General features: G+C 44.1%; 4 protein-coding genes, 4 long non-coding RNA genes, 1 other non-coding gene and 2 pseudogenes across 15 annotated transcripts in view; 6 read left to right on the forward strand and 5 right to left on the reverse strand.

Moving 5' to 3' along the window:
• Nucleotides 1–489: 489 nt before the first annotated feature.
• On the reverse strand, nt 490–3285 carry LOC143653549 (uncharacterized). The gene is made up of 3 exons (XR_013161359.1): nt 3143–3285; nt 2927–3042; nt 490–653 (listed from the first exon to the last, which is right to left on the reverse strand). It is a non-coding gene; the product is annotated as an uncharacterized LOC143653549 (long non-coding RNA).
• A 2882-nt stretch (nt 3286–6167) lies between these two features.
• Nucleotides 6168–187253, forward strand: ARHGAP22 (Rho GTPase activating protein 22). Its single transcript, XM_077124665.1, has 10 exons — nt 6168–6548; nt 29294–29493; nt 68328–68415; nt 158357–158533; nt 172767–172974; nt 175317–175449; nt 176373–176446; nt 177788–177909; nt 179674–180547; nt 186598–187253. Exons 1-10 carry the CDS (start codon nt 6515–6517, stop codon nt 186824–186826), a joined length of 2139 nt encoding a protein of 712 aa, XP_076980780.1. The 5' UTR covers nt 6168–6514; the 3' UTR covers nt 186827–187253.
• LOC143654650 (U6 spliceosomal RNA) lies at nt 144056–144162 on the forward strand. Its single transcript, XR_013161855.1, has one exon. It is a non-coding gene; the product is annotated as a U6 spliceosomal RNA (small nuclear RNA).
• A 7359-nt stretch (nt 187254–194612) lies between the features above and the next one.
• Nucleotides 194613–330280, reverse strand: MAPK8 (mitogen-activated protein kinase 8). Of its 7 annotated transcripts, XM_077124667.1 has the most exons (14): nt 330117–330280; nt 268264–268355; nt 264023–264181; nt 250518–250689; nt 246971–247100; nt 230990–231048; nt 230762–230900; nt 218347–218512; nt 213135–213206; nt 211630–211812; nt 211215–211339; nt 210613–210676; nt 204547–204624; nt 194621–200432 (listed from the first exon to the last, which is right to left on the reverse strand). In XM_077124667.1, exons 4-14 carry the CDS (start codon nt 250637–250639, stop codon nt 200287–200289), a joined length of 1284 nt encoding a protein of 427 aa, XP_076980782.1. In that variant the 5' UTR covers nt 250640–250689; nt 264023–264181; nt 268264–268355; nt 330117–330280; the 3' UTR covers nt 194621–200286. The 7 variants fall into 7 exon arrangements, with proteins under 7 accessions (XP_076980786.1, XP_076980787.1, XP_076980784.1 ...); XM_077124669.1 differs by lacking the exons at nt 213135–213206; nt 264023–264181 and adding an exon at nt 213565–213636 and having other exon boundaries at nt 194616–200432; XM_077124668.1 differs by lacking the exon at nt 264023–264181 and having other exon boundaries at nt 268302–268355.
• Nucleotides 208129–219837, forward strand: LOC143653552 (uncharacterized). The gene is made up of 3 exons (XR_013161360.1): nt 208129–208360; nt 216986–217158; nt 219738–219837. It is a non-coding gene; the product is annotated as an uncharacterized LOC143653552 (long non-coding RNA).
• Nucleotides 330281–343545: 13265 nt separating the features above from the next.
• On the reverse strand, nt 343546–348386 carry LOC143654613 (polypeptide N-acetylgalactosaminyltransferase 11-like; annotated as a pseudogene).
• Nucleotides 348387–350478: 2092 nt separating this feature from the next.
• FRMPD2 (FERM and PDZ domain containing 2) lies at nt 350479–477153 on the forward strand. The gene is made up of 30 exons (XM_077126488.1): nt 350479–350625; nt 389794–389919; nt 391443–391600; nt 394191–394256; nt 396069–396260; nt 397731–397863; nt 403288–403375; nt 403904–404033; nt 406071–406232; nt 409071–409142; nt 414069–414243; nt 416059–416209; nt 416544–416682; nt 421785–421940; nt 428089–428274; nt 434613–434769; nt 438319–438529; nt 440430–440536; nt 441863–441949; nt 443119–443226; nt 443324–443440; nt 447842–448047; nt 449688–449792; nt 452342–452435; nt 453300–453385; nt 458653–458797; nt 460551–460765; nt 462443–462532; nt 468268–468617; nt 475765–477153. Exons 1-30 carry the CDS (start codon nt 350601–350603, stop codon nt 476246–476248), a joined length of 4521 nt encoding a protein of 1506 aa, XP_076982603.1. The 5' UTR covers nt 350479–350600; the 3' UTR covers nt 476249–477153.
• LOC143653553 (uncharacterized) lies at nt 350644–372705 on the forward strand. The gene is made up of 3 exons (XR_013161361.1): nt 350644–350943; nt 371293–371516; nt 372545–372705. It is a non-coding gene; the product is annotated as an uncharacterized LOC143653553 (long non-coding RNA).
• Nucleotides 376674–389783, reverse strand: LOC143654502 (ras-related protein Rab-10-like; annotated as a pseudogene).
• Nucleotides 477154–553652: 76499 nt separating the features above from the next.
• LOC143652997 (uncharacterized) overlaps nt 553653–576716 on the reverse strand; it is a 47703-nt gene continuing 24639 nt past the window's right edge. Inside the window, exons 2-3 of the long non-coding RNA XR_013161003.1 lie at nt 553868–553944; nt 553653–553730 (exon numbers count right to left, since the gene is read on the reverse strand). This is a non-coding gene — a long non-coding RNA (uncharacterized LOC143652997). The remainder of the gene's footprint in view (nt 553731–553867; nt 553945–576716) is intronic.
• On the forward strand, nt 556592–574146 carry LOC143652996 (mothers against decapentaplegic homolog 9-like). The gene is given in 7 exon segments (XM_077124367.1): nt 556592–556721; nt 556724–556999; nt 558966–559181; nt 566707–566784; nt 566787–566924; nt 569870–570126; nt 573963–574146. Coding segments are annotated over 7 exon segments (1239 nt in total). The 3' UTR covers nt 574107–574146.

Here is a 576716-nt window from a genome sequence, read left to right on the forward strand (position 1 = left end):
GTGTAGTCACAGCTCCCTCTTTTCTCCCAGCCTCTGATGGCCAGAAGCCAAAACTCAGCAGGGATCTTGGCCTTAGCCCAGGGTGTCAGACCCACCTTCACAGGCAGTGCCTATCCCACTACCACTTTCCCACCCTCTCTAAGAGAAGCGACCTTTTCTGAGAAGCCTGCAGCGAGACTGTGCAGCTGAATCAATTCTTTATCTCAAAGCCATTCAATGAAACAGGGGCCCAAACAGTTGTCAAATGGAGCAAAGATTCTTAGACGTGGCACGGTGATTCCAGAGTCTTAAAAATGAGGCCCGTGAGCTCCATAGAACCCACTTGTGGGAGACTCAGGGCTGAAGTGCTCAGAACCCCTTCAAGAAGGGTTCCGAGGCTCACTTATTTTTATTTATTATTATTATTTTTTAATACATGGGCAGGCACCGGGAATCGAATCCGGGTCCTCTGGCATCGCAGGCAAGCCCGAGGCTCACTTATAAGCAATGGGGTCAGCTGACAGTCTCCAGCTGGAAGCCCTTTTCTGGTCCGCCCCAGTTCTCCAGCTGACTTCATGCTTTTCTCCAGGAGGCTCCCAGCCAGCAGCTGGAAGGAGCAGGCCTGTGATGGGAAGTTCTGTGATGGGAAGTCAGCTTCACAGCTCCCAGTTGGGCTGGCAGAGACATGATCAGGTTTGCAAGCTGCTCCAAAGGCTACCTACTCACTCCCACTTCCTACCCTTTCCTGAACAGGTGTAAATTCCTACTAAAACTCTCACCTTGGCACGTGCCACCAGAGGACCCAGCTGATACATCCCTCATCCATCCATTCAACATAAACATAGCAAGTCCCCTAGACATCAGATGTGATGCTTGACTGCTGCAGTCTTAAAGGTGAGGTGTGACAAGTGCCACAGTGGAGGTCAGAGCAAAGATTCTGGTGCCTGATCCAGCTCGCTGCCCCTAAACCACCTCTCCACCCAGACCATCCTCAGGACTCGAGGGAAAATGCCCCAAGCTACAGGTCACAGCTAAAGGACTTCCCAAGCAAGGCCTCCATGCTTTGTCCTGAACTGTCTTGCTTAGGCCTGATGTGTGTGGTGAGGGGAGGAAGGGGCTATGATCAAGCCAAGATTCTGCATCTTTTTCCTTCTGGTCTCTCTGCCCAGGATCCCAGAAAAGTGGGAGCTCAGGGCTTTAGGTCCCCATCCCTTTAGACCCCCTTCGGGGACCTGGGTGACATATGAGAGGTGTTCCATGGACAGCAGCAATTGGACAAAACTGCAGTTAAAATCAAGACTGAAGTTACTTCTGGAGGACCTCTTTTGTTGCTCAGATGTGGCCTCACTCTCTCTAAGCCCAACTCTGCAAGTGAAATCATCAGCCTCCCCCCTATATGGGACATGACATCCAGGGGTGAAAGTCTCCCTGGTGACATGAGGGAGGACTCCCAGGGATGAATCCAGACCTGGCACTGTGGGAAAAACAATTCCATCCTGACCAATGGGGAAAAGAAGTATAATTAATAAAGTTACCAGTGACAGAGAGATTTCAAATAGAGTCGAGAGGCTACTCTGCAGGATACTCTTACACAAGCTTCACTTAGACCTTGCTGCCCATCATAACCTGCCAACCCCCAACCAGGACCATTCCAGCCAATCCTAAAGAACACCTAGGGCAACATATAAGATTCCACAAGGGTTCCAAGCACTAGAGTAACTTTCCAGAAACCTAGAACCTCCAGATGGGTCCCTGATCCAGATAAGTCCTGAAACCTAGTCCAGCCTCTCCAGAACATCAGATAGTTCCATCTCCCTACCCTATGTTAGTGACAGACCCTTCCAATATGAAAAGTTTAGAATTGCCATAGCCCAAACACCCCTAAAGAGAGGGATGCAAAGATCAAAAATGATGGTGGAGTTATACAGAGAAGATAGGATTCAACCAATGAATATGAATACTGAATCATTAAATTGATATCTCTTTTAGTCTCCAGTATTTTAGAGCAGCTGGAAGTAAAAACCTAAAATTGCAGAATTGTAACCCATGTCAAACTCTGAAATATGTTCTACAACTAACTGTGGTGCCGTGCTTGGAAATTTATAGCTTTTTTGTATATATGTTATTTTTCACAGAAAAAAAGAAGGAAAAAATGGTGATTGTGATGATAAAAAAAATGCTTTAACCTTCTAGCCTCCTATATTCTGGAGCAGCAAGAAGGAAAAATCTGAGAGGATGGTATGGTAGCCCATGAGAAACTCTGGGATCTGTCCTGTAACTACTTTTTGAAGAGTGCTTTGAAAACTATTGCTTTTTTATTTCCTTGCTTTGTATATATGCTACACTATACAATAGAAAAAGTTAAAAATCAAAAAATAAATAAATAAATACAACCCAGGCTGAGCATCTGACAGAGGCTTTAGGACACAGGGTGGAGACTTTAGAGTGAAGGCAGGAGGATGGAGCCAGGGAGGGTGGGGCTGGGCAATCTGCAGTACCCACCTGTTCCACAGTGAGACCAAATACAACCCCAAGAGGACCAGCGAGGTAGGGTCGCCAAGAGGGGAGAAAAGTTGACCTTCAATAAATCCATCACAGTTTTGCAATTTTAAAAATCTTGGAAAAACATGATGTAAAATTCAGTGTACGTGTAAGTTTGGTTTACAGTTGATATTGAAATGATGGGTGAGGGGGCAGGAGGGGCGGACAGCAGGCCTTTAGAGGTCCCCTGAGGCCCCGAGCTTAGGGGCAGCGAAGTTGCTATGAAAGGTACCAAGCTCTGACAGTGGGGAAGTAAGTCAGGAAATGACGGTGGAACAGGAATGCGTAAAAATCTGGTAGAAATAAGAGCAGGGGGAGTGTGTATTCGACAGGAAGGTTGGCTCTAGGAACTAGCAAAGAGGATCAGATATGCAATGGTTCAAGGTAGTAGAAGTTTATTTCTTACCCTCACGGCCATCTGAGATGTTATGGGGCTGAGTCCACGCAAGCACTCAGGGATCCAGGCTGCCGATGACTACTGTCCTCCACGTGGGACTCCCAAGCCAGAAAAGGATAACGAGCCTAGAGAAGTGTCGGGCAGTGGGGTGACAAAGTTTTGTGGCCAGGTCTGGAGATGACCAGGCCACATCTGCTCATATTCACACCCAGGATGGGGCCATACCTGAGTGCAGGGGTCCCGGAAATGTCGAGTATCTGTGTGTGCCCAGGAGGAAGAGGAGAGCAGATTTGGGCGGAGTGCTGGTGTTCGCTGCTTGGAGCAGGTTGGACATGGTGATGCAGCTCAGATATGCTGGGGAATGCGTGGCAGCTGGCCCTCAGGGAGGAGACCCATGTTAGAGCTCTGCTTTATAGCATTTGCTCCTTTCCTTAGTTTAAATACACCCCCAGCGTTGGCACAAGCCAGCTGATCTAGCACACCGCTGGGGTGGACAGAAGGTAGGGCTGCCCTGGGAGACCTTGAGAGGCGTGCTGGGAAGCTGGGGCACTAGCTCCCATCTGTGGGACCAGAGACATGCTAGGAGGCAGCTGGAGTGGGGATGGGGGGGTGCAGGTGCTGATGGCCTCAGGGCAGGCATCTCAGTGTAGTCACTGTTTTCCCCTCTGCCTCTGCAAGAGCTTCCTCTGGTCTTCCTTTTAGCTTCCAGAACAGGGAAGTAGGTCTCTGCTGTTTTAGATGGCACCTTTGTACAGATGAGAAAATGCCTCACCCTCACCCTCCCAGCAGTGAATGCATCTCTGTTAAAGCACGGGCTTTGCTAGCTGAGCCCAAGCCCTGCCTTCATTGCCCCTTCTGCTGGACACTTGTGCAGTGCACAACTAGACAACAGTAACTGTGGTTCTGTGTTGGACGGGCTGCCTTCCATCGGGGCGTGGGGTACTCTCTTACTTGGGAGACTGACTGGCCAATGCACCCCTCCCCAAGATAGAAACCTCCCTCTGGTGGCACGTGGCAAACACTGCCTATCCTGGACATGGGCAATTATCTTCTGAAGCAGTGCTTTTCAGCCCTGGCTGCAGATTGCATCACCTGAGGCTCTTTGACAAGCCCTGCGGACCCGCATACACCCCAGCCTAGTTATATCAGAGACTTAGGGGTTGGACACAAGACTTTCCCAGTGTGCAGCCAAGGTCAAGAACCATTGTTTTAAAGGCATTCTGGCTCTGGGCCCACTGATGTTTGTGAGAGCCCATTCCAGAGCGGGCTTGCATCTCAACAGACAGCATCTGAAGGTGCCTGCTCTCTCGATCGATCCCATGTGCCCTGCAGAACCCAGAGGTGCCCAGCCCAGAGCTACCAGTGAAAAATGTGGAACCACTGCTGGGCCCTGACATGATGTGAAAAAAGAGCTCCTCACTCGGGGCTCTACAGCTAACTCAGACTTGTATTTCCGCTCCTCGGTTTCAATTCCTTGCCTGTTAGTAAGGCACTGGGGGCTCTTTCTGCAAACAAAAGCATGTGCAGGAGGCCAACCCATATAACAGATATTCTCACACTATCTTGTCCCCAGCCCACCCGTCCTCAGCAACCCTAGAAAGGCCCCGGGGGGTTTCCCAGGGCCCTGAAGATCATGGGTAGTAAATCTAGGGATCTTACATCCAAAGACATGTTGGGAACATGGCCTGAGGGCAGGGGAAGGGGAAGTGCTACTTTGCCCGCCCCTTCCAACCACTTCCCAGGTACAGAATCAGGGATTAGCACCCAACCTCGTCCCAGTTTGGCCTCCTGGGTTGGGGCCCAGAGCCTCTCTGGCTTCCTCCCATTCCAGCTGGAATCCAGGGAAAATTAGGCGGGGAGCACAATGACTTAATTTCACTGGGGGAAACAGCTGCGCAGTAAAAGCACCTGGGAGTGAGCTTTGAACCAAAACAACTGTGAGCGGACCGGAGTAGTTCCTCCAGCGTTCTCAGGGCTGGGAGGAAGCAGGCCAGGCTGCATTACTCACAGGTGGCTTCTGGATTGCTCAAAGCGCTTTCAAGGCCCCAGGCTGCACCCTGTGGTCCTGGTGTCTGAGCAGATTTTCCAGCTCTGGGTCCTCCTCCCTCCTCCTGGGTGGCCTCTGTCCCAGCCTGACCAGGCCTCTCCCTGGCCCTAAAGGAGGTCAATTCTGTCATTCAGTGGTGTTTCTTCATGCCCACCAAAGTGATATTTAATCCCAGGGATCCTGGCCTGAGTCCCCCTAGGGACAGGGGGGACATCAGGCAGTCTAAGGGACATTGATGAGAGCCCAGGGAGAGCACTTAGGAGCCCCTGCTGCTGGTGGAATCAGGATAGGCTCACGAGGGAAATGCTTAAACCGTGATTAGGCTGGTGTTGCTGAAAGAGTGTGGGGAAGAGCATTCCAGAGAGAAGGAACTGCATGTGCAAAGGCACGGAAGCACAACACCCAGAGTCTACACCTTATGATACTAGCACCTACCTCGGTGAGTCTGAGAATTAAGTTAGATATTGAGTATGAAGTATCTTCCTCAGGGCTTGACACCTAGTAGGTCCCTAATAAATTAGAGCTATTACTGTGTTGCATTTCTTGGGCAACTTTTATGCCCTTGAGGCTGAGCCCTAAAAGCCCCAATACACACCCTTTGGAATTATGCTAATATTAAATGCAAATATGGCAAAGGGCAGAGTTTCAATATAAAGTGGACATTTTTCTGAGATCCTACTACCTGCCAGGCCGGGAACTGAGTGCTTCACGTGCATTCTTATTCCAGTCACCTAATTAAAGGCGGCATAAACAACTGACATCCCTAACAGGCGGCCGCCTGCGGGGTCGTGTCCCTGGAGGAGCTGAACTCTGACCTGGCTGCAGTTTCCTTTAAGAGACACCTATCTTTCAACACTTAAGAGCCCTGAGCTTCACACAGGGCCTCCAGGATCACCCCGCAGGAAAGCGCAGGCAGAGCTGCCCTCCTCATCCTGAGCCCGCGGAGGGCTCCTTCGCCTGGAGGGATCGTCTCCCAGCCCGACCTCTCCGGGCCGGGGCGAAACGCAGCCCGAGTGCCCCAGGAGCAGCGCGCACCCGGCGGGGCGAACCCGCAGGCAGGCTGTGCAATGCGCGCGGCCCGCGACTGCAAGCTCCGCGGGCTCCGCGGCCCCGCCCCGCCCCGCCCCGCCCCTCCACCCCCCCTCCCCGCCTCCCTCCCCCCCGCCCCCGCCCCGGCCCCTCGCTGACAGCCCAGGGCAGCTCGGCTCCCGGAATGGACAGCACCACGTGCGTCCCGGGCGGCGCAGGGAGAGCCAGGCCAGCCCCGCCCTCGCCCGGTGATTTATCAGCGCTGATCACTGAGGCACTTAATGGTTCGCTTGGATGGGAATTAATTCGGGGATGGATAAATAATGCATCGAGGTTTATTCAGTCCAAGGCGAGCCACCCTTCTGGAGCCAGGAGAGGGAGCCGAGGCAGCCTGGCCGGTGACGCCAGCGGCCACGAGGGCCCCAGCGGGGCATGAGGGGCGACTGGGCGAGAGGAAGAGAAAAGGGAAGTGGATGGCAGCATGAGCGGCCCAGCGACTCTGGCCCGGCAGATGCGGGAGAATGCTGAGCCCAAAGATTAGGCAAGCCAGGAGGGGTAAGTCCAACTTTCTGGGGGTTTCTTCAGGCAGCGCTTGTGACTTTTGGCCAAGAGGGCAGACGCTTGGTGAGCCTAAGGCAGGTGTCATATGGGGCGGGGTGGGGGGTGGGGGTTCTGGGGCTGTCGCTGCTGAGTGGTGGGCACCCTTGTGACTGCTGCAGCCTTCCTCCAGAGGCACCTGGGAGCAGAGGCACCCCAGGGTCTGTGGGGGTCAGACCTGAGATTGTAACAGCTCCTTGGCTATCTTCAGGCTGGGCGTGCATACTCACCTCACAGTGGATGTTTTGCAGAATCCCTCGGTTGCGCAAAATGACCTGGTGACAACTTTGGGAATATTTTGTTTCTGTAGCAAAAAGGAGGAAATGATTGGGATTTGCTCCAGCAGCCAGGCACGCGAGGCCCTCCCCAGCGAGGCAATGTCCTGGCTTCTTGAGACAGTTCTGTCCCAGTGAACGCCCTCATTGCAGTGGCCCAGAGGCTGCTCGGCAGAGCCTGCAGGACCTGCCACGGCTGCAGGAAGCACTTCCTCAGACGGGCAGGAGGCAGGCAGGCGCTCCCGCCCCGGGGAGCACTCCCAAGAGGCTGCGGAGCTCTGGAGACAGGAAGGAGAGAGGGGGAAGCAGATGTGGGGACAAGTAAGAGCAGGGAGTCAGGAGAGCCTTGCAGGGATTGCCCTGCAGAGCTGGGTGTGTGCCCCAGCGTGGCTTGTGTTCCACTGGAGCATCCTGGAGACGTGGCCACTGGATGGGGCAAGGGACAGCATCTCTCTGGAAAGCATCTTCTTGGCCAGGACAAGTGTCATTCCGAACGAGAGCATCTGCCTTTCGATGTGCATTTTCAGGTAGCCAGTATTTGGGGAGGGCTGAGCGTTTCCTTGTAAGCAGTGAGGACGGGATGTTTGGAGGTGGGTGGTCTGCCGGGGGAGCTTGGGAAATGAGTGTGTATCTCGCCGGGTGCTGTGAACTTGCAAGGAACAATCCATCTCATTAGCACACCACATCCACTTGGATGACTTTTCCTGAGCTTAGAGAGAAGGAACCAGCCCTCCAGAGTGTGGTCAGCTTCCCGAGGACCTTTCTGAGGGGTGCCTCGGGCGGGGCCATGGCATGTGGGCCACCCATGCCTCTGCTGAAAGGTGGGGAGTGGTCTGGTCCCCCAGGGGGACCCTTGTCAGCCTGCATAGGTCTTCCCCGCCTTTGGCAGAGGGGGGCTTAGCGTCTCCAAATCTGCCATCACGGTGGAGACCCTGGCTGGTGGCACTGCTGGCAAGTGGAACGGTGGCCCTACTAAAGCAGTCTGGGCTCAGGGTGGGTGTGGGGTTCTAACCTCTCTCCCACATTTCTGGAGCTGTGCCGTCCAACACGTCAGCCACATGTGGCTACCAAACTCTTGAAATGTGGCTAATCAGCTCCAGATTTTGAGCATTTTAGTCCAAAAGTAGAATGTGGAATAACTCATGGCTAATTAGTTTATGCTGATTATATGCTGAAATGAGAATTTTTGGGATATATTGAGCTAAATAAAGCATCTTATTAAAATTAATTTCATCTGGTTTTTCCCTCCAACTTTTTTAAACAAGGCTATTAGGACATTTAAAATGACATATGTGGCTCACATTATATTTCTGTTGGACAGTGCTGTCAAGAAAGAGACTGGTGCTTTGAGCAAAAGGGCTCTCAGGCAGCCTGCTCTGAAAATCCCAAACTGTTTATGAACGTTTGTTCTGACTCAGTGGTTCTGGACCAGGGTCGAGTTTGCCCTCCCTGGGACATTTGGCAATGTTTGGAGACATTGTTGATTGTTCCACCTGAGAGGTGCTACTGGTACCCAGATGTTGAGTGAAGCTTCTCAACATCCTACAGTTCTCAGGGCAGACCCCACACCGTGCTGGGGGCTCAAATGTCAGTAATGCCAAGGCTGAGAAACCCTGAGCTAAGTGATACCTGGTTAACTGTGCTAAAGGAATAAGTTTGCAGTGCTGTAATGCTCAGGCGTTCATAAAATCATCACGTGCCCACAAAAGTATATTGAGCATAAACCATGAAGCTGCCTTCTTTCCCTGGAGGTCAGGAAGCTTCCAGAGGAAGTGAGTGGTGCTTGAGCTGTGAGCTGAAGAATGACAGAACTAACCAGGCAGAGGGGAGCGGGGGGCGGGGGGGGGGGAGCCCTTGTTCCAGGCAGGGGGGACTGCATGTGCAAGTCCATAAGGAGAGGGACACGGGGCCTCACGAGCCTGGGATGGGAGCAGAAAGTGGGAGCGGGGGCGGGGGCTGGGGAACAGACCAACCCATCCCACAGGTCAGCTTGCAGTTTATTAAGGAGTCCCTCTCCCTGAGGACATTTCTGGAAAAATACAGGTTAAAATATGTATATGTGTGTGTGTGTTTACATTATGCCTCAAAGAAATCAGGCTCTGTTAGAAAGAACTTTCATCAAAATGCATCCCCTCTGAAACTTTTCAGGAATTGAGCAGGGAGTGTATTATAAATATAGCAAATCATAGCTATGGAAATCGCAGCCCCTGATGTGAAGGTACTGTCTTTCCCAGACTATTCCAGAATAGATGTATAGTTGAAATATATTTCCAGACCAGACCATGAGGTGGGTACACTAGTTGTATGGAAAGGACTGGGGCCATTTTATGGGATGGCTCATAAAATCAGACTGAGTCACCCTGCTCAGAAGCCTCTGGGGTCCGACTGAGAGGCTGCCTGGTCTGGGATGCAGGTACCCAGGTTCCCAGGCTCAATTTCCTGGGGCCACAGTGGCTGTTTGCTGTGGCTGTTTGCTCCCTGGCACGTCTCTCTCCAGGCCAGCCCTGAGAGAGGAGGGCGGAGGCCACCACCTGAAAGCCAGCCTAGTGCCTCCTTCACAAGGGAAGGGGATGACAGGACCCTGAAGTGCCCAGAGAAAACCCTTCTTTCAGCTGCCTTTAGAACAAACTACACCAGGTCAACTGGCAGGTACTACCTAAGCTGAGCTTCTGGAAGTTAGAGGCTGATGGGGCAATTTATCATCACATTTACACACGTGCATGTACACACATGCACACATACACAGATAAACACAGAGATGCACATGCAAACATGCATACATACACAAACACATGCGTATACACATCTGCACATGTGCATGCATGCACACACATAAACACCCATATGCGTGCATGCATAAAAACGTACACAGATATGCACAAACACATGTGCATATGTACACACGTGCACACACATATACAGACAAATGCAGACACACACACATACCCATAGTCCGATAACCCCAAAAAGGAGACAGGCACCCAAGCCAGCTGAGAATGACTCAAAGTAACTCAGTGAGTTCAACCCCATGTGGTTGGTTTTAATTGCATCACACAGTTCAGACTGGATGGGCCTGATTCAAGAAAGTGATTCCAAGTGGTTCCAATGAGCACGTATAAGTCCAAACCAGCTCAAGCTCATTATTAATACTTGAAGTAACTTTACCTTGCCAATACCTACTTTGACCAATTTAGACTTACTGTGGCTAGATGTGACTTTTTAAAACCTGGTCAGACTTTCTAGAACCAGTTGTGGACTGACCCTGCCCAGCTCAGCTTCCACCTAGCTTCAAGGGTCCCTTGTAGGGAATTTTTTTCTGACATGTCCCAGGTAAGCGCTTCCATCCCCGAGCCCCCATTTCTGCATTTCCCCAGGGTGGGAATGCAAGAGAAAGTTCACACCCATCCCTGCCAATTTTCCCAGAAGAAAAATACAACACATTCAGTAGACTTCCATGAAATTATTTACATATACAGTGGAGCGAGTCTCAAGTCTGTGTAAAAAATGCCATTGATTTTTCAACATAGAAGATAAAAGCATAAGGTGTACACCCAGTAATCCTCGAGTTAGGAGGGGCAGTGGAGCCCACCATCTCAATTCTGCATGTGCTCTGCCCTCTGCACCCTCCTCTGTGAAACCACAGCCTGCTGGGGCACCTGGTCTCATGGCAGGCAAACTGGGAGCTTCTCATGGGCAAGGGCTGGGTCTGGTGCACCCCCATTTCTCCAAGGCCATAGTCAGAATAGAGCTCCCAAATACTTGACCCTATGTGAAATCCCACTGTCCCAGGCCTGTTTGTTCAAAGATGTGTTCATTGCCCCAGTGCTGATGGCAGCCTCCTCTTTACCTACAGGCATCACCCAGCAGAAAGCTTCCTTGGTTCAAGTCTGGCCCTGATATGCAGTAAAGTAGGGGAAGCAGCCTTTCTTGCTAGTCCTCCCAAAGAACTCTTGGCTCTTCCCATTTCAAAAGCCTTCATGTGTGAAGGAACTATCCACCATATCTGTAACCTGGACTGTGGCAATCCCAGTTCATCCTCATAGTCTGCCCCACCTTCCATCCATTCTTCATTTTCCACTCCAAAGCCAGAGCAGTCTTTTCAAAATGTACCCACCTCCAGACACCTCCATTAGACCAAACTTGGAATCATTCAAGGGCTTCCCTGGGGTTCTTTGGAGTTCAAATCCAAAGTTGTTACCATGACCCAACAACCCTTAGAGTCCAGCCTCCCCAAAACCTTCACTCTCCTTTCACTCTCCAAGCTCCAGCCACATTGGTCTTCTTCTTGTTCCTCAGATGTTTACTACATCTACAGGGCCTTTGCACATCCTATCTTCCCTGCTTGGAATGCCGAGCACCTACTCACATCCATGCACATGCACACCCACACAAATGCACTCAACTTCTACTCACCTTCTTGTTCTCAGCTCAAGTCACCAGCCCTGGAAGGCGTTCCGCTCATCACCTTCTAAGCCAGGCCCTCAGCTCCATACTCTCCGTTCCTTTACCGTATTTATCTTGGTCTGTACTTGTACATTCCTGGGTGGGACTATTTGGTAAATACCTGTCATCGTCACTGAACCATGAGCTCAATGAGAGCAGGGACCACTTCTGGTTTTGAACATCATTCTACCCCCCAGTATCAGGCATCTGATGGGCCATCAGTTCATATTTGTTGAATGAATGAATGGTAAGGAAAGCCTTAGCCTTGGGAATCTGAAGCCTTGTCTCTGCCCTAATGGGGATAGGTCTTTAGGAAAGTTAGTTTCTCCCTCAACTGGCTTATGTGTTGCAAATATTTTCCCAATTTGCTTGCCCTTTATTTTTATTTTTTTTTCCAAAAGTACATAGGTCTTTAATTTTTATGTTTTTGGTCTCTCGACATTTTCTTTTGTAGTTTCTGTCTCTGGCCTATTTCAGAGTGAAATTGATGTTGTATTAAAGAGGCCCCTTTGAGAGGAAACCATTAGCCTGATGAGCATTTGCTCCCGCAGCTTCAGTGCTCTTCATTAATACCAGTGTCTTGGGAGCCTTGTTGAATGTGCAAAGTCGGGTCAGTACCCTGGGGTGGGGAGAGGAGCTCTGTGGGTGGGATGAACCGTTTCCAGTGCCTTGTTGCTAATTGTGATTAAACTAGCATCGATTGTAATCCACCCTACACTAGGCATTTTTCCTTGTACTTATCTCATTCAGTTCTCATGACTACCCTATGATGGTATATTATTATCCCCATTTTAATGGTTGAAGAAATAGAATAGTGGGGACCCTACCAGCAACTGGTAGAATTCGTGTTCAGATGCAGCGGGCATCTTCCTGAAGATATTGTTGTACTTTATTACTCCAAGGTCTTTAGTGCTCCTGGGGCCATGTGGCACCACCTGCAGTGATCTTTAGATAGCGTGAACTCCCACATTGGGTTAAGGAGAGAGAAGAGACTTGGACAGGCATGAACACATGGGGATTCAATGTAGACAGCTGGTGGAATGTTGAAGGTTGAATTAATTGATTCATATTTAAAACCTAAGCAAATGAAAAAAGCAAGGCGATTATTAACTCCAGAGAAAACAAAAAGTGATGCAAGGAAGGAAAAATATTATATAACACTACGTAGTTATTATATAACACTACATAGTTCAACCAGAACTAGCAATTACACAATACTAATAATGCAAATTCTGTATAGTGATCTGACTAAAATGACAATATAACTACACTGGGAAGGTGGGAGGATGGAATGGGTGCTTATGCATGGTGCTAAAGGAGAAAATCCTCATCTTCTATAGTGACAAGTCAATAGATACTACCTGAAAGGGGGTGAAGTCAAGAAGAAGCAATATTATGAATATTATTTAGGGATGTAGAGGTAAACGCCAAACAATCAGCTAGCAGGGTTAAAAGTGTCTGCATCTGGGCAGCGGAAACAGAAGTAAAAGGAGGACAGGAGACGGCTGTGATTTACCCCAAGGCTTGTAGGACCATTGAAGATGTGGTTGGAAAGATCAGCAGTGATAGCCCAAAGGTCACCTGACTTGGTGACAATTCAAATCGGGGGCTTCCCTGCCTGCTGTGGAGAACGAGGGCCTTGAGAGACTCCCCGGGTGGTCTTTTTCCCTTCGGGCCAGGTCCCTACCGAGGGTCCATCTCCCTGCTCAGGTGCTCCAGCCTGGACCCCCCTCCCTCCGGCCCTGTCCAGGGCCTCTTCCCGTCACAAATGTTCTAGTTTGCTAGTTGCCGGAATGCAACACACCAGAGACGGATTGGCTTTTAATAAAAGGGGATTTATTTTGTTAGTTCTTCAGAGGAAAGGCAACTTTCCACTGAGGTTCTTTCTTGCGTGGAAGGCACAGGGTGGTCTCTGCTGGTCTTCTCTCCAGGCCCCTGGGTTGCAACAACTTTCCCCGGGGTGACTTCTTTCTGCATCTCCAAAGGCCTGGGCTGAGCTGCGAGTGCTGAGATGAGGAATGCCAAGCTGCTTAGGCTGTGCTACGTTGCAATCTCTCATTTAAGCACCAGCCAATTAAGTCAAACATCATTCATTGCAGCAGACACGCCTCCTAGCTGACTGCAGATGTAATTAGCGACAGATGAGGTTCACGTACCATTGGCTTATATCCGCAGCAACAAAACTAGGTATGCTCACCTGGCCAAGTTGATAACTGAATCTAACTAACACAACAAAGAAGCAGGCTGCCTCTCATCCGTCTGTCCCTTCCGAAAGGTTACTTAGAAATGAAAGGGTCCAGAACAAGTCCCAGGGCCTGGCTGGAGTAACTAAAACTTCTCAACTGGGAGATCCTTGAACAATAGACGGCATTGCCATCTGATTTCTTGAATACTATTTATTCTAGGATTTTCATTGTTCATTTCTAATATTTTCTTGAGGCATGGTTTACTTGTAGTACAATGCAATAGTCTTGACACCCCTGGATGAACTTTTATGTAGGCACGTACCTGGTAGCCATATCCAGGCCCAGACAAGGAGCCTCTCCACATGCCCAGAACATTCTCTCCGGTCTCTTCCCAGTCACACTAGGAGGTGATTGCTCCTATATTTTCTGTCACTACAGAATGGCTTTGCCTATTCTTGAATATTGTACAAATGGACTCTTTTACATCCATTAGAGGCTATTGGTAGATCTTTCACTGTATTCCTTAGGAAACATTGGAAGGATGCAAGTGAGAAAACATGCCCCCTGATGGTGGGTCTTCCATTGCAGACATCTCACTTTAATCCTTATACCAAGCCTGTGAGACAAGGAAATAAAAATAGACCAAGGAGCATTTCAGTAAAATGCTTGAAATTGTACCACTCAGAAAGATCAGAAGCAATTTAAACCTAGGACTCTGAGGTCCCAGGAGCCCCCACCTCCCCAGTTACGGCCTTTCCAGAGGCAGGGAGAGACCTGACCGTCTCATGGAACCATTTAGCCCAGTGACATGGACATGTCTGGCCCCTCAAAGCCCCAGTTTCCCTGGACAACCAGTCCCTGTGCTGTCAGTAGGTGCAGCAGCCAGAACCAAAGGTAACATAAGCCCACGCACTCTGTCCCGGCCTGTGGCAGACTTGTTGGGCTGAAAGGCAGCAAGACCTGGGGGGATGGGTCCTCTACCCAGGTGGCTCTCTCTAGGTGGGTGCCACGGTGTGCGGTGGGCTCAGGTGGGGCCCTGTGCCCCCTCTGCCTTGTGATGCTGAGAAATGCCGGCTTTGGCTGCTGTTTTACTTCAGTTCTCCATATTTTTGACAACATTCCCCAGTTCAAAGGTGCACACACAGATGCCCTCACCTCCCTGCTTGCATTGGAGGTCATTAATGTATTTAATCACTCACACACTTACCAAATATTTAGTAATAATGACAATAGCCACAGCTCATGTTTATTGACCTGATGGAACCAGGCTGTAAAACAAGCATAACTTGTGAAGCAACTTTACTTGGACCTTGCATTGTCCCGGGACAGGGGTAGGTGGGGTGGGGTGGGGTATGGAAGAGGGGTGGGGTTTCCCCTGTCCTTACCTGGTAGGCTCCAGAACAGCTCTAGGCATTCTTGGATAGCAGAATGCTCTAGAGTCCCTTTCATTTGTAAAATACAATACCAGTTCCCTGTTGCCACATCTGTCCCAGAATTGCATAACTGATCCTCACCTGCCTCCTTGAAAGCTTGCTTCCTGGCCTGGCACCCCACTGTAGAATGTCACATTTTTTGTGTCTGGGTTCCCCTGTTGAAACTTCCATTTTAATGACCTGATACATCTTCCATGTGCAGAGGTAATCTACATTAATCCTGAAAACACCCCTACTAGAAAGGCACCACGCCCACCCATTTTTCAGATGGGGAAACTGAGGCCCATAGAGGTTAAGGAGCTTGTCAGCCAGGAAGTTTCCAGTTGGGACGTGGCAGTGCTGTGATTCAAAGTTGAATGATGCACTCACTCCCACCCAGGCTCGAATTCAGGTAGAAAAAGCCTCATGTGCCAAGACCCTGCGGTTCATACATTAAGGAAAACTGTGTTTCCCAGTTTGGCTGCAATGCAGAAAGGCAGTGTGGGGAGCAAGGTGATGTGACCAGGGGAATGGCTCCCATCCCACCTCCAGGAAGGTCTTTAAACAGGGTGGCATGGCTGGGCAGAGCCTTACAGTGTTGCTGGCGGTCGTGTGGGCAGTGGGCCAGGGCCGGTGACACCCTGCAGGCAGGGAGAGAGCTGAGTCCAGTAAGTGCTTTGGGGGAGGGGGGGATATGGCTCACCTGCCATCTGCAGAGAGAGTGAGGGAGACAAAGGTTCCCATTGTCAGAGCAGACCCACCGAGAGCACACTGCTGCTGCCAGCCATGATCCTTTGCTCCTGGGCACTCTCCCAGCTGTGGTCTGGGCAGCTGCTGGCATGTGCACACACACACACACACACACACCCTGGTGTAAGTACCAGGATGTTTAAAGAGCACAGGCTGAGGGCAAACACAAGCCGGCCTCCAGCTCCCAGCCACTGCGCCTCGGCGCCTTGCCTGCCAGTCCTCTCCGCTGCTGCCTGGGGGGCCAGGAGGTAAAGCCGGATGTTTGTGCCTAGGACAGGGCCCCTGGGCACTCCAGTCTCCTCTCTCGCTCCTGCGTGGGTCCTCCCTCCTCCCATCTCTTCTTCCCATATACATCCGACCAGCCGATGGGAAAACTGAGTTCCTCTCCGCGCAACCTGATGTGACAGCCCTGCCCTTCACCAGAAACTCAGGACACGATAACTGGAGCAGCTCCAGGCTGGCCTTGTGGCCCCAGAGAACCAGAGAATTGGCCACAGACCTTCTTGCTTGAAGGTGAAAATAAATGATTTGCGAGGCAGGCCTGCGCAGGGTCAGCCCCGGCTGGGAGGCTGCCAAGGCAGCCAGGGAACCTGCCCTGCCTCCCAAAGCCATCAGCAGCCTCGGTGACTCCTTCGCCAACAGTGGGGAATGTATTGATCTCAGCTAATGGCTCATGGGCAGGCAGAAAATGCGATTTATAATTGATATTGAATTACATTGACTCCGCTGGTCCCAGGCTTTTGGTGAATGGCCCAGCTAATCCGAAAAGGAGCAGAGGCAATGCGCACAGGGCAATCCCGAGTCAATTCCTCCCAGGCCAGGTCCAGGAGAGAGAGAGTTCCCAGGGGCTCGGCTGGCATAACAAGCCACTGTAGCGCCCTCCATTCACGCAGGATACCAGCCTTTGCTCTCAGCGCTGTTCGCCGCATCCTCACCCCAACCTAGGAGGCGGGTGGGATTTTTATTTTGCCCCCATTTTACAGTGGAAGCCTGGGGCTACGTGAGGCTGATGGGTGTTGGGACTCCAAATCCCCGGCCCCCACATACACATGCACAGCCAAGCAAGGGGCAGTGGAGATCCCCCAGTGGGGTTTTGAGGCCCCTCTGAGCTGCATCTCTGAGCCCTTTCCCGTTAACTGTTTCATTACGTGAGAACAGGCCATGCGTGTGAAAAGTCCTGTTGGCAGATTTCTTTCCAACCTGGAAGACCATCTGCAGAGGCCCAGGATCTCTTGGATTTGATCTTTTCCCGTCTTCTTTGAATTTGAGGATTCTGGTCATTCATTCATTCAATCAACAAACTTCGATTGAGTGGCTCTGTGCTGTAATTCTAGGGATTCCAAAGTGAAGAGGGCACCCTCCCTGCCCACCACAGATCAATGCAATGCAGCAAAGTGTGGGGGAAAGGGAGCAGCTTAAAGGATGGAAGGCAGCTTTGAGAATCTACTAGCAGCATCTTCATGTGCTGAGATAACTGAACTGACCTCTAGAAGTGGGTCAAGGCGGCCCCAGGCAGCCACATCAGGCCAAGAGAAACAACCCAGAGGAAATGGCTCAAAGTGGCCATATGGGAGCCTGAGTTGGTTTGGAAAGAATGAGGTTCAAGGAGCACATGGGCGGTGGAGCTGGGACTCAGCTGAGCAGGGCTCACTGTGCCTTCTACGTCACCCCGATTCTCCTTGACCCCAAAAGGTCAAGCTGTTTCCACCCTGAGCAGAGGGCTCAGCTTCTTGAAAGGAGCCACAGTGAGTAGAACCCACTGGGAGTGATGGACAGGCATTAGAGGAGGTCGGTCAGGCTTCTCATTCTCAGAGGAAGGACTTTTGTTCCTCCGGCGTGGGTGGAGCTATGTCTGCTCCACAGCAGGGGGATGGAACCTGTGATGGTCAGGGCTGGTTTGCCCGACCCCCTGTCACCCCTGTGTGCTGCCCCCCACCCCCAGCCCTCCTTTCTCCAGCAGACCAGCCTCAGGCATCCCACCGGCTTTTCCAGCCTCCCTCGCCTCCCCAGCCTTCCAGCCCGATTCCTTCATGCCCCTGCTTCCCTCTACACACACCAGGATCCTGTGAGACTTGGGTCTCGGTGTCTTCCTTCCCACCCTCCCCCTTTAGCTCTTTTAAGACTTGCGCGTGGCCCCAGTAGCTAGGAGGAACGTACGCAGAGCCAGGGCTAATAAACACCCAATGAATGGCTAAATAAATGCATGATAGATCCATTGAGTTTGGGAGCGGGCAGTGCATAGAAGCACAGATCCAGAAGCCTGGGCTTGGCGAGTGGATGGCAAACTCACCCCATGTCCTCGGCTGCCCCTTGAGCTCTGCCTCTTGCGCACTGTCCCTGCCGAAAACCAGCAGCAGCTGAGCCCAGACACTGACCAAGGAAGAGCTGATACAAAGTCACTTAAGAATGTAATTATTTTTACATTGATTTTTTTTAAATCATTGAATAATCATGGGGAAAAAAGTGAACGTTTTAGATCTCATAGCTATTTCACAAATTCATTCTTTTTGCATATGGGAAGTCTGTGGCACACTGGATCCCCAAACTGAGGCCCATTGGGAGGGCTTGGCTTGTTCCCTTTACCCCTCGGAGGGGACCTAGGAAAGAACAAATGGCCACATGGAGCCCAGAAAGAAAGCTAAGTTACAAATTAAAAAAAAAAAAAGAAGGTAGCATGCACTCAGAAACCAGAGAGTAATAAATCATCTGAAGCTCTTGCAATATTCCCAGGCTATCGTGGGACCCTGCAGGAAGGCTCCCCTTGCTCTTGGCTGCAAATTGCATTAACTTTATGAAGCCGTCTCGCCCCAGCCCCTCTAGAGTGCCCCTTCCATTACCTCACCTCTTTCTTTTCAATCAATCTTTCGGCCTCGATACTTACCCTTTAAATCAATTCAGCTCTGTGCTCTATCTCACTCCTTCCCTGGCCTGGCTTTAAAATCCCATTGACTTTTATAAATCAATTGTGCTTTAGCTCTCTTGCAGCCACTTCTCTATACTCTTGGGACTGCAACATTTCCCAGAGATTGTGCATGGTGAGTGCAGAAGGAGATGCACCCCTGGGCCCTGGGACCCTCTGTGCCAATGCCAACTTGTCCCACAGCTGCCAAAGGGCCTCTGCCATAAGCACAAACAAAATATCCTGCAAAAACTCAGGGCTGCTGTTGCCTCGTGTGGGAGGTGGGGTTCTCCCAAAGATTTATATACGGTGATTTGTTAGAAGAGGTGCCCCAGCGGAGAAGCCCAGGGAAGTGGGGTAGCATAGCTGGGGCACGAAGTCCAGAACCTGATCTGCAGGGAACCCAAAGTGTAAACTGCCTCTCTGGTGGGTCCCAACCAGGAGCAAGGCTGCCGGCTGCTCCAGCAGACTGGTGTCACTTCCGTAGACCCTTCCAGTTCTCCCCTGCACAGGCACAACCAGCTCCAATTGTCCAAGGGCAGTCCTGGAAAGTTACCTCGGGGTAGGCTGTTGGAGCTAAAGCATCATGCAGGTGGGAGGAGGGCACAAAACAGGAAAAAGGGTCCAAGGGAAATTGGGCAAAGTGCCGTTATCTACTCCATAAGATACCTCTGATGTATGTCTCAGGGCAATTTCTAAGACTCATGGGCTTCCTGGTGCTAGGTGAGTGAAGGGATGGACACCCCCTCACTGAACCCCTAGATAGTCCCAGACATGGGGTGGAGGGGACAGGCTTGAGTTGGCCCCACCCATCAAGGAAGGGGGAGGCTCGTAGAGCGGGACCGCATGAGCTTCCGAGCAGCTGTCTGCTCTAGTGCTCCTGGAAGGGCTGCGCGTGGGCACAGCATCCTACCACCAAGGGTCTTCTGTTTCTCACGTGCTAATTTGTTTACTGTTTGCTGCTCTCGCTAGCCCGGAAGCTCTGTGCAGGCAGAGGTCATTTCCCTCTTGTTGTTGCATTCCATAGCTAGCATGCTGCTTGTCGCAGATAAATACTCATAAACATTTATCGAGTCGATGGACATCTTAATTGCTATTTTGGATCTCCTCACGGCATCCAGCTCCATCCCGAAAGAGCTCTTCCGTTTAAAAGTTTTCGTTTTCATTTACATAAGCAATACACAAATTCATCCCCTTTTAAAAATGCAGTCTTACAGCTGTGGCCTCCCCTTCACAAACAATCACTGCTACACGTGGGATGTGTGCTTTCCCAGACCTAAGTCTGTGCAAACACACGGCTCCACCAAAAATGTTTTCCTTCCCTTTTTCATATAGCTTTATATTTTAGGCCCAATCCTGCAACTTGCTTTCCTCCACTTTTGTAATGAAATTTAAGTAAATGATCAAATAAAGCTGGAAAGCTGGAGTGAGAGGGTTATTTTTAAAAGGGTGCTTAGGAATGACCAGATTGGAAAATTGGCACGTGAGTGAAGAACAGAGAGAGTAAGGCTGCAGGCATGGAGGAGGGGAGGGGGCTGGTGGGCAGAGGGGGCCGTGGGTGCAGAATCTGCCCCTTGGGTTTGGGGAACAGCAGGGCCTGGTGCAGCAGGGGCAGGGGACGCCAGAGGAGGTCCATGGACCTTCATCAGCCGTGGTGATGGCTCGAGCTTTTACTCAGTGAGATGGGGAGTCGGGCAGGCCCACCTTTAAAACTCTCACTGGCTGCCACGTTGGGAACGGAGCGCAGTGGGGCCTGGCAGGGTGGCAGCTGGTGGAGAGGCTGTCGCATAGTCCAGGTGAGACGTAACTGTGGCTTGGAACAGGGCAGGACTGAAGGATGGCGTTTCCACTCGCCAGGTTGGTCAAGACATGGAGGAGAAAGCTTCAGGGCGGCGAAGATCAGTCGTTCGGCTTTGCACGTTTTGAGTTCATGGTTCCTTTTAGACATCCAAGAGGAGGGTGTCAGACCGGCAGGGCAGAGGGTGGGTCGGGGGGTCATGGGAGAGTTCTGAAGAGGACACACTCAGATGGTGTCTAGTTCCTGGGGCTGGGTGAGTGCCCCAGACTGTGAGTGTAGATGGGGAGGGGTGCAAAGGGCCAGCCCTGGGACACCCAAAGCTGGGAGGTCAGGAAAAAGAGAATGAGCCCAGGGAAGGAGAAGGATGTGCAGTGGGCTTGAGACCAGCCTCAGTTTGCCCAGGATGCTATGGCGAATTTATTGTCTCATGGTTTTGAAAGCTAGATGTCCCAAATCAAGATGTCAGCAAGGCTGTGTTTTCTCCCAGAGTCTGTAGTGTTGTGACGATGACAAGCCTCTGTCCCGTGGAGCCTGCTGTTCTGGCTTCCGCTGTCCCTGCATCTCCTCCCCTGTAAGGTCTCCACTGACATGGAGCAAGTTCTACCTTGACCCACTTTGGCCACCCCTTAACGACTGACCACATCTTCAGAGGTCCTCTTCGGATGGGGTTCACCCACCAGAACACGGATTCAGACTAGAAGTAGGGATGGCTGCCGATTGTCAAAAGAGCCCAGGTGAAGAAAATGGTCCAGGCAGTGGGGAGGGGCCAGCCAGGCCAGGTGCTGCTGCTGAGTCAGGTAACGGGACTGACCTTGGCTTCAGCGGTGATTGGGGCATCGGCCACCTGGGCAGAGCAGTCTTAGTGGCGGAGAGGAGGGGAAAGGTGGGTACAGCAGGCTCAAAAGAGAACTGGAGAAAGGGACAAGAGTCATGTCTTCTGAAGTGTTTGCTCTAAAAGGGAGCCAACTATCTTGGCTCATATACGTTTATCCCGTTTTTTCCAACTTATCTGTTGCATCCTATTGTAGGAATGTGGCACAGTTTATTTGGCCACTGCCCTATGGGTGGTTATTTAGAGACTGTGGTAGTTAGGTTCAGGTGTCAACTTGGCCAGGTGAAGGTATCTAGTTCTGTTGCTGTGGACATGAGCCAATGGCATATGAACCTCATCTGTTCCTGATTACATCTGCAGTCAGCTAGGAGGCTGGCCTGCTGCAATGAATGATGTTTGATTTAATTGGCTGGTGCTTAAATGAGAGAGCGCAAGGTTGCACAGCCTAAGCAGCTCAGCATACCTCATCTCAGCACTCGCAGTTCAGCCCAGGCCTTTGGAGATGCAGAAAGAAATCACCTCGGGGAAAGTTGTTGGAACCCAGAGGCCTGGAGAGAAGACCAGCAGATCACACTTTGCCTTCCCACATAAGAAAGAACCTCAGTTGAAAGTTAGCTGCCTTTCCTCTGAAAAACTACACACTTTTAACAAAATAAATCCCCTTTTATTAAAAGCCAATCCATCTCTGGTGTGTTGCATTCCAACAGCTGCAAACTAGAACAGGGGTCATAAAGAGTGCCCCGGTGGGCACCCTTGTATGGACTCCTAGTGCATCTCTATAGAATAGAGATGAGAAGCAGAATTGCAGGGTATATATATGTATTCTTATGCAGTGCTGTATCTTCCAATGGATTTGGCCTGTGTCGCTCCCCCCCCCCCCCCACTGTACGTTTGAAGTTCAGCATCTTTACACATCTTCATCGGTTGTTTGTATTTCCTCTTCTCACCTGCTCAGTTCCTTAAGCCCTGAGAAACAAAAAGATTCTCCTTTCTTCCATAGGGAAAGATTGAGTCAGTGCCTCATTTGCTGACCCTGTACCCTGGGTTGGCTTAGGAACGGCTGCACAGCCTTCCCCCTTCTCTAATATTGAGCAGACCTTCTGGTGCTTGGATTCCATTTTCTTCCACCCAGGATTTTGACCTCTTGGATTTGAACCAACGGTGATTTCATCCCCGACTCCCAGGCATCAGGGAGCTGAGGGAAAGCAAGGAAGTCCCTCTTGCTGATTCCCAGGCACTCTCCTTTATAGGCTGGCTTTCTTCGCCCCGCAGTGAGGTACCTCTGGTCTGAAAACTTTAGGGCCAGTTCATGCTCGGTTCTACTTGAGAAGTGTCGCATCAGGGCAGATCACGAAGAGGATCATGGGGTGCAGACTAGCCCTCTGAACCCCAGCCGTGGGGTCTCCTGGCCAGGTACCCCCAAGCAAGGCTTCAGTGAGATGCACCCGGGGTGCAGTGCCTCTTGAATGTGGCAGGATCCACATCCACTGAGTCTCCCCGTCTCCTGCCATGGCATGGAAGCCCTCCTGCTACTCTAGACTGGCCCCTCTGCCCCACGGTCTGAGCTCTGGACTCCACATCCTTTTACCTTCTAGAAAGCTCCCTCTCTGACTGTTCTCCATGCCCACCCCATGGCCAGAGTGTCACCCTCTCCCATATTTAAGTCCTAACCCATTGGCATTTAAGCCAGCTTAGATCCCCCTCATCTTAAAAAGGGGTGTCCTTGTGACTCCTGAGGTTGGGTCTGGCCTTGGAACCATGGAATCGACAATGCCTTCTGACCAAAAGGGGGACAACAAGTGCCATAAAATAAGGCATCAGTGGCCAAGAGAGATCAAATAGCATCAATTCTCTGTTAGAATAGGCTATTCTGGAGGGTACACTTATGCGAGATTCAGTTAGACAGTGCTAATTGCCATGGTTTGCTAAACTCCAACCAACATCACTCCTGTTAGCTCTTAAGAACACCTAGGGCTTGAACTGAGACTCTATAAAAGTTTGATGCACTAAGTTTGCTTTCCTGGAAACTATAATTTCCATAGGGTTTCTAGGACAGATAAATCCTGAAACCCAGAGAGGCCAGTCTCTCCAAGATTATCAACTGATTACATCCCCCTATCCTTCAGTTGATTGGATGAGATTTCTTTCATCACTGAAGGCAAGCTTCTTGTTAATTGTAGATGAAATCAGCCATAGATGCAACCAACTGATAATTTAAATCCATCTACAGAACACCTTCGCAGTAACAATCAGGCCAGGGCTTGCTTGACCAAACAACTAGACACCATCACCTAGGCAAGATGACACATGAACTTCACCAACACACGGGTGAATATGAGAGAAGAGTAGTACAATGGGAAATGGTCCTGTGTGTCCCCAGCCAGCTGTGGGCAGTGATTGTATCAGGATCACCTGGGCTGCTTTGAAGACCCACATCCCCAGGCCTTACCCCCAGAAGTTCTGACTCAGCAGATCTCAAGGCCTGTCTTTATGACACCCCCAAGTCAGACACCCTTGGCAACTGCTCACCTGGATAACTGGTGAGATGCATGAGAAAGTTAGAATCACAAAGGCCACTCTATGGATAGTAATTACAGCCTATGTTTGAGAAGAGGAATACAATTATTATGTCTTTTGTTTTAGAAAGATTAACATGGCAGCTGCATATCTATTTTGGAAAATCCCTTGGAGGGCAGGAGGTAAGCTTCAGAAAGTTGTCCAAGCAAGGGATGGTAGATATTTGAATCGAATAATAAATCTATTATTTATTTGAATTGAATTCTACTATTTGAATCGAATAGTAAAGGGGGATTGAAAAGGAGGGGCAATGCAGAGTGAGTGTCTTCAGAATTTGGAAACTAATTGGGCTCGAAGGGGAGCGATTTATTGAAAACAACTCCTAGCTGTCTAGACTAGCTGGCTGTGGGCACCATCAATGAGAAAGCAGGAGGAGGAGCAAGCCTGGGGACAGTGCACGGTTGAATTTGGATGTGGGTTTAGGCCATTGGGAGCGTCTGGAGATGTCCCCCAGGTGATTTGACGTGTGAGCCTGAGACCAGGGTCTCGTGACAGGCCAGGGGAAGCAGGGGCAGCCCCAAGAACAATGGGGACAAAGCGGAGTCGATGCCAGAAGCAGATTGGGCAAGAGCAGTCTGCAAGAGATGGCTTAATCACCTAGGAGGGAGGAAAGGGGAGGGCCTCAAGAGGCAGAGGGTGCCACCAAGGGGCTGAGATCTGCAGCAAAACGATTGGATTTGATCACAAGAGCGGACGAATGTCCAAATGCCAAATGTGAGGGGTGGGTGAGGGCCTGGGAGGTGAGGAAGCTGAGGCCGTGGGCATTGGCCACCCTCTCAGGAGCTACTTGTTAGCGAAAAGAGGTGACGGTTTCCACACAGCAAATGCCACATTAGCTCTCGCTGCCAAATCCAATCCCCGCCTCCCCAATTAAGTTTAGGCTTAAATTCTGGTCATTGTGCCGGGCTCCGCCCTCCCCAGGGTGTTTCTGGAGGTTCCATGGTGGAAAGGCTACACTTTTATTTACACAACTGCAACCTTTGTCTTTGTTCCACGCAGCCTGTTGCTCTCTCGTCCCTGCCTTGTTCTTTGTGACTTATGTCCTCTGCCAGGCTTATTGGAGCTCCTTGGGGAACGTGACAAACTCAGGAGTCTTACTCTACCTGGAGGAGTTCCCTAGATGTAGGATGAATGAATGAATGAATCATCCTGCCTATGAGAAGAGCAGCCCCCACTCTGAGGAGGGTGAAGGGACCTCCTCCTCCTGGATCACAGACATTCCTTAGGCCGGGCTCTCTGGTGCCTCTAGAAACTCCCATCCGTTCTGGGTCCTTAGACTGTCAGAGCTGCATGACTTGCGACATGGGTTTAGATATTTACAGTACTGACTAAATTGATTAGAGGAAGTGCTGAGGATAGGAGCGGTGGTTGTTAATAAATCACAGCAATGATCCTTTTCCTTTTGAGATGCTCAGTGGGCTTTATAAGTAATATGTGTGTGATCGATCAGCTGGGGGAACAGCTCGGCTGATTTGGCAGCCTCGGTGACTTCTCCCGGAAGCTCCTCTCAGGACCTGGGGGCAGCACGAGATGACCTTTCCTCTCCTCCACAGGGGCAGGGGACGGGGCCAGGGAGGACCCTTGGGGATGCCAGCTGAACTGGAAATTAGTGTTAGCATCCTGCTCGCAGAGGGGGTTCTGCCCCTTTGCCAGGTTGAAGGTGGTTCCCTCCTTCCCTGCAGCCCTTGGAAGCCCTGGAGTCCAGGGTTTGGAGACCAGGCCCGAGAACAATCCCTTCCTTACCACACTGAGGGAATTGCAGGCCAGGCACGCCGTCAGCCTCGCAGCCATTCAGTGCACAAATGGGCTAGGCACCTGCTCTTTGCTAGGCTGAGTGTGCATGGTCCCTGGGTCCTGAGAGTTTCACTGGGCAGACAGGGCCCATGCTGGGGAAGGATTTTGTTTTTTGAACTCCTACCTCTGCCAGCCCTGTGCCTGAGCTCCTACCTGTACCAGCCCTGTGCATCTGCAGAAGGAAGGTCAGGTGCATTCCAGGTCCCGGTGGCACGCGGATCTGGCCAGGTGAGCCAGCACCAGGCACGTGTCACGAGGGAAGACTGAGCAGAGTCCGGGCATGGAGCCGAAGCACTCCCTAAGTCAGGTGCCCAGTGAAGACCCCAGGCCAGCTCAAGCCTGGCTTGTGGAGAGGGGGCTCCATAAACATCTGTGGAGGGTGGGAAGGTTCTCTGGAGACCTTGCATATTCTCCGAGAAGAGGAAAAGGAGAGCATGAACAGGCAGTGGAGGCCAGAGCCCATCCAGCCACCCAGCCTGTCTTTCCCTTCAGGGGGCACACCCGACTGCATGTTAGAAAGCTCAAGTAATTTAAAGAAAAAAAAAAAGCCTAGGCACAGTGATTAATTTTACCATTGGTTCTTGGCCCATTAAAGGAATTTTAGAGTTGAGGAAACTGAGACCCAGAGAAACAAACTTGACAGCCAAGGGGACACACCTGTCCCCCAATACCTGTTACTCCACCAAAATGCTGGATGCTGGTGAGCCCTCATCTCCCAGGCATGTCTCCCCATGGGACAGCAAGCTATCATGCAGAGAAGAGAGGACTCAGGGAAGAAGTTCCACCTGGTTAGTAATCCACAAACAGGGTGAGCTGAGATAGTGACTGCCTGGATACCCGCTAACTTATGCAATTATGCAATAGGAATATTCGAGTGAGAGTGCTTAACGGTGGTGGCTGTGGAGATGCAGCAAAGCACTCTATAGTTGTGCAGCTTTTAGAAGGTGCCAGCCATAGAGCAGTCACTCCTTCCACCCCTGAGCCCACCTCGGGGGAAGACATCTGCATGGAGACAGATGCCCACTGCACGTTTCCATGATCGTGTCGTTGTCCTATTACTGGGCTCCTCCTAAGTGCCAAGGACTCCTCCAACTCACCACTCCAAGTTGTCCCACAGGTCAGATGTTGTCATTGGAGGTGGGCCCAACGAGCTGGTCAGAAATCTGAGAGGCACAGAGGGTTGGCAGTGAGCCAAGCTTTAGCTCAAAGCCTGTTATTTCTTCAGCTGGGCCCTGTTGTCTCTTTAATTCAATCTCTCACATTGGGAAGAATCCACATACCCTGCAATACAGGAATCTAGGTAACGAACGATGCATCAGTTCGCTGGTATAAGATATAGCCTCTGGGGGAGACATGCTTGAATCCGCATTGCCATACGTGGGGGCAGGGCTGGCCCAGAGTGAGGGGCCAAGGTGTAGGGCAGCCTGCACATCAGGAATTAGGGACACTCATCCCCAGGGGGAGGGATGGTGGGCTGCAGAGGACTCTTTCCCCGAGGGGAGGAGCTGGACTAGGCAGCCCTGAGGAAGCCAGATGTGCGTTCTTTTCGCTGGGTAACACCTGCTGCCCTCAGGGCTGACCAGTCCCCCTTCAGGGCTGAGTCAGCATGGAAAGAATCTGTCTCCTCTCTGGGCCACTGCCCAGGCAAGGCTAGCACCCTCAAAACCGACCTGACCAATGGCCAGGGAGCCTCAAGGGGCAGTCAAGAAGGAAAGGACGAAGCTGGAGATCATCTAACTGGCCCAGAGGTGGTCCTCTTGGACCCGGCACCTCTCCTTGGTGTGCCAGGAAAGAGAATGCTGCAGCTCATGCATCCCTCTGCTGTTCCCAAGCAGCCGCTGCTAGGAGAGGGGTCCAGGGGATGGTCTTAGAATTTTTGTGTTGTTATTGCTCATCTAAAAGTGGTTGATTTAGGATTAACCACCCAAATTCACGGTACAAGGGCCTCATCAAAAGATACCAGACCTACCTAACAATGAGGGTAACCCCAGATATCCTGTGATATTTGACAATCGTGATTAAAGCCTTTCCCTGCCAGACACAGGGATGAAGGCTCCATATGTAGAACTGGGTGAGACATCATTTTCCCCCAGCCCCACCCCTCAGACCAGAGGGGCTGAAGGGCAACTGCATCAATGATGAACTCATAAATGATGAGTGTCCTGTGTCCTGGTAGGGGCGGGAAGGTCTGGAGAATCAGAAGGGAGGTTGCTTGGAAGAGGTGCCATTTGAGTTGCCTCTTGAAGGATGTGTGGAAGCTTATGTTCAGAGGTCAGTGGGAGAGGCATGGCCGGAAGATCCAGGTTAGTGGGACAGTATGGGCCAAGGGCAGCACAGACGTAGGGAACTGTGAGTGCCCATGCAGCAAAAGGGACTCACACACCTGCATGTACACACCATACAGGTGCAATGCGAGAGCTGTGGGTGAAGGAGCTAGGTGTTCCCGTCAGATCTAAGGATTCCAAGTGTGATTACATTTGAGCTCAGAATTTTTCCTCAAAGTCCAGAGTGGCTCTTCCTGGTGATCACTGCAGCTGTGTCCTCATTTCTGGCTGCAGATAGGAAGGAAGCTTTCCTTGCACAGAGAAAGAGAGAAAGGGAGCATGGAAGGGAAGGGATGTAACGAGGGAGAAATGAGGGGAGCGTGAACTCTGTTCATCACCGTGAGGTGCGCACAGTTTCAAGCCCTGCAGAAGGCTGGTCCGTGGGTTCATCTGGGGAGAAGAAAGACCCTGCAGAGCAGAAGGCTCTGGGGTAGGAGTGATGGTTCTTCCGACCTGCCAGGTTGCCACTGACACATAACATCAAACTGCTGAAGCAGAAGGCCTACTATGCAGGCTGCCTCTGCCTGGCACTCATCTCCCAGGAGTGGGTCCCAGGGAGCAGCTAGTCAGCTTTGGGGGATTGGGCAGTGGTGCCAAGGCCTGACACCCCTAAGAGGAGGGAACCCAGAAGGGACTGGCTCCTCAGGGCCTGAGTAACAGGAACCCTGCTAGAATGTGATCTCTAGGAGGTCAGAGGTTTATACCTGTGGTTGTTTTTTTTTTTTTTCACTGCTTTATCCCCACCTCCTGGAGCAGTGCCTGGCACAGAGTAGGTACTCAATGAGTACTTGCTAAGTTAATAAATTAATGAGCCATTGAGTGAATGAATGAATTAAGGGATAGGTGGGCAGGTAAACGGATGGATAGATGGGTGGGTGGATGGAAGGAAGGAAAGAAAGAAGTCTAGATGGACAGATGGATGGATGGACAGATGGATAGGTAGATGGATGGGCAGATGGATGGAAGGAAGGAAAGGAGGGAAGGAGGGGGGAAGGAAGTCGAGAAGGAAGGGAGGAAGGAATGAAGGAACGAATGAACCAACCAACGAAGTCTGGATGGATGGGTGGATGGATGGAAGGATGGAAGGATGGATGGACAAACCAGGGGAAATGGATCCCAGGGATAGAACAGAAGCTTAACAGGCAGGCAGCCTGTATACCCAACGCAGGTGGCTAACCTCAAGCTGCTGCTAATGAGGGGCTAATGTTTGCTGCCTTCCTTGGCTCTAGCGCACAGGCACAGCTCACCAGCCCTCTCTTCCAAACGCAGCAGGGAGTGGACCATGTGTGCCCACATCCTACTGGACTGGGCTCCCATCCCTTGGCCACAGCGCAGCTAGGATGCCAGGATGGAGCAAGGAATGACCCAGGCTCCCCAACCTGCGTGCCCACTGTGTGTGTTCTTGTCTTCCAGCCCGCTCCAAGAGTTTGGTGATGGGGGAGCCGAGCCGAAGCCCAGGGCGGCCACCATGTCCCCGGCGTCCGGGTCCTGTGCTGAAGGCAGGCTGGCTGAAGAAGCAGAGGGGCATCATGAAGAACTGGCAGCAGCGCTGGTTCGTGCTGCGTGGTGATCAGCTTTTCTACTACAAGGACAAAGAGGAGACAAAACCCCAGGTGAGAAGCGCATGCCCTAGGTCCCATGGGCACCATGCCAGGGCTGCAGGGGAGGCTCAGTGATGCTCAGAGAGACGGAAGACTGTCTCTCCAGGAGCTCCGCCCCCCAAACATCCAAGCAGTGGCTCAAGTCAAAACGAGTGTCTTAGTCTTCCAGGGTTTCTATGGCACATGCCACCGGGTGGATAGGCTCGGCAAGAGGAATGCGTTGTCTCATGCATCCGGGAGGCTAGAAGTCTAAAATCAAGGCTGTGCTTTGCTCCAGACCCATGCTGGCTGGTGCAGTCCTGGGCTCCTTAGCTGGCATTTCTGCCTCCGTCACCTGGCAATCTGCCTCATTTTCTGGCATCTCCCGAATTCTGGCTTCTACTGACTGCGTCCAAATTTCCTCTGCTTGTAAGGACTCCAGGCATCTGGGTCAAGACCCTGATACAATTTGGCTGCACCCTGACTAATAATATTTCCCACATCCCATTCACAAACGGGTTCACGCCCGCAGGACGCACCTGAGCTTGTCTTTACGGGGCGGAGGCGGGGGGAGGTGTGTGATTCCATCCCCAGCGGTGACGTTTTGCCAGGATTTTCCAAGTGCTTTTTATTCCCAGCTCCCATGCTCCTGGTGTTACAGCTTGCTCTACTGTACGCAGCCACAATTCAGTAACAAAAGTGTTCCCTGATAATGTCTGTAGAGAGCCTCTCTGCACAGCTTGAGAAAACGACCCTTCCCCCATGTCCTTGCCTCCCCTCTAAGCTACTAAGGAGGACCCACGTGCACGCATTGTGCTTCTTCCATCTCGCAGGGAAACGGGTCCCTGGGCGAATGGAGCTTGAAATTGAATTTCCCGATCAAGGTGAATCCTTGGGTGAACCCAAAGAAGGCTTTGACCTTTGGTCACTGCTTCTTTTTCCCACCAACACTGTAAGATGAGCCTCAGGTGCCCAAAGCATCTGCCTTTCTACCCAAATGTTCAAACATCCAGTAACCCCATCGCAGGTGGGAGTGGCCCCGTCACAGGAGCCTGTGCAAGCACTAGGGCAGGACGCTCATCTACAGCCAGGCCGTGGGCTGGGACACCAAGGGCACACGCATTCCTCCTGGGAAAAGCAGGCAGAGGACCATAACTGATCCTACAGTGTGCTTCCAGCCCTTCAGAGTCAAAAAGAGAAGGCAGATTTCCCTTTTCCAGGTCAGGAATCAGAGCCGGGATGAATAGGAGCCTGGTGGTATCTCGGCTGCCCCCCCAGCGTGGATGGCGTGCCCTGGGGGACAGGATGGTACAGGTGTGACGAGGTCCATGGACCCGGCACAGAGAAAATGACCCTTTCAACTTCAGAGTAAGAATATGACCCTTTACAACTCTTCTTTCAATTCTTCAGCGTCTATTAGAGACGTAGTCTTGTTTGGGGCTAACCTATCTTTAGCATTCTCCAACACTTGCTGTTCTCTCTTCAAAACTATGGGGCAGTGGGAAGCAGATGTTGTCTTGCAGCTATCAGTGGCTGCAATGTGACAACACTCAGCTTTCCCTGTCTTTATTCTAATGGCCGCCGTCTATTATGGAAAGTCATACTTGTTTCCATTCTTGAAAGTGATATCGAGTTTTCCTTTCTAAAATATATATAATTTTAAAAATTGAGACTGTTTAAGGAAACATTTACATAAATAGTAGAGATGAAAGGTAGATGTGGTAAAAATCATGAAGGTATCGAGAGGTTATCCTGGAGGTTATTCTTACACATTAAGTAGATATCACCTTGTTAGTCAAGATATAATGGAGGGGCTGGAGGAAACTGCCTGAAAATGCAGAGCCGTGTTCCAGTAGCCATGTTTCTTGAAGATGATTGTATAATGATATAGCTTTCACAGTGTGACTGTGTGATTGTGAAAACCTTGTGTCTGATGCTCCTTTTATCTACCTATCAACAGACGAGTAAAACAAATGGAATAAAAATAAATAATGGGGGAACAAATGTTAAAATAAATTTAGATTGAAGTGCTAGTGATCAATGAAAGGGAGGGGTAAGGGGTATAGGATGTATGAATGTTTTTCTGTTGTCTTTTTATTTCTTTGTCTGAATTGATGCAAATGTTCTAAGAAATGATCAGGATGATGAACATGCAATTATGTGAGGATATTGTGAATTACTGATTATATATATAGAACGGAATGATCACAAGTTAAGAATGTTTGTGCTTGTTTATTGTTATATTTTTTAAGAAAATTTAAAAATAAGAAAAAAAGAAAAGAAAACTCATGAAGGTGGATCCTGAAAAGCTAAAGTTTAGCTAACCCTGACTTGTCTAGCCTCTTGAGTTTTATAAGGAAGAAAAACAATTCCCAGAGAGGTTACGTGGAACAAATATAAACTCTGAAGCCCAGTGGGTCTGAATTTAAACTCTGGTTTTGCCATGCTAGCTGTATGACTTTCAGCAAGTCACTTTTTTGTTTTACTTTGGGTTTTATCATTTGTAGCGTGGAGACAATATTATTTTCATCGCAAAGCTGTGCTGAGGAATAGCTTGGATAATACATCCGTAACCCAGTACAATTCCTAGCACATTTAGACTTAAATCTGAGCCTCATTCCCTTCCCCCAAGCCCGCCTTTGCCTTGGTTTCCCTCTGCTCTTGCCCCTGAGCCTACACACCCCATCCACGACCACAACCCACCTCTGGTTTTCCAACCACCATTTTCCTTCTGCCTGGAGACCAGTCTTGGCCCCTCCACGGTGTCTTGGCTTTCCTGCTGAACTGCTGGTGTCCGGCCCCTGGGAGTGTGACCACACTTGCTGTGTCCCCAGCCTCTCAGACCCCTGCCCACGACCCTCCTGCCACCCCTCCCCAGCTCACGGCATGGTCTTCTGGGAGAACTGCCTGGTGGTGCTGGATGGGCCCAGGGGCTGACATCACGCACGGAGGTCACCCCGTCCACATGTAGACCAGCCTCTTCTGCCCCAGAGGTCCCCTGAGGTGGTCCAGGAGCCCCTCATCCACCAGTGGCAACTCCATAAGGACCCTCCACCTCCCCGAATTCCAGAACCGGCCATTCTTCCTAACCTCACCCCCCACATCTCACCTTCTCCAGAACCTCAGGGGCTCCTCACAAATCTGGTGGAAGCAGCTAATGTAGGGGAGGTGTCAGCGTACGCAGTGGTCAGCCTGGCTTCAGGAGCAGCCCACAGGTCCAGTCCAAACCAGATGGAAGCATCCATCAGCAAGGAACATGTCAGATCCCTGTGGGGAACCAGCACCCCCCAGCAGACGTGAGCGTCACACCTGGTGCTACTCTTTTGGCCTCTCTGGGAATTCTCCTTTCCCGTAAAACCCCCACCCCAACGAAGCCTGATGCCTACAGCAGCCCCGTTGCATGGGTTCCCAATTCCAAGGCTGCTCTTTGTCATATTTGACTCATTGAGCTTATGCAGTATGATCTCAAAACCACACATCGGTTGGCAGAAATAGTCCCACAAAATGTATATTTAATTACACGTAACTACATGTAATGGACTAATTCTGAGCATCTGGTTCCTGGAAAAATGTGCCCTGCTCACTGTCTGCAGGGACGGGAAGGCCAGCCTGGTCAGCAACCCCTGTCAGATGGCTGCATTAGCAGCTGGAATTGCCAGGAGGACGGGCATCCAGCCACTCTTGACACTGCCCAGAGCTAATAAGGCATTGTACCGTCCACTCTCAGCTCACCTTCCCTGTTCTTTCTGTCTCTACCCCTCTCTCCTTCTCCTGATAAGCGGTCATCAGAGGACATAGCGCATAGAGATAAGGAAAATTCAAGACCTACAAAGAGTGCAAGTTCAGATGGAAAGACTGTACGAATGTGCTTTAAACCAGAACCTGGAAAGTAAACTTTCCCCTCCAACTTTCCCCCCAAATGACCCTGACCCTGAGTTGCTAGTAGACAGTCCCTTGCAGTTTCACTGATAGAGGATTCCAGGTGTTTCCATCTTAGGGGTTTTAACTTCTGATCTTGTGACCTGACATCTCCTGGTGTAACTCCTGTTCATCAGCCTGGTCTATGTCCATTGTTGGAGGAATCACCTCCCATCTTTAATTATACCCGTCCTTTATTTGTGGGTTTCTTGGCCTTGAAAATGAGTGGAGCCAAATAGAAGTGGAAAATATAACTCCCAAAACATAAGAGGGGAAAAAAATGGAACAGATTAAAAGTGATGAGTACAATAATGGGCCAAAAGTGGGGAAAGGAAAAGCCAAGAGAAAAGGGTGAATAGAAAATAAAAACTAAATACACAGGAAGGCAGAAATAGGTACAGACATTTCAGTTGTGGGAATAAATGTGAATAGGTTAGATTCGTCTATTTCTTAATAGAAGATGGGAGACTGGCTTTTGAAAATAGGAAGCAATACAATGGTTGAGAAACAAAAGAATGGAAAAAATATAAACTACAAATGTTAGCAAAAAGAAAGCAGATTTATCAGCATTAAAAATACAATCAAAGTAAGAAAAATAAAAGGAAGCAAAGAGAAATATTTCATAATAATGTAGATAACAACCTGCCAAGGAAATAGAACAACTATAAACTTCTTTTGCTCCTGAAAACATAGCTTTGAAGAACACATTCACAGATAATAGTACCAATTTAAGAAAAAATACTTAAAAATTAAAAACAGAAGGAGAGGGAGTAAGGGTATGCATAGAAGATTTATATGAGGAAATTTAAAAAAAAAACACTTTATAATGCTTCATAAAGATAATGATGAAATCCAAAATTAAATTCAAATTTCCAGTTAATGATGACATATTTGAAAATCAATCTAGCTCCTCCAAGTCTCAGAACTCCGCTAAGCAGCACTAAAAGGATGTTTGAAGGTGTTAATTACTTCTAGATGGAAATAACAGTAGAGGAGTCACAGTGAAAGCATTCTGGATGCTGGAAAGTAAATGGACAAAAGGTAGCTGATCTCTTAGACCCAAGAAAGCGAAATTCCAAGCCATAGGCAGGGACAGCACAGAATCCACGTGGTTTGCAAAGCAGACCTCCAAAAGACTCAGGAATTGGCAGGACCATGTGTCTCTGGAAATGAGGACAAAAGAAGCACTAAAGACAGGAGAACTGGTGAAAAGTCCATTTAAAAAGCAGTTAGAGAGGGGTGCAAGGGTAGTCCAATGGTAGAATTCTTGCCTGCCATGCAGGAGACCCAGGTTCAATTCCCAGCCTACGCACTACCCTCGCAAAAACAAACAAACAAAAAAACCAAACAAGCAAACAAACAGAATTCAACAAATGGTGCTGCAATAGTGGGATCCTCACATGGAAAAAGAATGAAGTGCGACCCCACCATACAGCATACAGAGGGGGAGAAAGAAAGCATTTAGGTTCCTGATCTCCCAATGTAGTGCAAATAGGCGGCTGCCCTCCCCATTCAGGTAGAAGAGTGGGATTTTATTCTCTCGAAAGGATAAGAGAGAAGGACTTTGTACTAAGGGTGCTGGGCCAGAGGAAGTGCCATACTGAACAGGAGGATCAGGTGAAAATGTGTAGGTAGACCAATTAGCCCCTCAGTTCTCACCCCACATGTAACTCCCAGACCCAGCAATTAGGTGTAGGCCCCAGGAAGAAAATTAAAGGATTTTCACTGGAGATTCTGCTAGGCCAAGCAAAAAAAAAAAAAATTCACATATGCACTTTTAGTTTGCTAAAGCTGGCAAAATGCAATATGCTGGAAATGGACTGGCTTGCATTTCCGAGTCCATGGAAATATCCACCTCTAGGCATCATCAAGATGATACCTTCTTCCTGAAGGCAGGAGACGGGCAATCCAGGGTTCCTCTGTCACATGGCAAGACACATGGCAGCATCTGCTGGTCTCTCCCTTCTCTTCCAGTTTCACTGCTACCAGTTTGTAGTTTCAGTGGCTTCCTCTCAGCTTCTGTGGCTTTCTCTTAGAAAGGACTCCAGTGAAAGGATTAAGATCCATCCTGAAGAGGTGGATCACATCTTAACCAGTTAAGATCCTACTCGCAAAATATCCTACTTACAATAGAACCACATCCAAAAGAAATGATTAATTTTCTGGGGTCCATAAAGCCTCCAAATTATCTCTCTCAATCTCTCTCTCTCTCTCTCTCTCTCTCTCTCTCTCTCTCTCTCTCTCTCTCTCACACACACACACACACACACACACACACACACACGCACACTGACACCAGGGTCTCTTCATGCAGGTCCCCCTCTGTACTCCTCCATTTAAAAACATCCATTAAATACATCCCCTCCCCTCCATACACTCATGTAACTTCCAATTGGCTCTTGGAGGACCATTCCTAAGCAGAGGTAAAGAGACTTGGGTCTCCAGATATTTAAAGAGTGAATCTAATAGAGAAAGGGAGAAACAAAACAAACAGGAAAAAAGCAAGTTGATGGCAACAGAGCCGATGCAGGGCAAAGAAAATGTTTCTATGAAACATTTATTTAGCATCCTCAGAAAGAGTTCATCAAAATAGAATAGTCAGAAAACAAGCTCACAGATGTCAGAATTATGATATCACAAGTGTTGGAAGAAAAACTTGACACATGCTCTGAAGAAGAAGGCAAAAATAACAGAGAAGAAAATATAGAGGCAGCCAACATCTGGATAGAAGTTCTAGAAAGAGAGAAGAGAGAAAATGTAGTGAAAGGAATCTTTGGAGAAGTGCTTCAGTTAGATTTCCCAAAATGGATCGTCTCAGTTTGCCAGAGCAGCTATGACAAATACCACACAATGGATTGGCTTAAACGAGAATTTGTTGGCTCGTGGTTTTGGAGGCCCAAAGTCCAAAAATCAAGGTCTCAATGGGCCATGCTTTTTTCTGGAATCTGTAGTGTTCTGGTGCTAACTTGCCACAATCCTTGGATTTCCTTGACTTACATCTCTGTCTCCACCACCTGGTGATGTCCTCAGTCTCCTCCTGTGGCCTGCTCTTCATAAGGTCTCCTGTAGTAAGGGTTAAAGCCACCTAGATTCAGTTTAGCCATACCTAAGTAGGATCTTAGAAGATCCTCTTTCTCAGATGCTAAAACAAATACCATGCAGTGGGTTGGATGAAATAATGGGAATTTATTGGCTCACAATTTTGAGGCAAAGAAGTCCAGATTTGAGGTGTCAGCGAGGTGATGTTTTCTTCTCAAAGACTGCAGCATTCTGGGGCTTGCTGCTGGCAATCCTTGGTCCTTGGCTTTTCCATCACATGGAAATGTACATGGTGATGTTTTGTCCTTTCTCTTCCAGGTTCTGTTGACTTTTTGCTTCTTCCAGTGATTCTCTCTCTCTGAATTTCATTCTGCTTATGAAGGGCTCCAGTAATCCAGATTAAAACCCAACCAAAGTAACATCTTCAAGAGTCCTATTTAAAATGGATCCACACTCACCAGAATGAATATTTTTAAGAACATGCTATTTTCTGGGGTACATGACTCAATCTACTACAGGGTACATGATTCAGTCTGGCACAGAAAGTATTAATATTGAGTACTGATAGAGCCAATTTTACCACAGAGGTTCAGAAAGAAGGAATGGGTGGGAGGTGGAGTTGAGAGAAGGATTAAAACAACATCTCATCTTCCATGATGGGAATTCTATAGATAATGCCTAAAATTCAGAATCAGGAAGTAATAATATAATCATGTTACTTAGAAATAAATGGCAAAAGAAAACCTTTCCTCTTAAAGGGTCTAAGATTCAGGCAATGGTAAAGGAGGAAGAAAATGCTCTGTTTTATAACAAGCATTGCAGAACTACTTGATTCTTAAAGTACAGATATAAATTTAATTTTGAAAATGAAATAAACCTCAAATAATTTACTTTTGTAATTTCGATACTATGAACACTATGAATCAAATTTGCAGGGTAATGCATGGAGAGTGAGGTGTGATAAAGTAAACTTTAGCTTTACCTATATTTAATTTCTCTCAACGAGACTTGTAGTCATCTGTTAGGCGTATATTTAAAAATGATTCTTAATTTTAACAAGAAAAGAGAAACTAAAACCAAAATAAAGAAATGGAATGAGAAAGAGCCAGGTACCTAGAGGGCTCTTCCGATAACCAAAAGGGCACCAGGCGAGGGAATGCATTGGGCAAAGGGCTCCTCCTATTAGATGGAGTCACTGAGCTTCCATATCTGTCTCTGCATAGCAGGTTCTGCCACGTTGCAGGTGCTCAGAAAATGTGGTTAAGATGAGCCAAGGACAGGGAGACCCAAGGAGGCACTCAGACACTGCAAAGTATAGGATATAGGGCTCATCCTGTAGGCACGAATGCTGGTGTCACCAGAAATCAGACATGGAGGGTCTTGGGTGCTACACCCAGTGTTGGGTCCTTATTCTGTCGATATGAGGGGGGCTGTGAAGGTTGGGTAGCGAAGAATGGGGATCAGAGCTCTGAAAGGATAGTCAACCAGGCAACACCATAGATCAAATTGAGAGGGGAGCAGGCTGGAGGCAGAAAGACCATTTAGACGGACTGTTGTTTTCATGTTCAATGTAGCAGGAACAAGGTGGAAAGCATTGAGGACACAGGTGATAGAGTGTGGGAGATGTTACTTGCAACCTTACAAAGTGGAGTTTTGGCTGGTGCAGCCATAGTTTCTAGCAGAGGCTATTTAAAAATCACTTTGAAAGCAAGCAGTTTGGTTTTCTCCACCCCCCAGGCGAATAAGTGATGGGAAGCTCTGCAGTAGGAGAAGATTGATTTAAGGTTTGATTTAATTTAGAGTAAAAGCTTGGAATTGAGAGGAAGAGACAAGATGGATGGAAAGCAGATGCACTTCTAAGAATGAGCATTAATATTGGGCCATCAGAAACCAGAAATCTTTAAGAACGAGGAAACCTTAGGGGAAGAAAGAGAGGCCATCTGATCTGAGAACTTGAAGGTTGCAGAGCCCTCACATGCAACCAGCCCTCACTTTCTTTGGGCCCTTGTTTGCCAGACTTGCACATAAAAAAAAATAAAGAAAAGCTCAGGTCTTTCATTGAGCTCATGCTCTGGGTCCTTGCCCTGGGGAAAGTGGCTGGGTTGTCTCCATCTTTCAGAGGAGGGAAACCGAGGACCTGGCATCAGGTCTCGGCTGATGGGTTTTCTTTGATAGTCCTCCAAGTCCAACCCCTAGAAGTGCGGGGAGACCTCACAGCTTTGTCCTCCCAAGACTCTGACCACCGTGGTCCTCATCTCATCCCCACCTGGGGTTAATGAAGATGCTGTCAGGTGGGCCAGAGGCAGTCCTGTGCTCTAGAGCAGATCAGAGCTGCCTGCACATCAGAACACCTTTCACACCCAGCGCCCCATCCTCCCTCCCAGCTCAAGTTGGTTTTGGAAACATTAACCGGGCATCCTTCCTGTCTCGTAAATGGTTACTCAAACTAGACAAGAGGTCATTGTTTTCATTACTGCTGTTGTCATCACTGCTACTGGTAAATTTTAAAATGCTTCCTTTGTTCCATGTCCATTCTCCATTCTGGGATATAAACTCCATTCATCAGCCTGTCTGATTACTGCTCTTTTTCCACCGCCCAGCACAACATCTAGCACATAACTGATGCCCAGTAATATCTGATGCTCATTAAATGATTGAATGAAGAAACAAAATGAACAGATGAATGAATACTTGGGCCCAGCTTTGCATTAGAGCCTTGGTTGAAAAAATATTTCATTGTTTTTGTGACATCCTTAACAGTTGGTGAGGCGCTAAATGGCCAGCTTTCCCTTTTAGAATGTAAGCTCAGCAAGGTCAGGATTTTGTCTGTATCCTCGGTGCCCAGAACTGTGCCTGATGGATGGTAGAAGCTTAATATACACCTGTGTGCCAGTTTGTCATGGAAAAGCCAAGTTCTTTAATCCTTGTTCAGTATTACTGGGAGGGATTTTTTTATTGTTTCCATGGAGATGTGACCCATCCAAGTGTGGGTGATAACTTTTGATGAGGTAGTTTCCATGGAGATGTGTCTCCACCCATTCAAGGTGGGGTTGCTTGCTGGAGCCATTTAAGAGGGAACCAATTTGGAAAAAGCTGGAGAGCCACCAGAGCCAACAGAGCCAACAGAATGGACAGAGCCCTGGGGAAACTGTTGAATAAGCCAGGAGAGAAAGCTAGTAGACATCGCCATGTGCCTTTCCAGCTGAGAGAGAAATCTCGAGCATCATTGGCCTTCTTGAATCAAGATATCTGTCCCTGGATGCCCTAATTTGGTCATTTTTATAACGTGCCTTAATTTGGACATTTTCATGGCCTTAGAACTATAAATTTGCAACTTAATAAATTCCCCTTTTTAAAAGCTATTCCATTTCTGGTATATAGCATTCCAGCAACTTACAAACTAGAGCAATATGTTGAATATGTCATGATTTCCTTTGAGCCTTAGAGCAACCTTACGAGGGCAGGTGCAATTAGTTTCCATTGTACAGTTGGAGAAAGTGAGGCTCACAGAGATTAAGTGGAAGTTTGCAGACTGTAATGGAAAAAATAATAATTTGGAATCAGAGGAGCTACGGTCAAGCCCCATTTTACCAGCTGTGGATTGGGGCATGTCATTGAAGCCCCTCCTGTTCCAACCTCCCTTCCTTGCGGGGCAGTGCTGGGGCTCCTGCTGCACCTGAGGCTGGACACAGGGAAGTTGTTTTTGTTGAGGGTGCTGCCCTCAGTGATGCCTCAGCACTTGGAGACATGTTCCATATAATGGGTTCTAACCTAGAAGACATCCGGAAATCATGGGAAAGCTTCAAAAATGAAATGGGAAATGCAGGTGTTGACCTGGAGTGGTCAGCACATGCATCCTTGCTGCAGGGGTGCCTCTCTGCTGAAGTCCCTGAGAGCAGTCCTGAGGTTGGTCCCCGTTGCCTATTTTGATTAGGAGTCCGGGCTGGTGGAGGTCAGGATAGGCGGGGGTCCTGGCTCCCAGATGCCAGAAAGTCATTTCCCACAACCTTGTGGAATACAGAAAAATGGTTCATTTCTGGACTTTGATTTCACAGACTACAAGCTGGTAACTAGAGAAGATGTTTTACTCACTGAACCTCAGCTTCCTCTTTGTGAGATGAGAATAGTCACACCTACCTTCTAGTACTGCAGTGAGAGTAAAATGAAGCATGTTTAAAATCCCTTAGTGTTTGCCTTCTCCTTTGGAGGCAACTATACCCAGGGAAGGTTTAGGAAATCATCCAGCATTATCAAGTAAGAAAAGTCTAGTGGGTGCAACGGTTCCCACCTTGGCTCTGCCTAATTTCATAGATTTCGATCAACAGCTTGAGTAGAAATAAAAGCTAACACTCACATGTGTTGTGAAGCAGGCACTGCTCCCAGTGCTTTGCATATATTAACTTGTTTGAATTCTTACAACAGCCCTATAGGTGTGTGGTAAATGGTATCCAAGGATGCCTGCCAGCAACTCCTTTCCTCTCTCTACTGCATGCCCCTCTTCCCAACAAGAAGTGCAGTCTGTTTCCTCTCCTCTTGAATCTGGGCTGCCCTTGTGACTTTATTTGACCAGTGGAATGAGACAGAAGTGATGCTTTGCAGATTCCAGGTTTATCCCTTGTGAAGCCAAGCATCTTCTTGCTTCTGCTCTGGGAAGGTGCTACCTTGCTTTGAGGATGCTTGGGCTGGTCTAGTGGACAGTGAGAGATCACTTGGAGGGAAGAGAGACCGCATGGCTCAGACTGAACAGTGAGCCCTTCTCAGGCCTTCTAGCCCAGCTCAGCTGCCACCTGAGTAAACGACCCTGGGCAGAGCCTGAACCATAAGCCAGCTGAGCCTTGCCTGAGCCCCGACTGAGCCCTCTGAATCATGAGAAACAGCAAATTGTTTTTTAAGCCACTAAATTTGGGGGATGGCTTGTTACACAGCAATACGTAACTTAAACAATCTAGGAATGATTACTATATCCACTGTTCAGATGAGGATAGGGAAATTGAGACACAGAGAAGCTAAGTGACTTCGCAAGATCACTTAAAACTAGTAAATGCTAGAGCTGAAGATCTAAAACCAAACAATTGAACTTGAGAATCCACTGTCTACTGTGTGTCATTTTTGATGGTGTTAAAGAAAAACAGGCATACATAGTGAATTTATAGAACTTTGAGAACAGAGGTAGAAACCGATGCTGAGATTCAAAATAATCTTGACAAGCTGGTTCCAGGGAAAATTGTTAAGTTCACAATACAAAGTTCTCCCCTTCGTTCAAAAAACCACTTAATTTCACAGAATGGAGAGATTTAGATTAACTATGGTCAAATAAGATCGAGTTAAGAGTTTAATTAGATAGAGCTAAATATAGGCTAACAGGGAGATGTGGTGGCCACAAAAACTACAGAGAACCTTAAGTTGTGTTAAGAAATGGGTAGAAATCAAAGCAATGGAAGGGATGGCCCCACTGAGCTGGGCAGTGGTCAGACCACCTCCATCTGGAGAATGATGGTCCCCTGAAGGCACCCACTTGGCATGGCAGGAGGGAGGCGGCCAGAAGGGTGAGTAAATTGTCTGGAGAAGAGAGATCTTGGGAGGGATTCCAGGTAGGGCATTGTGCCTTCATGCAAACAAGACCAGATTCATTCTGTGACCTTTGAGATGGCTCCAGGACAAATAAAATCCCATGGAGGCACCATCTCCTCCATATGTGAAGAATATTCCATCCCAGTTGAGTGGGTCTGCTTGCGAGGCAGGGGTGAACTTCAGTCCCTGGTGCTGGCAAGACCACCATGGGGCTGAACAGCTTTCTAGGAGAGTCACCTGTCAGATGGGATGTTGGCCAGAAATGGTTTCCAAGTTCCTTTCCACTCACAAACCCAGGAGAACCGTGGGACCCTTCTAAGGCCAGGAGGAGTGGAGGGGCAATAATTGGATTTGGCCACACATAGTGGTTTTCAGAAGGTCAATCCTGGATGAGTGAACAATGAGGCAGAAAAGGCAGCAAGGCACTGGGGTCTGAACAGAGCAGGGCCATTGACGCCATTGCGGGCTCTGGCAGCCCTTTTGTGCAGGGCGTCGGGAGCCCTGACTCATCCCTCGTGCCTGGTGAAGGTCTTAGTGGAGACAGCTAGTGACAGAATGGCTGCTGGATACAGACCTTGATTCCATGGGGGCCCTGGCAGCCGCTGCACCCGATCGGGCTTGGAGAACTGGCCCCAGATTCCTGTAAAGCCCTGGAAATTCTAGCTTCACTCTCTACTTTAAACTCCACCCCCCCACCCCCCCCAGCAAATCTCTGTCCACAGAAGAACAAACAGGCGAATTACCTCCCTAGCTGCCACCACAGAGCTTTCCACTGCAAATTACAGTCTATCTAGCAACACCCAGAAGGAATAAAAATGAGGGTGACATAATATTCACATTTATCAGCAAATTTACAATTTGCTTTTCTTACCCCTTTTTTCAATGATATTGTTCTTATTTTTACAATAAAACTTTTGAAATATAAAAAAAAGAAAAAAAAAACAAAACGAGGATGAGGAAAAGGCACCAAGGCAGTACGCAAGCACTTCTTGGCATCTCACGATTAGCTTAGCAGCTGTGGAGAAAGTGTCCTCGGAATTCATTGGAGACTGATAGTAACATTTCTTATTGGTGCTGCAGAAGAAAAATTAAACAAGAATTTCCTTGTTTAAAATGTCCTTGGGAACAACTTTAAATACCTCTTTTGTGAAGAGATATTCACAGATATAACTATCTTACGAAAGATATAGCCATCTTATAAAAATAGTTATTTATTTAGATTCAAATATGACAATTTGTGGTTCTTTTAAGGTAGGCTTTACATTTTCCAAGCTATTTGATAACATAACCTCCCCCCTCATTGTTAAACAGAACAAAATGGAAATTCTGTCTAGCAAGTTGTTTGAGATCATACAGAAATGTATTTGCCAAATCCAAGTTGACCATAGTGGATACTTTAAATAATATTTAATTAAAAGATTTTTTTCTGTCTAGGACATGTCAAGAAAAACATATAATATTGAAGTTCTCACCTGAAAATAAGTATCTGAATGCTTGCTGCATTTCTTACACCAGTGGTTCTTAAAAGGACCCCTGGAAGAAAGGGCAGCAGTATCTGTGAATATGTACAGCTAATAGATATCCGGCAATATTTTGCTGCTGTTCTAGGGAAAAGAAGACCTAGTTACTAAGAGGCCTGATGACATGCTCAAGATGGTATCAATCTCAAGTGGCAAATGTATCTTGGCTGCCCCTGATTTACACCCAGAACTGCCCTTCCTGCAAAAATGCATCTTTACCTTCGAAAAACGACTTGTGTCTCCTCCCGTAATGCTGGCTGCTGGTGGAAATGTAATGAGCTTCTCTCAGAGTCTGTTCATTTAAGGCAACATGGATATTAGCTTCTAGTACTTAAACGCTTTCCACTTATACTAGATCAATCCTTTGGCTTTCAATTAAATCCAGTTAATTTACAGTAATAGCTGGAAGACTGATTGTTAAATTACGAGTTTTGTCAATTACTAGGCAGACAGATGCATCCAATGGCAGCATGGAAAGCATATTTTATTCATTGTTGAGATGAGCATAACTTTCTTTTAATTATATTTGGGGCATTCCAGCTCCTTAATGCAGTAGGGGAGTACTGTGTTATAGTTTATCAGCATAATGGAGGTAGGTGATTTGGAGGCACTGCTTCTGGAAGGCTGCCTCGCCTGGACTGCAGAGCACCGTGGGTGCATTTCCTGAATGAGCTGCAGCCTTTGCAAGACACAGGGATGGGGTGGGTCGTCCTCAGCACAATGCAGCAGGTGCCCTTTCGTCAGTTCAGAGCAGGAGCCTGGCACGCACGGGGCAGGCCATTGCAAAAGTACCCCTACCACGTTTTCTTGAATAAACTGCTTTGGAGTGCAAACTGCTTGAAGGACTTGCCGATAAGGCCAGCGCTGGAGCAGTCATAGAGTAAACGGTCTAAGGGGCTCCTCTCCCAGAGACACCTATACCTGTGGCATGGCTGTAGTTGCGGCACGTCATAGGAATGAGACAGAACCAAGCTACTTCCAGCTGAAGGAGGGCCACTCCCACCCCAAGGCTGTCTCCATCATTGATAAGTCCCATGGATGTATTCTGAGCAGAAAAGTCCTTCCAAGGGAGTGTGCCCGGAGGCTCAGGGCAGGCTCCTGAGGGCCCAGTGGAGTAGGTGGGATTAGATATGGGACGGTCTGTCCATCATCCGGAGAAAGACCGGAAGCCCTGGAAACTTGGCTGTGACAGTTGGGGGTGGGGCCGCAGACCCCAGGCTATGGGATGGGGAGGGGCCAGGCAGCAGTCCCCACCAACGCTCCCGATGCTGAGGGAGGTGCAGAGGCTGTTCCAAACCTGTCAGGCCGGCTCCAAGGAGATGAGGCCGGGGTGAGTATTGAGTGAGGCAGGAATTGAAAGCTCCAAGCACGCGCCTGATGGTTGATTCCATTCTGAAAGCACCTGCGGGCGCCTGCAGTATTTGACCTGTTACCGACCGTGGGCTGCTGGAGGATGGCGTGTAGCCCAGTTTCTTCCTTAATCCCTCCACATGGACAGGGGTTTTAAAGAGGCAAAAAAAAAAAAAAAAAGCCTCCAGTGAGGTGACCCTATGGCCCGGGAATCCCACCTCTAGATAGGCACCCGAAAGAATCGAAAGCAGGCACTTAGGTATTTTTATACCAGTGTTCATAGCAGCATTAGTCACAACAGCCTAAAGGGGGGGTGCAACCCTTTGCTAAAGCTGCCAGATGCAATATACCTCAAAAGGATTGGCTTTTACAAGGGGGATTTATTAACTTACAATTTACAGTTCTTAAGGCCATGAAAATGTCCAACTCAGGGCATCAACAGGATGAAACCTGGACTCTGAAAACATGCTGCTGGTGGTCTGGGACTTCTCTGTCCCATGGGAAGGCACATGCCTGGCATCTGCTGCTCCTTCTCTCCTGGGTTTTGTTGCTTTCAGCTTGTGGCTTCAGTGACTTCCTCTTCCAACTTCTCTGGGGCCATTTTCTAATAAGCTCTCTGGGCTTTTCCTGTGTGTCCTTTATCCTCTTATAAAGGATTTCAATAAAGGATTAAGACCTACCTTGGTTGGAGTGGGTCACATCTCAATTGAAATAATCTAACCAAAAAGTCCCACCCATGGGAATGGATTAAAAGAAACATAGCCTTTTCCAGGGTGCATAACAGCTCCAAACTTCCCCATCAAGTGTCAGTTGACGGCAGAATGGATAAACAAATATGGTGTATATATTCAATAGAATGTCATTCAGACATGAAAGGGTATGAAGTTCAAATACATGAGACAACATAGAGGGACCCTGAAGACATCGAGTTCAGTGAAAGTCAGACACAAAAAGGACAAATATTCTATAGTCTCACTTACATGAAATACCTAGAATATGCAAATTCATATAGACAAAAAATAGATTACAGGGTGCTGGAGGTGAGAGGGGTGGAAAGGAGAATTATTGCTCAATGGGTGGGTTCAGAGCTTCTGCTTGAGGTGATGAAAAAACTGAGGTAATGGGTGGTGGTGATAGTAGCACAGTATTGTGAATGCAATCAATGCTGCTGAATTGTGCACTTGAAAATGGCCAAAATGGAAACTTTTGTGTTCTGTGCATGAGTATATGTTGCTAAAATAAGAAGTTAAAAGAAAAAAGAGGCCTCCAGGGAGCCCAAGAGGAACGAAGGCCATTTTCACAATCCCAGGTACCTCCCACTGTCTGGGGCAGGTCCTTCCCAGGCTGGGCATTCTCCACCCGGTGTGGACAGGGTTAGTCTTGACCTCTCCTGGACTCTGACCTAACTCTGTGCTGGGGTCCTGCCAAGGCTGCGGTCCTGAGGGTCAGGCTGAGTCCTGGAAATGTACCTTGGGCATCTCAGCTTGGGGCCAGAAGCCAGTCCTTTCACAGCAAGACCAGTCCCCGTGGCCCTGCCTCCCAGTACCATCTCACAAGTACATGAACCTGCCCTCTCTTTGCTTTTCCCCCCATCAGCAGAGCACAGGCATAAGTGCTATTAGTTAAGTGTGTGACCCACTGCAGTAGGTTGAATTCTGTACCCCAACATAAATATGTCCTTGGTATTCAACCACATTCCTGTGGGGTAAACCCATTATAAATAGGACCTTTTGTAGATGTTATTTTTAGCTAACGTGTGGCCCAAATGAATGAGGGTGGATTTTAATCCGGATTACTGGAGATCTTCTAAAGAGACCTGGGAGGTCACAGATGCGAGAAAGGAGAGGACATTGCCTCGTGACGGGAAAGCTGAGGAACCCCCAGGACTGCCTGTAGTCTTCAGGAAGAAAGCAAGACCTGCCGATGTCTCAGTTTTGGATGTTTTCTAGCCTCAGAAGCACGAGCCAATACATTCCCATTGCATAAGCCAAGCCACTCTGTGGTATTTGTGATAGCACATCAGGCAAACTAAGACACCTACACAGAAATGCTTCGTTTCATCAGTTCTGCAATTTTATAACCTGTTATGTGAGTGTCCAGGTGAACAGTTCAGGACAAAATTATGGGAAAATGATTTTCCCAAAATAACAACTCATTAGTTAAAAATATTAATAATGGTAATAAATGCCCCCAAAACCCTAGTGCCTAAATAGGATAGAAGTTTACCTCTCACTGCAGCCAGGGAGCTGCCTCCATCTGTGTCTGAGAACTGCTAAGGTTGACCCAGTGGGGAGTGGGGAGGTAAGATGGAGGTAATGGGCAATTTTTAAAGGACCAAGGCTGGCAGTGGCTTTGATTACTCCAGCTCACACCCCATCGGCCAGAGCCCTGCCACATGGCCCCAACCTAAGAGCAAGGGATGTGAGAAATGGAGAGTGGCCCCTGGTGACACTAACTAACAATCTGCCCCGAAGGTGCTCTCAAACCACGTGCACTTTATCTCTCCCCCCACATCCCCCCTCCCCTTTCCACTGGAAGATGCAGGAACCGGCCCGGTCCAGCATTCTGTTCCAGGACTCCCTGGAAACTACTCAGGCTCCCAGGCACTGTGCCTGCCCCTGAGACCAGAGCAGCTAGGACCGGCCAGTGACAGTAAGGTGCCAGGGGGCAGCAGCGAGTGGGTGGCAAGGAGGTTGTGCCCCAGGGAAGCAGCGTCCAGAGCTGCCATACACAGGACATGCAAGGACAGAGACATCGTACGACCTGGCCGGATGGGGTCCGGCTTCCAGGCTGGTGCAAGGCTCATCTAGCAGGGAGGGCTCTGGAATCCAGCGCCATGTGCCCACCCCAGGGAACCAGCTCTCAGGAACGACTCAGGCCAAGTCAGGGACACTAATTTGGCCTGGAGGCAGGTCATGCACCTGGAGTGGCAGTGGGCAAACTGCAGAGGGAAACCCGGAGCGGGAGCAGGGACCCACCCACCCTGGAAAGGACTCCCCCTGGGGGCTGGGAGAGGCTGTGGGCTCTGTGGGCTCAGGCTTAGAGCTGCCTTAGGCATCCACCCTCGGTTCCCAGCTGGACTATCCTGAGGGTGAGGGTTTCAGGGCTGAGACTGGCTAGGATTCGGGGAGCAGACACTGAGACCCCAAACACAGTGCTGTCCCTTGAAACGCACTGACCCCGGGGCATGCCTCATGGCACTGACAGTTTTCAGGTCTAACCTCACAATTCCAGTAGAGCTGAGTACAGACCCCGTGGAGCATGCCTGTGCCTTCCAGCACATAGGAAACAACGAGCACTGTGGACTCTCCGAGAAGCTTCAGGAGAAAGTTCCCGAGCATTGAAAGATGCTGGACATGTGATTATTCTCAACTCTTCAGGGAGGGAAAGTACCTTCACCAAAAACCAATTTGTCTCCAACTTTTAAGCTGCCTTTTCTACTGTCTGCATATTGGACAGTCAGGAGAAGCTGCTACAGGCTCGGGCAATAAGGAAGAGGGAAGACGTTTCCTCACCTGGCACTGAACTTCATGCTGGTCTGTGTTATTTATTTAAAATCTGGGCAGTTCAGCCCCTGGTTGGGTGTCAGACGGCCGAAGCTTCTGAGGAGTGATGTGAGGCCACCACCCAGCCGGCGAAAGGACGAGGAATCCTGAGTGATTCCTTTTTAAAACGTGTCTGCAAGTTTGCAAGATGCCATCTGTGAACAGCCTTATCACACCCAGCTTGGTGAGAAGCATTTCAAAGGTGGTTCTTCAGACACCTCCCTCTCGGCAAGGTGACAACCAAAGCCTTCCCACTGACCCAGCTTTGAGCAGCAGGTAGAGCTATGGTGAAACCCCACATTCGCACCGCTTTCTAAGAGAGCTCCCAGACAGTGGGAGGATTGCCTGAGTCCCACCTAAGTGGCAACACCACAATACTATAAATCCCCATAATTATTTTCAATGTTTAGGCATATTCCAACTCCCGTAAACGGCCATAAGGGAATCATACTCCTTGACTGTGTAGTAATTCACAAATCATTAAAACAACAGCAGCACTTACTCTCATGCTGCCAAAGCATGAAAGGGTCTCATGAAATCCTTTAATAGCCCACATTACAGACGGATAAATGAAGGTACTTGCCCTGGAAACACAGGTGTTAGCTGCAGAGGCCCACTCTGACCCTGAGCTCTGCACTGACAGCCCCTTCACAGAGCTGCTTGCTGTTTCTTGATTATGCTTCTGGGCATCTGGTACAGCCTAGCTCCATTCCAGTCTTCTACTCACTTTTACCCCATTTAATCCTCAGAAACCTGTGAGAAAAATGCTGTGCTCCCACATAACAGAGAGAGAAACTGAGGCTGGCCATGGTGAACTTGTGCAAAATCATACGGCTAATAACATGCTTCAGGAGTGAAACCAGATGTGTCTGAAGCCAAGGCCTGTCACAGATTTAAAATGCAATCAGTGCTCATTTTTCACAATGTCCCTGAATGTGGGGGGTGGGACATCCAACTAGAGACCTGAACAGAAATGATCGTTGTCATTCTGCTGTTAACTTTACTCCTTGTCCAAGACTGGTGGAGGCTCCCACACTGTTCGGCGCCCTGCAAGTTGCTACTCATGGGGCCATCCTTTTTGCAAAACTAGCTCAGGTCCTCTCCCTGTGCGCACAGGGGCTCACCACAGGCGCCAGGCAGGAGAGTTGGAGAGTGGTTGTCACTTGATTTCAGCAGGGGGCTGCTAAGAGGCTGTTGGCCCTAAGTGTTTGTGGGAAGGAGCCGAGAGGGAAAATAGCTCTCCGTTACCTTGAGAGGATGGATGGACATTCCACGCTCCAGAAACGTTGGCACTGCTGCCAAGCCATTGTGAAGTGTGGGGACATTCAGGGAGTGACACTGGAAGGATGACAGCAGCCCTTACAGAGGTGTGGACTGCACTCCATGCATTATCTGACTGCCCTTATCGTGCCCTCTCTCTTTTTTTTTTTAGCTTTCATGTTATTTACATTTTGTTATTTTGCTTAAATATTACAGGGCAAACCAGGAATGGTCCATCACCACTCCCATCAACTGTAAACCTCCAGCGCCGTTTCGGTACATTTACCGGTAACTTTTGCGTTTGGGAGAGAGGGCAGTAGCATCAACTGGGATGCGATGATACTAAATTATTTTTCTGACACTCCTTTTCACTTAATAACTCAGTGTCGAAACCTTTCCTGTTGACCTCATTCCTACTATTCCTGTACCAGGAATTATGAATCTGTTCCTCCACTGGTGGGCAAACAGGTGAGCTCCTACTTTTTCTAGAAGGAAGTATGCTACAATGAGCATCATTGTACATACATCTCTGTGCATTTGTTTTTCCCTGGAACAGATTCTTGTAACTGGATATTAGTTCAAAGGATATTTCATTTTTTAACTTTTTTAGACATTGAAACATTGCTTTTCAGAAGGTTTTGTCAAAATGCCTTTTCATCAAAACTGCATGAGAAAGCCTACTTCCGCGTGTTCTCCTCAATATTAGATGTTAGTAGTCTTTTTAAATTGAGAATCCTGTGGCCTATTTATTGGCCATTTGTATTCCTTCTGTTAATTTCTTATGGAAATCCTTTGCCTATGTTTCTGCTTGGCTTTTGGGAAAAAAGCAAAACAAAACAAAAAAAATGATGCATAACAACCTATCCAAAATATTTTCATTTCAACACGTAACCAATATAAAATTATTGGTGAGATATTTTACTGTTTTATTACACTAAATCTTTGGAATCCACTTACGACGTATCTCAATGTAGACAACTGTTCACATTTTAAAAAGTTGATGCGTATTTAGATTTCATAAAATTTGCATTGGATGAAATAGTCACATATCCATGTTATTCCCAAAGTGGAAAGAAAAATGGTTCCCAAAGGTTGTCCCAATCTCCAGAACTGGTGGATTCGTTATTTTAGATGGTAAAGGGGAAATAAGGTTGTTATTGGAATTAGGATTGCTAGTTATCTGAATTTAAGATAAAGAAAATATCCCAGATTATCAGGTGGGCCCTGTATAATCCCAAGCCTCCTTGGAAGTGGAAAAAGGAGGGGGAAGAGGAGGTCAGGGTCAGAGAGAGATTTGAAGATGCTAAACCACTGGCTTTGAGGATAGCGCCAGGAGCAAAGGAATGCAGGCAGCCTCTAGAACCTGGAGAAAGCAGGGAAATAGAGATTCCCCTAAAGCCTCCAGCAGGACCAGCCCTAACAACCCTTGATTTTAGTCTAGTAAGGCCCATTTCAGACTTCTGGCCTCTAGAACTGTAAAATAATGCATTTCTGTTTGTTTTTCTTTAACAACCAAGTTTATGATAATTTGTTAGGAAACTAATAGATATACTTGAACGTTTTCCCATAAATAAATCAAGTACAGTTTTTCTTAACAGCTTTATTGAGGTATGATTGGCATATGATAAACTACAAATATTTAACATATACAGTTTTATGTTTTGATTTATGTATCTACCTGTGAAACTATCACCACATCAAAAGAATAACCATATCCATTGCTCCACAAAGTTTCCTCGTGTCCTTTTGCTCCTCCTGACCCCTCATCCCAGGCAAACACTGATGTGCTGAATTTACAGCTTCTAGTTTTGTGTAGATGGAACCATATAGCATACGCTCTTGCTAACTGTCTGGCGTCTTTCACTCAGTATAATTATGTAGAGATTCATTCACATTGTAGCCTGTATGAATAGATCATTCATCCTTATCCTTGAGTGGTATTCCATTGTAGGATATACCATAGTTTTTTATCCATTCACCTGTTGATGGTCAGTTGGATTGTATCCATTTTGGGGGTGTTTAAACTAAAGCTGCTGCGAATATTCATATACAAACCTTTATGTAGACGAATGCTTCCATTTCTCTTGGATAAATACTTAGGAACAGGAGTGGGATGGCAGAACCTTTTTCCACAGCAGTTACACCCTTTTACATTCCCACCAGAAGGAAATGAGAGTTTTAGGTCCTCCATGCTCAGGCCAACACTTACTGGGTTGTTTCCTTATTATTGCATTTTGAAAGCGCTTTACATATTTTAGGTAAAAGTCCTTTATCAGATATATGATATGCAAATATTTTCTTCCAGTGTGTAATTCATCGTTTTATGCTCTTAACAGTGTCATATAAAGAGTAGTAATTATTAATTTAAATGAAGTCCAGTTTATCAATTGGTTCTTTTATGGTTCCTGCCTCTGATGTTATATTTAAGAAAAGTTTGCCTTATCCAAAGTCATGAAAGTTTTCCACTAGAAGGTTTTTGGTTTTAGATTTTACATTTAGGGATATGGCCTGTATTGGGCATATTTCATATGTGATGTGAGATATGGGTTGAAGTTCATTTTTTGCACGTGATCGTGCAAAATTATTCTACCACCATGTTCCAGTTTTTATTGAAAATGCTTTCCTTCCTCCACCGAATTCCTTTGCACCTTTGTCGAGCTGTATCTCTGACTATTCCTTCTTTTCCATTGATCCATTTGTCTGTTTTGATGCCAGTATCATACTGTTTTGATTACTTTAGCTGTGTAATAAGTCTTGAAATCAGGTAGTACCAGAGCTTCAACATTGTTCCTCATTTTCAAAGTTGTTTTGGCTATTCTAGATCCTTTACATCTTCATATGAATTTTAGATTCTGCTGGTCAATTTCTACAAAAACACCAACTGGGATTTTGATTGGGATTGCATTGAATCTATAGATTAGTTTGTCCAGAGTTAACATCTTAACAGTATTCAGTCTTATGACTGATGAATACAGTATGTCTCTCCATTTATTAAGATCTTTAATTTCTCCCTACAACAATTTGTAGATTTCAGTGCATAGATCCGGGGTATCTTTTGTCATGGTTATCCCTAAGTATTTAAGATTGTTTGATGCTTTTAAAATGGTATTGGTTTTTGGGAGGAGGGGCCAAGATGGCAGCTTAGTAAGGTACGTGCGTCTTAGTTCCTCCTCCAGAGCAACTACTAGGTGAACAGAAACAGTGCAGAACAGCTCCCGGGGCCACGGCAGGGAATGGACATACAGCGTACCCCAGTCTGGACTGGCTAGTCTGACTGCGAGACTCTGCTGCGGTGAGATCCCCGAGTGGCGCGCGATTCCCTGAGCCATGGCAGCTGTGGCGGCCGGAGCTCCTCCCTCCCTCCTTCCCGGGCAGGCTGAGAGTCTCGGAGAGGCAAGTTTCCCAAGCCACGGCGGCCGGCGCCCCTCTTTTGTGGGCGGCTTCCTGGACCGGCTACAAGTCTCGGATCAGAGGGCTACCCAAGCCGTGGTGGCTGGCAACCGGCGCCCTCCCCCGCGGGCGGCTTCCTGGTCCGGTGGCGAGTTCCCCGGGCCGCTGCGGCCAGCGACCAACACCCCTCCAGGGAGAGGACGGAATTTCCGACAGTGGCAGGGACTGGGTCCAACCAAACACCAATAGGGAAATTAATAAAGGAGCCACAGGGTCCCCTCAAGCCGCGGCGGCTGACGCCCCCAACACGCGCGGCCCCCCGGACCAACTGAGAGAATTGGATCGGAAATCCCCAGGCCCCGGAAAATGGTGACGGGGGGGGGGAATCCCTTCCAAACACGTGAGACAAACGTGTGCCATGAGCGCCACCTACTGGGCAGGATAAGAAAAACAGAACCCAGAGATTTCACAGAAAAATCTTACAACCTTGTTGGGTCCGACACACAGGGAAATCTGACTAAATGCCCAGACGCCAGCAGAAGATAATGGTCCACGCTCAGAAGATTGAGAATATGGCCCAGTCAAAGGAACAAACCAATAGTTCAAATGAGATACAGGAGCTGAGACAACTAATGCTGAATATACGAACAGAAATGGAAAACCTCTTCAAAAATGAAATCGATAAATTGAGGGAGGACATGAAGAGGACATGGGCTGAACAAAAAGAAGAAATAGAAAAACTGAAAAAACAAATCACAGAACTTATGGAAGTGAAGGATAAAGTAGAAAAGATAGAAAAAACAATGGATACCTACAATGATAGATTTAAAGAGACAGAAGATAGAATTAGTGATTTGGAGGATGGAACATCTGAATTCCAAAAAGAAACAGAAACTATCGGGAAAAGAATGGAAAAATTTGAACAGGGGATCAGGGAACTCAAGGACAATATGAACCGCACAAATATACGTGTTGTGGGTGTCCCAGAAGGGGAAGAGAAGGGAAAAGGAGGAGAAAAACTAATGGAAGAAATTATCACTGAAAATTTCCCAACTCTTATGAAAGACCTAAAATTACAGATCCAAGAAGTGCAGCCCACCCCAAAGAGATTAGACCCAAATAGGCGTTCTCCAAGACACTTACTAGTTAGAATGTCAGAGGTCAAAGAGAAAGAGAGGATCTTGAAAGCAGCAAGAGAAAAACAATCCATCACATACAAGGGAAACCCAAGAAGACTATGTGTAGATTTCTCAGCAGAAACCATGGAAGCTAGAAGACAGTGGGATGATATATTTAAGTTACTAAAGAGAAAAACTGCCAACCAAGACTCCTATATCCAGCAAAATTGTCCTTCAAAAATGAGGGAGAAATTAAAACATTCTCAGACAAAAAGACACTGAGAGAATTTGTGACCAAGAGACCAGCTCTGCAAGAAATACTAAAGGGAGCACTAGAGTCAGATACAAAAAGACAGAAGAGAGAGGTATGGAGAAGAGTGTAGAAAGAAGGAAAATCAGATATGATATATATAATACAAAAGGCAAAATGTTAGAGGAAAATATTATCCAAACAGTAATAACACTAAATGTTAATGGACTGAATTCCCCAATCAAAAGACATGGATTGGCAGAATGGATTAAAAAACAGGATCCTTCTATATGCTGTCTACAGGAAACACATCTTAGACCCAAAGATAAACATAGGTTGAAAGTGAAAGATTGGGAAAAGATATTTCATGCAAATAACAACCAGAAAAGAGCAGGAGTGGCTATACTAATATCCAACAAATTAGACTTCAAATGTAAAACAGTTAAAAGAGACAAGGACACTATATACTAATAAAAGGAACAATTAAACAAGAAGACATAACAATCATAAATATTTACGCACCGAACCAGAATGCCCCAAAATGCGTGAGGAATACACTGCAAACACTGAAAAGGGAAATAGACTCATATACCATAATAGTTGGAGACTTCAATTCACCACTCTCATCAATGGACAGAACATCTAGACAGAGGATCAATAAAGAAATAGAGAATCTGAATATTACTATAAATGAGCTAGACTTAACAGACATTTATAGGACATTACATCCCACAACAGCAGGATACACCTTTTTCTCAAGTGCTCATGGATCATTCTCAAAGATAAACCATATGCTGGGTCACAAAGCAAGTCTTAACAAATTTAAAAAGATTGAAATCATACACAACACTTTCTCAGATCATAAAGGAATGAAGTTGGAAATCAATAATAGGCGGAGTGCCAGAAAATTCACAAATACGTGGAGGCTCAACAACACACTCTTAAACAACGAGTGGGTCAAAGAAGAAATTGCAAGAGAAATTAGCAAATACCTCGAGGCGAATGAAAATAAAAACACAAAATATCAAAACTTATGGGACGCAGCAAAGGCAGTGCTAAGAGGGAAATTTATTGCCCTAAATGCCTTTATCAGAAAAGAAGAAAAGGCAAAAATGCAGGAATTAACTGTCCACTTGGAAGAACTGGAGAAAGAACAGCAAACTAATCCCAAAGCAAGGAAAAGGAAAGAAATAACAAAGATTAGAGCAGAAATAAATGAAATTGAAAACAATAGAGAAAATCAATAAGACCAGAAGTTGGTTCTATGAGAAAATCAATAAGATTGATGGGCCCTTAGCAAGATTGACAAAAAAGAAGAAGAGAGAGGATGCAAATAAATAAGATCAGAAATGGAAGAGGAGACATAACTACTGACCTCACAGAAATAAAGGAGGTAATAACAGGATACTATGAACAACTTTATGCTAATAAATACAACAATTTAGATGAAATGGACGGGTTCCTGGAAAGACATGAACAACCAACTTTGACTCAAGAAGACATAGATGACCTCAACAAACCAATCACAAGTAAAGAAATTGAATTAGTCATTCAAAAGCTTGCTAAAAAGAAAAGTCCAGGACCAGACGGCTTCACATGTGAATTCTATCAAACATTCCAGAAAGAATTAGTACCAACTCTCCTCAAACTCTTCAAAATAATCGAAGTGGAGGGAAAACTACCTAATTCATTCTATGAAGCCAACATCACCCTCATACCAAAACCAGGCAAAGATATTACAAAAAAAGAAAACTACAGGCCAATCTCTCTAATGAATATAGATGCAAAAATCCTCAATAAAATTCTAGCAAATCGAATCCAACAACACATTAAAAGAATTATACATCATGACCAAGTAGGATTCATCCCAGGTATGCAAGGATGGCTCAACATAAGAAAATCAATTAATATAATACACCATATCAACAAATCAAAGCAGAAAAATCACATGATCATCTCAATTGATGCAGAGAAGGCATTTGACAAGATTCAACATCCTTTCCTGTTGAAAAGACTTCAAAAGATAGGAATACAAGGGAACTTCCTTAAAATGATAGAGGGAATATATGAAAAACCCACAGCTAATATCATCCTCAATGGGGAAAAATTGAAAACTTTCCCCCTAAGATCAGGAACAAGACAAGGATGTCCACTATCACCACTATTGTTCAACATTGTGTTGGAGGTTCTAGCCAGAGCAATTAGACAAGAAAAAGAAATACAAGGCATCAAAATTGGAAAGGAAGAAGTAAAACTATCACTGTTTGCAGACGATATGATACTACATGTCGAAAACCCAGAAAAATCCACAACAAAACTACTACAGCTAATAAATGAGTACAGCAAAGTAGCAGGTTACAAGATCAACATTCAAAAATCTGTAGCATTTCTATACACTAGTAATGAACAAGCAGAGGGGGAAATCAAGAAACGAATCCCATTTACAATTGCAACTAAAAGAATGAAATACCTAGGAATAAATTTAACTAAAGAGACAAAAAACCTATATAAAGAAAACTACAAAAAACTGCTAAAAGAAATCACAGAAGACCTAAATAGATGGAAGGGCATACCGTGTTCATGGATTGGAAGACTAAATATAGTTAAGATGTCAATCCTACCTAAATTGATTTACAGATTCAATGCAATACCAATCAAAATCCCAACAACTTATATTTCAGAAATACAAAAACCAATAAGCAAATTTATCTGGAAGGGCAGGGTGCCCCAAATTGCTAAAAACATCTTGAGGAAAAAAAACGAAGCTGGAGGTCTCGCACTGCCTGACTTTAAGGCATATTATGAAGCCACAGTGGTCAAAACAGCATGGTATTGGCATAAAGATAGATGTATCGACCAATGGAATCGAATAGAGTGCTCAGATATAGACCCTCTCATCTATGGACATTTGATCTTTGATAAGGCAGTCAAGCCAACTCACCTGGGACAGAACAGTCTCTTCAATAAATGGTGCCTAGAGAACTGGATATCCATATGCAAAAGAATGAAAGAAGACCCATCTCTCACACCCTATACAAAAGTTAACTCAAAATGGATCAAAGATCTAAACATTAGGTCTAAGACCATAAAACAGTTAGAGGAAAATGTAGGGAGATATCTTATGAATCTTACAATTGGAGGCGGTTTTATGGACCTTAAACCTAAAGCAAGAGCACTGAAGAAGGAAATAAATAAATGGGAACTCCTCAAAATTAAACACTTTTGTGCATCAAAGAACTTCATCAAGAAAGTAGAAAGACAGCCTACACAATGGGAGACAATATTTGGAAATGACATATCAGATAAAGGTCTAGTATCCAGAATTTATAAAGAGATTGTTCAACTCAACAACAGAAAGACAGCCAACCCAATTACAAAATGGGAAAAAGACTTGAACAGACATCTCTCAGAAGAGGAAATACAAATGGCCAAAAAGCACATGAAGAGATGCTCAAAATCCCTGGCCATTAGAGAAATGCAAATCAAAACCACAATGAGATATCATCTCACACCCACCAGAATGGCCATTATCAACAAAACAGAAAATGACAAGTGCTGGAGAGGATGCGGTGAAAGAGGCACACTTATCCACTGTTGGTGGGAATGTCAAATGGTGCAACCACTGTGGAAGGCAGTTTGGCGGTTCCTCAAAAAGCTAAATATAGAATTGCCATACGACCCAGCAATACCATTGCTGGGAATCTACTCAAAGGAATTAAGGGCAAAAACTCAAACGGACATTTGCACACCAATGTTTATAGCAGCGTTATTTACAATTGCAAAGAGATGGAAACAGCCAAAATGTCCATCAACAGACGAGTGGCTAAACAAACTGTGGTATATACATACGATGGAATATTATGCAGCTTTAAGACAGGATAAACTTATGAAGCATGTAATAACATGGATGGACCTAGGGAACATTATGCTGAGTGAGTCTAGCCAAAAACTAAAAGACAAATACTGTATGGTCCCAATGATGTGAATCGACATTCGAGAATAAACTTGGAATATGTCATTGGTAACAGAGTCCAGCAGGAGTTAGAAACAGGGTAAGATAATGGGTAATTGGAGCTGAAGGGATACAGACTGTGCAACAGGACTAGATACAAAAACTCAAAAATGGACAGCACAATAATACCTAATTGTAAAGTAATCATGTTAAAACACTGAATGAAGCTGCATCCGAGCTATAGGTTTTTGTTTTGTTTTGTTTTGTTTTGTTTTGTTTTTACTACTATTACTTTTATTTTTTTCTCTATATTAACATTCTATATCTTTTTCGGTTGTGTTGCTAGTTCTTCTAAACCGATGCAAATGTAGTAAGAAACGATGATCATGCATCTATGTGATGATGTTAAGAATTACTGATTGCATATGTAGAATGGTATGATTTCTAAATGTTGGGTTAATTTCTTTTTTTCCGTTAATTAATTTAAAAAATGGTATTGGTTTTTAATTCTCAATATTTTATTGCTAGTATTTAGAAATACAATATAGCTTTGTATATTTGTCTTATATCCTGCAACCTTGCTAAACTCATTTATTAGCTCTGGTATCTTTTTTGTAGACCCTATCGGATTTTCCCAACTATATCATCTGTAAATAAAGACAGTTTTATTTCTTCTTTTCCAGTCTAGACAACTTATTTTTCTTGCTTTATTATACCAGCTACAACTACGATACAATGTTTAATAGAAGTAGTGAGAACAACCATTGTTGTCTGGATCCTACTGTTAGGTGGAAAGGTTTTAGTTTCTCATCAAGTATGATATTAGCTGTAGGCTTTTTCCCTTTACCCAGATGAGCAAGTTCCCTGCTATTTCTAGTTTGAAGCATTTTTATCAGGAATGGAGGTGAATTTTTCCAAAAGCTTTTTCTGCATCTATGGAGATGATTATGTTTCCTCTTTCTTAGTTTCTTAATATGGTGGATTAGATTGACTTTTGGAAGTTAACCAATTTTGCATTCCTGGAATAATTTGCTCATGATGTACGTTCCTTTTTAAATATTGTTTGATTCAATTTACTTATATTTTATTGAGAATTTTTGCGTCTGTGTTCATGAGGGGTGTTGGGCGATTGTGTTCTTTTCATAGAATGTATTTTGTTGGTTTTATATCAGGGTAATGTTGGCCTCATGAAATGAGTTGGAAAGTATGCCCTCTTTTCAATTTTCTGGAAGAGCTTGTATAGTAATGGTATTGTTGTTCCTTAAATATATGGTAGAATTCACCAGTGAAGCCATCTGGGCCTGGAGTTTTCTTTAAAAGAAAGTTTTTTTAGTGCAAATTCAATTTGTTTGCTTTAGTTATTTAAGTTAGCCATTTCTGTCTGTGTGAGATTTGGTGATTTGTATCTTTTAAGGGGTTTGACCATTTCCTCTAAGTTGCCAAATATATCAACATAATGTTGTTCATAAACTGACTTTATTATATTTTTAGTATCTGAATAAATGGAGTGGTATCACCTCTCTCATTTGTGGTGTTGGTAATTTGTCTTCCTTCTTTTTTTTCTGATTAGTTGTGACTAGAGTCTTATCAATTTCATTGATCTTCTCAAAGAATCACTTTTGTTTTTCTTTTCTCTTCTTTTGCTTTAACTTATTTGGAGTTTAATTGGTCTCCATCTGATGTTAAGGTAGAAGCTGAGGTTATTGATTTGAGACCTTCTCTACTGTAGCATTTATGACTATATTTTACCTCTGAAGCCCTCCTTTGGAGGCATCTCACACATTTTTATACGTTGTGTTTTCATTTTTATTCAGCACAAAATATTTTCCAACTTTCTTTTTTATTTCTTCTTTGACCTGTGGATTATTTAGAAGTGAGTTCATTGTTTTCCAAATGTTTGGGGGGTTCCAGGATCTTAATGTTAATGTCTTTTAATTTAATTCCATCGTGGTCACAGAACACATGTGGTATGACTTGAATTCTTTTACATTTGTTGTGAGTTGTTCCTGGCATCCTCAATTCCAGGAACATTTCAAAAGAATGTGTATTCTTTTGTTGAGGGAGACAGTTTTCTATAAATGTTATAATGTCAAGTTGGTTGATTGTGTATTTCAGGTCACCTATATCCTTGCTAATGTTGTGTCTATTTATTTTATCATTTATTAAGGAAAAAGATATTACATTTTTTTAATAATCATTGCATATGTGTCTATTTCTCCTTGAAGTTCTATCACTTTGTGCTTATATATTTGCTCTGTTAGGTACATAAACTTTTAAGATTTTGATCAATTGATCAATTGACCCCTTTATCACGAGGAAATTATCTTTTCTACCCATTGTGTTATTTTCTGGTCGAAATCTCCTTTGTCTGATATTAATAAAGCCACTCCAGCTGTAGTTGGTTAGTGTATTAGTTTGTTAAGCTGCTGGAATGCAATATACCAGAAAAGGAATGGCTTTTAAAAAGGTGATTTAATAAGATACAAGTTCGCCATTCTAAGGCTGAGAAAATGTCCAACTGAAGGCATCCAGGGAAAGATACATTGATTCAAGAAAGACCGATGGGTCATGAGCACGTCTGTCAGCTGAGTAGTCACATGGCTGGCATCTGATGGTCCCTGCCTCCTAGGCTCCCTTGCTTCCAGCCTCTGTTCCTGTGGGGGCTCCTCACTTTACTTCTCCAGGACTGGCTTTCATCGCTTGGCTCCCCTTGGCTCTCTCCAGGTTCTGGCTTGCTTCACATTTCATGGCGACTTCTGCTGGGCTCCAAGCATCTCCAAACATCCATGTCTCTGTTCTCTGAGGCAACTGTTCTCCAAGTGTCTACATCTACTCTCTCTGTCAGCTCTGTGCTCTCTCTAAAATGTTTCCTCCTTTAAAGGACTCCAGTAAACTAATCTAGACCCACCTGGAATGGGTGAAGTCACATCTCCGTCTAATCAAAAGGTCACACCCGCAACTGGGCGTGCTACATCTCCATGGAGATAATCTAATCCAGTTTCCAACCTGCAGTACTGAATAGAGATTAAAAGAAACAGCTGCTCCCACAAGGTAGAATCAGTATTAAAACATGGCTTTTCTGGATAAATAATACTTTCAAACCGGCACAGTTAGCGTGATGTATCTATTTCCATTCTCTTTCTTCCACTTATTTTGTCTTTATGTCTAATAATTTGTTCTTGTTTTTAAAATCCATTTTGGCAATCTCTGCCATTTAATTTGGGTATTTAGACCATTTTATTTTAATGTGATTGTTGATATTTTACATTTGTATATATATGTCATCATCTTGCTATTTATTTTGTCCCATTTTTTACCTTTATTTCTTTCACTTTTTTCTGCCTTCTTTTGGATTAATTAAAATTTTTATGATTCCATTTTATTTCATTTGCTAGCTTATTAGCTTTAACCTTTTTGTTATTTTTCTGATTGCTTTAGGGTTTATAGGATACAACTCTAACTTTTCATGGTCTACCTTCAAATGATATTAGACCATCTTGTGTAATGTCACTTGCAGTAACATACTTCCATTTCTCCCCTCCCAAAGTTTGTGCTATTGTTGGTACATGTTTTACATATTTATAAGCCTCACACTATACTCTTCCTATTCTTTTCACTTAACAATACTTATCCTTGAAAGAGATTGCAATAATAAAAAGTCACATACTTATTCATCTCCTTACCATTTTCAGTAGCCAGCATTACTGGTGGATCCTTTATTCCATCTAATATCATTTTCCTCCTGCCTAACAGATTATCTTCAGCAATTACTGCAGCGTGAATTTGCTGGTGATGAATTCTTTTAGTTTTTGTATATCATAAAGAGTTTTAGCTTTCATTTTTAGAGGATATTTTCAATGGGTTCAGAGCAGTAGGCTGACTTTTTTTTTTCTTTTTAATACTTTAAAGATGTTTCTCCACACTGGCTTCTTACCCTCATTATTTCTGACAAGAAATCTGCTGTCCCTTCTAAATTTCATCTCTCTCTATATATCATGTCATTTTCCTCTGGCTAGTTTCAGAATTTCCTTTTTATAACTTGGTTTGAGCCATCTGATTATGAAATGCTTTGGCATGTTTTTCCTCATGCTTCTTGTGCTTGGGCCTCATTAAACTTCTTGAATCTGTGGTTTTCTAGTTTTCATAATCATGGAAATTTTTCAGCCATTATTTATTCAAATATTTTTTCTGTCCACCCTCCTTTCTGGGGCTCTGGTCACATGTATATTAGGCTGATATAAGTTGTCCCACAACTCACTGATGCTCAGTTCATTTCATAATTATCTTTTCTACCTGTGTTTCATTTTAGATAGCTGCTATTACTGTGTTTTCAAGTTCACAATCTTTTCATCTGCAATGTCAAATCTATTGTTAATCTCAGCTACTGTATTTTTCATCTCACAAATCTCTAGGAGTTTTACTTGGTCATCTTTACATTATTTGTGAAATGAGCCACCTTGGAATCATATCATTTGGCCTCAATCAAGCTCCCAGATGTCCATAGCCCCACCCAACATCCTGCTGTCACCTCTCAAAACACCCCAAGCTAGAACCACTCAGCTAAACTGCTCCTGAATTCTTGACCACAGAAACCATTTGAGACAATGAATGTTTATTGATGTTTTGGAGTAAATGGTTACATAGTAATAGGTAACTAATACATATGAAATCTGTCATAGTAATCTTCTGGAATTTTGAGCATCCTTTCCAGCTTCAGAGGGTGCACCCCATCCTGGGTTCCCTGCTGCTCAGTCCCCTTTGGCTGAAAGGACCCCCAAGGACCACAGGTTTCTGAGAGAAGGTTGATGATTGTTCCCCACCCCAAACCCTCAGCTCAGCGGCCACCTCCAACTCGCTGTTTTCCTGTTGCTCCCACCCTGTTGCAATGCAGCAAAACTAATTCAGGAGGCCACTTTCTCACAGCCCACCATGTTCCAAGGGTTTGTATTTAACATTTCTGTATAAATGATGAATGACATCTTCTCCCAAAGGCCTTTGGCAGGTTGAGCCCTGCCCAGCTCTCAGAGGTTGGCTTCAAGTGTGAAGGTGTTTCCAGAGTTTGTTGTCGGGTGTTCTACCCTACTGCCGACAGGACTCTGGGGCTCACACCAGCACATCCACAGAGGTTGGGGAGGGAATGAGTGGGCCTGAGAGTGGAGCCCTCCTGGGTATACACAGAACAGCCTATCCTTGTCCATTAGTCACGTAGGACACTGCATTGGTGTAGAGCCCTCTGTGCTGGTTGGAAAATATTATGTACCCATAAAAGCCATGTTTTAATCCTGACTCAATCTTGGGGAGGCACCTGTTTCTTTTAATCCTAATTCAATACTGTGGAACAATAACTTTTGATTACATTACCTCCATGGAGATGTGACATGCCCAATTGTGGGTGTGACCTTTTGATTAGATGGAGATGTGGCTCCCCCCATTCCAAGTGGGTGTTGATTCGTTTACTGGAATCCTTTAAAAGAGGAGACATTTTGGAGAGTCAGAAACGACAGAGCTGACAGAGCAGAGACATGCATGTTTGGAAATGCCTGGAGCCCAGCAGATACTGCCATGTGTCGTCCCATGAGATGTTAAGCAAACCAGAACCTGGAGAGAGCCAAGGAAAACCAAGAGATGAAAGCCAGCCCTGGAGAAGCAAAGTGAGGAGCCCCCACAGGAACAGAGGCTGAAAGCAACAGACCCCAGGAGCAAGGGACCAGCAGATGCCAGCCACATACCTTCCCAGCTGATAGAGCTAGCTGTTCCAGATCCATTGGCCTTTCTTGAATTAATGTATCTTTTCCTGGATGCCTTAGTTTGGACATTTTTATAGGCTTAGAACTGTAAACTTGTAACCCTATTAAATTCCCTGTATAAAAGCCTTTCCATTTCCGGTATATTGCATTCCAGCAGCTTACTAACTAATACACCCTCCCCCATCTGAAGTCTTTCAGATGAGCCTGGAGCTACAGGCTGAGTAAAACCCAAGCATAGCAAATGCACATGGGCTCTGACACAGGGGCAAGGGGGAGGGGCTAACCTTTGTGGAAATGTGTACCTTGCAGTCTGCGCTCTCTCTTTCTGCTCCCAGGTGTGCATCTGCGCAGTCGAAGGAGCAGAGTGTGTGCCTGGGGCACCCCTGGGTGCAGCTTTCTAAGCCCCCCCCCCCTCCCCAGTGCTACAATAGGAAGCCTGGCTGTCTCCTTCTAACTGACACTCTCTTGGGGCTCATACCTGGACCTTTGTCGCCTAGGACACCATCTGAGCATTTGGGGTCCAGTACTTGGAAGTACATCCAAGCCATCGAAGCCAAGTTCCCAGCTCTCCCGGGACCCTGGTACACACATCGAAGTGTTTAACCCTTGCTGCAGGCTCATGAACTTGATGCCATTATAACCACCCCATTGAGGAGGAGACTGAAGTGCTGGTTGTCCACCTTCTCAGACTGTTTCTAGACCAGTGGTTCTTACAGTACATTTCCCAGGCCGGGAGCATCAGAAAATGGGTAGAAGTGCAAGTTCTCCAACCCTTCCCCACACCTGCTGAATCAGAACCTCCAGGGTGGGGTCCAGCCAGTGCTGGCTTGCCAGTTGGTTGTTAAACACATCCGTCATTAAAACGTAAATCATACAGGAATAAAAATAAATAATAGGAGGAACAAATGCTAAAATAAATTTAGTTTAAATGCTAGTGATCAATGAAAGCAAGGGGTAAGGGGCATGGTAGGTATAATCTTTTTTTCTTTTCTTTCCTGTGTTCGTTTTATTTCTTTTTCTATTGTCTTTTTATTTCTTTTTCTGAATTAATGCAAATGTTCTAAGAAATGATGAATATGCAACTAAGTGATGATATTGTGAATTACTGATTCTGTATGTTGTTTTATTTTGTTTCTTTATTTTTTTAATTAATAAATAAATTTTTTAAAAAACGTAAATCATATAAACCCACAGTTAAACACATTATACCAACAACAAAGGGAATAAATACTCAGAATGCCTGACTTCCTAATCATTTAACTTCCCTGCTGTTGTCTGTAGTTTTGAGGAGATTGGCCTCTCCTGGATCCATATGAGAGAAGTGCTGTATCCTTTGTCTCACTGTGCCAGAGCTGCCCTCACAAATACTGGTTTTGGCTTAGCGATGAGAATTTACTGGCTCACAATTTTAACGGCAGAAGAGGTCCAAAATCAAGTTATGGGCAAAGCTTGCTTTCTCCCAGCCTGTAGCCTCCTGGTGCTGGTTCCAGCAATCCCTGAGGTTCCTCAGTCTGCGTCTGCCTCTGTTACATGGCGATGTCCTCTCCTTTCATTGGCTCTGCTGGTTCCACTAACTTGCAGCTTCTGGTTTCTCTTCTTCATAAGGGCTCCAGTAATCTGGACTGAAACCCTCCCCTATTCGGTTGGGCCACACTTTAACTAAAAATAGCATCTTTTCGAGAGGTCCTGTTTGTGAAGGGTTCACACGCACAGATTAAGACAAGAGCATGTCTTTTGCTGGGGACGTAGTTGAGTCCATTGCTGTGTCCTGGGAAGCATCTGTCCCCAGCCCCACGCTCGACGATGTCACAGAGTTGGCCACGGCAAGCGTGTTGGGCAGACACTACAAATCAGGGCGCTTTATTTTTTCGGAGAGCTCATTGTTAAACATTTATGACCACACCACGGAACCCAGCAGGGGGGGTATTTTATCAAGCCACTGGATTCTGCTGTGTGCTCAAGTTTGAGAATGACTGGACTAGCCTGCATGTTACAAATGGACGCTTCTTATTGAGTCCTTCCACATCGTTTCATTGCCACCTCAGCAAGTGCCTACCTGAAAGGTGGGCGAGCAGAAGCCCCTCTGCTCCCATCCGCTGACCCCTCTGCTCCCTCCCCAGTGCCTGAGCTTCTGGGATCACAGCTCTTGAGCAATATGACCCAGGGCTGTGGGCTCCTTGGAGGGGAGGAACCCACCTGGGAGTCCCAGCCTGAGTTTCCACAGCGGCTTCTCACACACAAAGGCAGCTGCAGCTGCTACCACAAACGCTGGCTAGCAAAGAGGGAAGACTGGGGTCCAGCGTCAGACACCCGGGCTTCCCGTCCCAGCCCCCCTTACTGGCTGGTGACATAGGGTTGGCTGCGTCATCTCTCTGCCACTTCACCTGCTCATCCAGGAAGATGAGACTAGAAATACCTACCTCCTGGGGCCTCTGTAAAAATGAAGCAAAGAGGCAGAAATATAGTGTGAGTGCTGCAAATGGGAGCTATTCCAGCTTTCTGCGTTGTCCAGAGTAGAAAGTAACCTCATTGTCAATATTGCTACCCCATTTTATGGATGAGAGCTATGGAGACAGAGAAAACTAGCAGAGTGCCCAGAATCACATCAAGATTCCATTCCAGAAACAGCAGAGCCAGAGACTCATCCCATTAGGCAGTGATGGATCTCACCCACACCCTCTAATGAGCACGTTTTCACTTCCAAGCTGCCATCCTAATTTATTCCCAGTAGCTCTGCTTCCCGGAGAAGGAAAGTAACCATTAATTCAGTTTACCAGCTGGTTCTCTGTTGATTGCTGTAATTTCTCTGAAGCAAGCATCGTGGTTGAAGAGACTTTTCTGCCTTGCGTTGCTTAAATGAGAAAAGGCATTTCCTTGTGTCCTTGCAGCCCAGGAATCCAGCAGCTATGTGGCAGGCTCCAGGTGCTCTGATAAAGCCAGGATTTTCCAGGAAAAGGTGAGGGGGTGGTGGTGAAAGAGTGCTCTGTGAGCACACATTGTGGGGATGGGGAGCTGGAAGGGACCAGAATAAAGTTGATGACTATGACCTAACCTGGGCAAGTACTCTTGCAGGGAGGCTGCTCCCCACACTGCATGGAGCCGAGACTCCCAACAATGGCAGGTGTTATGTAGCAAGCACTCACCCAGCCCTCACTATGTACCAGCCACTGCTCTAAGGGCTTTCCAGTACTCACTCATTCAACCCTCCCAAAAGCCCCGCAAAGTATTGTCACTATCTCATTGCACAGGGAAGGAACCTGGGACCCAGAGAGGTTAATTAACTAAACTGAGGTCACACAGCCAGTAAGTTGCAGAGCCAAGATAACTGGCTGCAGGGATGGCATTTAAAATGGGTTTCCCACAGAGAGAATAAAAAAGTGTGTAGTTGAAGCCACATGCAGCCTGAGTTGAGCAAAACTGGGCATGAACAGAATGGAGAAAGGCCTCTCAGAGATAAAAGCTACTAACAGGCAGGAGAGGGGGGATAGGGGGAGGGTGCTTGGAGATGGTTATGATAGAACTTTGTCCCCTGGCGCAGGACTTCCCAAGCCAGAATCTGGCATCTCGAGGGTTCCGGGAAGTGGGAGTCACTGTCCCATTGTACAGATGTGGACGCTGAGGTTCAGACACGTTCAGTGGGTTGCCTGATGACACACAGACTGGAAGTGCAGAGCCAGCCTACTCACCGCTGCGCCTTGCTGCCTGGCTTCTGGATGTCCACATCCGAGAGCAGAGCCGAGCCCACCTCTGCAATATACGCTCGGGTGCCCCAGGGCACGGCCTTCTGCAGAGTCCCCCGTGTGCTGTGTCTTTACCCCTATTTAGTAGGTAGGGCGGCAGCAGCACGGACCTGAAACGTCACCTCGGGGACATGTTCTAGCCCAGTATGCCAGCTTCCTCTCCCTGAACCTCTACAGATTAATCCTCCCCACTGGATGGGGAGCTCTGCCCGCTGACCCACGTGTGCTCTTCCACGCCTTCCCCAGGGGACGCTCGAGGGGCAGACAGAGCTCCTCCCACCGTGTGCGCACCGTAACGCCCGCCCCACCCCCACCGGGGGCCCCGTGAAGGGGTCTGGTCCCCACCTGGCCTCTGCCTTGCCCCTGACCCCACTGTACCCGCCGCCCTCTGCCCACCGGCAGCCCTGACCACAGCCAGCCTGCCTGGCCTTCTCATGCCTCCCGTGTTTGTTTTCTCTCCACTTTAGGGATTTATTTCTCTGCAAGGGACCCAGGTGACCGAGCTCCTGCCTGGCCCCGAGGACCCCGGGAAGCACCTGTTTGAGATCGGCCCAGGTAAGGCCTGGGTGCCTGTCGGCTCTGCACTGGGCATGGCACCCGGGAAGGGCAGGTCCCCTGCCTCCAGGAATAGCCGCTGCCGCCTCCAAGCTCAGCTCAGACGGGAGCCAAATCTAGAGGACACTGCAAAGTTGGGGGTGAGGGGTGGGAGATGGGATTAGTCTATCCAGTCAGTTATCTGGATAACTCGCCCCAGCGGTTGGGTGAGACTCTCGAGCGCTTGGGTGAGAAGAAAATGTGGCTTTTAAATTCATGGTACGTAAGGCAAAAAAAACACAAGTCTCCGGGTTAAGGTCCAAATGCAACGTGTGGATTATATGCAAATAAATCCCGAATCAAATTGGATCCAGATTTTGCTAAAATAACACTGATCATGAGTCCCAAAGCAGAGAATGGGAATGCGGTGGGGTGAGAAGGAAAGAACGGCAGCTGTTTTAGCAGTGGTAAAGTGATTTTCCTAACTTCCTATTTTTAAATGCGGTGGCTGTTGAACGAAGTCAGAGGGTCCCGCAGATGAACCGTCTGTTTAGAGAGGGCCCAGCGGCGTGGTTAGAAGGGGTTTTTATTGATCTCCTGCAGAAATGGACCCTGAGTCACAGATCTGAGTCTAAGCAGCATATGTGGGAGGTGAGCCCCAAAAGCACTGGGTGGTGAGCCTGGGAAGGCAGGAAAGCTATCCAGGGTAGGTTAAAAGCAGACTGTGGAAGGGTTGTTCAATGGTGGAATTCTCACCTGCCATGTGGGAGACCCAGGTTCGATTCCCAGCCCATGCACTCCACCCCTCACCCCCCGCCACCAAAAAACAACAAGCAAATGGTGCTGCAATGATGGGATCGTCACATGGAAAAAGAATGAAATGTGACGCCCACTATACAGCATACAAAAGAAAAAGAAAAGAAATAAGCAGACTGTGGGCACCGGAGCTCAGTGCCAAGGGGGACTCCTGGGAAACTGGGGGGGGACAGGCTTCAGAGCTATCTTCCCCAGGAGAGTAGCCCCTGCTGGTTAGTCCCTGGGAGATGTTCCCAGGGGAGTTACCTCTGGCATTTCCGACCTGGCCTGCATGTGACTAAAGCACCCCACAGCCGGAGAAGGCCCTCGGGTGGAGCGGTGGGTCTTGGAAGAAAGAGCTGCCTGTGTGGGGGGGAACAGGGCGTGCCAAGGGAGTCTGGACAGGTGGCAAGAGTGGCTGCTTCAGGCAGGGGTCATTGAGACCCAGCATGCACCACTCTAACGTGGGCTGCTTTCTGGACATGTGGTGGCTGTGAACTGGGCGGGCCTGAATGCCTTCCAGACAGCCCGGAGCCAGGTGTGCAGTCTCAGAGCTAGGCTGCCTCTCCAGCCCCCTTGACGAAATGGCTTGGCGTGTGTCCCCGTACACCATGGGAGGGGTCAGCTGTGTGCCCCTGTATGTCCTGTGTGCAATGGAAGGGGTCAGCCTCGTGCCCCTGTGTCCCTGTACACCATGGGAGGCATCCTCGGTGGGTGCTCCCTTGTGCCACGGGAGGGGTCAGCCGTGTGCCCCATGTGCCCCCATGTGCCATGGGAGGGGCCAGCCCAGGCTCAGGCCAGCAAAAGGCTGATCATCGGGAACAGGCATGAGCCAAGTCCAGGAGTGGGGCAGGGGCAGCTTTGCCTTCCTTGTCCATGCTGGGAATTCCAGGAGGCACAGACTGAACTCAAGTGCAGGGACGTCCTCCCAACTGCATGCAAAATCCAAGTACTTGGTGTCTCCATCTGGTGCAAAAGTCTTGGTACCAAAACTGCCTCTTCAAAGATGGAAACAGAACCAGAGTGTGGAATAGAAAACAGAAGCTTGGTTGACTCTGGAGCAGGAGTTAGGGTTGCCTCGATAAAGTTAGAGACAAAACAAGGCAGGGCATTGCAGGGGTCTGGGCTCTGCCAACTTGGGGGCAGGGAGGCTTGGGGCGCCTGGCAGGAGGGGCAGGGATCTGGTCAGGGAGTGTGGGTCCCTAAAGCCAAAATGGGAAGGTGGAGTGCCAAAAGCTGCAGCCATCCCTTCAGAGAGGCACTGAACATCCGCCCCAGGAAGCAGAAGACAAACCAGCTGTACATGCACTATTGTACCCAGGCTATTTACAAGTAGTTATTTGACTCTGAGCAAAGAAGACCCTGAAATTTTTCTTGGGGAGCAAAAAATGGTCAACGGCCATTAGTTACTGCGCCATAAACACTAGTTTAAAATGTTGGACCCACCACTGCTATTTGGGAGTGTTACCTTGTCTCACAGCTGTGAAAGCTCACTGGGTTGTAAAGATTCCACCGCTTCTCTCTTGCCTCTGGTCCCCTCCACTTTACTTTGCTAATTCCTCCACCACCCTTTTTTAGGAAGCCATCTCCAGTGGTTCAAAAAGGGACTGCTTACTGTACACCCTTGTGGCAGCAAGTTTGGGTTAGTGGTTTGAATAAGCAGTTGGGGTCGTGGGGAGTTGGGCAAAGCCGTGAAGTCCTGCGCGTTATGCAATCTCTCTCGCTGCCTCGCAAGGAGTTGGCATGGCCGGTCCCCCCGAGACCATATTCATTTCCGATCGCCGCTATGACACACCACCCAGGTGCAGTTGTTTCAAGAGCCCAGGTCTGTTCTCTCATAGCTCTGGAGGTCTCAAGTCCAACAATGGCCTCACTGGGCTAAAACGAAGGAGTTGGCAGGGCTGGGTTCCTGCAGGAGGTCCGAGGAGAATGTGTTTCCTTTTTCCAGAGCCTCGAGTTACACGCCTTCCTTCCCACAGCTCCTTCCTCTGTCTTGACAGCCAGCCACTGCACTGACCTGCCCTCCTGCCTCTTCTTTCTCCACTTTTAAGGATTCTTGTGATTACACTGGACCCACCAGCACAGTCCAGAATAATCTCTCCATCTCGAGGGCAGCTAATCAGCAACTTTCATTCTGTGTGTGGTCTTCCTTCCTCCTGGCCGGGTCACCTAACGTGTTTGCAGGTTCTGGGGTTAGGACTGGGATCTCTTTATGGGGCCATCATTCTGCCGTCCACAACACTCACAACAACCTCTAAGAGGGGAGCACAGGTAGTTCGCTGGTAGAATACTCGCCTGCCATGTAGGAGATCGGAATTTCATTCCCAGCCCACTCACGCCAAAAAAAATTTCAGAAAATGGTGCTGCAAATAATAGGATATTCGCATAGAACAAGAGTGAAATGTGATCTCCACCCCATAGCATCCAAAAAAAAAAAGTTCTCTAAGGTAAGACCAGAAAGGTTAAGTAACTTGTCTAAGGCCACACAGCTAGAAAGTAGGAGATTCAGAATTTGTACCTGGGCAGCCTGGGGCTTCCAAATCCACATGTCTAAGCTGCCCTCCAAGCTTCCAACCCCAGTACCTGGCCACCCAAGGCCAGCCCTTTTCCATGTGGGGCTGTCAGCACTGGGCTCTGGGCCTGGGAGGTCTAAGGACTCAGTGACGTGAGGAAAGCTCACTGCGCGCCTTTGTCCCAAGCACAGCCACAGTATATAGCCAGCATGCCCTGAGAGCTTTCTGCCTTTGCCCTCCTGCCTTTTCCCTCACCACCTTTCTGGAAGGCCTTGGGGCAGCGGGCAGGCAGTTGTTGGACTGCTCAGGGAAAGTCGGGCAGGTGAAGGGCAGCCAGGAGTCCAGGCAGCCTTTGGGGATCTGGGAGCATCTGTCCACAAAAAACATGCATCGGTGCTGCCCAGGGGCCCTGGCTTCCAGCTGCTTCCTCCTCGGCCCTGGTCAGATGCTCCCTGAGACTGACCTCCGGGTTCCAGCTGCAGCTGGAGAGGCTCCCCTGTTTTGGTGCCCAGAGGCCAGTGCAACAGGCCCAGAGAGGGTCAGTGGATTTCTTGAGGGTGAACAGCAAGCAGTTAGGGGAGCCAGGGCCAATCCCAGGTCTGTCTCACTCCACACCAGGGGGGGTTTCAGCTATGGCAGTTTCCTACTGAGACTTTAGTTGTGGGCCTTGCTGGGGTTAGAGGAAAGAAAGGAAAAAAAGCATCCAAAAGGTTGGTGCTTTAAACCATGATGCCTTAAACCACAGCAATATAGAGTCTCAGGGAGCCTAATTAGCCCACTCACAGTCAGCTCAGTAAACCTCAGGGGGAGTCCCTGGGCTGCCTGTATGGAGGCAGGGGACATTTTCTTCCTGAGCTCAAAAGCTTCGTTGAGGGGCAGTTACCTCAGGAGACAGAGGCAAGGACATGTCGCCGAGAAGGCCATGTTTGTGTCCTGCAACCTGGGGACAGCTCCTTGAGCCTCAGTGACTGCGGATGGGCTGGGAGCAGCGGGAGACTGGGGGAGTGGTGTGTGAGCGCACGAGGTGGGACCGCAAGGGTGGGGTGTGGGGTTACTGGGAAACAGAGCTTCCTGGGAGAGTGAACTAAAAGGAGTAGACTGCAAAGACATACTTGCAGGAGGGAAGACTTCCTTGCCTGCATCAGATGCACCACTCTGGCCTGGGGAGACCAGGCAGGGATCATGTCTGCCCCATGACAGAAGCCCCTCCCTGCTCCCCAGGGCCCCCAAGACATAGTGCCTGGGTAATGGCTGTAATTGGGGTAGTGGAATTTTATGCATTATGATAATGCATAAAAGCAGCTATGTAAAATGTTGAGCCGTAGTTCTACTTGGATCCCTCAATAGTAGTAAAAAGACCATTTTCATCCAGACACGATTAAAAAATGAGGAAAAAGTAGGTTGCGGGTGCCCCCTGGTGGTCAGACCCGCCGCCGCACCTGGGCCCTCCTGCCCCGTTCTGGCCAGGAGTCACCCCTAATTCCACAAGCACCTCAGAACCTGCCCTGTCCTGTGGCAGGCGACACTGGGAGCGCATTTTTATATGGGGGTGTGCGTGCCAGTGAGACTTCGGCTGTCCTGAGGCTAGGCACGCCCCACCTGCAATCAATCTAAGCCAGGTCCTGGGAAGTAAGGGTGATTGTTTGGGGTGACACGGGGAGGGTTGGGGGGGGTTGGGGGGGCAGGTGAGGTCTGTTCCCCAAAGCCATGGGACACCCATAAGTACTGCTTGTAAAATTTAGGGGAGCCTGGACGATGCAGCGAGCAGCATTTTGTTCTTATTTGGACATCTGCTAATTTCTCTTATGGCAGAGAAGGCAAAACCAGAGATTGAAGGCAGGTGGGGTCTGCCAGGGAGAGGGCCCAGCCAGCACTCCCTCCAGTTTCCGAGAACAACTGAACAGGAAGCCACCATCGGCCACAGGCCGAGAGCTGATGGAGCAGAGATGCCGAGGCTCCCAGCCTGGAAGGACGCATGCCTTGGGGAATGTGGCCAGATGCCTCGCCTGGGAGTCAGCTGGGCTTTGGGGGCAGAACTCACAGAGATCATCTATGCCCAGGGGGCTTATTGGGAAGCCCACGCCCCGCCACTGCAGCCAGACCTCCTGGAGGCACCTACCCAGGACGGCCAAGAGATGCTTAGTCTTTCCCTCAGCCTCCTTCCCACCCCAGTGCTAAGGACCCAGTTCAGGGAAGAGTCTGGAAGAAGCTGCCCCCCCCCCCACTCTACCGCATTCCAAGGCCCTGGTGCCGTGCTGCTCAGAGGAGGCCATGGAAAGAGCTTCCAGCCAGCCGTGCGCTCATACCGAATGGAGAAACAGCTAGTCAGGTTATCCAAGAGTTGGCAAACCAAGATATATTATGGACCGTAGGTGAAAGCATGGAGAGAACCCTTCCCAGAGGGAAAAAAAAGGGGGGGAGGGAGTACTGGGAATAGTTATCGGGGAAGTAAAACCGGTCCGCACTGATGCTGCACTGAGTTCAGCCTCTCTGTATCCATCAGGGTTGTAAACTCCTGAACAGAACCCCACATCTCAGAATCTTGGCACGATAGAATTTTGTTGGTCTTTTCTGTGAAGTCAAAAAAATGAATGATTCTAGATGCAAATGTTCCAAGAAATGATCATGATGATGAATATGCAACCATGTGACGATATTGTAAATTACTGATTATCTATGTAGGACAGAACGATCAAAAGTTATGAATGTTTGTGTTTGTTTACTGTTTTGTTTTGGTTTTTTTTGTATTTTAAAAAAACTTAAAAAAAAAAGAATGATTCTGGATGGGCAGGCAGCTGGTCTCCAAGCATCTTTCATCTGGTGGCTTCGTCCTCTTAAACCTGTGGCTTGCGGGGGGTGGTTTAGGGGGTACCAGCCTCCCCACGTGGGTGACTGGGCCAAGGCCCACGCCTGGAGTGGCCCCACTGCTTCCCCCACACTCCACAGCTCGGTCATGTGGCCGCTCCTGAGCGCAGGAGGGGACGTGAAGGGGGGCTGTGCCCCAGAAGAAGAAAAGGAGGGCTCGGTGCACAGCTAGGGGTCCTGAATGCCCCCCTCGATGAGCAGGTGACCAAAGCCCAGGGAAGACCTGTTCCTACCCTCGCCAGACTCACGGGGCTTTGGGGAAAGCAGAATTCACCCACAGAATAAGAAGCGCTGGGCGGCCCATGGGCACCCCCAGGTGGCTGTGTGACCCTGGAAAGGGGACCCGAAAGAGCTTCCAGAGGGCAGACAACCATCCTGCCACCACGGGCGAAGTTGGAGCCAGCATGATAAAGATGAGGGCGGGGTGAGTCTGTCCTAGGCAGGGAAGCTTCCCGAGGACGGGGGCTGTGCCAGCTGTGATCCCAGTTTTGTCCTGAAGGCCGGACAAGGCAGCCCATAAATTATGTAGCTGGGTTTAGAAACTTAGTTTGGGGAATCAACGGGACTCATTGCAGAAGTTAAAAGTAGCTCTCTGTAATTCTTAATATCATCACGTAGTTGCATATTCGTCATTTCTTAGTACATTTGCATCGATTTAGAAAAAGAAATAAAAACACAACAGAAAAAGAAATAAAACGATAATAGAGAGAGAAAAAAAAAAGTAGCTCTCTGCACCTGAAGAACGGAGTAGGCCAGTGTTTCTCACAATTTAATACTTCCCCATACATTTCCTAAGAACAAGGATAGTCACTTATGTAACCACCTTGAGTACAGTTACCAAGTTCAAGTTATGTAGCTTTGATAGAAAGCTGACCATCTATATGTGAATTTTTCCCTATCTCAGTAATGTCTTTTGGGCCTTTTCTCCATTGTTAGACCCAATCCAGGGTCATTCATTAAATTTGGTTTTTACCGTCTCCTTAGCTTCTCTCTGTCTCTCTCTCTAATTGTGAAAACATATATACAACATGAACTTTCCCATCTCCACCACTCCCAAGAATAAAACTTCATGGAATTTATCACATTCGTGATGTTGTACTACCCTCACTTTCCAAAACTTTCCCATCTCCTGAAACAAAAACCCTGCACCCGTTAGATATTAACTCCCCATTGTTTACTTCTCGCCCCCTGGTAATCTGGCTCTACTTTGTCTCTATATATTCGCATATTCCATTTATCCCATATAAGTGGAGTTATACAATAACTATCCTTTTTGTCTGATTCATTTCCCTCAACATGATGTCTTTTGGATTCACCCATGTTGTTGCCTGCGTCAGAATGCCATTCCTTTTTACAGCTGAGTAGAATTCCATTTTATCAATGGACCACTTTTTTTTTTAATCAATCATCTGTGGTTGGATACAGGCATTGCTTCCATCTTTTGGCTACTGTGACTAATGCTGCTATGAACACTGGTGTACTATAACCGACATCTGATTAACAATAAGAATTATTTGAAACTCAAGTCATCACTCACTCATCAAAGTGCCTATCTAGTGCTATACCACAGTGGAAATCTGGCATTGCGAGATGAGGAAGATGGTTTTACTTCTCAAATGCCTCCCAGAAAGACAGTTAAAAAACAAACAAACAATGTAAAAACTAACCATATTTCAACATGAAAGTGGATGAAGAATTGCAGAGACAGAAATACATGTACTCAGATGAAACATGTTAAGTCTACAGTGAGGAAGGGAATATACAGGGATAGCTCAAAGATGAACTCAAGCCCTACCTCCTCTGTGAATTTCAACCAGTTACTAGTGTTGACCTCTGACAGTGCCCAGCACTTTTTAATGGTAACATCCATGTTCCTACTTGGTTTTATTCAATGACACTCTTATTTACAGATTCCACATGCCAGGCCTGCTCTCCCCAAAACAAGGAAGTCTTTAAGAACGTAAGCCATGGTCACATGCTCTTAGTTAACCTCCACTATGCCTGGCAGAGTGCTGTGCCCATTTTTCCACTTTCAAAAAAAAAGAATTATTATTATAGGAGGAAGAGAGCAGGGCCATGTAGGGAGATAGTGATTTGAGGTTCGGACTCCCTGCCCTTTTTTCTTCTCCCTATTAGAAGCAGGAAGACAGGCCCAGCCCCCTCTTGACTCAGGGGAGGGTGGTACCCCTGGTGCAGGAAGCAAAAGTCCCCCTGGATAAACGTGATGTGTGCATTCCCGCAGACTGGTCAGCCCGGCCCCTGGAGAAGCCCTCAGAGCACAGGCCATGGGGGAAGCTGGCCCCAGGCCCCAGAGTCCCAACCTGGCAGCCAGGCCATAGCCAAGCCTGCAGGAGACCCGCAGAGCCTCCAGCTTGTGGTGAAGCATCCGTGGTGACCAGAGGGACCAAGGGCAGCCTGTCGTCCTTCTCCACTGTAAATGGCCCACTGTAAATGGGACCTTACTTAATTTTACTTAAGGTGTGGCCCAACCCAACCAAGTCAGGGTGGGTCTTAATCCTATTACAGAAAGCCATGGTTTTCTGGAAGGAACCAGAAGCAAGAAATCAGCAGAACCCAGAAGAGAAAGGGAAAGACGTCACCATATGATGGGAAAGCCAAGACACCCCAAAGATTGCCGGTCAGCCAGAAGATAGCGACCCTGGGAGGAGGCAAGCCTTCCAGACCCCGAAAGCATGAGCCAATAAATTCCTGTTGTGAAGAAAGCCCATTGTATGGGATTTGTCATAGCAGCTAAGAAGCTAAGACAGGGAGCAGGGTCACCCTAAAAAGAAAAGGGTGCTGTCAGGAAGGGGAACTGGGTCACAGGCAGCCAGCCCATGTCCACCATCCAGCATAGCAGATGGAGGGTCCGCGGTCACACCTCCACGGAGCAGGATGTCACATCCCTGGGTTTGGCCCCTTCTGTATAGCTACTGGGGACTCTTCCAGGAGCCCACCTTATCAAGCGGTCGCCAAGGTTCAGGCTGCATTTCTTCCTGAGAGCGTGAGGACAGCAAGGAGTTAAGGACAAGCCCGAGCAAGAAATAGACAGCTTCCTTGGCCATGAGAGAAGAAAAGAGGAAAGCACTCTGCCTCCATGAGCAGAGGGAGGGACCGGGGCATATACAAACTGCTGTGAAAACTGTAGCCCGTCCCCACTGTGGGACACCTCTCTGCTTTGGTTCAAGCAGACCATCGAGATAAAATACCAGGGGGACCTCGGGTGGAAGCCCAGCAGGTGGTCTGCTCATCTGCAAGGTTATGGGGCTTCCCCGCTCTGACCAGGCAGCATGGAAGCCTCGGTCAGTGTGTGAGCAGCCATGCCCAAATGCTTGGAGGCCCTGGGTTTGCAGCTCTCCCCAGGGGTTGGGAGCCAAGGTACAAGCAAAGAATGCAGCGACACCCCCTGGAAATCAGGGAGACCCTGTCAGTGACACCCAGGCATGCCAGAAGGAAGTCGCCAGGGCAGAGATTAGGAGCCCAAGCCTGGTTGGCACCTCCCTACTTATGCCTGGTTTGCTCACACCTGAGGCAAATGGACACATGATGTCCCCATAGCAGCCAGTGCCGGTTGTAGTCTGCCTACCTCTCCAATTCCAGAGCCCTGTCCTGCCACCCAGGGCCTGCGTGGCTTTGGACCAGTCCCGGAATGTTCCTTGTTTCATCGTTTGCAAATGGGAGCTTATACAGGGCTGAGCCTCCCTGGGACCAGGTGGAGATGGAACAGCATGCCAGCCTCACCCTGGAGGCAGGGGCTTTTGTCTTCTCCCCTCCTCCCTGCCGTCTCATGACTGCCACGATTATTAATAATAATAACAACAGTTACTGCTTCACTGTCACCTGAGAGTAATGACCCCAGCGCCGGTGTCTAAAGAGGCTGAGAGCCCAGAGCAGGGCAGGAGGGGACACCTGAGTAGTCAGAGAAGATCCCACTCAAGCTCGTCCTTGGCAGAAAAAATAACCCAAATGGGCAGAGACAAGGGCATTCCCCAAAGGGCGGATAGAGACATAAAGGCAGAGAGGCCTGGGAAAGTCAGGTGTGTGGGGTGCTCCAGTGAGTAGGGGACAGAACGGCCTTGGATGCTGGACAAAGGGGCCCGGTCTCTAGCCATTGAACATCTTCAGTTGGCAAATGGGGTAGTTAAATCTGTGCTGGAAAGATCGCTCGGACACAGGCCGGCTCGAGGCAGTGGCAAAGATTGGCAGGCCACAAGGAGGGTGAAGTGCCACTCTCTTTTTCACCATCATCTACTTCACCTCCCACCACCCTCCCAGCCCGCATGCACAGAGAAGACGCTGCAGCTCCAGGAGCCAGAGGGAGAGACCTTGCCGGGCACTCCCAGGGACCCGCATGGGAGGCACCTCAGAAGCTGGACCACCCGGAACCCAGCCCTGGCTCTTCTGCACAGATCCAAGGTCATGTCCAAGGTCACCAGGGCCAAGCAAGAGGACCCTGAGCACTCCCAGCAGCTCCATTTTCATGGCCTATTTCAGCAGGTTTCAGACTCAGCTCAACCCCTGACTTTCTGGAGGAGCCAAATCAGGTGTCTTCTCTTTTCTGGGCCTCAGTTTCCCATTCTGGCCTTGGTGACCTCTGGGGTGATGGCACATGTTGACGTTCCATTCACTGAGCTCCCCCAGAGAGAATGGGCTCCAGCGGTGGCTTATGGCTGCACTGGATGGCTGAAACCACCTTGGGCATTTAGCTTGCAACTTCAAGTCCTTCTCCAGCCCACAGTTTGGAGCAGAGAGGAGCCCTGATGCCTGCTATCTCTGAGGCCCGACCTGGAGGTGGGCCACTGATTACTTGGTGGAAGTAGACAGGCACTTCTACTCTTGACATCCATAGAACATCCCTGATCTAATTAGCAGCCTCCTGAGCTGGAGGCTGAAATCAGCCCATCTCAGCACCTGGTACCAGCCGGCCTTCGTATCAGCTTGACCTTGCACAGTCCCCACTGAGTTTGCCTGCAAAGCGCCAGATGATGGATAACGACTAGAAATGAAATTATTGGAGGAGTTCACAAGCAACCGCCACCTCTAAGAAAGGGAAAATCAGCAGATCAAGGAGAATTGTTGATTATCCTTTGCTGCCTTGCAGTCTGGCCCTTCTGTCTCCTTCTCACTTTTCTCAACTAAACATAGAAGCTCCTACAGGTGTCCCTGGAAACAGATGACCTTAGAGAGGAGCTTCACTTCCTTAGCCAAAAAAATTGCATTCTAGAACAGCCCTGTTAAACAGAAATACAATGCAAGCCCACGATTGTAACTGTAGATGTTTTAGCAGCTACGTGAAAGGAGTAAAAGAAAACAACTGAAATTCATTTTTTAATAAGGTATTGTATTTAACCCACCACCTCCAGATTATTACCATTTCAGCATGCAATCAGTATGCAAATTATTAATGAAATCCAATGAATGTTTTCCACTTACAGCACATCTCGATTTGGACACTAAATTTTCATGGGAAATACTTGGTCTGTGTTCAGGGTTCATAAAATTTACAGTTGACAAGTGGATTCACGTAGCCAGGTTCTTCCAAGCACACTTCAAGGTTTTCCAAGAACTGAATCAAGTATTGGGTTTTTAACTTACATGTAAGTTAATTAAAATTAAGTGAAATTTAAAGTTCAGTTCGTCAGTCACATGAGCCACATTTCAAGTGCTCAGAGCAGGCTGGTGGCTCCCACAGTGACAGCCCGGTCCTGATGAGCCAGCAGCAGTGCCTGACACAAAGTGAAAGGAGCTCCCCAGTGCCCCTAAGAGGGAACGAGGGAAGGAGCTTACTTTCCCGGGCTGCTCAAGCAAGTGCCAGGCCATGGTTCAAATGAAATAACAGGAATTTATTTGCTTGTGGTTTTGAGGCGAGGAGAAAGCCCCACATCAAGGCGTCATCGAGGTGATGCTTTGTCCCCAAAGACAGTGGCGTCCTGGGGCTGGCTGCCGATGATACTTGGTCCTGGTCTTGTCCCTTCTCATCCAGATTCCATTACTGTTCAGCTTCATGCTTCCTGTGGCTTTCTCTCTCTCTCTGTGCCTGACTTTTATTCTGCCCAAAAAGGACTGCAGTAATGGGATTAAGACCGGCTGGCAAGAACGGCACAACCTGGGGTGGGACGAGAGGGAGGGCAGATGTGGGGAGGGTAAGGATACCTGCAGCTTGCTCGGCCACCCAAGAAGCACCTCTAGGAGGAGATTCACTTGGAGGTAAGGAAGACAGTGTCCCTGAGAGGCCCCGATGCTCAGGCCAGCAGCTGCCCACAGGGTGCAAGCACCCAGACTTTGACCCATCCTCCCCAATTGTGAGTACTATTCCTTCTCCTTCAAGGTCAGGTTCAATGACCGATGACTCGGGGAGACCTTTCTGGACTCCTCACACCTACATCCCCTGCAATTAGAATCTCTTTTTTTTTTTTTTAACTTTTTTATTGTAAAATATAACAAAAAAATATGCAAAAAAACAGTAAATTTCCAAGTACATTTTAACAAGTAGTAATAGAACAGATTATAAAGATTAGTATGGGTTATGGCTCCATGAGTTTTCATTTTTTCTTCTAGCTGCTCCAAGATATAACAGTATAATGACCCAGCAGTCATATTCATTTGTTAAATCCTATCTTCTCTGTTATCCTCCTTTTTTATCTTTTTTGTGGAAAATAACATATATACAAAAAAGGAATAAATTTCCAAGCACAGCACCACAATTAGTTGTAGAACAGATTTCTGAGTTTGGTATGGGTTATAATTCCACAAGTTTAAGTTTTTACTTCTAGCTGCTCTAAGGTACTGGAGACTAAAAGAAATATCAATATAATGATTCAGCAATCATACTCATTTGTTAAGCCCTCCCTTCTCTGTATAACTCCACCATCACCTTTGATCTTTCTCCCACTCTTTAGGGGTATTTGGGATATGCCCATCCTAACTTTTTCATGTGGTATGGGGCTGTCATTTATATGGGGTAGGGAGATGGAACTAGCTGACATTCTGCAGAGGCTGGGCCCTCTAGGTTTCAGGACTTACCTGGTCCAGGGACCCATCTGAGGTTGCAGGTTTCTGGAAAGTTACCCTAGTGCATGGAACCCTTGTGGAATCTTATATATCACCCTAGGTGTTCTTTTGGTTTGACTGGAATGGTTTTGGTTGGGGTTTGGCAAGTTATGATAGGTAGCAAGGTCTAAGCAACCTCCAGAGTAGCCTCCCTCGACTCTGTTTGAACTCTCTCTGCCACTGATATTTTATTAATTACACTTTCTTCCCCCTTTTGGTCAGGATGGCATTGTTGATCCCATGGTGCCAGGGCCAGACTCATCCCTGGGAGTCCTCTCCCACATCACCAGGGAGACTGGGTGTCATGTCCCACGTGGTGGGGAGGGCAATGGTTTCACTTGCAGAGTTGGGCTTAGAGAGACTGAGGCCACATCTGAGCAACAACAGAGGTCCTCCAGAAGTAACTCTTAGGCATACCTATAGGTAGGCTAAGCTTCTCTACTACCTACATAAGCTTCACAGGAGTAAGCCTCCAGATCAAGGGCATGGCCTATTGATTTGGGTGTCCCCAAGGTTTACACAGTATCCAGGGTTTCTCCAGTGATACAGTTTAACAGTTCCATATTTTTTCTCCCATCCCTCAAGGACTTTGCCAATACTTTTTTATTATCTGCTTAATATACTCTGGGACGTATCCAGGCATTACATTTAACTATACGGATTAAAGGCCCTCATTCTTATTCTGGGCTCCCTGTGTTTGGATTGTTTCAATGATCTATCCAGACAGGTTGAGTTAGATTGTGTGCGATGGAAAATTTAGGTTCCGGACAAAATAAAACTTTCTTCCTTTGGTCTCAAAGAGTAGGTGACGTTCTAAAATACACTGTCTTCCTTCCCCTGTGTTCTGAATTACCCGAATCCCGACCTGGTTGGCTCCATTCTCCTCTCTAAATACCGGGTTTACATATATAAAACAGCCCCTCCAAATTCAGAAATAACAATCACCACTCCAGACTAATGTGACTGCTGTAAGAGCTAACAGTCTAGGCCCCAGTTTTCTTATAAGTAAATTTAAATGAGATCATACTATATTTGCTCTTTTGTGTCAGGTTTATTTTGCCTCACCGAATGTCCCACAGTTCCTTCAATCATTGCTACAATTAGTCTCTTAAAGATTAAGAGTTCAAAAGCCAGGCAGCCTTGCTTCAAATCCGGGCTCTGGTACCTACTAGCTCTGTAACCGTGGGAAAGATTGCTCAAGTCTCTGTGCCTCAGTTTCTGCATGAACAAAATGGGGGGTAATAAGCAGATCTACATAGGTCAGAGCTGGGGGGTCAAGAGGAAGCCTGCGGTGTCAGAGAGGCTCAGTGTCTTCTTGACCAAAGCTACTCGTGATAAAACTACATAAACATGCACGTGCGCGCGCGTGCACGCACACACACACACACACACACACACACACACATACATGTGTAACTGGTGAAATCAGAATAAGCTCTCCATCATCCCAACGTTGGGTTCCTGGTTTCGATACAGTCCTGCAGTGATGGAAGACGTTAACTTAAGGAGAAGTTGGGTGAAGGGTACATGGGTCTTCGTGGGATGTTTCTTTGCAAGTTCCTGTGAATCTATAATTCTTTCAAAAGAAAGTAAAGTTTTTCTTAACAGTACCTACCCCATCATGTTTTTGTTGACACTCCGTACCTGCAGCATTCTTAGGCCAACACCTCGTCTGTGTTAAGTATTTGATAAAGTTAAGCAATTATTAGAACATGGTGTCTGCAAAATTGGGAAAGAGGGCAAACTTATTTTTAAAGAGTGTGTTAGTAACTGTTGACAATTGAATCCTGTTCCCCCAAAAAGGCATGTTTGGGTCCCAACCCTGGTTCTGTGATGTGGACCCGTTTGTAAATAGGACTTTGAAGATGTTTTTGGTTAAGGTGTGACCAAACTGAAGGAGAGAGGGTCTCAATCAGCGTGGCTGAAGCCCTTATAAGCAAAGGAAATTGGGTAGAGAGAGAGAAGCCAAGGAGAGCAGCCGGAGGCTGGAAGTCAATGGAACCTGGAAGAGAAAAGAGAAGATGCCACCATGTGTTGCCATGTGACAGAAAAGCCAAGGAACCCCAAAGATTACCTGCCAGCCACAAGGTACTGACCCTAGGAGAAAGCAAGCCTTCTTAACTCTGAAACTGTGGGCCAGGAAATTCCTGTTGCTAAGCCAATCTATCATGTGGTATTTTTTTAGCAGCCAGGACACTAATATAGTGATTTTTTCAAATACTGTGCTTGATGCTTTGTTCAATCTAGAGAGAGCGTTTCAGACAGAGTTCCTCTAAGTTTAAAGCAATGGGTCCAACAGTTTATCTTTTCTAAAAGTGTAATCAGTACACTGTTTCCCTTGAGTTTTGTGGCTTTTTGGAATCTTTATTTGTTGTACCTTTTACAGATTGACAACTGGGCCCATTGCTTTTAACACTAATATTTCACCTGGACACATATTATTTGGAAATGTAACAAACGGGCTACTTCACCGTTTATTGCACATCTTCTGAACTTGCAGGTGCCTGTGCATGGCACGTGGCCCCTAAGATGACTGTCTGTATGTCTGTCCACCCACTGCAGGGCTTGCCCCTGGCGTGTGCCTGACCCAGGCCTGGCCCAGACCAGACATTTGCACATGTTCACTGGCCGACCTGCTCATCCTTTCAAATGTCATGTGACTGGGGAAGTAATAGAAATGAGTCCCTGTTTCAGTTTCCTCGTTACTAAAGCAAATACCGTACAGTTGGTTGGCTTAAACAATGGGAATTTATAGGCTCACAGGTTTTGAGGCTCGAAATCCAAGCCAAGGTATCATCAAGGTGATGCTTTCCTTCCGAAGGCGGGTGTTATGAAGCTGGCTGCTGGCCGCCCATGGCTCTGGGCTCCTCTGTCACATGGCAGGGCACACGCTGATCTCTCCTGGGCTCTCCCTTCTCTTCCAGGTTCTGTTGACCATCAGCTTCCGGCTGTCCCCTCTGTGGCTCCCTCCCTCTCTCTCTGAGTTTTATTCTGTTTATAAAGGACTCCAGTAATAGAATTAAGTCCTGTCCTGATTGAGGAGGGCCACAACTTAACTGCAGTACCTCATCAAAAGGCCCTACTTACAGTGGGGGCCCACCCGCAGGCATGGATTGAGTTAAGAACACGTTTTCCTGGGGTCCATAGCTGCCAACCACTGCAGTCCCTAAGTTCACATGTTCTGCAAGACACAAGGAGCACGAGATTCTTAAAATGACTTATTGAAATTCTTTTTAAAATGGGGAGTGCCCTAAAGTATAATTGGCCCACCAACCTGCCTGACTCCCCAGTGTGTGGACATGACGCCCCTGTCCCACAGATGTGGAAACTGAGGCACAGAGTAGTAAAAACCACCACTGCCAGTCGAAGGTGGCGTCCAGAGTCCATTCCCCGATGAGTCCAGTTCCAGCTCTCACCGGTTGCTGGGGTAGAGCCTGCACTGGGCGCTGCAGCTGAGACTGACGAAGAGCCGCCCTCAGACACCCCCCGCCCCACCCCCCACCTCCAGTGATAACCACGCTGGACAGGAAAGGGGCGCTGCGTGGGTGGAGGTGCTCCCAGGGCCCGCTCGGAGCAGAGATGCAGATAAAATTCTTTATGCGTGATCTCAGCTAGACTAAATCCCTAGATAAATCAGGATGCTGGGAGGAATGCAGCAGGGGGTTCGTGGGTTTGAACGGGGATCACCCCTGGGAAACCTAAGTACAGAGGCTCCTCTAGCCGGGACCGCGCGCGGCTTAGGAACTTTCTTGAATGCAAAGCTGATCATTGGTGTGGGACTCCTCAAAGCCTGGTTGGCTGCATCAGCATCCCCAGGAAGCTTGTTGGAACGACAGAATCCTGAGCAGCGCCCTGTCCTATTGAAACAGAAGCTGAGTCGGGCGACTTGCATGCATGATAAAAAAATTGGGGAAGCAAAACCGCGCCAGTGCTGCCCAATGTGGACCATGAGCTCTGGAGGAGAGAGTCACAGCTGTGCACTCAGAACCTGGTGCCTGCTCTTCAGAGGTGCTTGGTGAGTTACATCAAGGAAGGAGCCATCTCGAGAAGCAGGCAAAGTGTTGGCGGTGATGGGAGAAGAGGTGGACAGCGGTGATGGAACTGAGTCTGGTTCCTGGGCTGCAAACCCTGGGCTGACTACAGTGGGCTGATTTCCTGGCCCCCAGACATATTTTGTTTGGCTTATAAGGTTTTTTTTTTTTTGCAAGGACAGGCTCTGGGAATCAAATGCGGGTCTCTGGCGTGGCAGGCGAGAATTCTGCCACTGAGCCACCGTTGCACCGCCCTTAAAAGGTATTTTCAAAAGCAAGAGACTTTACTGCTTAAAATATAGATTCCTGTCTGGTAAACATGAGCCTGCTTTCTTCCTGTGAGCTAAAACAGCTGCCCCCTTGAGACCGGAGGGCTGCTTGTTCTCCAGCAGGCTAGAACTCCCACCCATCTCTATTGTCCCATCTGACCTGCTTCATCAATTTGTCTTGCCTATAGGGAGGTTAGTTACTCTAAAGGGGTTTGAGTCTCTGCACCCTAGTTCAAGTAATAAAAAATAAAACCTCAAGATCAAAGATGGCTAGAAAATGATGGTTACTGTATATTGGCTGGATCATTTGATACCCCCAATTATTTTGGGAGATGAAGTCCCAAAACCTTGGGAAAGGGCTGCCTTTCTGCACAAGGGAGAGTGATTAGAGAAAGGAGGGAACCTTTGCAGGAGGCCCCGCAGCAATGTGAGGTCTGAGCCTGAGGTTGGTTCTGCAGAAGGCAGGGAGCTTGGTGGGGGGGAGTTGGGCCTAGGTATGGGAAGGAAAGAGCTGCTTCCAAAAGCTTCATCAGGAGCCATAGATAGCTGCAGAAGCACAAGCCATCCTGCAACCTCCGTGCTGCGGTGAGTGGCCAGGGCAAGCACCTAGCTGCCAAGGGGTCCCTGTGACCATTGCAGAGTTCAGCAAGGAAAGCGCTCAGCTGAGAGATTTCCAAGGTGAGTGGCACAGATCTGGGTTGCAAAGAAAGGAGCCCAGTAAACTATAAATCACTAAGCTGTACATTCACTAAATATTTGTTGTATATAATGAATGACTCAAGGCTTTAAAGCTTTGAAGCACTAACTTAATAATCCTCTGAGACCTGTGAGCTTTAAATCCTCTTGGCCAGGAATCAGCTGGTGTAGGAAAAGCTTTGGGGGCTTGCTCGCTTTAGGGGCTGCGCTGTGGGGTTGTGGTAAAGAGGCAGCTGCTACAGTCCCACTGTCTGAGCCTCAGCCTCTCCCCAGGACTGAGGTCCCAGGGCAGTCACAGAAGCCCCTACTCTTCAGGCTCCTCACCTATAAAATGACCACAATAAAACAGCTCTGCAGAAGGTGGTAAGTGCGGTAAGCTACCGCTGAGTGACTCCAGTGGCAGTGACCATTGCAATTGCCAGAGCAAAATCACATGCAGGAATGCAGGTATTTACTCCCTGCATTTCTAAAATATCAATATTAATGACCTAGATTTTCCATAAAAAGTTAAAAGGTGCCCAGAATATGTAAAATTTCAAAAATAAGCAAGGGTATTTTATACATTTCAAATAAAAAAATTGATAAACATTAAAAGCAGGCATGAAGCATAAGCCTATGAAATGTAAACATTAAATATATTACCCTTCGACATGACTCCCAGGGATGAGCCTGGCTCTGGCACTGTGAGATCAACCAAGCCTTTATGACCAAAGGGGGGGAAAGAAATGGAACAAGATATGGCATCAATAGCTAAGAGATTTTAAATAGAGTTGAGAGGCTCTTCTGGAGGTTACTCTTCAGCTAGATGTTGCTAATTGTCATGGTTTGCCAAACGCCAAACAACATCATTCCTGTTAATCCTTTAGACCACCCAGAGCTTTATCTGAGCTCCCACAAAAGTTTGATATGCTAAGATCACTTTCCAGAAGCCTGTAATCTCCAGATGTTTCCTAGGCCAGACAAACCCTGAAACCCAGAGGGCCCAGCCTCTCCAAGAACATCAGCCCACTCTTACCCCCTATCCTATATTGTCAACATCCCTTTTCAGCATGAAAAAGTTAAAATGGGCATAGCCCTAATATCCCTAAGAGATTGGGAGAAGGATCACAGGAGAAGGAGGAGTTTATAACAGAGAAGGTAGAATTCAACAAATGGGTATAACTGGTAAATCACTGTATTGATATTTCTTTTAGTCTCCAGTGTCTTGGAGCAACTAGAAGGAAAAATCTAAAATTATGGAACTGTAATCCAGACCAAACTTTGAAATTTGTTCTATAACTATGTCATAAATGCACTTTGAAATTTATTGCTTTTTCATATATATTTATATTCACAATAAAAAACATTAAAAAAAAAATGCCCAGTGACAAACCAACAGGTGCTGTATGGCCACGCCATCCCACACAAGACCCACACTGAAAGCAGAGAGCAGGCTTTTCTTTTTTCTTACATTGTGAGAAGTTGGTCTTCTTTGTCCTGTGAAGGGTGACACAAGTGGCCCCACGGACATGCAAATGTGACACAAGCAGGCAGCCGGCATCTTGGGACTCCTGTGTGCTAAGACCTGTTGTGGCCGTTGGTGGTGGACTTTTATTTTTTTTTATTTCTGAGTGGCTTGACAGAGATTGGCTCTCGTTTGGCTTGCAGAAGGCGGGTGTCTGTTGGGAGAGCTGGGGTGGGGGTGGGGAGGAGGAGTCGGTGACCTAACTCCATACGAGAGGGATACACCAGCACAGTACTTTTCACACTTTTCAGAAAACAGGAAATAAATATGCCCACGCCGTCCAGGGCCCACTGAAGCATGGGTTTCATGAAATGGTTTTCTTGCTGCATGCCGTGCCCTCTGACATTTCACTTCCATCTCCTTTTATTTTAAGTGCTGGACAAGAGCCACTGAATCGATTTCATGACCCCTGTTGGGTTGGAGTCCATAATTTGACAAACACTCCCTGGACTTGATGTTTGGGAGATCTGTTGGGTGGACCAATGCCTGACTACAAGAAAGGGGTGAGACTAGCAAGACGGAGGTGTTGGGGGCTCAGGGAGCGTGACCTGGTAGAGGCTGGGGCGGGGCCAGGGACAGAGGTTCTCGGAAGTTAATGCATCAGACACTCAGCCATCTGAACTGAACTGGAACTTGTGTGTGTCTGAGAGAGAGAGATGATGTTGTTGATGATGATGATGATGAGAGCGGGGTACTAGAAGTGTGCAGACCCTCCTCCAAGTGGGAGGTCACATGCTTCCCTGGAGAGCCTTGGCTGGCCTCTCCCTCCCCATGGGGACAGCAGCCCATCCCCACGTGGCGGCAATCTCCTTACCACCACCAAAGCTTACCCTCCAGCGGCACCTGGGTGCTCTGTGGGAGATTCTGGAAAAGGAATGCACAGCGTTGTCCACCCGGGAGCCCTCTGGTGGGAGCAGACAGCTGAAGCCCAGGTTGGACACCCCTTGAGGAGTTGCTCCTTCCAAGCAAAGCCTTGGACCCGGGGAAACCGAAACTTCACCCTCCCCAGCATCTGTGCTCAGACCCTCCAACCCATCGTCAAGGTCAGCTTCTGCCCAGCAGCTTGCAGGGTGTCAGGATGGGGTGGAATTGGCCGAGAGCCCTGCCCTCTGGAATCCAGGAAAGGGAAGGAAGGGTGCCCTGCGCCTCTCTCTTTCCACCACTAGGTGGCAGCAGCAGTGCCCTTGCCCTGCTTGTCTCCCCAGGGGGCTCGGCCACTTCTGGGTCTCAGGACAGCCCGTGGCCCAAACCAGCCCCTCCCGCTGCCGGCACTCCTGGCCACTGTTGCTAAGAAAGAACAAGGCGCCGGCCACTTGCTCTATGCCACACCTTTTTTTTAGTTTAGCATCGCAGTTACTCCTTGAGGTCAAGGCTGTGGGCCCCAGTGTGTCCCAGTGAAGACCGGAGGTTCTACCCAGATGTTGGCACATGGAATTCAAGTCAAACAGCTGTGGTGTCCATCCAGGCAGCAGGGTGGCACAGTGCCGGCTGGGCACCCAGTGGCCAGACCTTCACTGACAGCACCCCAGTGTGGCCACTAGAGCCTCATCGTCGTCCTTCAGGGAGGCAGATGGACCCCGTGCCCAGCCTCCCTGCTGTAGGGTGGGGTCACACGACTAAACTCCGGTCAGTGGACGGTGGGAGTCACATGTAAGCTCCTGACTAGCCCTTCAAGTCCCCTCAGACATCCTCCCTGCTCCCTCTTCCCGCATTTAACAAGCAAGCCTGAGGATCCAGGGGGTCCTAGATGGACCTTGAATCCAAGGGACCCAAGCGAGAGGCTCTTTATGGTGTTAAGACGCTGAGACCTGGGAGCTGTTTGTTACAGCAGCCAGCTCCACTTACCTGACGGATGAGCCTGATTTCCTCGTCTGTGAAATGGGGTGTTTTAGAGTTTCCAGGGCTGCTCAAGCAAATACCATGCAGTGGGCTGGCTTAAACAATCACGATTTATTTGCTCACGGTTTTGAGGCTGGGAAAAAAGTCCAAATCAAGGCATGATCAGGGCCATACTTTTTTCCCAAAGGCCAGTATTCTGGGGCTGGCTGCTGGTGATTCTTGGCCCTGGGCTTCTCTGTCTCACTGCAAGGCACATAACGGCCTCTCCTGGCCTCTCCATTCTCTTTTGGGGTCCATGGACCTTCACCTTCTTGCTTCCTGTAGCTTTCTCTCTGTATGTCTGAATTTTATTCTGCTTCTAAAGGACTCCAATAACAGGATCGAGACCCGTCCTGAATAAGGTGGGCCACATCTTAACTGAAGCAGCCTCATCGAAAGGTCCTACTTACCGTGCATTAAGTTACAGGACATATTTTGGGGGCGTCCACCCTGCTCCAAACCTCCACGGTTATCCATACTCTCTTCCAGGATGTCGTGTCAATGGCATCATGCACGTAAGACTCCAAGCCCATGGTCCGGCACATCTCAAAGGCTTGCTCGGTCACCGAGGTCCCTCCTTGGTGTTGTCAGCAGCAGGGGTGGGTGACACCGAGGAGCCCTAGCTAAAGCTACATTAACAGTACTGTGCTCTCCTCCCAGCACAGGGGACCAGATGCCCAATGGGCCAATTACGTGGTCAAGGGGTTTATCCTCTGCAGCCCGTGGGAGTGCCGGGAGCCCTGCAAAGGTTTGCAAGCCCTACTTATGCAAATACTTTGAAAAATGAGCGCTCGCTGTAGCTGCAGAGAGACTGGTTTGTGCACTATCTCTAATGGAATGCTGAGCTGAGGGGCTCACACTTACTGAAGTGAGAGGTCAGAGACACACTGGAGCCAGACACCTCAGTTCAAGTCCTGTCACTTCCACCTGCTAGCTGTGGGACCCTAGGTAAGCCATGCAGCCTCTCTGTGCCATGGTTTCCCCATCTTGTCAAGTGGGGTTTATCATAGGGCCCTTGCAAGGATTCAGGAGTTCACCTGCGTAGAATGCTCAGGGAAGCGCTTGGCATCATACAGTAAGTGCTCGATACATGCCACACTTAGTACAAAGCACATGTCCCACTTGCGAACTCCTGTCCAGGCAAGCCAAGTCCACCTCCTGCCTCCTGTAGTACGTGGAATGCCCGGAAGCTGCCCCCAGCTGCAGAGAAGGACCCTGTGCCTTCTGGAACTGCTGCTGCTATGCCTGTCCGTCCACGGGCAGGAAGCAAAAGCCGTGTATCCAGGGCCTCCTGCTCTTTCCCGTGCTGCATTTCTCCTGGGGGTTGGGGAGAGAAGAAAGACAGAAAGAAAAGGGAGGGGTGGTGAGACTTAGGGGAAAGGACAATGGGCTCTGTAAAATCCCTCGCTGGGTAGTCTGGCCAAGTTCAATGGCTCCGGGCCTCACGACCAGCAAGAAAAAATGTGGCCCAGGAATTTCTCCCCAGCGATTCCCCTTGTCTTTCTCTGTGGGAATTTGGAGCTGCAGGCACATTCCTTGCACAAACAGCATCCACTGCAGCTGAAGGTCCATTGGCCCGAGCTGGGCAACCCGGCTGGCCGTGCTCCTCCAGGGGCCCACCTCCACTGCCCACTCCCTGAGAAGCGGGGATGGCGAATGGGCCAGAGAATGGGGCTCTCGCTGGCAGACCCCAGAGCATGCTCTGCCCGTGTCCTGCTTCTCCTGGGGTACTGCCTGCCTCTCACTGGTGACATTCTTCCCAGACGCCTTGTGCAGCTGCTTTTTCCCCAATCTGGCATGCAGGCTACATATCTGGGACAGAATTCCCACCTCATAAGATGGGGTTTTTCTTTTACTTTTTTTTTTTGCCTAAACTAAGTGTTTCCCAACTTGAAGGGAAATTATTTCCCCAATGCTCCAAAGTTCTTTTAAAACAGGAGTCAGCAAACTACGACCCGTCAGCCAAATTCAGCTTGCTGCCTGTTTTCATAAATAAAGTTTCCCTGGAACACTGCCAGGCTCATTTATTTCTGGACCGTCTATGGCTGCATTCACATCAAAGGGGCAGAGTTAAGTGGTGGCTAAAGAAGCCACGTGGCCCACAAATCCTAAAATATTTACTGTTTGGCCCTTAGAAAATGTTTACTGACTCCTGTTTTAAAACAAAATGTATTCTTTTGAAGTTCCACACGTAGTTGTGGCAATCAAATTAAGGGCCTGAAAAAAAAAATGAGAATAAAAGTAGAAAGGCAAAACACAAATGTGAAGTCCATTAAGGCCTTCATACTTACCAAAGTCAAACTTCACATTTTCCCTGAGCTTCCTGGTAGGCAAATAAAAAAGAGAAATAAGATTTATCTCTTTTCCTGAAGGGAAAGTGAAAGAGTGTATCAGTCATGATGGGATCCACAGCAGTTTCTAGTGCAAAAGCACTGTTGAGCTTGTTTAAAAAATGTTACCTCCCTTTGCCAGGGCCACATACTTAATTGAGAGAAAGAAACCAGAACTAAGAGTCTGTAAAGTGAGTCTCAACTGCAATCCTGATGAAGAGGGAGAATATGGGAGAGGGATGCTAGTTAACATGTTTAAGCAAAGGTGCAGCCAGATAGATGAATCTAAATCAGTTGGCCCAAAATCAAGACTCCTTTCTGTTTATCACTTCTGTATGTCTGCTTGTTTCAGACTGAGAACAGTAACCCCACCTCATCGCTAAGCCCCCTTGCGGCTCCTGGCACAGAGTGGCCCCTTCAGATAGCATGACATGGAGTGGATCTGGTTCCCCTGCAAACTGAAGAGGTTGTGTGAAAACGGAGAGTCCCTTCCAGCCGCGGCACGTCTGTGAGTCTGTGTTGGGTGTGTGTATGGTGTGTGCATGCTGAATTTGATTGTTTGGATGGTGACGTTGGAGGTCGGATGGATCTGATTGAAATCCTCGCTCTACCATCTGCTGCCATGTGCCTCTGAGAGCTCACTTAGCCTAAGTGATGTCCACACTCTTACCTGTAAGATGGGCATGATGATGCATGGAATGAGAGAATGCTTGTTAAAGCCTAGTGCCCGTCGGAGGTATACTTTGGAATGAGCTGTCTATAAAATGCCTTCTTCACTCCCCTCTTCTAAGACTCTAGCAGACACAGCTCTGACCAGCTAACAGGGCAATGAGCTCAAATGGGCTTCCTGTGATTCTCTATGCATCACCTCTTATGAGCTTTGTCTTTTTCACTTGGGTGTTTCGTCTATGACATGCTCTAGACCCACAGGGCATCTGAGTCACCATCACGTGCTCTTCCTTTCCCTCCCAGAATATCCATCACAGAGTCATTAAGAGCACAGGCTCCAAAGCAAGACCTGCCAGGTTCCTCTCCCTGCTCAGCCAAGAATTAGCTGTGTGACCTCATGCAAATTACTTCACTTCTCTGTGCCTCAGGGTCTTCCTCTTTAAAGTGGAAATAAGGACAACACTGAGCACATGAGCTTGCTCTGATTTCTTAGTGAACTTACATAAGAAACCTCCCAGCCTGGCATGCAGGACCAGGCAGTGTTAGCCATTTGCATTATGTACCATTCCCTGGGCACTGGTTATCTCTTGCTGTATAACAAACTACCCCAAAGCTTACTGCTTTAAAACAGACACTTCATTTGCTCATCATCCTGCAATCTGGGCAGGGGTCAGTGACAAATGACCCCTACCTGATATTGGCTGAAAGACCCACTTCCTGGCCAGCCTCATTCCGTGGGTGGGAGTGGGTACAAAGTGGGCTGGGAACTCAGGTCTCCAAGCAGCCTCTCTACTTGGCAAGTTTGGGTTTCTCACAGCATGGCGGGCTCAGGAGAGTTCTGCTTTTCACAAAGGGACTGGCTTTCCCTGGAAGCAGCCATGTAGGCAGATAAACGGTCCAGAGTCACCTGTGCCACCTTCTGCTAGTGAAAACCAGTTACAGGGTAGCCTGGGTTCAAGGGGAGAGGAACAGACATGGCAGGAGAACGGGAGGTGTGGCTATGGGGCCACTGTGTGAGCCAAGTGCCTACTTCCTCTCCATGTCCTCTGACCTGCTGCCATGTTGGGCCAGCATCCCCCACCTGGCTTGTACTTTCCAGCCCCCACTGCACTCCACCCACCAGACCATTTAGCCACAGTCACGGGTCACATCAATTCCTCACCCACTAGACCTCTTGCTATAGCTCTCCTTAACACAGGAATGACACTGTAGATTGAAGGACCATTCCTAGGCCATCCCTAAGCGGATGGACTCCTCCTCATGTCTCAAATCTCACCTCAAAGACCCATCATTTGGACAGTCTTTGCTGACCCTCCTCAGCAGTCTGGGTTACTGCCCCACTCCACAAGCTCCCAGGACACCCTGTCTGTCTCTCCAGAGCTTTTCCTTTGGGTTGTCAGGTGGTCAGTCATCATTTGATATACAGACAAATGAATGAATGAATGAATGCTCATTGTACTCCCAAAGCTACACCTGTGGCTAAGATGTCATACCCCCATTTCTACCCTTCCCTTGACCGCCCTGGCCGAGCTACACCCTGAAATGGCACTGTGAGGATACCTCAGGCATCTCTGGAGAGACACAATCCAGACTCTGGCAGAAGGACCGTGGAAGTCTGGTCCTGAGTCACCTACGAAAATCTCTGAATGGCCTGGAGTTACCTGGAACCAGGAACTGAGGCTGCACAGGCTCCTGGATTGCAGCAGCAGCAGCAGCCAGCAGCAACAAGCTTCCTAGAAATCAGCCTGTTATGTGGACCATCAAACTTTGGGTCTTCCAGAAAAATGAAATAGAGCTGCAGGGAGATGGGGTTCAAGGTGGATGGAGGAAACCCCTGCCCCACAGAGCTTTGTCCTCCAAAGATGAAATCCAACCCAGAGCCCACTGCATTCACTGGATACCTTCCCCTGGCTCTATATCTGCTCTGCTCTGGTGGACAGGCAGCCTGTCATCCCAGCTTAGGACAAGGTCCCACAGGCCCTTCCCTGGTCTCTCTCCAGGAGCTGGAGCTCAACTGGACGTTTGTAGCACTGGTGAGCCTCAGATTTTGGCTCAATTCTCATAGGTTTGGGATCATGATTTGTTTCAGGAGCAGAGCTAGGCTCAAAGAGTTTGATTTTTCAGGTAAATTCTGTATGTGATTTTTCAGCATAACCCACAACTCGAGGCTTAACTAGGGAAATGCCATCCATCCGTCCATCCATCCATCTACCCTTTCACCCATCCACAACTATTCACTTATGCATCATTATCCACCGACCCATCCATCCATCCACCCATCCATTCATCTACTCACTTATCCATCCACCTTTCACCTATCCATTCATCTGTTCTCCTATGCACATTATTCATCCATCCATCCACCCATCTATCCATCCATCTATCCATCTATCTACCCATCCATTCAACCATCTTGACTCTGTCACTTCCCACCTCATTGGTCTTGGGCATGTCTCTTCACCTCCATGAACTTTATTTTCTTCCTCTGTAAGTCAAATCTAACAGCATCTGCCTTATGGGATCATTCTATGGTTTAGGTAAAATAATAACATTTGTGAATTGCCTGGCACATAGTAAATGTTATTGTTCCTTCCCCCTTGAGGAATAAGAAGCACAACTATAAAACTATAAAAGCCAATGTATAATCAGGAATTAAACTATGTGAAATCAAGGGCAATCATTCTAGAAGCCCTTGCCTTACTTTCTGTCTGCTGAACTGCCCTGAGAGTTGACGTTTAAAGCCACTTTGAAAAGTCAAGTCTCCCAAAATACATTTGAACTGTTCAATGGGGAAGCTGACCCTTTATAATAGGCTCATTTGAAATGATCCTGCTTTGCTACTTCCTCTTAGAAAGATAAACAAGCGCCCTACAATGGCCACTGTGATGTTTTCTTTTAAATCTTGCTTTCCAAATGTAGGAGTTGGCCACTGGACAATCACCCGGGAGGGCTGCCTCTCTGCAGATGCTCTCCCTGAATGCCAGGGAGCTCTAGCCTGGAATTCCTGGGGCCTCATTAAGCCCGCTGCAACCAAGTACTCTTGCCTGGTGCGAAAACTGTTTAAAATGACTTGGCAGCAATAAGAAGCCGGCGTCTCTGTCTTTTCTCAGTTACTCTCTCTTTGTAACCCCCGCCTGCATGTCATGAAGTGAAAACATCTTTCTTTCCGGATCTACTGCAGGGCAACCCTCCTCTCTCCCCAAAGCCTCACCCGGATCTTTCTGGAGGGTTAAAGGAGAGGGAGGCAGCACTCTACCTCACTGTTGTTAATCTCTCCTTTGAATGAAAACTTAACTCCTGGGAAAACCTCTTTCTTGCTTTAATTCATTCTCCCCCGTATTTTAATTCTTGCTCTCCAGGCTTCAAGTGGCTTCTGCAGGAATTCTGGCCTGGTCTAGTGCTGCTCCTCTCCCGGACCACTTCTGCTCTCCCGGGATGGGGTGGGGGTGGGGCGGTAGGAGAAAGTCCCATTCGAGCCAGAGATCTAGATCTGAGCTTGACTCACAGTCCTGCTTCGTGGTCAGGGGCAGATCCTAGGACCTGGAGGGGTGAGAAAGAACCTTGTGCAAAAGCCCCTCTCTGTGCCAGGCGTGTGACATAATGTCTCTCCCTTAATTGTTTGCGTATCTTTAATGACACGACAATACATGAATATACCTTCCTTTCATTAGACCCCTGTATGAAAAGTAAAGTCTCTTGATGTTCACTTTCAATCCATTCTTGTCACCCGCCCTCTCTCCAGAGGGGACCACTCTTGGTTTCCTCCCTAACTCTCCCAACCTCCCAGATAGAGTTTCCTAGACTCAAGCACCCAGAAACCGTGTCAGGCATAGAATGAGCACTCATGAAATATTTGTTTAATTGTACACCTAGAGAAACTCTGTTGAAACAATATTTTGTGGGTGTGTGCTAGCACTTTGTAAATCTCAGACTTTCAGCTCCGTCTCCTCCTTTTATATAGTATCCCATTGTATGAAAATGCCAGCGGATTTGACAGGTCCTTTACTGGTGAACATTTTGGTGGTTCCACTCCTTGGCAATTGCAAGCAAGGCTGCAATGAATAGCCCTATACAGGTTTTCTTGGGCACGCACTTCTGTGGGCGAGTACGTCTATGTATGTAGACATGCACATAGGCATGTAGTGAGAATGGAATTGCTTGGTCAGGAGGTATCAAAGTTTTTGGTTTTAATGAGTAGCTGCCAAGTGATCTTCCAAAATGATTGCACCAAAGCAATCACTGTTTGCCCAAATCCTCACAAACAATTGCTGCAGATGATAATGCTAGCTCACACTTCCAAAGCACTTGGCCAACTGAATTATATATATATATATATATATATATTCTCCCAGTTTCATAGAGAAATGGAGCACAGAAAGTTTAAACTTGATGCTTGATACCATCAAACCTTTTATTTGCACGAATCCGAAAGGGTGTCGTTTCCCTCGCCTTTCAGAGGGGCACCCAGTTCCCAGGTAGGCAGTAGCCCAGCCCGGTTGGTAGCCTGGGCAAACACTTTCCCTCCTCACCTCTTGCAGAGCTCGGACCAGCTGAGAAAACTGAGCTGGAACACGTCCCTTCACCCCCACCGAGGTGGTAAGGATGGAGGAGACAGAGGGCGCGGGCCAAGTGCCTTCCCCACCCCCACCCCATCCCCGCACCGGCTCACTCCCCCATCACATCCCCCTCCCCCAAAACTGGTTACCGGGGTGGGAGTTGGGGGGTGGCGGAGGAGGAAGGCGCAGCCTGCTCCGGCGTGCACGGAGCCCCCTGGCGGCCTCCCGGCGAGCTCAGAGCTCGCGCAGGGGGAGAGTAACGGGCCTCACTCGGGAGGGCGCCCCGGAGGGCAGGGAGCCGGCGCGCAAAGATCAAAGCGGCTGGCGGCGCGGCGGGCCGGATCTGCGCATTCCCGGGAACATTCGCACCCTCTGCCCCGAGACCCGGGGCCGCCGCGGGGCCGGGAAGGAGCGGAGCCGCCCCTCTCGCCCGGGACACTGCCCCGTGGGCGCCCCGCCGGGCACTGCCCCAGCCCGAACCTGGGCCACTCCGCCAGGGGTCAGGGGGTGGCACGGGTGCCGGCGGGAGCGTCGCGGGCTGCGGCGGGCTCGGGTGGCTGCCATGGGACTGTGCTGCTGCAAGGACTGGAGGGGACACCTGCGAGCGCCCAAAGGTAACTCTCGGGCGCGCACGTGCGCCGCGTGGCCCGGGACCTCCGGGGTGCGCGCTGCGACTCCTGCGTGCTCCCTCGCCCGGGCTGGAGCCGCGCGGGGTCCTGCCAGATGCTCCCCTGGGGCCGCCCGGCACCTGCCTTGGAAAGGACGCAGGTGTGGGTGAAACGCCTCCGAAGTCTTCTAACTTGGGAATCGGAGCCTCTCCTTAACTTGGGGTGCCGGGGGAGCGTCCTGGGCCCGGAGCTGGGACGGGGTCTGGAGCCGGGAGGGAGAGGAGGGCAACGGAAGCGGAGAGGGGGGCGTCCGCCCTGCGAGACCCGGAGCGGCCCGGGAGGCGCGCGGGCCTCAGGTTGGCCAAGTCCGGGCGGAGGAGCCGCAGGTTCCCTGCAGAGGGAGCCGGGTGAGCGCCCCACGCCGCTGCTGCGGCTTAACCGCAAGGAGAGGGGCCATTCATTCCCTTTGCCCGCGTCTGTCACAAACTTGGACCGAGGGGCCGTGACTCAGAGTTTTCCAAAAGTCCGCGGCGGAACCTGCGACTGGAATGCAGCAGGCTTGGAGCGGGCCCAAAGCCGAGAAATATGCTCGGGACGTTGGCGGCCGCCGGGAGGTCCGGCCTCCTTCTCGGGGCAGTGGACCTTCCGACTTAACTCTTGACGGACTGAGACTATCCCTGTTGATTGTAGGATATCCGGTGGGGCCTCCCTTTCCAGCCGCCTTTCCCAAGGTCGCCTGACCCTAGAACTCACCTGCCCGGCTTGTTAAACATGCAGCTTCCTGGGCCCCAACCCTGACCTACCTGGTCAGGCCTTGAGGAAGACCTGCGCAGGTGTGTTTTTAAGGAGATCCCCCAAGTCATGACTATGGGACAAGGTAAGTGTGGGAAACCCTGCCTATAAACCGTCCCTGTATCAGTGCAGGCTTTACCGGAGTGGATACCTGGTCCCCGTTTCTCTGTATATTTTGGATCCAAGTTAAAGGAAGGATATGGCTGTGTCAGGCAGCTGGAAGGCAGCTGGTCATTTGATAATAATGATGCCACAAATGTGCACGTTTTTTCACGGAAGATTCCAGGTGGCTTATGTGTAATAATTAAATATAAACAACCTAACCAGGGCCATATATTAAAAACAAGTGTTAAGAATGAAAGGGTTGAAGGGTAACCAGACCCCAGTAAATTAGGTCCGAGGATTTATCTGGGGTTGATCCTCTTTGCAGCCTAAACCAATGGGAACCAGTGGGAAGTGTGAATAGTTGTATGGGTCTTATTATCCTGGAACAATGGTTATTTTTAGCATTTGGTTTTAACATGGAAAGAAAGAATTTTGCATGTGGGGCTCATCTGAGAGTGTGTGTGTCTTCAGTGTTCGACAGCTATGGCAGAAATAGGATTCACGGGGCAGTGCCTCGTTGCATCCTCCCTGAAGGCATTCCAGGGCCCCAGAGCGGAGCTAGAAGGATTTTACTGGGGAAGTGGGGCAGGGTACGGCAGACTTGGTCTGGCCTGCCCGCTTCTCTGTCCGTAATCAGGGCAGGAGGTGGGGCCGGAAGCGAAGGTGGATTTGCGAGGCATTGCTGAGGGAGGGTGCATATATTTTTCTGAACTCCACAAGCAGCTTTCCACTAGATTGTCTTCTGGGGCTGTGACAGGGCGAGGGCCAGCCAGCTGGCTCCGCAGTTCCAGCTAAGGAGTCCCCAACTTGTCCCCATCCGTGCACCCCAAGGCCAGAGTACACAGCAGGCTGGGAGTGGGGTCCCAGCCCAGAGTGCCCACAAGGTCCCATAGCCTATGTCGATTAGCAGAGCTGGCCCTGTCCAGGGCAGGCAGCCAGCTACTGCTGGGCAGTGAGGAGAGAGCTCTGGCTGGATCTTCTAGGTGTGCAAGACAAGCAGACATTTCTCTTTTTTTAAATGTAAAATTTCCAAATGTTTAAGAGTCGTCAACTTAGACAACCTAATTTAACAAATTAGAACCCAGGGGGTGCTGGGTGATGGGCAATCTGGAGCATTATTCCAAGTGAATTTCCAGGGCACATTGTCTGCACTAACAAAGGGAGGGGTTCCTTGGTCAAATAACCCTGGAAATCATGAGTTACCAAGGTTCGGTGCTGGTAAAATCATGTGTCTCCAAGTGTAAAGCAAATTGTAGGTACGATCTCTAAACTTTTGCCCAGGAAACCTGTTTTTCAAAGAGCATCCCACAGCACCTCTATTTTTGGACACACTGAGAAAAGATGGCTTAGACATTAAGCTGTCTCAGTTGTCATAGCAGTGATACAGTAGGTCTGTTCGCAAAGGAGTAAATGAGAGAGGGTCAGAGAGAGAAAGAGAGAGAGAGAGAGAGAGAGAGAGAGTAGAGTGAACAAGAGAGAGAGAATGTGCCTGTGTGTATTTAGCTTTTGCAAACTACCTAAGGAGATATCTGACTCTCCAGACTTGACATATGTGAGTGTAATTTTTTTGGAAAGGGTCAAGAGTTCATTAGACGTCAATAAAATTAACATTTTCCTAGGGCAACAACAACTAGTATTGATTTTCTTCTTGGATATTTTTTCATCAAAACTTGTACAACAGAATATTTTGCCATGTTGTCCCTGTTTAAAAGTGTTACTTGATAAAGTAGAAAAGATCCCATGATAAATCTGTAATCCCACAAAGAGAGCAGCGAGAGTACATCGGGTGCCAGGATTTTGTTAGTGGCTCTGCTCTCCATTTCTGTAAAACTGAAAGTCTTGGCACTTTAGCCAGGAGACGCTTGGGCTCCTGCTAGCCGCAGAGCTCCAGGTGGGCACCGTGGACCTGCGGGGGATGCCAGCAGGTGGCTCTGGAGGTGGATGAATCACAATTCATACCATCTGCAAGCAAGATGGAGTCAGCCAGGAGTCTGGGAAAGGTCCATGCACAGCGTCTGAATTGCAGAGGAGGATTATGTCCGGGTCCTGCCTGAACTCTAAGGACCTCCCTCGCCTCTGATTTCATTGTTTCGGGGGAGTGTTTCCAGATGCTTCTGCCATTTAGAGCTCTGCGGGGGGGGGGGGGGGGGGGGGGGTCTGCTGGGTGGCAAGTGCCATTCTTCAACTTTGCATTGTTGCCCAGGGCTGAGAGACTCGGAGGAGAAGGTGTGGCAATGAATGCAGCAGCAAGTCACCTTTTGTTTAAGGCTGGGTAGGGGGCCAAGGACAGGCTGCTCATCCTCAAGACCCTCCATGCATAGGCACGCTGCTGGGGCGGGGTCTTCTCCACCCCTCACCTTTCCACCGGGCTCAGCGTCAGAACGAGCTGCCTCTGTCTTCCTGGATGTCACCCACTTTCGCCTCTCTTCTCCCACTCACAGGGATGGGTTAGGTTTAAGGACATGTTTTTCTGGGGTGCAGACAGCTCCACACCATGGCGGTCTGGGTCCATTGCCCCTCTCCGGGGGTCCTCTTGTCCCCTCTGTGACCCGCAGCAAACCCTATGGAGAATCTGGGCTGAGGGAACATTGGTGAGAGAGCCTTGTATGTGCAGATTGGGGGGAGACGACTCTGGTCCCCCCGGGGTGGACCCAGACACCCTGAAGGTCCCCGTGACAAGCCCAGGCAGGAAAGCCCGGCCCCGGCTCTGTGTATCACTCAGCTGTAGTCAAAACGAGCTTTGGAGGGTGGGTTCCGGGGGCAGGCCCCAGGCCCCTTGCCTGACAGGTAGGGCAGGGATGCTGCTGCTGGACCCGGACAGAGGGCAGAGAAGGGTGTGCTGTCACCAGTCCAGGTGACAAGATAAACTGCTGTACAGCCTCTGACCCCACCCAATGTGATGTCCCCTTTTACCACCAAGGCTTCCGAGATTGTTCACAGGCAGCTGTTGTCCGTGCTGCCCCTGGCCAGGGCTTACTTGGGGAGGATACGGCATCGGCTCCACCAGTGTCCATAGCCGGGTAGAGGTGCCCGACTACTCCACTCAGGGCACAGAGAGTGACCCTGCAGGCTGAGAAGAAAAGCAGGGAACAGCAAGCCTGGGTGCCATGAGGAACTTGGGGGTTTAGGGGGTGCCCAGACCAGTGATACCCGAGCTGCATTTCATAGGAGGAGCCAGCCCAGCGGAGAAAGCCAGGCAGGTCTTTCGAGCCCGACGGAGAGTGGATATCAGCACTCGCTTCGTGTGCCAGGGTCGGGCACTTTGGGGACCGAGAGCACTCAGACCCTGCAGCACCGTCCTTGGGCTCCACCTCTGGGTCCTGTCCCCTGGGGTCCTGCTCCTGCATGCGCCCCTAAAATAGCTCTCCCCAGGCTCACTCCTGCCCCATCCTATTCTGCACTCACTGTAGCAGACATGTCCCCTCCAGACGCCTCGGCACCGGCCATCTGTCCCAACATCTGTCCTGCGCAGTCCTTGCTCTGAGCACCAGGCCCACCCGAGCCCTCCATTGGATGTCTCCAAAGCTCAAAACGCCAAACCTCAACTGTTGATCTCATCGTCCTCCTCCAGTTTTCCATCGCCAGTTTTAATTCCGAAACATACCTCAATTTCCTTGTATAACCCCATCGCGTGCCAGCACCTTGGTCCCAGCTGCCACCTTGCCCCAGCCCCTGCAGGAGCCTCCTGACAGTGCTTCCCTCTTGCACGCTTTCTCATTCCAGTGCATCCTCCAGCGTAGCCAGAGGTACCTTTTTTAGTGGCTGTTGGATCTCATTGCTTCCCTGTTCACAGAGCCCCAGGGAGCCCCAGTGCCACTTAGGGTGACAGCTAAAGGCCTCTACTGGGGGTCAACATGTTTACCAGCCTCAGCATGCCCACCCTAACCCCCAGTCAGCATCCTGCAGCCGCACAGGCAGCTTCTCCTTCCCAGATGCCCCATGTCCCTTGCCGCTGGTGTTGCCCACACTTCTCCCTCTTGACGTGGGCACCCCAAACTTTTTTTCTGGGCTTCAGTGTCACTTTCCTGGGAGGCCTTCCTTGACCCCTGACTCCATTCTTCCGTTATTTGCCCACTTACCATCCTGTATTTTTCCCAATGTGTAAATAGACATTATTTGTGCAGAATGCTTCTCCTCCAGGTGAGCCAGAAACTGCCTGAGGGCAAGGACAGGCTCTTGTTTGCTCACCAGCAGGGACAGATGGCAGAAGCCAGGTTGTGTAGGGGTGCTTATGTCCAGAAAGGAGGCTGGATAGGACCCTGAAGACAATGGAGAACCTCCTTGCTCCAGGGTCAGTGCCTCAGGGTTTGTACAGGTTCCTTGCTGTTTCTGAGACGGACCTTTTTTTATCGCCTCTTCCCCATTCAGATGTCCTGGGGAGCAGATCTGTGGATATTTTAGAAAGGAAATCAGCCTCGGGGAGAGGCATTGGTTCCATTTCCCAGGCAGGGAACCTCAGGTCACTACTTCATCTCTCTGAGCTTCTGCATCCTCATGTAAAATAGGAACAGTCCTATCCCTGCCTCTTGCTGGCTGGAGTACCACTCGGAACCTCAGTTTCCTCATCGGTACAGAAGGAAACCGGCAAGATGGGATTATCTCTACCTTCGCTCACAGCTTGAATCTCAAATGATTCTCAGTGGAGACTCTCCTAAGTATTCCTGTAGTGGATAGGGAGCTGTGGGCCATTGTCTTCTCACGTCCTGCCCAGAGGGGAGCTCAGTGGCCATCTAGTTGGGGTTGGGGCAGCAACTGTCAGGGGCCCAGTTGCCCCTCCCCACCCCAGAGACCAAGTTTATGAATAAGTCTGTTTACCCAACACACAGCCTAAGTCAGCACTGCTGGCTCCTCAGCTGGGGAGGGTCTTATAGCATCAGAAAGCAGGAGTCCCTGTGGAGTCCCTGACCTTGGCCAAAAGGGCAGCAAGCCTCCCAGAGAGCTGAGCCCTAACTCCTAAAGGCAGGGACAAGAAGTTACTTCTATAAGTGTCTACTCATCTTGCTTTTCTTGGGTCCTGACGCCTCCAGGAGAAAGTCCTTCAGGAATTCCTGAGACCCAAATGGGGGGCATCCAACTGAAGCAAGCCCCTAAAATTGCCCTCCCTATCACTCCTCCCTCCACCAGGTTGGGTATCTAAAACACATCCTGCCCGAATTATGACTTTTGCTGGGATCTTTGCCCAAACACCACATCGCTGGAATTTTGTAAGAGCTATGTTGAGATATATTTCACATACCATGAAATTCATACATCTAGAGCATACAACTCAGTGGTTTCTAATATATTCACAGTTATGCAACCATCACCACAATCTAATTTTAGTGCATTTTCACGATGTTCTGAAAAGAAACCCCAGGGCCATTAGCAGTCACTTTCCATTCTGGAAATGACCACCTTCTCAACCCCAATCCCCCACCCCCACAGCCCCAGGCAACCACTAAGCCTCTTCCTGTCTCTGTGGATTTGTCTCTTCTGGACATTTTATTTAAAAGGAATCACACCAATCTGCAGTCTTTGCGACTGACTTCTTTCCCTGAGTATAGTGCTCTCAAGGTCCATCCATTTTGTGGCACATATCATTTTTCTTGGCTGAATAGTATTCCAGCTTGTGGATAGACCACAAATGTTTATCCATTCATCCGTTCATGAGTTCATGGATATTTGGGTTGTTTCCATTTGGGGGCTAATATGAATAATGCTGAAATGAACAATTGTGTACAACTTTTGATGTGAACACAATTTCTCTTAGATTTTACAAAAGTGTAATTGCAGAATTGTGTGGTGATTCCATGTCTGACATTTTGAGGAACTGCTAAACTGCTTTCTAAAGCAGCAAATTTGCCACAGTTTCACCAATACTTGTTATTGTGTGTCTTTTTATTTTAGCATCCTAAGGGGTGTGAAGTGGTATTTCATTATGGTTTTGATTTGTACATCTATAATGAGTAACGATGTTGAGCATCTTTTCATGTGCTTATTGGCCATCTGTATACACACACACACATATGATAAATGTGTATTAAATTATTTGCCATTTTAAAATTGAGTTATTTGCCTTTTCGTTGTTGAGTTGTAAGAGTTCTTTATATATTATGGATATATGTACCTTATCAAATCTATGATTTGCAAGTATTTTTTTTTCCTATTCTGCAGATTGTCTATTCCACTTTCTTGATAGTATCATTTACAGCACAAAAGTATTTAAATTTAATAAAGTCCAAATTATCTGGGCTTTTTTTTTTTTTTAATCACTGGTGTTTTTAGTCTAGTATATAATAACTGTGACCTTATCAAAGATTTACTCCTATATTTTCTCCGAGTAGTTTCATTATTCTCTCACCCACTTCTAGGTCTGTGATCCATTTTGGGTGCATTTTTGTGTATAGTGTGAAGGAGACGTTCAGCTTCATTCCTTTGTGTGTGACTATCCAGTCATCCCAGCACCATTTGTTGAAAATGCTATTCTTTCCCACTGAATTATCTTGGTGCCCTTGTTAAAAGTCCATTGACGATAAATATAAGCATTTATTTCTAGACTCTCAATCCTGTTCCACTGAACTAATAAATCTGTCCTTTTGTCATTGCTTCACTATCTTGATTGGCTTTCTCCTAAGATTTGAAATTAGAAAGTGTTAGTCTCCCAACTTTGTTGTTTTTCAAGATTGTTTTTGGCATTTTGTGTTTCCATATTAGTTTTAGGGCCAGTTTTTCAATTTCTGCAAAAGAGGAAGCTGGTAAGTTGATGGAGATTGTGTTAAATCTGTAGATCGGTTTGGAATATATTGCCGTCAGAACCATCTTGTCTTCCAATCCATGAACATGGGATACTTTCCATTTATTTAGATTTTCTTTAATTCCTTTCAGTGATGTTTTATAGTTTTTAGTGTAGAAATCTTATACCTTTTTTGTTCAATTAATTCTGAAGTATTTCTTTATGCTATTGTAAATGAAATTATTTTCTTAATTTTGTTTTGTTTGTTCATTGCTGTATGTATGTATTGTATGGAAATACAATTGATTTTTGCATGTTAATCTTTTATCCTACAACCTTGCTGAACTTGTTTATTAGTTCTGATGAGTTTTAGGTAGATTTCTTAGAATTCTATATAAAAGGTCTTGTCACCTGCAAACAGAGGTAGTTTTATTTCTTGTTTCTAATCTGGATGCCTTTTCTCATTTTTCTTTTCTGTTGTATTCTTTTCTGATTATTTCCTAATTGTCCTAGCTAGACTGCCAGTACAGTATTGAATAGAAGTGACAAAAGAGCATACTTGCCTAGTTCATGATCTTAGGGGCAAAGCATCCATTCTTTCACAAGTAAGTATGATGTTACTTGTGGGCTGTTCACAGATGCCCCTTAGCTAATTGAAGAAATTTCCTTCTCTCCTGAAGAGATGTTTGATTTCTGAATGCTTTCTCTGCTTTTACTGAGATGATCATCTTCTTTATTCTATTAATATCACACATTACACTGATTGTTGAATGTTAAATCAACCTTGCAATCCTAGAATAAATCCCACTTGGTCATGGCATATAATCCTTTTGAAATGTTGCTGAATTTGGTTTGTTAGCATTTTGTTGAGGATATATGTGCCTGCATTGATAAGTGATATTAGCCTGTAATTTTCTCTTCTTGACATGCCTTTGTCCAATTTTGGATTCAGAGTAATACTGAACTCATAAGAGTTGGGAAGTATTCCTTCTTCTTCTGATTTTCGGAATAGTTTGTCAACAATAAGTGTTAATTTTTCTTTAAATGTCTATGAGACTTCACCTTTGAGGCCATCTGGTTCTGCACTTTTCTTGTGGGGAAAAATTAAGCTGCTAATTCAGTCTCTTGTTATAGAGCGATTCACATTTTCTGTTTCTTCTTGGTCTGGTTTTGGTAGTTTGCATCTTTGTAGGAATTTGTCCATTTTGTCTAAGTCATCAATGTTTTGGGCATACAATTGTTCACATTATTCCCTTTACAATCATTTTATTTTCTGAAATATGGATTTTGCTCCCTTCATTCCAGATTTAATAATTTAGGTCTTTTTATTTTTTTGGTCATTCTAGCTAAAGAGTTTGTCAACTTTGTTGATCTTTTCAAAGAACCAATTTTGGACTCATTTATTATCTCTTTGTTTCTACTCTTTATTTAGTTCCCTGTAATCTTAATACTTTCCACATGTCTGATTTGGATTTGGTTTGTACTTTTTGTAGTTTCTTAAGGTGTGAAGTTAGGTTACTGAGTTGAGATCTTTCTTCTATTATAAGATAAGCATTGCAGCTATGAATTTCCCTCTAAGCACCACTTTAGCTGCATTCAATAAGTTTTCATATAGTGTTTTCATTTTCATTCATGACAACATGTTTTCTAGTTTTTCTTGTGATTTCTTCTCTGACCTATTGACTATTTGGGAGTATGTTGTTTTATTTCTATATATATTTGAATTTCTCAAATCTCTTTCTCTTTCTGATATCTAATTTCATTCCTTTGGGGTTGGAGAAAATACTTCATACTTTGTTTTATTTCAGCCCTTTTAAATTTACTGAGAATTCTCATCAAGGGATTGAGAAAAACCCTAGAATGAGCTGAGGCTCAGGATCAAGGGATTGAGAAAACCTTCTTGACCAAAAGGGGGAAGAGTGAAATGAGACAGAGTGTCAATGTCTGAGAGATTCCAACAGAGTTGAGAGGTTATCCTGGAGGTTATTCTTACACATTAAGTAGATATCACCTTGTTATTCAAGATGTAATGGAGAGGCTGGAGGGAAGTGCCTGAAAATGTAGAGCTGTGTTCCAGTAGCCATGTTTATTGAAGATGATTGTATAATGATATAGCTTTCACAGTGTGACTGTGTGATTGTGAAAACCTTGTGTCTGATGCTCCTTTTATCTACCTTGTCAACAGACGAGTAGAACATATGGAATAAAAATAAATAATAAGGGGAACAAATGTTAAAATAAATTTAGCTTGAAATGCTAGTGATCAATGAAAGCAGGGGGTAAGGGGTATGGTATGTATGATCTTTTTTTTTTCTGTTTTCGTTTTATTTCTTTTTCTGTTGTCTTTTTATTTCTTTTTCTGAATTGATGCAAATGTTCTAAAAAATGATGAATATGCAACTAAGTGATGATATTGTGAATTACTGATTATATATGTTAATGTTTTAGTTCATTTGTTAAATTTTTAAATTAATAAATAAATAACTTTAAAAAAATAAATTTACTGAGGCTTCTTCTATGGCTTGGCATATGTTCTTTCTTGAAAAATGTTCCGTATGTGCTTGAGAAGAATGCAGACTCTTCTGTTGGTTGTGGAACGTTCTGTAGATGTCTGTTATATCTAATTGGTAAGTTTTCTGTTTCCTTGTTGATATTATGTGTAGTTATTCTGTCCATTATCAGAAGTGGAATATTGAAATCTCCAACTATTATTGTGTAATTGTTTATTTCTCCTTTCAATTCTGGCCATATTTACTACATGAATTAGGATTTCTGTTGTTAGATGCATATATGTTTATAATTGTTATATCTTCTTGTTCATCGGGCCCTTTTATTCTTATAAAATAATCTTCTCTCTCTCTAGTCACAATTTTTGTCTTAAATTTAACTTATCTGATATTATTATAGCCACTCCAGCTCTCTTATGGGTATTGTTTGTATCGTATATCTTTTTATTTGTGTCTTTGAATCTAAATTGTCTCTTGTTGAAAGCGTAAAGCTTATTTATTTTAAAGTACATTCTTCTCATCTTTGCCTGTTTGTTGTGGTGTGTAATCCATTTATATTTTATGTCATTACTGATAAATTAGGATTTGTCAGCTATTTTGCTATTTACTTTCTGTATGCCTTACATCTCTTATTCTCAAGTCCTCCATTACTGCCTTTTGTGTTATCTTAGATATTTTTAAGAATAGCATTTTAATTCCCTTATTATTGCATTACAGCATTAAAAAATTATTTTCTTAGTAGTTGCCCTGGGGGTTACAATCAGTCTCTGAATTTAAAACAATCTACTTTAAATTAATACTATCTTAATTTCAAAAGTACATGAAATCTTTGCTCCAGAATAGTTCTGTTCCTTCCCCTTCCTTTAAGCCATTATGGTCATATTAACTACATCTTTATGCATTATAAGCCCATCAACACAGTGTTATAACTATTGCTTTATTCAGTTGTCTTTTAGATCAAGAAAAGAGCCACACACACACAAAAAAACATTTATACTGTCTTGAATATTTACCTTTGTAGTAATCTTTATTTGTGCTCTTTATTTCTTATGTGGATTCAAGTTACCACATACCGTTCTTTCATTTCCCTTGAAGATCTCTGTTTAGACTTCCTTGTAGGACAGGTCTACTGTGATGAATACTCTGTTGCTGTGTGTGTGTGTGTGTGTGTGTGTGTGTGTTTTTTTAACTTTTTATCTTTAAGTACTTCCAAACTACAGAACAGTTACAAAAGTAATACAACCCAATAAAGTGAACTCCAGCATATCCTTAGATACCCAGATCCCCCAATTTTAACATTTTGCTACATTTGTGGCATCACTTTCTATCATCTGTCTGTCTATTTATTTATCTATTTTGAGAACACCTGAGTGTAGGTTGTGTATGTCATACTCCTTGAACAGGTGCATTTCCTAAGAACAAGGATATTCACTTATGTAGCCACCTGAAGTGCAGCTGTCAAGTCCAAGAAATTTAACATAGATATAAATTCCAGTTTTTTCCTAAATCCAGTAATGTCCTTTTAAGCTATTTCTTTTCCTTTGTTAGAGTGAATACGGGACACTATATTGCGTTTAATTGTCATCATCTATTTAATTGCTCTTTTTTTTTTATTGTGGGAAAATAGATAAAACATAAACTTTTCCATCTCAGCCCCTGCCAAGCTTACCGTTCAGTGGGATTAATGACACAATACTGCGGTAACTTTATCACCTCCCCTTACTACAGGTTTCCCATCTCCTCAAACAGAAACCTTCCACACATTGTACATTAATTCCCCATCCCCCATGTCTCCCTCTCCTGGCCACCAGTGTTCTAATCTGTGTGTCTATGAACTTGTTTGTTCTCCAACATTTTCTTTGTAGTTACCATGGGGCTTAAATTTAACATCCTAAATCTATTAACCTTGCTTTGGTGTCAGCTTAACGTCAATAATATGACACAAACTGTGCTCCTGCACTCTGTCATCCACCCACCTTTATGTAGTTCTTCTCACAAATTACATGTTTATGCATTATGAGTCCAAAAGCACTGATTTTACATTACATTTTATGCATTTACGGTTTAGATCCTGTCGGAAGTAAAAAATAGAGTTACAAACCAAAAATACAATAGAACTGACATTTGTATTTCCCCATGTCCTTACTCTCCCTGGGTATCTTTATTTCTTCAGGTAGTGTGAGTCTGTTGTCTGGAGTCCTCTCCTTTCAAGCTGCAGAACCCGTTTTAGCATCCCTGGAGGACCAGTCTAGTGGTGACAAACTCCCTCAGCTTTTGTTTATCAGGGAATGTCTTCATTTCTCCCTCACTTTTTAATAACAGCTCTTCCACATGTAAACTATTGGTTGGCATTTTTTTTTTTTTTTTTTTTTTGCTTTCAGCACCTTAAATATATCATCCTGCTATCTTCTTGCCACCAAGTTTTCTAGTGAGAATTCAGAATTTGATATCTTCTTGAGGCGTCCTTGTATGTGACATGTTGCTTCTCCCTTGCGGCTTTCAGAATTCTTTAGCATTCTACATTTTGGTTATAATAGGCTGATGTGTGGGCCTTTGGGTTTATCCTATTTGGAACTTGTTGAGAATCTCAGATGCATATGTTCATGTCTTTTGTTAAATTGGGGATGTTTCCAGCCATTATCTCTTTGAATATTCTCTCTGCCCCTTTCTCTTTTTCTTTTCCTTCTGGGCTCTCACAGTGAATTTTGGTTTTTCACAGGTTTCTCGATAATTTTTCCTCACTCCTTTTTCTGCCCCTCAGAGTGAATGATTTCAATTATCCTTTCTTCAAGTTCACTGATTTCTTCTTCTATCTTCAGTCTGCTTTTGAAACCCTCTGGATAGTTTTCCGTTTCTGTTACTGTGTTCTTCAGTTTTGTTTGGTTCTTTTTCATTACTTCCGTATTTCTATTGATTTTTTTTTTTGCGTATTCATCTATACCTTGCCCAATTTCCTTTACTTCTTTGTCTGTTTTCCTTTCACTCTTTGATCATGTTCAGAACCATTTTTTTAATAAAGTCTTTGTCAGGTTCATCTTCCCTATTGATGGTTTCTAATCCATTAATGGTCTTCTTTGCCTGAGCCATTACTTTCTGTTTCTATGTATGTTTTGTAATCTTTTGTTGAAACCTGGACAGTTTGATATTTTAATGTATTCTTCTGGAATTTAGGACTCTGAGGCTTCTCTTCCTTGAGCTAATTAGTGCTATGACAGAGCTTTCTTTGAATGCTAGGAGCTGACAAAAGAAGGAGACAACACCTTTCCCAGTCTTTGCTGGTTGACCTGTGAAAAGTGCTGTCCTTCAGAACTTATCCATACAATAGGTTTGGAGAATAGCTCCAGGCTGCAGCGTGGCAGGAACTGATCCTTTCTATGTATGTGTCTTATCTTCAGCATATGCCTGTGGCCCTAGGAATTCCCCCATTTGCATAGATACAATTGTCCCTCTTCCCCAGGAAAGTTTTCTCATGGTCCTGGGTACTGCACTGTGTGTCCTCCAGCCAGCAGTACTTTGCCCCAGGCAGCCACGACTGCTTTCCCACAGTGTTCTGTAGGAGAGCTCCGTGAGCTGCCTTCTACGTGCAGGGAACGCTCTGGGACAGCGAATCCCACCCCCCCCCCACCCCCCACCCCCATCACCACCAGACGAATTGGCCAGATGTACAAGCTCGCAGTACATGCACCAGGGTTACTCTTTGGCTCTAGAACCAGGTTCAGGAGCTTGCACTAGAAGCATGAGGCAGCTCCATGCCAGGTTGGTGAAGGCTGTGGTAGGGGCCAGCCAGCGTGTTGTGAGATCCTACCACTTTTTTGGCACTCATCGCGTTACCGCAGTCCTGTAACTGTTTTCTGAGTTTTAAGAAAGAGGTTTCTGCCTGTTCTTAAAGGTTGCTTTTTGAAGGGATGGAGCCCTGAAGCATCTCATTCTGCATCTAGATTGCAGTTCTTCTCAATTTTTGTTCATTAGAAAATGTCTTAATTTCTCCTTTGTTTTTGAGAAATAGTTTTCTTGGATATAGAATTTTGTTTGACATTCTTTTTTAAATTTTTTTCACTGTTTTTTTTTTCTTTCTGTTTGGCATTCTTTTTTCTTTCAGTACTTTAAAAATGCCATCCGCTGCCTCCGTGCTTCCATGATTTCTGATGAGCAGTTAACGTCAACCACACCAATTATGCCGTGTATGCACTGGGCCAGGGATTTTTCTCTTTCTTCCAAGATTCTCTTTGTTTTTGTCTCTCTACAGTTTCACTGTGATGTATCTGGGTGTTAGTCTCTTTGCATTTATCATGCTTGGGATTCACTGAGCTTTTGGATATGTACTGTTTTTCAACCAATTTGGGATTTTTTTCAACCTTGATACTTTCAAGTATTCTTTCTGCCCCCTTTCTGTTTTCCTCTTATGCAATACCCATTATGTGTAGGTTGTTTCACCTTATGGTATTCAGAGGTCTCTAAGGTCTGCTCATTTATTCGTTCTTTTTTTTTCACCCTGCTCCTTGTATTGGGTAATTTTAATTGACCCATCTTCAAGCTACTGCTTCTTTCTTCTGCCAGCTCAAATCTGCAATTTAGTCTCTGTAGTTAATTTTTCATTTCTGTTATTGGGCTTTCATGGTTCTTTTAATCTATTCTCTTTGTTGATATTCTTTACTGAGTGAGACATCTCTGTCATACTTTCCCTTAATTCTTTAGGCATGGCTTCCTTTAATTCTTTGAACATATTTTAATAGCTGATTTGAAATCCTTGTCTAAGAAGTACAATATCTGGGCTGAGGACAATGTCTGGACTGCTTTTGTTTTTGCTTTTTCTGGTTATGGGCCTCACTTTCCTGTTTCTTTGTGTGCCATGTACTTTATTCTTGAAAAGTGGATAGTGTAGGGTGGGCCATATTGGCTCAGCAGGCAGAGTTCTCGCCTGCCATGCCGGAGACTTGGGTTTGATTCCCAGTGCCTGCCCATGTTATTGAAAAAAAAAAAAAAAGTGGACAGTGTAGACAATACAATGTGACAGCTCTGCAAATCAGATTCACCTTCTCCCCCAGGGCTTGTGGTTGTTGCTGGGTTGTTACCCTTGTTGTTGCTGTGTGGTTAGAGACTTTCCCGGACTGAACCTGGCATCTGTGCCTGTGCGGTGGGCAGCCACTGATGACTGCTCGGCCAGTGGGCGACTCATTGTGTGTCAGAGAGATTCTTTCACGGCCTGAACCAATGCATTTCTTACCCTTTGCTGAGTGATGGTGTGTGTGCCTGTGTGCCTTGTGTGTCTGCACCTGTGTATGTCTTTGTGTGCCTGTGTGTATTTGTGTCTTTGTGTGCCTGTATGTCTTTGTGTGCCTGTGTGTATTTGTGTGCCTGTGTGTATTTGTATCTTTGTGTCCCTGTGTGTCTTTGTGTGCCTGTGTGTATTTGTGTCTTTGTATACCTGTGTGTGTCTGTGCCTGTCTGTGTGTGAGTGTGTAAATGGCCTTCTAGATCCCCGGGAATAGGTCAGAGCCTTTCAAAGCCTGGTGTGGATGTCTCCTTTTCCAGATCTTCCTTTTACACTTTGGCCTTATCTGCCCCAATTGGCATCACGGCCTTAGGTAGCTATAATGTCAAATATTCCTGCCCCCACTCCAAAGGGCAAGTTGAATAATGACATCCCCTATAAAAGGGGCTTTTTCAGGGCAAACAGATCAAATTGTGACAATGATGAGAGGATAGGACTTTTGGGGAAGCTAATTTGTACCAAGGTTTACAGACAGATACTTGGGTTTTCCCAGGAGGGGGCCCTGCACTTTACCTAGATGTTAAGGGGTGACCTGCAGCCAGGTAAGCTGCCCAGGGGCTTTGGTTCAGGGAGGTGGTGTGGTAAGTTGGAAGCTCATGTGGCTTGGAGTTCGGCAGACCTGGGTCTGAATTCTGATGCTGCCACCACTCTGTGCAGCCTTGGGGACAGCTGCTCTCACAGCAGCTGCTTGACAGGTAAAGGAGAAGACTCAACCTCACCAGGGGAAGATCACATTGGCCTCTGCAAGGTTGCCGGCACCAAAAATGCCCAATAATAGAAATAATTATTTGTCTTGAGGCTTCGGATAAGACTATAAAATAATAATGCCAGTGTTGTTTTGCTGAAATTAAAGAACTAATAACAGTTACAATGCATATTGCATTTACTACATATGCAGTCCTGTTCTAAGCCCTTTATCTATCAGAATTCATTTCGTCTTCACCACAACCCTATTATTAGTCTCATTTTAGAGGTGAGAAAACCAAGACTGGTCTGCCTGCTTCACGCCACAAAGAGCCCGGATTCCAATCCAGGCTGGCGCCGGGTCTACCCTCCTGAACTCCACGCCGTGTTTATCTTTTCCTAATGCTACCTGACTTATAGCTGGTCATTCGCTTTGATGGAAAGCAATGGAGAACCCCAAAGAGAGAGTGAAAATAAAAGTAGCATGTGCCCTTTGCTAATAACACCTGAAACTAAAGCACTTTGACACACCCTCATCCCATCCATTTTGGAAAGAGCCGAAGACAATTTGTTAATGCAAGCTGCTTCCCAACCCCCCACCCCACCCCCCAAGCTGTGAGGTCACTGGGCTTCCAGCACCTTCTCTTTGTGTCCTCAGCAGGACCAGCTTCCTCTCCCAGGATCTGCCATGCCCAGGGCCTCCCCCATCTGCGTTCCTCTGGGGGCGGAGCTGGAGCAGGCTCGCACACAGCCCCAGGTCTGATGGGGTGCTGCTGCACTCCAGCCCCAAGCAAATGCCTGGGAGCCAGCAGCCCCAGCAGCGGGGGGCGGGGGCAAAGGGGGGCGGTAATAATCGGGTCCGTGCTTTGACTCACCCAGGACCTGCAGGGGCCGGCACCCCCTGCAGGTTCAGGTCAGTCCTTTATGACTCAACAGGCCGGTCCACAATCAGTGATGTCATGGGACAAGGACAGAGCCACGTCTGCCCCACCTTCTCCAGCCTCCCAAACAGGAGGCCTTCAACCAGGGAGGCTCTCAGAATTCCTTCCCTGCCCCAGAGTTCTCACCAGAGCTGCTGGGAGGATCTTGGAACTCTGAAATACTTGCTGCTCAGTTAAAATGTCACTCTCTCCGCCCTTCCCAAGGCTTCTGGGGCTGACCCCAGTAAAAGATTCATACCTGGCCCAGCAGGGCCACTGAGGATGGGCTGCAGACCCATGGCCCACTCTGTTCTGATGGTTCTGGTTCCTGAAAACCCATCCTCAAGGATTTCTAACTCACCCCCTCTGCCTCCCCCATTTCTGGAGGCAGCGCGCCTCTTTGGAGAGCCATGTTTGCAGTGTGGTGGTTTCCACTTCCTGATTACAGACAAGGAGTCAGGCCTTCAATTTGTTTGGACAGAGCGTAGCTCTCCTCGTGGCTGAGGACACGGAATGGGGACCAGCAGGGCATGGCCTTGGCACCAGGCCACCTGGGGCTCAGGCCCCAAAGCTGCCACCTGCCCCTCTTGGGCCCCTGGACGAGCTCCTGGCCTCCCTGGGCCAGACTCACCCTGGCTCACAGCCCCGGCCCCCTGGGTACCCGCGATCCAAGGAGGGCTCGGAGGAAGGGATTCGTGGGGGAAGAGTGTCTTGCCAATACTGAGCACTGTTATCCCCAGCAGAGATGATGCAACTGAGGTCCTTTGGGAGACACCGGCACCTTCCAAGTTAACCAGGCCCTGCCTGCCGGCCGCCACTCCCTGCCCCACCCAAATCCAGTCTGGGGAAGAAGCGAGCTCGTTTTCAGTGAACTTCCAGAGGAGGGTGAAGGCGAGCATTCCCCATTCAGATTCCTAATCCGTCTTGCAGATGATTGACCCATGGGCTCAGAAGGCATCAGAATGACAGATGGGTTCAGAAAGGGTCAGCATGGAGGGGTCCTTGGCAGTTACCTAGCCCTGCCTTCCCATTTAAAAATAAGTAAGTGGGTTTGAAATAAATAAATATGCACACGCACAGAGCCCAAAGCGAAGAAGTGTCTTTATGTTCCTAGCCCAGCTGGGACTCCACCATGTCCCTTGAGTCTGGAGACCCCGTCGTTGTCCCCACAGAAGGCTGCCTAGCTTGAATCTAGTTGTCATTTAGCCTGAATTCAAGGGCAAGCTCTGTGCACAGACCACTGTGGGGTCACATACTGAGCAGGCATCAGGCATTCCTCCCTCCACTACCTTTAAAGGGAGGTTGGGGGCGAGGTGTACATTCCAGGCAAGGACAAGCGTGGAGGTGCAGGTGAAGCAAGCTGCATATGTGGAGTAAGGAAGGAGCCAGCCTCGAGTTCCCAGTATGAAACCAACACAGTTTGGAGGAGGAGTTTGAATGTGTGTTGAAGGTGGCAGGGGAAGGGAACCACCCTTACATGCCACCTCTCAGGGAGCTGGAGGGGCACAACTGGGTGGCTTCTGCTCAGAATATGCAGCATCTCTTCCTTAAATGGTTTTCTGTTGTCTCAAGACTTTTCCCAAGTGCTGTAAGGGACAAAAAGACTTTCAGATGTAAACCTCTTCACTTTGCCGCAGGCCCCAGCCCTCCCTATTGTCCCACCCGGGCTCCCTGCACCCTGCTGGGCCTGCAGGAGATATGAGAGCTGAATATCTCTAGTCATAGGCATGTGCGTGGCTTTTGCATGGCCAAGGGAAGGTTCCATTTAAACGGGCTGTCTTTGTCAGCCACACTTCAGAAATGTTTCAGGCATGGCATGCGCTTACGTATTGAATAGATGGTTTTCATCTGGAAAGGAATAGAGGCTGGCATCTGTCGAGCACGTCCTCCGCCGAGCTCCGAGCTGCTGTTCTCTGTGCACCATGCCCTGGATTTCTCAACCAGCTCTGGGAAGTGGGTTCTGGGCCTCTGATTTGTGAGAGCTGCAGACGTTGAGGCCCTCAGTGATAAAAGAGCTGGTCCCAAGTCAGTCGCTGGAGCTCAGCTCTGACTCCAAAATCTGTGCTCTTCCCTCCTCCCACAACCACCTTCCAAGTCTCAAGAATGAGCCCTTCTGGAAAGATTCTGGTCAATGGTCCTTGGCTGCTGTGATTCCGGGTCTTTGAGTTTTCTCTGGCTGCTTAATAAAGCAATTTCTGATGGAGATCTAAAGGCGTCCTTCCTTCCTGGGTTCCCTTGGCCTTGACCCCCAGGTCAACGCCAGAGCCCGTGGACCCCTGTAAATCCGAGAGGATGTCACGCCCCCCACCCTTTATTCAGAGGCTGCAGAGCCGCTCCGCACCAGTAAAGTCTTGGAAGCCACAGAGGGAGGATGGGATGTGGGGGAAGTCTGTGCGTGTGAGGGAGGTACCAGGCATGTCTGGGGGAAATGAGGCCCCGGAGCCCCGGAAAAGCCCGGGGTCACCCCACATCCTGCCCTGCCCCTCTTGTGAGACCTCATTGTCCAGGCTCGAGCTCCTGGGCCAGCCCAGCCCATCACTGTGGCCTTCCCAGGCCCGGCTCTGGGTCCACCAGTCTCAGTGCTATTTGTAGAATCTTCTTTAAATACCACAACAGTGCCATTCACAGAGCATCCATGCAGCCCCCGGGGCCGGAGGTCAGAACAAAGCGCCGCTGTCCCTGGCGGCGTCCCCCTGTGGCCTCCGCTGATAGCCACCATCCCCACCGCACTGACCACTGACCGGGATGCCGGGGCCTGCCTGCCCTGGGAGAACCCCGAGCGGGGTCTGGGCCGTCCAGCGGGCCCAGGGGGCAGGCGTGAGTGCAGGATGGCGTGCGGCTAGCCTGGGCCTCTGTCACCACTGGGTGGACAAAAGAGAGCGGGGACCCTGCAGGCGCATCAGAACCCAGGGAAACAGCCTTGCGCTTACCAGAACCAAAGGCCCTGGCAGTGCCTGCCTCTCCTTGCAGATGCTCGAAGCTCCACCCCCAGAGGACACAGCTGGCCCTTGCCACCTGCTCTCCGTCCTGTATTTCCCACGGTGACACCCTTGTTTCATGGGAGGTTAAGGATCAGTCCCTAACGACACGTTCTGTGGTACCTGGGATAGGAAAACACCGTGCTGAGCCGAGTGTTTTATTTGCTACTCTGCCACAAGATCCCGCAAGACCTTGCGGGAATTTGCAACCGGCTGGGTGCCAGGCAGGGGTGCCCCCACCCCCAGGGGCCACGGCCATTTCTCAGGGTTTTGAGGGAGCTGCTTGACTTTGCAAAAGAGTTGGGTTTTTCCCGGAAAGCTTCCCTGGCTTGGGAAAGGCAGGCTGCCGGGGCGGGGGAGCGCCCCGTCACCTGGCAGGGGGGAGGCAATGCTTTAAGGCCTCAGTTCATCTCTAAATCACCAATAAGAATGGCTCCTCTACCCTCTGCTCACAGGAGGATTAACTGAACTAGTGGTTGGAAAATGCTGATTTCAAATTCCGGTCCATCGTAAGTGCTCAAAAAAAAAAAAGATTATTACCACTATTACTTCTTCCAGTCTGTGGAGAATGAAACTAATACCAACAGAGCAATATTATAATAGGTTCTTTACAGATCACCAGACATCATTCCTGACCCAAGACAAGCACCTTTCATTTAGCTGTCATAACCGCCTTTGAGGAGAGCGCTGTTATCCTGTCACTGCACAGATAGGGAAACTGAGGCCCCAGAGCCCTGAGCTGGTAAGGGGAAGAACAGAGAGTCAAACCATCATTGCATTTGACTTGACACTTGGCCCCGGCTCTTTCTAGAAATGTGCCACCCTCTGTTGAAAGGGTTTGATGACTGCCCAGCTTTTGTCTTACCTTCACTGATACTAACCATCTGCTGAATAAGAAGTCAGACATGCCTTCGGCAGAAGGTGGCTTCACCAGCCTGGAGTCCACTGTGGCCTCCGTTTGCCTGGGGGTGGCTGGGGGGACCCCTGCCCGGCCTGGGAATGTTCCGCAGCCAGGACCTTACAGCCCAGTTGAGCTGCCGAATCAGCCAGGACCGAAGTACAGACGCCCCAGGTTTTGAAGGGTGTTTAAAAGTCCGTCCATCCATCCGCTCCGGCAGGTGCCCAGTTACACAGACGCAGGGCTCCTCTTGTGCAGTGATGGAGTCGTGGCAGGTAACTGCTGGAGGAAGCCTGGCCCTGGAGGAGGGGGCCCCTACATGGCAGTGCAGATGTGTCTGAGGTGAGGCCCGAACAAGGGCCCAGACACCCCAGGAATGATCTCAAGTTTCTCACAGCATCACTAGCCTGCCACCCCAAATTTGAGCCCCAGAGGTTGCAATGGAATCTCCCCATGTCATCCAGGGGTGAGGCCAGGTGGCCTGTGATGCCAGCCACTCCAGAACAAGCAAACCCACGCCACCCACTGCCTGCAGGGCTTCAGGCAAGGGACTTGGCATGTTCGTGCCTCTGTTTCCTCATCAGTAAAAGAAGACAGGTTGGACATTTTTTATTTATATGTGAAATTTCCTAATTGCAAAAAAGATTTGGATCAAAGGAAACAGGTTTGTGAGTTGTCACTTTAGATAGCTTGTTTAAAGTTAAGGAAACATTGTGAAAAGAAGCAAAGAGTGGCTCCGTGCCCCTTGGGAAGATGCCTTTGAGGAAAGTGTCCAAACTCCTTGCAGAAGCGCATCTCTCCAGGTCACCCAGAAGAGAGAAGAAGGAAATGCAGCAGGGCCAACCGCTGGTCCCAAGCTAGGCCTCAGATAGTCCATCCTATTGATGCTTCCCCGAGTTCTGGACATGCAGCATCGATGTGCCTGTTTCGCAGATGAGAAAACAAATCTCAGAGAGGACAGGATTATGGCCAAGCTAGAAACAAGGCCCATACCACCTGCTGCCTTGCCTGCCTCCACCACGGGCCTTCCTGGAACTCTCCTGGGCCCAGGTCCCTCTCCATGTTCACTCCTGCCCTCATCTGCTGAGAACCTGGAACCCCTAGAGATGAATCCATCAAGATGAGGGTGGGGAACATCCCTCTGCATTCAGTTTCATGCCCCCCAGGGACGAAACCACCCAGAACAGAAGCCTAAAGAAGCACCCATGCTCCCCAAAGCCCCCTGAAACTCATCATTTGCTGAGCTACTCCGGCTGGCATGCATGAAGGAGTGATTTCCAACTTCCTTCTCAGTGCACGGTCCTGTGCTGGGTTGCAGAGGTCAGAAATCAACTCTGCCCGTGTGGAGCACCCAGTCTGGTGGGGAGGTCAGCCATGGGGTCCACAGGAGGCCAGTGGAGCCAGTCAGGACCCAAGCAGAGGGCAAAGGGTTGGGTTCTGCTTAAGAAGCCCGGGAGTGTGCAATGAGTGTGAGCAGGAGCCCGGCGGGGTGTGTGTGCTTATATATGTGTGTGCATTGTGAACATGTATGTGCATGCATATGCATGTGTGGATGTGTGTGTGTGCACGTGTGCACATGTGCACACTTATAGGGTTGGGGGGTGGGAGTCATAGAACGGGAAGGAACAAGGCAGGCTGTGAGCTAATGTGGAAGGACATGCTGTGGATCCCTAAAATCTGCACCAAGCTGAGCCCTGGACTGCATACAGGCAAAACATAGCACCAAAGACGTCCACTGCAGGAAGCAATCAAGGACCTAGGGGCCACTGATTACTTATGTCTTTGTTGAACAGCGACCCCCTCAAAGCGTCCTGGAACCTTCTGCCAATTTGACTCCATTAAGGATCTGGAGAAGAGGGGGTCATCCAGGATGAACCCGTGGACTCGGCATCATCCAAGGGTCCTTATAAAAGGGTGACAGGAAGGTGAGAGGCAGAAAGAGGAGATGGGCTGACAGAGGCAGAGGTTGGCGTGAGGGGCGTTTGAAGGGGCCATCAGCCAAGGAGGGCAGGCTTCTCCTGGCAGCTGGGAAAGGCGAAGAAATGGATCCCCCCTTGAGAATCTCCAGAAGGAATGTGATCTGCTGACTGCTCGATTTTAGACTTCCATGTGGGAATATGTTTACGTGGTTTTAAGCCTTTGCATTTGTGGTGATTTGTTACAGCAGCTGAGGAAAACTTAGACACTCGCCGAATGCACCTTCTCCTTCGATGACTTCATCCACCAACAAACTAATTATGCAAGTGGCTTTGTGAGCCATTAGAGGGGGAAGCCACCCCTGCCTTCCTCCTAAGATTTGATCAGTCTGGCTGTGCCCCCATGTTGAAGGGTCCTTGTTTGCAGATGTCCTTTACTCTGAGCAATGCAAAAAGGTCAAAAGAAGGTCACAGCATGCAGTCTGCAGCCAGCGAGGAGAACCTCCCATTCTAATAGTGACATCTGATCGCCATATCATGGTGTCATGCTTATCTGTACCTTCACATCCCCAGGAACGAGGATGAGTACAACACGTCACTTGTTAGCAAATGATGTTTTACATGATCAACCAAACGTTGTAAACATGTCCAGAAGGTGTATTTTACTTACACACGTCTAAACACTCTGCCCTCTACAGCATAAGCTCGTAGCAGATGCTTCTCACCGGTGAGGTGTGTAAACAATACAGGCTTGCCTTGTCTTGAGCAGAGTAGCTTGTTATTTGGACAAGAGTTGCTCACCTTTAAGTATAGCAGATGGTAAACACGTTTACAAATTTAAGGGAAAAACTCGTCTAGTTACAGATTGCTTTTTTTTACCCTACAACACATCCTAGCAAATGGAATGAGGCATGCTTTACTTACGTTATAAATTAAACCACATGGCTTAAGAGCAGATTAGACACTGCAGGGAAAAGCATCTGTGGACTTGAAGACAGGTCAATAGAAATTATCCAAACAGTAGCAGAGAGAAAAACTGGTAGAAAAAGAGAAAAGTGGACAATGGCCCATTAGACAATATCGAGCAGTCCAGGATACATATGATTTTGGAGTCTGTAGTTTCCTGGCTGCTAAAATAAATACCATGCGAGGACTTGGCTTAACAGGCGGAATCTATTGGCTCATGGTTTCAGAGGCTAGAAGAATGCTTGCTTCCTCCCGGGGTCAGTTTCTTTGGGCTGGCCGACCATCACGGAGTTCCTTGGCTTTTCTGTCACATAGCAGTGCCCTCTCCTTTCTCTTCTGGGTTCCAATGACTTCCAGCTTCTGGCCACTCCCTATGGCTTCTCTCTCTGTGTCCAGGTTGCTTTGCTTAGGACTTCAGTCATATTGAATTAAGGCCATTCTCGTTCTATCTGAACACACCTTAACTGTACCATCTTCGAAGGTCCTGTTTACACATGGTTTCACACCTGCAGGGCCGGGGTTGGGACTTGTACATGCCTTTTTTTTTTTTTTTTTGGTGCATGATCCAAGAATCGAACCTGGGTGTCCCGCACGGAAGATGAGCATTCTACCGCTGGACCCCCGTGCACCCTGGATGTGCCTTTTGTAGGGCACGTGAGTCGATACCTAACAGTGTCCCATAAGGAGGGGAAAGGGTAATGGGGCATAAAAAATATATGAAGAAATTATGGCTGAAAAATTTCCAATTGACTTTGTGAAAAACATCAATCTGCATAGATCCCAGAAAGTCAACAAACCCAGACAGGATAAATACAGGAAAAACATACAAAACACGTGACAGCCAAACTGCTGAAAACTGAAGAAAGGGGTTGGGGTGAGGGTAGGAAAAAGGAAAAAGGGAAGGAAGCAGGGAAAGAAAGAAAGGAGGGGGGAAGATGAACAGAGGAGACAAAATCCTGAGAAAGGAAGGGGGAAAGCAGGCATGGTTCTGGGGAGCCCACTCCTGTCCCCCACTCCCTCCCACCCCAGCCCCCTAGATACCCTCCCAGGGTTCTAGGGGCTGTGAACCTTTTGTCTTGTGCTCTGTGCTCATCCCCTCACCAGCTGGCAGGTACTGTGGCAGCTCTGAGCCACTTTCCCCACACTCCCCCAGTATCACCGAGCTGCAGGGCCATCGTGCCTGGCCCCAAACCTTCTCCAGGATTGGGAGAGGAGCTCATGCTGCAGAGTAAGCCAGACCCGGGTTCGAATCTCAGCACCCAACTAGGGGCCTTCTGCAAGCCAGGTGCCCTCTCTGAGTCCCAGCCTCTGTGCACAGATGGAGTGGCTATCAGCAGCCGTCTGCGATGGAAAGGGCCAGATAGGTGGTCGTGAAGGAAGCAAGGACTGGCCTGTGGGCAGCAAACTGCCAAGGGAGGCCATGCCTGGCCTTCACAGCACCCAGGGTTTGGCCCCCAGCCAGGCCGACCTGGAAGCTGGATTTGAAATCGCACTGCAAGTATGCCCGTCTCTCCTGGGCAGAGGCTTCTCAGCCAATGTCCAGCGACTGGCACACAAGCCAGTTTTATTTTTGATGATCCACAGAGTGACAGGGAGGTTCGAGCCCCAGAGGGAACAGCATGTGCATGCTTGCATGCTGCCCTTGGGAAATGAGGCCGAGAGTCAGGAAGCCCTTAAAGGGTCTTCGGAGCTCCTGTGGACACCTGCTCTGTGCCAGATGCCCTGCGTGAGGGCTGGAGACTCAGTCCCCCACCTGAGGCTCTGTGGGACCCTGGGGACAGCCAAGAGTCAGAGGATGGGGTGGGAGCCAGGGAAGGCGTCCACAGGAGGAAATACTTGAGCTGGGTTGTTACCCATGAAAAGCGTGGACACCCAAGCCACCCCACCTTTTGTGGGTGGGCATGACAGGTGCCACCTCTTAGGGCCAGTTTGACAGTGTCAGCCTCAAGCAAAAATGCACGGAGCCTTTGGCTCACCTATGCCGCTTTGCACGCATCTTTCTCATTTTGCAACAACTAGTCATTTCCTCTAGGGAAAAAACGATTCCATTTCTTTACCAAAAACACATCCTGCCTACCTCGCGTGCATAATTTAGCACAGGCCTAAGGTCTGAGATATCCAAAGACCTTGGAATCTGTCTTCAAGCCCATATCCTACAAAACATATTTAGTGTCGAAGTCAAGTTTGTCAGATATGACCCAACTTGGTTAAATGCAGACCCACATTTTTCGTCACCTTGAACATCTAATATGTAGTGCTAGCTTATTTGATCAGTAAACCGGTATAACTTCAGGAAGAACATACTAACCCCGTGTGGGGCAGTGGTTTAGCAGGACCCGATGGTGGAGCTGAGAATGTTTTCTACGGAAGCTGCCTATTTTCTGGGAGGCCCCCTTAGAGTTCAGGAGCCTGGGGGAAGGAGAAAATCTCCCAGCAAGTTTCGTTCATTAACATTTTGCTGTGATAGAACGTATGCTTGCATTGTCCTTATCGCTGACAATTCAAAACATGTAGTGGTTTTTTTTTTTTCAATCACGCTAACAACATTAAACTAGTCCCATCAGCCGCAGATTTGTATAAATTATGTGACCTTGAATTTTTAAAACATCTGGGTTTGTTTTTTATAAGACTACTTTTTATAAAACATTGGAGGTATTAAAATTTTAATTTCCCTAATTTCTAGGCCTTTTAGGTATATTTAATTGATGTAAGTACTTATTTATCTCTAAGCCAATTAGAAGAGGACTCCTTCAGGGGGTTTTATAAGTTAATTTGACACTACCATCCGAAGTTAGGATAAGATTACACACATGTAGTATACCACATACATAAACATACACAAACTGAGAGTTGTGAGCCTCGGTTTTAAAAATTTTAGCCGCGAGTCAGAAATAAACACAGAAATACAAAACTCACTCATTTATGTAAAGAACTGGCTTTCTGTCCTTCCCTACCCTTAAAAATATAAGACAGTGGACCGCAGTTGGTTCCTGGCGGATTGGACAAGTTGAGGTTACCTGTCTGATCTGAGGTTTGAAGCTTTCCCACCAGGGAGACTTTGAAGACCATCTTTGCCCAGATCTTATGGAGGCTGTGGGCCAGTTTTGGGGGAGGAACTGAAGAGAGACCACAGGGCCATCTGGGTGGCTCCAAAAGCCAGTGGAATGGGTAACATATCCAGTCTGTTTCCAATTAAATTTTTTTTAGCCTCAGGTGATTGCTTTTTTAGGGTCCCTGAGCCCCTGGGAAGTCCCATTAGGGAGAGGGGGCTCAAGCTCTGTTGACTATAGGGTCTGAGGGCTGGGGTGGGAAGGAAAGGCCATAAGGGAGTCACAGGGAAGGTTGGAGGTGGTAAAAAGAAGGAAGGAGGGGAGGGTGAGTGAAAGGGGAAGATCTTGGGTGAGCCAGTCTAGGGAGAGCGCAGCATTTCCCAAAGAGGCCATTGGACATTTCTCCTTTGAAACTTGGAGCTGTGGTCCTTTCCCAGATGCTTCCTCCAAGGTCCCGGGGTGCTGGATTGCCCTAAGATCCCCAAGTCTGTATCCCTTCCAGGGCAGCACTGGGGGCACCAGCTTTGCTGTCAGAAGGTGGCGAGGCAGTGGGGAAGCATCTAACTAACAGGAATCTTCAGAGAAGGAGAATCAGAAGACTCAGAATTTCCCAGAGTGAAGGGAGGTGCCAAAATAAAGACCAAAAGACCAGAATTCGAAAATCTCAACAGAGGCCCCACAGAAGAGCCCATTCCACAGAACGAGTCAGGGGTGAACTCCCCATTCAGTGAGATCTCAGAATACCAAGAGTATTGTAAAAATAAAACTAATCCAAGTCAGGTTCTTACCGTGGGCAGACATTGGAGCACTGAATCAGGAATTCCGCCAATGGATCCTGTATCAATCGGCCAGACAAAATCTTCAGAAGAGCACACCTGGGGTCCTGAGCAAGGTCCAGAAAGGAATCCAATCCTATTGGGGTCGCAGACACCCTTAATTGCCAAATAAAGAGTAAATCTGAACTTGGTAGGGAGAGCCTTTATTCAAAAGGATATGGCCAAAGGAGGTCTTGCGGGGGTTGGGGACGGGGCGGGGGTCACTGCTGCAATCGGGAGATGTCTGCAAGTGTCTCTAGAGTTAGGCAGAAAGGGTTTTCCCTTGACAGGAAGGAGCCCGGTGCCGGGCAGTGGGTTAGCAGGACCCGATGGTAGAGCTGAGGATGTTTGCTACCAAAGCTGCCTATTTTCTGGGAGGCCCCCTTAGAGTTCAGGAGTCTGGGGGAAGGAGAAAATCTCCCCATAAGTTTCGTTCATGAACATTTTGCTGAGACTGAGCAGTGAGGACAAGCAGCCCCGCTAATCATTTACGAGAACAAGGATGGAAATGTGGGGGGCTGTGTCTGCTCTTGTCCTAGGAGATAAGGGGCATCTGTGAGTCTTCTCTGAGACACCGGGAGAGAGGCTTCTTTGCAGTGAGCCATTTTCTGGAACACAGAGGGTAAGGGGATTTCTCCATCTCGCCTGTTTTCCGGGCTCACAGGACTCAACTAGAACCTGGCACTGTCACATGTCCAGGGGTGCCCCCTGAAGACATTCACAATATGCACAAAGACAGCTGGACAAAGAAATGCTGCGGGGCTCCTTTGGGAGAGAGATTGTCACCTTGGTGCACCGTGACGTGCTGTAAAGGGACCATCGTGACCCTGTACGATTGAACTCAAACAGCAGTTAGACAAAACAAAGCTCACCCTTACTAGATATTATTAGATAAAAACATACCATTAATAGCAAATATATTTGATAAATGTGACACTGTTCTTTTTCCTTTCATTTTTTAAAAATGCATGGTCACAAGAATGCTCGCCTGCCATGCCAGAGGACCCGGGTTCGATTCCCGGTGCCTGCCCATGTTAAAAAAAAAAAAAATGCATGGTCGCAATTCATGATGCTTGTCCATTGCGAGCATAGGTTTGAAAGATGCTAGTTTGTAGTCATGAAAGATTGGAAACAGATTATGCATCTATAAATAGGACACAGATTCTGTTATGATGCGTTCTTACTATGCAGCTGTCAAAAGCACAAGGCCAATATACATATCCAAAGACATATTAAGGAAAAATAGCATGATGCAGAGAGTGTCTAGCATGTTTCTACAGCAGGAACTCATTTTGCATGAACTCAACATGTGCGAGTTTGGCTATATGTGGTTGAAAATAAAAAAAAAATAAAGGCAAGAGAGAGAATTAAGGTTTTTTACAATTATTTCTATGATTAATTCTGTTTACTTATTATTGCTAGAGTGTTTATTTGCCTTATTTAAAAATGTTGTGATAGGTGTGTTCATATAAAAATACTTAAATAATGAAATAGCTATTATGTGTGATTTTCAACTCACAGGAAGGGTCTCCTAAAATGAGGTCGTCCTGCATTTGCATAAGAAAAGGGTGAACATATGGATCTGTATATGCTATACATACATCCATATCACAGGCACAAATGCATGCAGTGATTGCTCTCAAAGGACCTGGAGAAGCTGTTGGAGTTGGTACTTGGTGGAGGAGGATCTAACAAAGTACCCAGGTAGCAGGGAGATGCACTTTCCACCTTGTGCATCTTTGGACAGTTGCATTTCTGTTGTTGTGTTTGCTCACTCTTTGCCCCAGAAGACTCATCTTTCCAAGGCATGGCTTTTGCTTCTGGAGAACAAGCGTTGTCCACTGTCACCTCCTGAGGCTGTCAGTGTGGCTGCCTCTATCGGCTTCCCAATTCTTTATTAAAACCATCTGTTTCGGTGCATGATGCACCATGGAGCCAGTGAGGCAGGCACGTTAGAAATATGTGTAAAGGAAGACTTAGCAAGTCCTGAGTAGTCCTTGAGGGTCACATGTTCAGTTCCTGGCAGGCCCTTTACCTGTTTGACTTCCCATTCATCATGTTGCTTATCCCCAGACTCTAGACAGGAGAGGTTGTCAGAGCGGTGATCTCCAGGTGAAGGAGGCATTGCTGCAGTGTCCTGTGGGGGCAGGGACAGGCACGCCGGGACCGGCAGCTTTCTTGGCTGTGCAAGTTATAACTGTTCAAATGAGGAAGGCTCAGGCGAGGGAAACCCTAGGGAACAAGGGCCTTTCCCAGGCCCAGGGGTGTGGAACCGCATCTTGCAGGTAGGACCGATGGGGATCTGGAGGCCCTGAGAGGCGGAGGGAGTTGGGGTTTTGCCCCCTAGCCCTGCAGGTTCGGCTGAAGAGAAAGCAGTGAACCAGGCACAAATTCTAAGTCTGGCCTTCTGGCTGGGCAACCTCGGGCAGTTTGCTTTTATAGAAAGTGGAAAGATAAGACCTCCCTCAAGGTTGTCTTAAGATTTGAGTATGAGGACATATGGGTCATCATGTGTAACATATCTCGGAGGGCACCCCTCATTTAGACTACTATGTGAATGGTTGCCTCCGGAGGGTGCCCTTCATTTCGACTACAATGTGAATGGCTAGGGGTATGCAGTGTTCACTTAGACTACCAGGTGAACATCTGCCCCCTGGAGCTACGTGCTGGGCAACCTTGCTGGATAACTTAGTGAATGTTAAATTTAGTTAAACTTCTGTGCCAGCACTATCAAATGTACTTCTTACTTATCTGGTTGTTTCTACTCAGTCTTCATAGAGGAGGCAGCTTTTAAAATGGTGTGTTTTTTGAAGAATCTGAAGAATTGGGGTCAAAGAGAAGGTATGTGGAGGACATCAGTTAAAGTCTTGAGGTCAAAGGCTGCATGTTGTCCTTGAGCCTGCCTGGACCCATTGCAAAGAGGGACATAGCAACAGTGAGTGAGCCCTCGTGTCCACATCTAATGAAGGGAATTTCTTATGTGCCCAATAAAGATTCAGTGGCTCAACAATTACCCACATGACCGGCAAGAGAGGGGACAGAAAGGGACCAGGGTATCTGGGTGAGTGCAGTACTGGGTTTGTAGTACCTGGACCTGGAGCCCCACAGCCCCATGCCCTTCTCTGCCAGTTGCCAAGCCCTGTACCCCTCCGTGAGTTCAGGCTCTTTGCTCAATCCTTCTCCAGTCAGATGAGACCCTTCCAGGCCTTTTTGGGTGCATCTGCTTCACCCCCTGCCTAAAAGCGTGCTGCCTGCCTCCCCCTCCCTGCAGCCCTCAGGACTGCCCCTATCTCTATACCCCTCCTTTGGGAAGGAGGCCTGGAGCAGACAGGAATTCCCTCCCCCCTTTATGGCTTCCCTGGGGAAACAGGAACTGCCAGGCTTCTCTCCAACCAGGGTGCTTCTTAGCGCCTTCTCCAGGGACTCCAGGAGGTTTTGTGATGCAGAATTCGGAAAAGGGCCGGCCACCCTGGGTTTTGGCTGAGAGTTTAAGATCATCTCCATAATAAAGGGGGGAGTTGAGAAATTGGAGCCTCCAGGACTGGGGAGGCTTGGAGAGGGGGAAGGGTGATAGAGAGAAAAGGGACTTTCAAGCTAGTTTATCAATGGGCCCCTCTTTTAACATCCCCTAACAAACATCCTTTAGCCAGCCAGGTCCATGTCTGGTTCAGTGTGTGTGCCCACTTCCTGCTTGGCAGGACGCTCAGATCTTGCAGGGACAGAGCAGAGATTGTCCCTCGGCTGCCCAAACACCTGTCCTGACCTGCTGCCTCGGAATCACCTGGGGCAAATGAAAACTTCCTCCTGGTAAATGGAGCAATGGAGACTCGACCCTCAGCTGGCTGCAGCCTCCTGGGGCCAAGGATAAGAATGGAGTACCCCTGCCCCCCTTGGACTGACTGTCCAGGCTGGCTTCCAGCCCCAGGCCTGCCCAGGTAGCTGCCTCCTAACAGGTAGCTAACAGCCAAGGAAACTGAGTCACGGCAAGGGATCCTCTGGGTCGGAGCTTTTCCAGCTGGTGGGTGTGACCCAGGGCAGGGGATCAACTGGGTGTTGGGAGGGGGTGGGGAGGCACCACCAGCATGCTTTAAGTTGATTCTTACAGAGTGAGCTTTATTTATTAAGTATACACAATTTCAAATAGGCGATGTCTGGGTCATTTTAAAGCTACCATCCAGGTGGAGGAATAGAGCAGTCCCCATTCTGCCCCAGCTCGGTCACAATCCAAGGGTAGCGCTGTCTTGGCTTCTGGGGGACTGGCCTTTCAAAGAGCAGTGAAATCAAACTTCCGCGGGTGTCCAGATGTGCAGGAAGGCTTGTTAAAGCAGCCTGTAGGGTTCCCCCTTCAGTGGGCCTAGTGTGGGCCCCAAGATTCTCTGCCATTCCGGGGACCCGAGTGAGAACCGCTGCTTTAGAGTTTGACCCTTTATATTAGCAGTGGCCTGCATCTTGAAAAGAAACAGAACAGAAAGCACCAGAGCTCATCCGACGTGGGGAGGGCCATTCTGTCCAGTGACCTTTCCGTGGAGGTGTGTGCGTGACACACACAGGGCCACGGTGCAAAGCGTGCTTCCATTGTCGGTCACTGTCAAACACTTGGAAAGCGGCTGAGCTATTTAAGAGGCCTCTACCCTGCCAGACTCCTCAGAGCTGGTCACTAAGGGGGCATGGCCTTAATTTACCAGGCAGGGAGGACAACAAGGACTTGACTTCCTGGGGAAATTGTAGAGAGGGGCGGGGCCTGGCCGAGCATGGGCAGGGAAGCTCGCTCCTTTCCCACTGACACTCACTGGGACCCTAGGAGAGCTGGGTCCCTAGGACCCCCGGTGGGGAGGGAGCTGCATGGGTGAAAACAAGACACAGGTGGCCTCTTCCTCCCGAGCTGCCTCCTGAGGGGAAATGGCCAGAGGACTAGTAAGCAAACCAGGCAAAGGAGAGAGGTAATCTTAGGGTATCCCCCATACAAGAAAATAAAACACCAAACTGGGGAGGGAAGGAGTGGGGCAGGGTGGGTGTGGTGACAACTTGAGCAGGGGTCAGGAAAGGCCGGGTGGAGCAGGGGGACGGTGCAGCTGCAAGCTGAGTGACAAGGGGCTGCCCTCCTTGCACGGGACTGGTTAGGGGCTATGGGGCCGGAGAGGCAGGGCAGCATGGCCCAGATCCCAAGGCAGAGAAAGTCTCAAAATGTCAGTGATCTGTGCAGTGGACAGAGGGGGATATGCGTGGGGCCAGAAGATAGAAGGTCCTGGCAGATGTCCAGGAGAATGGGAAATGGCCGAAAGGGGTGACAAGGGACAGGGCTCTGAATCTATCTATTAAGTGATCTTACATTTAACAGAACTTATAAATCGGGGGACTGGGGACCGTCCCGTTGGTGATCAGAAGGAAATACAAGAACAAGAGTCAGCCACTGGGGCTCCAAGCCCCCCTGCCAGCCCCCAACACAGGGCCCCAGTGCTGGTGGGAAAGAGACTGTCCATGGCCCCAGTGGGGGCAGCTGTGGGGGTGGGCAGAGACAGTGGCCTTGCCAGGCTGGCCTGGGGGCTCAGTTAACGAGTTTTAGCTCCCCCCCGGGACCAGAACTCCGGACCATGTGTGCAGAGAGCCTGTATCATGTCACATCATTAGCTTTAATGTAATTACAGAGAAGTAATTTTAGTAGTGGAACGTTTCATTGTTAGAGATCACACTCCCTTTGGTTCTAGCATGTGCTGTTTTAATAATGGCTTGTTTAATTAATTCCTCAAATCCCTTAGGTTCGGGTTATCTAATATGGTTTAACTGACTGACTAACCAAAAATGTAATGACTTAAACCAAGAAACATTTTTTTTTTCTCACGATTCTGTGGGTCAGGTATTTGGGCAAGCACAACGGGGTGACCGTGACCAATGGGGAACAGGAGCTAGTGGGGTCACGCACCCCTCTTGATACCGGGCAGGCAGCTCCATGCACACTTCGTAAGGCTGCAGGGGCCATCCCAGCAGGATGGAGCTCCCGGGCCCCCCAAACAGTGGCCAGCTGGACCCCACTTCCCCTAGGGACATCCTGTTCTCCTCCCTAGGAGAGCTCCCAGGTGTGCAACCTGCATACGAACCTTTGTCTTGGGCTTTGACTTTGGGGAACCCTGGCCTAGATATGCAGTGTTAGTGAAGAAGCAAATTTCTCTATAGCAAGCTGAAGTAGAGAAAGGCAGGAGGTTCTTGCAATAACTAAAATCTCCTCGTGAGCCCATGGCACTTTCAGTCTTTCCTGTAACCAGTACCCACTCAGCAGCTGGGGAGCGGCTTGCTATACAGAGCAGCCTCAGGCACAACAGGGGCTCCCGGCAAATGACCCCTTTATTGCTTGCAAAGAACAAAGAGTTCAAAAAGGCAGGGGAGGAGAGTCCACTTTGGCCAGTCCCCCAAGGAGCCCAACTTCCTAAGCCAGGGTCAGGGTCAGTGGGTGATAGCTCCGCCTACTTCTCTTAACATCGGAGACCCGGGACACCCGAGCTGATTGAGTGCAGAGCTTTTATGTGTTCCAAGAGGAGGGGCTCTGCCAGTGAGCAGCCTCTGTGCCCTGGCAAGCAGCTGGGATTAGTGAAGATGTCATGCCTCCCCTGTCTGCCTGTGGTCTCTCGTGAAATAGAAACGCACCAAGCACCTGCAGGAAAACAAGCAAGAGAGGCAAAGAAAAAGGATACAGTTGAGGGCAGGGGGAGGGCCCTTTCATTCCCAATAGCCCAACCATTAGCTTCCCTCCCCAGGTCCACCCTACAGTGCCCCACATTAGCTTTCACAGCATCAGCTCCCCTCCCACCTTGGAGGAAACAGGTCGGGTCTGTTGGCCACCTTGAGCAAAGCTCTCTGGTTAGGTGTTTGGAGAGGTCCAGGAATGGTTCTCGTACCCTAAGAAGTCTTGGAGGGGGGCTGGGGCCAGGGGTGCGGACAGCTCAGTGTGGCTGAGGAGGCGGCTTCCAAGCCTCAAGGTCACATGGACTTGGATGCAAATCCTCGCTCCATCACTCACAGTTCCAAGGGCTTGGGAAATGGACTCAGTGCCCCAGCTTCTCACCCACACATTGGGGGCGATCGCAGCATCTTCTTCGTAGAGGTGCTGCAACAAGTAAGGGCGTTGTCAGACACCTGTGGAGTGCTTAACCAGTTGCACACAAGTGTTTGTGGCAGAGGGTGGCGGCAGTAGTGCAAGCACACCCCGGAGATTTTGCGGGCTTAGTGCCAGACCACTGCAGTAGTGCATGTAAACATAAGGCCAGTCGCGTGACTTTTATTGCTTCCCGGTGCATATGACAGTTATGCCTGCACTATATTTAGCTGATTCGGTTTTCAATAGCATTGTGCTTAAAAAGCAATGTACAAAAATATATATTTTGACTAAGTGCATTTCCTAATATAATTTATGTAGACGGCTTAATTGAACACCATAAGTACATGTAGGGCATGAGATTTTGTTGGTTTGTCCAGAGTGATGCCCCGATAAATCCCAGAGTGATTTGAACAGTGAATAAAAAAGTATTTGTGAAGTCCCCTTGGGGGAATGCTGAGAAAGGGGAAAAATTCAACTTCCCCAAGTTGAATTCTTGATATTCTCACAAGCAGTGTGGACAACCAAAGCAATAGGATGATCCCCCAGTCTTGGGGTTTGTTCATATGAAACTTAACCCCACAAAGGAAAGGTCAAGTCTACTTAAAATTTAGGCCTAAGAGTCACCCCCAAGACAGCCTTTTTTGTTGCTCAGATGTGGCCTCTCTCTCCAGCCAACACAACAAGCAAATTCACCACCCTCCCCCTGTCTACATGGGACATGACTCCCAGGGGTGTGGACCTTCCTGGCAAGTCTTCCTTCCTAGGGACAGAAATCCTAGAATGAGCTGGGACTCAGCATCATGGGATTGAGAAAACCTTCTCGACCAAAAAGGGGAAGAGCGAAATGAAACAAAATTAAAGTGTTAATGGCTGAGAGATTCCAAACAGAGTCGAGAGGTTATCCTGGAGGTTATTCTTATGCATTAAGTAGATATCACTTTGTTAGTGAAGATGTAATGGAGAGGCTGCAGGGAACTGACCGAAAATGTAGAGCTGTGTTCCAGTAGCCATGTTTCTTGAAGATGATTGTATAATGATACAGCTCTCACAGTGTGACTGTGTGATTGTGAAAACCTTGTGTCTGATGCTCCTTTTATCTACCTTATCAACAGACGAGTAAAACATATGAAATAAAAATAAATAATAGGGGGAACAAATGTTAAAATAAAATTAGGTTGAAATGCTAGTTATCAATGAAAGGAAGGGGTAAGGGGTATGGTATGTGTGAATTTTTTTTCTGTTGTCTTTTAATTTCTTTTTCTGAATTGATGCAAATGTTCTAAGAAATGTTCATGATGATGAATATGCAACTATGTGATGATATTGTGAATTACTGATTATATATGTAGAACAGAATGATCATATGTTAAGAATGTTTGTGTTTCTTTGTTGTCATATTTTTTTTAAAAAATTAAGAAGAAAAGAAAAAAGCAATGTACATATTGTAATTAAAATGGACGCAGAGACACGAGGTGAGCACATGCTGTTGGAAAAATGTCACTGATCGACTGGCTCGAGGTGATGCAGGGTGCCTCTCAAAGCACAGTAAATTTAGGGAAAAGCAATGAAACAACTGCTGGTAATAATTAGCAATAGTAACAGTCACAGCAGCTCGGGTGCCTTGTGATGCTCTCCGAAGCTGATTATCATTTGTTACAGTGTAAGTGAAAGCCGTTCCGCAGAGTCATTGGAGAGATGGCATCTGGTGGCTTGTAAAGAAGCTCGCACCAAGTAGGGGCTTCCTAAATGTTAGTTACCTTTTCCTTCCTCGGTCTCATGAATTAAGCTATTATTCTCTGCAGGTCTCTCAGCATCAGCTACAACTATTTTTGTTCTAACCCACCAGGCCCAGCTCTCCTTTCCCAGTTGAACATTTGACAGTTGGCATTAACAGTTGGCATATTCCATTGAATATTTTGCTACTTTTAAATTTTTTCTGCTCGAACGTGTTCATTATTATTTTTTTTTTTTAATTTTTTTTTTTTGGCATGGGTAGGCACTGGGAATCGAACCCGGGTCTCTGGCATGGCAGGCGAGAACTCTGCCTGCTGAGCCACCATGGCCTGCCTTCAAGCTTATTTTTAAATCAGCCCTGCCACCAGGGTGCCACTATCAAGGGTGCATTCCAGGTTAGCCCCCAAGCAGGCATCCTGCTGAGATCCCTGGGGACATAAGGAGACAAAACAAAGCACGGCTCTTGCAGTCCAGAGCGAAGCAAGGAGCCCGAGCTAGCTGGCGGGAGACGGCCTCAAAGGACAGGTGTTCTCAAAGAATGCTCTCAAAGTCCCAATCCTCTGGAGGATGTGCACACAGGACAGATTCTCCAGCCCACCCTAAACCTGAGGAATCCTTCCTACTATTAAGAGTTGTAGATTTGTATTTGCTTGTGATATTGACTAAGGCCTGTCTCTCTCACCAGGCTGTGTTCTCCCAGGGGCAAGGACCCCTAGTTTTGTCACAGCTGTGTCCCTAGCACATGACACAGGGCCTGGCACATGATGGACCTTCAGTAAATAATTGTGGAAGGAAGAAGGGGATAAGGAAATGTGGGAGAGAGGGTGGTGGTGGTGGGGGCATGTTGTTTCCATTTGCTAAAGCTGTTGGAATGCAATATACCAGAAATGGATTGGCTTTTATAAAGGGAATTTATAGGTTGCAAATTTACAGTTCTAAGGCCATGAAAATATCCAAATTAAGGCATCCAGAGAAAGATACCTTGACTTAGAAGAAAGGCTGCCGGTGTCTGGAACACCTCTGTCAGCTAGGAAGGCATGTGGCTGGCATCTACTGGCCGTTGCTCCTGATTCATTGCTTTTAGCTTCTGATTCCAGTGGCTTTCTCTTCAGCAGTCTGTAGGCCGACTTAGCTTCTCTGGGACAAACTCTGGGTTTCATCTCTTAGCTTAGCATCTCCAAATTGCTGTCAGTTAGCTCCATCTCTCTGATCTGTGCTGGCTCTCCAAGCATCTGACTTCAAGGACTCCAGTAAACAGATTAAGACGCTCCTTGAACGGGCAGGTCACATCTCCATCAAATCAGAAGGTCCCATTCACACTTGGGTGGGTCACAGCTCCATGGAGATAACCTAATCAAAAGGTCCCACCCAAGGACAGGTCCGCCCCCACAAGACTGGATTAGAACATGGCTTTTCTAGAGTGCATAGCAGTTTCAAACCAGCATAGGGCGGGAACAGTTAGGGAAGGTAAAGGAGAAGTAGGGACATTTGAGCTGGGTCTTGACAGATGAGTAGAAGTTTACCAAGTGGTCAAAGTGGGAAAGGTATCCCAAGAAGTGGGAACAGTATGTGCAAAGACAGGGAGGCGTGGACATGCGTGATATAGCCTGGGAACGTGAAGTCCGAGAGAGTGACTGGAGTGTCCTTGTGAGGAGGGACAGTAGCTCTCTGGGGCTGGAAAGAAACCCTCAACCCTGATCCCAGAGGATCCCCAATGGGGAGCAATGAATGGGGAACGTGTCAGTGTATCCACCTGTGGAATTTTTAGCAGGGAGGGGAGAGATCTGAGCTCCATTTCAGAGGGGGCTCACTGGCAGCCCCTGGGGGCAGCTCTCCTGCCCTCCACTCTTCCTTCACTTCTGCAGTTGTCCCTGTGAATAAGACAGCAGTTTCCTATAGAGTGCTGGTGGGGGCCAGGTTACACACAGATTCCCTAAAAACCCAAACATCCCCAGAACCACAAAAGATTTCCCAGGGAGACACCGGTCTTGAGAAATGAAATTCTGCTTACAGTAATGGGCCGACGAAAGAGGAAGTGGGAGTTCAAACCTCATGGAGGACATTTGGGGACATTTTCCTAATGCAAAAATACTCAAAGGGCAGGGCAGGCCGAACTTCTCCAGTGCCAGATGCAGAGCTGCCCACTCTCTTGACAATTAAACTGATGACAAATCAGGAAGTATCCCATGCTCAGGATAATAGGCATGTAAACGCTTCAAAGAGTTTATAGTGAAAAGGAAGTTTCCCCACACCCTGCTCCCCGGCAAGCCCAGAGCCCCGCACCCTGCTTTACCTGCCAGAAACAGTCTGACAAACTGTGCATGTGTCACTCTTTTCCGCAAATGGCAGCCTGCTCTTCACACCGTACTTTGCCTTTTCCGCATACTAAAGTGCATTCCGCATCGCATCACGGAGTTTCCCCACCTTCTCTTTGGGGAATGGACCTAATCCCCCAGCGATGGATGGTTAGGTTGTTCCCGGTTTATTGTCACCGCCTCCTTGGGCACACGTGCAAATTTATCCGAAGAATAAATGGAATGAATTACTAGGAGTGGCTTGCTGGGATCATTTAAAACTGCTGGTGTATATTGTCAAATTATCCTCCAAAGAGTTGGGGTCAGAATCTACCATCAGGGTGAGGGGCTGCCCACTTTTCTCCTTTTACCCTTACAAACACCATCCCTTAAACTCTGCCTCCTTTCACTTAGGAGCCTCGAGCTGCAAGCCCTTCCCGCCCATAGGGGAGCTGGGGGCAAATATGCCCCTGCAAGCTCATTTTGATTTCCAGATCTGGGGTCCCTAGCATGAGCTCACTGAACCCACTCCCTGTGGAATGCCCCCACACCACCCACACATGCCAGGGAAAGCTCCAACCATGTGAGGTTTGTTTCACTCTTTAAGTTCCATTTTCATTTAGTTTTCAAAATAGATAACATGGCACAAATATCAAAAATCCTAAAGCCCGTCTCCTTTTGGGCTTCTCCCGACCACTTCTCTCCCCTTAGAAGCAACTGCTTCTCCCAATGCCCTCTTTCTCCTCCCAGAGATGTTTTGCACGTACTCAAATAAATATCTTCCGTTCGTCCTCCCCCCTCCCTCTCTCCATCCACTTCCTTCCTTTGCAAAAACAATAGCATCTTGTTCTCCCCTTTACTTTTCTCTCTAGCAGTGTCTAGCGGAGAACATTCCAAGGCAGTACTTGAGGGTATCCTTGAGTTTTGCAGATCTACAAAACACAACATTTTATAGCTATGCATCCCTCCCCTCCCCTTTTGCCATTTGCCTTTTCACGTTCTTTTCTTTGCTGTACAAATATTTGTACATTTTTTTGTAGTTACATTTTCTTTTATGGTGTCTGGGTGTTGTTTTTTAAAACATTTTTTATTATAAAATATATCGTATATACAAAAAAAAAGCAATAATTTTCAAAGTATATTTTAACGACTAATTACAGAACAAATTTCAAAGTTTGGTATGGTTTACCATTCTACGTTTTCAGGTTTTTCCTTCTAGCTGCTCCAAAACACTGGAAGCTAAAAAAAATATCATTATAGGGATTCACAGTCGTACTTGTTTGTTAAATCCTATTTTCTCTATTAAAACTCTTCCTTCTCCTTTGATCCTTCTCCCAATCTGTAGGGTCTTTGGGCTATGCCCATCTTAACCTTTTCATGTTGAAAGGGGCTGTCAACAATATAGAATAGGGGGATAGAATTGGTTGATATTCTTGGAGAGGCTGGCCCTTCTGGGTTTCAGGACTTAACTGGCCTAGAAACCCTCTGGAGGTTATAGGTTTCAGGAAAGTAAACTTAGTGCATGAAACTTGTGTAGAGTCTCAGATAGAGCCCTAGGGTTAACAGGCATGATGTTGGTTGGGGTTTAGTAAACCATGGCCGTTAGCAATATCTAGCTGAAACTTGCTGGAGAGTAGCCTCCAGAAAAGACTCTTCACTCCATTTGAACTTTCTTAGCCACTGATGCCTTATTTTGTTATATTTCTTCTCCCCCTTTTAGTCTGGAAGGCATTTTCTATCCCACAGTGCCAGAGCCAGGCTTAGCCCCTGGGAGTCATGTCCCACATTGCCAGGGAGACTTTTACTCCTGGATGTCATGCCCCACATGGGGGGAGGCTAATGATTTCCTTACAGAGTTGGGCTTAGAGAGACAGAGAGGCCACATCTCAGCAACAGAAGAGATTTCCTGGAAGCAACTTTTAGGCATAATTTAGCTTTTCCACTACAGAAATAAGTTTCATAAGGTGAAGCCTCAACATCAAGGGTTTAGCCTATTTTCTTGGGAGCCCGTAGTATTGGAGAGAATACCAGTTTACCAGATGGAAAAGTTTCATAGTTCCATATTTTTTCTCCAGTTCCTCAAGAGACTGTACCAAGACTTTTTAGTGATTAGTCCATCATAGCCGGGACATCTTCGGATGTTACATTAAGTTATATAGAACTGCAAGGCCTCATTCCCACTCAGGGCTCCATGTGTTCGGGTTGTTTGAATGAGCTGTCCAGACAGGTGGGTTAGATTGTGTGTTACAGAAAAGTTAGGTTATAGACACAACGAACTTCTCTGCCTTTGGTCTCATACAGTAAGTGAAGCTCTAGAGTATGTGCCGCTATCTTTTTGCCATGTATTCAGATTTACCTTAATCCCAACCAGACGGGCTTCCTCTTTATCTCTAACTAAAGTCTGATCTCTTTTTCGGTTATTTTAACTGTTATTGCACATAGCAATGCTGATTTTCGAAACTGCAGTACTCTAGCTCTCAATTTTAGATGTCAAAGAGGTGCTCATAGTTCCAGGGAAGTACCAGCTTATACGCATTATAGCTCAATTGTCTCAGAATCTAGAAATACACTTAGAATTTGAGACTAAGTGTGGCTGCTATAAGAGCTTACACTCTAGGCTCCAACTTTCTTGTCAGTATTTTCTGAAAGAGACCATAGCATATTTGTTCTTTTGTTTCTTTTGCATAACACATTGTCCCCAAGGGTTATTCAGCTCGTTGCATGCTTCATGACACCATTCCTTTTTGTAGCTGCACAATATTCCCATATATATATCACAATTCACCTTTTGGCTTCTCAGCCATTTTCCTTTTGGCCCCTTCCGTGAAACCCATTGGGCATCATGGATAGTGCCTAAAATAAACAAACCATGTCTTGTAGTATCCTTGCTTGGTTGTGCAACCATCAGCGTAACTTTAGACAATTTCCACTTGACCAAAGAGACAAAGCACCGATAACACGATCTCACCAAATACCAACTTAAAACCTCCCCTAATCTCTTGTTCCTCTCCCCAAATTATTTGCCCCTGGTATTGCTGTGGTACCGTTGATACTGTTGATTTTTGTCTCCCTGATAATTGTTATGGTCTCTGGGTTTGAGTCATACTTCTAAGGTCTTCCCCACTTGAAAATTATACAAAACTCCCCCCATGGTTTCTCCTGATATTTCTATGGTTTCGCTTTTCATCTTTAAATCACTATGAATTTTTATTGTGTCATAAAGTGTGATGTAGGGACCCAGCTTGGCAATTTTTTTTCCAGGTAGCTATAAAAGGATCTATAGGTATCCTGTTGCACTTCCTACATAATCCACTGTTTACACGCTTATTTGACATAACTCCTCAATTATTCCCAAATTCCCATATGTGTTTGAATCTCTCTGGACATGTCTTCTAAATAGCATGTTGTTTTAATCACTGTAGCTGCATGCTCTGTTTCAGTAATTGCAGAGGGGAGCTGACCTCACATCATTGTTTTCTTACAAAAATGCATTGGCTGTTTTTGCTGGGGAACTTGAGAATCAACTTGTCTAGTTTCAAAGAGAAGTGTTAAATTTATAAATTACCTTAGGGGGAATTGGCCTCTTTATCATGTTGAGTTTTCCTACTTACATATCCGGGATGTATTTCTGTTGGCTCCAATTTACGAATAGATTTTCATTGCTGTATATAAATTTTGTATCCGGTGTCCTTACAGACATAATGGGTTCTCAATTCATTGGCCTAGACTTTCCATATGTAAATGCATAATGTGAAAAATAATAACAATAATAATAGCACTGCACCCGTCCTCCAGTTTTTACTGCTGTACGTTCTTTCTCCTGTCTGGTCCCACTGGCTGATACTTCCGGAAGATGTCCAGTGGCAGTGGTGATAACAACCATGCTGGCATCCTTACTGACATGCAAATGCCTCAACATAATGCTGGCTTTGGGGAGAACCACAATGCAGAAAGATCCATCTATTCTTATTTAATGTAGAATTTTTATCAAAATGGGTGTTAAATTTTATCACATGTGCTTCTAGATGGCACTTTGGCCCCAGGGCATCTGGTCTACCAGCGAGTACAGTGAATGACTGAGACCTGTGTCTGGAGCCCGTGGAGGAGATGGTGTGGCAAGGACCAGGCTTCCTTGCTGATCTCAGGGTCTCTGCATAAGGTGCTTTCAGCTACAAAAAGCAGCGAAGCTCACCTGGCTGGCTCACACCCAAGGAGATGTGCTATTCATACAAAGCAAGGAGCCCAGAATTGGGCCGCTCCTGGGAGAGAGTTCAGGGGCTCAGCAAAGCCACAGAGGCTGTGGGCTCCCCCTTCTGTTCTTGTTGGTTTGACTTGCTGGCAGCGTGGTCACAGGAGGACCACCAAGCATCCAACAGAGACAAGACATGCCCCTCGATGGAGAGGGGTCTCTTGGAGAGGCCAGAGGTCACTGTTTAGGGGCGAGGAGCCTTTCCCTGAAGCCCCCAGGGACTTCCCTTAGGGTCTCAGTGACAGCTTCTTTAAAGTCTTATAGTATAGAGCTGTAAACTATAACTATTTTGTACTTCTTTCAAAATCTTCTTTGAGTGTCTGATAAAGGCTCATTATTTTGATGGCTACATAAGATCCCAGCACATTTATGTACCTGTGTACTAAGCCATTGCCCTGCTTTGGACGTTACATTGCTTCCCATATTTTACTGCTTTTTGTCATTGCTTGCTTGTTTGGGCCATTTTGAGTTCTGTAGCATTCACTAGTATAGTATGTCACTATCTTCCTCAGCCCAATAAGAACTGCAAGCCTGGTTCTGGCTCATCAAGAAGTGCAAGTGTGTGTCAGAGCAGAGTGCACGGAGGTGCATGTGTGTGTCCAGAGCAGGGTGCACGAGGTGCAAGTGTGTGTCCAGAGCAGGGTGCACGGAGGTGCAAGTGTGTGTCCAGAGCAGGGTGCACGAGGTGCAAGTGTGTGTCCAGAGCAGGGTGCACGGAGGTGCAAGCGTGTGTCCAGAGCAGGGTGCACAGGCTCCACAGAGGACAGGGCTGCAGGCAGTGCGAGACAGCAGGGCCACTGGGTGCTGCGTGCTTGGGGCCATTAAATCTCTGCCCCAGGACTGGTGGGGTTGGGACACACGTCTTCTGGGTGCAGGCAATTTCTGGAAGTAGGACCCGTGAGGTCTCAGCATGGAATATCTCCAGGCCCCAAAGATGGAGGGGCGGTAGGCTGCTGCTCTGGGGCCTTCATTGTTTGCCTGGAGATAAAAGACATGGTCTCAGCTGGCATGCCTCCAGGAGACGGGGCGGACATAAAGTTCTTAATTTTTTTAATAATAAAAAAAATTGTTAAGCAATTGTAGGTTTATAAAGAAGTCATGCAGAAAGGACAGAGTTTCCATCCACCTCCACACAGATGCAATTTTCTCTATTAACATTTTGCATTAGTGTACTACATTTGCGACAATCGATGAAACAACATTACTGTACTTGTGCCATTAATTAGAGTCAGTAGCTTGCATTAGGGTTCCCTCTTTGAGTTGCACAATTCTTTGGGTTGCCTTTTTAAAGTTTATAATGTGGCAACATATACAACACAAATAGCCCATTTTTACCCTTGTCGAATCCTACAACTCGACCTAAGGTTTTCAGGCACGCATCCCGGGCAGCGATGGCAGGTGCAGGGTCTGTGCAGAGAACAGGTGGGTCTTGACCCTGTTTCTCCTTTCTCTGCAGGAACCCCATCTTCGTTCTCAGAAAACAGAGCATTCGGGTTCCTGATTACAGGCTCCTAAGTAGGCGTGACCTGGAGATTGCATCCTTTTTCCTCCGGGTGACCCAGAGGTGATCCTAAGGGGCAAATTCAAGCAGAACCCTAGTGGAAGAATGGAGACCTAGGCTCTCCACTGCTCTTCCTGATGTTCCATCGCCACCTCCCCGGACCACCCTGGGTGGGGCCTGGAGGACAAACCACCCCTACCCCCCATGGCTTCTCCCTGAGGATTCTTGAAGTTCAGGCATCTGGAGTCCACAGGGTGGAGTGGACAGGGGTAGTGTCCTAGCCTGCAAGCTGCCAGAACGTGATGTACCAGAACTGGAATGGCTTTTACAAAAGGGGAATTTAATAAGTTACAAGGTCACAGTTCTAAGGAAGTGAAAGTGTCCAAATTAAGGCACCAAGAAGAGGTTACCTTCACTCAAGAAAGGTCGATGGGTCAGGAACACATCTGCCAGCTGAGTAGTCACGTGGCTGGCATCTGCTGGTCCCTTGCTCCTGGCCGTCATTGCTTTCAGCCTTTGTTCCTTTTTTTTTTATGTTTCATGGGCTCCTTGTTTTTAACTGTAAGCCTTCCCTCCTGGACTGGGCAGATGCCCCAGATAAGACCATTTTAGCCCCCTGCCTGTGAGATATGCATAACTACCAGAATTCTGGAAGTTGATTGTGTGGGGTGAGAGTGTCTTGAACTTTGTTACAGAATTTCTTGCTGCCTCTCCCTGCTTTCACTGAACTTGGTGTGCACTAAGACCTTCTGGCTCATCTTCTCTGGAGAATAAATCTTCAACTTCTCTCCAGGTTCTGGTTTGCTTCACATCTCATGGTGACGTCTGCTGGGCTCCAAGCATCTCCAAACACCGTGTCTCTGTTCTCCACGGGTCCACATCCTTGTCAGTTCTGCGGTGAAGTTTCTGTCGGCTCTGAGGCTTCCGTCATTTCTGTTGTTTCTGTCGCACCTGTAGGCTTTCTCCAAAATGTTTCCTTTTTTAAAGGATTCCAGTGGCAGCTCTGGGCAGTGGTTCCTGCTTTCCCAGTTCTTGGCTGAGTGATGTGGGCATGGTATTTCATCTCTCTGAGCCTCACTTTCATTCTCCATCAAATGGGGATCATACCATCCACCTCACAAAGAAATGGAGAGGATAGACTGCCAGGGCATATGTAATTACCTGGCATAGAGCTGGCACAGAGTAGGTGGTGGCTGCTATTGTTATTTTTAGTAATATCATTGTCATAACATTGCTATTATTATTAGAAGGGGTGTGAGGGCATCCCCTGCCTAGGCTTGCTAAGGCAGCAGACTGCCTGGAGAAAGAGTTGATGTGCTGCAGACTGTGTTTTGGTACGCAGGGAACTGTATTTGTTTTCTACTGCTGCGTAACAAATTGTCCCCCAAACTCAGTGGCTTAAAACACAAACATTGTGCTCCCTTTGGCAGCACATATACTAAAGTTGGGGCAATACAGAGAAGATCAGCATGGCCCCTGCACCAAGATGACATGCAAATTTGTGAAGTGTTCCATAGTAAATTAAAACACAAACATTTCCCAAATGCAAAAGTTGGAGAAGGATAATTCATAAATGGCTAACAAATGGTTGACCATATGTGATGGCATGTCAACAAGAAGAAAAAAGAGGTGTCAGTATACATTGTGTGCCTACTGTATGCTCAGTGCTCATGGATCCCAGTGACAAGGTAAAAGCCTCTCCTCATGGAGACTGCAGTGGAAATAAACATTTGGAGGATTAGGAATTACAGCAAAATAGGAAAGGTAGTCATTTATTTCCAAAAATCAATTTCAAAAGGGAGGTTTATATAACAAAATGGTTTTGGAAATGGACACTACGGAAATAGCACTTAACTTGCCAGGTTCCAATAACATGTGTAGAGTGGTTTTTTGGCATTTGAAGAAAAAACAACACACACACACACAGGTGGTTTCTGTGGGTGAGGAGTCCAGGCATGGCTTAGCTGGCCCTCCATCTCAGGACCCTCCCAGGCTGCAGACGAGGCACTGGCCAGGCCTGGGGCCTCTGGGAGTTTTGACAGAGGGACCTTCCACTTCCCAGCTCCTTCACCTGGCTGTTGATGAGAGCCTGTTCCTGGCTGGCTGGTGGCCGGAGCCCCCTCTCAGCTCCTTGCCACGTGGACTCCCTCTTGAGGCAGCCCCACCATGTGGCATGTGGCTTCAGTAGAGTAAGTAGGCCAGAGAGCAAGAGAAGGCTCTTGTGATGGGAGCCAGAGTCTCTATGTAACCTAATCTCAGAGGTGACATCCTATTACTTTTTGCAAGTTGCTAGGTCCAGCCTACACTCAAAGGAAGCAGATCAGACAACCCACCAAGAGGCGGGGTCCTTCGGGGTTCTTAGAGACTGCCTACTACAGGGATGGAGCTAAACACTGGAGCAGGCCTGCCTGGATTCAGTTCCTCAGCTCTCAAGACACGATTGAGAGCAGCCAACACTCTCAGAGATCAGTGGGCAAGTCTTTTGCCCTTGTTGAGAAGGGCTGGTCAGGAAACTTCACTTTTACTAGCCCTGTGACCTCGATCACAGACAAATCAATCAACATCCCTCTGCCTCTGTCTTCTCATCTGTAAAAGGGGGTCCATAGTTGTACCACCTTAAAGGGTTATTGGAAGGGTACTGAGCAAAAATACACAAACCTCTCGGAATAGTGCCCAGCATATGCTAAGCACTCAATAAAAGTTAGATGTTTCTATTAAGGGACCTGGTCTACCTGGCACTTCCATCAAGCCTTCCATGTGCCCCTCAATAGTGGCTGCCATCCATTGATCTCTGACCCTTGGCGAAGCACTGGGCCAGTCCCGGGAGATACCCAGAAAAGAAGGAAGGCAAGTTCTGCTTTCATGAAATATATCTTCCTTTAGGAGAGATGTACAACAAACCAGTGTAAACACAAGCATCTTGGTTCTCAATAGCAATACGTCTTACCAAGGAAATAGGATGATGGGTGGGAGTAATTGGGCAGGAGGTTCTTACCAAGAGAAGGTTTCCCTGACCCACACCTGAGCTGAGGACTGAAGCTGAAAAGGAGCTGACCCTGCAAGAGGCTGGGATAACAACATTCAGGGCAAAGGGACCTGAAAAAGCAACGGTTCTATGGATGGAAGACACTGAGCCTGTGGGGGGAAAAAAAAGAGCGAGAATGGCTGGATGGTAGTACAGAGGGCTAAGGGGAAGGAAGTGCCATCAGAGGGCTCAAGGTCACATGGGAGTTGTATTGTATTTCAGGAGCAGTGCTCTTCCAGAAAGTTTTAAGCAGCTGTGTTTTGCTCTTAATTGACTTCATTTCTTTGTTGAAAGGTTGGATGCATGGATGAATGGATGGATGGATGGATGGATGGATGGATGGATGGATGGATGGATGGATGGAAGGAAGGAAGGAAGGAAGGAAGGAAGGAAGGAAGGAAGGAAGGGAGGAAGGAAGTACTGTCTTGAGCTAAGAGAGATGCCCTGGGATAGCAGCTTATTTTGTGAAAAGAATCCAAAGAGCTAAATTCAAGTCTTGGCTATGCCACTTCCCCACTGGGCAATTGGAAACTCCCACAGCCTCAGTTTCCCCATCTGCAGCACAGGGATGATGATGCCTGCCGTAGAGGTTGTGATGGGCATCAGTACCCAGCCCCGGGCTTACCTTGGCTCATTCACTCCAAATGATTGGCTCTACTTTGCAGATGAAGAAATGGGAGCATAGAAAGATTAAGTAGTTCAAGCTCATGTGGCCAGGAGGAATTTACATTTATCAGGTTCTCCTACATGTCCATTCTTAGCAGGAAGTCGTTTAATCCCCACAACCATCATTTCATGCTTCCTGACGCCTTTGCAGAGAACACGGAGGCTCAGCGCTGCGGGAGCTGGAATTCTAACCCTGTGCTCTCACCCCCTCCGCCCGCTGGGGAACTGGGGAGGGATCCTGGGCCCCTGGCCACAGCGTCTAGGGGCACTGAATGCCACTGAGGTCTGAGAGTGCAAGGAAGGGAGCTGAACACAGGGTGGCTTATAACGGCCAGCTCCACCCATGCAGTCTGCAGGCAGACGGGAAAGCCCCTTCAGGACCTGGCAGCTTCCTCCTCACCGGCCCAAGACAGTCCTGGCCTTGTGGGTGCTGGGAAATGCAGAAGTTCCCCAGAAGGGACAAAGATCTCTCACTGCGCCCCTTGGCATAACGCCCCAGCAGCCCCAGCCTGAGCAGTGCGCGCCCTCGGCCCGCGCGCCCCAGGGCAATCCCTGTGCCATGTCCTCCCGCCTGGCCAAGTACTTTAAGAGGAGTAGAAGCCTGCCGAAGGGTAAGTGGGTCCGGAGCAGGTGGGGACGGGGGTGCACCCTTGGAGGGCATGTAGCACACGGGCAGCAGAGGTCCAGGCTTGAGCCCTGAAACAATCCCTGTTGGGGTTCAACTTGGTGTAGCCTGGCAGGGATGGGCAGGTGAGGCTGCCCCTTGGGACTCTGTGCAGGAAACCTCAGCTGGGGGCAGCAGTCATTGCCGGGAGCTGGCACCACACACACAGGTGGGCATCAGGGCATCTGAGAGGGGCATCCCCCTGTCCCCACCCCCAGCCTACCCTGTGCCTTCCAAACCTGTCCAGTGCTGTGTAAGCACAAAATACAAATGAAATTTTGAAGACCAGTAGTCCCCCAAAAGAATATAAAATCTCATTAAAATTATTTTAAATAGCTGTTATTTAAATGGCCATTTTAACTATTTTTAAATATACCGGCAGCAGCATTAACATTTACAATGTTTTGCAGCCATCACCACTATTTCCAAAACTTTTCATCACCAAAACAGAAACTTGATATCTGTCAAGCAGTGTTTCCCCATATTCCTTTCTCCACAGCCCCAGGTAACCTCTAGGCCATTTTTTTTTTTTGTCTCTATGAATTTGCCTATTCCAGATAGTTCATGTAAGTGGAATCCTATGCTCTCTGACCTTTGTATCTGGCTTATTTCATGCAATAAAATGTATTCACAGTTCATCCATGATGTAACACATATTTGAATTTCATTCCTTTTTATGGCTGAATAATATTCTCTTATATGGCTATACCACATTTTGTGTAGCCATTCATCTCTTGACGGACACTTGGGTTTCAGTCTTTGGGCAGTTGTAAGCCATGTCACTGTGAACAAAGCCCTACAATTGTGTGACGGAGTCCGCGCTTTCAATTGTGTGCTTGCACACCTAGGAGTGAAATTGCTGGGCCGTATGGTAATTTCATGTTTCACTTTTTTGAGTAACCACCAACTTTTTCTCATGGCAGCTGCTCTATTTTACATGCCCCACCAATGTACAAGGGTTCCAGTTTCTTCACATCCTTGCCAGTCCTTTTATTTGTTTGCATGGGCAGGCACCAGGAATTGAACCCGGGTCTCCACATCCCTGACAATACTTTTATTTTTTGCTGGTGCCATCGTCGTTGTGTTGTTATGACCAACCTAGTGGCTGTGAAATGGTGTCTCATTGTGCTTTTTGATCTGCATTTCTCTAATGACTAATGATGCTGAGCATCCTTTCACGAGCCTCTTAGCCATTTTGACATGTATGCATTTGGGGAAAATGTCTATTCAAATTCTGTGTCCATTTTTTAATTGGATTGTTTGTATTTTTGTTGTTGAGTTGAAGGAGTTCTTTATATATTCTGGATATTAAACTCTTGCAAATATTTCCTTTCATTCTGTGGATTGTCTTTTCACTTTTCACATCTTGAAAGTGTCCATTGATGCACAAAATGTTTAATTTTAATGAAGTTCAATTTGTCTCTTTTTCTTTTGTTGCCTATGCCTTCAGTGTCATATTTAGAAAGCACTGCCAAATCCCAGGTCATGAAGATTTGCCCTATGTTTTCTTCTAAAAATGTTATCATTTTAGCCCAGACATTTAGGTCTTTAGTCCATTTTGAGTTAATTTGTGTATGTGGTATGAGGTGGGGGTACACCTTCATTCTTTTGCTTGTGGAAATCTCATTTTGCCAGCCACATTTGTTGAGTGGTGTTGCTGCCCTCTTGAATGGACTTTGCACCCTTGTCAAAACCAAATGGCCATAATAAGTGGGTTTATTTCTGGGTTTTCGATACTATTCCATTGGTCTCTATGCCTGTCTTTGTGCCAAGAACACAGCAGTTTTGTCTAAGTGTTGAAGTCGGAAAGTGTGAGTCCTCCAACTTTGTTCTACTTTTTCATGATTGTTTGCCTACTTGGGGCCCTTTGTGATTAATTTAGAATATGAAGATTCACTTTTCCACTTTTGCAAAATTGCATTAAATCTATAGATTACTTTGTGTAATATTGGCATCTTAATGATATTGTCTTCCAATCCATGAAGGTGGGATATCATGCCATTTATTTAGATCTTCTCTAATTTTTTTCAGCAGTGTTCTGAAATTTTTAGTATACAAGTATTTCGTCTCCACCTTATTCCTAGATAATGCATACATTTAACATGTTATTGTAAATTGAATTGTTTTCTTGATTTCCTCTTTGGATCATTCATTGCTGGTATACAGAAACACAACTGACTTTTGTGTGTTTATCTTGTACCCTCAGCTTTGTCAAATTTGTTTGCAGATTCTTTGGGATTTCTGTATATAGTATCATGTCACCTGCAAATAGAGATAGTTTTACTTTTTCCTTTCCAATTTGGATGTGTTTTATTTCTTTTTCCTGCGTGATTGCTCTAGCAAAGACTTCTAATACACCTATTGAATTAGCAGGGTTAAAAAGTGAGCAGCCTTGCCTTGTCCTGTTCATAGAGGAAAGTTTTTAGCTTTCACCATGGAGTATGAGATTAGCTGGCAGTTTTTCATATACACACTTCATCGTGTTGAGGAAATTCCCTTCTATCCTTAGTTTTCTGAGTGTTTTTATCATGAAAGGGTGCTGAATTTTGTGAAATGCCTTTTCTGCAGCAATTGAGATGTTCATGTGAGGGTTTTTCCGTTTGTTCTATTAATGTGAGTAGTAAGTACATTGATTGATTGTCTTATGTTAAACCCCCATTGGATTCCTGAGATGATTCCCACATGGTCAGAATGTATAACCCATGAATTTCATTCATGTTGACTTGCTGCTGGATTCAGTTTACTGGTAATTTGTTGAGGAATTTTGCATCTATACTCATAAGGGATATTGGCCTTTAGTTTTCTTTTCTTTTTTTTAGTGTCTTTGGCTTAGGAACCAGAAAATGCTGGTTTCATAGAATGAGTTAGAAGGTATTCTCTTGCCTTCATTTTGGGGGAAGAATTAGAGAAGATTGGTGTTAATTTTTTTTCTTTAAATGTTTGGTAGAATTCACCAGGGACACATCTGATCTTGGGCCTTTCTTTGTTGGGAGACTTTTGATTGTCAACTCAGTCTTGTTATTTTTTTTTAACCTTTTTTTCTATAAAATATGGCACATATGCAAAACAAAGAAGGAAAAAAGCAATAATTTTCAAAGCACACTTCAATAAGTAGTTACAGAACAGAGTCTAGAGTTTGTCGTGGGCTACCGTTCCACCATTTCAGATTTATCCTTCTACCTGCTCCAAAACACTGGAGGCTAGAAGGAATATTATTATAGTGAGTCAACAGTCATTCATTTGTTAAATCCCATTTTCTCTGTTACACCTCCTCCTTTGCCTTTAATTCTTCCCCTAATCTACAGGGATCTTTGGGCAATGCCCATCCTGACTTTTTCATGTTGAGAAGGGGTGTCAATGCTAAAGGATACAGGGATGGAATTAATTGATAATCTTGGAAAGGTAGTTCCTCTGAGTTCCAGGATTTATCTGACTTAGGAACCCTCTGGGAACTATAGGTTCCAGGAAGGCAAACTTAGTGCATGAAACTTTTATAGTCTCAGTTTGAGCCCTGGGTGTTCTTAAGAGTCAACAGGAGTGAATCTGGGGTTTCACAAACCATGGCAATTAGCCATCTAACTGAAGCTTGTGTAAGAGCAGCCTCCAGAATAGCCTCTTGACTCCGTTTGATCTTTCTTGGCCACTAATACCTTATTACACTTCTTTTCACCCTTTTGGTCAGAAGGTCTTGCTGATACTACAGTGCTAGGGCCAGACTCACCCCCAGGAATCATGCCTCACATTGTCAGGGAGACTTTTACCCCTGGATGTCATGTCCTACATAGTGGGGAGGGCAACGATTTTCCTTGCAGAGTTGGGCTTAGAGAGGGAGAGGCCACATCTGAGCAACAAGGAGGCTTCCTGAAAGCAACTCTTAGGCCTTGTTATGGGTAGTCTTAGCTTTTTCCCTACAGAAATAATGTTCATAAGGACAAGCATCAAAATCCAGGGCTTGGCCTATTTTCTTGGGGGTCCCCAGTGGTTGAGAGGGTACCTGGGTTTTCCCAGATGGGGAAGTTCAATAGCTCCATATTTATATATATTTCCCCTTTGGACATACAAGGAACTCTACCAATACTTTTTAATTATTAGCCCACCATAGTCTGAAATATATCCTTGTATTATATTAAGCTACACAGATTTACAAAGTCTTGTTCCCATTCTGGACTCCAAGAGTTTGGGTTGTATAAAGGAATTATCTAGAGAGTTTGAATTACACTATATGTTACTGAAAATTTAGGTTCTAGACATGATAAGCCTCTCTGCCTTTGGTCTCATATAGTAGGTGAAGGTCTAGAGTACATACGCTATCATATTTTACCCATTTTCCAATTCACCTTAAACCCCATCAGATTGGCTTCATTTTAAGTCTAAGTGAGGCCTGATCTCTTTTGTTTACTTTAATTGATATTGTAACTGGCTATGCTAACTTTCAGGGCTGCAGCTCTCCATTTCTGGGTCCTAGGTGCCACAGAGTTACTCAGAGTTCCAGGGAAATACCAGCTGATACACGTAGAGTGCAGTGTCTCAGCGCCTAGAAATACACTTACCACTTCAGACTTAGTGAGCCTGCTATAAGGGCCTACAGTCCAGGCTCCAGTTTTCTTATAAATATTTTCTAAGAGAGACCTTAGCATATTTGTTCTTCTGTTTCTGGCTTATTTTGCACAATGCATTATACCCAATTTTATTCAGTTTGTTGTGTGCCTCTGGAGGCCCTTCCTTTTTGTAGCTGCACCATATTGCATCATATAAATGTACCACGGTTCACCATTCTGCTTCTCAGACATTGTACCCTTCGGCTCCCTCTGTCCACTGGGCATTATGGATAATATCCAGAATAAGCAATCCTTGTCTTACAGTGTCCTCACTTGGTTGTAGAGTCAGCAGCACTTTCAATCTTAGACAGTTTTCATCTGTCTATAATGACGACGAACCAACAAATGCAGTGTCACCCCCCTATCAAGTCAAAACTGCCCCTTATTGGGTAAAATAAATTGGGTAGATTGAAATATTGGTGATCGGTGGGATGGAAGGGTGAGGGGTATGGGATGAGTTTTTTCTTTTTATTTCTTTTTCTGGAGTGATGCAAATGTTCTAAAAATGAGTGTGGTGATGGGCGTAAAGCTGTGTGATGGTATTGTGGGCCACTGGTTGTTCACTATGCATGGATTGTATGTGTGTGAAGATTTGTCGATAAAATATTTTTAAAAAACTACCCCTTATCACTTGTCCCTTCTTGCCCCACCCCCATTAATTGCCCCTGGCAGTGCTATTGTACTACTGATGTCTTCCTGTTAACTATTGGCCACAGCATGCATTTTTGGTTTTTCCCTCTATATCTCTCTATTGACTCTTTGTCCACTATTGAACCACTGGAATAGTTCACGTGAGAACTTATTTATAATTGTCAAGCTCATTACTTTTTATAAGACTATTCAGAGGATCGATTTCTTCTGAAGTCAGTTTTGGTAGTTGGTGTGTTCCTAGGAATTTATCCATTTCACCTGGGTTATCCAGTCATACATCTGTTTGCAGTATTCTCTTAAAATCCTTTTTGTCTCTCTAAAGTCAATAATAATGTCCCCATTTTCATTTGTAATTTTAGTAATTTGAGTCTTCTCTTTTTTTCTTGGTTAGTCTAGCTAAAAGTTTATCTATTTTGGTGATCTCTTCGAAGAACCAACTTTTTCTTTTAAGTTTTGACTTTTTTCATGTTTTTTAAAGATTTATTTATTTATTAATTAAAAAAATTTAACAACTGGCGGGCCGCGGTGGCTCAGCGGGCAAAGTGCTTGCCTGCTATGCCGGAGGACCTCGGTTCGATTCCCGGCCCCAGCCCATGTAACAAAAAACGGAAAAACAAAATACAATAAAACAAGAAAATGTTTAAAAATGTTTCCCTTTCTTCCTTCCTTCCTTCCTTCTATCCTTCCTTCCTTCTCTCTGTCTTTCCTTTAAAAAAAAAAAAAAAAAAAAAAAAATTTAACAACAAACGAACTAAAACATTAACATTTGATCATTCCGTTCTACATATATAATCAGTAATTCACAATGTCACCACATAGTTGCATATTCATCATTTCTTAGAACATTTGCATCAGTTCAGAAAAAGAAATAAAAAGACAACAGAAAAAGAAAGAAAACAAAAACAGAAAAAAAAAGATTATACGTACCATACCCCTTACCCCTCCCTTTCACTGATCACTAGCATTTCAAACTAAATTTATTTCAACATTTGTTCCCCCTATTATTTATTTTTATTTCATATGTTCTACTCGTCTTTTGATAAGATAGATAAAAGAAGCGTCAGACACAAGGTTTTCACAATCGCACAGTCACATTGTGAAAGCTATATCATTATACAATCATCTTCAAGAAACATGGCTACTGGAACACAGCACTACATTTTCAGGCAATTCCCTCCAGCCTCTCCACTACATCTTGAACAACAAGGTGATATCTACTTAATGCGTAAGAATAACCTCCAGGATAACCTCTTGACTCTGTTTGGAATCTCTCAGCCTTCAAAGAATCAACTTTTGATTTCATTTATTTTCTCTCTTATTTTTCTATTCTCGATTTCATTTCTCTCTGCTCTCATTTTTGTTATTTCCCGTGTTCTGCTAGTTTTGGGTTCAGTTTGCTCTTCTTTTTCTGTTTCTTAAGTGCAAAATTATTGATTTGAGATACTTCTCCTTTTTAAATTTAGGTCTTTACAGTTGTAATTTACCATAGTACTGCTCTCGCTTCATCTCATACATTTTGGTATGTCATGTTTTCATTTTCATTCATGCCAGAATAACCTTTTTTTTTTTCACATGGGCAGGCACCGGGAATCGAACCCGGGTCCTCAGGCATGGCAGGTAAGCACTCTTACCTGCTGAGCCACCGTGGTCCACCCGCCAAGATAACTTTTAATATCCCTGTGATTTCTTCTTTGACCCACCAGTTTTAAGAGTGTGTTGTTCAGTTTTCACACATTTGAATTTTCTAGTTTCCCCTCTGTTGTTGTTTTCTGTCTTCATTCCATCATGGTCAAAGATGGTATTTTGTATGGTTTCCCTCTTTCTAAATGTGTTGAGGCTTGTTGGGCCATCCTGGAGGATGAGTTCCTGATACTTGAGAAGAAAGCATACTCTCGCACTGTGGGGTGAAATGCGCTCTGCCTGTCTCCTGGGCTGGGTGGGTTGTGGTGTTGGGCACGTCCTCCGTTTCCTTGCTGATCTCCTTTCTAGATGTCTTATCTGTTATCGAAAGGGCTGCAGTGAGTCCACTATGGTTATTGTAGAATTTTCTATTTACCCCTTCATTTCTATCAGTGTTTGCTTCATACACTTTGGGGCTCTCTTGTAAGGTGTATATATGCTAATAATTCTTCTGTCTACTTGATGAATTGACCTTTTTTTCAATATATAATTGTTTCATAAGATGAAGGTCTGGAAGGCGGCAGAAACGGTTCTGCGAGCCTCCTGATGCTAGCTCATAAAAGACTGAGCAACTTCTGCCTCCTTTGCTGGAACAGGCATGTGCAGAGCCCAGAGGCCGCCATCTGTGAGGTGACCACAGAGCAGCTCTGCAGTTGACAATGCCAACGTTTGAATCCTCCCATCCCAGCCACCAGGCATAAGTGAACAAGCCTTCAAGGGGTCCATCCCCCAGCCACAGAGCAACCCCAAGCTCTCTGCTGTGGATTCTTCCCATTAAGCATCTGATATTGAGGAGTAGAGACAAGCCACATACTCCATACCCTGTCCAAATGCCTGCCCACAGAATGCACAAACCTATTAAAATGGGTTCTTGTCCCAAAGTTCGGGGTGGTTTGCTCCGTAGTAGAAGTAACAGAACAAATATCAGCAGCTCTCTGCACTCATCATCTCACTACTTCTAGAAGCATGTCCACCTGTGGGGCAGGGCTACTCAGAGCTCCGGGGGAGCTCTCTCCTGGTCGCTGGCACCCAGGCACCGGGCTGGCACTGGGTGTTGGCACTGGTGGTGCCAGTGAGTGGCTGGAGGGCATGGACTGTAGTGGCCCAACGTAATCTGTATTACACGTCTACTCTTTAGGCAGATTCCTGCACCAGTGAAAGCGTTGTAAATGACTGAAAAGCAAATGTTGTAGTCTCCGCTTCAGAACTCTCTGGGCTTCTGCTGCCTACTGTGCGGTGTGTGGAAGCTTCTGGTCAAAGGTTATTGAATGGCCAGCTCTCTCTGCAGCTGGAAAGCAGAGACCCAGGGGCGCAGGGACTGCTATGCAAAGGGCGAGGGCAGCATCATTCTTGGGGACAACAGGATGATAAAATCACAACTGTGCCTGTGAGCTCAAGAGGGCTTCTTTTCAAAACAGCGTTATGGAGGTGTCCTTGACCGACAGTAACCTGCATTATGCTTGAAGTGGTGAGTCTCTACATATGTATCCACCCGTGAAACCAGGGCCACGTGGAGGCAATGAAAGTTGCCTTTGGGGACATCTGTGCCCCTCCCTCCCTCCCCCCCTCCTTTCCTTCTTCCCTTCACTCTGCATGACCCATGTCGCCCCATCTCAGAATGCGTGTCTCATGCCGTGGCTTTTGCACACTCTGATTTTCCAATCACCCCTACAATAAGGGCCCCTTTTCTGGAAGTCCTCCACTGCCTTTTTCCAGTGCCAGCAGTGCCTCCGAAGTCTTTCTCCTTTGAAACCTGGAGATGTGGTCCTTTCCCAGGCTCTCCTTCCCAGGACCCAGGGGAATGGATTGCCCTAAGCCCCCAGGTCTGGGCTGGGTGCACCTTCTGGGGCAGTGCTGGGGGCACCAGCTTTGGGGTCAGATGACAGAGCAAAACCAGCCCCACCCCCAGTGAGCTGGGTGACCTTGGGCACGCCATGTGGCGGCTCTGCACACTGGCATCCTCCCCAGGGCAGCGTGGACATTCGAACACTGACCTTCCCCAAGGCTGTAAGGTCGGAAGGAGCTCACTGCACAGATGGCCCGGTGTGGCGACTGGCACAGAGCGGGCTCCTTCGCCACCTCACCCAGGAGGGTGTATGCCTGGAAACTCTACATCCAACCCAGATCTTCGAGAGTCTAAGTGGTTAGGAAATCAGGGTGGAAACTGGGATGCAAAATGCTAGACAAATACCAAAGATGTCTTTGGAGAGCTTGGCTGAGACATCGTGGCATCGTGGCTGGAGCATGTCCAGCTCCACCCGAGAAGGCCATCCACTGGCCCTCATCCTTGCAAGGGTATGCAGGGGGCAGGATGTCAAAGCCAGCCTCGCCGCTTCGGGCAGTTTCTTCTTCAGCCTCTGAGATACCTCACCGCAAAGGAGGGTTTCCCTTGCAAAGCTGACCACGGATTTTCCCTGGAGTCTCGTAGAGGAGTGGAGCATCTACTCTTGCGGCAGAATTTCTTCTATCTTGAGCCTTCACTTCCGGCCCTTAAGCTTCCAACTGAATGCTGAGGATTAACTTAAAGTTAAGTTAAAGTTAAACTTAATGCCTTAACTTTAAAGGCAACTGACTTTAGCAGCTGCTAATCCCATTGCCGAGATCCCTTCAGCCTGTGTTTGACCAAACAACCGGACCCCAGAGCCTACCGAAGTTGACGCATAAAATTAACCATGCAGTTAGGTACAAATGTGAGTATATGCTTAGAACTAACACGCAATCATGACAAGTTTCCAGAGCCATGGCTTTCCAGTTCCTGTCTCTGAGTTGTCTGGAAGCTGTTTACCAGCAAGGCCTGACAACAAGCTGCCAGATCCCAGGGCACCGGCCCCCAGTGGTTGCTCTGTGGGCTGTGCCCACACCCCCGAGAATCACCACCACCACGCTGCTGTCCTCGTGGCCCCGGCCTCCACTCAGGCTTCAGGTTCTGCTACCTCTGCCCGGGCTTCCTTGCTTCTGCCTGCCCAGCTCTTTAGCCACGGAAGCAGGCAGACATGGAGCCTGTCTGTGCAATGACGAGCTCAAGAGGTGACCTAAGGCCTGGCAGTCCCCCAGTCCCTCCTTACCCTCCCATGCGTGAGGACCCCTGCTCTCTCCAGCCACCCCCCCTGCAAGAGGCAGTCCAGCCCCCGGAGAAGCCGCCTGATTTCCGCAGTCCTCGGCCACCTTGCTGTGACTGCTGTCCTCTCGAGCCCAGCAGCTGTCTCCTTTGCAGGGCTGGCAGCAGCAGGGGCTGCCGAGAACCTGGAGCTGGGGCCTTGGGCTCCTGGCTCTACCAGGCAGGTTACTTCATTACTCTGTGCCTCAGTTTCCTCATCTGTAAAATGTGGGGAGTGACAGTGCCACCCTCACAGGGTCACCATCACCATTAAAGGGTCCTAGGAAGGGAACTGTGCATGTCAGCTTGCTCCATGGAAGTTTCTGCAGCTCCCAGAGAGTCCCCGGCATTTCCAGGGGGCTCAGGTACCCTCGCTGGTCTTATGCATCCTTCCTGTTTGGTCTCCCCCCCTGGGCTGCAGGTTCCCTGCCATCCCCCTGCCTGGGAACAGGTCTGTGGGACGCATACCGCAGCGGGGGCTCCGGTTCAGGGCCCCACTGTGGGGCCTCAGCTGTGAGTTTCAGATTAGGCCATGAGAGTGGGTGCATAAAGACAGGTGTCTTCCTGAAAGTCATTTGAGTTACCAAGAAAGTTCAGTATAAATGGTTTTTTGTACATCCTGGAGATTAATTCATTTACGCGTGAAAAGTCAAGAACCACTGGAGCTACCATGGGGGGGAGCAATCAGATTATAAATGGCTGATTGAGCTTTCCCACCGTTCTGCTTGTAGATAATGGTCTGTTTCTAGCTGGGATTGGGGATGGGTGAATTCTAGAGCGTGTTCCCCCACCCTGGTTTCCACCGAGCCTCTGTAACTTGAATGCTGGTGGCGAATCAGGTTGCAAACTCAGAGCCGTAGTCACCTACACTGGGTGCTTCCTTATGGCACATCAAGCTGATGTGAAGGCGACGCCTGATGAGGCGCCTTCCTCCCAGCCGTTCGAGCTGGCCTGAAATCGGCATGCTTGTCTTCAAACACTGCCCCAGGATGCTTTCAATGGTTTGATTTTGATGCTATACAGTAAATAAATAAATTAAATACCAAAGTGAAACCAAGGAAGAGGAGAGAAGAAAACGGGCCGTGCCCCCAAAGAAAGGAGTGTGATAAAGGAAGGGGCTGGGGTTGCAGAAAGAGAGAACCCCAAAGTGCAGCCCTTGCTGAAAGCTTTTGGGGAGCAGGTGTTATTGGCACACACATGCCACCGGGAATGGAAGGACATGGGCGGGCGTCGGGGTGGGGAAGGGCTGCAGGGGTGCTGACGGGACCGGGGCCTCGGCATGCGGGCACTCCCTCCGGGGACCCCCGCGTCAGCTCTGCCTTCCTGTCTTGCAGGCGGTGCCGGGGAGCAGGAGAAGATGCCGGCCAGCCCCGAGGCTTTTCTGCTCATGGCCAGCTCCCAGCGGGACATGGAGGACTGGGTGCGGGCCATCCGCCGCGTCATCTGGGCCCCGCGGGGCGGAGGTACTGCCCGTAGCCCACGCGCCCGCCCTCTAGAACCCCTGTCTCCAGGTAATCCTGCCCCTCGCCGAGCCCGCCCAGCCCGCCAGGCCCGCCCGCCTTGGGACCTGCCAGCCTTGTCCCTGGGCTCCTGGTGGCTGGCCAGGCACGTTTTCCATTTCTGCCCCAGGCCCCAGGAGTCTCCTCCAGGGCACCAAGCAGGCCCTGCCGAGGGAAACTGGGTCTGCTTTTGAAAACATGCCCTCCCACTTTTGTACGTCTGCCTCTCTGCACCTCGAGTGGATGCTGGGTGAGCTGGCGGTGGGCTGCACACATCCCAGAGGCCCAGCTAATATTGGGCTATGCACACTTGTGGGTTCCTATCAGACCCCCAGGTGCAGGCATCCTTCCCCTCTGCCAAGCCTGCTGGGGCCCCCGCCCCGCCCACAAAACTCACGCACTTCCCATTCTCCTCTGGAAGGCCAGGTTGATACTTATTCGTGTCCTCATTTGTTCAAAAACATTGAGCGTCTAAGGTGTACTAAGTTCTATTCCAGGAGCTAGGAATTCAGTGGTAAACAAGAGAGACGAAGCCGCCTCCCTCACGTCACTTCCATTCTCAGGTGGAGTCAGATGAGTACATATGTGATATAGAATCAAGCTGTGAGACATGCAGTGAAGCAAAAGGAGTTGGCCGAGAGGACAGAGGGGATGCTGTGCCCAGTGGGGAAGCCCAAAAGCTTAACTGAAGTGATGAGAAAAGCCAGGGGGATGCCAGGGAAGATCACGCAGGCAGAGGAAAAAGCAAGTGCAAAGGTCCTGAGGCAGGAGTGAGCTACAATGACATGAGGAGGTTCAGGAAGGCCAGTGGTGAAGCAGAGTGAGGACAGAGAGAGTGCTCGGACTGGAGATGAAGGCAGTTGCAGGTGCTTCCCGGCCGTCGTGGGCATTTCTGGTTTTGTTCTAAGCGCAATGGGGAACCACAGAGGGCTCTGTGCTGCAGGGTCATGTGTCCTGACTGAGATGTTTACAGACCCTTCTGGCCACCAGGTGAGGAATAGAGCAGAGAGAGTGTGAGCAAGAGTGGGTGCAGCAGGTTGTGAGGGTCATTCGGCAAGCAGCAGGGTGGCTTGGCCTGGCGTGGAGAGAGGTAGTTCCCAGGTTTGGTGGGTGGTCTGCCGTGGGCTGGGAGAGAAAGGAACAATGATCCCACTGAGCAGTTGCTCTTTCTGTAGGTCAGTGTCCATCTGAAGTTGTTATGAAACAAGCTCGTAGGCAGGACAGCCATCCCAAGTGGGCAAGGCGCCAACCCTGCTGAACCTGGAGACCAGGAGCCCGCAGGCTCGCCAGATCCCCCAGCTCCCCACACAGTCCGGGCAGGGGCAGGTCCTCACCTCTGGGTGCTCAGAGTCCTCTTCCAGGTCCTGCACTCCCCATTGCTAGCCCCTCCCCACCTCACCTCAGCTCTCCTCTTTCATCTCTGACCATGACCCACTGACCATGATTCGTGGAACCAGAGTTGATAGAACTCTGAAAGTCAAAACTTTCCTCCCGGGTTTCATAAATAATATAATACTGTTAGCAGTAGGCTCCCTTTGACCTGCATCCCAAAGTTAGTGGCCTACGAAGACCAAACCCACCCAAGGATTCTGCAGACTCCCAAGGGATTCCTTTGAAACAAGATTATTAAAAGTAAAGTGGAGGACTTCTGCAGCACCACACAGCACCAAACTACCATACATCTAGAAACAGAATCATTCCAAACTCTTCATTATGTTTCTGTTAAATAATTCATACTGAAAAATTTGGTATTTTCTTTAATTTTTCTTTCGTATATTTACTTTGTATATTATATTGGGGTTTTTTTTTTGAGAAAGATTTTTTAAATGAGCTTTGACAAGTACTAATCTTTAAGGAAAATATTGATAAATTATATTGCATAAAATGAACAGCATCTATTGTTTAAAGAGAAAGCACGAAAATGAAAAGGTGAACTACGGATTGGGAGATGAGATCTGCAACATACATAGCCATAAAATAACTTGCTCCCCAAACTCCCATAAGCCATTAAGGCAAAGACAGACAAGCCAGGAGAAACACAGGTGAGAGGCTTGGGCAGACACTTGGCAGAAGGAGAACTCTGTATGGCCAGTGAACTTAGGCAGAGGTGCTCGGGCTCACAGTCACTGGGGAATGCACGTTCAAACCACAACAAGAGCGCCGGACTCCACCGCCACAATGACTAAGTGAGAAAGACTGTTGACGCCACGTGTTGACAAGGTTAGGGAGCTGCAGGGACTTGCACAGACTGCTGGGCAGCTGGTCGGGCGCGTCTGCTGGTGTCCATGCTTTGCACACGCTGCCTAGCAGTTCCCCTGCTGGGACTGTCCCAGACAGAAGCTTGTGCACAGGCGTACCCTGTTGCTTGTACAGGGAGGTTCACAGAAGCCTCGTCTGTGTGAGCCTTGATGATGAAACAACCCACAAGCCCAGAAACAACAGAATGGGAAATCAACGTGAAGCATTCTTATGATGGAAAACTCCACTACCATGAGAATGAATCAACTGCAGCTCCACCCAGCCACATGCATGCATCTTAAAAACACAGTGTGGAATGAAGGAAGCCACACACACACACACACACACACACACAAACATGCATCTGATTTCATTTCTATAAAGTTGAAAAATGGGCAGAATTAAATTATGCTATTTGTGGATACATAATTAGGCAGCAAAAAACAGAAAGAAAAACAAAGAAATGAATGCCATAAATGTCAGGAAGGTGGGGAGGAGGGAAGGGATTAAGATTGTATGAGGCAGGGCATGGGATTTCTGGGACGTTCTCTAGCTTGACTGGGGTGGTAATTACAGAGGAGCTTATTTTACAAGAACGTGTCAATCTGTATATTCACGTTTCAAGTACCTTATATATGTGAAAGTGAACTTAGGCAGAGGTTCTCGGGCTCACAGTCACTGGGGAATGCACTTTCCCAGTGTGTTTATTTTTTAGCCTTTCACTATATAAAAGGCTAAAAAATAAACACAGCAAGGAGAGACTAATAATAGTCAAAGGCGCTAGGTGAGGTGAGAAGGTACAGCTGATCGGGGGCAGGGCTGGGGCCAGGAGTGACTGATCTGACCCAAAGGCCGCACGGGGTCCCTGCCTGAGTCCCCTTGGGGAGTGCCATCGTTTGCACCCGTGGAACCACGGGATGGCCTGGCTGCTGCGTCTGTCTCACTGCAGACAGGGACCACTGGCAGTGCTGGGAGTCAGAGTCGAGTTGACGGATGACAGCATTTTCACTGGGACACCAACGGCTAACCCAGATCACTTGCAAGAACAGAAGTAGCTTTGGAATTCTAGGGACGGCAGACAAGTTTTAGAGACATAAAAAGGAAGTTAACTGGACTCCTGATTGGAAGAGGGCTTGTCCAACCTATAGGGCGGGCTTAGGTCAAATGGGCTTTATTTTGTTTGGGGTCAAATGTAATGAATCAGGGGCTTGATTGGCTGCTGGGTCAGCTGCCTTGGTGGATGTTTCAAATGTCAAGAGATATCAAGAGGAAATTCAAAGAGGAAGTAGGAGTTTTAGGCTCCGAGGGGGTCCCCAGGGTTTTCTCCCTACAGCTTTATCAGCAGAAACCCACAGAGAACCCAGCTTCACCATTGCCCAGTCCCACTGTCCATCAGCCTTCTCAGGCTGCATGCTGGGGGGCGGCACACACCGGACGGGCAGCCTCATCCAAGGCACAGCCTCCTTTCCACCGCATGTAGGGGACTCAGCAAGGCAGGGCCGGGCACGGCAGGCATGTCCGGGCAGGCGGGTCCCTCCCAGCTGGCGCAGCCGGCCTCGGAAGGGTTCCTGGCAGAGCTGCGATTAGCCCGGCTTCCCCTGGAAAGGAGGCTTAGCAGATCGGTCCTCCTTTCCGTCTTTAATAACGGAGCCCGTGAGCCCTTTCAACATGTTTGTTCTGGCAGAGAGCAGGGCCGCCTCCGTCAGACACAAATGGGCTGTGTGCCTGCTCCAGGGAGGGGAGGCCCGGCCTTCCCCACCAGCCCCCGGCAGGGTTGCCAGCACTCAGGACAGCCTAATTCGGTCGGCCAGACATTCACTTGTAAATATTTCCCAGGTGAGGGGACACAGACTCTGTCCCGGGTGAAGGACACAGGCTCTGTCCCAGGTGAGGGACACAGGCTCTGTCCCTGGTGAAGGACACAGGCTCTGCCCTGGGTGAGGGGACACAGGCTCTGCCCCGGATGAGGGACACAGGCTCTGCCCCGGAGGGACACAGGCTCTGTTGCAGGTTCTAGGGCCACAGCAAAGAGAGGGGCCCTCTATGGAGGGGAAGGGAGTCCAAGGGCCAGGAGCAGAGCTCAGGGAGACCGATTTCCACTCACCCTAGGGAAAATTTGCCAACAGGTGCATCCTGGTGGGGAGGGGGGCGGCCTAGACAGAGGATGAATTCTCTGTTTGGGGAGGCCTTGAAGGGGAGGCAGGATGAGCTGCTGGGGGAGGGGGGCCTATTACAAGCATCCTAATGGCCCTAATGGCCCCTTTGGCCCTTAATCACTGACCTATTGGCCCCTCTCCCTACCACCGGCCCCGCTGCAATCCTTGACCCCAGCTCCTCAGGCACACACCACATGCCTGTTGATTCATTTCCTCCAAGGTGCTCTGCTCCTTCAGCCATCAGTTCATTCACTGGTTCATTCATTCATTCCACAAATACTTGAGGACCTACTGTGTGCCGTCCCTGAGGGCTGTGGCAAACCTGAATAGGGGTGGGGCTCACCCCCCAGGAGCTTGCACTGGGGTGGGGAGGTGATGGCGTGAACATGTACAATGAGCAAGAAAGTTGCAGAGGCTTGGCCCACCTCCCTCCTCTACTTAAAAAAGTCAAATAAAAAGTAAAAGTGAGTGGCTCCCATTAGCCAGCAAGATGAGGTTCCTCATTTTGAGTTTGGCTTCTTCTCCCACCATGCTAGCCTGCCCAGGTAACCCTCCAGCTGCAGGAAACCAGGCACTTCCCTCTCTGACTTTGCCCCCAGCAGGCCCCTGGCCTGAATATCCTCTGCCCATCTCAAGGTGCCCAGCAGCTCCTTGCTGGCAAAAAGAGAAAGCAGGGAGAAGACATTCACGGGGTCCCCAGGGCTGCCTGGGCATGCTCACGTGTGAGCCCCTGGCCTGTTTATTTGGGGAGACCCTGCAAGTCCCAAAAGGAGGGACTCAAGTGCACACGGAATGGGGTCAGCAGGGGCTGGACGCACTGAGGTGTGAGGAGAGGCTGACTGCAGGCTCTGTGGCTTGCTTGCTGTGTGACTTTGGACGCGCCACTTACCTTCTCTATACATCTGTGTCCTGTGTGCAAAATGGGATTAGCAATGCTGCAGGATTGCCACTAGTATTAAAAGAGAAGTGGATGTCAAGTGCTTAGCATTCTCAGTGCTAAACTGTCCTTGTCCATTCGGCAAACTCTTATTGGGTGCTTACAGCGTGCAAGCAGGGGACACAGCAGAGAAGAAAAGAACAGATGGAGTTACCAGTTACTGATAACAGGACATCCCTGGTTGCTTACAGCAGTGCTTCTCACATCTTAGCTAGCATCAGAGTGACCCCAAGGGCTTGGGAAAAGAGTTGCTATCCCTACACCCAGAGTTTCCCACACACTTAGATGGGGTCCCGAGTATTGCATTTCTAACAAATTCCCAGGTAATGGCTGATGCACCCATCTGGGGAGCTTTGAGCAGAGAAACAAATACATGTGTGATCCAGCATTTATTTTTAAAGGTCTTTCACTGCCGTGTGTCGACAGACCAGGAGTTGAAGGAAAAACTGGAAGACACATTTGCAATAACCCAGGCAAGAGCCAAGGGTGTGTCTCCGTCTTGGTGGGGAGTGGTGGGTGGGGTGAAAGGGACCAGCTTCCGAGTCTGTCTTGAAAGTAGTTTTCCTGGATGTAGGCGAGGGAAAGGCAGCAGTGAAGGTGAACTCAGGGTATCTGGCTGAGCTGTGGAAGGGTAAATTGTCACTCATTGAGAGGGGAAGACAGAGGGTAGAGCAGGTTTGGGAGGTCGCAGCAAGACCAACGGCTCTGTCTGGACCTACTTCCCAGGGAGATGCTGCGTGGCAGCAAGAGGTGGTGCCAGTGGCCGCTGCTGGGCTGAGACCTGAGACCAGAAATCGGCTTTCCCAACTTTATGGGCAGCAACCCAGAGCAGCTGTCCAGAAAAGGGCTCACCTTGGAGATGGTGACCTGCCAGGGTGAATGCCCTGGTGGTCAACCCCAACCTGGCTTTCGCGGGCCTCTGGAGATATTTCCCAGGCCTCAAGAGCCAAATCTCTGTGCTGCGCGGAGGCAGAGGTAGCTCCCTGAGGCCACAAGGCAGGACACTTGACATGGAAAAAATCCTAGCCTCAGGGACAACTTGGAGGGACACAAATCCATCTTGTTAGTCCTGCTGGTAGCAAAACTGATGGTCATTTTCTGGAATGACACCTCCAAATAGAAACCATTAAGGCACACAATGAGGTTCACAATGAAAGGTCACTGGCCCCAGCCTAGGTTAGTAGTGGTGGAGCCAGAGATCCTAGTGGACCACTTCTCTCCAGCCCTGCTTGCTGTACAGCCCAGCTTTGCAGTCATCTTTCCAGTCCCCCAACTGTCTGCAGCTGCCAGGCCAGCGGGCCTGGGCCTTTCCCACAGTCCTTCCAGAAAGGAAAAGAATGGAGTGTTGCTAACTTAGGCTGGACTTTGAGCCACTAAGGCAGCTGGGTGGCACTTGAGCCCAATTCTGGTGGCTTCAGCCCATTCAGGTGGGCCCTGAGGTCCAGATGCCAGGTGAGCGGAGCTTCTGCAGGCCTGGGACACAGTCCCATGCCCCAGGCTCAGGGAGGGCAAATCTCCTCAGCTTAGGCATGGGCTCACTGCGCCTGGGGCCTGCTTCCCAGAAACCGTCCGGACCTGAAGCCCTCAAGACTCCTTCCCTGCAAAGAACCATGAGGCCTGTAGGGTCTCTGGGAGCTCAGCGCTGTTGGCGAGGGGCAGCTGCCCGATCTGGGGAGAGCCAGCAGCCTGCAAGGGTGATTTACAGCTCACCACTGCTCCCAGCGAAATTAAGACGCTGTTCAATGGCCTTTTAACTGCCTTGCTGGAAGGTTAAGTCCTCCTTGCTTGCCAGCAGCTGCGATAAGAAATGCCCTGTTGGCTTTGCCCCTTCTGGCCTCAGTCTGTGCTAAATATAGCTCAGATCACCAGGCCCGGGAGAGAGCCTCTTCTGGTTGTTGCAAAGATGGTGTCTGAGCCAATGGGGTGGCGGGAAGAGGAAATGGGCTAGGACTCCCCCATCCTTGACCCGCCAGCCTCAGGGGAGAGATCTGCCCCAGGGCCACTCACCCAAGCAGCTGCCATTCATTCAGCGTGTTCCTGTGCTGGGGTCTGCATCTGCATTTTACAGGTGTGGAAACTGAGCACTGGAGAGGCTCAGGCACTTTGTCCAAGTTCACAGAAGAAGTAAGCAAGTAGCTGGCATTCCAGCCCATTTGCTCTGGAGAGCAGCAGACAGGAGACCTCTGTGCTCTGTGCTCCGGTTCTCTGGTTCTCAGCTTCTTCCAGGCAGCCTCGGAGCACTTCACACCCCACCGTGCCACCCAGGGAAGACAGAGTGACATCATGTTTGTCATGGGCTACTCTCACCAAAGATGTAGTATGACTTGGAAGGGCAGTGAGGCCCAGAGAGGTTCAGCAATGTGCCTGACAGCACACAGCAGGCTGGGAGCAGGGGAAGCCCTCCTCCAAGTGTGCCCATTCCCAGGGTCCCTGTTGCCAGGCAAGCATTTGAGTGTTGTAGCCCTTGGATCTGGGTTGTCTCAATTGGGGGCAGGGGATTGCAATCAAGACTGAAGGCAGAGGTAGTCCCTGAGATCCTGGACCCCAGTCCCAACCCCGGCCCTGTCAGACACACAGACAGCTCAGAGGCCAGGGGCACTCAAGCTGAAGAGGTCATCTGTCACCTTAGGCTCTCAGATCCCCAGCCCACCCCACCCCAGCAAGACCACAGGTAAAAGCGGCTGCCCAGGTGGGGTGGGACACTGGCAGGGACAATTCCCATTTTGCTGATCATGCAAAGCCCACTGGATTCCAGAGCCATATAACAGGGCAAAAGCTGCAGCTTTCCGTGCATAGCCAAACCCTGGCAGGGGCAGGAGGGCTTTCCATAGAGATTGACAGGTAACTTAAAGGCCACGCAGGTGTGAGACCCCAGGCTGAGAGAGGAGAAAGTGAGTCAGCTGCAGAGGCGCCCACCAAAGGGCAGGCACCTCTCCTGAGCCCTCTGACCCCTGCTCTTTAGGACAAACAGGGCTTCAGACCCAGCTGGTCACTGGGCCGTGGGGGTGCCTCCCCCCAGCTGTTCTGGTGGGTTCCGGACAGGGCATTCCTTGGTCTGTGGCCACATGGCAGGTTTACACTGACCTAACTCAGTAAAAAGGTGAGACCCCACCACCACCACACCCTGGCTGCCCCCGTGGGGTGCCTTGGGAGGACTTTATCCCCCACCCCACATTTAGTATAGTGTCAGGACTAGAGAGCCTCACTGGCCACAGGCACAGAATTTAAGGGGGCACCCAAAAACTCAGTAATCAAGGTGAAGATTTTCTGGCAGTACTTTTAAAAATCAAAATTACTGCAAAAAATCCACTGTAATAGTTTCCTTTTGCTGCTGTAACACATGACCCCAAATTTAGTGACTTAAAACAACCCAAATTCGTTTCCTTACAGTTCTGGAGCTCAGAATCAGAAATGAGTCTTGACAGGCTAAAATCAAAATGGCTCCTTCCCACTCCTGGGGGGCATGTCTTCCTTGCCTTTTCTAGTTACCAGAGGCCACCCACATTCCTTGGCTGGTGGCTGCCACACTCCCATCTCTGCTTCCATTGTCACCTCACTATCTCCTCTTCTGTAGACCCTCTCCTTCCTCTTATAAAGACCCTGTGATTACCTGGAGCCCATCTGGATAACCCATTATAATGTCACCATTCATAACTCAATTACATCTGCAGAGCCCTTTTTACCATATAAGGTAAACTAGTCACAGGTTCCAGGGATTAGGGTATGGAGTTCTTTGTGTGGGCGGGGTAGGGCTCTTATTCAGTCTAACCATGCAGGAGAAACAAAGTATCAACATTTTAAATACAAGCAGGACCCTAGGCTGGGATTAGGGTGAGGAGAGGGAGGCATCGGCTCTAAATATCGGTGCTAGGGTGAGGTTAGATCCTGTCTTTAGAGTTTTGACATTCTATTGATTGTGGATTTTTAGCATATGTTTTAACTTTTAATAACATTGCAATAGCACATGATTGATCTTGATTACTGACTCTTCTGCCACCCACTTAAATTTTGCACCTGGGCCTAGTGCCACACTTGCCTTACCCTAGTCAGGCCCTGCTTTGTGGCAGGAAGTCTTCAGGATGGGCCCTCCCCTTTCCCCTGCCTTTCCAGCCCTGGGGCTCCCCTAAGCCCTTCCCTTTGGAAAGTGTGCCCCAGGGCCCCTGGGAACATCCAACCCTCCAGTCTGGTGCAATGTGCTCCCCACCCCACCACCCCGGGGCTGGGTCCCTCTCTCTGCTCTCCCCTCCCCCTCCTCACACTTCAAAAGTATGGGATTGGCCCGCTCTTTTTCTCACTGCGACAAAACATAGGCTTTGCAGAAAAACAGATTACATCTGAACCCCAAGATCCAGTTGTATGGCCTCAGGCAAATCTGGTAACCTCTCTAAGCCTCAGCTGCCTCCTCTGTAAAATGGGACCGCTGGTATTTACTTGTCAGGGCGGCTCCACAGGATACTCCATGGAGTCCCAGCCACTGTCCTTGGCGCTCAGGACGCTGGCCCCGGGCAGGGCAGAGGCCAGGGCACCTGGAGCTGGGAGCATCACACTTAGCTGGGTGACCCAGGCCAAGTCACCTAACCTCTCCCAGCTCCCATCGCCCCACCTGGAACACCTGGGGAGCCTTCCCCTGGGCCAAGAACAGCTGGCCCATCCCGGGGAGAGCGCTGGGAAGAAGGGGGCTGGAGAGACGGGGCTGGAGGTCCCGCACCGGGGCCACCTGCAGGCGTGGCATTTCAAGAAGTCGCGAATCCGGGGCTCCGCGGGAAACCGGGCCCTCCCTCCCTCGCTCGCTCGCTCGCTGGCCGGGGCGGGCCGGGGCGGGCTCGGCGCGGGGCTGCGGGGCGGCGGGCAAGACGCTACCTGCGCGCGTGCCGGCCATTCCTCCGCCACCCGCCGGGGCCCGATGCCGGCCGCGCGGACCTTCTCCCTGGGCCGCGCCTGCCCGCGGCCGCCCTGCCGCCTGCCCGCCTGCTGCGCGCCCGCCGCCCCAGGTAGGGGCGGGGACGGGGTGCGGGCCTCCCGCGCGGCGGCCGCGGGAGAGGCTCCGAGCCGGGGCGGGACCGTTGGGCCAGCTGGCCCGGGACGCGGGGCACGTGCGCCACGCAGGGAGTGAGGGCAGGCGCGGGGCCCATCCCCTGCCTGGGAGCCGGGCGGACCGCAGGCAGAAGTGAGGAAACTGAGTCCGGGAGCGGCGCAGGGACTTGCAAGGGGGCAGGGCAGCATGCGAACTGTAGACTGGCTGCTGGCAGTCCGGTGCTTGTTTCTGCCTCCCTGAGCCTCGGGAAGCCCCCTGTGCTGGGCTTGGGGCTGGACACCACCAGGAGGCAGGGGGGCACTTCTGCCTAGGGGGCACTTCTGCAGGGCTCCCCAGGAGATGAGCTTTGCCTTTCCGGGGGGCCGGGGGGCGGTTCTCTCTCCTGCACCGAGAGGCAGCTGAGGAGTTGGCAGGCTTGGACGAGCAGGGGGGGAAATCCCCATGTTTACAAGCCCTGACATGTCTTCAAGCCCTGAGGCCCTCGAGTGCCTAGAACTGGGCCCCGCACAAGTGTGGGAGTGATGGAAGGGAAGATGGCTGGAGGAGTGGCTATAGACAGACTGATGTCCTGGGACTGGAGAAGGGACGGCAGGAAGGACTGGGGCCAGAGTTTGCAGACGTCTAGAGAGAGATTTAGAATTCTTTTCCTCGCTGTGTCTATTTCGCGAATGTGAGAGCCTCCCACATACCTCCCTCCCTACCCAGAAAGAGTGCCAGGTATGGCCAGAAAGGGCCTGCCAGCTGCTCCCAGGGGTCAGCTGTAAGTGGGAATCCTAGCGGCCCGCCTCCCTCTCCTGCAGGGGCCCTGGAGGCAGAACTCAGGGGAAGACCCAGACCATCCCCACTGGCTCCCCTTCTGGGTCAGGAGAAAGATGCTTTTATTAAACACCCCTGCAGCCACCTTGGGCTCTCCCCCAGCCATGCTCACGACCCCGTGAAGAAACAGAAACGAATCCACCCAGGACAGCCGGGGTGGGGGGTGGGGGCAGCTGTCTCCTGGGCCTGTGACTGCCTGCTGCGCCGTGGGAATGGCGTCTGGGAGAGGGGAGCAGGAGACCAGCTTTCCAGGGAGAGGCTCGGAGCCCGTCAACAGACTCATCTAGGAAGAAAGGCAGCGTCTGCCAGCTTCCACTCTGGTGGTGGAAATGGTGCTTTCTGCAGAGCGGGGGCTGGGACCTCGAGGAACCTGTATACTGGCTGGGTTTCCAGGGATCCGACAAACCCACGGGAACTGGTGCTTGGCAGGGTTCCCCATCCAAGACGTGCCAGGAAGGCGGAGGGAGCTCAGCGAGCCCGGTCCAGCGTGACTGTGCTAGAAAGACCCCAGAAAGGGGAGTGGAGAGCAAGGCCACTGGCTGAGGGCAATCCAACCCTGGAGCCTAAGCTGGTGTACCTCCAGCAGGGGTCAGCTGGGAAGGACAGAAATGACACCCTTCTATGGGGCTCCCCTGGACTTCTCTCCTCTCAGAAGGACAGCGAATAGGGCAGCTTGCAACTGGAGCCTCCTGGCAAGAAATCTGATGCTTGGCTGCAGGAGGCTTTACTAGGATGTGGAGTCAGGCTGGGGGCCTGGTACTCCCCTGTGTGCTCCCCATTTCTGCCTTCTCGGGGTCCATACTCCTTCCTTACTCCATCAAGACCCCATTGCCCTCAGGGAAAGTCTTGAGCCACAGATATCAAAAGGGGCAAATTCTTAGCAAAGGCACCTGAATGAAGTGTGAGTTCCCCACAGGAATGGTGGGGACTGCCGAGAATTGGCAAGGGCACGTGCTGTGGAAAGGGCATGGGTGCCACCGCACCCCCACCACTGTTGTCCTTTGGGAATTTAGGGCCAGTGCCTTAGGATCTGTGGATTTTTTCAAGAGAACCTGGGAACCTACATCTGCACGTGGAACCTCTTGATTTTGAATAACTAATTTAAATATGCTTCAAACGCTGTGCTAGCGCAACAGGTGCAGCCGGAGGCCCACGTGGCCCATTGAACATGGGTGAGTGAGCCTTTAGTGAGGACAGAGGGGACTACACGTCTCCAGGACTAGCCCAGGCCACCCTGAGGACGGGGCGGCTGGGACTCTCCCACCTCTGCACCCAGGGAGCGGCACTTCCTGCTTTCTCATGGACACCCCACCATGGGCTTCACTCTACTGTTGCCCAAAAGGCTCATGGGCCCAGGAACTGCTAGTGCGGACAGGCTGGAGAAAAGTAGGACAAAAGTTGGGTAGGTGGCACACAGCGTGCCCTGGAAAGTCCTCTGGGACCTGGGTTTGCAGCTCCCCCCTGATATGTGCAGGGTGAACTTAGGTGCATTCTTAAGCCCTCCTCTGTCTCAGTTTGTTCATCCGAAAAATCTGGGTGATGAGATTACTAGAGGAGGGGTGGCAGGCCCTGTATTAGTAGGCTGTTTGAGGATTAAATGCGTCGATGCATGTGAAGGACTGAAAACGGCACCTGGCACCGCAAGCACGACAGATTCAACACACCCACCTCCTACACACACACACACACACACACACACACACGCACACACGCGCGCACGCACAGTCATCATGCAAAACTCCATGGTGAGCACGTACATGGGTATGTTTTCTGCAGGGCAGAAGCCTCCATCCCTCCAGCTCTGTTCACTTTGCATTTACTGAGTCTGGCTCTGTGCCGGGCGCTATATGCGTGATTGAGGTACCTGATTTCAGACCAGCCATTGCGTGTCAGGAGTTGAACAGGACACCACTGTTCAGTGGCAGAAGTGGGACCGAACCCCTCCTATCCAGACCTCGTGCCTGGGCTGGGTCCCTCTGGGACCACAGAACTACCTGGAAGCACGGAATTTTGGCGTCTCATTCCTGCTATGCCCAGAAGCTGCCCTGGACGAGGGAAGGCATCTGTGCTCAGGGTGTGCCAGCTGCTGGACTTTACACAGACCTCTTTGAGTTTAAGGATGCCAAGAAGTCTGTTTCCCCTGGTGTGCTAGTACTCTCCCTGTGAACAGAAGAGCTTTATGGGTCTCATCTACTTTCCCTCTTTGCCTTGGCTGCCAGGAATCTTAGCCCAGTGGTATAGTTGCCATAGGCTTTCTCAGTCAGCAGTTCTACTCTCCCCCTCTTCCTCTATGCCTGGAGCTCTCATTTGCTATCTTGTCCTGCGTGAAGTGTTTTGGGTCTTTTCCTTCTTGACTTTTTTTTTTTTGCAAATGTTATTGAGGTGTAACATACAGAAAAGCATATGCCTCCCACGTGTAGAGTTTAGTGAGTTTTCTCAAAGTGAACACAGTGGGCTAATCGGTGCCCAGGTCTGGAAACAGCAGGACCAGTGCCCCGAAGCCCCATGGGAACCCCTCCCAGCCACTAACTACCGCCAGGCCACCGTGGCCTCTAATGGTGCAGACTAGTCTGGGCTGCTCCGTCCTTCACACAAATGGGATCATGCAGTGAGCACTCTTGGGTCTAGCTTCCCTCACCATCAGATTTCCCAGTTACTTTGTCGAGGCTCCTGCCTCGTCGTGTAAACTGTGCCCCATCCAGCCCTGGGGGCTGCATGCCATCTCTGTGTGGGCACACCACAAGGGCACTGGGCAATTTCCCCTCTGGAGAATGTTCTCGTACCCATCTTCTGGTGGGCAGAGTCCTGGTCTTGTTGTTATAAGCCGCTTCTGTTTGGCGGTTGGCAGGGACCTCAGGTCTGCCTCTGAGCTGCGTCATGGAGCTCCCCAGGCCTGGGTAAGCTCCCCAGAACAGGCCCTGCTGCCCCGTCTGGCTCCGTCCCCCACTGCCCCATGTCCAGCCTCCCGAGCCCGCCCGTAATGACCTTGCTGCCTGCTAGGGGCCCATGGGGGGTGGGGTGGGGACGCATGGAGGGTGTGACGCTGCCCCTGTCTGCACCCAGGGATCTTCGGGCAGCGCCTGGAGGACACAGTCCACCACGAGAGGAAGTACGGCCCCCGCCTGGCCCCGCTGCTGGTGGAGCAGTGCGTGGACTTCATTCTGGAGCGCGGCCTCACCGAAGAGGGGCTCTTCCGCCTGCCAGGCCAGGCCAACCTGGTGAGGGACCTGCAGGACTCTTTCGACTGCGGGGAGAAGCCGCTGTTTGACAGGTGAGCCCCACCTCGGCTCCTGGGAGGTGGGTGGCCCCCACCCGTGTCCCTCCCTGCAGGGCCCCGGACACCTGGCAGTGGGCAGGTAGGTAGGATGGTCCCCCATCCCCACGTCGGCACCCTGGCCGAGCGTTTCCCAGGCCGGTTTCCCTCCTCCTGCTCGGGTGGGTGCCCCTGCCACCCACAAGGCCCGCTCTGCTCCGTTCCACTTGCTTCCCTTGCAAAAGCCCGGAAACCCAACCCAGCCAGAAGATAGCAAGGGCCACTGCGGGCTGGCACGTGGGAGAGTCCAGCATGGCTCTACTCGAGCCTCAAGGCCTGTCTCCCAGCCCTGCTCCCTCTGGCCTGGCTCATGCCGGGCCCTCCCTGCCTCATTCTCTCGGGTTCCAGCAGGGATTGAGCCCCCTCGACCTGCCCTGGGATAGGTGCCCATCCTTCCTGGCTGCTATGGCTTACCCTTGTGTCCCACCCCCCCTCCTTTATGGGGCAGGTTTTCACGGAAAGTTCTTTCCATACCAAGCCAACCCTGGCCTCCCTGGACCTTTCGCCCTCTTTTCTGACTCTGCCATCCCAGAGAGGCTCCCTACCTGCCCCCCCACCCCCCACCCCAAAGTCGACTGATACACTCCGGGTGCTCCCCACCCGCTCAGGCAAGGTGTGGAGAGCGTTAAGGAGCTTCGTCTCCACCACCCCTTAACTGGAGTAGGAAGGCCGTGCCACCCTCCCCTGCGGTCCTTGGGGGATTGTCCTGCTAAACTGGAGGTGGTCCTGCAGCCCCTCCCCTCCTGAGCTCTGAGCCCTGTCCGGCATGCAGGGCTGAGTGGCAGTGACTGCCTGCCCCCGTCCCTGCTCTCGGATGGCACCATGCTTGCCTGCCACTGGGGCAGATTAGGAAAGACAAAAACCGTCCTTCCGGAGGGGGAGTCCCTGGGGAAGCCTAGGGTGGATGGGGGTCTCACGGGCTGATGAGGGAGCCCATAGGCCGCGGAGAGTTCTCCTTGGGAGCCGGGAGTAGAGGTGTGAGATGCGGCCTCAGATGTCACTCTCAACCTGGACACAGCCCCTTGCAGCCGGCGGGCCCCTCACGCGGTGTTGTGCCACTGAACCCCTGAGGTCTAGATGAGGATCCCCCAGGGCTCAGCCTGGGCCCCTCCCGTGACTGTAAACACCCAAGAAGTGGGGGTATCTGGCAGAGATGGCCCAGGATGAGGCATTGGAGGGTATGGGCAAAACCGTCCCTGGCTGGCAATGAGTCTTGGAGGCAGAGAGGGGGCTGAGCCCTGAGGCAGGGAGAGGCCCCAAGTGTCTGGACTTGGGGTGCATGTGGGCACCTGGAAATCCAGGACCCCAAATGCCAGACCGGAAGAGACCCCAGGGCTTATCCACATGAGACTCGTGGTAACAGGGGCTCCTGGCCCCAAGCCCTTCTTTCCTGAGCACCTCCCACGTGGGACATGCAAATCCAGGCTTTAAATCTGGGGCCCTGGGAAAGCAGACAAGCTGCTGGGACCCAGCCAGGGCCTGAATGCAAATTGGGGGAGGCACCAACCCCCTAGTCCTAGCCCTGCACCCCAGAGCCAGGAGGGACCAAGAGAAAACAAGGCCTTCTGTGGGGTGGAGTTTGGGATCTCAGTGGCTCTCCTGCTGTCCCGGAGGGGTCTCTAGAAAAGAGGGGATGTGCAGAGACACCCAGGCCCCAAAGGGTGGATGGGAACCCAGTGGCGGGAGCAGGGGACTGATCTCTGATTCCCCACCCCTTGGGTGGCAGAGGCCTGGGGCTGCCGTCAGCAGAGGAGCCCACAGCAGCCCAACGATCGGGGCCCTTTGCCATCTGAGGGTGAGCCTGGGAAGGGTGGGTGAGCTCAGCTTGAGTTATGGGCGCCTTGTGCAGCCTGCCAGGACCTGCAGACGTCCACGGGCCCAGCCGAGCCCTTCCCAGTGCCGGTGTGGACAGGCAACCGGGCCCTGTCCCTTTCTCAGTACCAGAGGACCCCCAGGGCAGCCAGCAGGCCCCCCAGAGGGGACCCTCCACTCCTTCCTTTGCTCCCCAACAGCCCCTGGGGAGGGGGTGGAGCCACCGGACCCCTTGGGCTCTGTGGCTCGGCTGCAGTGCTGTGTCATCCCAGGCAGTCCCTGGTTGACAGGCACTGAGGTGAGGCCCAGGGGCTCTCCCCAGCTGGCCCTGGTCCCTGGAATCAGGCCTTGCACTGCGCTTGACAAGGTGTTGGCTGCAGGTGCAGCCTCCCTCCTTCATAAGGGTACCCCTTTTTCTGGGGTGGGGGGAGTATGCTGTCCGTCCCGCCGGGGCCCTGGCCTCACACCCGCCCCGGCCCTGCCTGCAGTACCACAGACGTGCACACAGTGGCCTCCTTGCTGAAGCTCTACCTGCGGGAGCTGCCCGAGCCTGTCATCCCTTTCGCCAGATACGAAGACTTCCTCGGCTGCGCCCAGCTGCTCACCAAGGACGAGGGGGAGGTCAGCAGCATCTGGGGACCCAGACGGGGGAGGAGGCAGCACAGCACGGGGGTCGGCAGTGGACAGAGCCCGTGAGGAGTCAGGGCACAGCTCTGACTTTCCATGGGCACCCCCAGACGTACAGGGGTGTGACCCCTGTGGTTGGGCCCAGCTCCTCCATGCACAAAGGTGACTTCGGTTCCCTCAGTCTTCCCCAGGCTGTGGTCCAGGCATGGTCGCCAAGAGCCCCTGCCCCTGGGCTCATGAGCTCTGGGGGTCCAGGCCTGCACTGGTCCAGGGGCCCGGGGGAGCATCCGGCTCCCTGGGTCTAGCCCTTAGTCTTTGGGAGGGGCCGGTCCTCTCCCAGAGCAGGCTGTGTCCTGGTGGCTGCCTCTGAGTCCAGGTGCCCGGCCCTGGATACCCACCTGTGGGTGCTCATACCCCACTGCCTTCTCCCATGTCCCTCTTCTGACCCCCAGCCCAGCTTCGGGGTTCAGACACCAGGTGTCTGCTCCCATCCTGCCTCCTCCCCCTCGGACAGAGGGCTCCCCCTGCCGCCCCCTGCAGCCTCGGGCTCCCTCCCACCCGGGAAGCACTGTTTGCCCTCCCTGCAGCTGTGCAGGAGATGAGAGGGCGCGAGCTGGCAAATATTTGTGCCTCGATAAGGCCTGAGCCTGACCCTGACATTCCTCTGTGGCTTCACATTTCTCCTGCCCCCCCGCACTGGGGGTCACCACGCCGGTCCCGTCCACTCCTGGGAGGGAAATGGAGGTGGGGGAGCCCCTGGGCCACTGGGGCGGGGTCAGCCTTCCTGCTCTTTGGTGGGCAGCCTCCCCCCACCCCCGCCCACATCCCCACCCTCTCCCCCACCCCGTCCCCAGAGCAAGGTGCAGCCTCCCCAGCTGGCCTCTGACCACCCCACATTTCTCTCTCGCAATCTCCAGGGCACTCTGGAGTTGGCTAAACAAGTGAATGACCTTCCTCAGGCAAACTACAACCTGCTCAGATACATCTGCAAGTGAGTGGTGCTCGGGGGAGGGACCCTGGCTCCCCCTGAGCTCCCGCTGTGTGCGGGCCACAGCATGGGCCTGTAACCCAGCTCCCCCGGCAGGGATTTCTCCCTCTGCATGTCTGTTCTAGTTTGCTAGCTGCCAGAATGCAATATGCCAGGAACGGAATGGCTTTTAAAAAGGGGAATTTAATCAGTTGCTAGTGTACTACAGTTCTAAGGCCGAGAAAATGTCCCAATTAAAACAAGTCTATAAAAATGTCCAATCTAAGGCATCCAGGGAAAGATAGCTTAGTTTAAGAAGGCCGATGAAGTTCAGGGTTTCTCTCTCAAGTGAGAAGGCACATGGCGAACATGGTCAGGGTTCCTCTCTCAGCTGGAAGGGCACATGGTGAACACGGCATCATCTGCTAGCTTTCTCTCCTGGCTTCTGGTTTCATGAAGCTCCCCGGGAGGCGTTTTCCTTCTTCATCTCCAGTGATCGCTGGCTGGTGGACTCTGCTTCTCGTGGCTATGTCGTTCTGCTCTGCTCTTTCTGAATCTCTGGCTTTCTCCAAAGTGTTTCCTCTTTTATAGGACTCCAGAAACTAATCAAGACCCACCCAAATGGGTGAAGACGCATCTCCCCTAATCCAGCCTAACAACTACTCTTGATTGGGATACATCTCCAGGGAGATGGTCTAATTACATGCAGTATTGAATAGGGATTATTCTGCCATTACAAAATGGGATTTTGATTAAAACATGGCTTTTCAAGGGTCCATACATCCTGTCAAACCAGCACAGCGTCCTTGGCTCATCCTGCAAACGCTCGTTTCAGCAGAGCGTCCCTTCAGCGGGAGTGTGGGCCTCCTGGTCCTGCCCTCAGGGAGGCATGTGGGAAGTGATGGCAGAGTGGTTCAGAGCAGATCATACCTGAAGGAAAGGGACACACGCTGACCCTGCAGCCTCTTCTCGGCCCTTTGCCATCCGGGGCCCAGCCCGGCTCTGGGCTCAGGGTTCCCAGCTTGGGCACTGTGGGCTCTGGCTTCACCCCACCCTGCACTGTCCGGCCTGTCCAGGGCCCTTCCCTGTCCCCACTGCAGGCGGGGCAGTGGTGTGTCCTGGCCCCCTCTCATTCCCTCTTCCATACCTGACAGCGGCCCCTTGTTCCCTTTGACCTTAGCATCCGATGGCCACCTTGGGCCCCAGGAGCCGTTCTGGCCTCTCCAAGGCCAGCAGAGTTGCTGTGGACACGTGGGATGTGTGGGTGCCGCGGGCGGGGGGTGGGGGGTGGGGAGGCAGGCCGCTCCCGGCCCATAGGCCCCAGGGTTTGCTTCTCCCGCCCACGGCCCCGTCCCTCCCCGGCAGGTTTTTGGATGAAGTCCAGTCGCACTCAGATGTCAACAAGATGAGCGTCCAGAACCTAGCGACAGTCTTTGGACCGAACATCCTGCGGCCCCAGGTAGCGGATCCGATGACCATCATGGAAGGTAACGCCGGGCAGCCGGGTCTGAGCTTAGCAAGTCCCGGGGCTCGGGCAGCACGTGGCCCTCGCCGGGGTCTTGGCCAGAGCCGCTCCCGACAGCCTCAGCTGCCCCCAGACCCCCCCACACAGGGTCCCACTGTCCATGGCAAGGGGACCTGGCCCTGGGGATGGTCGCAGGTAGCTACCAGGCGGCAGAGTGGACTGAGAGGCTGAGGAGGGAGCTCAGAGCCCTGGGACGCACCCAGTTCTTTGCTTTTCCTTTTAAAATCCAGGCATCGCTACAGGCCCCTGGAGAGTGGAGCACCCCAAACCCTGGCACCTGAGGGAATTTGTGTTCTATAATAAACAGTCATAATAAAGTAATCAAAGGGGAGAAACAGCAGCTGCTTTCAATATGCCAGGAGTTCTTCAAAGTGTTCCCCTTGGAACCTCCTGGTTTCAGTCTGCACAGCCAGCCCTGGCTGTGGTTATTGCCCCCATTTTGCAGATGGGGAAACTGAGGCAGGAGAAGACAAGGAACCAGCCAGACTTACCATGGGGCATGGAAGCCTGGTGGGGGCCAAGAGCAGAGCTGCTGTGGTCATGATGGGTGACAGGGCCTGGGGGTGGAGTTGTTAGGGTCCCCCAGTGGTGGGGATGGGGTAGTAGCTCCTACTCAGCACCCCCACCCCTCACCTTGGTCTCCCATCCCAGCTCCCTGCGGGCCAGGAAAGCACAGGCTCCCACCCACTCAGTTGAGCAACCCCCTAGAAACTGCTTCCCCAAGTGTTGTGGCCAGTGGATTCCTTGCTGGATGTTTTCCAGGATTCTGGGCTCCCTGAGGGGAGGGGCCGCTCGCGCCCCCAGCCTTCCAGGCCCCAGGCTTCTGTCTGGGTGTGGGCTGCAGGCATGGGCACTGAGCCAGGTGGAAGGATCTTCCCTCCCCGCCTCCCTCTGGCCACTGACCTCCTCTCACCCCCGCCCCCACCCCGCCTCCGGCTGCTGTTGCTGAGGCCCCAGGATGGAGGATGGAGGGAGCTCTGCACCTCAGGGCCTGGCCCTGGGGTGGGAGATTGTGTCAGGGGTGGGGTGGGGGGCTGGGCATGTGCATGGGCTTGTGTGCCTGTGGGGGGGGAGGGCTTGGGGGGAATTGGAGGTCTACAGGAGTGTGGGATGGGGAGGGGGGATTGTATGTGGGGGTTTGCGTGGTGGGAACTGGGTGGGATTGTGTGTGTATGTGTGTGTGTGTGTGTGTGTGTGTGTGTGTGTGTGTGTGTGTGTGTGTGTGGCCCTGGGACCGTGCACAACACGTGCACAACCCAGAGAGGCGGCCGCCCTGTGCCAGCAGCACCTGCACCTCTGGTTGTTCTCTAGCCGCTCAGGTTGGTCTACAGCCCTGGGAGCCCCAGGGAGTGGCGAAGGCCAGCCCAGAGGGTGCTCGGGTCCCAGGCCCCCACTTCTAGCTCCAGCCTGCCCCTGGCTCCCCTGGCCACCTGAAAGGCATCATATTTGCCGTCTCTCCCTCAGTCCCAAACTGGATGGAGGAGGAGTGGGGTCAGGAGGGAAGTGCCCACCCATGGGAGGCTCTCCGTCCTAGGAACCGTGCCCAGGCTCCTTCTGCCCGTCCCATGCCGGGTTTGCAGGGTGCAGTGGTGGCAGGGCAGCAGCGGCTTCTCCCTCAGGGATGGGGATGCCACCTCCCATTCACTCCCCTTGCAGAGGCAGCTAAGAGCCCCTGGGTGGTGACACCTCCACTCCCAAGGCCACTCGTGTCCTCTCTCCTTGGCAGGCACGTCCCTGGTCCAGCATCTGATGACTGTCTTGATCCGGAAGCACAGCCAGCTGTTCACCGCAGAAGGACCCGCCTCCCCCAGCAGGGGCCCCCCGTGCACAGTGGAGTGGGACTCCCGGGAGATGGCGAGGGACAGCCGAGGGGAGCCCACCAGCCCCGGTGCCCTGGGCCTGCCCTCGCTGAGGACCTCGTCTCTGGATGGGGCCACCGTGGCGGCTCTCTCCAGGACCCCTCCCACAGGCGCCGCTGGCCTCGGCAAGAGGGTGCAGACTTTGCCCAGCTGGAAGTCCTCCTTCCGGCAGGCGGGGTCCCGGCCAGCAAGCCCCAGGGTGGGCGGCTCGTCCTTGGAGGTGCCCCCCGCCCCCTCCAGCGGGAACTGGCTCATGAACGGCTTGTCGTCCCTGCGTGGCCACCGCCGGGCGTCTTCCGGAGACCGGCTCAGGGACGCAGGCTCCTCACAGAGGCTGTCCACCTACGACAACGTGCCCCCCGCCGGCCTCCTGGCCAGCACGCCCAGCGTGGCCAGCGCCGTGTGGTCCGGCGCCTCCTCCTCCTGGGAGGCCTCCGGGGCCGGCTCCGTCAGCAGCTGCTCCGCCTGCCACGCCAGCGACTCGTCCGTCTGCAGCTCCCTGCACACCGAGGGGCTGCCCGAGCCCTCCCCGCCCCCCAGCAGCAGCGAGGAAGGCCGGGCCTCGGACGTGGGCCTCAGCCTGGACGAGGGGGCCGCGGGCGCCAGCAGCAGCGAGCCCAGCGACTTGGGCAGTCCCGCCCAGGACCGGGCCCGCCGCTCTGAGGCGCTGCAGGTCCTGGTCGCCGAGCTCAGAGCAGAGCTGTGCCGGCAAAGGACTGAGTATGAGACAAGCTTGAGAAGGTAAAGGGCCCGGCCGCCCGGTGGAGCGCAGCCGGAGCCGCCAGGCCTGGCCAGAGCCCCGGGGCCAGCAGGTGGGAGCGGCTTCCAGGAGCGCTGGTGCCCACCAGACTGGCCTGGTCCATTCCCTGGGCCCCTGCAGGCTCACGAACTCTGAGCATCCACCCCTGAGCACGCCCGTAGGACGGGGTCGGAGGTTCCTATGCCTGGGAAAGCTCAGGCTGGCTGGCACCCAGTGGGCATTCCAGAAATAGCAGCTGGGCATATGCATGAGCCAGGATCTCCGCCTGAGCTGCTCAGAGTGCCTCTGACAGAAGGGCTCAGAGCAGGCTGTTATTATGGGGTCCTCCAGCTGGAAGCTGGCAGACCCTAGCGGCTGGCCCTGGGCCTACACTGGCATGGAGGCCCGTGGCTGGGGTGCAGGGTGCAGACAAGGGCATGGCGAGGTCAGGCCTGAGCTGGAGTGAGGGACTCTGCCTGGCTTGGAGGAGGGAGCTGGCCACGCAGAGCCAGGGCCCCCAGCCCCCCCAGCTCATGGGGTCCTAATTCCATGGCCCCCAAGCTCAGACAGGCCGCCTTCTCCCTGTAAAGGGTTCACAGCAGAGCTTGCCCTCCTGGGGAACGTGGGCCTCTGTCCCTACAGCAACACCTCAGCTCCCCGGGACCCCCACCTCGGGCCTGTGACCCCCGGATCCCAGGCTCCCACCACGCTGACTGCAGAGGGCTTCCTTTCTCCAGCAGAGAGGGGCAGGTGGAGAGGTTGCCGCTTCTACTTCTGAGTCTGGGAGCTCCCCAGGAAGCAGGGAGTGGCGGCGGGTGGCCATTTTCTTTCTGCCCTCTCTGTCTGCCTATAAGTGCCAGGTGTGTGTCCACAGCAGGGACGTGATGGAGGAGAGGCTTTGGGAGGGGAGGACCCCCTGGGTCACACCTGAGCCGCTGGCAGGACCAGTGGTATGGAGCTGAGCTGAGAAGGAGGAAGTGGCATGAATGAAACCCCAGGGCCTGAAATGGGGTGGTTGGGGTAGGGAACCCTGGCCTCAGAGTAGGGCACGATCAACTTCTCACTTGTGAGTCATTAGTGGAGCCTGCTGAACCCTCTAGCACTTTCCATTTCTCGGGGGCCCTGGCTTCTGGGGAGAAGGTGCTGTGCTGTCTGACAGGAGGGGCTGGGGTTGGAGCCCCTGGATTTTAGTCCTGGTCCCACTGTACATTCACTGGCCATATGAGTCGCTCAGGGAAAGGCATAGAGGATGGGGAGAGATTTGGGTACCTCCCTGAGAACACCCACCATGTAGGAGGCAGGGGTGAGAGGGAGCCACAGAGGGGCTGAGGGACGAGAAGCAGCCAGGGGGTCCTGGAGGCCAGGCTGCCCCTGGACTCGGGGGTCTTCCTTTAATAGTAGGCTTGGTGATTACTGGGTGGACGGGTGGGTGTGAAGGAAGAGCCCCTCTCTCCATGCTTTGGGGACGGCCTAGAGAGCTCCTGAGAGCCCTCGGCCTCAGCCTGGAAAGGGGCAGGGAATTAGGATTTGTCCACCGTGCTTTGTCCCCTGTGAGTGCAACGCTTTGGGGGAAGGCTGACCCTTCCATTTTCCGGAAGGGGAACTCCAGGGCTTGGTGAAGCTTGCATCCTGCCCACAGGCACGAGATTCATAGGCTAGGACCTCTCTGGGGTCTGGGGGTTTCCGTGCCCGGGCAGCACATCCACGCACAGGGGCAGGAGGTGGTGGCGACACGGCCCTGGGGCAGCCAGGCCTCTCCCATTCGGCGCCAGGTCCCGCCGGGGGGAGGGGGCCCCACTCACCGCGCCTCTGTCCGTGACTCAGACCTGCTATTGGTCATCAGTGGTGAGGCGGGCGCTTGCCAAGCTACTTTCAAGGCCCGGTGAGTTTTATGAGGAGAAAAACAAGCCAGAGAGTGTAAGGGAGCCAGAGGGGCAGGCCCCGGGGCGGGCAGGGGCGCGGAGGCGGAGTGGCATGCCTGCAGCCGCGGTCCCTGCAGCCGGAAAGGAAAGGACTGTTTCTCCCTCCCCCTCACCGCATCCCACCTGCCCACCCACCCCCAGGCATCCTGGGTGACGTGGCAGGTGCTGAGAACTCGGCGGCTCCAGGGCCCAGTGTGAGCTGTAGGGCAGGGACGTGTGCAAAAAATCAGGGAAATGGGCTTCGCTTCCTGTGCCGGGAGCCCAGAGGGAAACAAGTTGGGTTTTTTTGTTTGCTTTCCTAAAAGAAGTGAAAATTGTTGACATCTCCTTTCCCTCATCTTCTTTTATCTCGGTCAAATCCACCTGTTTTGGTTTCCTAGGCTGCTCAAAGCAGATGCATGAATTGGGTTGCTTTAAACAACGGGAGTGTATTCACTGACAGTTTGAGGCCATGAGAATGTCAGGGCAGCATCAGGCGATGCTTTCTTCCCAGAAACTGGCGGCCGGTCATCCTTGGAACATCTGCCGTGTGGCCAGGCACATGGCGGTGTCTGCTCATCTCTCTTCCAGTTTCGGTGTTTTCGGCTCTTGCCTTCATGACTCTCTCTCTCTCTCTCTCTCTCTCTCTCTCTCTCTGTTCATTCCATTTATAAAGGACTCTAGTAATAGGATTCAGACCCATCCTGATTGAGGCAGGTCACGTCTTAACTGTAGTTTAGATGTGAACTCATCCAAAGGCCCTGCTTGTGCTGTGGGGCCACAGCCACAGAAATGGATTAGGTTTTAAGTGCATGCAACTTCAAACCAGCACACCTCCGGCCCGCCTTCCACGGGCTCCTGAGTGGGATCGTGGGAGCGTGGGGGTGTGGTGGGGAGCACTCAGGGCCAGGTTTTCTCGGGAGAGAGCTCATCTGGATGGGCACTGGTGGGCCTTATCACTGCACATGAGAGAAATCAGATGCGTTTGCTGCCTCAGGGCCCCCAAAGACCTGTCACGGGGCGCTGTGGTGGCCATGAGTGACCAGCCATTTACACCCACACAGAGCACCACCGTGGGACCATCGGGTAGGGCCTCGGGGCAGCTCTGGCCCTGGCGTGGTTTACGGAGCCAGGAGGAGGCAGCGGCCCAGGCTGGCTTCCCCAACCAAGGGGGTCTGGCAGGCAGGGTGGGTGGAGAGGGGACAGTTAGGAACCCTGGCCAGTGGCCTGGGCATGGGGCACAGGGAGGAGGAGAGGGAGAGCACAGCAGGGCAGGCGGCTCATCTTTGGAGTTGAGGGCAGGCTCAGAGCCCCTTTGGGCAGGATGGGCCAAGCCTCGAGGTGCATCTCGGGAGGTGGAGCCCCAGAAGCACCCGTGGCTCTGGCTTGGATGATTCACAGGGTGGTGGGCACCATCCAAGAGAAAGGAGGGCTTTGAAGGGAGGACGGGAAACTTTCGGACTCACTCTGTGGGAATGGGGGCGTGTGGCCATGAGACCGGCCAGGGGATGGCGGCCTGAGTCCCGAAGCAGGCAGGGGATGCGTGCATGGCTGTGTGTCTAGGCAGAGGCGTGTGGGGGGCCCGGGAGAGGCGGCCTTGGAGCAGGGCCGCAGGAGAAGACGGCTTCAGGGGGAGAGGGCTGCTTTGGGCAGCCCAAAGCAGGGCAGTGCCCAGGGGCTTCTCATCTTGGAACAAGGGTCTTCGGATCTCAAGGCCAGATGATGCGAACAGGTGACCTGCAGGAGAGCTGGGGCCTGGCGGGGAGGCCCAGGGGAGGCCGGGAGGTGAGGGGGAAGGATCAAAGGCAAAGCAGAGAAGAAGGGGGAAAGCACAATAGATCAGGGGCTTGGGGCAGCTTGGGGGTTGTCCTAGTTTGCTAGCTGCCGGAATGCAGTATACCAGAAATGGAATGGCTTTTAAACAGGGGAATTTAATGAGCTGCTAGTTTACAGTTCTAAGGCCGAGAAAATGTCCCAATTACAACAAGTCTATAAATGTCCAATCAAAGGCATCCAGGGAAAGATACCTTGGTTCAAGAAGGCCGATGACGTTCAGGGTTTCTCTATCAAGTGGAAGGGCAAATGGAGAACACAGTCCCAGTTTCTCTCTAATCTGGAAAGGCACATGGTGAACAGGGTCAGAGTTCCTCTCTCATCTGGAAAGGCACATGGCAAACATGGCGTCATCTGCTAGCTTTCTCTCCTGGCTTCCTGTTTCATGAAGCTCCCCGGGAGGCGTTTTCCTTCTTCATCTCCAAAGGTCACTGGCTGGTGGACTCTGCTTCTCGTGGCTATGTCGTTCTGCTCTGCTCTCTCTGAATGAATTTCTCATCCTCCAAAATGTTTCTTCTTTTATAAGACTCCAGAAACTAATCAAGACCCACCCGAATGGGTGGAGATACGTTTTCACCTAATCCAGCTTAACAACCACTCTTGATTGAGTCACATCTCCAGGAGATGATCTATTTAGTTTCAAACATACAGTATTGACTAGGGATCAGAAGAAGCGGCTGCCTTTACAAAATGGGATTAGGATTAAAGCATGGCTTTTCTAGGGGACATGCATCCTTTCAAACCAGCACAGGGGGTGGGGCCTGCCTGCTGGCTAAAGGGAGGCCTGGGGGTGAGGGGACGCTTGCTAAGATGGTCTGGCCCGGGACTGGGAGCTGCAGGAGTCCCGTGGGAAGGTGTGGGAGGGAAAGGGCTGGGCCCGCTGGGGGTGGGGTGGACTCCAATTCGGCCAAACAGGGAAGATGAGCCCCCAAGAGGCTCGAGTGAGAATAGGGAGATTTATATCATCGGCATTGCAGATGAGGGGAGGGGGAGGAGGAGGTGGCAGTGAGGAACTTGGAGACCTGGCCTCAAGGGAGCCACCTCGCTGCGGGCTCCCATCTCACCCAACTCGGAGCTGTTCTCAGCCCAGTTGTTCCACTTCTCTGGGGACAGGTCCTCAGGGCTGTGGTGAGGAGAAATGAGCCCAGATCCCATATGCTCCTGAGCCCAGGGGTGTCCGCCTGAGAGGTGGAGCAGCTCCAAGGGACAGTGACACCAAAGGGACAGCTGTGCTGTGGGCTCTGCAAGCTGGAGAGTCTCGGAATGACAGAGGCTCCATGGAGCTAGGCCCGGGTGAGCCGGCAGTCCAGATGCTGACATCCGAAACAATGACAGAGAAGGAGGAGGGAGAGAGCCGGGGTCTCGGAGCCTGAGCACCCAAGGAGCAAAGGAGGGTGACAGTGGCACATGCTGAAAGTTGTGGGCAGGAAAGAAGGAGACGTAGCTGGAACAGATGCTGGCGCAAGGAAGGCCTGAAAGTGGCTGCAGGAGATGGCATTCCCCATCTCCTAAGACCGAGAAAGCATCTTGGTGGGCCTGCAGAGAGGACACAGGCTTCTGGCATGCAGGCCGGGCCAGCTGGCATCCAGCAGAAACCAGAGCACCCATTGTTGTTCGTCTCGGGGACCTGGCCGAGCGGGTAGACTTACTCAGGAGAATCGCTGTCCTTACAGCAATTGTGGTCTGGTCACAAAGGCAGGTGTGTGACCCTTCGCATGGCAAGCTGTAGGGCCCCACAATGACTTGTGATGTGGGCTCTGGTGGCATGGAAGAGGTAGCAATGGGAGCTGCTGGGGAGGATGGAAGAGACCTTCCCTAAGGGGAGATGATTCAACTGGGTTTTGAGGGATGTGTAGGAGTGTTGAACTGAATGGGATTTTCCTGCAAGTCTCTGAGACTGGCTGGGGCACAGGGTGGGTGTGGGGAGCAGCAGAAGGCGAGGGGACCCCTCGGGACACGAGACTGGGCTGGAGGGGTGCATGATCTTTATGTCCAGGGAGGGCTCAGGGAGGCCTCTAGTCTCTGCATCCAAGTTGGGAGCTGCACAGTTTCCAGATGACAGGCTGGGGGAAGATTCCCTAGGGGTGGGGCCTGGATTGCCCATTGTGGGAGCTCTAGGGTTCCTGTGAAAGGCAGGCCTGGTGTCCGCTGAGGCACCCGCCTGCATGCCGTTCCCCGGCCTGGCCACTCCTGACCAGCCATGGCTGTCCCCTTCCATCCTCACCACATGCTGGGGTGCAGCTGCCAAAAGTAGGCGGCCACGGGGCAAGCCCGGTAAGCCAAGGTCCAAAATGGTGTCTTTCTTCTTGGTTTTTAAGAATCGAAGAAGGCAGTGCAGAGCTGAGGAAGCGGATGTCCCAGTTGGAGGAGGAGCTGGACCAGGAGAAGAAAAAGTACACGATGCTGGAGATAAAGCTGAGGAACTCGGAGCGCGCGCGGGAGGATGCAGAGAGGAGGAACCGGCTGCTGCAGAAGGAGATGGAGGAGTTCTTTGCAACCCTGGGGAGCTTGACTTCTGGGGCGAAAGGTGCCAGGGCCCCAAAATGAAGGGGCCGGGGAGAGTTCCCTCTGCACCGGGTCTGCTTGCTTCTGCCCCCAGCAGAGCTGCTGGCCGGCCGCAGTGAGCTGCCAGGAACCTCTGCAGCTGGGGCCTGGGTCTCGGGCCAGCACACAGGAGCCAGCTGGAGAGAGTGGAGCCTGTGTCCTTCCTGGGGTCTGCTCTGCACCCCAACATCCTGGGGGGGTACTATCAGAGCCCACCACCGACCCCACCTCTACCCACCACCCACCCCAGGATCTGGATGCCTCTTGGCTGAACAGGGGCTTGGTGGGGGTCACAAGGGAACAATGCCAAGTGCATTATCCCCTCACCCAGGAAATGTGCCCTGTGGCCCAACCAGATGGACGGCACCAGGGATCTGGGTGACCCGCCGTGAACACTTTGCATTCTTAATTAAATCTGCTCTGAAAATGAGATGCCCAGATGCCCGAGTACTTAGTTCTTCATACTTGTGCAAGACGGGGTTGACAAGCTGGCTGCTCCTGGTGCTTGAGGGGTTGGGTGCCCCTCCTGGGGTGTTTAGAAGTGAAGTGTGACGCTCTCCAGGGTTTACACAAATCTTTGTGCTTTCAGCTGTGCAGTCCACATGCTCTAGGGGAAACGCCAACCTGAGCGTCTCCCACCCTGAGCCCCCTGGGCCTCGAGCTTCTATCCTTGTGTTGGTCCTGGGGTCCCCATCCTGCCTTCTACCATCACCTCCTCCTTGGCCCTAGCTCTGCTGCAGAGCAAGAGCCTGTGCCAGCCTCTCCCTGAGTGGGAGTCCCAGCTTTTCCACCTGGGGGTGGGGGTGGGGATGAGGCAGTGGGCACCCCAGAGAGATTGAGGTCAGGTGGAGGGGCATGGCCACCCCTCTGAGCCCCTTTCCCTTCCATGCCTGGTCCCCAATGTCCACAGCCTACAATGCCCGCCTCCCTTCTTGTGTGATTCTCTGACTACAGGACCATGAGGGCAGAGGTCCCCGATGCACCCCAGCTGTGGTTGGGGGGAGATGTTCACAGGGCTGGAGCCCAAGTTCAGCGATGCCAGCACCAGTGTCTCTTCACCTCCTATGCTGCTCATGCTGTCATTGTCACCTCTGGGCTTCACATCCTGAGCAGGGACCTGCTGTGGGTCTTAGAGCACCCCAGCACTCCTGTTTTGGAGCACTGTTAACAACCCGTCTACCTGGAGTCAAATATAAACGTTGCCAGCCCCTGATCCATGAGCATGGACCAGTGCTTTCAAGAGCCGGCTTCCTGGTGCTCGCAATGAGCGCTGGTCACCAGGCATGCGGCGCAAGCCTAAGGGTGTGTGTGCCAGTCCACGGAATCCTGCAGGGCCAGGGCGGACCTCTCGGTGACCGTCCACCCTGCCATGGCATGCCCAGGGCCCCCTCAGCCGTCTGTGCTGGCAAGTTCCACAGCCCCCCTCTCTCCCAGGGGGTTTTCCCAGAAGGTGAGCCAAGGTCCTGCTTCCTGCCCAGTTTTCCACCCAGAGGAGAAAGCCAGTTTGTGAGCCATGCCTGCCCCCTGCTGGGCGCTGTGGGCTCTGCAGCTGAGGCTTTATGGGACCAAGCTTTAGCTGGCAGTTGTCATTGCCAGCTGTGTTTCCCCGTCCCCACTGTGCCAGCACACACTTACCCTTCCCTCTGTGAGTCCTAGCACCGGCCCCATCCACTTCTGCTCCCTAATAGAGTAACATTCACCCCACCTGCTCCCAAGTCTGTTAATGGCACTTGTACCTATTATCATAATGACATCATTCAATCTTAAGTAAACCAATGAAGTATGAACGTGCAAAGATGGGGTATCCGTTCTTTGAAAATGTAATTGACTGCTTTAGAGAGGTCCAGAAAAGGAAAGTTTCTAAAGGAAATTATCAACGAAAGCATGGATGCGTCAGCCATGCAGTAATAGAACACTGGCAAAAGTCTAGAATTCTGTGCTGATTCCTTCAAATGTGTTAAAAATTTGTGTCTGAGTCTAAGCTTTTAAGAAAGAACTTAAACAGTGTAAACAATGATTATGGCATATTCAGCAATCTTGTGCCAAAGAAAACAAAATTTGTCTTTTATTGACTGACAAATGAATGACTCATTTTTTTTTAAGTTGGGTGTGTGTGTGTGGATTCCTTGTCGTAACTGGCTTTGAAGGATGGACCAGCTGCTGAGCCAAACCTTCTGAGAAGAGGAGGGCTTCGGAATGTATCCCATATAGCTGTATATCCCCTGCCCCACTCAGAGACAATAATGACGTGTCACTGGCTCTTTCTCCCTCTGTATGATGCTTTCTTCCCAATATCCTAAGCAGTTCTGCTAGGAAGAAAGTTTTTCATTCAGAACCGCTGCCTGTGTTTTCTTGTATCCACCAAGAACCACCGCCTTTGCCAAAAGTCCCCACCCCTTTCTCCCAGGCACATGGCTCCTCCTTTTGTTTCCTGCCGGCCCCAGCAGCATGAGGTGCCAAAACCGTGCTGTGATCTGCAATGAAGAAGGGAGATAAAGCCATGGGAAGGGTTTTGGCCTAGAGGAAAGTGTGGCTTGCTCTGCTGCTGATCCCTGACGGTCTAGCTCCCTCCTGTTGAAGACGAGGACACCAACACCTTGGGGAGCTGCCCTTGCCAACAGCTCTAGCACTTTGTATGTGCAGTTCATGTGCTCATGAAGCTGTATGTGGAATTTCACCTGCCTGAGGAAATGGAGAAAACAGGAAAGTTAAGAACCTGACCTGGCCCACACGCTACACAAAATCGGTGAAGCTGGGATTCGAACCCAGGCAGCCTGATTCCCCATCTGGGAAATGTCACCCCTTTCCTGCTTTGGTGGAAGTTGGACACAGGATGCAAAACGAGGACTCTGGAATAGACCTGTAAATCGGACCAGGAATGGCCTCAGAGGGAAGGCCCCTGACACCGTCACCCATTTTCTAACTTTTATCACAAATAGGAGGAGTATGAAATGGGAAGAATGTGTTCTGTGGTATGTGGCTGGAGCAAAGCATGTGTGTATGCAAAAGAGAGACTGCCGGACAGACAGAATGGGCTAGAGAACAGAGAAGTAGATCAGGACCTGCTCAGGAGAGTGGGGCATGCTGACTCCACCATCATCCATGCATGTAGAGTGAAAGGGGACAAAGCAACGAGTAGAGTAAGGCAGGCAGGAAAAGAGACAAAATGCACACAAAACCCCTGTGTGCTGTCACAAGGGTTCTGAGGACAACCGCGGGGACCTCTTTGGGTGGGTCAGTCAGGGAGCACTCTGAGAAGCTGGCACTGGATTGAGACCTGAAGGGTGGGACTGAGACTACCTGACCACCAGACAGCTCCAGACCGAGAAGCAGGAGCTGCAGAAGCACTTGTGATGGCCCTGGGGCAAAAAGAGCTGGGGAAGAGGAGGCAGTGAGCATGGCAGATGCTAGAACGGGCCTAGGGGCCAAGGTGGCAGGGCCCATCCTGCAGGGTGATTTTTGTTCCAAGGCAGGTAGGAAAGCACTGGAGGGCTTTAGGTCAGGTGATATGAACTGACCTGCAATGTAATGAGGTTCCTTTGGCCACTGGGTGAATTTAGGGGAGACAGCAGCGAATTTGGGAAGGAGGTGCTCAGGGTGCCATTTCATGTGGCACAGCCAGAAGTGTGAGTGGTGGGGCTGCCAGAGTGAGTTAAAGACTGAATGACTGAAGAAGAGGGGAAGACATCATGCCCAGACAAATCTTTCCAGGAGTCTTGATGTGAATGGGAGCAGAAAGTGGGGTGGGAAGGGGCAGGGGATACAGGCATGAGAGAGAGCTCCAAGAAAATGGGGATGGCCGGAGCGTGTCCAGCTGCTGCTGAGAATGCTCCAGGAGAGAGGGAGAGATTAATGAAGACGAGAGCAATAACCAGGCGAGGAGTGCCCGCAAGAAGCCACAAAGTGGAAGAGCTGGCCTTTGAGAGCTGGAAAGACAGAGGAGAGGGATCCAGCTGCAGAAAAGTTTGCAGAAACACATCCTAAAGCTGTCGAAAAGTTCAGAGAAATGAAGCGCAGGCTTACTCTGACTCAGCGTTCTGCCACCTTATTTGAACAGATGCCTTTATTCGTACACAACTCGTAAGCCACTGAGCATGGTAGTCACCGAGTGTGGACTCCAAGCTGGCCACCCAGATTCAGAGCCAGGCCCCACCTTTGCTACGTGTTGCTCTGAGTAAATTGCCTGGCATCTCTGTGGCTCTGCCAGCTTGCCTGAAAATAATCATTCCTACCCTGTGGTAAGGACTCTGAGCTAATGGAAGACAAAGTACTTAAATGGTGTCTGATACAGGGTAAGCTGTCCATTGCTACTGTCATCAATTCAACCTAGAACTAGTGTGTTGTGCAAACATGGATTGCTACCAGGCTAGGAGCCGCGGCAAGCGTGAACGGGATGGAAGGGCGTCTGATGAGCCCCTGCCTCAGGGTGTTGGCAAGTCCCCTTCCGGCCTCTCCTGGTGGCCCCCTGGTTCTCTTTCCTTCCCAAAAGACCTGGAGCTCAGCCTCTCTCTTTGCAGTCCATTCTGCCCCCCTGCCCTGCAACTACCCCCGCCCCACTCCCGTCCCTCTGTCCTCTGAGAAGAGCTGGGGAATTCATACATTTTAGTTCCCTAAGGCAGCTGATACCTGGGTTTTTGCCAGCTAAACATAGTGGTACCAAATCTCCCTAAACACATATTCCAACTCTGTGTCGGAACTACCACCTCCCTCCAACTTTTTATTTTGCCTTGAGAACCTGAGAGCAGTCCTCAGGTACCTGATGGGCAAAGGACATCTCCATTTCACTCCCTCATACTGCTCCCCTCCTGCCCATACAGAAGTTCTTGTGGTTTCTTAAAAGGTGTGTGTGTTTGGGGGGTTGGAGTTGGGGGGATTGCAGTGCAGGGAGGGGGGGTCATTGTAGGTGGGCTGCCTCCTCCAATGATTTCCAAACATGGGAAATTACCTAGGTGGTTTTAAAACACAAATATCCTCTTGTCTTGTGGTTTTTAACCTTGAGCAGATATCAGAATCATCTATGGTGCTTAAAAAATGATGCCAAGCTATACTGTAGAATCCAGAACAGTCCCAGAACCACCAGCATCAACGCCACCTGGGAACTGGTTACACATGCAAGTGCCTAGGCTTTATCCTGGACCCATGACTCAGAAATTCTGCGGGTAGGGCCCAACTGTTTTGAGGTTTAACAAGCTCAAGCCTGAGAAGCACTGCTCCCAACAGCTCAATCTCCATAGTGCTATCTGGGTAGCGGTATTTTAAAACAGCCTAGCTATTTCTGTTTTGGAGTTCTGCAAACCTCCCGCCAACAATCGTCCCCAGCAGCTTGGTCAAGAGCTGCCACATCTGGGAACTCCAACATCTGGCCAAGTGTCCTGGTAGAGACACATTTTATGAAATTCTTTTCTTTTTCCTTCTTTTAGCTAGCTTTTGATGGGAATCTGTGTCCACCATGGCAAAGGGCAACGGGCAGGATTAGGACTCACGGGGCTGGGGTGTGGAGGATGGGTGGTCCCCTGGCCTGGGCCTTGGCGGTGGCAATGGGGACCAGAGAGTCTTGAAAAGACACAAGTGTGGGTTCTTTGGTTCTGAGAGAAGACTGCTCATCCAGACTCTCATCACCCTATAGAGGGCCTACTGTAGCTGTCTGGAAGAAGAGCTTGTGATGTTGAGCCTTGCTCTAGTGGTCTCTGCAGAGGGTAGGAAAGACAGATCCAACAAAGGCCTGCCCAGCTGTGACGGGAACCGGAAGGAAGCATGGGGACAGGAGTGACACACCGTGGGGGAAGGCATCACAGAAGGCCAGGGCTGGAAGATAAAGGCAGGCTGGGAATGCATTACTGGTAAGAGGCTTAAAATAGGGCACATCTGGGGGCCTGTGATACCAAAATCTCTTTTCCTTCCACCACATCAAATGGAGAGTTGGGATTCGTTCCCCTCCAACTCTTCCAGGGATGTCTGCCTAAAGTATTTTAAAATACCTAAAGGCAGACATGCCATTCAAAGAGACACGTGAGGGAGAGCTAAGGCTCAATTCTAAACATGGGGACTTAAAACCAGTCCACAGCCAGAAGGCCTTGTTGAGGATGGGAGCAAACTGAGCTGGCCGGAGGCCAGGAGGACCCCACAGTGCATACCCGACACCAGAGCCCAGGCTTGTTGGACTACAGTGATTTGAGTGTTTTATGCCGTTTCCTTAAACCACATTTTGAGGGCCACAGATACTGTGTTTTCAGAGGATGTTATAGAAAACAGGTCCTAGTCATTACTCACCCAGTCCAACACTCACTGAGTGCCTACTTCCCATGCACGGTTAATGAGATCTGAGTAAGGCAGGCTCTTCTATGCGAGGGCTTCCACCAGCAAGCATGAGAAGAGAGAGCACAGGACACCATCCTGTAACATCACCAAGAAGCATACAACATATTGCTGTCTCAGATCCTCTGGGGAACCAAGCACGGCATGAACGAATAAATGAATAAAGTGAGCATGCAAGTATGCAACTGATGGGCCAAAGAAAAGCGATGGCAGACAAGGTTTATCAGAGAGGAAATCATTTGAGCTGGGTCTTAAGCCACAGGGATTTAGAACAGGCAAATGTGGGAGTGAACAGAAGCATGGGCAGCAGGCTGTGAAGTTTATGGGAGCCAAAGGGAGAGGGCAGGGCACAGTGGGAATGAGCTATGAGAGAATCCAAACACAAGGCTCAACTGTTCAAACTCTCCATAAAAATACTGATTTTGAGGCCTTTTTCTCCAAGGAGGAATTACTCTTGCCACCCACATGAAGACTGGGACCTCTGCAATTGGGGAAGATAAACAGTGGGTCGGAATGTAGAGAAGTCCTCAGAGAAGAGACCACACAAATTTCCTCCCTCTCTCGCCAACATTTCTCAGTATCTTCAATATCTCTTTCCCTCTCCAAGGCTAAAACCAGCAGTTACATTCGCTTTACCCTGACTGTTTTCATAAAAATACACAAACTCGCTCAGTATGGCAATCCTGTCAGAGCATTTCCATCCTCAGCTCGAAGTGAAGACGCAGGGCAAGGCTTGGCGAGATGGAGACTTGGGAGAACAGCAGGCTGGCCTGCGTCAAGAAGAGCCAGCTGATCCCATCTCGTCAAAGCACTGGTGCCTCTAGTTTCTCCCTCAACTCATTCTGAGCCCTCAGTCTACCCCTTTTGCTCTCAAGATACTGTCCCAATTCTTTCTTTACATTTCCTGCCAGCTTTCAAAAGGACGTTCTGCCGCCTGCCTCACCACTCACTCGCTCTTGCGGTGCCTCTCTCTAAGAGGCACCTGACACGTGCTGCCTCAGGCAGGATTTGCCCCCCTTCTTTCTTCCTGTCCACCAAACATCACTAATGAAAATGGCCTGGGCTACACAAGGATGACGGAGACGTCAAAAGGAAAGAGTCGACCAGACCGAGAGAGAGGTCAACCGGCAGTTAAGTGGGCAAGCCAACGGTTCTTTGCCTCCGTTCTCCCAACTGGATAGCTTTACCTTCCCAGTCACCCATCTCCATACCTCTATCCTAACCAGACTTGCTATCATCATCAGTGACGCTCCTAAAGCAAAGGTCTCATCACACCACTCCTCTTTCTCACAAACTACAATGGGCTTCTATGGCCTACAAAATAAAGAAAATACGTCCAAAAATGTTTCAATTCTGAACTCGCAACTTTTCTGTGTTTTCCTTATATTTATCTCTTCATATACTTGCACCAACACCAGACCATCCCTCACTCCTTGTCATCCCTTCACCTGGAATGCCTTCTTCTCCAAACCTCCCTTAAACCAAGGCTCAAAAAGCACTTCCCCTCTAAATGCTCATTTCCTCTCACCACTCACTCCTGTGTGCTCCTCAGCCCTCCCTGCTCCTCACACAACACGGATTTCCATTAGGCCAACTAGACTCAGAGCTCATTAAAGGGAGGGCAAGGCCATCTGTTTGTATGCCTCTCCTCACTCTCACCTTCTGGCAGACAGGTTTCAGACATACATGCTCTTTCATTAAATGATGGAATTAAATGAAATACATGTCAGACCCAAACCTTTTTACAAAGCCTATCTAAGTATTCTGTAGTTTCATACGAAGTCCAAAGAAGTACTGGCGTATAACCTGTAGCTGCTAAAAAAGGAAGGAAACAAGAAAATCAGTACATATCATCCTCTGTTACTTACGGTTAAATGAACCTTTCTACGAACAAAGCTAAAAGAAATGGCAAACCTATTAGGAAAGATAAATTACACCATTTTATTTGGTTTCACCAAGGTATTATAACAGGGTGGAAATAAAAAACATCATTATGGAAAACAATTTAAACTCAACATTCTGGTGTCCACTTTTGCCACCTTGTTTCTTATTAGTGACTTCTCCAGTGACGACTAAGAAACTGAACGCTCCAAGTCCAGGGCCATGTGGGCTGCTCAAGCACCAGATGTCAGGTATAAAAGCCACCCCCTCAGAGAAGGTCCATGTGAGTGCAAGCGAGGATGGCCAAGGCATGGAGCAAGACTGAACCAAAGATGGAGGGCCATCGTCTTCCAGAGGCTGCAGTGGCACGGAGAGAGGGGCCCATCCACCACATGGCAGTGCCCCCGATGCCGGCAAAAAAGAAAACATGCATGAAAAACGCCATTCCAGGTGAAACCCCCTGCTTGTTTTTGAAACAGACCCAGTTTTTAAGACTCATCTTTGCCACGTGGCCACAACGGCTATCGGCTCACACTGGTTACCAAGAGCTAGGAGAGGGTACTGTGCAAACTCCCTTTTTTAGGAAAAGTTTTTCCCATGATTTCAATCACCAAAAAAACCCAGCCTTGATAAACTAGAAAACCAGGCCAATAGTTAAGGTTTTTTACATTCTATACAAAATCTACATCTAGAGAAAACTGTCTAGTAATACCCACTTCCATCCGAATTCTAAAACTGCCAAGGAAAACTTTTTACCACAAATTTATATCTTGTTTTCAATGAAGAAACTCTTAACTTCATGATTTTCATACCACTTTTTTCTTTTTTATTTAAAATATTATAACCAATTGACATACTAGATAACAATGTTACATTCCAGTGGTGCATGTTTAATGACTAGGGCATGGATGACTAAAAACCACAATAATGATCTCAGCATTCCCTACTAAGTGCCCCGTTTTGCTTTGTCTAGAGGAGAGGGGAGGGGAGAGAGCACAGGTAAGGGGAGGAAAGATGAAGGAATGGCATCATCCGGGTAGAAAAGCAAAGGTCAATTATCATTCGGAGGTTTTCAGGTTTTCAAATCTGTTGAACAGGATTAACTGTCATGAGAAAATAAATGTCCCAGTCCGGGCATACAGCTAGTTCAGTTTAACTTCACCATTCAGCTAAAAGATTAAGAGCTTCTCAAAAAATATACCAAATATCGGGCCTACAAAAGTAATTTATTTCTCCGTAAAATTTACTAAGATTTATTCCTTTTGTAAAATGTAAGAATGGACTGAAATCACGAGCAGGTTCCTACTTACAAAAAACAGCAATAATTTCAATGAGCACATCTAACACAATTTTCCAAGATATACAGTGAAAGATTTTACACAAGTGTCTCTTACTGATGAAAGGTATATATTTTACATACTTACTGGTATCGTGCCAACATTGGCTACAGAGTACTTACTGAACACATATTGAGAATTCATACTCAGTAAAGAGCTAACAGGATGGGCAACAGCTTACTTGGGAAAGCATAGAAAATTAGTGTGAGGTAGTTCAATAAAATCTAGTTTAATTTGTAAGTCATTGTGAGAATAGAACATTGTGCAAAACTAATCCACAGGTAATATTTCTCAGAAGTTTCAGTAACCAAGAGAATCTATCCTAGAAATGGTCAGGAAAGCGTTACTCTTACTAGACTCTCCTTAAGAGCACTTAACTAAGAGTGGTTAGTTTGAAATTACTTAGGACTAATGTTTTCCTTATGAGTTTTCTAATCGTACCCCAAACCATACATTTCTGCTTCAATGCCCTTTACCTCTTCAGTTTTTTTGTACTAAGGAAAAATCCATTTCCTCTGATGAGGGGAAAACCTAAGAGAGATCAGTAGAAACACAATGTACACCAACATGGAAAAGGATATGGAGAGGCAACAGTTTAAGAGGACTGCTAAAGACAGAACATGATGTCTGCTTTTTCTATCGGTAAGAGAAATTTATTGGGGGTCACGGGGCTTCATGCATCCACTCCACAGCTAAGGTGTGACTAATGAACAACACACACAAACAAGCTACAAGAGTATTTTCGAAAATATACTATGTTTTAACCTCAAAATGTTGTGCAGGTCTATGCCTAGGCAACACTGAGTAAAGTCTTCATATGTGTAGCAGATACTGGCCAATAATGTAAACCAAGTCTTATCCATAAATCCATAACCCAGAAAATAGCTTCATTTAACTGCTGCTGATTTCGCTATTAGGCAATAACATCCCCTTCACCTTCATCTTTTCAGACAACACAACGGGATTAGAATGAACAGAATGATGACAAGGCTCAGGAGAAAGTTTGCCATTCTACCCATAAGCTGGCTTCTCCACACTGTTAAGGGCCTTCTCGGGTAAAAGACCCAGGGATGGAGGTGGGGTGGAGGCAGGGGACACGCTGTGTCATCTGCTAGGTGGGAGGGTACGTACCATGAACAATCATCAGCCGAGGTGCAGAGCAAACTGAGTCCTATTTAATATACGGCAAGGGAAGAGTCTGAGATGCTCTATTTATGTATTGTTAAGAGCTCTCAGTAACACAACCATTTTACAATAGGTCAGTATACATTAGAAGGTAAGAGAACAGTAACCAGGAAGACATATGTAGACAGAATTAGTGTCTCTTTCCTAACTCACAGAGTGGATAATAAATCTTAAGTCAAAATAATTTTCTGGTCACAAGATGATATGAATCTTAAGTACATAAAGTTGAAAAACCAAAATTAGAAGCTAAACAAGGTGGCTTTACATAAGTACTGCTTGACAGAAACGTTATTTGTAATTTCTATTTAAAATAAAAACAAACGCTTCATGTTTTTAAGATTTAAAAAGCTTCTAAATTAAAAACAGATACATGTTTCATTTAACCAATTTATGGGAAAAAGGAAGGTGGTATTCAGATACCGTATTTTAAAAACTTAGGGCACAGGTGGGCATGGTGACTCAGCAGGCAGAGTTCTTGCCTGTCTCCGGGTTTGATTCCCAGTGCCTGCCCATGCAAAAAACAAAAACAAAAACAAAACAAACCTAGGGCACAATAAATATTTCAGTCTACATTTAGGAATACGAGTTCATTTTCTCTGAATTCAACTGAAACATGCTGAATGGCAAGTGGAAGCTGGCATCTACACCCAATGACACAGCAAGAACACATGGTTCTCCTCACGAATCCAAATCTGCACAACAGAGACGACGTACCTGCCAATCAAATATAAAATATGGGCATCTTCTGAACGCACGTCAGCTGTTAAAGTGCAATAGTGAAATAATCTATTCTAGAGAAAACAAAGCTAACTGTCAAATTAACATAAACTAAGAACACGTTCATACTCAAGTTCTGCTAAAATCATGACTCCAATCCTGTTTGTAGAATTCAAGAGGTGCTATAGTCTCAAAACTCTAATTTGCCTAAAAAAAATTAATGCACCATGTCTTATGAGTAGAAAAGGGACCGATAAAAAGGCCAATGACTTCAAGAGGCTGGAAATCAAGACTTTAAAACCCTCCGAACAAACTATTTCAAAACATACAAAAAGGCTAATAATAATGTTTTTCATCTGAAATATTGCACATTAACGATGACCTAAAATGCCCCCCTCAAAAGGCATTTTGCAGTAAGGGCATAAGAAGTTCATGCCAAGCGAACCTGCAACCCAGGCATGCCCAGCTGCACCTGCTCTCGCTCCTGCTGACCATTAACTCCAACAGGCTTTCCACCCAGAGCCCTGTTGCTAATTCAGTACACATTTCTCATCTCACTGTGTGAGATGCCCTCTGTTCCAAAGCCGATAGAAGATGCCTAGGGTCATTCCAGACAATGTATTTCAGACATAAAGAGACTTCAATGACATTTTACTTAGGAAAAGTCAGTTATAGAGGAATAATTCTGCAGATATAAAATGTAAACAGTTAACATACACTTGTCAGGAGCAGCACCATTCTTATACTCCTCAACATCCACACTAAATGTTGTATTGTTAATCAGGTATTTAAAAAATGAAGACTCAGACTAAATAACCACCACATATGCCTGCTCTGCTCAATGTGAAGAAAGTCCTTAAGAAAACGATATCCTATATATGGCTGTGTGCTACTATTTTCAGATGAACGGTATATTGCTATTTTCATATATTACCTACGGAAATCTAAGTAGGCTGTGGAACCTCCTGACAGCTAGTATAAATACGATTATGCTACAACTAGAATTGAAATGGCCAAAAGCACCATGAGAACTGGTGCTCAACTGACTGACACTCCAAGTAATAGGAAACCAAAAGGTCCAAGGCCCAAGGCTGCAAGAAAGGGAAAGACCAGACCCTAGACGTTGCTGGGACCTACAGCCTGAGGATAGATGAACTCAGTGTGTACAAAAACAGGCTCATAGCTAGGAGAAGTGAACCATTTGTTTATTTGCATTGAAATGTATTATTCATGAAGTATCCTCTTGATTTTATGTGATCATCAAGCTCTGAGCATGCCACAAATTTGCAGAATACACCACATTCCTTTTACTTTCCTTGTGTGGGTGGGTGGGGGAATGGGAAGGTAGTGGCAGACGCCCAGCATCTGCAAAGGCGTGCTCTGAGTGATTCTGCCATTTGGATGATGAGGCTTTTGCCAAAACTCACGTAGAATTACCTACCAATTGTTGTAACTGAATTAGGATTGGCAAGTAGCAAATAGTGGAGGTTTCTTAACACGTTCATCATTACAGTAGTTATTCCTGAATATAATTGGCTACAGGTAATTTTCCTCACTCCTCTGGGGTTATTTCATTGATAAGCACGTAACCCTGAAGGATAGTATCATGAACAAAACATCTGAAATAAATTCTAATAAAAAAACTATAAAAATCTTAAATAATTCATGATATAGGCAAGTCACCACATAATAGTTGCTTTGATAAACAAAATCTTAAAAATTCGTAAAAAAAATCAGCAGCATAAGATAAAGCAAATATGCAAAAATTTAAACCATGATAAAATAATTAGGTTTACATTATACAGTTAATTACAGCAAAAAATACAATAGTTTTGTTGCTGTTTTTAAACACAACTTAAGTTTTAAATTACAGCACTTGAAAATTAAAAAAAATAAACTACTTTACTACAAAATGAATTCTACATTTTTGAAAATCACTCAAAAATAAGACCACTGAATTGTGTTCAAAGTAGTTCTATCAATGCTAAGCGACTCCCCATTCCCCCCCACCCCCCAAGTCCCAAGTAGTCATCTACAACAGCCCAGAGGTCCAGCTGATGCTTCCAGACTGCTGTCTGTATCAGAAGCCAAAGTTGGATCTGTTGACATTGAAGACACATCATTGCCAGACGACGATGACGATGGATGCTGAGAGCCACTGATCACTGCTGCACCTGTGCTATGAGAAACAAAACAGCAAATCAGTTGCAGACAGAGTTGCAGACCGAGCTGCTTGCACTGTACTGACTACCTCCAGTGGGTGATAATTTCCTTCTTGGGCTTAGAAGGCTTACTGAAGATTCTCACAAATGGCACTCAACACCAAATTGACTTGTAAATACTCTTCACTATAAACTATAAGGTGAAAATTCTGAAAACATCTAGAATCTGAAGTCCCGTCCTTTGCACTATATTTATTTTTCAGTTCAAGACAAAAAATTTAAGTACAAGCTATACACAGAAATGGTCTTACAGCAAGATACACAAGTGGATTTCAGGGTGTGCCTGAACTCTCAGCAATATATGTAGAATTGTCTTTGTTTACATTTTGGTAGAGAGAGGATCGGAAACAGCCAAATGACTCAAAAAGTTAAAATTAGCGTTTCGTAAGAAATGATTTATGGTATCTTTTCATTTAAAAGGAAAAGTCCAAACAATAACTTATGGTACACCTTGCTTTAAGCAAAAGCCAAGGCAAAAAATAAAATCATTTGAACTAGCAGGGACCTTAGTCCAACTGGCCTTGTTTATGTGAGGTTATATTAGTTGCTTAGTTTGTACAAGTGGCCTAGTTAGGTCAACTCAGGTCTTGTCATTTCTAGCCTAATAAATACTTGATAAATGCAAATATGGAAGCTGTTAAAGAGAAATAAAATAGGGGCAGACTGTTTCCTTTACCCAAAGTATTATCCAACAAGTATTTCTGGGTAATAGGAATACCTAACCGAGGGAGAGCAATACTCTTGTGGGAATGGAGAGGGAAGGAGGGAATGATGTTTGTACACTGGGGGGATATGGTAAAGGTAATTTGTGCACAATATACGGTTCTGAACCACATGGTCACCAAATAAAAGCCATTCCAAACTTGGGTATATCAAGTAATGCAATTCATAAGAAATGTTCTCAAGAACACATTTATGAAACATAAGCAATGTTTTCCAAACTATGCACTAAGGAAAATTTCTGGGGGTGAGGTCCAGGCACTCAATGACACTGAAACCAGGCTGAAAATCACTGTTCCAGAACCCAGCATTTCAGTGTTTGAGACTATCCCTTCATTCCCTTCTAAAGACTAGCAACCGAAGGCTTAAATATGAAAGTGTCTCTAAAAGCTGGTCTTCAAATGCAAACAAGGAAATGGGTAGGGCAGCAGAAATAGTGAAATCTTTAGGGCAATGAGGAAAGGCATGGGAGATTAAAAAGGATAGAACCATAAGGGATTGAGAGGGTGATGGGAGCTGACAAGAAAAAGGAAAGCAGGCCATGAATTTCAAGCCTGAAAGAAGAGAGTAAAAGAAGCAATGAAACCCAGATTTCAAACAAAATGGTCATTAGGTTCCCAGCCAGAAATTAAGCTAGTATAATTTTTTTAGTTTAATGAGTCTGAACTTCAAACACAGTAAATTACTAGAGAATGTACCCGTTCTGATTGAACAATATAATATAACCATAGTAGTGGGTAGAATAGTGTCTCCAAAATGACAGATTGAAATTCTAACCTCATACCTATGAATGTGTCCTTATTTGGAAATAGGGTCTTTGGAGATGTCATCAAGTCATGACGAGATCATACAGGATTAGTTATGTATGATCTCCAATGGCTGGAGACATTTGGACAGACACACAGGGAAGGCGGCCAGGTGACGACAGAGGTAGCTACAAGCCAAGGAATCCCAAGAAACTGGGAAGAGGTAAAGAACCTTCAGAGAACATGACCCTGCTGACACCTTGATTTCAAATTTCTGGCCTCCAGAAGCTTAAGGGACTAGTTTCTGTTGTTTTAAGCCAGCCAGTTTGTGATAATTTGTTACAGCAATCCAAGGATACTACCACAACCCTCATATGCCATATGCCATAAAGAGCATACCAGATTAGCTCCTAAAACTTGTACTGCTTATACCGAAACATTCAAAGCATGAAAAGTTTCTACCATATTTATTCTCATGTCTGTAGTTCAGATCTTTCATTTTGTCCAAATTTCTTAATCTGATAAAAGTAACTTTTTAAATGTATCATTAATAGTTAACTTTTTAATCTGAAAATCAAATATCTAAGAAAAAAATATTTTTTTCTTTGAACTTTAAGGAATACAGTAAATTCTCAAATAGCTGAATGGCAATATTTTGGAAAATCTTTAACATCAATTATCTGGGTCATTTCCCTCTTGGGTGAGTCGCTACAAGTTCAAAGACCAGCAAACTCATTTTAATATAAGCCAAACCAAAATAAAGACAGGAAGTATATCCACTAGGAAAAATAATATGATTCATTCAGAAAAATTAAGTAGCAATGGTATGTGATTATCTGGTATGTTGATTTATCAAAGCTGGTCCCTTCTATTTTTGTACATAATCAAGAGTTGAATATTTTTATAACAGCTTAATCTACTAAAACTGTTCACTGCAAGTTAAGAACTAAGAATCCAGAAAATGTCTGGAAACTTGAAGTCGTGACCTTTCCACTGATTTACCTTGTGACCAAAGGCAAGGGCTGTCTAGAATCCAGATTTGTCACTTATAAATTAAGAACAAATATCACCGCTCTGTCTTATGAGATAATTACTTCTACCCAAACACTTCTGACACTTATGAGAGGCCACTTACTAGGATACTATGCTGAAGTTTGAAACTCTCCCTAAAAATGGACTTTTCAAATCCTCCCTAAGCTTCTATAAGAAGCAATTTGGTTAAACTATTATTATGTAGCAATACAAAGCTGATCAGTTAACTACACTATAAAAGCATTATAATGTAACATTTGGTCCATTACAATCGAATTATAAAGTCATTTTCAAAATAGGTAGTCCTTGTCTTAGTCATTAGGTTCCTAAAAGCTGTCAAAAGCCAACTTGTATTTTTAACAGAAACTTGATTAGAATTTGGAAGGTTGCATTCCTTGGCCAAGAAGTTACAAAACAAGACTCTTAAAATATAACCCAAAATGTAATGAGAAGCTACCAAAATTATTTAAACAGCTGTAAGTCTACAGTACAAAAAAAACAGGCCACTAAAACTAAGGCTTAAAAATCCAGCCCATAAACAAGATGCTAGACATGGCATCTTTTTTTTCTTAAAATGCAGAAGAGCTTTAGAGGTATGATTAAAATAGTCTTCCTCAGAATCAAGGCCCAGCTGTTGAAATATTAGTCAGCCCTCCAGGGCCCAGTTCAAATTTCACCTCTCCCATCAAACCATCGTAACTCCTGTAGACAGAGAACTCTCACTGTTAGCAAGAGGCAGTATATAATGCTGAAAAAAAACCCCCAAGTACTTTGACTTATGATAAACAGGTTTCAAGTATTCACTCTTCTATATATTAGATTTGAAATCTCGTGTCGTTCCGTTTTTCTGAACTCAGTCTCATCTGAAACATGCACATACTCACCCCTGGCCTTGGAGCCTTGGAGGCTGCACGAGGTAAATCACACACACCAGCCAACGGTGTGTGCCATGCAGTTTGTGCTTAGTGTATACATGTTCTCTGTCATTTTCTTTTACCCTCAATTCTGTTCTTGTACAAGTACTAAAATGAAATATCAACTTATGATAAAAGAAAATCTAGCTCTCAAGTTTTCTTCTTAGAAACTGAACACCGTCTAATGCTAGTTTTAATGTCACTGCTTTAAACTAATCAAATAAAAAATACCAAAAAGCCAAAGATGGTAATTTGACATCACATGAATAAAACTCTTGCTTATTTAACAGAAGTCAAGACTAAAAATCACGTCAGGTAAGTAAATTGAATTTTAAGAAGTTTCTTCTTCAAAGACAAGCAACAATGCCAACAGAAAAAAGGTTTTGAGCTTCTGTTCTTTAGTAGAATGCCAATATAACAAAAACAAATGTGCGTTTTATGAAATTAGAAACCAATATATTAGCTTTTAAATGCACCATAATACAATGATGCACAATGCCTTTCTAATTTAACCACCGAAATGAGACTTTTTATACTTATTAAACTCTGAGTAACAATGCTGGTAAAGATGGAAAGAACCGCAGATCTTGGGCCCACTGAAGTCTCCAAGGCAAAAAGAACTGTGATCTTGACCAATCTTATATTGTAACCAACCTAAAGGGGAAGGCTGTCCCCGGATAACTCCATTCTTGGTTCTCTCCTCCAGGTCCATAACTTCCTTGTATATCAATTCTGAAAGAGATAAACAAAAATGAATTCTTCTGTGTGTGAGAGCCAATCTCAGAAGATATGTACAGTTAAATAAAATGCTTTCACTTACGTTAAGTACTCTGAATAGTCCTTACAATGGCAGAAGGTCCATGTCAGCCTGAGAACCAAAGGTTTTAATAATAAGTCCCTGACCCTCAACTGTGAGCTATCCTGAAAGAAATGAAGAATCTCTGTGGCAACTAACGTTTCCAGGGTTGGTTTATGGCTAGAGTTGGGGCTGGAAGCTTTATCTGTTTAAATTCTTCCAGCCCCTTGTACTATATTCTGTCAAACTATATATATATATCACTCTAAATTCCAAATACTTGCAAACTGAATTATTCATTTCTCTTTCCTAGCCCCTGGCACAGTGCCTGGTACATTGGAAGTGCTCAGCCGATCTCCGTTACAAGATAAGCAAAGTGCGGCAGCCTGCTTTAATGAGAATGGAATACACACACAGGAAAAGATACAGGCAGCTACACTTAAATCCTTATGAGTAATCCAGCTTGACATGCTTGCTATCACTGTCAAGAACCCCTAGGATCAACAATTCCATCCTGACCAAAAGGGGGAAAAGAAGTATAACTAATAAAGCATAAGTAGCTGAGAGTTCAGAGTCCAGAGGCTACTCTGGGGGTCACTCTCATGCAAGCTTCAGTAAAACATTGCTACCTATTTTAACTTGCCAAACCCCAATCAAAACTATTCTAGCCAATCCTAAAGAACACCTATGGCAATATGTAAGATACTACAAAGGTTCCATGCACTAGGGTAACTTTCCAGAAACCTACAACCTCCAGATGGGTCCCTGGACCAGGTAAGTCCTGAAACCTAGAGGGCCCAGCCTCTCTAGAACATCAGCTAGTTCCATCTCCCTACCCCATATTATTGGCAGACCCTCCCAACATGAAAAAGTTAGAATGGCCATAGCCCAAATACCCCTAAAGAGTGGGATAGAAAGATCAAAGGTGATGGTGGACTTATACAGAGACTGCAGGGTTTAACAAACAAATATTGTTGCTGAATCATTAAAATATTCTTTCAATATTTCTTTTAGTCTCCAGTATGTTAGAGCAGCTAGAAGTAAAAACCTAAAATTGTGGAATTGTAACCCATACCAAACTCTGAAATCAGTTCTACAACTAATTGTGGTATTGTGCCTTGAAATTTATTATTTTGTAAAGATGTTATTCTTCACAAAAAAGAAAAAAAAATCAGTTGTGATAATAAAAACATATTCCTTCCAGCCTCCTATATTCTGGAGCAGTGAGAAGGAAAAAATCTGAGAGGACGGTATGGTAGCCAAACTCTGGGATCTGTTCTGTAACTATGTGTTGAAGGGTGTTCTGAAAATTGCTGCTTTTTTCTTTCTTTACTTTGTATATATATTGTATTATACTATTTTTTAAAAAGTTTTTTTTAAAGAAAGACCCTATCTACTTATATATGACAATGCTGATCTTATCTGGTCATGTTTTCTAAAAGGCAAAATTACCAGAGGTTTTTTATAAGAGTGAAAGAAGGAAGTAAATGGGCATGGAGGTACAGATTTAGAATCCTGGAGCAGAGAAAACACAGCTGAATAGAGCTGGTTCAAAACCACCGTCCAAAGCATAGGAATAATGCCCAGTTACATGCATCCTGAGCACATCACTTTCAATTCAATTCTACTAATTAAAAAAATTTTTGACAAGTGAGAAACAATACATACAGTTAATCTAGGGGGACAAACTCTGGGAGAGGTAAAGCACTAAATACATGCTTTGTTGTGTGTGTGTGTGTGTTTTTTAAAGAATTCAGGGCCTCATATTTATGTTTAAAAAAAAAAAAAGTACTTGTACAGAAAAGAGCTAAAACAGCAGGCCTGAAGCTGTCATCCTTATAAAGGTCTACTTGCAAGTTGGCCCCTTGGCAGCCATCTGGGAACTTAGATTTGGGGAGGGTCCCCACCATTCCTGCCAAGAGTGGCTCACTGTGCCTACACTATCTACGCAGACAATGTGATTTATGTTGAACACCTGCTTTTCTTCTGGAGTCTGCAACTTTGGCATATGCCAGGCAGCGGGTAACCAGCCCTCAACAAAAATCTGAGGCGCTAAGTCTCTAATGAGCTTTCACATGTGTGGTCACAAAGCACTGCTGGAGCAATTAGGTCCGTTCTGTGACTCCCATGGGAGAGGACTCTTGAATGCCTGTGTCCAGTTTCCTCCAGACTTCACCCCATGAGCCTCTTCCTTTTATGAATTTTACTCTGTCATTCAGCTGTGCTAAATCACAGCTATGAGAATGGCTAGAGGTGGAATCTTGTGAGTCTGCCCAGGGAAAGACCAGACGTTGGGGTGGTCTTGGGGACCCCAACACTGTACCATATAAGAACATTTATTTGTATACTCATACAAAGAAAAGTCCAGACATTAAACTATTGGGGCTGGAATTAGCAAAAACTTTTATGCTTTCTCACAGTTCATATGCTTTTTGCTTTGAATTTAAAAATAACAAGATTAGGGGAAAAATTTTTCATCCTTTTTACTTCTATACTTCTACATGATTTGAATTTTTAATGATGAGAATACAATGTTTTCATAATTAATAAAACCAACAAACGTATCTTCGTAAAGGCCCAAAGTAAGATATGGGGAGATGTCTGTGGCATTTCTGACTTACTCTATGCCAGTCAAGTTCAGCTACAAAACACATAAACAAAGACACAGCTAAAAAGGACAGATTTCACTGACTTAAGAGAAAAATCAATGTATAATTTATTTTAAAACCTCATCAAATTATGCTTTAAATATTTTGGAAAAAGGTTCTATTCTCTTTCAAGATTAAAACTGACTTCTCAAGAAATCGGTGATCAAGTGCTAGCAGTAGCAAGTAGCTTACAAGCTAAGTTTTAATTACTGCACAGATACAATTTTTGAAATGTTAACTTTTTTCTTTACCATAAAGTAAATAGTCAAGGTAGAGAAAAAAATGGACACTCATCTTATGGCATAAAAATAACCAGTAAAGATATTCTGTCATAAATTCTTATCTTAAATCTATGCATAGATTTTTAAAAGGTAGTTGTAATCAAACTATGTTTCTATTTTGACTTTTCCACTTAATTTCAAACATTTTGCCTCATCACAGATTCTTCTGGTAATAGTATTTGTGTGTACTATCTCAATGAGCAAACAGAGAAGAGTCTATAACAGTTTTCCCTTTATTTGGTATTTAGATTGAACAGTGTCCTCACTACCATATAAGAATACAGTAATAGACTTTTTGGCACATGAAAACTTTCACGGTATTTTAGAGTTAGTTCTTTAAATATTGTAAGAAATATGGACCATGGTAAAGTTGCAAAAGTCCTTTCTCCTTCTGTAAGGACAAAAATGGGCTTTAAATTTTATAGCTCTGCTTTCCTTGAATCCTTGATAGAGACAGAACTTCAACTGCATCACCAGACAATGATTATGATAAAAATGGTTCCATCAGTAAATTCCGTCTTGAATGGAAGGACTATAAAGGGACAATAAATGCCTAAAGAGAAGCTATCGCACTGCTGAGCACAATGACATTTGTAGCAGAGCATGCTCCTGCAGAATCCTTTGGAAGCTATGCCTTTGGAACCGTTACAAGCCCCCACATGGGATGCTGTGCTTCTAAAGCCAGGGCGACTCACACCCACCCATGGGAATCCTGTTCTCTCACAGGAGGCCAAAGAGACTAAGTAAGCTTCTGTATAGCTATGTGGCCTGCTGTGGGGACTCTCCCACCCAAGAGAGACACTCACTGCAGTCCTGTTGGTGTGTGCTTTCTGCTCTGTAGTCTTCCAAGTGAATCAAATGTCAAGTGTAGGCTTTCTGAGTCATGTGTGTCTGAACGTCTATTTAAGTAAAACCTTCTGGTGGGTGTTACATAGCCATTATTCCTTATCTTCTTCAGGCCGTGAAATCCTTAGGGAACTGCATAAAAGCTATGAACCCTCTTCTGAGAAAAGTGTTCAAACACAAATTGTTGCACAGAATTTCGAGAAGTCAAAGTATTTCCTGAAGATTAAGCTTCTGATTTGGAATCCCTGATTACAGAGTAAAACGGTCTTACAACATTTATGTTGGTAATAAGATAACACCAAAGTGGATACACTGGAATGAACAAGAGCTAGAGACACCTAACTTTGCTGTCCATGGTAACCTTCTTGGGCTTGGAAGGAGAAAGACAAAAAGTTTAGACAGAGGAAAGAACAAGAGGTGATTTTCTCTAAAGAAACAAAAAGCTTTTTCTTTTCTGGAAAATAAATATTCCAGAAAGGAGGGAAAAAAAAACAGCACCCCTGTGTGAAAAAAGATTAAGAACCAGAGCTAACTAGGAATGCTAACTAGGCAAAGCAATCTGCAATTAATGGCTTTGACAATGGATTTTTCTTTCTGCTATGATGTTAAAGCTCTTAAGTAATTCTCGAAAAAGACTGTTTGGGTAATGCTGAAATATGCTCAGAGCACAAAGACACAGAATAAAGGTAAAAATTTTTTAAGTGCTCAAGAAGCCCAAATATATCATTATATAAATGAAAATACTGTTTTTGCTGAGTTTAAGAAGCACTTTTTCACAGTTCAATACCTCTAAATTGGATCACTTCTTACAGTCGACCATTTAGCATAATTCACAGTCTTCACTTTCTGTGTGTTAATAATGGTGTGTCCTACAGCTGATGGCATGTTAAGATTCTATGAAATGCCATAAATATCTACTGTAAATGTAGTGGGATAAAAAGATCTCTAGTTAGACATTTTAGTACTCTGGTGCATAGTTACATCCTTACCTATTGCTTCTTAGGTGTACAGTAGCCCTGCCAACTCTATCACATGGCAGGCGGGCTCACTGGGAGACAATGCTGTGTCTCCCAAGTTGATTCAGAGAAAACTACTCTCTGGTTAATCCAAAAAGAAAAAGTCATATTCACTCCTCCCAAAGTAAACTGACAGATGGATTATCTGCTCAGGCTTATAAATCTCAGCCCTTTTACCTTCTCACTACTTTGGTACTTATCTCTTAACAAAACAGGTCTTCTGTCTCCATTTTAAGATGAGGTAAAATAAGGCAATTGAGGGATTTACCCCAAATCACAAAACTACAAAAGTACTCAAAACATTAAATGACATCAGTACAGATGGAGATAAACAGGATCTAGAAGTTACCTGGCCAATAAAACAGGATCTAGAAGTTACCTGGCCAATACTGTTAAAGTGTAGTATTATAAAATAAATAATTTTATAATACTTATAAAATTATTATATAAAATATAATACTTATAAAATAAAACAAAACTACTCTATTAGATTTGCAAAGATAAACAATTAGCTCACTCTGTTGGTGAGGAAAGGGGTAAACAGACCCTCCCCTTATAATGCTGCTGGATAATAATCTGAAAATAAAAACACTCTTTGGCCCAGCAAATCTGCTTCTGCGATTTTTCTTACAGGCATGCCCTTACATGTGTACAAACGCTGCAGAGCTGTCTGCAACAGACATAAGCTCTGAGATGGAGCTATATACAGAAACTGTGATACTCCATACAGCAGAACACTAGCCAAGAGAGGCAGATCTATGGACCAGGAGGGAATAATCACCAAGACATGCTGTTATAGCCACAAAGCAAGAGTGTGTACTACACAACCACTTGTGGCTAGAAAAAGGTTGGGAGGGAGAAACTAGGCACAGCAGTCTGTATATTCACAGACTACAGAAGTATACAAAATAAACTACTAATGGGTCTGCTTCTGGGATGGGAAACTCGGGAGATTAAGAGTCAGGGAGGAATGGACACTCAGTTCTTACTTATATGAAACAGTATTAATAATCACACTGATAAATATCAGTTATAAATCATAGAAAATGGTTTTAAATTTCCTACCACAATGAACAAATCAACATAAAAATCCAGGAGCTCTGTTTGATCTCTTAGAATCTGATGAATGTTACCTTTCCACTCTTCTATTGTGTGTTCCCTTTCATCTAACTGCTTGTCAGGTATCTTTGGTGGTGGCTGAAAAACACAAGACAATAATAAATTGAGTCCTTATAATTACTAGAAAAATCATCCAAACGGCTGATGCAGATATAAAAATGCATCATTAGAGCATGACTGACTAATCATCAACAAACAGAGAAACTAGCTTTGGAAGACTCCTTCATTTCTGGGAAAAAAGGTCTTTAGCCATCCTTTTCTTTACGTTTAATTTTTGAAATTGTCACAACATATTTACAGAAATTTGTTGTATTTTGTACACAGTAATTTGTTTTATACTTAAATTAGGATGTTTCCTCAAAGCAGTTCAACACTACAGTTCCTCTGATTCAGTATCAGGGTAAAAGGGTAAGAAACAAGGAGGAGAATCTTTATTTTGTGTAGGAAAGTGCTTGGATATACTCATCAGCTTATGGCACACTTTCAGCAAAAACAGAAAACATTATCATTATTCATCTATATTTTGTTTAAAATTAAAAAGGTCTCCTCCAAAACCAATTTTAATTCTAACAGTAAGAATGCAACATATTCCACAAGCATTAAGAAAATAACTTACAGCTTCTGCTTCAGAAGGATCATACCAGACATTTATATATGGGTGCTGGAGAGCTTCATCCACAGAGATCCTTTTAGATGCATCTATTACCAACATTTTGGATAACAAATCCCTTGCCTGACTGGCTGCAAAAATAATGATGTTAATGTACACATATCTTGGTAAAGGTTTTCAGATCAATGTTATTATTATAATCTAACATTATCATTTAGTTAAAAAGTCTATGTTTTAAAAAAACTAACAGGTCATACATTAAAAAATATAAAATTTTCAGTTAAAAAACCAAAATCCTCACACTGTTCTCCCACCCAGAAATAACCTTGGGTTAAATATCGTAAGATTATGAGCACACACACACACTCTCTCTCTCTCAAGCACAGTAAAATGGCATTAAATGTTTGTTTATAAAAGGTACCTTTAAGTTTGTTGTGTTCCGAATCAGCTGGGAAAAGTACATCGGGGAAGAGTTTCTCAAAGCTATATCCAGCATATTTAGGTCTATTTTCAACATAAGTCCTTACTGTTGGTTGTAGTTTCTTCATGAATTCAGGACATGGTGTTCCAAGCTGTTCGATAACTTTATTCCACTGATCAATATCTAATATCAAGTAGCTAAGAAAAATACTCCGTATCTAATGTTTTCAACACATTAATCATTACCATATTAAAATAACAAGAAAATTGCATTTTAAAAAACCGTAAGAAAGAATGTGGCAGTTAACTAATTTTATAATTTGCAGCCACCTTGCCAAAAGTAGTGATTGTAGGTGGAAATAATCAATAAATAAGCTTTGTTAATCTTATTTATTGTATATGTATGTGAATTTACTAATACTCATTTTACTATAAATCTGGATGCTTAAACTCACAAATAATAAATATAAATTATAGGTGACTCAAAGAATAATGGTCATTTCTACACATAGCTAGCTAGTCTGAATGAAAATTAGATAATTGTAAAATACAAAATTTGCCTTTCCTTCCAGCCTATCAGAAAACATTAATGCATTTCCGAGAGAATAGCATTATTTTCCTAATTAATCCTATTTTTGAGTTTTCTACATTATACTAACAGAAAATGACCAATAAGAATAAAGTGATGACTCTGCCAAAGTGGCATTTTCTTTTGCTACTCTCTGTTTAGCTTATGATGAAAAATTTTTTTAAAGCTCCAAGACTTATGAAAACAGATTCAGCACTTCAGTTAGTTGTAAAGGTTACATTTCCCCAGTCTCCTTCCTCCTAACTTCTATACTTTAAGCCCCTGAAGAACAAGGCCTAAAATTCTCTTACTGTCACCCAGGGAATATGGCCTCTTCAATGCCTCCTCTTATTAAGTAATTGTTAGTTGTTGATAAATGCATAACAAATGACTGTTAATAAAAACATTGAAAATAGAAGAAAAGCATGAATCCAAATCTAATCATCACCATATCTGCTGAAATTCTCAGACGAGAGGATCAGTATATGTTATGTTTAGTAATGAGACAACAAGCAAAAGACACAAAACACACAGAACATTAACAAAAAGGGGGAATGGAGGCAAAATAAAAGGATGGTCAGAAGCAACAGACAATTCCATATTTCATATCAAATCCTAAGCACTTCTTGATTTACTCAAGTGTATAATTATTAGAAAGTTTTAATGCAAGCCATGATTTTTTATTTAGGTTATAAATTAATTCAAAGCCAGCAAGTAACTATGGATAATTACACTTGAGTGGTTTTCAGAATTAACATATGAAACAATGAGGGAAAGGAAAACCTATGTCAGATAGCAGGTGGTATTTTGAAAGAGTAATTTTATATTACTTTATTATTTCTTAGGGAGAGAGAAAATACATTATACCTGATCAAGCTTAGGTGCTGTCAATCATTTTGACCTTCAGAAACTATATTTTAGGCCAAAGATAAGGATACGATCTGTACCTGGGAACAAAACACCACCTTTGATCATTTCTCCCATGATGCACCCAACTGACCAAATGTCAACTGAAAACAAAATGCAATGAAATTAACATAAAGATTTTGGTTAAAATAAAAAAATATATATAAACATTAAAAAAAAATCACACACACCATGTACACTTTAAAATGATAAAAAGCAGTAAAAATAAAAAATGAGTGACAGTGAATGTGCTCTGACTACCAGCAGAGACTGTATGTCCTACTGCCAGATGCAGCCTAAAATTATTTCAGCTTCTTTCCCAAGCAATTTTATGAACTATAACAGCCACAAACTTTGTCTGTTTTTAAAAACGTCTGTATGAATGTACCATATTGATTGTATTAGAAAAATAAAGAATCTCTTTACCTAACTAATTAAACTGCTGCAGTAGCACAAGGATACAGTCCCTTCCTGGAAAGAGGATTTTGTGGCAAACCATTTCTCCCATAATGCACCCCACAGACCATAAATCCACTATATGTTTGCAGCACAAAAGAAGGAAAAGCAAAGCAAAAGGTCATTTAAAATCAAAGAAGCATAATATGACTGCATTATATAAAAACTGCAAAAACATCACAAAAAGAAAAAAATGATTTTAATTTTAGCTAATGGAATAATTTAAAACACAAAATATTTTCCAAAGGCTCTGATTCACAAAAACAAATGTAAAGTGTGATCTTTTAACCATATATCTAATTTTAAAGTGAGAGCTATGCACAGAAATTGCATAATAAAAACCTATACATGCTGTACCTGAGAATTCAATTTGACTATAAAGTATGAACAGAACCAAACACAAATTTTGTAATTAAGAATGAAAACATATAGGAGGAAACAAAACTACAAAAACTAAATTTCTATATAGTACTGAAGTTCAGCTGTGCATTATACTCTCTCTTTAAGTCAAATAAAAGAAAAAAGCATGAACAGCAAGTTTAGCATATTAAATATTTAACAGAAAAATGTGTTTACAAACAATTAAACAGAAAAATGTGAATTCAACTTTCTTCAAAATTTTTTTTAACTGATTTCATAAGTTAGTTGAGAAGAGCTATTTTATGTTATATCATTTTCTAGGCAACATCATGATACATTTACCATACTATCCCCAAGAGGAATGGATACCAAGAGAAGGAACAACTAATCCACTTAAGGAAACATTGAGAAGAAGATTTCACATGTCCCTCATCCAAAAGTTTTTTAAACCCATAAAACCAAACTGCTTTTTGTGGATGAAGTTAAGTTTTAGATGGAAACAGTATGAAAGTTCCCATAGATTTATTAACTACAAAGAGTCTCCTAGCAGACTCCTAGCCTAATCAATGCTAAAATGAATCTGCTAAATACAGTGAGAGGCAATTTAGGGATTTCTACCTGTTTGATTAAAACTAATACAGAGAACATAGGCTGATGAAGGGCCAAGATGGTGGCTTAGCAATGTGCGCGTTTTAGTTTGTCCTCCAGAACAACTAGTAAATAACCAGAAACAGTACAGAACAGCTCCCAGAGCCATGTCAGTGACCGGACACACAGCGTACCCCAGTCTGGACCAGCCGGACCTGCTGCAAGCCTCCCCAGAACCGTGAGTTCCCCAAGCTGCAGCCGCCGGTGCCCCTCCCCCCACAGGCGGCTTCCCAGAGGGGAAAGGAAAGGAAATTTACCAGCAGCAGGGACTGAACACAATTAAACGCCTATTGTGGAATTAATCAACAAATTCTGACTACTAAAAATAGGCCCCCAGCTCAGGTGAACCACCTGGTCAAGGCAGAGGTCGCTCATTGGGCTAATGGAAAAAGAGGAAAGGGGAGAAAACGGAGGTTTTTGTGGCTGTGTTTCTATGGAGGCTTGGCTGCCTCTGGATTCAGGGGCAGGACTACTGGGGCTGCAACTGCCCCAGGCATAGACAGAAACAGACTGCTTTCAGGGCTGTCTCCCACCTGTGCCCAACTCAGGTGGAATCCCTCCCTCAAGGAATTCAGACCCCAGGGCTTGGCAATTTGAAGCCATTAAAACCAGCCTACAACCTCTCCTCTGTCTCCACCACATCCCCAACAGGGAGTGTCTGCCGAAGTTAAAGGTACCACAACATCTTATGCTGGTGGGACCCACAGGCAGACAAGCACCACATACTGGGCAGGATAAGAAAAACAGAGTCCAGAGACTTCACAGGAAAGTCTTTCAACTTGCTGGGTCTCACCCTCAGGGAAAACTGACGCAGGTGACTCCTCCCCCCCTGACAGGAGGCCAGTTTAGTCCGGAAAACCCGGCTGGGGTCTATAATACCTATGTAGATCCTCCTAAGGGTGGGGAGGGAAAAGGCACCATACAAGCAGGGCAAGAAACAAGAAAACAAGAACTGAAAAATTATCCTCTGTTAAACAAAACCTAAGCTAGAGGTCCAGAAAAAGCTGAACTGAAGGTCAAAGATCAGATAGACAACAAATTCATCTAACAAGAAAACCCTAGGTAAGAGAAGTGAAAGCAATCTCCAGAATAAACTAATTAAGGTAATTAAATGTCTAGCCGCCAGCAAAAAATAACAAATCACACCAGGAAAATTGAAGATATGGCCCAGTCAAAGGAACAAACCAATAGTTCAAATGAGAAACAGGAGCTGAAACAATTAGTTCAGAATATACGAACAGATATGGAAAACCTCATCAAAAACCAAATCAATGAACTGAGGGAGGATATGAAGAAGGCAAGGAATGAACAAAAAGAAGAAATGGAAAGTCTGAAAAAACAAATCACAGAACTTATGGGAATGAAAGGTACAGCAGAAGAGATGAAAACTAACAATACAGCCTAGCACTTACTGCTCTGGGTTTGAGTATTAAAAAAGAGAGGAGAGTGAGTATGTGCTTGCAGTTTATAGAAGAGGGGATGGATGAGCAATTTAAATGGACACTTAGAAATCTGCATTTGAATTTGAGGTTTGAAGGCTGGAGTCCCTTTAAAAGCAAAGAGGAAAAGGGCAGGGATGGATGTCAGAGAGTGATACATCTTTTGCCCATGTTGGGAAACTTAGAAAATTAGTCTGTATTTTTAATACACTCTTGAAAGGAGAATGCCAGTTCACTAAAGAGTTTTTAGGAGCAAAACTGAGAATAACTTGTGGAAATAATGTTTCCCTAAAATTTCATATTAAAATGCACACAAATAATTTCATATTTAAGGTACGATTCAGCTTTCTGAAATAAAAGCTTTAAAGGAAAATTTAACATTTTATTCGTCTGTCAGGGGAAAATTTTTTCCAGGGTTTTCATTTTCGGCAAAAACCTGTTACAATAAGTCTTATCCACAGATTTATAGAGAATGTCAAACTTAAGATAATAGCCATGGCACTACCTATGTAGGTAAAGAAAAAGATATTTTTAAACTGAAAAATTTCAGAAGTTGCAAACACAAGAGAAGATATTTTCAATGTCAGTGAAAGCTTTCTAAGAACATGCTGAACCTTACTGGGTTGGTCTATCTGGCAGCTATAGTTCATTATACTACCATTTCCGTAAGGCTGTGGAGTAGGTAGCCTTCGAGGATAGAGGAGTGGGGGATGGGGAGGAGAGTGTGCAGGAGGATGCAAGGTGGAAGGTGTCCCTGAAAAGAGGAAGTATTCATGGCTAGAGGCCCTGGGAGCTCAGCACTGCATTTGACCCAGTTTTCTGGAGCAATAGAAAAAGGGGGAAAAAAGGAAAAAAAGGCTATAAAATGATCTACATGACTATAAGTTTCCTCATCTAATAGAGGAAAGCACGCTAATTTCTCATGACAGTTTTCCTGGTGCTAATTTCTAGTAAGGAGATTTCCCAACATTGCCTCTTAGGACACTGAGTGACATGTATTGGACAATGCCCTTGACAGTGGGTTTCTAGCAAATGCAAAAACATGATGGCCAAAAGAATTATCAACTCTTAGAAAGATACCAGTCACTCAACTGAACTCACTGGATTCTACTGGGTAAAGAATAAGAAAACAGAACAGCAAGATTATTTAAAGGTAAGCAAATGATAGTAAATGTTTAAAGTATTTTTTTAATTTAGCTCAGAAAAGAAAAGAAATTTAAGCTGAAATCCTCAGTTCAATGGTATCTTTAGAAAAAAAACCTTGAAAATTCACTTAATACAGTTTTCTGATTAAAATGTAGTGTTCTGCTCTTCCAGATTTATTAGACAGGTCTATTGTCTAGGGAATATTTTGGATAAAGTTAGCATGTTAAAAATTACAGTTTAAATCAGTAAAATCTCATGCAGGTTTATTCAGCTCCTAAATTTCTGAAGGGCAACAAAATTCCTTCTTAAATTAAATATATATACAGATGTATGGATATGTATGAAAACAATCTTAAATTCACAATCTTCAGGCCAAGTTATCTTCAACCTTGGTTCTAAAGTGGACAGACATAATTGAATATACCCATGCAGAATACTATATACCATGTCTTTAAAGCTGGACTCCAGGATTTGAGAAAATATTATTGCTTCCTCTAAGAGGCCACCTTAATTATCCATCAACTTTGAAGAATGGCCTTATGTAGCTCTTGAGGTTTACACAAAGTGCTATTACTATCACCATTATTTGACACTGAATTGCTTAGCTGACAATTCTAAGTTCAAAAGGATGAGGTTAATTAACTCACATTTTATACTGGTAAACAAGAAAACCAATAATCTACAGTCTGAAAAATTCAACAATAAAACCGAATATTCTGCTAAAAAAGGTAAAGAAGGTGTCTAATCCCCTAAAAGTCATTTAGAATGGAAAGGCAGAAATAAGAGTGCATTTCTTAAAATACTTAAATTTCATGGGGTTGGAAATATGAGCATTAGTTAATACAGACTAGAATTACTACTAAAGATAAGTTGTCAGTAAACAAAAACTTCCCTGAGTCTATGCTAGAAATACTTATGTATAAGTTACAGGCAAGCAATAACATATATTCTGTTTCAGGGGCACAGCAACAAATTATTTAGACACTGGTATTATTGATGGTGTATTTGTATTAAAGCAAACAGGTTCTCATAATTTTCTAAATATTTATGACAAAGTTTATAGTTACTTTCATATTCTTAATACACATTTCTGTGATACACATCTAATTCTGTGCATTTTAGCTTAAATATTCATGTAAGAAAGCAGATGAAAATAAAATCAGAACTAAATTTCAAAAAAATAGTGTTTGCTGACCGTTTTCTTTGTAGCCCATCCCCAGGATGACCTCAGGTGCTCTGTAGTAGCGTGTCACTACATACGGTGTCATCATAAAACTAGTTCCTGCAGTTCTGGCCAATCCAAAGTCAAGAATCTTCAAAGTGCAGTCTGATTTAACTACTATATTACTGGGCTTTAAGTCCTTAAAAACATAAAAATGAAAGAAAAACTGCTAAGAATACTGTATAGGTCACTATTAAGTCATCACATCACTTGCAAAGCAATCCATGCTCATTGTTTAGTTCTCTCACTGTAATGGATAGCATTGCACTGATTCGTTCTAAAAGGCAAATCTAAGAAATTAGCTTAGTGGCATTTTTAATTTATGAATACATAAAGAGAGTTCTTTATATCATAATAGAAATGAGTACTGTTTTATTTACTAGAAATTACAATTAGCTAGAGATTTTCGAGCAAATGGAATAAAAGGGTTTGAAAGGCATCTCAAAGCTCACATAAGAACTATTATGGTAAAAGAAACAGACAGGAAGAAGTTACTATTTATATTAATTTGCACATAAATCTCCAGTATTTTAAAATTTCATTTAAAAATCACAATAAGCTCTATATGGATACAATGGATCAATATTGGACCATTTTACGTCAATCCAACCAAATGTTCAGCCTTTTAGACTGGCAGATGTTTAATTCTAAAGAGCCAAAATAGATTTTATCATTCTTTCCATCACTGATTTACCAGCTCACACCACACACATTTGCTCCTAAAAGTTCTGTCCGCCTCTAAAGGTAGGACTTGGTGCAACTAATCCACATAAAAACCTGCTGCTGCTGATACTAAATGACATCATGAGGATTTTCTGCCTGATTCTAACCTTAAGGAATACTGTGCTAAGCTCATTAAAAAGAAGGCAATAGCATAAACCATCACAGCTTCATGATCAACACATGTTGCCTCTTAGTGCCAATGAATCTTATTATGAACCAAAGAACAAAGAAGAAAGTAATCATATATGCCCAACACAAACATATTTCATTACCTGTCCTCAGGTGCAACCTCTAGGACTATAGTTCATTCATTAAATACAGTGATTACTAATAATAATAAAAAAGAAAGCTATTCATCTTAAAGACAAAGATTAATTTTGTAATGCCTCTATCAGAAAAGCATGTATGTTGTCTCTAACGTATTCTGACAGGCAATCGTAGATGGGTTTAGGAGAAATATTATCTCATAGCTTTATGAAGTTAAATATGTACAAAGATATCAACAGTGAAACAGAAAATGAAATCTTTCATTACTGTTTATCTGAAAACATAATGCTGTGAATACTTCAAAGATGTAATATCTCAGCAAGGTAATACTGCATGTTCAAAAATAAATACTATAATCTTTGATTCTATTGCAGTGTCTAATGTGATAGGTAAAGACTGAAGGCTCTTCACACTAGTGCATTCTAATGTACCAGATCGACAAATAAGACTCCAACCCTAAACACTTTATTTTGGAAAAATTAAAAACAAAATTTTTTAAAGGAACAGATTTTGTTTGTATGCTGTATGGCAGGGTCACATTTCATTCTTCTTCCATGTGAGTATACCCTTATTGCAGCACTATTTGCTGAATTTTCTGTTTGGCTTTTCATTTGTTTGTTTGCTTGTTTGTTTCGGAAGTGCATGGGTCGGGAATTGAACCTGGGTCTCCTGCATGGCAGGCAAGAATTCTACCATCGAACTACCCTTGCAAGCCCCAAGAACAGTTTTGTAACACAAGTATAAACTGTCAAAAAAATGCCCCAAAACATTAAGCTCCTTCTGTATACCACTACGTACATTTCTACAGATGTTAATAACTGCTGAGCATATGAAAAAGTAATTTTGAAAGTATCAATCTGTAGCAGAGGAAGTAGGCTAATGGAACATTTCAGCTGTTCTCCCACATTTTTCCAGAATCCTCCCTCTCAACTGCCGGATATCACTTCGGTCCCCGTTCCTCCAGCTCTTTACCTAGCAACTATTTACAGCACATTTCTAACCATCCCATTGGTCCTTCAAGTGAGAACCCTTCCTCTAAAACCCCCGCCTGAGCCTTCCATTTATGGCAATAAAACCCGTCCCAACCAATCAAAAAATTGCTCTAAGCCCTTCTCGCTCACCCCTCCCCTAAACGCTTCACCCTATATAAGCAACTGCACTTCCTCTAATAAACGTTCGATGTGCACCTCCACTCGTTTCCGCGACTCTTCCTTGAGCGTCGCGCGCCCTCCACACCTTCGAGCCCCCGGGACCGAAAGCAGATCCGGACTGCCCGAGTCCCCCCATTCGCTAAGAGACGGACCCCAAGCGGGAGTCACAGAAACCAGGACAGGAAACAGCTCCCGCACTCAACTAGGAAAGGCCCCATGATTACTCCTAGTTAACAGGATGTGAGTGGGAACAAAGAGTAGAAGGGCCAGTGCACAACCTCCCACTGTCTCTTCACTGCTCTGGTGACCAGTAACACTGCCCACAGTGGTCTCTCTGTCCTGCCCGGGCTGTAAAGTAGGAGTCCCTACTCCCACTACGACCTGCTTTGGCTATACAGAGTGAGAAATAAATCTCTGTGGTGTTATGTCAAAGAGAGTTCAAGGTTCATTTGTTACTTCAGCACAACCTAGTGTATTCCAATACTGAAACTGCTCCCAGGAATGGGGTATGATAAAAACACCATAAAGATGGGGGCATAGCAATTGAGAAGGAGGCAGTAGGGAAACTAACACCAAAGGATGGAAAAGCTATTCAGGTTATACAACAGCAAAACAATTTATGAAGCTGTTGTCTGCAATAACTGAGAAGGCAGAACATTTGCCTCATGAACCTGAAGCTCTACAATATGTTGGCAAATTACAGCCTAACTGCTTTTGTAAATAAAGTTTTATCAGAACACAGTCACACTCATTTAATATCATCTATGGATGCTTTCGTGCTATAATGGCAGAATTGAGAAGCCGTGACCATTACCATTTGGCCCTTTACAGAAAAAGTTTGTCAACCTTGCTCTAGAAGAGGCTGAAAAGCAAGCCTTAGTACAGTACATGTTTGTGGCTACTGGGAAGGCAGAGCTAGAGCAAGAGCAAAAGTGATAAAGACCTCTAAAAACAAAAAGTATAGCCGACAAGTCAGCAAATATTTTGCCCCACCCCGAGTATACTTTCTAACTCTATTGATGGGCTCAGTTATGAGATTTGTTTCAGCCAATGGAATGTGAAGGAATATGATGTTCACCAGATTTGAGAAGTTTCAAATATGTTTGCTTGGTTTAGCTTGGCTCTCGCTCTTCTGTCTTTTACCATGAAAAAAGGACGACCCAAGAAGGCCTTCCTTAAGCTTGTTTCCTAAATGAGAGGCACATGGAAGAAACCTAAACCAGACCCATAGTCTGGAGTATGCCACATAGCCAACCCTGAGCAAGTAATCAACATGACCTTGGGGTTTATTTCCTATGCCTCATTTTCACATAACAATTCAGAAAACCTGAGGGAAAAAGACCTTTCAGTTGTTGAGATTTCCTTCGACTGCCAAGAGAAGCTGGAAAGTTTAAAAGTAGACTCAAAAACAGCTGCATGAAGCCAAAGACTCTGGGGCCAGTGAGCCAACAAATACGTTTTGAAAAGAATTAACAATCATAAGAAAAGACTCTTTAAGTTTCTGAGAGAGCTATACTAGCAAAAAACTCCATAAGCCTGTGAATGCTCTGTGAAGCATTTATCGATCCAGGGAGATTTTGATCTCCAGGGACTATTTAGCAATGTCTGGAGATATTTGACTGTCACAATGCGGGAGAGCTGCTGGTATCTAGTGGGTAGAGGACACGGATGATGCAAAACACATTACAACACAGAAGCCAGCACCTAAAAACAAATAATTACTAAGCCCAAAATGTCAACAGAGCTGAGGTTGAGAAAGACTTCCTAAAAACATGACCCTTGGGCCTCAACTTTTTTTAAGAAGGATGCACGCAGAGCTAGCTGGGCAACACCCAAGGAGAATACATCTTCAATACCCACTTCAGATATATTCAAGAACAGACTCTCTTGGGGTGGAGCAAGGGACCCCAGAGAACAATGAATGAGGTGCCCCTCCTAGAGAGCAGATTCAGATCAAGGGACCCTTAAAATGTTTGCCTAGCAGAATTTCAAACTGCAACTAGCCAATGACTATTTGGAGTCCCCAATTTTTAGTTTTCCAAATTGGATTGTTTATTATGGATATCCTGGCCCTATTCCACCAGTTTCTAGGGCATAGGAGTAGGAGCAGGGTATATGGAGTGGCCAGATAATTTGGTCATTTTTAGCTTCTATTTCTGGGACAGGAGGTGCAATGCCTGGGTGTGATGTAGAGATTCAGCAACACCTCGAGCTGAATGCCTATATGGAATAAGATTCTGGGTTATCTCCCCTGTAGAGTAGGTAGTTACATACCAGGAGTGGAATAATGGGGACAGAGGAATGTCTGAGAACCAGAAGTTCAGTGGCAAGGAATGAGTGACAACTGACACTCTGAAACTCATCCTCCCCTTATCTCTAAGTTCCCTCACAATGCCGCAGGCCTGTAAGACTAGTTTTGCTAAAGGGCTTTGAGCAGAAGTGATCTGCAAGCCAATATATACCAATCCAGTTTTCTCTTCCCCTGCCACAGTGATCAGTCACTATATAGATGGAGGAGCCTCACGCAGCTCGGGCCTCTTCAGTTACTACTTGGAATGGAGTCATCCTTTCCCTTACAGCCCAGACTTGTGTGTGCTACACTCCCCCAAGGGATGGAAGTTCAGGTTATTTCAGGTAAGCAATCTCCATCAGCAGAGGATGAGCCAAGGGCGACAGGACTTAAGAACAGAAGGTGTAGTGAAGCAGAGGGGATACAGATTCTTTGTGGCCTCAAGCCCAGCTGTGAAAGTGGAAACTTTGCATAGTTCACCCCATTAAGCTAGGAAGAGAAAGCAAACTGCTTCTGTAGAAGCAGCTTCTAGAACTTAAGTGGATGAAGAAAGTGGGGCCAAGGTGGCCTGTAGAGGGTGCCTTGATGTCAGCTCAGATCCAGAGTTCAGGAATGAGGCTCACATTCTTCCAGGTGCTGAGAGTGTTACCCACTGATTGTTCTCAGCAAATCTTACTATAAGAACTACCCTTAGCCACGGGAAACTTCTCCAAGGTCATGGTGCTCCCCCAAGGGCAGTGTTTCTAAAGGATACAAAAGTCAGGCTGAGGCATCAGCTGAGGCCTTGGGAGTAACTGCATCCAATCCAATTCCTCTCTCTGCCTCTATTTACTTTCTTTATACCCACAGATGCTATTCCTGCAATTGCTCCCCAATAAACTTCTCACAAATTTATCTCCACTTAAGAGTCTGTTTCCCAGACAGCCTGACCTAAGTAAAGATGTATCCTTCTTCAAAGGCTGCCGACTCCACTATGTCTCTTATTAGTTCAATTTTGTTACATTATACATATTTTCTCTAGTAGAAGTTTATTTTTAACATTGAACCTAGGAAACTGAGGGAGTATCCCAATATTACTGTTTGTCCAGTTTTTCAACTGAACCTGACTTGATATATCAAGTTTCTTGATAGTTAGTCCTCCAAAGTAGACTGTACCCTTCGTCATTATTAAATGGCTCTTTATAATATTGAATGCAACTTCCCTACCCTCACCACATTCAACTTTACCTAATATACTTACCGTTTTTTTCATTTTCCAAGTCTATCTTTGCCAAGCATTTTGCCTTCAAACTTCTGAGCCAAGCCTCAAGTGTGTGTTATTTAGGTGTGGAGTTCTTTTTTTTTTTTTTTTTACTTTTGTGACAAAATCTGAACTTTTTCACTAAAAGGTTGATTATATTTACCCACATATAATATACACAATTGGTCTTCTTTTGTAATTTAATGTTCTTTTTTATGCTTACTGTATGCTTTCTTTTCTATCTTCTACCATTCAATCTATGATTTTTGGATTCCTGCTATCCTGAGTAATTTGGAAATTTTCTACTTGTAAAATTATAGTTTACTAAAACCAAATTAACTTTCCACAGTAACAGAGTACTATCCTAGTCTACCGGACAAAGGCAACAAACAAAAATCAGAAGTTTAACTTCTTTGTTCTCACACAATATATGAGTCATGGAGTCAGGAAGATAATACACTCTCCCACCCAAATGTGGTAAGAGACATAAATCTGTATTTCCAAGAATACTAAAGACGTCTAAGAAGGATAAACAAAAAGAGATCTGCATTGAGACACACTGTGATCTAACTGTTGAAAGAAAAAGCAAATCTTGCAAGCAGTAGGAAAGAAGTGAATCATCATGTATGAGGAATTCCCAAAAAGATTCTCATCAGAAACCATGGATGTCAGAAATGGGATGACATGTTCAAAGTGCTAAAAGGAAAATATGATCAAAGAAACATTTCATATGCAGCACAACTATCGTTCAAAAATGAAGGGGAAATTAAGCCATTCCAAGGTAAACAAAAGCCGAAGAAGTTTGTTGCTAGTAGATCTGCCCTACAAGAAATAATAGATGGGGAAGCGTGACAGTGGCTCAGTGGTGGAATTCTTGCCTGCCATACTGGAGACCCAGGTTCGATTCCTGCTGTCTGCCCATGCCAAAAAAAAAAAAAGGAAAAGTAAAAAAGAAGAAATAATAGATGGAGTCTTTGAGGAGGAAATAAAAGGACACTGAATAATCTGAAGAAACAGGAAGAAATAAAAAATAAAGAACACTGGTGAAGGCAACTAATAGGTAAAAACAAAAGCCAGTAGTACTGGACTTTTGGTTTGTAACTAATTTTTTTCCCTATATAATTTAAAAGAATTATAAATCTTTCTCAATGGACACAATCTGTTAATGGACAAACAATGTATAAACCTAAAGGGGGAGGGACAGAGTTGTACATGAGAAATTTTGCATTCTGTTGAAGCTCAGGTGATATTATTAAAAAAAAGACTGCTGTGTTTCAGACATTAATTGTAATCCTCAGAGAAACCACTAAAAATTATAGAGAAGGAAATGAGAAAGGAATCAAAACAGGTCGCTATAAAAAACCAACTGAACACAAAAGTTGGTAATAATGGAGGAACTGAGACATAAAAAAGATATGACATAGAAAACAAGAGCAAAATGGCCAAAGTCTTTTCTTATAAGTAATTTTAATTTTATTAAATGAATTAAATTATCCAATTAGAAAGCAAAGATTGGTAGAATGACTCAAAAAGAAGTTATCCAACTAAATGCTGTTTATATGAGACTCCGAAGACACTAACAGGTTGAAAATGAACAGATGGAAAAATATTTTATGCAAATAGTAAACAAAAGAGAGCAATACTAATATCTGACAAAGTAGAACGTTAAATAAAATATTATTACAAGACAAAGGAGTACATAATATATTAATAAAAGAGTGAATTAATCAAGAAATTACTAAATTGTAAACATCATGCACACCTAACAACAGAGTGCTACAATATATGAAAGAAACAATGACAGAACTGAAGGGAGAAATAGACAAATTCTAGCATTAATAGTCGGAGACTTCAATACCCTATCTTATAAAAAGGGACAAAACAGACAGAAGACCAGTAAGGAAACAGATGACTTGAAGAATACTATAAACCAAACAGACCTAATAGACATATACACAGAACACTCCATCCAAAACCAGCAGAATACACATCTCAAGTACATATGGACATTCTCCAGGGTAGACTATATGTTGGGCTACAAAACCAGCTTCAATACATTTCAAAAGACTGAAGTCATCCAAAGTATCTCCTCCAACTAAAATAGAATGAAATTATAAATCAATAACAGAAGGAAAATCGGAAAATACACAAATATGTAGAAACTAAACAACACTATTATTAAATAATGATTGGGTCAAAGAATAATTCACTGGAAAATTAGAAAGTACATTAAGATGAATGAAAATGAAAAAATAGCACACCAAAACTTATGGGACGCAATGAAAGCAGTGCACAGAAAGAAATTCATATCTAAAAGGTACTATAATATAAAAAAAGAAGAAAATACAAAATAACCCAATTTTACACCTTAAAGAATTGGAAAAAGAAGAATAAACTAAAAAAAAAGAGCCAAAAGGAAGGAAATAAAGGTTACAGCGGAAGCAAGTGAAACAGAGAACACAAAAGAAAGAGGAAATAAAACCAAAGTGGTTTTTTGAAATGATGAATAAAATTGACAAACCTACAACTATACAGACTAAGAAAAAGAGAGACGATTCAAATTACTAAGTGAGAAAAGAACATGAGGACATTACTACCAACCTTACAGAAATAAAAAGGATTATAAAAGAATTCTATGAATAATTCTGCATTAACAAATTAGTAACCTAGATGACACAGGGAATTCCTAAAAACACAAAACCACCCCAACTAAGAAGAAGCAGAAAATCTGTTTAGATCAAAAATAAGGAAACAGACTGAATCAGTAATCAAACACCTCCCAACAAAAAAAAGTATATCACAAGAAAAACTTCAGCCCAATACCTATTACGAATCGATGCAAAAATTCTCAAAATAGTAGCAAACTTAATTCAATAGCATATTAAAAAGATGATATACCATGACCAAGTGGGATTTATTCCAGGAATGGTAGCTCAACATAGAAAAATACACCCCATTAACAGAATGAAGATAAAAGACCACATGAACTTCTCAACTGTTGCAAAAGAGGCTTTCACAAAATCCTGATAAAAGGCATTTAGGAAAAACCCACAAGCAATATCCTACTCAATGGTAAAAGACTGAAAGTCTTTCTCCTGAAGTCAAAAGCAAACTAAAGATGCCAGCTTTTACTACAGTAATTCAATTTTGTACTGGAAGTTTTAGCTAGAGCAATTAGGCAAGAAAAATAATTAAAAGGTATTCAAATTGGAAAGGAAGAAGTAAAACTATTTCTATACATGCTTGGCATGATCCTATATAAAGAAAATCCCAAAGAATTCACACAAAAATTAATAATGTTAATGAATTCAGTAAATGGTATAAGATCAACACACAAAAATCAGTTGTGTTTCTATACACTAGCAATGAGCAATCTAAAAAGGAGATTAATGAAACGATTCCATACGCAATAGCATCCAAAAGAATGAATACCAAGGAATAAATTTAACCAAGGAAGTGAAAATTTTGTACAATTAAAACTACAAAATTGTGGACAGAAACAAAGAAGGCATAATTAAGTAGAATGTCATTCCATGGACATGGACTGGAAGATTTATTGTGGTTAAGATGGCAGTGCAAGGCTACCTACAGTGATCTACAGATTAAAGGCAATATATCAAAATTCTAAAGACCCATTTTTGCAGAAATGGAAAAGCCAATCCTCATATTCATATAGAAATGCAAGGGGCCCCAAACAGACAACAAAGAACAAAATTAAAAGATTCGTACTTCCTGATTTCAAAACTTATTGTACAAAGCCACAGTAATCAAAACAGTATAGTACTGGCATAAGCACAGAAATAAAGAGCAATGGAATCTAATTAAGAGTCCAGAAAATAAACATTTCAACAAGAGTGCCAAGACCATTCACTGGGGTACAACAGTTTCTTTAACAACGGTGCTGGGATTTCTGCATACAAAAAAATAAAGCTCGGGCCCTACACCTCATGCAAAATACAAAAATTAACTCAAAATGGAAGAGAAACCTAAACTTTAAGATCTAAACTATAAAACTCTTAGAAGAAAACAGGAAAGCTTCCATGACTTTGGATTTGGCAATGGATCCTTGCATATGACACCCAAAGTCTGAGTACAAAAGAAAAAAACAGATAAATTAGACCTCATCAAAATTAAAAACTTTTTTGCAACAAAGGACACTATCAAGAGAGTGAAAAGATAATCCACAGAATGGGAGAACGGAAACCTGTTTAGTGTACAGAGTATATAAATAACTTTTACAACTCAACCATAAAAGACAAAAAATGGGCAAAGGACTTGAATAGACAGTTCTCCAAGACTATATACAAATGGCCAAAGAATACATGAAAAGGTGTTCATTATGACTACTCATTAGGGATATGCAAATCAAAACTAACAAAGAAATATTTCAAAGCCACTAGAATGGCTACTACAAAAACAAACAAACAAAAGAAAAAATAGCAAGTAATGGTAAGGATGTGAAGAAACTGCAAGTTTTGTAAATTGTTGATAGGAACATAAAATGGTACAGCTGTTGTGGAAAACAGTTTGCCAGGTCTCTTCAAGAAATTAAAACTAGAATTACACATGACCCAGCAATTCCAATACCAAAAAAACTGAAAACAAATTCTCAAAAAATACCTGGAGAAGAATGTTCATAGTAGCACTGCTCACAATAGTCAAAAGGTGGAAACAACCTAAAGGGTAACCCATGAATGGATAACAAAGTATGGATTATATATACAATGGTACATTTTTTAGTCATAAAAAGGAACAAAAGTCAAAAACATTATGCCACAATGGATCTTGAAGACAGTATGTTGAATGATATGTTAGAAACAAAATAAGTATTACCATGCCTCACTCATATGGACTAACTATAATATACAAACATGGAGAACTGAAGTTGAAAGCATGGGTTATCAGGTTAGAGCATATTGTAAAGGTTCCTAAATTGTAAACTTTTACAGCACTCACATCCATTCTGGAGTTATAACTGTTATTTCTAAATTCTCAGATGTGAGCTATTTTGTATAACCTGGTCACTTGGGTATTTGTATGACAGACACCTGAGACCAGGAGTTAACACTCTGAAGCTATGAAAGAAAGCATTACCCCATTTAGCAACTTCTAAAAAAGTTGAAAAAGTGATCAGCATTCAACTAGAGATATGAATGAGGTTAATCTGGATAGGAGAAAGGTAAATCACAATACAGTGTAAAAGTTTGATACTATTTTAAAACTTCAACTTTTGTGTGAGAACAAAGAAAAGGATGTTTATTTGGGGCAAAATTTATATTTCTGGTAGTACATTATCTTTAACTTGTATGGTCAGTTATTTGAACACCATAATTACATAGAATCTTACATAGGGAGTGAGATCTTGTTGTTTTGTACAGGTTAATGTGACGCTCTGATACATCCCAGAGTAATTTGGGCAGAGAACAAAAAAATTATTTGCTAAGTCCCCTTGGGGGACTGAGGAAAAAGGAGAAAATACTCAACTTCCCCATCTGGGGAATTCCTGATAGTCTCACAAGCAGTGGGACAATTAATTCAATAGGCTGAGCCCTCAATCTTGGGGCCCACCCCTATGAAACTTATTTCTGCAAAGGAGAAGCTAAACTTACTTATGATAACGCCTAAGAGTCACTCCTAGGGAATCTCTTGTGTTGCTTAGATGTGGCCTCTCTCTCTAAACCAACTTAGCAGAACTCATTGCCCTACCCGCCCCCGATATGGGACATGACTTCCAGGGGTATAAATCTCCCTGGCTACATGGGACATGACTCCCAGGGATGAGCCAGGACCTAGCATCATGATGAGACAGAGAAAGGCTTCTTGATCAAAAGGGAGAAGAGAAAAATGAGACAAAATAAAGTGTCAGTGGCTGAGAAACTTCAAAGTTAAGAGGTTAATCTGGAGGTTATTCTTATGCATCACAGAGATATCCCTTGTCAGTTTATGGTGTATTAGAGTGGTTAGAGGGAAGTAACTGAAAACTGTTAAACTGTATTCCAGTAGCCTTGATTCTTGAATATGATTGTTTAACTATACAGCACATACAATATGACCATGTGAATGTGAAAACCATACTTCCTTTATGCAGAATATGTACAGATTAGTAAAATATAAGGATAAAAAATAAATAACAGGGAGGAATAAAGAGTAAAAAAAAAAACCCAGTAGATTCTAATACTAGAGTCAATGAGAGGGACAGGTAAAGGATATGGGATGTATGGGTTTTTCTTCTGTCTTTTTTATTTCTTTTTCTGGAGTTATACAAATGTTCTAAAAATGATCACAATGATGAATACACAACTATGTGATGATATTTTGAGCCAGTGAGTATATACTTTGGATGGACTGTATGGTGTGTAAAAATAGCTCAATAAAAATATTAAAAACAAAAACAAAATAAAACATTATGCCAGATATAAAAGGTAGTCACATATTACATGATTCAAGAATAGAAAAAAATCATAAATGCAGAAAGCCCAACACTGACTGCCAGGGGCTGGGAGAGGAATGACTACTTAAAGGTATATGGTTTTGTTTCGAAGTGATGAATATGTACTGGGATTGATACAGGAGGTGGTTGCTTAATACTGTGAATATACTAAATGCCACTGAACTGTACACTTTAAAACTGAACACATAAAATGGTTAATTTTATGTTATGTAAATTTTGCCTCAATAAAAGAGAGATTAATGAATATGATATTTTTTTCTACTAACCCGATGAATAATTCCAGCAGAGTGAAGGTGCTTGATTCCACACAGCATCTGATAGAGAAGGTAGGACATTCTTTCATGATCTAGTTCCATCTGAATCACTTGGCAAAGATTTGCATCCATGAGCTCCATGACTATGTAACTTCAAGAGTGAAAAAAGATGACAGCTAAAGTGTGAAGCAAAAATCTAAGAATGTTGTAACATAATAACATTTTAATAATCATACTTACACATCTTGAAATTCTTCTAGGGACTTCTGTGGAGTGAACACATTCAAAAGACCAATTATCTGTAGTAAAAGCAGAGAGAGAAAAAAAATTAGAACCTACTCTATAATACTTTTACTTGGGAACTGCAAATACTTGGGTTAGAAAAATTCACTACCAGCTTAAAATCTTTCAAATTCTACATAGTAAAACTATCAACAGAAGAGACCCATATTATCCACCCATTTATGCAAATACTCTCAATTATCAGGGACCTAAATTATGCAAATCTCTGCATAATTTGACAGCAGATCTTAAATACCTTCTGCCAGCTCTTACACTATGCAATACCCTCTATCTACTCTCCATCCCCTCCACCCCTGATTTTTCATAATAATGCACATCTTGTTGGTTTTCCTCATTCCCCTGGCTCATCCATAGGCACGCCCTCTTTCCCACTATTCTGTCTTCATCCCTCCTCTCTTCTCTGCCTATATATCCTTTCCCTGGGTGATATTATCTATGATTTTTTTCTCCAAACAGCTTTATGTGGATAACTCCCAAAACTGCATTCAAAGTCCTGAGTTGGCTTAAGCATCTTAGATACACGCTCCCACGACTCAAAAAGTTGAACTTGTAACCATTTCTACCTAAACCCCTTACTTTTCCAAAGTATCCTCTCCTTTATAGTAGAAAGTTCTGAATGATCTTTGACCCTTTCTTCACTATCTACACCATAATAAATACTCAAAAGTCTCCTATGTATTCAATCAACCTGACCTTCAACCCCTTCTTTCCATGCCTTGTGCTATTACACAACTTGAGGATTTTAATATCTAGCCTGTTAATGCTGTAATTACTTCTAAAACTAGGCTTCCAAGTTTTCTCCAAATACAGTTTTAACTGCCTGTAATGAAAAGAAAAATGTGGTATTATTCACTTCTTCAAAAACTTGAAGGCAACAAATAAATTCCAAAATCCCAAGTAGTATATTCAAGACCCTCCATGATATAACATCAACCCACTATATATTCCACTAAATCCTCAATTCTATTTTATAGTTTAGCCATAATTAGTTAGTTTCAAGAACACAGTAGTTGTTTTTTTAAGTTCTCAATGTCTTTAAGCACTGTTCCTATGCTTGCCTTTTATCTAGTGAACTTAGCTATCTGTTTTTTCCTCTTTTGCAGAGCCTGGCAACCCCTAATCCCTGACCGAGTTGAATGTTCCCACAGTACCTTACATAGTCTTATGAAATTCAACACACTGTAATACAGTCTCATTTTCACATGAGTCTTGTCCCTACCACATCAGGATCCTTGTTAAACAGAATTATGTGTTCTTCACTTTTATAGCACCAGCACATAACACAGGACCTGATAAACATTTTTACAATGCTTGTTCACAATTTTACGTAGAGATAGAAATGTTTCTCTACATATGAACTTCATGAGGGCAAAATCTGTTATTCATCTAAGCACAAAGCTTGTAGGAGACATTCAAATTTGCTCAGTGAATAAAGTCACAGCAATAATACTCAGAGAAGAAAAGATAAGACAAATTTGCTTAAGACAGCAGAAGTGATACTAAAGAAAGCATCTAGCTGCTAAATGAATTCAAGTCTGCTAACCAGATGAACTGTACACCTGGTGACCTGGAAAAGTAGTAAAACTGTTCTTACTAGTATATGTGAAATCCTAGAGTAGAAGAGAGGGGTTAATGATTAAAGGCATACAGAGAAAAAAAGAAAGAAGATCAGTGGTTGATTAGGCTTCAGGTATGGGGTTAAGAGGATAATGGCTAAAGGGTCTAGAGTTTCTTTTTGAGGTGACAAAAATCTTCTGAAATTGACTGATAATAGCTATATAAACCTGTGAATACACTAAAACTCACTGAATTGTACACTTTAAATGACTGAATTATGAGTGAATTATATCTCAATAAAGCTGTTATAAACAACAGCAGGAAATCAAAGAAATGTAACAAGACAGCATGTAAAAGTTTCAAAAAGGCAATTTTTAAAATGTTTCTTCTAATAACATCCATGTAAATAAGATAAAGAATTGGGGGTAAGTGGACAATTTTTTTATAGGCTGTTTCTTGGCAGGGTCATGTTCACTATTTTACCATGTGAGTATTTCATTATTGCAGCACCATTTGTTGAATTTTTCTTTGTTTTGTTTGTTTTTTGATTGCTTGTTTAGCTTGTTTGTTTTCTGAGAGGTTCAAGGATCAGGAATCGACTCTGGGTCTCCAATATGGCAGGTGAGAATTCTACCACTGAACTACCCTTGTATCCCCAAAGGTAACTGGATAATATATTTTTTTTTGCATGGGCAGGCACCAGGAATCGAACCTGGGTCTCCAGTATGGCAGGTGAGAATTCTGCCACTGAGCCACCGCCTGGACAATTTTTATAGTTAGATACACATGAAATTGTTTGCAATACTGCTAATGAACTAACCCAACTATTATGAAGGCATCCCGAACAAACTGGGAAGTGAATATAAGTGAAAGCCAGAACAAAGAAGAAAGCGCAATCCTAACAGTCTAGAAAGAGGACTCAAATTCACAAGTGAAATTTAAAAAAAGAGAAAAAGAAAGTAATATATTCTATGTTTAATTCCCCAAAAACAAAACAATAAAAAATAAAAAATAAAATGAAGTATGGGGAAGGTACCTGGGACAGAGCAGCCTCTTCAATAAATGGTGCTTGGAGAACTGGATATCCATATGTAAAAGAATGAAAGAGGATCCATATCTCACACCCCATACAAAAATCAACTCCAAATGGATCAAAGACCTAAAATTACAGCTAAGACCATAAAACTTTTAGAATAAAATGTAGGAAAGTATCCTATAAAACTTGTAATAGGAGGCAGTTTCCTAGATATTACATCCAAAGACGAGCATTGAAGAAAGAAATAGACACATGGGAACTTCTCAAAATTAAACACTTCTGTACATCAAAGAACTTTGTCAAGAAAGTAAAAAGGCAGCCTACAGAATGAGAGACAATATTTGGAAACCACATATCAGATAAGGTTTTAGTATCCAGAATACATGAAGAGATTCTTCAACTCAACAACAAAAAGACAAACAACCCAATTACAAAATGAGGAAAAGACATGAACAGACACTTCTCAGAACAGGAAATACAAATGGCTAAAAGACACATGAAAAGCTGTTCACCTTCACTGGCTATTAGGGAAATGCAAATCAAAACCACAATAAGATATCATCTGAAACCTACTAGAATGGCCATGATCAAACAAACAAACAAAATGAACAGAAAATAACATGTGCTGGAGAGGATGTGGAGAAATAGGCACACTTATCTACTGATGGTGGAAATGTATAAAATAGCACAACCACTCTGGAAGGCAATCTGGAGGTTCCTTGGATCGCTAAGTAGAATTGTCATATGATCCAGTAATCCCATTATTATTAGGTATATATTCAGAGGACCTGAGGGCAAGGACACAAACAGACATTTGCACACCAATGTTTACAGCAGCATTATTTATGATTGCCAAAAGATGGAAACAGCCTAAATGTCCATCAGTGTAGTGAGTGGCTAAATAAGCTAGGTATTACACATTATGATGGAATATTACACAGCTATAAGACAGAATAAAGTCATGAAGCATGTAACAATGCTTGGATGAACCTTAAGGACATTATGCTGAGTGAAATGAGCCAGAAACAAAAGGACAAATACTATATGGTCTCACTAATATGAACTAACATTAATAAGCAAACGTGGATAATTGAATTTAAAAATACAGCTTGTCAGGACACAGAAATAGGGTAGAGATTGAGTAACTGGTGAAGAAATATGGATTGTGCAACAGGATTGACTGTAAAACTTCAGAAAATGATAGCACAATACTACCTGATTGTAGTACAATAAGTCCTGAATGAAGCTGAATGTAAGTATGATAAAGGGAGAAGGGCTGGGGGCACATACGAAATCAGAAGAAAAGATAGAAGATAAAGACTGAGATGGTATAATTTAGGAATGCCTAGAATGGACAATGATGGTGATTAAGTATATAAATAAAAAACGTTTTGCATGCGAGAGAACAAATGAATGTCAATACTGCAGGGTGTTGAAAACAGAAAGCATATAAGAAAAAGTACAATCAATGCAAGGAAGGGGCTATAGTCAACAGTTAAACTGTAAATGCTTCCACTGAATGTGACAAAGGCATTATGCCAAAATTAATGTCAACAGGAGAGGGACAAGGGGAAGAGGTATGGATTCTTTGTGGAAGAAAATAAAAAGTGGATAGATTATGGTGGTGAAGGCACGTCTAACACACTAGGGTTGGAGTGTGGAATGCGTGAAGAAAACTGTTTAAAAAATGAACAGAACCAGCGCTGGAAGATGGCGGCTTAGTAAGACGCGCGGATCTTAGTTTCTTCTCCAGGACACCTACTAGGGGAGTATAAACGATACAGAAAGCGCCCAAAGCCACAACAGAGATAAAAAAGACAGCGCACCCCATCCTGGAACGGCTGGCTGGCTGAGAGAAGCAGCTCGGGTGAGATCGCCGAGGCGCACGGGCCTTACCGGGCGGGGTGGCAAGCGGCCGGAGTTACTCCCTTCCCCCTTTCCGGGCCGGCTGGGAGAATTGGAGAGGTGGTCCCCTGAAACCAAGGCGACTGGCGCCCACACCACGCGCAGCCCCCGGACCAACTGAGAGAATTGGATCGGAAACCCCCAGGCCGCGGAGAACGGTGACCCCGTGACTCCCGGGGAACGTGCACTCTCTCGGGCGGGCCGCTGCCGCTGGCGCCCTCCCGCCACGCTTGTTGCCCAGGGCCGACTAGGAAATTCGGACGGGCTCTTTCCCTGGCTGCGGCGACCAGCAACCCTCCCTGCATTCGGACACCCTCCCTGCGTTCGGACCCCGGGCCGGCTCAAGCCGCTTCAGCTAGCGAACCCCCAGGACGGCGAGAATTTTCCAAAGTTTAAGGTCCCACAGCACCTTTTACTGGTGGGACCCGCAGACAAACGTGTGCCACGAGCGCCACCTACTGGGCAGAATAAGAAAAACAGAACCCAGAGATTTCACAGAAAAATATTACAACCTTGCTGGGTCCAACACCAAGAGAAATCTGAATAAATGCCCAGACGCCAGCAGCAGAAGATAACTGTCCACGCTCAAAAGATTGAGAATATGGCTCAGTCAAAGGAACAAACCAATAGCTCAAATGAGACACAAGAGCTGAGACAACTAATGCTGAATATACGAACAGAAATGGAAAACCTCTTCAAAAATGAAATCGATAAATTGAGGGAGGACATGAAGAGGACATGGGCTGAACATAAAGAAGAAATAGAAAAACTGAAAAAACAAATTGCAGAACTTATGGAAGTGAAGGATAAAGTAGCAAACATAGAAAAAATAATGGATAGCTACAATGATATATTTAAAGAGACAGAAGATAGAATTAGTGATTTGGAGGATGGAACATCTGAATTCCAAAAAGAAACAGAAACTATAGGGAAAAGAATGGAAAAATTTGAACAGGGTATCAGGGAACTCAAGGACAATATGAACCGCACAAATATACGTGTTGTGGGTGTCCCAGAAGGAGAAGAGAAGGGAAAAGGAGGAGAAAAACTAATGGAAGAAATTATCACTGAAAATTTCCCAACTCTTACGAAAGACCTAAAATTACAGATCCAAGAAGTGCAGCGCACCCCAAAGAGATTAGACACAAATAGGCGTTCTCCAAGACATTTACTAGTTAGAATGTCAGAGGTCAAAGAGAAAGAGAAGATCTTGAAAGCAGCAAGAGAAAAACAATCCATTACATACAAGGGAAACCCAATAAGACTTTGTGTAGATTTCTCAGCAGAAACCATGGAAGCTAGAAGACAGTGGGATGATATATTTAAAATACTAAAAGAGAAAAACTGCCAACCAAGACTCCTATATCCAGCAAAATTATCCTTCAAAAATGAGGGAGAAATTAAAACATTCTCAGACAAAAAGTCACTGAAAGAATTTGTGACCAAGAGACCAGCTCTGCAAGAAATACTAAAGGGAGCACTAGAGTCAGATACAAAAAGACAGAAGAGAGAGATATGGAAAAGAGTGTAGAAAGAAGGAAAATCAGATATGATATATATAATACAAAAGGCAAAATGTTAGAGGAAAATATTATCCAAACAGTAATAACACTAAATGTCAATGGACTGAATTCCCCAATCAAAAGACATAGATTGGCAGAATGGATTAAAAAACAGGATCCTTCTATATGCTGTCTACAGGAAACACATCTTAGACCCAAAGATAAACATAGGTTGAAAGTGAAAGGTTGGGAAAAGATATTTCATGCAAATAACAACCAGAAAAGAGCAGGAGTGGCTATACTAATATCCAACAAATTAGACTTCAAATGTAAAACAGTTAAAAGAGACAAAGAAGGACACTATATACTAATAAAAGGAACAATTAAACAAGAAGACATAACAATCATAAATATTTACGCACCGAATCAGAATGCCCCAAAATACGTGAGGAATATATTGCAAACACTGAAAAGGGAAATAGACTCATATACCATAATAGTTGGAGACTTCAACTCACCACTCTCATCAAGGGACAGAACATCTAGACAGAGGATCAACAAAGAAATAGAGAATCTGAATATTACTATAAATGAACTAGACTTAATAGACATTTATAGGACATTACATCCCACAACAGCAGGATACACCTTTTTCTCAAGTGCTCATGGATCATTCTCAGATAGACCATATGCTGGGTCACAAAGCAAGTCTCAACAAATTTAAAAAGATTGAAATCTTACACAACACTTTCTCGGACCATAAAGGAATGATGTTGGAAATCAATAATAGGCAGAGTGCCAGAAAATTCACAAATACGTGGAGGCTCAACAACACACTCCTAAACAACGACTGGGTCAAAGAAGAAATTGCAAGAGAAATTAGCAAATACCTCGAGGCGAATGAAAATGAAAACACAACATATCAAAACTTATGGGACGCAGCAAAGGCAGTGCTAAGAGGGAAATTTATTGCTCTAAATGCCTATATCAGAAAAGAAGAAAAGGCAAAAATTCAGGAATTAACTATCCATTTGGAAGAACTGGAGAAAGAACAGCAAGCTAACCCCAAAGCAAGCAAAAGGAAAGAAATAACAAAGATTAGAGCACAAATAAATGAAATTGAAAACATGAAAACAATAGAGAAAATCAATAAGGCCAGAAGTTGGTTCTATGAGAAAATCAATAAGATTGATGGGCCCTTAGCAAGACTGACAAAAAGAAGAAGAGAGAGGATGCAAATAAATAAGATCAGAAATGGAAGAGGAGACATAACTACTGACCTCACAGAAATAAAGGAGGTAATAACAGGATACTATGAACAACTTTACGCTAATAAATACAACAATTTAGAGGAAATGGACGGGTTCCTGCAAAGACATGAACAACCAACTTTGACTCAAGAAGACATAGATGACCTCAACAAACCAATCACAAGTAAAGAAATTGAATTAGTCATTCAAAAGCTTCCTAAAAAGAAAAGTCCAGGACCAGATGGCTTCATATGTGAATTCTACCAAACGTTCCAGAAAGAATTAGTACCAATTCTCTTCAAACTCTTCAAAAAAATCGAAGTGGAGGGAAAACTACCTAATTCATTCTATGAAGCCAACATCACCCTCATACCAAAACCAGGCAAAGATATTACAAAAAAAGAAAACTACAGACCAATCTCTCTAATGAATACAGATGCAAAAATCCTCAATAAAATTCTAGCAAATCGTATCCAACAACACATTAAAAGAATTATACATCATGACCAAGTAGGATTCATCCCAGGTATGCAAGGATGGTTCAACATAAGAAAATCAATTAATGTAATACACCATATCAAAATCAAAGCAGAAAAATCACATGATCATCTCAATTGATGCAGAGAAGGCATTCGACAAGATTCAACATCCTTTCCTGTTGAAAACACTTCAAAAGATAGGAATACAAGGGAACTTCCTTAAAATGATAGAGGGAATATATGAAAAACCCACAGCTAATATCATCCTCAATGGGGAAAAATTGAAAACTTTCCCCCTAAGATCAGGAACAAGACAAGGATGTCCACTATCACCACTATTATTCAACATTGTGTTGGAGGTTCTAGCCAGAGCAATTAGACAAGAAAAAGAAATACAAGGCATCAAAATTGGAAAGGAAGAAGTAAAACTATCACTGTTTGCAGACGATATGATACTATACGTCGAAAACCCGGAAAAATCCACAACAAAACTACTAGAGCTAATAAATGAGTACAGCAAAGTAGCAGGTTACAAGATCAACATTCAAAACTCTGTAGCATTTCTATACACTAGTAATGAACAAGCTGAGGGGGAAATCAAGAAACGAATCCCATTTACAATTGCAACTAAAAGAATAAAATACCTAGGAATAAATTTAACTAAAGAGACAAAAAACCTATATAAAGAAAACTACAAAAAACTGCTAAAAGAAATCACAGAAGACCTAAATAGATGGAAGGGCATACCATGTTCATGGATTGGAAGACTAAATATAGTTAAGATGTCAATCCTACCTAAATTGATTTACAGATTCAATGCAATACCAATCAAAATCCCAACAACTTATTTTTCAGAAATAGAAAAACCAATAAGCAAATTTATCTGGAAGGGCAGGGTGCCCCGAATTGCTAAAAACATCTTGAGGAAAAAAAACGAAGCTGGAGGTCTCGCGCTGCCTGACTTTAAGGCATATTATGAAGCCACAGTGGTCAAAACAGCATGGTATTGGCATAAAGATAGATATATCGACCAATGGAATCGAATAGAGTGCTCAGATATAGACCCTCTCATCTATGGACATTTGATCTTTGATAAGGCAGTCAAGCCAACTCACCTGGGACAGAGCAGTCTCTTCAATAAATGGTGCCTAGAGAACTGGATATCCATATGCAAAAGAATGAAAGAAGACCCATCTCTCACACCCTATACAAAAGTTAACTCAAAATGGATCAAAGATCTAAACATTAGGTCTAAGACCATAAAACAGTTAGAGGAAAATGTTCGGAGATATCTTATGGATCTTACAACTGGAGGCGGTTTTATGGACCTTAAACCTAAAGCAAGAGCACTGAAGAAGGAAATAAATAAATGGGAACTCTTCAAAATTAAACACTTTTGTGCATCAAAGAACTTCATCAAGAAAGTAGAAAGACAGCCTTCACAATGGGAGACAATATTTGGAAATGATATATCAGATAAAGGTCTAGTATCCAGAATTTATAAAGAGATTGTTCATCTCAACAACAAAAAGACAGCCAACCCAATTACAAAATGGGAAAAAGACTTGAACAGACACCTCTCAGAAGAGGAAATACGGATGGCCAAGAGGCACATGAAGAGATGCTCAATGTTCCTGGCCATTAGAGAAATGCAAATCAAAACCACAATGAGATATCATCTCACACCCACCAGAATGGCCATTATCAACAAAACAGAAAATGACAAGTGCTGGAGAGGATGCGGAGAAAGAGGCACACTTATCCACTGTTGGTGGGAATGTCAAAGGGTGCAACCACTGTGGAAGGCAGTTTGGCGGTTCCTCAAAAAGCTGAATATAGAATTGCCATACGACCCAGCAATACCATTGCTAGGTATCTACTCAAAGGACTTAAGGGCAAAGACACAAACGGACATTTGCACACCAATGTTTATAGCAGCATTATTTACAATTGCAAAGAGATGGAAACAGCCAAAATCTCCATCAACAGAAGAGTGGCTAAACAAACTGTGGTATATACATACGATGGAATATTATGCAGCTTTAAGACAAGATAAACTTATGAACCATGTAATAACATGGATGGACCTAGAGAATATTATGCTGAGTGAATCCAGCCAAAAACTAAAGGACAAATACTGTATGGTCCCACTGATGTGAACGGACATTCGAGAATAAACTTGAAATATGTCATTGGTAACAGAGTTCAGCAGGAGTTAGAAACAGGGTAAGACAATGGGTAATTGAAGCTGAAGGGATACAGACTGTGCAACAGGACTAGATACAAAAACTCAAAAATGGACAGCACAATAATACCTAATTGTAAAGTAATCATGTTAAAACACTGAATGAAGCTGCATCTGAGCTATAGGTTTTTGTTTTGTTTTGTTTTGATTTTACTATTATTACTTTTATTTTTTTCTCTATATTAACATTCTATATCTTTTTCGGTTATGTTGCTAGTTCTTCTAAACCAATGCAAATGTACTAAGAAATGATGATCATGCATCTATGTGATGATGTTAAGAATTAATGATTGCATGTGTAGAATGGTATGATCTCTAAATGTTGGGTTAATTTCTTTTTTTTCCGTTAATTAAAAAAAAAAAAAAAAAGAGAAGGGATAATTGGAGATGAAGGGATACAGACTGTACAACGGGACTGGATATAAAAACTCAGAAATGGACAGCACAATACTACCCAATTGTAATACAATTATGTTAAAACACTGAATGAAGCTGCATGTGAGGTATAGGTTTTTTGTTTTTGTTTTTTTTGTTTTTTTTTCTTTCTATTATTGTTTTAATTCTTATTCTGTTGTCTTTTTATTTCTTTTTCTAAATCGATACAAATGTACTAAGAAATGATGAATATGCAACTATGTGATGTTATTAAGAATTACTGATTGTACATGTAGATTGGAATGATTTCTAATTGTTTTGTTAATTCTCTTTTTAATTAATAAAAAAAAAAAAAAAAGAAAGGAACCAGCCCTTGATAATCTGGGAAATTCCCCACCTTTCCAGAGAGCCCGCTGTGGAGCCAGGGCCAAGGGTGTGGTGCAAAAGCCTTTCACACAAAAAAAAAAAAAAAAAAAAAAAAAAAAATGAAGAGAGAGAGAGGGCGGTACAACAGTGGTTCAGTGGCAGAATTCTCACCTGCCATGACAGAGCCTGCCCATGCTGTGGTAGATTCCAGGTTGTCAACTTCGCTAGGTGAAGGTGTCTAGTTTTATTGTGTGGACATGAGCCAATGGCATGTGAACCTCATCTGTTCCTGGTTACATCTGCAGTTGGCTAAGAGGAGTGCCTGCTGCAATGAATGATGTTTGATTTAACTGGCTGGTGCTTAAATGAGAGAGCTCAGTGTAGCACAACCCAAGCAGCTCAGCATACCTCATCTCAGCACTTGCAGCGCAGCCCAGGTCTTTGGAGATGCAGAAAGAAATCACCTCAGGAAAAGCTGTTGGAGTCCAGAGGCCTGGAGAGAAGGCCAGCAGAGATCACCCTGTGCCTTTCCATGTAAGAAAGAACCTCAGTTGAAAGTTAGCTGCCTTTCCTCTGAAGAACTAACGAAATAAATTCCCTTTTAATCCGTCTTGTTGTGTTGCATTCTGACAGCTAGCAAATTAGCATGCCAAATAAAAAAGAAAGAAAGAAGTGCCAGAGAAAATGCAGAGAAAGAGATGTACCTATTCATGTCGTCAGAAACTGAGAGGTACAACCCTGTAGGGGGCAGCACGCTGGTTCCATAGGAGGTGAGGGGGGTGGGGTTGCCACATGATCCTGAAATGCTGTTGCTTAGTATATACTTGGAGAAACTAGTGTGGGGACACAAATGGACATTTGCACACTGGTGTCTATGGAGGCAGTGTTAACAATCTACAGTGGATGGAGGCAGCCTAAGGGTACAATGGCTGAGGAATGAATGAAGCTGTAAGGCACACAACTAGGTGAATGAACTTTAAGGACTGTATGTTGAATGAAATGTCAGAAACAAAGAGACAAATATTATCATGCCTCACACTTATGGACTAACTATAATATAAGGTGAACTGAAGCTGAGAGCATGGGTTATCAGGGTGGGATGTACTATAAAGGGTCCTAGATTGTAAGCTCTTAACAGCAGTCGCATATATTCACGAGCTGTAACTGTTATTTTAAAACTCTAAATGTTACTGAGCTGTTTATTTATAATCTGGTTGATTCCAGAAACTTTGGATATTTATGTGACCCCTGAGACACAGAATTAGAGCTCAGAAGCTATGAAAGTCAGTAGTACCCCATACAGGAACTGTCTAAAAAGTTGAAAAAAGTATCTGACTTCGAGTAGAGATATGAATGAAGCTGATTTGGACAGGACTTAGGTAAACTGGAATACAGGGTAAAGGATGATATCGTCAATATTTTAATACTTCAACTTCTGTGTGAAACCAAAGGGAGAGATGCTCATTTGGTGCAAAATTTATATTCTGGGTAGTACATTTTCTCATTTAATTAGTATGGCCCGTTTAGTTGAACACTGTAAGTACATGGACTCTTGAATAGAGCATGAGACTGTTGGTTTGTCTAGGTTAGTGTGATGAACCGATATATTCCAGAGTGGTTTGGGCAGTGAATTATGAAGTATTTGCAAGATTCTCTTGGGGCAATGGGAGAAAGGAGAAAATATTCAACCTCCCCATTTGAGAATCTGTGATACTCTCGCAAGCAGTGGAGACAACCAATTCAACAGGCTGAGCCCTCAATCTTGGAGTTCGCCCCTAAGAAATTTACTCCCGCAAAGAGTAAGCTAACCCTACTTAAAATTAGGCCTAAGAGTCACCCCCCAGAAAACCTCTTTTGTTGCTCAGATGTGGCCTCTCTCTCCCAGCTAACACACAAGTGAACTCACTGCCCTTTCCCACTATGTGAGACATGACTCCCAGGGGTGTAAATCTCCCTGGCAACATGGGACAGAACTCCCAGAAAGAGCCAGGACCAGACATCAAGGGATTGAGAAAGCCTTCTTGACCAAAAGGGGGAAGAAAGAAATGAGACAAAATAAAGTTTCAGTGGCTGAGAGATTTCAAACAGAATCAAGAGGTTATCCTGGAGGTTATTTTTATGCATTATATAGATACCCCTTTTTAGTTTACGGTGTATTGGAGTGGCAGGAGGGAAGTACCCGAAACTGTTGAGCTGTGTTCCAGTAGCCTGGATTCTTGAAGATGACTGTATAATGACACAGCTTTTACAATGTGACTGTGTGATCGTGAAAACCCTGTAGCTGACGTTCCTTTTATCCAGGATATGGTCAGATGGATAAAAAAAATTAATAGTAGGGGGACAAAGGACAATAAATTGGGTAGATGGAAATAGCAGTGGTCAATGAGAGAGAAGGGTAAGGGATATGGTATGTATGAATTTTTCCTTTTTTCTTCTTTTCCTGGAGGGATGCAAATGTTATTAAAAAAATGATCATGGTGATTGCGCTGGTTTGAAAGGATGTGTGTACCCTAGAAAAGCCATGTTTTAATCCTAATCCCATTTTGTAAAGGCAGCCATTTCTTCTAATCGCTATTCAGTATTGTATGTTTGAAACTGTAATTAGATCATCTCTCAGGATATGTGATTTAATCAAGAGTGTGTGTTAGGCTGGGTTAGGTGGAGGCATGTCTCCACCCATTTGAGTGGGTCTTGATTAGTTTACTGGAATCCTATAAAAGAGGAAACCTTTTGGAGAAATCTGGAGATTCAGAGACAGCAGAGAATGCTGCAGTGCCACAAAGCAGAGAGTGCATCAGTCAGCGCTTTGGAGATGAAGAAGGAAAACGCCTCCTGAGGAGCTTCATGAAACAGGAAGCCAGAAGAGAAAGCTAGCAGATGATGTCATGTTCACCACCATATGCCTTTCCAGATTAGAGAGAAACTCGGACTGTGTTTTTGGCATGTGCATTTCCACTTGACAGATAAACTCTGAACTTCATTGGCCTTCTTGAATCAAGGTATCTTTCCCTGGATACCTCAGATTGGACATTTCTATAGACTTGTTTTAATTGGGACATTTTCTAGGCCTTAGAACTATAAACTAGCAACTTATTAAATTCCCCTTTTAAAAGCCATTCCATTTCTGGTATACTGCATTCTGGCAGCTAGCAAACTAGAACAGTGATGAATACACAACTATGTGATGATATTATGAGTCACTGATTGTACACCACGTGTAGAATATTGCATAAGATTTATCAATAAAATATTAAAAAAAAAGACAGGGAGGGTGAGATATGACTTACTATATAGCAAGCTTGTTAAAAGGAATAATTTGCTTGGATAATGTGCATCAGGTACTGATGCAATTACCACATCCAAGAGAAAAAGAACAGGCCTGAGCTTCTCCGGGAGGATTTGAGCAGACATGTGCTCATTGTGCTCTCAGTGATATAACATATGAAAGTATGTTCAGAAATAAGTTATCAGGATGAAAAAGAACTCAAAACCATGTACGAAAAGAGCGGAAAAACAAGAGATGTACACATGAATGAAGAAAATTTTGTGTAAAACATGAAAGTATTTGAAAGGCAAGACATTACAAAAACATCCATCAGGAAGTGGAAAAAAATCCATTACCTGTTCTGATCTCCCCCTATTTAGTTTTACCTTAACCCACTGTAAAGGTGGTTTGAGCACTTACTCTGGGCGGGATTCTCTAGGTGTGAGGGCACTGCCAGATGGATTGGTGCAGTGCCACTTTCACTAGAGACCAATCACATAAGACATACTTTCTACACCCCCCACTATATCCACACAATCATCTTTCCTGGAAGTCAGCCAGGCTCAAGAGGTATGAGTGACTTGTCCCCAGTGGAAAACTAAGGCAACACTGCTACTGCCACAGCCATGAGCCCACATTCCTGGGCCACAAGAGGCACAAGCCATTCTATTCAAGGGCAGGAAGCACCAGAAAAAAAAAATGCCTGGCTCCTACCTGGAAGAAGAAAATCTAGTCCCAATTTCTTCCCTCAGTGCAGCTGTCATCTACTTACTTGTTTAACCTCCGTCTTCCACCATGGGATTTTCTGTTATTTGTGCTTTCTGTGTGCTTTTCTGTCCTCTCCGGGAGGCCTCTTTCCTTCAGTGATCCAATCTTTAAAAGTCAGTCCAGGTCTATCCCTTCCAAGCAGTCTTCCCTTTTCATGTAAACTAAGAAAAGCTTCCCTCCCCTGGCAGCCCAGTGCTTACCGTCTATCCACTACTATTTGGCAATTAAACTTCTACTGCTTTGTGGCATTTGATATTTAAGTCTTTATGTATTTATAAGCTCCCCAAATAAGGAGTCTAAACCACTTCCATCAATTCCCCCCACACTGCACTGCCCCCCGCCCCCCCACCCCAGGGCTAAACTCTAACGCCAAAACATAGAAGCCTTATCTGCATCCAGAGAGAACTGACCTCATGATATTCTATGAAATCCTTTGGACAAATACCACAAAATTTCTTCAATCAAATGCTTTTAGTTTAATATGTCACAAAACTATCCCTTTTGCAATTCCTTCCAGTTTATTATCTCCCAGCTTCGAGAAATCATTCCATTTAAAAAATCGTAAATGTATCAGTGTGCTCAATACAAGTAAGTTTAATAATCATATCACAAAAATGTCTGCCAAGTTCCATTTAAATATTTTCGAAAAGTTTTTGCTAAACTACTTTATAGTCACTGGCTATCCTCAAATAAATTCACAAGTGAATATTGCCATCACTAAAAGGGTGGGGATTGGATAGAGGGAAATAATATGAATTTTAAATCCAGTATTATTAAATAAAGTTCTATTGTCAGAATATAATAGAAACAATTTCATACTGTGCTAAGGTTCTAGTTTTCTGAAATTTCAGCCTGACAGAGAAATAAAGTAGAAGGTGAGATTAAGTCCAAGGAAAGTTTTCTAAAGCACTTACCTCAAAAACTCCTTCTACAAATTAAATGCTATAAAAATTACAAACACAATCTAAAATTTCAGAAGCCATTTTTCTGTTTATAATTTAATAGAGTTGAGAACAAAATCCACACTGCAAATACATACCCATTTTAAACAAGATTTCAACCCAGAACAATTAAAAGTTCCTAATACTTTTAAGTTGTCTTTGATATTCACATATTCATGGTAAGTAAAGATGAAACCAGTGTTTAAGAAAAACTAGTATGTTCACTTACATTTTTGTGATTAACACACTTCATAAGAACTAGCTCTCTGTAGGCCCGCTTAGCATGAGTTTGATTCTGAAATGGCCGGCTCAGCTTCTTGATTGCAACATTTCTTTCAAGAATGGCATCATATGCTGCACTGCAATTAGAAATTTAAAAACAAAAACAAAAAACCCACCCAAAATTTGTAAAACTGAGTTTATGAAATACTCGTATAGTTTTCCTCACTTTCTCTAAAGATGAATGCAGCTGGCTCAATTTCCTAGTCTCCTATACTTAACATGCTTCTTCTATCACTGTATTATTGCATATTCCAACAACATACAGCAGCTGTTTCTTTTCTTTCTCTTTTTTTGTAACTGTTTCTTAAAATGTTAATGGAGCCAAACAGACAATGGACTATGAAGAGAGAGACCCTGTTTGTCCACTGTGTGTTCCTGAGGATCCACAGTGCATGTAGTAGGCACTTAGTTCCTAGCTGCTTAATGAGCACGCAGACCCATTAGGTAGCACAGGCCAAATGAGTATTTGTCCACACAAAGAAAAGACAGGATGAAGAGCATATGTAGCCAGGAATTCTATGCAAAATATCCCTGCTGAAGAATTCTACGTAAATACATCACTTCTATTGTCTTTGGACACATAAAATGAATTCAGAAAGAGGAAGAGACACATGGGGTTATCTATAACAGAGGGATCTTATACTTTAAAAAGTAAAGCCCTTAAAAATTTGTTTTGGAGGAGAAACTAAACGTCAAGGTATTAAAAAAATGTGAATGTTAGATTTCAGGACATCAGAAGTTACTTCATAATTGTCAATGAAAGCTTTAACTCTGGGTCATTTACATCATATTCATTACTTTTCACATCTTCATCTAAGCCATGACACTGAAAAAGTGGGACCAGTCGTGTATGACAGATGAGAGAAAAAGAAATATAAATAAGGGAAAGCGTCTTAAAATTTAGAATTTTGTTACGAGACTTTAAAAAGTCAGGATTCGCTCCTGTCTGATGCAGGGCCAGAAGTTACGGGATTTGTCCAAGCTTAGCCATTAAAGTTGAATGCAAAATTGAGACTAGCTGACTAGGACATGGGCCCAGGCTTTTCATACCAGACCATGAAATGTACAAATACTCTATATTTCTGCTTATGTAATATTTGAAAAGTCAGTACTTCTGAATAAAATTATTCTCTCACCTAACTGAAAACCTGAATTCGTTTTGTAACTATCTCACCATACTAAATAGGAATTTGTTTTATAACAATCTCATCTTACTAAATGTAGTGTAGAAATATAAATATTAAGAAAAGGTGCTGTATAAATGGACACATCTATAAAATCCATATATACTATAACTGTTGTGTGTATGTACGTGTAAATATATACATATATATGTGCACACCAAGATATAAATACATTAACATTATAACCTTACTTAGAAAATTATGCCTTGCCCAAATTATACACACACACACACACACACACACACACACAAACAAACATTAGGGCTCATTTAAAGTGATTAAAATTTTTGACTTTTCAGAAAAAAGTTTTAAGTCATGAAAAAAAAATCAAAGTAATACTTCAAACTCTAAAAGTTCAAAAGTATCCATTGAATTTTCTATTTTGTATCTAAATAAATTAGATTTCTAAAGGTGCACAAATCAAACATCTGGGGATTCAGAGGTTCTAATTCAGACCCAATGACTAATATTACCTATGGTTAGGGCCCCAAATAATCCTTTTTTAAAAATAAATTTAAACTGAATTTAAAAATTCAGTTGATTCTGATAGCTGCATGAATGTCAACAATTTTTTGCTTAATACTTTTCTGCCTGTTACATAGTAATTTTTGATGGAAATGATTATTTAAAGTGAAGATAATTTATTCCTTAGGACAGGGCAGTCAAGAGGGTTTCTGAAACTATTTTTTTTTCTTTTTAATTCTGGTAGACTAAAGAATTTTAAAAGGGACTTACCTGATGGTAAGTGGAGATATCAAAACAATATATTTTTAAACACTATTAAGTATTTATAAATAACATAATATAATACCAATGACATCCTATAAATGAAGTGAGAAAACAGGTTTAGAAGTTTTAATTTACCAAGAGTCATAAGCCAGCAAACACAGAGCTAGAATTCAGACCAAGAGCTGGCTTTCAGAATCTTTGGGATATTGATTCTATCACATCATTTTCTTAAGTTTAATTTGTGATTGTTTACTTCCTAAAATAAAACAATAATCAGGCAATAACAACTGGTAATTACAGCTTCTGCAATTTTTGATACTGTGAATTACTTCAAGAATACAGAAAAGAGAATAATAAAAATGCCAATGTTCCTATTACACAAATTTGTCGCATCTTACTATTTTACCATAGTTGTTCTGGACTTTTTTTTTTTTTTTAAGAGATTTTATAAGTAAACTTCCCTATCTTTCCCTGTATTCTCAGAAATCAGTATTACCCTGAGTTTGGTGTTTGTGCATGCTTTAATACCATCCTACTTTATATATGCATCCATAGATACATGGTATTATTTTCCATATTATAAACTGTATAAAAATAGTACCATAGTTTATGCATATTGTCCCAATAACAGTACAATGTTGTATATTTTGCTTTTAAACAGAACACTATATTTCTGAAATTATTCGTGTTTATACACATAGCTGCAGTTCAATTTAAATATTATATAATATTTCACTGTATGAAGGATACTACAATTTTTCATTCTCCTGTTACTAGACTCAATGTTGTTTTCAATTTTTGCCATGACAAAAAGTACTGCAAAGAAATGCAAAACATGTGCAAGAGTTTTGCCAGAACCTCAGAGAATTGCTGGGTCATAAACACTTGTGACTTTTTAATAGATTCTGAAACAAATCTGGTTCAAGAAGAAGTAATAAAGATATAATTGTGCTTAAGTGAAGTCTAGAATTCCCCAAAACACTAGCTATATTATGCTAACTTATAGCAAAACTGTCCAAAAGAGTATTTTGCATTTCAGTTTATAAGGAATTATGCTGATCTATAAAGCTTGGGCCTTTGTAAAAAAATTAGCTTGTATATCAATTTTAAAGATACATATGAGCTTTGAAACACATATGGTAAAATTATATTAGCTGACTCTCTTCTCCAAGGTAAAATAAGATTTCTGAAATTCCAGAGTTTCATTATATGAGTACAAAAGTGATGATTAAGTGAAGCTTCTTATCACAGAATTAGCTATGGGAACAGAACGTATATGAAGAATTAGTAAGCATGCCACATTCTTAATTGATATAGACATTTGTCTCGACATGGCGTATGGCCAAGTATTTAATCACTGTTCATACTTACAGATGACACTGCTGACTTATAGTTATGTTTTATGAGTAAAAAGTCATTAATCCTTAAACAAAACAACCAATTACATTATAGTGTTAATTTAATTTACATAGTTTTAATTTTTTGAGACAAGTTAAATATTTACCAAGGTATCTATATTATGAAAAGAGAAAATGCAGTCATTAAAGACTCTTTGCCTAAATTTTAGAAGAAAAAACTTACCATACTATTCCTTGAGCTCCTGAGCCTATAGGTTTTAAATTCTGATATCGTTTCAGGACTGTGAATGTAGAATCTCCAATCTCTACACTATAAAAATTGCTGTCACGCTTGCTTCTGCTCATGATGGCAAGCAATTAATTATAATGGCTTCATCCAAAAATTCACCAAAAAGCTGCAAAATGGAACAAAATGTGATATTAACAAAATGAACTTAATCTTAAAATCCGAATCCTCACTATTAACTGACAGACTGTAGTATAGATTCTAAATCATGGTAAGAGCTGTTTTACTAAAAACAAAAATAGAAAAAAAATACCAGAGTCTAGTTAGCATGTCAAACTTAAAGATGTGAATGATAGTTGAAAAAAAATGTTTACTAGGATACACAATTTCTGTAATCTGGCAGTCACTGGTATCAATACAAATAACTTATTGAAGACTGTAACAAAAGAAAGGCAATGATAATTTAAACATGTTTTTAAAGTCATTTTAAAATTTAAAACCCGTCCTTTCTACATGTTTAGTATAGAGTACGAAACTTTAATTTTTGAGGGAAACTGATGGACTTACATTAAAAAATAATGGTCTCATTTAAACTCTCAATGGAAGAAATGAACACTAACAGGCTAGTGAGTCGGTCAGCAGGCCCTGACCCCACCTACCGAATATGAGTCTCAGAGCATCAGAGGCCTTCACTGTAACAGACAGAAGGCTTCAACCTCTTTACCCAAATAGCCACATCTGAAGTAACACAAGTGTTGAGACTGAAATGGGTGAAAGGATGAGGAGCAGGGTAGAACAATACAAGATAAAAAAGAGAGAAAGAAACATCGAGTATATTAGGATATGAAACACAAAGCAATACTGTTATGAATCAAGTTCTGAAAATAATTCTTCACCACCTGTTGGATTAAAAGTAAAGGTGGTCTTTTTCTACCCATTTAAATATTGGTTATTTGCAAATCTATTAACCATCCTTACTAAACAAAAGTAGCCTAATCCACGATGCATACAAGACAGTGCTAACCTACATTCACATCTCCGCAATAAATCATGAAACCAGTTAGGTCTAAAGAATTACCGTTTTTGTTTGTTTTGTGGTTGTAAGATAATGCTAACATAAAATACATTCTAGATAAGACTTACAATGTGAGTTATTAAACAAATATTTACCGAAGTGCCTACCATGTGCCAGACACTGTGCTCTAACCTAGGCCAGATCTTGGACAGGTTCCTGAACCTCTAAAGGGTTGAATTCTAATGAGAGGGAGAGAAGCCACAGAGGGGTAGAGAGCCAAGAGAGAGGGAGAGCAAGGCTGGGAACAAAAAACCTGAGAGGCTATGACATTAATACAGATGAGAGAGAGAAAATGAATGAGGATTCCTCAGTCTGATGGAGTTAAAACTAAACAAAATCTAAACAAGAAAATCCAAACAGTGTTAAGTTTTAAAATAGAGTTAACTGAGGAGTTAGACAAATGATATGGATAAATTAAAGAAAGAACCAGAGAAATATCTCCAAAATCAGTAACTGAACTAGTATTTGCATAATAATCTTAAGCAGACAGAGGGGCAGAATATTCTGAAATGACATGCTTCATAAATTTGAACTGTACAGGCTACAAGCTTGAAGATAAGGGTTTCAGTAATAATTTAAATACTGAACTATAGGAATCGGACGATCAAATATGAGTACTGGCTATCCAGACCAATCTCCTACCTTAACTCGAATTCCCTCTTCTCTATTAGAGTAGGGAAGAAAGGAAGAAGAGAAGTGGGAGGAGAGTGTGGGCGCTGGGCCCTTCATTCAGCCCCCCAATCAGCGATCCTGAAAGCTGGGTCTGCCCAGTGAGTGGAGATATTAATAAGGGCCTCTCAGAGCCTGAGGACAGACACAGTGGTGTGTTTACCTGCTGGAAGTTCAAACTGGCTTCTAATCAAGCGGTCAAACTCTACGTGCAGGTGACAGTTCCTGTGCCTACCTGGAAGAGTGCACTTCTTTCCAAAGAAAAGTAAAGACCACAAGAGAAATGGGTACTCCAGGGCACTTCACAGAAGCTGACTTACTGTTACCAAAGCAGTTAACAAAAGGAAAGGCTGTGCTTCAGAGGTCCTCAACTGGCTGGAAATAAACATCTGAGTAGATCCAGGAACATGCACCTGGGCAGTTTCCCTTTCTACTAAAAGAATAAAGAAAGGCTTCTTCTCCCTGTTCTCAAAACAGGATGGACCAGCAATAAGAGTGGGGTCCCTGGTGCCCAAATGAAGTCTGAACATAGCAGTCGCAAAGTGGCTGAGAAGTGGCAGCAAACAGAGGCTAAAAGGGTAAGTACACATCCCCAGCTAGAGGATCCCTTGGCTCTAAGAAGCCAACGGGCACCATTTTCATGAATAAGAGGAGACAGAGAAATCTCCACTCATTCATATTCAATCATGCAAATATTTCTGAGTCCCTGAGTCAACACTATACTAAATACCGCGTACACAACAGTAATTAGGGCTACAGTTTGCAGAGCTTGCTGTTAGGACTGAAAAAGAGACCTTACAATAATTAGTGACTGCTAACAATAATTAGTGACTGCTAGAGCCGTGAGAAGGACTATGCAGGGATGGGGAGTCAGGAAAGCCTATTATGCTAATATGGGGTCAGGAAGGGATCCCCCTGAGAAAGTAAGGTATGAGAAAGATCTGAACATGGGGTATGAGTTAACCCTGCAGGAAGAGAAGTGAGTTTTTCAGGCATAAAAAAATCACATACAAAAGTCTTCAAAATTTTACCAATTTTAACTGGAAAATCTTATGAATTTTGATAACTATATTTTAAATCTTGTAAGCACCACAAAAATAATTTCCACCATCTCAAAATATTCCCTGTATACTGAATCCCCATCCCCCACTGCTGAATCCTGTCAACGATGCCTTCAACCCCCTTAGTTGTACCTTTTCTAAATTTTCATTCAAATACAGCCATACAGGGGTTGTAATTTTTTGTGCCCTGCTTCTTTCTCCTAGCCTAAGCATTCTGAGATTCAGCCCTGCTGTAATAAAAAACTACTGATTATTATCCCTTGGCCAGTACTACAACATCTTCACTTTTGCAGCTTTATATTGTTTTAAAATCAGATAGAGTGATTCCTCCAACTTTATTCTTCAACATTGTTTCCAGTTACTTTGCCTTTCTAGATACATTTTAGAATAAGCATGTTATAGCTACAAAAAATACTGCTAGGATTTTTGGTAGGAACAGTGTGAAAGTCTTCGGAAGAGCAACCTTTTAAATTCAGATTTAGTCCAACTGGTGTTTGTTTTTTTCTTTTATGGTTTGACTTTGCACATCTAATGTAAGGAATCACTGCCTGCTGCAAAGCTACAAAGATTTTCCCAAAAAATCTTTCTCCTAGAAATTTATGGTTTTAGCTCTCAAGTTAATTTAAATCTATGCTTCAAGTTAATTTCTATGAATGATGTCAGGTAAAGGTTAGGGTTCACGATTTTGACATGAATGCCCAATTGTTTCAGGATCATTTATTGAAAAGATAATGCTTTCCTCCACTGAATTGTCTTGGCATTTTTGCTAAACGTGAAATGAACATACATGTGTGGATCTATTTCTATTCCATTAATCTCTATGCCTATCCCTAGACCAATACCACAATACCGTACTTTCTTAATACACAGTTCTATAGTAAGTCTGGAAATCAGGTAATTTAAGTCATTCAACTTTGCTCTTTCACATTGTTTTGGAAATGCTGGGTCCTATGTATTTTAGTGTGAACTTTTAAAATGAGCTTGTCAACTTCTTAAAAAACACCTGTAGAGATACTGATTAGAAATGCATTGAAGGGTATATCTTAAACTAGGGAGAAACGACATCACAACAATTTCTAGTTTTTATATACAGAACATGGCATCCATTTCCATTTGTATGAGTATCCTTTAAGTTCTCTCAGCAATGTCTACAACTTCCAACATACCAGGTCTTGCACAAGTTTTGCTGTCTAATGTTTTTGATTAAACTGGTAATAGTTTAATTTTAATTTAGTTTCTTTTCATTTCATTTCTAATTGTTCATTGGTAGTACAGAGAATTACAAATAAAGTCTGTTTAATGATCTTATACTTTGTGACCTTGCTAAACTCACTTCAGAATTCTAGTAGCTTTTTTTGTATTCTTTGAGGTTTTCCACATGCCCAAGCAGTTTTATTTCTTCCTTTCAAATGTGGATGCCTTTGAATTCCTTTTCTTGCTCTACTGCACCAGTTATAATCTCTCATACAACGGTGATAAGTGGTGCAAGCAGACCTCTTTCCTCTGTTCCTAATCTCAAGGGGGAAAGCCTACAGTCTTTCACCATTAAGTTTGGTGTAAATTACAGGATTTTACTAGATCTTGACCTTCTACAGGTTGAGAAAGTACCCTTCTATCCCTAGTTTACTGGTAATTTTATCATTAATGGATGTTTGATTTTGTAAAATGATTTTTCTGAATTTGTTAAGATCTTTTTAGTTGGTTCCTATGGTAAATTACACCAATTTTCAAGTTAAGCCAATCTTACATTTCTAGAGTGAATCCCATTTGGTCATAATATAGTATTCTTTTTATTATATACCTGACTCAGTTGGCTAAAATTTCTTTAAAGGTCTCTGCATCTACTTTTACAGGGGATATCAGTCCATAGCTTTCTTTCATATTATGGAAATGGTGAGTTCATAAAGTGAGATGGGGGGATACTCTCTTTTATTTTCTTAAAGACTTTCTATAAAGCTGATATTATTTCATCCTTAAATGTTTGATAGAATATTTCAGTGAAGCTTCTAAGTCAAGATGAATTTAAATTCCTTACCAAATACAGGGCTGTTCAGGTTATTCATTTCTACTTAAATGAATTTTGGTAGCTTGTGGCTTTCAAGGAATTTGCCCATTTCATCTAAGTTTTCCAATTTAAAGTGTATAGTACCTGTAATCACGTCCTCTCTTTTACTCCTATTACTGTAATTTGTTTTTCTCTTTTCTTCCTTATCAGCCTGTTAAAATTTTATCAATATTATTGAACTTTTCAAAGATCCAGACATTAGTTTCCATGATTTTCTGTATTGTTTTGCACTCCTCTATTTTACTGGTTTCAGCTCTTTATTTTCCTCCTTTTGTTAGTTGTGGGACTGCTATTCTCTTCCAGTTTCTTAATGAAAGCTGAAGTTACTGACTTAAGAACTGCTTCTATAATACAAGTACTTAACACTATAACTTACCCTTTAAGCACTGTCTTAGATATACCTCACATTTTTTTAAATCTACATTTAATAACAAATGGCACACTCGTATAAAGTTACCTTTACTCCAAGTCCTATTTCAAGTGTTTTGTAAATATTAACTATTTTAACTTCATAATAGCACTATAGGGTTTTCTAGTTGTTTATGGCTAGAGGGCCAATCCAGTCCCTGCTGCTACGTCTTGGCTAGAAGCTTAGGTCCCAGTTATTTTCATTTTGTCTGATGTATCCTTACTTTATCACAGAGAATACTGCTTTTCCATCTTACAGAAGATGAAACTGAGTCTTAGAAATGTTACCACCTATGGTTACAAAGTCAGTAAAAGCATAGAATCAGGATTTGAATACTTTATCAGTATGCTATATTAAGTCCAAGAAAAACAACACTTACTGTGAAGATATGTAGGAAGAGGAAGAAGTAGTAAGTCTTAAACATGCTGATTATGAGATATTTCTGAGATATCCAATGGAAATACTAAGCTGATGGTTAGATACAAGATTAGAATTCAGAGGGAATTCTGGGCGAAAGATAAAAATTGAGGAGTTGTCATTGTTATTGAAGCAATGGGAGAGAATGAAATTATTCAAAGGGAGGGTAATGGTAATAAAAAAGGATCTAGGTCCCTGCGGAGTGAAACCTACATTTAATGGACCAATAGAGAACGATGAGCTAGCAAAGAAGCCAGAGAAGACAGAGTGAGAGAGACAGATAGAAAACAAGGAGAATACTTTGCAGAAGTCAAAGGAAAAGAATTGGATATTCTTTTCAAAGATACTGGATAGCAAAATATCTCTAAAAAAATGTAGGAGAAGAATTGGATCCAGAGAACATGTGTGGCCATATGGAGATAGCGGTGTGACCTGGCTATCAGAAAATACCATCAAGAGACTGAGAAAGAATGAACAATTTCCAAGATGATGGTATTAAGGATACTGGTGAGACTTTTAGATAAAGCACTTAATGTACTTTTGTCATCTCTATGATGGAACTGGAACAGCAAAAAATGTGAGAAAGAAATGGTAGGGATTCTGAGGACTCATTCCTATACTCAGGAAGACTTCTTGGATTAAAAACAAAAAAACTGTATTTTTATAGATTTCAGATGAAGCAGTTATGGGATTCACAGAACTGAGGGAGAAGACAAGACTATTATCTCATTTAACAGATAAGAGAACTGAGGCTCAAAAGGAGGCTAATATGCTACCCAATTTTAGAAATATTCTGATACATCTATAGCTTTCAAATTTTATCTCACTATTTCTCTGGAAAGAACACTACACCCTGGGTGGGCCACAGTGGCTCAGCAGAGTGCTCCCCTGCCATACTGAAGACCCGGGTTCAATTTCCAGCCCCTGCCAATTTTAAAAAAAAAAGAACACTACACTCACGTCAACATGGTTAAATTACAGTTCCCTATCTTACATATGTGATTTGCTCATTTCCTTCTTCCTTTTGTGGATCCGAAAGTGGCTGACAGACAAAAAGACCCTGAGAACCCTGGAAAAAGGACCAGCCACCCCTTATTTTATCCCTGCTTTATCAATCCAAATTCTCACCATTCACCAAAGACCAGCTTAAATATGATCTTCATAAAGCCTTTTTCACTCAAACTAGCTTGAATGTAAACTCCCACCTATACTGTTCTGCAATCTATTTAAAGCTTGGGTTCTTCATGTAAAGTTAGAATTTAATAAACAGCTATTTTTTAAAAAGTTATTCAGGAAGATGCAAATGTTCTAAGAAATGATCATGATGATGAATATGCAACTATGTGATGATACTGTGAATTATTGGTTATATATATAGAACAGAATGATCATAAATTAAGAATGTCTGTAATGTTATTTTTAAAAAATTTTAAAAATAAAAAAATTATCTTAAAATAAAAAATGAACAGTCAAAATTAATCCAAATAACATTTTTTCACCCAACATACCCAAATATTATAATTTCTGCACGTATACAAAAGAAAAATTACTGATGAGATCATTTACATTTCTTTTGTTTCCATATTTTCTCTTTCATGAAATTATTGTTTTGAGCTGCCAGAGGTTATAGATTCTTTAATTTTATGTCCTGACATGTACAGACTTTCCTCCTGATCCAGGAATTCTAGGATTTGCTGAACACGTCGTTGTCCCTTACAACTCCACCTCTGGATGCAGGAGAGGAGCACAAGAGATCTCCAGCTTGCTGGCGTTCCAGCACCATCCTCCTGGACACCAGCGGTGGACTTTCCCCACCAGCCTACCCACCAGCTACCACCTGGAAGTTTGGAGAGTATCTTCTTTGACCTGCCCACTGCCCTCCAGGAATGCTGTCTCCATGGCCGCCTGCATCGGGCCCACCTCTCCTACCCCAGCCCCAAGGACATTCTTCTTGGCCCAGCTTTTTTAGATGAGGAAGCGCCCTCTAGCTAGCTAAGGGCTCTGACCACAGGGTGCCCAGAGGTGTATCTGAAAGTGGCTGATGGACAAAAAGACCCTGGGAACCCTGGAATAAGGACCAGCCACCCCTCCAAGAGCTACCTAGGCCTTGATCTCCATTCCGCTCCGGTCCTTGATGTCCTTGCCACCCAGTATTAGCAAAGGCTGCCCTAGGTTAGGGGAAACATCCTTAATCACTTCCATCCCTCATCCTGCCTTTCTCCCTTTTTTCCCTCTGTGTGTTTGAATTATACCATACCCGTAAATTCAGAAAAGTTCTTAAAATTAAAAATAAATAAATAAATAAAAAGTTATCCAAGAACATATTAAAATCAATAAGTATGCTAATAAACTGTTTGGATTATCATCGCCACTGTTTTCCTTCATCATCAGAAAAAAAAGATAGAATTAGGTTTTTATGACAAGTTTATCTCTATGCTGGATATGTGAGAAAAGACTACTACTCAGAGTTTGGCCTATCCATAAAATGGTTTGTCTGAGAGTGAATGTGGAGACAAATAAGTTAAATGAAACAGCTGTGAGTTCACTGCAGTCATATAGCCAGGCCTCACAGATCCTGGAAAATAATTTGGGCAATGCAGCAAAAGTTCAGGACTTGAGACATCACTCATTCTCAAGTGAGCATGGGAATAATCTCTTGGTGCCAAGGTGTGGTAGTTAGATTCAGTTGTCAACTTGGCCAGGTGAACATGCCTAAATCTATTGCTGTGGATATGCGTCAATGATTTGTGAACCTCATCTGTTGCTGATTATACCCGCAGTCAGCTAGGAGCCGTGCCTGCTGCAAATTGATTTAACTGGCTGGTGCTTAAATGAGAGAACTCAACGTAGCACAGCCCAAGCAGCTTAGCATACTTGGCATCTCAGTACTTGCAGCTTAACCCAGGCCTTTGGAGAAGCAGAAAGGAATCACCCTGGGGAAAGTTGTTAGGACCTAGAGGCCTGGAAAGAAGGCCAGCAGAGACTGTCCTGTGCCTTCCCACGTAAGAAAGAACCTCAGTGGAAAGTTAGCTGCCTTTCCTCTGAAGAACTAACGAAATAAATACCCTTTTATTGAAAACCAATCCATCTCTGGTGTGTTACATTCCGGTAGCTAGCAAATTACAACACAGGGCAACACACAGCCACTCTGTCTTTATGCAGCCTGCTCTTGTGACTACTAATAGATCTCATATCTCACTCGCTACTCTGATTATTTCTTCTCTATAACTCTTGGCTTCTACTACATTTCATGGTAACTGCATACTTACTTTTCCAGTTTTGATTTCTACTTAAATCTCACCTCAAACATCAAGTCCTCAGAGATGCCTTACGTGGCCTAGCCTATCAAAAAGATCACTTTCCCCTCACCCTGCCCCATTTTTCTTCATAGTACTTTACAGTCCAACATTTTATTAGATGCTTATTATCTGTCCCAGTCAAATGTAAATTTCCTGAAAGCAAAAACTTTGCTTCAGGAATAATCACCAGGGCCTAGAACACTACCTGGTAAATAGTATACATCCAAATGGGTGTTAAGTAAATGAACAAACAATAAACAAACTCTAACTGTAAGTTCCCATTATGAAATCTAATCATTCTCCCTCTTGAAGAGTGATTTCCAAAACAGAGAACAAATATGAAAGATTGGTTTGATCCCCTTTCTTTCTACATGTATACTTTTCATGCCAGGCCACTTCCCAAGCCACTAACCTGCCTACAATGGATGCTTACCCTTGGCTCAGAGGCCTACCAGTTTGATCAGTTTACAGCCAGGGTGGCAGAAACACATGGTACAGGCAGAAACACAATCAAGGACTTGATGTTTGAGGTGAGATTTAAGTAGAAATCAAAACTGGAAAAGTAAGTATGCAGTTACCATGAAATGTAGTAGAAGCCAAGAGCAGGACTCTTTCTGCAGCAGGTGGCAAGAACCTATAAAATGACAGCTCTCGTATAGTGGGCACTATGATTAAGCCTGGCTAATGATGTTTACTACTAGAATACAGTAAGAGTTTCTTGTTTCTTGGCCTCACACCTACATCAAGTCACTGTTCTAAAATTCACTTTAAACTGAGTATGTTTAAATTTAATCTCATTCCTTATAAGCCCTCAAATGGCCTCAGCTTATCACTATATCAATGTATCAATTTCAGTTCCATGTATTTAGCTTATTTTTCAATTATATTTGAAGTAACTAGTATAGAAATATTACCATGTTATGCACCAAGAAGGCCACTCCAACAATAGATTTATCCAAAATTTAACTGAGTGGCAAAAACAATTTTTGAAATATAAGGGTGCATTATAGGCTAATCTCCTCTTCCTCCTTTCCAAATAATTATGGCTACCAGGTGTTTTTTTTTTTTTTTAATTAGGGCAGTTGTAGGTTTACAGAAAACTCATATGTGAAGCACAGTTCCCATACACCTACCTTTCCACACACAGTTGTCCCCATGATCAACATTATGCATTAGTAGGGTACTTGTGTTACAACTGATGAAGCAATGTTACTACAGTCATAATATTAACTACCGCCTATAGTTTACATTAGGATTTATTCTTTGTGCTGTACAGTTCCATGTTGCTTTTTAAATTTTTATTCATAGCATATATGACTTTACATAATTTTATAAGCTAAAATTTCCCATTGTTAACTATTTTCAGGCATACAACCATGTGCTACCATCACAACCATTCATTAACAAAACTATTTCATCACCCCAAACAGAAACTCTGTACCAATTAAGCATGAACTCCCTATTCCCTACCCCCACCCCAGCTCCAGGTAACCTGTACTGTAGCCTCTGACTCTTTTAATTTGCATATTCTAATTATTTCCGATAAGTTTGGAAATAGACTATTTGTTCTTTTGTGTTTGTGCTTATTTCACTCAACATGGTATCTTCAAGGCTCACCCACATTTCAGCATGCATCAGAATTTCATTTCTATTTACAGCCAAATAAATACTTCACTGTGTATATATATCACATTCTCTGTATTCATTCATCTATTAATTGACATTTGGGTTGCTTATCTTTTGGCAATTGTGAATAATGACACCATGAGTAACAGTGTGCAAATACTGAGTTCTTGCTTTCAGTTCTTTTGAGTATTTAACAGAAGTGGGACTGCCAGGTAAAAAGATAATTCTCTACTTATTTTTCCATGGAATTGCCAAGCCAAACTGTAGGCCACAGAGCTGTACCATTTTCCTTTCTCATCAAGAAAGAATGAATATTCCTATTTCTCCACATTCTTTGCAAAACTTTTTTCTTCCAAACATTCTAGTAAGTGTGAAATAGTATCTCATCGTGGTTTTGATTTGCATCTCCCTAATGGCCAAGATGTTAAGCATCTTTATTATGCTTCTTGGCAATTTGTTTATCTTCTTTGGAGAAATACCTAATCAAGTCTTCTATTTTTTTGACTTATTTTCATTGTTGAATTGTAGGATTTCTTTACATATTGTAGATATAAAATCCTTACTGGATCTGTGATTTAAAAATATTTTCTCATATTCTATAGGATGTCTTTTTATTTTCATGATAAAGTCCTTTGATACACAGACATTTTTAATTTTGATGAAATTGCATTTATGTATTTTATCTTTTATTGTTCATAGTTTTGGTATAAAGTCTAAGAACCATGGTCTAATATTAGGCCCTAAAGATATCTTCATATGTTTTCTTCTAGGAGTTTTATAGTTTTGGTTCTTATATTTAAGTATTTGGTCATTTTGAGTTTATTTTTGTTTATGGTGTGAGGTAGAGATCCACCTTCATTTTTTGAATCTGAATATCCAGTTTTCCTAATATCATTAGTCCAAGAGACTATTATTTCCCCAAGTAGACATTCTTTGCCAAAAATCAATTAGGCACAAATGTGAGGATTTTAAAACACTAAATTCAATTCCATTGGTCTATATATCTATCCTTGTGCCAGACAATTCTGTTTTGTAAGAAGTTTTAAAATTAGGAAGTATGAGTCCTTCAACTTTGTTTTTGTCAAGATGTTTTTGGTTACTGAGGGCCCGCCCCTTTCCCTTCCAAATAAATTTAATGATTGGTTAAGAAGGCAGTTGGAATTCTGACAGGGACTGCATTGAATCTGTACATGACTTTGGGTAGAACTGACATAACACTATTTAATCTTCCAATCAATGAACATGGAATGTGCGTCCATTTATTTAAGTGATCTTTAATTTTTTTCAGCAATGTTTTGTAGTTTTCCAAGTATAGATCCTTAACATCCTTGGCTGAATTTATTTCTAGATATCCAATACCTCCTCAGATTATTCATTACTAGCGTATAGAAATACTACTGATTTTTGCATACTGACTTTGTACCCTGCCACTCTGCTGAATTCATTAGTTCTAGTAGCTTTGTTGTGGATTTTTCAGGATTTTCTACATATAGGATCATATCTGCAAACAGGGAGACTTTTACTTCTTCCTTTTCAATTTGAATGCCATTTTTTTCTTTTTCTTTTCTAACTGCTCTGGCTAGAAATTCCAGTACAATGCTGAAAACAGTTGTGACAGCGGAGTGTTGTTTTAGATCTTAGAGGGATAGCTTTTAGTCTTTCACCAATGAGTACAAAGTTAGCTGTGGGTTTTTCATGGGCCCTTTATCAAGTTGTGGAAGCCTCTTTCTATTCCTAGTTTTCTGAGTGCTTTTATGAAAAGAAGGGTGCTCGGTTTCGTCAAATATGGTTTTACTCTTTGTTCTTATTAATGTGACATATTACAGCAGTTGATTTTAAGTTGAGCCACCCTTGCATAGCTGGAATAAATCCCACTTGACTGGACCGTGGTGTGTAATTCTTTTAATGTGCTGCTGAATTTGGTTTGCTACTATTTTGTTTAGGCTGTTCATATCTGTGTTCATAAGGGATCTTGGTCTGTAAATCTTCTTTTCTTGCAATGTCTTTATCTGGCTTTATAGTATTATGGTGATGTGGCGAGCCCATTTTTATGTATCTCAAGGTTTATGCTTTGCTCTCGTTTTAGGACAGTCTCTACTCAGTACTGAGCATAGAGTGCATAATCTTGGACTTGGTGGTTGTTCCGTAACAGGAGGCACATACAAATAGAGTCCAGCCCAGGTCTGAGCACACCTTAAAGGGCCACTGGCACTGAACTAAGGATACCAGAACTTTACCCCCATTCTCACTCAGGGACTCCCTTAATTGAGATGATAAATTGGACAGACAGGTAAGGACATAGGTTATCTTCTTGAAATTGAGGGGTAGATGTGAAAGGGAGAACCTAACTAACAGAAGACTCTAATTGGAATTTCCCAGATACTTTCCCAACTTTCACCCACTTAATGGACTCCCACTGACACCACAACTCAAAAAGGTATACTACTTTCTTTTCTTACCACTCTAGGTCAATCATGTACTTGATACCAAATCTCTTGTTTCCCCTATGATTTTATTAAAATACCAAAGGAAAGGAAAAGGGACATAATGAAAACTACAATAAAAGAAAGTTGCACTTTGGTTAGCTGAGATCCAAGATACAAAAATTACTTTGTACTCAAAAATAGCAAAAATCTCAAAATATTAGAAAGATGGCTCTACACCACTCAGCTATATCCAGGGTATTTTATGACTAAAAGCAATGCGGATTTTTTTCAACAATATCCCACTCAATAAAAATAGGTAATCTAATTTGTACAAATATAGTATTTCCCAAGGTGCTTTAAGATATCTTCAAGTTAAGAAAAATTCATATTTGTAAATGTCTACAAAATTTTCCTATGTTTTTACAGGTTAAAAGTATCTTTATGCAATGTCGTACCTTAGGTTAACTCTTCAGCTGTTAACAGATCAACTCATTCCTTGAGAAAGACACAAATGGCTGACATTTTCTAGTAGGAACTCTTCCCAAGTCCTTTAATGAGATTCTCAAGCTCACAAGAGAAGATTGATCACATTCAACTAACTCCAGAGATACTTTCTAAAACCACAAATTAGAAAGTACAAATGAGAAGTGTCCCAGATGCATCTTATAGAGAATGATTTTATTCATATTAGTTAATTCCACATCTTGCCAGCAATGAAATTACGATCAGAATTTTAAAAAAATATTAGACATACATTAGAAGAAAATGATTCCAAAACAAACAGTTTTCTGTAATCAAATATGCCTGCTCCCAGAAGAAGAAAAAAAAACTGAATGAGAGTAAATTACACCATGCTTCAAAATCTTGAGAGTATAACAGATAGGGAGAAAAACAGCATTTCTACTTGATTGCAATAACCAGATATGATAAATTTAAGTTGAAGACTTGCAAGATTAGTGCAAGTTTTAACTGGCCAGCTACAAATTTCGATCTCAATTTCAAGATCTTCATACGATAAGGCCTACAGCTTGGCCATAAGAATCTTTTTTTTTTTTTAATTACCAACAAAGTAACAACAACAGAAGCCAGACACTAAAAATGTAGATTTTTTTTTTCCAGTTGCACCTATAACAGAATTAAGTATATAACCTATAATCCTCTCCTCTCTACATCTCCCAAAATAGCCTTTGACTTTCTAGAGTTATTCCCTAACCTATATATAGAAAGAGCTCATGAAATTACTTTAAAAACATAGCATGGACATCCAATATTCCAGGCAGGAGAACCAATGAAATGACTTGATGTTTTTTGTTTGGAGTTTTTGATTCATGAATGTCAACAGTGTTAATTAAGTTTAAGTGTATTTACTGTTCCTACAGAATCTCCAACCACATTAAACAGTAACACAGTGAAGTATGCTGATGGAAAAAGATCCTTGAACAATAATGGTAAATGATTTAATGCGTCAAATGAAAAAGCAGCAGCAGTCCTCTAAAAACACAGCCTTCTGCAGCCACTCACTTTAAGAACACACAGTCCTAAAACCATTCAAAAGTCCTGGCAGTTATACAGCCCTGAGATATGGAGGAATTAAATGATCAGTGTACTCCATTTCAGAAGGCCAGAAAACAGCTAATAAATTTTTATAAAGAAGTTAAAGTTTGTTCTCAAAATGTTAGTATATTGAGGAAACTTTTTTAAAAAGCACACATAATATATGCTGTTTGCTGGCAATGAGCATACTGTCAAAAAGTCAGTTATTCCTCAAACCCATGTAATCTTCCAGGCTCCACTAGTTTCTGAACCCTCTGAAGAGCCACTCACAATCACTTAGTTACCAAATCCAGTGGCCTGCTCAGTCAACTGTTCTTTAATCTTTCTGGACAAATTACTCCAACCATACGAGCACTTGTGCTCTGACAACTCCTTCTACTTCCCAGTCCTAAAATGTACACAGCACCTAAGTAGACCTTATCACCTTAAGCGTTTCCTTCCTTGGTCAATTTATGGCTTTAATTACGACCTCCCAATTTATGTTTCCAGCCCTGACCTTCCTCTGGTATTTTCAATGTAAATGTTCCATATATATTCGAACTCAAAATAAAATTAAACTTTTATTTGAGCCCAACCTCACTCTGCCTTCCACTGTCTATTTCTTTTATCAGCAATACAAATCACCCTGGCTGGAAATCTCCAGAGTTTACTGGTACACTCTACTTCAGTGTCACTTATAGCTTCTCTTATAGCTCACTCTCCTATCCTCCCACCTCTCACACCGAGTTACTCTCACTTATTCTTTGCTGGTAAGGACTGCCAGACCTTTGACAACACTACTTTTCCCTATAGGCCCTCTTGCTTTTATTTCTTTCCTTTCTCAGCTTCTATTCCTTGGTCCACTAGTTAGACCCTCACTAACCTCTCCTCTGAGGCACCAATCTGAAATGGCACAACTTAGACAACGTAGCCCTCTTCTCCTTTTGACCTTTTGAGCCTATACAGAGGCTGCTGAAAAACACAAATATGATAGTGCATATTGGTGCTGCTTTTAAACTCAAGGCCTTCATCTAAGCTGGGTAGAAAATCTTCAATTTCCCTATTTCAGCTACCTTCCCCAATTTCTACAGCAATACTCATCCTTCCTAAAAAAAAAGATAAGTCAAGAAATACAAATTTTCACACACTTATTTTTGCTTCATTCCTCACTATTGTAAGGCAACATTATTCTGAATAAACTCTCCTGATGTTGGTCAAATGATTACCAATCTTCCTCATAGCCCTCAAATACAATCTAATATTTTAAAAAATACACACACTTTAAAAACTCAACTTCACAGTCACCCTCAACCAAGCACCATCTGCGTTCCTTTTTCATGCTCCTATTAAATTCATCCACCATGGTCAGCCACATTCTCCTTGTTGTTAAAACAACAGAACTTTATTTCTCCTTATGCTGCTCAGACAGACATTTCAGACAGACTAGTGTCCTGTCTGAAATGCTCATTCCATGGGTTCCTAAAAACTCTGTACTTTCACACACCCTTTTGTTCATCTAAGTCTCCCTTGGAGGCTGTTTCTCCCACCACATCTTCAAATACGATGCTCCTTGGGACCATCTTGGCTCTCTTCTCTTGTTACACTTCCCCTGGAAATCTCACCTGCCTTAATAATGGCTTCAATCATCACCTAAGACCAAAGACTTTCAAACATTTACCAATCAGTGAGCTGCTTCCTCTGCTCCAGATACACATACTCAAATTATTCAAGTGAGAAGTGTGGATATTATCCTTGACTCTTTATATCACCCCCCCCACACACACATACACACACATCCAATCTACCATGAAATTCTGGAGATTTGACTTCAATCTTTCACAAGTCAATTCTCTTCTTAACCATCATCACTTTATCTCAGGCCAATACCATCTAGTGCCTAGATTACTCCATTCTCCTCAGGGGGTCCTCTATCTCTAATCCCTATCCTCAAATCTTTTTCTGAAGCCACAGGTGATCTTCTGAAGCTGGTTCTTTGTGGAAAATCTGCCCAGCTTGCAGCTTACTGCATCCCCTTTATCAGAAAGTGGGTGAGTTCTGAAGCACTATGTTGATGATTAGACCATGGGTAGACAACTGACTTAATGAGTCAATCAGATTTTTTCCAGACAATTTGGAAGTGTGAGCAAAACTCAAACTTCTTTCAGTTTCATAATGTACCCAATCCCTCTCATCATCAAGCCAACACAGTTTCTTTTTGCCTGTAACACACTCATTTCCCCCCACTTCTCCACTCGCTCCCTCCTTCTCCACTCAAGCTGAGTTACTAGTGCACTCAGTCTCCTGGTACAGTGTTACTGTCTGAGTTCTCTATCAGACCAAAAGCTCTGTGAGGGCAAACAGTATGTGTTGTGTTCACAGAACTGCACAGCAGATACTCAAATACTTAAAAATGAATTACCTAATAAACTGCCAAATCATTTGGCTTTTACCCTAATATCTTGATAAATTTTCCCTTTTCTATTTCCAAACCTAGCTCAAATTCATTTCTTCTTTTTGAAGCTATTCACTGATTTTTAAACTAATCTCCTTGCCTAATTTTACTCCATTCAAATCCATTCTATCTCCTATAGCAAGTAGGTATTCAAGAAATATTTACTTTTCTCCTCTGCACAAAAACTGCCTCAAGAGCCAAGTCTACCTCTACACCTTTGTTGCCCTTATGTGAAATACCCTTCTCTACCATCTCCAAGTGTTCAAATAAAATCCATCCCTTAACGCCAGGAAATGGCATCTTGTGATCTGAATTTTATCTTTATTTTTTATGAAACAACATTTTCTATGCTGTATAAAAGTTACTTATATATTTAATTCTAAGCTCTCATATGATAGAATCCATATTGAGTTTCTTAGTTATGCAAAGACAAAACAAGTAAAGCAACTTAAACATAAGTGACTGACTGGGTTGTCAATGTGCCCAAACTACTGATTCTCAAACATTTTTCATGATAATAATCATGTTATTTACAATTAATAAAACTGCATTTGTCTAAAATATAGACTTTTAAAATATGTGGAATGATTGCATTACCAGGGTTGATGCTTTGTCCTGAGTAGTGGCATTCCTTTAAACAATTAACTTGAGGTTTATTTTCAACTAACTAAAATGTCTTAATTGTGAAGATGCACAAAATAACCAAGGTACCTCAATCAACATTAAATATTCCTTTGTGGACTTGGTACCTCATATGGTTCTGGGTCCAATACCTTCTAATCATTCAGCTGAATTTTCCAGTCCTGAAAACAAGAAGGAAATAACATTTGGTGATTACGCAGTAGCAAGGAATAAAGAAAGTAAGTTTTCTTTTTTTAAAGCTAGTGATTAAACTACAATGAAAAAGTTTTCCAAACTTTCAAGCAGCTTCAGAACAGTAATGCTAATACTTAGGGAAAAAACAATTACTTTTTAATGCTAAAGGGCAGTGTTTGCCAAGCTATGAGTCACCATCTACTGAGAGGTTATAAAATCAATTTAGTGAATTAAAATTTTATTTAAATGAAATATTGGAGAATAAAAAAAAACCATCAGAATGCAGCTCACAACATGGTAAGGATCTCTGAAACTTGTTTCATATATATATATATTATGTGTGTGTGTGTACATATATAGTCAATCTTCATTGTTTTTGGATTCCATATTTGCAAATGTGTCTACTCACTAAAGTTTACATGTATCTCCAAAATCAATACTCAAGGCACTTACACATCATTCATGGACATGCACATGCAGAGAACTGAAAATTTTGTGCTGTACGATGTGCAAAATCCTAGCTGATGATGGAAGAAAAAGGAAACAGATGCTCTGCTTTCATATTTCAGGTTTCAAACTGGAAACAAGTATCCTTTTTATAGTACATTCAGTGCTACATTTTTTTGCATTTTGTCTTCTTTAATGAATTCACTGTTTAAAATAGCCCCCTAATATAGTGCTGAAGTGCTGTCTAGTGTTCCTAAGTGCAAAAAGGTTGTGATGTGCCTTCAGTCAGAAATAAGTTAAAAATGCTATGCATTGTGAGTTCAATGTTGATGAATCAGCAAAATATACTAAATAAGATGTCTTTAAAACAAAACCACACATTAAACACGGGTATGTATTGATCAGGTGATGAAAATGTTGTGACCAGAAGTTCACAGGAATCTAATCCTGCATTTCCCCTAGAAGCAATAGTTCAGTTTTTTGCTAAATCACAACAACTTTACAGATCATAACTACCACAAAGAATGAAAACTATGTTTACACACATATGTACTGTAACACAATAAGTTATATTTTCCTATGGAATGAAGTCAAAACAGTCAATAGCATACTGATGCTATTTACAGAATACAGGGAATTAAAATATACATAAAAAATATTCATTTGACACCTGCCTCAATTTCAACTAATAAAAAGTTACAGTGGGTTAAGTGTTTAAATATACCTAGGGTTCTCTTTTTACCTAAGGACTTTCACAGTCACTTCAAACTATAGAAACAGACCAGGTAAGTTGTATACTGAAAGAATTCTCATTTTCTTTGCTCTATTATCGACTTTACTTACCAAGGAAATTCTGTAAGCTATGAGGAACATGCCAGCTATGAAATTACTACAGATTGTGATTTCCTGTTATTGAATCAGGAAGTGACTAAATATGGTATGCAATGAAGGTTTAGATGAAGTTGATTCAGCAAGACGTAATAGTTATCCAATTTTCATACCATGATTATAACTCACCGAACACGCTCATATTCTGACAATTCAAATATGTCATTCTTTACATTCATATCTAAAAAATCATTCCGGACATAGCTATCAATAATAAAATGGCTAGAAATCAAATATGATTTAAAAAACATTTGCAAAGATTATTCATAGAAAAATGAATGATTTTACTTTCCCCCAGAAACCAGATTAAGAATCTCTAGTTTAATATTATCACGGTATCAAGATTTGGAAAAGATGTGAAATTTCCATATTAGGCAACACTGTGTAAATATAGTAATAATATTATCAACATCTAATATATTAAAAATAATTAAAACGTCAGTGCCTGTCTAGACAACTAGAAAAGCTTATAAAATGACATGGGGTTATACATTTACTCATAATTACAGGAGGATGATGCTGATTAGCTTAGATCTCAAGACATAAAATGACATCAATAGGTTCAGTTGGTAGCACCAATTATTTTTTATTTTAACAATTGTGAAGGTACAATTTTAGCTTTGAAAATGGTGGAAAATAATGAATCTTTCCTGGTACAGCGTAAAAGGACAAAGAAGACAAAGCCAAGAAAAATGATACCAACCCATAAAGAAATTAACTACCCCTCTTTAAATGAGATTCTTCTATCACTTGCTTTATTTCAGTCTTGTTTCCTTAAGAACATCGGATAATGGTCATATTTCATGTTTTACCCTGCTTAGTTACACAAATACTACACAATGAAGATAATAGGCATTCTATATGAAACAAATGATCCACCAATATAAAAACTGTTAACAAAGTGCAATTTTTATATCAATAATTTGCATCTTCCTTAACTAATATACTATATTTTTAAACTGATGAAAGAAATTCATAATACTACCATTGGTACTAAATATAAACTATGCTTAAAGAATAAGATTATTAGGGACAAATGGTTTCTCTGGGAGATCAATTTTTACGACCAACTTTTCCTATCTTTTTAAGATTATCTTTCAAGGAGGTATGACTGTTTGCTCTAGTTTGGCAAAAGCACTTCTTATAGCAGAAAAGGCCTTTTAAAAAGTCAAGTGTAGAAGGTAATCAATCCACCACTTGGAGTTTTTTGACTTTTGGAAATGAAAGTTATCAATCCAGGTAATATAAGTGTTAAAAATGGTTCTGCTACTTCAGAAAATAACTGATTTCTCCTGGCCAAAAAAAAATAACAACACTTAATATTCCCAAATTACCAAGTTTCCTTTTTGGAAGTACAACCACCATCTTTTCAGGAGATTACAAGGATATCTGGAGAGCATGAGGGCTTTGAAGCAGGTCTGACGTGAATCCGAATTTAGCCTCTTGGCGTACTAGTTATTTGACCTTGCACAACTTATTCAGCCCATAGGATTCCTCAGTTTCCTCATCTGTGAAATGCAGATATTTTTACTTGTCTCCCAGGTTAACAGAAAAATCAAATCAAATAAAAGTATACTAAGTAAGAAACAAGCACATGATAAGCATTCAATCTAAGTTCTTCTTTTCTTTCCAGTTACTAATTCATCAAAACACCAATCTTGTGCATAAAATATTTCTGAAGAAAACAATTTTTACAATTTCTTATTTTCATATAATGTCAACAGGGATGATGATGTCAAAAAGAAATCAAATTCTCCTGTTACATAACATGATTGGTTACAAAATAATCTCCATCAGCCAACTTCATTTCACTTGTTACTTGGCCTAAGAAAACTTAAAGGAAAAAATTAACGCACTGGACTCCCTGCCCATCAACATGTCTGTCATTCATTCCGTTTTCCCCCCTAACCCCACCCCCCACCACCTAGAGCAGTGTCAAACACATAAACACCAAATATATATTACTACATGGTGAACTGAAGCAAATTGTTCCATGTGCCTCAAAAGTTCCTAAAATACCGCCATATCCTGTAAAATGACTCCAAGTGACTGAATCAAGAAGAAAAGGGTGAATTATTAATTGTATACTCAATTTAAGAGAATTTATGTACCGATTATTAGCAACTAAACAAGCCCAAAACAGCTCTTAGAAACAAAAAATTAAATCATCTAAGCTTTACAAATGTTCTGCTTTGCTTTTAATATAAAGAACACTTCAGCTGCTTTTCAGAAGTTCAGAAATAATCAGAAAATATGGGAAAATTTCCCATCACATATATGTAAAGCACTGGAATAACTGGTCCAGACAAGCTCTATCTAGACAACTTAAAAGCAAGCAACATTCAAAAAAGCAAAAATTACAAAAAAAAAAAAAAAAGCAAGCAAATACGGATCTGAGGTGCCAAAAGTGTGCACTTGCACCACCTAGTGGAAAAGAGAAAAAAGGTAGTTTAATTCTGTAAGAAAAACGTTCTATGGCCCTACCTCCTATAAAAACAATTAATAATTAAGTGTATGATCTGGGGACTCATAAATCACAATCCATACAAAGTTTTGGGGAAAGATGAAAGATAAAATGGTGCCAAATTTGTCTGGACCGAATGGCAGATTTTACGGAAAACCAAAGATAAATAGCAAGACACTCTTCCTCAGCCCCAGCACACAACCCACAGGGCTGGACATGTACTGAGGGCCTGAAGGCCCTGGGGTAATTCAGGAGACAAACTCCAAGTACAGGGAATATTGAAGGAAGGTTAAGAGGCAGCTGGTTTGGAGAAGTAAGTGGGGATTAAAACCCTTCAAAGTTGTCAAATCAGAATGTGAAATTTAAAATTTTCAGAAGCCACAAATTAATTGAGCAATGTGATAATGGGCTATTCACACAAATTTTGCAGGCACATTTTTCTCATTCATAAAACTATGGTTCTGAAGTAAATCAGTGCTAACATTACTTATCATGCCAAAATTAAATAGTTTCAGCTCCTTGCACCTTCATTAGAGAGGTTAATACAAAAGAAACTGTGGCTTTTTCCCACCATTCATTCACATAAGCATGGAGTCTGTGTCTCAGGCTCTGAAAAGAAAATAAAGTCAGTTAGTAGAAATGAGACACCTTCTGGAGTTCATTTAAACACAAGGCAGAAACAAGGGTCATAAAAGACACGAGGTGATGCAACAGTGGCTCAGCGACAGTGGCTCAGCGACAGTGGCTCAGCGGCAGATTTCTTGCCTGCCATGCCAGAGACCCAGGTTTGATTCCTGGTGCCTGCCCAAGTTTAAAAAAAAAAAAAAGAAGACACAAATGCCAGGCTATAGACATCTTTGGAAGGCAAGAATTTAGTCTGAGAGAATTTAGTCTGAGAAAGGTATCAGTTGTGCATCACTCTTTCTCAGATTCACTTTAAAGGAGATAGAGGGGATGGAGACTGGAGGCAAAGGGAATGAATAGCATGAGGAAAGGGACAGAAGCAGGAGCAGCAACTTTCAAGAAAGAGTAAATGGTCCGTTCTGTTGGGCATAACAGGCCTCATAAATGATCCACTGTGGGAAGTAAAGCTAGAAAGGTAGAATGAATTTATTTTTGCATTGTAGACAATGGAGACTACGAGAGGATATTAAACAAGGCAAGAGAAGCTAGCCAGGTCAACAGAAACAAGAAGAGACTTGAGAAGTATGGGATAGAAAATCTATAGGAATTGCTAACCAACTGGACATACAGGTAATAAGGAAGAAGCCAGAAATGAAGAAAAGCCCAGTCTATTGCCATGAAAGGTAGTGATAAAAAGAATAACTATTATATATTGTAAATTCTCATTTTACGTACGGGTTGCTTAAAACGGAAGATGCAAGCTAAGGACAACCCTTAGTGAAGACCTACATTTAAGGCACTTTTTTTTTTTTATTAATTAAAAAAAAATTAACTAACACAACATTTAGAAATCATTCCATTCTACATATGCCATCAGTAATTCTTAATATCATCACATAGATGTTTGATCATCATTTCTTAGTACATTTCCATCGATTTAGGAAAAGAACTAGCAAAACAACAGAAAAAGATATAGAATGATAATATAGAGAAAAAATTAAAATAATAATAAAAATAAAAAATAGAAAAAATATATTAAAAAAATAAAGGAAAAAGAAAAAAAAAACAAAAAACCCAAACAAACAACAAACAAAAAACTATAGCTCAGATGCAGCTTCATTCAGTGTTTTAACATAATTACATTACAATTAGGTAGTAGTGTTCTGTCCATTTTTGAGTTTTTGTATCTACTCCAGTTGCACAGTCTGTATTCCTTCAGCTCCAACTACCCATTATCTTACCCTGTTTCTAACTCCTGATGGTCTCTGTTACCAATGACATATTCAAAGTTTATTCTCGAATATCGGTTCACATCAGTGGGCCCATACAGTATTTGTCTTTTAGTTTTTGGCTAGACTCACTCAACATAATGTTCTCTAGGTCCATCCATGTTATTACATGCTTCATAAGTTTATCCTGTCTTAAAGCTGCATAATATTCCATCGTATGTATATACCACAGTTTGTTTAGCCACTCGTCTGTTGATGGACATTTTGGCTGTTTCCATCTCTTTGCAATTGTAAATAACGCTGCTATAAACATTGGTGTGCAAACGTCCGTTTGTGTCTTTGCCCTTAAGTCCTTTGAGTAGATGCCTAGCAATGGTATTGCTGGGTCGTATGGCAATTCTACATCCAGTTTTTTTAAGGAATCGCCAAGCTGCCTTCCACAGTGGATGCAACATTTGACATTCCCACCAACAGTGGATAAGAGTGCCTCTTTCTCCGCATCCTCTCCAGCACTTGTCATTTTCTGTTTTGTTGATAATGGCCATTCTGGTGGGTGTGAGATGATATCTCATTGTGGTTTTGATTTGCATTTCTCTAATGGCCAGGGACATTGAGCATCTCTTCATGTGTCTTTTGGCCATTTGTATTTCCTCTTCTGAGAGGTGTCTGTTCAAGTCTTTTTCCCATTTTGTAATTGGGTTGGCTGTCTTTTTGTTGTTGAGTTGAACAATCTCTTTATAAATTCTGGATACTACACCTTTATCTGATATGTCGTTTCCAAATATTGTCTCCCATTGTGTAGGCTGTCTTTCTACTTTCTTGATGAAGTTCTTTGGTGCACAAAAGTGTTCAATTTTGAGGAGCTCCCATTTCTTTCTTTCTTTCTTCAGTGTTCTTGCTTTAGGTTTCAGGTCCATTAAACTGCCTCCAATTGTAAGTTTCATAAGATATCTCCCTACATTTTCCTCTAACTGTTTTACGGTCTTAGACCTAATGTTTAGATCTTTGATCCATTTTGAGTTAACTTTTGTATAGGGTATGAGATATGGGTCCTCTTTCATTCTTTTGCATATAGATGTCCAGTTCTCTAGGCACCATTTATTGAAGAGACTGTTCTGTCCCAGGTGAGTTGGCTTGACTGCCTTATCAAAGATCAAAGGTCCATAGATGAGAGGGTCTATATCTGAGCACTCTATTCGATTCCATTGGTCGATATATCTATCTTTATGCCAATACCATGCTGTTTTGACCAATGTGGCTTCATAATATGCCTTAAAGTCCGGCAGCGTGAGACCTCCAGCTTTGTTTTTTTTCCTCAAGATACTTTTAGTAATTCGGGGCACCCTGCCCTTCCAGATAAATTTGCTTATTGGTTTTTCTGTTTCTGAAAAATAAGTTGTTGGGATTTTGATTGGTATTACATTGAATCTGTAAATCAATTTAGGTAGGATTGACATCTTAACTATATTTAGTCTTCCAATCCATGAACACGGTATGCCCTTCCATCTATTTAGGTCTTCTGTGATTTCTTTTAAGTTTTTTGTAGTTTTCTTTGTATAGGTCTTTTGTCTCTTTAGTTAAATTTATTCCTAGGTATTTCATTCTTTTAGTTGCAATTGTAAATGGGATTCATTTCTTGATTTCCCCCTCAGCTTGTTCATTGCTAGTGTATAGAAATGCTACAGAGTTTTGAATGTTGATCTTGTAACCTGCTACTTTGCTGTACTCATTTATTAGCTCTAGTAGTTTTGTTGTGGATTTTTCCGGGTTTTCGACGTATAGTATCATATCATCTGCAAACAGTGATAGTTTTACTTCTTCCTTTCCAATTTTGATGCCTTGTGTTTCTTTTTCTTGTCTAATTGCTCTGGCTAGAACCTCCAACACGATGTTGAATAATAGTGGTGATAATGGACATCCTTGTCTTGTTCCTGATCTTAGGGGGAAAGTTTTCAATTTTTCCCCATTGAGGATGATATTAGCTGTGGGTTTTTCATATATTCCCTCTATCATTTTAAGGAAGTTCCCTTGTATTCCTATCCTTTGAAGTGTTTTCAACAGGAAAGGATGTTGAATCTTGTCAAATGCCTTCTCTGCATCAACTGAGATGATCATGTGATTTTTCTGCTTTGATTCGTTGATATGGTGTATTACATTAATTGATTTTCTTATGTTGAACCATCCTTGCATACCTGGGATGAATCCTACTTGGTCATGATGTATAATTCTTTTAATGTGTTGTTGGATTCGATTTGCTAGCATTTTGTTGAGGATTTTTGCATCTATATTCATTAGAGAGATTGGTCTGTAGTTTTCTTTTTTTGTAATATCTTTGCCTGGTTTTGGTATGAGGGTGATGTTGGCTTCATAGAATGAATTAGGTAGCTTTCCCTCCACTTCGATTTTTTTGAAGAGTTTGAGGAGAGTTGGTACTAATTCTTTCTGGAATGTTTGGTAGAATTCACATGTGAAGCCGTCTGGTCCTGGACTTTTGTTTTTGGGAAGCTTTTGAATGACTGATTCAATTTCTTTACTTGTGATTGGTTTGTTGAGGTCATCTATTTCTTCTTGAGTCGAAGTTGGTTGTTCATACCTTTCCAGGAACCCGTCCATTTCATCTAAATTGTTGTATTTATTAGCGTAAAGTTGTTCATAGTATCCTGTTATTACCTCCTTTATTTCTGTGAGGTCAGTAGTTATGTCTCCTCTTCCATTTCTGATCTTATTTATTTGCGTCCTCTCTCTTCTTCTTTTTGTCAATCTTGCTAAGGGTCCATCAGTCTTATTGATTTTCTCAAAAAACCAACTTCTGGTCTTATTGATTTTCTCTATTGTTTTCATGTTTTCAATTTCATTTATTTCTGCTCTAATCTTTGTTCTTTCTTTCCTTTTGCTTGCTTTGGGGTTAGTTTGCTGTTCTTTCTCCAGTTCTTCCAAGTGGACAGTTAATTCCTGAATTTTTGCCTTTTCTTCTTTTCTGATATAGGCATTTATGGCAATAAATTTCCCTCTTAGCACTGCCTTTGCTGCGTCCCATAGGTTTTGATATGTTGTGTTTTTGTTTTCATTCGCCTCGAGGTATTTACTAATTTCTCTTGCAATTTCTTCTTTGACCCACTCGTTGTTTAAGAGTGTGTTGTTGAGCCTCCACGTATTTGTGAATTTTCTGGCACTCCATCTATTATTGATTTCCAACTTCATTCCTTTATGATCCGAGAAAGTGTTGTGTATGTTTTCAATCTTTTTAAATTTGTTAAGACTTGCTTTGTGACCCAGCATATGGTCTATCTTTGAGAATGATCCATGAGCACTTGAGAAAAAGGTGTATCCTGCTATTGTGGGATGTAATGTCCTATAAATGTTTGTTAAGTCTAGCTCATTTATAGTAATATTCAAATTCTCTATTTCTTTATTGATCCTCTGTCTAAATGTTCTGTCCATTGATGAGAGTGGTGAATTGAAGTCTCCAACTATTATGGTATATGAGTCTGTTTCCCTTTTCAGTGTTTGCAGTGTATTCCTCAGGTATTTTGGGGTATTCTGGTTCAGTGCATAAATATTTATGATTGTTATGTCTTCTTGTTTAATTGTTCCTTTTATTAATAGATAGTGTCCTTTGTCTCTTTTAACTGTTTTACATTTGAAGTCTAATTTGTTGGATATTAGTATAGCTACTCCTGCTCTTTTCTGGTTGTTATTTGCATGAAATATCTTTTCCCAACCTTTCACTTTCAACCTATGTTTATCTTTGTGTCTAAGATGTGTTTCCGGTAGACAGCATATAGAAGGATCCTGTTTTTTAATCCATTCTGCCAGTCTATGTCTTTTGATTGGGGAATTCAGCCCATTCACATTTAGTGTTATTACTGTTTGGATATTTTCCTCTACCATTTTGCCTTTTGTATTATATATACCACATCTGATTTTCCTTCTTTCTACACTCTTCTCCATACCTCTCTCTTCTGTCTTTTCGTATCTGACTCTAGTGCTCCCTTTAGTATTTCTTGCAGAGCTGGTCTCTTGGTCACAAATTCTCTCAGTGACTTTTTGTCTGAAAATGTTTTAATTTCTACCTCATTTTTGAAGGACAATTTTGCTGGATATAGAAGTCTTGGTTGGCAGTTTTTCTCTTTTAGTGATTTAAATATATCATCCCACTGTCTTCTAGCTTTCACGGTTTCTGCTGAGAAATCTACATAGTCTTATTGGGTTTCCCTTGTATGTGATGGATTGTTTTTCTCTTGCTGCTTTCAAGATCCTCTTTCTCTTTGACCTCTGACATTCTAACTAGTAAGTGTCTTGGAGAACACCTATTTGGGTCTATTCTCTTTGAGGTGTGCTGCACTTCTTGGATCTGTAATTTTAGGTCTTTCATAAGACTTGGGAAATTTTCAGTGATAATTTCTTCCATTAGTTTTTCTCCTCCTTTTCCCTTCTCTTCTCCTTCTGGGACACCCCCAACACGTATATTTGTGCGCTTCATATTATCATTCAGTTCCCTGATCCCTGTTCAAATCTTTCCATTCTTTTCCCTATAGTTTCTGTTTCTTTTTGGAATTCAGATGTTCCATCCTCCAGTTCACTAATACTAGCCTCTGTCTCTTTAAATCTACCATTGTATATATATCCATTGTTTTTTCCATCTTTTCTACTTTGTCCTTCAATCCCATAAGTTCTGTGATTTGTTTTTCAGACTTTCTATTTCTTCTTTTTGTTCAGCCCATGTCTTCTTCATGTCCTCCCTCAATTTACTGATTTGGTTTTTGAAGAGGTTTTCCATTTCTGTTCGTATATTCAGAATTAGTTGTCTCAGCTCCTGTATCTCACTTGAACTATTGGTTTGTTCCTTTCACTGAGCCATATCTTCAATTTTCCTGGCGTGATCCGTTATTTTTTGCTGGTGTCTGCGCATTTAATCAGATTTCCCTGGGTGTGGGACCCAGCAGGTTGAAAGATTTTCCTGTGAAATCTCTGGGCTCTGTTTTTCTTATCCTGCCCAGTATGTGGTGCTCGTCTGTCTGCGGGTCCCACCAGTAAAAGATGCTGTGGCTCCTTTAACTTTGGAAGACTCTCGCTGTGGGGGAAGGTCGCCAGCTGAAGCGGCTTGGGGGAGTGCCGCTCCAAATCTCCTAGTCGGCCCGGGAATCCGCACGTGGGGGGGGGCACCAGCTGCCGCGGCTTGGGGGAGTGCCGCACCAAATCTCCCAGCCGGCCCAGGAATCCGTGCGTGGGGGGGGCGCCAGCCGCCGCGGCTTGAGGGGACCGCCTGTCCAAATCTCCCAGCCGGCCCGGGAATCCGCGCGTGGGGGGGGCGCCGGCCGCCGCGGCTTGTGGGGACCGCCTGTCCAAATCTCCCAGCCGGCCCGGGAAGGAGGGAGGGAGGGGCTCCGGCCGCCAGCCGCCACAGCCCGGGGAAGCGCGCGCCTCTCGGGGATCTTATCGCAGCGGATTCTCCCTGCCGGTTCAGCCATTCCAGAATGGGGTACGCTGTCTTTTTGGTGTCTGTCGTGGCTCCAGGAGCTGTTCTGTACCGTTTCTGTTTCTTTAGTAGCTGTTCTGGAGGAGGAACTAAGACCCGCGCGTCTTACTAAGCCGCCATCTTCTCCGGAAGTCCCATTTAAGGCATTTTAAAAAGGGAAAGGGAAAGGGAAAGGGAAACAAAGCCCCCAGAAAAGAAGCACAGCACCAGTCATCAATCAGGGTAAAAAAAGGAAAATGTGGAGAACTATAATATTACAGGAGAGACAGCAATTTTAGTAGTCTGGAGCAGCAAAATCCACACTGAATTGAAAAGTGAAAGGGAATTAAGAGGGAAAGTGGTAATATCTATAATACATTTCCTTTTTGAAGGAATAAGCAATAAGGAAACATCTAAGCTTTTCTAGGGCAGTTAACTAAGAGTGGAACTGATGAGTCACAGGATAAACACATGCTAAACTTTACTAGGTAACACAAATTATTTTCCAAAGTGGCTGTGACGATTTATGCTCCCACCAACATCAGTTATGTTCTTTTGCTACATCTACACCAGCTTCGAATTGACAGATTTTTAAATGTAAAGTAATGGTATCTCATGTGGTTTTAATTTGCACTTCTCTAATAATTATGAGGTTGAACATCTTTTCAGATTTACTTACCTTTTCAGCTTTCCTTTTTGAAGCATTTTTCTAGTTTATCTGTTAAATGTTTTTAGATATTCTTGATAACAGTCCTTTCTCAGTAATATGTAGCAAATATCTTCCTCTAGTTTGAAGTTTGCTGTCTCATCCCATCTATAGTCTTCTTTCTGACAAACAGAAGTTCTAAAGTAATGGTGCTGAACTGATCAATTCTTCCCATTATGGGGTATGTTTTCTGCGTCTTAGTTGAGACTTTTTCCTTTCTCAGAATCAAGGGAAATATTCTCTTATTTTATATAATGAAAGTTTCATAATTGTTCCCTTTTAAATTAAGGTCCTTATTTAATCTGGGACTGATTTTTGCATGGTGTAAGGAAGGCAACCAATTTAATATTTTTCATATGCGTATTCAATCATCCTGACAACATTTACCAAAGCCTCTCCTTTCCTTACTGATCTGCAGTGCTACTCTATCATACATCTATTATCACCCCCTTCAGGGGACAGGTGGTTCTGGGCACTTTATTGTTCCCATTGTCTATTTTTACAACAACACCTTAATTAGTTTCATTGTATAATGTCTTGATATTGAAAAGGCAAGGCTGCAAACTGTATTATTCATCAAGACTCTTGACACAGATAACAGAAGAAGACCTGCAAAGAATTTAAACAATGGAATTACCAAAATTTACAAAAGTACAGATAAAATGCTTTTAAAAAATGACAAAATTGGAAATATATGCATGGGGCAAGCAGTACACTATAAACAGAAAATTGTTAAACGTGAAACCTTGGATTAAACTAAAGAAAAGAAGCATTAAAACAGTTATGCAGTATACTGAGGAAATCTTATATCCTTGAAATGTAGTCTTAATAAAAAAAAGCAAGAGGCAGTGATCTAAATATCTATTGGAAGAAGTAGAGAAATAGCAGCAAAATAAACCCAAGAAATACAGGAAAAAGGAAGGAAATAGTGAAGATGAGAGCACAAATTAATAAAACAAAACAAATGGAGTATAGCGTGATCAGCAAAATCTAAAGTTGGGTTTTATAAAAAAACAAATAAAATTGGAGGACTCATACTTCCCAATTTCAAAACTTACTAGGACGCTAGAGTAATTAAGACCATATTGTACTGGCATAAGGAAAGACACTAAGATCAATGGAGTAGAACTGAGAGTACTGAAATAAACCCTTACATCTATGATGAGCTGATTTTCTACGAGTGGGCCAAAACCATTCAATGTGAAAAGTAAAGTTTTCACACAAATGGTACTGGAATAAATGGGTAGCCACACTGCACAAAATGAAGTTGGACCCTTACCCTCTGTGCCAGTTTGAAACTGTTGTGCACCTCAGAAAATCTATGTTCTTTAATCCTGATTCAATATTGCAGGGTGGGATATTTTTAATTAAGTTGTTTCCATGGACAAGTGACCAACCCAAATGTTGGTGGGACCTGCTGATTAGGTGGTTTCCACTGAGATGTGTCTCCACCCACTCAAAGTAGATGGCTAAGTGGAGTCCTTTAAGAGGGAACCATTCTGGAAATAGCTTTAGAACCAACAGAGAGAAAAACGTTTGGAGATGCAGAAAGAAAATGCCCCTGGGGAAGCTGTCTGAAACAAGAAGCCAGGAGAAAAAGCTAGCAGACATCAACATGTGCCTTCTCAGCTGACAGAGAAACCCAAACATCACTGGACTTCTCCTGAGTCAAGGTATCTTTCACTGGATGCCTTAGCTTGGACATTTTATGGCCTTAGAACTGTAAACTTGTAACTTAATAAATTCCATTTATAAAATCTGTTCCACTTCTGGTGTACTGCTTTTCCACAACATTAACAAACTAATACACCCTCAACATATATTAAAGAAATAACTCAAAATGGATTAAAGACATAAACAAAAGAGCTAAAACCAAACTGTCAATAGTTTCTTAAATTACACAAAAGCACAAGCAACAAAAGAAAAAACTGATAATGTGGACTTCAATAAAATTAAAGTTTTGTGCATCAAAGGACATTATCAAGAAAGTGAGAAGAATGAGAGAAATATTTGCAAATCATGTATCTGGTAATGGTCTACTATCTAGATCATTAAAAAGTCCTACAACTCAATAACAAAAGAAAAACAAATCAATAACTGGGCAAAGATGTTTCTAAAATCATAGAGGTACCACTTCACACCCACTAGGATGGCTATCACGAAAAAATAAAAAACAGGAAATGTTGGTGAGTATGTGGAGAAACTGGAACCCTTAATATTGCTGGTGGGAATGGAAAATGGTGCAGCTGCTGTAGTAGAGTATGCCAGAATTACATATACCATTTCAGTGAACCAAAGACAGGACTGCAAACAAAAACTTGAACACATATCTTCACAGTAGCACTATTCACAATTGCTAAAAAGTGGAAAGCACCCAAATGCCCATCAACTAATGAAAACTAATACAACATGGTTTAGCCATACAATGGAATATTGTTCTGCCATGAAAAGGAATAAAGTACTTATATATGCTACAATGTGGATGAACATATGCTAAATCAAAGACACTAGATATGCTAAATGAAAGAAGTCTGATTCCATTTATATCAAATATTCAGTCAGAAAATCCATAGTAACAGAAAGCAGATTAGTGGTTGCCAGGAGCTGATGTAAGGCGGGAATGGAAAATGACTGCTTAACGGGTACATGGTTTCTTTTTGGGGTGATGGAAATGTTCTGGAACTAGATAGTAGTGATGGGTTGCAGTGTTTTAAAGATACTAAATGTCACTAATGGTAAATTTTATGTTACGTGTATTTCACAATTAATACAATTTTTAAGAAGACTAGATTGATGAATCACTGGTAAAATTAAGCAAGCATAAAAGAAAAAAGACACAAAACACTGATTTCAGTGTGAAAAAAGGGATGCAACTATAGGTGCTGCAAACATGAAGCAGATACGAGGATTACTATAAACAAGTTTTAATATCAACTTTTTGTCTGCTCGCTCTAACTATGATTACAGATTTGTTTTTTTCCCCTCCTTGTATTTAATTTTTGTTTTATATATTTTTGAAGTAACAGTATGAAGAACATAAAATTTACAAGTGTTTTATCTACCTATTGAACTGTACCATTCGTCAGTGTGAAATGTCCTATTTATTTCTAGATTTTGTCTTCAAAATTTTTCCCATCTTCTCACTTCTGACCTTTATAAATTCCTTTTTTTCCCCCTAAACAGCTATGGTTGAATTTTTAAAACTTCAGTCAGTCTACTATCTGACTGGGGCTTAGTCCATTTTACATTTAATGTAGTTACCGATACAGTAAGATTTATATCTGACCATTTTATTCGTGTTCTCTGCTTATTCTGGGAATTACATTTTTGCTCTTTTGGACTGTTTTAACACTTTTCCTTATTCTATTACCTACCATACCATTTTAGAAGTTATACCCTCTATTTTATTCCTCTAGTTGCTATCCTTTATTATAACATACATGATGATCAACTTTAGATTCTGAAAACCTAAGTATCTTTACTTTCCTTACAAACAAGTACTTTTAGAATATAACTCCATGCATCCCTCTCATGATTTATAGTCTATCACTGGCAAACATATTAAGTCTCTCTTGGTTTATTAAAGCCCATGAAACATGAATAAGACTTAAAAACAAATTACTGTTTAGATTTACCAAACTATTTACTACTCTTTGTGCTGTTCATTCCTTCTTACATCTCAGACCATCCATCTGGGAATCACTTTTTTCCTGCCTAGAGTATAGTCTTCAGAATTTCCTTTAGGGAAAATTTGCTAATTGCAAACGTTCTCAGTTTTGTCTGTTTGAATTTCCTCTATTTTTTTTTTCCTTTGGTGTAAAATTTCAGGTTTCTTTTCTTTTTCCTCTTTTTCTTTAAGATAAATCTGTCTGCCCCATCTAGATATTTTTTAGATCTTTCCCTTGTTTTTGTTGTTTGCAGTTTCACTGTAAATAAGACTGGCTCACTAGGCAGAAGTCCAGGTTTCCCACTAGGCTGGGGGAAGGAAAGGAGGAGATCCTTGTTATGGTGGATCTCCCCCGATAACACCCTGGCTGAGAGGTGGTACTCATGATAACAGGTCAAAGTTTAGGTCTGCAACTTGGTCTTTGCTAATCAGTGTAGGGTGGAAGTCAGTTCTGTGGTGTGTGGATGGAATAAAATGGCCATTCTAGAAAATTTTTCTGTCTTACTAAGCTGTTCCCATCCTGGTTCTTGGCTAAAGAGAGTAAGTTCTTCTTAGGACTGTTGTCTGCACCCATTTACATTTCTGTGAGTCAGCCTGTCCACATCCAATCTGGGATATATGAGGCAATAAGAAAAAAATAAGATTTTCATCATTATGTTATTTGGGAACCAGAAATCCTGATCTGGTCCACCTTCTTCTCTCATCTTTCAGAACTTTGTTTGTTGTATACATAATGTCCAGAATATTTAGCTGTACATAAACAGCAGAGGGAATATGGAAAAGTATGTCTATCCAAATTTCAGGAAGCAGAAGTCTATACTGCATCACTTTTAAGTTTACTTGTATTTTCTTCATCGTTAAGCTTGATAAGAAGTGGTACGTATGTGTGTGCTAAAAAATCAGATCTTGTACCCATAAAGAAATAGTTCTAATTCACTTAATTAATTTGCCTCCCTAAAACTCTACAAGATTGGGTAATGTAATTCAAGAAATTATTAGGATTAACTTTCTAGCAGAAAATCACAAAGAGCCCAAGACCTACAGACTGACTAACTCACAGGTCAAATCGAGAAGGCAACCAGCAATCATGAGGAAATAACAGGAGAAATTCATAGAATATTATACCAAACCCATGAAACTGGGAGTTCTTGACAGGTTTATCTAAATCTCTAATAGCTCCTATAGTTTTAGTTACTCTCTACATATAATTATGTTAAAGTCTCCACAACTGTTATTTATCTTTATTATGGACTCTGATCTACATTAAAAATAAATATCCTTTCTGTTCTGCTTAATGCTTCATTTCTTTTTCTGGAGTGATACAAATGTTCTTAAAAATGAGCATGGTGATGAATGCATAACTATGTGATGATATTGTGAGCCAATGATTGTAAACCATGCATGGAATGTTTGTATGTTAAGATTTAAAAATAAAAAAAAGACTGTAGTTAACTAACTGACAGGGCAGCTTTCACTTAAGGTATTCTAGGATTCTGGGTACTGCACCTAGTACCCACCATCTCAAAGAGAAGAGCAAGACAACATTCATCACAGCTTCTATTCCTCACTTCATCAAAGAAAAAATGTAATGCCCAATATTTCATCCCCAACATCATCATCCCCATGACCCGAGGCCTCCCAAGGTCCCTTTGGGCCTTGATTCTGGCCTCTACTTCTTCCCAACCCTTCTAAGCCGTTCTATGGAGCCATTAGAACTTCAGCTCCATCTTCTCCTATACTCTCCATTTTTCTTCCCACCATCTGCTTTGCCTCCTTGGTGTGAATGGAAGCTGTTCTCGTCTGAAACCACAACTTTTCATGCCCTCACAAATGGACGTATAGGTATCCTGCTTACTCCCCATTGCTACCATCATTCCTCAACTCTCCTGTAAGATACCTGCTCCTTTAATACTCATGTTACTCACTAAAATACCTGCTTCCCCTCTTTGTTGCTATGATCCACTAGTCTCCTTGTCACCCCACTCACCTCATTCACTGAGGACTGTCACACCTAAAGTCTCCTCCCTTTCTCTAAGCCCTACTCTTACCCAGGGTAGCAATATCCATGAAACTGAATCTTCCAAAACCATGGTCTTTCATTTCTTTGACATCCTCATTTAAAATAACCTTTCCACCCAAACCTAGCCACCTAACCTCATAGTCACCACCTAAATCTACTCTTCATCTGAAACTGTCCCACTGTAGAAAACAGTTCCGGCATCCCACTCTAACCACAGTCTCTCATTGGGCAGCTTGCTCATTAACCACCCTCTAAACATTCTTTGACCTCAGAGAAACTTCTAGTACATCAACTTCTACCTTCTTCTAAAAATTCATTCTTTTCTTAGGCAAGTTAGATTTCAAGCTTCACTCTGTTAAAAAAAAAAAAAAAAAAAACCCTAAATTTCTTAGCTTCTTGTCTAGCAAAATCTCAACTGCAGATGAACTCAACTATCTGCTTTTTCTCTATCTACACCCAACAAAACTGGAAAAAGTAACACAATAGGACTGATGGTTAAAACTACTATTTCATGATCAACATCAAATGACTGCACAATAATGCCCTTTTCTCCACTGAAATCAATTTCTACTCTCTATAATAGATTTAAAATTTTCTTCATTCTCCTCAATCTTTCACTCTTCATCATCTCCTCCTCCCAGAGTTCATCTTTACTGAAGAGAAGCAATCAGACAATAGATCTTACAACTTCTAGCTCCCAAACACCCCATCCACTCTTAACACTCTCTAATCTGGCTTCTGCCTCCATCAAACCAGGTTTCTCTAAGATCACCAGAAGAACATTTTTTTCAATTTATATTTAACTGGATCTTTCAGAAGCATCTGACATAATTGTTAACTGATAACTGAATTCCTGATGCACTCTCCTCCTTTATATGGCAGGTGGAAAAATGACCCCACTTCCCCACAAGATATCATGTGCTAATCTCTGAAACTTGTATTATTTTATGTGGCAAAGTTACTGCAGATGTGAATAAATTAAGAATCTTGAGAAAAGAGAATCCTGGATTATCCAGTTGGGTTCTAAATGTCATCACAACTGTCTTATAAGAGAGAAGCATAGGGAGATTTGGAACAGAGAAGAGGGGGATGCAATATGACCACGAAAACAGAGAGCGGAGTCAGGGAGACACAAGTCATGGAATGGGCCAACAGCATTTCTTGCTTAGGCAGAGAATCTCCCCTAGGTTCCACAGGAAAATACAGTCCTGCCAATACTGTTCCTAACCTGCAGGCTGCAGGAATGCGATATACCAAAAATGGAACGGCTTTTAAAAAGGAGAATTTATTAAGTTGCAAGTTTTCAGTTTGAAGGCCATGAAAATGTTCTAATTAAAGCAAGGCTATAAAAATGTCCAATTTAAGGCATCCAGAGAAAGATACCTTGGTTCAAGAAGGCTGATGGTATTCAGGGTTTCTCTCTCAGCTGGAAAGGCACATGGCAAAATCTGCTAGCTTTTTCTTCTATGGCTTCCCTGACGCTCTTTCCGTTCTGTTGGCTCTGTCGATTCTGGTGGCTTTTTCCAAATGGTTCCCTCTTTAAGGGTTCCAGTAAGCAACCCCACCTTGAATGGGTGGAGACACATTTCCATGAAAACCAGCTAATCAAAAGTTACCACCCACAACTGGGTGGGCCACATCTCCATGGAAACAATCAGAAAGGTCCTACCCAGCAATACTAAATGAGGATTAAAGGACATGGTTTTTCTGAGGTACACAACAGATTCTAACTGGTATAAACACCTTAATGTCGGCTCAGTAATAGTGATGTCTGATTTCTGACACCCAGAACTGAGAAAGAATAAATTTCTTTTGTTTAAACCACTAAGTTTGTGGTAACTTGTTACAGCAGCCATAAAAATCAAACACTCCTTGGCTTCCTTAATAACTCACTGTCCTGAATCACTGAAATTAGTTCTTCACAGGCTTTAGTGATTCATCATTTTTTTTTCATCTGGAAATTAAAAGGTAGAATTCCTCAAAGACCAGGACTTCTCTTTCTATATCTTCTTGTCCTGGTTAATCTTATCCACACCCACAATTACCACCTCAATACAACAGAATAAATCAAACATTTTTACTCTGATTTCAATTCCAGATGTTTCCTTAAGCACTTCAAATTCAACATATTCAAAACCAAACCTGATCCTCTTCCACTGTGCTCTGTCTCCACAAATCATACCAACTATCCATCCAGTTAATCGTGCTAGAATCCTAGGAGTCATTTTTTTAAAAATACTGATAAATCTTAACATACATTCTATACAAGGTGTACAATCAACAGCTCACAGTACCGTAACACAGCTGTGTATTCATCACCATGATCATTTTTTATAACAGTTATATCACTCCAGAAAAAGAAAAAGAAAAAAAAGAAACTCATACACACCATACCATTTACCCCTCACTCTCATTGACCACTAGTATTTCCATTTATTTTAACCTTTGCCGCCCCATTATTTATTTATTTTTATCCATATTTTTTACTCATCTGTCCATACCCTAGCTAAAAGAGCATTAGACATGTTTTCACAATTGCACAGTCACACTGTAAAAACTGTATCATTATACTATCATCTTCAAGAGTCAAGGCTACTGGAACACAGTTCAACAGTTTCAGGTACTTCCCTCCTGCCACTCTAATACATCATCAACTAAAAAGGAATATCTATATAATGCGTAAGAAGAACCTCCAGGACAACCTCTTGACTCTGTTTGAAATCTCTCAGCCACTGAAACTTCATTTCGTCTCATTTGTTTCTTCCCCCTTTTGGTCAAGAAAGCTTTCTCAATCTCATGATGCCAGGTCCTGGCTCATCCCAGGATTGTGTCCCACACTGCCAGGGAGATTTACACCCCCGGGAGTCATGTCCCATGTAAAGGGGGAGGGCAGTGAGTTCATTTGCTACATTGGTTTAGAGAGAGGGAAGCCATACCTGAGCAACAAAAGAGGTCCCCCTGGGAGTGACTCTCAGGCCCAATTTTAAGTAGGCTTAGTCTATCATTTGCAGGAATAAGTTTCATAGGGGCAAACCCAGTATCGCGGACTTGGCCTATTGATTTGGTTGTCTCCACTCCCTGCAAGAATATCAGATATTCTTCAGGTGGGGAAGTAGAATATTTCCTCCTTTCTCCCAGTGCCCCAAAGGGACCCTGCAAATACATGGCCCAAACCACTCTGGAATATATCGGAGCATCATACTAACCTGGACAAGCCAACAACAACTCACACCCTATTCAAGATTTCATGTACTTATGGCGTTCAACTAAACTGACCATACAAGTTAAATTAGGAAACACACTACCCATAATATAATTTTGCACCAAACAAAGATCCCTCCTTTTGGTCTTACACAGAAATTGAAGTTTTAAAATACAGACAATTTCAGCCTTTACCGTGTATTCTGATTTATGTTCAGATCAGCCTCATTCATATCTCTACTTGAAGTCAGATCTTTTTCTCAATTTTTTAAACAGTTCCTGTATTGCTGACTTTAATAGCTTCAGAGCTCTAATCCTAAATCTCAGGTGTAGGAGTCATTCTTGATATCTCCTTCCTGGTCCTTCATATATAAACATGCTGATTTTACCACTTTACCTTCTAAATGCCTCATGTATCCCTCTGCACTCCTATATTCCAAGCTACCATTAATTCTCACCTGGATCACTACAATAGCCTTCTAACAGGTCTGCCCACATTCTATTCATTCTTCACATGCAAAATTATGTTTTCAAATTGAAAATCTGACATTCACTCCTTTGCTCAACAACTTCCATTGTCCTCCAAATAAAGAATAAAACTCTGAGTAACAATTATTCAGTCTTGCAAGATCTGAGCCCTGCCCACATCTCCAGTCACTCCTTTTACTATTGTATCCAAAACCCTACTCTCTAGTCTCTACTCTAACCACCCCATTAGCTTTTCTATTAAGTTCCATGGAATACGCAAAGCTTGCTTCTAATAGACTCTGCAGTTACTTTTCCTCAGTCTAGATAGCTCTGCTCATGTTCTATTCAGTCTACTTCTTCTCCATACAATTCAGCTCCTGCTCATCTTTCAAATCTCAAATCACAGTTCAGAGTATCACCTTCTCAGACGAGTTTTCCCTGATCCTCCAATCTAAATCAGGTGTCCTTACACACTCCCAAGACACCATGCCATTTTCCTCAATGAGAGAGTTCTAACAGCTCACTTATTTTTGTAGTTAATTCTCTTTTCCACTACACAGTAAACTCCAAGAAGGTAGGAATACCTGTATTCACCTCCGTATTCTGAAAGCCTAAGCACAGTAACTGGTATATAGGAGACAACAAATAATACTTGCCAATGGAACAAATGAAGAATAAAATTGATTACTTCAAATTAAGAAGTCACCTAATCTTTCTTCCTTTACTTTTTACATTTTACAACAGGCTATTAATATGTTTTAACCCAGGCTCACTGGGATTTAGGTTTTCCTAAAATAAAAAAGATTCAGTTATTTTAAAATAATAGTCCTTGACTTGTATTTCTGGTATAGTGGAGTAAATAACAAGGATCAGATTTACCTTCTCACATTAACAACTGAAAAAGTGAATAAAATATATGGACAACAGAGGTTAGAACTGTGATCCCTGGAAAAAGGAAAGTAAATCAGGTAAGGCCTATAACTGACCCAGCTTTCTGCCTGGAAGCACTTTCCAGACCATTGTGCAAGAAGGGCAACACCAGAAAGAGCACAGCACTTTCATTGAATTGAAGAGAGCAGATCATAAAAGCAGTGGTGACTAGACTTTGTAGCTCAGAGAGCTACTCAGAGAAGAAAGAGTTCCAGAAGGCTGCACAGGGGTCCTCTTGTGTCTAGAATAAATACTAATCTACACACCATGGACAAGGCAAAACTCCACAAGTACTGGACAAAGACAAATGCTAGGAAGATATAGGGTAACCCAAGGGGCTCATTCTGAAACAAGGATAAAAATGAGCAAAGGATTCTCATCTGAAATCATGTAAGTCAGAGGACAAGTGAACTACAGCTTTAAGGTACTGAAAAGAGGGTGCAAAGGTAGTTCAGTGATAGAATGTTCGCCTTCCATGTGGGAGACCCAGTTTCGACTCCCAGACCATGCACCCCCCACCCTCACCACATCCCCCAAAAGTTCTGAATGAAAAAAGAAAAATGTGTCAATCCAGAAATACATACACAAAACCACCAGAAAACAAACAAAGCATGGAGAGATGCCAACACTAACAGATGCCACTATACAAAAAATATATAAAGAAAGTTCTTGTGACAAAAGGCAAATAATACCACAGCAAAATTTGGATCTACATAAAGGAACATTAAATGTATGGATAATAAATACAACATTATTCTCTCCTCACTTTCTAGTTTCTTCCAAACAGGGTTTTCAATCTCAGCACTACAGACATTTTGGATCAGATAATCCTTGTGAGGGACTGTCCAATGCATTGTAGTTTGTTTTGCAGCATCTTGACCTCTATCAACTAGATGCCAGTAACACATCCTCAGTCATGACAGCCAAAAATGTCCCCTGGAAGGGAAAATGGCTCCTAGTTGAGAACAACTGCTTTAAATTAGCTATTTAAATTGAAAAATAACAACGTATTGTGGCATTTACAATATAGGTAGAAGAAAATATATGACAATGTTAATAGGGTAGACTATTAAATAAAAGAGGCATAAAGAAATCAATGGTTCTCAAACTTTTTGGTCTCAGAACCCTTTTAGTGAGAAGAATAGCAGTGTATATTTTTACAAATTTCTTTAATGTACGGCTTAAGAGGACAGCTGAATTCTCATATCTGATATATATGTATATGCCTTTTCAGATCATTTGAGTATTCCTCTTTTTACACTACACCAAAATTTAACAAATTACTTAAAATGTGAAATCTGAATCCATGAAAATCTTTCATATTCAAATACAGTAAAATCTACTGGTCTAGCTTGCATTTTTAATGAGTTTGAAACATCACGCATTGATCATTGGGAAATATGGTTTTAGGGTAATGTGGGTCTCATAAAAAACAGCTGGGATGCGTCTCTTCTTTGTTTCTTAATGAGTTTAGGTAGGACTAATAGTATTTCCTCTTTAAATATCTGATCAAATTTACCACTGGACTTGTGGGAAACTTCTTCCTTACATATTCAATTTCTTTAATAGGTATATAGCTTTCTTCCTTAGTTGGGGTCTTAAGAATCATTAAAAGGAATTTTCCCATTTCATCTAAGATGTTTAATTTTTGGTATAAAGTTGTTTATAATATTCTCTTATTCTTTTTTTTTTAATGTGTGCATGTGTATGCTGTAAGGTGGGGGTCACATTTCATTCTTTTTCCATGTGAGTATCCCTTTACCGCAACACCAAATTGCTGAATTTTTGTTTGTTTAGTTTTTCATTTGTTTCTTTGCTCGTTTGGGAAGTCCATGGGTCAGGAATCAAACCTGGGTCTCTGCATGGCAGGCGAGAATTTTACCACTGAACTACCCTTGCACCCCCAATATTCTCTTATTCTTTTAATGTCTACAAGATAGTGCTCAATTGTGGCTTCTCTCTTTTTATATTGCACGGTATACATTTACACTGATCAATCTGGCCAGAGATTTATCAATTTTTCTTCCCCAACCTGTATTAACTGTATTAAAACAGACTAAAATACCTGATTTTTAATATTCTGTGATGAAATGGTAAGTACACATGAAGCACTTCTGCTTTACAGTGAAATACAATGGTTATTTCAAGGAAAGAACTTATGCAAGTTTTGAGTTGTGAGCTAAGCCAGCGACTTTGTTCATAAAACACCATTTTTACTTTAAAAAATGACTAATAGACTACAACTGTTTGGACTAGGGTATCTGGAAGACATTTTATTGAAATAGAGCAAAGTGAACCTGACAAAGGAAAACAAATGAAAGCAACTGTTGCCAATGATAAAATTCAAATTTTTAAGTAAAAAAATAGAATTTTAGAAAATTTACGACTGTCCATGTGAGCTTTCATTTTTTAAAAAAATATTTCTATTGCCAAATCTTCACACACACACAGTCCATTCATAGTATGGATGGTATGATCATTCATAGTATGATCAATGGCTCACAATATCATCACACAGTTGTGTAGTCATCACTATGATCATTTTTACATTTGCATCACTCCAGAAAAAGAAGAAAATACAAAACCACATACTCCAAAACCCATAGCCCTCCCTCTCACTGACTACTACTATTTCAATCTAACCAATTTTTTACCCTTTATTCCCCCCCATTATTTATTTACATCCATATTTTTTTACTCATGTGTTCATACCCTGGATAAAAGCATCAGATATAAGGTTTTCACAATCACACGGTCATACATAAAAGTTATATAGTTATACAGTCATCTTCAAGAATCAAGGTTACCAGAACAAAGTTCAACAGTTTCAGGTACCTCCTCTAGTCACTTCAGTACACCATAAAACTAAAAAGGGATATCTATATAATGCATTAAGGATAACCTCCAGGATAACCTGTCAACTCTGTTTGAAATCTCTCAGCCACTGAAACTTTGTCTCATTTCTCTTCTCCCTTTTGGTCAAGAAGGCTTTCTTAATTCCATGATGACAGGTCCCGGCTTATTCCAGGAGTCCTGTGTCATGATGCCAGGAAGATTTACACCCTTGGGAGTCATGTCCCATGTTGCGGAGAAGGTAGTGAGTTTTCCTGTGACAGAGGCCACATCTCAGCAACAAAAGAGGTTCTCGGGGGTGACTCTAAGGCCTAATTTAAAGTAGGCTTCGCCTATCCTTTGCAGGAAAAAGTTTCATAGGGGCGAACACCACGATTGAGGGCTCAGCCTATCCAACTGGTTGTCCCAAAGCTTGCGAAAATATCAAGAATTCCCCAGATGGGGAAGTTGATATTTCCTCATCTCTCTCCAGTCCCCAAGGGACTTTGCAAATACTGTTCATTCTTTGCCCAAAACTCTGGGATATATCAGGGCATCAATCTAACCTGTATAAACCAACAAGATCTCACATCCTATTCAAGATTCCACGTAATTATGATATTCAAGTAAACTAACCATACAAGTTAAATTAGATAATATGATACCCAAAATATAAATTTTGCACCAAATAAAGATTTCTCCTTTTAGTCTCATACAGAAATTGAAATTTTAAAATATAAATGATATCAACCTTTACCTTGTGTTCTGATTTACCTTAGTCCTATCCAGATCAGCTTCATTCATATCTCAGGTTGAATTCTGATCACTTTTTTCAACTTTTTAAACAGTTGCTGAATGGGGTACTGCTGTCTTTCATAGCTTCAGTGCTCTAACTCAGTCTCAGGTGTCATGTAAATACTCAAAGTTCAGGGAACAACCAGGCTACACACAAACAGATCAGTATCTCAGATTTTAGAAATAACAGTTATGGCTCCTGACTATCTGACTGCTGAAAGACCTTACAATCTAAGAACCTTTACAATAGGCACCAACTCCATAACCCATTCTCTCGACTGCAATTCTCCAAGCCTGCATATTATAGTTAATCCATGTAAGTGAGGTATGATAATATTTGTCTTTTTGTTTCTTCCATTTAATTCAACATACTGCCCTTAAGGTTCATTCACTTAGTTGCATGCCTTGAAATTTCATTCCTTCTTGCAGCTGTTCAGTAGTCTGTTCTATGTTTACATCACAGTTCCTCCCCTCAGTCATTGTACCCTTGGTTAGCACTCTCCCTTAATCATATAACATTCAAATAAATTTTCACAAGGCCCTTCCTGTATTTTCTAGTGACAGAATAAAGTTAAGAGATGTAATAAACCATAGGTTTATACAATCAATGTTGAAAAGCTTTTCATATTTTGTAAAAATCTTTACTCTGTTAAGGACAAATTTCTTGTATGTGTATGTGTATGTTTTAAGCACTATTACTGACAAATCTTCACAGTATACATACCCCATGTGGTATACAATCAATGGCTCATAATAATACTGAAAAGTATTAAAAGTAATACTATTTTTGGATTCCTTATAAATATATATGCGCCCATATCTGCCATGTGTGTAAATATCTATTATCTCTCACATATCCACAAAATATATAGAAAGGAATTAAACGAAATCATTGTTAGCAGGATTATAGTTGATTCTGATTTTTTATTTCTATGTTCTTTCAATATTCTATATGTATTTGTATTTAAATTAAATAAATAAACTGAAACTTCTCTCTTCAACATTGCCTAATAATCTTTCAAAACCACTATGTCGACTTCCGGAGAAGATGGCGGCTTAGTAAGACGCGCGGATCTTAGTTCCTCCTCCAGAACAACTACTAGGGGAGTAGAAACGATACAGAACAGTTTCCGGAGCCACGACAGAGATCAAAAAGAAAGCGTACCCCATTCTGGAACGGCTGACTGGCTGGGAGAACCCGTTCCGGTGAGATCGCTGAGGGGTGTGGGCTACCCCGGGCCGGGGCGGTAAGCGGCCGGAGTCCCTCCCTTCCTCCTTCTGGGTCAGCTGGGAGAAGTGGACAGGCGGTCCCCTCAAGCCGCGGCGGCTGGCGACACCCCCACGCGCGGCCACCCGGACCAACTGGGAGAACTGCATCAGAGATCCCCAGGCCACGGAGAACGGTGACCAGGGTCCCTTCCAGACACGTGACTTCCCGGTCCCGCTGGGAACGGTGTACTCTCCCGGGCCGCGGCGGCTGGCACCCTCCTGCCACGTTTGGCGCCCCGGGCCGACTAGGAGATTCGGACGGGCGCTCTCCCGGGCTGTGGCAGCCGGCGACCCTGCCCACATTCGGATCCCCAGGCCGGCTGGCACTCTTCCAAGCCGCTTCGGCTGGCGAACCTCCCCCACGGAAAGAGTTTTCCAAAGTGAAAGGACCCACAGCACCTTTAACTGGTGGGACCCGCAGACAAACGTGTGCCACAAGCGCCACCTACTGGGTGGGATAAGAAAAACAGAACCCAGAGATTTCACAGAAAAATCTTTCAACCTGTTAGGTCCAACACCCAGGGAAATCTGACTAAATGCCCAGACGCCAGCAGAAGATAACGGATCACGCTCAGAAAATTGAAAATATGGCCCAGTCAAAAGAACAAACCAATAGTTCAAATGAGATACAGGAGCTGAGACAACTAATGCTGAATATACGAACAGAAATGGAAAACCACTTCAAAAACGAAATCGATAAATTGAGGGAGGACATGAAGAAGACATGGGCTGAACAAAAAGAAGAAATAGAAAAACTGAGAAGTGAAGGATAAAGTAGAAAAGATGGAAAAAACAATGGATAGCTACAATGCTAGATTTAAAAAGACAGAAGATAGAATTAGTGATTTGGAGGATGGAACATCTGAAGTCAAAAGAAATAGAAACTATAGGGAAAAGATTGGAAAAATCTGAACAGGGGATCAGGGAACTCAAGGACAATATAAACTGCACAAATATACGTGTTGTGGGTGTCCCAGAAGGAGAAGAGAAGGGAAAAGGAGGAGAAAAACTAATGGAAGAAATTATCACTGAAAATTTCCCAACTCTTATGAAAGACCTAAAATTACAGATCCAAAAAGTGCAGCGCACCCCAAAGAGATTAGACCCAAATAGGTGTTCTCCAAGACACTTACTAGTTAGAATGTCAGAGGTCAAAGAGAAAGAGAGGATCTTGAAAGCAGCAAGAGAAAAACAATCCATCACATACAAGGGAAACCCAATAAGACTATGTGTAGATTTCTCAGCAGAAACCATGGAAGCTAGAAGACAGTGGGATGATATATTTAAATTACTAAAAGAGAAAAACTGCCAACCAAGACTCCTATATACAGCAAAATTGTTCTTCAAAAATGACGGAGAAATTAAAACATTCTCAGACAAAAAGTCACTGAGAGAATTTGTGACCAAGAGACCAGCTCTGCAAGAAATACTAAAGGGAGCACTAGAGTCAGATATGAAAAGACAGAAGAGAGAGGTATGGAGAGAGTGCAGAAAGAAGGAAAGTCAGATATGATATATATAATACAAAAGGCAAAATGGTAAAGGAAAATATTATCCAAACAGTAATAACACTAAATGTGAATGGGCTGAATTCCCCAATCAAAAGACATAGACTGGCAGAATGGATTAAAAAACAGGATCCTTCTATATGCTGTCTACCGGAAACACATCTTAGACACAAAGATAAACATAGGTTGAAAGTGAAAGGTTGGGAAAAGATATTTCATGCAAATAACAACCAGAAAAGAGCAGGAGTAGCTATACTAATATCCAACAAATTAGACTTCAAATGTAAAACAGTTAAAAGAGACAAAGGACACTATCTATTAATAAAAGGAACAATTAAACAAGAAGACATAACAATCATAAATATTTATGCACTGAACCAGAATACCCCAAAATACGTGAGGAATACACTGCAAACACTGAAAAGGGAAACAGACTCATATACCATAATAGTTGGAGACTTCAATTCACCACTCTCATCAATGGACAGAACATTTAGACAGAGGATCAATAAAGAAATAGAGAATTTGAATATTACTATAAATGAGCTAGACTTAACAAACATTTATAGGACATTACATCCCACAATAGCAGGATACACCTTTTTCTCAAGTGCTCATGGATCATTCTCAAAGATAGACCATATGCTGGGTCACAAAGCAAGTCTTAACAAATTTAAAAAGATTGAAAACTTACACAACACTTTCTCGGATCATAAAGGAATGAGGTTGGAAATCAATAATAGGTGGAGTGCCAGAAAATTCACAAATACGTGGAGGCTCAACAACACACTCTTAAACAACAAGTGGGTCAAGGAAGAAATTGCAAGAGAAATTAGTAAATACCTCGAGGCGAATGAAAATGAAAACACAACATATCAAAACTTAAAGGACGCAGCAAAGGCAGTGCTAAGAGGGAAAATTATTGCCCTAAATGTCTATATCAGAAAAGAAGAAAAGGCAAAAATTCAGGAATTAACTGTCCACTTGGAAGAACAGGAGAAAGAACAGCAAACGAATCCCAAAGCAAGCAAAAGGAAAGAAATAACAAAGATGAGAGCAGAAATAAATGAAATTGAAAACATGAAAATAGAGAAAATCAATAAGACCAGAAGTTGGTTCTATGAGAAAATCAATAAGATTGATGGGCCCTTAGCAAGACTGAAAAAAGAAGAAGAGAGAGGATGCAAATAAATAAGATCAGAAATGGAAGAGGAGACATAACTACTGACCTCACAGAAATAAAGGAGGTAATAACAGGATACTATGAACAACTTTACGCTAATAAATACAACAATTTAGATGAAATGGACGGGTTCCTGGAAAGACATAAACAACCAACTTTGACTCAAGAAGACATAGATGACTGCAACAAACCAATCACAAGTAAAGAAATTGAATTAGTCATTCAAAAACTTCCTAAAAAGAAAAGTCCAGGACCAGACAGCTTCACATGTGAATTCTATCAAACATTCCAGAAAGAATTAGTACCAACTCTCCTCAAACTCTTCAAAAAAATTCAAAGTGGAGGGAAAACTACCTAATTCATTCTATGAAGCCAACATCACCCTCATACCAAAACCAGGCAAAGATATTACAAAAAAAGAAAACTACAGACCAATCTCTCTAATGAATATAGAGGCAAAATCCTCAACAAAATTCTAGCAAATCATATCCAACAACACATTAAAAGAATTATACATCATGACCAAGTAGGATTCATCCCAGGTATGCAAGGATGGTTCAACATAAGAAAATCAATTAATGTAATACACCATATCAACAAATCAAAGCAGAAAAATCACATGATCATCTCAATTGATGCAGAGAAGGCATTCGACAAGATTCAACATCCTTTCCTGTTGAAAACACTTCAAAAGATAGGAATACAAGGGAACTGCCTTAAAATGATAGAGGGAATATATGAAAAACCCACAGTTAATATCATCCTCAATGGGGAAAAATTGAAAACTTTCCCCCTAAGATCAGGAACAAGACAAGGATGTCCACTATCACCACTATTATTCAACATTGTGTTGGAGGTTCTAGCCAGAGCAATTAGACAAGAAAAAGAAATACAAGGCATCAAAATTGGAAAGGAAGAAGTAAAACTATCACTGTTTGCAGACGATATGATACGTCAAAAACCCGGAAAAATCCACAACAAAACTACTAGAGCTAATAAATGAGTACAGCAAAGTAGCAGGTTACAAGATCAACATTCAAAACTCTGTAGCATTTCTATACACTAGTAATGAACAAGCTGAGGGGGAAATCAAGAAACGAATCCCATTTACAATTGCAACTAAAAGAATGAAATACCTAGGAATAAATTTAACTAAAGAGACAAAAAAACATATATAAAGAAAACTACAAAAAACTGTTAAAAGAAATCACAGAAGACCTAAATAGATGGAAGGGCATACCGTGTTCATGGATTGGAAGACTAAATATAGTTAAGATGTCAATCCTACCTAAATTGATTTACAGATTCAATGCAATACCAATCAAAATCCCAACAACTTATTTTTCAGAAACAGAAAAACCAATAAGCAAATTTATCTGGAAGGGCAGGGTGCCCCGAATTGCTAAAAATATCTTGAGAAAAAAAAACGAAACTGGAGTTCTCGCGCTGCCTGACTTTAAGGCATATTATGAAGCCACAGTGGTCAAAACAGCATGGTATTGGCATAAAGATAGATATATCGACCAATGGAATCGAATAGAGTGCTCAGATATAGATCCTCTCATCTATGGACATTTGATCTTTGATAAGGCAGTCAAGCCAACTCACCTGGGACAGAACAGTCTCTTCAATAAATGGTGCCTAGAGAACTGGATATCCATATGCAAAAGAATGAAAGAAGACCCATATCTCACACCCTATACAAAAGTTAACTCAAAATGGATCAAAGATCTAAACATTAGGTCTAAGACCATAAAACAGTTAGAGGAAAATGTAGGGAGATATCTTATGAAACTTACAATTGGAGGCAGTTTTATGGACCTTAAACCTAAAGCAAGAGCACTGAAGAAGGAAATAAATAAATGGGAGCTCCTCAAAATTAAACACTTTTGTGCATCAAAGAACTTCATCAAAAAAGTAGAAAGACAGCCTACACAATGGGAGACAATATTTGGAAACGACATATCAGATAAAGGTCTAGTATCCAGAATTTATAAAGAGATTGTCCAACTCAACAACAAAAAGACAGCCAACCCAATTACAAAATGGGAAAAAGACTTGAACAGACACCTCTCAGAAGAGGAAATACAAATGGCCAAAAGACACATGAAGAGATGCTCAATGTCCCTGACCATTAGAGAAATGCAAATCAAAACCACAACGAGATATCATCTCACACCCACCAGAATGGCCATTATTAATAAAACAGAAAATGACAAGTGCTGGAGAGGATGCGGAGAAAGAGGCACACTCATCCACTGTTGGTGGGAATGTCAAATGGTGCAACCACTGTGGAAGGCAGTTTGGCGGTTCCTCAAAAAGCTGAATATAGAATTGCCATACGACCCAGCAATACCATTGCTGGGTATCTACTCAAAGGACTTAAGGGCAAAGACACAAACGGACATTTGCACACCAATGTTTATAGCAGCGTTATTTACAATTGCAAAGAGATGCAAACAGCCAAAATGTCCATCAACAGACGAGTGGCTAAACAAACTGTGGTATATACATACAATGGAATATTATGCAGCTTTAAGACAGAATAAACTTATGAAGCATGTAGTAACATGGATGGACCTAGAGAACATTATGCTGAGTGAGTCTAGCCAAAAACTAAAGGACAAATACTGTATGGTCCCACTGATGTGAACCGACATTCACGAATAAACTTGGAATATGTCACTGGTAACAGAGTCCAGCAGGAGTTAGAAACAGGGTAAGATAATGGGTAATTGGAGCTGAAGGGATACAGACTGTGCAACAGGACTAGATACAAAAACTCAAAAATGGACCGCATAATAATACCTGATTGTAAAGTAATCATTTAAAAACTGAATGAAACTGCATCTGAGCTATAGGTTTTTTTTTTTTGTCTGTTTGTCTTTTTTTGTACTATTATTATTATTTTTATTTTTTTCTCTATATTAACATTCTATATCTTTTTCTGTTGTTTTGCTAGTTCTTCTAAATCGATGCAAATGTACTAAGAAATGATGATCATGCATCTATGTGATGATGTTAAGAATTACTGATTGCATATGTAGAATGGAATGATTTCTAAATTCTGCGTTAATTTCTTTTTTTTTCTTTAATTAATAAAGTAAAAAAACCACTATGCCCTGACTTTGGGGAACCGCAAGCCTCATTAACTATAGAGAGGCAGAGAATAAAGATAAAAGTACATCAGAAGTAGAACTCAGTGAGTCCATGTTATCATATCACAGATCTGTAACTTAGAATTCTGATCCAAGAATCTAGGATTTCCAGAAAAATTTTCCATAAAATAATGATCCTCCTAACACAGTTCCAGCAGCACGTATGCCAATAAACACATCACAAGCACTTAGCACTCTAATTTTTGGAAATATTCTGACCTTCTCCTTTGATCTTATATCATCACAGATTATACTTTAAATGCATATGCTAAATGGATTTAATATATTGTTTAAAAAAGAAGCAAGGCTCAATTTTTTTGGAGAGTCTAATTATTCATTTACATAAATGTTTCTTGACCAAACAGAGCTACAGCAAAGAGCCAACTAGGGCAATGAAATACAAGGCTCTGAGTTCTTCCTATTAGAGATCTCAAAACTCTACTGTTTAAGTAATTGGTGCCTATAATGCCACACTAAGGCATTGTGGTAATATGAGTGACACCCATTACACCGAAATTAACAGAGGGTGAGGGGAGGAAAGGGAAGGGAGAGGGAAAGGGAAAGAAAAAGGGAAAGGGAATTAAAGGGAAGGAAAGGAAAGAAGGAAATAAAGAAAGAAAAACCATGAAGCTAAATTTCAAACATTTATAAGGCAAATGATGAAATAATTGTAATGATACAGAAAAACCTAATCGGGTAATTCAGAATATTAAAATCAATTTTCTATCTTCTTAGAAAGGTATAACAGCATGGTTTATTCCTTAACACAGCAGGAGTCCAAACTGCTAAACTACAAATAACTTCAGAGTCTTCACAGAAAGTTCTGCTCTATCTAACTTACAGTGTTTTTTTGCTTGTATAAGCTGGATGGGAGAACCTTGTTTCTGAAGTAAGAAAAGACACAGTGATGACCAGAATGGATAAGCGACCTCAGTTACTCTGTAAGCTACCAACAAAAGAAAAAAGGCTGATGCCATGTGGCAAATTTATTTACGGTTGGGCAAAAGAAATGAAAAACCATGCAAAATTCAGTATGAAGTCAATTCCCTGGAGTTATAAAGTGTTCCTGGCTGAGGAAAGGAAAGTAAAAGTTGAAACGGAAACATGTTGTTCTTCCAGAAAGAACACAGAATAAGACAAAAATGGCACAGCAGCCACCTCAAGAAATTCTCCATATTGGGAATAATTTAAGAATTAAAAAGAATTATGACACTTAAAGGAATACAAACAAAAAGAAACTATAAAGAGCATAAACCAATGAACATGAATACAGGAAAACAAAAGAAAAACCAATGAAACCAAAAGCTGGTTCTTTGGAAAGATCAATAGATTGACAGACAAATAAGCAATTTAATCTGATAAAGCAAATGAAACAGACCAGTTCCTTAGAAGACAACCAAAACTCACACATGGCACAACAGATATACTGAGTCGGCCTATATCTATTTTAAAAATTGAGTCAATACTAATAAACCTTCCAAAAAAAGAAACCACAAGCCTAGATGATTTCACCTGTGAATTCTAACAAACATTTAAAGAAGAAATGATACTAATTTTCTACAATTTCTTTCAAAAAAAAAAATAGAAAAAGAACACTTCTTAACAATTCACTTTATGAGGTCAACATTATTCTAATAACAAAACCATATGAAGATATCACAAGAAAGGAAAACTACAGATCAATTACCTCTCATGAACATGGATGCAAAAATCCTCAACAGAATATTAGCAAACAGAATCAAGCAATGCGTTGCATTAAAAAGAATTACAGACTAAAACCAAGTGGGATTTATCTCAGGTATAAGAATCAAAACATGTTGATTCAATATTCAAAAATCAATTAATTTAATCCATCACACCAACAGTCTAAAGAAGAAATACCATACACACGTACCAATAGAAGCAAAAAATGCATCTGACAAAATTCAACACCCACTAATAACAAAAACTCTCAGCAAACTAGGAAGAGGGTAGTTTCCTAAATTTGATAAAATATCTCCAAAAATTCTACAGTTAAACACATAAGTAGTGGTGAAAACTGGAAGCTTCCTCCCTATTTTTATATTAAACATCATAGAAGGCCTATCTAGGACCATAGCACAGGAAAACAAAATAAAAGGTATAAAGATTGGGAAAGAAAAAATAAAATAGTATTTCTTTGCAGATGACACAACTGTTTATGCAGAAATTCCCAAAGAAGTGACCCAAAAAAACCTCCTGGACCTAATAAGTGATTATAACAAGATCACTAGACACAAGTTTAATAAACAAAAGCAATGCTTTCCAGTATACCAGGAATAAATACTCAGTATTTGAAAATTATCATTTAAAAGCACAGACACACCAAAACATTTGACATATTATGTGTATAGAATCTATATGGGGAAAGCTACAATGTAAGTAAGCATGACAGCTGTTCCAAGATCATGGATCATAAGACTCTATGTCATTAAGATGCCAATTATTACCAACTTATTTATAGCTTCAACACAATTCAAATGAGAATCCCAGCAAGCTATTTTGCGGATATACACAAACTGATTCTAAAGTTTTTATGGAAAGGCAAAAGACCCAGGACAGCCAACACATTACTGAAGAGCAAAGTTCAAAGACTGACAATACCCAACTTCAAAACGAACTAGAAAGCTATAGTAATCAAGACAGTCCTATGCCAGTAACAGTCAATGATTGTTTTGTTTTGTTTTTTAACTTTTTTTTTTGGTTCTTTAATCAAGGTGACATAAAAGTTTGAAAGTAAACAGACGAGTTAACATAACTTTAAAAAGACAATTTTTCTAAAGTGAAAAAACTTTCTAAAACAGTAAGGAAGGAGATGGTCAACATATGTATCAATAGGTATATTGGTCTGCTAAGACACAGAATCTTTGTCATGTAGGCAGATTATTCAAATGGTTAAAAACTTTTTATAGTTTCTCACTAAGAACAAACAATCCAAGAAAACACTGTCATTTTAACAGAGTGAAAATAAATTCTTGTTTTGCATGGAGATACACCTGATAAAACAAAAATCTTTTAAAACTATAAAATCTTAGCCACAACCAATAAAATTCACTTCCAACAAGACTTCTACAGCTTTCTATATCCATCCATTTTGTCCTACACATTCCTGTTTCTCATTCTGCAAAAATCAGTTATATTACTTTAGGGGGAAAAAGTACTTTCTTTTTCCTTAACAAAAACACTTCTGAATACATTACATATTTAAATAACCAAAAAAGATCCTGAAATCAATATTCAAGCCAACATCCTACAAAACACAATTATTCTTTTTCTTTTTTTGTGAAAAATAATATATATACAAAAGAAGCAATAAATTTCAAAGCACTGCACAACAATTAGTTGTAGAACAGATTTCAGAGTTTGGTATGGGTTACAATTCCACAATTTTAGGTTTTTACTTCTAGCTGCTCTAAGATACTGAAAACTAAAAAATCAATATAATAATTCAGCAATCATATCCATTTGTTAAACTCTACCTTCTCTATATAACTCCACCATCACCTTTGATCTTTCTCCCAATCTTCAGGGGTATTTGGGCTATGCCCATTCTAACTTTTTCGTGCTAGAGGCTGTCAATAATATGGGATGGGGGATGGAACTAGTTGATGTTCTGTAGCGGCTGGGCCCTCTAGGTTTCTGGAAAGTTACCCTAGTGCATGGAACCTTGTAGAATCTTATACAAAATACTTAAAGTTTCTTTAAGATTGGCAGGAATGGTTTCGGTTGGGGGTTGGCAAGTTATGACAGATAGCAATGTCTAACTGAAGCTTGCATAAGAGTGACCTCCAGAGTAGTCTCTCGACTCTATTTTTGAACTCTCTCAGCCACTGATACTTTATTTTACTTCTTTTCTACCTTTTGATCAGGATAGCATTGCTGCTCCCATAGTGCCAAGGCCAGACTCATCTCTGGGAGTCATCTCACACGCATCCTGGGAGACTTTCACTCCTGGATGTCATGTCCCACGTAGGGTGGAAGGCAAAAGATTTATTTCACTTCCACAGTTGGGCTTAGAGAGAGAGAGGCCATATCTGAGCAATAAAAGAAGTTCTGGAAGTAACTCTTAGGCACACCTATAGGTAGACTAAGCTTCTTTGCTATATACATAAGCTTCACAAGAGCAAGGCTCAAGATCGAAGGCTTGGCCTATTGATCTGGGTGTCACTAACTGTTTGACACAGCATTAGAGGTTTCCCCAGTGGTAAAGTTTAATAGTTTCATATTTTTTATCCCATCCCTCAAGGGACTTTGTCAATACTTTTTGATTATCTCCTTCATATGCTCTGGGTTGTATCCAGGCATTACACTAAGTTATCAGTCAACTGATCTTTGATAAAGAAGTAAAGGGAAGTCACTGGAGAAAAGATAAACCTTTCATCAAATGACAGTGAGAAACTTGGACACTGATAGGTTAGAACAGACACAAAAATTAACTGAATATGGATCACAGTCTGAAATGTAAAATGCGAATGCAGTGCTATAAAACGTCCAGAAGATTAAAAAAAAAAAAAATAAAAAAAAAATGGATAACCTTAGGTTTGGAAATGAGTTTCTAGATATAATACCAAAATCATGAGCCATGAAAATAAAAACTGATAAGACTTTTTTTTTTTTTTTTTGCATGTGCAGGCACCAGGAATTGACCCGGGACTCCAGCATGGCAGGCGAGAATTCTGCCTTCTGAGCCACTATTGCACCACCCCTGATAAGATTTTTAAAGTGAAGAATTTCTTCTTTGCAAAAACTATTAGGAAAACGAAAAGATAAACCACAGACTGGGAGAAAACATTTGCAAAACACATATCTGATAACGGATTTGTATCAAAATCGGTCAGAGAGTTATTAAAATTCAATAAGAAAACAAACAACCCAATTAAAAATGGTGAAAAATCTGAACAGACATCTCACCAAAGATATACATATGTCAAATGAACATATAGAAAGATGTCCAATATCTGTTCTCAGAGTTTTGCAAATTAAAATAATGAGATACCACAACATGCCAATTAGAATGGCTAAAATTAAAAAAAAAAAGAAAAACTGACAACATCAAATGGTGTCAAGAATATGAGGCAATGGGAATTCTTATTAATTTCTAGTGGAAATGCAAATGATACAAACACTGAAAGAAAAGTCTGGCATTTTCATATAAAGGAAAAAATATAGTCTTACCATATGATCCACAATCACACTTTTGGGTATTTACCCAATTGATTTCAAAACTTATATCCATACAAAACCTGCATACAAATATTTATAGCAGCATTATTCATTATCACTCCTAAGTGGAATCAAACAAGATGTCCTTCAATAGCTGAATGGATAAACAAATTGTGGTAGTGCCATAGAGTGGAATATGAGTCAACCTTAAGAAGCAATAGCAGAGTAGACTGCACAATGGGCAGGAATAAAGGGGAATGGTAAGTGGTTGCAGACTTTCTGTTTGAGGTGATGGAAGAGTTGTGATAATGGATGGTGGTGATGGCAGCACAAAATTGTACATGTAATTATGGCACTGAACTGCATGCTCAAAGATACTTAAAATGAGAAATGTTCTGATACATATGTGTCTTCACAATAAAAAAATAAAACTTCTAGAAACAAACAAAAAAGAGGCAAGCTATCCAACCATATATGACATAGAATAACTGCAAACGCACATTGTAAAATGAAACACACAGATCTGAAAAGGCTACATACTGCATGATGGTAATTATATGGCATCTGGAAAGTGCCAAACTATATGGGCAGAACATATACTATAACTATAAGAGCTATAAGATCACTAGTTGACGGGGTTGGGGTGGGATTGGGTAGAAGAGGGGTTAAATGGGTGAACCACAGGGGATTTTTAGGATGGTGAACTATTCTGCATGATGTAATGGTGGTTACATGACATTCCACAAAACCCATAGAACATTTTTTTATATTTTTATTGAGAAATAATACATACACACAGTCCACCCATACTACACAATCAGTAGCTCATAATTTCACCACAGTTGTGTAGTGATCACCATGATTATTTTTAGAATATTTGTATCAATCCAGAAAAAGAAATAAAAAGAAAAAAGAACTCATACATCCCATATCCCTCAACCCTCCCTCTCACTGACCCACAGTGTGGTAATTAGATTCAGTTGTCAACTTGACCAGGTGCAGGTACCTAGTTCTGTTGCTGTGGACTTGAGCCAATGGTAAGTGAACCTCATCTGTTGGTCATTAAATCTGCAGTCGGCTAGGAGGCGTGCCCGCTGTAATGAATGATGTTTGATTTAATTGGCTGGTGCTTAAATGAGAGAGTTCAACATAGCACAGCCCAAGTAGCTCGGCATATCTCATCTCAGCACTCACTCTGGGGAAAGTCGTTGGAACCCAGAGACCCGGAGAGAAGGCCAGCAGAGACCACCGTGTGCCTTCCCACGTAAGAACCTCAGTTGAAAGTTAGCTGCCTTTCCTCTGAAGAACTAATGAAATAAATCCCCTTTTATTAAAAGCCAATCAGCCTCTGGTGTGTTGCATTCCGGCAGTGAGCTAACTAGAACACACAGTATTTCAATCTACTCAATTTTCACCCTTTATCTCCCCTTATTATTTATTTTTTTCTCTCATCTGGCCAAACCCTGGATAAAAGGAGCATCAGACACAAGGTTTTAACAATCATGCCATACTGTAAAAGCTACATAGTTACACAGTTTTTTTCAATAACGTTGTAACACAGTTCAACAGTTTCAGGTACTTTCCTCTAGCCACTCCAATTCACTATAAGCTAAAAAGGGATATCTATATAACATGTAAGAACGATCTCCAGGATAATCTCTCAATTCTGAAATCTCCCAGCCACTGAGACTTAATATGTCTAATTTCTTTTTCCCCTTTTGGTTATGAAGGCTTTCTCACTGCCATGCTGCCGGGTCATCCCTGGGAGTCATGTCCCACATAGTGCAGAAGGCAGCAAGTTTACCTCCCAAATAGGGTTCGAGAGAGAGAGGCCACATCTAAGCAACAAAAGAGGTTCTCTGGGGGTGACTCTTAGGTGTAATTATCAGTAGGCTTAGCTTCTCCTTTACAGGGAAAAGCTTCATAAGGGCAAGCACTAAGATCAAGAGCTCAGTCTTTTTGAATTCGTTGTCCCCACTGCTTCCAAGAATATCAGGAATTCCCCAGATGAGGAAGGTGACTATTTCCTTCTTTCTCCTCAGTCCACTAAAGGGACTCTGAAAATATTGTTTCATTCTTTGCCCAAATTACTCTGGGATATACCAGGGCATCACACTAACCTGTACAAACCAACAAGATCTCATGCCCTATTTAAGATTCCATGTATATATAGGTGTTCAAGTAAACTGATCATAAGTTGAATTAGATAATGTGCTACCCAAAATGTAAATTTCGCACGAAATAAACATCTCTCCCTTTGGTCTCACATAAAAGTTGTTTTAAAATACAGGCCATATCATCCTTTACCCCAGATTCTGATTCACCTTAGTTCTATCCAAATCAGCATCATTCCTATCTCTAGATGAAGTCTGATCACTTTTTCAGTTTAACAGCTGCTGAATGGGTAATACTGACTTTCATAGTTTCAATGCTCTCTCAGGTGTCAATAAATACCCAAAGTTTCAGGGAACAACCAGGTTATATACAAATAGCTCAGTATCTCAGAATTTAAAAATAAGTTATAGCTCCTAAATATATGTGACTGCTATATAAGAGTTTACAATCTAGGAGCCTTTTTAAAATTAGTTAATCCATATGAGTGAGTCATACTCTTAAGAGTCTTTTTGTTTCTAACATGTTCAACATACTGTCCCTAAAGTTCATTCAGTTAGCCTCACAATTTCATTTCCTTCTTGCAGACTCTCAGTAATCTCCTGTGTGTAACACCACAGTTTCCACTTTCATTCTTCAGTCATTCTACCCTTAGGCCACTCCATTCATTACAAATCACGGACACTGCTGCCATAAATAAACACCAGTGCGCAAATGTCCATTCGTGTCCCCACTCTCGGGTCCAACAGGTATATACATCGCAACGGTGTTGTAAAATCATACGGCAACCCCACTTCTAACCTCTTGTGGAATCACCACACTGCCCTCTGGAGGGGTTGTACCTCTCAGTTTCCCTCCCAAAAGCGAAAAGATGTATCTCTTTCTCCACATTTTCTCTAGTACTTGTTTCTGTGTTCATTTTTAAACAATTTTATTTGCACATCATATAATCTAATCTAAGTAAACAGACATGCCTTCACCACCATAATTTATATTAAGACATTTCCATTTCTTCCAACAGAATCTATACCCCTTCCACATGCCCCCCACCTGTTGACACTTAATTTTGGCATAATGCCTTTGTTACTTTCAATGGAAGCATTTTACAATGTTACCGTTGACAAAAGATCTTAGCATGTGCTGACTGTACCTTTTACTATATATCATCCATTTTCAATCCCTTGCAAGCTTGGCATTCATTTGTTCTCCCTTATACAAAAAAATTTTTGTACATTTAATCATCACGATTGTCCACTCTAGGCATTCCCATGTTATAAATTCTCTATCTTTCCTTCTGGTTGTATGCATGGTCCAAGCCCTTCTCTTACAACCATACTCATATTCAGCTTCAATCAGTGTATTTATATTACTGTGCTACAATCAGGTATTATTATGTTTTACATTTCTGAATTTTTACAATCAGTCCTGTTGCACAATCTGAATTCCTTCAGGAGCAAATGCCCAATCTCAACCCTCTTTCTATCTCCCAATAACCTGTGTTTATAACTTTAACTCTCAAAGTTAACTCATTTATAGTTGTTCATATTAATGAGACCATCCACTATTTGTCCTTTTGTTTCTGGCTAATTTCACTCACTACATTGTTACACACTTGTCTTACAGCTGTGTACTACTCCATCTTATGTATATATCACAGTTGGTTTAGCCACTCATCTGTTGATGGACATTTGGGCTGTTTCCATCTCTTGGTAATCGTAAATAATGCTGCTGTAAATACTGATGTGCAAATGTCCCTTTCTGTCCATAACTTCAGTTCCTCTGAGTATATATCTAGTAATGGGATTGCTGGATCATATGGTAATTCTATACTTAGCTTCTTGAGGACTGCCAAACTGCCTTCCAAATCAGATGTACCATTTTACATTCCCACCAACAATGGATAATTGTGCCTCTTTCTCCACATCCTCTACATTACTGATCATTTTCTGTTTCTTTTGATAACAGCCATTCTAGTGGGTGTGAGATATCTCATTGTGGTTTTGATTTGCATTTCCCTAACAGCTAGTGAAGTTGAGCACCTTTTCATGTGCCTTTTAGCCACCTGTTATTTCTTCTTCTGAAAAGTGTCTTTTCCAAGCCTTTTGCCCATTTTTTAATTGGGTTGTTTGTCTTTTTGTTGTTGAGGTGAAGAATCTCTTTATATATTCTTTATATATATATATATATATATATATATAAACCATGTCTGATATGTGGTTTCCAAATACTGTCTCCCATTGTATAGGCTGCCTTTTACTTTCCTGAAAAAGTTCTTTGATGCACAAAGCATTTCATTGTGAGGAGATCTCATTTTATTTATTTATTTTATCAATGCTTGTGCTTTGGGTATAAAGTCTAGGAAACCACCTCCTTTTACAGGATTTATAAGATAATTTCCTACACTTTCTTCTAACAGTTCTATGGTCTTAACTTCAATGTTTAGGTCTTTGATCCATTTTGAGTTAATTTGTGTATAAGGTGTAAGACATGTATTCTCTTTCATTCTTTTGCATACAGATACCCAGTTTTCAAACACCATTTATTGAAGCGGCTGCTCTGTCCCAGCTGGGTTACCTCGATTGCCTTATCAAAGATCAATTGTCCAGAGATGAGAAGGTCTAGTTCTGAATATTCAATTTGATTCAGTATGCGAGTATGTCTATCTTTATGACAGTACAATGCTGTTTAGACTACTGAGCTTCAAAATTTGCTTTAAAGTCAGGTAGTTCCCTGGCAACATAGGATGGAACTCCTGGGATGAGCCAGGACCCAGCATCATGGGATTAAGAAAGCCTTCTTGACTAAAAAGGGAGAAGAGAGAAATGAGACAAAATAAAGTTTCAGTGGTTGAGATTTCAAATAGAGTTGAGAGTTTATCCTGGAGGTTATTCTTATGCATTATATAGATATCCTTTTTTAGTTTATGGTGTATTAGAGTGGCTGGAGGGTACTACCTGAAACTGCTGTACTGTGTTCCAGTAGCCTTGATTCTTGAAGACGATTATGTAACCATACAGCTTTTACAATGCGACTGTGTGACTGTGAAACCTCATGTCTGATGTTCCTTTTATCCAGGATATGGACAGATAGCACAAAAAACTATGGATAAAAAATAAATAAGTAATTGAAGGGATAAGAGATAAAAGAAATTTGTTAGCTTGAAATACTAGTTGTCAATGAGAGGGAAGGCTAAGGGGCCTGGGATGTATGAGTTACTTTTTTTAAATTTTTATTTCTTTTTCTGGAGTGATGCAAATGTTCTAAAAATGATCACGGTGATGAATAGAATACCACTACTAAGTGATGATACTGTGAGCAACTGATTGTACACCATTTATGAACTGTATATGTGTGAAGATTTGTCAATAAAATTATTTTTTAAAAGTTGGGTAGTGTTAGACCTCCCACTTCCTTTTTCTTTCTCAAGATATTTTTAGCTATTTGGCGTACTCATCCTTCCAAAAAAATTAGTTATTGGTTTTTCTATTTCTGCAAAGTAAGTTGTTGGGATTTTAACTGGTATTGTACTGAATCTATAAATCAATTTCGGTAGATATGACATCTTAACTATATTTAGTCTTCTAATCCATGAAGACAGTATGCCTTTCCATTTATTTACGTCTTCCATGATTTCTTTTAGCAATTTCTTGTAGTTTCCAGTATATAGGTCTTCTGTATCCTTAAATTTATTCCTAAATATTTTACTCTTTTGGTTGCTATTGTAACTGGAAGTTTTTCTTGATTTCCTCCTCAGATTACTCATCACTACTATATAGAAACACTACTGATTTTTGGGTGTTGATCTTGAACCCTGCCACTCTGCTGTACTCATTTATCAGCTCTAGTAGCTTTGCTGTAGATTTTTTGGGATTTTTTACATACAGCATCACGTCATCTGCAAACAGTGAAGGTTTTGCTTCTTCCTTTCCAATTTGGGTGCCTTTTCTTTTTCTTGTCTAACTGCTCAGGTTTAACTTCTAGCACAATGCTGAATAACAATAGTAACAGTGGACACCCTTGTCTTCTTTGTGATTTTAGAGGGAAAGCTTTCAGACTTTCTCCATTGAGGATGATGTTAGCTGTGGTTTTTCCATATATTCCCTTTATCATGCTGAGGAAGTTTCCTTCCTTCTATTCCTATCCTTTGAAGAGTTTTTATCAAGAAAGGATGTTGAAAATAAATATTTTGACTCATGCATTTCCTAATATAACTTATGTAGACACCTTAATTGAACACCATAAGCACATGAAACCTTGAGTAGGACATGAGATTTTGTTGGTTTGTCCAGAGTGATGCCCCGATAAATACCAAAGTGATCTGAACAGTGAATAAAAAAGTACTTGCAAAGTCCCCTTCGGGGAATGGTGAGAACAGGGGAAAATGCAACTTCCCCAAGTCGAATTCTTGATATTCTCGCAATGTGGACAATCAAAGCTATAGGCTGAGCCCCCAGTCTTGGGTTTTGTTCATATGAAACTTAACCCCACAAAGGATAGGTCAAGCCTACTTAAAATTACGCCTAAGAGCCACCCCCAAGAGAACCTCTTTTCTTGCTCAGATGTGGCCTCTCTCTCCAGCCAACAAACAACAAGAAAACTCACCACCCTCCCCCATCTACGTGGGACATGACTCTCAGGGAACAGAAATCCTACCATGAGCTGAGACTCAGCATCAAGGGATTGAGAAACCCTTCTTGTCCAAAAGGGGGAAGAGTGAAATGAGACAGTGTCAATGGCTGAGAGATTCCAAACAGAGTCAAGAGGTCATCCTGGAGGTTATTCTTACGCATTAAGTACGTATCACCTTGTTATCCAAGATGTAATGGAGAGGCTGGAAGGAACTGCCTGAAAATGTAGAGCTGTGTTCCAGTAGCCATGTTTCTTGATGATGACTGTATAATGATAATAGCATTCACAATGTGACAGTGTGATTGTGAAAACCTTGTGTCTGATGCTCCTTTTATCTACCTTGTCAATAGATGAGTAGAACATATGGAATAAAAATAAATAACAGGGGGAACAGATGTTAAAAAAAATTTAGTTTGAAATGCTAGTGATCAATGAAAGGGAGGAGTAAGGGGTATGGTATGTATATATATTTTTTCCTGTTTTCATTTTATTTCTTTTTATGAATAGATGCAAATGTTCCAAGAAACAATCATGATGATGAATATGCAACTATGTGATGATATTGTGAATTACTGATTATATATCTATAACGGAATGATCAAAATAGGAATGTTTGCATTTATTTGGTTTGTTTTTTTTGGTATAAAAAAAAATAAGACAAAAGAAAAAAAAGAGAAAGGATGTTGAATTTTGCAAATGCCTTTTCTGCATCAATTGAGATGATCATGTGGTTTTCCACTTTGACTTATTGCTATGCTGTATTAAATTAACTTATTTTCTTGTGTTGGGTCATCCTTGCATACCCGGAATGAATCCCACTTGGTTATGGAGTATAATTCTTTTAATGTGCTGCTGGGTTAGATTTGCAAATATTTTGTTGAGGATTTTTGCTTCTATGCTCATATTAAAGAGACTGGGCTGTAATATTCTTTTCTCATAGTATTTTTGACTGTCTTTTCTATTAGGTGATGTTGACTTTATAGAATAGCTTTCCCTCCTCTTCAAATTTTTTGAAGAGCTTGAGCAGGACTGGAATAACTTCTTCCGTGAATGCTTGGTAGAATTCACATGTGAAGTCACCTGGCCCTGGACTTTTATTTTAGGAGCTTATTGATGACTGATTCAATCTCTTTATTTGTGATTGGTTTGTTGAGGCCAACTGCTTCTTCTCGAGTCAATGCTGGTGTTCATAACTTTCTAGGAAATTGTCCATTTCAACTATGTTGTCTAGTTTATTAGCATTCAGTTGCTCATAGTATCCTCTCGCTATCTCCTTTATTTCTGTGGGGTCAATGATTATGTACCCCTCTTCCATTTCTGATTTCATTTATTTTACCTCTTTTTTTTTTTTTTTTTTTGTCAGTCTAGCTAAGGATCCACTGATTTGAATGATTTTCTCAAAGAATCAACTTCTGGTTTTGTTGATTTTCTGGACTGTTTTCATATTCTCAACCTCAATTTCATTTATTTCCCCTCTGATTTCATAATTTCTTTCCTTTTATTTGCCTTGGGGTTAGTTTGCTGTTCTTTTTCTAGTTCTTCCATGTGAACAATTAACTCCTCAATTTTTGGTCTTTCTTCATTTTTAATCCAGGCATTTAAAGAATTAATTTCCTTCTCAGCACTGCCTCTGCTGTATCCCATAAATTTTGATATGCTGTGTTTTCATTTTTATTTGTCTCAAGATAGATTTCTCTTGTAATTTCTTCCTTCATCCATTGGTTGTTTAAGAGTGTGTTGTTTAGCCTCCATATATTTGTGAATTTTCTGGTCCTCTACCTACTATTGATTTCCAACTTCATTTCATTATGAGCCATGAAAATATATAATTCCAATCATTTCAAATTTACTGAGACTTGCTTTGTGACCCATCATATGGTCTATCCTTGAGAATCATCCATGAGCACTTGAGAACAATGTGTATACCCTGCTGTTGTAGGTGTAATGTTCTGACATGTTAAGTCTAGTTCATTTTCTGTATTATTCAAAGTCTGTTACCCTTACTAATCCTCTGTCTAGATGTTCTATCCACCGATGAGAGTGGGAAATTGAAGTCCCCAGCTATTATGGTAGAAGTATTAACTTCTCCTTTCAGTGTTGTCAGTGTTTACCTCATATATTTTGGAACACTTTGGCTTGGTGCATAAATATTTCAGAAATATTTATGATTTTTACATCTTCTTCTTGAATTTTTTTTTTTAAATACGTACTGTCCTTCTTTGTCTCTTTTAATTGTTTTACATTTGAAGTTTAATTTGTTGGATATTAGTATAGCTACCCCTGTTCTTTTCTGGTTGTTTGAATGAAATATCTTTTCCCAACCTTTCACTTTCAAACTATTTTTGTTCTTGGGTCTAAAATGAGTCTCCAGCAGACAGCAAAAAGTAGGTCCTGCTTTTTAATCCATTCTGCCAGTCAATGGTTGGGGAATTTAATCCATTAACATTTAATGTTACTACTGTAAAGGCAGTACTTTCCTTCTACCATTTTGTCTTTTGGATTTTACATCTTCATATCTAATTTTTTTTTCTCTTTTTAACTTTACTGGTGATATTCATTTCTACAGTCTTCTCCAGACCTCACTCTCTCCTGCCTTTTTCTATCTGCCTGTGGTGCTACCATTTCTTGTAGAGCCAGTCTCTTAGTCACCATTCTTACAATGCTTTTTTGACTGAAAATATTTTAATTCCCCCCATTTGGAGGGACAGCTTTGCTGGGTATAGAATTCTTGGTTGGTAGCTTTTCTCTTTCAGAATCTTAAATATGCCACTGCCTTCTTTTTTTCTTTTTCTTTTTTTTTTTTTTTTACTATTATTATTACTTTTATTTTTTTTCTCTATATTAACATTCTATATCTTTTTCTGTTGTGTTGCTAGTTCTGCCACTGCCTTCTTGCCTCCACGGTTTCTGCTGAGAAATCCACACAGTCTTATTGAGCTTTTCTTGTATGTGATTGATTGCTTTTCTCTTGGTGCTTTTGAAATTCTCTCCTTGTGTTTGACATCTGAAAATCTGACTAGTGTCTTGGACTATGTCTATTTGGAGCTATTTTGTTTGCTGTACTTCTTGGATTGTAATTTTATGTCTTTTATAAGTGATGGGAAAATTTCAGTTATTTCCCCCATTAGTTTTTCTCCTCTTTTTTCCTTTGCTTCTCCTTCTGGGACACCCACAACTCATATATTCATGCGCTTCACATTGTCATTCAACTCCCTGAGACTCTACTCATATTTTTCCATTGTTTTCCCTATATTTTCTTTTGTGTTTCAGATTTCAGATATCCAGTCCTCTAGTTCACTAATCCTTTCTTCTGTCTCTTCAAATTTATTGCTGTATCCGGTTTTTTTCATTCTTTCTACTGTGCCTTTCATTCCTATTAGTTCTGCGATTTGTTTTTTCAAAGTTTTGAGTTCTTTACGTTCACCCAATGTTTTCTTTAAATCCTCCCTCAATAGGGTGATTTGATTTTTTATGAGATTTTGCATGTCTGTTTGAACATCCTGAATTAGTTGTTTCAACATGTGCATCTCATTTGAAGTGCTGGTTTGTTCTTTTGACTGGCCATATCTTTGATCTTCCTTGTATGATTTGTTATTTTTTTGCTGGCATCTAGGCATTTACTTAGAGTTTATTCTGGAGGCTGTTTTCACTCTCTTACCTATGGTTTTCTTGCTGGCTGGCTTTGTTCTCCATCTGTTTTTTGGCACTGAGTTCAACTTATTCTAGACCTCTAGCATAGGTTCTGTTTAACTGATCAGAATTTTTCAGTTCTTGTTTTTTCAGATTCTTGCCCTGCCTACATGGAGCCTTTTTCTTTTTTGAGGCAGGACTTCTCAGATATTACAAACCCCAGTCTGGTTTTCCCAGACCAGACAGGCCCAACTCTCAGGCAGATAGAGTGGTCACTACTAGTTTTCCCTGAGGGTGAGACCCAGCAGGCTGTCAGACCTTCCTGTGAAGCCTCTAAACTCTGTGCTTTTCCCATCCTGCCCAGGATGTGATATCTGTCTGCCCAAAGCTTCCCACCAGCTTAAAGTGATACAGTGCCTTTAATTTCAGCAGACTCTCTCTGTTGGGGGAATGGTTGAGACAGACGTGAGGTAGTAGGTGGAATTTGATTGCTTTTGTCTTCCAGCTCCTGGGGCCTACCTGAATTCCTTGAAGAAGGGACTTCAGATATGCCCTACCCCTCTTTTCTTGGGGAAGAAATATCCTTTAGGAAATTAACCCCTTTCACCTGACTAGTTACTGTCCCTTAGACAAGCCTTAGTTCCACCCTTGCCTAGGGCAGCTGGAGCCTGAGAGTGCTTGCAGTTCTATATAATGAACAGTTAAGAAGTAAAAAAAAAAAAAAAAAATCAGAAAAGCCTTTTCAGAGGCAGACCTCCAATCCTCCGGTTTGCCAATCAAGAGCCCGAGTTGCAATGTGGCTCTATGTATCTCGAGGCTCTATGTGTCCCCTTTTCTAGTATTTTGTGCTATTCAATTCAAAAAGGGTCTACTGTTTATTTTTTCCCTGTCAGCCCTGCCCCTCTCTCTGCCAGAGCAAAAACTCCTAGTTCCTTTAGTCCTTATTCCGGGTTTATCTGTGCTGGGGGCCTGCTTTCAGTAGTCAGAATTGTTAATTAATTCCACAACTGGAGCTTGGTTTAGCTAAGCCCTTGCTACTAGTAAGTCTGTTTCCTTTCCCCATGGGAATCAACTTCCAGTGCTGGGGGGAGGGGCACTGGCCTCTGAGGCTTGGGGGACTTACAGTTCTGTGTGAGATCTTACTCATTCCACCTGCCCCAGAATGGTATGTGTACACAGTGTGTTCAGTCAGATATTTCCCCAGCAGTTGTTCCGCACCATTCCTGGCTATTTACTAGCTGCTCCAGAGAATGAAATAAATTCCACACCTCACTACGCTGCCACCTTGCCCCACCTCAAAACCCACAGAATTTTACAGTACAAAAAGTGAAACTTAATGTATTGAAATTCAAGAAAAAAATTATTTACAAGGTTGGGGAATGGCAGGAAGGAATGCAAACTGAGAGAAAAGAATCTAACTGTATTACAAATGTATAAAACAATCTGAAGATGGAGGTATGGGGAAGAGGTGGGATAGTGCTGATCTAAGGAATTCTATAAGTGAGAATTCTATAAATTTGGTTAAGACCAAAAGCAAAATGAAGTTCACATAAGACTGTACTATAGTTGATAAAGTTGTTTTGAACAGGTGTGCAGGCTAACAATTACAATACTGCTATACATGTACAATGGAATAAAAAAATATAAAGTAATGACAGATAGTGAGAGTTTGGGGTATAAATTTACAAATCACTAAATGATCCACATGGTAAGTATTATAGCTACAATGATCTATGTGATAATGGATTACTGTTGAAGACAACAGTAAAAGCTCATTTAACTTAAAATATACATAACCACATAGAAATATTTAGACTTACACATATACATATAATAGTATATACACATACATTTCTTTGCTTTGTCACCTGAGAGTGCCTTAAAGAATAGATCCCAGCAGTAATGAGTATGCCCATCACCCAGATCTCAGTTTCTAATAATCATTCTGGAACCAGTGCTCCTTGGAGAAAGAGGTGAATCTAGAACTTACACAATGTTATACAGTTTGAATCATGCTCACCCCAAGCACCCCCCTCCAAAAGGACATGGTCAAAAACCTAAACCCTGGTTCTACACGTGGGAACCCATTCGTAAATAGGATCATTAAAGTTGTTATTATTAGTTAAGGTGTGAAGATTCTTTGAAGGGCCTATTTAGATGAGCCTAAACTGAATTGGGGTTCACCTTAACCATATGACTGGAGACATTTTAAGGAGAGGAAGTCTAGACAAACACAAAGATGTTGAAACAGAATGAGCGGAAATCAGAAGAGCAGACACGTAGAGATCATCATGTAACAGAGGACTGCTGGAATGTTACAGACTGGGAAAAAGTAAGCCCTGCCATTACCCTGATATTGGACTCCTAGTCTCCAAAACCATCAGACAATCCATCATGTAATATTTGTCACAGCAGCCTTGGAAAACTAAGACAAGCACCTATGCCACAAATATTTAGCCTAAATCTAATCCAGCCTTTAGACCCAACTTTCTATTTTTAGGAAATATAAAAGAAATATGAGTTGAACACCATAAGGAAACAATGAGACAAATCCAGAATGTGGGAATGTTCTATAAGACAACTGTCCTGGTCTTTTCAAAAAGCCAACGTTACTGGGGAAAAAGTAGAGGTGGTGACTATTTTACTGTGTTAAAAATTACTAAAGTAGAAACAATCAAACCGATGCACAAACTCTGAATGGATGCTGGTTTCAAAAAACCAGCTCACACTGACAATCTGCAGTAGCCAACTGAACTACTGAACTAATAGAGATTAGTTATTAAAGGATATTACGGAATTTTTTTAAAGGTATGATAATGATATTATGGTCATGTATGAAAATGTCTTTATTTTAAGGAGATGCTTTCCGCAGCAGTTAGGGATAAACTATCATAAACAACTTTCTTTCAAATGCATCAGGAAAAAGTATCTGTAAAGAGATATAAACAATTATGATAAAATGTTAACAATTGTATCCAAGTGATAATGTACAGGGGTGAATTATACTATTCTTTAAATTTTTCTGGATGTTTGGAAATCCTAATTAAAATTTATGGGTAGTGTGTGTGGAAAAAAGCTGACCAAAATAATGAGCTATAAAGGACTGGAAAATGGAAATAGAAGATCATATTGTAACAAAAAGATAAGGACAGAACCACCCTCCTAGGCCAACTCCGTTATCTCCCATTTTCTTGGTAGAAAAGAAGGGGTTCAAAAGAAATGTACTGTTTTCCTTCTTCAATTACAATGGGTGAGAATAATTGGGAATTTTGTAATTTTGAATTTAAAAATTATGGGGAAAGCAGGGTTGAAAGACCAAAAAAATACGTGAACTCATGAAGACTATAAATTCATTTATATACATAAGAAGACAGGAAAACAAACAAAATCAGTAAAATTTCTTATATCATATTAGTAATGGGTTCTAGAGAAATAAATTGATCTACAATCCCTTCTCCTCACTATACCAGAAGCTGTACTGCAGCTATTATTTACTGCTATAAACCACAAATACAAGCTAAAATGTGATCAATGAACTACAAGAAAGCATAAAAAATAAAAGGAAATCAGGAAAATGGAATTAAATGGTAATTCAGGAGAGGAAGAAACAAAAAATTCATTAGAGGGGCTCAACAGCAGATCCAAGCAGGCAGAAGACGAGCACATTTAAAGTTGCAATCATTTGAGTAATTCAATATAGAATGAAAAAAAGGAAGAGTCTGAGGGACCTGTGGGACATCATTAAGCATAACAATATATGCATTATAGAAGATCCAAAAGAAGAAAGGAACAACAACAACAACAAAAATCTGAAGAGATACTTACCAAAAACTCCCCCAATCTGATGAAAGACATGAATATATGTATACAAGAAGTTCAGTAACTCCACACAGGATATACTGAGAGATCCACAATGAGACATGTCATAGTAAAAAAGTCCAAATACAAAGAGAATTTGGAAAGCAAAAGATGACTGATTCAAGAGGCAGGGCAAAATGGCAACAAAGGCAGGTGTGGAATTTAGTTCATTCTGTAGAGCAGTGTTCTAGTTTGCTAGATGCCGGAATGCAACATACCAGAAACAGAACGACGTTTAAAACATGGAATTTATTAGGTTGCAAGTCCACAGTTCTAAGGCTATGACAATGTCCCAACTAAAGCAAGCCTATAGAAATGTCTAATCTAAGGCATCCAGGAAAAGATACCTTAGTTCAAGAAGGCCTATGACATTCAGGGTTTCTCTCTTGGCTTGAAAGGCACATGCTGAAGTCTGCTAGCTTTATCATCCAGCTTCTTGTTTCATGAAGCTCTCCTGGGGGCGTATTTCTTTTTCATCTTTACCTCTGTGGCTGCACGGACTCTGTAGCTCTTTCCAAAATGCTACCTCTTAAAGGACTCCAAGAAGCAACCCCACCTCGAATGGGTGGAGACACAACTCCATAGGAACAATCAATAAGCTCCCAACCAGCACTACTGAATGAGGACTGAAAGACATGGCTTTTCTGGGGACAACCATAGATTCACACCAGCAAAAGCAGTGAGTAAACAGCTAAGAACTGTCTGGTGACAATCACTGGGACACATCCATGACTGAACAAATATCGCACACCAATCTGGAATGGGTGGAAGGGTGTTATTTCTGCAAAGAGAAGCTAAGCCTAATATATTTATGCCTAAGAGTCACCCCCAGAAAACTTCTTTTGTTGCTCAGATCTGGCCTTTCTCTCTAAGCCAACTTGGCAGGTGAACTCATTACTCTCCCCCACCTATGTGGGACATGACTCCCAAGAGTCGATCTCTCTGGCAATGTGAGACAGGACTCCTGCAATGATCCGGGACCCAGTATCATGGGATTGAGAAAGGTTTCTTGACCTAAAGGTGGAAGAGAGAAATGAGACAAAATAAAATTTCAATGGCTGAGAGATTTCAAAGAGTCGAGAAGTTAACCTGGAGGTTATGTGTATGCAATACAAAGATATCTCCTTTTAGTTTTTAGTGTACTCAAATAGGAAGAAATACCTGAAACTGCTGAAGTGTAACCCAGTAGTCTTGATTCTTGAAGATAACTGCATAACCATATAGCTTTCATGTTGTGATCCTGTGATTGTGAAAACCTTATGACTGATACTTTCTTTATCAAGTGTATGAACAGATGAGTAAGAAAAGAAAAAGAAAAAATAAATAAACAATGGAGGAGAGGAATAAGGGATATGGGATATTTTAGGTGTTCTGTTTTATTCTTATTTTAATTTTTTATAATAATGAAAATGTTCAAAAATTGATTTCGATGGTAAATGCACAACTATATAATGATACTGTGAACCATTCATTGTACATATTGGATTGTACATTTTATTAATTCATTCAAGTAATAAATATCAATAAAATCACATTAAAAAAAAGAAGAGTGACTCATCAAGGGACCCTCAATAAGTTAATAGCTGATTTCACATCAGAAACCGTGGAGGTCAGAAGGAAATGGGTTGACAGAGACATGTAGGAGCAGAAAGCATACTCTGAAATTAAGCTGATAGTATTCAAATTAGATTGTTAAAAGGTTACGACGTTAACTGTAATCCACAAGGTAACCACTAAAATAACAACACACAGAAAGGAAAGAAGGCAGTCAAGATGATTCACTACAAAAAATGAACTAAACACACACAAAAAGACTATTACAGAAGAAATGAGAAACAAAATCATACAAGACATACAGGAAACAAATAGCTAAAGGGCAGAAAGAAATCCTTCCTCTGTAGGAACTGCTTTAAATGTAAATGGATTACACTCTCCTATTAAAAGGCGGGGAGGAATTAGTAGATTGGGTTAAAAAAATGATACATCTATATGTTCTCTATGAGATTCATTTTAGATACAAAAATTCAAAGGAGTTGAAAGTAAAAGGATAGAAAAACATATTCCATTTAAAGAGTAACCCAAAGAGAGCTAGAGTGACTTTCTTGATAATGTCCTTCAAGTTTTTGATTTTGGTGATAAATCCAATTTAATTACTTTGGCTTGTTTTTCATGCTTTTGCTGTCACATCTAGAACCCAATTGTCAAACCCATGGTCATGAAACCGCTATGTTTTCTTCTAAGAAGTTTATAGTTTACTATAACTATATAGTTTATAGTATACTCTATATTTGGAGTATTGATTCATTTTTACTTAATTTTTGTATATGGCATAAGATAAGGGTCCACATTCATTCTTTTGCATATGGATATCCAGTTGTTCAAGAACCATTTCCTGAACAGACACTGCTCTTCCTCATGGAATGGTCTTGGCATTCTTGCTAAAAATTAATCAGCCATAGATAGATGTATGGGCTTATTTCTAGTCTCTTCATTCTATTCCATTGGTCTATATGTCTACCCTTATATCATTATCACACTATTTTGATTACCGTAGCTTTATAGTAAATTCTAAGATTACTACAAGGGAATCCTCCAATTTTACTCTTCTTTTTCAAGACTGTTTTGGCTATTCAGGGTCCCCAGCAATTTCACATGAATCTGAGTCAGCTTTTCCATTTCTTTCTTTTCCTTCTCTTGTACTATGCTAGAAGAACCCAACCATCTGCCCTATCTGTGCTTGTACCTAAATCAGTTAAATAATGCTGGCGAAAAAAAATCACAAAATCAGCCTGACTGATATCACTTTAAATTAAACATTTCAAGAATCCTTCTTGGCAAACTGCTTCAAACTTCCCACACTCCCATCCCCCTCTGACCATACCAACCTCATACTTCATTGAAAACACAAACACCATGAGAAAAGAGAAAAGCCAGGAAAACAAGCCTTCATTTTTAATCAACAAACTTCTCTGCATGGGTACATTTTCTACATTTCTTCTATTCTGATGGAAGACATCTCCCTTCTTTAACAAAGGCCAATCTCTCTACCTGTGCTCTGCATCCCCTCTTTCCTGCACAGTCTCAGTTTTACTCTCAAGCTCTAGCCCCCATTCTCCTTTATAACCAAACCATTTCTCTGCAAGCTTCACTCAGAGCCAATCTTGAAAAAGGTGTCTACATCCACTGTGTCTATACTAGCTCACACCTCTCACCCCCTCTTTTTTTAAAATTTCAAACCTTTTATTTTTTTTAACCCATTCCAATTTTGCTTCTTTCCCCTCAATTTAATAAAATTGCTTATGATAACCAACAATTTGCCACATAATCTCTAAGTACCTGTTTCTCATCCATAAAATGGGAATAACTGCCTATGTCATAGGATTGTTCTAACATTTAAATGACTTTAATGTATGTACAGCTACATATGTAAAGGCTGGTATATTATAAGCCTGGGATATGTATTTGTCATATTAGGTTATTTGGGATTTTAAGTATGACTCCCCACTATTCATATTCATTCATTACTCATTTTTATATACCTTGATCTCCTACCTTAACTAATTGCCCCTGACAGCAAACTAAGCTTTCTTGCAGAAATTGTCTCTACATACTATGAACACAGAAATCTATTGGTATTACCAAATAAGAGACAAAGATATTAATTACTAATCCTTCATTCACTGTTAAATGATTACTTACGTGTCATTTTGAAAGCCAAAATTCATTTTCAAATTTGTCTACATTAACTTCAGAAAAAAGAATCCAACACTACCTAATGAGTCCAATAATCCCTTTCCAATTTCTTTGTATCCATATCACTTAAATACTCAGCAAGTATACAGATATTTTTGTTCATGTTTTACACATTTTGTGGAAAACTTTAAAGTTTTCACATCACTACTAGCAATGCAGTTAGATAAGCGATTTTTAAATATCAGAAGAAAAAAATAGAGACAAAAGGTAAAATTTTGAGGAAATAAAAAGATGGCATGATTTATACCTGAAAATTAAAAGAGCAAATACAAAAATATTAGAAATAATACTTTAAAAAGTGTAGTAGATATTAATTCATTTTCTATATACAGTAAGAGAACAAAATAGACTAAAATATGCCATCTCCAAAAGCAAAAAAAAATACATCGGAAAATCTTAAGTACATAAAATTAGTAGCAAAAAATTTTAAAGTGCTATTATGAGCTCTTAGAGACGCGAAAAAATAGAAAGCTTGTTTCCCATAGAAAGATGCAAAATCATAAAGGTGTCAATTCTTCTAAAACTATAAGGAAATCCTGATGGCAATAGTCAATCATGGTAGTGAAAGGCAAGGTAATAGCAACACAAAAAGGGCATAAGACAATTCTCTGGATGACAGAAATATTCTGTATCTTCATCTAGAGGGTTTACAAGGGCAAACAGTGTGCTATACAATCAAGATTTGGGCATTATACTGTATATGAATTTCACCTTAATAAAATAAAAAATAAAATGATTCCAATAGAAATGGCCATAGGACTGGTGGACAGGGTGGGGACTGGAAAGATTAATATGAAGTAAACAAGAGAGAAGCCAGAAAAATTATAAAAAAGAAGAGAAATGAAGGGGAACTACTCCTAACAGCAAACATCCTATAAACTACAATAATTAAAACGGGATAGTTTAATTCCCAAGTGGGCAGATGGGTCAATGGAAGGGAAATGGTCCCAAATACACATGGAAATTCAGAAAAGGTGGCACTTTAAGTCAGTAAGCCAAAGCTGGATTACTCAATAAATGATTTTGGACAACTGGATGGTCACCTGAGAAAAAAATTTAAGGTTGGATGCATACATCATACTTCATACTCCAGAATAAATTCCAAACACATAAAAGCATTAAATACAAAAAGGGAGAAGAAATCATAAAAATATTGGAAAAATAATATCTGAGGGTTCTTTTATTAGCCTGAATGGGGAAAGCCTTTCTATCCATGACATACAATTTATAAGACAGTAAAGGAAAGTGATAATCTTAGCTACTGAAAAAAAATTCCACATGGAAAATAAAATCTGCACGAAAAGCCCACCATAACCAAATTCAAAAGGCAAATAGAAAATTGTGAAAAATATTTCTAAATAATTACACAAAGCTAACTTCCCTAATATAGAAATAAATCCTACAAATCTAAGAAAATGGGCATCAAAGCAATAGAAAAACAGGTTAGAATAAAGAACATGCAAATAGTCTTTAAAGATGAAATGCATCATAAGAGAAATATAAGTTAAAACCAATTAGTATTTTTCACTTGGACTGACAAATTTCAAAAACTTATAAAACTAGGTTGCCCATGCCTTGGCAAAGGACACTGTCAGTGAGGACATAAACTAGAACAACCTCTACAAACGGCATTTTGCAACACCTATCAAAATTAAAATGCACACATACTCTGAGCTAGCAATTCTACTTCTGGAAATGCACCTTATACATTTCTGTACGCATAACATAATCAATTACACTATAGCTTCTGAAAACTAAGAGGCTGGTAAAATAAACTGTAACATGCATATAATGGAATATCAAGATGCTGTGAGTAAAAAAGAGGGAGAGAGAAGCATGCTATTTATGTACCAATGTGAATTAATCTCAAAGTTACATTGTTTAGTAAAACGAAAACAAGACCTAAAGGGCAGTATGCATGGCATGCTACCATTTAGGAAAAAAGGGGGGGGGGGGGGGGGAAGAGGGTAAAGAAATGGAGGATATAAATGATATATGTAAAACTCACAATCATCGCCACAGTTCTGAACAAATATGCCTTTTGTAAGTAAGTTTAGTACAAACCCATTTGGTGGCAAAACCTGACAAGATTGGTACAAGGTTATTTACATTCCTCATTCATCCTAATTGACTGTATTACACTTTTTGATACAGAAATATTAATGTATTGGATTATGGGATGTTACTCCACCTTCCACTAGTGACTTTGGATAATATGGTAAACGCACTTGTGCTGGTTTGAAAGGATGTATGGACCCTAGAAAAGTCACATTTTAATCAAAATTCCATTTCGTAAAGGCAGAATAATCCCTATTCATTACTGTATGCTTGAAACTGTAATCAGATCATCTCCCTGGATGATGTGATTTAGTCAAGAGTGGTTGTTAAACTGGATTAGGTGACGACATGTCTCCACTCATTTGGGTGGGTCTTGATAAAGTTCCTGGAGTCCTATAAAAGACAGAACATTTTGGAGAATGGGAGCAATTCAGAGAGAGCAGAGAGGAAAGAAATAGCCATGAGAAGCAGAGTCCACCAGCCAGTGACCTTTGGAGATGAAGAAGGAAAATGCCTCCCAGGGAACTTCATGAAACAGGAAGCCAGGAGAAGCTAGCGGATGACGCCGTGTTCACCATGTGCCTTTCCAGATGAGAGAGAAACTGTGACTGTGTTCGCCATGTGCCTTCTCACTTGAGAGAAACCCTGAACTTCATTGGCAGTAAATTCTGTTGAATCAGAACTCACTTCTGAAATCAACGTTCAAGTTAACCTGCATTAGAGTAAGAACAAAATGCTTCTAAATGTTCAGGTAAAGAGTTCATGACTAAGAAAATAAGCAAACACAGGGAACAGGCAAACAATTCATATATAAAGCAATGTGGTTATAACTTCCTCGCACTATATGAATCAGAAAGGCAGCCATTCATATCCCTGGCTTGTCCAGAAACCTCTAGAGACCTAATATCTTGATAGCCAGATATTATTTTATACTTCTACATTTGCAACAAAACATCCCAACTATCTAGATGACTCAAATATGTCAAAACTCAACTCAATGGCAAAGCAGACTATTAAAAATCAGGCTTCTATTCGGTAACCTCTTAATTACTACTAGGATAATCTGTGACTAGTCATTTGACAACAAATTACTTCAAGATGTTTCACTAAGCATCCAGCATCCTCACAAGGTCATTACCAAAATATTAGGCACTGAGTAAGTAATTAAGATTCTTATTAATTAACTTCATTAATTTAAGGAGAATTTATTCTGACATTAATTTCTGCCCAAATGACATTTTCCCCCACAATATAGAGACATATGAGGACATAATCTTCCTACTGCACCAGGATGCTCCTTTCAAATTCCTCAATGCAAAATACCTATCTACAGAATCACTGCTGTCTCTTCCTCTAAAATAGGACTCAGAGAAGAGTGAAGAGGGAGTTTAGTTAATGGTTATGGGTTTTCTTCTTGGGGTAATGAAAATGCTCTGGAATTAGACAGTGAGGGTCTACACACATCTTTGTAAACATACTAAAAACCACTAAATTGCACATGTAGAGTAAACTTTATGATACGTGAATTGCATCACAACAAAGCTATCTAAATATAACGTAGAATTTAGAACAAAACAAAAATCTTGGTTCTCATGTAACCTGACTGTGATGATTTTTATCAGTAACCCTTATCGCAAACGGACATATTTTATCTAGGTAAAATAATAAATATCTGGTATAACTTTTATCTTAATAGAGTATCATTTTCTAATTTATTCAATTCTATTCTACATCAAATAAAAAATAAGCCCACCTCAAATTCTTTCATATCCAAAACAAATCCTAAAATTTATCAAATAGTGGGAAAGAGATATAACTTGGATAAAATACTATTTTGATCTTAAGCCCACGTTTCATCAGTGTTAATATGAGAGTTTAAAAACATTTCTCATAAACCTCTCTAAAATTCTATTTGAAATTAAACATTTCTAATACATTTCTGCGACTTGTTTCTTTGTTCTAGCTTTTCCACTTAAAATAAAGGAGTCACCAAAAGCCTTTTCAAAAATATTAACAAAGGGATGCGTTGCAATCGTAGGTTATTACTAAAATATCACAGGCATATACACACACTAACCTTACAACTTACCTTACCTCATTAAAAAACATTTTAGAGAAAGTTTTAGGATAGTGAATGACCCAAAAGTGATAGTAAAAAACTGATACTGAGGTGATTCAAAAGACCCAACTGTCATGACAGATACAGAGGAACTGATCCTTTAGCCATCTGGAAATGACGGTTTGCATGACGCTTCCAGAACTTTATGGGGAACATCAAAACTGTTTTTAAGGCTTGCTTTTAATTTCATCAATTATAAGAAGCTTTTCATCAACCTGCCTTTTTGAGCACTTACTTTACAGGCTAGGTGCTGGAAACCCAAATGCAAGACAGGCCTACCCTCAAGGAAGTCCCATTTTGATTGCTTGCATTTGTGAGGTACTGCACTGAACTTGTTCATTACATCATGACTTTCTAGGCTTAAATGACAGCAGGAGATTCTGAGGTAATCACTACAAAAGAGGCTTTACAAGAGCAGAAAAAGTAAAATTTAGAAATACCTGTAGACCAAATGTAGCACTAGCTCCTAGAATATCATTACTTTCACAGTTCCAGACGAACTATTTCAAAAACACGAAAATAAACTACAGTAGGACTCCTTACCTTCTTTTACACACATCAGGTACGTAACACATGACTTACATAATTGTGTAATTTAAAGGTATTCATATTATATTTCTATCAAAGCACACTCTTCTATTAAAGGACATTTCTCTTTACCTTTCAGTCTCTCCACCTGTGTACAGAACAGCTGTTGAATGAATGAGTGAAATAAACAGATGTTCTAATTGCCAAGGAGGTACTTGCTGGATGCTTATTTTAAAACACAATGGACTGACACTACAATTCTACTCGAAAGATCACTGAGTTTGAGAGGTAAAAATAGTAAGCCCTGGACAATGTCTGATACGAGGCAGTCAACATGTCATTACATTTACAGTGAAGACCTAACAGGAGACTCTTGGAAATTAAAATGAAAAAGTGTTTCTCCTAGTACTTTAAAACGCACTTGGTTGTATGGATTGAGGACGTGAGTGCAGGACAAAGACACGGGAGGATGGGGTGAAAAAGTCAAAAGGTCACCACGGACTGACCCTCAAGAGGAAGATCCAGCCCAGCTCAATGAAGCCACCTCCCGCCCAAGCTACAGGCCCCGGGCTGGAGGCCACACTGGCCCTTTCCGACGAGGCTGTCCGCGCTCGCCTGCAAACGTGAGCACAAAGAAACCACCGAGGAACAGAGCACGGTCCCCGTGGGCCTCGGAACCCGGGAGGCAGCGGGGACGCCTCGGTTTCGACCTCCCCCCGGGCGTTCCTGAACTTGCCCCCGCCCCTCGGCAACCTCCCGACGTGGAAGCGGGACACGCGCGAGAGGGACGGCGGGCGGCGCAGCTCGGCTCGACCCACCGGGACCGGCTCCAGGTGGCCCGCAGCCCCGCGCGGCCCCCGCTTGCCGGGCAGCTATTGTTCCCGCGCCGGCCCACCCCCACCCCGCGCGCTCCCGCCCCCACTCCCGGGAGGGGGTCACTGCTGAGGCGAAGGCGGCGACGGCGGCGGCACAATAACATAAACACGGCGGGGCCGCCCCGTCGCCCGGGCCCTGCGGCGCGCGCGGCACTCACCCGGCAGCGGAGAGAACGAAGGGGAGGAAGTCAGCCGGCGGGCACCCTCGCGTCCAGACGCTGCCACGGCCGTTACCCAGCACTGCTCGCGGCTCCGCACCCCGGGCCGCGTCGTCCGGTCTCCGCCGCTCCGCTGAGTAACAGGGACGCGGGCCGTCACGGCGCACGCCCGTCTACGTCATCGCGCAGACTCCGCCTCCCGCGCCTACGGAGCGGCCCGCGGGGTGGACGCGGCCCCAAGGCCCGGATTGCGGAGGCGGGGCCGGCAGCAGGGGGCGGGGCTATGCCGGGAGGAAGGAGGCTATGCGGAGGTCGCCTGGGGGCGGAGCTGGGGGGGCCAGGGGCCCCGCGTGCCAAGCGGCTGAGGGGCGTGGCGGGCGCGGGAGGGGCGGGGTCTGTGCCGGGCACGTGGCGGCGCGTGGCTTGGGCCCCCGCCTGCGGGCAGTTCCTCCGCCCTGGACTAGGAGGTTAGGAGCCTTGGCCCGACCCGCCCCTCAGAGGTCACCTCCCGCCTGCTGCACATCTGAGAGGCAAAGAGCTCCTCACTTAGACACATCGCACGTTCCACTCCGAGGGCACCTACCCGGGACCTGCAACCCTCAAGCAAATAACTGTTTTCTTCAGGCTCCCGGAAAGAGCCTCCTCCTGTTTTCCCCAAATCCACTTCCTCCCAGAATCCGTACCTTACCTGTTTATCTCTGAGGCCCTAAAAAGCACGGTAAATATTTTGCAAATGGTCACTGGAAGTGCTAGACAAGCCCTTAAATATCCGACAATAGACAGTAGGTGGAAAGGTATTTAAGTACGTCCATGCAATGAAATGAATACATTTTAGCCATTTAAAACCCACGTGTGCAAGGAATTCTTACAGCTATGGGAAAATGTTCACAATGTAACATTAAGAGAAAGAAGATACAAGCGTGCGTGTGTGTGCATACATATACATAAAATGATCCCCCTTATGAACTATATGCATAGGAAAAAAAACTGGAAGAGAAATATTCAAAAATATTTTAGAAGCAGTTCATCATTGGATATGGAATGAAAGGTGGTTTGTTTCTCCTTTATACATTAGGTGTTTTCCATGGTTTCCAAGAAATAAATGAGCTACTTTACTACTGAATACGTAAATATTTGTTGAGTAAATGAGTGGATGCAGCTAGACTACTTTCCCATAACGTGTTGGGCTGAGCTGTGCCCAGTGATTCTGAAGGGAAACATGAGTGTAACCATTCCTTCCTTCCTTCATTCTCTCCTGGGGCTCTCCCTCCCTCTTAGCCTTCTTTACTCCCTTCTGTCCTTCATTTCTCCAATAAATATTTATTGCATGCCCACACTGTGCCAGACACTGCACTAACGCTGGAAAATTTAATCGCTGTAATGTGGAAATAATAACAGTAAATGCAAAGTTATCACCATATTATATACAAATTGATATGGAAGCATAGTATTATGAAACCAATTAATAAAATTAACAAGGCCAGGAGAGGTTTCCCTGAGGAACTGCCAACCAAGTGGAGAATACAATTAATGAGGCACAGATTTCAGACAGAGGCAACTTGGTGTGCAAAAGCCCAGTGAGGTCAGGTAGCTGGGTGAATTGGGGAAACTGAGGAAAGGCCCGTGTTGCTGGAACACAGAGAGAAGGAAGATGGGGCTATGGGGCAAAGCCATATTTGGTAAAGCGCCATACCAAGTACAGTCATACTGGCCACGTCGACACCTCGTCTAAGCCCTGGTGTGCTTCAGCAGTGGGTGGCTTCTTTAAAAGATCCTTTATTGGAAGGAGGCCAGGTGTATGTAGGAGTCGTCTAGATAGCAGAGGATGGAGGCTTAGACTAGGGCTATGGGCTGCTAAGATAGTGAAAGGTGACGGATCCAAGTACCATTTAGGATATTTAATGCCCAGGACGTGGTGATGGATTAGATGAGGCAGGGAAGGAGAGAGAGTCATCAAGGACAAGTCACAGTTTTCTGGCTTATGACAAAGTTTGTGCATTAGGGCTGGTTCACTGAGGTAGGGAAGCTTGTGTTTTAGTTTCTTGGAGTCACCATCACGAAGCACTACAATCTGGGTGGCTTGAAACAGCAGAAATTTATTCTCTGCCGGTTCTGGAGGCTGGAAGTCTGAAATCAAGGTCTCAGCAGGGCCACGCTCCCTCCAAAGTCTACAGGGAAGAACCTTTTCCATGCCTTTCTCTAGATTTCTGGTGGCAGCCAGCAAATTTTGGGGAGGGTGGGAGGGAGGGGGGGAGGGTCCTTGGCTATGGCAAAATTCTATCTCTGCCTCACTTATTACAGGACCTTCTCCCCTCTATTTGTCTGTCTCCTTTCCCCTTCCTATAAAGACATCAATAATATTGGATTAAGGCCTACCCTGCTTCAGTATGACCTTCTTTTAACTTGCCCAATTTCATCTGTAACTATCCTATTTCCAAATAAAGTCATATTCGGAGGCACCGGAGTTTAGGATGTCAGCATACCTTCTGGGGGTGGCGTGGGGGCAGGGGACACACTACTACCGGGTTTGGATAGAAACCCGGTTTCATTTGAGGCCTTTGAGATGCCCAAAGGAGAGAGGCCTAGTTGGCATTTCGATATCCAGAGCCTGGGCTCAGCTAGGTAAGAGATGAGTTGTCCACAGATAGCCACCACACAAAGCCATGGGTATGGATGCGTGAGCTGGAAGAAAGAGGACAAGTGAGCAAGAAGAGAAGAGGTGGAGCTGCCAGGGAGCTAGAAGGGAAACTTGGAGAGAGGGGAGCTAAAGAAGAAAGACGCGATCCATAATATCAAATACCAAATGTAAGAGGAGCCTTGGAAATCTGGAGGAATGGGGCCAGAACTGGATTCGAGGGGGTTGAGAGATGAGTGGGAGGTGAGAAAATGGAGACTGTGGGTACGGATGAGCTCAGCAGTGAAGGGAAGGGGAGATGGCATATTTTTAAATCCGACGGGAACATGCTGTTGAGCGGGGGGAATCTGAATGACAAGCAAGAGAAGGGGTAAGCATCAGCCTGGGGCCCCCAGGAGGGCAGGAGGGGATGTGACTGGGTGCAAGGATGGAGGTATTGGCAGGTACATCACCAGACAAGTTGAAGACCTGGGCCTAGCAAAAGGCAATTTGACCCCCGAGCGGTTGAATCAGAACAGAAGTTCCGAGTTCCGTGCCCAGTTCTGTAAAGCTCTTAGCCTCTGCTCCTCTCAACAGGGAGAGCTTTGGATTTAGCAGCAGCCTCCCACTGTCAGCTTCCAATAGTCTATGCCTAGAAAGCACCTCCCACATGTTTGTGTGTTCGTGTATGTGTGTGTGTGTGTGTGTGTGTGTGTGACTTCAGAAAGCCCTTTGCTACTTGTCTTTGAATATAATCTCTGCAAATTCAAAATGCTTTATATAACCCAGATGTGGACCAGGGCCTCCCTCTTCTTTCTCATGGCACTTGTCCTTGTTAACTTATTAGGGTTCCTTGTGAACCGATTGGGGGCTGGCTCTACAAAACAGGATGAGTTAAGGAATTCAGGCCTATTGCCTCTTATGCCAGGGGAGTTGTCTTGGCCACAGCTCATCCTCAGATCTCCCTGAGGCTGGGATAGAGGGAGGAGAGAAGGGGAGACTGTGGGGTCCTTACACCCAGCCTCTGCTGAAGCTCCTGAGGGATGGCCAGTCTTCCCAGACTACCTGGATTATAATGCAGCTGGTCCTTTTGGCTAAGCTGTCAGGGTTATCTCCCCGAGCAGTTCAGGCGACAGAAGACCGAAATTGAGGCTTTCTCTCACGTGCTCCCTCCCTGACCTGCCTCCAGGGCTGGAGGGCGGAGGGACTTACTGACTTCAGAAGGACACCCCAGAGGATGCATCCCCTCTCCAGATCCTACCCCCAGCCCCCAGCCCCATTCTCCTTTAGCTTTTTCTGGCTGTCCCGCTTCCTGCCTGCTTTCCCACCCTCAACCCAGTCCTGGCCCCTTCTCCCCCCACTGGAGGAAGAGATTCTGTACCTCGGTCAGTCACCCCCTGGGTCTTTCAGCTTTGACCCCTCTGCGAGGCTCTGCAACGCTCTTTCAAGGCAGGCATGGCTGGTTTCTGATGGGGGTGGACAGCCCCTGGCAGCCTAATCAAAAGATGATCATTCTGATTGCAGATTGTTCTCTCCACTGGCCAGAACTGTGGCAGATGGGTGTACTCAGGGATAAGACAGACGAAAATGACGGGAGCTCCTCTGCCACAACCCGGGTGAAACAAGGTGGAGGAGAAAGTCATGGGGCCGGTCACGGGGGCTCAGTGGCAGTGTTTCCTGCCTGCCGTGCCAGAGACCCGGGTTTGATTCCCAGTGCCTGCCCATGCAAAAAAAAAAAAAAAGGTCATGGTGGTCTGATTCGACGTGACAGGTGGCACCCCCTCTTTGCCTGGCCCCCTTCTTCCCTTTCTCTCACCCCCATAGGCACAAGTTACTTCACATGTGAGCAAGAGAGAGTGACAGTCAACTAGCTAAACCTGTAGGTTGAGTTACATAAGTTCTCTTGACAAAACCATCAACGTTTGGTCCTCTAGGACAGTTGTCAGAGTGGTCTTCAGACCTGCAATGCCATCAACACCTGGGACCTTGTTGAAGATGCAAATTCGCAGACCCACCCGGACCTACAGCATCAGAAACCCAGAGGGGGATATTGCAAGTGCCCTCCAAGCATTGTTGATGCTGCTCAGAGCTGAGGACCACTGACCCGCACCAGTGGCTTTCAGCTCTGCCTGCACTTTCAGGTGGCCTTGGGAACTTGTACAACTGCACACACCCAGACTTCATTTCTGGGATGTTTATTCAGCAGCCTAGGGTGGAGCCCAGACTTCTTTGGGTTTGGAAAACCCCATGGGTGAGCATGATGTGCAGTCAAGCTTGAGAGCCAGTGTCTCAAGAAATTCAGCATATTTTCTATTCCTTAAGATCTCAGAGCAAACCAGATGGACAACTTGCCCCTACACAAGCTTTTGTGTTTTGGTCGCTCTCTTTTAATCCTAACTTTCTTGTCTTGTCTCTAATTGCACCCCCGTCCCCACCCTACCTCCTATAATTCCGATACACCTGGGCTGGATTGTCCCCTCTTCATCCACACCTGGATATTCAAGGGACCATCCCTGGGAGAAAATGGTGAAAGGAATTGAGTGAAAAGGAGAGACTACGACATGAAAGTCTGTAACTGACACATAAAACCTTGTTGTTTTAAATAAATAGATATTTCAAAGAGAGCTTTCAGCACATCTTCTCCTGCCCTATCCCTGATACCTTAGCTGAGAATTTCTCCCAGCCCAGGGTTATTTTGCCTTTTTGAGGAGTGACAACCCCTCATTACTTGTCCCCCTGCCTTGGCTGGCTCTCTGGAGGTTGGGGCCACCATCTCCCCCTCTGATGAGTAGCTGGGGTTCCTGTAGACTGGCTGCCATTCCACAAATGACCCCTGTGTTGGGGAGACCCCCATTCCAATCTCTGCCCAAAGCCCCCCCATTCTCAGCTAAATTTGAAAAAGCTCTTTGTGGTGTTATCGAGTAACAAAAAAGATTCCAGCTTCTCCAGAGTTAACAGACATCACCTGCAGGTGGCAGGAATCTGAGCCCCTGGGAAAGCAAAAGCCATGGCAGGAGGAGCTGCTTTCCGCCCAGGCATCAGTCACCTCCCATGGGACGGGGTTTCTCTTGTGTCCCTGACTCCAGAGGTGAGCCCCAAGGTCCTCTGGGGCCCTGACAAGATGCTCTGGCCTCTGGAAAGCAGAGGTTAAAAGAAGACTTGGTAAAGGAGCTTTCAATGGCCCCTTTATCCTGGTCAGAAGCAAATTTCCAGATGGCAGCTTTGCTCCTGTGGGTGGGTTTCTCTCGGCCCTCTTGCCAAAACCTGGCAGGATTAATTCTCAGCTAAGGGTTGGCAGAGCAGAGTAAACCTGACCAGCTCAGGACTTGCACGGGGCTGAAAGAGGGCAGGGGGAGTAGGTGTTTGGGGCGCCTTGGGAAAAGGCTCAAGGAAGGGTGTAACCATCTTAAACGAGGGTAAACTACACAGGGTGGTAAGTGACATTCCTTTCTGAACCGGCAGCAGTCCACGCTCCAAATGAAAGTTGAAAGATAAACAATCCTGGGAAAAAGAAAGGAGAAACTTATTTCTGGGGTGAGCCACCAAGATGGACAAGGTCTCAAGCCCAGACCCTGATCCAGCCCTCCCTGCCCCTCTAAGATATTATTCTGTGTCCTTGAAAGACTAAAGTTTGGTTGGTAGCTCCCTGCCTGTGCAGACAGCAAGCAAGACTTTCCTTTAGCATCAGCAGGAACATTCAGGATGGTCGCCAATATCCCTTTAGAAAGGCAGGGCATGGTCCGGAGAAGCCTGGTCCAGCAAACAAGTGTGTGTCACTGCTTAGATGAGGGTCATTTGCTGGGAACCCCTTCTGGGGCTCCTAGCCTCAGCACACAGGTGAGGTGGGGCCCCACAGACTGAAGGAGGGGAGGCCTTTCCCTGAGCTCACGCTCCAATCCTTGACTCACCCTGGCCTCTCAGCACGGTGGGGCACTGGGGCTCAAAAGGCAGCATGTTCCCCCTTATTTCAGGGGTCAGGAGCTCCTGAAGGCACATGAGTCACAGTTGAAAGAGGCATGGGCTCAGCCTCAAGGACAGAATCGCCTTAGGAACGAGGCTAAAAGAGGTCTACCAATGAGGAAGTTTAGTTTTTAATTTTTTGTTCAGACCCAGACATTTGGAGATGCAGAATGGAATAACCCCAGGGAAAGTCGTTTGAACTCAGAAGTTGGGAAAGAAGCCCACATTCATCACTGTGTGCCTTCCAATGTGACAGAGAAACTCAGATGAAAGCCAGCTGCCTTTCCTCTGAAGAACTGTACATTTGCAAATAAATAAGTTCCCTTATTAAAAGCTGATCCATCTCTCGTGTGTTGCATTCTGGCAGCTTTTAGCAAACTAAAACAGAGGGTATTCAGAAGAGTTTAATAAAGGAAACCAATGGGCGGTGTCATAGCAGCCTGAGGCTAGTAACGACTTGGGAGATTTGGGGGCAAGTGGTTTTCAGCACCCAGCAAGGACAGCTGTAGGGGAGAGCCATGTGGCAGGAGGTCTTCTGTAGCGGAATATGCCCACCCTCAGCATCCAGCCTGGGAACAGATAGGAGAATAAATTCTCTGACCTCCCATCCCGTTTCCTGCCATTGCCCACCCCTCCCCTTGGTCAAACACTGCCAGAGGCAGCAGATCACATACCTGTGTCCCCCTAGGACACAGCAGGTGAGGGAGAGAGTGGATCTGCAGAGACAAAGAATATTCAGCACTGGGTATTTATATATATGATACGTATATTATGTTGTGTGTGAGTATATAAAGAATTTTACATATATTGCATATATAAAGATGTACTATAGATGTATATATAGCATATGTACATATATACAATATATACATATATATCATTGACAGCATATATACGTATGCATATATATGTACATATATGCATTCATACACATATACCATGCATATATATTATGTAAGTCATAAATGCATATACATTTATATATACATAGAAATATCCTATAAAGAATATAGCCTATAAAGAATACACACATGGGCGGTGTGACAGTGGCTCAGTGGCAGAATTCTCGCCTGCCATGCCAGAGACCTGGGTTCAATTCCCAGTGCCTGGCCATGCCCCCCAAAAATAAATTAATTAAAAAAACAAGACTACACACTCATGTACACTTTCATTATAGAAGAAACCTAGCCAAGATACAGACTTTAGGAAATAGGGAAAATACGTGTGCTGGTTTGAAAGTGTTGTGTATCCCAGAAAAGCCATGTCCTTTAATCCTGATTCAATATTGTAGGAAACTGACCCACTCAGTTGTGGGTGTGGCCTTTTGATTAGCTGGAGATGTGACTCCACCCTATCAAGGTGGGTCTCGATTAGTTTACTAGAGTCCTTAAGAGAGCTCATGGAAAGGGAAAGAGCTCAGAGCTGACACACTCAGAGAAGTTTGGAGATGCAGAAAGACAATGCACCTGGAGAAGCTGTTTGAAACCGGAAGCCAAAGGACCAGCACATGTCAGCCACAAGTCTTCCCAGCTTACAGAGGAGTTCTGGGACTCATCAGTCTTTCTTGAGTCAAGGTATCTTTCCCTAGATGCCTTAGCTTGGACATTTTTATGGCCTTAGAACTGTTATCTTGCAACTTACTAAATTCTCTTTAGAAAAGCCAACCTGTTTCTGGTACATTGCATTTTGGGCAGCATTAACAAACCAAAACAATAAGAACAAACATCATCACTACTACGAATTGCCCTCATATTCCTGGTTCTTTTTAATGTCTCTGAGGGCAAAGCTAGGTAGAAGGTTGCATTCTGGTTTGCCTGGTTTCATTTCCCTCAAGCCAGGCAGAAACAGTCAGAGGCCTGGGTTCCCGCAGGAGAGGGGCGCCATTCCTGGCTGTGTGTGTGTAAGGTGGGGTACAGAGCGGAGGCCTGGGTCAGGCAACAGGGTTTTAGGGTGGAGCCCTATATGTGCCCCTCCCCTCTCACTCCCTCCTTTTTCTTAAAAGCAGATTTATGAGATATATTCACATACCATGCAATCCATCCAAAGTATACAATCAGTGGCTTTTAGTGTAATCACAGAGTTGTGCACTCATCACTACACTCAATTTTAGAACATATTCATTACTCCAAAAAGAAAAGCCCCATACCCCTTAGCAGTCACCTCTCAATCCCTTCATCCTTCCCTAGCCCTACATAACTACTCATCAGTTTATCTTAACAGATTTCTTCATATTTACTTTTTTTGTTTATTTTTTCATTTTTCTTTATATTTACATTTTTGTATAAATGGAATCATACAATATGTAGCACTTTGTGTCTGGTTTCCTTCACTTAGCTTAGTGCTATTTTATTATTTCAACTTTTTTAAATTAGAGAAGTTGTAGGTTTACCTATTAAAAACACAGCATTCCCACACACATCGCTATTGCTGAAACTTTGCATTCGTGTGGGACCTTTGTTACAACAGATGAAAGAATATTAAAATAATGGTATTAACTATAATCCATAGTTTACATTAGCTGCATTTTTTCACGTATACCACCCGATTATTGAGACCTTACTTTAGTGTCACTTATTTGTTATAATTCATGAAAGAACATTTTTATACTATTAACTCAGTCCATTGTCTGCAGCAGGGTTCACTGTGTTATAAGCCCCACGTTTCAGCCCCTAACTTTCCTTCGAGTGACTCACATGACCCCAAACTTCCCCTTTCAACCACATCCACCTACATAATTCAGTGCTGTTGTTTATGCTCACAATTACCACTATCCATTTCCAAACATTTACAATAAACCTAAATAGAAATTCTGTACAAGTTAAGCAACAGCTCTGTCCCAATCTACCCACTGGTAACCTGTATTCTAGATTCTAACTCTATGAGTTCATTTGTTATAATTCATATCAGTGAAACCATACAATATTTGTCCTTTTGTGTCTGGTTTATTTCACTCAACATGATGTCCTCAAGGCTTATCCATAATGTAGCACACTTCAGGACCTTATTCCTTCTTACTGCTGAATAATATTCGATCATATGTATATACCACATTTTCTTTATCCATTCATTGATCGGTGGACTCTTGGGCTGCTTCTAACTTTTTGCAATTGTGAATAATGCCACTACTAACGTCAGTGTGCAAATGTCTGTTTGCATTCCTGCTTTCAATTCTTCTGGATATATACCTAGTAATGGGATTGCTGGATCACATAGCAATTCATATTTAACTCTCTGAGGAACTGCCAAACTGTCTTCCATAGAGGCTGCACAATTTTACATTCCCCCCAGCAATGACTTATTTTAAATATCTAAACATTACTTAGAAATTGAGAGGGTTGTTTACAGTGATTAAAGATTCAATTTGCCAGGAAGGTATAACAGCTTTTAATCTTGGGAAACCTAATAATAGGACCTCAACAGGTATAAAGCAAAAATGATAGAAATGCAAGGAGATGATAGCTACATCTGCATTCCTAATGAGGATTTTAATACACCGTTCTCAGTAATTCGTAGATTAAGTACACCAAAAAAATGAGATTAAATACTTGACCTAATAGTGATACTTATAATACTGTCCCTTCCCCAAACAATTGCAGAGTTCACGTGCTTTTCATGTAGAGGAGGAACATTTACAAAAATAACTCATAAAACAAGTCTCAAAAACTTTTAAATGGTTAAATAATATAGCATGTTTTCTCATCATGATGCTACCACAATAAATCAATCTCAATAAGATAACTAGAACATTATCTTACATTTTGCAATTAAGAAATGACATTTGCAAACGAGCCATTCCAATCGTTTTTAATAAGAGAAATAAGAAAGCATTATGAACTGAATAAGAATGAAAATACACCATGTAGCACTTATAAGATGCCATCAAAGAAATGTTTAGAGGAAAATGTCATAGCTTTAAATGTCTTAAATTAAAAAAGAAAAAATTTCAAAACAGATCAAAAGATATCAAAGGAGAGGTATACCATGTTCATGAATGAGAAGATTCTGTATTTGTAATGAACAAGCTTTGCATCCTTCTCAAGATGTTAGGAAAAAAACAGCAAGGTAATTCCAAGGAAAATAGAAAGATATGGATAATAAATATGCAAACTGAAATCAGTGAAAGAGAAAACAGAGAGACAGAGACCGAGAGAATACAAATATCATGAATTTTTAGGGAAAACAATAGTAGATACAATGGCTATTAAAAATAAATTAAATTGGGGAGGTGCAAGGATAATTCAGTCGCAGAATTTTCTCCTGCTATGTGGGAGACCCAGGTTCGATTCCGGCCCATGCACTTCTGCAAAAACTGAACATACAAGCAAACGAACAAACAAAAACCAAACAAACAAAAATTCAACAAATGGTGCTGCAATAGCGGATACTCACATGGAAAAAGAATGAAATGTGACCCCTGCCATACAGCATACAAAAATAAATAAATAATAAAGTAAAGGAAAAGGACAAATTCCTGAAAATATACAATTAGAAGATAAAGTCTTAACAGTCTTAAACCTTACCTTAAAGAAATTCAACTAATTTCTAAAAATCTTCCCCTAAAGCTTTATCAGACCCAGAAGGCTTTATCAGCAAGTTCTACCCAAAATTAAAGGAACAAACCTTCTAATTTTATATTATCTCTTCAGAGATTAGATAAGAGGAAAAACTCCTGTTTCAGTTTGCTAAAGCTTCCAGAATACAATATACTAGAAATGGATTGGCTTTAATAAAAGGGATTTATTAAGTTACAAGTTTACAGTTCTAAGGCTGTGCAAATGTCCAAGTTAAAGGCAACACAACAGGATTCCGTCACAGAGGAAGGCAAAATTTGGGCTCCTTTGTCACATGGGAAGGCACATGGAGACAACAGCTGGTCATTCTCTCTTGGGTTGTGTTCAAAACGGTTCTCTCAGTTCCTGTGGGTCCTTCTGGCTTCTCCTGGGAGTGGAGTGGGGCGGGGAGCTTTCCTTCTCCATCTCCAAAATATGTGTGTCTGGTTTCATCCCTCTTCTCTCATTGTTGGCTCTCAGCTCTCTCTGTCTGCTCTTTTAAGAAATCCAGTAAACTAATGAAGACCCTCTCTGCCTTGAATGGGCAGGGCTGCAACTCCATCGACATAATATAATCAAAAGACAATACCCACAGTTGGATGGTTCACATCTCCATAGAAACAACCTCCTCAAAAGGCCCCACACTACAATAGGTCTGCTTCCGCAAGTGGGGTTAGGATTAAAAGAACATGGCATTTAATCTAATAGTTTCATCTAGCATAAACCCAACTTGTTTTATGAGGCTAGCATAAAACGATGTCACTAAAGAAAAGAAAGGGTAAGCTAAACTCACGAGAATATAAATATAAGATTTCTAGCAATCAAATCCAATAATATAGTAAAAGGATAATCTTTAATGACCAAATTGAGTTTATTTCAAGAATGCAAGTTTTATTTAACCTTAGAAACTCAAAATAATCTGCGACAGTAACAGATTAAAGGGAAAAAATACGGTTATTTCAACAGATTCTGAAAATATACTTGAAATTCAACCTTCTTTCATGGTTTAAACTCTGAACAAACTTTGAAAAGAAAAGAATTTCCTTAACCACATGTCAGGTATCTACCCCAAACACCAACAAACATATTACGGATAATATGAAATGTTGAAAACTCTTCCTCTAAAATTTAGAAACCAGGAAAGAGAACTTGTCTTCATTTCTAACCAACATTGTACTAGATGTCCTAACTAATAAGTAAGGCAAGACAAAAAATAAAATGTCTGTGTTAGTTAGATTCAGTTGTCAACTTGGCCAGGTGAGCATACCTAGTCTTGTTGCTGCGGACATAAGCCCATGGTATATGAACCTCATCTGTTGCTAATTACATCTGCAGTCGGCTAGGAGGTGTGTCTGCTGCAATGAGTGATGTTTGACTTAATTGGCTGGTGCTTAAATGAGAGAGCGAAATGTAGCACAGCCTAAGCAGCTCAGCATTCCTCATCTCAGCACTTGCAGCTCAGCCCAGGACTTTGGAGATGCAGAAAGAAGTCATCCACGGGAAAGTTGTTGGAACCCAGGGGCCTGGAGAGAAGACCAGCAGAGACCATCCTGTGCCTTCCACGTAAGAAAGAACCTCAGTGGAAAGTTAACTGCCTTTCCTCTGAAGAACCAACAAAATAAATCCCCTTTTATTAAAAGCCAATCCATCTCTGGTGTGTTGCATTCCGGCAGCTAGCAAACTAGAACAATGTCTAAGAATTGGAAATGAATGAACCAAACTGTCATTGTTCATAAATAAGATTATGCATGTAAATAATCCATGGAACTCTACAGATTACAATTAATAAGCAAATTTAGCAAAGTAATCAATATATAAAATGGTTATATTTACATGACAGCAACAAATAGATAAAATAAAAAGAGATACTAAATGACTTAAAAGATAATTTAAAATTGAAATACAAATATGAATGGCTCAGGTATAAATCTAACAAACAATGCAAAATGACTCTAGAAAAAATTGCAAAACTTGGCTGAAAAACATTAAGGAAGTCCCAAACCCATGGAGAGACAGGTCATGTCCATAAAGTGGAAGACAGTGTTGCGAAGATGTCAATTCTTTCTAGAATTATCTAAAGATTTAACAGACTCATTATCAAATTCCCAGATTAGGACTAAAGCATCATACTCTGCATTGGCCTTGGACTCTTTCCAGCATTCTTTTTACCTTCTCGCCAGCACTCTTTTCAAACAAGAGATCTGAAATATCTTTAAAGGACTGCCTCTCTATCACAGTCAGGGTTCCTCTACTTTCCATCACCTTCCCCAAGGCTGACCTCTTTGCGGTCATCGTGGCCACCATGCTAATTGCAGTCCCTGGCACTGTCAAACTCCTGGCCCTTGGGTAGCTGGAGGGAATGGGGGTCTCAGAGTGAAGAAGCCAAGAGCTTTGACTTGGAAATGGTTGTCTTTAAAACTAGGACAAATGCTGTATACCAGAGGAAACCCAAATTGGGCAGAAATGACCCTTCACATCTGTAGTTCCATTTCTGTATTAAGTCATTGGCTGGAAGAGGCTTAGGGAAAGGATGCAGAAATATGACAAAGAAAGGAGTATAAAGGTGGTTCGGGAGGTGAACTCCTCCTTCTCCAAACGTGGGTAATAATTTGCATCTACAGTTTTACATGAAAGAGTTGCTGACTGAGGCAGGGGAGCAAAACTACAACTGTGGAATAGACTGCTCGCAAAGATGGTGGCGAAAGTTCCTTCCATCCCTGTGTACACACTCCTGGGGAATACAACTTTGCTCTCAATTTATTTCCCTTGAATCTGGGCTGTTCCTGTGACCAGCTAGAATGCAGAAATGACTTTGTATGACGTCCAACTCCAGGCGCCGAGTGGCCTTGAGGCTCCCACTCCTGCCCTGTTGGAATGCCGCTGCCACCGCGTGAAGGAGCCTGGACTCACCTCCTTGAGAATGGATGAGAAACCACAGACAGATAAAGAGCCTGCCAGCAGCTGATGCCTCCCGCCGGTCATGTGAAGGGGGTCAGATGGGGCCTATCTGGTCTTCATCTCAGCCAGAAGGATGACCCTAGCAAGACCACTTAGCCGAGCTGACCCCCAAATCATGTGTTGAGCCATTAAGTCTCGGGTCAGTTTTTACCCGACAATAGATACCTGAGATAAACCTGAATTATCAGTCAGGATCCACTGGGTCCTACAGAGACCAGGTTTCAGGGAATCACCACAGACCCTGAGAAAGGATGTATTAAAAAGAAAAAAAGAGACAGGACTGGTCAGGAGCCTTCTGCAGCAAGACCAAGTATCCGCGGGGGTTAGTGGTTCTGAGCATGACTTTGTAGCTGGCACTTCATGCCCACCGCAGGGAGAGCAAGGCGACTGTGTGGGAACTGGGTGTTTCTGTACTTTTGGGACACTTCAGGGCTGGGCATGCCTAGCAGGGCCCTCCCCGAGTGGGCACAGAAGAGCCAGAGGGACTCTCCCCTGCATCTAAATTTGGGCTTACAACCCCAGAAGGACCAAAGCATCAGAGCCTGGAATCTCGCAGCCAAGGGCCATGTGTCCGGGGAAGGGAGGAATATGTGTGGTGAGCTTTGACACCTTCTGCCCCAAAGCTGTAAACACACCCGTTTTCAGGGTGGCCCCTTATGGAGAATGTGGCAGAGGTGAGGTGTGGTGTGTGTGTGTGTGTGTGCCTCCCCCCCCACCTGTGATGGTACCAGGGATGGATCTGTGGGTACTCTCAGCATTCCTACATACATGTGGGAACATCAGTTTTCAAGGATCCGAGCAAGAGGGGCTTGTCTTGGAATGAACTGCGCATTCACAATACTGGACGCAGCAGCTGGAGAGCCTGGGGACGTCCGGGCTACAGGTACTCCCAATTTGGGAGAACTGATCGTGTGTTAGGCCCACACATGCAGAATTTCGTGCCACACATATATGGCCTTTATGGGATAGGTATTATTCTGACTCCTCTTGAGATGAGGATGTCTGTTTAGAGAGGCCAGGTAACTTTCCCAGGTGACCCAGAGTTTTGGTGGCAGAGTCTGGAGTCGAGACTCAGGTCTGGCTGGCTGTCAGTCACTGTGATATGCTGCCTGCCCAGGAGTGTGTTGATTTTCTCTTCGATTTCTAAGACGTGATCGCCTTCATTCAGCAGCTTCTCACGCAGCAGCCTTCCTGGTCACCCAGAGAGGAAAGGGCTGTGGCATGGGGGCAGATTGAGGAGATGGGCTGCAATTCCTGTAGTGGCCACGAGGGGTCGCGACGCCCAGTCACCTGCTGCATTGGACCTGGCCCTGCACTGTCATTGTTCTTTCCTGCCACTTGACAAAGGCACAGAGAAACATCTCTAACAATGCATGTGTGCTGTTTTGGAGCTGATCTGTACCCCAAAACAGGCCATCTTCTTTTAATCCATTCCTGTGGGTGCAGACCTGTTGTGGATGGGACCTTTTGGCTTAGGTTATTTCAACTGAAATGTGCCCCGACCATTCAATATGGGTCTTAATCCCTTTACTGGAATTCTTTATGAGAGGATAAAGGACGAAAAAAGCCCAAAGAGCTTAGAGAGCAAAAGCCTCCCGAGAAGCTGAGAGAGGATGCCACTGAAGCCAGAAGCTGACAGCAATGAAATCTGGGGGAGAATTCCGGGTGCCAGCCACATGTCTTCCCATGGAACAGAAGTTTCCCGGACACCAGCAGCCTGTCTTCAGAGAAGGTATCCTCCTCTTGGTGCCTTAGTTTGGACATTTCCATGGCCTTAGAACTGTGTAACCTAATAAATACCATTGTAAAAGCCAACCCATTTCTGGTATATTGTATCCTGGCAGCTTTAGCAAATAGAAACAGCATGCCACTTCTTCTTTCATTTCATCCTCCTCCCCACATTTGGATGAGCCTCTTCATCCAAGGAAAGAACTCATATTGACTCAGAGTTCATGACCCAAGAGAAGGTAAAGGATTTCTATGCCTTTAAAAGAAATACCCTATTTGAGAAGAATTTTTTTTAACAAATAATGCCTTGTAGGGGCAGATAAACAGGGGTGGTGCTGCTGACCCCTCAGAACTAAACTGCTCCAACAAAACTCTTGTTTCCCTTTCTTCTTACATGTCTAATACTATAGACAACAAAAACAGCAAAAATGGTAACTATCAGCCTGTACTGAGCACTTAAAATAGGCCCGAGATTTGCTTGTAGTTATTCATTTTATTCTCACAGGCATCCATTTTATCAGACAGGGTCAGTAACTGCCCAGGCCCTTCTTGCAGCTAGAGAGCGGCAGGACAAGGGCATGAGTAAACGATCAGCTTCTGGAGAAGAATATAGTTAGGCTCAGGCTCTCCCAGGCCAGGGCCCAGTTTGAGCAACTGAGAAGCTCAGGCGGGATGGAGGGAGTAGCAGGAGCTGCTCAGAAGCAATGTGAGTATCTTGGTGAAATGTACTTCGTCTTCTACTGATGGTCCCACAGTACTCCAATCTCTAACATACTTGATTTATGATAATCATCATACAGAACTGACTCTTCTTCCCAAAGGTCCATCGTTGAGTTTCTCTTCACCCATGGTGCTTCATGAGTCATGGTGGGTCCAATGGGAGAGTTTCTGACATAGGTGGACAAAGGAGATTATTTTAAACCAATTCATGCTCTTCAATATAAACCGGTTCTGATTTGGATCACTGTAGTCATACACCTTCCTTCTGACTTGGGCAGCCTTGTGCCACCAGACATTTGTTGGTCTGGAGGTGATGGAGTCTTCCACATTGAAGGACTTTGGAGTGTCTTGGCCAACTATTAATAAAATTGAGTTGTTGTGGTTTGTCTTTGGGTCCAGATATCTGCACCTGTGGGTATATATATCCCAAATACCATTTAAATGATTTGTAACCCAACTTCTTTCTCAACTCAACATGCTCATTGGTATTTCCATAGGTTTTGATCTTCACATCAGGTCTTGAGAAAAAAAATACTCTTCCTTATATTCATCCAGCCATACATGTGCCAACCTCAAAGAATTGTGTGTCATGATGTCCTAGTCTTCAGGAGACCCATATAGTTGCCTTTTCTGGAAAATGCATCCTACTGTAGAGCAAGGGATGATGAAGCACTCACCTGCACACATCCAGGTCTGAAATGATATTTCCAAAGTTCTCCTCCACAGATATCCATGCCACTGTCACACTGAGTTTATTGAAATAGTGTCTGTTCATGGCAAACAATTCTCCAGACATCGCGGATGACTTCATTGGTGTAGCAGCTCCTTCTGGTCCTTCTGACTCAGAAAGAGGAACAAGATCCCATTTACAGTGTAGTCCCGGATGGAATCCTCCTCTATGCACATGAGGGGATGTGCTGTAAATGAGCGTATCAGCACTGGTGATATAAATCACTGGGCCCACTATGCTTTTACTGTCCTCCTGGATTACGGCTGGCAGGGGTGTACCTCATTCACTTCCCAGCGACCACCTAGGAACACAAGAATTTCTTCTGTAGTGTGTGCTGCTCTACTCATTCTTCCTTGAATCAGACCCTCTTATTATTTCTTATTACTTATCCAGGGAGATATTTTTGGATATATTCATCTAGTTCTTTCAAATCATCAAAATCACTATCATCATCTGATTGGATAATTTCATGAAGAAGATTATGCTGGAGTACAAGCTCTGGCACTATGTACTGTCCAGGGCAAGGCAGAGAAAGCATCACTGTAGAAGCAGATAACAATTCTAGCGCTGGGCAACCAGTTGGGGAAGACTATTGTTCACATACTGCATTCCTTGTATCTGACACATCTTTATGGCAACCCAAGCAGTTACTAATAAGCATATTAAAGGCATGTTTTTCATAGCCCAAGTCTCTCAACTCCTATTCTTATTCATTAAAAATCATACCCAATTCAGGGGAGAATTTTGTGTTGCCTTTTCCTGTATCATCAGTTTGACTATCATGTCACCAATATTTTTTGCTTTGAACTGTGGCTCTAATACTCGTGGACCTCGAGTGAAATCAGATTAGTACTTGCGGGGGAATGGCCCGTGGGGCCCAGACCTCTTGATGGGCACATTCTTTGTGGCTGAGTCACTTCACTGAAGTTGAAATAAACGAGGCACAAAGCTGTTAAGGGCTCAGCTGTAAAAAGACATCCTTAAACATATCAAATTGTGACAATTCCCATTATAGACCTAGCACAGATGAAATGCCACCTTCAATGGACTTTCAGGAGTGCCCAGGTATTTTCTCAGAAGCATACTTGCTATGCCAAACCAGAGGCTGGCAGCCCAGGGTCGTGGTCTACCAGAACTCCAGACTGCGGCACCTTCTCTGCTGCCATAGCCCATGTCCAAGGAGATGGAGGTGCCTGGGACAAAACGCAAGCTGAGAAGTGGAGCCTGAGCACAGTGCAGTTAGAGGCACAGGTCACAGCTGCAGGGTCCCCAGGTCCAGGGCCCATGGTCCCCCACACATGTTCCAAAGGCAGTACCGAGTGGACTTGCCAATCAGCTAGATGAGTGATGGGAACGACTTGGACGTGTCGAAGATGACACGTGGATTCTTGAGCAACTGGGGAAAGCTGGTGGCATCGACTCAGACCATTAGACTGGGTAGGGGGTGAGGGCTTTCGTGGGGGGTGGGGAAGGGGATTTGGAAGTCAACAGTTCTCTTTCAAATAGGCTAAAGGTTGAGTTGCCTACTAAAGCTCAAATTGGAGATAGATGCCTGGGCAGCGGGCTAGGAGGAGCCACGGTTTATTGGAGAGAGGGAACACTTCCTAAATATGACTTGGGATTCACCAGCCTACAGATGGTAGCTAAAGCCATGAGACCTAATGATTTTAAGTGGGGAATGAACGGAGAAAGAGAAGAGAAGAGAACACAGAATAAACTCCAAGGCATGCCCAGGTTTCCAGGGCTATAGAAGGAGGAGGAAGCAGGCAAAGAGATTGAGGAAGAGGTGGCCAACAAGCCAGGAGGAACATCAAAAGGACTTTGTTATGGAATCCAAGGGAATAAAGCATTGCAAGGAAGTAGGATGGATGGAATGCTGTCAAGTAAGATGACGAATGACATCTTAACCTTGGATTTGGTAGACTGGACAAGGGCTGTCTCAGTGCTCCTGGGGAGCAGGGGTGGGGACTGATTTGAGAAGGTTGAGGAGAAGAGAGGCAAGAAAACAGATCCAGGGAGAGAAGAAGAAAGGTGGGTAGACTTGAGGCTGAGTTCATCAAGTCATTCCCCTCTAACAACTTCTTCCTTGGCTGGTTTGGGATTATCAGCTGAGTATGGGGAGAGGGGAAAGGGGTGAGGTAGAGAGCCTCCACGAAGGAAATATAGGGGGCAAGTGGATGGTGTGAGACAGGTGGTCATGGGTAGGGCTGTGCTTTACCCCACCCTGTTCAGCTGCTCGGATGTATTATATGCTTGGGTGAACTTTTGCATGTGTACCCAAGGGGCCAATTCCTAGCAGTTGGATTTGCCAAGAATATGTACATTTACAGCAGTAATGAATATTCCTAAATCGCCCACAGAGAGATAGTGCTCACCTATGTTCTCATTCCGTGGCACATGAGAGCGCCCATTTCACCATGCCCACACCGGCACTGGGCTCCATCAAATGTCACCCTTATGGCTTTTGGGTCAATTTGTGAAGTAAAAATTCATATCTCATTTTTGGTAAACAGCTCTCAGCTTTGAAGCTACTACTAATTTCGAAGTCTTAAAGATCTGTTCTTCTGCCTCTGTCCCTACAGTCCTAGGACCTGTTTCTCACTGTCCCCCTCCCTGCTGGTTCCTTTCTGAATCCAAGCTCCAGAGCATGTGGGAAAGCCTTTCCCCTTTCTCTGTCCACACCCCTCTTCCCTCCCCACTGGCAGCTCCATGTTCTTTTGGCCTCCTCATGACTTTGGGTGCTTCTCTGTCCTGGGCTGCCAGGTCCAAAGTCTGCCTCCACCGAAGGGTGCGGTGGACTTTGTTAATGAGACTGAGCTGGGTCCTTGCAGGCCTGTTTCTTTGGATTGAACCAGGAGACAGTGAAAGTGAACCCCCCACGGGACGGCAGTTCTTGCTTCAGTGGCCCCTGATCCAGCTGAGCTCTTGCAGGCTTTCAGGGGTCCCTGGCATAAAGGACATGGATTGCTGGGGTGGCTCTGCCTGCTGGACTGGCCAGAGACTGCCCAGGGCCCGGGTATGAGAGTGAGTGGCAGGAAGGGGAAGAGTCCTTGTTGAGTCACATGAAACAGCCCAGTGCTTAGTAACAGTCAACACAGGCAGCAACAGCAGCGATGCCATAGAGGTGGTGGCAGCTCAGCAGACAGAGCAGTGATCTCTCACTGCTTATCACCAGAAAGCTGTACCTCGAGGAAGGCCTAGACCAGGTCACAGGGACTTTTAGGATGCAGCCTTTGGCAAAGGATACAGGTACTCCTTGGTATCATCTGCTTTTCTCCTGTGAATCTGGGTCAAGGGAATGGTACACCCATTCATAGGTCTGTCTGGGTATCAGGAATCCCGAAAGCACAGCTGCTCCTACTTTGTGCATTAGGGACTCTTTCCAACACCCAGGGCCACCTGTTAGAGGTCGGTATTATTAATCCAGGCCTGGAAGGGCAAGATTTGGCAAGTGCATTTATTCTTAAGCAGTAAAATACAGCCTTAGCAGAGAAAACATGGACTATGGTCAGACCAGCCCTAGTTTGAATCACTGCATTGCGCTTCAGCATCTGTGTACCTCCGAACGTAAGTTTCAACTTTCCTGAGACTCAGTTTTCTCATCCGTAAATTGGGGTAAGAGTATCCACAGAACAATGTCGTCGAGGTTTATGTGGGTGACACACTTGGAGCGTGAGAGTAGCCCAATGCTGTTGGCTGCCACTGGCTTTCAGAAATGAGTGCCTTGGCTATTGCTGAAAGAAAGTCAGTGGTTGAAGGTGAGGAGTCTTAGGCCATGTCTGACTGATTGCCAGGAAATGATGGAAAAAGAAAAAAAGAGTCAACAGTTTTGCACGTATGTTTATAGGGGATAAACTCAGTTGAGTGTTTCAACAGTCTGAACATCTTTTTTATAAAGCAACATTTGAATTCAGAGGAGAGGTGCATATTTCCTCCAGCTAAATTATAGGTTACAGCTGCAACCAATTAATTATTTTATTAATTCAACGAGCACTTAATAAGGGTGCCTAGTCAGGTGCAAGGTGCTGGGACCCCCCATTTCTGCCCAGACGAGTTTCCAGGTGGGTGGGGGAGCCAGAGAGTTGGACACACAGGACAGCTTCCTGTGCTAAAAGGTGCCTAAATGGAGGTGAGCACAGGCGTCTGGAAACAGTAATACTCATGAGTGGTTTGAATGCTAAGTGGGTGTTAGTGGGAGGAGAGGGGTGCAGTGGGAGGTCTGGGAAAGGCATCCCAGGCTGAGAAAAGCATGTGCTAAGACACAGTGACATGCAAAGGTTATGACAAGCGTATCGTGGGAGCCCTGGGCAGTTTGGCCTCACTTTAGCGAAGTGTGAATATAGGCATCTTATGAAAAAAACAAGCTGCGCGTGGAAACAGTGGCCAGAGCAGGGCAGGGCAGGGCTTCAGTGACTTGGCTTTCATTCGGAAGGTCCTGGGGCGTTGATTTTTAATCAGGGAAGTGTTGTGGTTGCATTTGAATATTAGCAATCTGGGTGTGGGATTGGAAGGGTGAGGCTGGAAGAGGTGGCTGAAGGCCTGGCCTAAGATAAAAACAGTGGGGGTGTCAGGAAGAGGGCACTGCATGTTCTTCTCCTGTGGCTCTGGGCAAACAGACAAATATGCATATAGGTGCATGCATGCATTTATTATAATTTCTGATATGAAGGATGTGTATTGTACACTTTACAAGTAACAACAAAGGCAGACAGACCTCGTTTTATTGCACTTCATTTTATTGCCAGTTGCAGATATTGCATTTTTCACAAATTGCAGGTTTGTGGCCACCCTGTGTCAAGCAGAGATCTATTGGCACCATTTTTCTGGCAGCATGCATTCACGTAGTGACCATGTGCCACATTTTAATTAGGAGATGCACATTGTTTTTTTAGACATAATGTTATTGCACATTTAATAGGCTAAAGCATAGTGTAAACATAACTTTTTTTTATTAATTAATGGAAAAAAGAAATTAACCCAACATTTAGAAATCATACCATTCTACATAGGCAATCAGTAATTCTTAACATCATCACATAGATGCATGATCATCGTTTCTTAGTACATTTGCATCGGTTTAGAAGAACTAGCAACACAACAGAAAAAGATATAGAATGTTAATATAGAGAAAACAAAAAAATAAAAGTAATAATAATAGTAAAAAACAAAACAAAACAAAACAAAAACCTATAGCTCAGATGCAGCTTCATTCAGTGTTTTAACATGATTACTTTACAATTAGGTATTATTGTGCTGTCCATTTTTGAGTTTTTGTACCTAGTCCTGTTGCACAGACTGTGTCCCTTCAGCTCCAATTACCTATTATCTTATCCTGTTTCTAACTCCTGCTGGACTCTGTTACCAATGACATTTTCCAAGTTTATTCTTGAATGTCGGTTCACATCAGTGGGACCATACAGTATTTGTCTTTTAGTTTTTGGCTAGACTCACTCAGCATAATGCTCTCTAGGTCCATCCATGTTATTACATGCTTCATAAGTTTATCCTGTCTTAAAGCTGCATAATATTCCATCGTATGTATATACCACAGTTTGTTTAGCCACTCGTCTGTTGATGGACATTTTGGCAGTTTCCATCTCTTTGCAATTGTAAATAATGCTGCTATAAACATTGGTGTGCAAATGTCCGTTTGTGTCTCTGCCCTTAAGTCCTTTGAGTAGATTCCCAGCAATGGTATTGCTGGGTCGTATGGCAATTCTATATTCAGCTTTTTGAGGAACCGCCAAACTGCCTTCCACAGTGGTTGCACCATTTGACATTCCCACCAACAGTGGATAAGTGTTCCTCTTTCTCCGCATCCTCTCCAGCACTTGTCATTTTCTGTTTTGTTGATAATGGCCATTCTGGTGGGTGTGAGATGATATCTCATTGTGGTTTTGATTTGCATTTCTCTAATGGCCAGGGACATTGAGCATCTCTTCATGTGCCTTTTGGCCATTTGTATTTCCTCTTGTGAGAGGTGTCTGTTCAAGTCTTTTTCCCATTTTGTAATTGGGTTGGCTGTCTTTTTGTTGTTGAGTTGAACAATCTCTTTATAAATTCTGGATACTAGACCTTTATCTGATATGTCATTTCCAAATATTGTCTCCCATTGTGTAGGCTGTCTTTCTACTTTCTTGATGAAGTTCTTTGATGCACAAAAGTGTTTAATTTTGAGGAGCTCCCATTTCTTTCTTTCTTTCTTCAGTGCTCTTGCTTTAGGTTTAAGGTCCATAAAACCGCCTCCAATTGTAAGTTTCATAAGATATCTCCCTACATTTTCCTCTAACTGTTTTATGGTCTTAGACCTAATGTTTAGATCTTTGATCCATTTTGAGTTAACTTTTGTATAGGGTGTGAGATATGGGTCTTCTTTCATTCTTTTGCATATGGATATCCAATTCTCTAGGCACCATTTATTGAAGAGACTGTTCTGTCCCAGGTGAGTTGGCTGGACTGCCTTATCAAAGATCAAATGTCCATAGATGAGAGGGTCTATATCTGAGCACTCTATTCGATTCCATTGGTCGATATATCTATCTTTATGCCAATACCATGCTGTTTTGACCACTGTGGCTTCATAATATGCCTTAAAGTCAGGCAGCGCGAGACCTCCAGCTTCGTTTTTTTTCCTCAAGATGTTTTTAGCAATTCGGGGCACCCTGCACTTCCAGATAAATTTGCTTATTTGGTTTTTCTATTTCTGAAAAATAAGCTGTTGGGATTTTGATTGGTATTGCATTGAATCTGTAAATCAATTTAGGTAGGATTGACATCTTAACTATATTTAGTCTTCTAATCCATGAACACGGTATGCCCTTCCATCTATTTAGGTCTTCTGTGATTTCTTTTAACAGTTTTTTGCAGTCTTCTTTATATATGTTTTTTGTCTCTTTAGTTAAATTTATTCCTAGGTATTTCATTCTTTTAGTTGCAATTGTAAATGGGATTCGTTTCTTGATTTCCCCCTCAGCTTGTTCATTACTAGTGTATAGAAATGCTAAAGAGTTTTGAATGTTGATCTTGTAACCTGCTACTTTGCTGTACTCATTTATTAGCTCTAGTAGTTTTGTTGTGGATTTTTCCGGGTTTTTGACGTATAGTATCATATCGTCTGCAAACAGTGATAGTTTTACTTCTTCCTTTCCAATTTTGATGCCTTGTATTTCTTTTTCTTGTCTAATTGCTCTGGCTAGAACCTCCAACACAATGTTGAATAATAGTGGTGATAGTGGACATCCTTGTCTTGTTCCTGATCTTAGGGGGAAAGTTTTCAATTTTTCCCCATTGAGGATGATATTAGCTGTGGGTTTTTCATATATTCCCTCTATCATTTTAAGGAAGTTCCCTTGTATTCCTATCTTTTGAAGTGTTTTCAACAAGAAAGGATGTTGAATCTTGTCAAATGCCTTCTCTGCATCAATTGAGATGATCATGTGATTTTTCTGCTTTGATTTGTTGATATGGTGTATTACATTAATTGATTTTCTTATGTTGAACCATCCTTGCATACCTGGGATGAATCCTACTTGGTCATGATGTATAATTCTTTTAATGTGTTGTTGGATATGATTTACTAGAATTTTGTTGAGGATTTTTGCATCTATATTCATTAGAGATATTGGTCTGTAGTTTTCTTTTTTTGTAATATCTTTGCCTGGTTTTGGTCTGAGGGTGATGTTGGCTTCATAGAATGAATTAGGTAGCTTTCCCTCCACTTCAATTTTTTTGAAGAGTTTGAGGAGAGTTGGTACTAATTCTTTCTGGAATGTTTGGTAGAATTCACATGTGAAGCCGTCTGGTCCTGGACTTTTCTTTTTAGGAAGCTTTTGAATGACTGATTCAATTTGTTTACTTGTGATTGGTTTGTTGAGGTCATCTATTTCTTCTTGAGTCAAAGTTGGTTGTTCATGTCTTTCCAGGAACCTGTCCATTTCATCTAAATTGTTGTATTTATTAGCGTAAAGTTGTTCATAGTGTCCTGTTATTACCTCCTTTATTTCTGTGAGGTCAGTGGTTATGTCTCCTCTTCCATTTCTGATCTTATTTATTTGCGTCCTCTCTCTTCTTCTTTTTGTCAATCTTGCTAAGGGCCCATCAATCTTATTGATTTTCTTATAGAACCAACTTCTGGTCTTATTGATTTTCTCTATTGTTTTCATGTTTTCAATTTCATTTATTTCTGCTCTAATCTTTGTTATTTCTTTCTTTTGCTTGCTTTGGGATTCGTTTGCTGTTCTTTCTCCTGTTCTTCCAAGTGGACAGTTAATTCTTGCATTTTTTCCTTTTCTTCTTTTCTGATATAGGCATTTAGGGCAATAAATTTCCCACTTAGCACTGCCTTTGCTGCGTCCCATAAGCTTTGATATGTTGTGTTTTCATTTTCATTCGCCTCGAGGTATTTGCTAATTTCTCTTGCAATTTCTTCTTTGACCCACTCGTTGTTTAAGAGTGTGTTGTTGAGCCTCCATGTATTTGTGAATTTTCTGGCACTCCGCCTATTATTGATTTCCAACTTCATTCCTTTATGATCCGAGAAAGTGTTGTGTATGATTTCAATCTTTTTAAATTTGTTAAGACTTGCTTTGTGACCCAGCATATGGTCTATCTTTGAGAATGATCCTTGAGCACTTGAGAAAAAGGTGTATCCTGCTGTTGTGGGATGTAATGTCCTATAAATGTCTGTTAAGTCTAGCTCATTTATAGTAATATTCAGATTCTCTATTTCTTTATTGATCCTCTGTCTAGATGTTCTGTCCATTGATGAGAGTGGTGAATTGAAGTCTCCAACTATTATGGTATCTGAGTCTATTTCCCTTTTCAGTGTTTGCAGTGTATTCCTCATGTATTTTGGGGCATTCTGGTTCGGTGCATAAATATTTATGATTGTTATGTCTTCTTGCTTAATTGTTCCTTTTATTAGTATATAGTGTCCTTCTTTGTCTCTTTTAACTGTTTTACATTTGAAGTCTAATTTGTTGGATATTAGTATAGCCACTCCTGCTCTTTTCTGGTTGTTATTTGCATGGAATATCTTTTCCCAACCTTTCACTTTCAACCTATGTTTATCTTTGGGTCTAAGATGTGTTTCCTGTAGACAACATATAGAAGGATCCTGTTTTTAAATCCATTCTGCTAATCTATGTCTTTTGATTGGGGAATTCAGTCCATTAACATTTAGTGTTATTACTGTTTGGATAATATTTTCCTCTAACATTTTGCCTTTTGCATTATATATATCATATCTGATTTTCCTTCTTTCTACACTCTTCTCCATACCTCTCTCTTCTGTCTTTTCGTATCTGACTCTAGTGCTCCCTTTAGTATTTCTTGCAGAGCTGGTCTCTTGGTCACAATTTCTCTCAGTGACTTTTTGTCTGAGAATGTTTTAATTTCTCTCTCATTTTTGAAGGACAATTTTGCTGGATATAGGAGTCTTGGCTGGCAGTTTTTCTCTTTTAGTAATTTAAATATATCATCCCACTGTCTTCTAGCTTCCATGGTTTATGCTGAGAAATATACACATAGTCTTATTGGGTTTCCCTTGTATGTGATGGATTGCTTTTCTCTTGCTGCTTTCAAGATCCTCTCTTTCTCTTTGACCTCTGACATTCTAACTAGTAAGTGTCTTGGAGAACGCCTGTTTGGGTCTAATCTCTTTGGGGTGCACTGCACTTCTTGGATCTGTAATTTTAGGTCTTTCATAAGAGTTGGGAAATTTTCAGTGAAAATTTCTTCCATTAGTTTTTCTCCTCCTTTTCCCTTCTCTTCTCCTTCTGGGACACCCACAAGACGTATATTTGTGTGGTTCATATTGTCCTTGAGTTCCCTGATACTCTGTTCAAATTTTTCCATTCTTTTCCCGATAGTTTCTGTTTCTTTTTGGAATTCAGATGTTCCATCCTCCAAATCACTAATTCTATCTTCTGTCTCTTTAAATCTATCATTGTAGGTATCCATTGTTTTTTCCATCTTTTCTACTTTATCCTTCACTTCCATAAGTTCTGTGATTTGTTTTTTCAGTTTTTCTATTTCTTTTTTTTGTTCAGCCCATGTCTTCTTCATGTCCTCCCTCAATTTATCGTATTCGTTTTTGAAGAGGTTTTCCATTTCTGTTCGTATATTCAGCATTAGTTGTCTCAGCTCCTGTATCTCATTTGAACTATTGGTTTGTTCCTTTGACTGGGCCATATTTTCAATCTTCTGAGCGTGGACCGTTATCTTCTGCTGGCGTTTGGGCATTTAGTCAGATTTCCCTGGGTGTTGGACCCAACAGGTTGGAAGATTTTTCTGTGAAATCTCTGGGTTCTGTTTTTCTTATCCTGCCCAGTAGGTGGCGCTCGTGGTACACGTTTTTCTCACGTGTTTGGAAGTGATCCCCCCGGTCACCATTCTCCGCGGCCTGGGGATTTCCGATCCAATTTTCTCAGTTGGTCCGGGGGGCCGCGTGTGGTGGGGGCGCCAGCCGCCGCGGCTTGAGGGGACCCTGTGGCTCCTTTATTAATTCCCCTATTGGTGTTTGGTTGGACCCAGTCCCTGCCACTGTCGGAAGTTCCCTCCTCTCCCTGGAGGGGTGCCGGTCGCTGGCTGCGGTGGCCCAGGGAACTCGCCACTGGACCAGGAAGTCGCCCGCAGGGGAGGGGCGCCGGTTGCCAGCCGCCGCATCTTGGGGAACTTGCCACCGGACCAGGAAGCCGCCCATGGGGGAGGGCGCCGGTTGCCGGCCACCGCGGCTTGGGTAGCCCTGTGATCCGAGACTCGTAGCCGGTCCAGGAAGCCGCCCGCAAAAGAGGGGCGCCGGCCGCCGCGGCTTGGGAAACTTGCCTCTCCGAGACTCTCAGCCGGCCCGGGAAGGAGGGAGGGAGGAGCTCCAGCCGCCACAGCTGCCATGGCTCAGGGAAGCGCGCGCCGCTCTGGGATCTCACCGCAGCAGAGTCTCGCAGTCAGTCTAGCCAGTCCAGACTGGGGTACGCTGTGTGTCCATTCCCTGCCGTGGCCCCGGGAACTGTTCTGCACTGTTTCTGTTCACCTAGTAGTTGCTCTGGAGGAGGAACTAAGACGCGCATACCTTACTAAGCCGCCATCTTGGCCCTGATCTAAACATAACTTTTATATGCACTGGGAAATCAAAAATTTGTGTGACTCGCTTTATAGCGATATTTGCTTTATTGCAGTGGTCTGGAACCAAACCTGCAATATCTCCAAGGCATGCCAGCATCTGATACTCTTTATTGTAAATTCCATGTAGCCAATTGATTCTCACAGAAGGTATTCATTGTTCTTTTTTTTTTTTTTTTTGGCTAAACAAATGCATTCTTAGTTGGACTACGTTTGCAATAGAATAAGGATTGTAGTTCCACCATGAATGTTAGCTGATATTTCTGTTTATATTGACAAGTAAAAAGAAAGTGAAATAATGAAGACTGCTATATTACCCTCAGTCATTTGTCAATGACGTGAGTGACTTCTCTGCTGGTTAAACACTGGTTTTTGAACAATGGAAGAATATTTCCTCAATTTTTTGAGCTACTTGCAGTGTAACAGCTACGGACATGACACAAGTTTAATCTGCAGTGCAAACATTTTCTCCATCACTTCCTTAAGTCTAGACAATCAATAAAATAATAAAACAGGCCCTTATTTGTAGCTTTTGCCAGTTTCTATGTTGTAAATTCCCAGTTACCAGTGTGGTATCACTGAACACAGAATTGGGAAGAGATGTACAACAACAGCCCACCATCAGTTAATATTTTCACCCTACAAATGTCACGTGTGTAAAGAACCTCGGGAGCACAGATAATAGTAAAATATTTAAGGAATGATTAGTTTCGGGTATGTTTTTTTTAATTTATTCTGGTGACATATATACAACCTAAAATTCTCCCTTTTAACCACATGCAAATATATAATTCAGTGCTGTTAATCGCATTTACAATCTTGTGCTACTGTCACCACCATCCATTACCAGAGTTTTTCCATCACCCGGAACAGAAAGTCTGCACTAATTAAGCATTAACTCCCCATTCCCTGCCCCAGCCCCTGGGGACTTACATTCTAGTTTCTGAGTCTATGAATTTGCTTATTCTAATAATTGTTTCATGCTAATAAGATTACACAATATTTGTCATTTTGTGACTGGCTTATTACATTGAGAATGTTTTTAATACAACTTATTTCATTGTAAGTTTCTGTGATTTCAGTGCTTTAGAATGGCTCCTGAAAACTTAATGGTTGGCTCTCATGGGCCAATGTAAACTTCTCCAGCACACCACAGGGTCCAAGGGATGGGAAAATGATTAGTGGGGTGAAGAAGGGTGGGACAACAGGAAAAATGAAGATGAAAACCTATGTTCCTCCTGGAATGAAGATGTCACTCCCCAAAATAGGAATGAAACATGGATTCAGGGGAGCAAGTAGATGCTGGACTCTTTGAAAAGTACAATATTAAAAAATGACTTTGAATTCAAATTTAGGACAGAGAAGGATGGGGGCTCTTTGAAGCCTTGAAGAGAAAGGACTGAAATTCTCCATATAGCTGCAGATACCTGCAGAGAGGTGTTCAGGCCATGAGCAAGCTCCTGAAGGGAAAGGAGAGTCTTACTGATGTATCTACACCCCACACATCCATGCTCCATAAAAACTTGGATAAACTGAAATGTCTAGTCCAGTGAGATTTATTTTGGCTAAACTACTCTACCCAAGACCTTTTATTTTTAAAATAATGTTCACTTTACCTTTCTATAAAATGGATGCATTGCAACACACTATGAAGTGGGGGCTTGAAGACTAAAGGACTATCTGGGAAGTGGTGTAATTCTTCCCAGAGAAACTTTTCTGTGAAGTCCCCTGCCCAAGTTGCCTTTCCATCGGTCGTACTCACTGAGATGATAGAGGAGGAGGAAGGCCTGCTTGGTGGGTCTTGTTGAACCTAGGGTTCTCCTGGAGGCGGAGGGCAGGAAGGTGTGGGCTGGGCACACAGCCTGCATGGGGGCATGTAAGGAAACAGCAGGTCCCTTCCCTTCCCAGCTTCTGGTGGCTAGCGCTGCATAAACCCATCTGACATCGGGCAGTGGGTGCTGCCTATGTCCTTGATTCATCCTCAAATATGTCTTCCGCCAAACTCCTCCTCCCTGATCCAAGACAGCCAATACCCAAGTCCCTTGGACCATTGACCAGCCCCAATTAGGGGTCTCCATGTTTACCCAACAAAACAACTCGACCTTCAAATCCTAGTTGGTTACAGCCATTACCTGTTGTAACTGGTTCTTCCAAACAAGTCAACAGACCTTGGGTGGTGCCACTTCTAACTTGTAATGTGCAGATAGCTCAGCTAGTGATCTTGCTAAATTATGGATTCTGATTCAGGTTTGGGGAGGGCTGGGAACTTCTAACAAGTTCCCAGGTGATGCCAATGTGGCTGGCCTGAGTGGCCATGATGGCAGTGTATGGCCTAGGCCATTGCCACCTGTATTCCACTGGTGGGCCATTTTGGCTATCGTGCTCTAGCCTCACAAGTGGGTCCCTTGCCCTCGTCATATGCGTGACACTAGTAATATGAATGCCTAATGTGGGTTGGCAGACTTAATAATAGCTCATATTTTGGATGAATAAAGTGAATAAGTAACTTGTCCAAGATGAGTTGGGGTCAATCCAACTCTGACCTCAGAGCTTTCCCTCAGCCATTGTTTTATTATTCTCATTTTCCCTTCTGAGTTTTATGGGCCTGGAGATGCTCAGAGATATTTTTTTTTAACCTAGTTTCCTCTTTTCTGTACCCACAGCTCTCCCTCCTCAGGTCACCTGTCTGACTACTGTCCCCAGTCTTGGTCTTCATTCCTCTCTTTGTTCATTGTCCCCTTTCCTCGCCTTGGACATGGACATCCTTCTTCCCACATTTCCTTGAGTTACAAAATGGTTGTAATGGTCCAGTGTTGCTGGAATTGAAGTAGGCGATGAAGGAAAGTGAGTAGATAGTAAAGGAAAGTGAGTAGGTAGTTCTGGGAAGCAGGACTGAGATCTGAAGACCCTTGATCAAAGAACTAGTTGCAAGTAGGCTGGTACCTGTGAAGTGGTAGACTTCAGAATTAAGTGGCCAGAACTTATGTTTCCATAGATTAGAGGTGCTAAAAAGATAAGGTCTTATTGAGTAAGATACTTGCTGGTCATTTTTTAAAAGTGCATTAGTATCATTTCTGTGTGACATTGTTTCAAAAACAGAATGCCAGAATCTCCCAGCTCACCCATTCATTGTCTGGCTCATTCACTCAGCATATGGGGAAGAATGGTGAGATCCCTACACAGGTGAGATGAGAAGGGAGTATGGCACCTCTGAAGCTTTGCAAAAGCCATGGGGTGGAGGACAAGGACAATGGCCAAAGGTCAAACTGGAGGGGTGTGCCAGAGTGTCCATAAGCCTTGTATTAGCTAGGGTTCTCTAGAGAAACAGAATTAGCAGGAGGTATCCATAAACATAAAATTTATAAAAGTGTATCATGTAACCATGGGAATGTAGAATCCAAGGTCAGTAGGGCAGGACGCAAGCTGGCAGCTCCAATGAAGGTCCTCAATGAATTCTCAGGAGAGGCTGGCTGGCTGAAGCAGGAAGAGACTGTCTCTCTGAATCCTCCTTAAAAGCCTTCTGGTGATTAGATTAAGCATCACTCATTGCAGAAGACACTCCCCTTAGCTGATTACAAATGCAATCAGCTATAGATGCAGACAATGTGATCATGATTTAAGTCCATGAAATGTCCTCATAGCAACGGACAGGCCAGCACTTGCCCAACCAGACAACCGGGCATCACCACTTGGCCAAGTTGACACATGACAAGCCTTGTCCAGGAGTTTGGGCCTGCCCTGATCCAATAGACAATAGAAAGCCACAGAGAGTTTTAAAGGGAAGCAGTAACACAGCCAGATTTGTATTTTGGGAAGAGGACTTTGCAGGAGAGAGAGACAGCTGCAAGACAGACATGAGGAAACCGTCTGGGAGAATACAGTGGCTATTCAGGCAGGAGCTGCTGGCAGCTTAGTCCAGGGCAATGGTGTGGGACTGGGCGGAAATGGATGGATTTGAAGATAAAGCAGACAGGGAGTGGAAGGAGAGGGAGAAGACAAGAATGACGCCATGAAGGTTTGCCTTCAGCAGGTGGGTGGGAGTGCCATGTATCTAGTAGTGAAAGTTGAGGAGGGATGTAGGCAAGGTGAATTGAGTCTACATCATTCAAGTAGGATTGTCCACTTGACTCAAGAGACAGGTCAGAGCTGGAGCCACAGATGTGGAGGGAATGGGTTTGTGGTTGGAAACTGAACAGTGCAGAGGAGCCAAGCAAGAAGAACCCCGAGGGCCTCCAACATTGGGCAATTCCAGTTTTTCATCATTACAGATAATGTCGTGACAGATATCTTTGAGTATATGTCTTTGTTGATTATGTTCTCAGTCTTAACTTTAATTCCTAATAGGTATTTCCTAATTGCTTTACAAAATAGCTTCCCAATTGGCCCCACAATAAATTAGGTCTCTGAGAGCCAGACTTTCATTGCCACCTCACAAGCAGTGAGTGTCCTCATTGTTTGAGTCAACCTGGTGGAAGAAAACTGGACCTGGCTATTGCTTCTATTTGCATCTTCTCCATGATTCATAGGGGTGAATAGGTTTCCATAGGTGTAAATGAGCTGCAGCTTCTTTTATGATTTTTCTTAATCTCGCTTTCCCACTTATCTACTGGTGCTGGGGCCCATGAGATGTTTTCTTTTCTCTTTCTTTAGAGAAACTTTCAGCTTGACCTTCTTTCCTTCTCCCAGCTCACTGTATTGCACTTTCTAGATGCCACTACAGAAAGCAACTTCCAAACCCAGGGAGTGGGGAAGGGGATCTGGTGAATCTTTAAAGCCCAGGCAAAGAGCTGGAGACCCTCGTCCTTACCCTAAAACCACTTTGGATGGGATGTGAGGAAACCTCTGCCTTTCCTACCCTCAGCTGTGCTCAGTTTCTGGATCCCAATGTTAAAGAGCTGCCTCTTCACTAACCATTCCTTCTAATGGTCCACTCTGGATGGCTAAATCTGGCTAAATGGAACTGCTTCACCCCTAGAAGAAATCTTTAAACAAATCACTTATCCAGCGGGGTTTGTGATGAGGTGAGTCATTTCTCAACTGGCATTAGGTTGGAAACAGACTGGGTTATCAGAGGTTTATCCCCCTGTGTTGGCTACCAGGTGAGAGGGTACTAAGGTCTCTGGGGAAAGGGGTACCCCTAGGCCTGCCTAGGGCCCCGGGACCCCCTCTGGAGGCAGCAGACTCCTTCCCACTCACTCACTAGCATCCGCAGGTCACTTCCCCCAACACACCAGCCCATCATCATCACAGATCTGCCTGGTCCCACTGGGTGATGCAGCCAGAAAAAGGAGCATGCGCTTCATCTTTTCATGCCAGGGAGAAATCATCAGGCTTACGTGCAAAGCTGGGTTCCGTTTGGTGACCAGAGGAAATGTCTAATGGATCTAGGACCAGAAACCTGGTTTGTTTAAGTGCACACCAAGAACTTTTCATTACCAGTGTTTATTTAAATTCTATTTCTACTGTTGACTTGAAGAACATCAAGTCTTATCCAAATAACCCAAAATTGCCTTGGTAAAACTTTCAACGGGGACATCTTACTAGCTATAGTACAATATTAAAACCAGAAAACTGACATTGGGACTGTGTGTGTATCTAATTCGGTCCTGTTTTAACCTATGTACAGTCATGAAACCACCACAATCAAGATACAGACCTATTCCAGAGTCAGTCACTGTGCTCTCCCTTGTGCCACTCTTTTGTGATCACGCCCATCATCCATCCAATCACACAATACATGACCTTGTGAGATCAGTTTTTTCACTCTATAATGCCTTGCAGACCCATCCAAATGGCTGCATGTGTCAATAGTTTGTCCCTTTTTTATTGCTGAGTAGGATTCCATGGTATGGATGTAACACAATTTGTTAATCATTCAGCTGATGAAAGACATTGGCTGTTAACAATTTTTGGTTATTATGAACATTTGTGTATAGGTTTTTGTGTGGACACAAGCATTCATTTTTCTGGGATTTGTGCCCAGTAGTGCAATTGCTGAGTCGTATGCTAAGAGTGTGTTTTGTTGTTAAAGAAATGGCCAAATTACATTCCAGAGTGGCAGTATCATTTTACAACACAATGGCAATGTATGAGAGAGCCAGTTTCTCCCCATCCTTGCTAGCATCTAGAATTATCCTGCTTTTACTTTAACTCTTCTGATGGGTCTGTGATGATATCTCATTATGGTCTTAATTTGCACTTCCCCAATGGCTAATGAACACATTTTCTAGTTGAACACATTTTTGTATACTTATTTGCCATCTGTATATCTTATTAAGTAAAATGTCCCTTCATACCTTCTGCACATTTTCTAGTTCTATTGTTTGCTTTTTGGCTGTTGAGTTTTGAGAGTTCTGAACTTTCTGTTCTAGTCTACCCCTCCACCATACCAAATGCTCTTGATTGCCATAGTGATATGATAAATCTTGAAATCAGGTAGGAGCGTTTTAAAATTGCTGTCAGAAAATTCTAACATCTGTGTCATCTCAGTATTGACATCTATTGACTGTCTTTCTCATTCAACTTGAGATTTTTCTGGTTCTTAATATGATAAGTGATATCTATTGAAAACTAAATATTTGAGTCATGATCCTATTTAACATTCTGTTTTAGCAGGTGTTCTCTGACACTTTTCTGGCAGGGGAAGGGGATGCCACCTTGCTGCTTCCAGGTGGAAAAGGAAGTCTGTGTTCTTTACCAGGCTTCTGCTGATGTCCTAGTGGGTGGCCTAGTTACTGCGGCTCGGGTGTGAGTGTTCCAGGTCCCCTCTAGTTTTCTGTTGATATCATCCTTTCTGGGAGGACCAGGGGCACCTCTCTGCAGTGAGGGGCTTTTTTATCACCACGTGATGGTAACAGTTAAGACTCTCGACTAGGTCTTCCAAGACACAGCCCCAGCAGAGAGAGGGAGGGGCACCTTATTATTCCCAGGTGGAAGCCCAGGCTCCTGACACTGTAGGTGGTGGGCATGTTACCACCTGGCGGGCAAAACAGTCTTGGCTTCTCAGTTGGCCTTCTCTGATACTACTGCGGTGGGAAGTGAGGTGGGAGATACCTTCTTACAGCTGGGGCAGTGTGGAAAGTCCAGTACTTCCAGCTGGCTTTTGTTAACTATGTGAGGATTGACCTGTAATGTTTCCACGGTGTTTGGCTAGAGTTGGGTGGTCAGTGTCTGAAAGTTTTCTGTCTTGCTATGGTGCTGCCATTTGGTCCTTTGGCTTTCCTTCAGGTTGTTTTGCCTTAACTCAAAATTTCCTGGTAGCCAGCTTCTCCAGTACCATGTTGGGATTTATGAGGTAAATAGGAAACCCAGGGAACTCACCTCTTATTGCTTGGGTCCTGAGATCTCTAGCTGGTCTGTCTTCTTTTTCCCATCTTTAGGAGTCTTCTTATGTCAGTTTTATGTATAATGTTCAGGATTATTAGCTGCATTTAGTGGCAGGAGTAGGGAAAAGTGCATCTGTAATGTCTTGTCCAGAAATGGAAGACTGTAGCAAATCTTTCAGCTTTGTGCATGTCGAATGTTTTCATACAGGACTTGTATTTGTTTTTGTGTGTGGTGTGAAGTAGGAATTCAAATTTACTGTTTACCAAATGGAGAGCCATTGTCTCAGCACCACTCATTAATCAGTCCATCTTTTCCCACTGATTTAGATTACCAAGTACTAAACTTTCTTAATTCAATTGGGTCAATTTTGGGATTGAATATGCTGTTTCAATAGTCTATTCATGTGCCATTCCACGCTGTTTTATTCATAAAGGTTGTAAAATAGATTCTTTTGTTTTGTTTTGTTTTAACACTGGGTAAAAATGTGTCTGTAAAAAAAAAAATAAGACTGGGTAAAATGTCTTTGCAGCTTCTTCATTTGCACTTTAAGTTCCACTAGGGAACATAATGTTGTGGAAAACAGCACCTTTTGAAGTCACTAAAGCAGTAACTGCTAGCATTAAATAGTGACATGTTTGTAGGACTTTCCTTTTTGAAGTTGTTTATATATTGCCAAGGCTTTTTCTTATATTATGGAAACATTTCCCCCCAATTCCCCCATTGTTTCATCTTAGTCGTTTCATTGCTTTATTTTTTTCTTATCTTCAATGTGATTTATTTTTTTGCACTAGCAATTGTTCTAGTTAATCTCTTATTTTTATTATGCTCTCTAATGTGTATGCAATAATGGTAATTCTCTTGATTTAGTCACTCAGGGAATGGCCCATGTTCTTTCATTTGTTTACATTTCTTCATAATTTCAAGCTTTTCTTACATTGTTAAAACTTGTTCTCTTTTATACTTGCCAGCAGGAATTTTATCAGGATGGTAGTGCTAATTAGACTGTTTCTTGTAAGCAGCCCTATCAGGATATTATATTCCTTATATTCTGATGAACTTAGTTAAAAAAGAAATCCTTTTACTGGCGTATACTGTATGTGAATAAAAGTTCACAACTCATAAGGGTAAAACAAAGCTTGATGCATTTTCATTAGCTGAGCATACTTGTGTAGCCAGCACCCAGATCAATAAAAAGAACTTCACTGGCATAACAGAAGCCCCACTTGTACCCACTCCATTACTACCCCTTGGCCAAGGGTAACCACTCTCCTGATTTCTAATGTGATAGGTTAGTTTCGCCTGACTTTGAACTTTATATAAATTGAATCAAACAGATTCATGCCCTTTTGCACATGACTCCTTTCGCTTAATACCATATTTGTCAGATACATTTAGTTGAAATTTGTTCGGTGTAATTATAGTATAATATTTCATTGTGTGGGCATAGTCTATACTTTCTTTATGTATCTAGCTGTTTATAGACATTTGAGAAATTTCCAGTTTGGTGCTGTACAGTGCTGGGTGATCGCTTAAGTACATCTTTGATGGACTTGTGAATGGATTTCTGTTAGGTATATACCTAAAGAAAATGAAATTGTTGGGTCTTGGAGTAAGCAGATGAATGGCTTTAGTGGATACTGCTGGGCAGTTTTCTAAAGTGATTGTACCAATTTGAACTTCTATTGGTGAGATAGGAGCATTCCAGTTGTCCTATATTTTCATCAGTACTTGGTATTTTCTTTTTCATTTAAGTCCTTCTTAGGGGTGTGATTTAATAGGAATTCCAAGATAATTGATGAAGTTGAGAACTTTTTAATATGTTTATTGCATATTTGGATATCTTATTTTTGGATGTGCTTGTTCAAGGCTTTTACCTAGCTTTTCTGTTAAGGTATCTGTCCTTTAAAAATTGATTTGTAGTAGTTTCAAGAATATATTATCAATAGGAGTCCTTCGCTAGATATATGCATTGCAACTATCTACTCCCCCTCTGAGTTGTCATTTTACTCTTTAATGGTGTTTTTTCGGAAACAGGGTAAATTCAGACTTTTAATAGGTCTGTTTAACCTAGTCTGCTTACATTTATTGTGATTTCTGATATACTATTGACATGTTTGGTCTTAGTTATGCCCTCTTTCTCTGGGTCAGTTTCCTTTACTGTTTTTTTTTTCTTAGCTCTTCTCCTTTTTATATGCACTATTGGATTTATACATTAAAATTTCTTTTTTTATATCCTATTTTGATTTGGAAACCATAGATTGGATTTCTATTTTTCGTATGATTATCCTAGTTTTTTTTTTAGCTTATACGCTGCTGTTAAGAGATACTCTTTCAGTCTGTTCTTATTGCTTTTTTAGGTAATATATTTTTTGTGCATTTTTTTCTTTTTTCCTTTTGTATGGGCAGGTACCGGGAATCGAACCCAGACCTCTGGCATGGTAGGTGAGAACTCTACCTGCTGGGCCACCGCAGCCCACCCAGTAATATATTTTTGTATCTGGTAAATGAACAGACTTTATCTTCATCATTGATAATCCGCAGTCTTACTACAATGTGTATAGGTGTGAGTTTGTTTTGATTTATCCTGTTTGTTACTTGAATATATTTTGGATCTAAGGACACGTGTTCCTTTAATTCTGGATATTCCCCAGCTGTTATATCTCTTCGAATGTTCCTCCTTTCTTATCCCTCCATCCTCTTCTTAAATGTCCACTCGAAGTAGATTGAGATCTTTCCATTCTACTGTCCACATAGCAGTGGTTCGTGTTAAAAAACTATAAACACAGTCACAATCCTTACATGCCTGAAACCCTCTGGGATGGTATTTGTCTCAGCACCCACTGTTTGGCTTCCCCTAAGACATGTCAAGGATGTGAGAAATGGGAAGATGGCTGGGATTGTTGATGGACATTATGAGCATATCCCAGTCTCTGGCTTGATATTTTCAAAAAACACCTGCAATCAAGGTTCAAAAGATTTTAAATTGCCTTTGGATGTCAGTAATTGGTCAAGCATTATGTGGTCACATTTATTTGTTATTTTAAATTTATATGTAGAGAGATCATAAAATTCAACAGAATCATTTTACAGAGAAGTATAGTGTAGTAGAAGAACACACCTTTGTGCCAACAGAACTGATTATGAATTTCCACCTACTATTTTGTTATAAAACATTTCAAAGATTCAGAAAAGTTGAACTCATGCAGTGAATACCCATGAACTGCCAGTTAGGTTCTAGAAATAATACTTTGCTATATTTGCTTTATTACAGGTCAATTTTTAAATCATTCATCAATCTATTATTTATTTCAGAAGTTGTGGATTTACAGAACAATCACACAGAAAATATAGGTTCCCAACCTGTGCTGGTTTGAGGTTGTATGTACCCCCCAAAAGGCCATGTTCTTTTAATCCATTCTTGTCTGTGCAGATCTATTGTGGGTGAGACATTGTGGCTAGGTTGTTTTGACTGAGATGTCACCGACCCAATTCAAGGCAGGTCTTAATCCTTTACTGGAGTCCTTTATGAAGATAAAAGAGAGAATCACCCAGAGAGAACTCAGAGAGAAACACCCAGTGAATTTTGGGAGAGCTGAGGGAAAAACACCCAGAGAAGCTTAGAGAAAAGCCCCAGAAGAAGCTGAGAGGCCACTGAAACCAGAAGCTGAAAGCAATGGAACCTGGGAGTTAACGACCAGCAGACATGAGCCAATGTGCCTTGCCAGCTGACAAAGGAAACCCAGATGTCAGAAGCATTTCTTCACAGAAGGTATCCACCTCTTGATGCTTTAATTTAGACATTTACATGGCCTTAGAACTGTAAATCTGTAAAGTAATAAATCTCCATAAAGCCAGTCCCTTTCTGGTACAATGCATTTGGACAGCTTTAACTGAAACACCACTGTGATAGTTAGGTTCAGGTGTCAACTTGTCCAGGAGATGATGCCCTGTTGTTCTGGTGCTTTGGACTTAAATCATCAGCACATGAAATTATCTATGGCTGATGACATCTACAGTCCGCTAAGGGGAGAGTCTTCCACAACAAATGATGCTTAATTTAATTAGCTGGAGGCTTAAAAGAGAGAGGTCTGAATAGAAGTCAACAGCTCAGCATACCTCATCTCATCACTTAGAGCTCAGACTCAGATGTTTGGAGATGCAGAAAGTAATCACCCGGGGAAGGCCACTGGAACACAGAAACCAGGAGAGAAGGTCAATAGATGCACACGTCCCCATGTGCCTTCCCATGTGACAGAGAAAGCGAGCTGCCTTTCCCCTCAAGAACTATAAATTTTTAATGATATAAGAAATTTCGTTATTAAAAGCTGATCCATTTCTGGTGTATTACATTCTGGCAGCTTTAGCAGACTAAAACAACCATCCAATTGCTGACAGCTTGTTTGGTGTGGTACCTTTGTCACGATGGATGAGAGCACATTTATATAATTATACTATTAGCTATAGTCCCTGGTTTAACTTAGAGTTCACTGTGTTGTGCAGTTCCATGAACATTTTTTTATTTTAAACTTATCCTAGTAATATATATATAACCTGAAATTTTCCCTTTAAAGCACATTCAAATATAAAAGTCAGTGCTGCTAGTTCTAGTCACAATGTTCTGCTACCATCACATCATCCATTACCAAAATTTCTTTGTTACCCTAAATAGAAGGTCTGTACATTTTAAACCTTAACTCCCTATTCCCTACCATCTCCCCAATCCCTGGTAAACCTGTATTTTAGATTCTGACTCTATGAGTTTGCTTATTCTAATTATTTCTCATCAGTGAGATCATATAATATTTTTCCTCTTCTATCTTGCTTATTTCACTCAAAGTGGCATCTTCAAGGTTCATCCATGTTGTTGCATGAACCCTAACTTCATTCCTTTTTATGGCTGAATGTGTTGCTGCATTTCAAAGAAAGTTACGGGCATTATCCCTCAACCTTTAGCATGCTCATCATTAACTAGAATTCAATGACCCAATACATTTCATTTTTATCACCTAATAGCTGTGTAATTCGATGGCATGTTACTTCAGTTCTTTGGAATCTGGATTCTTCCTAGGTAAAATGCTCACATTCATCCCCTTCAAAGAGGGGTATTTGGTGGCTTAAATGAAATTCTACATGTACACACGCCCGTATATGTTTGTGTTTAATTATTTGTTTGTAAATGCATGCAATGCGGTCAACATATCTAGCCATTGTTAGCATTATTATTAATCTGTAGCTTAGAAGAGGAGAGGTTCCTGTCCCCCAGCCTCCTTCCTGCTCACCCAGATGGAGCCCTCCACTAGCAGTATAACAGTCCTCACGGAGCTGCTGAAGACGTGAGAGCTGGGCATTAAGCAGGCATCCTATAGCATGGCCCAATTTGTCCTTCTGTCTCTCCAGAATTTCTAACTCTGATTGTGGAATATTGCATTTCTGGGGAGGGAGCTATACTTTTGGATTTTCTCTTCTATTCAGTAAGCTGATTACGAGACGGATTCAGCAAAGGCCCAAAATATTCTTCCACCTGCTATGAAACTGGCATAGAATGCCAAGCAATTTCCAAATGAATAGAAGAAGGCTTTCCAAAGAAGATGCTGCAAGGCTGGGTTTATACGTTGCCTGATTGTACTTCCATGGGTTCTTTTTGCTCCCATTGCTTCTCTCTTCACATGGCTGTGAGTGAGCCAGGAAAAGCACAGGCAAGTCTGTGTGTGTGTGTGTGTGTGTGTGTGTGTGTTGGGGGAGGGGAGGTTCAAGTGTTCGCAGCTGCTTAGGGCAGATCAAAGAACTATGGAGGTACTTTGATGAGGTAAATGGGGATAGATACGAAATCTACATAAAGAGGGTACAACTTGTCATAAGAATGAGCAGTAGAGCATCCAATGTGTACAACTCAAGCAAGTAAACCTCATGAAAAGTGTTCACCACCAGGTGTAAAGATTAGGGTGTAGAATTGGAAGTTCCGTGGCTGAAAGAAGGTCAGCTTGTTAATCTGCAAAATCTAGACGCTAGGTTCAGAATCTGGTTGCCCTCTATCCATCAATCCAACATCAGTACCCAGTCGTCTCCATTGGAAAGATAAAACAAAAGTACTTGCTGAGGAGGAAATCAATAATAATTGTAATGTTCATTTAGGGGCAATTCTTCTGATCATGAAAAGAACACACCTGTAATTTAAGGTGTTTGAAATGCATAGGAGTATCTGACATATTAGAGAACTCAACATATTTGACCGGTGATTTTAATTTGAGATGTGTAAGAATGCAATTTATTAAGCTTATAGGCAGTGTTTAAATGCTTAAAAGAATGTGACTAATTCCAAGTTCTATCTTGAGTTAATAGATTAATAGGTGTTGTGTATATACATGAAAAGATTTGGCTTGATAATTTCATAAATTTGCTTTGGCCTAATTAAATGTATTAAAATTTCAGATACAGTTCAAATGTTCAGGAGAACCGGATTCACTAATTTTGAAAATGGTGTTAATTGTTTCAGAGTATTTAATAAGTTAATCTTATGAATCAATTGAACATTAATCAAACATCAGGAGAAAGAATTTTTAGATGTAAATCATCAGATTTATGGAGCATAATACTTTAAAGCTGAAATGTAAGGCTAAAGACAAACTAGTTTTTAAAATTCACAACTTTAATACATTGAATACTAAACACATGCAACTTTAATTTAGACTTGTTGGCTCACAACTCCTGCCCTCTCTCCTTTTAGCAACTTGGATATCATGCGACCAGCCATGAGGCTTCTGCGACCTTAAGTCAACTAAATTCTCTGTCTCCTTTCCTGCAAGTGGGAGTCATATTGCCTTGTCTACTCGGAAGGGTATTTGTGGGAATCACAAAAGTTTATGAAACTCAGTAAACTGTAAAACGTTATCCACTTTATAAGGCTGTGAATTGTAATTAGTGAGGCGTCCATCAGTCATTCTGAGCACAGACTACGTTATAACTGGCCGCAAGGTTATAAAAAAACAGGAGACCGAGGTGCAAGGGTGGTAGCCTGCCATGCGGGAATTCTCGCCCGCTCTGCGGGAGACCCAGGTTCGATTCCCAGTCCACGCTCATCCCCAAAAACAAACAAACAAACAAGCAAACTACACCAAAAAAATTCAACAAGGGATGCTGCAAGGAAAAAGAATGAAATGTGACCCCTGCCATACAACATTTAAAAAAAAAGAGAGAGAGAAGAGACCGCGTTTCCCGCAGATATTCAGGACCAGCCATCTAAGGAACATGGGTGGAATCCAAGTGACATCGAAAGACGTTTTAAACATTTTACTTCAGTCCTTCAGATCATGGCCTTCCCCTTCTCTCAAACACCACTATCTGCTCTCTTCACAACGAGAGGTCGGGTGCTCCGCTCGGAGCCTTTGGAAGGTGTTCTAGTTTGCTAGCTGCCGGAATGCAACACACCAGAGACGGACTGGCTTTTAATAAAAGGGGATTTATTTTGTTGGTTCTTCAGAGGAAAGGCAGCTAACTTTCCACTGAGGTTCTTTCTTACGTGGAAGGCACAGGATGGTCTCTGCTGGTCTTCTCTCCAGGCCCCTGGGTTCCAACAACTTTCCCCGGGGTGACGTCTTTCTCCACCTCCAAGGGCCCGGGCTGAGCTGCAAGTGCTGAGATGAGGAATGCCAAGCTGCTAGACTGTGCTACATTGCGTTCTCTCATTTAAGCACCAGCCAATTAAGTCAAAGTCACTCATTGCAGCAGACACGCCTCCTAGCTGACTGCAGATGTAATTGGCAACAGATGAGGTTCAAGTACGGTTGGCTTATGTCCGCAGCAACAAGACTAGGTATGCTCACCTGGCCAAGTTGACAACTGAATCTAACTAACACAGAAGGCAATAGTGTCTGACCAGAGTTCAGTAATTAAAAGAAAGTTGCAGTTACCTTCCGTTTGCTTCTAATGATAGTAGTTTTTCATTTACCATACAGACATACAGCTACCTTTTCAAATAAATGCTTTTAAATAAAGTCTTAATAGTACAGGTGATGTAGAAATGCAGTGAATATTGGAAAAATTGCATGTAAAAGATTGAAAATGTGAGGAAAACATTACTCTAAAATTCACTACAGTCTCTCAAATATTTGTCTGTGCATTGGTGCCCATCCTCTCATCTACAAATCACGATTCTACCCCAGAGCACTGAAGGAAGGGATGACAAATGCTGGCTGCCTCCCTCTCTGGCATTAGCTAGTTCTTTTTCTCACAGCTACCTTGTAAGGTAGGAATTCTCACCTCCACTCTGCAGATGGGGGAAGAAAGATTTTGAGAGTTGACTTGCCCCGGGTCAGAGAGTGTAAGTGGCATCGCAGTAAATGGTGTGGCCAGTATTTAAAAGGGGGATGAGTGTTGGCTTTCATGGAGAAAGTGGATGCTGCAATCTCATCTATTATTCACATGGGTCAGAGTCCACGGAGCTGGCTGTGGGAAAGTTCTGGAAGGTAAGCGCTCTGACACCTTTAGCTTTATAAAGAGTCCACGATGAAGCAGAAGCAGTCTTTTTTTGGGTGAAACTGGGGGGGATATATAGTTTGCTTTCTGGAAAGTTTCGCTGAGATCCTGGTCTGAGCGTGGGCAGATGGTTTTTAATGCATGTCCAAAGGAAGGAGGAACAAAGAGAGAGAGAGAACAAAAGGGGGGAGGAAAGGACCGTTCTGCAAGCTCTGATTCCTTGGGAGCCCCACATCCTTCTGTGGTTTCTCCCTGGGGTGTCCATTTTGGGGACAGGAGATATTTTAAGCATTTTTATGAAGGTTGAAATGGGATGTTTATAGTACCGCAGTCCTGGAAGGCAGATGGAAACAATTAACACCACATCCTAAGATCGCAGAGCTGGACATTGCTCAGCAGCCCTGATGCTTAAATCCCTCTCTCTGGGTGGAGACGGACAGTGATGCAAAGAGAAGGAGAATGGCATGTATTTAGCATTGTGCACTGAGCGGGTTAATAAAAGCTTCTCAACAGTTCCATTTCCAGATGACAAAGCCGCAGCTCAGAGGGGTTAAGTGAGTGCGCGGTGCCCAAGGCCGCAGCTTCGGGAACGTGGTAAGCTGGGCATCCGACCTCTCAAAGAGCAGATCTTTTTTTAGCCTCCACACACAGAATGTCGAATTAAAAAGGGTCTGTACTAGGCTGAACAATGTCCCAAATATATCCACTCCTGCATCGTATGAATGTCACCTTATGTGGCAAAAAACAGGGACATTGCTGATGTCATTAAGTGAAGAATTCTAAGATGGGGTGATTATCTGAATGGTCCTGGGGGGTGGATCTAAATGCAAGTCAAGGTTCCTTATACAGGGAGGCAGAGGGAGTTTCCATGCAGTAGACAGTGCTGTGACTGGAGTGATACGGCCCTGTTCTAGTTTGCTGGCCGCCGGAGTGCAATATACCAGAAACAGAACAGCTTTTAAAAAGGGGAGTTTAGTGAGTTGCTAGTTTACAGTTCTAAGGCCGAGAAAAGGTCCCAGTTAAAACAAGTCTACAGAAATGTCCAATCAAAGGCATCCAGGGAAAGATACCTTGGTTCATGAAGGCCGAGGAAGTTCAGGGTTTCTCTTTCAAGTGAGAAGGCACATGGTGAACACGGCATCATCTGCTAGCTTTCTCTCCTGGCTTCCTGCTTCATGAAGCTCCCGGGAGGCGTTTTCCTTCTTCATCTCCAAAGGTCACTGGCTGGTGAACCCTCTGCTTCGTGCTGCAGCATTCTCTGCTCTCTCTGAATCTCCAGCTTTCTCCAAAATGGTTCCTCTTTTATAGGACTCCAGTAAACTAATCAAGACCCACCCAGATGGGTGGAGAAATGCTTCCACCTAATCCAGTTTAACCACTCTTGATTGAGTCACATCTCCAGGGGGATGATCTAATTACAGTTTCAAATACACAGTACTGAGTAAGGATTAAAAGAAATGGCTGCCTTTACAAAATGGGATTAGGATGAAAACAAGGCTTTTCTAGGGTACATACATCCTGTCAAACCAGCACAGGCCCTAAGCCAAGGAATGCAGGAGCCCCCAGATGCTGGAGGTGCCAGGAGTGGATTCTCCCCCAGAGCCTCCAGTGTGGGCATGGATTTCGGGAGGTTCCAGGAGCTGGATTTCACCCCAGTGGAGCTGGTTTTGGACTTCTGACCAGTGTGACTAGGAGAGCATACATTTCTGTTGCTTTAAGCCATCAAATATATGGTGACAAATACAGGAACCAAGACAGAATTCGGAGAACCAGCATTTCAGGGAGAGTGAGAGGGTAAAAGGAGGCTGAGAAAGGGGAAAGCAGGAGTTTGGAGGTACAAGGAGAGCATTTTAAGAAGGGAATCATAGCCAGGTCTCCATCCCCACCCGGTAGAGGTGTCCCCAGGCCACCTGCACACCTATCTCTGTGCAGTGACACCCTGAACTCCAGAGCAAAGAAGAGCCTGAGGGGGCCCCCAAGACCTGGGCCAACCTTGGTCCCAATGTGGGAATGTCTCCTAGAACATTCTAGAGGACTGGAAGTCACCTTAAGGCCAGAGGTGGTTAACAGTAACTTAGCAGGAGGTCGGAGCAGGGAGGGTAGCGAGAGTGTTGGGCATGTGTCTAAAACCCCACAGTGCAAAGACCTGGTGCCATCAGGTAGCTGCACCCTCATGTCCTCAGGTAGGTGGTCTAACCGCAGAAGCTGGGGCTCAGTGACTGTCACTGAGCTGCTGACTAGGAGACTGGGATAACGAGCTCTCTGTGGCAGCAGACCAGAGTTTTGCTTTTGATTCAAAACTATCTGAGCTTCCAGGACTGGCAAGGGCTTCAATGAAGTGTGTAGATGGTCAGCCCTTGGACACTATGAGCTCCCTCGACTCAATACTCGGTAACATGGCTTCGTAAAAAGGCTTCTGCCTGGCTCTGCACAGCGTGGGCTGCACAGGTTCTGTGAGCTAGGAGAGAGACCAAGCCACTTCTCCGCTTAAATCCCTCCCTCCCCTAGGCAAAAATCCAAACACCTGCTCATCTGTCTGACTTCACTCTGCCCCTCCCTGGCCCCTGCTTACCTCCCCTCATTGTGTTCCTGCCACACCAGGAGACTCTATTCTCAGAGTCTTCCAAGCCCTGGGATTTTGTACCTGTTGTTCCTTCCACCTGGACAGTTGTCCCTGGGCCCAGTGTCTTTGCCTCCTTCCATTCACAGCTCAAATGTCAGCCCACCCCACCCCCAGCCTGGCCTTCCCCCGTTATCCGGCTAAAGTCCCCTACTCAGAGGCATGTTCTGGTGCGTCACCTCATTTTGCTTTTTCTTTATGGTCTTTATCATCCTATGGAATTTTTCTGTTTCTTTGTGTATCTATCTGTTCTTTGTCTATCTCTTTCTCCCTGCCCCCACTAGAATGCAAGCCTCCTAAGGGTAGGAATGCTGTTCATCCATTCGGTTTGCAGCACAGATCATAAATGTATGAGGTCCTTGATAAGAATTTGTGTATTAGTCAGGGTTCTAAGAGAAACAGAACCATATGCTTATGTAAATATTAGGAGATTTATTATAGGAATTGGCACACATGATCATGGGGATTGGCAGTTCCAAATTTGGAGGGCATGCTGCAAGTTGGAAACACAGAGGAAGATGATGTTAAATTTCCTGGGAGAAGCTGGCTGGCAAAAGTAGAGTCAGGAATTAGTTCTGAAATCCGCAGTTCTGGCTTTTGGTTCTCCAACTGATTGGATAAGGAGACTCCCTCATTGCTGAGAGCAATCTCCTTTGTTGATTGTAGATGCAATCTGCTGTAGATGCAGTCAGCTGATTATAGATGCAAATCTATCTATGAAACACTCTCACAGTAACAATCAGGCCAGAGATTGCTTGACCAAGCAACAAGACCCCATCACTTAGCCAAACTGACACATGAACTTAACCATCACAGTTTGTTAAATAAATGTATGACTGAGGCTGTGAGTCAGAATAGCCTCACAGCTAAAGCTCAGGGCTCCTATCACCATGGCTCAGCTAAGGGGCAGACCCAAGGGGAAGCACCAAAAACTAAAGGCATAGTGTGAGCTTCTAGACAGAGTAAGACTGGTGGTGGAGGGCTGCAGGAGTCCCTCAGAGACAAAGATGCATGCCAGCATGGGAACTCACCAAAAGGAGCCTGAGGATGCTCCTGGATGGACAAAGCAGGGCCTCCAAATAGAAGAGGAGATGTTTACGCTATGAGATGACCACAGAAGCTTTCAGAAGATGGAGTCAATACTACAGCAGAGGATTCAGTCCATGGTGGTGAGATCCAGGAAGCTGGCACGAGAGAGGAGGGCAAGGACAGGATAGCTTGCCCCCAAAGCTCATGCCTACGTGACTGGAGCATCCTCACCAGCTGGTGGACTGGCCTTATCTGTGCAATGGATGTTTCTGTTCTTAATATAGCCAATTCATTTTTCAACCAGACTGTTTAGCAAAGCTTGGCGAGAAGCCCCGAGGCATCACAGTATAATAGTGAAAGGCTGATGACTGTTTTCTAGCCTGAGATGACAGATTCCCTAAAGTACTTCACATCATCTCCATGAGGCAGCAGCGTGTGGGAGTAGACGGCACTCTCTCGGAAAGCAGCAGCATAAGCTTACCTCCTAGCTGCAGGAGCCCTCTCTGACCCTCAGTCTCCTCATCTGTGAGATGGGCTTCCTGATAGTCCTATTTCGAAAGGCTGCCATGAGGATTCAATTAACAGCGGCTGGTAGATGGTAAGCATGATGAGAGTGTTTGCTTGGACTGTTAGCAGAGGACTTCTAAGTTGGCTTGGAAATGGAATTTGAGATATTACATAGAGATAACAATGGTATGTGAGCCTGAGTTGGTTCGTAAGGGCTGGTGGGCTTGGAGTCCCTGGAGTGGCCCCAGATAGCCTACTCCCCACTGTTCCTCTCCAACAGGCATGGTGGTGGTGGTTAGGGCTTCTGGGGAAATGCAGGCCCCTGAGATACTTCCAAGGCATCTGCATTCTGTCCAGGCACCTATTCAGCCCTGGAGGCAGATTGTTACATACAGTTGCCACCCTGGGGCCAGCCACAGAGGAAGTTCGTGCAAACATGTGGAATGTACACGTTTCTTTGTGCTTCAGGATCACAGATGTGCATTGGAACAAGGGTAACCATTTATTTAAGTGGGAAGAATGATGAAGAGCTTGCTGATATTGTCTTCTGGGTTGATGATGCTGTTTGATATGGAAGCTGTGATGGTGACACTTCCAAAAACAAGAAAGGTGGGAACTTCAAGCCTCAAGGAACTCTTTAGTTTTAACAAGCGGGAGGGTTGCTTGTTCGGTCAACTTGATCCATTCTCTGGTTCTCTAGAAGTTGGATGCTTCATTTCTCTACCTCACATGGAAAGAGAATGGTTGGGTCTCTTGGATGGTTAGTCTCTATTTGCAGGCTTTCAGGGTAACTCTTCAGAGCAGTTTAACACAACTAGATGAAAGTTGTTGGATTCATATTTTGAGAAGAGGGCTGGAAATAGAGTACAGTTTTCGTGGATGTGTTAAAAGGTATTTTTAGCAGGGCAACGTTTGAAATCATTTTAACCTTGTTCTCATAAAATAAAACACAGGCACAGAAAACCATTAAAGCAAATGTGTAGCTTAATGAGCCATTATAAGGCAAATGTCTCTATAACCATCAGCCAGCCCGAGAGATAGAACTTTGCCACCCACTCCCGAAACCCCTCAATATACTTTCTCTTGATCATATTCTCTGCCCCTATAAAACCACTATCTTGGCTTTTTAAGTCACTACTTCCATTTGTTTCTTTATAGTTTAGCCCCCCAAGGGTGTATCCCTAGACTCTATAGCTAAGTCTTGCCCATTTTTAAAAACTGACTATGTCCTTTCTTTTAACTACAGGTTTCCCCTTATGCTGCTTTGAAGCTGTTATGTACCCCAAAAAAGGCCATATTGTTTTTTTATGTTGCTGTAGGTGCAGACCTACTGTCAGTGGGACATTTTGGTTAGGTTATTTCAATTGAGATGTGACCCAGCCCATTCAAGGTGGGTCTTAATCCTTTATTGTAGTCCTTTATGAGATGATAAAAAGCAGAAAAAGCTGAGAGAGCTTAGAGAGAAAAAGCTCCCAGAGGAGCTGAGAGAGAAAAGCCCTGGACGAGCTAAGAGAGGAAACACAGAAGAAGCCACTGGAACCAGAACTGAGGGCAATGAAATCCAGGAGCAAAGGACCGGCAGACACCAGCCATGTGTCTATGGAATAATATTCCATTGCATGTATATAACACATTTTGTTTATCCCACCATCTGTTAACAGTGTGACAGAGGTGTCCCAGATGCTGGCAGACTTTCTTCAGAGTCCAGGTATCCTCTTACTGACGCCTTAATTTGGACATTTTCCATAGCCTAAGAACTGTAAATTATAAGTTAATAAATACCCATTGTAAAAGCCAACCCATTTCTGGTACACTGCTTTGCGGCACTTTTAGCAAGCTGAAGCATCCCTCCATCTTTTCTTTTTTCACAAAAGTTATTAAACTGTAACTCCCATACCATAAAATTAAACTGTTAAAGTGTATAATTCAGAAGTTTTTGGCATATTCACACAGTTGTGCAATCTTCTTCACTGATTCCAGAATGCTTTCATCACCCAAAGAGAAAACTTGTGCTCATTAGCAGTTATTCCTGCCTCTCCACAAACTCCTGGCAACCACGGATCTACTTTCTGTCTCTATGGACTTGGATATGTCATATAAATGGTATTTTGTGGTCATATATGTGGTCTTTTGCAACTGGCTTCTTTCATTTAGCATAATAATTTCAAGGTTCAACCCTCTTATAGCACTTCACCCCTTTTCATGGCTGAATAATATTCCATTGCATGTATATAACATATTTTGTTGATCCCATCATCAGTTAATGGATATTGGGGTGGTTTATGCTTTTTGGCTACTATAGAATGCTGTTAGGAACATTCTTGCATACATTTTTTGTGGGCACATTTTCATTTCTCTTGAGCAGAAATGGAATTGTCAAGCCATATGGTAATTCTATGTTTAGCTTTGTTAGGAACTTCCAAACTATTTTCCAAAGTGGCTTAAATGTTTTACATTCCCATCAGTCAATGTATGAGGGCTCCAATTTCTCCACATCCTTACTGATACTTAGGATTGTCCATTAAAAAAATTATAGCTGTCTTTTTAGATGTGATGTGGTTTTTTATCACAGTTTTGATCTGTGTTTCCCTAATGGCTAATGATGTTGAGAAGATTTTCATGAGCTTATTGGCCATTTTTATATCTTCTGTGGAGAAATGTCCATTCAGATTTTTTGCCCATTTTTAGTTGGACTGTTTATCTTTTGTTGTTGAGTGATAAGAATTCTTGGTATATTTTTCAATACTAAATATCTACCAGATACACGACTTGCAGATATTTTCTGCTAGTCTATGTGTTGTCTTTCACTTCTTGATAGTTTTCTTGAAGATTAGATGTTTTAAATTTTGATGAAGTCCAATTTATCTATTTTTTTTTTTGGTTGCTCATGCTTTTGGTGCCATATTTAGGAATCCATGGCCAAATCTAATGTCATGTAGGTTTCTCCTACATTTTTTTCTAAGAGTTTTATATTTTTCGCTCTTACATTTGTATCTTTGACCCATTTTAAGTAATTTTTATATATGGCGGGAAGCAGGGGGTCAACTTAATGCTTTTTAGTGTGAGTCTCTAACCCCAAGAATGACTTGCCAGCCCGAGAGACCTTAACCAGGATGGAGAAGTCCCTAACTTCTCTGCATGTGTGTGTGTGCTTTACATATACATTCATGTTACTAGTTAATGTTAACTTGCGTTCCAGAGTGGTTGGTTGAGTCAATTTACACTTTCACCCACCATCTATGACAGTGTCTATCATTCCTGATATTCAACAAATGGTGGCATATGATCTATTTTTCCCCATCAGTATGGTTAGGAATTATATCCCATTGTGTTTTTTATTAAGTTTTTTTGCTTTTGAGATGGTTGTGGAGTCACATACAAGCATAAGAAATAATACATAGCAGTCCCTTGTTTCTTTTACCTAGTTTCTCCTAAACATAACTATAGTATAATATCCCAGTCAGGACATTACTTCAATCCACTGTTCTGGATCAGATTTCCCCTTTTACTCGTGCTCATTTACCTATGTGCATGTGCACATTTCATTTATGCAACTTTATCACAGGTTTGCATGACCACATTACAGTCAAGATATATGACAGTTCCTTCACCACAAGCATTCCCTGTTTTCCTTTTATAACCACACCTATTTACCTTCCTCCAACCCTTAACTCCTGGCAACCATTCATCTTTCTCCATTTCTCCAAATTTGTCATTTCAAGAACGTTGTATAAATGGAAGCAGACATCATGTAACCTATTGGGATAGGCATTTTCATGCAGCAGAATTGTCTGGAAACTCATCCAGGTTATTACATGTATCAATGAGTTGTTCCTTTTTTACTGCTGAGTAGTAGTCCCATGGTTTGGATGTGCCACAGTTTGTCCAACCAGTCACCCGTTGAAGGGCACCTGGGCCATTTCCAGTTTGGGGATACTACAAATAAACCTGCTATGGACATTCACATATAGTTTTCTGTGTGAACATACATTTCCATTTCTCTCTGAAAAATGCCCAGAGGTGCTTTTGTTTAGTCATATGGTAGCAGCATGTAAAATTTTATAAAAACTTCCAAACTGTTTTCCAGAGTGAATGCATCATTTTCTACTCCCATCAGCACTGTTTGCATGATCCAGTTTCTCTTTATCCTTGCCAGGATTTGGTGTTGTCATGATTTTTATTTTAGCCATTCTTGTAGGTGGGTAGTGCTATCTTGTTGTGGTTTAAATCTGCCTTTCTCTAATGGCTCCTGATGTTGGACATATTTTCATGTGCTATTTCCCATCTGTTTATCCTCTTGGGTGAAATGTCTGCTCATGACTTTCATCCATTTTCCGATTGGGTTGTTTGCTTTCTTACTGATGAGTTTTGAGTATTCTTTATTTATTCTAGGTACAGATGCATATGTAGTTTGCAAATATTTTCTTCCTCTCTATAGCTTGCCTTTTTTCTCTCAATGGTCTTTCTCAAAGCAAACATTTTACAATCTGATGAGAACTAATGAATCCATTTTTCCTTTTACAGAGCATGTGTTTGGTGTTAAATCTAGGAATGCTTTCCCTAGCCCTAGATTCCCAGGATTCTATCCCATGTTTTTGTCTAAAATTTATAGTTTTATGTTTTACATTAAATCTATTGCCCATTTTAGGTAATTTTTCTATAATGTGAAATTCAAGCCAATGTTCATGGTTTCTTCTATGGATCTAGCACTATTTGTTGAAAAGGTAGTCTTTCCTCCATTCTTCCACAATTCCTATATTGAAATTATGTTTTTAACCAGCTGGGTCAGTCATCCTAGGAGACATTTCTCCCCCAAGATATTTATATGTATTTTAGGAAAGAAAACAGTTAAAAAGACATTTCATTCTGTTTGTTTGAAAACAATTCTGGAGGTACATCTACCTCCAGAATAGATTTTTTTTTTGGAAATCAAGTTTTGGTTTTAGATGAACAGAAGTAAACCATGTTGAAATATTTTGGTTTATTTAAATTGTTAAGTAGAATATGAAACCAAATTTGTAACTAGTTCCAGAGAATGGACTTAACAGTTTGGTATTTAATGAGAACAGCTTCGATACTGGATCCCAAGAGACTTACAGCAAAGGGGCAAAGCCCCATTATTAAGCAAATAAAACTCATGTTTCCAACAGATGATACAAAAGTTGATTTATACTCCATTTCCCATATATATATATGCAGAAAGTGCAGATTTAACAAAAGGTAGCCATATCCTTTCTAGAGACAATGCTGATTATAATTATGCAAACAACAAAACTGTCAGTCTGTTACCCCAACACCCAGTGTTTAGTTCTCAAACCTCAAATCACTGCATTTAATAAGGATTAAGGAGAGTTTTTAATAAAAAAGCTACTGCCACATTCCAGAAAAAGGTAAGCAACAGGTTAATCTAAAAAAGATAGGTTTAATTTAAAACTTTTTGAGAAGCTTAATATCATTTCATTATTTTCGTAGTGGAAAATAAGGGATTATTTGGCAACATTGCTTTTATTAGAAGTAAACAATGATAAAGTCAAGTGAGGGGAAAACCTAAGAATAACAGCCAGTGAGGCATATAAAATTGTTTTTAGGGCACTATCTGAAAAATTCCTGGATTTTCAGAGCAGATACATCCATAGGGCATTAAAAGAACCAAGAGGGCATTAAAATGCTGTCCACGACACAGAAGGACTTTCCAATGGAAACTGCTGTCCTAAACGCAGCCTCTGCTAGAAATGAATCATACTTTTCACAATTATTTCAACAAAGGTATCAGCTTAGGATGCTGACAGCATAGCAAACTTAACTTATTCCCATCCTAATGATCAAGCAATGAGGCAAAAACAAAACAAAACAAAACAAAAACCCGACAACTAGAAAATGAAGCAAAAAAGGGGTAGGTTAGACACAGCTAGAGATCTTATCTTTACATGAAAAGCTATTTGTTGTCCTTTTTTTCAAACCAATCATGGTAATACAAGTTTTCCAAAAGTATGTGAAGACAGGACTTAAGTTTAATCATATTCTAAAATATTTCTAAATCTTAAGGTAAAGACAACTTAACACTGAAAAAATCTTCTTCAGAAGCCAAATCTTGGCACATTTGGCAAGTATGTTAATAAATTTCACTCCTCCTGCCCTGCTTTTTAAAAAACAAAAAGCAAAAAACCTTTACTGGGCTACTGAACTGCTAGAGGAGTTGCCAAAATAGACAACTTAAATTTAGGTTGAGGTTTATTCTCAGAAAATGAATAGGCTACACACCTAATTAGAAAGACGAAGTACAACAACACCCTCCAAACTCTAGTGCATGCAATTAACTCTCATTTCATAAATGCAAAGGACAGACAGAAGGAGAACAAAGAAAGAAGGAGAAGAGAAACACAGGAGGAAAACAGCGAATGAAGGACTCCAGGGACAGAAGTTTTAGGAGAGAGAGCAAACAAGGGGAAGATACCAATTAACTGACATTTGTAAGCAGTTAGAATTTACCTTTCAGTTGACTTAGCAAGTTAAATCAGTGCCTTGTGTTAAATCTCACAAACCTATTAGTTTCTCTATTTCATTTTAAACTAACTCATACCATGGGATGGGGGGCTGGGGCAGGGGAGGGAGAAGCAAATAAAGCAGCATGCAGGAAGAAGCAAGGAAAACATAGCCAAGGAGAAGAAATGGTAGTAAGAATAATCTTAAATATCAAGGCTACTTAAAATGAGATTCAGCAAACCAAAGTTATTTCTGCATTTCCCTTTATCCTCAATTAACTACTTTGAAAATTACAGCCAAGCAAAACACAAACATTTTAATAGTTTGTATTTGGATGACATGTCTCCTGCACATGCTTCCATCAAAACAAAAAAGGTAAAACCAAAGAATTTCCTTTCCACATAAGGCACAGGGCAATATTAACCCCATTTACATAGTCAAGGTGAAAATTAGTGTTTTCCTGGCTTTTTTTTGCTTGTTTCTTTTGCTAGCCCATGTCTATAGATTACAGGGACTCAAGTACATCATCCATGACAGAAAATTCCACTGTTGTACAACCTAAAATTGTTAATTCTAACTTTTATTCTTAAACAATTTGCAGCATAGAGTTGAAATGATTGCTATAGGTTTTAATGTTGATGAGAAGAACCGGACTACAATGCAACTGAAATGCAGTGGTGAGCTGAGAAGGTACACTTAAAAATGAAGTCACAGATATGATTTTTCTAGACATTTTTTTATTTGTTTGAAGAAAATATAAAGTCAGCAAGCAGTCACAGATGAAAGAACAAATAAAATAGGTAGATTTAAGACGAGGAATAAAAATATCTGTTTAGAGTTAAAAATGAACAGAGTGGTTTATTTTGCAGCAAGAAGCAAAAACTGGGTGGTAGATGGCAATTGATGGAACAGGAGAGCGCGCAGCGACGTTTGCTCTTCCAGGCTGTCAGCCTCCTCCGCTGCTGATATCCACATTTTCACTGTTGGGCTCTTTTACGGGGGTCTTTTGAAGGATCTCTTCAGCGACTGTGAAGAATGCCTTCTCGATGTTTATATTTGCTTTTGCACTAGTCTCAAAAAATCTAATACCATTCTCCCTTGCAATCTGTTCTCCTTTTCCTTTAAGTACAACTCTTTTATCATTCATATCACACTTGTTTCCTAGCGTGCTGGTTTGAAAGGATGAATGTCCCCTAGAAAAGTCATGTTTTAATCAAAATCCCACTTCGTAAAGGCAAAATAATCCCTATTCAATACTGTATGTTTGAATCTGTAATTAGATCATCTCCCCGGAGATGTGATTTAATCAAGAGTGGTTGTTAAACTGGATTAGGTGACGACATGTCTTCACCCATTTGGGTGGGTCTTGATTGGTTTACTGGAGTCCTATAAAAGAGGAAACAATTTGGAGAATGGGAGATTCAGAGACAGCAGAGAAAAATGACATAGCCACGAGAAGCAGAGAGCCCACAAGCCAGCGACCTTTGGAGATGAAGAAGGAAAACACTTCCTGGGGAGCTTCATGAAACAGGAAGCCAGGAGAGAAAACTAGCAGATGACTCCTAGTTCGCCATGTGCCCTTCCAGCTGAGAGAGAAACTCTGACTGTGTTCACCATGTACCTTCTCACTTGAGAGAGAAACCCTGAACTTCATCGGCCTTCTTGAACCACGGTATCTTTCCCTGGATGCCTTTGATTGGACATTTCTATAGACTTGTAATTGGGATATTTTCTTAGCCTTAGAACTATTAACTAGCAACTTATTAAATTCCCCTTTTTAAAAGCCATTTCGTTTCTGGTATAATTGCATTCCAGCAGCTAGCAAACTACACCACCTAGCAACATTCTTTCCACTTCTTCATTGGCACTCTCATCTATGTTCTAAGCCATTTCCCGATGTGTTTGAAACTTTTACCATTTGTGATGTCATTCACATACTAGCGTGATACCCAGAGCTCCTCTGTACGGGAGGTTGTGACGGTGGGAAATCGCTCCCGGCCCACCGTATCCTACATCTGCAGCTTGACCTTTCTTTCCTTGTGATTCAGCTGTTTTGAGCTTCAAGTCTATTCCCACGGTGGAAATCAAGGTGGTATGGAAGGCATCCTGCGAAAAAGGAAAAAGGACGCAGGTCTTCCCCACTCCCGGGTCCCCGCGATCAGGAGCAGCGGGAAAAGCAGGTGGCCGGTCTTCCTCGCCCTCGGACGGCGCGGCTCAGGCTCCCGCCGCCGGCGGCCCCGGGGGATCGGTGCCTCCTCTCACCCCGGCCAGCTCCTCGCTCCGGCGCCCTCAGGCCGGAAGACCCAGAAGCGTGGGAGAAAGGGACTCGAGCGACCTACGAACCGCCCGGTCGAGGGAGCGCGGCGGGCGCGGCGACGGTCTCGTTTCGGAGCGGAAACCCCGAGCTGGGTCGCGGTGACGGCAGCAAAGGAGGACCCGGCGCCGCCAAGCCGAGCCCGGGAAGCCGAGCCGCCGGGGCTGAGCCACCTTCTCCCGGCGCCCTCCCCGCACCGGCGTGCGCGCGGCCCGGGACCCCTCCAGAGTAACGTCTGCAGCCGTGTGCAGCGCTGTTCCCGAAGGACTGATGCAAAAATATCATCGCAGGGAGAGAACACGGAATCGGTCGGTATTACCGACTACCCTGTAAAACAGGTTGATGTGTGAATCGAATTTATCCCGACTTGTAACATCTGGAACGCTGGAAACCTATTTTCACACCTGCTTCACCTTTAAATGGTTTTGTGTGTGTTTTAACATTTGTCCCCCCTGTTATTTTATTTATTTTTAATCCATATGTTTTACTCATCTGTCCATACCGTGGATAAAAGGAGCAGCGGACACAAGGTTTTCACAATCACACAGTCACATTGCTAAGCTATAGCATTATACACTTGTCTGCAGGAAACACAGCGACTGGGACACAGCTTGACAGTTTCAGGCACTTCCCTCTGGCCTGTCTAATACACCTCAAGCTAAAAAGGAGATATTATATAATGTGTAAGAACAAACTCCAGGATAACCTCTCGACTTTGTTCGGAATCTCTCAGCCACTGATACTTTATTTTGTCTCATTTCACTCTTCCCCCTTTCAGTCGCAAAGACTTTCTCAATCCCTTGGTGCTGAGTCCCAGCTCATTCTAGGATTTCTGTCCCACATTGCCAGGAAGGTCCACACCCCTGGGAGTCATGTCCCACGTAGAGAGGGGGAGGGGGTGAGTTTGCTTGTCCTGTTGGTTGAGAGAGAGAGAGAGAGAGAAAGAGAGGCCACATCTGAGCAACAAAAGAGGCTTTCTTGGGGTGACTCTTAGGCCTAATTTTAAGTAGGCTTGACCTATCCTTTGCGGGGTTGTTTCATATGTACAAATCCCAAGATTGGGGGCTCAGCCTATTGCTCTGGTTGTCTGCACTGCTTGTGAGAATATCAAGAATTCTTCCCTAGGAGACTTTTAATATACTTTTGTTTTCAAGTCATTAAGTGATTGGACAAAAAATAGAGTCAATATTTTTGTGTGATACCTTGCTTTGGAATTCAGAGATTTCCCATCTGCAAATCATAATCTTGTCCACGTTTTTTCCTTTAAAAAGTAGCCTTTCATTGTGGTTAAAGAGGGTTAAAAAAGTGTGGCGGGATGGAAATGTCCAAAGTATCAAGGCAAGTTGGAAAAAAAGTTGAAGAAAGAAAATGAGAAAAACAAACAAAAAAAGAAGTAAAAAAGAAAAAGAAAGACAAGAGAGGGGCCTGGAGTTCGCCTCCAATACATCACTTTGTAGCCGGGGTTACTCTGCACTGCTTACCTGTCTGCAAATGCAAACAACAGTTCCTTCTTCCCAGACCCCCTGTGACAAATGACATCACACACAGAAAGCTTCTTGCCCCATCCTGGTGCTGGTGCCTTCTCTTCCCCTGGGGAGGCCTTTGGTTTTACCACCTACCATGGGAAGGTCGTTTCTGCTCAAGATAAAGGAGCAGGGCCTTTTCCTTGGGGAATATTTCTTTTTTTCTTGAGACAGGAGGATGCTGGCAGGAGAGGCTTATGTTGGTAGCTAAGCAGCTGGCGAGTGGAAAGCTGGATTAGAGAGATGGGGTGTCAGAATGTGGTTCCTCCCCCTCCCCCAACTCAGCGTGCACCCCCTCCCTGAGCTCTGGCTGTGACGTGCATGGATTAGGAAAAGGCTGCCTGGAGCTTCCTCCTGAACGTGGGCTCTCCTCCCTGGGGATTAGCCAGTGGCAGCCTCATCAGGGGATAAATATTCATGTCAGCCTTAGTTGAAAGGACTGTTTCTGCAAAGAGAAGGAAGAGAAGGCTGGCTTCCCTCACTTCCCAACTCCATCTCACTAGCTTTGATGCATCTCCGTGAGTCTGCACTTTCCCCAAATACTGGGACTTGCTATTCCTTCTAGTAATTCTCCCCATTCAGGCAGATTCCAGAGATGATTAGAGCAGGGGCCTGGCATCAAATTCAATTCTGCTTGCTGGCATCTGGAGGGGGAAGAAACACAATCATTTACAGGAGGCAAAAATGGTGCTTAGCCCCCCTTTCCTGGCCAGTGGAGGAGAGTAAGATGTGAACCAAATTGTAGGCAGCTGTCTACCACACCTCGGACCCTTGTGGGAGGGGTCCCACCTGGTCATTCATTACCGACTCAAAGTCACTCAGCCCAGCATTTGGGAGTGGATTTATTGATTAATTCGCCCCTCCCAAGGCACCTTGATTCTACTTCTCTGTGCCAGGTCCTGGGTCCCGAGAATGTGGGCTTTGAGAAGAGGGTGCCAAGCCGGGACAGAGGAAGCCTGATGGGGAAGCAGTGAGCCTGCTGGGCCCAGTGGGGAGTGAGCCCTGCCACCCGCATGTCTCTGCAGGTGCCAGCTGGGCCTCGGTGACTCTGGCCAGTGTCCTGCGGGTCCGGGGACAAGCCTTGCGGGAGGAAGAGATCTGGTCACTGCTGTCCATGGCTGCCGAGCGGCTCTGGGAAGACCTGCGCCATGGTGAGAGGACGTGCTTGGGGCTGTAACCCGGCCATCACGCGCGTAGCTGCCCAAACAAGCAGGCTTCTGGCCGCTGCTCCTCCATCTGTTCTCTGTCTGAGGCTCCCCAGGGAGCGGGTGAGTGTCACCCACGCAGCCAGCTGCTGCAGCAGAGTGAAAAACAAGGCCTGGCTTCCACTTTGCAGTCCATGCTGGGCCAGGCAGGGGCTGCGGCTTGCTGGCCTCTCCCAACACTGTGCCGACTGGACGATCACCCAGGACGGGGACTGACACCCATAGTCCGTGGGCACGGTGCTGCAGGAGACAATCCACCCTGCCATCTAAACAGGGGAGATTAATGCAAAGAACGGAGGGACTCCCCTAAAATAGTAGCTACACGATATAAGAGGACTGTATCACGTCCACGAGAGCTGGGCGGACAGTACCCTAAGAAGGACAAGATCTGAAGGAGGGGGCCACTTCTCAGGCTTCAGAGCCAGTTGGAGGGGCTAAGGATGCACCCCAGGATGCAGTGAATTTGTCCCGGTTACTGGGGCCAGAGGGGGCCTGCAGTCGCTGAGCAAGCAGGAAGCAGGGGTACAAGGTACAGGCGATGGCCTGGGGTGGCCAGATGGCCAGTGTATAGAGAGCACGGGGCACGGGGGACACCCTGGGGTGCAGGGTGGCTGCAGCTGGGGGGTGTTTGTGCGGGCAGGAACAGGGTACAGGGGTTCCAGAGGAGAGGGTCACCTGGCGAGGCTGGGGCCGCGGGGTCGCGGGGAGGGGGCCACACGCTCTGGACTTGTGGCGAGGAACCGCGTACCCCAGGGTGCGGCAAAACAGCGACCCCCTGCAGTGTCCCTCCAGCGCCCTCTGCTGAGAAAGCGCAGCATCGCGCCGGCTGTAACGGGGAGCCGCGGAGGCGGGGTCCAATTGTCCCGCAGAGCAGGTAGTGATGGAGCAATTTGGAGCTGCCAGACATTAAATGGATAATTGGCACAGATGCTGCATGCCCGCAACCAGATGTCGACTCAGAAATCACCCGTCCTTGCCGGCTGCGTGCAGGCAGTAGAGGCTCCCACACGTAAGACCACACCTGCTGTTTTGCGGGGGCAGGTTCCAGGGTGTGGAGGTGACACCAGGCTGTGCACCCTCAGCGTGGTCTCCCCCTTCTCCCTGAGCCACCATCCCCTCTGATGGACATTTACAGCGCCCCCTCCGCTCCCCCAGAAGGCCATCTGCCTGCTTTCAGGCCTGTGTCCAGAGAAATCAGGCTTGGGCTAATTTCCAGGTGGACCTGACGTCCCCGTACCTTTTACCTGGACACTCGGGCCCCTGAAGGACCTGGATGCAGGTGCTAGCCCACCCCACTTCCACCCCTCCTTTCGTAACACATGCCTACTTGCATGCAGGCATCTGGGTTTTGCCTCTTCTTCTGCCCTGTTCTTGCTGGCAGCCCATCCGAAAGGCTTGTTTTGCAAGAGGCCTGCTGGAGAGTTCTGGGGACGCTCTGCAGACACTCTGGGTCATTGCTTTGGTTTCAGACTCCTCAGACTACATGATCTGCCCCTGGTCAGTCCTGCTCTCCGCGGCCGGAAGCCTTTCTTTCCAAGACCACGTTTCTCACGTAGAGGCTGCTCCTTTCAAGGCGCCTGAAATGCTCCGGGGATGGAAAGACGATGAAAAGTCAGATATGTCTCAGGTAGGGGGTGTGGCATCTCCGTCCCCTGGGAAAGACCTGTGCTGGGGATGGCACCCCCAGCTTCCAGCTCAGCCTCGAGGAGCCTGGTTTTGCGCACCGAGGCAGATTTATCGAAAGAATGTTAAAACACTCCAGGCTTTCTTTCTGGAACCTGACCTAGCTCTTGAGTCAGGACGAGCCAACGTCTCTGAGACCCAATTTCTGTATCTGTGAAGTGGGACTGATATCACCTAATCTATCAGGTTATTCTGAATATTCAGAAAGAAGTGTGCCAGAGCTATGAGTAAGTGGTCGGACATTGGTACCATTGGCAGAACGTCATAGAAACCCTAAAAATGATCCAACAGATCCTCATCTGGCAATTTATCCTGCGGCACGAGTAAAGATTTATTTAGCTGCGGCAATGCTTTCTTTGTGTGTTGTGGACCTTAGTAAAAACTGGAAACAAACTATATGTCCAGGAAGAATAGTCATGAACTATAAACAACTGATGAAATGATGCTGTGGAAGTTTATTCCATGACTTGAAAAGAGATTCAGTATACAAAGTGTGGCTAAATAACACCTATACACAAACAAGTTCTAAAAATATATACACCAAGGTGTTTGTGACGTTTATTTCTGGATGACTGCATCAGGGGTAATTTCTGTTTTTCTCTCAGTGGACATGTTTTGCTTCTAAATAGCAACAAATTCTACTAGGCATTCACCCCCCCCCCCCAATTTAAAAAGAAGGCATTCTAAGGAAATAAATAAGGCAGGCACACAGCAATTTGGACATTTAGTAAATGACTTCTGCTTCCAAGGAAACAGTGAAGATTTGAAAATTCTGCCCCTCTAAGGACACTTTCTAGAATGGGGCTACTTGTCCTTTGGTCTCAGAGGAGCAGACAGGAGGGCCATGGTGACTTCCAGGGTTGGGTATGTCTGGGCCCACATGTCTCCAAGTAAAATTACAACAGCCCAGTTGTGGTCTCAGAGTCTGGCTGGCTTTGCCACCCCTTGGCAATTGCCCTGGCACTCCAGGCTTGCATTTCTTTTCCTGCTCAGCCATGCTCCCTAGGGAGAATCATGAGACTCTGGCACTGGACGGGAACCTGAGTGCGTCTCAGATGCTCTATTCCTGTTCCACCCACACCAAACTACCTCCTATACTCCAGAACTGTCTAAGATGCCAACACTCTGAGCCCCAGGAGCTGGCTTTCTGGATGACCACTCGAAGGGACCTGCTGATGCCACTTGAGGGTGCATCAGACTAACTTTCCTACCATGTTATCTCGAGACTGGGCACACTCATCAGTAGAGCAGAGGGCTGCTTTTGGGGTATGATTGCAGACCAAGAAGAGAGCTAGTTGGCCCATGTGGCACTGCACACATGCCCTGCCCCAGAAATGCAAAAATAAAACCCACATCACGAAACTCAGAGGACTGCTCAATTAACCATGCATCTTTATATGGCATTTTTTCATCCATTCAATATTTTCCCTCCAAAGCCCCCCAAATTCTTTCCCAAAGAGAGGGGATGGGGAATATGCCTTGTTGGTTGTAGTAGAAGCTCCACAATTATAATAAATGGGCATTTATTGAGGACTTTCTATGACCTAGAGGTGACATAGCAAAGTGGTTAATGGCAGAGACTTGTTTCAGATCTTGTTAAAGTCCAGGCTTTAGGACTAAGTTGGGCAAATTCCCTAACCTATCATTGCTTTAATTTCCTCCTTTGTGAAATTTAGGATAATGAAAATACCCACCTCACTGAGTGGTCATGAGGACTAAATAAGTTAATACAAGTAGGACTTAGAGCAAGGCCAAGGGTATTATAAGTACGCTGTGAACAATAACAACAACTATTGTTATTATTATTGTTACTATGCTCAGGTACTTTTAATTTGATCCTCACGAATATTCAGGCACAATACACACTTTAAAGATGGGGAACTGAGGTTCAGAAAGGCCAGACAATGCTATTCCCTTCACACATGCTTCTTCTGGACAAAATGTGTTGCTTTTTAATCAGTTTGAACCATGATGGGTCAGATGCAACTGACTTTGGCTACAAGAAGCAGAGAGCCCCAGAACAATGACTAAAATCACAGATATAGATTTTATTTACATAAGAAGTCCTGGGATTGGTTGGCAGCTCAGCGTTGTCAAAGTTCCAGACCATTCCCCTTCCATCCTCCATAGCTGCTGGCTTTTTGTCCTTGTGCTCGTCACCTCATGGTCACAAAAAGGCAGCATGACGCCATGTATCACATCAGAGGTTAGGGTAAGAACAACGGGGAAAATGTAGGCTCAGCCACATTTATTCCCTTTGACAATCAAGCAGATGCTTTCTCTGAAGCCCTCCTTCCCTGCCCCCCTGCCCCCCCAAACAGTCTTCCCTTATGTCTTTAGCCAAAAATGGGGTCACAGCCACTGCCAGAAAGCACATTTCTGGCATTTCAGCCTCTAGAGGAGGAAGCAGCAGAGGTTGAGGGAGTCTCAGATGGTTGTTAGGAACTGACATGTGGGAAATTAATTGTATTTTTGCTTGTAAAATCATGAGTAAGAGATGACTTAAATCTAATCATGTGTTTCTTTCTCACCAGATGCATGTCTATTCCTTAGGGATGACCCTCTACTGGTCAGCAGGATTTCACGTTCCACCAAACCAGGTCTGTAAACAAGACGCTCTCTTGCCAACTCAGGTCTTTGGGTTGATTTAGAGGTTTTCTCCAGGACAGAGACCACACCTATTGAGCCTGTGTGCCACTACTCTCTCCTCCTAAGTTCTAGGTAGACGTTGTCCTTCGATCACAGAACTCTTTCTTGCTGAGTCCAAAAAGCCTCAGAATCCCACTCAACATAACACAGAATGTGGGATTGGCAAGCAAGATTACAACTTTATTTGCCATCCCTGCTCAGAGGAAGGTTATGGATATTATAGACACTGAGGATACAGATTTATAAAAATTAGCCCTTCCTGAAGTGAGGTGCTTGCCTGAAAAAGAGTTCTCAGCAAATTTGGAAAAGCGTTCCCTGATATCCCCCTCTGGACAATTGTTCACAATAGTTTATCAAAGAGTATGAAGAGGCTTAAAGCATAGAAACAGTTCAACTGTTTACATTTAAAACGTTATTATAGCCTTTTACAAAATTTTTGACTACAGAATGGGCATGTGTGAGCGGGTATGAGTTTTCATCTGAAATCTATAAAAACTCCTCAGAAACTAATGCCACAAAGGCCCCCACTGGAGAACATCGCTCAGCAAATGCGGCCTTCCTCTCTCCCTTGCCTTCTTCCTCCTTTCCATCCTCCCCTCTTCCTCCCTCCCTTCCTTCCTGTCATCCTTCTCCTTTCCTCCTGCCCTCTCCTGTGCAATGTTCCAGTGCTTCCTGGCTGCTCTTCCTGAAGCGGAGATCAGCTTACACCCCTCTTGTTCAGACTCTTTCATTGCTCTCACTTCCCACGGGGTGAAATTCCAGCTTCTTAGCAGGGTCCATGTGGAGCTCAGGCTCCAGTTACTTTCCCGCAGTCAGGGGTAGCCGGGCAGCCGCACAGGGCCCCGCGCCTGGGTGGACCCTCTGCTGTCACCTTCATGAAATTCTGAATAATTTTTGAACATGGGCTGGGTCCTGCCCACAGCCAGCCTTCCTTTGAGACATCTGCCAACTCATTTATATCTCCTGCTTATTCTTACATGGTTCCTTCCACCCGCAGCTCACGCCCCCAGTGCTCTCCTGGTTAGCTCCAGCAAGCTCATTGAGAATTAGCCCAAGTTCCTTCCCCAGCACCTCGGAAAGCCTTCTACGACCCCCAGCCTGCGGTAGGCCCCTGCTTCTGTATTATCATCATGTCCTGTGTGTCCATCTACCGGAAGCCAACATCTGCAGGGCCTATGCAGTCCCAGGGCCAGGGAGGGCCCCCAGATTTGTAGTATCAGGACTCAGAGCCCACCAAAAACTGAGAAACAAATTCCCAACTGATGCCCAAGGCAATAAAACGGGCTTGCAGCTGTTCTCTGTATGGGTGAGCATACATCCTTACAGCATGAGGGAAAGCCTGATTTCTGGTCTGGATTTGAGGCTTTGCCCATAGGAGGTAAGAAACAGCAGGCTGCCCAGGTGAATACTACTTCAAGGCTGGTTTCTGGTTGGATCTGGGATACTTTGCACTAGTAGAAATCCATTCTCCCCAGCACCTAATTCTCATAAGTATTTGCAGCACTTACCTGGGCTCTCTCTGCACACTGACGGGTGTCCAGGATTAAAAAGCAGCCAAGTACAGACCCGAGGCAGATGATTGCTTGGCATTTTCTGACTGCAGTGCCGTACCTTGCGTCTATTCTTTTAATCAATTTGAGAAGGAGCAGTCACCTGTTCTCGTCGTAACGCGAGCACCTGCTGTCTTTAGTCCCTGCTGGCACCCCTGACAAGGGAGTTAACGCAGGGACATGCGGAGTCCTCCCCGGCTTTGTCTCCTGCAGCCTCTGCAGCTCAGCGAGCATCTGCACACCATCCTGCTAACCATGTGTGAAGACCAGGCTGGCAAGCGGCTGCCTTTGCCCTCGGTTCTGGAAGCTTGCCGAGCTCATCAGGATGAGGTGGCCGTTTACCCAGCCCCTCCCAGCCTCCGCATCAGACGGCTGGTGGGCTTGGTTCTTGGCAGAATCACTGAGGTCAGTATGGGCCCAAACTTTGCACACGAGCCACCTGGGCTGTTTAAGTTTAAATGAATTAAAATGAAATGATGTTAGAAATTTGATTCCTCAGTCACATCTGCCACATTTGGAATGTTCAAGAACCACAAAGGCCAGTGGCTATCATATTGGATAGGGCAGGTGATCTAGAATATTCGCCCCACTGCAGTTCTATCGAGTGGCCCTGGTGAAGACCTAACACGGCTAAGACCCTTGAGAGCTCTGAAAGTGCATCCTGACATAAAAGCAATCACGTTTATCATCTGCGATGCAGTTTATCTCCCCAAATTCAACTCCTCCCACAAGGAGCCGTCCCCGTCTGAGGCTTAGAATATACAGCAGGCATTTGGCTTAGGTCGGGTTACCTCGAAGCAAAGCCAGAGCTGGGGTCCTTGTGCAGGTTATTTATTGGGGTTTCTAAGAGGGGCGTGTGGGGTTGAAGGACAGAGGAAAGGATGGGGAAAGGCTGAGCGGAGAGGTGGTTCCCAGCAGAGAAGAACTCAGCCTGCTCCTATGGGGAGCTCTGGCGCTTGAAATGTACCCCAGTGTTGGTCCCGCTTGAGGCAAGAGTGGGCCTGGGACGTGGAGGCCAGAAGTGAGGGACCCACGGAATGCATTTTAAGGAGGTTTGCATTTTAGAAGAAGCAGAGCGAGGCAAGGCCAGAGACCAGCTGGGTGATCGAGGGAGCAAGACCGAAGCATGAGCCACGAGGCTGGCGATGAGGGGTTGGACTGGTGGGATGCTGCCAACAAGAGGCCAGAAAATGCCGCCACCATCCTGTCCCTGCTTGTCCCCTTCCCTTTGGGCGGGTGGACGTATTATTCCTTGTAACGGAACCAGAGGATCCTGTGGGGGAGGGAGGGTGTACTTAGTGGTGGCCGCTGCCCTCTGACCACCCTGTGTTGGCCTGCAGAGTTTGCATCGGGGCGGGTGGTGTAGGTTTCAATCACTTATGCGACATCTGTGGGACACCATGCTGGGGCAGCTGGAGGGAAGCCTGAGCACACAGACTGCGGGGCAGACAGAGGAGCGAGCCCACTGGGATGAGAGACAAAAGTGAGGAAAGTGATAAGGAGAAGCTGCTAAGAGGACACTGACGTGGGTTCTGACAGCAGAAGTCCAGGAGGCTGAAGAGTAGAGAGGAGGAGCTCTGTCCTGCAGGCTCAGAGGAGCCCACTAGGAGAAAGCGTGTGAGCAGAGGCGTGCCCGCGTGAGTTCGTGGGTACTGCCGGGTGGGGTGGGGGTGGGGCGAATTGCCTCCAGGGTGCATGTGGCCGGGTGGGGAGAGAGTGCTGTTTTGGTTGCAAGAGAGAAAGTGCATCCTCAGGCTTTCCTGTGCAGGGCAGGCAATGTCACTCGGACTGAGTCTAACAGCCCAGTTTACCTGTGTCCACATGCACGCCGCCCTCCTACTGGGACATGATCCGTGGGATGTCCTTGGCCCTCAGGTGGAGAGGAGAGTTGTGGAAGAAAGCTCCTCCAGGCAGCAGGACAGGAGTTACCTGCTCAGGAAGAGGCTGCACCAGGCCAGCAGCGAGAGCCCGCCGGCTCGGGCCCTGGGGTGTCTGCATCCCCGCAGAGGTGGGTGCCGCCCTGAGCCTCCCACGGGTGGGCAGATGGTGTCCATGTAGTTGTTTGCTGCCACATGTGGGCCGAACGGGTGTGGGGTGACAGCAGGGAGGGCCCGTGGCAGGTTCACCCGTCCAGGAAGCCCCTGAGCAAAGGGGCTGAGCTGAGGACTCATCTTGGTTCTGGGGAAATCTTCATTTGGGGATGCAATATAATGGGGTTATTTATATCAAATGCAACCTGTTTTATTTAAATGCAATTTTAGTGAGATATGTTCGCACATCATACAACTGTGTGAAATAAACCATCAGTGGCTCATGATATCATCACATAGGTATGCGTACATCACCACGATCAATTTTAGAACATTTTCATTATGACAACCCCACTTTTTTTTTTTTTTAGCATTTGGATGCTTAATAGATATTTTGCATTTTCTCTCAACGTTTTGCATTCTCAGTTGCCTTGTTAGTCAGTGATCCATCCCCCAGTTGCTCGATCCTACAGTTTGAGTCATCATTAATTTCTTTCTTTCATTCACATCCCAAATCTAACCCATTAGCAAAAATCCAACTTCGTCTTTTTAAAAATTTTTTATTAATTAAAAAAAAAATTACAAGAAACAAACATTCCCAACACATGCACTCAGCAATTCACAATATCATCACATAGTTGCACATTCATCATCATGATCATTTCCCAGAACATTAGCATTAATTCAGAAAAAAGAAAAAGACAACAGAAAAAAAAATTTTTACAGGCCATACCCCTTACTGATCCCTTTCATTGATCACTAGCATTTCAAACTAAATCTATTTTAACATTTGTTCCCCCTATTATTTATGTTTATTCCATATGTTCCTCTCATCTGTTGACAAGGTAGATAAAAGGAGCATCAGACACAAGGTTTTCACAATCACACAGTCACATTGTGAAAGCTATATCATTATACAATCATCATCAAGAAACATGGCTACTGGAACACAGCTCTACATTTTCAGGCAGTTCCCTCCAGCCTCTCCATTACATCTTGGATAACAAGGTGATATCTACTTAATGTGTAAGAATAACCTCCAGGATAACCTCTAGACTCTGTTTGGAATCTCTCAGCCATTGACACTTTGTCTCATTTCACTCTTTCCCCTTTTGGTGGAGAAGGTTTTCTCAATTCCTTGATGCTGGGTCTCAGCTCATTCTAGAGTTTTTCTCAATCCCTTGATGCTGAGTCTCAGCTCATTCTAGGATTTCTGTCCCACGCTGCCAGGAAGATCCACAGCCCTGGTAGTCATGTCCCATGTAGACAGGGGGCGGGTGGTGAGTCTGCTTGCTGTGTTGGCTAGAGAGAGAGGCCACATCTGAGCAACAAAAGAGGTTCTCTTGGGGGTGACTCTTAGGCTTAATTTTAAGTAGGCTTGACCTATCCCCTGTGGGGTTAACTTTCATATGAACAAACCCCAAGACAGGGGGCTCAGCCTATAGCTTTGGTTGTATACACTGCTTGTGAGAATATCAAGAATTCAACTTGGGGAAGTTGAGTTTTCCCCCATTCTCACCATTCCCCAAAGGGGACTTTGCAAATACTTTTCCACTCACTGATCAAATCACTCTGGGATTCATTGGGGCATCACTCTGGACAAACCAACAAAATCTCATGTCTTACCCAAGGTTCCATGTACTTATGTTGTTCAACCAATCTATCTACATAAGTTATATTAGGAAATGGACTAATCAAAATATAAACTTTGTACCAAATAAACATTTTTTGCTTTAGTCTCACACATTAGTTGAAATTTTAAAATATTAAGTACCATCTATTTTCAGCACACTGCAGTAATGACATTCTTTTGTTCTTCCTCATGCAAAAACATTTTTTTAATTTGTACATTTAGTCACTATCATTATACACTCTAGGCATTCCTAGATTACAACATCTCAATCTTATCGTCTATCTTTCTTTGTGATTTCATTTATGCCCCAGACCTCCTCCCTCTATCGTTCTCATATGCAGCTTCATTCAGTGTTTTAACATAATTGTATTACAGCTAGGTAATATTGTGCAGTCCATTTCTGAGTTTTTATATTCAGTCCTGTTGCACAATCTGTATCCCTTCAGCTCCAATTACCCAATATCTTACCCTATTTCTATCTCCTGATGGTCTCTGTTACCAAGGAAATATTCCAAGTTTATTCACTAATGTCAGTTCATATCAGTGAGACCATACAGTATTTGTCCTTTTGTTTCTGGTTAATCACTCTCAGCATAATGTCCTTAAGGTCCATTCATGTTGTTACATACTTCATAACTTTATTCTGTCTTACAGCTGCATAATATTCCATCTTATGTATATGCCACAGTTTGTTTAGCCAACTGTCTGTTGATGGACATTTTGGCTGTTTCCATCTCTTGGTAATTGTTAATAATGCTGCTATAAACATTGGTGTGTAAATGTCCATTTGTGTCCTTGGCCTCGTGTCCTTTGAGTAGAGACAGCATATAGATGGGTCCTGTTTTTTAATCCATTCTGCCAGACTGTGTCTTTTGATTGGAGAGTTTAATCCATTAACATTCAGTGTTATTACTGCATGGGTAGTACTTTCTACTACTATTTTGCCTTCTGGATTTTATATGTCATATCTAATTTTCCTTCTTTTTACCTTTACTCATAGTCTTCCTTTCTACACTCTTCTCCACACCTCTCTCTTCTGTCTTTGTATCTGTTTCTAGTGTTCCCTTTAGTATTTCTTGCAGAGCTGGTCTCTTGGTCACAAATTCTCTCAGTGATTTTTTTGTCTGAAAATGTTTTAATTTCTCCCTCATTTTTGAAGGACAATTTTGTTGGATATAGAATTCTTGGTTGGCAGTTTTTATCTTTTAATAATTTAAATATATTATCCCACTGTCTTCTCACCTCCATGGTTTCTGCTGAGAGATCTGCACATAATCTTATTGGACTTCCCTTGTACATTATGGATTGCTTTTCTCTTGCTGCTTTCAAGATCTTCTCTTTCTCTTTGACCTCTGACATTCTGATTAGTAAATGTCTTGGAGTATGTCTATTTGGATCTGTTCTCTTTGGGGTACGCTGCACTTCTTGAATCTGTAATTTTAAGTCTTTCATAAGAGTTGGGAAATTTTTAGTGATAATTTCCTCCATTAGTTTTCTCCTCCTTTTCCCTTCTCTTCTCCTTCTGGGATACCCACAACATGTATATTCGTGCACTTCATACTGTCTTTCATTTCCCTGAGTCCCTGCTCATATTTTTCCATTTTCTCCCTATATTTTCTTTTTCTTGCCGGATTTCAGATGTTCTGTCCTCCAGTTCAGAAATCCTATGTTCTGTCTCTTGAAATCTACCATTGTAGGTTTCCATTGTTTTTTTCATCTCTTCTATTGTGTCTTTCATTCCCATAAGTTCTGTGATTTGTTTTTTCAGACTTTCAGTTTCTTCTTTTTGTTCATTCCTTGCCTTCTTTATATCCCTCAATTCATTGATTTGGTTTTTGATGAGGTTTTCCATGTCTGATCGTACATTCTGAATTAATTGTTTCAGCTCCTGTATGTCATTTGAATTGTTTGTTTGTTCCTTTGACTGGGCCATATCTTCAATTTTCCTAGTGTGATTTATTTTTTGCTGGCATCTAGGCATTTAATTACCTTTATTAGTTTGTTCTGGAGATTGCTTTCACTTCTTTTATCTAGGGTTTTGTTGCTGAATGAAATTGTTGTCTATCTGTTCTTTGACATTCCGTTCAGCTTTATCTGGACCTTTAGCTTAAGTTTTGCTTAACAGAGGAGAATTTTTCAGTTCTTGTTTCCTTGTTTCTTGCCCTGCTTGTATGGTGCCTTTCCCCCCCACACATTAGGAGGGTCTACTTGGATATTATAGACCCCAGCCAGATTTTCCCAGACCAAACTGGCCTATCAGGAGGAGAGAGTCACCTGCGTTGGTTTTCCCTGAGGGTGAGACCCAGAAGGTTGAAAGACTTTCCTGTGAAGTCTCTGGACTCGGTTTTTCTTATCCTGCCCAGCATGTGGCGCTTGTCTGACTGCAGGTCCCACCAGCATAAGATGATGCCGTACCTTTAACTTTGGCAGACTCTCCCTACTGGGGACATGGTGGAGACAGAGGAGAGGTTGTAGGCTGGTTTTAATGGCTTCAAATTACCAAGCCCTGGTTTCTGAATTCCTTGATGGAGGGATTCCATCTGGGTGGAGTTTCAACCCACCCCTGGGGAAGGTACAAGCTCCAGATAAGCCCCCAAAAGAGCTCACTTCTGCCTATGCCTGGGGCAGTTGCAGCCTGAAAAGTCCTGCCGCTATATCCAGAGGCAGTCAAGCCTTTGTAGATACACAGCCACAAAAACCTCTATTTCCTTTTTTTTTTTCCTCTTTTTCTGTCTGTCCTGCCCCTTGGCGCCAGGGCAAAGATGAGCAACCTCCGCTTTGATCAGGTTCACCTAAGCTGGGGGCCTATTTTTAGTAGTCAGAATTTGTTAATTAGTTCCACAATTGGCGTTTGATTGTGCCCAGTCCCTGCTGCTGGTAAAATCCTTTCCTTTCCCCTCTGGGAAGTGGCCTGTGGGGAAGGGGTGCTGGCCGCCGCAGCTTTGGAAACTCATGGTTCTGGGGGCTGCTCGCAGCCGGTCCAGCTGGTCCAGACTGGGGTACGCTGTGTGTCTGGTCACTATCGTGGCTCTGGGAGCTGTTCTGTACTGTGTCTGGTTATTTAGTAGTTGTTCTGGAGGACCAACTAAAATGCACACGTTGTTAAGCCACCATCTTGACCCGGAAGTGACAACCCCAATTTTAACTATGTTGATAAAATAAATAAAAAAGAAAGATTCATTTTAATTAGTTTGTAGATGGAGTGAAAAGTAATTTTTTTATGTGCTTTATGGCGGGGTCACATTTCATTATTTTTACTTGTGTGCATCCCATTATTGAAGCACCATTTGTTAAATATTTTTTGTTTGGTTGTTTTGCTTGCTTGCTTGTTTTCGGGAAGTGCATGGCCTGAGAATTAGATATGGGTCTCCCACATGGCAGACAGGAATTCTACCACTGAACTACCCTAGCACCCCCTTTCTTGTCATTTTAAATGCATTAAAAGAGTGGCTTTTAGAATCATTTTTAAATCTTTTACTGTTCTTTCCTTGTCAACTGATTCTGAGCTTTAAAAAGAAATTAGTTATTATTTATTGTCCCTAACATAAAAGTGCACTTTGCTTTTAGGCTTTTTCTCTACCTCACCACCCAAATCTCTGCCACCTCTTTTTCATTTCCATATTCTACATGAGGAAACAGACTCAGAGAGGTTAGGTAATTTTGCCAAGGTCACACAGCTAGTAAGTCATGTGACTGAGATTCCCACCTCAGGCACCAAGACTCGAGAACCCTGTACTCTGTCTGCTCATGTCCTGATGCTGTTGGTTAGTTTCAGAGAGAAGCACAGCGACCCAGAGCTCCTGGGAGTTCTCTTCACGTGCCCCAGGATGCAGTCCCTGCAGCCCCTCTGTTAACAGGTAAGCTGCCAGGTGGATAGGGTGCTGGGATGTTGGTGTGGAGTCCCCCACTTCATGCCTCTTTACCAATTGCTGATGGGAAGCCTCTTGCTCCTCTCAAAAAAGCTAACCCCATTCCATTAGCAGATGAGGAAGCCACATTTAAAATGCAAACCCAAATGACAAGGGGGACCTGGTAGCAACTGTGTTGTCAGGCCATCTGTCTCCTCTGGGGAGCCCAGTTCAGACTCAATTATAGAACAATAGCATGCTTTGATGTTGTCTCAGCTATCTTTTGTCACTTGCTGCTGCATAACAAATAACCACAAAGCTCAGTGGCTGAAACCACAGGTGAAATATTTAGCTCATTGTTTTGTGGATTGGTAATTCAGGCTGAGCTCAGCCTGCAGGTTCTTCTGGGTTCTGCTGAGTGCTTGCATGCAGGTAAGGTCAGCTGTAACTGGCCTGGATGATTTTGCTTCTGGGGATTAATTGGCTTTATCTAGGAAGCCATGAGTCTCCTCCACATAGTCCCTCCTCTGCCCCTAGGCTAGCCCAGGACTATTCTCATAGCAGTGGCCGAGTTCTGAGAGGGAGCAGTGGGTCAGAACTGACCTGCCACCACTTCCACAGCAAATTCCACTGGCCAAAGCAAGACACAGGCCAGTCCAGATTCAAGGTGGGGCACATAGATCCCACCTCCTCATGGGAATGGGGATGTGTTGGGGGTTGCATCACATCTCCCACAGAAGACACGTTCAGGTCCCAACCCCTGGTCCTGTGGGTTTGAAACCATTTGTAAATAGGACCTTTGAAGACGTTATTGGTTAAGATATGTCCAGACTGAATGAGGGCGGGCCTTAATCCAACGTGGCTAAAGTCCTTATATGCAAAGCAAAGTGGAAACAGAAGATGAAGCCACCGGGAGCAGCCAGAAGCTGGAAATCAGCAGAACCTGGGAGAGAAAAGAGAAGACACCACCACACGCATTGTCATGGGACATAATCCGGCCAGAAAATACCAACCCTGGAGGAAGCAAGCATCCTAGCCTCTGAAGCCACCAGTCAATAAATTCCTGTTGTTAAGCCAACCTATGGCATGATATTTGTTTCAGCAGCTGAGAAACTGAAAAGCTGCCAAGTTACATTACAAAGGATCTAGATCAGGGTGAAACATTGTGGCCAGTTGTGCAATTAGTTTAACATAGATGCTTATATCTGATCAAAACCCACATATGTCTTAGACCTGGGACCCTGGACAGTTTGAAGCTTGATGGATTTATTTCTTTATATGTTGATTTGTTGAGGATTGTGACAATGCCATGTTCTTCCAGGGTGCAGCCGAGAACTTTGGCCATACTTGTCAAATACACAAAGAGGGCTGCCTTGGTCTCCCAGTGCTGCTTGGACACACACTACACACTGGTGGGCTTAAACAACAGGAATTTATTGGCTCACAGTTTTGGAGACCAGAAGTCCAATGTCGAGGTGTCGGCAAGGCCACATTTTCTCTGAAGTCCTTGGTGTTTTGGTGGTGGCTTGCTGACAATCTACGATTTGATCTCTGCATCTGTCACACAGCCAGCTCTCTCCTTTTCTGTCTCTTCCTACTGGGTCCAAATTCCCTCTGCTTGTAGGACTCCAGTCTTGTTGGGTTAAGCCCACCCTGACTCAGTTTGACCTCACCTTCCCTTGGAACATCTCTAAAGATCCTATTTGCAAATGGGTCCACACCCAGCGGACGTGCCTTTATGGGGGATGGATTCACTTCGTAACAGCACTTTAGCTGGATACTGTAGAGTTCACTTCACCATGATTTTCCCTGCCACATAAAACTCTATTGTATTTTTTTCCAGTGGAAATAGATTTATTTTTTCTGACCACCTAAACAATATACACTTACTGAAAAAGAAATTGAACGATGTATAAAATTAGAAGGAAGAAAGTAAAAATCCCCTGCAACTCCATCACCCACGTCAGGGCTTGTTTGCGAGCTGGGTGTTGTGGGGCTGGCCTGCTATTAGCACCCATGAGGGAAGAGGCAGGTTGTGGATCCTGAATGTCAACCTGCAAATAAGAAATTAAGCTGCAAAGTAATAACCACATGCAATCTGGGAAGCACAGTCTCAGGTGCAAACTAAGTCATGTTCTGTCTGGCTTTTCCTGGCAATGGTTAGATGGTTGAGTTCTTTATTTTGTGGTTGCTTTATGGTCCTGAGGGACATTATGGCTTGAGGCTCTGCACGCTGTGGCAGTTTGTGATTGCTGCCTGAGATGACCTCCTGACTCAGTCTTTATTCTTGGTACATTGTATGGTGGGGGTCACAGTTCATTCTTTGTCCATGTGACTAGCCCGTAACTGCAGCACCATTAGTTGAATTTTTTTTTGGAGGAGGGACAGTGCACGGGCCGGGCATCTGACGCCATTTAAAACCTCTTAGCCAAAGGAACTCTATTTTAATTTGAACATAAAGAAGTAGATTGTGCTGTTGGCGGGAGCTGAGATCAGTGCGAACCTCAAGCCCTGTCCCACCCCTGTGACTCTGCGACCTTTACTTCTCTGGGCCTCACTTCCCTTGTTTGAAAACTAGAGATGGCCACTCCTTGCTAGGTTTGAAGAGCGCAGGAAGTGGTGGCCATCCCCTGCCCAGCTGAGGGCCTGCCGTGGCGGACTTTTGCTCAGTGGGAGCTGTTACCGTTGTTAATAACATCCCCCCACACCCCGTTTCTGCCCACGGGCCAGCATGCTTCCAGGTGAGGCTTCCAAGAGTCTTGAGGAGGGTCCCCATCTCAGCAACGGAGCGGCTTTCTCGGCAGCAGCGGAAAACTCTCGTTCAGCAGCCCGTTCGCAAAGGGGCTTCCCACAAAGGAAGGAGAGGGTGAGCAAAAAAGGACCCGAAGGACACTCCCCAAGGAGGTTTGAGCCGTGAGCTGTTGTGGGGGAGGGGGCTGCCCCAGCGCTGGAACTGGGGACCAGTGTCCCTGGAGTGGAAAAGCTGAGCACAGCCTCCAGCTGGGCAGCTGACTTGGGGCAGGGGGGTTTTGGGGTGGGACCTTGGACTGGGGCTGGAGGCCTCGATGGCTGAGCCCGGCTTGAGGTGGGAACGGTCTGACACTCGTTTTCCTGAGCCCCTCCGTTTTTGGCTACATGGATTTGGGCTAGGAAATCAGGCATGGCGTTTAAATGTTCGTTTTCCCACTTCAAGGCTGTGGGGTCCCGGTCAGATCACTTCACTTCCTGAGCTTTGGCTGTTATACGGGGCTGTTGCCCAGAGTATTTGATTACATTACCCCGTGCCCCGAAGCACCGATCATTAGATAATATCTGTGGAGTCGTGGCCACTCAAGTTTCGGGGTCCTCACCTGCGATTTCATACACAGACTCGTGGTATACCAGGCCCTTGGTGTAGAGAAGTTCAAGGTGAGGAAAGGTCGGATTTTCACTGTCCTGTCCCAGATGTCAGTGTCCTGTGGGCTTCCATGGATAGATTTGCTGATTTTTCTTTCTTCTTTTTTAGTGCTCACACTGAGATGTACTGAATTGGACTAAAGTAAATCTGAATTCAGCCAATAGGTGCTTAGGGAGTGGCCCCACCTAGGCAGGTGCTGTTGTGCCAGGGGCTATGGGGGGTTTAAGATTAAAGATAGGGCCCCACCCCTCAGGCGGGTGTGGGGGCCTCGGTGGTATAAGAGATAAGAGTACTGATAGCAAGGCAGAAGGTACTTACCTATCCTAGTCAGGTCCACTAAGACCCTCGGGTTCATTGAACCAAGGGAGCAGATTGCCCAGGGGCTACAAGTGGGATCTTAAGGGGGCTGTTGGAGTTTCGTGAGAGAGGAAGGGGGCTTGCTGAATAGAGGGAGGTGCAGGAGCAAAGGTACCAGCTAGTCCGGGAGGACTCGTTTAGGGAGGAGGGACTCTCCCTTCTGGTTGGTAAGGACTGCATCTCAGAGGAGCTGGGGATTTGAAGCTGGAGGATAGCCAGGCTGACTTGCCTTGCAGGCTGACGGGACCCTGACTCCTTGCAGACAGGCAGGCTCTGTGGGCAGGCCAGCATGCTCGGTCTGCACTGAAGGCGGAATCAGAGCAGTCCCAGGATGTACTGTCAGGTCACAGGGGCTGCCGGGAGCCACCCCGGTGCTGGGGGAGTGGCCACTCCCTCAAGACATGACCTGCCATATGTTGAAAAACTGGCTCAATAACCCACAGTGACTGGTAGGGCAATGGCGCCCCCTGGAGTTGTGAGAAGCTCCTCTGCAGGGGGCTTCTCTCTGGGCTGCAGAACCCTTTGGGGGTCCTTTTTGGGAACATCAGATCAGATGCTCTGAGGAGGTACTCATCTCTCTGTCTGTCGTGGAGGGATTTGCTTAAAGCCCCACACAAACTAGAGATGGAGCCGAGCCCCAGAGAGCTTAAGGTCAGCCCTCCTCCCATGGGTGGCCCTGGTTTCCCCCCTTACCTCCCCGTCCCCCAACTTAGCTCCAAGGCCCTCAGCACGTGGGAGGACCAAGGAGGGCGTAGGAGGTTTTACCTGATCACCTCTGTCGGGGACTCTCTCAGGACACGAGTCACTCCCTGGCTAGAACTTTGGCCTCTTGAGACAGGAGTCTTGCAGGAGCTCTTGGTGGGGGGTGGGGGGGTGGGGAGGCACATTCGAATCCCCACCCAGTTCTATCACTTCCTGGTTTATGACTCGGGTGAGTTTCTTAACATTTTGGAGCCTCAATTTCCTCACCTGTAAAATGGGTTGAGAATATGCACCCCACAGGATGACAGTCAGGTCTAAATAATGATGGGGATGGATGTATTTCCCTAGCCAGAAGCAGGATACAGATGTCCACTGTTGTGAGATGGAGAACAATAGCCTCCCATGTCCACCACTGATTGAACATCCCGGGATGGAGAACAGTTTCCATTGGATAAAAGGAAAACTTGCTAACAACACGCAAGTCAGGATCTCGCAGCTTCACTGCGCAGTTCAGGAATGGGGCAGCCTCCCGTCCCGAGAGCAGAAGGGAGCACTGGAGGCTGGTGGAAGGGCAGGGTTCATGCAGACAGGCTTCCACAACCAGCGAGGAGGTGGGCAGTGTACACGTGTCCATTGGCTGCATCCAGGTATCGTCCTGGGTTGGCTAAGGCCAAGCCAGAGGGGCCGGGACACACAAACTAGACAGGAGCTGGTGGGCTGTGAGTGGTTGGCCTTAGGTTTCAGGTTCTGGGAGCATTGAGTGTCCACAAGAAATAGTAAATAAGTTTCAGATTTTTTGGCATGAGTGGCTTCATCCTGGGTTTCCCTGCACCTTGAATCAGCATTGAAAGTTAGATTGGTTTAAAAAAAACCCCACATATTTCATTATATATAATATCTATTTGTATTATATAATGTGCTTTAACCTATCGATGCATACAAAAGACCATGCCACTGTATGTGAATTGGGAGATTTATAATGAAATGACACCCCTGTACCTGACTTTAGAATGAGAAAATCACCCATGTAATATGCCCCCCCCACACACAAGATGGCACATATGAGGTGCTCAGCCCTGCTGTGGCCTCAGCCCAGTTGAGCTGTGTCCTGCCAGCTCTGGAGGTCGGGTACAGGGTAGGAGGGAAGGGGGGAGGTGAGCCCATGGGGGAGGCGCCATCCCAGCGTGGAGACCCAAGCCCCATGGAACCTGTCTGCCCTGCCTTCGGTGACTTGAGGTGTCTCCCCAGCTCTCCAGGCCCGAATTCATCCTGCTGGCTGCAGAGACCCCAGTGACCTTGCATCTGCCTGGCTGCATTGTGGTAACTATTGGATTTAGACAGGGCGGGCATGGGGTGGAGTGGCCCGAACTGCTTTTTTGTAAGGTGGGGGGTGGGGGAGGCTCCTCTCCCCTTCAGAGGTCCACCGAGATAGCGGCTGATCACATCACTCTAGTTTCATTCCTACCTTTCACTATTTCCTTTTGCCTTTCAAATGAGTCCTTTGCAACTTTGGGCCAAATCCTGTCGTCTCAGACCCAGCTCGGCCTCTATCTCCTCCGTCAGCTGGGAAACACTTTTAAGCCTCTCAGGTGTGCCAGGCACTGTTCTAGGCACTGGCTCTACGACGTGAACAAAACCATCCTCTTTGCTTGGTGTGCTAGCAGGAAAGAGCGCATGAACCCATGCACTGTACAAAAACACACCATCAAGCGAAGAGGGGAAGGGTGGCAAAGGGTCGGGTGGGAGGGGAGGGGGAACCAGGATTACGAGGAACCAAGAAGCCTGCTCCCAGGACGTGCCGGGTGAGTCGTGATCCCAGCGAACAGAGGAGGCGAGTTGTGTGGGCTCTGGGGAGAACGGTCCAGGCGGAGGACCAGGAAGGGCAGGTCCGAGTTGGGGTTCAGACTCTGGCATCTGTTGCCCCTCTCTTTGCCCCACAGTCCTGGGCACCAGCTCCCTCAGAGCCACCCTCCAGGAGCACAGCATCTGCTTGGCTGAGCCGTGACTCTCCAGGCTAGGGACTGTGCCATGTCCCAGCCAGCTCCCCTGTTGTCCATCCCAATGTAGAGACCTAAGAAGGTCATGGACTCCCCCAGAGACAGTCCCCCTTTCACCCCTACCACCAACCCCTCACCCACCAGCCACAGTAGGGTCAGGCTTCACGTGCTTCAGATAATTTAACGGTTGCATTCATGGAGTAAAAAATCATCACCCCATTTCATGCTTTGGGTTTCTGCAAGGGGCCTGCACAGAGGGTGCCTGAACAGGGTTCACCCCACAAATCAGTGCATGTGACGAGTGTAAGGAATCAGAGCCTCAAGACGTAGGCTTCCCACCCACCCTGGTCAGTCTACTTGGGGAAATGATGGGAGTTGAAGCCATGGAAGTCTCTTCCACAGGGGAGGTGTGGAGAGCTGGGATTTGATGGAATTGTGTCAAAGGCGTTGAGTTTTCCCCAGAATTGAGCCCAAGGAGGACACTCTGATGCCTTTTGGCACCTTACTGAGCTGTGAGGGAAGGACAGGCACGGGGGCGGTCCAAGACCATGGGAAAGGAAAGGCAGTGAGATCTTGGCCTCCCCACTGCCCCCTGCCTCCAAAGGCTGCAGAGACCCGGAGAGCCCAGCTGACAAGGCCCTGGGGACCGGGGAGATGGGAAGGGGTGAAGCACAAACTCTACGTTGGGATGGACAACAGGGGAGCTGGCTGGGACATGGCACAGTCCCTAGCCTGGGGAGTCACGGCTCAGCCAAGCAGATGCTGTGCTCCTGGAGGGTGGCTCTGAGGGAGCTGGTGCCCAGGACTGTGGGGCAAAGAGAGGGGCACAGATGCCAGAGTCTGAACCCCAACTCGGACCTGCCCTTCCTGCTCCTCCACCTGGACTGTTCTCCCCAGAGCCCACACGGCTCACCTCCTCTGTTCACTGGGAACACGGCTCACCTGGCACGTCCTGGGAGCAGGCTTCCTGGTTCCTCGTAATCCTGGTTCCCCATCCCCTCCCACCCGACCCTTTGCCACCCTTCCCCTCTTCGCTCGATGGTGTGTTTTTGTACAGTGCATGGGTTCATGCGCTGTCTTTCCTGCTAGCACACCAAGCAAAGAGGATGGTTTTGTTCACGTCGTAGAGCCAGTGCCTAGAACAGTGCCTGGCACACCTGAGAGGCTTAAAAGTGTTTCCCAGCTGACGGAGGAGGTAGAGGCTGAGCTGGGTCTGAGACGACAGGATTTGGCCCAAAGTTGCAAAGGACTCGTTTGAAAGGCAAAAGGAAACAGTGAAGGGTAGGAATGAAACTAGAGTGATGACCTTCTTAGGGGGTTTGCAAATCGGAGGGCACGTGGCCTCCTGGGGCAAATGGCCAAGTCAGAGGTTGGTCCTGGTGGGTTCTCTTCCGCTTCCACCCCCAACCCAACCCCGTGCAGTTGCTTGTGGTGCTGAGCTCTTCCTGCAAACCCCCCATGCTTTGCATGTGCCAACATGGTGCTGAAGTGAGGAAGATGGGATATCTCCTGCAGGGACCCCTCCTCGCATTCCTGTGGTCACCCTAAGTGACCTCAGATGACTCTACACTCGAGAAAGTTGGAGTGGGTCTGCTGTGACTGGCAGGCCAGCCACCCCCTCTCTGCAAGGACACCTGTGCCATGCTTAGCAGACCAAAACTGGGGTAGGGTGGGATGAGGTGCTACCGCTGGCCTAGCTCTGCCAAGTGTGAGCCTCTTGACCTGGGCTCCAGGTCTAGGGACCCATTTGATACTTACAGGGGCTCTTGGACCTCTCTGAAGGTGATGGAAGTATGTGAGTGCCCCTCGACAGGGAGACCTGTGACAAAATGTGGTTTCCAGATGCCCCTCACTTGGGGAAGGAGAGGCCTGTACCTGGGCCATCAGGGGTGACTGTGGCCAGTGTACCCAGCTGCTGCCTCCTCCTTCGGCCCCTTGTCTCAGAGTCTCCTGTCTGTGCTGATGAACCCCAAAGTGCCCATGAGGCTACAGCCCCTTTTCTGTCTGAGTGGAGTCATGCCCTTTCCTTCCCGGCCATGCCTCTCTGCAAGACCAGCATTCCCAGGACCTGATTATAAGAATAGGCCATCAAGCCACAGTGGTAGAAAGCCCTGGGAAAGGTCCTTTTGCAGAGGTAGCTACTTGATCTGCAGCCCCCCTACCCTGTGGTCAAAGCAGTTACTATAGGTTCCGAGAGACTATTTGTCCATGGTCTCTCTTGATCTGTTATGGAGCGTCTACTTGCTATTTGCTGTCACATGCCCTTGGGCACAGGGAGAATTGTAGGGCGAGAAGAGACCCTCCCAGGTCTCACCCACCCTGTGACTTGGACACTGATCACTCAGCTGGTTTCCCTTCTGCCGGCCAGTGGATGGATCCCTGCCTTGGCCAGGGATGGAACAGTCCATCTCCCCTCTCATGGGCCTGCTTTCCCAACCCATGGCAGATAGCTGACACCAAGGGGTAGAACTGCAGCATCGAGATAGGCTGGGCGCCTGGTGTGGGGTGGGCAAGGCGCTGGCCCTGGAATTCGCACTTCCATGGCCCACCTGGTGACGTCGTGGGGTGCATGTGCCAGGCCCCTTGGGAGGACAGGGAGGGGCTACTGTGGGGTGTAAACCTCTGTCCATCCAATGCACAAGTCGGTGGCCATCCTGGGTGGAAGGTGGAAGCAGTCGTCCAGTGGGGTGAGGAGAGGGAGCCCAGGAGCTGGGACATCAGGAGGCAAGGATTGCAGAGAATCCTTTCCTGGGAAGCGGGGAGGCAGTGGAAGGTGGGGCCCTAGAGTGAGCAGAGCCTCCAAGCCCCAGCACCGGCTCCAGCATCCCAGCACCCTTCACGTACCAAACATCCATCCAAAGATACAATCAGAATCTTGAGACGGCAGCTGCCGGGCATTAATCCCCACTGCGGGGCCCTCCTGGGCCTGGGTGCTTTGAGACTGCTGGTCGGCCCGGCCTCCTGCCAGCTCAGGCATCCCCCTCTCACCTGGGAGCTTCAAAATTGCTGATCCCTGGGTCTTGCTTGGGCCACTCAAGCCACCTCTCGGGTGACCCCCAGCACCAGCAGTTTAAACAACCCCTCAGGTGATCCACATGCAGGGGCAGGAACCAGGTGGCCCTGGGGTGCTCAGGGTTGTGTGGGAAACACCTTCCATGGTTCTGCAGGGTAGCAGGTCTGCCCTGGCCTCTGGAGTGTGGCAGCTGCTGCTGGGTGCCCAAATGTCAGGGGTGCCTGAAGGCAGGGTTGCCGTTGTACACCCAGATCCATCCATGACTGATGATTGTCCCTGAGTAAAAAGTTCCCTGGGGGTGTCTGGGCCAGACCCGGGGCTGGGCTTTGGGGCCACAGGGAATGCTCAGCCCTGGTCTTTAGGGAGCTGAGCTTTAGCTCCCTACACAGGGCATGGAACGTTCTGGAACCTCATGGGAGGGTAGGGAGCTGAGCCCCAGGGAGAAAGTAACTTGGGTCTCTGGGCCACAGGCAAGGGCCCTGGGCCTGCCCTTGGAGACTTATGGGGAAGATGGGGATGAGCTCTGCAGGGGGCTGCAGTGGGTACAAAGATACGGGAAGCAGAAGCAGATGTGTCTGCAGAATGAGGAGATGGGTCTGCAGAATGAGGAGATGCTCTGGGTGGCTCCACTGACCCCTGGCGGTGGCCCGGGGCTGGGAGATGTGTCTGGGAGGGTGGGAGGCACTGCTACCCCCTCCTCTCCCCCACAGTGATCTGAAGAGGCAGGAGGTAGACTTTGGTAAGTGTCTTTGTCCACTGATTTCCAGATCCTAAGTAATCTGAATCCCTTTAGCTCCAGCTTTCTCTTTTCGTTGGCTCTGTACCCAAATTCTTTCAGCACGCTAGAATTCATTAACCTGGGCTGTGTGTGTGGTGGGGCGGGGGTGCAGGGAAGCATATCCGGTTGCCCAACAATCTGGAAGTGGGTGGGGGCGCATCAGCCAGGAAGCCAAACCCTCGGGGCAGCCGGGACCTGTGCAGTGACGCCAGCCGCCCCAGCCTCGCAGGCAGCAGATTTATGTCTGAGCTCTTACTCAGCAACCACGTGCAAGCCCCTTTTCCTGTTTGAGCCTTAGTTTCTCATCTGCCAATAAATATAGTGAATACACTGCTTTCTTGGGTTGTTTGCCCGTAACACGTGACAACGCATCCGAAGCGCTTGGCTCACTCTCACACCGTAGAGGCACAGCATCTCACGGTTGTTCTAATAGTTGATACTATTATTATTCTTTACAGACCAAAAAAAGGAAATCCTACCTGGCTCTGAGGGACCTCTGTGTGGTCCTGTTGAATGGGCAGTGTTTAGAGGTGAAATGTGACATCGGGTCCACGGTGGGGGCCGTCTTCCACGCTGTCACATCCTTCTCCAATCTTGAGGAGCTCACCTACTTCGGCCTGGCTTACGTGAGAGGTGGGTGTCTCCTGAGTAGCTGGCGTCTGGCCTGGGTCTCGCAGGCAACCCAGGTTTTGAGTACCTGAGCTCAATGCCTTCTGCGAAGACTGCTTCAGATCGGAAAGCCTCTTTTTGAGCACTTAGAAATTAGCGTGGGAAAGGGTCAAATGTGCATGTGTAAAGCATTAAGTGCAGATGGTTATAATGAGACACTGGCTGTCAGATGTTGTGGGTTTCCTTGGCTTGCTGGCTCTGGTTGATCAGTCTTAGTGGTTTGAGTTAGATGAGCAAATGCTAGAAACGTTTCCATCTAATCCTACGGGACTAATGGGAACCAGTCCCTCTCCCCACCCCATCCCTAGCCTGAATTAAGAATCTATTCCAAAGATCTGCAGGGAAAGGGTTTCTATGCCTTTCTCCCATCCATGCCCTTCCTATAAGGGATTCTATTTCCATTTCCCCAAATGCTCCTTTGCTGCAGTTAAAGCTCTTTAAGCTCGGTGTGGCGTGAAGAGCAGGAGACCAAGTCAGGAGGCCTGCAGTTTAAACCCTGGCTCCCACTAGCTCACCCCACTCAGGAACCATCATCTTCCTGTCTCTTCTCCCCTCCCCAGTCAGAGGCCATGGGCTTGTCGTGTGGTCATGAAATGTGCCAGAACGTGGCTCAATCTACTGTCAGGTGCGAATAACAGCATCTCTAGGCAATGTTGCATTTTTATTGATGAGTAGCATACAATCTAAATAAGAACAGGGTCCTTGCCCTGTGAATGCCACCTTAACGCTTGTCTCCTACCATCCTCCTTCCGGTCAGCTACCCTGGAGCTCCTCCCTGGGGCATATTCTAGAGCTGCTTAGCTAGGGGCCTCCTGGGAAAATCACTCAACAGTGACCGTGTCTAGGGGTTGGATATAACTAAGGTGGGAGGGGTTTGCCATTCACACCATACGAAGGTCTTCTCCTTTCTTGGGGGAGGATTATGGAAGATGACAGGGAGTGACCAAGCGGCAAGGTGGAGAGGCAGAGGGGGCCAAGGTTTAGGTCACTTCGGTGGCTCCTCACCCCCCAGCTGCAGGTAGATGCCTTTGGGAAGAAAGGCTGGTTACCTGTTTTAATACTCTGCCTTCTAATACTCAGTGTCACTCCATACCCTGGTGGAATATGGGGAAGGGTGTGGCTCCCAGCAGGGCCCCCGGGCAGGTGAGGAGGGGGTCACGTTTGGCTTGAAGAACTCAAAGGGCAGAGGGCTGGTGCTGATTTGACCCTCTTTCCAGAGATGCTCCAGGATAACTGGCAATTGACGTCCAGAGCATCTATTGGCAGAGTTATCAAGCTGGCAAGATTCAAGTTTAAGGGTGGGCCACGGTGGCTCAGCAGGCAAGGACACTTGCCTGCCATGCCAGAGGACCCGGGTTTGATTCCCGGTGCCTGCCCATGTAAAAAAAAAAGATTCAAGTTTAAGGCAAAGGCAACTCCATTTACACCCCCTGTTGGGGAGACCTGGGGACGTCCCAGTTGGCATAGAAAGCATACATGGCAGGAGCTCAGTAAATAAGCCTTTCCTTTGCTTTTGCATTTTCGGTCCATAAGATGATAGCTGGAAGGTGGCTACAAAGTGAAATCTTCTCTAAAATCAATCGTCATATTTTCTCCTCTCAGTGTTGAGTTTCTCTTCCTTGACCTCCTCTTGATTCCACCCCATGAAGGTCTGGGTGGTCCAAGGTCCCCAGAGGACTTGCTTCCCCTCCTGTGCCCAGGCTCAGAGGGCTGTGAGTTTTGAGGGTCGGGGCCTTCCTGGCTGCTTCTCCCTCCAGACACTCCTTGTTTCCATTTTAGACAATGAGTTCTTCTTCCTGGACCATGAAACCAGATTGTGCAAAATAGCCCCTGCAGGCTGGAGTGAGCCGCCCTGGAAGAAGACCTCTGCGACAAGCTTCACACTCTTTCTGAGGATAAAGTTCTTTGTCAGCCACTTTGGGCTTCTCCAGTGAGTACTGTAAACTTGTTGGTTTTTTCTTAAAGGGTCCGTTCAGGGCCACTTGGGTCCAGGGGTGATGCAGTCAATTAAGCCCCTGGGCCTCAGTTTCTTTATCTGTAAAATGGAATAATAATCCCACATGCTTGCTTTAAGAATTACAGGTAAGGAATATGAAAGTGCTTGGCTAGCTGTAAGTCACTTATAAATAACAAGTTATTGTCCTTGATCTTCTGTTGATTGGATTCTGATATGATAGGGGAAGGAAAAAGCCAGCCCTCTGGTTTTAGCATTCTCACTCTCCCACAGCATCCCAGCAGTATTTATTCCTGCATTTCCTTTCCAGGCACAGCCTGACAAGACATCAGTTTTACCTGCAGCTCCGGAAAGACATCCTGGAGGAGAGGTTGTACTGCCATGACGAGACACTGTTGCATCTGGGGGCCCTCGCCTTGCAAGCTGAATTTGGCAATTATCCTCAGGAGGTAGTGGCGGGAAGCTGGGACCTGCCAGTGTGGTCACTGGAGAAGTAGTTATGGGATATGGGAGACTGGTAGTAATGTGGGGGCTCTGCCTTTGAGAAGCATTGGCATCAATGACTGAGATTAGGTAAACCACATTCATCCATCCATCCATCCACCTACCCATCTACCCCCCACTCATGGATCCACTCACCCATCCATGCACCCATGCATGCATGTATCCATCCATTCATCCACCCACCCATCCATCCATCTGTCCACCCATCCATCCATCCATCCACCGTTCATCTATCCATCCATCCATCCATCTACCCATCCATCCATCCACACCCACCCATCCACCCACCCATTCATCTATCCAGTCCTCAGAAGCTCACCCCTTCTGAGGTGGATCCATCCATCCATTCCTCCCCCTCAGCCCTTGGCCAGCACAAATCAATGGTCTTTTGATTACAAGGGACAAAGTCAACTCAGATGGGCTCAAAAAAACCCATATATTTTATTGGCTTGCAAACCTGAAATGTTCAGGGGCTGGAGCTGACTGGGTGTAGGACTCAAGTGATGTCTGCAGGACTTGGGCTCTCTGCAGCTCTGGGTGGAGCTGTCCTCAGTCGCATTTGCCTTCAGGGCTTCTAGATTCCATTCTCCATGTTCCAGCATAACACAGAATGGTGCAACCCCACCCCCATAATCCCATGGAAATCCAGAAGTTTGGATTTCCCTGGGTCCTGAGAGGGCCATCTGCCCACCCTAACGCAATAGTTGTTCCTGGAGGTAGTTGGATTTGAGACATGTGCTCATTCTCAGAGCCAAGGTCAAGCTCACGGTACCCAAAGTGTGTGGACTGAGAATGTGGAGGAACCTTTCTCCAAGGGAAAAGGGGGACTCATTTCCAAAAAGAAGAGCATGGGGCCTGCATGGCCAAACAAACATGGCCACCACCACTGGGCATTCAGTGGTCTGCCACGCCCCATCCTTGGTGAATGAGAGGACCATGTTTGGCTGAAGCTTTGAGTCACTTCCCAGGCTGCTGGGGTCATCTGGCCTTGAGGATGAGAAGTGGCAGCCACCATGGAGTGTGAATACCTTCCTAGAATTCCCTGTTTGTTGATCCTCACAGAAAGTATGTGGCAGAGAGGCCAAGGGGCAGACCTCTGTCATAGCTTGCATGGTTCTTTCTCATCAGTAATTGGGTAAAAGAACAAGGTCTAGGTCAAGAGTTAAAATGGCTCTTTTGGAATAGTGGCTTTCAAACATTTTTGACCTATGATTAAAGAAAAAAAAAAAAAGATGGCCATTATAACCCAACACACGTGTAAACGTAACCAATATCGATATGACCCATAGTGATGTTTCCTATTCTGTTCAATTTAATTTTTTTAAATCTGGGTATGAGCCACTGAAGTGTTTCTATAGCTCGCTAATGGGTTATAGACTGCCATTTGAAAGACACTTTTCAGACTTTACCAACATAGTTTTGCTTCGCTCCTAGGACATCTTCAGAAATTGCCATGTCCTGGAGACTTCAAAGTTCCTCTTTATCCCTTCGCACTGCACTAACCACTCCCTGCCATTATACTTCCGTTATTTATCTGTTTTATTGTCTTGCCCACCAGAATGGAATCCCCCTGAGGGTAAGGATGCTGTCTGTTTTGTTTTGTTTTTTTCCACAATCACACAGCACATTGTGAAAGCTGTATCATTATACGATCATCTTCAAGAAACATGGCTACTGGAACACAGCTCTGCATTTTCAGGCAGTTCCCTCCAGCCTCTCCATGACACTTTAGCTAAACAGGTGATATCTATTTAATGCGTAAGCATAACCTCCAGGATAACCTCTCAACTCTGTTTGGAATCTCTCAGTCCTTTGACACTTTATTTTGTCTCATTTTGCCCTTGCCCCTTTTGGTCGAGAAGGTTTACTCAGTCCCTTGATGCTGAGTTCCAGATGCTGTTTTGCCCTGCCAATCCCCCAGCACCACACCTGGGCCTGAAACTTGTGCGGTTTGCCCTATGGCTATCGTTCTAAGGAGTGGATGAATGAAGGGCAGGCTCCCGGATGGGATGATATGAGTACCAGTTACTTCCTTGTCAAAGAGCTCTAGCCCGGCTCCCCTGCCCCTGTGTCACCCCAGTTTGCAGGGATGATGACTTGGCTTTCCCCTCCTGGCACTGTCCCATCCTGGCCCCTTTGACAAACCTCCAGCTCTGTGGCTGCTTACCCTGGGGGCTTTCCTGACTCTCTGCCCCCAGGGCTGGGGCCTTTATCACACCTTGGCCAGTCCCTTGTGCTGCAACATTTGTGGGTCTTGGGAGGAGAAGAGCCTAGACATGTGGAGGGTGCCCTAAGCCAGAAGAGCCTCGGTCCTCAGCTGGCATCCTGATCTAACTTCATCTGTGCATGTGGCCAGGACCGGACAGGTGAGGACGCCTTCCCACAGCAGCATCAGCCAATGCTTAGCAGGCTCCATGGTGCAGAGAGAGCCCAGGTTTCGGAGCCAGATGGAATTGTATCCAAATCTGGCCTTTTCCAGTTTGTAGCTATGGCACCTCGGGCCTCAACTTTTTCATCTGCAAAACGGAAATAAATGGTGAAAAGCGGTGATGCATGTGTGATGCTGGCACAAGGTAAGGCTCAGTGCGTAACCCTCCCCGCCCCAAAAAGTGCTAGCTCAGTGTGTTATACCCAGAAGCCTTCATGTGTTCTACCCCCCACCCTCTACATCCAGAAGCACAGCTCCCCAAACCCCACCCCGCCCCAGAAGGAACAGGACTGCTCTATTATGAAACGACACAGCAACTAATCCGTCTGTGGATTCACACATAGGATATTAAATCTGAGACTCTAGCACTCAGAGTTTGGGGAAACTGTGGACAAGGCCATGAAGACAGCTTGGGAGGCTGAGGGAGCCCCTTACTCAGGCCTAGATTCCTTCCTATGGGGTCTCATGTCCTGCACCTTCAGCTCCCCACCCCAAGGCATGCCAAACCACCCCCTCCCCTGCAGCCTGGAAACCAGAGCCATCAGAAATGCACCCATCTGGCCCCTGTGGTCTAGCTCAGACCGTTCCCCTTGGGGGTGTAAAGGCAGTGGGTCACACAAACCCATCCGCTCTTCATTCACGCTGTCCTAACCGATGGAGGGTCTGCTCCAGGCTGTCATCTCATCTCCATCAAGCCCTGCAGAGCTGCTGTTATTTCCATTTGCAGTTGAGAACATGGAGGCTCGGCGAGGTCGAGTAAGCTAGTTAGAACTCCGCCTGGATTCAGATCCACCTCTCCTGGCTTGGGAGCCTGGCCTGGCTGGGTGCCAGCGGCTCTGGGGGGCACTTCAAAGGGCCCAGGGGGGGCTTCAGCGGTGGGAGGGTGGGAGGCGGCTGCTCGGGGGAACTGTAGGTGTCTCAACTGGGCCCCGGAGAGGGCGGCTTCTGAAGGCTCCAGTGAGCCTTCCCCAGGGGCTTATATCTTGTTCGAGAAATGGTTCCGATGCCGGCAAAAGAAACTAATTTGAGAACCAGTGTTGTGAAAGCTTGGGAGCCTCCAAAGAATTCTAAGCAGGGGAGTGCCATGATTACATTTGCATTTTAAAAAGGGAAACAGTGTAAAATAAATCCTCCTTGATCACTTCCTCCTGGCTGAGCGACTTTGCTCTCTCTGCCTTCCCCTCCAGCCTCAGAACGCACGCGTGGGCGTTTTTGTCTGGTTGTAAGCACTGCCCCAGGCACTTTGCATTCTGCTTTCTCTCTCATAGCCTTCCGGAAGGGCACTGAGAATGGCGGTGCATCATTGCACGTGTTCGCCTGTCCCTTCTCTTACCGCAGGGTGTTCCCAGGTCAAGCACCCTGTAAATGATAACGGCTACTGTGATGGGTAGTAGCTTCTTCATCTTTCTCTTGTATATATGACATGGCAATAAATGCACTTGTGCCAGCAGCTTTTCCAGCTCCGTCGTGGAATGTTTCCCTTGGATGTGTTGCTAGCAGTGAGCTCCAGGGTCAGGTGACATGCTTTTTTGACTACCAATAAGCAGAATGATTTCCTTTGCCTTTGTACACCTTAGCTGAGCTCAGACTCCCCAAGTCTTGCAGCTAGAGGATTCTCAGTCCACAGGTGCTGGGGCCACGGCAGAGATGTGCGGATATAGGGGACACGGCTCGTGCCCCTGGGATCCCTGTGCAGGCCGACTTGCCCACCCCCAGTCCTAGGAGGGCTGCGGTAGTTGCCCCTGTGGGCAGTTGTTGTAGCTCCTGGGCAGTGTCCGGTGCGAGGTTAGGCTGGGAGGGCGGCCAACACCAGAAGGACTGATTTAGGACACTAGGGCAGGTGAGGGTCAGCTCAGAGCTCCCCAAATCTGTAAACCTTCAAGGGGCAGCTTACCCCCTGCCCCTTCCCGCCTTCCTCGCTCCTAAGAACACAACTCTGGGAAGCAGCCCTGCTCAGTGGACTTCTGTAGACATGTCTCTGCCTGAGTCTGTGTTAGGAAGATGCCCACCAGCCACCTGCTCCTCGAGGTTTCAGCCTCAGGTTCCCTAAAGAACAGTCTTAGAGGTTAAGGCCTCAGAGGTGGGTGGGGGTGGGGAGGGAGGCACCAGATCTTCTTTCTTTCAGGGGTGCCTGTGGAACGTGTCGTGATGGACAGATGGGGCCATGGCTAAGACTTCCCTCCTAGGAGTCAAAGGATGGGGGAGATGCTGAAAAGCAGCCAGGGTTTCAGGCATGGGTTATTGCGGTGCATTTGGGAAGGTGTGGCCCCTTGGAACGCGTGAGCACTTTGTCTCTGTCCCTCGGCTCTATGGATTGACTTGCTGCCCCTCTCTTGGTCACCTTGGCCGTGGGGGCCCTCCTGGATCTCTGTGAGGCTCCAATGAGCGGGTGTTTTCCACGAACTGCCTGGTGGACACGAGGAGCTCAGAGAGAGTGGCTCCTCTCTGTTCTCCTGTCTGTTCATATCATGTGGTTTGGCCTGCTGTCCAAAGTGGTAGAAAATCTGGTCTGCCAGGTGGATCCCCCAAAAGGGCAGCCTCTCCTGAGGCCCTAGCAGGGAGCCCAGCATGTTTCTGTTCTGTTTTGGCCGCACTGTTTCGTCTACATCTCATTTCCAGCAGGCAGAGAGTAAGACATATTTTCGAGTGGAAGATTACATCCCTGCAAGCCTGATTGAGAGGGTGACGGCACTCCAGGCACAGGTGGAAGTCTCAGAGATGCACTGTCTCCATTCTGTGCTTCTGGGAGAAGAGGCTGAGCTGGAGTTCCTGAGGGTAAGGCCTTCTGTACCCTCCAGAGGGGTGCTGGTGATGGAGGGAAGGCAGCTTAACTGTCCCCTCCAAGGGGCTTCCCTGGGAGAGCCAGCTGAGCCAGATCCCCAAGGAGCTGCAAGCAAGGGACTGAGGTTGCTTTGTCCTGCTGAAGGTCAAAGAGAAGTTTCTGGAAGCAGGTGGCAGCGGAGATGATTCCCCCCCAAAATAAAAAACAAGTGGGCTTGAGGGGTTCGGGTGGGTGCGGTAGGGACTTTTGTCACCTGAGAGCAGCATCCTCAGTTATTTTCCCCGAAGCGGGGGACCGTGTGTTTCAGAGATGACTCAGAGGACAGCCAAAGCACAGAATTGGGGTGTGCACTGAAAGAAAAGCCTTCAGAAGTTCCCAGGTCTGCAGCCTTCCAGGGCAGCGCGACTGTCTTCAGTATAGCGTGACTGTGGGCTCAGGCTGCCCACTGTGGCATTGCTGCCCCCTCTGTCCACCTTCCTATGAAAAGTAGTGGCCTTCCCTCCCAGGTGTGTGGGCAAATGAATTACTTTTGCTCGCTCTGCAATTCATAGCTGCTGGGAGCCTGTACTGTAGAGAGGGGGGACGAAAAGAATGTGCTTACTGCCCACAAGCAGTCCCAAGGCTTCTGGACGGGATGGACACATACCCAGCAGCATGCAACATATGCCTAATAAATGCTCTAGCCCAGTTGCCGAATGTGTAAAAGGGTGCAGGAGCCAGGGGGTTGGTTAGTGGAGGCTGAGCTGAGGCAACTGTTGGGATGAGGCTCACTGGATTCCCTGCAGTTGGTATGTGGTGGGCTTTTGCTGCCAGGCAGGCTCAGGGATTTGTGCATTTCTCTGCACACGAGTCTGCCACATTCTTCATGTCTCTTCTTGCCTTTGACAGAGACAGTTACTTGCAAACAGAAGTGCTGGGGCAGGTGAATCACTTAGCAGAGCTGCGGGCAGCTCCTAGCAGGAGTCAGCCGGCCATCACTTCATTTGAGAAGCACCCACAGAAATGTGCTCTCTGCATCCTGTAATCCTGGCTCATGGGATGCTCTATATCAGGAGGGTTTAGCATTCCCTTGACAAGGGACAAAGAGGGATTTCAGAGCCATCCAGAACACATCTCATGGGGAGAGGGTACAGAACAGAACCCATAAACTCAGCCCTCTGGGACCACCCCCAGCCTCTTTCCCCGGACCCTGGCTTTGTGTCACCAGCTCACTTTGTGCGTCCCCTCCTCCCCTGGATGGAAAATGCTTAGAAGGGAAGCCACCATCTCATAGCGCAGATGCAGAAAACCTTTTTTTTCTTCAGACTCTCATGGGAAACACGGAATAGATCTGATTTAATTTGCAGGCACTCTTTATTCCTCTGGGTGAGCTGCTTGGGGTGCATAATGCTGTGTTCTGGGCCTTTTACCCCAGAGCTCATCGCTACCCTTCCCGCTAGGGTGAGTGTTGGCTTCACAAACTCCTTTTCTTCTCCCTGGTTATAAAAGGAAACATGTACTGATAATCCTGCCACCCAGAGCTAGCATGATTGCATGCCAGTATATTAATCCTTCTTGTGTTGTTCTGTGCAATCACATGGGAATATGCATCTATATTTAAAATTTGGTTTACATAATATATACTTATTTTTGCGTACTCTTATATTCTCATGTCACTAACATCTTTGAAATCTTATTTCGAATCAACACATGGCATACCTTAATTTATTTTCTCAAGGCTTTGTTGTTTGACATGCAAAATGATTTCCAGTCTGAGGCTGCTTTAAACAATTCTGAGACTGGCATTTTCCTACACAAATCTTTAGCTGTATTTCTGTTGAGTTCCCTAGGTACAGAATCCCATGAGTTGGATTTCTGGGTCAAAGATTATAAGCATTTTAAAAATTGTTGATGGACATTGCTAAGACACTTTGAACTGGAACCATTTCTGGATCTTCCTGCCTCTCTACTAAGCAGTGAATATTTTGAGGGTACTGCAGAGCCTCTCACAGAACCCAGTGACTTGATCAGCTTTCACTGGGTTATTTGATTTTATCTCCTCATGACATTTCATTAAAAAAAAAAAGTAGCAAAGAAACCCCTTCAGATGGCATTTTCTTGAAACAGCTGCCTGTTGGGCCCTGGTTCACTGATGGTTAAATCTGCTAGTTCATTATTTCACACTAGAAGCAGACTTGGCAGAAGTTCAGTTTGGGTAATGCTGAAAATCGTACTCTGTCTACAGGATTCTCAACTCCATTAACAACTCCAGAACAACCTACTGACGGTTAACTCAGTGTTTTCCAGACCCCCTCAAACGTGGACCCTTTTGCCCACATAACCAGGGTTTGTGGTATGCCACACATTTTTTGTCACTGTTGAATTTGTTTTCACCTGGTTGGAGAGCATACTGGTTGTACCCTGCTTCCCTCCCAACCCCACTAAGCATCCTAACATATGCATTCCCCAGAGAACTACAAGTGCTTTGTAACTCTCCCTTGTAAAGGCTGCCTCATGATCCATTTAAAGGCAGGAACAGCCTTTAGGAAATCGCTCACTGCTCAAGAACCCGCTACCCCCCCCACCAAAGTCTCTCCTGTTGTAAATGACACTGTGCTGAACATCCTCTGAAAAGGTTTTGCTTTGATTTTTTAGTCCACTTTATTAAGATGGCTTTCTGGAGTGGGATTATAGGATCAAAAGGTAGAAATTATTGTGATTCCTTTGATGAATATCTAGTAATAGTCCATTTTGTTTTCAATGGTTTTCAGTATGATGAGTTTGCTGGATGGCTGGGAGCTGGGAGAGCCTGGTTCCAGTCTGCACTTTGCAGCCAGGGCAGGGGACAATGTTGAGATGCTCCTAAGTACACAGGGATGTAGGGACTCTTTTGAGAGGTAAGCTAGCAGTAGCAACACACAATGGACAAGACCAGGTGTCCCAGAAAATTCCATAATTGACAGGGCATGGGACATGCATGACAGGGCACAGATAATATAATTTTATGTTTTCACAGATTGATGGTGTCCTTCAATTATGTGTATTTGCCTAACTTTCCAAATACAAGATACTCTGTATTTTAGTAGTTGAGTGAAGACTCTGGAACAAACAGATTCACATTTCCATTCCTGGCTCCACCACTTAGAAGCTGCATGACCTTTGACAGATTACTTAACTCTTCCATGCCTCCATTTTCTCACTTGAAAAGAGATAAATCCCCCCATCTCTTATTACTGATATGAAGATTAAATGATGCATGTAAAATGCTGAGCATAGTGCTTTGCAAGTTTAAGAATTCTGAGGCTCCAAGTACTCAAAAATATGATACCCTCTCTGCATAATTAAAAATTGAATTAATACAAAGCCATTAAAAAAGTTAAGGACTGTGAAAATTGGATATCTACATGCAAACCCTTATGTATACCCTTACCTATACCATACACAAAATTAACTCAGAATGGATCAAAGACCTAATTTTAAGAGCTAAAACTATCAAGTTCTCAGCAGAAAACATAACAGCAAATTTTCAAGACCTTGGATTTGGCAATTTTTCTTAAATATAATACCAATAGTATGAACAACAAAAGGAAAAAGATATAAGTTGGATTTCATAAAAACTTAAAACTTTTGTGCATCAAAGGATAATATCAAGAGAGTGAAAGACAGCTCACAGAATTGGAGAAAATATTTGTAGTCACATAACTGATAAGAATTTGATATCCAGAATATGTAAAGAACTCCTACAACTCAACAACAACAAAAAACAATGCAATTAAAAATGGGCAAAGGACTTGAATGGACATTTTTCAAAAAAAGATACACAAATGGTCTAATAAGCACATGAGAAGATGCTCAATATTATTAGTCATTAAGGAAATGCAAATCAAAACCAGGAGACACCACTTCACTTCTACAAGGATGGCTATAATCAGCAAGATGGCAATAGTAAGAGTTGGCAAGGATGTGGAGAAATTGGAATCCTCGTGCATTGCTGGTGGGAATGCAGAATAGTGAGACGCTATGGAAAACAGCTTAGCAGTTTGGTGGTTTCTCAAAAACTTAAACCTAGAGGTACCATATGGCCTGATAATTCCTCTCTTAGACATATGCCCTAACGAATTGAAAGCAAGGACTTGGGACAGACATTTGTACACCAATGGTCATAGCAGCATGATTCACAATTGCCGAAAGGTGGAAGCAACCCAGATGTCCATCAACAGATGAACTGGTAAACACAATGCAGTATAGACATGCAATGAAATATTATTTGGCCCTAAAAAGGAATGAAATTCTGATGCATGCTACAATATGAATGAACCTTAGAGATATCATGTAGAGTGACATGTCAGGCACAAAAAGCTAATATTGTATGATTCTACTTATAGGAACTATCTAGAGACGGGCAAATTCACAGAGACAAAGAGTAGATTAGAGGTTACTAAGGGTTCAGGAGAGGGGAAAATAGGGATTATTCTTTAATGGATTCAGAGTTGTATTAGAAGACGTAAAGATTTGGAAATTGGTAGTGATGGTGGTCGTATTACACTGTGAATCTAATCAATGCCACTGAATTGCACACTTAAAAATGGGTCAAATGGCACATTTACCACACTCACATGCACACACACTCACATGCACACACAAAGAAGCAAAGTCAACAACCATTGTGATTAACAAGAAACTCAAGAAAAATATTTAAGCAGTTTTAGCAAAGGAATCTCTATTCCCTTGAAGACTATTTTAATGCTTATCATTATTATTTTTAAAAATATCACATATCCAGTCCTTTAAAATAATTTGCCTAATTGTTCTGGCATGCTCCTGCTTTGTTAGAACTCAGGCACGTGCCTAGTCTGTCCTTTGATATTCCTGTCCCAGGGGTAAATGCATATTGTTTTGTGTGATGATGATGATGATGACAACAACATGGTCTCTTCACATTAAAAGCCTCAAGGGGTCCAGAAATGTAATCAAGCCTTTGCAAAGAGCTAAGGGCCCCTCTGGCAGAATTATCTGCCTGCAGAAATTATTTCTTGAACCAAGAGGTGGGGGTGGAAAGGGGCCTGAGGCCAGAGCACAGATTCAGGTAGCAATCCAAACTGTCTCCCAACTTGGGGCTTCCAAGCAAGGAATTTTAAAGAAAATTACTTATGCTGTTTATAAAGAATTATGACTGGTGGATATTTGGGGCTCCCCAAATGTCCTTCAAGGCAGACGTTTACTGATTCCTTTACCTTTCACGGCACCCAAATATCCTCAGAAATGTTGTTGCTCTTAGTTTTGCAGACCGTGGCAGTTTGTGACCAAGCATCTGGCTGAGCCCTGAATGTCCACCGACTTCATTAAATATCTTGGCCATAGTAGCTCCATTTTGTGTTATCTCTTTCCTCCCACCTGATGACTAGTTCAGTCTTCCACAGGTAGACGAAGATGGGAGAACCCTGAAGAAGCACACAGCTGCCATTCAAACCCAAAACACATTTGTGCTAGGTTTATACTCCAATCTCTCTTAAGAATTTGGTTGGCCTGATACAGTCCCCCAGTCTGATGGGCTCTCAGGCCGCTGACAAAATTGGGTCTTCTAACGTGGTAAACTGAGGTCTGACCTTGGGGTAGGGATCCCACTGAGGTGCTGCTGTATGGCCAGAAATGCCAAAGGATTGGCCACTTTCTCTGTACCCTGCTCATGGTGAGGCCTTGCTCTAACAACCATGTTCACAGGCCCGGAGGTCACTTTTAGTACCTATGCCTCAGTTTCCCCATCTGTGCAGGGGGAAGAAAAGATACGGTTACTGTGGACTTGGAAAAAAGTTCCATTACCTTTCGGTGACTCAAAAGAGTCTGAATTCTAAAATCTTACTCAGAATATTATGATTCTATTGTACCATTTCCTTAATAACTAAGCCAGGTACGCTTAGTAGGAGAGAAGGGATTCCCTGGGTTTAAAGAGTAGGAAATAGGAAAATGCGCTTGGAGAGTCACCAGGTAAGAAGAAAGTGAAGAGTAGAAGGGACATCTGTTTAGCTCAGTGTTCCCTAAACTAATTTGGCAAACCTCCTTTTTTTTTGTTTTTTCCTTTGGCACACCTATTAACACGTTTTTCTCAGAAGAGCTTGAAACCCATTCTTTTAAACCACTGCATCTGTCTCTTCCCTGCACCAGGTCGTTCAGCAGCAACCAGAGTACGGCGTGCTGATTTATCGAGTTTCCCCAGAGAAGACACAGCCAGGCGGGGAGATGGCCTTGGGGATCTGTGCCAAGGGGGTCATAGTCTACAAAGTGGAAAACCACAGCAGAATTGCAACTTTACGGTTTCAGTGGAGAGAGACTGGGAAGATTTCCACCCACGTGAGTGCAGCTTAGTTCATAAATGCCCTGTGCTTCGTTGCCCCTTTCTAGCTGGAATGGGGTGTGTTGGTCTCCTGAGCCGATATACTGACAGCCTTCACTTATATTCTGATGACTGTGGGAGATTGGAAAGAAGTCTGCCAGGGGCGTTTGAGAGGTCCCCCAGAGGCCATTTCTTCCCTTATCCCCTCCTCCCCGACCAGCTGCATCCATAGGCCAAATGGGCTACTTTTCCTCTGGGTAAAGTTCTCTTAATCTGGGGAACCCCTCAGCGTTGAGAGGATGAGTAGAGATGGGAGGTGGGAGAGGAGAGGGCCCAGGTGTAAGTCAGGTTCTTCAGGGAGAAAGAACTGATAATATACATACTTTGAATATATATACTATCTGTTCTGGATTATAGAAATTGGCTCATGCAATTGTGGAGGCTAACAAGTCTTGAATTCTGTAGGGCAGGCCGCAAACTGGAAACTCTGATAAAGGTGAAGTTGAATAAGGCAGAATTATTCTTTCTGACTTCTGAAATCCTCAGTTCTGGCTTTTAATACCTCCAAATGACTGACTAAGGAGACTCTCCCAATGCTGAGGGTGATCTCCTCTGTTAATTGTAGATGCAGTCATCCATAGATGCAATCAACTGTTATAGATCTGTATCCATCTGGTAAATACCCTCCCAGTAACAGTAAGGCCAGTGCTTGTTTAACGAAACAACTGGACACCATCACCTAGCCAAACTGACACCTGAGAATGACCAACATATTTTTCTAGATGGAATGGAGTCTCCACTATGTTTTGAAACATTTTCCTTTCCTTTAATTTTCCCTTCCCACACCTGTGGATGGCAGGTACAATGTGGGATACAGAACACTGTAAACTTTTGATACCCATTAAAAGTTAAAAAGCCTTTTTAAAATAAAAAAGTCCAGATTTGAAATCTCATTTGCACACTATTTGTGTGAGCTTTTATATTTCCTGAACTGAGTTGTTGCGATAGATTTTGCAATGAGAATATGATGCAGACTCAAGGCAGATAGCTTCCCTGTAGCTAAAGCCCCGGAATGCTCCAAGGGTCTTCCCACTCAGTGCAATCATTACTTTGCTATTATTTCCTCAAACATGAAGTTCTTTGTCTTGGGCACATGAAGATATTTAGCTTTTCTTTTGATTTAATTTTCTTTGTGATTATCAAAATTTTCTATTAACTAGGTTGCTATTTTTATTATCCTCGTGTCATGTTAGGGCTTTCTAATGTGCACGTAATTAATTGGTCTTATTCATTTTCTCCACGTTCCTTTTGTTTTCTTCCTTCTTGGCTTTTAGCAGCCTGTCAAAGTATGATTCTTGATATTTCATAGTACAAGATGAAATAAATAGTTGTATAATAAATTACTGTTGGCCTTAAGAAAAGCAAGCTTCTATCTAAAAATAAATAATTGAGCATAATTTCATTACATCAGTTCATTCAAATGAAATCTTATTTTCCCCCCAATACTTTTGGTCATACCTCTGGTAGTTTGAAACTGTTATGCACCCCAGAAAAGGCCATTTTCTTTTAATCCATTCCTATGGGTGCGGACCTGTTGTGGGTGGGTCCTTTTGGTTAGGTTATTTCAGCTGAGAAGTGAGCCAGCCCATTCAAGGTGGGTCCTGACCCTTTGCTGGAGCCCTTTGCGAGAGGATAAACGATGGAAGCCCAGAGAGCTCAGAGAAATACCCAGAGAACTTTGGAAAAAAAGAAAGAGAAAAAGCCCTGGAGAAGCTAAGGGAGGACCTAGAGAGGCTCAGAGAGGGGCCATTGGAACTAGAAGTTGCAACCGATGAAACCTGGGAGAGAAGGACCAGCGGGACTGACCGTGTGTTTTCCCATGTGTTCAGGGGGGTCCCAGGTACCGGCAGCATTTCCTCAAGAAGGTATCCTGTTCGCGCCTTAATCTGGACACTTTCATGGCCTTAGACTGTAAATTTGTTAGTTAATAAATCCCCATTGTAAAAGCCAATCTGTTTCCGGTATATTGCATTTTGGCAGCTTTAGCAAACTGAAACAATACCTCAATATAAATGATATTTATATTTTGTGATTTACGTTATTTTAATTCAATTGAAAGATTGTCTGAAGAATTTTAATTATTGAATTAATTCCATGATATTGTGTTGCTTTCTATTTTATTTACTGCATATTTAATTGTTAAAAACTTCAATGTCATTTGTTTAAAAAATATCCCTAAAAATGCAAATAACCTAGAAAAGTAACTTAAAAAATTGATTTTTTTTTTGTGATGCCATCAAGTTCTATACTCCCCTTATATAAGTACTTTATTTTTAAGGTGGTTTGTTTTCTCCACTACCAGGAACAGTTTCTTAATTAAAGCTGGAAAGTCATGTTCAGGAAACAAAGAGTGGCTTCAAAATACCTTGTCACCAATCAGGGTTTCTGTGCCCTGATGGTCATTTTCTTTTTTGGTATGAATGTCTAATTTTATGGAAAAGTCATCACGTGAATGAATGACTCTTGCCCCTCTCCACAAGCACGCATCTCACACAGAACATCAGATGAGCTCTTTAAGTTTCCACATGCACAGAAGAGGGGCCTCTGGGAAAAATATGAAAATGCACTCAATACGCTGGTTTTCAGATCGGCAATGAATGACAGAAGCTGAAATGCTTCAAACAGTTGCAGATTGTGGCTTGCTCCTCTCCCCAGCCTGCAGGTAGGTAGGTATCAGAGGGTGAAGAGTTAGGGGCCACTTTCAAGGAACATAATCCATGGGTGCACTGGCAGCGTGTCAGATGACAGAGGCGGCACCAACTCGGAAGGTTAGTCCAGCAAAAAGTTTTCATTGTAGAATGCTAGTTACTGCTCTCAGTTTTCAGTACTTGTTAAAATCTCTGAAGAGAGAGGCACGGAAGGAAGCCAGGCAAATATAAGCTTTGCAGTACCATCATTAAAAAAAAAATACAATGTCACAAATACAAAATATGGTGTGAAAGTGAATATTTATTTAGAATGAGAAAATGAAATCACAACGTGTAACTTCTTAAAAGCTGAACAAATAACTGCAGATATCACAAAAGCGAGCAAATGATATCTTAACTCCCGATAAACTTGGTAATAATTTTTTTCTTTTAAATTTTTGGTGACGTTCTCTTTGATTACCTTTCCGTATGATGACACATTTAAAATATTTTCTCTGGAGACAGTAGAAATATAATTTATCCTTTCTTCTAGCATAGCCGATCAGAATCTCATTTTTATTATTAACAGTTCAGATGCATAAAACATGCATTTTCGTACAGAAATGTGTTTGCTGCTTGTAGGGCTGCAGCAGGTGTCTGGGCTACAAACATGGGGGGTCTAATAAATTCACTCTCACGGGAATCCCATCAAAAAGGAAAATCCTGTGTGGTTATCAGTAATGCAGTGTATAACATTATAGAATATTTCTGACAGTACAGAACTTCCATTTCGATTGGGCTCTGTCTTTGAGCACACAATTAAGGTTTTTCATCTGTGGTGATTGAAAAAGCTTATCACCCCCGTCTAGCTTTGGGCTCTGCACAATTCAAACCTAATCTCTCCCTGTGCCACCTCCCTGCCCCCGCCCACATCCTTCCCATGCCAAGCCTTATAGGAGAAGGTCAATTTCCCATGGCCTCCACTTTTGTGTCAAAACATCAGGTGAGGGGGCCCAGAAGGTGGTAGGGGTATACTTGTGATGACTGGCAATAAATGCACAATTGAGAAGTGACCGTGAACTATGCAAATAAGTTGCCTAAATCTAAACTGAACATATGCCATCTGAGCCTCTTAGGGGGTCCCTCACCCACATCCTCGATGCCTAAAGCCTGGTAAGGGGAAGTGGGAAGGAAGGGGAGTCTGAGTGGGGACAGCCCGTGGCTTTAATTGGTTGTGGTTAAGGAATCTCAGTTTAGAATGTTTGTAAGAACATGTGAGTGCATTGCCAGTGCTCTCCCCGGGAAGGGCTTGTGCAAGTGAGGGGCCCTGGGCTTAAGCCTCCTTAGCTTCTTAGCCCATCTGCCTCTGTCTGAAAGAATAATATTGTTCTGAAAGAAGTATCAAAACAAACAAATGGGCAAGTGGACAGCATCAAAGCTGTGGGGTCTTCACAATGGCAAACCCACGCCTTCCTGCTTTGCAGCAAATGCGAGAGCAGGGTAGCACCCAGTGAGGGGAGGACAGATGCGGAGGCTGCAACCACATGGGGGGCACAGGGTTTCCAGTTTGTGCTGGGAACCCTGAGATTCAATTTACATGGCATTTTATTCCCAGAGGAGCTCGTCCCATGTGAAAGTTTGCCTGCAAATATGAGTTGATCATTAAATCATTCTATCAAAATGGGAATAAATGGGAATAAAATCCAAGCCATTGCAGTCAAGTCTGTGTTTGGCTTTATGCCAAATAGTATCTGCTGCTTCTTACCTTCAAATATAACTGCCCAAAAGGAGTTTTGTCAAAAGTTTAGCGACTTAAACATCATTTGTGGGTGTGGGTGTGTGAGTGAGTGATTCTCCTTTTTTAACATGTGTTAAAGAATAGTTATTAGCTTCAAAAAATGATTTACTTATCTAACATTTTTGACACCTGAATGACCTTAATATAAAATTGTCGAGGCTCTGTGAAAGAATATTAATGTATACTGGCAAAGTCTATGGATTCCCAGAAAATATTCAGCTTTGGAAAAGTGTGGAGACAATGATTGACCAGTGGCATTCAGGCACTTATAATTTAAGTATTAAGGAAGAATTACTATGGCTAGCAAAGCAGCTTCTATGAATGCTTGAGACAATATGTTATTTAAAAATACCAGATATAGTATAGTTCAGTGGGAGTCAAAACCCATTTGTATTAGTATAAGAAATTCTCTGTTATATAGGAACAGATTTAAGAAATAAAAGAAAGGAAGATTTAAAGAGTGACCAACTTATCTGAAATGTGGTTAGTGGGAAAAAAAGTTTCCTAGAGGAAAAGCAACTAATAGCCATCTGCTACCATTTGTTACCATCTGCCTTCTGTGAACAGAGTTTTTGGGAAAAGATTACTATCAAGATGAGCTTTAAAGAAGCTGGAACAGAAAATGCAGGTGGCCATTTCAAGGCCAAACTCTGTTTTTATAAAGATATGCTCCTAGGTCCCAGCTCTAGGCTCTTATTAAAATATTTGGAGAGATTTTATTAGGAAGTTATGTGTAGATTCATACTTAATATCTCCAATTGTCTTAGTCTGCCAGAGTTGCTATGACAAATACCACACAATGGTTGGTTCAAACGCCAAGTATATATTGTCCCATGATTTAGAGCCCAGAAGTTAAAAAATTCGGGTCTTGATAGGGCACGCCTTCTCCCGGAGACCGCAGGGTTCTGTCTGCCCTCCACGGTGTGCTGTGGCCTTGTTCACCTCCCGTGGCTTTCTCAGATTTCTGGCTTCTATGTGAAGTTCAGCTGCATCTGAATTTCCTCTCATCATAAGGCCTCCAGTCATAGGGATTGAGACCCACCCCGATTGAATCTGGCCGCACCTGAGTTGATAACAACATCTTCAAAAGGTCCTGTCTGTGAATGGGTTCACCCCATGGGGCATGGTGTTAGATTGAACGTGTCTTCTATGGAGAGTGTGATTCAATCCCCAACACTGTTGCTTCGTATTTCACTTTTCTTGTTAGAATTACCCATCACAACCAATGATGGATTTTTTCCTCCTTAGCCTGTTTATAGATAAGCCCCAGTGCTCTCCAGTTCACCCCAGAGAACTACACACATCTTCTCACGCTAGCTTCAGGCTTTGAAGGAACAAACGGGAGAAACATCTCCTGGAGTTATGACCTCCACTCTGAAGGTGCTGTGCCCCACAGCCTCTTGGTCTGTTTCCTCAGCCGTAGGGGATGAGGCTAGAAATAGAATTTCCTCCTTTCTGTAGCTGTGAGGACAGAGAAAATTAAGCCTTGAGATAGAGTCTGGCACATAATAGCAGGAAATATTAGAATGCATGCAATGCTTTTATCTTGGATACAACTGTTTTGGTTAGCTAAAGCTGCAAGAATGCAATATACCAGAAATAGAATGGCTTTTGAAAAGAGAATTTATTAGAAGTTTACAGTTCCAAGACCATAAAAATGTCTAAACTAAGGCATCCACAGAAAGATATCTTGACTCAAGAAATGCTGATGTCTGTCACATGGAAAGGCACGTGGCTGGTGTCTGCTGGCCGTTGTTCCTGGTTCTTTTGTTTCCAGCTTCTGATGCCAGTGGTTTCCTCTCTAAGTGTCTGTGGGCCTTCACTTAGCTCCTTTGGAACACAGCTCTGGGTTTTGGTTTGCTTCCTCCAGCGAAAAAAGTTCTCAATCACCAGCAGCATCACCGGGAAGAAATACACGTATGTCACAGATTCGGCCAAGACGTGTCACTATTTACTGGGCCTCTGCTCTGCCCAGCGTGGGTTTAACGCACTGATGGGCTCCGGGCTGCCGCTCCAGGTTTTAAATGGTGAGTAAATGGGCCATTCTCAGCTGTGCTTTGGCAAGTGTGTTGTTTCATGCAATAATTTGTATGAAACACAATTGACCTGGAAACCTCTAAAAAATTTACATCTCCCTAAGAACCAAAGAAACACAATGCAAATGAAACGTGATTTTTTGTTTTGTTTTGTTGCTCCTCAGATGGGCAAATGCTAAAATAAAAGACAACGGGTACTGGCAGGGTTGATGGATTTCCTCCTCCTAGAGTGCAATTGGGAATAGATAGCAAGGGCCTTGGAAAGACCTAGGTTCTCTCGGCCCTGCCATTTTCCTTGAAGGTTGATATTTATGTGAAGGCAATGGACATAGATGTGCACGAAAGTTTATGCCTATGAGAGTTCTTTATTACAGTGAACACTTGGAAGTAATTTAAGTACCCCAAAATGGATGGCTTTTGTTAATTAAACCATGGCCCATTTATAGGATTTAGACGTTGAAATTGGTTTTTGGAGAATTATGATGTGAAAATGTACATGGTATGGCGCTCAGTGAGAAAAGGCAAGATATGAGGTTGTTACCTAATGCTGTCCGATAGAACTTACTGCGGTGATGGAAATATTCTCTCCCTGTGCCTTCCAAGTTGAAAGCCACAGGCTGCATGCTGCTGAGCATCTGAAAGGTGGCCAATGGAACTGGGGAACTGCATGTCAAATTTTATTTATTTTAATTAACTCGTCTTTAAATCTAAACGGACACATGAGTTTAAGCTAGTTTAAGCTAGATCTCAGAAGTGTCATTACTGGTACAACAATGCGGGAAATTTTCCAGGCCTGTGGTAATTTCCTGAGTGTTGTTCCCATGCTCGGTATCATGGAACCTACTTCAGTGCATCCTTGCTGGGAAAGATATTCTCAGGTTTAACTTTGTTCGTTTGATGGGTAAAAATGATTCGCCACTGTTGCTTTATATTGCATCTCTGTGATTGTTGAGTAGGTGCACACTTTCCAAATGCTCCCCAGCCATTCTTCTGTGAATTGTCTCAACAAACATATTATTTTATAGTTCTGTTTGGTTCCTTGTGGGGAGAGAAAAATCACCGAGCTTTGACAAGGATATAATTTCAGGAATAAATTAGGCAGCGTCTGTCACTTTGCAAATCTTTCTCAGTCCTTTCTAGTGGGAGTACTGGTGGCCTAGAGGGATTCTCTCAGTCCAGGGCTGCGTGGCTGCAGGTTTCCATTTGGCTGCCCAAGATCTCTACCTGCTTCCCTTTTCCTCTAAACTTGTGGCCCTTGGCTCTGGGTATCTCCCATTCCTTGACACTCAGTGGTTGCTTCTCAGCTGCCCAAGTTCTGCAGTGAGCCAAAGGTCTGTGAGCAGAAACTGTCACTCTTCTGTGGGTCAACAGTTTTGGAATGTTCTTGACCACCCTTCCTTCTATTCCTGAAGAGGGTCTGAAGTGCTCCTTGTACTCAGTTCTTGGCTCTCTTGTCTGTCAACCCCACTGAACCCTTTAAACTGAGGCCCGATGGTGCTGATAGCCTGCACCCCCAGCCTCACTGGCCTCTTGGCTCTTAGGGGTACTGCTTTGGGCCTGATGCTGAGTGCCGACATCTGTGATCCCCATTTTTGTCTTGGGCTTCTGCCTCGGTCACCTGATTGTGCTCCTTGCTGGGAATAGCCCTGCCCTGAACCCAGGGTTTTGGAGCTCTCCCTCTGCTGTGACCTTCAGGGAGCCCCCCTACCTTAGGGGCAGCCCCTTCTTCCTGTACCCCCACCCTCTGAGCAGAGTCTTGCTCCATACCGGATAAATCTCTCGAGCTGAACCCTGGCAGCACCGTCTTTGCCTAGAATGCACCACGGTGGCCTTGTGAGTATTAACATCAGCTGTGACTGAACCTTGGGTCACTGTCTGTCTGTCCCTCTGGGTCCTGGCTGTCAGATGTCTGCACGTGCCTGAGATAGATCTGCTGTGCGGCAGGCCTTGTCTCCATGGACTCAGCACTTCTGGGCTCAGCAGGCTGGGATCTGAGCCCTGGGTCAATCACTTACTAACTTTGGGCCTTTAAGTGAGTTGTTGACTTGCTCCCAGCCTCGAGAATCCTCATCTGTAAAATGGGCAGAATAACACTTACCCTCAGGGTGTTCTCGGGAGGATTGAGTTAGACATTGCAGATAGCCACTTAGCACTAACGGGCAAGCAGTGTTGGTGTTGGCATGGCTGTGACTGCCAAGTTCCACCTTCTGAGCAGGTTCCAGCCCTGCGGTGAGATCTTATGAAACCTGTGCCTAAGCTGCAGGCCCTATTCAAACTGCTTCCCTTCCTCAGTTCTTGCCCTCTGTATGTATGTCATAGAAAGCAGAAAGCTCTCAAAAAACACTTTTTAAAGGGTAGGTTGTCAGCAGGCCTAGCCTTGGCAGTGAACTGGAAACCACTATAGGACAGAGATGGGTCTGTATGAGTGGGTGAGTGTCTGCAGAGGCCTCTGCAGGGTGGGGGCGCTTCACGGTGTGTTTGATGTACACACACATACGTGTACACACATACACACACACACACACACACACCATCCAAGCTCCTGTGCTTAAACATTCTTTCCTGCTCTGTTTCAGCAGGGAGGGGGCGCTTCACGGTGTGTTTGATGTACACACACATACGTGTACACACACATACGTGTACACACACACACACACACACACACACACACCACCCAAGCTCCTGTGCTTAAACATTCTTTCCTGCTCTGTTTCAGCAGGGAGGGGTTGGTTGAAGCACAATCCTTATTTTCCTTACAAGTGCAAGCTTGGCTTTATGTAATGCCTCGTGATTTTAAGGGTTCTATCAAAGCCTACTTTTTTGCTACTAATATGAATTGTGACCTGCAGGAGTCCCCTGTGTCTATCATTTTCAATGAAGGAATTCATCAAAGTCATCTGTTAACTTTTATGCACAGAAGGCAAATGTATCAAAGCCAGGAGCCCTAGGCACATCTCATATGTATTTATATTTGAGAAAATAGAGATCTTAATTTAAATATCATTACCAAGGCAACCAATAGGCAGCTAAGCCGTGCCGAGATCAAAGATTACATTCCCTAGGATAGAGCCCAGTGTCAGAAGCCCGAGTGATTTGAAGGCCCATTTGTTACAAAAACAAAAACAAAAATGTTTGCAAGGATGGTTTAGGTGCTGGCAAGAAACAAGAACGGGAGGGGCGCAGTTAATTTTGATACCAGCGTCTGTGCGGAGCGGAGACGTGCTCCCTGTGAGTGCTTTCCGCCGGCACCGTGGGAGCGGGAAGCTTGGCTCCCGGTCCTGGCAGAGTGCACCCGCCTCTGCCTTCCCATCTTTCTGAGATCGCTTTCATGACGGCGTGCTAATTAGGAGGCCTTGCATTCTCAGGGCCGTGCATAAGTATTCCATCAGTTAGCAGGAGGAAATGTAACGGGCCCCTGCAGCCCGGAAAAAGAAAAGGGGGATCAGAACAGGTGGGCTCTGGGCTGCTGCAGCCTCAGAACAGCAAAAGCTGGTTCATTCCTATGTGTGTTAATATCTACCCTTTTCTCCGTGAATCCAGACCTCAGTAAGTCTGTGCAATTGGCCAATCTGAGTGCTGCACCCCAGGTCCAGCCCAAGCCACTCAGCTGGACTCGGAGATTGCTGTGCTCAGAAAATGCACTGCTTGCACCCAGTCTGGAAGATGCCGCTGGAAGCCCACTGAGTGCGTCCCTGGACGTCTCCAACCTGGAAGGCAACAAGGATCCTGGCGGGGCGGGAGTCGGAGGCAGGTGGGTTTAGCGCCTCTTTCCTTTGGGTCCCAAACCACCCATGCATCTGGCGTTCCCAGAGTAATCTGTGCCTGAAGAAACTGTTTAAACGCTGCCGGATGCCTAGGAACGGGATAAATCATTGGGCAGCCAACTGTCAACCGGTTCTGCAGAGAATTATTTGAGGCTGGCTGTGGGCTGTCTTATGCTAAACACAAAGGAGAAAAATATCCCATACCTGTCCTACCTTGCCACTGTCTCTTGGTGGAGAAAGAACTAGGTGATGATAGGCAATGGAAGTGGACGAAATGACCGCGTTGCAATAAGCCTGCTTTGTCTTATCATGAGCCAGAGAGTGCTCCAAGCACTTATACACACCATCTAATGGGACCCTCAGGAGCCAGTGAAGTCAATTTATTGTTTTGCCCATTTTACCGATTCAGAAACGGAGGGGTTAGGATTCAAACCCACGCCGTGGGCTCTGGAGCCCATACTCCTCACCTTTGCACTATGCTATTTTCCTTATGCATGCGTTGCTTGTTATTTAATTTGTACATGAAAATAAAGGCTATAAACACAACTTTGCATTATAACACCGTGGTCCATAATGTTAAAAAAAATAGCCCCAAGTTTTGAGTACCCGTGCCCTGCAAGTTGTATAAAATACTGCAGTCTCAGGCAGCAGGTGACGGATGTAGGTTGCTGTCAGAACCATTTCTTTAGGATAAATTCTGCATCCAGTTCAGCCATAGGGCTTGGGCAATTCGTTGAACTGCAATGGATATAATGTCTTAAAATAGTTCTTGGAAAATTATTTCCCCAGATTCTACTGATGCAAGTATGTATTGCTACTGAAATCAATAACAACAAAACAAAACTCTTGGAGTCTCTCTCTCCATGTAATAAACTACCCATGAACAAACTGGCTTAAAGCCATTAATCTTTAAGAACCATTTAGTTTTTAGGTTCACCCTTTCGTGGCTCAGAGCTGAGCCGAGGGATTTTTCTGCTTTGTGTGGCTTTGACGGGGTGGGGTGGCTGGTTTTGTCAGGAGAGTTCAGGATGGCTGTCCTCAAACGCCTGGCACCTTGGGGGAGACGGCTGGAATGGGGATCTCTATTGGGACCCCTCCCCTGCCACGTCATTGCAAACCCCTCCCCATGCTGCCTGCGGCAAAGGAATCGGTTTTCTCCTGTGGTGGCTCAAGGCTCCCCAAGCCCAGGGTTGAAGCTGCTTCCTTTTAAAGGCTGGATTTGGAACAGGCACGGTGTCTCTTCTGCTGCACTCACACTCAAGGGGCAGGAGAAACCCTTGTGCATTTGAGGTAGGATGTGATCAGCATGAGCTGAGCTGGCAGGGAGCCGATTGCCACAGCTGTGGCTGAATTTCCAGGTGAGTGCAAGGGATGGGGCTTCTGTAGAGTGCTGAGACTTGGAGATGGTCAGGAATCTTGGCTGATGTGAAGACAGGGTTCTGAAGAATGGTCTGTGCAATGGGAGTCCATTACCAATACCTGCTCAGCCCCTACATGGGGTGATCTTATTTGGGCCTCAGTTTCTTTATGTGTCCATAGGAGACAATAGTCACGGTCTGGGGTATGAGTCCATAATGTTGCCACTCTTTGCCCTTGACCTCTAGGAGAGTGGCTGTGTAACCTATCCGAAAGCAAGACAGTGAGAGATTTATCCCAAACCTGGGTGACTCTGCTGCCTCCCTCTAGGACAGTGGGACCCTAGAGCCATTCTCCCTGATGGACTCCCGATAACCAGAGCAGCCCTTGCGGAGGACCATCCCCTGATCTGCTGGGTGGCTGGGTCCAGGCTGCCTTCCCCAGGCCACCGTCAGCAAGACCACGAGATTGCTTCCCAGGAGCATCTTCTCTTACCTTGCCTTGCCTGGTCTTCTCTGTTCCTTTCCGCAGCCCCTGCACTGGCCGGGAACAGCTGGAGAGCTCCTGTCTGATCCAGAAGTCAAAGTCTTCCACCCCGCTCTGTGGGCAGCCTGCTCAGAGCGTGCCGACCGGGGTGGATCAGGCCGTGGACTCCGTTTGGGGTAAAGGAAACCCTCCTCGTGAGCTTGCTTTAAAAATCTCTTGGAACCATGTCATTTTGCTCCCAAATAATGTTCAAAAATTTTTTTTTTATTTTCAAAACTACTTACGGTTGGGAAGAGTTCTCACAGCCAGCATCTGGCTGCGGCTCAGAACGTGGGTCAGGAACATGTTAGCTTTGGCTGAGAGATCCCCGTGGTCCCATCTGGAAGGAGGAACATCTGCTTAGCGAGGGGCGGCGGGACACGCTGATTAGGGAAACCCAGCACCCGTGATGGTTCCACCTCGTCCTGCAGACACAAGTCGCTGGTGTTCGGAATCTTTTCTCCCAGGGTTCACCAGCAAACACAGGCAAAGTAGACAGCTTTCCCTCTCTCCCACATACTCTTGGCAAATGCCCAATAGGGTACAAAGACAAAGACATTCCTTGCGGAGAGGAAATGTTTACATGCAACCAGCATGATGCTCCTGAGGTGGATCTGGAATGCCCCCGGGGCACCTCTTTATCCTGAGCTGTCTCTGAGCATCTGCCCTGGTGCCTGGGGGAAGGAGAGGCGCAGAAAGCGCTGGAGTGGGGCACCACCCGGGGACTTTTCCAGGTGTGCTGCGCTCAGCGTTAGAGAGCCATACCGGGACTCCAGCCTGCCAGCAGCTCCCCTAGCCTCCACGGAGGGGGACGTTCCAAGGTGCTTCGGCTGGACTGGTGGCCTTGTGTCACCTCCTGACTATTAGAAGCCAAAGGGTGAAGGCTTAGCTGTCCATCTTGAGCCCCCTGTTTAATTTTCATTGCCAGGCAGGCCCGTGTCTGCTCATCTTCTGTCTTTGCTCCAAGACCAAGGCAGAAAGCACCAGCTATAGTAAGTTGTCAGAAACTATCCATTCCAGGCAAGCGCCACGGGAAAGCACCACTGGCCAGCCCACCCTACCCCAACTTCTGCTCTTATAAGCCTAAACTTACCCCACACTGACCCATTAAGGCTCATCGGAATTACGTGTTCAATGACCTGTTTCCAGTGTTGTTGGGAGATTATATTTAAACTCAGTTTGTTCTTAGGGTTTGTTTTTACTTTGTCAAAAAGCATTCAGTCTTTTTGTATTCGCTCCCAAATAATTTGAGGGAAAAGCACCTGTATTGCTTGTTAGTTTGTTTGTTTTTGACATAACAACAGGAATTTATTGGCTCACATTTCAGAGGCTGGAAGGCTGGCTTCCTTCTGGGGGTTGGAATCTCCTGGCTCGTTGGCAATCTTTGGGGTTCCTTGACTTTTCGACGTATGTTGTTTGGTTTCCACCTCTAGGATCACAGAATAACAGGATAAAGAGCGTTCCAGCTGAACCCGATGGAGAAATCGTTTGTGTGACACTGCAGCGTGACCCGTGCCATGGTTTTGGTAAGCTGGCTCCCCACGCCCCGTAGGCGAGAACCCCTCTTTAACCTGGGCAGATGGGGGGAAGCTTGTATCCCTTTTGACTTTCTATTCCCCTTTCCTGCCCTTCCTCTCCCAGTTTGCCCTCTTCAGGGACCCCTGCTTTTCCCTCCCTGTAAGTGTTCTTAAAGAGCAGTGGGACTTCGGGATCAAAGTTTTCCTTTCGGGTATGATAAGGCTTTGGGGTGTGTATCTTGAGAATCTAGCTACAAGATTGCAAAAAAGCCACCCCCACCCCACCACCCCTGCCCAATGCCATTTAAGAGCATGTTTCCAGTGTATTTAGATTCTTAATGATGGCCAGGAGTAATCAATGTTTTCATTTCTTACTATTTACCCCCTTTAACGATCCTTAAAAAATCATACATTTCTTTTTCTGGAGTGATGTAAATGTTCTGAGAAATGATCATGGTGATGAATATACAACTATGTGGTGATATTGTGAGCCATTGATTGCACACCAAATATGGAATATTTATACATTAAGAATGTTCGTGTTGTATGCTGATTGATTTTGTTACTAAACATTTTTTTTAATGTTTTAAAAAAAAGAAAATGAACACTAGAAAAGTTAAATAACTTGCTAAGGTCATGGCATGAACTCATATTGATTTGGTATAGGGGAAAATATTGATGTAAAAATAAGTATTACTTTGGTACTAATTGAAAACATAAAAGTCATTATTTATAGCTGTTCAAAAGGATAAATAAAAGAACACTGGCTGTTGGGCTTAAAGTGTGTTTTTATTTTATTCATGCCATAAAATCTCAATGAAAATACCCTTAAATTTAAAAAAAAATCACACAGGAACAAGAAACAGAGACAGAGTATCTGATTAAAAAAAACAGAGTATCTGATTTCCAATTTCTGATGACCTCCTGGGGCAGACTCTCCCACACTGGAGTGAGCTGTTGTTCCTTGGTTTGGCTGGGCTTGTTCCTGGGGAGCATTGCTTATCCAGGTTCTCCAGGTGTCCTGGCAGAGGAGAAAGCTGCTTGAGAATGAGAGACCCATGTGCAAACAGCAGCTCTGTCCTTTGCTGGCTGTGTGATATCGAGCCAACGACCCAACCTCTCTGAGCTGCCAAATCATTAAGTATTCTTTTACCATGAACTATCATCTCGAATCACAGGTTTTGTCATTAATGAAGGAGAAGATGTGAGCACAGTTAACTCTGGAATCTTCATCTCTTCTATCACACCTGGGGGCCCAGCAGAGCGAGCTCAAAAGATGAAACCAGGTACATTTTCTCTGTAAATGGCCAGGGCTGGTGTGTTAAGGAATGACTTTTTCCTATTTCCTTGATGGGATGATTGAGAGGTTTTATTTATTTCTAGGAGGGCAGATACTAGCCTTGAATCACATCAGCCTGGAGGGCTTCACTTTCAACACAGCTGTTAGAATGATTCAGAATTCTCCCGACATCATAGAATTAATGGTTTCTCAGCCAAAAGGTATGTTTGAGCCTGGTTTTGGGAAGCGGAAAGCCACCTAGATTTTCAGGACTGCATTATTACCATGGGTACTGGATCTCTAAGTTCCTGGGGGTCTTTGATGTTGCTTTCCTTCCGGTAGTTAGTGGCTTGCAAAGAAGCAGTGCAATAGAACAAATCAATATGCTTGCATTGTACCCGGTGCTTGTTCTGTTGAAAGGAAACAATGTACTCAATTCATGGCTGGATCTACCCATTGAGTGTTTTTCTCTGCCAACTTTTCCATGCAGGACAGAGAGGATATTTTTACCATGATGAAGCTTCTTTTGGAAATGGCTGTGCCAGGATGTCTTCATAGGAGGGGCTTAGTCAGGGCAGTCAGGTGAGAAGGGGCCTGGGCAGGTATTATGAAACTGAATTTGCAGAGCACACATGCTTTTCTTCCTTGGTGTGCATGCTACAATTCAACCAGATGAGTGAAGCTTTTTTTTAAAAGATGCTTTTATTCATCCTTTAGATAAGAACAAGAGAGCAACAATTGTCTACATTAAAGAATAATCTAATTACCTTTACTTGGGGCAGGTTTGGGGGGATCGATGGAGATAATGGGGGGAGGCTAATGCCCTTCACCCCCAGTTACCTGGGAATATGATCGCTTTTTGGTTGAATAGTCCTGGAATTGAAGAGCAGGCTGCTTTGCAAATTCAGGCTCATGGATTTCTTCCTTACACTTCAGGGACATGGCATTGTACAATTTTCCCTTCTGTGCAGGAGAGCCTCACATCACATCATCCAGCATTGTCTAGATTGTAAATGCAGCCCCCCCCCCATTTTGCCTTGCCCCCTGGAAACCGTGTGTATTAGTTAGGGTTCTCTAGAGAAACAGAATCAACAGGGAACACTCGCAAATATAAAATTTATAAAAGTGTCTCACGTGACCGCGGGAATGTAGAGTCCAAAATCCGTAGGGCAGGCTGTGAAGCTGAGGATTCCGATGGAGGGTCTGGACGAACTCCACAGGAGAGGCTCACCAGCCGAAACAGGAAGAGACTGTCTCTTCTGAATCCTCCTTATAAGGCTTCCAGTGATTAGATTAAGCATCACGCATTGCAGAAGACATGCCCCTTTGGCTGATTACAAATGGAATCAGCTGTGGGTACAGCTGATATGATCATGATTTAATTCTATGAAATGTCTGCAACGCAACAGACAAACCGGCACTTGCCCAACCACCACTTGGCCAAGGTGACACATGAACCTGACCATGACACGGTGCATGTCCTGTTCTCACGTATGTGCAGACCCCCAGATGGCTTTCCCAGGTGTTGAGTCTGCTTGGTCCAGAAGCCATGGAAAGGAGGCAGTCCTGGGCCTTGAAATTGGCTGTTCATCCAGTGGTCAGAGCCTGCCCCAGGAAATCCACATACGCCAGCCTCTAGCTTACTGTCTCTATTAAGTTTCCCCCAACTGTTACAGCTCTTCCCACAATATTTTCTCTCTTTCTGCATATCCTACAAAAGTGTGACTGAGAGGAGCAGCTAAACCATTCAGTTTGCTGTCAGGAAATATTATGCAGCCGATGTAACCTCAAATCAGTGTCATTCTAGGATGACTTGCCTGCTGTGGTGGGGGAGACATCAAAAATGGGTACCCCAAATCTGCAATGCTCAAATCACTAGCCTCAGTAGAATTTTAGACAATGGGTGGGTTCCTCACAGTGTCTAGGAATTATATGTCTTTTCTCTGGGGGGCATCAGTCACTTTTTGGTAATCTACCTTCATCAGAGCTTGAGTTCCTTATACAGAAGTTACCTGCCATCCCATTGCCAAGGGAAGACGTTTCCATGGTGATGCTGGCTATATCTCTTGGGCAGAGATTGACCACCATGCCTTTCAAAATTTTTTTTTATTTTGCATGGGCAGGCATAGGGAATCGAACCCGGGTCTCTGGCATGGCAGGTGAGAATTCTGCCACTGAGCCACTGTCACATTGCCCTTTTGTTTTTGCATTTTTGAAGAAAATTTTAATTTAACGAAATAAAAAGAAAAATTGAACAGTGCCTAAATCTTTATTTTTTCATAACTTACCTTTGTTTTCAAATTAGATAATTTTACACTGAATGACACAAGAGGAAACTTAAATTGCCAATAGTTGACATGTAAGGTTGATTCCAGTCTTTTTATTTACTTATTATTCATTTATTTTTCTTTTTTATTAATTTTTAAATTTTTAAAAACTATAACAGCAACGCAACACAAGCATTCTTAACTTATGATCATTCCGTTCTACATATATAATCAGTAATTCACAATATCATCACATAGTTGCATATTCATCATGATGATCATTTCTTAGAACATTTGTATCAATTCAGAAAAAGAAATAAAAAGACAACAGAAAAAATTCATACATACCATACCCCTTACCCCTCCCTTTCATTGATCACTAGCATTTCACTAGCAGTCTTAATGAAAAGAAGTGGAACAAAAACAGAAACTCTCAGAATATTCCACATTACACTCCCATTTGTGTGAATTGACAGCTGACAGCACTCCCCTTAAATCTTTGATTGTCTGCTGCTTTCTACGTAACTGGTTACAAAGCACCTAAAATCCATAATTATAGCTAGCTGGAGGGAAATACAAAGATAGGTAAGCACCTGTTGCCCTTGTGATAAAGTGAACCAGTTTTAAAATGTAAAGTGGAGAAATATATCATCTCATATCAATCATATCTAATAATATGCAACACAAAAAGTTTTTTTTTTGCCATCTGCCAGTGACAAACAGTGATGTAATTATGGGAGGGACTGATCAAAAACTGTCATGACATTAACTCTTAAAAAGCAACTACTCTTTTTGGGGGTGGGCCATGGTGGCTGAATGGCAGAGTTCTCACCTGCCAAGCCAGAAATCCGGGATTGTTTACCAGAGCCTGCCCATGTCAAAAATATATATATATGTTATTTGTGATTTCTGTACCTCTGATTCTACAACTTGAAATACTGCTGGGGGAAAGGAAAGAAAAATTTTTTAAAAATGTATGAAAGTCACACATTATCTGTGTGTAACATAGCAACAGTCTGCATGCCCCATCACTGCTTTCTGTTTGCCTGAGAACCATCATGACTTTTTATGCTGTTGGGGCAGCCAGCCTTGTGGGAAGTTGGGGGCCAGGCTGAAAACATTCCTATAAAACAAGCAGCCATCAAGGTCTACAGCAAACTGAGTTCTCATCACCCACAGACTGGCTTCTAGCTTGTGTTTCCATGAGGCAGGATACAAATTAGGTTTGACTTGTCAACCCATCACAAAAGTCCCACCCTGGTCTCTTATGGGGGGTGGAGAAGAAAACGCACAGGTGCTTGCAATATTGCTAGAAGGACAAAGCAAGAGACTATTTGTGGGAACTGGCCAGGGATATGGCACAAGGGAATTGTGGCCCCACGACTCCCTACTGAATACCTTTAGATTTGACTAACTTCAAATCGCATCTATTCAAATAAAATTAATTCAGCATGTGAGCTTGGGCACTCTGTGGGGGCTAATGAATCTGTATGAAATGTAGTAAATCTACCTGTGTGTTTGTTATGTCCCAATCTAAAGAAAATCTGTTATTCCTTCCTACACATATGTATATTGAGCACCTAGTAGTATGAGTGAATATGTTTATTGAGGCTCTACGATGGACTTAGCTCTCTCTGAATAGTTTCTAATCCTTACCAAAACCGTACCAGCTAGTTGGTATATTGCTTCTATTTTAGATATAAGGAAATTGAGGTCCCAAATTCTTAAATACCCTGCCCAAGTTTTCACTTGTTGGATTCTTGGTCATGCTCTTTCCTGTGTTCTATGCCAGGTCAGCGTTAGATGTGGGGTAGACAGGAAGCAATCGCCCGGGCTTCACCCTAGTCTGGACATGACCAAGTACTCCAGAAAGGACCATACATGTTTGTCTCTGGATCTGGTGATTTCAGGTGTGCTCAGCGGGCTCTCTGAGAGAGGCTGGGCTTAGAGCTCCACACCTGCTGGCTATGGGAACTTCAGCGAGCAGAGCAACCCTTTCAGCTGTACTTTTTCATGTTGGATTGGGCGAACACCTTCCTGATGGGGCTGTCGAGAAGATGGCATGGCATAGATGGACCTGCACCTGGCAGGAGTTTAATAAGGGGGACCTGGCGATATTAATTCTCCCCGCTCTTGTCTTTTCACAGTTGGGTTACTTATGCTCCATTTAGGTTTGTAGTCACATGCAGCATCTCCCCCTCCTCTGTTCTAAATGCCTCACTCTTCTCGAGGTGCTAAATTCCCTGCATTCCCAGCAACTACAAATGGTCTCTCTGTTGTTGGAAGAAACCACTAAGCGCCACATAGAGATGCCCACCTTGGAAAGGTGACTTCTTTCTTGGCTTATTTTTATAGGTGTTTGTGAACATACACCAAATGAGGAAAAGAATGGCACAGTCAGTTCTGGGATCATCACTGCGGACAGCTGGGGCCATGGGAATCACGAATGTTTTTCATCAGATGTGCAAGATCAGGAGAGAAATGTCGAGGAGCTGGAAATGGCTCAGGTTCTGAGCTCAGTGCCCAGGCTGGGGCCTCAGCTTGCCCCTCCGCCATTAAAGGTACCCATCCCTTTTGTTTACTTTCTAAAATGTAGAGGAAAGAGAACAGGTGGTGGAGCCCAACAGCCCTGAATTTGAAGTCCTCCTTCTCATCATTTGCCATGCAACTAGGAGATCACCTAATTCCTCTGAACCTCAGTTTCCTCCTCTGCAAAATAGAAATTAATTGCCACATCTCTTGATTCTTGAGAACAGTATAAAGGAGAAAAAACTCCTAGCCAGTACCAGGGCCCCAGGGGCTCAGTGTTCCTGCCTCCAATACCCATATTTGCCCGTTATAATTATTCCTGGTAATGACAACATGAGGGTTTATATTCTCAGTTTCTTTTCTTTTTTTTTTTTTTTATGCTGTATGGCGGGGTCACATTTCATTCTTTTTCCATGTGAGTATCCCATTATTGCAGCACCATTTGTTGAATTTTTGCTTGTATTTTGCTTGTTTGTTTTGTTCTTGGGGACGTGCATGGACTGGGAATCAAACCCGGGTCTCCCACATGGCAGGCGAGAATTCTACCACTGAACTATCCTTGCACCCCCTATGTTCTTGGCTTCTAATTGATCCTGAAGCTGGCAACTCAGTGGCTTTGCTCTTAACAGCCCCATCAGGAAGGAAGATGATAAAGCCTGGCTTTGGTAGACCAAGGAGCTCTGTGGTTCTGTTGCAGCTCTTCCGTCCTCCAGCTGCATCACCTTGGGTGCTGGGCGGAGTAGTCTTCCATTTCTCCTCCAACCCTCTCTCCAGCCTCTCCATTCTATTTTGGGCCCTGTGAAACTGACATACAACTCTGGGCTTTGTTTCCTGCTGTTGCTTGTCGAGACACCCCCTTTACCTGACTCATCACTGCCAATTCCCCAGCAACTTGCACAGTGCCTGGAACATAATAGGTGCTCAATAAATGCTGATAAATGATTGGATGAGTATGTGAACAGAGCTCACATGGTTATGTCATAGCGCCAAGCAAAGTGCCTAGTATGAGGTAGGTAAGTTCATTCTCAGTTTCCCTGGAGCCTTCATCCATTGTACAGTAGGGACTCTAAACAACCATTATTACTAGAAATTATTGAAAGGCTTCCTGAGGTTTCCTTCTACCTGAGAAACTTTTGTCTATCTGGTGTCCAGTTTGCCATCACTTGGTCATGTAGCATCTGTGACGCTACCGGGACTTCTTTGGATAACTTCAATTTTTTTCTTTTCATATAAACTATTTATTTTTTTATTTTTTATTTTGCATGGGCAGGCACTGGGAATCGAACCTGGGTCTCTGGCATGGCAGGCGAGAATTCTGCCGCTGAGCCACCGTTGCACTGCCCATAACTTCAGTTTTAATATAGATGTTTGCATCATGAGTGGAGACAGGAGGGAACCTCTATTTATTGAGCCCCTACTATGTACTGTGTATCATTCCTAGTCCCACTGTTGGGAGGGGAGCTCTCACTTCATTTTTGTGGATCGGGAAACTGAGACTGGGGAGACCAAAGGTCCATCCCAGATCATGTGAGGAGAAGATGATAAAACTAGAAATGAAGACTCTATTGACCTTGCTCTGAAGCTCATGCTCTTTCTGCTGAGCTAAGAGGTGCCATTGCTGATGGACAGGGTGAGTGCTTTCATGCCTTCATTTTATTTTGGTTTGGCGCAGAGTGCTGGTTCTTCTTGTCTGCCGTCGCCTTCAGAAACAAATGCCAGTGAAATCTACTTTGTGGAACTGGTGAAAGAAGATGGGACACTTGGATTCAGTGTGACCGTAAGAGTTGTTAGAAGAGCCTGGAAAGCAAATGGTTGAAATGATGTCCATTTGGTGGGCACCCATGCATATGTCAGCCTTTGATAATGTGCTTTTGGGGGACAATCACCACATGGAAGGTGGGTGAACTAAGAAATCAGTGGGGACCTGCAGTGGAGCATGGGAGGTCAAAGGCAAACTGGGAGACACAGGTCACCCTTAGGTTGTGCTGGGCAGGCACCAGGAGCTCCAGCAACAAGAGGAGGCAGTGTGAGTGGAATTGAGGGATGTGTCCTGACTTTGGGGTTATTCTGGACAACAAGAAGGTGAGGAAAGTGGGTTGCAGCAGCACAAAGCCAAAGATGTGTGGGGTCAACCACCATTATCCAGAATGGGTCAAGGTGGAACCTGGGGTTTCTCAGCTCCAAGAACCAGGACAAAGTCAAGTCAGGAAGGCTTCAGCTAGGAATTGCACCTTGCACTTGGTTTCTGAGCTCTATTTGGCAGACCCCTGAGGGGTGTTTAGGGAACGGTTTCACAAAGGGCAGTGGGAACTCAGAGGTCAGAGGGTTCTGCTTTTATTCTGGAGCATTGCAATGCATTTAGATTTCAGGAACTTCATTGTGGGGCTTGATTACTGATTGGAAACAGAACAGAATTTCCCAGCAGTAAGGGAATGCATGGCTGCTGAAAACTTTCAAAAGGAATCCAAGAGATAGGTGAATGGAGGACATTCCTTGCTTTCCTACTTGATAATGTGCTGTGCCTAGAGCAAGGAAACCTGGGTTGTTGGATCATTAGGCAGCAATAAATCTGATGTCAGTGGACAAAGGTTTTAAGTGAACAAGTAAGAAACCGATAAATAAGGTTCATGTGTCCACACTGAGTGAACAGGCTGGTAAAATGTATAGACAACTTATTTCTGCCTTCAGTAACAATCCTATTAGACACTATTTTAGTTTGATCAAGGTGCTGATATGAAGATACCAGAACTGGGTTGACTTTTACAATGGGGATTTATTAACTTACAAGCTAACAATCCTGAGACCATGCAAATGTCCATATCAAGGCATCAACAGATGATGCTTTCTCCCTGAAGACCCACAACTGGTGATCTCGGGCTCCTCTGTCACCTGGCAAGGCACCTGGCAGTGACTGCTGGTCTCTCCCTTCTCTTCCAGTCTTCATGGCTTGCAGCTTCTTGCTCCATGACTTTCTCTCTGAGTTTCTGTATCTTTCTTTCTCTGTTTTATGTCTTTCTCTCTGAATTTCATCCTTTTACCAAGAACTCATCTAAAAGGATTAAGACCCACCTGTGGCTTGCCACAACTGCAATAACCTAATAAAAATCTCCATACCCAATAGGTCTACACCCATAGGACTCGCTTGGCTTTAAAAACATGATCTGTCTAGGGGCCATAAAGCCTCCAAACTACCACAGACCCCTAAACATGGCTATTTCTCATTTGAAAAGCTTGCTGAATTTTGGTTTATTCACAGCAAGTATATATGTGGAGAAGAGGTTGGTGACTTTTTTTTGGCTAGCAAATAACTTTCATGTCCTTTGGGGAAATTTAATTTCAAAAATAATGACTGAAATGTCACACTCAAATCCAAATGGTCATTAAACAAATGAAAAATGCTCAAACCTAGGAAAAGGCACAGGAATACAAATTAAATGAAAATAAAGTTTACAACCTATATTCACCGGATTGGCAAAATAGTGCTGGTGGGATGCAGACAAAGGGAACTCTCATTCAAAACCAGTGGAAAAATGAATAATTATGTTTAAATTCACATTGGGGTATGATCTGGAAACATCTATGAAAAGTGAACGTAGCTTTCCATCCAGGTATACCACTTCTGGGAATCTATTTCATAGAAATAAGAATCCCAGTAAGAAATGCTGTGTATAAGAGGAGGAAGAGGTGGAGGAAAAGGAAAAGGATAGGAAGAAGAACGAAAAGAAGGGGAGAAGGAGGAGGAGGAGAAAAAACACTGTATGAGATAGTATGTTGTAAAACAGGTGTAAAAATCTATGTATGTGCGTATACATGCATAAAGTAAATTAGAAAGGAAAAGATCGAGTTAGGTCTTTATCTACCAACCTTTAGGGATGTTCATAATCTATTAAGCAGAAAAAAAATAATAAGTTGCAGAATCCTTTGTAGAGTTCAATTCTACTTTGGTATATACAATCCATCACATAAACGTGAGATGTGCCAGGCTCAAGCCTTCAGGCCAATAGCTGTATTCACCCATGTTGGTTTCTCCCCACGGAAGACCTGTGGTGCCGCTGATGTGATTCCGAGTCCTGAGCGCCTGCCCTGTGCCCGCGCTTGGTTCTGGGGATGGGGCCAAGCTCCCTTAGGCGGTACCTAAGCTTGCTCAGTGGGCGATATAGCCTGAACGAGCAGGTAAACACATGAGACAGTGTCTGACCGAGACAAGGTACTGGGATACAGTGGCCGGCCGGTGGGTGGGTGGAGGGGCACCTACACTGGAGAATTGGGGAGGGCCTCCCCTAGGGAGATGGCCAGCGTGGCAAGTCGTGTGGTTGTGTTTTCCAGGGTGGCGTTAACATGAGCCTGCTCTACGGAGGCATCTACGTGAAATCCGTCATTCCTGGAGGGCCGGCCGCCAAGGAAGGGCGGATCCTGCGGGGTGAGAGGTGGAGTTTTGTGGAGACTCTGCAACCTGCTGGGTCAAGAGCGCTGGACCAGCAGCATCCAGCCCCCAGGCCTTGCCCCTCCCACTCCAGGAAACTTTGTGCAAGCAAATGGCCTTTCCTGGTTTGGGGTTTCATTACCTAAAAGGGAGTAACTTTACTCGGTTGGGTAGAGCTACCGTGGGCATCAGATGTGATACACTGGCAAGCAGGAGGCAATATAGAAACAAGCGATGTACAATAAACGTGGGCTTAAAGGGAAAGGGTCATGCTTCCCTGACATGGGTGAGCCCCACTTTCATATCTTGGGGGACACCAGGAGCCTTCGCTCTGCCCTTCATCCCATCCCATGGGGATGGGGCCTTTTTTTCTATTATTCTCCGAAACTATCAGAATTGAGTCCAAAAGGGGACCTGGAATCTTACTTGTCTCCCTGTCCCCTAGAATTCCAGTATGCTCTGTCTCAACCACATCTCCCTCACCTTTTAAAAAATATTTATATCAAACACATTGTGGAGATATAAATATTACCCCCGAGCGACTTGAAAATACTTTCAAAAGCCCTTTCACAGGGAAACAGGGGTGAGGATCTCGTGAGCCAATATTCCAAAGGCTTTTATCTCATTGACCTCTCCGGTGCCTTGTAGGTTGGAGTGAAAGGTGTCGCCTGGTGTCCACAGGGGAGGCTGGCACTGTGGGCCACCAGGGAGTCCCCTCGCATCCTCAGGGACAGCATGTGGCTTTGCCTTCCACCTTTCCTTGAGGCTCCAGGCAGGGATAGAGAGCAGGGGCATGAAAGAAGAGTCTTTCCCACTAAAGCCCTGGGACATGACAGTGATGTCATCTGTCCCTTTCTCCAGGTGACCGGCTCGTGCAGGTAGACGGAGTGAGTCTGTGTGGCCTCACCCACAAGCAGGCTGTCCAGTGCCTGCAGGGCTCAGGGCAGGTAAGTGCACCGTGTCCAGAAGCTCCTCTTCCTTCCAGAGCTTTCTGGACGGCAGGAGCTGTGGCACTCTTTGGATGGGAGGGAGGGAGGCAGGCAGGGAAGACAACAAGATTTCTTCTTCTTTTCTTTCTCTTTCACTTCTTACTCTTACCACTGTTTTTCTCTGAGGATGTGAAATCCAGGAGAAAGCAGGCAGGTATTTCCAAGCAGAAAATCTCATCCCCTATAAATAGCCTCGAAAAACTTGTTGCTTGCCTAGATTCCGGAACCAGACAACTGAATGCAGCTGATGGGGTGGAGTGGCTTCTCCCTGGCTCTGGTTGCTGCCTGCTCATGCTCTCTGCTCCAGCCTGACCAACAGAAGCTGCTATTGCTTTCTGGCCCTGTTACCTCTTTGCCTTTGCACATGGTGGAAACCTCCTGCCCAGTTCATGCCAATTCCATCCCCATCCCCTGTGTTTATGCCTCCCAGGGTTTCGGTCAGAGTGGCCCTGGATTCTTTAAATCACAATGAGGTAGAAATTCAGGACACTGAGAATGTCCTGGATGTCCAGATGTCTTCCCGTTTCCAGGCAGGGCCCAGGCAGTACCAAGATATTAACATGTGACATCCAGGGTGAAAGTCTCCCTGGCAATGTGGGAGATGACTCCTAGGGACGAGCCTGGCCCTGACACTGTGGGATCAACAATGCCATCCTGACCAAAAGGGGGAAAAGAAATGTAACAAATAAGGTATCATTGACTAAGAGAGAATTCAAATAGTCAAGAATCTACTCTGCAGGCTACTCTCATGCAAGCTTCAGCTAGATATTGATATTTATTGTGGTTTGCCAAATCCCAACCCAAATCATTCCTATGGCTTTATCTGAGATTCTACAAAGGTTCCATGCACTATAATTACTTTCCAGAAACCTACAACCTCCAGATGAGTTCCTAGGCCAGATAAATCCTGAAACGTAGAGGGCCCAGCCTCTCCAGAACATCAATCAGTTCCATCTCCCAATCCCATATTACTGACAGTCCTTTCCATCATGAAAAAGTTCGAATGGGCATGGCCCAAATACCCCTAAAGATTGGGAGAAAGATCAAATGTGAAGATGGGTTATATCAGAGAAGGAAGAATTAACAAATGAGTGTGACTGCTGAATCATTATATTGATATTGCTTTTAGTCTCCAGTGTCTTGGAGCAGCTAGAAGGAAAAACCTAAAATTGTGGAACTGTAACCCATACCAAACTCTGAAATCTGTTCTACAACTAATTGTTACAGTGTGCTTTGAAATTTATTGCTGTTTTGTATATATGTTATTTTTCACAATTAAAAAAAAGATAATACCATGCAATGTTGTGTCCACTGCCCAAAAATGGGTGTCTCTAACTGCCCAGTGTCCTAAGTCACATTTCTGGAATCACCCTTTCTGTAATAGGGGAGTCAGCAGAGATGGATAAGTCCCTTGAAGTCTCTGGTGCCTTTTGCTCCCAGCCCCAAAGCAGACTGTTGGTTGATGGTGAAATGTACTTACATTGGTCACTTTGGTTGACATATTTTGAGAACTGAGCCATAATTTATTAGTGCACTCTGTTCTTTTTTAAAAAATGCTTTGGAGATATCTTCAGGCATGATACAGTCCATCTTAAGTATACAATCAATAGCTCACAATACCATCACATAGTTGTGCATTCATCATCATGATCATTTTCAGAACATTTGTATCACTCCAGAAAAAGAAACAAAAAGACAAAAGAAAAAAACCCATACGTCTCATACCCCTTACTCCTCCCTCTCGTTGACCACTAGTATTTCAATCTACCCAATTTTTTAAAACTCCTTTTATCCATATTTTTTATGCATCTGTCCATACCCTGAGTAAAAGGAGCATCAGACACAAGGTTTTCACAATCACACAGTCACATTTTAAAATCCATGTAGTTATATGATCATCTTCAAGAATCAAGGTTATTGGAATGCAGTTCAACAGTTTTAGTTACTTCCCTCTTGCCACTCCAATACACCATAAAAAACTAAAAAGGGATATCTATATAATGCATAAGAATAAATTCCAGGATGACCTCTTGACTCTGTTTGAAATCTCTCAGCCACTGAAACCTGTTTGTCTCATTTCTCTCTTCTCCAGTTTGGTCAAGAAGGCTTTGTTAATCCCATAATGCCAGGTCCCAGTTCATCCTGGGATTTCTGTCCCACACTGCCAGGGAGATTTATACCCCTGGGAGTCATGTCCCACATAGAGGGGAGGGCAGTGAGTTCACCTGCAGAGTTGAGTTAGAGAGAGAGGCCACATCTGAGCAACATATGAGGCTCTCTGGGGGTGACTCTTAGGCGTAATTATAAGTAGGCTTAGCTTCTCTTTTGCAGGAATAAATTTCATGTGTCTGAGCTCCAAGATCAAGGGCTCAGCCTATTGAATTGGTTATCCCCACTGCTTGCAAGAATATCAGGAATTCCCCAGATGGGGAAGCTTAACATTTCTTCCTTTCTCCCTAGTCCCTCAAGGGGACTTTGCAAATACTTTTTTATTCATTACCGAAATTACTCTGGGATATATCATACTAATGATACAAACCAACAAGCTCTCACTCCCTATTCAACCTTCCCTATGTTCTTTTTTTTTTTTTTTTAACTTTTTCAAGTTTATTGTATATCATATATACAAAGCAAAGAATAAAAAAGCAATAGTTTTCAAAACACTCTTCAAGGAGTGGTTATAGGATAGATTCCAGAGTTTGTCATGGGCTACCATACGATCCTCTCATATTTTTCCTTCTAGCTGCTCCAGAATATAGGAGGTTAGAGGGCTTAAATACTTCTTTATCATCACAAATTTTTTCCTTCTTTTTTTTTTGTGAACAATAACATGTATATATAAAAGCTATAAATTTCCAAGCACAGCTCCATAATTATTTGTAGAACATATTTCAGACTTTGACATGGGTTACAAATTCACAATTTTAGCTTTTTACTTCCAGCTGCTCTAAAATACTGGAGACTAAAAGAGATATCAATTTAATGATTCAGCATTCATATTAATTTGTTAAGTCTTATCTTCTATGTATAATTCCACCATCACCTTTGATCTTCTCAGACCTCTCATTAGGGTTGTTTGGGCTATGGCAATTCTAAATTTTTGATATTGGAAGGGTCTGTGACTGATATGGAGTACAGAGATGGAACTGTCTGATGTTCTGGAGAGGCTGGGCTAGGTGTCAAGACTTATCTGGACCAGGGACCCATCTGGAGGTTGTAGGTCTCTGGCAAGTTACTCAGGGCCTGGAACCCTTGTGGAATTCTATGAATTGCCCTAGGTGTTCTTTAGGATTGGCTAGAATGATCCTGGTTGGGGGAGGCAGGTTATGATAGGTAGCAAAGTCTACCTGAAGCTTGTGTTAAGAGCAACCTCCAGTGTAGCCTCTCTACTCTATTTGTACTCTCTCTCTGCCACTGATACTTTATTAATTACACTTATTTTCCCCCTTTTGGTCAGGGTGTAATTGTTGATCCCACAGTGCCAGGTCTGGATTCATCCCTGGGGGTCATCTCCCACATCACCAGGGAGACTTTCACCCCTGTATGTCATGTCCCACATAGTGGGGAGGGCAATGATTTCACTTGCAGCATTGGGCTTAGAGAGACTGAGGCCACATCTGAGCAACAAAAGAGGTCCTCCAGAAGTAACTCTTAGGTATGCCTATAGGTAGTCTAAGCTTCTATGCTATCTATGTTCTCAAAAGAAGAAAAAAGTATGACATGGCTAGTGCCAGGAGTGACACCCATCTCCTATCTCCCCTCTCCACTGCCTTCACTTGACTGACTCAATTTTCAGGCTTCACGTTAGCTGTCACTACCTTGAATAAGCCCTCCCTAACTTCTCAGGTCTGTAATAATTGCCCTTGCCCTCTGCTCCCAAAACACCTGCTCACTGCACTCCAGTGTTAAATATTGCTGTTTACTTACCTGCGTCCCTGACTAGGGTATAAAGATCTAAAAGAGGAAGTCATGGGGTCTTGCTCTTTATCCTCCAAACATGCAGCTGGTCTCCAAGGCCTGCAGGTTTTGTGTCCAGAGCATCTCCCCCAGTGCTTCCCCTTTGGCCTTCCGTCTCCCACTGCCAATCTCCAGCTGGATGGACAGAGTGAATGGCCCAGTATTTGTGTTCACTTGTGAATTCACGAATCCTGCATGCTCCCTGAGAGCATGTTTAATGAGCATCTCCTCAGCGCTGGCACTATGCTTGTGGAATGATGGTAGTATGAATCAGTGATCATCAATATTTAAGACCCTGCAGACTTTTGCTACTGAAGAGGGTTAGAGAAAATGCTTGATTGGCCTCCTGGGGGTGATAACAGGTGAGAACTGTCACCCTGGGGTCACGGGCCTGAGCTAAATGACAGTCACAGCAGGTGGATGGTGGCAGGGCCGAGACCCCAGGATGGAAGCTTGGCATCTCTAAAATGCTCCTAGGAGAGTCCGAGCTATTGATCCAATGAGCTATTGATACCTTATTTGAGTAATAAGAGTATAGACTGTGTGGGGAATATCAAACCAGAAGGAAGCCAGGCCTCAGGTGGAAAAAGGATGGGATGCCAGCTTAGGGGGTTGGATTTGGGGTGATGGGAAGCACTGGAGACTTTTAATCAAGCGTGTTGCAGGATCGATTTTTGTTTTAGACCAATCCACTGGTAGCATGAGGGGGATGCAGCGAAGGGGGCAAAGACACGGCACAAAGCCAAGTTTGCTGGGGCTTCCTGCAGTCCAGGTGGGTGCTGCCAGTGGGTGAGGGAATGGGAAAAGGGAAAACACTGGGCGAGATGCTTCTGACGGATAACCTGCAAACCTGAGAAACCAGATGGATATTTGCAGTGCGGAAGGGGGACAGCTGGGTGACCCCAAGTGTGGTCCCTGTGAGGCTGGCTGGGTGATGGTTCCATGTGCTGAGAGAGCCACTGCAAAGGGTGGAGTGTTTCAGGCTGAATGAGGAGTAGGGATGTGAGGGAAAGAAGACAGGTTTAGCCTTGAATATGCTGAAATGGAGTGACGCGTTTTGCTCCCAGGTGTACTGGCTTGTCCAACAGGCAGCAAGAAATATGGGTCCGGATCATAGTGAGTAAGTTAGGTTGGGGATTTTGATTTGAGATTCAAATGAAGTAGCTCACCACAAGCATGAGAAAATGAAGATGCATTTGCAGGGTGAAAGGAGGATCTCCTGGTTGCCATATGAAGTATAAGCTGAGTTTGTTCACTCATCCTTCTAGATCACAAGACTGGTCTTAGAGAGAAGAGGTCCCAGGATGGCTCTGCAGGGTCCTGCTAATAACAGGATGGGAGATGAACATTCAGCTGTTTCCTTGGTAACAACCTCGCCTGGCAGACCCACGAGCTGTGCCTCGGCAACAGATGGTGAGAGAAGACAGAATTGAGTGTTACTATTGTCATGTCATCGGGTGCTGCTTTTTGAGTTGTAAACTCAAAAGGTACCAGCAGGAAGACTTCCTCTGGGTTCTCCAAAGAAGAGGGGCTGTGCAGATAATGATGCAGCCTGCTTTCTGATGGGGCAGAAGCCAAGCTAATAGAATATATTTCTGGAAAAAAAAAATGGATTGTCCCAAAATGATTACCAGACATAATCCTGCCCCTTAGCCTTCCTAAGTCTTTTGTTCCAGAGTGTTTGTATAAAAGTAGTCAAGGATGCAATTGGAGTGTCAGGGACACATGTTTTCTGACCTAAGCTCTACATTCCAGCTGGGGTGTGGATAGCAAAGGACCTGAGGAATGATTAGGCAGGTTGAGAGAGGAAGGTACTTACTTACAAATTCTAACGTTATTATTATCAGCATTTTCAAAAGCAAACCCTCAATCAGCTTAGAGTGGCATAATTACACATCTTCTGGTGGGGTGCGTCTTTGCATTTCCCTCGTGATTTTGTTTCCTGCTAAGAAAATATCTAGTGCCTTGGTATGCCATGATTGGGAGCTTAGCTATTTTTTTTTCAGTCCCTGGGTGGCAATTTTTCAGTCCTGCTACAGGACCTGTGTGTCGGACTAATAGCCTTCGGGGGCAGCTTGATGGGGGGGAATGCACGCCCATGAAGCAAGTATACTTCTTTCCCTGCTCCTTTGCTCTTTCCTTGATGCCTTTGGGAAACAGACCACAAAATGCACTGAGGATCGCAGATGACAGGGCTGGGGAAATTGGCATTCCACCGACCTTTACCTATACACCTCCAAGTCCTTTTGTTCTGCCCCTGAATCAAGAGTTGTGAGAGAGTGTTCTGTCCCTCTATTTATGTCGCCAAGCAGTTCGGTAAAGGCGGTCTAGACCCGGAGGCTTCTTTGGCTGCCAGAGTACCTAAGTTTCAGGCTGTGTTCATCTTTGGTAACTTTTGCCCATACAGTCCACACAACTAAACCAAATGACGGCTAAAAAATTGCCCTTCAACGTGGTGATAATTTCCAGTATGGTCTAATTATGCAAAAACTTGGTTTTAAGTATACTAAAAAAATGAGTGGGGATCTAAAGTTTAAACAGGAGTATATGTGATACAAATTCTACTACACTCCAGGGGCAGGTATGTTGTACAGGGCACAAAACATACAAACTTTGTTGACTCTAATTGCGCTCTCTGCTATTATAGCCTGTGGCTATTGAGCACTTGAAATTTGGCCAATTCACGTTAAAAAAAGCAAATATTGGTGGGTTCAATTCCTGGTGCCTGTGCATACAAAAAAACACACACACACACTCAAAACAAATACTGGATTTTGAATACTTAGGATGAAAGAGGTATGTAAAATATCTCATTTTTTTTCATATTGATTACTTGTTGAAATGGTCATATTTTGGAATGTTGTGCTAAATAATATACATGATTAACATTCATTTTGTCCATTTCCTTTTACCTTTTTAATATGTGGCTATTAGAAACCTTTACAATTCCGTATGTGGCAGGAATTTATATCCCACGCTACATTTCTATCGGACCACACTGCTCTGAATCATGTAAAACGGACTCTGTTGTAAAAATTCACAAAATGAAATCTTTGTATGTAAGATAGAAATAATTCGTCTTCCTTGACAGTTTGCGTTCTGAGGCTGGTTGACATTTTGTGCACGCTACTGAAGGATTTTGTTGTCTTAACTTCCCGCCATGCAGGTCGTAAATTTGAGGTCACACTGAAGAAGAATTCCAGAGGCTTGGGATTCAGTTTTGTGCAGATGGAAAGCAAAAGCCGTGATCTCCCCAGGAGTCATCTTGTCCGGATTAGGAGGCTCCTCCCAGGGCAGCCAGCAGAGCAGACGGGGGCCATCGCTGCTGGGGACATTATCCTGGCTGTGAACGGGAAGCCCACCGAAGGCCTCCTCTTCCAGGTCCCCATGATCCCGAGCCTCTTTGGGGTCCCACCACGGCTCAGGGATACTCTGGGCTCTCGAACATCCCACGTGCAGCTGTGTCTTCGATCACACAAAGACAGCCACTGGCACGAGAGTTTAATGTTTCATCCACCATCTCAGTTTTTAAAAATCACCCACCCCCTGAGCCTGAGGGGGTGCAGGAAGGACCAATTACCCAATCCCAGAAACAGAGGCATGGTTGTGACCTCAGCTGAGGGTCGCAGTTATCTGTGGCAACTCCCTTCCCCCAGAAAGGGGGCTAGGAAGTCATCCCCCAGTCCCTCTCTTTTCTGTCTCTTGTCCCTTGCTCTTGGTCCCATTACCTGACCCAGGAAGAAACCTAGGTGTCACCTGCCCAGGGGGCAGGGATGGGGAGGGAGCCGAGAGCCTCCAGAACAGCTTGTGTTTGCGTGGAGAGGCCACTCCTCCATCCACCCATCCCCTGATCCAACAGCTCATGGTGGGGGCAGGGACACACAAAAAAGCAACAGTGATTGCAGGAAATAAGTTTACGAGGGAAAAAAATCCTATTGCCCTATTGCATTTGCGGCAGGGAGCAAGGGAAGGAAGTGCATTCTGTGGACATCGTTTGCAGCTAAGGGGTCACTAACTAGAGTCTGGATCTGAGGTTCTCAAGTGACAATGTCTGGAGGCACTTTCGGTTGTCACAGCTAAGGTGTGTGTGCGTGTACGCGTGTACATGTGTGTGCCCATGTGTATGTGTGTGCACGTGTGTGAATGCTGTTGGCATCTAGCTGGTGGAGGTCAGGGGTACTGTCCAGCACCCCGCAGTGCACAGGACAGGCAGGACAGGGACTGATCCAGTCCCAAAAGTCAATAGTACCAAGACGGAGAAACCCTGGTCTGGATGGGAAATATGAGCTCTCGAGGGAGCCTATTAGGAGAGCAACATGGGAGGGGAAACTGTACCCAGGGCATTGAGAAGTTCACACTTTGGGGGTTAGGATGTGGGTGCACAGAGAGTGGGCGGGGAAGGCAGCTGGAGTGAGCAGCCAGGGCAGCTGAGATCTGGCATTGGATGCCGAGTCCTGCAGCTCCTGCTGAGGAGGGAGGCGAGCCAGGGGAGGTTTGGGCTGTAGCTGCATTTTGCCAATCATCTTTGAGCAAGGTGGAGGGTGGGGTGGAGAATACTGGAGAGCCAGGGAGCAGAGAGGAGGCTCTCTGCAGTGTTGCAAGGAGAGGCAGTTAGGGCTTGAGCCCAGTTACAACAGGTAGCAGAGCCCATGTGATTGGTGGCCCCTTCCTTAGATGAGCATGTGCTGGGGGGCACAGGAGGTCAACATGGGTACTGCTATTTGTTTGAGTCAGTATCACCCTCTCCAAAGAACAGGGATCAGTATCTTCAGATTTTGCCACAACAAAAGGCCCTGGGCGGGTCCTAGACCATTTCCAGGCCAGCATCCAGGCACGGCCCATGCTGGGAGCCACTGGCTGGTGACTTCCACCCCTTGCATTTGGGAAGTTTGCATTCTGCAAAGTCCTCTGGAGCTGAGATCAAGATGGTGGGAGGAGGGAGAGGAAGCAGCCCCAGGGAAAGAGTGGGGAGTAGAGAGGATGGGGAGACTACATCTGCCTAGTGGCCTACAGAGGTGGCCAGCCTCGGATCTAACCATGCGCTTTGGTGTCCCATAGGAGGTGCTCCACTTACTACGAGGGGCCCCAGAGGAGGTCACGCTCCTGCTTTGCCGACCTCCACCAGGTGCACTGCCTGAGCCTGACCAGGTAAGATGTGGTACCCTCTGCCCTCTTCACCAGCCTCAGGCCCAGGCATTACATTTCCTGCCTGGTGGGTCCTGAGAAGTCCATCTTTACTTGTAGGCTTGTAGACCTCCTTCTTCCACTGCAGCAGGAAATCAGCTGGGGCCCAAACTCAATTAGTCTGTGCTTTAGTTTCCTAGCTGCTAAAACAAATACCATACAATAGCATGGCTTAAACAATGGGAATGTATTGGCTTGTGGCTTCAGAAGCTAGAAGATTTGCTTCCTCCGAGTGTCGGGTATTTTCTGGCTGGCCATCACATTTTGGGTTCCTTGGCTTTTCTAAAACGTGGCATTGCACATGGTGCCATCTACTCCTTTCTATTTGGGATTCTGTACTTTTGGTTTCTTGCTCACCCTCTGGCTTCTCTCTCCCTTAAACTTTCTCTTTGCTTATAAAAAGGACTCCATTAATCCTAGTTAAAGCTCCATCTGATTCACCTTAAGTGAAGCAGCGCCTTGAAGAGATCCTGTTGACAGTGGGTCCGTACCGACCAGAATGTGGACCAAGGCCAAGCGCATGTGCAATTAGGGGTGCCCCATTCAATCCACCACAGTCTGGTACCGGTGCATGAGATTATATCTCTGCTGCTCCTTTTGGCGTCCTCTCTCTGCTTCTGCCTCTCGTGACATTTGGATTTTCCTGTAGATGTTAAGATGTTTAGCTCTTGGATGTGAAACTTCTAGAGCCTGGCTCTCTAGCAGCCTGAGCCTCAGGGAGCAGAAATAAGGGGGAAAAAAAAAAAGAATAGACACAAAACCAGAGCAAAGAAAGCTAAGGACTTCCCTTCTGAGGAATGAAGTGGAATGAAAACAGGATGGATCTCCTCCTTCTGAAAGCACGAATTAGGCATGGATCATGTCGTGCAGAGAAAAGAAGCACCAGAAGCAGGAAAAGCCAAGATTTTTACCTGATGCCGGTAGGTGAGGTCCCCAGCAAACAGACTTTGAGGCAGAGATTTATGGGCAGGAAGTTTCTAGGGGCTCCTGGGAACATCACCTGAGGAGAGGGAAGCAGGACTGGCAGGGGAGAAGTTGAATGTGATGCAGGTGCTGCTGGGGTCTCAGCTGACCCTGCTGGGAGCTGGGAAGCAGGGAGGGCTCCTCAGAACTCTCCAGAATTGGGGCAAGAGAGTCTGGGTCTTTGTAGGTCAGCATCTACCAGTGTTGGGATGTGGGCCAGTGTGGGGGGAAGGCCTAACTGGGGTGAGGCAGCTCTTGAGGACAATTCTTGAGCCACCAGCAGGCATGGGGAAGAGCGTCTCATCCCTGGAATGGGAGCTACAGAATCCACTGTACTTGTCCTGCCACTAGCTGGCTGCCAGGCCTCAGGAAGTTGCCTGAATTCTCTGGGCCTCATGACTCCTCACCTACAAAATGTGGATACAAATAATTGGCCATCATGGCCAAGGGTGACAGTCACTAGAGACAGTACAGGGTGGCTTGGTGACCCAGGTCCTCTCCAGGTGCGGAGGCTATTTTATATGTAGGCTTTGGTGACAGAAGAGCTGTGGAAAAGAAATTAGGGAGTTGCAGGTTGGGCGAAGACGGTAGAAAATGACCACAGCATTAACCAGCTGAACAGGGCAAGACAGGGCCAAACTTCACGCACTTGCAAATCGATTTAACCAAGGGACTGTTTCCCTGTGTGTTGAGATATTCAGGAAATACCAAAGAAAAAGTTGTCCTTCTGTCCTGGACAATAGGTGCACTCAGGAGAGGCTGGAGGGTGGGGACATGGCTTCTCCTTCTTTGTGCCTGAGGGGGCCAAGTGGAGGAGGAACTTGATCTGATCTTGAGACTCCAGGGGGTGCAGAGATGGAAGACCAAGGGCAGAAGCCCCAAGGAAGGAGCATTTAGTTCCCAACTAGAATAAAGTTTTAGTATCAAATTTGTTGACAAAATAAATGCCCTAGGAGGGTAGATTATTCACCATCAAAGTGCTTAAGCAGAGGAGGGTGTTGACTTTTGGGAAACGTGGTTGAGAAGAATCAAGCAGCGGCATGAAGGAGAGGGACCCTGAGACCTTTCCAACTCTGTGGTTGACACAGAGGCTTGGGGAATGGAAGGGGCCCCCACGTTCTGAGCCTCTGATCAACACTAAGCACTGTCTGGAAACCTCCCACACTCTAATTTAACACCCTGTTGCTACCTAGCAGGAAGGTATTATTATGCTGTTTTATAGATGAGGACGCTGAGGTGCTAGTGAAAGTTAAGGAATGTGTGCGAATTCCAGCAAGTACCAAAGACACTGCAATACAGAAGAAAAAGTCCCTACCCTGAGGGAGCACACCTATAGTGGGAAGAGAAACAAGTATGTGTATGATGAAATAAGAGAGTTTTAGATCCGGATCCATGCTTTGGAGAAGATCAGGTGCAGTCGTGCCACTGAGAATATTTGGGTGTTTAGCCAGTGTGGTCAAGAAGGTAATATTTGAAATTTGATGATGAGAAAGAGGCATCCAGACAAAGATCTGTGGTAAGATCATTCCAGGGAGAGGGAATAGCAAGTGCAAAGGCCCTGAGACAGGAATGAACCTGGATGTCTGAGGGACAAACAGGAGCCAGATGTGCCTAGGCTGTAGTGAATGGAGAGGAAGATGGAGGGGGAAGAAGTTGCAGAGATAGACAGGGGCAGAATCATTAGTACCTCACAGGTCATGTGATGTGCTAATCCCATCCTGCTACAATGGGAGGCCATTGGGTTTTTGAGTAGGAGAGTGACCTCATCTGGTCTATGCTTCAGTAAGATCACTCAAGTTGCTAGTGGAGATGAATGGAAGAGTGAGGTTGGTTGAAGCTCTTGTAGTTATTCAGGTACAATATTTTTGTGGCTAGGGATAGTGTTAGAGCAGAATTTTGGTAAGAAGAGTCAGATTTGGGATACATTTGGGAGGTAAAGCCCATGGGATTATTGATGGACTTGGTGTAGGTATGGGAGAAAGAGCAATGGAGGTTTGGCTTGAACTGAGTGAATTGTGGGACCATTTGCTGAGGTCCTTAGGGGAACCGCTTGGGGTGCATGGAGGAGAAGCAATAGTTCTCAATAGCATGTAAAAATGAGATTTTACACCACATCTGATGGAGAGGTCTCTTAGGGAGTTGTTTCTGGCGTGAGGTCAGTGCTAGAGAAGATGAATTTCTTAGTTGTCAGCCTATATAAATTGTTTAAAGCCATAAAAATAGATGAAGCCACCTTGGAAGAGGGTACAGATAAATAAAAGAAGAGGGCTGAGAAGTGAGCCCTGGAACCCTGCAACACTGAGAGGTCTGGTCCAGCGATAAGAGGCAGCCAATGAGACCAAGAAAAGGGGGCTGTCAAGGGGGTAGGAAAAACAGGTAACAGCAGAGCTTAGAAGCCAAGTGAAGAAAGCTCTCAAGAAGGAGGGAGAGGGATCAATTGTGCCTAATGTTGGCTGAATGGTAGGGTGAGATGAGAACAGAGTTGTTCTTTGGTTTTGGAAAGATATAGGTCATTGGAGACACTGATTAAAGAGGCTCCTTTCAGTTGAATGGATGTTCAGCTAATGCCTGTTCGGGGTACGTGCAGGACAGAAGGCAGAAGATGTGGAAATAGTGAGTACAGATGCCCACTTGGAGGGTTTTCCCATGAAGTAGGGCAGAGAAGTGGGGTGAATGAGAGGTGGGCAGGTTGTGGAAGCATGGATGCAGGCTGGTTGGTAGAATCTGCTGTGGGAAAATGAAGGATTTTTTCTGATGGTGAAGAAAGAGGCAAGGCCATCACTCAAGTTGTTGGACATTTGAGGAGAGGAAAGATGAGAAGTCATTTAGGGGAGTAGGAAACTGAAATTACTAAGGAAGTGGAGAAAGATCATCTGGCAGCCTTGAATGCCCACCTGAGATCTGCAACCAGACAGCTGAAGTAAATCTAGTCAGTGGCTCTGAGCCAGGCATGAAGTAGGCACATAGCTTCACTGGGAATTGGAACTAGAATGCCAGCAAGTGGCTTGATGGAGGGAGAGAAGGACAAAAGATTGGGAGATGAGAGTGTAGACTGTAACGCAGTGGTTATTGGGCAGCGCGATGGACTTTAAGCATGAAAGAAAGGAAAATAAGGACATTGGGGGAGGGAGTGATGGTAGAAAAGTAGCAAGGTCTATTGTTTGGAAACTTGAAGATCTCAAGGGATTGCTGGAGTGTGAGCACTGGGAAGGAAGAGCTGAAAGGAGAGGAAGGGTTAAAAATGAGGTTTTGGAGTCTTCCCAAGGCATGTGAGGGAACATATGACAACCACTCTATTTTTTTAACTCATCCATGTGCAATTTCTACTCTGGGCACTCCCTTATAATGTCATGATAATACATTATTATGTTTTTTATCAATAGAGTTGTGTTTGTGGTTTGTAATAAGACAAATGTGCATATTTGGGGCTACATCCCTCTGGTGGTGAGGTGTATGCAATCAGAGAGGTCAGGGGATTACTCGATGGGTGGCAGGAGTAAAGATTCCTCTGTTACAGGGGAGGGCAGGGATGTGAGCAGCTTGACTGACTCAAATGACCACGCACGCGCATCACATTCACTCAAGATGGAAGTGTTCAAAGAAATCATTCAGAAAAAGGGAAAATTATGACTCGTACAAATATAAAAATCAATGCATGCTCACGATTTTGTTTTGAGGAAACCGGGCAAATGTCATAATTGGTGCAAAAGAAAATTCAAAGAACCACATTCTCCTTCACAGAATTGTAAAATAGCTCAGACAATGGATCTGGCTAGAATCAGATAACCCAGAAGAATGTGCTGTAGACAATGCAGAATCTTCTATTTTTTTTTAATCTACACGAAGTTGAGTCGTGATGGTCTTTGGAGATAGTTGAGTCTTCGGAGGGCCATCAAAAGCAGATCCTAACAGGCTTGACAGGGACATTAGCAGTTGAGCCAGATCAACTAATATTTAGAGAAGTGAGGAGGAGATCCAGGAAAAAGAGTCAGGATGAGGGTAAAGCAGACAAGTCTGTGAAAATGAGATTTTGTGGATGAGGACAGATGAAGACAAAGAAACTTAAAAAAACAAAATAAACCCCAAACATTTCTAATTGGAAAGTGGGATAAAGAGTCATTGTCCCTTGTTGATCTAAAACTTGGAGTTATTTTTTAAAAAAATAAATAAATAATTGCCACACTTGTGGAGAGCATTCAAGGTCTCCAAGCTAAGGGGCCTCAGAGTGATGAAGTTTGTGGGTCCAATTGGGAGTGTGTGTAGAGGCTAGGATTTTAACGTATGTGGACTGACCCTCAGAGCCAGCTCTTAAATGTTCTGCTTTAAAATCATATGGAGGGGTGCGAGGGTAGTTCAGTTAGAATTCTCGTCTACCGTGCGGGAGACCTGAGTTCTATTCCCAGTCCATGCACTTCCCCAAAAAACAAACAAATAAGCAAAACAAACAAAAATTCAACAATTGGTCCTGCAATAAAGGGATACTCACATGGAAAAATAATGAAATGTGACCCTGCCATACAGCATACAAAAAAAATCATATGGAAGTAAACCTTTTTATTTTATTTTGTTTTTTTCATGTGCCAGCACTGGGAATTGAACCCAGGTCTCCGGCATGGCAGGCGAGAACTCTGCCTGCTGAGCCACCATGGCCCGCCCCCTTTTTATTTTTTAAATAAGAAATTTTTAGAAGTTGCTCAGTGTGCATAGGCCCATAATACTTTGCATTTCTTTAATAGGCAACTGGACTCTGTTCAGACAAGGAATTTACCAGAAACACTTGCTCTGACTCAGAGCAGAGCCCCAGCTGGGATGGAGAAGGTGGCTGGGGAGACGGAGCCTCACCAGATGTGCAGCAAGTCCTGGCTCTCAGGCCAGAGTCCTTCCAAAGGGCCATCAGAGAGGCACAGCAGGACCAGGACACCCACAGAGATTGGCTTCGGCCCACTTCCTTGACCCATCTTCATGATTTCCACCCTCACTTCTGCAGACATCACCAAGACACAGATACGTCAACATTGCCCACCTCCTTGGAAATGGACGTGAGGCAAAACTGCTATTCTGTTTGTGATATTAGGAGACTTGACAGGTAAGAAAGGCCATGTAAGTTCTAGGGGTCTCATTGCTGGAAATGCAGACTGTGTCTACCAGGTTCTAGGCTTTTGGAGGGGGAGGCAAAACCAAGAGAAGCATGAGGTCCTGAGCTGTGGTGACCAGAACTCATGATGTTTTGGGATTCATGCAGACCCCACACCTCACCTGCCTTCCAAGACCCATTGAAGGTTGCAGATGACAGGCCATGGCGTTTTCTGTCAGTGCACAATCTTTGTTGTGCTTTCCTCACGGCTTCTTAAAGCACTGGAGTAAGAGAACAATTCTTTTGTAGAGACCTTCATTTCTATTACTGACCTAATGCTTTATAATCAACACCTGCTTAAAACATACATACACATCTTCATCTTCAAAACCAGACCACAGCATTCATTTTAATAGCCTTCTTTAACTTATTCTGCACTTGTTGTCCATACACCCATAGGTACTTCTAGTTCTCCATCCTATTCTGATAGAAAACATATTCTCTGATTCGGTTTGTCAAGAATTATTACACATACTGAAGGCTGCTTGGAAATCTGCCAGAGGTGTACAAGTGCAGGGTCAGATATTGCTTCTAGGAGCTTGCTGGGTAGAGGCACCAGCACAAAGCAGGCAAATAATAAGAAACCATAGTTTGGGGGCTGAGACTACATAAATCTCACTGAGGTTAAATGGCCCTTATCTATTGGTCATTCTAGAAGACTGACTAGGGCAGCTATGTAAGGACTGTTAGGTGCCCTGAAGTAGAAAGAAGCCAGTGCATTCAATTAGGCAGGTGGCATCTGTGGCAAACAGGAGCTGGCTGTATGCTCCCTAAAAGCATTCAAATGCAATTTCTTAGAGAACACTGTGGCTGCCAAATGAGAACCAGCTAGTTGGCAAAGTAGAACATGGCAGGCATATTCATCAGTGATTTTCATTTTTGTCCTCTGAAAAGAAAGAAACAAGCTTATTTACAGTTCCCTACAATTGCATTCCAGGTATAAATTGATAAACTTGAAAAAATGATAAAGGGAATAATCTACAGAGGTTTAGTGTGCTCTTATAGGAAGTAGAAAAGGAACTGTGTCTCACTGTATGCAGGGGACCCCTTTTATGGATTTTAAAAGATTTTACTTCCTTGGGAGGGCCACGGTGGCTCAGCAGGCAGAGTTCTCACCTGACATGCTGGAGACCCGCGTTCGATTCCCAGTGCCTCCCCATGCAAAAAAAAATATATATATTTTGCTTCCAGACAGCTGGAGTAAGAATAGAGACCCCGAAAACTAGATTATGGAGTGGCTCTGGGTTAATTTACACATCTGGTGTTCGACTTGATATGTGCCTTTATTTTAGAATAGTCATTTATTAATGTATTATTTTAAATTGCTAATAGTTCTTAATGATTATATTATTTTCGTTACTTGTTCATGTAGATAGTCCCTGTTTCATTCATGAAATCAGAGAATTTCAGAGTGATTCTTTGAATTCATTGCATATCCCATGCTGGAAACAGCTCTGTAACATTCCCTGAAGAAAGGGTGCCTACCCTTTGTTTGAATAGCTCCAGGAATGCAGAACTTGCTGACTCTCGAGGCAGTTCATTTTATCATTTAGTTGATTGGAAAGTCCTTTTTTATATTAAATTGAGAGTTACCCATCTATATCTTCTACCCACAAGTCCCAGCACCTGTTTCCTGTTCTCTTTTTGCCACTCACTTTTTTTATCCCAGCAAGAGACATCACATTATTTTATTTTTCTGAGTCATGGCCTCATGGCCCTGCTGGCAAGGGTATACCAGATGTCTAAAATCTGTCATTCTTGGTGGCAGCAGCAGTGATAGGCTTGCCCCTTCCTAGAGGTATACAACAGTCCAGATGACTTGTCTAGAAATTTTCATAGCACCTCTGACCTTCATGATGTTCACTGATGCTTGTTGGCCAGGCCCCCACGGAGCAGTGACCATAGGTATTGATTGGTTCTCAGCATCAGCTGTTTCTGGCTAGTGAGAGTGGCATGCTACATCCTCACATCTCCTGGTTTCATTTTTACCATATCTTCTTTCTCCTACTCAGGAACCTTTCCTCTTCTTTGAACAAAGAACTCAGACCAGGTTAGCTTCTCCTCGAGCCAGGGGGACCCAGCTAGTATTTAATCCACATTTAGTTGGTGATTACCTCCTACGGGAGGAACAGCGTGGGTCAGACTCAGCGAATGACTAACAATTATTCCCCCACATCCAGGATTAGGATTCTAATGTGGGATTGTGCCTACAACTCTGGAGGTGGCTGGCTCAGGCCAGCAGTCTCTGTTTCTAGCATCCCTGAATCCGGCTCTCTTTCTGCAGTTTAAGATAAAGAGAGCACAGACTTCTCATTCATATAGCCTTGTTTTCAGCTTTACCACTTACTGGTGTGCCAGCGGAGGCAAATTTCCTGAGCTTGGGGTTCTCAGATGTAAACAGGGATGCTGACAATTCCATGGGGTACTGTGGGGATCAAAAGAATGAACATGGCATGCTAGCGTAGTGCCTGGTACACAGGGGGGACTCAATGCAAGCCAGTTTTCTTTCCCTTTCCTGAGCCATTTCTGTCTAAAGACTAAGTCTCAGCAATTGAAATCTCCAGAAAATTACCAAAACGTACCATCTGCCAGATGGCTACTGCCTCCAGTCAGATGGCTGCCAGCACCCAGCAAACCCAGTATCCCCAAGGAGAAAATTAGGTTTTATTTTTCCTTCCCTCTTCTCTTCGTTCACTGCACTGTATATCCAGAGATGACCCTATGGTGGTCGGCCTTAATAAAGCACGTTGGAATAAAGCAGTCCATTTTCATGCAGGAAAGCAGGGCTGGTGTGCCTGCCAGAGGAAGGACTGGGCACTGGCTGGAGTTGCATCTTATGTGAAGTTAGTTTCTAAAGTTAGGATGTAAAGTGAAAATCACCTGGAGTCACATTATTCTCAAACACCACTTTGGATGGTGTGATGTCATTTTGCTCCCCTGATGGGGGAGCAGAACATTTTTTCTCTGGTTGAGCCTCAGATGACGTCTGAAGACTTGCATTTATGGGTAAGGCTGCCTAGAAGATGCTTATCTTAAAATGCTGGCCTGGTGAGAACCAAGGGACTTGAGGACAGAGGATGGCGGATTTGAGACCCCACCTTCAAGCACACTTCAGGGCTTACTCTCATCATGTGGGAAATTGGTCATAGAAGACTCTTCAAGTTTATTTTTTTCTCTTTTTATTTTACTTTATTTTTGCCTAGCACATCTAGTTAAATGTAATATGCATGCAAGCTCAGCAAGTTCCATTTTGCACCAGTGATAATCTAACAACTCTAAGCCTTTATGGCTATCGAAGAATGCAAAATGCAGCTGAAGTCCTTGGCCTGAAGTGACTGTATATCTTAGGGGGAGGGTTCTAGTTCTGGAACACCACTGCATGATTAGAGGCTAAAGACCTAACTCACCTGCAGTGGCCATGCCAGGTGAGACAGCCAAGGGATGAGTTGCCAGGTAAGCTGAATTGTTGGTCAAATGGGAGGAGCAGAGCAGGGCTCTCTCTGCCCACTTCCCCTCTCCCAGGGGACCCTCAACCCATACCTACACACACACTTAGCCTGGTCTTGCCACTCTGATGGCTTCTAAATATTCATCTTCAGCCTGGATTTACTTTTTGAGCTTCAGATCCAACAGTCCATTGGACCTCTCTGCCTTGGCGTCTTAGGGACACTGCCTACCCAACCTGTCACATTGACCTCGACACTGGCAGGGGCAGAAGCCCTGAGCTCCAGGCTGCACTCCCCTGGGCTAATGGGGATTTGACCCTTGCAGGGTTGGACCTCAGGGTACGGCATAACACTAGAGAAGAAGACAAAGTGGAGCCTGACATGAAGAGACCCCAAAACTGAACTTTGTTATGAGTTTAACCAAAAGTAAACAGGAAAATTAGAACACCTTAATCTGGCAACCTGTAAATACTATTTACTAATTTGTACATCTTCCTAAAATGTGGAGATGATTCTGTTGGCTCAAGTCTTTAAAGGACAGTGGTGCAGGGGAGTCAGGAATGACAGATACTTCTCTCTGTAAATCTCCTGCAACAGAGGTTCAGAACCATTCCACTGACCTCACAGCTGGACATAGAACTGGGGTCCCTCTCCTCCAAAATAGTCACGAAAGAGTTAGGGTGGAGAGCCCATGTGGGGTTTCCAGGTCTCCTTCCAGTTTCCATCTGTCTATAAAAGGCTTCTGGGGGAGGAGGTTGGTAGAGAGGGAACTAGGACTGGGAGCATCTGAAGACATTAATGGACCTGGGGTGTAGAGAGAAGCAGAGAGCTAGAGTCCGCACCATAAAAGATGCCCCCATGGCCTCAGGCTCTAGCAGGGAGGCCTGCTGCCTTAGTTCCAATTGCCCCAAGCTTGCCTGGAGCCCCAGGCACAGGCCTCTGCTCTGCTCTCCACCTGTCCAAACATTCTGACCTAGCTCTAAAGAAATGCCACTGTCCTTAGCAAGTCTCTCAAATCTCCAAGGCTTGCTTCTTGGAATGAGCTCAGTTGGGACTCAAACAGGAGGTTTCTTGTTCTTCCTTTTTCCTTGCTCACCTTTCCCCAGCCCCATAACAAAGCTCCAGGTTGGCTGTCTAGAACAGCCAGGCAGCACAGGGAGAAGGAAAGGCCAAGCAGCAGTCACTCTCCTTGCCTCATACTGGGACTGTGGGCTGGCTTTCACTCTCAGCCCCTCTGTACCTCTTCTGGACCATCTGACCACCTTCTAGCTCTTGGGCTAATTCAGCCAAGTCATTGTCCAGGCAGACGCAACAGCTGGAGTCCCAGATCAACACCAGAGAGCATGGAGTTTACCAGAAGGCGTGGAAGGAGTATGGTAGTGGAATATGACACGGGGATCAATGGGGCCCAGTGGGCACGTGGCCACCATCAGTGGCTCCATGGCGTGTCCTGAGCACCTCTCAGGGTTGGAGGGGGAAGGCTGCTGCCCAGTCCCTGCAACAGGCCCATTTCCCATTCTACAGCAAAACTTCTATGAAAGGCTCCTCCCTATGTTTATGAGAAAACACAATTTTTCTACACTCTCTGGGCTAAGTTTTTAATTTAAACCCATTTTCCTTCAAAGGGCTAAGCAACTTTTAAATTGTTTTTCTTAAAGTGAAGTTTCCTTTGACGTCCTTGTAAAACACAGTGTCTTTTTTTTTGTGTACATGAGCATGCACACGGGTACATGAGATTAGCATCTACAACTGCCCTGTAGCTCTCATGAACAAAAGAGATTTCTCCTTCACGTGGAAACTCAAGTTGAGACAGAAAGCCCTGGTTCTGTTGGCCCCATGGGCATTGGGGGTTGGTAGCTATTGGGAGGAGCCAGAGCTGATTCTAAGAAAGAGGGGGCATTGTGAGAGAGGGGAGGGGAGACTGGGGGCACATAGCAAAGCCTACCCAGAGGTTCAGGTGTGGGAGAGGAGTTCTCCAGAGAAGGAGAACTGGGAGTATATCTATCTATCTATCTATCTATCTATCTATCTATCTATCTATCTATCTATCTATCTATCTATCATCTATCTATCTATCTATATCTATCTATCTCTATAGCATCTATATCTGTATCTATATCTGCATCTATATCCATATCCATATCTATTTATCCATCTAGCATCTCTGTATCTATCTAGTCTATCATATACATCTTTAATCTATCCTCTCTATCATCTATCTATCTAGCTAGCTAGCTAGCCAATCTATCTGTATCATCTATGTAAAGAGATTTATTATGAGGACTTGGTCTCACTGTGGGGCCTGGCAAGTCCAAATTCCATAGGGCAGCATGGAGACTGGAAATTCTGGGATTATGCTGAAGTCTTTAGTCCAGACTGGAGGGGAGGCCAAGGAGGAGTGGAGGCTATCCTCTTCTGGCAGAATTCCTTCTGATTCTTGCAATTCTAAGTGCTCATGCTGTCGCCCTCCAGTGATTGGCTGAGCCCCACAGCAATGCTGAACTTAATCACCTTTACTCCATTTACTTCAAATTATCTGCTTGTCAATGCTAATCCCATCTACAAAATACCTCCAGCATGACACCTGGACCGGTGTTTGAGCAAATGCTGGCCACTGTAACCCAGCCAAGTTGACCACAGCTTTAATCAAAGTTGATAAGCAAGGATTCATGTCTTGGTTTAAAAAGCTAAATCTCTGTGCTTTTCTCTTAGATTTACCTACTCATCCTCTCTAACCAGTTTCTTGACAGATATTTTCTGAGCACTTTCTCTGCATGCTTGATACTCTGTGCAAAATGCCCTGCTGTCTGCATGGACTGTTCTTTTGAATCTAAAAGCAGCATGGTGACCTCAAGGCAACCCCTGGGAAGACTTACTCTTTCACCTTTGTGTCTGTGGGTGGCCTCCCTAGACACCGAGCCTTTGCCACTCTTCTGCCTCCTGTTTCCTTTCTGAGACATGTGGAGCAAATGCCACTCCAGCTGGCTGCCTCTTCAAATAGCACTTTGTCAGCACTCTGAAAAGGACCTGGTATTTGCAAAAAGTGCTTTGAACATCTCCTACTTGAACTGCTCCCAACCTCCTTCTTTGGCCCTTTCCATCTAATTCCTCTGCTGAAATAATATTAATAGCATCTGACATTTATTGACAACTTGTGTCCTGGGAGCCATGAAAAGACTGTATAAGACTCATTTAATTTGAACATCCCAACAATCCTATAAGTCTCTTGAGTTTCCCATTTTTCAGATGAGAATACCAAGGTCTCAGAGAAGCTTAATAGACTTGTCCAAGGTCTGCTAGCCATGAGAAGGGTCAGTCCAAGCACTGGGTCAGATTCTGCTTTGAAGGCATGCCCCATGGAAAGCCCTCCATGGTCTCCCAGGCTCTGTAAAGGGCTCCCCTACTCCCATGATGCTCTGTGCTTGCCTCTATCATAGCACTTCCTATCTGAATTGTGACATTTGTTCACTTGGCTTTCTTCCCATTAAATTGGAAGCTCCTCAAGGACAGGGGCCATGCTTCATTCACTGTTTGCTTCTGGGTGCCCAGAGCAACCTCTAGGAACTGTTTGAAGCTTCGCTGGCTGGCAGGGTCTCAAGGGGGAGAGGAATTTCTGAGCAGGGTTGGAAGTCACATGGGTTTCTGTTTTCTAGTCCACAATTGGACAGGGGTGATGAAGAAGGACATCTGTGCCATCCCTGGAAACCCCCTCCTCCCATCACAGTGGATGAAGAGGATGGTAGCATCAACTCTACGCCTCTTAGCCAGCAACCTTGCAGCCAATGTGTGGAGGCAGACTCGGAGACCATCCCCTTGCCACAGGTCTGTGCTTGGGGCAACCTCCCAAAGTCTTTGCCTTCAGAAGAGCCCCAGGGCAGTGAGAGTGAATGGGAAGACCTGGAGGAACCTGAGGAGGTGGGTGACTGCGGCCCCAGGTGGGTAACACTCTCTCTAGGAGGAATGAGCTCCTTTGTTTGGCCGAGCTCAGTGTCTTCAGTTCACATGATACCTTCACCTCCTAGGGTGTTTGTAACAAAATACTACAAACTGGATGGCTTAAAACAGCAGAAACATATCCTATCCTGGTTCCGAAGCCTAGAAAGTCTAAAATTGTTGGCAGGGCCATGCTGCCTCTGAGGTCTGTCAGGAAGAATCTGTCCCATGCCTCTCTCCTGGCTTCTGGTAGCAGCTTGCCGGGTCACCCATGGCATGCTCTGCCTCAGTCGTCACATGGCATTCAACTCACGGTCTGTCTGTGACCAAATTTCCCTTTCATATAAGGTCACCAGTCATCAAATTAAGGGCTCACTCTGCTCCGGTATGAACCCATTTTAACTTGCCTAATCCTTTCTGTAAATGTCCTATTTCCAAATAAAGTCACAAGTTGTGGTACTGGGTATTGGGACTTCAAAATACCTTCTTGGGGCACACAATTCAATCTGTACCCCATGGGCCATCAAAGAGTTCTCTTCTCATCCCCTTTGGGGCTAACTCATGGGCACAGCAGCCATTTTCACTGAGCCCTTTCCGCAGCCCATATTCTCACGTCAACAACCCTATGAGACTGAGGCTATTATTTTCCCATTTTACACATGGTAAATTTAGGGCTCTGAGGATTGACTGACCCTCTTAGGGTCATGCGGTGAGTGATTAGAGTCAGATTTCAAGTCTAAGCCTCTCCTCCCCACAGCCCACAGGCACTGCCATCCTTTCTCAGGCCCCTCCTCTGGTGGGCTGCATGGGAAGGGTGGATGGCTGTTTTATCTGCTCTTGCCTGTCCCTGGACTAGTTCTGTTTCCCAGAGGAGAGGTTGGATATCACCTGGTGGGCCCTTCCTGCTGAGCCACTGTAGTTGAGTATAGATCAGAGTTAAAAAAAAGTCCAGTAAATGGTTAACACAAGGAGCTGCTCGATGCTGAGCAGAGCTAGCCAGGCTGAGGTGAGCACCCTACAGATGAAGGCGTGGAAGGAATAGTGCAGTAAGTCAGGCTCGAGGCAGAGAAGGTTAAATCCGTGACAAGTTGAAAGACACCCAACGTTCTGTAAAAGCACCTACCATGGGCCCAGTGCCAGTGTAAAAAAGTGCTGAATGTTCAAGAAACGTTAACAGAAACACATTTTAGGAAGCGTATTGAGATTTCCGGAGCCTTGGTTTGCAAAGATACAGGTATAATTGAAATGCACACATTCCCTTCCACTCCATTATGACCCAGCTCCATTTTCCTTGTCATATAATGTGTCAGTCATCACATATGATTCTACTGGATTCTCAAATGACTGTGGTGGACAAAATGACAAGAAGGATGGATATTTGAAATTCAAACAGCACAGAGGGGCTGGTTCTTATGTGAAATAGGAAGCAACAAGTTAACAGAGGGGCCGACACGGGGCTTTGGAGACTGTGCCTTACCATTTATGGAGAATTGGATAGTTGGAAGTTGGGAATAATGTCGTGTGGATTCAAAAAGTGTGGCGCTTGTAGGGAGCAGTTTCCACGTGGAAGGAAGATCTTCCTGGATGGGGTTGCACAGGGCTAAGAGATGGAAGGCGAAGCGATGCTTGAGGGGCCCACAGGAAAATATCCAAGGAGCCACAAGTGTCAATATTTATGACACTTTCCTCAGAGGCTGGCAGTGGATTTGAGTGAGGCCAGCAGAGAGCCAAGTAGACACAAAGTGGGTTTGTGGTTGGAAGGGAGGCTGGCTGACCTTCAACAAATGTCTTTTAATCCCCCTAAGTCTCAGCTAACTGACTGTGAAAGGGAGCTAATGAAGCCTGCTACATGCCACTATCTCAGGATTAGGTGACAATGCATGTCAAGCACTTAGCACATTACCTGCCTGGCATGCAATAAGCGCTCAAAAACATTAGCTATTTCTATTGTTAATAATAAAGGGAGAAATTACTTCAATGAGATGATGAGACATTAGTGCATTGAGTCTTGATTTTATTTTCCATGTAAATGAAGGAACTAGGCAGTGAGAACTGGGCCCTAACATGAGGTGTGGGAGAATGGGGAGCAGTACTTGTACCTGGTGTGGGAGGAAGAATCTGGCGTGGACTGAACAGCGCTCAGCTAAGAATGATGCGTGGGATGTAATGAGGATGAGTCCTGTCAATATAACTTGTCCTGCACAGAAAAGAGAACAGGCCTCACCTTTTGGATGTGGCCCCTTAAATACTGCAAGGGGTCCATGACTCCTGAAAGGTTAGGGAAGTCTGTTATATATATAATTCTCCCTTTTGTCCTAAAAGTGAGGAGATGTCTTGGAGGATACAAAGACAACTGTGTTTATGGGAGTAGAAGTAAAGGCTTAAACCTATATAACAGATTATTTTGTTTAGTCCTTTTAGACATTAAGACAATACATTTCATACGAAGTATTTATAAGTGATTTAATGTAATCCTCACATCAACTCTGAATGGTATTATTATTTGCCTTTTATAAATAGGGAGGGAGGTTTATTAGTTTGTCTACGAACATACGGCAAGGAGAGGCGGGTTCACTCAACATCTGTCTGATTCTACTTTTGGTGCATTTTTTACATTTCTCCTAAAATGAGTCTTTCCATGTGGGTTTCTATAACACACACACACACACACACACACACACACACACACACACACACACACACCTTTCCACCAAATGGCACGAAGCCTATCTTTCCCTCCAGTATAGCTCTCCCTTCTTTGAGACTTAACAAGCCCTCCTGTGCAGTGGGATAAAAGAAGGATATGAGACGTCTTTTTTTTAGGAAAGACTGCTGGCCAATTGGCAGGTCACCCATCCAAAAGCTGCTTATTGTTTTAGGTAAATGGAGAGAGTGAGACAGCCTCCCAAGACTGACCTTACAAGTGTCTGCTTGAACACCTTTCTGACTGTGATCACACTGATGTCTCATGTCCAGAGAACACACCTACTGGCTCCGTCACCAGAAAGGAAGCCTGTGGCCCCCACAGAAGGTGGTCTGGGTTGGAGGGCCTGGACCAGTTGTTAACATCTAACTTCAAGAATGGCCATGTCTGTCATCTTTAAGACTCACTTTGAGTAGTAGCTCTGACTTCTCTTCAGTTATAGGGTTTATGTAAAATAAAGTGCTGTGTGTGTATGTGTTTGTGTGCATGTGTGGCTTCTCCTTGTGAAAGGGTTTGAGAACCTACCACTTTATCAGGATAAACTAGGCAGGATCAGATCTTGTCGCTGTACTGCTTCATGCTTTTCAGGAAGGCATGACATGAATGTTGGTACTTTTTGGTTCCCCCTTGACTGAAGAGGTTCCCAGGGTTTCCAAAGTGACCCCAGGTCCCTGGAAGGGATCTGCTCAGGGGCTTGGTTCAAAGTAATAGGAGGAATTTGTCTCGACATCTTTCTGTGCCCTTCCTATCCAGCACCGTATAGTTATAAACTCCATTAAAAGCAAATCTGGCTCCCCTCTTTCTCCGCCGGCCCGCCGCGCGGTGCCCACGCCCCGCAGCAACCGGCCCGCCCGCCCTCCTTCTCCACTCTTCCCCCTCCTGCTCTGGTGGCTCTCCAACCACCACGGTGTCCTCTTCCGCTTTCACCAGCTCCTCCACTACCAGCCTCGACAGCCTTGCCGCCCTCACCTTTCCTCCTCCAGAACAGCTACTGGGGGAGTGGAGACGATACAGAGCAGCTCCCGGAGCCACGACGGAGATCAAAGGGACAGCGTACCCCATCCTGGAACGGCTGACTGTCTGGGAGAACCAGCTCCAGTGAGAACACTGAGGGACGCGGGCTTTCCTGGGTGGGACGGCAAGCGGCCGGAGTCCCTCCCTTCCTCCTTCCCAGGCTAGCTGGCAGAGGATCTTGAAAGCAGCGAGAGAGAAGCAATCCATCACATACAAGGGAAACCCAATAAGACTATGTGTAGATTTCTCAGCAGAAACCATGGAAGCTAGAAGACAGTGGGATGATATATTTAAGTTACTAAAAGAGAAAAACTGCCAACCAAGACTTCTATATCCAGCAAAATTGTCCTTCAAAAATGAGGGAGAAATTAAAACATTCTCAGACAAAAAGTCACTGAGAGAATTTGTGACCAAGAGACCAGCTCTGCAAGAAATACTAAAGGGAGCACTAGAGTCAGATACAAAAAGACAGAAGGGAGAGATATGGAGAAGAGTGTAGAAAGAAGGAAAGTCAGATATGATATATATAATACAGAAGGCAAAATGGTAGAGGAAAATATTATCCAAACAGTAATAACTCTAAATGTTAATGGACTGAATTCCCCAATCAAAAGACATAGACTGGCAGAATGGATTAAAAAACAGGATCCTTCTATATGCTGTCTACAGGAAACGCATCTTAGACCCAAAGATAAATATAGGTTGAAAGTGAGAGGTTGGGAAAAGATATTTCATGCAAATAACAACCAGAAAAGAGCAGGAGTGGCTATACTAATATCTAACAAATTAGACTTCAAATGTAAAACAGTTTGGACACTATATACTAATAAAAGGAACAATTAAACAAGAAGACATAACAATCATAAATATTTACGCACCGAACCAGAATGCCCCAAAATACGTGAGGAATACACTGCAAACACTGAAAAAGGAAATAGACACATGTACCATAATAGTTGGAGACTTCAATTCACCACTCTCATCAATGGACAGAACATCTAGACAGAGGATCAATAAAGAAATAGAGAATCTGAATATTACTATAAATGAGCTAGACTTAACAGACATCTATAGGACATTACATCCCACAACAGCAGGATACACCTTTTTCTCAAGTGCTCATGGATCATTCTCAAAGATAGACCATATGCTGGGTCACAAAGCAAGTCTTAACAAATTTAAAAAGATTGAAATCATACACAACACTTTCTCGGATCATAAAGGAATGAAGTTGGAAATCAATAATAGGCAGAGTGCCAGAAAATTCACAAATACATGGAGGCTCAACAACACACTCTTAAACAACGAGTGGGTCAAAGAAGAAATTGCAAGAGAAATTAGTAAATACCTAGAGGCAAATGAAAATGAAAACACAACATATCAAAACTTATGGGACGCAGCAAAGGCAGTGCTAAGAGGGAAATTTATTGCCCTAAATGCCTTTATCAGAAAAGAAGAAAAGGCAAAAATGCAGGAATTAACTGTCCACTTGGAAGAACTGGACAAAGAACAGCAAACTAATCCCAAAGCAAGCAAAAGGAAAGAAATAACAAAGATTAGAGCAGAAATAAATGAAATTGAAAACATGAAAACAATAGAGAAAATCAATAAGACCAGAAGTTGGTTCTATGAGAAAATCAATAAGATTGATGGGCCCTTAGCAAGATTGACAAAAAGAAGAAGAGAGAGGATGCAAATAAATAAGATCAGAAATGGAAGAGGAGACATAACTACTGACCTCACAGAAATAAAGGAGGTAATAACAGGATACTATGAACAACTTTACACTAATAAGTACAACAATTTAGAAGAAATGGATGGGTTCCTGGAAATACATGAACAACCAACTTTGACTCAAGAAGAAATAGATGACCTCAACAAACCAATCACAAGTAAACAAATTGAATCAGTCATTCAAAAGCTCCCTAAAAAGAAAAGTCAAGGACCAGATGGCTTCACATGTGAATTCTATCAAACATTCCAGAAACAATTAGTACCAACTCTCCTCAAACTCTTCAAAATAATCGAAGTGGAGGGAAAACTACCTAATTCATTCTATGAAGCCAACATCACCCTCATACGAAACCAGGCAAAGATATTACAAAAAAAGAAAACTACAGACCAATCTCTCTAATGAATATAAATGCAAAAATCCTCAACAAAATTCTAGCAAATCGTATCCAACAACACATTAAAAGAATTATACATCATGACCAAGTAGGATTCATCCCAGGTATGCAAGGATGGTTCAACATAAGAAAATCAATTAATGTAATACACCACATCAACAAATCAAAGCAGAAAAATCACATGATCATCTCAATTGATGCAGAGAAGGCATTTGACAAGATTCAACATCCTTTCCTGCTGAAAACACTTCAAAAGATAGGAATACAAGGGAACTTCCTTAAAATGATAGAGGGAATATATGAAAAACCGACAGCTAATATCATCCTCAATGGGGAAAAATTGAAAACTTTCCCCCTAAGATCAGGAACAAGACAAGGATGTCCACTATCACCACTATTATTCAACATTGTGTTAGAAGTTCTAGCCAAAGCAATTAGACAAGAAAAAGAAATACAAGGCATCAAAATTGGAAAGGAAGAAGTAAAACTATCACTGTTTGCAGATGATATGATAATATACATCAAAAACCCAGAAAAATCCACAACAAAACTACTAGAGCTAATAAATGAGTACAGCAAAGTAGCAGGCTACAAGATCAACATTCAAAAATCTGTAGCTTTTCTATACACTAGTAATGAACAAGCTGAGGGGGAAATCAAGAAACGAATCCCATTTACAATCGCAACTAAAAGAATGAAATACCTAGGAATAAATTTAACCAAAGAGACAAAAAACCTATGTAAAGAAAACTACAAAAAACTGCTAAAAGAAATCACAGAAGACCTAAATAGATGGAAGGGCATACCGTGTTCATGGATTGGAAGACTAAATATAATTAAGATGTCAATCCTACCTAAACTGATCTACAGATTCAATGCAATACCAATCAAAATCCCAACAACTTATTTTTCAGAATTAGAAAAACCAATAAGCAAATTTATCTGGAAGGGCAGGGTGCCCCGAATTGCTAAAAACATCTTGAGGAAAAAAAAACGAAGCTGGAGGTCTCGCGCTGCCTGACTTTAAGGCATATTATGAAGCCACAGTGGTCAAAACAGCATGGTATTGGCATAAAGATAGATATATCGACCAATGGAATCGAATAGAGTGCTCAGATATAGACCCTCTCATCTATGGACATTTGATCTTTGATAAGGCAGTCAAGCCAACTCACCTGGGACAGAACAGTCTCTTCAATAAATGGTGCCTAGAGAACTGGATATCCATATGTAAAAGAATGAAAGAAGACCCGCATCTCACACCTTATACAAAAGTTAACTCAAAATGGATCAAAGATCTAAACATTAGGTCTAAGACCATAAAACAGTTAGAGGAAAATGTAGGGAGATATCTTATGAATCTTACAACTGGAGGTGGTTTTATGGACCTTAAACCTAAAGCAAAAGCACTGAAGAAATAAATAAATAAATGGGAGCTCCTCAAAATTAAACACTTTTGTGCATCAAAGAACTTCATCAAGAAAATAGAAAGACAGCCTACACAATGGGAGATAATATTTGGAAATGACATATCAGATAAAGGTCTAGTATCCAGAATATATAAAGAGATTGTTCAACTCAACAACAAAAAGACAGCCAACCCAATTACAAAATGGGAAAAAGACTTGAACAGACACCTACCAGAAGAGGAAATACTGATGGCCAAGAGGCACATGAAGAGATGCTCAATGTCCCTGGCCATTAGAGAAATGCAAATCAAAACCACAATGAGATATCATCTCACACCCACCAGAATGGCCATTATCAACAAAACAGAAAATGACAAGTGCTGGAGAGGATGCGGAGAAAGAGGCACACTTATCCACTGTTGGTGGGAATGTCAAATGGTGCAACCACTGTGGAAGGCAGTTTGGCGGTTCCTCAAAAAGCTGAATATAGAATTGCCATACGACCCAGCAATACCATTGCTAGGTATCTACTCAAAGGACTTAAGGGCAAAGACACAAACGGACATTTGCACACCAATGTTTATAGCAGCATTATTTACAATTGCGAAGAGATGGAAACAGCCAAAATGTCCATCAACAGAAGAATGGCTAAATAAACTGTGGTATATACATACGATGGAATATTATGCAGCTTTAAGACAAGATAAACTTATGAAGCATGTAATAACATGGATGGACCTAGAGAATATTATGCTGAGTGAGTCCAGCCAAATACTAAAGGACAAATACTGTATGGTCCCACTGATGTGAACGGACATTCGAGAATAAACTTGAAATATGTCATTGGTAACAGAGTCCAGCAGGAGTTAGAAACAGGGTAAGATAATGGGTAATTGGAGCTGAAGGGATACAGACTGTGCAACAGGACTAGATACAAAAACTCTAAAATGGACAGCACAATAATACCTAATTGTAAAGTAATCATGTTAAAACACTGAATGAAGCTGCATCTGAGCTATAGGGTTTTTTTGTTGTTGTTTTTTACTCTTATTACTACTTTTATTTCTTTTCTCTATATTAACATTTTATATCTTTTTCTGTTGTGTTTCTAGTTCCTCTAAACCGATGCAAATATACTAAGAAACGATGATCATGCATGTATGTGATGATGTTAAGAATTACTGAGTGCATATGTAGAACGGTATGATTTCTAAATGTTGTGTTAATTTCTTTTTTTTTCTTTTTTTTCTTTTTTCTTTCTTTCCATTAATAAAAAAAAATTTAAAAAAATAAAAAAAATAAAAAAACTTTCAAAGAGGAAAAAAAAAGCAAATCTGATTGTAAAGATTATACAAAGAAAAAAGTCAGATGGGAATATCAAATTAAAAAGGAAAAATGAAGTGGTAGATTCAGCATTGCCAGATATCCAGCCATATACCAGCCACCATAAAGCAAAACTAAAACCACCTGGTGTCAGCAAGTGCACTAAAGAAATAGAGCCAGTGGGACAACAGATGTATCTGGGAATATTATTCTATATAATAGTAAAGGATGGCTTCATAAGTAGAAGTGGGATGGCTAGAAAATATGATTGAGGTGCATAGTTCACTTATTTTACTAAAATTAAACACTGGTAGATTAAATATAAAAAAACTAGATCAGAGAAAAATTTGTAGAAAACAGAATCTAATTTTGTCAGATCTACAGAGAAATGACTTCCCTGGCTTCCGGCAATGGACAAAAAAGCATTAATGAAATAAGAACCAAAAACTTGACAATAATGAAAACTTCTATATAATAACTGTGATACAGTGTATGCAAATCTAAGAACAATGGATTGAGGAAACATTTATATGACTGTGAATAAAGATTAATATATTTAACATTTACAAAGATTTTTACCATTTAATATAGAATATTAACTGAGGGATTTGACTAGACAGAATGTACAATAAAAATACAAATGATAGATAAACTCATGGAAAATATTCTAATAAAAAGTCAGTGTGCTAATTTGCTTTCACTACATTTGCAAAATAAAAGAAATACTACCCAATGTTGGCAAGATTATGATAAAATGATACACTCACTAGTTTCAAAAGCCATAAAAATGCTTATGCCTGCTAATCCAACAATGTCAATTCTGTGAATTTATCCCAAAGAAATAACTCATAATAGGAAAAATATCAATTTATTTTAATGTATTCATTATAGTCCTCTCCATAAAACCAATGAATTGGAAATGACTGAAATGGTTTAGAATATGATACTATTAAAGATAGTTATGGTACAGTAGCATGATAGAATATTATGCACCCAAGTAAACAATAACTACAAGAAACTCATACCTAGGAAAAAAGTTGAATGTAATCACTTAAAATTGTGTGCTGATTACAATTATATAAGAACATGTACGTACATAATAAAAGGAACATTCAGAAATGGAAAAGAAATCACCCAGTGTTTCAGTGATGAGATTAGGAGAAGGCTTTTCATTTTCTTAAAATTCCCTTGTTTTTATAATAAATTTTACATTGAAAAATACAAGGATGCAACACAAAACAAAGGCAGAGGTTTTTAAATGCCTTTGCAATAAAATCTGATTTGTGAGTCTTTTCTAGGGCTTTTCTTTCTAATTCGACTGTTCTTTCTTTGATGATAAAAGCTTATAGGTCATTTGCCTTGTTCTGCAGTTAATGAAAAATAATTTTCCAAGTATTTGAGCAGCCTTGTTTTGAAGCTGTCAGGGCTGGGCCAGCTCCTTTGGTTCAATATTACACTGTTTCATGGACCGCAAGGTTAGGCAATTAATCAAGTATGCCATGAAATGAATAAATCACAGTATGTACAATTTTGGAACTGCTTGTACTGTGCTGAACTGTGACATCTTATTTCCTCTTTGTAAAATAATTGGGTAGATGCAGGGTCACAATTAATTTATCTAGTCCTCCCCCTTGTAGGAAAGGATGTCCCAGACCTGGGGATACTCATTTTTAAGTCATTCCTCATGACTAACATACTAATTTATATATTATAATTTATGCATGCAGACACTGTTGCAGTTGCCATCTTGCTTTGTTTCAGGACAAAAGTCAACAAGAACGGTACAGCCCCAAGGAACTCTGCTTATTGTGGGCAAACAGCTTACATTTTTGGCCTCTACATGTGATGTCCTCAAACCTGGCTGTACGTGAAAACCCAGTTTTTAAGAGTGTTAAAATTGCAGATTCACTGGCCTGACCCACGGGGACTGTGAATCAGTAGAGCTAGGGTAAAGCCTAGAAAGCTGTACTTTAAACAAGCTCAGCAGATGATTTTATTCATGGCCAGATTTAGGAACCATTAGGAACCATGCCACAGATCTTGAAGACTTTGCTTGACCCCACCATCTTCCCTCTCCATCATAAATAACTCTAAAGCTCCTATTAGGTACCACTACTCCATGTAAATGAGGTTGCCCAAATGTGTAAATGTTTGTCATTAACTAGTAGAGCAAAAGTGGGCTTCCCAATTCAACACAGTAAAGACGTCCATTCTCTCCAAATTGATTTCTTATCAAAATCCCAACAAGGTTTTTCTGTAGACATAGACAAATTTATTCTAAAATTTATATGGAAAGGCAGAAGTTATAGACCAGTTCAAACCATTTTTGAAAAAGTAGAACAAAGTGAGAGAAATCACTCTACCCCATATTAAGGCTTACTCTGTATAGTGTGATATTGGCAGAGTAATAGACATACAGATTAATAGAACAGAACATAGAAACCAGAAGGGGAGCCACATAATATGCCCAGATGACTGATAAAGGCCAAAAGCTATTCAATGGAGGTAGAATAGCCTTTTCAATAAATGTTGCTGGAACAATTGTACATCTGTAGACAAAAAGATGAATCTGGACTAAACCTCACATCCAATACAAAATTAATTCAACATGGATCACAGACTTAAATATAAATGAAAAACTATAAAATTTATAGAAAAAAATAAGAGAACATCTTTTGGAGCTAGGACTAGGCAAAGAGTTCTTAGACTTGACACTGTAAGCAAAATCCACAAGAGGAAACAATTATAAATTGCTCTTTTGCTCTGGGAAAGACCATGTTAAGAGGATAGAAATAAATTACACACTGGGAGAAATATTAGCAAACTACACATCCAACAAAGGACTTTTATCAAGAATATATAAAGCACTATCAAAACTCCATAGTAAAAAAACAAACAGACAACCCAACTAGAAAATTGCCAAAATACATGAACAGACATTTCACTAAAGATTATATGCAGATTGCCAGTAAAAATTTATAAAGATACTCAATTTCATTAGCCATTAGGGAAATGTAAACTAAAACTGCAATGAGATATCTGTATACACCTAGCAGAACTGCTGAAATCATTAAAAAAAAATAGTGACAACATCAAATGCTAGTGAGGATGTGAAAATACATTACTGGTGGGAATGAAAAACAGCACAGCCATTTGGAAAACCGTTTGGCTGTTTCTTATAAAACTGAAATGCAATTAATATAATTCCCAAGCAATTGCACTTTGAGAATTTTTCCCAGAGAAGCTAAAATTTATGTTTACACAGAAACCTGTACACGGATGCTCATAGCCATTTTATTAATAATAGTCCCCAAATGGAAACAACCCAGATGTCCTTCAATGGATGAATAGTTAAACTATCTATGGTACGCCCAAACCATGAAATTAGTACTCAACAATAAAAAGGAAAGAGCTATTGGTCCATTCAACAACATGAAGGAATCTCCAGAAAATTATGCTTAACATAAAAAAAGGCCATTGCAAAACATTGGATACTGCATGATTCCATTTACATAATATTCTTGAAGTGACAAAATTACAGAAGTGGAGAACAGATTAGTGGTTACCAGGGGTTAAAGATGGGGCAGGGTGGGGGCAAGGACGGGTGGGGTAGTAGGGAAGTAGGCATGGTTATAACAGGGCAATGTAAGAAATCCTTGGAGTGATGGGAATATTTTGTATTTTGACTCATGCATGTGACAGAATTGTGTAGAACACACACACACACACACACACACACACACGATTATATGTGAAACTGGAGAAATCTGAACAGGATGGATGGATTGCATCAAGGTCAAATCCTGGTTGTGATACTGTACTATACTTTTGTAAGATGTCACCAATGGGCAAACTGGGTATCTCTTTGTTTTATTTCTGCATACGAATCTATAATTATTTCAAAATACAAAGTCATATTAAACATGAGTGGGCTTTCCCACTTTGCTCTACTGTTGTCATGGAAGTTCCACACTTTGTCCGATGGGTTTCTACAGAAAGTTACTGATCTGTTCTCAGAGGAGTGGCCAGCCTCAGCTGCTGACCAGGCATGACCTGCATGTGCTCTGTCACAGCCCGTGTTCATAGTTAGTGTCATCACTGAGGCACTTGTAATATTTTGGTTATAAATTACAGTAGTATAAACCAACTGCATCCTTCAGCTTCATGCAAGGCTACTACACAATAATGGACTTGGTTTTAGAGTCAAAGTAAAACGGAGGCAAAGAAAATGGGACCCATATTGGAAATATCTAGATGTTCCTGTGCCATTTTCACTTCTACACACATTCATTGAGCAGTTATTGTAGTAGCAGAGTCTGGGCAAGATAGAATTGAATGACTGCCCTCCACAGGTGTGGCTGTCCAGCAAAGGAAACAACATACAAACTCAATACTATAACACTATGGGATAAATGCTCTAATGATGGTATGGTAGGGTTTGAAAGTCTCTGTAAACAGGATCTTCCTGAGATGTTATTTGTAATTAAGTTGTGGTGAACTGAATCATGGTATGTCTTAATCCTTATTACTGGTGACCTCATCAAGAAAATAAACTGGAAGCTAGAAGTCAGAGAAAGGCACAGGGAGAAGCCAAAAGTCAGCAGAAACTGGAAGAACAGGTATGAGGAGAGGAAGCTCACGATGTGAGGAAAGGTAGACATCCAAGCCAAGGAACCCAAAGGATCGTGGCCAGCCAGCACCAGGAAACTACAGACTTTGGGGCGAAAGCCTCATCTTTTGATGCCTGAATTTTTAATTCTAGCTTCTGGAGCCAAGAGGCAGTAAAAATTTCCCCACCAACCCATTATGTGGTATTTATCACAGTGGTCTGACCCAATAAAACAGATGGTATACAGAAAACAAAAATTTTTCCCAGAAGGAAAAATTAATAGCGCCTACGGGTTGGGTCTGGGCGATCAAGGCATTCTTCTGAGAGGAGTGTTGTAAAAATGAAAAGGTTTAGCAAGGGGAGGAGGCAAGCAAAGATGTAGCATACAGATGCTTGGGGGTTGGAAGGTGGGAGAGAAGCCAGGAGAGATGGATTGGGTGGGAGCAGACTGTGAAGTAAGAAGCTTGGGTTTTGAGCTGGCATTCCTCATCAGAATCCTGTTTTAGAAAAATTAGTCTGGTTTGTGGGGTTGAAAGTAGGATTGGAGTGGGAGAGACAAGAATTAGTGAAAACACTTTGGAGACCATTGTTGATTTTAGATAAAAGAGAATGGTAGAGGAACCAACCGAAATGGTGGACTCACCAACTGCAATGGGGGAATAGTCTACTTAGTGATCAGTTTGGTTCTGTAAACTCTGAATCTGAACTGTCTTTGGAATGAGCTACTCCAGAGGAATATGGCTACTTTCCCTAAGGTGGATTCACCTTGAACCCCATTACAAGGGATGCAATTGCTGAGGTCTCAAAGCTATGACAACGGTGTGACTTCAACTACAAGACAGTCTGTAGAAAGAACTCTAAAAATAGCTATGTTAACGGAGGAAGTGTTGAAAGGTGAGTATACATGGGTGCATTTCATGGTGATGGGACAAATGAGAAGTGTGAGGGAAATGGTTCTCCCTTCTCCTCTTAATCTGCTAACTGACAAGTTTTACCTGGTTACTCCATCTCTTTAAAAAGAAAATGCTAAAGATCAGTGCTTAAAACCATCTATCTCAAGCAATTCCTAAAACCAGGTCTGTTTTTATCAGTGGGCACAGAGTAGACTATTCATTGTCCATTCGGCATCCATTCCTCATTTTTTTCCTTCCAGGGTAAGGCCCAATTGGTTTAAGGGCAATTCCTTTAGCTATGGAGAGAACAAATGATGAAATTTAAGCCAATACAAAAAAGTACCTATTTTGTAGGTGGTTTTAGTAAGGTTTTCTGTGCATCCTTAGGGTAAGTTTCCAGAAAGCAATTACGTATCTTCTGACAGTTTTTCCATGACCTCAAGAAGCAGCCTCAAGATGAACCCAAATGAAATCAACGCTGTGGTGACCAAGCAAAAACATGGAGTAAATTTGCGTCCTTGTTGACATAGCTGAGCTGTTGAATCAACCAACCTGGAACCATGCCCTGCAGCAGGTCTGGAAGTTCTCACACTCATGTTTAAGACAGTTTGAAGAGCACCATTGCTACTTGCAGCCAAAAGCCTTCAACCTTTCACAAGGGATTTTCCACTGCCTTTCCTCAAATTCTGCCTGGAGGGTCCTCTGTGTCCGTGACTCAAAGATAAAGACACTTGTCAATCCTGATCTTTTAAAATCTCTTTTGCACACCCAGGATTTCCTTCACGGGTATTTTCAAATTCCTTCCTATCATTCTGAAAGAATTTTAACATGGAAGACCCTATATCCATCTCTGCTGCTAAGCATACAAAACTTTCCCAAAAGAACTTATTAATTTAGAAGCAAGGAGTCTTTCCCACTCTAGGTACAGGATGGTCTGCCTTGAGGAGTCTACATTTTTTTCAGAACCTGGTAGATTTCAAGTTCCATTCCTGACTGCATTTAATCCTCACCTTCAACTTGTGTGCTTGGTATTTGTGGTAATTATTCATGCTGGGTTCCAAATATTTTTGGTTTCTCCATTCCAAGCACAGAACCATGAACTTATTATGGACAAAGAGTTGCAAGCAGAAGTGACTGGTTGTCATTTCCACATCATCCTGGGGCATTTCATTGCAGGTGTGATACCCTCTGGAGTGCGTTTTCCATCCTCTGCATGATCATAACGGGTGAGAACAAAGAGAACATGAAGCGGAGTTCCAGCTGACCCACCCCGGAAGGCAAGGATTAAACTTTGTTGCTGCAACTCACAAAGATTTGGGCTGTTGTTTGTTACAGCCGCATAATCTTGTTTACTCTCACATACATTATTAGGGTCATTTTTGTATATGAGCAAACTGAGATTCAGAGGGTCTCAGTCACTTGTCAGAGATCACAAGTTAAGTATTCGTGCTATAATGAAACCCCGGTCGCTCTGGAATAAAGCCCAGGCACTTTCCACTTAGTCACACTGCTTCCTGAGGGACCTGGCAAACCAGGAGAATGAGTGGCTATCCAGACATTTCGTTTTGAGAAAGGAGAAAAAGGTGAGACATTCTTTTGCTCTGACTAGAAAAGTCTGTGAACATCACTTATTCATGGGCTTAGCTTGCACCGAAGTCTCCACTTTCACTGTGCTTCTCTACCCTGTGCCCCAAACGAGCACTCTGGGAGGCAAATTAAGACATGTTTAACATCCTTAGATGGCTAATCCTGTGGATTAAAGTTCAAGTTTCTTAATCTGATATGCAAAATGCTCCAGGATCTGGCTACAACCCAGTTCTTCAATTCTAATCCCATCTCTTTGACCATTCCCCAAACTCTCTTTTTTCCTACAGCCACAGGGGTGCCTTGTAGTACCCATGACATCCTGGGCTCACTCATGCACCTTCATATACTGACCTGAGCTCTAAAATATGACATACTCTCCCATCTTCATTTGACTAACACCCATGCTTTAGGAGTCACCTCCTCTGGCAAGCCAGCACTGTTGATCCCTCACCCACAGGCTCTAAAGATTGGGAGGGTAAGGGAAATTCCTCTGCAAAGAACTGATGGAAAGCTGTGGCATTACCCCTTTCACACCTGCTTCCCCTTGATAGGGGAGGGGAGAGAGAGTCTTCTTCACCTCTGGACATATTAAGAAAATAATAAGGCTTGACATGAGACTCCTGCCCTTTTTGGGGGGCCCCGCCCCGTAGGCCTGGTCCATGCCTGAGCAAACTAAAGGTGAGGCACATGTCTAATGGCTCAGACAACCTGCCTGGTGGAAGGGCAAAAAGGAAGAGCACCTCCAGAAGCAAATGGTTAATCCCTGGGCCAGGGCAAGGATGTAGAAGCCTTTCTGTTAGCCAAGTGGACCTGGAGGAGAGGGACAGCCTGGAGCTGCCATGAAATATAGACGGGATGTGGACTGGAAGTGGATGTGAAGGAGCTAGGGGCTCAGCATAGAAGGGGCTTTTGGGAAAATAACTGAAGTGCACCCTCCTGTTAGCTGGTGAGTTATACAAAAGTGGTCCTCCTTCCCACCCCATCAGGGCACAAGGGTTGGCAAACATAGCCCTGTTTGCGTCTTGGCCTTCATTTACCCATTCAACTGGGGTGTTAAAGTCACTGGACCTACCAAAGATTTTGTATATTCAAGGCCAAGAAAGAAATGAATCTGTGCAATGAATTTGAATGGAGATTGGAAAGAACTAAAGAAGTTGTATCTGCATGTGTCCAGCTAATAATGTGCAATATAAGTGACATCTGTTGTCTTTCTATAAACACGGGGCTTCACAGAGACTGAGTTGTAATGCAGGAGGAGTGAAAGGCAGCAAATACAGCTTCTCTCTTAGAATCTGGCAGTCTTTGCATGTCATTTTTGGCAGCATCATTAATTTAGAGTTAAAAAGTAGAGCTGGAAGTGAAAGGTAGAGCATTTATGTTCAAGAGATTGCACCAGGTTCTCCTGCCAACCTAGAGTCTCCTCCCCTCAAAGCCTAAGCATTCTCTCTCCTTGTGGCGTAGGGATGCAAAGCAACCAAGCTTTGCAAGTGGGTGAGCAGCCAATTAATGGATTAGTCCATTAGTATTTATTGATCTCTACCATGTGCCAGGCTCAGGGACTAGGCAGCCAGAGAATTCACAATGGAGTAAGTGCATGTTTCTTCTGGCCTTTAAATATTTTTTAGTCTCACTGGGATATTTTTTTTATACCCACTGGACTTTCCACAATTTATTTTTTGTAGCTCCCTCAGGTAGGATAGTTATTTAAATTCTTGAAGACCACGTTCGATTTCTTGTCTGAAACAAAATAGAGAAGAGGGGGTTGAGTTGGGGGGTGCTGCTAACCAATCGTGCTGCATGGATGAGCAAGGATGTGAGGCGTCTGACCCCTGGGCAGGTCAGCACCGTGGGGGGCGGCTCTGGTCTTCCCATGGGCCGGGACTGGTTTGCTGGGGGCTCATTCATGTCCCATGGCTCCCAGCCTCCAGCCCCCAGGGACCTACCCAGGGCCCGGCCTCTGATGTCCACAGTCCAAGTGGGGAACGTTCCCAGCATGGGGAGCTGTAAGTCAGGACTCAGGGTGGATCAGTTTCCACCAAAGTCCTCAGGGTCCTCAGGGCAGCACCCGCCCCTCCCGTGGGGGTGGTTTGGGAAAGTGCCCCCTGCTTGTCTGCTGCCCCCTCCCCCCCTCACGGCCTCAGACTCCTGGGGTGGGCTCAGTCCCACTGGCTGCTTCCCCTTGAGTCAGCACTAAAGGAAGGAGAGGCTGTTCCTAATCAGAGTGCCAGGGCCCCTTGGGTTCCTGTGCTCCTCAGAGAAAAAGGCCAGAGGCTGGGAGGAGTCAGCTCCACAAGGTGTCTGTGCAACTCTGTCAGGTGCCATTAGAGCAGATGCACAGGTCGGGGCAGGCAGGGCTGGTGCTGGGGACTGGGGGGGATTGCAGTCAGGCTAATCTGACATGATGTGGTGGAGCTGGCCCAGCAAGGCTGGCCTCAGGCTAGAGGCAGAGGGTCTGCTGCAGTGGGGTGAGTGCTCAGGGGCTCAGGCCCAGTTGAGGAGGTGAGGGGGCCTTGGATCCAGATCCCTGTAGGGGGCTGCCCTGCAAGCAGGTCTGCAAACCCCCACCTCTGTGGACAAGGCTTCTCCTTGTGAAGACACTTTCATCCTGAGAAACCCTCTTCCTAGTTTTCCCCCCTCCCCTGACAGCTTCGCAGTCCCTCTGCCCTCTGGCCTCCTGCCTGAAGGGCAGTCTGCTTTGAGGACCCTGGCCCTCAGCCAACTGCAGCCCATCAGCATCACCTCGGAATGCACCACCCCAGCCCAGCCCAGGCCATGGGTTCTCAACGGACCATGCAAGGGGCCCCCCTGCCTCTCCTCTCAGGCTCCATGAGCCCCCTTTGGAGGACCCCGCCAGGCAGGGGTTGTGGAGCAGCTGGACATCCAGGCGAAAACATGCGTCTTGGCCCCAGCTTATTTAAAATGAACTCAAAATGAGTCACAGACTTAGTGTAAAACATGAAATTACAGAACTTTTTTTATTGAAACATATCCACATAGAAACACAAACATTCTTACTGTATGATCATTCCATTCTTGTTATATAATCAGTAAGATCTTGTTATATAAGCAAAAAGGAAGGGGTAAGGGGTATGGTATGTATGAAATTCTCACCTGCCATGATGAAGACCCAGGTTTGATTCCCTGAGCCTGCCCATGCCAAAAAAAAAAAACAGTAAATAAATAAATTAGGTAAATTGAAATACTAGGGGTCAATGAGAGGGAGGGGTAAGGGGCATGGGATGTATGAGTTTTTTCTTTTTTCTTTATCTGCAGTGATGCAAATGTTCAAAAACGATCATGGTAATGAATACACAACTATGTGATGATACTGTGAGGAACTGAGTGTTCGCTATGTATGGACGTTTTTGCCTCTTTTTTTAAATACTTCTGAGAATTCACTTCACTCAAAGAAGCCTTAAATCTTCTCAGAAAACAGATCAGTGATTGCCAGGTGATGAAGGTCAAGAAGAGACTGACCAGGTTTCAAACTTTATGTACATTTTACACTTGTTAACTATCAGTTCACATCAAAATAAATGGTTTCCAAATGTTGTTAAAAAAAAAAAAAAAAAAAAAGAAGGCACTGACCAAAAAGGAGCATGGGGGAAGTTTTTGAAGTAATGGAAATATTCCGTACCTTGATGTGGTATGGTGGTTGGTTATTAATTGTATATACTGTCAACACCAATAACATTTTATACCTTAAAAGATTTTTTCATTATGGATAAATTGTACGAACTCAATATGCATGACAATTTTTTTTAGATATTGTGCCAGGTATCTTTCATTTGTTCTTCAAGATCCACTCCCTACTCTGATGCCAGCCCAATAAGCTCACCAGTATCAAGAGGCTTCCTTACCCTCGGGCTTCCACTGGGTTTACCAATGAGGAGTCCCAGCAGGACAAAGGAGGAAAGGAAGAGAGTAGGTTCAAATATTTTCCAGTGCTCTCCTCGAGGCCCCTCAACAGAAGGGCACTGCTCCTCTCAAGGTGGCCTCCTCCACATAGTTCAGGTAACCAAGACCTTGTCACTTTGCACAACTAACCAAACACAGGGCACCATCTCTTGTGGTTTCCCTACACTCTTCCCACACCTTTGTAAACAACCCCTTTAGAAATAAACCCTCTCTACAGTACTCTAATTTGGGCATGCCATTCGTATACTGCTGTGACCTTGACTGGGGTGGAGGGGCGCAAATATACGAAATGGGGACAGAGTTTCTCAAAATCTTTTAGGCAATGTGCAAACAAAAAGTTTGATAATCAGTCCTCTAAAAAATGTGCTGCTAAAGCCACCATGCCTCTCATTCATTTCTCTGGGTCATGATACAAAATGTAAGCATGTCTTGCCACGTATCTCTTCCTGTACTCTAGTACTCATAACGTATCTGTACTTTTAATCTCCTCATTTAATCCACCACCACCACAGACTCCCTTTAATCCAGGTACTGGGGCCTCAGGAATCAGCACAGTCTCGTGTAGCTGGGTTCTTTTCAACTACTGCGTCCTTGCCCTAGCTGAAACCTTAGGATGCCGCTTTTCCAGCAGCCCTCTTGAGTATTTCAGAGAAGGACAGTTTGAGGTTGGACAAATGCTGACCCTCCAGAGCATCTTTTATAAAACTATCACTCTTCTAACATCTTATAAAGAGCTTGTTCTCTGGAAGCTTATGCGATCTGGCTAGTTACACTCTAATCCTCCTAATATCTATCGTCTAACGATCTCTTTATTCTTACAGGATTGTGCACCGGATTTATAATTATACTCCATCATCTCTCAGGATTGTGCACAATCCTGTAAGAATAAAGTCCCTCAAATTCCCAACCCCAGACCTCCTAGCTCTTTAACCTTCTCCCATCATCAATGGTCTTTTTCACATTCCATCTCAGGCAACAGTTCTCATAGCTTTACTCAGGCAACTGTCATCATGCCAAAATGCTTTACCTCTTATATGTTAAAATCAGATAGCCCATATTTTTTCATCACAACCCACCATCCAACTTGCTTCTTCAAGTACTCCTATTCTCGACTTTAATTAATCACCAGCATACTGAGCCTCTGCTTCCCTCTATTCTCCTACCCACCATTTCCATCTAGTTCCTGAACAATTCAAAGCCCAAAGTCCATCATTTCAATCACTCTTGTGCCATTATTCTAAATGATACTGCTTCTCTACCTCATCATTCAACATGTTGTCTGACAAAATGCAAATCCAATCCAGGATAATTCTAATTCTGCAATCTGTACAGGTTCTAGCTAATGGGGCCTACTAAAGGAGGGGGTAAATACACCCATGCACACAATGGGTAAATTAGTGGCCATGAGTTTTTAGTGATACCAATTTCAACCCTGAATAATATCTAGCATTTCTATTTTCTTTCTAGACAGCTAGCTCCTCCACTTTTTGCAACATATGTTCGGACCCTTGCCTGTTCCCTCGAGCCCCATATTATTTAGCCATTCTTTTACCCTTTCAGAGATAATCTCTTCTGTCACCTTATAAAATGAATCCTTCAGCCATAGACCTTATCTTCTATCCTCCCATTAAACTCATATTTCATCCAGCTTCCCTTCTGTCCAGGAGATGTAATATCCCTTCTTCCAAGACCAATCTCTCCCTCTGCACTTTGAATCCCATGCTTTAAGGGTTTCCCATGTATTAAATCCACCAAAGCCCCTTATCTCCTCTAGCTGCCCTTTTCCTTCTCCTCTTTGAACATCTTTAAAAACGTTATGTACACTCACTACTCTTATTTCCTCACCAATGCATTCACTCCTCAGACCACTCCAATCCAAGCTATAAAATCTAATGCCTAAATCCCCTGCGGGACAGGAGAAAGAATATGGAAATATTTAACCTTACTATCAGGTAATCTGATACTGTGTCAAACTTTAGGGACACCCAAATCACTGGTCCTGCCCTAGACCAGGAGGCTTACTCTTGTGAAGCTTATGTAGGTAGTGGAGAAACTTAGACTACTTATAGGTATGCATAAGAGTTACTTCTGGAGGACCTCTGTTGTGGCTCAGATGTGGCCTCAGGCTCTCTAAGCCCAGCTCTGCAAGTGAAATCATTGCCCTCTCCCCTCTTTGGGACATGACATCCAGGGGTGAAAGTCTCCCTGGAGATGTGGGAGATGACTCCCAGGGATGAATCCAGACCTGGCACTGTGGAATCAACAATTCCATCCTGACCAAAAGGGGGAAAAGAAGCATAACTAATAAAGTATCAATGACAGAGAGAGTTCAAATAGAGTCGAGAGGCTACTCTCGAGGTTATTCTTATGCAACTTCAGTTAGACCTTGCTCCCTATCACAACCTCCCAATCCACAACCAGGACTATTCCAGGCAATCCCAAAGAACACCCAGGGCAAGATATATGATTCCACAAGGGTTCCAGGCACTAGAGTAACTTTCCAGAAACCTACGACCTCCAGATGAGTCCCTGGTCCAGGTAAGTCCTAAAACCTAGCCCAGCCTCTATCACAGTTCCATCTCCCTGCCCCATATTAGGGACAGACCCTTTCAATAGCAAAAATTTAGAACTGCCATAACCCAAACAACCCCAAAGAGAAGCATGCAAAGATCAAAGGTGATGGTAGAATTATTCATAGAAGATAGGACTTAACAAATGAACATGAATGCTGAATCATTAAATTGATATCTCTTTTAGTCTCCAGTATCTTAGAGCAGCTAGAAGTCAAAACCTAAAATTGTGAAATTGTAACCCATGTCAAAGTCTGAAATATGTTCTACAACTAATTGTGGTGCTGTGCTTTGAAATTTATAGCTTTTTTTGTATATATGTTATTGTTCACAAAAAAAGAAGGAAAGGAAAGTCGATTGTGATGATAAAGAAATATTTACACTCTCCAGCCTCCTATATTCTGGAGCAGCAAGGAAAAACATGAGAGGATCGTATGGTAGCCCATGACAAACTCTGGGATCTGTCTTGTAACTACCTGAAGAGTGCTTTGAAAACTACTGCTTTTTTATTTCTTTGCTTTGTATATATGTTATACTATACAATAAAAAAAAGTTAAAAAAAAAAAAAGTCTGATGCCTGCCTTCCAGCCCTCGTTTTAGTTGACTCTAGCAGCATTCTGATTCTTTCATGAAACATTCTTCTGCTGGCTTGATGTTTCTTCAACCGCTCCAGCTGCTACTTAATTTTCTTTCCTACTTTTTCTTCCACTTCTCTCCATCCACTCAATATTAGAGATTCTTCAAAGCACAGTCCTAATACTTTTTTCTTCTCACACTACCCTTAATGACATCATCTAATCCTATACATAAAAGTCATGTTTACAAGCTGAATCTCAAACTCATCATCTCTAAACTCCATACCAACAGATCCAACTGCCTCTTGAACACATCTCATAATGAATACAGTCAAAATTGAACTCCTGAACTTTCCCTCAAAATGTCCCTTACCTCAGTGAAATGACACCATCATCTACTCAGCTGCTCAAGAATTATTCTTGATGTCATGTCTCCTTCTATAATGACCATGTCTAACACTCATCCGTTATCACTGCACCCAACAGGTCTCAGATTAAATGTCAGCCTTGCCCCCAATCCCTACCTAGACCAAGGAAATAAGCCTATTTATTATGCTTTCCCACAGCACTGTATATTTTTCTTTAATTTTCAGCACATTTGTTTCCTTGATTAAATATTAAATCTAATGAAATACTGTAATGTTAAAGCACTGAAAATTGGGGAGGCCACGGTGGCTCAGCAGGCAAGAATGCTTGCCTGCCATGCCAGAGAACCCGGGTTCAATTCCCGGTGCCTGCCCATGTTAAAAAAAAAAAAAAAAAAAAAAAAAGCACTGAAAATTATAAAACATTGAAGAGAGAAATTAAAGAAAGCCTAAATAAATGGAGAAATATATATGGATTCCATTTGTTAATATTTTATTTATGATTTTTTTTCATCATGAGAGATATTGGTCTGCAATTAAAGATGTTGGGTCTGTAATTATCTTTGATTTTGGCATCAGGTTAATGACGGCTTTTTAAAAAGAGTGGGAAGTGTTCGCTCCTCTTCTGTTTTGTGGAAGATTTTCTCTAGAATTGTTCTTCTTTCTTCCTTAAACGTTTGGTAGAATTCAGCAGTGAGACCATCTGAGTTTCCAAAAGTTGGTTTTTAGCTATGGGCTCAATTTCTTTTATATGTACGTACAAATGTATATACATACATATGTAGATATATGACTACTAAGGTTATATATACTACTCATTTCTTTTTGAGTGAGCGTTATTAGATTGAGTATTTTAAGAAATTGTCCTTTTCATTTATGTTATCAAATTTGGTATGTAGTTGTTCATAATACTTGTGTATTATCCTTTTGCTGGCTCTAATGTTAAGATCTCTAGTGAAGTCCCCTCTTTCATTCTGATTTTGGTTATTTATATCTATCATAAAATAGTTTTCCCTGGAGGGCAGGCCTTCATTATGAACAATGGTCTGTGTGTATCTCAAAATGTTTACTTTTTTCCTCCTCTTACCTGAAACACTGTGAGAATCTAGTGGCATTCCTGGAGATAAAACCAACAAAAGTGTGGAGGAACTTCTAAAACTAGATGTCCATGAGTATTTTTTTTTTAACTCAAGTTAGTCCACACTCAATCTCCAGTAATTTGTCAGAGTTGCCATGTGCATGTTACTGGCTGCAATTGTTTCTGCCTCAGGTAAGCTGACCTTGGCTTTGATTCTCTTTGCCTGTCTTTCTAGATTCCAGGTTGTCAGTATGCCCTGTGGCCTCAGTTTCTCTGAAAGATTTAAGAAAAAATCATTGATACTCAGTTTGTTCAGCCTTTTCCTTGTTGTGAGGGTGGGAATGATGATTCCCAGGCACTTTACATCCTGGAGCTGAAAGCTACAGTCTCAATTACTTTTTAAATAGATTAAAAATAAGAAAAAGAAGAAAACTATCTTGCCTCTTTTTATTATTTCCAGTGCTTTTCACATGTTTGTTTGTTTCCCTCTATGCCATACTTCTCCATGAAAAACACCTTAAACATTTTTTAGTGCAGGTCTGCTGGCACTAAAGTCTCTCATTTTGTTTTTCTGAAAAATACTTTATCTTATATTCATATATGAAGATATTGTCACTGGATATTAAATTCTGGAATGACAGTTATCCTTCATCACTTTAGAAATATCAGTCCGTTGTCTTTTGGCTTGAATTGTTTCTGTAAATCTTATCTTTGTTCCTTTGTTTATAGTTCTTTTCTCTAGCTGCCTTCAAGATTTTCTTTTTATCTGTGCTTTTCAGCAGACTCTGATATGTCTGCATGTTTTTTTGTTTGTTTGTTTTTTTACCTGCTTGAGGTTCCTGGAGTTTCTTGGATATATAATTTCTTCTCTTATATTAATTTTGGAAATTTATCAGCCATTATCGCCTTTGGGGACTCCAATTACACGTAAGTTAGGCCATTTGATCTTGTCCCCCATATCTTGGATGATCATCAGTTTTTCACAGTTTACTTTCTCTTTCATTTTGGATAATTTATATTCATCTGTGTTTAGATTTGTAGCTGTATTCCAAATCTGATAAACCTAAAAAATCATCTCTGATATTGTGACTTTTACTTCTAGCTTTTCCACTTGATTTTTAAAAATAGTTTCTGTCTTTCTGCTGAAATTTTCTGTGTTTATATGTATTGTCATTTTTTCCCCTAGACTCTTTAGTAATTAAAATTGTTTTAAAGTCTGTTTAATAAATAGTTCCAGCATCTCAATTATCTCTGATTCTGTTTCTATTGATTGCTATAATACTTGATAATTGGTCTCTTCTTACTGTACTTTAATGTCTTGTAATTTTTTATTGAATGCTGGATATGATGTCTAAAGGAGTGGCAGAGGCTGACAAGTAGAATTTATGTTCAGAAATGAGCCTTTGGGACCTAATATCTGCAATTAGGTCAGCATTGTCAGTAGTTGGGCCAGATTTGGGGTTTTGTTGTTGGAATCTCGCAGTACACCAAAAGCTTTGAGGTTTTTTTTCTTTTTTGAGGGGTTTGTTGCCATTACCTTGTATTTAGTTTGGGACCTGGAGTGATGCTATCCATGTTCTGTCTCTTTCGTCTCTGTAGACTGTTGTGGCTTGCTAGTCAGGAATATACTTTTGTGGGCCAATTTAGTTTCTGGTTCTCTTTCTTGTTCTACCCCCAGTTGTAGGTTGTATAGTACCTGTGTACCTGGCCCTTGAGGGTGGGCTTTGCACAGCAGTCTTACCTCTCTCCCCTTTAGTGGCAAATTCTGCTTGCTTTGTATCTATTGCAGATCTTGGGCAGGAGTAATTTTTCTTCCCACTTGTAGTGTGGCAGAACTTTGCTTTGTATTTGTACAGGATTCTTAGGCCAAGAACAATTCTTTTCCCTCCCCAAGGGCAGATGACCTTTCCCATACAAGCCACTGATCCTTATTAACTGGTGGCTGGAAGGACTTTGTTACCTGTTCCTAAAGGTAGACTGGTTTTGCCTCTGTCTGAGGACAAAACAGGTACCACCACCTGGCCAAGTTGACGCATGAACCTGACCATGACACCCACAAACTTTTATCACAGACTATTGGGATTATTAATTTCTATGTGAAAAGGAAGTGGCTGCCATTTCTTATATTTTTCCATTTTAACCATTTTCAAGCATGCAATTCAGTGGTATTGATTGCATTCACAATGTGTAGTACCATCAGCACCATCCATTACTAAAACCTTTCCATCACCCCAAATAGAAATGTACCCATTAAGTATTGATTTCCTCTCTCTTCTGCCTCTGGTAACCTTTAATCTACATTCTGTCTCTATGAATTTGTATATTCTAATTTTAGAATATAATTAAAACCAAAAAGTTATCTGTCCTTTTGTTTCTGACTTATTTCACTGAATATGGTATCTTCAGGGTTCATCCATTTTGTAACATGTATCAGAACTTCATTCATTTTCACGGCTGAATGATATTCCATTATCTGTATGTACCACATTTTATTTACCTGTTCATCTATTGATGCACCATTTCTTTTGAGGTGAAAGACTGAATCCTAAATTGATACTGAAGTGTGGTATATTAAGCAACATACCAATCTTATTTATTTTGTTTCTTTATTTTTATTTTTTAAAAGGATAATTGCTTTTTACGTATAAGTAGTGCATTTACTACACAATTTACCCTTATAAAGTAAATAATTCAGGGCTTTTAGTGTACTTACGAAGTTGTATCTGCTCTATTTCCAGAACATTTTCAATAACCCAGAGTGAAACCCCATACCCTTTAAGTAGTCACTCTCAATTCTCTGCTCCCTCCTGCCCGTGGCAACCACTGATCTGCTTTCTGCCTCTATGGACTTCCATATTCTGGACATTTCTTATGAATGGAATCATACAGTATGTGGCCATTCATGTCTGGCTTCCTTCACTTAGTGGAATATTTTCAGGGTTCATCCTCAGCACCTTATTCTTTTTTATGACTGATTAATATTCCATTGTATGGATATGTGCTATTTTGTTTATCCATTCATCAGTTGAAAGACATTTGGATTATTTCCACTCTTCAGCTATTATGAATAATGCTATGATGAACAATCAGGAACATGTTTTTGTGGCTGCATTTTCAGTTCTTTTGGATATATTCCCAGGAGTGGAACTGTATCTAGACTCCCTTTAAACCATCTAATTCCTTTAGAAGATTTAATGGAAGATAAAATAGCTGTGCCAAGACAGAGGCTTTTAGGGGACACCTTAGAGGTCCATAAAGTTACTTTCCATTTCACTGGACCAATTTCAAGAATCAGTGAGATGTACTTCCCAAGATGTCCACTAAACTGTGATTTCCTTGAAGAAAGAGATTATTGTGTTCATCTCTGTATTTTCAGCCCTCACTCAGTGACCTGCATACCGTAGACCCTCAAAGCCTTATGAATTGATTGAGGATTTTACCATTCCCAGCCGCAAGCTGTGATTGTACTCCTCCTGGCAGGTAGACACTGTGGCTCAGTGCAGATAAAATACTATTGCCAGAAACCAAGTCCAGCTTCTATTGCTTGGTGCCTGGATGAGAGGATGGGTTGGGAAGTTTAGGAGTCTTCCTGGTCACTTTTTTAGAATGACATCATTGAGGCTGAGGGCTTGCCTCCCCCCCATCCCTCTTTTTGTCCTTTCCCTCCATTGTCCCTAAGTGAGTAATTAGATACCTTAAGCCACTCACATCATAATAGTTCAGAGCTCTCTTCAAAGCGAGTGATATTTGACATTTTTAGGAACACCTTTGTTTCCAGAAGTATGTGGCTCAGATATCATTGCCTCTTTGCAGGGAAGCTGGGGTGTGGCCCAGTGGATTTCCACTTCTCACCTCATCTCTGACTATGTGGGGACCACAGAGGAGGGAGAAGGTGGAGAGGGTAGGTTGAGAGAAGGGAGAATTTCAGATGGGGGAGTGTAGGAGCCAAAAGGTTAAAACAAGACCTGCATAACTCTGTGGAATCAAATGATACCTGCCTGTTAGATGGGAAAGAAAGTTGGAATGGATGGTAGTTATGTTATATGGATCAAACAGTTATCATAATTAATGATTCCTATGGAATTGTAAGAGATGTGGCCCCTGTGGCGTCGAAGATAACTGAGACTATATGGACAGGCAAGCTAAATCAGAGTTTAATACAGAGAGGACGATTTGTGCCAAATTTTTGGGATGAGAAATACATTATTCAGAGAAATTTATGGAAAATTTTCCTAGGACTGGGATCAATTTTTATAGCAAATTCTAGTAACTATAACTTCTCTTTAAATAGCAGCCATAAACACTATATGCATATAAGAAATCAAACTTTTACTTGTGAGAATTATTCTCTATTCACTTGTCTCCAAGCATTTATGTTGCAGGAAAATGAGATGATTATAGCAGCAAGGAGAAGAATAGGTATTTGGCTGCCAGTGCAGATGTCAAGATCCTGGCAATCCTCTCCAGAAACACAAACCTGATCCATTTGGCAAAAGAATATCTGAAAAGGACTAGGAGACTAATTGGACTCATTATTACAGCTGTCATTGGAATCATTGGAATTATCATAGTGGCTGCCGTGGCTGGAACTGCATTGTTAAGTTTGGGGCTGTTTATACTTTTTCTCTTCCTCCTCAGCTGTGTTAAACAACAAACAGTCAAAGTCAGAGAGCTTGACTGGTAGCCAAAGATGGGTAAGCCCCTTCCTTCAGAAATTAAGGGCAACCCAAGCCAGGCACAGTCATGAAGCAAAGCCGCTTGTTTGTGATTCTTGCAAAAATTCTTGTCTCCCTCCTGAATCAAAGTCAGAGAGCTTGACTGGTGGCCAATGACGGGTAAGACCCTTCCTTCAGAGCTTAAGGGCAACCTAAGACAGGCACAGTCACCTAGGCTTATAAAATAAAAAGGGGGAAATGTATGAGCCAGAGAGTTAAAACAAGACCTGCAGAATTTTTGGAGAGCAGCTGGCATTAGGGTGGCGACAGAAAATTGAGGAGATTGTTATCTGCTTTGTTTTGAACAGTCTGGGAGGAAGATAATGCTTGTTTACCCCAAATGGTTACATTAAGTATGAAGAAAGTTAAGTACTTTGTTTCCTCAGGAAATGCAGGCATGCCTTTTATTACCCTGCCATATATAAGCAGGATCTGGTTCAGAACAAAGTGGTCTGTTGTTTGTTAAGGTTAAGCTTCAGATCCCCTGATCCCATCTGTCTGTCTCTTTTCTTTCTTTCTTTGAGAGCCCTCCCTCCCTCCCTCCCTCCCTCCCTCCCTCCCTCCCTCCCTTCCTTCCTTCCTTCCTTCCTTCCTTCCTTCCCTCCCTCCCTCCCTCCCTCCCTCCCTCCCTCCTTCCCTCCCTCCCTCATTCCTTAATATCCTTCAAGCTCCATTTCATAGGAAGCAACAGGGGAGCTTACTTTTTTTCTTTTACCAGTCTTTATAAGTTCAGGTTTCATGCCATAAGTGCTCAAGAAAATCAGAGAATTGGTTTTCTTTTCTCCCTACTAACCTCTCCCAGATGGAAAGGTCTAAACAGATAAGGGAGTTGAAGCATGTATTTTCTTCTCTTTTTTTGCAGTGTCAGGGCTTCTCAAAGGAGCTGACTGTAGCTTTCAGTTCAGAGAATATTACAACCATGACCAATGATCTTCAGTATTTCAGGGAAAGAATTTATGGATTTTAAAAATTTTGTATCTGAAAAAAATATTGCTGATGTCCCTGTTTCAGATACTATATTTTACATGTTAGACAACTAAAGATTAAGGACATAGTTGGCCTTTAGGCACACGTGGACAAATAATTTAAGTGAGGTCAGAAGTCCTGTTTCACAAGTTACCTCCTTTCATTTCATCCCCCCTGGTGCAGGTCCCTTCCTTGTCCTTTAGGTGACTTGTTGGTTTTTCAGGGGCTGCTATGAAATTGTTCCTATGTTAAAGGGAATGAACTTGAAGCAGAATCTTGATGGAATATACAGAGCAGGTATGTTTGAAGGAAAACATGAGTCCCACGTGGGAGAGACAACAGTATTTTACAGTTTTGCTTAGAATCTGCCCTGGTTTATGTTCTTTTATTGCATTTTACCTTTTAGACCTTATTTAAGTATACCTGTTAATAGCACATTATGAGACATTTCGCTTAGTTCATATCAGTCCCGAAACTAAAAGAAACATCAGTTTAATGATTCAGCAGTCGTATTCATTTGTTAAACCCTGCCTTTTCTGTATAACTCCACCATCACCTTTGATCTTTCTATCCCACTCTTTAGGAGTATTTAGGCTATGCCATTCTAACTTTTTCATGTTGGAAGGGGCTGTCAGTAATATGGGGTAGGGACATGAACCTATCTGATGTCCTGGAGAGGTTAGGCCCTCTAGGTTTCAGGACTTATCTGGTCCAGGGACCCATCTGGAGGTTGTAGAGATATATTTTTATATTTAAAAAAATTAACTTTTACTTACTAAAACATATTTATAAAAATGGTCAGATCTATGCAGGCCATGTATGCGAAATTCTTTATGGTAAAAATTATGAGATATTATATGATTTCTAACTTTTTGTGCAGAGATGACTGTTCTGTGATTGCCCAGGATGATGTAGAGGTAAACAGTTGTGTAGGTTTTTCTCTCTAGGGTAGTGTGAGGGGTGAACTCAGAGGGTGAAATGTAATTAAGTAGGACCTATTCATGAAGATGGAAACATGTTTTCCATGCAAGATAAAATCATACTGTGCCAAGGGTCCCTAAGTCTACCCCCAGGTTCAGTGATTGAGTAAAAGGACTGATATGATTCAGCATATAGTTGTACTCATGGCTAAAATTTATTATGGTTCATTGTAATATTTATAGTGTAAATAATTGCCCTTTAATAATTACAGTGAATTTATGTAGTAAATACAGTGTACATATGACAAAGGAAAATCAACAAAGAGAAAAGGCCCATGGAGGTAGCCAAGTACAAGCTTCCAAGAGTCCTCTCCCAGTGAGTGGACTCATTTCTTCCAGCTGCAAGACACATGTAAAGTGTTGACTACCAAGGAAGCTGGCCTGAGGCTAGGAGTCCAGGGATTTTATTGGGGGACAGTCATGTAGGCACATATTGCCTGAGTGATTGACCACGGTCACTGAAATTACAGACTCCTTGAAGGGAAGCAGGGGTTAAGCCACGTTGTTTGTACAATTGTTTCGACACAGTAAGCCACGGTTACCATTTAAGGAAAGTTTTATATCAGTGTGGGAACTGTTTATGAGTCAAGTTCTCAGATGCCAGCCAAGAGCCAACTTTGCAAGGAGGCCTTTCTAAGGGTAGTAATCTAAGGCCTGTTCTTGTGACTCTTTTCTGCACTCGTATTTAAGGTGCACATATTCTTGACTGTCATGGTATCAGCTGCAGATGGTTCACTTGTCCCCTATAAATCAGTAGGTCTTTGGGTTACATATGCCAGAGTCTACTGATTGGTGATGCAGGAACTGTGTATTTTGAAATAAAGCACTGTCTTAATTAGAGAAAGAGAAGAAGGAAGGAGGGGAAAGAAAGGAAAGACAGACAGATGGGCAGACAGAAAAGCCCACTGTTCGGGGGGTTGGAGGAAATATGTGAAAGTAATTTACGTCATGCATAAAAGAAACCAGATTTGTTACCATGGTGTCTAAGTAGCAAAGCATCCAGACAATGGAGTCATTTTATAAGAGATATTTTAAGTGATTAGTTATTTTTACTTATTCCATTTTAATAATTGAAAAGTATTTTCTCAGAGTGTGACTCATGTCAATTGGTTGCAATTGTTGACAGGAGTCCTATCCTTTTAGTGAAAACAGGATGGTAAAGATACTGGAGATTATCCCAGAAGTCCTTGATGATCTTGCTGCCAACACATGAGATGCTGTAGTTCTCTCTCATTTCTATGATTGGTGGATAACACTTTTTTTTAGTGTTTAAACTTTCATTAGTAACTTGATTGCTTTCATGCAATTGTTTCTACATTTTTTTTATTAATTAAAGAAAAAGGAAATTAACACAACATTTAGAAATCATTCCATTCTACATATGCAATCGGTAATTCTTAACATCATCACATAGATGCATGATCATCATTTCTTAGTACATTTGCATCGATTTAGGAAAAGAACTAGCAAAACAACAGAAAAAGATATAGAATGTTAACATAGAGAAAAAAAATAAAAATAATAATAGTAAAAAAAAAGAAAAGGAAAAAGAAAAAGAAAAAAAAAAGACACAAACACACAAACAAACAGACAAAAAAACCCTATAGCTCAGATGCAGCTTCATTCAGGGTTTTAACATGATTACTTTACAATTAGGTATTATTGTGCTGTCCATTTTTGAGTTTTTGTATCTAGTCCTGTTGCACAGTCTGTATCCCTTCAGCTCCAATTACCCATTATCTTACCCTGTTTCTAACTCCTGCTGGTCTGTGTTACCAATGACGTATTCCAAGTTTATTCTCGAATGTCGGTTCACATCAGTGGGACCATACAGTATTTGTCCTTTAGTTGTTGGCTAGACTCACTCAGCATAATGTTCTCTAGGTTCATCCATGTTATTACATGCTTCATACGTTTATTCTGTCTTAAAGCTGCATAATATTCCATCATATGTATATACCACAGTTTGTTTAGCCATTCTTCTGTTGATGGACATTTTGGCTGTTTCCATCTCTTTGCAATTGTAAATAATGCTGCTATAAACATTGGTGTGCAAATGTCCGTTTGTGTCTTTGCCCTTAAGTCCTCTGAGTAGATACCTAGCAATGGTATTGCTGGGTCGTATGGCAATTCTATATTCAGTTTTTTGAGGAACTGCCAAACTGCCTTCCACAGTGGTTGCACCATTTGACATTTCCACCAACAGTGGATAAGTGTGCCTCTTGCTCCACATCCTTTCCAGCACTTGTCATTTTCTGTTTTGTTGATAATGGCCATTCTGGTGGGTGTGAGATGATATCTCATTGTGGTTTTGATTTGCATTTCTCTAATGGCCAGGGACATTGAGCATCTCTTCATGTGCCTTTTGGCCATTTGTATTTCCTCTTCTGATAGGTGTCAGTTCAAGTCTTTTTCCCATTTTGTAATTGGGTTGGCTGTCTTTTTGTTGTTGAGTTGGACAATCTCTTTATAAATTCTGGATACTAGACCTTTATCTGATATGTCATTTCCAAATATTGTCTCCCATTGTGTAGGCTGTCTTTCTACTTTCTTGATGAAGTTCTTTGATGCACAAAAGTGTTTAATTTTGAGGAGCTCCCATTTATTTCTTTCTTTCTTCAGTGCTCTTGCTTTAGGTTTAAGGTCCATAAAACCGCCTCCAATTGTAAGTTTCATAAGATATCTCCCTACATTTTCCTCTAACTGTTTTATGGTCTTAGACCTAATGTTTAGATCTTTGATCCATTTTGAGTTGACTTTTGTATAGGGTGTGAGATACGGGTCCTCTTTCATTCTTTTGCATATGGATATCCAGTTCTCTAGGCACCATTTATTGAAGAGACTGTTCTGTCCCAGGTGAGTTGGCTTGACTGCCTTATCAAAGATCAAATGTCCAAAAATGAGAGGGTCTATATCTGAGCACTCTGTTCGATTCCATTGGTTGATATATCTATCTTTATGCCAATACCATGCTGTTTTGACCACTGTGGCTTCATGATATGCCTTAAAGTCTGGCAGCGTGAGACCTCCAGCTTCGTTTTTTTTCCTCAAGATACTTTAAGCAATTCAGGGCACCCTGCCCTTCAGATAAATTTCCTTATTGGTTTTTCTATTTCTGAAAAATAAGTTGTTGGGATTTTGATTGGTATTGCATTGAATCTGTAAATCAATTTAGGTAGGATTGACATCTTAACTATATTTAGTCTTCTAATCCATGAACACGGTATGCCCTTCCATCTATTTAGGTCTTCTGTGATTTCTTTTAGCAGTTTTTTGTAGTTTTCTTTATATAGGTTTTTTGTCTCTTTAGTTAAATTTATTCCAAGGTATTTTATTCTTTTAGTTGCAATTGTAAATGGAATTTGTTTCTTGATTTCCCTCTCAGCTTGTTCATTACTAGTGTATAGAAAAGCTACAGATTTTTGAATGTTGATCTTGTAACCTGCTACTTTGCTGTACTCATTTATTAGCTCTAGTAGTTTTGTTGTGGAATTTTCCGGGTTTTCGATGTATATTATCATATCGTCTGCGAACAGTGATAGTTTTACGTCTTCCTTTCCAATTTTGATGCCTTGTATTTCTTTTTCTTGTCTAATTGCTCTGGCTAGAACCTCCAACACGATGTTGAATAATATTGGTGATAGTGGACATCCTTGTCTTGTTCCTGATCTTAGGGGGAAAGTTTTCAATTTTTCCCCATTGAGGATGATATTAGCTGTGGGTGTTTCATATATTCCCTCTATCATTTTAAGGAAGTTCCCTTGTATTCCTATCTTTTGAAGTGTTTTCAACAGGAAAGGATGTTGAATCTTTTCAAATGCCTTCTCTGCATCAATTGAGATGATCATGTGATTTTTCTGCTTTGATTTGTTGATGTGGTGTATTACATTAATTGATTTTCTTATGTTGAACCATCCTTGCATACCTGGGATGAATCCTACTTGGTCATGATGTATAATTCTTTTAATGTGTTGTTGGATAGGATTTGCTAGAATTTTGTTGAGGATTTTTGTATCTATATTCATTAGAGATATTGGTCTGTAGTTTTCTTTTTTTGTAATATCTTTGCCTGGTTTTGGTATGAGGGTGATGTTGGCTTCGTAGAATGAATTAGGTAGCTTTCCCTCCACTTCGATTTTTTTGAAAAGTTTGGGGAGAGTTGATACTAATTCTTTCTGGAATGTTTGGTAGAATTCACATGTGAAGCCGTCTGGTCCTGGACTTTCTTTTTAGGAAGCTTTTGAATGACTGATTCAATTTGTTTACTTGTGATTGGTTTGTTGAGGTCATCTATTTCTTCTTGAGTCAAAGTTGGTTGTTCATGTCTTTCCACGAACCTGTCCATTTCATCTAAATTGTTGTATTTATTAGCATAAAGTTGTTCATAGTATCCTGTTATTACCTCCTTTATTTCTGTGAGGTCAGTGGTTATGTCTCCTCTTCCATTTCTGATCTTATTTATTTGCGTCCTCTCTCTTTTTCTTTTTGTCAATCTTGCTAAGGGCCCATCAATCTTATTGATTTTCTCATAGAACCAACTTCTGCTCTTATTGATTTTCTCTGTTGTTTTCATGTTTTCAATTTCATTTGTTTCTGCTCTAATCTTTGTTATTTCTTTCCTTTTGCTTGCTTTGGGATTAGTTTGCTGTTCTTTCTCCAGTTCTTCCAAGTGGACAGTTAATTCCTGCATTTTTTCCTTTTCTTCTTTTCTGATATAGGTATTTAGGGCAATAAATTTCCCTCTTAGCACTGCCTTTGCTGCGTCCCATAGGTTTTGATATGTTGTGTTTTTGTTTTCATTCACCTCGAGATATTTACTAATTTCTCTTGCAATTTCTTCCTTGACCCACTTGTTGTTTAAGAGTGTGTTGTTGAGCCTCCATGTATTTGTGAATTTTCTGGCAGTCCGCCTATTATTGATTTCCAACTTCATTCCTTTATGATCCGAGAAAGTGTTGTGTATGATTTCAATCTTTTAAAATTTGTTAAAACTTGCTTTGTGACCCAGCATATGGTCTATCTTTGAGAATGATACATGAGCACTTGAGAAAAAGGTGTATCCTGCTGTTGTGGGATGTAATATCCTATAAATGTCTGTTAAGTCTAGCTCATTTATTGTAATATTCAAATTCTCTATTTCTTTATTGATCTTCTGTCTTGATGTTCTTTCCATTGATGAGAGTGGTGAATTGAAGTCTCCAACTATTATGGTATATGTGTCTATTTCCCTTTTCAGTGTTTGCAGTGTATTCCTCAGGTATTTTGGGGCATTCTGGTTCAGTGCATAAATATTTTTGATTGTTATGTCTTCTTGTTTAATTGTTCCTTTTATTAGTAGATAGTGTCCTTCTTTTTCTCTTTTAACTGTTTTACATTTGAAGTCTAATTTGTTGGATATTAGTATAGGTACTCCTGCTCTTTTCTGGTTGTTTTTTGCATGAAATATCTTTTCCCAACCTTTCACTTTCAACCTATGTTTATCTTTGGGTCTAAGATGTGTTTCCTGTAGACAGCATATAGAAGGATCCTGTTTTTTAATCCATTCTGCCAGTCTATGCCTGTTCATTGGGGAATTCAGTCCATTAACATTTAGTGTTATTACTGTTTGGATAATATTTTCCTCTACCATTTTGCCTTTTGTATTATATATATCATATCTGATTTTCCTTCTTTCTACTCTCTTCTCCATAACTCTCTCTTTTGTCTTTTCATATCTGACTCTAGTGCTCCCTTTAGTATTTCTTGCAGAGCTGGTCTCTTGGTCACAAATTCTCTCAGTGACTTTTTGTCTATAAATGTTTTAATATCTCCTTCATTTTTGAAGGACAATTTTGCTGGATATAGAAGTCTTGGTTGGCAGTTTTTCTCTTTTAGTAATTTAAATATATCATTCCACTGTCTTCTAGCTTCCATGGTTTCTGCTGACAAATCTACACATAGTCTTATTGGGTTTCCCTTGTATGTGATGGATTGTTTTTCTCTTGCTGCTTTCAAGATCCTCTGTCTTTGACCTCTGACATTCTAACTAGTAAATGTCTTGGAGAACACCTATTTGGGTCTGTTCTCTTTGGGGTGCGCTGCACTTCTTGGATCTGTAATTTTAGGTGTTTCATAAGAGTTGGGAAATTTTCAGTGATAATTTCTTCCATTAGTTTTTCTCCTCCTTTTCCCTTCTCTTCTCCTTCTGGGACACCCACAACACGTATATTTGTGCGGTTCATATAGTCCTTGAGTTCCCTGATACCCTGTTCAAATTTTTCCATTCTTTTCCGAATAGTTTCTGTTTCTTTTTGGAATTCAGATGTTCCATCCTCCAGTTCACTAATTCTATCTTCTGCCTCTTTAAATCTATCATTGTAGGTATCCATTGTTTTTTCCATCTTTTCTACTTTATCCTTCACTTCCATAAGCTCTGTGATTTGTTTTTTCAGTTTTTCTATTTCTTCTTTTTTTTCAGCCCATGTCTTCTTCATGTCCTTCCTCAATTAATCGATTTCGTTTTTGAAGAGGTTTTCCATTTCTGTTCGTATATTCAGCATTAGTTGTTTTAGCTCTTGTATCTCATTTGAACTATTGGTTTGTTCCTTTGATGGGCCATATTTTCAATTTTCTGAGTGTGAGCCATTATCTTCTGCTGGCTTCTGGGCATTTAGTCAGATTTCCCTGGGTGTTGGACCCCACAGGTTGAAAGATTTTTCTGTGAAATCTCTGGGTTCTGTTTTTCTTATCCTGCCCAGTAGGTGGCGCTCATGGCACACGTTTGTCTATGGGATCCACCAGTAAAAGTTGCTGTGGGTCCTTTAACTCTGGAAAACTCTCTCCGTGGGGGAGGTTCGCCAGCCGAAGCAGCTTGGAAGAGTGTCAGCCGGCCCGGGGGTCTGAAGGCAGGGAAGGTCGCCGGCCGCCGCAGTCTGGGAGAGCGCCCGACCAAATTTCCTAGTCGGCCTGGGGCGCCAAGCGTGGCAGAAGGGCGCCAGCTGCCGCAGCCCGGGAGAGTGCACTGTTCCCAGCCGGACCGGGGAGTCACGTGTTTGGAAGGGACCCCCAGGTCACCGTTCTCCGTGGTCTGGGGATTTCCGACCCAACTCTCTCAGTTGGTCCGGGGGGCCTCGCGTGGTGGGGGTGCCAGCCGCCATGGCCCAAGGGGACCGCCTGCCCAATTCTGCCAGCTGGCCTAGGAAGGAGGAAGGGAGGGACTCCGGCTGCTTGCCGTCCCGCCCGGGAAAGCCCGCGCCCCTCGGCGATCTCACCGGAGCTGGTTCTCCCAGAAAGTCAGCCTTTCCAGGATGGGGTACGCCGTCCCTTTGATCTCCGTCATGGCTCCGGGAGCTGCTCTGTATCGTCTTCACTCCCCCAGTAGCTGTTCTGGAGGAGGAAAGGTGAGGGTGGCAAGGCTGTCGAGGCTGGTGGCGGAGGAGCCGGTGAAAGCGGAAGAGGGCACGGTGGTGGTTGGAGAGCCGCCGGAGCAAGAGGAGAAAGGGAAGGATAAGATGGCGGATGGAGCACCGCCGGAGCAGAAGGGGGAAGAGGGAGAGGAGGGCGGGCTGGCTGGCGGGGCGGGAGTGCTGCGCGGGCTGGTGGAGAGAGAGGGAGAGGAGGGCGCGCTGGCTGGCGGGGCGGGAGCACCGCGCGGGCCAGTGGAGAGAGAGGGAGAGGAGGGTGGGCTCGAAACTATTGACATTTTAACTGTGTGCAGTAAAGTTCCTAGAAGTAGAAGATCAATACGGCCTACTTGTTTGATTAGCCTGGTTTGGAGTGAATGGAGAGCTTCTGCAAAGGCTGTAGCAGGTGCCAAAGGAGATGGGGAACTCATACATGGAGTCTTAAAATTTCTTAAGCCCTTTACTAAGCACTGTGCTGATAACCATTTACATGATCTCTTTTAATCCTCAGAACAAGATTGTCAAATGGGTATTATTAATCCCAATTTACCAGTGAGAAAATGACTCAGAAAGGTTCAGCAACTAGTTCAAAGACAGATAAACACGTGATAGCTGCAAACTCTCATTTTGTAGGTTCGAAAGGCTCTCTGCTTTTTCTAGTGCACTGGTTATTCACGAGTGCTAGTTTCAGGGTGCAGGGGGGATGGGGGGAACCCTGACAGAACCCCACGCCCTCAGAGCTTGTGCTGTGCCAGAGACTATGGGGGTGCCTGGCTGTGGACTAAACCTCTAGGGCCTTCCTGGGTGGAATTTGGAAGGGCAGTTTGTGAGCACAGAAGAGCTGGTATGGCAGGCATCTGGGAAGAAGGGATTCTAGACCTGAAGTTAAGCCAGGGGAGAAGTGGGGATTCCAGCTGTGCGGGAAGTCGCAGCTGCGCTGAGCGCTCCTCATCTGTTTCAGGACCCAGTACGCAGGTGCAGCGCAGAGCTGCCTCCAGCATCCAGGGCCCGAGCGGTAAGTAAGAGAGATGGAGACCCAGACCAGGGGCCTGTGGATGTGAAATGTCCCGTCCAGTCAGCAACCTGTTCAAATGCATTCTAGCCACCCACCTTGCCAAATACGCTTTCATAATGTCAGGATTTTATAAAAAAAAATGTATAAAACTGTGCTTTTTAAAAAAGGTGTAGCTGAAAGGTGTGAAAATATCGAACACTGAATTGACTGTTGTGCATGTTTGGATATTTTTTGATCGTTTTGAGATGTCTGGCAGAGTAATAAAATGACAGCATATATAATGCATGAATATTCTATATTCCATAAAGTTTATTGTTCTTGACTTCATCTCAGCAAAATGACTGGTTATAGTGTTTAAATATCTGCCAATAATTTTACATTGTTTTGGCATAAAGTGACCTAAAGAATTAAAAAATAAATGGTAATAATATTCAAAGTGTAAAACTTTGAATGTATTTTCAGTTACCTAAAATTAGGTAAATAAAAAATTAAAATTATTTTTATATGCTTTTTTTTTTCACATGGGCAGGCACCGGAAATCAAACCCAGATCTTCGGCATGGCAGGTGAGAAATCTGCCTGCTCAGCCACCGTGACCCACCCTATTTTCATATGCTTTTAAAAATTTTTCCAACGTTTAAAATTACCAGTTCAAAGCATAAGGCAGAATTATATATGCAATGGTTAAAATGGCTAATTTTATGTTACCGCATTAAAAAAAGCCAAAAGCAGAATACAATAAGTATACACATTTAAATAAGAATTACTTAAAGAAAGCTGAATTGTAAACGATGTTGTTTGAAAAATTGATTAAATTGTATTCAATAGCTTTGTAAGAATTAAAGTCATTCCTGATTCCTGCATTCGGTGCCTCTCCCTGGGCCAGAGTGAAGTATTGTGCTCCAGGCCTTTTGCATCTGTTTCTGCACATGTACAGATTTAGGAGTCAAATGAATTGTTGAATGTTGCAAAAGTTTTCTCAGGTGCCGCAAGCAGCTGGTGGGGTGATTGCTTAATTCTGAGCACCCGCGGTACCCCCCATGGAACAGGAAGATGGGCAAGGAGGCTTTGGTGTTACTGGAAAACGACAGCTTGCAAGTAGTTTTGTAAGAATCTGTGGCATCGTTGTCTCGGAGACAGGATTCGATGAGCTGATGTGTCCGCTCTCTTCCCTAGAGCAGTTCCGGCGTGTAGACACAGCAGCCTTTGGTTTCGAGGATGCAGAGCAGGAGTTGCAGGGCGTATTTCATAGGCATGGGGGCGGATGTCGAGGGTTACAGGCTGTGCTGAGTGCAAGATCCAAAATGATGGAGGCCACTTCGTCCTGGGTGGATTCACGGTATATGTGGCCGTCCAGGCTGTGGGGTCCAGGACAGGGCCTCTTTTGTCTACTGTCTGGGTGCAGCAGAGCAACCTCCTCAATGGGGAAGGATGGAGCCATTTCTGAGGCTCACCCAGAGAGAGAGGGACAGGCTGAAACACAGCGGACATGACCAGGCTTGCACTTTGTCCTAAAGTCTCTGGGGAGGTAGTGAAGGATTTTCAGCTAGAAAGTTTGCAGTGACGTTTTCATTTCACAAGGCCTTTCTGCAGCATGGCAGATTATGGTCAGAGTGGGGCATGTGTTTTAGTTTGCTAAAGCTGCTGGAATGCAATATACCAGAAATGGATTGGCTTCTTTAAAGGGGATTTATTAAGTTACAAGTTTACCGTTCTAAGGCCTTAAAAATGTCCAAATTAACTGCGATGTATTATATACAGTGGTGGTAAGAAGGAATGAAACTGTGAGGCATGTAACTAGGTGAATGAAATTTAAGGATTGTATGTTGAATGAAATGTCAGGAACAAAAAGACAAATATTATCTTATCTCAATCATATGGAGTAACTAATATAAGAACTCGATGAACTTGAGTTGAGAACACGGGTTATCAGGTTGGGGCCTATTGTAAAGGGTCCTAGGTTGTAAGCTCTTACCGCATCATATCTATTCAGGAGGTGTAACTGTTACTTCTAAATTCTGGTTACTGAGCTGTTTGTGTAGAACCTGGTTGTTCCCAGAAACTTCAGGTATTTATGTAACACCTGAGACTCAGAGCTCTGAAACTATGAAAGTCAGTAGTTCCCCATACAGGAACTGTTTAAAAAGTTGAAAAAGGGATCAGACTTAGAGTAGAGATTTGAATGAAGCTGACCTGGATAGGACTAAGGTAAAACAGAATACAGGGTAAAGGTAATATCGTCCATGTTTTAAAACTTCAACTTCTGTGTGAGACCAAAGAGAGATTATATTTTGGGTAGTGCATTACTTAATTTAATTTGTATGGTCAGTTTAGTTGAACATAAGTACAAAGAATCTTAAATAGGGAATGAAATTTTGCTGGTTTTTACAGGTTAGTACTATGCCCTGATAGATCCCAGAGTAATTTGGATAGTGAATAAAGAACTCTTTGCAAAGACCCCTTGGAGAAAGGAGGAAATATTCAACTTCCCCTTCTGGGGAATTTCTGATATTCTCACAAGCAGTGGGGACAACCAAATCAATAGGCTGAGCCCTCGTTCTTGGGGTTTGCCCCTATGAAATGTATTCCTGCAAAGGATAGGCTAAGTCTACTTAAAATTAGGCCAGAGTCACCTCCAGAGAACTTCTTTTGTTGCTCAGATGTGGCCTCTGTCTCTAAGCTACCTCAGCAGATGAACTCATTGCCTTCCCTCCTACATGAGACATGACCCCCAGGAGTGTAAATCTCCCTGGCAAAGTGGGACAGGACTCCCAGGATGTCAGGACCTGGTGTCAAAGGATTGAGAAAGCCTTCTTGGCCAAAAGGAGGAAGAGAGAAATGAGACAAAATAAATCTTTAGTGGCTGAGAAATTTCAAACAGAATCGAGAGGTTATCTTGGAGGTTATTCTTATATATTACACAGATACCCCTTTTTAGTTTATGTTGTATTCAAGTGGCTAGAAGGAAGTACCTGAAACTGTTGAGCTGTGTTCCAGTAGCCTTGCTTCTTTTTTTTTTTTTTAACATTTGTTCCCCCTATTATTTATTTATTTTTAATCCATATGTTTTACTCATCTGTTGATAAGGTAGATAAAAGGGGCAGCAGACACAAGGTTTTCACAATCACAGTTACATTGCGAAAGCTATCATTATACAATCATCTTCAAGAAACATGGCTACTGGTACACAGCTCTACATTTTCAGGCAGTTCCTTCCAGCCTCTCCATTACACCTTAACTAAAAAGGTGATTTCTATATAATGTGTAAGAATAACCTCCAGGATAGCCTCTCAACTGTGTTTGGAATCTCTCAGCCATTATCACTTTGTTTTGTCTTATTTTGCTCTTCCCCCTTTTGATTGAGAAGGTTTCTCAATCCCTTGATGCTGAGTTCCAGCTCATTCTAGAATTTCTGTCCCACGTTGCCAGGAAGGTCCACACCCCTGGGAGTCATGTCCCACATAGACAGGGGGAGGGTGGTGAGTTTGCTTGTCGTGTTGGCTGAGAGAGAGAGGCCCCAATAGCCTTGATTCTTGAAGATGATTGTATAAAGATATAACTTTTATAATGTGACTGTGTGATTATGAAAACTCTTTTTATCCAGAGTATGGACAGATGAGTAAAAAAAAAATATGGCTTAAAAAATAAATAATGGGGAGATAAGTAAAATAAATTATATAGATGGAAATACTACGGTCAATGAGAGGGGGGTAAGGGGTATGGTGTGTATGAATTTTTTCTTTTTTCTTTTTATTGCTGTTTCTGGAGTGATGCAAATGTCCTAAAAAATGATCATGGTGATGAATACAACTATGCAATGATATTGTGAACCACTGATTGTACACCATGTATGGAATGTATGTGTATGAAGATTTGTCAATAAAAATGTTTTTTTAAATGTCCAAACTAAGGCATCCAGAGAAAGATACCTTGACTCCAAAGAAAGGCTGATGTCTCACATGGGAAGGCTCATGGCTGGTACCTGCTGTTCCTTATTTCCAATTCTGTTGTTTTTGGCTTCTGATTCCAATGACTTCCTGTCTAAGCATCTGTGGGTCCTAACTTAGATGCTCTGAGGGAAAACTCTGGGTTTCATCTCTCAGCTTAGCAGCTCATGAAAAGGCACAGGGCATTGTCTGCTGGGCTCTGGTTCCTGTCTAGCTTATATTGGCTCCATCAGCTCCTGGCATCTCCTGGGGAGTCTGCATTTTCAAAAGTCTGCATCTAAGCCTCCTCCTAAATGTTTCCCTGTGTCAGCTCTTTTAAGGACTCCCGTAAACTAATTAAGACCCATCTTGAATGGAGAGAGTCACATCTCCATCTAATCAAAAGGTCACACCCACAATTGGGTTTGTCACATTTCCATGGAAGCCATCCAAAGTTTCTACCCTAATCATAGGGCTGCCCCCACAAGATTGGATCTGGAAAAGAACAGGCCTTTTCTGGGCTGCATAACAATTTCAAACTAGCACAGTGTGAACGAAGACAAGACACATTACCAAGAAGACTTTGCAGTCAAGTGATGGCATGACAATGTCCTTAACCTATGCACTGGTGGCAGGAGTAAAACCAAGGGCTGAGATTTGAAGGAGCTGAGGAAGTGAAGTCAACAGAACCCAGACACTGCTCAAGGAAGAAGGCCACGGCCACTAATGACTTCTGTGAGTGTGGCTTAGGTGATTGGGTAACAGTTGGTCTTTTACAGTGTTAATCAAATACAGGCAAAAGAGCAAATGAGAGCTTAGAGACAGAGTGGTAATGGCAGACAGTGAGTTTGAGATATCTGTGGGAGATTCCAGTGGAGATGTGTGAGCATTGGTCACAAACCTGTGTCTGGATTGCAGCAATCAGAACCAGACAAATGGAACTGGCCATCTTCAACATTTAGTGGGAGCTGAAAATGCAGGCATAATCAAAATTGTGCAGCTGAAAATACAGGCATAAATGAAATCATGAAGAGGCAGTGCTTAGAATGGGAGGAGCAGCATACTGGCACTGGATCCCTGGGGTTCACTGATATATAAGAGTTAGGGGAGATGGGAATCATAAATATTTATGCATCTAACCCCCAAAACATGAGACAAACCCTGGATAAACTGACCGGAGGAATAGACACCTCTACGATAATAGTTGGAGACTTCAATACTCCTCTCATAACAGGCAATACATCTGGACTGAGGATCAATAAGGAAACAGAGAACTTGAAATGTGATAAATGAACTTGACCTAACAGACATATACAGGGGATTGCACCCCAAAATAGCAGAACATACATTCTTCACAAGTGTTTATGGATTGTTCTCCAGGATAGACCACATGTTGGGTCACAAAGAAAGTCTCAGTAAATTTAAAAACATTGAAATTATACAAAGCACTTTCTCTGACTATAATAGAATGAAGCTAAAAATCAGTAACAGGTGGAGAACTGGAAAATTCACAAATACATGGATGTTAAACAACACATTCTTAAACAATCAGTGGGTCAAAGAATAAATTGCAAGAGGAAGGAGTAAATACTTCAAGACAAATGAAAACGAGAATATAATATATCAAAATATATGGGGGGTGCAAGGGTGGTTCAGTGGTAGAATGTGCACCTTCCATGCAGGAGACCCGGGTTCAATTCCCAGACCTTGTACCCCCCACCCCCATCCAAAAAAAAACCCAAACATATGGGATGCAGTGAAGGCAATGCTGAGGGAAATATATGGCCCCCAAAAATGCCTTCTGACTCTTAAATCAAGAGAAAGAGCTCAAGTCAAACACCCAACTGCACACCTAGAGGAACTAGGAAAGAATAGCAAACTAATTCCAGAGCAAGCAGAAGGAACGAAAACAAAGATTAGAGCAGAAATGGATGAAATTGAGAGTAAAGAAACATTAGAGAGGATCAACAAAACCAAAAGTTGGACCTTTGAAAAGATCAGTAAACACTTAGCTAGACTGATAAAGAAAAAAAGAAGATTCAAATAAATAAAATCAGAAACAAGAGGGGGGACATTACTACTGATCCCACAGAAATAAAAGGGATCATAAGTGGATACTATGACCAGCTGTATGCCAACAATTAGACAACCCAGATGAAATAGACAAATTCCTAGAAACACTGACTCTAGAAGAAATAGAAGACCTCAACAGGCCAATTACAAGTAGAGAGATTCAGTCATCAAACAACTCTCAGCAAATAAAAGCTTAGGACCAGAAGGGTTCACAGGTGAATTCTATCAATCATTCCAAGAAGAATTAATACCAATCCAATTCAAACTCTTCCAAAAAATTGAAGAGGAGGGAACACTACCTAACTCATTCTGTGAGGCCAACATCATCCTAATACAAGAACCAGATAAAGATACCACATGAAAGGAAAATTACAGACCAATTTATCTTATGAATATAGATGCAAAAAATCCTCAACAAAATACTTGAAAATTGAATCCCACAGAACAATAAAGAATTATACACCATGATCAAGTGGGTTTTATTCCATCTGTGCAAGGGTGGTTCAACACACACACAAAAATATTTGTAATACAACACTTGACAAATCAAAGGGGAGAAAACTACATGATCATCTTGTTCGATACAGAAAAAGCATTTGACAGATCCCACATATTTTTTTGTAAAAACACTTCCAAAAATAAGAATAGAAAGAAACTTCCTCCACGTGATAAAGGCATTTATAAAAACCCTACAGCTAGCGTCATATTCAATGGTGAAAGACTGAAAGCTTTCCCTCTAAGATCTGGAACAAGACAAGGATACCCACTGTCACCACTGTTCTTCAATATTGTGCTGGAAGTTCTAGCTACATAATTTAGGCAAGAAAAAGAAATTAAATGCATCCAAATTGGAAAAGAAGTAAAACTTTCAGTGTTTGAAGATGGCATGAGCCTATATATAGAAAGTCCTGAAAAACCTGTAACAGAGCTACTAGAGCTAACAAATGAGTTCAGTAAACTGGTGGGATACAAGATCACCAAAAAAACCCTAGTGGTGTTTCTATACACTAGCAATGAGCAATATGAGGAGGAAATCAAGAAAAAATTCCATTAACAATAGCAACTAAAAGAATCAGAGATCTGGGAATAAACTTAACCAAGGACATAAAGGACTTGTATATAGAAAACTACAAAACATTGCTAAAAGTAATCAAAGAATACCCAAATAAATAGAAGGACATTCTGTGTTCATGGATTGGAAGACTAAATAGTGTTAAGATCTCAATTCCATTTAAAATGATTTACAGATTCAACACAATCCCAATTAAAATTCCAACTGCCTAATTTGCATCAATGGAAAAGCCAATTATTAAATTTATCTGGAAGGGTAAGTGGTATTGAATAGTCAACACATCTTGGAAAAAAGAATGAAGTTGGGGGACTCACACTTTGTACTTTAGAGCATATTACAAAGCTACAGTGGTCAAAACAGTATGGTGCTGGCATAAAGATAGATATCTTGACCAATGGAATAGAACTGAGAGTTTGGGAATAGACCCTCACATCTATGGCCAATCAATATTTGATAAGTCTTCCTGGTTCACTCAATTGGGAGAGAATAGTCTCTTATACAAATGGTGCTGGGAGAACTGGATACCCATGTGCAAAAGAATGAATGAGGACCCCAACTCACTCCATACAAAAATTAACTCAAAATGGATCAAAGACTTAAGCATTAGAGCTGAGACCATAAAACTCTTAGAAGAAAATGTAGGGAAATATCTTAAAGATCTTGTGGTAGGAGGTAGTTTCCTAGACCTTACACCTAAAGGACAAGCAATGAAAGAGGAACTAGATAAAGGGGATCTCCTCAAAACAATACTTTTGGGCATCAAAGAAAGGACTTTGTCATGAAAGTGAAAAGACCACCTACTCAATGGGAGAGCATATTTGGAAGCCACATATCCAATATGAGTTTAATATCCAGTAGCATCCCCTGCCACCACGTAGTGACAACCAAAAATGTCTCCAGACATTTTCAGTTTCTCTCTTGTGGGAGACAGTCTTCCTCCTCCCCCTGTTCAGAACAACTGGTGTAGGGAGATGAGAGCCTGAGCTGGTTTCTAATATCAGAACAAGGATACAAGGGTGAAAACAAGACAAATATTGAGTTAAGGAAAAGGAGAAAAGAACCAGTAATTAATATTTATTAAGCACCTACTATGTTCTGTGCATCTATGTGACATAGTCATAACACTACGTGATGTAGTCATTAAATGCATTAAATGTAACTAATAATAAACATTGATTTATGTGAGGGATTGGGGCTAAATAAGAATAAGAAAGCTGCTGTTCTTAAAAGACTTGGGAGTTTAATAGAGGAGAGATGTGAATAAAATTCCAATCGAAAGTGAATATAGAAATGTGCACACTCCTTATATTTGGGGAAGTCCCAGAGGCATGTAGGGTCTGAGCTGGGTTTGACTGGTGAGAAGCAATGTGGCCCCTGGGAGTGGGTTTTGCAGGTGAGAGGATAAATTGGCCATGGCCTTTTGGTGACAGCATCACGTTGAAGCCCAGGACTGAGGCAGTACTGTCCCCGTCTTCCCTGCAGTAAAAAGCCTGGGCCATAATTAACCCTGTGTGGCTGCATCTCCCCCAGGTGTGAGAGTAGGAATTCGCACCCTGCAAACCCCAGGGCTGTGCCAGGTCAGTGGCAGTTTATATACTGCACCTACTGTTAGATCATTATCGGCGCAGGAGCACCCACAGATACAAACCCAGCTTCCTTAACAAATCAGCCCCCCTGCCGAGAAATTTAACAGCCGTACATCGTTGATTTTGAATGCTGAATATGTGAGAAGCACATTTGCATCATCTCGGTTAGACAGCAGAAGGGATGCAAAATGGCACCCCAAGACGGACAGGGGTAAATGACTTCATCTGTGGAGTGACCAATATATTGCTTAATCTCATAGCAGCAGTGCTTGCTAGTAAGCAGAAGGAAAAACAGTTATTAAGTGGCAGTTTACATAATATATATTCAACAGCAGAGGGGCTGTTCGCAATTCCATAATTATTTACATTTTAAATTTTTACCTTGAAAAAGAAAGTAATGAGCATCAAAGAAAGTTGCTAATGCATTTATTTCAAACTGCACCGTGTACCCTGTGAGGCTGTGTTTTCCTGGCTGGCTTCCTTCGCATTAGCCCCCATACGGTTCAGACTTGCTGATGTCACTGGCCAGTTATTTAATTTGACTGAAAGTGATAAATGTGTTTATTTAAAATCTTGTTCCGAATTTTTTTTTAAAAGGTCAGTGTGGTGTTGCAGAGTGTTTTCTGATGCGATTGTAAAATTACATTAACTTATCAAGAATGATTATTTACATACTCTAAAAGCTGTGGAGACAAGAGATAAGATGCAAAAGCTACTTTCCTTCTCAGTTCAGAGAAAACAGTTCTCGGTTAATCGTCCTATTTCATCATATCTGATGAAGCGCGCAGAGTGCAGTAACCAAGCCATTTCGACCCGCGCCAAGCGGACCCTGTGCTGTCCCCTCGGTCAGTGCTGGCTGGGGTGGGCGCCTTGGGCGGGGCCTGCAGCCCACCCCAGCCCCTTCCCGCAGGGGCTGCTCATCTCCCCCCACCCCTCATCTGCGTGCGGCGGACTGGGCTCGGTCTTCCCAGGCTCCCTTTTCTCATCCAACAACAACCGAGTACTCACCTCCGCGCCCTAGTCCAGGCGTGGGGATGGGGAGTGGGGGGACAGCAGCGAACAAAAGGGACCGAGCCTGTGACGCGAGGAGGAAATCAGACCGTAAACACAAATAAGTAATGGCTGCTTAGGATGTGGGAAGTGAGAAGCCCACTGGGGAGAAATGCAGCAGGAGAGGGGGCTGGGAAGAGAGTGGGCGTGGGGTGCGGGGGAAGGGGTCGGGGGGTTGCAATTTAAAGTGCGGTGGTCAGGGAGGGCTGCACTGCGATTACGGTAAATATTTGCCCCGGCGGGAGGCGACCCCGGCAACTGCAGGGAGGCCTTGGAGAAGGGGCAAGTACAAAGGCCCCCGGGGTGGCCGCGTGCCTGGCACCTCGGAGGGAGGGCGAGGGTGCGGCTGTGTCTGGAGGAGGAGAGACGGCGAACCAAGGACGGCTTTGATCCGAGGCGCACTGTGCCCCAGCTTATGTTTAAGAGTCTACCCCAAAGCCCCCCGCCGTGTTCAGAAGAGAGAGGGCCAAAGACGGCTGCAGGGAGGCAGGTCAGAGGCCGCTGTAATGACCGGGTGTATAATGCAATCACCACCTGGAGCCGCCGGGCCCCTTTCCCGCGGAGCAGCTCACAGCTCAGCTCAGTGTTCTCAACCCCAGATCTGTCTACTGGACTCCACTTTTCTTTCGTTCAAGAATTGAGGCTCTCACCCATTCTAAGTGGGTTCCAAAGGTCTTGCTGCTTTAATCACTACAACACCAAGAGGTAAAGGGGTTGTTAGTAAACGCAGGAACCAGTGGCCTTCTCACTGGGTAGGAGAATTGTCCCGTGCTCACGGCGATGATAGTTTCTGTGTGTTTCCTAAATCCCAGGCGGACCTGCAGCCGCACGGCACTGGGGCATTCGAAGAGCTGCATTGCAAGAAGGCTGTTCAACAGACGCACGCTTTTCCATAGACGTGTTCCGTATGAATCGGGTAGAACTTCTGAACTGGAAAGGTAGAGGACAGCGCCGCGTGCACTGCAGCCAAAGCCCCCACTTTGTGTTCAGCCACCCCTCCCACCTGCACACGGCCACACGCATAGGGTTCACAAGATGGTTTGGCACTTTAGCAACCACGCGTTCCCCAGAACTGAACATGCCTCTTGTACCTCCTTTTATTCTGTAAGGCTGGAACATCGGGTGCTGCTGGTAAACACCAAGTTTGTAACACTTGCCTGGCAGAGAAGGGTGATGCTATTGACTCAGCCCCCCCTTTACTAATTATGGCAAAAGTGTTTCAGAGGAGTTACAGGGAGTATGGGGTGGAGCCCAATAGTAAACTGTCTTAAAAGTGAGCCCTTCAAATCATTTCAGACTTGTGAGCTGCTGCAGACCAAAAAAATGTAGGAGAGCATTTCAGAAACTCAGATCACCTACAGAATATATTTCAGGCTAATTGTGAGTACTGTCAAAGATAAAGATCTAATTAGGACTCATATCCTTTGCTGCCCCTTTACCACCTCAGCATCTCAGACTCAGTGTATCCAAACGGACCTGATCATTTCTATCTCATCCCAAATTCCATTAGCTCCTCTGGAGTTTGCCATTTAGATGAACAATATGCCATCACCAGGTGCCCCGGAAATCTGGACTCTCCCTGCTCTCTAGATAGTTCTAATCAAGACGGTTTTGTTATTCTAAGTCCTTTATATTTTCATGTAAGTTTTAGGAGGATCTTGTCAGTTGATACAAAAAAGACTGCTAGGAATTTGACTGAAATGGCGAGGAATCTAGAGACTGATTTGAGGAGAGCTGAAATTTTAACAATACTGAATCCATCAATCCGTGAGCACGATAGAGCTCTCCAGTTAATTTCTTTCTGCAGTGTTTTCACAGGTTTCAGTGAAGAGTTCTTGTTAAATTGATTCCTATGTTGTTGTACATGGTTTTATTAATTCATTTTCCAATTATTTGCTGCTAGTAAATATGTATACATACAGTTGAGTTTTGTACATTTACCTTGCATCCTGGAACTTCCCATGTTCATTAATTGTTTCAGTAGTTTTCTTGTAGAATCTTTTAGGATTTCCTTTGTTCTTTCTGTTGTCCATGAATAGAGGCAGTTTTATATCTTCCTTTTTAATCTTTATGCCTGTTTTTTTTCTCCCCTTCTGTGTTGCTCTGTCAGAGACCCCAACACAATGATTAACAGAAGTGACAAGAGTGGAATTCCTTTGTTTTGCTTCCAACGTTAGGGAAAAGCATTCAGTATTTCACTGTTAATTCTGATGTCAGCTACAGGGTTTTGGTAGTTGGTCTTTATAGATTGTCAAAATTCCCTTCTAGTCCTCATTTTCTTAGGATCATTAATTTTCTAAAAAATCGTGAATGTGCATTGAATTTTGTCAAATTTTTTAAATTCCGTCAACTTTTTAATCATCTCTATTGAGATGGTGATATGGTAGTTCTCCATTATTGTGTTAATATGTAAAAGCATGTTGATTTATTTTCAAATGTAATACCAGCTTTGCATTCCTGTGATTAACTCCATGTAGTCACAGTGTGCTAACCCTTTTTGTACAGCAGGATTTGATTTACTAATATTTTGTTAGGATTTTTACATCTATGTTCAATATCAGTAATATTGGCCTATGCCTTCTTTTCTTATATTCTTGTCAGATTTTTGCACCAGAGTTGTGCTGCCCTTGGAATACAAGTTGGGAGATGTTCCCTCACCTATATTCTGAAAGAGTTTGTGTTTTATTCCTCACGTGTTTGATAGAATTCACTAGTGAAGCTGTCCAGACCTGGCAGTTTCCTTATGGGAACACTGTATTCGTGAATTCAATTTCTCTAACAGGTATAAGCAGTTCAAAGACTTCTTTCTATGTAGATGAAAACTCAACTTCTGGGTTCCATGTAACTCACACCCCTATTATCACATAGGGGATTTCCTTCATCTCAGAACAGTCAAACTAAGAAGCTCGTGATAAAAACTCCCTGTGAGTGGAGGCCTGTGTGAATGGGGCAATTATAACTGAAAATGCAGTTGCAATATACATTTTTCTCCAGTCATGTAGTAGTTTTCTTTCATTAACAATTATCAAATACAGAACAATTTCTAAGTTCTATTTTTTATTAAATGACAGGTTATCCAATTTTGTGCTTTATTGTTTTATTATTTAGGAAAATGTTTACTTTAGAATTTTCCCTCAAGATATCTCACACTTATTCAGTACATGCCATTTTTCGTAAGGATAGACATGAATGTGTGTGAAATTCCCCACGCTGTGGCAGACTTTTGAACGGCAGAGCTGGATTTAAGCAAAAAAGGGCTTTGCTGTAATATGGAATATGACGCAGTTAAGAGTGAGGTGGGGGGGTGCGACGGGGGCTCAGTGGCAGAGTTCTCACCTGCCATGCCAGAGACCTGGGTTTAATTTCTGACACCTGCCCATGCAAAAAAAAAAGTGAGGTAGATTTATATAATACCAACATAGAAAAGATCTTCAAATAAGGTGCATAATGATTAAATATGTTTAAAAAAAGCAAGCAAACCAATATCATATTTTTGTGAAGAACTATGTATGACTATGTAGAGTAAAATATCTGGAAGTAAGCCAAAATTAATAATAGTTACACCAGGGAATGCAAGAGGATTTGGGGATTGAGTTTGATAAGCAGATGAGATTTAACCTTATCTGTAAGGTTTTTAATTTTTATGAGAACAAGATCGTAATGTAGAACATATGTAATTAAGACTATAAAGGACCTTGACAGATTTATTTATGAAAAGAGAGGAAATGCCTGTAACTTTCTTTTCTTTTCCTTTAAAAATTTTTTTTGGCAATTACTCTGAAACTCCTCAAAACTGAATTGCAAAATCTACACAGCGAGTGCTCTAAATCTGGTATTTCAAATTATGGCGCAAGAAAGGATTGCAAGTTAATTAAAAGTATGCTTTAGAATTAAAATTAAGATGTGGATATTTCTCTGGCTACCGCAGGAACTTAAAATCAGAAAGTATTTAATTTCATGAAAATGCCTACAATAGCTCATTCATTGAAATAACCAAAATATGACGTATCTAAAATATAAATCTTATTTTATCCATGTCTTTATTTAGAAACATCAAGAAAAAATACACCAAGTGTTAATAGTGATTATCTCCTGTGGATAAATAGTGTTTTATTCCTTTTAGTGGAAATTTTTGGTATTTTCTGGTTTTTATTTTTCATTGACATGAATTTCTTTTAAAATCAGGGTAAGAAAACCCTCTCTCTGTTCCAGTTGAAGAAATGAAGGCAGAATGAAAGAAAGAGAGCAAGGGCAGGACAGGGAGAAGAAAGGGGATTTTTAGCATTTACAGACATGTCACCGGGAGTCCTGGCAGGTTCTGTGTGTATGTGTGTGTTCAACTTTTTGTCATGGTGTAATATATATATATATATACACATACTCAATAGTTCCCATTTTTACCACAATTAAATGGTTTTAATCACATTCATAGTGTTGTACTACCATCACCACCACCCATTACTGAGATTTTTCATCACCCCAGACAAAAATTAAAATATTAATTATCATCTATTTTCAGCACCCTGCAGTAATGACATTCCTTTGTTCTTCCTCATGCAAAAACATTTTACAATTTGTACATTTAGTCACTATCATTATACACTCTAAGCATTCCTAGATTATACCATCTCAGTCTTTATCGCCTTTCTTTCTGATTTCATTTGTGCCCCCATCCCTCCTCCCTCTATTTTTTTCACATTCAGCTTCATTCAGTGTTTTAACATTATTATATTACAGTTAGGTAGTATTGTGCTGTCCATTTGAGTTTTTACATTCAGTCCTGTTGCACAATCTGTATCCCTTCAGCTCCTATTACCCAATATCTTACCCTATTTCTATCTCCTGATGGTCTCTGTTACCAAAAAATATTCCAAGTTTATTCACTAATGTCAGTTCATATCAGTGAGACCATACAGTATTTGTCCTTTTGTTTCTGGCTAATCTCACTCAGCATAATGTCCTTAAGGTCCATCCATGTTGTTACATACTTCATAACTTTATTCTGTCTTACAGCTGCATAATATTCCATCGTATGTATATACCACAGTTTGTTTAGCCACTCATCTGTTGATGGACATTTTGGCTGTTTCCATCTCTTCGCAATTGTAAATAATGCTGCTATAAACATTGGTGTGCAAATGTCCGTTTGTGTCCTTGCCCTCATGTCCTCTGAGTAGATACCTAGCAATGATATTGCTGGGTCATATGGCAATTCTATATTTAGCTTTTTGAGGAACTGCCAAACTGCCTTCCACAGCGGTTGTACCATTTGACATTCCCACCAACAGTGGATAAGTCTCTTTCTCCGCATCCTCTCCAGCACTTGTCATTTTCTGTTTTGTTGATAATGGCCATTCTGGTGGGTGTGAGATGATACCTCATTGTGGTTTTGATTTGCATGTCTCTGATGGTCAGGGAAGTTGAGCATCTCTTCATGTGTCTTTTGGCCATCTGTATTTCCTCTTCTGTGTCTGTTCAAGTCTTTTGCCCATTTTTTAATTGGGTTGACTGTCTTTTTGTTGTTGAGTTGAACAATCTCTTTATAAATTCTGGATACTTGACCTTTATCTGATATGTTGTTTCCAAATATTGTCTCCCATTGTGTAGGCTGTCTTTCTACTTTCTTGACGAAGTTCTTTGATGCGCAAAAGTCAAACACGAACATTCTTAACATATGAACATTCCATACTTGGTGTGCAATCAGTGGCTCACAATATCATCACATAGTCGTATATTCACCATTCTCATTTCTTAGAACATTTGCATCACTCCAGAAAAAGAAATAAAAAGAAAAAATTGAAAACGCATACACACCATACCCTCACCTCTCCCTCTCCTTGACCGGTAGTATTTCCATCTACCCAATTTATTTTTACCTCTGCCTCTCCATTATTTATTTATTATCGATATTTCTTTTTTACTCATCTGTCCATCCCGTAGATAAAAGGAGCATCAGACACAAGGTTTTCACAATCTCAGTCACATTGTAAAAGCTATATCATTATTCAGTCGTCTTCAAGAAACAAGGCTACTGGAACACAGTTCTGGAGTTTCAGGCACTTCCCTCCAGTCTCTCTATTACACCTTAACTAAAAAGGGAATATCTATATCATGTGTAAGAATAACCTCCAGGATAACCTCTCCACTCTATTTGGAATCTCTCAGCCACTGACGCTTTATTTTTCTCGTTTCTCTCTTCCCCCTTTCAGTGAAGACGGTTTTCTCAATCCCTTGATGCTGAGTCCTGGCTCATCCTAGGATTTCTGTCCCATGTTGCCAGGGAGGTTTACACCCCTGAGAGTCATGTCCCACGTAGAGAGGGGGAGGACAGTGAGTTTGCTTGCCATGTTGACTGAGAGAGAGAGAGGCCAAATCTAAGCAACAAAAGTTCTCTTGGGGTGAGTCTTAGGCCTCATTTTAAGTAAGCTTAGCCTACCCTTTGCTGGGGTAAATTTCATATGAACAGCCCCCAAGATTGAGGGCTCAGCCTATTTGGTTATCCCCACTGTTTGTGAGAATATCAGGAATTCTCCAAATGGAGAAGTTGAATTTTTCCCCTTTCTCGCCATTCCCTCAAGGGGGCTTTGGCAAATACTTTATTCACTGTTCTGATCACTCTAGGATTTATCAGGGCATCACACTGGACAAACCTATAAAATCTCATGCCCTATTCAAGGTTCCATGTACTTATGGTGTTCAAACTGTCCATATAAGTTATATTAGAAAATGCATGAGTCAGAATATAAATTTTGTACCAAATAAACATTTTTTGCTTTAGTTTCACACAGAAGTTAAAGTTGTAAAATATGAATTACCATCTATTTTCAACACCCCGAGATATTGTCATTCCTTTGTTTTTCCTCATGCAAAAACATTTTTTAATTTGTCTTGCAACAATTTTTGACTTGAACTCTATTCTGTCTGATAAAATATAGGCACCTTGGCTTGCTTTTGGTTACTATTTGCAGGGAATATTTTTTCACATACTTTCGCTTCCAACTTATTTGTGTCTTTTGTAAACAGCATATATTTGGATCATGCTTTGTAAAATTCATTCTTCAAATTTCTGCCATGTGATTTTAGGTTTAATCTATTTATACTGAAAATAATTACTGATAAGGCCATTTGTTTTTCATGAGACAGGACTTCTTCCTTCATTTCCTCAATTGCTAGATTCTTTGGTGAATAGTTCATCTTTTGCAGTGTTAATAGCTTGAATCTTTTCACATCTCCTTTTCTATAAATTTTTTAGGTATTTTCTTTGTGGTCACCGTTGAGTTTAGGATTAACACCCAAAATCTATAATAATCTAATTTGAATTGATATCAAGTTAACGTCAATAGCACAATCTGTTCTTAAACTCCTCTGAGTTTAAGAGGAGTTTTTATGTTATTCCCACCACAAATTATGTATTTATACAGTGTGTGCCCAATTGCATAGAATTATGAGTATTTTATGTCACTGCATATTTCTTATCACATAAGAAATAAAAAGAAATAAAAATAAGAATACAATAATACTGGTCTTTACATTTACCTGTCTATCATTATGTTATTGTAGACCCTTATTTTTTCACTCAGCTTCATGTGACTGCCTGATGTCGTTTCTTTTCACTGAAGGTCTACTTTTATCATTGCTTGCAGGGCTGAAAAAATCCTTTAGCTTTTGTTCACCTGGGAATGCTTTGATTTGTCCAGTTTTGAAAGGCAATTTGTCATAAATTCAATTTTTGGTTGACGATTTTTTTCTTCAGCACTTTAAAAATGTCATTCCACTGTCCTCAGGCCCCTGTGGTTTCTGGTAAGAAATTGCACTTAATCTTACAGACAATCTTTGATGCTTTTGAGATTCCCTCTTTGTCTTTTGATAGCAATGTGGGTCTCTTTGAATTTTTTGTATTTGAAGAGTGTTGAGCTTCTTGGATGAGTAAATTCATGTCTTTCATCAACAGTGGTAAAGCCATTATTTCTCCAATGGTTCTTTCTGCCCATTTCTTCTCTCTCTTCTTCTGTGACTCCCATAATGGCATGCTCTGTGGTGGCCCACAGGTCCCTTAGGCTCTGCTTGCTCTTTTTTCATTCTCTTTTCTTTCTGCTCCACAGACTGAAAAATTTTAATGTGTCTGTCTTCAGGTTCACTGCTTTTTTCTTCTGCCTGTTCCTATCTGCTGTCGAACTCCTCTAGTGAATTTTTAATTTCAGTTCTTGTGCTTGTCATCTCCAGAATTTGTTTTGTTCCTTCTTAAAATTTCTAATTCTTCTATTTTTCATTTATCATTTTTCAGATTTCCTTTAGTTCTTTGTCCATATTTTCCCTTAGCTCATTGAACATATTTAAGAGAGTTGACTTCATGTCTTTGGTTAGTCATTCCAGTGCCTTGGATTCCTCAGGAATGGTTTATGTCACTTTATGCTGTCCCTTTGAAAGGGCCATCTCGTCCTGCTTCTGTGTATGCCTTGTGATTGTTTGCTGATGTCTGGACATTTCACGTTTTGATGGATCCACTCTGGAAGTCAGATTCACTCCTTCCCCGTGGTTTGCTTGGGGTTTCTTTGGTTGTTGGGGACTGTTGTGTTGATTGCTTCTGTGCTGAGCTCTCCTGCAGTACTTAGACCACTTTATATTGAGCCCATAGATCAGCCTGCAGGAGCAGGAAGAGTATCCTCAGGCATTTCTGCATGAGTCTCTTGCCTTGGGTATGCACAGTAGCTCTCAAAATATTCCCCAGGATGTGCAAATGTTCCAGGGTGTCCTATTTTCTCCTCCTAAAAAAGAAGCTCTCTCTCCAGCCCCTCCCAGACCCTAAGCACTGTGTTTTATGTCTCAACCAGTGTCACCCAGGTGGCTGCAGTTTGCTCAGTCCCTTGGTACTTCTCCTCACCACTTGTCCCTGAGTGACGGCTGGGTTTGGTGATAGAAACAAGTGCCTTGAGTCAGCCTTTCAGGGAGTGGGTTGGAGAAGACATACAGACAACCTAAGTTTGCACATGAACCATGCACTATAGCCAGACACCCAGGACCCACCTGGGAATTCAAATGGGCCACCACCAGCTCTGCAGAGTGCTGTGTCCAGCTGGGGCAGGGGCATGGCCAGGGCAAGTGAAAACGTCCTTTAGTTTTCCTGATGTCTCTAACTTTCCTTTCTCCTGATTTAGCCTTCACTTAGTCATTGTTTACCTTTGACTGCTTTCTGGAAAAGTTGGTTCTGACAGATTCTGCTTGTTTTTTGTTGTTTCTGTGGGGGCCATTCACTCAGAGCCTCTTACTCTGCCACCTCGTTGGCACCCTGCCTGGTGACATCCCTTTCCTGGTAAGTTTTTCTTTTTCCTTAAAGCAGGAAAAAAATTTATTGAGAACACATGTGAGAGGACATGTGGGCACTCTTGCACAGACAGAGGCCCCCGGTAAGTTTTTAAATGAGAACTGCAGCATCATGTAGGTAATTTTAGGAGAGATTTGGGAAACACAGAGGGAGGTAAAGTGGGTGGTGAGAAAGAGACAATTCTGAAAGGTATTTACAGAGTGAAAACTCAACAGGGTTTGATAACTGGGTGGGAGGTGGTGGAAGAAGAGAATGAGGGGAAGGATGGTGTGCTCCCTTTCATATGTATCCATTTAAAAACAAGTCATTTTAAACCTGTTTTGTAACTGTCCATTGTTCTTTGGTTTAGGCAGCATAATATCTGACTATAAAAACCATGATCTAAATTGTTTTTGCGTTTTCAGACTAGACAGCTACACTGAGTAACTTTGCCTCTGTTAATTTTTAAAAAAAATGCCCCCAAACTTTCCATGCCTGTGATTCACCACTTAGTCTATATGCAGCCATTAGCAAAACAAATGCTCCTCAATTATTTAAATCCACATTACACTTAACCTTCTCCAAAATTCTACTTTATTTAACTATAACCAAACATATAATTTTCAAGATTATGTGATTTACTGAGCAGAATCGTGATGTATATTAGCCCAGTGGTTCTTGACCACAGGTAGTTTAGATGTTTGTCAGTGTCTGGAAACATTTCTAGTTGTCATAAGTGAGTGTGCACACCCGTGTGTGTGCACTGCTGGCATCTAGTGCACCCTGGCCAAGGATGCTCTAAACATCCTGTAATGTGCAGGAAGCCTCTGACAACAAAATTTATCTGGCTTCAAATGTCAGCAATGCTGAGGTTGAGGCCCCCTGTGTGAGACCCTGTGGCAGACACTCAGAGGTGCAGAGCTCACTTCTCAGCAGGGGAATCTATCCAGATAGTACAGCTCTCAGTCAAGGAGAGGCTAGTTGTGCGGGTGTAGAGAGTTGGGACTCGTTGGAGAAGTGATGGCCTGGGGAAATTGGAGGAGATGCCGGCTTGAGAGTTTCAGGTTGAAGGAGCAGAGGAGGAGCTGACTGGTCAACCCGTTCTTAGGCTAAGGAGCACTGGCTGGGTCTGGCTTGGGGGGGATTGGGGTGAGTGGCATGGGGCAGTTTGGATCCCCTTACAACTCGGTCCGTTCAGGCAACTGGTGGCCATAGCTAACATGGAGGCAGGAGGAGAGAGTGACACTTGAATGAGTCAGTGAATATCACAGCCTGTGGGGCAAAGGGTATCAGCACGGCCTGTGAGCACTGCCTGTTTTCATGGGGTGGTTCAGGATTTCCAGGGGGACTTCCCTTGGGGTCAAGGAGCCAAGTCTTCTTGAGGGGGGGGTCTCTGCTGGGACCTCAGCTGAGCTGGGGCCATATGAGAGGTACACAGCATTGTGGGAGGTAGGGAGCGACCACAATCAGTTTGGGGATCAGGAGAAACTTTATGACTTTCAAAGAGGACAGATTAAGGCTAGGGGAAAGGAAAGGCAGGCGCCAAGAGACAGAGCCAGGAATTTACCCCCTGGGCTGCTCCTGGCTGTTCCATGTGTCAGTTTTATAAATTTAAAGCTTGTGGATAGTGTATGCTCAACAAATACTTGCCATCCGTATTTATCTTACTCATTGCTTTGAGGTTACTCTAGTTGTCCAGTGATTGGACTTTGATTCTTCCATCTGCTGAGAAATGCTGTTGTTAATTTAACAAGGGTGCATGGTGTACAAGTCCTCTGAGGTATTGTTTTGAATTAATTAAAATATTTTGTATAGTATTTGATGGTATCAAAGGAATATGTGGAGCATTTATAAAAGTTATGGCGCATAATATACTATGAACCCTGGGGACCCACCACCAAACTTGGGGATGGGGTCTCACTATTGCCTCCTGCCCAGAGGTGCTTATTGATTTCTTGAATTTTGTCTTTTCATTGCCTTGTGTTTTAGAAATATAATTCAATAATGTCTAGGTTTATCTCTAAACAATATATCATTTAGTGATAAAAATGATTTCATACTCTTTGTGGTCTTCAGGCACTGCTTTTTTTCATTCAGGATTATGTTTCTAAGATTAATCTTTATTGTTTGTTGGTATGTTTCATATTTAAATTTTTGTATTAGAGAAGGTCCAGGTTTACAGAAAAATCATGCAGAAAATACAGAGTTCCCACATTCCTCCCCCACTATACAATCAATTTTCCCTACTGTTTAACACTTTGCATTAGTGTGGTAACTTTGTTAGAATTGATGAAACAATATTATTATAATTATACTATTAACTTTAGTCCACAGTTCATATTAGGTTTCACTTTTGTGTTTGGCAGTCCTATGGTCTTTAAAAAAATTTTATTCTATTAACATATATACAACCTAACGTTTCTCAGTGTATTCACTTTTTTTTTTTTGCATGGGCAGGCACCAGGAATCGAACCCAGGTTTCCCTCCAGCATGGCAGGTGAGAACTCTGCCTGTTGAGCCGTTATAGCCTGCCCTCACTTTTATAAATATACATTTCAGTAATATTATTACTTTCACAAGGTCATATATTTTTATTCCTATATAATATTCCATTGTGAGATTATACCATAATTTATCTTTTCATTCTCCAGTTGATGGATATTTGGAATATTTCTAGATTTTTGCTATTACAAATAATGCTGTTTTGCATGTTATAGTATGAGCAATAGTTTCTTTAAGGTGATAACCTCCAAGCTGTTTCTTAAAACCAAAACCCAATAAGACATATATACAATTATCTGTTTATCTGTCTATCCATCCATCCTTTAAAAGCTTTAAGTAAAAATACATTCCTCTCCTGTGAGCAATGATTTGGATCAAATCTAGTTCATATAGACATAATGCTGCTAGAGACCCAATAAATTGATTTCTTTAATAATTTGTACTTGAAGTTTGAAAACTAACCCCAGGATACATACCAGCTTGTCAAATGGCCAGGTCTTATGATATGCAAATTTCAACTTCACAAGATGATGGCAAATTGTTTCCAAAGTGCTTGACTCAACTATTCTTACCAGTTCTTGTTAACCCCATTCTTATCCATATGTGCTATTTCAGACTAAATTAGGTTTTCAACAAGGAATCTATTAATGTAGTAAATCAAATGAGGGCTTCTTAATGGTCTTTAATCATACTGCTCTCACAACTAAAAATTTCCTACCAAATGAGGCCCCGGCATTTCTGGAAGACTGGAGGACACTAAATTGTCCTGTGTGTGGTTCGAGACATTGACTAGAAACGTCTTCACGTTCTCTTTGCTTAAGTACACACCTTTGCTTATTCTTCTGTTCACTTTGCTGCTCAAAGTGTGCACCTACTGATCTGTCTCTGTTGTGGCTTCATGCTGGATATTTTAAAGTTAAGCTTCACTGAGAAATGAGCTGCCCATTTAAACTTAACCCTACTGAGAAAACAGCTATGTCGTCCCTAATGTACTGTGGGACATTTTCCTTTTTGGAAGACTGAAAGTTTTATGGCCGGTTCGTGATGTTGGTATCTGGCCGAAAGAATTGGTTAAATCTATCGAAACAGGTTGTTGGATGGAAAGAACTGGTTGATTTCGTTGCAGTGTGGCCTTTTGTAGACTTAGCCTTACGTCCCAGGCGCCATCGCCAGACCCAGTATGTTTGACCAGCTCGGCTTCGTTGGTGCGTGGGCTTGGTCCCAGTCTTTAGGTGCAGAGGCTTTTTCCTGATTCTCCCTGTCCCCTCGCTCCGGCAGAGCTTCCCATGCCACCGCATCCCTTCCTGGAATTTGCTGTGCTCAGGACGCCCTCCCTCAAACAGCCACCTGCCCGTCTAGATTCAGTGACCAAATCCACCCTGGACGCATTTGTGTCCAGTGCAGTCCTTGCCCTCGTTTCTCATGCACACCATCCTGGTTAACAGCCGACCGGCCCAGCTTCGTCTCTTCTTTCCTGAAGTCTGCACAGCAGGTGGCCCTGGCAGGAGTGAAACTTCCCTCCAAATGGAATTTTAGAGTCAGTGGTGCCCTCACGATAACGCCGCCGCTTGGTAACAGAGTCCAGCAGGAGTTAGAAACAGGGTAAGATAATGGGTAATTGGAGCGGAAGGGATACAGACTGTGCAACAGGACTAGATACAAAAACTCAAAAATGGACAGCACAATAATACCTAATTGTAAAGTAATCATGTTAAAACACTGAATGAAGCTGCATCTGAGCTATAGGTTTTTTTTTTTTTACTATTATTATTACTTTTATTTTTTTTCTCTATGTTAACATTCTATGTCTTTTTCTGTTGTGTTGCTCGTTCTTCTAAACCGATGCAAATGTACTAAGAAACGATGATCATGCATCTATGTGATGATGTTAAGAATTACTGATTGCATATGTAGAATGGTATGATTTCTAAATGTTGGGTTAATTTCTTTTTTTCCGTTAATTAATAATAAAAAAAAAAGATAACGCCGCCACGTTTTAATTTTCTGCTTTGGCAGTTGTACCATCGTCGTGGGCAGAAACACTTCCCCCATGGCCTTGTGTCTGCTCAGGTGCTTCTGGATGCACGTTTCCTGGCTCGAGGACATGCAGAGCCTGCTTCCATGAAGGGGCTCGCTCTACTGCACTCCAGATTCAGTTGGTTTGGTTTGGTTTTGATTTTAGTTCCTGGCATTTATTTCTTGGGAATAAAGATCCAAGCTGCAGGGCTAAAGAAGCTTTTGACTCTTTGGTGGGAAAATTGCACTTAGCTGATGCCAGGTGGAGCGGGATGGCTCCATGAACTTGCAGCATGGGTGCTGGGACTCACTAGGCTGTTTTCTCAGCTTCACTCTACCTGCATTTCAGAGTTCTCTCTGCGGAAGCATCTAGGATCAGCTCAGCTTCATGCCTTGGAGTCCATCCAGCTGTAGGGCCAGGGAAGCTGTGCCGTGGGTAAGCTCTAGTCTGTGGGGCAGTTATGGAGCATTGACTCTGGTTGTGGGTCTCACGAGGCTTGTGACAATGAACAAAAGACATCGTTTCTGAGCTGACTTGGAGTTTTAGGGTTTCTACAAAATCACTCTGATCCAACTGGGTTTGTTAAAATGAAAATAAAACACCAACATTCCTTCCAATAAACCATTTGGTATATCAAAAATTGCCCCCCAGAATATCCTTTATTACATTTTAAAAAATCTGAATATAGTGAGGCAGTTTATTGGGGTTGTGTCCTGACCTAGAGTTCTCCTTACTCCTCAGGTCTTGAAGATTTTGCATCTGGGAAGCTATCTGTGCAGTGTTAGCATCCTACACACACGGCCCACAGTAGACACTCAATAAAGTTCAAGCATGAAGGAAAGGCTGAGAAGTTCTTCAAGGTGCCTTCCCAGAGGACACTGTTAATGGCTTTTAAAGAAATAGTCATAATCCTTGTAGTTTGCCTAAGCACCAGGGAATGTAGTGAAAATATTTTTGCTGGTGCCAGGCAGACGGCCATCTTTTCTGCTCTAGATTTGTGTTTCTCAGGAGACCAAAGTGGGAAAGAAAAAAGTGAAAGGTCACTTGCTGTGTTTACTGTAGGAAATTGCAGACTGGAGTTAAGGAAATGAATAAATTTTTGAATAAACCCCATATAAATTCTTGTGCATTGTCATATGGGATGCTTTGAAAAATCATGGATGTTTTGGGAAAACACATCTCTCTCCTCTTTGCAGGGTGGCTGTAATAGGCTGTCCTTGCTGTGCCACCAGCTGACTTTCCCCATTTGGGCTGAACTGCACTTATTTTGAGAGAGAGAGAGAAATAGACACGTGTGTGTGTATGAGTGTGTGTGTGTGTCTTAGAGCAGAGCTTGTTTCTGCTGCTCCTAAACATACATCAGGGTTAAAAAAAAAAACTTTCAAGTTGTCCTAAGGTGACTTGACAGTGACGAGAACATCATCAAATATACCTAGTTACCTACAAAACCAACTTAAACTTAGTCAAGCAAAAGAGAAATATCCTTCCCCTAAATTCGCACTAAGCTTTTCTACATGGGTATCATCTGATGTTCAGAATCACACAGTTTATCTAATTTCTGAAGGACATGCTAGGAACACTTTTTAAAAGTAGCCCATTCACTGTATCTGTAATGTTAGACTGTATCGTTTATAAAAAGCTTGGAATGGTTGTAAAATTCTTAAAGTTTTAAAGATGTTTGGTGTTCTGATGGGCAAGGGGTTTATGAGATAAAGTGTCCCCAAAACTAATTTAATTTGTTATGTGCTTTGCTTCAGAGCCCAACAAAAACATTGAGATGAGAAGATAGGCATGATGCATTTTTTTTTTTAAACATGGGCAGGCACCAGGAATTGAACCCGGGTCTCTGGCATGGCAGGTGAGAACTCTGCCTGCTGAGCCACTGTTGCACAATGCATTTTTAAAGCCAGGGTTATATTTTGGAGGTAGCACTGTGAAGCAAGTTCTGTTAATTCCTCCAAAGACTTTAGATTGTTTCTGAACAAAGAATTTGATATATCCTTAGAAGTAGAATTTTTATGAAGTTTAGCAGTTAACTCTAGCATAGAAAGAACTTGGTAAATATTTATTGAATAAAAGGGTATTAAATCCAGTAAAAGCTGTTTATGAATCAGATTTTTATAAATTGAATCATACTTTTATATCAGTTCTGACTCACTTTGTAAAACAAATAACCTCTCCAAGTTTATATGTATGATAAACCCAGATTTTCATGGGTCGGAATTGCTTGGTGGCAGGGCCTGTTGAAGACATCTTCTGTTGCATAAGATCTGACGTTTTCTTTTTGATATTGCTAACATTCAGAAAGTTTGATTTTTTTCCCCAAAAGACAATTGTTAGTCACTAGTTTATAAACAATTTAATAAAACTGAACTTCTTCGGATCTCGGATTCCTAGTTGATAAATCATTCATGTTGACAGTTGGCTGTGATTATTCTCCTTGAGACTGGGAAAGTTTTATAAACACATTGGGATTTACAAAAATACGAGGGAAGAAAGAAAGAATTGCAGTGTCGGTAATGTGACCTAAATTTGTGTATACAAGACATTTCAGTCAATGCATTCTAATACTAAAAATAAAGCATGCTAGAATTGGGTCTAAATTAAGACAAAACAGGCTCCAAGTAAGATATGGTCTGCTCTCCTTGGGTTCTGATAAGTGTATCCCTGGTGAGTTCTAGCTATTCACGTTTCAGGACAAATCAGAGCCTCTGGTGAATGTGGTGCCCCGTTTATAAGATGCTCACTCCCTGCTGTCTGGTTGGAAATGCAGTCTTGGGGGCAAAGGAGCCCGGCCGCCTTTAGAGCAGATGGTGCACCGCCCGCTGAGTGGTCTTCTCCGTGCCTTCACAAGGGCCAGACCAAGGCGTGTCCTGGGGCCTGGGTTCAAAGTGTGTCGAGTCAGGGTAGGGAAAGAAGCCCCCGTCATTGATTAAATGTTCATACAGGAAGAAATGCAACTGGGAATTTTCTTCTGAGGCAGAATAAATGCTTGGGAAAATAATGGCCAAAATATTTCCCACTTTCCTGCAGTTTTTCTCTTCTCAGTTTTCTGTCGTGATTTTTCTGGCTTAGGAGGCATTTTTCAGTTGATAACAAAATTCATTAATTACAGAAATGAACAGTCTTCCTCCCCTCTCACTTCTAGCCTGTATTCCTTGTTCCCTTTTCAGAGGTAACTCATGTTGCCAGTTTCTTATGCATCCATACCTTCAGGGATATGAAAATATTTACCTCCAGCCCCTTGCTCTAAACTATGTATGGTAGTTAGAGTCAGTTGTCAACTTGGTCAGGTGAAGGCCCCTAGTTCTGTTGCTGTGGAATGAGCCAATGGTACGTGAACCTCATCTGTTGCTCATTACATCTGCAATTGGCTAGGAGGCGTGCCTGCTGCAATGAGTGACGTTTGACTTAATTGGCCGGTGTTTAAATGAGAGAGCACAAGGTAGCACAGCCTAAGCAGCTCAGCATACCTCATCTCAGCACTCGCAGCTCAGCCCAGGCCTTTGGAGATGCAGAAAGGAATCATCCTGGGGAAAGTTGTTGGAACCCAGAGGCTTGGAGAGAAGGCCAGTAGAGACCATCCTGTGCCTTCCCACGTAGGAAAGAACCTCAGATGAAAGTTAGCTGCTGTTCCTCTGAAGAACTAATGAGATAAATCCCCTTTTATTAGAAGCCAATCTGTCTCTGGTGTGTTGCATTCCAGCAGCTAGCAAACTAGAACACTATAATATTAAAGAGTTTTAAAGACAAGTTAACCACTTCTTTCCATGAGGAGCATACCTGGTCTGTGTGATAGCGTTTTAGAATTTCTCCTGGCTCTCTCACTTCCAAGGCTGAGTAGCACCCTTGAATGACCAAGGGAGAAAGAGCCTAAAGTAGCCTGGCTCCTGATGAGCAGCCAGTATGCCCAGAGCAGAGCTTATTTTCCTGAAACTCTTTGGATGGGACTTTTGTGCTGGCCAGCCTTGTGTCGGACTGGCCCCAGGAGCAGCTTGCTTTTGTTTTCTAATCAGCCTCTCGCTTTCCCGCTTCTCTCTACTTCCCACCTTCTCTTGCTCCTCAAATCCCTCACTGCATCCTCTCAGTCTTAGGTAAATTTCACTGAGACATTGGCACCTCCAGAAGCAGCACCCTCACCTTCCTGTGAGGAGGTTTACAGACCTACCTACCTCTGCTCCTACTTGCTTCTCTTCCTTTCTGCTGTCCCACTTCCTCTCTGACTTTTGCATCATCTGTCTCTCCTTACCGATTTATTTCCCCCAATCTGTAAGATGCTCTGCACAATCCTCCATCTTTCAAAACAAACCGAAGCAAAGGCAACCGTCCACTGATGCCTCCCCACACAGCCCCTGTCCTGCTGGTCTACCGTGGACGCTCACCTGGGCCCGCATGATGGAGTGGTGTTGGTCTCCCCACTTTCCTGTTCAATCCGCTCTTTACATGAGCAGCCAGAGTGGTCATTTATATCTGATCACTTAACTTCTCTGCTTTTTAAAACCCTTAAGGTAAAATTCATTTTCCATATGCCACCTATAAGGCCGAGTGAGATCTGCCTCCAGCCTGCCTCCCCCACCCTGCCACAGCTGCTTGCTCCCTTGGTCACCCTTCCTTGGCCACACAACTTTCCTTCAGTTGCCCAGACACACCAAGCTCTTCCACCCCCATGCCACCCTCTTGGAATTTGTGTGTAACTCTCATTGCACAGCTTCTGAAGGGACGGGGGCTCTCCTGCCCTCTGGGTTTGATCACCACCTACTCGGTGAGATCCACCAGGGTTTCTCCCCTGCGTGGTTCTCTAATGGAGCCCCGTCTTTGTTCCTGCACAGTATTTTATGGCTCATTTATTTTTTGTTCATTTGTTTAATACCCAGACAAGACTGTAAGCTCTGGACGGGCAAGAAGCACATCTGCTGTGCTCACTGTCAGGCCGCTGTTCCCTGCCCATGGCAGACGTTCACAGTACATGCTGAAATATATTAATGCACAAATGGCGGTCAACAAGCCTGGCTCAGCTCTCGGTTATCCTTTTCCTTGAGAACAGAGAGCCACTCCTTCCTTCCCAGGGGTCCCTTTAGGAGGACCACATCCTTCCCAGGGGCCCCTTTAGAAGGACCACATCCTTCCCAGGGGTCCCTTTAGGAGGACCACATCCTTCCTAGGGGTCCCTCTAGAAGTATCACTTCCTTCCCAGGGGTCCCTTTAGAAGGACCACATCCTTCCTAGGGGTCCCTTTAGAAGTACCATGTTTTGGAAATCGAGGAGACCCGGAGGGCCTCTCTTCTGTCTTCCTGCTCCCACTCCCCTTTCTGCACCGGCCTCCACTTCAGTACAGCTGAGGCCTCACCTGTCTAGTAGGAAGTAAAAGTGAAGTTACAAATGAAAAACACTGTAGTACTGGCATTTATATTTACTCAAGCTTTTATCCCCAAAGAGATCTTTATTTCTTCATGCAGCTTCAATCCATTGTCTAGTGTCCTTTCCTTTCAACCTGCAGAGCTCTCCTTAGTACCCCTTGTAGGCTTGTCTAGTGGTCACAGAGTCCCTCAGTCTTTGCTTATCTTGGAAAGTCTTAGCCCTCCCCCCCCAACTTTTGAAAGACAGCTTTGCTAGATGTGGAATTCTTGGTTGGCAATTTTTAAATACGTTATTGACAAATCTTCATACACATATATTCCATACATGGTGTACAATCAGTGGTTCACAATATCATCACATAGTTGTGTGTTCATCACCATGATCATTTTTTAGAACATTTGCATCACTCCAGAAAAGAAACAAAAAGAAAAAATTAAAAACTCATATATACCATACCCTTTACCCCTCCCTCTCATTGAGCACTAGTATTTCCATCCACCCAATTTATTTTACCCCTTTTCTCCCCTATTATTTATTTATTTTTAGCCATTTTTTTTTACTCATCTGTCCATACCCTGGATAAAAGGAGCATCAGATACAAGCTTTCATAATCACAGAGTCACATTGTAAAACTCATGTTGTTATATAATCGTGTTCAAGAATCAAGGCTACTGGAACACAGTTCAACAGTTCCAGCACTTCCCTCCAGCCACTCCAATACACCATAAACTAAAAAGGGATATCTACAGAATGTATAAGAATAACCTCCAGGATAACCTCTCGGCTCTGTTTGGAATCTCTCAGCCACTGACACTTTATTTTGTCTCATTTCTCTCTTCCCCCTTTCATCAAGAAGGCTTTCTCAATCCCATGATGCTGAGTCCCAGCTCATCCTGGGAGTTATGTCCCACATTTCCAGGGAGATTTACACCCCTGGGAATCATGTCCCAAGTAGGGGGGAGGGCAGTGAGTTCATCTGCCAAATTGACTTAGAGACAGAGGCCATATCTGAGCCACAGAAGAGATTCTCCGGGGGTTACCCTTTGACCTAATTTTAAGTAGGCTTAGCCTGTCCTTTGCAGGAATAAGTTTCATAGGGGGGAACCCCAAGATCAAGGGCTCAATCTATTGATTTGTTTGGCCCCACTGCTTGGGAGAATATCAGAAATTCTCCAAATAGGGAAGTTGAATATTTCCTTCTTTCTCCCTAGTCCCCCAAGGGGACTTTGCAAATACTTTTTATTCACTGTTCAAGATACTCTGGGATATATCAGCCCTATTTCTTCAAACATTCTCTGCCCCTTTCTCTCTTCTCCTTCTGAGACCCCCAAAATGTATATTGGTGCTTGCATGGTGTCCTACAGGTATACCTAGAGTATCCAATGATGGTGATTAAATGTACAAATTAAAAAATGTTTTTTCAGGAGGAAGAACAAAGGAATGTTAGTATTGCAGGGTGTTGGAAATAGATGGTATATGAGAAAAAGTACATTCAATGTAAGCTAGGGTTTGTAATCAACAGTAACATTGTAATATGCTTCCACTGAATGTAACAAAGCCATTATGCCAAAACTATATGTCAACAGGCAGGAAGATTAGGAAAGAGGCGTGGATTCTTTGTGGAAGACAAGGAAATGTTTTCAGCTAGAGTATGGTGGTGAAGCATGTCTAGACACCTAGGCTGGATTCTATGATGTGTGAATAAAACTATTTAAAAATGAACAGAATTCACTTCCTAATGCCTGTGTGCTACCTATGTAAGCTTCACAAGAGTAAGCCTCACGATCAAGGGCATGGCCTATTGATTTGGGTGTCCCTAAAGTTTGACACAGTATCAGGGGATTCCTTGATGGCAAGGTTTAATAGTTCCATAGTCTTTCTCCTCTCCCTCAGGGGACTTTGCCAATGCTTTTTGATTAACTGCTTAATATACTCTAGGATATTTCCAGGAATTACAATAATTATGCAGGATTAAAGGACCTCTTTCTTATTCTGGGCTTCCTGTATTTCAGTTATTCAAATGAGCTATACAGATAGATTGAATTAGATTATGCACTACAGAAAATTTCAGTTCCAGATCAAATAAACCTTAATTCCATTGGTCTCAAGAGTATGTGTGGTTGTAAAATATAGACACTGTCTTCCTTACCCCTATGTTGTGAATTACTTTAACCCCAACCTGTTCAGCTTCATTCTTATCCCTAAGTATCAGATTATATATATAAATCAGCCTCTCAAAATCCAGAAGTAATAATCACCACTCTGGACTTAATGTGTCTGCTCTAGAAGCTTACAATCTAGGCCCCTGTTTTCTTATAAGCATTTTCTAAAGGTGACCATTGCATAGGCTGGCTTTTAACTTTCTTGCCAAAGTTCTTTGAAGTGGTTGGCTGGCAATTTTTTGCTTTCCTTACTTTAAACGTGTCATCCCACTGCTTTCTTGCCTCCATGGTTTTCAATGTGAAGTGGATACTTAGTCTTATTGAGTCTCTCTTGTATGTGCCACATCGCTTTTCTCTTGCGGCTCTCAGGATTCTCTCTTTTGTATTTGGCAGTCAAGCATTTGAGTAGACTATGCCACGGTGTGGATTTTTTAGGGTTCTTTGAGCTTCTTGGGTGTATATATTCAGGTCTTTCATAAATTTGGAAAGTTTTCAGCCCTATTTCTTCAAACATTCTCTGGCCCTTTCTCTCTTCTCCTTCTGAGACTCCCAAAATTCTATTGGTGCCTGCATGATGTCCCACAGGTACCTCAGGCTCTTCTCACTGTGTTCACTTTTCTGATTTGTTCTTTTTGCTCCTCAGACTGGATGGTGTCAAGTGTCTTATCTCTGAGTGCCCTGATTCTTTATGCTACCAGCTCCAATCTGCTGTTGAACCCTTCTGGAATCTTCCATTTCTGTTACTGTGGACTTCAGCTCTGGTTAGTTCCTTTTCATAATTTCCATCTCTCCACTGATTTTTTTTCCTTGTGTTTATCATTTTCCTGATTTCCCTTAGTTCCCTTAATTGTCCATGTTTTCATTTAGCTCTTTGAGCACATTATAGACTATTATTTTAAAGTTTCAGACAAATACTTTAAAAAATGGTCCTAAATATGTTCCAGGTCTGGTCTTCTTCACTGATGATTTCCAATGTTTCATTCTTATTTTCCTGGGCCAATGCATTTTGATATTTTAATGTATTATCACTGGAATTTAGACTATGAGGTGTCTATCCCTTAAGCTTATATCTAGCTAAAATTATGATAGAGTTTTCCTTGATTGCCAAGATCTAATTAAAAAAAGAGGAAGAAGGAAGAAAAAAAAATACCTTCCACAGTCTTGCAACTTGACCTGCATGAGTGCTCTCCTTCATACACTGCATTTAGAGAATAGCTGAATAGCTCCAGGCCAAGGTGTAGGGGCTCTCTGGTCCTTTCTGCACTTGCACATTGTTTTGGGCACATGCTTGTGGCCTTAGGATTTCCTCTGTTTACATGGTTCCGAATGCCCCCTTCTCCCTAGAAACCAATTTCCTCATAAGCCAGCCCTCACTCTGAGTCCTGCAGCCAGCAATCCCTTGACCCAGGCAGCCCCTACTTGACTACTTCCCCACAGCCTTCTGTAGGAGAGCTCATATGTACATGATGACCACTCTGCTCCCTCTGGAACTGGGACCAGGAACCCACCTGAAAGTGCAGGCAGCTCCATGCCAAGCTTGTGAGGGTTGTGGGAGGGGCCATCCAAGGTATTCTAGGTTGCTAGCTCCCTGAATGCAATATACCAGAAATGGAATGGCTTTTGAAAGGGGGAATTTAATATGTTGCTAGTTTACAGTTCTAAGGCTGAGAAAATGTCCTAATTAAAACAATCTATAAAAATGTCCAATTTAAGGCACCCAGGGAAAGATACCTTGGTTCAAGAAGGCCGATGAAGTTCAGTGTTTCTCTCTCAGCTGGAAGGGCACATGGCGAACATGGCGGTGTCTGCTGGCTTTCTTGTGCCTCTACCAAAAGGGACTCTCTCCAAAATGTGTCCTCTTTTAAAGGATTCCAGTAAGCAACTCCACCTTGAATGGGTGGAGACACACCTCCATGGAAATCATCTAATCAAAAGTTATCACCCACAGTTGGGTGGGTCACATCTCCATGGGAACAATCAAAATGCTCCCACCCAGCAATATTGAATGAAGATTAAAGGGCATGACTTTTCTGGGGTCCACCACAGATTCAAACCAGCACACAAGGGAACCCTGAGATCCTGCCACTTGTATGTGGCCTTTTCCTTGATTTGTTGCTCACCCTGTTACTCCAGTCCGTTTAACTGTTTTCTGAGCTTTGAGAAAGATGCTTCTCCAGTTTTTGCTGGTTGTTCAAAGATTTCTGGGAAGACAGAGCCCTGGAGCACCTGCTTCCTCCATCTTGGATGGGACAGAGCTGATGGCACCGTCTGAAAGCTTTTCCCTCCTCTTGTCTGGTTGCATTGCCTCAGCTGACTTGTCTTTTTCAGGCTCTTCCCTACACCCAGCTTAAATTCAGTCTGTGAGAATAGTCAGGTTTTGTCCTCAGTCCCTTCGGCTTGTTTCCTTTCTCATGTATCCTGTTCTCCTTTCCTCTAATTCATTAGATTATTTTTTTTTAACCTTTTGATGTCTAGATTTTTGAGAATCTAGAAAGCAAACAAACAAAAAAACTAAAAACAATGGACCGACTCCATAGAAAAATCAACTGGTACACAGTCCCCCAAAATGAGCAGATGATTCTGGGGTCCATAGATGCCCAGACCACCAGGGCCCGCTTGGATAGAGCCTCCACTGTACAAGTGGTGTCCGTCTTTTTCCTCTGGGGCTTGGGCCAGAAGGTTCTCCCTCCTGGACAGGATGGTCACTGGGAGACCGGAGAGCAGGACTGTCCTCTCACGGATTTGTCGGGAAATCTCTGAATATAGCTACACATGTTGGCTTTGCAGAGTATGGAACATCATGATCCCATTTCCATGTTTTTCCAAATGCATAAGGCTGAAAGGGTACATGCATGAGGTATTTATTTATATTAATAGAAACTTATGGTTTCCTCTCATGTGAAATGTGGGGACAGCAGGCTGGTTTAAATGAGAATAAATCTGAGTTACTTAAATATACATAGATGTGTTTGTGTGTGTACATTTAAAAACCAGTTTCTTATATGTGCAGTAATAATAAATTATATAATTAAGCCAATGGTGATAATTGGCACCTGCTTTGGACCTTTTTTTCATTTTAAAAGCATGTGGTATTGCCATATTCATTATCAGTGTCAAAAAGTGCTGCAAAAGTTGTCAAGAAAATGCTCTATTCCTTTAAGGGGGTTAAACGTTCCTTTGGCACATTTGTTCTAATTCTAAATTTCATTAGTAAAGTGTTTTATTGAGATGATGCCGAGGTACACTTGATGCTGGCCATGAATTAGGGTTCAGAATTAATACGATTAGAATTAAAAGACCAAGTGCTCTGTCGTGGTGGCCCCTTGTTCCCTGCCCCTGGGCTGGAGTGTTGGTGGGCGATGCAGTCTTTTCTTGACCACATTGCACAAAAGCAGTATCTCTGGAGGACTCGTCAGGGTTTCACGCCTCCATCGCTCAGGCATCCTCCAGAGTAGGCAACCCACGTCTCCCTTCAACAGGATTTTTGTTTTTTCAGGGTTAGGATGAAGATTGCCAATTGAACCTCCCAGGGAGGACAACTATCTAATTTGCTAGGGTTTCTAATAACATGTACTGTGGGCTGGTTGGCTTAAAATATCAGGAATTTATTGGCTCATAGTTTAGGAAGCTAGAAGTCCAAAATTAAGGGGTTATCAGGGCTGGGCTTTCTCCGACGTCTGTAGCATCCTGGGTGTGGCTAGTTAGCCATCACTAACTCAGCTCTGCCTCTGTCACATGACTGTCTGTCTCTTACATGGCTGTCTGCCTCTGTCCATGGCATTCTGTCTCCATCATATGGCTGCCTGCCTCCATCATATGGCTGTCTGTTTCTGTCATATGTCCATCTGCCTCCGTCACATGGCCACTGCCTCTTTCACATGTCTGTCTGCCTCCATCACATGGCCATCTGCCTCTGTCATATGTCCGTCTGCCTCCGTCACATGGCCACTGCCTCTATCACATGTCCGTCTGCCTCCATCGCATGGCCACTGCCTGTATCACATGTCCATCTGCCTCCATCGCATGGCCATCTGCCTCTATCACATGTCCGTCTGCCTCCATTACATGGCCACTGCCTCTATCACAGGTCCGTCTGCCTCCATCACATGACCGTCTGCCTCTATCACATGTCCATCTGCCTCTGTCACATGGCCACTGCCTCTGTCACATGTCCATCTGCTTCTGTCACATGACTGCCTGACTCCATCACATAGCTGTCTGCCTCTGCCACGTGGCCATCTGTCTCCTTCAGCCTCCTCTTCGTCCTCACTCCTACTGACCCTGCATTCAGATTTCTTCTGCTTATGGAAGATCCAGTTACATTGGATTAGGGTTCACTCTGCCCCATTTTGGTCTCATCTTAATTGTGTCTTCAAACTCCTTCTTACAAATGAGTCCACACCCACAGATCTGGGGGTTGGGACTTGAATATATCTTTGTGGGGGCGTGATTCAATCCCTAACACCAGGAAACTGGAAGTAATCTTGAGTAACTGTTAATGGGAGTTGGATTGAAACTGATAACTTAAAAATGAAAGAGTCATTTTTTCCAAACACTCATCCAGCCTGGTAAATTGTGTTTTGGCATAGGATTATGTGCAATTAAATTGCAATGTGTGCATGTGGTCTGTGCTGCGTTCCTTTTAAGTGGCCTTGTTTATTTAAAAGACTTGAAAATGAGACACTGTTGTGCTCCTCAGTTGGGGTTTATTGTAAGACTCAGATGCCAGGAAAATAAGGAAGTTGTGTTTTTGTGCCATGAGTGTATGAAGTAGGCCCTGAGTGACCCAGTGAACGGATAGTCATGGAGTGCTTTTTCCTTTTGCCTAAAGAAGGAAAATTCTAACGGTCCATGGTTGGCATTTATAGAGCCCTGGGGTTATGAAGCTTCTGCTGCTTCAACCAAAGCTTCCAAACACAGTGACATGAAGAAAACATGTTTGCTTAAAAAAATAATACTAGAAAGGAACAAACAACTGGAGAGAAAAGTGGAAATTGTTTTGTGTTGGTAGATGACATTTTGTCATTTAAAGGATCAATTTGACAGCCATGTAACACAAAGTGTGGCTTGGCTCAATGCAGTGCAGTATGGCATCATGAGTGCATGTGGTAGCTCCTTCTCAGATGACCTGGAGGGGCCAACACTGCACCCCAGCAGCTGCATGAGCCACCCAACACCAAGTAGCTATCCCCCAACAGCCCTTGGCCATGAAGCTTGTCCAGTGAGGTGCTGACGGTAAGGCCGAGCACCCTTTGGCTCTGTAAATGAGGAGGGAGAGGCACCCCTCAAGACACAGGATATGTCCAAGGTCACCCAGTTGACCAGTGGCAGGACACACAGGTTATTTTTACAAAAGTGAAAACTTAATAATAAAAAAATTTATAGAAAACTATCTTCATCTGTGAAGTTACAGCTTATTTTTAAGCTGTAATTTAAATCCCTCTAAATGCAGCCCAGATGTCATCCCTAGGAATCTTCTGGAGCCAGGTTGGCTGAGGCCATATCCTCTGTCCTTATTGTATTTTGAAGAAATTATCTGGCTATGTTTCTGTTTATAAATCCCTCAAGGACATTCATCTTTAGAAGGTGTCTGGCAAGTGCTACAAACTTGGGTGGCTTAAAAATGGCAGAAATGTACTGCCTCAGTTCAGGAGCCTCAGAGTCCGAAATTGAGGTATTGGCCTAACATCTTCAGGGCAGAGCAGCTTGCTGGGGACCCCTGGCTCTCTACCTCAGTCATTCCATGGCCTTCTCCCCTCTGTCTGAGCCCAGTGCTCCCCTTCTTATTAGGATGCCATCCTCTTGGGTTCGGGCCACCCTGCTCCAGCTTAGCCTCCTCTTACCTAATCCCACGTTCAAAACTCCTATTTCCAAATGAGGTCACACTCGTGGGCCCAGGGCTGAGCTTGAGCCTATCTTTTTGGGAGACACTGTCCAATTCTTTGGCGCATTCATTGTTTATTTTATTTTGTTCTTATTTGTACTCTCTAGGAATGGAGTAACTCAGGCACTGTTGACAACTCCTGCTCATGCTTTTAATGACCCTCGAGTGCTCTGTTTTAATTATTGTCGAGACCCTCAGCCTGGCAGTGGTGGTATTGTAAGAATTCGAGAGTTTTGCCACGCAAAGGAGGACTCCAAGAGACGTTTTCTCATGCAACACGCAAGGGGTTTATTTACCACACATGTGTGGGGCTCACTGAACATGCAGGAACAGAGAGCCCCGAGCCTGGGTTTGGGAAGCCTTTTAAGGGCCAGGATAAGGGGGTGGGGTTTGAGGGTTGAACATGAGTTACAGGTTCTGCTTTATGCAGGAAGTAGATAACGAGCATTTTGCAAGAAGTAGATAACAAACATTTTGCAAGAAGCAGATAACAAACATTTTTCGCGCATGAGTCTTGGGAGCTGCTTTATGCAAGAAGCAGCTGTCTCGTTGTGCAAAACTCCCTTACTCAACCTTCTCAGTTGCATTCTTAGATAAACTTCCTCCAGCAGTTACAACCTTGCATAACCAAGGCAGCAGATAACCGCCCCTGGGAAGTCCCGGGTTGTTTTTCTTAGCCTGATGGGGCCCATAACTCTTTTCTTTACAATTCTTAACTCACACCAAATGCATAGCAGTGAATATAAAATGACACAAATGCTTTTGCTGGATATTTCTATCATTCAGAAGCTAAAATATATGTAAATAGCTAAATTAAGCAGGAAAAATTAGCTACTGTTAAGCTTTATAAAATCCTTCTTTACAGTATTGAAGGCCAAGGCAAATTGGAGGATGAGAGGAGGCATTGAAATTATTGATAACATGAGCCAGGCCAACTCTGTGAACAAACTTGCGCCAGGGAAGTGGGTGGGGGCTGCCCTTTTGAACCTCAGGGAAATGGCCAGTTGGTCATCTGTCTTACTAGTGGTTGAAACATTGCAGGGCTTTGAGTGTGACAAGACCCCTACGCCACACTGCATGGCTAAGTGGACACTTCTAGCATAAACAAGAACCTGAAGCCTTAGTGTTATTTAAACCCCAAGTTTGATTCATTGTTTTACACTTAGTTTTTCTATGAAAAATAAATAGATAAATATAGAGGATAAGAAATTGGACATCTGTGTACCCAACTGTTGGCTTTATTAAATCTTAACGTTTTACAATTTCCTGTCATCTTCGGTCCCTTCCTGAAGGCCACTGTCAGGAATTTGCTGTTTATCCCTCTGAGATTCTTAATTTAACTTTTCTGCCCCACCCCCACCCCCACCCCAATCCGAGAAATTCTGTGTAATGGGACAGTAGCTGTGTCTTGCAGCAATGATATCAGTCTTGGAGCCACTGTGAAACTATTATAAGGGTTCAAAATGCAGCCATGAGTAGAGTTCTTGCCTGCCATGCTGGAGACCTGGGTTCGATTCCCGGAGCCTGCCCATGCCAAGAAAAAAAAATGCAGCCTTGGGATCAGATTGCAGGGAGCCAAGGTTTCTCAGGCCTGGGATTCTGGGCTAGTTGGGATTTTCCCAAGGGGTAAGGAGGGACAGTGATCCCCAAATGTCACTCACCAAACTGGAGCCTGACAGATGGGGTGGAGGAAATGCACGGTTGACGGGTAACGCTTCTCATAGTTTTTGCTTGCTATCTGTGATAACAAATACACAATAAACAAAACAGATACACTATAAATATTGCATCATGACTTTTGACACACACACGTACACACACATACTCCTCACACAAAATATAAACCTCTGAATGAAAAGTTTTAACAAAGTAATGCTCACTCTTTAGGGGTTAGCTGCTCTGCAGTATACTCTTTTCATGTTTTGTTGCTTTTACAAAAGCCAGTTTGACCTAATAGATTAATTTCACATGTAAGTAATTGATAGGAACCCACAGTTTAAAAGTACTGCTTCACAGAGCTGTCGTTTGTTTCATGGAGCAACAGTTTTTTTTGTTCTGTTTTGTATACTGTATGGCAGGTCACATTTTATTATTTTTCCATGTGAGTAGCCTGTTTTTGTAGTAACATTTGTTGAATTTTTGTTTGTTTATTTTTGCTTGCTGTTTTGGGGGTGGGGGCAGTGCATGGGCCAGGAATCAAACCCATGTCTCCCTCATGGCAGGCGAGAATTCTACCTCGGAACTACCCTTGCACATCCAACAGTTTTTTTTAAAGTATATTTACTTAACTCAGCTAAATATTTTTAGAAAGAACTTTTTGTCTACTTCTTTACTCTACCAGCTTAAAGATTTATGCCACAGTTTACTAATAACAAATCTCATGGAGAACTAAGCAGAATTTCGTTTTTTTTGGAATAGATTATTCTGTGTTGTGTGACTTCTCCTTAAAACTCTCTTTTGAATTATTGCTTAAAGCAGCCTGACTCTGTTAAGTAAGCAGAATCCGAACATGGTGACAACTATACTTTATAAATCCATGATTGTTAAGCCATGAAACCAGTTCTTCCAAATAGAACTGAATGTAGGTTAGGCTGCCAAGTAAAATGAACAGTTATCAACCCTCTGCACCAAAGTTTACCTCTCCACAGTGCAAAAGGATGCCCGCAAGAGGGATAGAGTAATATAAATGTTGCTTTATCTTCATTAAATGTCATCAATTTGGGGTAACTGGACCTGCTAATGGTAGTGAAAGCATGGGTTTTATAACACCTCTTTGTCCAAAGACGTTTAAATAACTGGACTTGGAAAGGTACAGCTTTCTCTCCAGAGAAGGGAAGGAGGGAATTACGTGTAGTGCATATTAAACAGGCAATTACTAGGGATTATCAATTAGATAGATTCCAGGGTACTAAAATCAGTCAGCATGCTTTAATATGTTACCAAAAGCTATTTTAAACATTGATGAGGTTCCTATGATCTGGGAGAAGGGGCATGTTCTCTTTAAACCAGTTATTCTATAGAAAAGAAAATGGAGTTCTGTCCCAGGAAATTTTAAAAGAAGTGTTGAAAAACTGGAAAACAATGTCTCCTTTGGATGAGAAGGCAAAGAAGAAAGTTGCTGATTTTCAGGCAGAATAACAGATGTGATGGCATTACTACTTGCATATGCATTTATGACTCTGTGACTTCTAGAAAAGCAGTTTAAAACTTTTGGTCTCATAACTCGTTTCCATTTTTAAAAAGTATTAAGAACTACAAGGAGCTTTTGCTTATGTAGGTTTTATCTTTCCATTTTTACCATTTTAGGAATTAAAGCTGAGAAATAGTTAAATAATTACGGATTCTTCAAAAAGCAATTATATACCCTTTATGTATTATCATAAATAAAATTTTGTGGGAAAAACCCCTATTAAAAACTTAGCGAAAAGAATGTTGTTTTACAGCTCTACAGATCTCTTTAATGTCTGTTTTAATCATTGACACCTAGATTCTCCTATTTGCTATACAATCTTTTGTAATATGTTGTTTGGGTGAACGTACATGAAGAAAATAAAAAATAATTTAGATACGTTGTTGGAAAAGAGGCTCTCATGGGCTCTCCCATTCCCTGGAAGGGTCTGGGAATCCTCCGACCACACTTTGAGGACCATTAACCTAGAAGTTAGCTTGGAAGAATGTATGTTAAGAGTGGCTCTGCCTGAGTGGAGGTGACTCGTTTTCCCTTTTCATTCCTATCTATCTGCTATGGGGAAGATGGGTTCCTTGTGCAAACTCTAAATGAGAAAGAATGGGTAGGTTGAGCAAAGATTATACAGAGACCCTAGAAACCCAGACAGAGGGAAACCTGGCTCCTAGGAGCCCTTGTGGTTTCTTAGGTGGGAGAGTAGCTTAACAAAAGGAGTGTTTGGAAGTAAAGGGACTAGAACTGGGAAAAGGAGGAGAGAAGCAGCTTCAGTCACCTGCAGTGACTCAGGTGAACGGTAGATGGGCCAGCAGGCCTCAGGGGCTGGTGAAAACGGAGGGAAAGGGAAGAAATCTGACAGACACCCTGAAGGCAGAATTGCTGAGGCTGGGCTGTAGGAAATAAAGGAGTAGCAAGAGTCAAGGATGGCCAAGAGCTTTCAGTGTAAGACATTTGAAGAATGCCTTCTTCCTCATAGCCAACTTTCATCTTCTCAAAAAAGTGCCCCGATTAAGCACAATGAAATCTCATCTTGTTTTTCAGAGTTGGCCAGCTCTGGAGACGGTCACAACATCTCCCAACTGGAGTCCATCACAGTTGCCTCTGGCAGAAAAGGAAGGTCCGTGCTCAGACTCTCCTGGAGAGCTGCTGTGACGACCACCTCGCCGCTCCTCTCTGCTCTGGACTCCTGCGGGCCACCCCCATGCTCGCCAGCACGCCCATCAGCTCCCTCTTCTGCTTCACCAGCCCAGCAGTGAAGAGACTGCTGGGCTGGAAACAAGGAGACGAGGAGAAGTGGGCGGAGAAGGCAGTGGGCGCCTTGGTGAAGAAGCTCAGAAGAAGAAAGGAGCCATGGATGAGCTGGAGAGGGCCCTCAGCTATCCGGGCCAGCCCAGCAGGTGTGTGACCATTCCATGGTCCCTGGATGGGCGGCTGCAGGTGTCTCACCGCAAGGACATGCCCCACATCATTTACTGCCGGGTGTGGCGCTGGCCTGACCTCCAGTCTCACCATGAGCTGAAGGCCCTGGAGTGCTGCGAGTTCCCGTTCGGCTCCAAGCAGAAAGAGGTGTGCATCAACCCCTACCACTTCCGCCGCGTGGAGACGCCGGGTGAGTGCTCGTCACGGGGACACGGGGCCTTCTACAGCTGGGCTGGCGTCTCAGGAGAGGAAGGTAGATATGGGGCACCAGCAAGAGAGTGATGCGCCCCCCACACACAAACCCCACCCAAAAAGAGAAGGAGGAGAGAGAGGGAAGGGTTCCATTTTAGGAAATGAAGCCAAAACATTGTAATCTGGAAATCCAGAAAGATGTTTTGATTTCAGCACACCTGTGAGTTTTGTGTGATGTTTGGAAAAGGCTGTTTTATTTCGAGGGACCTGGAAGGAGTTGTCGGCATCTTTTCACAGCTCTGGAGGCTTTGAATGGTCTTGATATGATTAACAGTAAAATCCAACTTTCCCCCCAACCCGTGACTAACCTTTATCTAACAAAGGAGATTTTGCCGGCCGCCTCTTCCCAGCTCAGGTAGAGCGGGAGGCACGCAGGTCCGGGTCTGAAAACAGCCGAGGGAAGAGTCTCTGGAAATCTTTCCTGGATTGACGACAGGGCAGGGGAAAGACTGGCAGTAGATTTTTAGAGCTTGTTTCAAATACTGTAAAATCCCACTCTAAGTCTTCATTCTTCCTGTGCGTGTGTGTGTGTGCATGCATACGTGCATACGAGTGTGCATGTGAGCATGTGTTTATGTGTGTCTGCGAGCGTGTGTATGCATGCACATATGTGTCTGTGTGCATGAGTGAACGCGTGTGAGCATGCACATGTGTGCACATGTGTACAAGTCTCATGTGTGCACGCATGTAGATGTGTGCATGCACATGTGTGCATGTGTGCATGCATGTGTAAACGCTTTGGGGGATGTCCCTTCACACCAGCTGTTCACAGTGTCCCACTGCATTTCTCTCTCTGGATCGAGTGTCCCTGCAGCCTTCTGCTCAGGAGCACAGTTTTGAGGGATGTCCTCTCCCAGGTTGGCCATCCTGCCTCATCCTAGGAAGCCAAAGGCTGGCATGTTCGCTCAGGGAAGTTGTAGGAGGCATGAATAGGTCTGGATTTTTCTTCCTTCATTGGGCTGTGCCCTTGGGCTGTTTTTCAGTGGAATGGCTCAGACCCTTCTTCGGCCCTGGGCCACTTTTCTCTGCTATGTTTTTTTTTTTTTACCATTTCCCACCTCCATTTTCCCGCCCCTCTGTTTGGAACTCATGTGGTCACAGGCTGTACGTCAACATCTGTCATGGGAGGTGTTCTGGAGGCCAGGCAGGTGACCCTTTAGTTCCTCGGTTACCTGCGACCCTTGCCCTTGGGAATCTGAATGCATTTCTCAATTCCACATGGAATCGGGTAGAGAATATTTGTGTTCTTTTTCCAGAATGGACCCCAGAAGGAGCATGCTAAAACGGACACACTTTATTTATAGGTTTTCTTACTACTGTATGTCTTTCAGGCATGTTTATTATGATTCACTGCTTATCCTTCAGTTAGCCACTCTTAGTCTTTCTGGTAAGGACAAATAAGATGGTTTTATTGCTGCAGCACTGCTGCGCCTGAAATTTAGGCTTGGCATCTAAATCATTCAGCATGGTCTCTGCAGAGAAAAATGTTATTCTGGGCATCACTTAGGGTTTTATTGCAAGCAATCAGAAACAGATTTTGGCTAACTTAAGCCTAAAACAAATGGATTTTATTGGCAGCGCCCAAGGAGTTTGGGAGTTAGGGCCGCTCGGGAGGTTCCCACGCTAGGAATGAGTGGGGGAGTCTAAATTTTGGGGTGCTGACATCCAGACCACTTCCCTCTCCTCTCTTTCCTTAACGGTGATGCCGTGCTGAGGAGAGATGTGGTTGCAACCAACAGGGTCCTATGGCACGAGGCATGGTGGAAGGCAGCCTCCCCACCACAGATGGACAAGCAGACAGATGGACGCACAGATGGGGTGGAGGATGGGCACGCCCAAGGCCGGCCTGCCCGCGGTGCAGAGTGGATGAGCCATGCTGACCCCATGTCCCTCTCTGGTCCTAGTGCTGCCACCAGTGCTCATGCCGCGACACAGCAAGTGCGACCCGCAGCTCGGCCTGCTGGCCCGCCTCCGCACCGCCTCCCTGCACAGCGGGCCCTGCCCCGGCCCCTGCCCCTGCCCGCCGCCACCGCCCCGGGCTGCGCTGCCCTCACCCGGCCTGGCCTTCCCACTGTCCCCGGGGAGCTGCTCGGAGCCAGAGGGGTCGTGTCTGCACTCAGGTGAGTCAGAGCCATGGGCACCTGCCACGCTTACGGTGGCGGTCACTGTGCGCCCCCCCCCCCCACCCAACCTGCTTAGGCCCCCAGGCCCCCAGCAGTCCGGCCAGGTAGGCAGGCCAGAGCATGTGCTGGCCTCGCTGTGGGACCCCTGCTCTGGGAGCTTGAGGGAGGAAATGCACCTGAGCAGTGCTCCTGGGAAATTCCAAGGAAGCTTCTAAAGGGGGGAGACATAGGAGGGAAGTGCGTCTGGGGCCCAAGCAGGAAGGTCGTGGCTGTGCTCTGCCTTTGGCCCGGGTGAGTGCTCCAGCCCCAGCGTGCTTCCTGAAGCCAGGAATGAGCACTAAGGACAGGCTGAAGGGAGAGGGAGCGTAGGCCCGTGCAGGGAAGGCACCCCAAGCCTATGGTCCCAGAGGTGGGCCTAGCTGAGCTGACCAAGCTCCGAAGCATGAGGGAAAACAATCCTGAGTAACCCAGTTCCTAGAGGCATATGAGTAAGGGCATTTGGCGCCAGACATCACAACTTGCCTCATTCATTCATTCATATATTCCTTTATCTAACAGGTATTCATTGAACTCTTAATATATCCAAGCACTGTCTTAGAGTCCTAAAAGGGAAAATTAAAAGATAAATAAGAATTGTCCCATTCCTCAAAGAACATACAAAATGTGGGAAAATAGAGAGGGAGTTGCCACGTCCTTCTTGGTCCTTCTTTTTTTGCCCCTCAACAGTTTACATTTACTCCTACAATTGCATTCATCACACAATATTTTATAATTGCTTGTGTGTCTTTTCTCCCATTAAATTGTGAACTCTGCACTTGATTATGTATTGGAATGTAGCTGAAAGGGGAAATGTTAGGTGGTATATGTCACTAGAGTAAAAATAAAAATAAAATAATCCACAACACACAGTGGGCTCTACGTTAACCAGAGAGTAGAGATAATAGGACAGTTACACAAATGTGCTTTCATCAATGGTAGCAAATGTACCACGCTGAGGTAAGGGGTTAATAATTAATAATCGGGTGGTAAAAAAGAAATTGTGAGCTTCTTTTATGTTTGTTTACTGGAACATAATTGCTCGCTCATTCGTTGCTTGTTGAGTGAGTGAATGGCCACACAGGCACCTGGAACCTGGACCAGAGCTCAGGGCTGTAGGCACAGGATTTACTGACATTGAGTCATGGTTGGACACCCGCTGGGTGCCAGGGGACCTGCTCGGGTGCTGGAGGTCCGCGGGTGGTGGAGACGGTGGTTTCTGACCTTGGGGTTGCAGCCAACATTGACAGCAGTCACGGGGAAAACAGCAGAGGCTGAGGGGCCCTGCCGCGGCCCTGGAGGTCACCATGAGGACCTGGAGCAGTTTGTAGAGATCACAGTGACGGCACTCGGGTGTGGGCAGAGGCTGGGATGCGGGGAGGAAGCCGGGGTGAGTCACGTGGAGGCAGGGGAGAGGGGGAGCCCGAGGGGCCGGCTTGCTGAGCAAGGGACACGGCAGGAAGGGGTCATGGGAGGACAGGCCTGTTGCAGGGCCTTGGGGAGGGTTCTGTGGCAGAATCGTTCTGGCCTCAAACAGTCTGTGAAGGTTTCCGGGCCCACGTGGGTTTCTGCACTGGCTAAACTCGCAGGTCCCCACTCCTTTCCCCTTCCCACCGTGGAAAACCAGATCAGTCACCATGTGGAGGCCGCTGGTTTCTTCCGGAGGAAATAAAGCCCTTCACATTTCGAGGAAAGTAATTCCATTCAGAATGGATAACAGCAAGAGGCCACCCTGGCAGCAGATGCAAGGAAGTTTTGAGATTAACTGGCTTGGCCCTTCCTTTGACAGAGAGTTTGCCCTGAGCAGCTCCCTAAGAGACACCTGTCCTTCTCACCGGGGTCAGCGTTCATTTCCCCACAAGGTCAGGAATGCTTGACCTCTGGTTTCATTGGTTTCTGGACCACCTCCAAGAGATTCTGGGGGGCACGTATTAAAAAGCAGGTGGCTGCTTCTGACCATTGATCTTTTGAATCCCAATTTCTGGGGATGGGGCCAGGATTCTGCATTTTTAACAAGCTCCACTCATAATTTTTATGCACACTTAAAAAAGTGACAACTGCAGAAGTGAACAATTCAATTCAATTCGGCTACGGCTGCCTGCGCCAGCCACAGCCAAGGAGTGAGACAGTTCTGAGCTGACCTCAGGAAGTCCTGGGAGGAAAGCAGAGGTTCTGAGAGCTTTCCTAAAGAGGCTGCTGTTCCCCAGCCTCTTGGGTTCCCCTCTGTGACAGCTTCTGCTGGACACCTGCTGGCCCTGCTCCAGGGGGCCCCATTTGGGGAAGGGCCCTGCCCAGCCCCCCTTGAGCACCACAGTAGGGTCAGAAGGTCCACCATTGCTGGGTCTGGGGACACATCTTGAACTGTCTCGGGGACAGTGTCCCCATGGCCCTTGAATGGACCGTGGCAACCTAGGAGCTGAAAATGAAACTGACTTCAGAGAAGATTTCGCTTTCCCCATCCTGTGAGAGCCAGGTAACAGCCCATTGAGCTCCTGAGAGAGGCAAGGAGGACCACTCCAACATTTGAAGTCTTATCACGAAGTAATTCAAGCTCTGCAGTTCCTCAGACGGAAAACTCATCAACCCTTCAGTTAGGGTCTTGGAACAACCGCTTTCTTCGGTATCACCTCAAAACGGCCTGTCAGGCAAAGGGAACTTTTGACAGGAGGCTGCCCTCCTAGCCTGGTGTTTGCGGCCTGAAAGGTGGAGGGTCTGCCAGGCTTTCGGTGGGGGTCTCACCTTGAATGTTCCTCGTGGGAGCTCCTGCACTCCCCCCGCCATTTAGGCCCAGGAACTGGAGGGCCACTGCTGACCGTTGTCACATGCTGTCACTGCCCAGCGGGGGCACGTTTGCAGGTGAACAGCTAAATGTAGCTACTTCATGAGAGCATTTCCTATGACCCCAGAATAAACCAAACAGCAGGCACCGGCCTGTCATTGCACATGCGTTTAAGGAGCTGGTAGTATAGTTGTGTGTTTTGATTTTGGCGGTTCTCAGCACCATGCACTGAATGTTTTATTTATCATTCTACTTACCAGAATAAGCTATTTTCTTTTTATTGGGACATAGCATTTAGAAGTTGGTAGTGGGTGTTGTTAAGTGTGGAACTGGGAACTTCTGCAGGTTGGAGATTTTGCCCCCTTTTTGGTTTTAGTGAAAATTGCTGGTTTATGGAGTGTTCTAGTTTGCTAGCTGCCAGAATGCAATATACCAGAAACAAAATGGCTTTCAAAAATGGGAATTTAATAAGTTGCTAGTTTATAGTTCTAAGGCTGAAAAAATGCCCCAATTAAAACAAGTCTATAGAAATGTCCAAAGGCATCCAGGGAAAGATGCCTTAGTTCAAGAAGGCCTGTGAAGTTCAGGGTTTCTCTCTCAAGTGAGAAGGCACATGGCAAACACAGTCAGGGCTTCTCTCTCAGCTGGAAGGGCACATGGTGAACACGGTGTCATCTGCTAACTTTCTCTCCTGGCTTCCTGTTTCATGAAGCTCCCCGCGAGGCATTTTCCTTCTTCATCTCTAAAGGTTGCTGGCTGGTGGACTCTCTGCTTTGCGGTGCTGCGGCATTCTCTGCTCTCTATGAATCTCCTTCATTCTCCAAAATATTTGCTCTTTTATAGGACTCCAGTAAACCAATCGAGACCCACCCAAATGAATGGAGACACATCTCCCCTAATCCAGCTTAACAACCACTCTTGATTAGGTTACATATCCAGGGAGATGATCTAATTATATACAGTATTGAATAGGGATTGTACTGCCTCTACCAAATGGGATTTTGATTAAAACATGGCTTTTCTAGGGTACATACGTCCTTTCAAACAGCACAGACCACCCTCTGGACCCTAAAAAAGACGTATTTTCCCCATATACAAAATACATTCATTCCATAACAATATCAGAAATCCTTAAACCATTTCAGTAGCAATACACATGAGATACAAAGTTAGAAACATACAAACTCCTATCAAAGTTAGTTACAGGCATTGTCTGTTCTAAGGCAGAATTATCTTCTGGCTCTGGACCTATAGAAACCCAAAACAAGTTATTTGCTGCCAACATACAATGGAGGATGGGTCATGGAATACATATATGCATATCCATAAGGATGAAAGAACACAGGGGTCACCAGACCCATACAGTTTCAAAAACCCGCAGGACAAAGTCCATTAGATTTCAAAGTCTGAGAATCATTTATCTTCCAGGCTTTAGAAAGCGGCAGTCCCACCCTTTCCAAAGGCCTAAGCAGAAGCTTGCCTCTCTCCAAATGCAACCTTGGGGAATACTGGGGAGACCACCTTTTTCTCGGCTCCACCCTCTCCAAGCATCGGGGCTGCTCCCGGGCTCCCTGCCATCTCCAGGGCACACAGTCAACCCCACCATGTGGTGGCAGCCAGGCTCTCCCCAAACCCCAAGGAATGTGCTTCCCCCTCTCCAAGGCCTGAGGCAGCATGACTCTTCCACTGCAACCAGGTGGAAGGCCCATCCTCTGCCTTTGGGGCAAAATCACCCTCTTCGGGGGCTTGGGCGGCTCTGTTCTCCTGGCCCGAGGCTTCTTGACTTCAGACCTCAGCCTCTATGGTTTTGCCTCTGAAGTTATTTTTCCTCCAATGTGTCTCTTCTCTGAATTCCTCAGTCCAGACTGGCAGCAGCTCTGTTTATACAGGTCCCACAGCCCTCTCGTTGGCTTTCTATGCAGTAGCCTTGGATCATGCCCATCAGACAAGGAGTTTCCACATATCCTTCTGGATAACTTGATGTCCGATCCTGGCTTTCTCTGACTGGTTCCACATTTGGGGCACTATTCTCTGGGGGTCTCCCTTCCTGGAAGCCCAGAATTTTCCAGAGCATCAATTTCTAGTTTCTTTGTGCCTAAGAGTTCAGTTCTCAGCTTATCTCTTTCCTGTCACATTTCACCATAAGCTGTGAGGAGAAACCAGGCTGCACTTTCCACATTTAATTTGGAAATCTCTTCTGCTAAATATCCAAGTTCATGGCTTTTAATCTGCCTTGCAGCCAAAGCCACTAGTCAATTTTGCCAGATTATCTGCTATTTTAAAACAAGGATCGCCTTCCTTCCAGTTTGCAATAACACATGCCTCATTTCTGTCTACAGCCTGGTCAGAAGTATCTTTAGAGTCCACATTTCTACCAACAGTCTCTTCAAAGCATTCTAGGCCTACTCTATCAAAGTTCTTATAGCTCTTCCGGATTCTTCCCCTTATCCATTTAAAAAGCTGTTCCACTGCCTGAAAATGTAGAGCTGTGTTCCAGTAGCCATGTTTATTGAAGATGATTGTATAATGATATAGCTTTCACAATGTGACTGTGTGATTGTGAAAACCTTGTGTCTGATGCTCCTTTTATCTACCTTATCAACAGATGAGTAAAACATAAGGAATAAAAATAAATAATAGTGAAACAATTGTTAAACAGATTGAAATGCTAGCGATCAATGAAAGTGAAGGGTAAGGGGCATGGTATGTATGAAATTTTTTCTGTTGTCTTTTTATTTCTTTTTCTGAATTGATGCAAATGTTCTAAGAAATGATCATGATGATGAATATGCAACTATATGATATTGTGAATTACTGATTATGTAGATTCTATATGTAGAACGGAATGATCATATGTTAAGAATATTTGTGTTTTTTGTCATTTTTTTCATTTAAAAATTAATTTAAAAAATTTAAAAAAAAAAGCTGCTCCAACATGTTTGGTATTTGCAAACTGCAGCACCACCCCGCTCACCAGTACCAAAATCTGTTCTAGTTTGCTAGCTGCCGGAATGCAATACACCAGAAACAGAATGGCTTTTAAAAAGGGGAATCTAATACATTCTTAGTTTACAGTCATAAGACTGAAAAAATGCCCTGATTAAAACAAGTCTATAGAAATGTCCAATCTAAGGCATCCAAGGAAAGATACCTTGGTTCAAGAAGGCCAATGAAGTTCAGGGTTTCTCTCTCAAGTGAGAAGGCACAATGGCAAACACAGTCAGGGTTTCTCTCTTAACTGGAAGGGCACATGGTGAACACGGCGTAATCTGCTAGCTTCTCTCCTGGCTTCCTGTCTCATGAAGCTCCCCGGGAGGCATTTTCCTTCTTCATCTCTAAGGGTCACTGGCTCTTGGAGTCTCTGCTTCGTGGTGCTGCAGCATTCTCTGCTTTCTCTGAATCTCTCATTCTCCAAAATGTTTCCTCTTTTATAGGACTCCAGTAAACCAGTCAAGACCCACCCAAATGGGTAGAGACACATCTCCCCTAATCCAGCTTAACAACCACTCTTGATTAGGTTACATCTCCAAGGAGATGATCTAATTACATACAGTACTGAATAGGGATCATTGTGCCTTTACGAAGTGGGATTTTGATGAAAACATGGCTTTTCTAGGGTACAAACATCCTTTCAAACCAGCACATGGATCATTTAGCCAGAGGGCTGCCCTAAGAAGTAGATGAAAACTGATTTTTTTTTATTAGAGTCGTTGTAGGTTTACAGAGAAGTTCAGGGTTTTCATATATATCCCCTCCAACACACAGTTTTTTCTGTTATTAACATTTGCATTAGTATGGTAAATTGGGTTCTCACAAAAACTGTAGAGGCTGCAGTTCCCGAAGCAAACTCCGAGAAGGAAGGAGTGCTCAGCTGGAGGAATCTCAACATGAGCTCTTCTATAGGCAAAGTCCTTTTGTAAATCAAAGAATATCCCCCTAATCCATCAGTTTCATTAACTTTTTAGCACATCTAGAGTTTGACAATGCAGAAGCATTCTAGATACAAGAATTGTTAAGATATTCAAGAAAAAGAGGTGATATCGTCCATAGAAAGGCAATGAGAGGTAAAGAAAGTAAGAACTCTGAAATTTGGTTGGTTACTGGAAAAACTTTTCAGTATTTAGGGTGAAAACACAGCATGCATGGGTGGGCTTCCTGATGTAGGGTCTAGCCCTCTATGAAGCATCCTATGCCATAAATCACCAAATGTCCTACATGTAACAGGAAGGAGAGGGTAAGTGTGGCCTCTTTTCATGCAACTTCTTTTTCCTCTTTTGCTAATTTGAAATGCAAGGGAAGTTTTTAATTTGTTTTTTACCCTATCCAAATTATTATGTTTTTATCTCTACTTTGTTAGAACATAGCCATGGAGCTTCTCTTTGCCCTTTCAGATGTAAAGATGACATGACGGACCAGCTTCCTTTGGGCTGCGTTTCCTTTACAAGTGACAAACTTTGCATTGATCTGGTCTCAACGGCTTTACCTGGTCCCTCATTACTAGTAAATGCATTTACCAGTTCTCTAACCAGGGAGACTAACGAGAACTAACCAGAGCCGCTGACCATAGCTTGTACTGCGCTGCCTAGTTTCAGGCTACAGAGTAGCAGTTGTGGTCCTGCAGACACACACCCCCCCCTGCCCCCACCTCTAGGACCCTGATAGTGGGCCCGCTTCATCCACTGTGACCCCAGGCTTGTTCTCTTGCAGATTTCCGGCCCGTATGCTACGAGGAGCCACAGCATTGGTGCTCGGTCGCCTATTACGAGCTCAACAGCCGCGTGGGGGAGAGTTCCAGGCCTCCTCGAGCGTGCTGGTCAACGGGTTCACGGACCCCTCCAACAATAGGAGCCGGTTCTGCCTGGGGCTGCTGTCCACCGTGAACAGGAATTCCACCATAGAGGACACCAGGAGGCACATCGGGAGGGGTAAGAGCCGGGGTGGGTGCCGCTGTAGCCTCCCGCGCTGATGTGGAGGTCGAGGCTGCCCAGGGGCTGGTGGGCAACCTGGAGGCCAGATAACCTGGGAGCTGGGAAACCTGGGGGTAACCTGAGGGCCGGGTAACCTGGACCCTGATAACCTGGGGGCAGGGTAGGTAACCTGGGGGCGGGTAGGTAACCTGGGGGCGGGTAGGTAACCTGGGCCTGGGTAGGTAACTTGGTGGCCGACAGGTTAAGAGGCAGTTCTGGAGCTGAAAGCATGGAGTTTCAGGGTTAGTCTCTCAGCCCTCCAAATCTGCAGACCATCTTGGGGGCGGCTGGGACGGGGTGTGGAGATTGAGAAGACAAACCATGTGGTCAATAGGAAAGCAGGGTGAACTGGCTGCATGGAGGTGCTATGTCTTATTTCTAAATTGCCTAAGAGTGCTAAGATAAACTCTGAAGACGGGGAGCTCTGATTGGATGGCTACTGTATCAGGCAAAGTGACTTTGGAAATGAGGGAGTTGCCTTAACTTTCTAGGGCTGCCCTAACAGAGGGGCCCGGAACAACAGGTTTGTTCTCACAGCTCCGAGGCCGAAGCCTGAAGCCCGGGGGCCTGTGGGCCCATGGTACTGAGACCTCAGGGCATTGTCCCCCTTGCCTGTACTAGCTCCCCATGTTCCCTGCCATGCCCAGCGCTCCCTGGCTCGTGGTGGCCTCACACTGCTCTCTGCCTCTGTCTCCCCTCTGTGTCTGTGTCACAGTGTCCGTCTTTTTATGGGGACACTGGTCACTGCATGGGGCCTTCCCTACCCCAGTACAGCCTTGTCCCAGCTATTGACATCTCAAAGACCCCATTTCCAAATCCATTCCCTCCCCAGTTCCAGGTAGATATGAATGGATGCGGGGTGGGGGCTATTCCACCCGTGACAGTGGGTCACAGTCCTTTGTGGCCAGTGTGTGACGGTAATGCCCCATGTTTGGAGGTCTGTAGAAGAGGCCCCGAGGGGTGGCAACTGTCCTGGTGGAGCCGCCTGGGCACAGGCCCCCTGAAGCCCACCTTGTCGTGTGATGGGTGGCAGTGAGGCTGGGGCCATCGCCTTCCTGGCATTTCCTTCTACAGCAGCCTGGCCTGCTGCCTCCCAGGTGTCCACCTCGCAGGTGTCAGACATGCTGGATCACCCCGAGCTGCCCCGGGAGGAGGTGGAAAGAACCTTCAGCGTCAGTTCGTCTTTCCTCCCCCCATGACGCATGCAGACCCCCTCGGGAGAGTAGCCGCGAGCCTTTTCTTTCAGTTTCCGGAGTGGTTTGTCATGCCCCTTGGTGACACAGCACATTCTACCATCTTCCCGACAGGCTTCCTGAATTTCTCCTGTTGTGGTAAAGCCACAAGCCATTGATTAGATGCAGGTCAGATTCGTTCACTGCTGTTGATTGTTTTCCAGTGGCAGTTGTTTAATTGTCTATAAATTCTGTTTCTTTCCATTCAGCCTTTGAGGTAGATTATGAGAAACTTCTGCAATGGAATGAAAAATAGAGGGGGGCTGCAGAATGATATGTCATCCATAAAAGGGTCAGCGCCGATGGTGATTCAAAGTTTGCTTTCGATTTCCTGACAGAGAGAACACAGAAGGGGAAACGCAATGTGGAATGCAATTTTTATCCAAAAGGAAATAAAATTTTTCCTTTGGCTGAATTCTTAAGCACATTTCCTAGGCATAGCTTCACTTTCAATGATTTTTATAACAACCTTCAGTAAACTCTAAAGGCCAGATGTTAAAACGTAAGGCTGCAGGGCCCTTTGTTCAGGGGCTCTGTGGATTGGGCTCCACGTAAGAATATCTTCTGGGAACCTTTCTGAGAGTCGCTTGTTCAAGGTGCTCCGAGGAGGACGTGGGGCCCTGGGTGGCTCACCGAGACACACCTCGGTCAGGCTAAGGCCCACCTGAGTGGGAGCCAGGGGATGCCTGTCCTGACCCCCGGGAAGCTGAGCGCTTCCCTAGATGAGCTGCTCCGCTCTCCTGCACCCGCCCGGGACAAAGCCACCGACTTCTCAGAGATCCGCTCTGGAATTGCTCAAATATGAAGACAAAAAGAAGTAGAGGGCCTACAAGCCATGCCAGGAAGCATGGCAGGGAAAAAAAAAAGTTGGCTTGGAATGTTTTTGAAGCAAGTGCCGTCGGTTTTTGATGAGGCTGGAGGCTCTTTTCTCAGGGGTGGTCATGGGTTGGTTCTGAGTGGTCCAGCCTTCTGGGAGCACCAGCCTGAATGAGTTTGTTGCAAAAGGCCCTCCTACTTCGTGATACGTTAGCTTGCTCTGGGCAGTTGATTAATATGGCCAGTTAGAGTTTTGAGATATTCATTCACCCCACAAATATTTATTAAGCATCTACTCTCAGCCAGACCATTTTGGGTACCAGGGATACTAAGTGGTGGGGAAAAGTCCCTGCCTTCCTGGATTATGGGTTACCTCCCGGGGGAAAGACAGATGATTAACGAGTAAGAGCTATAGTCTATGACCAGAAAGAAAAACAAACAAGGGAGGGGTGGGGAGAGGCACGTTGTGATTAAGCAGGCAGCCAGCAAAGGCTTCTCTGCAAAGGGGCCGTTTGAGCAGAGCTGAAGGAGGGAATTATCCCTGTGACTGTGGGAAACACTTCCCAAGCGAAGGGAGCAGCAGGTGCAAAGCCCCTGAGGCCGGCCTGCCACATTCTTAGGAACCGCAAGGGAGCGGCGTGAGAGCAGCAGAGTGAGCCAGGAGGGGCATGGGACAGAGGCGTCGTCTGAGAGAGCTTCCTACTGTGCTGGGGTGACGGGACTCGTGGTGGCCGGCCCCTTTGGAGGGGCTCTGCTGGGAACGCGGACTTAGCAATGGGTGACCGCGGTCAGCCTCCGGGTGCTGTCCTGGAGGCCGCGGGGCCCGGCTGGTGGTGACCGTCCTTGCCTCTGCAGGCGTGCACCTGTATTACGTGGGCGGCGAGGTCTTTGCTGAGTGTGTGAGCGACAGCAGCATCTTTGTCCAGAGCCGCAATTGCAACTACCAGCACAGCTTCCACCCAGCCACTGTCTGTAAGTTCCCAAGTGGCTGCAGCCTCAAGGTTTTCAACAACCAGCTGTTCGCCCAGCTGCTGGCCCAGTCCGTCCAGCACAGCTTCGAGGTGGTTTACGAGCTGACCAAGATGTGCACCATCAGGACGAGCTTCCTCAAGGTGAGGGGCCACCTGGGGGTGGGGGACTGGCAGGCAGGCAGCGGCTGTCCTAGGAAGCAGCTGTCCTGGGAGACGGTCTGCTTTAGCACGTGCAGGAAAGGTCTTAAGCATAGTACTGTTGAGAGACAAACAAGATAAGGTGGCTATCTTTTTTTTTAATGTAGAAGATAAAGTGATGATAATATTTTATAGGACGTTCTCTCCGTCACGCTCACTGCTGAGCACTGCTGCCTCTTGATAAACACTTGTTGAATTTATTTGAGTTAAATGAAGGCAGGGACCTTGCTCATAGAAAGAGTGCAGAGAACTGCAGGAGGTGATATTCATAGATCAGCGACAGGGGGTGGAAATGGCTCTACTGTAATTGCTCTTCTAAAGATGAAAACAGTTGGGATGGAAACGTCAAGGTGAGTTTGATAAATTCTGACAGAGAGATGTTCTGTTTATAGTATCTGCTGAGTTTCTGCAGTTAAATTTTATTAAGGTTAGTGTTGAGGTTGGAGAAGCAAGCTTAGTTGCTTAGTGGGAAGGAAAAAGTTACCGTGAAAAATAATTGTCTTATTTTTGTATATTCAAATTATATTTTTATTATAGTTAGAATTTTGGTAGTTATCTCAAAAATAAGAATCAGGAATATGGTTTCCAATTTTAAAAAATGGCTTCTTGAAGCCATTTCCTTTTCACAAGAAAGCCATACTATTCAAGTTTACTGTTAAACTTTAAAAGCATTTTGTTTTTTGCATGGGCAGGCATAAAAGCACTTTTACATTATGAAGTCAGTAATAAATATCTGGGAATCTTTTCAAATGTTCTGTTGCTTTAGAGCCAGCAGAGGGCATTAAATTGCCATTAATGAACAATCATTTGACTTATTTTCTTCCAGGTCTGTGTTTGTAAAATTAGGATGATATGCCCATCAATATCTCATAGGTAATTATTTCACTGTAAGGTTAGCTTGCATAAAAATTTGATTTTCCTAAGATCTGCTAGATGTATTTCTCGATGCACAACATTTAAACCCATCAAACTGCACAACTCACAGAAAACAAGCTGTTATGAACATTGCAGGAACCTTTACAAAAATAAGTTCCTGTCAAATCTAACTGCAGATGACCAGTTTAGCGTATGCTGTAGGTGACAAACACCGGTGTCTGCTGGGGAGTGAGGGCCACTCACCCCTGGGCTTCCCTAGTTCGAGACTCCTCACTCTGCTGCCCATCGCCCACACCAGGCCAGGCGCTCCGTGACTGACCAGGGACCCGTCTCCTGGCACTCACAGTCTCAGAGGGAGGGAGGGAGACAAACTGAGTGGAAGAGAAAGCACACTGCAGCCTGAAGAGAAACTGAGTAGGTTTTTTGGTTTTTGTTTTTTATTTTTGGCTTTTAAAAGGGGGAATTTATTAAGTTGCAAGTTTACAGTTCTAAGGCGATGAAAATGTCCCAGTGAAAGCAAGTCTATAAAAACGTCCAAATTAAGGCACCAACAAGAGGTGACCTTCACTCAAGAAAGGGCGATGACGTTCAGGGTTTGTCTCTCAACTGGAAAGGTGCGTGATGAACATGGCGATGTCTCTAGCTTTCTCTCCAGGCTTCTTGTTTCATGAAGCTCCCCCAGGGTGTTTTCCTTCTGCATCTCCAAAGGTGGGAGGGTATCACACCAGGAGAGGCTCGGAGGAGATGAGGGGGCTGGGCCTCTGGCCTTCAGGGAAGGGCAGTGGAGGTGGAGGGAACAGCCAGCACGGAGGCCCTGTGGCAGGGGCAGGCCTGGAAGCTTCGTGGGATGGCAAGGAGACCAGTGTGAGGGCACAAGGCTCCACACGCGACTGGAAGGATTGTGGCCTTCAGTCTAAAGAGAGGAGGCCATTGCAGGGATTCGAGCAGAGCATCTCCATGGCCTGAGCCTTTCTGCTGGGAGGAAAGCAGGGTGGAGGCTGGGAAGACCAGTTGGGAGGCCGTGACAGTCAGCATTCAGGTGAGAGGTGCTGGTGGCTCCCACCTGGAGATCCCCAGTAGGGCTTGAGGTGTGGGAGAGTCCGAGCAGCGAAGGGGGCTCTATATGGTGTGAGGGAAGAAGAGGAGCCATGAACAACTCCAGAATTCTTAGCCTGGACAGCGGGAAAGGTGAGGTTGCTTTCCACAGAGACGGAGAAGACTCAGGAGTCCGGGCTTGGGTGTCAGATGAGGTGGGCTGTGGGTGATGGTAAGCTTGAGATGTCTGTCCTCCCTCCCAGTTAAATTGATGAGTCTGCATTTAGGGAGAGGGATTTGGGCTGGAGTTAGAAATTTGGGAACTGTCAGCATGAGGGGTTGGTATTTAACTTCCTAAGATTGGGTGAGATCACCCAAGGTTCAAGTTTAAACAGAGAAGAGAAGGGTTCCAGGACTGCATCCCAGAGCACACCTGCATGAGAACGGAGAGGGGGAAAGGAACCAGCAGGGAATGAGGGAAAGTGCAGCTGGCAGAGTCAAACCGAGAAACACAGTGCTTTGGAGGCGAAGAGAGGACAGGACTCCGAGGGAGGCGCCAAATCAGACACTGCCCAAGTGACAAGGACGGAAAGCCGGCCATCAGCGGTGGCGGTGGAAAGGCCTTTTGTGACCTGAACGCCTCGTTGGCCGCCGAGGTGAAGCCCTGCTCACAAGCGATGGGAGAGAGAGAGTGGAAGGTGGAAGGGGAGACAGCCCATACGGACAGCTCTTTGCAGGGTTTTTGCTAGAGAAGCGTTCCCAGAAGTCGGGCCATGAGCAGCAGGAGAGGCAGGGTCGAGAACAGTGTTATGAAGAAAGGGGATATCTCGGCCTGATTGTGTGGCTGGAAGTGATCCAGGAGAGAGTGGGAGGTTTGAGGTTTGCTGGAACCTCCTGAGAAGGTGAGTGAGGAGAGCCCGGTGCACAGACGGAGGGGCTGGCTTCTTTGGAAACACGGGTCATTTTTCTGTGCCAAGAGGAGGCAAGGCTGAGCTTCTGGGTGCAAGTGCTGTGGAAATTCTCTTCTGACTGCTTCTGTGTTCTCACTGAAATGGAAAAGATCGCCGGTTGCAAGTGAGGGTGGGGGTGGGGTGGGTTTAGTCTCGGGAGCCAGGGGCAGGTTGGGGGAGAGGAAATGGACTGGGAGGTGTGGGCCAAGTGCCAGGGCCCTCCAAGAGCCACAGGGACGAGTGCTAATATATCCAGAGCTGCCAGATGGCACGGGTCAGTGGGCATCTCTGGAAACGGAAAACATCTTTATAGTCAGTTTTCAGAAAAAACGAACTACCGAGAATTGCTGTTCCCAATAACAAAACCAACTTGTTTGGCTGTAATCTTCCTTCATTTTAAAATAACTTTTCACTAACCCCTAATATGCAAAGAAAAATACACAAATTTATTCTCTTATTCTTTTAGTGTCTCTTGTACAAGTGGCAATAAGCGGGACATTGCCAGAAGTGGCCAGACAGAGGGAGGAGAGACAAGCTTGAGTATTCAGGAATGCCCTGCAGTTCTGTGTGCAACTTTCAGATCTAACCTCTGGTCTGTAATAAGTAACTCTTTTGTGCAGAACGCTGTCTCCAGCACAAGAAAGGGAACTGATCTAAATCCGAGTCTCTTTCCTTGTGGATGAGGAGAGCGGTTTGCCATATTTCAGCCACACTGACAGCCCATCCATCTCTCGGTCTGTGTGCTGAGCACAAAGGGGCTGCGCGGGGCTGCCTTCATGTGAGGATCCCAGGGAGGGCAGAAGTTGGACAGTGCTGACCAGAGGGAGAGTCCCTGCCCCCACCCCTCTCTCTCGAGCTCCAGCCCCTGCCCACCGAGCTCTGTCCCTCAGTCACCCTGGGCTCCCTTCTGTTTTTCAGGGCTGGGGAGCCGAGTACCACCGCCAGGATGTCACAAGCACCCCCTGCTGGATCGAAATCCACCTCCACGGGCCGCTGCAGTGGTTGGACAAAGTTCTGACCCAGATGGGCTCTCCGCACAGCCCGATTTCCTCCGTGTCTTAACGGCCTTCTCTTAAGCTGCCTTTCCGTGGAGAAGGCGCTGGTGCAGGCAGCGACTAATGCCCGTGCAGATCTGCAATTAACGGAGGTTTCTAAGTATGTGGAAGTGCAAATAATGGCCACCATTTATGTTCTTATCACCATTTGTTTCGTTATCCCCATGCCAGTATGGTGTGATGGGAGGAGCAGATCTACTGGGCCTGTTGTGGGAGGGAGCGAATGACAGCACCTGTGCCAGTAGTGCTCGGAGGGCCTTGGCAGAGCAAAAGGCAGCTGTAGTCGGTCTCATCCTTCTGAGGCATGTTGTGGGGCCTTACGGTGTTTATACGTGGAAACAGGTACTAGCAGTGCTAGAGCAAATCAGGCCAAACCAAGCCGTCCTCCCATGTAGTTTAAATGATCTCACTCTTTTGTGCTATTGGCTTAAAAATGGAAACAAGCTTTGAAATCAGTTATGTGAGAGAGGCCACAGTGATTTTCTGTCTGAAGTTGAAATACCCACGGCTGGACCGTTGTGCTGATATTAATGGTACATTTTAAACAAATTTAAACTGTGATTGGAAAAGAAAGAAACTGTGAAGCTTAGGTCATGTTGCCTCATAATCTACTATCATGAGAAATAAATGTATCTAATATGGGGAAGTAAGTATGAAAATAGAATGGAATGAGTTATGCTCTCCAAGTGCGAGGTAAGACCAGAACTTGGGCCAAGAATCACGCAGGGAGCTGCCTGGGTTCCTGTAGGAGCTCGTGTCCCTGTTTTCCCGCATTCAGGGCAGGCGTCCTGCACACCTGGGCTGCCCGGAGAGAACAGAAGTGTGAAGCAGAGGGGTGCACAGAAGCACCCTAAGTCTGCACACATCTCACACTCCCTACTGCTTAGCCTCTAGAAGAAGGCTTGACTGTCTGCAGGTTACAGAGACAGTGGTGCAGACTTTGAGAAAAATCTCGGCACAATGTTGGATCATATTTTTCGCTTATCTAACTCAGCATCTCTATTGGTTAAGTTTGTCAAATCTGGTAGCCCCCAGAACGTGAACATCTCATACCTGGAAATAACTCCCCAAGTAAAATGACAAAAATATCATAATTCCCTATCATTTCGGGGGAACAAGGGGACTGAATAATAGCACATCTTTTTTTAAACATATGCTATTTTAAAAACCAGTTCCTATTTTTCCCTTGAATGATAATGCTAAATTCCCCAAATTTCTAGGTACTTTCATATATATAGGTGATTCCCACCCACTCTGCACCCGCTTAGAAATGTTTAATTTAAGGTGGCAGTTGGGCTCGCAACAGACGGCGCTTCAGTGATCTGAGCGGCTCCTCCATTTATATGTTCTGTTTCCACTCTTTTCAGCATTAGTGTCACAGTAGCTGTTCTCATTAAAGTGTATTCAGGATAGAAATGATCATGCGAGAAAGACATGACTAGTGTTCTCTCGTAGCAAAGTTTCTATGTACAAGAATAAAAATAAATGCCACCTCCCACATGGCGGCCCGGCGGCCTGCTCTCTGTTGAAGAAAACCCGCGGTTTCCTGGTTGTCCTTGTGTCTTGTACCAGGTCAGGAGTGCCGGGTGCTGTGGCGGCAAACGTGGGCCCGTGGTGCCCCAGCCCTCTTGCAGTGAGAGGCTAAGAGTGAATCTGTTTGAATAGGCGCCTTCAAAGTAAAGCAAAACCTGATCTTTCTTCTGCTTGTCCTTAATTATTTTGATGTTAAAGCCTGTATCTCCCTTCTCTTCTATGCAGTCAGGTAACGGATGAAGACTTCCTTGGGCAAACGCGCTTTCTCTGTCTCAAAGTTATTGGGATTTTCTCTTTTCTCATTTTCCAATAATTCTCCATCATGCCGTCTCCTGGTGAGTCTACTCACCCAGATCTCCAGCTGTGTGACAGCATCGGAGACCAAAGAGACTTAGGTCTCCCCACGAGCTGTTAAACTCATCCTCCAGTATCTTATACCTTTTCAGAAGTAACTGGACCGGCTGCTTATGAATATAGCATTAAGCAAACCAACCGATCTTGGCTTTTCATGCAACTTTGGAAAACCAGGACAAAATATCACAGTGAATCCAACTGATTTCTGGGAAAAATGAGTTATTAAATTGATAGATATGCACCATCACCAGCCACGTCTCACCAAAACCTTTAGTGGGATACATGTGATCTCCAAGGGATTTAGAATCAATGAGCAGGTAACTCTTTAGTCATTGGCACATAGTCACATTCTAATCAGCTTTTTTATTTCCTACCAAGCGCTGTCAAAAATTGTAATGCAGTATTTCATTGCAGACTCCTAAATGTACTCATTTAGCACTCATTCTCTGAGGTAGACAATCCAGGAAAATGTTATGGCATTCTTTCACAGGACAACGAGCAGGGTGGGCGTGCTAAGCATTTAACTGCGTCAGCAATTCGAAGCATGTTTAGGGTTGCCATGGAAAAGTATCATGAACCACGAGAGAATAATAATGTTTTGTTCTGCTCACAGTGCCCAGGACATGTATCGTGTTGTTCAAACCAGCTTTTCCTGTTAAAGGGTTGAGAGGAAAAAAAGCTGTTTTAGGTAGATGATACTTTAATAGCTGCCAGTGCTTTGGAACTATGA

Source organism: Tamandua tetradactyla, chromosome 13 (genome assembly GCF_023851605.1).
Source record: "Tamandua tetradactyla isolate mTamTet1 chromosome 13, mTamTet1.pri, whole genome shotgun sequence".
Taxonomy (NCBI): domain Eukaryota; kingdom Metazoa; phylum Chordata; class Mammalia; order Pilosa; family Myrmecophagidae; genus Tamandua; species Tamandua tetradactyla.

Bases quoted from the DNA above. Each gene is read 5' to 3' on its own strand.
- MAPK8 (XM_077124669.1), bottom strand. From the start codon at position 250,639: ATGAGCAGAAGCAAGCGTGACAGCAATTTTTATAGTGTAGAGATTGGA. The intron at 210,677-211,214 runs GTAAGTTATTTT...TGTGTTTTTCAG, and splicing joins ATCCTTCTGAAGCAGAAGCT to CCACCACCAAAGATACCTGA. The intron at 204,625-210,612 runs GTAACATTCATC...TATCTCTTTCAG, and splicing joins CACAATAGAAGAGTGGAAAG to AATTGATATACAAGGAAGTT.
- FRMPD2 (XM_077126488.1), top strand. From the start codon at position 350,601: ATGCAGCCTTTGGCAAAGGATACAG. The intron at 409,143-414,068 runs GTAACTATTGGA...TATTCTTTACAG, and splicing joins ATCTGCCTGGCTGCATTGTG to ACCAAAAAAAGGAAATCCTA. The intron at 434,770-438,318 runs GTGAGTAAATGG...CCGTGAATCCAG, and splicing joins GCCGCTCCAGGTTTTAAATG to ACCTCAGTAAGTCTGTGCAA.
- ARHGAP22 (XM_077124665.1), top strand. From the start codon at position 6,515: ATGCTGAGCCCAAAGATTAGGCAAGCCAGGAGGG. The intron at 172,975-175,316 runs GTGAGCCCCACC...CCCTGCCTGCAG, and splicing joins GAGAAGCCGCTGTTTGACAG to TACCACAGACGTGCACACAG. The intron at 176,447-177,787 runs GTGAGTGGTGCT...CCTCCCCGGCAG, and splicing joins CTGCTCAGATACATCTGCAA to GTTTTTGGATGAAGTCCAGT.